Here is a 503,927-nt window from a genome sequence, read left to right as displayed (position 1 = left end):
GTATGGGAGCGCTCTGTGTGATGAAATGTTGCATGAGGTGAGTGGTGTTTGTGGCATAACATAGTATGTGTGCTGTTTGTGGTGGGGAAATGAATGTGGAAGAGTGTAGGAGTGTAGTTTGTGCATGGGATGGACATGTATGTGTGGAGGCAGAGTGTCAAGTATGTGCTTGAAGAGAGAATATTGATTGTGGGATTGATGTGTGTGCTTCTGTGGTGACGTACTGTGTGATTGTGTGTATTTGTGGTGTAGTGTTGTGTGCAAGCAAATAATTATTACATCTTTGTTTGAGGTGGAGTGCTTGAATGTGGGTGATGTGTTTTTTTGCAGTGTGTGTAGAAGGGTAATGTATGTACATGGGGTGTGTTTGTGGGTGGGTTTTTGTATGTGTGCGGGTGCGTTGTGCATAAGAGTTGTGGGTGGTAGTATTGTGTGAGTTGGGTATTATGTGCAAAAGTATTGTGTTGCGTGTGTGTGGGGGTGGTGTTTTTTGGAAAAACTGCACAATGCTGGGCAGTCCAATATGCCATGTACAAATGATCACTGGCGGCCACTCCACACGGTGGCTCCTATCCCTCCACCATATTGGCCATCAATTGCCCATTGAGTCAGGCAGTAACTAATACATGATGTTGGACGGCAGAAAATATTTAAATTTATTTAGTGTGCTGAACAAATGTTAGTTATTAGTATAATATATTGCACAGATCGCTCATCAACAATGTATTCCATTTGTTGTGCATTGAATAGAGATGTTAATTTCCTCAGCTAGCTTTAACATATGAAGCATATGTTTGTTAGAACTGGCTATTTCTGGTTGGCTAAGGCTGACGCCAAAGCTAGGCAGAAACCACCATTCTAGTCAGGGCAAGGGAGTCACACGCCAAGATAACCCCTGCTCACCCCGTGGTAGCTTGGCACGAGCAGTAAGGCTAAATTCGGAGGCAATGTGTAAAGCATTTGCGCCAGCACACAAAAGCAACAACATACTAGGCACACCACAAAAGGAACTCCACACAAGGTTATTATAAAATAACTTTTGTATTGTAAAAACACATCAGATGGTATCACACAATATACATGGTGCCAACTGGCACGGGCAATATTCACAAGGGATTATGTACACAAGACAGGGCTGCTTGGGCCACTGTCAGAATCACATTCAGAGGAGTAATAAAGGAAAACACATGATGCATAAACGTACACATTCAGCGGTGTTAAGAACAAAGCACATGATGCAATAAAATACATTCAGAGGTGCAGCGCAAGAAGACACATGATGCCTAAAACATTCAGAGGTGCAGCGCAGGGAAAAGGAAGACACTTGATGCCTAAAAACATTCAGAGGTACCAGAACAAGGGAAACACAATAGCGCAAATACACCTTAGTAATTACTATTAAAAACATAGAAATCACATTGCGCAGAAATCACATACCAGCCCCCATCTAATAAAGGGACTAAAGAGCCCTGTGTCCAGAATGTCAGGGCGCGCTGCCATGCAGCGCCAGTCAGGCGTGCGCCACTGGCGCAAAACCTAAACGTAGCAGGTGCCCACTACTTGCTGGGCACCTGGGAACCACACCAGACCTAAACGGTGCAGCTGCCCACTAATTGCTGGGCAGCTGGGAACTTCAAACTGCGACAGGGTCCTCACTGACCCTTAGGTGCAAACTGTGCCAACTGTAGGAGCCACACAGGCTCTGAAGCACTCGTGCCCCCGTTGGAGCCTACACAGGCTCTGACCTAACACAACCATTGGAGCCACAAAGGCTCTAAAAACACCGGTGTCCCCCAAGCCTCACTGGGCTCTAAACATCATGGGGCAGGGAGCCTCTCAGGGCTCTAAAAACAAAATCCCCCACGAGCCTCTCTGGGCTCGCAACACAATATGGGCACTTGGAGCCTCTCAGGACTCAAACACCAAGCAATGCCCCCAAGAGCCTTCCCAGGGCTCTTAAAACAACTATGCCCTGGTCGGAGCCTCTCAGGCTCTGGAGAAATGCCCCCGACTGTAGCAAGCAACACGGGGGGCGGGCACCGGCAATGTGCCCCGACGCCTCCCCCTCTTCCCCAAACAGAGATGACGGCCTCACTCATCCGCTTGCAGGCTTCCGCTGAGGGGCTCTCTTTCGCCGGCGCTCTCTCTCTCTCTCCCCAGGGCTCCCTCCTCTGCACGGGAGCCCCGCAAACACTGGTGCGGTGTTGCTGGCGGCCCCGGGGCTCTCCCTCACTCCTCGGAGCCCCGGGCCGCGGGAGGCCACGACTTGGCCGGCTTCTATCCTGCGGGCAGCATCTCCGGTCTCCCTCGCGACACGGGAGACCGGCAAGGCAGGCAAAAGCTTCCCCCAGGCAGGGGGAAGCGGAAACCACGTCCTTCCGGCCCCGCCCACAACCAGGAGGCGGGCCGGACATCTTCTTCCGGGGTTTCCTCCGGGCAGCGGCGGTGATTCTCGAGGGGTGGGCTCCCTCAGGAATTAAATAAAGAGCGAAGTGCCAGGAGCGGCACCAATGCGAGGTGGGCACTCGTTTGGGATATCCAAAAATCGGCAAAATAAGCGGAGTAGGCTCCCGCGCCGAAAATAAGCGGAAGGGGGATCCCCACGCCGGGGAATCCCTCCAGAAGGCGGACTGCAGCTCCGGGCTGCAGATAAACGGCCCATTGCTCCTGAACAATTCACAGCGCTCACAGCGCTAGGGGTGAAGGCAAAGCGCTCCCAAACGCTAGGGGCTAAAAGTACAGCGCTCTCAGCACTAGAAAGCAAATACAGCGCTCCCAGGCGCTACAAGCCCAACAGGGTCCCAGCAAAGTCCTTCAGGGGTCCAGGACCTCAGCAGTCCAGGACATACGGTGGAGCCCAGCAGCTCCCAGAACAGGAAAGTCCATCAGGTGTCCAGGGGCTGGGCAGGGCCCAGGGATTCCCCTGGGCCCAAGCAGCAGCACGCCCCTGGTAAGATTCAAGTCCAAAAACAAGAACAAATTGGAAGGGGGCACAGCCCCTTTTTATACAAAGAAAAGTCTTTGAAGTCTTTGTGCAGGCAGTGTGAGAACCAGCTAGAACTGGTTTTAGGAAACTCTCTTCAGTGTCAGGGACAGAGGTGACAGTCGCCCAGCGGGAGGTGGAGCCAGCATTGTGGTCAGGGAGGCACAGCCTCATTCACTCCCAGGTGCCATCTCCTCCCACTTCCCTGGCAGCAGATGCAGCCTTTCATCCACGGGCTGACTCAGACAACCTCCTGGGGCTCCCCAGCCCCTGTCACCCTCAAACCAGACAGTCAATCCACAAGAAGGCCCAGGCACTCCTGGACCAGGCTCACCTGCCAATCACACGCCAGACACAAATTACACAAATATTCCAAAAGTGACACTTCTACACTAGACACATTCATGCCACATATATCATTACACAGCATTCAATCTCACGAGTTCGGACATATCAAACTCGACCCTGCACTCCCCACACATCAGGAACTACCATGGGCATACATATTCCTCATTCATTCCTATGGGAGGGCAGGTCACTCACCACACATACACAGAGAGCTCAAGCACTTTACACTGTACCACAGTGAAAAAGTGTGCAGAGGCCTAAAATCACCACCACCAGGTCACAGAAACAGGCTAGGAAAAAGCAAAAAGTCTCGGGGTGAACCTGCCTAAAGGGCCGGGTCCAACAATGTTCATTTCTTTATTAATCTCAAAGATATGATGCGAAATTTCTTGCAAGGATTCTGCTGTCCCATATTATTCTGTTAGTATCGAACTGTGGCTAGCTAACAGAGCTTGAGTAAGGGATACACTTTCATATCTTGCTTTGTCTCTTTGCTCTTTTTTTAGAAACCGAAGTGCCCTCGCCTGTGCCCTGGGCTAAAGTGCCCGGCCCCTCAAATTCACCTGCTGGGAGTCCACATCTCCTCATGTCAGGTGCCCATATATACATACTGGCTAGTCTTGGATAGGTAGAAAAGACTGTATTCTCTTCTCGTGTTTGAGCAGCTCTCAAGAGGCCATCCAGGTGTTTATATAAATCAGAACGCTGCTCAACCACTATTTCTCCTTAAAACCCAAACGACCATCAAAGTATTAGAAGCTGTGATCATGCACAGGACTCTTGGGGAAACAGGAGAACAAAACAAGGGCAGAGGGGACTATTGGCTGGGTCCATGGGAAGTATAAGAGATGACTCGAAACACTGGGAGACTGAAACGAGTAGTACAGAACTAATAGTGATTATATTAATTAAGAGTGAAGAAAACTTGAACAATGAACTGACCCTGTAAAGGCAAGTTGGGCGCTGTGGACTGAGGTAGAACTCAGAAGAACTTCAAGGATGAACCCGGACTCTGCAGCATACATAAATAGGGAAGGGGACAAGACAGCAATAAATCAAAGCAATAGCAATTCAATAAACAGATAAACAAAGGAAAAACTAAAACAAAGTTGCACAATGCGTGGAGGCCAGGTGCAAACTTTTCGACAAATGAGAAAACCCACCAACTTGCAATAGTGCAGGTAAAAAATGCTTTTCTTGACTCTATGCCTAATAGAACTTAGAAGGGAAACCTTCACAGGAAGTTCAGCTCATACAAGATTTGGTAAAGCACAGTGTTCCCCATGCAAGATGTCCCAAAGAAAGATGGCCCCTGGCCAACTTGTTACACCGCTGTTCAAATTCAGTGGAATCCCTTTTTTAGGTCTCAGCCTGCAAAAGACTGCGCACATGCGCAGTCAAGCTGACGAGACTTAATTACATAGAGTAACTTTCACTAGTGAGGTTAAGCCCCGCCCCTCTTTTCCATTGGCTGGCGTCACCGCACATGCTAAACAGTGGCCAGCCATTGGAAAAGAGGTCCTAGTGACATTCTTTTTTCTCTGTAAGCCCCGTCCTTTTCAGACTGGCTTACTTGACTTGAAGCTGGCGTTGAGCGTATTTTAAGGGCTCCCAAATGGGCGACATCTGGAAACTGTAAAACTGAGGAAGGTACTCTAACACCATCTTTAACAAGTGGGAATGGCAGGGTTAGAACCTAAGCTTGCATCCCATGGTCTATGACATGGCTGCAGCTGTTGCTGGGGGTGTCTCCCTGCAATTGTGTATCAAAATCCCTGTGTACATTCCCCTTCAATATCCCCACAAGTAGAGATTTTTTATCTGCGTAGTTCTGTGTCTGTGCTTGAAAAGAGTGACGTCCGCTACGGTGGAATGCGCGCCCCATTCTAGTTTTTGTGTGATTCTGAAGTGTGATTGTTGCAAAGATTTTAATAGGATTCAAAGAAAAAGACACTTTTCATGTGTGATGCACACATGAGAGATATGCACAGAAAATCGATTTCCACGTCTTATCATTTATGTGTCACGCAGGGTTAGCAGTAAAGCTGCATAATTGATACAAATGTAGTGCCCAATTGTGCTCTCTGTAAAAGGCAGTGCCCTAGCACACCATGCTTCAGTCATCCACTTTGGCCAATGGCCTCCCCACTCGCCCACCATTCTCCTGTCCAATCCTTTCTCTCTTCCCCTCGCCTCTCCCTCGCTCTTTCTACTACTCAATCACTATATAGTACTCGCTCTACTACTCTACTATGCACTCTCTACTACTCACTGTTACTCACTCTACTACTAGGTCTTGCATTTGCGAGAGATTAAGCTATTGGCATTGTAAATGACAATGCCATTTATTTATCTGTTTTCAAAACCAACACATAAATAAAAATGTTGTCATTTACAATGCCAATAGCTCTAACTTTTGCAAAGGCGAGACCGTTGCATTGTAAATGCTTGTCTTTCTAATGTGGCAACTGCACATGCCGAAAATTGTTTTTCTCAGCATACTTACTAAGCACAGAAAATGCTGCCAAGCAATGTGTAGTTGTCATTGTCTCAGCTGCCCCAACCATCTGTCAGTTCTCTGAAAAGCTGCTGTCTATAAGCAGGGCCACTGGAATTATGCGTTTCTGCGGCTGTGGCGATTTTCACATAATTGTAGATTTGCTGTATTTGCCACATAATCCATCATCTGCCGCATAATCTGCAAATTTTAACAAAAAGCAAATTGTTTCTAGTTCATAAGGTCCAAAAGTTGGTAGAAATGCAGCAACGGGTGTTGACACGCACTAGATGGCCCTTTGCACCAGGTGGTTGACTGGTCACCTTTCTGTAGATTATTGCTATATGTGGGTGTTAAAGTGGTGTTAAAGTGGTACTAATGAGGTACAACTAAGGCTCAGGCAGTGTAAGAAGCTTAAAATTACAAAGCAATGAAGTAATACTATCACAGAATAAGCCATATCATTTGCCTTTTCTTGCCACATAATTTACTCAACCCTGCCGCATAATTTGAGCCTCCTCTGCCACATAATTCTAGTGGCCCTGTCTATAAATACCCATGCGCAGTCTAGTGGTATGCCTTGATTGAGTATGCCTTGATTGACGCTGAATCCCAACAGCAGCACTGTCTCTTTTGATCACCCTAATCCCTTCTCCTCCTCACCCTCATGTCTTCTCATTCCTCTTCCTCACACCATTGTTCCTTCTTTTCTACATCTTCCTCCTGCTCAGCCTTCATTATTGTCATGTTTCCACCTTCCTCATCATTCCAGTTCCTTCTATAGACTCTTTTCTCGAGTGCTTTTCCTCCTTAGCCTCTTTGTCTTAATAATTCTAACCACATTCTACCCTCCTCCTGACCCTCGTTCCTTTTCCTGACCTCATTCCTCTATCTCATCTCCCTCCCTCATTCTTTCATCTCTTCCACTGCGCCCTTATTCTTCCAATGCCCGTCCATCATTATCCCTCTGGCCATCCTCTTCCTCCCAGCTGTCCCATCCACCCAACAGTCTCTCCTCAGTTTTGGTCCCGGAAACATGAAGCACACAGGTTCCCCTAAGCCAATATCAGTGCTGCAATGCAGCGTTGTGATTGGTCTGAGCGCTGTGGTTCTGCGCTCAGACGGGACTGGGAGCCTGTGCTTGTTCCGCACCAGGTTGTGTATTACAACTTGGTGGGGAACCTGCAAAGTGCACATGACAAACAGTCACGCGCCCTTAGAGTGTGCCCACAACTCCTCCCCCTGTGACCTCAGCCCCACCCGACCCTAGCCCCATAGTGAAGAAAAATGAAATGATAATAATGCTGTTATTATCATTTTATTGTTCCTTTTTTACTGCTCTGAGAATTTTTCCTTTTTTTTACTGCTCTGAGAGCAGTGGGGCAACGCTCCTCCGCAGAGCAGAGGATCCACTCATATTCAGGCATGCAAAACTGATGCGGCTGCTGGCCTGAGACAGCTGTCAGCTGCATGTCTGCGCCAGCCTCACATGGATGAAGAGATGGGGGGGCTCACTTTTATGCTCCCCGAGACTTGGGCAAGGTCTGGAAGCCTGACAAAAAGTGGGGATTGTGGGTGTACAATGGCATCAAACATGGTGAAAGTACATCTTTTGTACGCCTGACAGAAGACCGATGTTTGGGCAAGTCAGCTATATGCGCTTGAATGTCGGCCCTGATGGGGTGAGGCAGGTAAATGGAGTGGGTTTTTCCATAGGAGAAACAAATTGGAAATTGGAAAATGATAGTCAAAGCAGCCCTCACACGCTCTTCACCACACACACATCACCCATTGGATTCCATTGGGGTGAGGACTACAGCTGCCAAGATGTCTACTCAGAAACGCAAAACAATCATTTGCAATTCAATTGGTCTCACATTTTTAAAAGTTGGAGCTATTGGCATTGTAAATGATATTGTTTTTTACTTATATTTTTTATTTGTAGTGGAGTGGATGTATGTTGTTTGTAGTGGAATTAGGTGGTTTGAATTGGAATTTTTAGTTGTGGAATTGTATGGGGTGGAATTGTGTAGTGCATTTGTGTAGTGGAATTATGTGGTATGGTGAATTGATACGGGTGGGAGCTATATAAAATAGAAAGTAAGATTGAGAGGGATCGGTAGTTTGTATGTGAAGTGGTGAATGAACTGTAGATAGAGTGGCTTGACAAGCACGCCGTCACTGCTGGCCAACCGCTCTGGGTCTTCCCCTGGAAATGAATAGCCTCCCCCCATTCGTCTAAAATAACCATAGTCTGCACTTCAGTGCATAATTTATTGATGCAAAATAAACCTTAAAAACAGTGGTTTCCAAGCTTTATCATCCAGTGTCTCCCTTGATCAGTTGGCCATTGGCCATGGCTCCCTATTACAATACTTTTTTTTGCGGGGTGTTGCGGGCCGGGGGGTTGAAAGATGTAAGTCTGTAGTACTTCCATTTTAATCCCTGAAGAAAATTGGGATGAAGGCATGGAGAATAGTGCAAGAAATGCAAGGATATGTCTACTCTCTCTTTTCACAATATTTGTGTGCTCTGTGGCCATGTAGTGACCGCCTCTGTTTGCTTTTTGTGCGCAATCAGTTTGGAGCAGGACACATCCAGCCAAAATTATCCTGGGCCACTGGGGTGCCACGGTGCACAGTTTGGTAACCACTGCCCTATGCAACGGTTCCTACCCTCATTTCCTGCAGGTGATGTTCTCCAGTTTGTCTTAAACACAGGTGAGAACCTGGTGCACATAGTAAAGGATGTGATCAGGTGTGTGGAAAACGTAGGTATTCAGAGCAAATGGAGCAAGTCGGAGATGTTTCTACTCACCAATAACTACAAGGATGGTGCTGCACTTTCCTTTGACTTGGAGGAAAGTGAAATATCTTCATCAATAGAAACAGCTCTTAGAGACAGTTATGGACTGATGACTGAAAAACTTGCCATAAAAGTAGAGAGATGGATCTGACTACCTCTAGCTCTGAGAGGCAGAATCAAGCTAGCTAATGTGGTAGCACTGCTCAAAAGTTTGTATTTGTTCATACATATACCCATACCCCAGGTTATTATACATATGCTAGACTTCAGCATTGCTGACTAAATTAGCTTGGAGAGGGAAATGTCTGTGTCTTAGATGGGAGTGGCTTACTCAGCCCCACGAGGCGGGCTTATTTACTATGACTGATCTCAAACAACAAAAGAGAGAGAGAGAGAGAAAACTAGAGAGAGAGACTCATTGAAACAATTAACTGTACACACTGGGCTATATTACAGTTGCTAATATGGTGCAAAAAACAAAGGTGTATTCTCTGAAACGCTCAGTGCAGTAGTCTGGCCTCAATCATTGGAAACATCAATAAAATATTTTGCTTGAGTGCGAAGAGCAAGTCTTGAGGCGTTGGATTATACTGACATCTACTGGCTTGTATAAGAACTGCAGTTTGTTGAAATGATCTAGCTTCACTGCTGAAGAATAACATTGATAGCGCAGATTGTGAATTTCATTACAAGACCGGAGGATATCATTATGCACGAAATCCAGGAATTTCGCAGATTTAGCGAAATATGTATGATATTTTTGTCTGCAGCACAAAGTGGAAGTTAAAGCAGAATATTTACCAGGAGAGTTGAATGTGAATGCAGACTGGAATTCGAGGTATTTGAAAGACTTCAGCGATTGGAAGTTGGATGTGAGTTATTTTACAAAGATGAATTTATTATGGGGACCACTGGAGGTGGATCTCTTTGCGAGTCGATTGACTAGCCAGTTGAAGGAGTAGTACAGTTAGAGAGCAGATCGAAAAGCCTCTGCGACAGATGCTTTTCAACAGAAGTGGAAAGGGAGGAAGGTTTATGCCTTCCCTCCTTTTGCGATGATACAGAGGGTGTTGTTGAAGGTGAGACAGGAGATTAGTCAATTGGTTTTAGTAACTCCGTTTTGGGTGTCTCAGGGTTGGTGTCCTTCAGTAATGGAGTTGGCTTGTGCAGACCCATTGTTGATGACTGCCTGGGAAGGTTTCCTCAGGGGCGCAGAAGAAGAGGAACATCCTTTGGTTTTGAGCGGGGTTTTGAACCTTCTTGTTTGGAAAGTATCAGGAGCTCCTGCGGAGACCAAGGCCTTTTGTCTGCGGCTGCAGAATTATTGGCGGATTCATGGGCTCCAGGGACTAGAAGAAGGTACAGAGGAATTTGGTCTGGTTGGTGCTTGGCAAGGGGTCTGGATCATCTGTAGTAGAGGTGGTTAATTTCTTAACAGAGAAATTTCAGGAAGGTGTGGAATATAGAACAATTAATTGTTATAGGTCTGCAATTTCGGCTGGTCATTGTCTAATAAATGGGAAATCTATAGGAAGAGATGTTATGGTGTGCAGAATACTAAAAAGCATGAGGATTAGGAGACCACCTAAGGCCCAATATAGGGTCTTATGGGACATGAATATTATGTTATCTTTGTTTCAGCAGTGGACAGTTAAAAGGTATTTGGACATTAAGAGACTTAGTGAGAAACTGGCCTGTTTACTTTGCCTTATGTCGTATAAAAGGGTTTCAGATGTAAAGCCATTGGAGATAGATATGAAAGTTTTAGGACCAGATGGTAGATTTTCCGAAATTTATAAGAGAACTAAGACAATGTCCATTTTGGTTTTTTACCCATCTTTTCCAGATAATAAGAAGTTGTGTGTAGTAGATTGTCTTCAAGAATATGAGCGTAGAGTTTTAGATTAAAGAAGGGATAATGATAAACAGCTATTGATCTCACATAAAAGCTTTTCGTATGGTAAGCACTGCTACTATTTCTAGATGGGTAAAAAATGTGATGTCTGAGTGTGGAATAGATGTAGGAGTATTTAAATCACATTCCTTGCGGGGTGCAATGGCGAGTTATGTTATGTTATTTAGGCATTTAAAGCACACTATTACCCAAGGGTGTCCTGGTGTTGAGCACTGTCCCACTAGCGTCCCTCTGCAACTGAGCTTATTCTGTGAACAACCACATATTTTCAACCCCTTCCTAAACAACAGTAGATCCGTGGAGTTCCTAAGATGAAATGGAAGCTTGTTCCAGGCATTCATGGCACCAACAATAAAACTCCTGCCCCCCCCCCCTCCCAATTGGTTTTCTTAGCCATTGGAACAATAACTTTCTTAGCTTCCATGGAACGCAACATTCTCCCAGGAACAAACCATTGGAGGTACTTTGTTATGTATTCCGGGCCACTGCCCATCAGGGACTTAAAAAACGCACATAGGGCTTTGAATTGGGCCCGATGTTTTATCAGGAGCCCATGCAGATGTTGCAGGCCATTTCTGACTGAAGTGAACCTAGGTGTGTCAGTTAGTAGCCTTGCCGCTGCATTCTGCACCCTCTGGAGTCTGTTGAGATGTTTCTTTTGCATATTCAGGTAAAGGCTGTTACAATAATCTAGACGGGACAGAATGAGGGCTGAGACAGCTGTCCTGAAACTATCAGTAAGATGTATTGGTCAGGTGCATCTTTGGCGAGAATTTTAAAAGCAGCAGATTGGGTAAATGCAAGCTGTTAGAAATGGGATTCTGGTAGCCTAGGGCAAGGGCCGAAGCCAGGCAAAAATCTCCACTCTAGTCAGGATAAGGGAGTTACACTCCTAGAACCCCTGCTCACCCCCTTGGTAGCTTGGCACGAGCAGTCAGGCGGGTCTTAAAGGCAGTGTGTAAAGCATTTGCACATAACCCACAGTAATACATTGTACGCACTACAAAAGGACACCACACCAGGTTAGAAAAATATTTAATATTTTCATATAATTAAAACAAGACCAAAAGCGACAACAAATCTACAATACTATATGTAAAAAAGTCTGTAGTTGGTGGCCAAGATGGCGTCGGAGTAAGACGTGCTTTTGAGTCGCTCCGGCGCCCGACCTGCTAAGCATTGTACAGCATCGCCTACGGGGCCTCAATTCGCTCTAAGACGACCACAGCGGCCGGTGTTGCTGTGCGGAGTGGTCCGGTGCCCTCGGCGAACCCCGGAGTGGTCGTACGGCGCCATCAGGAGCTCTTCAGCATCGGGCCTGCTCAACCCCGGCCTTGCGTGAGACTGAGACCGCCTTGGAGCGCAGTGGCTCAGCATCGACTGGGCGTGGCTTCACGGAGCGGCGGGCGTCTTCCGCCTTCCCGGCCCTCAGGCTCCCTCCACTACAGTGAACCGTTGGTTTGGTGGTGCACCACTTGCTTTGGACAACCGGAGTGTTCGGCGGCCGGCTGCCTCGTGGAACCTGGACTGCCTCGCGGTCCCCCCGTCAGGCCTGTGCGAGCCGGAGAAGGAGGGCCCAGTTGTGCACTGTGCCGAGTGGCTGACTGCGGCCTGGCTCCGTGGGACAGGAGCGCCGGCCCTGCCGCCGTTCCTCGGCCTCGCTGCTGGGAGGCCCCACGTCGCCAGTTACTCGAGTGGCCATTGCTTGTGACGCAGGTGCCCTTCCGCGGCCTACGGCTTGGGCGACCCTACTCAGCGGCAAGCCGCCATGTCGAACTTGCCCAGCAAAGGGAGGACAGTGAAAGAGACAGCCTCCAAAGCATCGCAACCGCCAAACTCCCCAGGAGTGAGTGGCTCGGCGAGACAGTCGGATGAGGAGGCGCCTGCCACCAAGGCCTTCATGTCGGAACTCTTCGCCTCGATCAAAGAGGACATCTCTGACCTGCGGGCCCAACTGGCGTCGGACCTGCGCGAGGTACGAAGGGATGTAGACGGCATTGGAGAACGGGTGGCTGTGTTGGAGGACCATGATCTGAGTATGGCGAATGATGTCCACCAGCTCCAACAAGATGTCCTTCGTCTTACTGACCAGAACTTGAATTTGCAAGCGTATGCCGAGGACCTGGAGAATCGCTCCAGGAGAAATAACATCCGTATCAGAGCGGTCCCCTGGGACGGTGAGGCTGGTGACTTGCGGGGATATGTGCAGGCCCTCTTCCTCCAGGTGCTTGACGAGGAGGACATTCTGGAGATTAAATTGGACAGGGTGCATAGAGTTGGCCTGCCCAGGCGGGGTGGCCCTCCTCCGGACATACTGGCGTGTGTCCATGACTTTCAGATTAAGGAACGCATCCTCCGGAAGGCCAGGGCCCTTCCCTCCTTGAGCTTCCGAGACCATCGACCACAGCTTTTCCAAGATTTGGCAGCGTCCACGCTTCAGAAACGGAGGGAATTCCGGCCGGTGACTACCTATCTGAGGGAACAGGGCATCTCCTACTTCTGGGGTCACCCCTTCCGGATTATATTCCGGTGGCAGAACAGGTTGGTGCAAATCCGCTCCTTGAAGTCCGCGAGGGAGCTGTTGGGACTGGAGGAGGACCCACCTTCGCAGGCAGCGCAGTCCTCGCCTTCGAGGCGCCGGCGTCGCTCCTCATCATGGCACCGGGTTGGAGCTTCCCCGGAGCGGCTGTGACCGGACCACTCTATTAGCCTGCAGGAGAGAGGATCGGCGGTGGCGTCGGTGGCCTCGGCCACCCTTGCGGATTCTCAGCATTCCTCTGGAGCGGCATGACCCCGGCCTTCTTTGATGGTTGGGCGCCGGGGCGCGTCTGATCCGACGGCCCTGGGGTACTATGGTACTTTTGGAGAAGACACCCCGGGCATTGGCCCTGGGGGCCCCTGATCTGGTGCCCCCACCCCGATACCAGTCTGATGTGGACCGTGTGACCTGTGGCTCATTGGAACTGCCGACTGTACATTCCAGGTTGCGGGCCTTGTGCTCTGTTTCTTTGACTTTTGGGTTGTTTTGGGGGGATGGGCTAGTCTGGGCTTTGCAGGCACTTGTAATGGCAGAACAGTTTTGGTTGGGGTTGGGGTTTGGGGAAGTGGTGGTGGCGACTTTGTGTGCTAGCTGTCTGGTTTCTGTGATTTCGTCGATGTTTACTCCAGTGCTTCATGTTTTGCTCTGTATGGGGGTCCTTGGGCCCTGGTGTTTTTTGGAACAGTAGATCTTCTGGGAGTCTCGGAGAATGGAGGGGTGGCCCCCTGGGTGTGTCTGTGGCTCGGCCCTTCCCTCTGGGTCTCTTTGATTGAACGTTGTCGATTGATTGGAGCCCGGGGTGTGTCGGGGTTCGGATTGAACTGTGTGGTTGGCCGGACGTATGCATGGCGTGGAGTTCTAGTTCCCCGTTATGACTATTAGCATAGGAACTTGGAATGTGCAGGGCCTCAACTCCCCACAGAAGAGGCAGAAGCTCTGGAAATACATTGTGGACCATCACTTGGATGTGGTCGCCCTTCAGGAGACCCACTTGGCTAGGAAGGATGAGCTGAGGCTCCGCCATAGACAGTTCCCTCTTATCTACAGGGTGTCTGCGGCCACGAAGCATAAGGGGGTGGCCCTTCTTTTCCGGGCTTCCCTACACTTTCAGCCTATAGGAGTTAATGCTGATAGAGAGGGCCGCTGGCTAATGGTGAAGGGGATGTTGCACGGCCGCCTCTGTACCCTTGTTGTGGTGTATGCCCCGAATGCGGGTCAGAATGGCTTTTTGCAGGGCTTGCTGGATAAGATGGGGGACTTTGTGGAGGGACACTTGATCTTGCTGGGTGACTTTAACATGGTATGGGACAGGGACTTGGATGCCTCTGGGACACGCAGGGTGGACACTGGCGTCTTCTCCGAGGAAACTAAGCGGCAGTTGGGTGAGATGGGGCTAGTGGACAGTTGGCGCTTTGTCCATACACAATCTAGGGACTATACTTTTTTCTCTAACGTTCATCGCTCGTACTCCCGCATTGACTATATCTTGGTTGGCCAGGCCCTCCGGGGGGATATACAACTGTCCAATATTTTTCCACTCTCCCTATCCGATCACAGCCTGGTAGTTCTGGGCCTGCACTGGGCTCCCGGGGGGGGCGGTTGGCGCAAGTGGTATTTCCCGGCAGCCCTGGTGAGGGACGACCAGTCCTGTAAGGCCTTACGCGAGGCTATCGGTGACTTCTTTCGCCTCAATCCTCCTTCGGACACCTCGGTATACAACACGTGGGACGCGTGCAAGGCCTCATTAAGGGGCACCTGCCTCGCTCTCAACGCGCACTTGAACAAAATGCGGCGCGAGGAGTGGGAGGCTCTTGAATCGGAACTTGCCACTTTAGAACAGGCCCACAAGGCGAACCCCTCCAGGGTGACTTTACGGCCCCTAACAGCGGTGCGCGGGAAACTGGGGGCCCATTATAACAACAGGGCGGAATTTACTCTTCTACGTCTTCGGCGTACCTCCTACTCCCAGGGCAACAAGATTGGGCGCCATCTTGCCCGGCAACTCCGTGACAAACGCGAACGGGATTACATAGGAGGAGTGCGCGACCACGCGGGCTCTGTTCAGAACAGAGACGCGGACAAGGCGGCCATATTTGGTCGCTTCTATGCAGCGCTCTACTCGAGTGACGCACTTGACCCGGAGGCTCAGTCCACATTTCTGGAGGGGCTCCCTCTCCCAAAAGTCTCTAATGAGTGGAATGACTTGCTGTCCTCCCCCATCACTCGAGAGGAGGTCCTGGACGCCATCAAGGTCCTGAAGTTGCATAAGGCCTCTGGGCCTGACGGGTACCCAGCCCTCTTCTACAAGACGTTCGCCTCTGACATTTGTGATTACTTAGTCTCCCTCTTCAATGCAATGGCGACTGATGGTAGGACCACGGACTCCATGGCCGAAGCGCTGATTACTATAATCCCCAAGCCAGGGAAAGACCCTACTTCCTGTACGTCTTACCGCCCGATAGCGCTCCTCAACCTGGATGCTAAATTGTACTCCTCCATCTTGGCGGGCAGACTTCAGGATCTCATGCCTGCCTTGATTCATCCTGACCAATCTGGTTTCATCAAGGGTCGGCAGACTCATGATAATCTGCGCCGCGTGGTCCACCTCATTGAAAAGGCGGAATGGTTCCGCATACCAGCGGTGCTGGTAGGGCTTGATGCGGAGAAGGCCTTCGACCGCGTGGACTGGGGGTTCTTGCACCAGACTCTGTTGGCCTTCGGGTTCTCGCCCCACTTCATTCGCATGATTGAGGCTAATTACAGAAGCCCTACCTCTCGAGTATTGGTCAATGGCCACAGATCCGGGAGTTTTTGCCATTCCCGAGGGACGCGCCAGGGATGTCCCCTCTCGCCCCTCCTTTTCGCCCTCAGCATAGAGCCGTTGGCGTTGGCGGTGCGGGAGAATGAGCGAATTATGGGGCTTCCCTTTACGGGCGAACAGCACAAGATCTCGCTCTTTGCCGACGACGTCCTCTTGTCCATTCGTGACCCAGAACAGTCTCTACCCCATGTCCACTCAGTACTCTCCACTTACGAGGCGGTGGCAGGCTTCAAGGTTAACTTTGATAAGTCCTACATCTTGAACCTGACCCTGTCCCCAGGGGAGGTACATCAGACTCAGATGCTCACTTCGCTTGCTTGGGCGTCTTCGTCCTTGCTTTATCTGGGGGTGCGACTGACTTCCACCATAGGTGCCCTGTTCCAGGCTAACTTTCCCCCGATGTTGACATCGATTCGGGCCGAACTGGAACGGTGGAGACCCAAATTCATCTCCTGGCTCGGCAGGATCCATGCACTCAAGATGGTTCTTCTTCCCAGGCTTTTGTACCTCTTTCAGGCTCTACCCATCCCGGTGGGGCTGGACTACTTTCGCCGGCTGAAGACCGTGATGCTGAAATATGTCTGGCAAGGTGGCCGAGCGCGGCTTCCGTTTGCGGTTCTTCGGCGCCCGCGTTTGGAGGGGGGGGGTGGGCTTCCCGGACATGCATTTGTACTACAAAGCTGCCCAATTGAGAGTCCTAGTGGAGTGGTCCCAACAATTTTCGGAGAAACATTGGCTCCACATGGATCGGAGCGTTGCGGGCCGCTCTGTCTGGGATCTGGCCTGGAAGCCTAAGGTAGACCGGCCCAGGAACGCATACATTAGCACCCCCACGAGCACGGTCTTGAAGGTCTGGGACTCGGTGAGTGGCGACGACCGATGGACCACCTTCCCGTCCCCGTTCACCCCGATTCATTTTAACCCGGCCTTCCCCCCGGCTTTGACGGAGGGTCCCTTTGAGGCTTGGAGGGAGGGTGGCTGCAGGGCCCTCACCCATCTGTTCCATGGCACCGAACCCCTCACTTTCCACAACTGTATGAGGGACTACGGAGTTCTGCCAACGGAGCGATTTAGACATCTCCAGCTCTTGCACTGGGCGACGTCGCCCTCAGTGGTGGATGCCGCCACCAGGCCCTTGACGACATTTGAATCCTTCCTCCTACGCACCTCCACCATGAAAGGAGCGATCTCTTTCCTATACAAGTTATTACTAGATACTACTGTGTCTCCGAGACCGCGATACCAGGACCATTGGGAATCTGCGTTAGGGAGGGACATCTCTGACTCTGAGTGGCGGGGCCTGTGGCGGGACGTGACAGCACATAACCACTCTACTGACCTCAGAGAGGCCCATATGAAACTTATCTTTGATTGGTATCTGTATCCGTCTAAACTATGCCGCATATTTCCTACGGCTTCAGATAGGTGCTGGCGAGGCTGTGGGATGCTGGGGGACTTTAGCCATATATGGTGGGAATGCCCCTCCATTAAGCCATTCTGGGCCAAGATTCTCTCCCACATGAAGGATATTTTGGGTTACCCAATCCCTGACTCCATGGCTTTTGTTCTACTAGGCCTTAGGGACCCGCTGCTGGAACATCAGACTAGAGCGGATAAGCGTATCATGTGGCTGTGTTTGGGTGCGGCTAAGATGACCTTGGCAGCCGCCTGGAAGACCCCGTCTGCTCCTGCTGTCTCCTTGTGGCATGCCCGATTGTGGCGCTTGTTGAGCATGGAACGTCTCTCCGACATTTTCCTGGGTAATTTCAAGAACTTCATGCATAATTGGGGCCCGCTTGTGAGATTTCTGTCCAGAGGCCTTCCTTCAGCAGTGTGTCCATCATCGCTGCGGACCCTTCATCTTTTCCAGATTTGATTGTGAGAGTGACTGAGATGGACTGTGTGCTTGGTGTCGCCACCACTGGGGGGTGGTGAATGTTGGGGAGGGACGAGGGAGGGGGGGGTAGTTGGGGTAGTTTTTTCTTGTTTTCACCTTTGCGACTTCCTTGCTCTTGGGATAGACGGAAGAGTCATGATTGGGCTGGGACTGCTCCCCCTGACCAGGGACACTGCCTCTACTGTTGGATCGCCTGGCATAATTTGGACGCTATGATGGGCAGGCCTCCTGCCCGCGCCTCTGTTGATCTGCCGGCCCCTGGCATCAGGGTGTGGACTTTGGCTGCCCCTTCCTTTGCGGACATTTTCTCTTCCCACTCATTGCTCCCCCTGTGTGGGGATTTGTGGTGACCTGTCGCCTCTTCTTCTTTTCTTTCTTCCTTTGGTCCTCTTGTTCTATACCCGTCCCCCTTTTCCGTTTCACCTTGCATACTACAAAATAAAAATTTAAAAAAAAAAAAAGTCTGTAGTTATCAATTTAAGTTTCAAACAAAGTTCCTCGATGTCGATAGCTCCGTCCGGGGCTACTATGGCGTCGTGAACAATAAATCCAACCGTTCTGGCTGGTTGCGGGGTCGTCGGGAAGACCCGCAAACAGTACCTGTGAGAAATGCAGGGCGATGAGGCCCTCGAAGTCACTCGTGTTGCAGGTCGAGCTCCTCTCTGATTGAGTCAGGAGCGCTGGCGTTGGGCTCTGTCGATGAGACCAGGGTCGCGGTGCGAGATGAAGGCGATGGTCGTGACGGTGTTAGCAGGTCACAGTGCAAGCAGCAGCGTCGTCGTTGCTGAAGCGCTGTCCTCGGCTGACGAGCTGGAGTCGATGGGCCAAGGCTTCAGTGCGGGATGAGGGTGGTGCTTCGTGTGACTTATGAGTGGTACCCTCGAACCACTGTGCAAGCAGCAGCGTTGATTTCGGCATGGAGCAGCGGTGACGGGAGGCCAAGCCGTCTTCGTGAAGCAAGGCTTTGCGGAGTGAAGAAGTAAATCAAATATCTAATCGTGGAAACAACAGTCAATAACACAATTGACACAGAGAGCGCCTGCACTTTACCACTGATCAGTGGTGCGAAAAGTGCGCAGAAGCGTTACGCCAGCAAAAACAGAGTCAAAACCAGGAGGTCAGAAAGCAAAAACTCAGGGGAAACACGCCAAAAGATGCCAAGTCTAACACAAGCACTTTTGGGAAGCATTATTTTAGACAAATTAAGCATGTTTCAAATTTTGTTTTAAGGGGCTTTGAACATGCATAATGATAGCCTCCGGTCTTGTAATGAAATGGTGATTCTCCAAACATAGTGAAATGAGAATCAAGATTTCATTAAAGACACGGAGGCTGGCATTATCCCTCCCTCCACATCCCTTGGGTTAGGAGTGGGGGGATAAGGTTGCATTTTATTTAAACGTATCTTATAGTGTACTGTTGTAAGTGTATGGATGTTTTTTTTTGTTGTATTTTCTTATGTAGAATAATGGACGGAGTTTATCAAGAGGACTTGGTTTATGAAAAGAAGTTTCAGGGAAAGAGTTTCAGTTTCAGCATTAAAATAGGAAGAATGTTAGTGTTTCCAAACAAAAATACCATAAATCTTTAGCTAAATCTGCGAAATTCCTGGATTTAGTGCATAATGCTAGCCTCCGCGTCTTTAATGAAATCTTGATTCTCATTTCAATAAGTTTGGAATCGCCATTCTCACTAGCAACTGCGACCGTGACGTCCCTGACTGGTTTTGGCAGCGCTCCAGGGTACTGCAGTGCAAGGTTTGGGAACTACTTGTTTTGTTCCTTTTGTTTAAAATTTTTTAAACTCATTTTTTTAAATGGATCCAAATTGTGGGGGCAAAAAGAAGGAGTCAATGATGTCTAAGAGGAAAAGAGAAGACATAGAATTGGAAGATGTCAAAGATCTAGCTTATGGTCGCCTTAACATGTTGGAAGTATCGATATACAAGAGACAGACAGTGATGTATACTGTGTTGTAAATACTTTGGGATTTAGTGATGATGCATGTAAGAAATTGCATTGTTGGTTGACAGGGGTGTACGTGCAACACAAAAAGATGATGGACATAATGTTGAATATTGACAAACATTCACCCCCAGTCACAGATCTGGGTTTAATCCATCGGTATTTTGCTCACCACGTCATTCCAGTTTGGACCTCGCCATATGCAAATCAGCCTTGACCCTGTTCCCCATGGGAACAGTCCAGCTCGAACTGCCAAGTCAGGTCCTCCCAGGGCCGGAAAGCAGGCCTCGTGGCACCGGCTTTGGCGCATCACACCTCATCAGCCAGACTAGCTTAAAACCAGTGGTGTAGAGGGCACAGGATCCACATATGGGAATACCCTTGCCACTTAGGGTGAAAATGCAACACGATGATGGACAGAATGTTGAATATTGTCAAACATTCACCCCCAGTTGTACATCTGGGTTTAATCCATCGTTATTTTGCCTTGACCCTGTCCCCCTTGGGAACAGTCCAGCCCCAAATGCCAGGCCAGGTCCTCCCTGGATCGGAAAACACACATCCTGGGACCGGTTTCTGGGCAACACCTCTCATCAGCCAGGCTAGCTTGAAACAGGGCGTGTAGCGAGTACTGGACCTACGTCTGGGCATACCCTTCCCACTTCCCCAGACTTGCTCGCTGTGCCACTGGATTCAAGCTAGCCTGGCTGAAGAGGGGTAATTCCAGTCCCAGGTAGGACCTGACCAGGCAGTTCATGCTGGACTGTTCCCATGAGGAAGAGGGTCAAGACTGATTTTCAAAAGGCTGGGTCCAAACTGCTAGCTTGAATCCAGTTGCACAGTGAGCACAAGACCCACATCTGGGCATACCCTTCAATAGATGATGAACGTAATGCTGAACAGTGCTAACATTCACCCCAAATCACAGATATGGGTTGAATTTTGTTGCACGACACCCCAATTTGAACCTAACCATATGGAAATCAGTCTTAACCCTGCTCCTCGTGGAAACAGTCCAGCCCAAAGGATCAAGAGTGATTTGCATATGTCCAAACTGGAATCGCATGGTGAGCAAAAATAATTTATTTAACCCACATCTGTGACTGGGCATGAATGTTTGATTTGTTCAACATTCCGTCCATCATCTGTTATTTTTGCAACTTTCTGAAAGTGGCATTTTCAGAACTGTAATGGAAAAATCTGACTTCACCAAAAGTTAGGAATCCTGAGACACCAATCTTGAATCAGTGCTATCTTTGCATTCAGAAATGACACTTATAAAATGTGATAAGGCCTATAGGAGATGTAAACTTTACAGTAGTGAAAAACTAAAGTTTTTCACTACCAGGTCTTATAAAACTTAAAAGCACATGTCCTTCTTTTTAAATACATTGCACCCGGCCCTCTGAGCTGCCCAGGGCATACCCTACAGGTGGGTTATCTGTATTTAGAAGGTTGGGACCTGGCAAAAGGTTTATTTTGGCAGGTCGAAATGGCAGTTTAAAATGAACACACATACTCTTCAATGGCAGGCCTTAGACATGTTGAAAGGGATGGGTTCAGGAAGCTTTTGTGTGTTTACCTGAAATTTGCATTATTAATATCTGCTTTGCTCCTCAATTTATATGTGTATACTGACATGGAGTTATGGCAATTGAAACTAAATCCTTATGATGTCTTTATGTGTGTTTACTGCCTTAGCTTCAATTGAATCAATGCCATTTTGCTTAAAATGGATGCCAAATCATGATATTCATTCTGTTTTTATATCTCTCGTTTGACGCTACAAGCAGCAAGACGTGAATTGTTTATTTTTTATAACATATTGTTCTTGAAGAACTCGCTGGAGGAATCCTTTTGCTACAGTTTCAATGCTCTTCCTGCTAACACATTCACAATGGTTCTCTGTTAATTGTCTAACTAGTTTGTTCTTACACCTCCAAATAACATTAGGTCAGAGGGGGCAATCCATATTCATGTACTGAGTTAGTGCTAAATTGGTAGGGTTATGTGAAGTTTTTGAAATATGAATTGTGATTCGTTGTAATAATGCTCGTACAATGCTGACTCTATCGATTCAATAATCCTCTATGCAAGGAAACTGTCATAAACCCTTGAATTTGAAGTTGAGCCAGAATCTTGAGGTCTCAATTTAGGATGCTATCCGATTTATTACTGATTTTGCTGCACATTTGAGACTTGGGGCCTGATTTGGAGTTTGGCAGACGGGTTGCTCTGCCACAAATGTGACGGATATCCCACATTTCCACTAACCTCTTAACCCCTTCGGTGTTCATGATGAGCTCAGCTCGTCATGACCACACCCATTAACATTATGGGCCAGCACAGCAGGGGAATATCTTCTGCAACCAAGGTGTTAATCAGGCCCTTCGTCTGTTTCCGATTTTGATTATTTGTACCTTCCCTAATTTTGGGAGCCTTCATCACAACTTATATCTATGTAATTTAATGAGATTAAGTGAGAAAGTCACGGGAATTTAAAAAAAAACTAAATCACTTACCTATTCAAAAGAATCTTTTGGTCAGACCTCAGGTGAACTATGTCCCTGAAAACAATTAAAGGACACTGTGAACAAAGTTGGGAACTGGAAATAGAAAGAGGACAGGAAAAGAAGGCTGTGGAAGAGGAAGGGACATGGTCAGAGATAGGAAGAATAAACAACAGCTCACTTTTAAAACAGGAAAGAGAGAAGGAGAGAGAGAGATCTTCAAGGAGACAGAGAGAGAATGTGACCAAGGATCAGCTGCAATAAACTCCACTGTACTAGGTGCAGGAGAGGCTGCTCAGAGTGCCAGAAGAAGAGGAGGAAGGCCATGGTATGAGGGGTGGTGGACCCTATAATCAGATGCTCAAGAGTGCACCACAGTCCTACAGGGCTGTAGCACCCCAGATGAATGATGGTACGCACGCCCAGAGGGAGGACAGCAGGGTGGGAGTGAGAAAAGTGTTGTCTTGGTAAACTGTGTGTAATTTTTTTAAAAGCATCATTATTGTTTTATTGTTCCCTGGTGCTGCTTCGCTGGTTGGGATTGGTGAGAATCAAATGCTATGGTTATCTCACGAAATAACTAAATTAACCTTGAAGATTACCTGAGTTCTGTGAAACATGACCCTTTACCTTTCAGTGATGTTCTGTTGTGACTCTTTTATCGAGAACATGATGTATAGATCTAGTAAGAGAGAACTCTGAGTGAACAGAAGCTCCACAAGAAAACCTTCAGATCCAGAAATAGCCTAAATGAAATTCTTATATGGTGATAAAGAAAGAATTAAGAGGCTTATCCAGAGACTCTACAGGGCAAAATGAGCTAGGCTCAAGAGACAGATGTTTTCCTTCCTTCCTTTTATTGTTTTTCACCTTTCATCCTTTTTATAATATTGACTTACCTGGTTCTTATCTCTTCTTTTGAGGAACTGACAATGACTGTCCCATCTGGAAGACCTAGAAGAGAAAAAAATGAATTAGTGACAAGCCACAAAGATTTCAAGGTCCTGCTTACCTACCTTCACCCCTTCCCACCAAATAAGTTATAATAAGACTTATTTTTTTTGTTTGACTATCCATAATAAACCATCAATGTGAACAAATACATGGAAAGTCTCTTAGACCATATTTCCAACCCCGTCTACCACAGATTACTACAGAATTTTTCAGATTTCTGTATTGCACTTTGACCTTTATTAACCCTCCAAGTTTTTTCTAACTTTTCATCTTGAACTCCCTTTTTGAGTCAGTCTTTTCTTATTGACTGTATTTTTGAAATGCTGCTTTAAATCTTGTCTTTGGTGACACATTACCTGATAGACTTTGATGTTAACCCCCCTCCCAGATCCACCCAACATTGGACGTGCCACTTTCATGCAGATTTTCTAGGTGTACAACACTTCCACAAGGGCCAAGTGTGGCGAACCATCAATGACTGTCTTTCTTGCCCATGCTTTTTTCACAAGATGATTGAATAAGCTGACTGGGGCAGGCACCTACTGCTCAGCGCTTCATGTTAAGGTCTACCTCTGATCTCAGTACTAGTTGGAGGAAAGTGGCCCAGCTGACCTCCATTCAAGATCTTTGGCACACTCCACGACTGGGCCAATCAGCTCAAAAAGGATGGGGGGTTGTGTGTGGTGTGTGTGCGTGCGTGTACGCGTGTGTGTGTGTGTTATTATCCTTGGGTTTGATAACACACTCACGCTGTGGGGAATTGATTGCACTGTGGGGACCTGAACCCAAGTCCCCACAAGGTAATGTCCTCTACATGATAGAAAATGTCTCCAGAAACATCTGTGTCAATTTTTACAACTTTTTAAAAACTGACTTTGTGGAGAAGTGTGTTACAGCAAGTGTGTATATTTTTATGCTCAGCTCTGCCCCTGTAGGCAGGAGGAAGTACTGCAAGCTTAAACACACCAAGGAATCTAAACACATTTCAGTGATGTGTTTACAGGCTAGCAGCAGATGTGTCCAATGAAATGTAATTTAGCCATAGCCAACAAACTGTTCAATCCCATGTAAACCTTTCGCTTCATAAGCAAAATATAATCAAAAGAAGTGATTGAATCTGTGCATTATTTATTGCAAATGTAATTCAGTGCAACATGATGGATTCGTATCTTGAATAATTATGTGCAAGTTGGCTTACTTTTCTTACACATTTACTTCATTACGGATAAGCAAACTATGCAAATTTTACACACCCATACATTATACAAAAATGCTAAGAAGCACATATTTCACAAGTTTTAGAATGCATAAATAGTTTGTTTCATCACAGTGAACATTGTAGAGACGTAAACTCAAAATAAAACGTTACTTTTAAAATTAGGTCAGACTTTTGAAAAGGCTACCTTTAGAAACACTCATTTAATTAAAAAAAAGTAGCCACCCTGAATATCTCTCAATGTCAAAACAAGAGTAGCAACAGTTATATAAAAAACAGTAGATAACAAAGCTGCCTCAATAATGCACTTCACAGAGATTCACAAAAAACTGAAACAACGTTTTGGGTATTCCAGAGCAGAAATAGAGAACGCAACTAAGAAGAAACAATTGTTTCTGTCACAGACTGAATATAGAATGAGAAACGGCAACTGCAAGGCAATGTGTTGTATCATTTGTTTGAACTCCTGCACTCATGGTATAGCACCGAGTTGCAGCTTACACCGAATCGGTGTTCCTACTGTAGCTTTAACTACTTTTGAAGTGCATTAGGGTTTATGAGCGTGTTGATTGGCTCTACAGGTAAAACCTGAGAGCAAAGATTTCTACTTAGTATAAGTGATTTTAAACCTGACTGTAACGGAGGGGTTCAGGTGGCTCATTGTCCCTCAAGTTAAATGCTGGTAAGTGCAAAGACTTGCATACAGGTGTGGCTATGGCTGAGTGGGGGAGGGGGCACTTGGGGCCAGCAGCACTCCTACCAAGGTTTCCTAGCAGAACCGGCAGAACAAAGGCAGTGATGAATTGCGTTAGCACCTGCTGATCGAGTTAAACGAGCGAGCAGCTTAGAAACCTTTGTCATGTTAAAACCCTGCTCTCTTCTCCTACAAGCCGAATGTCCTGTTTAAAGTGTATAGACAACAGTCAGCAAGTCTTGTTTTTTTGGGCAGGGGAAATGGAGATACATTTTGAACTGATTATCTTTGTTTTTGGGAGTTTTGAACGGAAAACAGACAAAGATAACTTTGGGTATATATTTATATTTTATAGTAGCAAGTAGTTTACGTCATTGCAGTTCATTTTTCCTAGCTGTCCCTCTTAAGCATGACAGAAGCTAACGATCCTGACTCACAAGTGATTATTCAAATTTCTCTTCTTAAAAATTAGTTTTGCAGACTAATGGAAAGCACATTTCCTATTGGTGGGAACTGGTAGCGTTTTAAATACTCGCAGATAATAACTATGTTCTATCTCCGGATTTATGAAGATCAGTTGCAATTTGGAACTCTTTCAAATATACTTAGGGGCAGATTTACAAGCCCCTTGCGCTACTTTTGCGTAATTTTTCCCATGTTAAAAATGACGCAAAAGTGGCGCAGGGGGCTTGTAAATCTGCCCCTTATATTTTGCAATGGCGGCTCGCAGTGGGAGTGCTGCGGGCGGTGGGGCGGGGTAGGGGAGGGGCAGGGTGTGGGGTAGTCCATGAGTAAAGCTACTGCATCGCCGAGTTGGCGATGCAGCGAGCGCAAAGTAAATAGTTTTATTTATATATCTATTTACTTTACTCGTGGACGTCATATGTCCGACTCGCCTACCCCCCCACCCTGCCCCACCCCGACTCACTGCCCCGGAGCACTCCCACTGCAAGCCTTGGCTGTTTTTTTAATGTAAGAGGGATAAAAAGTGGAGTTGAAATTGCAGGTATTTGAATTTTATATCATAAACTCAGATTAAACAAACAGGATTTGAGCTTGTGGTGTAAAGAAAAAAGTAGATTTAACAGGAGGCACCTTAACCTTTTCCCCCTTATCTATAATATAGGGATTTTAACCACTATAGATTGGGATTATGCCAAAAGATTATGCTTGTCTTTGCTGGGGATAAATGAAAACATGAGCTATTTAACATACATACATTTAAGAAAACCCAATTTCTCTCTCTCTCTCTTTCTCTCTCTCTCTCTCTCTCTCTCTCTCTCTCTCTATATATATATATATATATATATATATATATATATATATATATATATATTTTACCTACTGGCGGTCTCCAGTAGGTAGTTATAGTTAGGACCTTGTTTCTATTCAAAAAGCGTTTTTTCTTTTCCCAATAACGTTGGCGCCGGTTGACGAATCTTCACGAAACTTTCAAAACCAGTGGGGAGCTCGGGTCAGCTCTTATTTTGAAAGTTTCAGGGTGATTCAACAAGCGGGAGTAAAGAAAAAAGGGGGGCCCCAAAACGTGTTTTCTCCATGTTAATTCTCATAGGAAACTTTAGACATGGCTACAGCCCGAACTGCCAAATGGAATTACACCAAATTTGGCACAAATGTAGCCCTTGTTTCAGAAAGAACTCTTTTGTTAAATGGTGTAAATCCATTCAGTTGTTCCTGAGAAATTCAAGAAAAAGAGGTGAAAAAATCAATTTCCCATAGGAAACTTTAGACACGGCTACAGCTCGAACTGCTGAATGGAATTAAACCAAATTTGGCAGAAAGGTAGAGCTTTGTTCAGAAAGCACTCTTTTTCTTAAATGGTGTAAATCCGTTCAGTAGTTGCTGAGAAAATAAAAAAATAAAAGTTTTGATATAAAGAGGCACAGAGGATCCGCGCACCCTGCCGATAACAAGCTGCATTCTAATTGGCTGTCAACACTTCAAACCAGGAAGTGTTGGCAGCCACCTTGTGCCTCAGTAGAACCGAGGCAAAAGAACGCAGTAAAACATGCAAAACAAGAAAAGGGGGTAGGGTAGAAACACCCTGACTCCCTAGCTCTGCTCAGGGTGTCCCAAAAGGACCCCCAGGGCCCAAAAAAGCTCCCGCGCTTCGTTTAATTGAAGCCCACGGGTGGGCATGGTCCCGGGGGCAAAACAAAGTGTGGGGGGGCCCAATACCCCCACACTGCTCTGGGGACCGCCACCCAGGGGCTTTTCATAAATATTTAGGGAGGTACACAGCCCCGCAGCCCCAGGGACCACCACCCCCCAGGGTTTGTTTTTTAATCTGTGGGGGGCCTTGTAGGTCCCCCAAGCCCCGGGGACACACGGCGCCCCCGCTACCCCAGGGACCGCCACCCCCGGGGCTTTTTTTTTTATTAAAACACCTTTGTGATGTTTTAATTTTTAAAAAATCACATCAGTGATGTCATTTGAGATGTCATCAGTGATGTCACTGACCATGTCATGAATGATGTAATATGTGACATCATCAGCAGTGCATTGTGGGCACGCGAGTTATAGTTAGCAGAACTAACTATAACAGAGGAATTTCTATTGTTTTGAATGAGGGAAATGTCCAACTAACTATAACGCCCTTGAAACCTATGTTTTTTTTCAGGTAATTTCTAAGGTTTTTTAAAGGCTAATTTCTAACTATAACGTATCTGAAACCTATGTTTTTTTTCAGTGAATTTCAATGGTTTTTTTTTAATGCTAATTTCTAACTATAACATGCCTGAAACCTATTGTTTTTTCAGTGAATATATATATATATATATATATATATATATATATATATATATATATATATATATATATATTACCTACTGGCGGTCACCAGTAGGTAGTTATAGTTAGGACCTAGTTACCAAAGGAAAATCGCAACATTCTATTCCCAAGAACTTTGGCGCCAGTTGACGAATCTTTGTGAAATTTTCAAAACTTGAAGGGCACTCCGGTCCGCTCGTATCTTGAAAGTTTCAGGGTGATTCGGCAAGCGGGGGGCGAGAAAATAGGGGGGTCCCACAACATGTGTTTTCTCTATGTTATTTCTCATATGACACAGCTACAGCCTGAACTGCGGAACGGAATTACACCAAATTTGGCAAAAAGGTAGCCCTTGGTTCAGAAAGAACTCTTTTTGTTAAATGGTGTAACTCCGTGCAGTAGTTCCTGAGAAATGTGAAAAAGAGAAAATATCGGTATCTGGGCGGAGCCTAACCACACATGTCATCGTGAGATCTGATTGGATGTCAGTACTTCATCCTGGAATTGCTGGCAGCCATCCTGGGACCAATATACATGATAGTACCCTGCATTGTAGTGAATTGAAGATTTTGAGGGTTACCAAAATGAGATTTATAAAGGGTAATAACAGACTTTAGTTACATTAGAATTCTTTTGTTGATGGTACCATACTCATTTCAGTAATTGTGGTGTGTTCTAAGGTGATTTTACCCGGTGAAAAACCTTCTGCTGGGATATCATGAATCATGTTTGAGAGAAAACTATTTTCACATGCTTGTCCCATAGAGTTTTGGAATGTGCTCCAGAAGCTGAAATTAGAGCATATTTTCTGTAAATTCACATTATCTTTCTCAGTCATGTGAGAATGAAGTCTGACATTCTCAGTAAAACATGTACATCCAACAAGGGCAGAGACTGTCAGTTGATTCCTCTGTGTTCAACTGCAGCTTCCCTGAGTGTTCTGTAGAACAACTAGAGCGCTAACAGCCTTCCTTATGACAAACGTATGGCACACCTGAAGCTATCTTGATTGGAATAAACTGGTAACACTTAAAACATTTACTTTAAAAAGGAACAAAATTATGGGTTTCATTTTGTCATAGAAATTATGGTTAGTGCTGTAGAAAGAAAAATTAGGACATGTTTCATGTCTGATCTCAAATATCTTCCAGTTATATTTCGACATGAGCAGCCTGTCAGTTGATGCCGTTGCTTTCAATATCCATACAAAAACAATGGATCCTGTGGACAATTACTAAAAAAATATGGTAATATTGATGCACAATGGCAATGTGGGTGATTAGGAAAAAGACGAAAGGCAAGCAAGTGGCATATGCACTAGAAGAATATATTTAAATACCAGCAAAGATAAATACTGATCTTACACATATAGACAATTTACACATTTTATATACACTTATACAAATTGAAAACAGTGAATTTGTGTCCCAAGTGAATAATTATTAACAAAAAACAAAAAAACATATTTACAAAAATTCATAATAAAAAAAGAGTGACATAGGGTTTCTAATGTGAATTTGTTTTTTGCGAAAGAAAGAGGCGACCTATTAGTTAATTTCAAAATTAATATTCAAGTTGCCCAATAATGACAACTTAAAAAAATGGTCTGGTCCGTTCTGTTGTTGGACGGGGCCGGTGCGACACCTCATCCGAAAACATAGCTAATGGAAAGCCTTCTGACTGAAGTGTGGAGCAGTGCCATGAGAGGTCAATGAGTGTGCGTCCCACTGCAGTATGACCGTACCGCGTGAACCATGTGCCGCCTCCAGGGTACCGGAGGCAGAAGCGGCATCGCAGGTCCTCATGAAGACCATTGTCGCTCTAATTCTACATTTTGGTACTAGGGTATTTTAACTTTGTTGTTCCTGCCAGATACAAAAAGAAGATCCTGTGTTATTCAGTGCCCTCGTTACCTTTTTTGTGTGGTTGTGGTGCTTGTCACTTCGCTGCCCCACCGGTGCACACGACTGGGCACCCCACCTAGTGTGCCATCTGCAGGGCCTCTGCCCTTGGATCACTGGTTTCGGTTTTTGGAGTGGCAACATAAACAGTTGCTCCCAAAGGACTAGCCTGAACACTTAGGTGAATATCTCCTGCACCAGCATTCCACGGAAATTCTTTCCTAGCTCTCCCACGTCGACGAGGACGTCCTAATAGCATGGCTCCGCTCGCAACACCTTATGACATCATCGGAGCCATAAGAGGACCTCGTCTGCGAGCTAACGGTAGTTCCGTGCCACCGAGGCAAATAGGCTCACCAAGACATTTTCACATGTATACAAAGTATAATAAATATATATATATATATTCACTGAAAAAAACATAGGTTTAAGGCATGTTATAGTTAGAAATTAACATTTAAAAAACCTTCGAAATTCACTAGGGCAGCTGCAGCACAAGCTCAAGTGATTTTACACACCAGATTTTTCAGATAGTAAAATCAGGTTCTGTGTTCTTCCACCCAACAAATCTGGGTGCATGAACACTGGACCGGTAAGAATTGTGCGGAGTGGAATTTCACATGGGATTCCACTTTACAGAACTGATCTATAATGAGGGCCCAGTTTGAATTAGTCCCAGTTCGTTACCTTGCTGACATTGGACTCATCCAATGTAGCCAAAACTGGCTAATTCAGCATCAAGGAAATAAATTAAGCATGACAGTGTGTGTAATTAGAGGCCGATGACCCCATAAAAGATCAAGTCTGGCTTGAACCACATGACCAACTGTCGTGATCTCAAGTAGGTTACCACTAACCTGTTCAGCCGGGTACAGCGGGAGTGATGAATGTAGCTAGTTCTCCCTATCCTCTAGCGATGTCACAACCTGTGAGCATATAGATAAACTCTACAAAGTGTAACAACACCAGGGAAGGGGAAAAAAGGGACAAAGGAAACAATAAAGTCGCAGCAGCCAAATAATTTGATAGGTGCCTTTGGATACGTGTATGAAGAAGGAAACTCACTGATATCAGACTGGAGTTCCTGTAGTAAGAGAGAGAGAGAGGAAGTCACACACACATACATGAAACAATTAGCAAGATCAATATCCTATGTGTGTAAAGTAACTTACAACATTAAGCTGCCACGTGCTCTCCATAGAAAACAGAAAAAAGAGAAAAAATAAATCATAAAAAAAAAAGGCTCTATTCCTTCAAGTAGCAGCTCTTTGCGTTTTCCTGAAGTATGTGCCACTCATTAATTCATAGAGCATACATAGTCACTAAAATCCTCTGGTACTGGCATCCAGGTTGGCTAAACATAGATCATATTATTTTCATTGCACGTTAGCACCTTACTGCAGTCCTGTGCTATCGTTTGTCGAGTTTATAAAAGAATGCCAGACTGATATATTACTCCTCCTGTCACTCTGTTGTATTTTAGTCATACAGCTGATTAGAAGTAACTGCCAAAACAACAATGTCCAAAAAGGATTAAGCGTGATACAGGGTAAACCGAAAACGTTGAATTCACCCTTCAACAACAACTCGAAGTTCTTTGCTTCACTCGAGTTTTCTGAGATAATAGAGCAGCGGCTCTTTCACGATGTTCTATAACTGGAGTGCGCCACTGGCGCCTTACCTCCCAATGGAGATTGCAATAACAAGTTTCTCAGCTGGTTAGGATTAGCCTTGCCACGCTCCTTCCCGATCCCAGCGCGTTCAATGCGCGATCGGGGAAAGCGCCGCACGGACCCATACAGACAGCAATGAGCGAATCCTGCCTTGCGGCTTCAAAGGACGTGCGATGATTCCGGCTGAAACTGACTCCGTGGTTCAGGTGACAAGCCCCGGACAAAGGAAGAGGAGGAGTACAAGAAGGAAAGTAGTAAACAGAGAGAAAAGATATCGCCCTTAAGCATTGTGGGCGATGTAGTTCAACTTTCATTCCCAGCCATTCCTCCCTTACATAACATCCGCGAGTGACATGTGACAGAAGCCCCTCTCCATGACCGACGTCCCGGCAGTCCACATGGCTTTTCAGGGAACCTAGAGTGGAAACGTCGCAGAAGGGCAGGACAACGCAAATTCGCACGAGTCTCCCAGGATCGCTCCTCAGGGCCGTACCCTTTCCAATAAATGAGGTACAGTATTCTCCCTCTCACACGCTTGGAATCTAGGATGGTCCTTACTACATACTCGTCTTCACCCTCTACCACCACTGGAGAAGGCCTAGTTGGCAATCTAGTGTGAAGGGGGCAAGGTTTCAAGAGGGAAACATGGAATACAGGGTGAATGTGCCAGGATGCGGGCAGTGTGAGTTTCATAGCCACAGGATTAATGATGCTATGAATTGGTTAAGGTCCTACGAATTTAGGCTTCAGCCTAGTGTTACCTTTGAACCTCAAATGTTTAGTGTCCAGCCACACCTTATCTCCCACTTTATATGGAGGTTCGGGTGTTCTCTTCTTATCTGCCTGGCGCTTGTCCCTATCTCTGGATGTTTCTAGATGTTGTATAGCCTCTTGCAGCACTGCCTGCAAATGTGCATGATGTTCTTGTATGGTTGGATGCATAGAGGTAACAGGTTTCTCGAATTGCATCATATTAGGATGATATCCATTGAGACAATAGAAAGGAGAGCATGCTAAGGAGGAATGGTTTGCATTATTGCACGCGAATTCAGCCGTCCAAAGAAGCGTACTCCATTCCTCGCTATGCTGTAAGGTTAAACATCTGAAGTACTGTTCTAATGTTTGATTCAGCCTCTCGGTTTTACCATCTGTCTGAGGGTGATAACTAGTTGACTACCTGGCATCAATCTTCATGGCTGTGCATAGTGCCTTCCAGACTCTAGAGGTGAACTGAGTACCCCGGTCAGTGATTAAAACAGAAGGAAGACCGTGTACTCTAACTACCTGCTGCAGAAAAGTTGTGGCCAACTCCCCAGATGTAGGTAGTTTGGGGAATGCTATAAAATGCCCCATTTTAGTCAGGTGGTCTATGACTACTAAAATGGTATCATACCCTAAACTAGGGGGCATTCCCACAATAAAGTCCATGGAAACAGTGTGCCATGGCGCTGGAGGAATCGGTATGGGCCTTAGTAAGCCACGAGAAGGCTGATGCCTGGTCTTGGACTGGGCACAGATAGAACAACCTTGGATATAGATCTCTGTATCTTTCCTCATTGTGTCTCACCAGAAGTACCTAGAAAGGGTTGGTAGTATCTTTTGTTGTCCCAAGTGACCCCCCCAGGGGAGAATCATGAGTCCATTGTAGCACCTTATGTTGTAGAGACACATGAGGGATGTACAGCTTCTTGTCATGAAACAACAGAGCATTCGACTTGGACCTCAGCTGTGGATCTCCATCCAGCCACTCCTGTTCGTTCAACAGCTTGTAGTGATCCTTCACCTCATCCAGAAAATCGTCGACTGTCGTCACAGCGGGAATCACTGATGGAAAGGATGCTTTTTGTAAAATGCATGGGGCTTCTTCCGTTGTGACCGTGCTGGTCTCCACCCCACCGGGAGGCCTGGACAAGGCATCTGCTTTACCATTCTGGGGTCCTGGTCTGAATTTAATTACGAAATCGAAATCCGCAAAGAACAGAGACCAACGGAGTTGTCTAGGCGTCAGGGCCCTGGCGCTCTTTAGGAACAGTAGATTACGATGGTCTGTGTAGATCTCTACTGTGTGTCTTGCCCCCATCAGATGATGCCTCCATTCTTCGCAGACCCTTTTTATCGCTAATAATTCCTTATCAGTGGTACTGTAATTTATCTCACATGGAGACAATTTCTTGGAGAAATAGGCAACGGGGTGTACTTGGCCTGTGTCGGGATTCCTCTGAGACAGGATACCTCCTAAGGCATAGTGGGAAGCGTCTGTCTCCACGATAAAAGGTTGACTAGGATCAGGATGCCTCAGGATTGGTGCACTGGTGAAACACTCCTTTAAATGTTGGAAAGCTTGTTCCGCCTCTGTGGACCACCTGAACTGAACTCCTTTTCTTATGAGAAGTGTCATAGGTTGGATAGTTTTTGAAAAATCTTTGATGAATCTGCGATAAAAATTTGAAAAGCCTAAAAAGCTCTGGAGGCTCTTCACGCTTGAAGGCGATTCCCACTGTATGATGGCATTAGTTTTCTTCTTGTCCATACAGAGACCTCCTGGTCCTATACCATACCCCAAGAACTCGACTTCCTTGGTGTGAAATAGACACTTCTCCAATTTGGCATACAAGCAGTACTTCTGTAGTCTTTCCAGTACTGCTGCTACGTGTTGCACATGCTTATCCATAGAAATGAAGTAGATTAAAATATCGTCTATGTAGACAATGCAACATACATCCAGCAAACCTCTCAACACATCGTCCATAAACTATTGGAATGCGGCGGGGGCATTGCATAGACCGAAGGGCATCACCGGGTACTCAAACAATCCATACTTGGTGCCGAATGCCGTCTTCCATTCATCCCCCCGCCGCATCCGTACCAGGTGGTAAGCTCCCCAGAGGTCCAGTTTAGTAAATATGGTGGATCCCCTCAGCTGATCGAGTAATACTAGAATTAATGGCAACGGATACCTGTTCTTTTTGGTAATTCTGTTGATGGATCTGTAATCGATGCACGGGCGTAGGCCTCCTTCCCGTTTAGGGGTAAAGAAGAGTGGCGACGACGCAGGAGAGGAGGAAGGGCGGATAAACCCTGAACTCAACAATGTCTTCAGATAACTTTGTAGATAAGTGTTTTCAGCCTCCGAAAGGGCATAAATCCGACTGCAGGGTATAGATGCTCCGGGTTCCAATTCTATGGCACAATCATACACCCTGTGGGGAGGCAATTTACCAGCTTCTTGCTCATCGAACACCCCTTTATACACCAGGTACTCCTTAGGTATGGTGCTGACTAGACACACTGATGGTGTGCTGCAACTAGAGGCTAGGAGAGCTGCAGGTTTGTCCTGTATTCGGACAGAAGAAGTTCTTTCTCGGGTGCATTGTTCCGCACAAAAGGAGGAATTCAATTAAATGGTACGAGCCGCCCATTTCACCAGTGGATCGTGTAAAGTGAGCCAGGGCATTCCTAATATGAGCTTAAAGTTGGGGGCGTCAATGAGGTCGAATTGTATGACTTTATAATGTGTCAACCCAACTTGCATGGGCAACATTTGAGTGTGATAACACACAGGTCCGGTAGTCAAGGCAGTTCCATCTACCGCCTTGACTGGCTCTGGTTTGAGCTTTCTGACGCACTGGATACCTAATTCGTAGGCGCACTTTTGATCCATGAAATTTCCAGTAGCACCGGAATCCATTAACACATGGACTTGAACGGGTCCTGAACCCGGGATTTCTAAGAAAACGCACACATTCATATATGCTACAGCTGATTGCACAGTATTGGCCAAGGTAGGGGAGACCTCAGTAACATCCAGCAGCAAACAAGGGGTCTCCTTCTTGTTTGCGCATGTTAGTTTTCCGACATTTCTGTCAGGTGTTCAACCACAGACGCCTTCTGTAATCCGGGAGGGTCTTTATATGGAGATCTGACACGGGATTTGCAGTCTTTATTGAAGTGACCCAATTTGCCACAGTACATACATAGCCGTAGTGTACGTCTGCGATTTCTTTCCTCAGTGTTCAATGGCCCTTTTATTCCACCCACCTGCATGGGTTCTGCTCCATCTGAAACCGAGGAACGCTCTTCTGAGGCTGGCTTGGCTCTAGCAAGTAGGAACCTAGTGTCTGACCGTTGTTTATCACCTTTCCTATCCAGGAGTCGATGATCTAATTGGACTGTCAGATCTATCAATTCTTCACAGGTAGAGGGCATGTTCACCACCTGGGCCAATACGTCTTTCAGTTCACCTCTCAGGCCTTGGTAAAACATTGACGTTCTCTTCGCCACTGGCAATTCTGTCTCTATGACTAGCCTGTTGAATGTGGTGATATAAGTCAATAGATCCTGTGATCCTTGCTTGAGAATAATAAGTTCCCTATCTAGGGACAACTGATGTGCCTTTCGATCAAAGAGTTTTCGCATCTCCTCACAGAAATTGTGAAAGTTGTGTATTACAGGGTCGTTCTTCTCTATCAAAGGGAAGGACCAGCTAGCAGCATTCCCTCCCAGGTAAGACATGACAAAAGCTGTCTTTGCTTGATCATCAGGGAACACAGCGGGTTTGCACATGAAGTGCAGTTTGCATTGCCCCAGAAATATACCAAACTTCTTTGGATCACCGAAGTACCACTCAGGAGGGGCTAAAGGGAGCTGTAAGGGTTGTATCACCTGAATGGAGAAAGGCCCAGACCCTCCTAAGGGTGCCGGTGTTGTGGTGTGAGTGGAGGGAGGCGGAAGAGTCCAGTTCCTAATATAAGAAGACCCACGTGTACCTGGAGGACCACCCCGAGAAAGACCTGCTACCTCTCTTCTCACAGTACCTAACTCGTTCCTTAATTCCAGGTTCTCCCCCCTAAAGGCATCTACCTCCATACGCAAGGCTGTCTGGGTTTCTAGTACCGAGGTAAGGACCGTGTTTGTATCCATCGCTCAGGCTGTACTGTACCGTGGGCTTGTCACTCTGTCGTGATCTCAAGTAGGTTACCACTAACCTGTTCAGCCGGGTACAGGGGGAGTGATGAATGTAGCTAGTTCTCCCTATCCTCTAACGATGTCACAACCTGTGAGCATATAGATAAATTATACAAAGTGTAACAACACCAGGGAAGGGGAAAAAAGGGAGAAAGGAAACAATAAAGTTGCAGCAGCCAAATAATCTGATAGGTGCCTTTGGATACGTGTATGAAGAAGGAACCTCACTGATATCAGACTGGAGTTCCTGTAGTAAGAGAGAGAGAGGAAGTCACACACACATACATGAAACCATTAGCAAGATCAATATCCTATGTGTGTAAAGTAACTTACAACATTAAGCTGCCGCGTGCTCTCCATAGAAAACAGAAAAAAGAGAAAAAATAAATCATAAAAGAAAAAGGCTCTATTCCTTCAAGTAGCAGCACTTTGCGTTTTCCTGAAGTATGTGCCACTCATTAATTCATAGAGCATACATAGTCACTATAATCCTCTGGTACTGGCATCCAGGTTGGCTAAACATAGATCATATTATTTTCATTGCACGTTAGCACCTTATTGCAGTCCTGTGCTATCGTTTGTCGAGTTTATAAAGGAATGCCAGACTGATATATTACTCCTCCTGTCACTCGGTTGTATTTTAGTCATACAGCTGATTAGAAGTAACTGCCAAAACAACAATGTCCAAAAAGGATTAAGCGTGATACAGGGTAAACCGAAAACGTTGAATGCACCCTTCAACACCAACTCGAAGTTCTTTGGTTCACTCGAGTTTTCTGAGGTAATAGAGCATCGGCTCTTTCACGATGTTCTATAACTGGAGTGCGCCACTGGCGCCTTACCTCCCAATGGAGATTGCAATAACAAGTTTTCAGCTGGTTAGGATTAGCCTTGCCGTGCTCCTTCCCGATCCCAGCGCGTTCAATGCGCGATCGGGGAAAGTGCCGCACGGACCCACACAGACAGCAATGAGCGACTCCTGCCTTGCACGCAACAAGGAAACAGTAAATACGGGTTGGAAATCACTGCGGCGGCTTCAAAGGACTTGCGATGATTCCGGCTGAAACTGACTCCGTGGTTCAGGTGACAAGCACCGGACGAAGGAAGAGGAGGAGTACAAGAAGGAAAGTAGTAAACAGAGAGAAAAGACATCGCCCTTAAGCATTGTGGGCGATGTAGTTCAACTTTCATTCCCAGCCATTCCTCCCTTACATAACATCCGCGAGTTACATGTGACACCAACTCTGGCTCAGCTCAGGGTTCTTATGGACCTGTGAGCCCAACACAATCCAAGCCTGACCTCTCCCTCCTAATATTGAACTGTGGCTGTGAAAAACAAAATGGCAATAAAACTTGAAGAAATTTGACGCATTGCCTTTTGTCATCTCAGATCAATAGACAATGCACCCCTGTTGGCGTAGACGTTCTTAGGGCTTGATTCAGAGTTTAGCACTCCGTGGACTGCCAAACCCAGGGTGGTGCAGTGGTGGCAGTGCAGGTACAGCCTTACCTGTGGTCCGACCTCCATATTCCAACTCTGACAGTTGGACCGGCATGGAACCGCCGCAACAAGTGGGGATCCGCGATCCCTCGGAGGTGGCGCGGTCTGAAGATCACAATATGCTGGAAGTGCCACTGCAGCACAACCAAGCATATTCCGATTTTTACTCACTGCTATCTATTTCATGGTGGTGAGCCATCCATGAAAAGGGTGGCGGTGAGGAAACTATGGGGGCCCAACAGGACTCCTTGTTGCCTCATGGCCTGGGGATACGTCGCCATTCTGAAGCAGAAGTCTTTTTGCTGCAACTGTTTCATTTCTCCACGACCATGGATCATCCAAGAATTAATTTTTCGATAATAATTGATCTACAAATAAACCAAGTCACAATTTCAACATTATAACCTTCTGTTCTGTGGGAGTGATCATGAGGTGGGGAACTTATATTCTATGACAGATTTGTGTGGGAAGAAATTTGTTTTGAGGTTTTCTTACAAGTTTGATATCAGTCTCCTTTTGGTCTCTCCAACTACTTTATTTTCCACCTTCACCAACCAACTAAGCGGTCTATTAACATCTTTTGCCCTTATACATTTACTTTTTGCTACCGTTTGAGAATTCTCATCTGAACTAGGTTTCAGTACTGCCAATATTGAAATCTTTTTGCTTGTGGCTTTCCTGAAGAAGGCGTTTGGGTCGCCAAATCGCACTTAGACTCAATTCCATGAAGATTCATTGATAATTCAAGCCACAATATTTCCTCTCAAATTGAAAATATTTATTGCTAGACTCTGTTATCACATTTTTGTACTTCACTATTTGAAAATAATGACAAATACCATTTAATAGACGGAAAACCTGAAAATAGAGGTTTCATTATTTGTTCAATTTGAATTACATCCATACAGTGATTCTCTGCAGTATTCCTGCCTTAGGGTTATCAAACCTTTATTTAGACTACTCTACGTATGTTTGTATGAGACAAATGTTTGTTGTGATTTATTGGGTTTTTATTTCGTCATGTATTATTACAGACATTGAATAGCACTTTTTTAGTGTTATTTTGTAAAAATAAAGAAATAAAGTATATATTTTTTATCCTTTGTGTACGCTTGGCCTTCATAGTAATATAAAAACATTGTGAAATAAATAGTTAGTTGCCTGGGGATTTGTTTAGACAATTGATACATGCACGGGGGCACATGGTGTGCTCCACTGTGTGCATGCTCCCAAGTTCCTGCATGTCATGGACCACACAGTCCATGCCTTGCAGAAACTTGCTTTGGAGCTCCCTCTGTGCTTTAGTTCTAAGGCTCATATGAGCCTTTGAACTCCATTGCCGAGGGACCTCCAAAGCACCGCCCACCAGTCAGACCACGAGAAAACCCGTAATCTGGTGGGCGGTCAGCAGTCGACTTTGGCAGTGTGAGTGTGGGGCGCTGGTGTGGTGGCCTGCTCCCACACCGCCAAAGCAGAAATCAAGCATTTAGTGGCATATTATCAAGGGGGTTTATCTCCGCTTTTTTGGCTTTAAAAGCCAAGAAAGCGGAGATAAAATTTTCTCCCTATTACCAAGTTGTCGCTAACACCAGTTAGTGACAGCTAAAAGGAGATAGCGACCATCTTGGGCCCCGCTTTGCATGTCAGTGATATTTATCACTAATGACATGCAAAGTGGGCGTGCCAAGATGTTAGCGACTGGAAACAGTCCCTAACATCGCTATCTCCTATTACCAACTTTTGGAGATATTCGCGCTAAGCGCGAATATCTCCAAAAGCTAACACCTGCCCTGAGCAGTTCTTAGCCATGTTATCCAATGGGAGGTGGATAAGATGGCTAAGAGCATTTGCTCGATAATGCATGAATATCGCTGACTTTCCAGCGATATTCATGCATTGCGGACGTTTTTTATCGCATTTGCGATAAACCTTGCTAATATCTGCGATAAAAATCGCCGATGTGCGGCGATAATTTTTGTCTCTAAACAAGTTAGAGACAAAAATTATCGCTAGTTGTTGGTAATATGCCCCCTAGTGTTTTAACACATTGTTGGTTGTTACAGGCCGCGAAAACCAACATTCGCTTAAAATTCCAGAAAACGTGAAGATGAACACATTGCGTTATACCATGACTGACTAATAAATAATGTGTCCGTTTATGGCTTCAGCCCATAAAGGATGACCCCTTACAATCCATTTAAAATTGTACATTAGCACATCTTTACCATGATGATAACTATTGGTCTCACTGACCCACAGTCCAATGTGACTAGCCCCAGAAAAACCCAGGAAGGACCAGAGTCATACCCCATGTCCAGGACTGCATGGCCAAGCATTGCCCCTACATCCCACCCGACCCACATGTTTGCCAGATCCAAAGAGAGGGCTGTGTTAATCATTTTACAGTCATGGAATTTTTGAATAATAATAGTAGAAAAACGGAGTGAGCAAAGCTCAGGTCTTATTCGTGTAAGGTGTTACCAGGCACAGCTTTTTAAAGTGCATACAAGGATTAAGTAACATGAAATAAACGTATAAAGTCATTTATGCCCAGCTTCCAATGAATAGCGAGGTTATAAATCTAGAAACTATTTTCCGCAAGAAGGGGTTCGAAAACATATTGGGGGCATTTGCTTGCTGATTAAATGTAAAAACAACATTTACTTAAGGAATAGGTCAAGAATTAATGGTAGGATAAGGTATCACTGCTGATATTCATGTGACATGTGGGTCACACATTCAAATCTCGGCAGAAGTAGTTATGTAAGCAAAAACAGAAAGTTAATGTTATAAATAAATGTAGGTGACATTATTTGAAGTTCTCCTTGAGTGTAACACCTACTGGCCCATTGGTTTAAGAAGCTGATTTGGCCGGCTACGGAGACATTAAAGTATGCAAATTGAGAAGGGCAGGGCCATTATCACCCCTGTTTGTGGCCGGCAGTGCCATTTGACTGACCCTCTTCCCCACTGATGGTAGCGGTGGGGCAGAAGGAGATGGCTTCTGTGGCTTTAAGTTCTCCATTTCCGTGCATGACAAGGTCATCTAATACATTTTTATCTCTGCATTCAAGGATTTGTGTCCCTGCTGGTCCCATTATGCAAAGCAAACACAAGGAGATGATGGACGGAGCTCTGAAACTTTTCAGACCCTCACCCCGTCACAGATCTGGGTTGAATCCATCATCGTTCTTTAGCTTACTTCACCACCCTAGTTCAGACTGAGCTATATGCAAATCAGTCTTGACCCTGTGCTAGCACGGTATGCCCATATTTGGGTCCCTTGCTCACTTTGCCACTGGATTCAAACTAGCCTGGCTAATGAGGGGTGTTATCCCGAAACCGGTCCGAGGATGATTTTTTCCGGTCCAGGCAATACCTGGCTTGCCAGTTCGGGCTGTACTGTTCCTATAAGGAACAGAGTCAAAACTGATTTGCACATGGTTGTGTCTGAACTGGGATGGCGAAGTGAGCTAAAGAATGATGATGGATTCAACCCAGATCTGTGACTGGGGGTGAGTGTCTGAAAAGTTTCAGCGCTCCGTCCATCATCTGCTTGTGTTTGCTTTGTTCACCCTAAGTTGGCAGGATGTGCCCAGACGTGGGTCCCTTGCTCACTTTGCCACTGGATTCCAGCTAGCCTGGATGATGAGGGGTGTTACCCCGAAACCAGTCCCAGGAGGATTTATTCCGATCCAGGGAAGATCTGGCTTGGCAGTCCGGGCTGGACTGTTACTATGAGGAACAGAGTCAAGACTGATTGGCATATGGCTGGGTCTGAACTGGGGTGGCAAACTGTGCCAAAGAACGATGATGGATTCAACCCAGATCTATGACTGGGGGTGAGTGTCTCAAAAGTTTCAGCGCTCCGTCCATCATCTCCATGTGTTTGATTTGTTCGCCCTAAGTTGGCAAGGTGTGCCCTTGCTCACTTTACCACTGGATTCAAGCTAGCCTGGCTGATGACGGGTGTTACCAAGAAACCAGTCCTAGTATGCTTATTTCCGGTCCAGGGAAAACCTGGCTTGGCAGTTCAGGCTGGACTATTCCTATGAGGAACAGGGTCAAGACTGATTTGCATATGGCCGGGTCTGAAATGGGATGGCGAAGTGAGCTAAAGAACGATGATGGATGCAACCCAGATCTGTGACTGGGGGTGAGTGTCTGAAAAGTTTCATCGCTCCATCCATAATCTCTTTGTGTTTGCTTTGTTTGCCATAAGTTGTCAGGTTGTCCCAGACGTGGGTCCCTTGTTCACTTTGCCACTGGATTCAAGTTAGTCGGCCTGATGAGAGGTGTTACCCCGACACTGGTCCCAGGATGATTTTTTCCTGTCCAGGGAAGACCTGACTTGGCAGTTCCGGCTGGACTGTTCCTATGAGGAACAGGATCAAGACTGATTTGCATATAGCTGGGTCTGAACTGGGGTGGTGAAGTGAACTAAAGAACGATGATGGATTCAACCCAGATCTGTGACTGGGGGTGAGTGTCTGAAAAGGTTCAGGGCTCCATCCATCATCTCCTGGTGATCGCATTATACAATCAGGACTACAATTCCTAGCATGCAAAGAATAAACCTAAACTTAATGAGGTATACATGGGCCGGCCAAGGAAACTAGTGAACTCTGGAAGGGGCATCCAGAATTAGGACACTCTCTCCTTTGCTCAAAATAACTATAAATGTATCTTGCTGCAGTAACTCCTCAACAATATTCAGGTGAGGTTCGCTCATGTAAACTAGGGACAAGGATGAGTACTAAATTTTTCTTATCTCAGTGAAGTTAAGAAACCAAAATGTATGCATCAACATGGGTTTGCGTCACAGGTTCACATCAGTCCCCCATAGTGCCATGGTTGTAATTATAATAATGTTAACTGCAGTCACAAGCACCAAGCCCCATGCTGTGAGTAGGAGAGCAAATAAGCAAAATAAAGTCTGATTCCCCTTGTAGACATACCACTTTTCAAAGGTTATCAAAAACTGCACCGTTTTACCTCTAAATGGCATGTTGCCACTTAAGACACCATTATTTGTTCTGTCATAACTGAGACCTCCACAAAGAAATTTCACACTTTTTCATTATTAGCCTACAATATTGACCAACATTTCAGTAATGAGCCATCTATTTAAGGGCATATTTATCAAATATTCAAGCAACGCAGCGCAGCGCAGCAAGCCACCTTGCTGTGCTGCTTGAAAGGGAGAGGGTAGAAATGCGTTGTATTTAATATTATACAGTGCATTCCTGCTCTCTGCCTGCACTGGCGCACCAACTGCTGCCTAGAGCGAACGCAGACCCCCTTGCACCATGGTGAAAGGTTACCTGCATTGTAGGAAGCATTGTTTGGGTGCAGAAAGGCACACCTTCCTGCACAAAAACAATACTCTGAAACGTTTTCCTCTTTCTATGTTTTCTGCAGAATGCAGCACACATAGAAAGAGGGAAGAAAATAGGAGAAATCTGCAAATTTCTCCTTGTAACGCCACACCTGGGAAGGCAAAGCATTTTGACAATTACCTGGTCTACAACTAATAGTAAATCTGGGAATGCAACAAAATCCATGGGTAGATGCATGGGAACACCTATGCTTTACCAATAGAATGCCTCCCTGGGGTATAGTAGCTCAAGACAGTGACTTGCCAGTGGCGGCTCCTCTGCTAAGGCGGAGGAGTGTCGCCCCACTGCCTCAGGAAAATAAAGGAAAAAATACAATGATAATAACTAATGTTATCATTTTATTTAGTCCTCCTGCTGCATCAGCTTTTGTGAGGGGGGTCCGGCTGAAGATCAGGTGAGGCGTGGTGCAACCCTCCTAAGTGTGGAATGACTGTTTGGTCAGCCCTCTGGGGCCACACAAACCAGTCATGCGCACTTTCCCCCTTCTCCATGCACGCTGCATTGCGGCCTGTGTGGAGAACATGCCCACCCCTACAGCCCCTGGCTGAGCGCCGTGTCATGGCGCTCAGACCAATCACAATGTTCCTCCAGACTGTGGAATCATCTGCCTTTGGAACTGAGATTTCTGACTTCAGAGCCTCTGTTTCAAAAGAAACTTAAAACCTGGCTCTTCTCCTTGATCTAGCCCATTCTTTATCCCCCTGAACTTCACTGAACCTCACTAGATGTTGTCTTCAGCGCCGGGACAGCCCCGTCGGAGGTAGCTGTGCGCTTAACAAACTTCTAAATAAAATAAATAAATAAATAAATAAAATGCTGCATTGCAGCTTTGTGATTGGCTGCAGGAGCATGGGCGCCCTGGTGCTTCCTGCTTCTCACAGGAAGCCAGGAAGCGGACACAGGAGAAGTGGTGGCAGTCAGCCGGCCAGCCAGGAGGTAAGTGATTTTTTTTTCATAGTGATCCCCACACAATCTCCCCACCCCTTTGCCCCCACCCGCCCCACTGCTGCTTCCAGGCAGCAGCATTGACTACGATTTGCACTGCCTTGCGTTTCTCCACATTTACCAAGTCACACAGGGTGACACAAGGTGGCCTTGATTGGCATGGTTAATCTTATCTAGGTTTTGGATTGCCCTTGTGCCCCATTGCATGGCGCAAGGGCTACGCAAAACCATGATAAATATGCCCCTTAGGTTTTCACAATACATTCCAATTGTGAGGTACTGTGTGTTAAAATAATCCCAAAACAGACGTTGAAAAGTTTTTAAATTGCACTTTTGAAGCGAAGAGTACCAGTTGCCCAGTGGTGACGTACCTAAAGAGCACCGGCTTAATATACTACCCATTGTTTATGCATCACCCTTCTCCTGAATTAAGCAACCCTCGTTTGCCTTGCTTCAGACATTGGAGGGTGAGGTTGTTTCCTATTGTCCCATCCAACCTCCACAAAAAACAAATATGCATCAAGGTGTTTTATATTTCAAACAGAAACAAAATGTGTATTTCCAATATATTGCCCTAAATTATGCAAAGTCGCTTTTTAATTAGGACAAGCCTGGCAATTACTTATAATTTGCTGATTGTTTAAATGGTCTGAGCTTTGCACTTTTAAAGGGAAATTACCAGGCTCCAGTCGGGGGTGCATGCAGGTACACGGCGTCCCCCCACTCTTTTTAAAGGGTTGATGCCGCCCCTCCTGCCAAGAAGTTGGGCCCACAGAAATATGGTGAACTTGTTCCGGTGTAAGACACGGGACAAGTTCAGCAGCACCTGCACGTTGCCTGCTTTCCATTCCCAGCAGCAACGTGCAGGCAGCGAGGGAGCGTTTTTTCACCTCCAGCTGGGCCGAAGTTAAGGGACCTCCTTTTGTTTGTATATGCTGACTGGGGGCAGCTTGGAACCTTACATTTACATGTAAATGCCACAGAGGGAAACAAAGGCACACAGCTTGCCTTCCCTTCAAAGGTACTAAAGAGAGACATGATTTTGCCTTTGTTCTGTCCCTGTATGTAATAGCAGACACTGTAAGACTGTCAGATGGGTTAGTCTGTCCCAGTATTTACACGCATAATTAAAATAACACAATTTTATTTCTTTTATAGAGCTAAGTCATGATGTCATGAGGTCATTTGCCTATTGTCTTACTTGGTCAGTCCCCCCACTTCTTTTTATAGGACTTGTGCCCTGCAAATTACTGTATTTTCCCCGCTTTTCCCCCTTATCTTAAGACATGTAAAGACCGATTCACAGAACTAACTTAAGACAAAATCCTAAACTTACTACCATTTTTGTATTCACAGAAGGCACTTACTCATTTTGGTATTCACAGAAGGCACTTACTCATTTCGGTATTCACAGAAGTTAGGAGTCCTATCTTTAAGACTCCTAAATGCCTTCTGTGAATGCCGAAAGTCTTAAAGTTAGGATTTTTCTCAGTTTAGGATTTGTAAAGTTAGGACTCCCAACTTTAGGACTCATAAATGCCTTCTGTGAATACCGAAAGTCTTAAAGTTAGGATTTTTCTCAGTTTAGGAGTAGTAAAGTTAGGACTCCTAACTTTAGGACTCCTAAACTGACACACTCTACATCCGTGATTGGCATGTGTAAAAGGAAGTCATCAGGACTGGAAAGATTGTGCCCCAACAACATTAAGCAAGATGGCTGTCCTTTCTTCACTGTACTGCACAGAGGTGCAAAACTCATCCTGGGCCATGTAACTAGCTCATGCCAGGCAGAAACACTTAATCCTTGTCATCCTGGAATTAGAATTAATGCTGCAGTGCTAGTTGGCAAACATTCAGTTAGGCACCAGGAACATTCAGGATCCCAGCACTTCAAAGATCACTTCTCTTGTGACTTTGCACCCAGTCCTTCGTGCTGAGGCCTCTAACATCCCGTTTGGTACAGTCACATTCCACAGTGCCCTTCCATTTCTGGTGCTTTGAAGCAATTTTAGGAGCTTCTTAGGATTTCTCGTTGCTCAAATGGGTGTAATGTCTGACATTTATATGTTTCCCTCGTCTTTATTGCTACATTTTGCTCTCGAGAAAGTGTCACTCATAGTCATTGAATGTCACTCATAATTACACAGAAATTATGAAAATGTCACACATAAGTAATCTGAAACCTTGGCAGCTATGAACAAGGAATAAAAAATACTAATTAAAATACTAGCCAGCCAGCTTCTTCCTTTTCTACCGAAAATAATACACTGTGATCAATGCAGTTTTTTTTCCTCTGCGGAGCAAATCATTAAATATACACAGACTCTGTCATGTCATGTCTACATGCCCGGAGACTCTTCCTGGTGCGGGTACTTATCTCTAGTCCTTCACCAGGCCTTTGATAAACAGGGTTAGGACTACATGTTGACCACCTTACAGAAGTTTGGATCCCCCTCTAAGTTTATTCAGTGGATCAAACTATTATACAATTCCACAACAGCCCGGGTGCCTACTAGGGACCATATATCGCAGGCCTATCATGTGCAAAGAGGCACGAGGCAGAGATGTACCCTCTCACCTTTGTGATTTGTACATGTGCTCGAGGCCCACGCTTGTCGTCTGCGCGCTGATTCAATAGACTTGGGTACCTTTATTAATCACACGATTCATGCATTATCACTATAAGTGGACGACATTACAATCTACTCTAAAAGACCTGCTGGAAAACCTGCACACAGCAGCTCGTACCTTTGCTCAGTTTGAATCCCTCATGGGACATGCCATAAACTTTGGGAAGTCGCATACATTCCCCTTTAGGGGTGATTTCCATCTGCAAACCATCCCCTTTGGTGAACATGAAATAGCCGTTATTACAGACAACAAAGGTCCTTAGCACTTGAGCGGTCAAGGAAATAATAAAATATAGACCGAGGTAGGTAACTATATTACTCCTATGTCCAGCCGGACCAGGATTTTATTTTGTAGTAAATCACAAAAATTGAGAGCAAAAGATATTCGAACATTGGTTAGTAGTAGGGCACAATCCTGTACCGCGCTTGGGATGGAAGTCCAGGGGGAGAAACACATACAACATGCAAAGGTTAAAGGCAAAGGTAGAGCAAAATTGGCTACTTTCAAATTAAGATTTTTTCAATTTAGAAGTATTGCCAAAGTGCTGGTCACAACAGAATTATACACAATGTTAAGTTGTGTGAGCACTAGAAGAAGTATGAAATAGCCGTGGCACCTACCAATTTCTGGCATCTGGGAATACAAATATAAAAAAAACATGTGACTTACTCAATGGAAATACACAAAAGACAATTGGCTCACTGCGTTCTCAGATTGTTTTTTGGACATCCCTTCCTCCTTCGGCCACGGGCCGCCTGGCAATCTCTAAAATGGTGATGCTTCCACGAATCCTTTACTTTTTCACAAACTTGAAAGTAGTGATCCTTAGCTCAATATTTCCTGCATTAAACACACTTTGGTTGGTTTAATATGAGGTGCAGGTGGTTGCCACTCCGCTTAGCGAAGCTGCAGCTTCCATCTGATGCTGGAGGGATGGGGGCACCTGCCTTCCACACATACTGCCTGGAAGGGAAATTACAATGGCATATTGGTTGAGGGGAAGAAACCAGCAAGAAATAGCCTACACGCCCTGGACGATTGGCCATGGAAAACTTCATAGATTATTATGTCCCACCATCAGCCCCGATGATACTGAAGACTGCACTCACATACTGGAAAGAAGCCTTGAAATATACCGCGCACACCCCTGTTCATGCCTCCAATATATCACTACTCAGCCTTCCCACCCCCACAGGCACACTAACGCGACGTGGGCTCCCCCTGTTGACGCATGGAACACTACTTACACATGCAGATTTTATGCATAAACAGGGGCACTTTTTATAGTACATGCCAGTCTGTTATGATACATCAAGCAACACTGGGCACCAAGCGGGATCGAACCCGACTCCAACGAACTAACACACTCAGAATAACTGTTGGTTATACCAAGGCATCCGCTCTCAGTTACCTTCCCCTATTTTATCAGTGTGCTGCAATTGGGAAAGAATAGAAACAATGGTTAGGGGTTCTGCCCACATAACCCTCCCGTACCTGAGCAGGGAACATCCAAGGATGAAAAAGTAGAACAAGGAGGTACTAAAGGGATTAATCACACTTTTTAATTGCATACAAGAAATGATTCATTATCTTGTTGCCTGAAAATTACTAATAGCATTTGTCTGTACTAATTAATTTTAACATATATGGGAACAGCAAGAGTGGCTCAGATACTGATAATACAAAACACACAGTCTATATAAAACATTCCAACATATACACAATATACATATCACAAACATAAACTGTACAAATATTTCAATCTAACAAAAAAATATATCTATGTATAAATCTATGTACCCTAAAAAAGGAAGAAATACACAACTTGTACTTGTATCCACTCCTAACTTCGAGTGAACTACATAAACAGTAGGTAGTCCCACACAGTGCACCTGAGAACTAACTTCTCTACACAACCTATTATTAGGGTGCAAAAGAAGACACTCAAATTTAGTTGAAATATAATGGGGACTCCTTTCAAGGACAAGGTGTCGGTGTCAACTATGGTTGAGTCTTCCTCTATCTCCTCTTCCAGTTTTTTAATTTCCTTCAGTTCTTCTTCACTAATACGTAACGCTGTATTAATGGATAGAACAATCCAGTCCTGGGAGCATTTAGTTCCGACCCCACTAAAATCAATTAGATAGGGTTTGTCTTGGAGGAAAATAACTGGAATATTCCTCACCTGTAATCCAACAGGTATTGGGAAAGAGATATCAATAGAACACTCTCAGACAAAGAGTGGAAGACTATATTAGAATACCCCAAGCGAGTGTCCTGCAACACACAACTTAAATGTATACAATATATGACAACGGAGCGTGCATACCTCACACCGCATAGGTTATCAATCAATCAATCAATCAATCAATGCATTTATATAGCGCACAACTCACCCGGAGGGTCTCAAGGCGCTAGGGGAGTAGGGGGTCCGCTACTGCTCGAACAGCCAGGTCTTGAGCTGTTTCCTGAAGGCAAGGTGGTCCTGGGTCAGGCGAAGGTGGGTCGGGAGGGAGTTCCAAGTCTTAGCGGCCAGGTAGGAGAAGGACCTTCCTCCTGTGGTGGCTCTTCGGATCCGTGGGACGGCAGCGAGGGCGTAGCTGGTCGATCGAAGCTGGCGTGTGGGAGCGTAGAAGTTGAGGCGGCTGTTGAGGTATGCTGGTCCTTGGTTGTGCAGGGCTTTGTGTGCGTGGGTGAGGAGACGGAAGGTGATTCTCTTGTTGACCGGGAGCCAGTGCAGATCTCTCAGGTGTCCGGAGATGTGGCTGCGACGGGGGATGTCCAGGATGAGTCGTGCTGAGGCGTTCTGGATCCGCTGGAGTCTCTTCTGGAGTTTGGTGGTGGTTCCGGCATAGAGGGAGTTGCCGTAGTCCAGACGGCTGGTGACGAGGGCCTGGGTGACCGTCTTCCTGGTCTCGGTGGGGATCCACCGGAAGATCTTACGTAGCATGCGCAGGATGTTGAAGCACGATGAGGAGACGGCGTTGACTTGTCTGGACATGGAGAGGGAGGAGTCCAGGACGAAGCCCAGGTTGCGTGCGTGGTCTGTTGGTTTGGGTGCGCTGCCCAGGGCGGGGGGCCACCAGGAGTCGTCCCAGGCGGAGGGTGAGGATACCAGGATGAGGACTTCCGTCTTGTCCGAGTTCAGTTTCAGGCGGCTGTTCATCATCCACTTGGCTACTTCTGTCATCCCTTCGTGCAGGTTGGCTCTGGCGGTTGCGGGGTCGTTGGTGAGGGAGAGGATCAGCTGGGTGTCATCGGCGAAGGAGATGATGTTGAGGTTGTGTTGGCGTGCGATGGCCCCAAGGGGGCTCATGTAGACGTTGAAGAGGGTTGGGCTGAGCGAGGAGCCTTGAGGAACGCTGCAGATGACTTCAGTGGCTTCTGATCTGAACGGGGGGAGGCGGACTCTCTGTGTCCTTCCGGCGAGGAACGAGATGATCCATTCCAGTGCCTTCTCCTGGATTCCGACGTTGCTGAGGCGCTGCACTAGGGTGCGGTGGCAGACAGTGTCGAAGGCCGCGGAGAGGTCTAGGAGGATGAGGGCCGCTGTTTCTCCGTTGACGAGCAGGGCTCGGATGTCGTCGGTGGCTGCGATCAGGGCGGTCTCGGTGCTGTGGTTGGCCCAGAAGCCAGACTGCAAGAGGTCGAGGGATCCGTTCGTCTCGAGGAAGGCGGCTAGCTGCTTGTTGATGGTCTTCTCGATGACTTTTGCAGGGAACGGGAGCAGCGAGATGGGGCGGTAGTTCTTGAGGTCGGTGGGGTCGGCTGATGGCTTCTTTAGTAGAGCGCTGAGTTCGGCGTGCTTCCAGCTCTCCGGGAAGGTAGCTGTGTCGAAGGAGGTGTTGATGATGTCCCGCAGGTGGGGTGCGATGACAGCGTCGGCCTTGTTGAAGACGTGTTGAGGGCAGGGGTCGGTCGGAGATCCGGAGTGGATGGAGTTCATCGTGCGGACGGTGTCTTCGGTGCTGATCGGGGTCCAGGCACGGAGGGTGGTGGTGGGGGGCGCTGGTTCAGTCGTGGCGTGCGTTGGTTGGGTGCTGAAGCTGTTGTGTATGTCCGCGATCTTGTTGTGGAAGTAGGAGGCCAGGGAATTGCAGAGGTCTTGTGAAGGGGTGATGTCGTTGTTTCCGGCGTTAGGGTTGGAGAGCTCTTTGACGATGTTGAAGAGTTCCTTGCTGTTGTGTGCGTTGTTGTCCAGCCGTTCCTTGAATGCAGACTTCTTGGTGGCGTGGATCAGTTGTGGTGTTTTCGGGTGGCGAGCTTGAGGGCAGCCATGTTGTTCGGTGTTGGGTCTCTGCGCCAGGCTTTCTCGAGGTCTCTGCAGTACTTCTTGGAGCTCTTGAGTTCGTCGGTGAACCATGGGGCTTTCTTGCTGCAGGGTCTGCTAGGCGGGGTCTTCAGAGGGGCGAGGTCGTCTGCGCAGTCGCTGATCCACTTTGCAAGGTTAGTGGCCGCCTGGCTTGGGTTCGTTGTGCTAGTGGGAGGGTTCATGCTCAGGGAAGTCGCGAGCAGGTCGGCTGTGATCTTGTTCCAGCTTCTGCGTGCAACCCGTTGCTGGTGGTGGTGGATCGTGGTCCTTCTGAAGCCGAAGTGGATGCAGCTGTGGTCCATCCAGTGGAGTCCAGTGGCGTGGCTGAAGGTGATGTCCTTGCTGGATGAGAACACGGGGTCAAGTGTGTGTCCGGCTTAGTGGGTGGGGGTGGTCACCAGCTGCTTGAGTCCGAGGTTGGCGAGGTTGTCCAGCAGGGTGGTGGTGTTGCGGTTACACTCCATCTTCCCAAAGAACACAGCGGCATGTCCCAAATGTCCTGGACTGAATGCAGATTTGCTTCACATGATCTGGGCCTGCCCTACCCTACTCAAATATTGGAACCAAATCACAGCGGCCCTGAGGTAAGTAGTGAGGAACACATCATGGCATACAACTGAAACTTGCCTTCTGGGCCTTTACCTGCGGAGGAAGGGTCATGAAAGTCAGGCCAAATTTGCAGACCTGGCTCTTATCTTAGCTAAGCGTAGAATCACTAGGAGGTGTACGTCTTCAGCCCTTCCTAGAATACTGGTATGGAAAGAGGAGGTGGAAAATTGGGGGCTAGCAGAAGGTGGTGCTCTTGGCAGGGAAGAACGCAGGGGTCTATGGAAGAAACCTATAGCAATGAGCTGGGACTTATTACTAGAGTCTTTCAAAGCCTCATACACATTCAACATCTAATGACAGATCACTCCGCTACTCTCATGGCCCTGGCCATGTTAAATATGACCTGACCATTTCTTGTTGACCGATCCACCTTGCCCCCCTCACCCTTCTTACTATCAGATATAAAACCACTAACCCGAAGGGTCCGAACTACATTTTCCCAAAGCCCACTATCACGTGAACATGAATAGATAGGAACCCATGCCACTCCCTACTATTGGGAACAATTAACCTAAGCAGGTCTTTCCTTGACTAAGTGCTAATCGAATGCACCCGTCATCGGGGGAGGGGAGAATTTACTTAGTAAATACTTTTAGTTAATAGTTCTCTTACTAAACTAGGTTGAAACAATATCAGCTACCACAACCACACAGACATGATACTTGTTAATATGCTCTCAATGGTGTACTAGAAGCGAATGTTACCAATTTCACAATAAAGGTGGCTGATGGTGCTCACTACTATTATATATATATGTTGCTATATGGAATGCTGTAATTTGAAAAACCTAATAAAATGTGTTTAAAAAAAACAAATATATAACTCTGGGTACCCCTGATACGATATACCAGGAACTTACTTATCAGTAAGTTAAGTTAAGCCTACTGGGGGTAGCCAACTCTACATATCTTTTGTAAGGAGTTAGAACACTGGCACTATGGTCTGGTTAGCAGGCCTCAGTACATCAGTCTAAAACTTTGGGGGTGATCATCATGCAAAACAAGCCATTTCTTAACAGCATGTAAACAGTAATCAAGTGAAAACAATTCAGAAGAAAAATCCCACATCAATTAAAAATTTTTTTTATAAATTAAGTGGCACCAATCAATAGAACTAGAGTTATGAATTTTGAAAGTTTAAAGTAAAAAATAGCGCCTAAAAGATCAAAGCACCAACCACTGACATCTAGTCGCACGAGATCGGGGAAAAGTCAGAAGTTATGGCTGACAGTGATGGAGTGCAGTTTGGATACACAGAATGGATAGGGCCTAATCTGCGCTTACCTGCAGACTTAGAAGAAATTTTGATAAAAAATGCCTGAGAAGGTAAAGTTCAGTGGTGCAAGCCAGCCGGGGAGGAGGCATCGTTGTCAAGGAGCCGCTGGACGAAGTCGCCGTGAAGATTTTACATTCATTTTTTTGGATGTTGAAGATCTCCAGCAGGACAAGTTGCAGGCTGTAGCTGACGAAAGGCTCCACAAGGCTGAATACCCCTTCTGCCAGAAGCCTTTGAACAGAATTTGCTGCTTCTGGGAAGAATGTAACAGGACCTGCCGCAAAGTCAGGCAGTCTGGCAATACACCTTGGGAAGATTGGCAAGCAGCTACTTCCATATCTCCTCCTGGTTCTCAGAAAACTTTTTGGATTTGGGCTTCCTGGCACCTTTAGCACCACTTCCAAGGGTACAGAACTGGAGGGGCACCACTTGGTGGATGAAGACTCACTTAGGTAGGGTCCAGGTGTGGGTTCATTTTCTGTCCCTTAGGCTCTGATCGCGAGGGCAGCCAACTAGGCCATGGAGTCACTCTCAATGTCCTGGGTTGAAACAGAAAAGCAGGTCTCAAGCAACAAGGCAGTCCTCCGAGGGCACACGGCAGGATATGGGCAGCAAGGCAGTCACCTTGGTGCATCTGGCAGTCTTCTGAAGTACAGAGCAGACCACAAGCAGCAGGGCACTCCTCTGAGAGTCCTCCACAGGTACAGAAGTGAACTGAAGAGTGGGTCTTTGGGTCCTAATTGTATACCTGGTGCCATCTTTGCAGTGGAAGAAACTTCTGGAGTTTCAACCCCTCCCTCCGCAGACATGCCTGGAATTTCTTGCCTCCTTGCCCATGTCCCAGGGAAAAAGGCTAGTTTGAAGTTGTTTGTGTGAGGGCTGAGGGAGCTGCTTGGAAGTACAGGTGGGGCTGTGCACAGCACCCCCCTCCCCGATCCTGCCAGGATAGCCATTCTGCCAACACCCAGTCATTCTATTGTGTGGCTGTCTGGAACGAATACAAAAAGGCCAACTGCAAATAACACGTATATATGTATTAAAAAGGAAGCTTTAGGATTGGTGAAAGGTTTATTTCACGAAGTCGAATCGGCAGCAAAACTGCACACAGGCTGCAATGGAAGGCCTGAGACATGTTTTAAGGGGCTATGTAAGTGGGAGGCACAATAATTGATGCAGGCCCAATAGTATAATGTAATTTATCGACCCTGGGTATATGGTATACCACTTTACCAGGGACTTATAAGTAATTTAAAAATGGCAATCAGGTGTAAGCCAATTTTACCATGTTTTAGGGAGTGAGAACAAGCACTTTCGCACTGGTTAAGTACATAGAGTACTAAGGGCAATAAATACACATTCAGCAAAACAGGAGGAGAGAAGGCATATGGTTTGGAGGAAGACCACCCTAAGGCTGACAGGTCTAACACATATCTTAACTGGCAAAGGCCCAGGCGATTACAGTGGGAACTAATCATATTTACTATCCACTAGACACCAGGACCATTGCTCCCTTCGTCCCGCCTCCCCCAATATTTTCAGTCTTTCTGCTGCCCACTGGGGTGAATGGTGGTGTTTATCCCCAATCTGCCCCCTTAGAGTGGGTGGGAACGTCCACTAAACACATGGGAATATTTGGAAAATAAACTAAAGAAGTGGGTCGGACCACCATGCATAGGGCCATGCACCCATCCCAAAAGGGGGTACTACTGTTTTTCTGATGCACCCAGGGGGCAGACTGAAGGGAAGGACAAAAAGCCCACTAGACATCAGGGAAAGAATTATAAAAAAAAAAGAAATAGGTGGGGGCAGCCCACCATGCAAAGAGTCATGTCCCCACACCAAAAGGGGGTATTACAGACGTTCTGTCCCACTTAGAAGCAGACTGGAGGATTTTCCCCCAATATGCTCCCTGGGGTGGCCAGCAAGTCCATCTGATACCAGGGATTGTTCAGCTCAATCTGGTATAGGGCCAAATCCCCACCACTATAGGGTGCAATATCTATTTGTTGACCCCTAGGGAGGCAGATTAAGGATGTGTCCCAATTTTCTCTCTTGGGGTAGCATAAAGCCCACTAGACACCAGCTTTGCCAATCATGGCATAAGCCCATGCCCCACCCCAAAAAGAGACGTTATAGGATTTCTACCCTCTCATGAGCAAGAGTGAGGGGGCTGGGCCCAAATTGCCCTGCAGAAAGGGGTGTAGAAAGCACCCTAGATGGCAGGGATTTATTTACCAAAACAACCAAAGAGGTGAGGGAGTCCAACCCCTTGAATTAGGCATAGCCCCACTCCAAATGGGGAAAAGAAGTCTTTCTCCAATGTGTCCCTGGGAGGCAGAAAGCCCACTAGACCCCAGAGATTTCAAAATGGGGGCAAAACAAACAAAAAGATGTAGGCTAACCCCTCTATGTCCCAAGATCATTCACAGCTCTTTAAGCAACGGGCTGATACCTAACTGCCTCAAACAAGGCCAAGTCACCCCCCCTGCTAAAAAAACATGATGGAGATCAGAATGAGTCCAAGAACTTCAGACCCATCACCAACCTTCCTGTCCTAGCAAAAATCCTCGAGAAATGTGTTCTCTCACAACTCAACCAACACCTAGACACCAACAACCTACTCGACTCACACCTGTCTGGTTTCAGGAAGGGATACAGCACTAAAACAGCTGTACTGAGCGTAACAGACGACATACACTGCTCCCTTGACTCAAACAGATGCTATCTGCTTGTCCTCCTTGACCTCTCGGCTGCTTTCAAAACAGTTGATCACATGCTACTTCTAGATGTCCTTTGAAAACGTATTGGAGCTTATGGCACTGTTCTGAATTGGTTTTATTAATTTCTACCTAAACGTTCCCAAATTGTCAAAATCAACAGGTCCATGTCTGACACCTCGCCCTTAACCCAAGGGGTGCCATAATGCTCAGTCCTCTCTCTAACACTCTTCAACATTTACATGGAACTCCTCACCACCACTCTAAAACAAGCAAATATCTTGTACCACTTATATGCCAACGGCACCCAGATTTACCTAGAAATATTCTCTCTTTCCGACACTAAACGACTTAATCCCACACTCTCAAAAGTCCAAAGCTGGCTATCGCACAACCATCTCAAACTCAACCAAGAAAAAAACTGAAATGATGGCCTTCTCCAATCTGAACCACCACACATAGATCCAATTATGGATAAACAACCTGGATTCCCTAAACTGCAAGCTTACTCTATCCAACTCAGCTAAATCTGTGGGGATCTCTCTGGACTCTAAGCTGAGCATGAGATCCCACATAAGCTCCACTGCATAGAGAGCCTTTTACAGCCTAAAACTTCTCAACAAAATCAAGCCTTTCCTTCTACCCAATGACCTAAAGACAGCAACACAAGCTCTGGTTTTATCCAGACTAGACTATGGTAATGCCATACTCACTAGAGCACCCAAAGCACACGTAGCCACCATGAGAGTCACCCTCAAAGCTGCAGCACGAATGGTCACAGGAGCTAAAAACACATGACCACATCACCCCCACGCAACAAAACGTAAAGTGGCTCCCAATCGCAGCACGATGTTGTTTCAAAACGGCCTGTCTCACAAAGCTCTACATACTGGCAAACCAGACTACCTCGCAGCCAAACTCACTAAAGCAGGTCAATTAAGAAACCTAAGAAGCTCCAATACGCTCCTTCGCATCCCGCCAAAAGACACAAACAAAATACCCTCTCATGCTCTTTCTCAGGAAATGCCCCAAGAATCTGTAACTCTTTCCCCATACATATCAGAACCAACCCCTCATTCACTGTTTTCAGACTACTTAAAGTATTTCTCCTCAACCATCATCTTTACCACCTGGAACAATAGCCGCTCTATGTTACCTCATCTCCTCAACCAAACTCCTACACTCTGACCGACTGGAAGGCTTCATCACATGATACTGAATTGGATTCTTTCTAGTATCTCTTATTATTAATGTAGTTCTAATCTGCTCAACACTCTATTGTATATGGTTTTGCTGTAAAGCACTCTGATACCCCTTGGGTTGTGCCAGCGCTATATAAAACCCCTCAAATAAATAAATAAAAGTAGGCAACCCAACCTGGCTTCTGTCCATAATGTCAGCCCAACATGGATAATAGTTTTTTCCGCCCACCCCCACCCCCTCAGGGGCAGATAGGTGTTTTTTTATGATTGGGAGATAGACCCTAATCTAGCCCCCAGAAGGAAGGGAGGGGAGAAAGCCCACTAGAAACAGGGGATTTCACATTTGGGCAACAAAGAGATCATCCCACCCTGGCATTGGGCAATACCCCACCGCAAGAGGGGCAACTCAGTCTTTCTGCCTCTCTGGAGGGCAGAGAAGAGGTTTTCTCCCAATTTGCCACCGGGGTGGCAGAAAGCCCACTAGACAGCAGGCAAAGTTTGAGATTTGCAGGGCATTGTGGGTAAGAAAACATTCTGGGATCCATGCAAGGCACACCACTCTGAACTCCTGCGGGTGTTACATTTTCAGAAATCTCAGAGTTTAGTAGGCTTCCTTGGGAGGGTGACCGAGCCCACGCCCAAAATTCATAGCTACAGGCATGAATATTATAACATAATCATCCATATTAGTATCTTCAAGTTTATACAGAACAGAAAGCGTAAGGAAATAATAAAGAAGAAAATAAACTAATCAGAAGGCTGTAAAACACATCTTCTATACTTGACGATTTTACCTATATGCTCAACTTGGTTAGGTAAGTTTCTTTCTAAACAATATAACTGACTGTTAGGTAATTCACCCCTTAGTCCCGTGCATCCATCTTTCAACCGGTCCCCAAATTTTCTGACCCCGCGTTCGAGACTGCGTTCCTTTAGCTGCGTATATTGCTGTTTCTTGATTATAGATAGCCAAAAATCTTGCCAGCCACATTTGGTAGGTTGGGGGATTTGCATCCTTCCAACTAGCTGCTAATAAAATTTTATATACAGTTACACCAATACATAAACATGATTCTTGAATTTTATTCAATCCCAATGTATTATCAGAACCCAATATGAATAGCATAGCTGACACCGGGAGCTGTTGTCCAAATAGTTCTTCCCAGAATTGAATCAAATCATTTTTAAGTGGAGTGGCATCCATAAAACATATGAATTAAATCAGCGGGGCCCTGCGCGCATCTTGGACAAAGATCATCAGATCTTTTACCCCTTTTAAACAATTTTGCTGGAGTGAAATACAAATTGAAAATCGTTTTATAAGTCTGAGCTTTTAAGTTTGAAGACATAATTATCTTAGATGTTAATAACAAACTATAGTCAATATCAACATTTGGATCATTTAGTCTAGATGCCCATGATGATTCTGTATGTTCTATATCATCTTTTATTTTTTCTAGGAGTAAATCATATATTTTCCTTATTTTTACTGTTTTAATAGTCAATATATTCAAAATAGGTATTGTATCAAATGATATCTCAGGAATTTTTGCTTTCAGGATCGCTTTGATCTGATAAAATTTAAATTGGTGACTATTCGGAATATTATATATCTCCTGAATATAAGAAAATTGAAGGTCTGCAGTATTCTCGCATAGATCCAATATTGTGCTTATACCAGCTCTTTTCCATTTCTTGGCCATATCATCATTTACCAACCGGGGAAGAAGAAAGGAGTCCCAAAGAGGAATATATCTATTATGTCTCGGGATTGATAAGAATTTTCGAGATCTTTACCCAAACTTTCCAAGAACTCATAATTATTTTAAATTTGATATTTTTGAAATAGCTTGGTTCTATTTGTTTCAATAGAAGACCTTGATGTTTATTCGTTATTAGTAGAGAGGTGTGGCTCACTGGTTAGAGGCGGCAGACCCGGAGGCTGAGAACGGCCCGGGACCAGGGTTCAATTCCCGACGCGGCAGGGTCGAGGACCAGGGTCAGCGGACTGATAATTCTCGCCTCGGTGCCCACTTTGGGCAGTGATCACACTCGGTAACTCTGGGCATTAAGCTTGCCTCATCTCTACAACGGCCCCCCACAGACGCCGGGGATGCCTGGCTTCACCTTGGAGATACCCAGCACGGGACCATCTCACAGGGAAAGCCAGGACGGGTTCCCCAGCGGTCATTCGCGCCAGGATACTCCGGTAGTAATTGAGCGCGCTACAAAACACCTTACATTTACATTTACATTTACATTTACATTATTCCCAAGTAGTAATTCATATATGGAGGGAACTACTGGTGTTATCGTTCTGGAATCTAGCGTTTTTGTATGAAGCATGGGAGCCATTTGTTGGAGAAAAACCGCCCATTGATACAGCAGAATATTAGGAAGGGCTAAGCCTCCTCTATGCTGAGGTAATGATAGATATTTAAGAGACCTCCTAATTTTCCCATATTGCCACATAAAAGATGAAATTAGTAGGTCTATTGCTTTGAGAGTTACGTCCTCCACTGCTAATGGTATAGCTCGAAATAAATACAAATGTTTTGGGAAAATATTCATTTTTACAAAATTACCCCTGCCAATAACTGATAAATGTAAACTGTCTACTCTCTTGAGATCTTTTCCTATAGTTTTAATTAATGGATTAAATTCAAATTATTAATCATTTCAACTTTCGGTGTTAAGCATATCCCTAAATATATGGCCTTTTCTGCTCTTCTAGGATCATTATAGCTTGTATTCTCAGTACAGATAATAATTGTTTTGGCTTTATTGAGTGAATAACCTGAAAATAAGCCGAATTGTTGAGTTGTTGCTTCAATTTGTTCAATTGCCTCCGCGGGATCAAGTGTTACAATTGCCACATCATCGGCATAGGCTAGAACCTTCGTATCAAAATTACCTATAGAAATGGGTTTGATATCGCTATTATGAAGTAATTTCATGATTAGAGGATTAATATATAAGGCGAAAAGGATCGAAGAACAGGGACACCCCTGCCTTGTCCCCCTAGACAACTCTATTATCTTTGATTCTTTGAGCCCTACCTTATTTAATATATATATGACTCCACTTGAAAAAGTGGTTGCCCCTTCAGGGGTGAAGATCATCAGCTATGCTGATGATACTCAGCTGGCGGTGGGCCTCACTCAGCTGGCGGAACAACCTGAGGTTTTACACGACTGCCTCGCCAATGTTTATCGTTGGATGTCTATCTCCGCCCTAAAGCTCAATGGAGGTAAAACCGAGCTGATGCTCCTGGGCAATTCCAGTCCCTCCATTATTGCGAGCTGTTGGCCCCGGTCTCTTGGTGACCCACCATCCCCCAAGAAGGAGATCAAGTCCTTGGGAGTATGGTTGGAAAAAGATCTGTCCTTCAGGACTCATGCCAGGAAGACCGCAGGGGTTTGCTTTGGCTTACTGAGATCAGCCCGAAAGGTGCTACCTCTGCTTCCTGATCCAGCAAGGAAGCTGTTGATACATGGCCTAATTCTATCGAGGCTCGATTATGGGAATGCGCTGTTTCTCGGTGCTCCCGAAGCGACCTTTAAAACCCTCCAACAGGTGCAAAATGCAGCTGCGAGAATCCTTATGGATGTTCCCAGAAGGCAGTCTGCTGCTCCGGCCCTCAAAGCGCTTCACTGGCTCCCCGTGAAGGAGCGGGTGAAATTTAAAGCGCTATGTACAGCCCACAAAATTTTACATGGCAAAGGCCCCCCCCATCCTTGCTAATATGGCCCGTCCTTATAAACCAACAAAAAATGGCAGGGTATCATTCTGACCCCACCACAGTGGCAACAGCCTCTTTTTTAGTAATGCCAATGCTACCATTATTTTTATAATCATCCATTTTCTTCTGTCTTGCTTATTCCTTATTCTTTTCGCTGCGCAATCTTTTTCCTCATTCATCCTTTTTGTTAAACTCTTTATCATGCAAGGTGATTGCCAATTTTCAAGTTTTCTCATGTCATGGGGGGCCATCCGAACCTCTCAACCACAAACACGTACTGATGCAAGGTTCCATTTAAGCAGTTTATTTATCCAATGCATTTCGGACCCTTTCTGGGTCCTTCGTCAGGGAACATACTGCAAGTAATAATAACACACATATTAACAACCCACAATTTAAAAAACCACGAACTTATTTTTATAAAAAAACGTTCCTCTTATGTGCAAAATATTAGCCATTAGTGTTGTGAAACATCCTTCATACTACGTTCTCTCAAGTGCCCTTACTTCATAGGACCCATCTACCTAACACTGCTCCCTTGAATTATTCAAAAGAAATCAGTCACACACATGAACTGCTTCACTATCCCTGCGGGTCTCTGCGATTACATTACCATTCTCTTTCCGTCCTGGTTCTACCCCATTACTTCCACATTATGATTTCCTTGGCGCTAGTGACAAAACTTGATGTTTCCCCTCCACATCTCTTATATACCTGTTCACCACTGCTCCGCCACAACCCCTTCCCTATTCTCGCCAATTTCTTAGTTAAACATACCTGCTTAATAGACGACATCTCTCTCTCCTCGGTAAAACTGGACGCTATCCTTACTAGCTGACTCCCCTTCAATCATCAGGTTTTTTAACTAACCTTCGTGATTAGGACCCGCCCCCTCCCTTAAACCCACAGTATCCACCTAAAACATAGAAGAACAGTCATTCTGGGAATAACTACCTTTCCCATACTCCTCCTGGTATATATAGCAAACCCAGTAAACTAACATCGTTACATTGAAAATAATTATGAAGTGTTCACAATCAACTGGATGAGTAAATGATACATCACTAGAAAATGTCCACAAAAAATTAATAAAAATGTCCATGGTAATATGTGCGTTTTTTCATTTCTTTCGCTGACATGTTTAAAACAAACTCGCTGAATGAAACGCGATGATTTCCCTTGCATGCCGAGATCGATATTTAGTCCTGGTTCTTTGTAAATGAAGTTTATTCGTTCACTGGGTGCTAACCCGGTGGGGCTAGATTCGAGTAAATCACATAAGGAGACAGGTTGCACTCCGTTTTTTCAAAAACCAATTTAGTCACAAACTTTTTTTCAACTTTTCTTTTAGTGGTTGGCGTGCTCACTGATTCGTGCCAAGCCCACACAGCACGTGTGATACATAACAACAAAAAATGGCAGGGTATCATTCTGACCCCACCACAGTGGCAACAGCCTCTTTTTTAGTAATGCCAATGCTACCATTATTTTTATAATCATCCATTTTCTTCTGTCTTGCTTATTCCTTATTCTTTTCGCTGCGCAATCTTTTTCCTCATTCATCCTTTTTGTTAAACTCTTTATCATGCAAGGTGATTGCCAATTTTCAAGTTTTCTCATGTCATGGGGGGCCATCAGAACCTCTCAACCACAAACACGTACTGATGCAAGGTTCCATTTAAGCAGTTTATTTATCCAATGCATTTCGGACCCTTTCTGGGTCCTTCGTCAGGGAACATACTGCAAGTAATAATAACACACATATTAACAACCCACAATTTAAAAAACCACGAACTTATTTTTATAAAAAAACGTTCCTCTTATGTGCAAAATATTAGCCATTAGTGTTGTGAAACATCCTTCATACTACGTTCTCTCAAGTGCCCTTACTTCATAGGACCCATCTACCTAACACTGCTCCCTTGAATTATTCAAAAGAAATCAGTCACACACATGAACTGCTTCACTATCCCTGCGGGTCTCTGCGATTACATTACCATTCTCTTTCCGTCCTGGTTCTACCCCATTACTTCCACATTATGATTTCCTTGGCGCTAGTGACAAAACTTGATGTTTCCCCTCCACATCTCTTATATACCTGTTCACCACTGCTCCGCCACAACCCCTTCCCTATTCTCGCCAATTTCTTAGTTAAACATACCTGCTTAATAGGCGACATCTCTCTCTCCTCGGTAAAACTGGACGCTATCCTTACTAGCTGACTCCCCTTCAATCATCAGGTTTTTTAACTAACCTTCGTGATTAGGACCCGCCCCCTCCTTTAAACCCACAGTATCCACCTAAAACAAAGAAGAACAGTCATTCTGGGAATAACTACCTTTCCCATACTCCTCCTGGTATATATAGCAAACCCAGTAAACTAACATCGTTACATTGAAAATAATTATGAAGTGTTCACAATCAACTGGATGAGTAAATGATACATCACTAGAAAATGTCCACAAAAAATTAATAAAAATGTCCATGGTAATATGTGCGTTTTTTCATTTCTTTCGCTGACATGTCCTGGTTCTTTGTAAATGAAGTTTATTCGTTCGTGTGTGACTGATTTCTTTTGAATAATTCAAGGGAGCAGTGTTAGGTAGATGGGTCCTATGAAGTAAGGGCACTTGAGAGAACGTAGTATGAAGGATGTTTCACAACACTAATGGCTAATATTTTGCACATAAGAGGAACGTTTTTTTATAAAAATAAGTTCGTGGTTTTTTAAATTGTGGGTTGTTAATATGTGTGTTATTATTACTTGCAGTATGTTCCCTGACGAAGGACCCAGAAAGGGTCCGAAATGCATTGGATAAATAAACTGCTTAAATGGAACCTTGCATCAGTACGTGTTTGTGGTTGAGAGGTTCGGATGGCCCCCCATGACATGAGAAAACTTGAAAATTGGCAATCACCTTGCATGATAAAGAGTTTAACAAAAAGGATGAATGAGAAAAAAGATTGCGCAGCGAAAAGAATAAGGAATAAGCAAGACAGAAGAAAATGGATGATTATAAAAATAATGGTAGCATTGGCATTACTAAAAAAGAGGCTGTTGCCACTGTGGTGGGGTCAGAATGATACCCTGCCATTTTTTGTTGTTATGTATCATACGTGCTGTGTGGGCTTGGCACGAATCAGTGAGCACGCCAACCACTAAAAGAAAAGTTGAAAAAAAGTTTGTGACTAAATTGGTTTTTGAAAAAACGGAGTGCAACCTGTCTCCTTATGTGATTTACTCGAATCTAGCCCCACCGGGTTAGCACCCAGTGAACGAATAAACTTCATTTACAAAGAACCAGGACTAAATATCGATCTCGGCATGCAAGGGAAATCATCGCGTTTCATTCAGCGAGTTTGTTTTAAACATGTCAGCGAAAGAAATGAAAAAACGCACATATTACCATGGACATTTTTATTAATTTTTTGTGGACATTTTCTAGTGATGTATCATTTACTCATCCAGTTGATTGTGAACACTTCATAATTATTTTCAATGTAACGATGTTAGTTTACTGGGTTTGCTATATATACCAGGAGGAGTATGGGAAAGGTAGTTATTCCCAGAATGACTGTTCTTCTATGTTTTAGGTGGATACTGTGGGTTTAAGGGAGGGGGCGGGTCCTAATCACGAAGGTTAGTTAAAAAACCTGATGATTGAAGGGGAGTCAGCTAGTAAGGATAGCGTCCAGTTTTACCGAGGAGAGAGAGATGTCGTCTATTAAGCAGGTATGTTTAACTAAGAAATTGTCGAGAATAGGGAAGGTGTTGTGGCGGAGCAGTGGTGAACAGGTATATAAGAGATGTGGAGGGGAAACATCAAGTTTTGTCACTAGCGCCAAGGAAATCATAATGTGGAAGTAATGGGGTAGAACCAGGACGGAAAGAGAATGGTAATGTAATCGCAGAGACCCGCAGGGATAGTGAAGCAGTTCATGTGTGTGACTGATTTCTTTTGAATAATTCAAGGGAGCAGTGTTAGGTAGATGGGTCCTATGAAGTAAGGGCACTTGAGAGAACGTAGTATGAAGGATGTTTCACAACACTAATGGCTAATATTTTGCACATAAGAGGAACGTTTTTTTATAAAAATAAGTTCGTGGTTTTTTAAATTGTGGGTTGTTAATATGTGTGTTATTATTACTTGCAGTATGTTCCCTGACGAAGGACCCAGAAAGGGTCCGAAATGCATTGGATAAATAAACTGCTTAAATGGAACCTTGCATCAGTACGTGTTTGTGGTTGAGAGGTTCGGATGGCCCCCCATGACATGAGAAAACTTGAAAATTGGCAATCACCTTGCATGATAAAGAGTTTAACAAAAAGGATGAATGAGGAAAAAGATTGCGCAGCGAAAAGAATAAGGAATAAGCAAGACAGAAGAAAATGGATGATTATAAAAATAATGGTAGCATTGGCATTGCTAAAAAAGAGGCTGTTGCCACTGTGGTGGGGTCAGAATGATACCCTGCCATTTTTTGTTGTTATGTATCACACGTGCTGTGTGGGCTTGGCACGAATCAGTGAGCACGCCAACCACTAAAAGAAAAGTTGAAAAAAAGTTTGTGACTAAATTGGTTTTTGAAAAAACGGAGTGCAACCTGTCTCCTTATGTGATTTACCCGTCCTTATAAACCCCCACGTCTGCTGCGCTCGGACCAAAAACACCTTTTGCAGTCAGCGAGAGTAAGAAGAGCTCGTTCTGGGGGCAGGCGTTTCTCTGTGCAGGTGGCGTCTCTTTGGAACTCTCTGCCCCTCAGGATTCGCTCAGAGCCCAAGATCCTACCATTTAGGAAACTTCTTAAGACCCACTTGTTTCCATAGTAGTGATTAGCTGAGTCTCTCCTTCTGGTCTGTTGCGCCGGGATGCCCCCGGGTAAGCTGAGCGCATTATAAATTTCATATTAGTATTATTATTTTTCCCATAATCAGAAGCCTGGCTCTAGGTTGAAAGTACATAGCATGTATAGATCTAATAAAGTTGTCTCCAAAATTCTTTAAACGAAGAATAGTCCACAGAAACTCCCATGATACCCGATAAAAGGCCTTTTCGGCATCGAGGAGGATCATTGACATCTGGCCCCCCTCTGCAGACACGAAATCTATAGCGCAATGGCTTTGCAGATATGATCGATCGTACCCTTACCAGGAATGCAACCGTGTTTGCCAGGGGAAGACCAGATGCTCAATCACCCCCCACAGCCGATTAGCCAAGATTTTTGCGTAGAGTTTGGAGTCGGAGTTGATCAGGGAGATAGGTCGGTACGAAGATGGATTCTCGACAGGTTTGTTTTTTTTGTGAAAAATTATTAGGTCTGTCTCCTTCCAAGAGTCTGGAGTTGTACCCGTTAATTGTATGGCTGTAAAGAGATCTAATAAAAAAGGCATTATAACCTAAGATTTTATATAATTCCAAAGGAATTTTATCGGGACCGGCTGCCTTTCCTGAGGCAAGACCTGCCAACGCTAGCTGTAGCTCAGTTGTAGTAATTTGATTCTCAAAGCCAAGTTTAGATAGATTATCTAGAGTAGTTATTGAGTCTATGTCACCAATAAATAGATTTATTGCATTGCATTACTAACTTCGAGTTCAGTTTGTGGATTATCAACGGAGTAGAGATCTTGATAATACTGCAGGAACCCTTCAATTATTTCCGGGGGGTCAGTATATTGGATATTATTTATATTTATACACGGTATCGCATTGTAAGAGGCTTTCTGACGGGTACGGAGTGCCAACTGTTTGCCCACTCTCTCACCGTTTTCGTACAGATTGTTTCGTTGTGTTTGGAATGTCTCAGCAGAGCGCTTAGTTAACCAATTATTCATTTCAGTTTTGAGAATAATTATCCGGTGAAGGATATGTTTCCCTTCTATACCCTGGGATATTGCTAAAATATGTTCTTCTTCGGCATGAATCAGATCACGGGTTAGCTGTAAGTTCTTAGCTACTCGTAATTTCTTAGTGCGTGAAACGTAGCTTATAGTTTCACCTCTGAGTGCTGCCTTAAAACAATCCCATACGGTCAATCTAGAAGCACTATACTGATTCATATAAAAAAAAACCTTCTGCCCATTTCTTAATAAAACTCACATATCCTTCATCGACCAAGAGTTTTCTATCAAAAGTCCATTTAGTAGCTGGTCTAACAAAATTGTATATATCCAACGTTAAAACTAGTGGGTTATGATCTGAAAGGATCTTTGGGAGTTTTTTGATCTCAGCTCTATTTGTCAAACCCCATACTACTAAGAAGTAGTCTAATCTCACATATCTGTTATGCGGATATGAAAAGTATGTGTAGCCAGGATCGTTATGATTCTTTAAATCCCACATATCCGTCAAATCATGGCTCTGCATTAACTGATTAATGGCTCTAAATACCTTGGGTTTTCGGCCAACATAAGTATCTTGTCCAAAGTTTCTACAACCTGCCCCTAATGAAATATTCAGATCTCCACATACTATAAGCGTTTTAGACCAAGAGGCAAGCTCCATTTCTAATATTTCAATAATTTCAGGTTCATCATAGTTCGAACCATATATTGAACAGATGGTTAAGCCAGAAGATATGGTTGCAATAACCCATCTCCCTTGAGGATCACCTTTCTTGGGAATAGGCTCCCCCAGGTAAAATTTGGTAATAATCGTGACTCCACGAGTATTAGATGTTTGGGATGTGGAGACACATAGATTATAACCAAACAACCTTAGAAGATCTCTTTTGTCCCAAGGAAGATGGGTCTCTTGTAGGCAGATTATGTCAAAGGAGCCTTGCCTAATAATCTCGCTCAAGCGAATCCGCTTAGTTTTATCGTTCAAACCTGCCACGTTCCATGAGCATATTGTTAACTTCCCCATTGCTGTTTAGGAGAATATTCTATACAATCCTCTGACATTTTAAATAGTCTTTCTAGCCTAATCTGATCATGGCTTTCTGTTGGGTTCCATAAATGTAGTAGTACTTTTACTGCTAGCTTAAAACATGTAACTGTGAATTTAACAGTGATGCTGATATTTTTTTGATTTTTCCTTCCATCCCCTCCCTCACAACAGACACCCCTCCATCCCACCCCCTCTCTACCCTACCTACACAAATGAGACAACAGACTCTGTAAGAGTCCGTAATGATGAACATGCAGCGTGCGACTCAGGCTCCTTTATCATATCATAATAATTTTAACAGAAACCGAGCTACATCTTTACCAAAAAAAATACTTGTAAGAATCAAATCGCAAACCAATCCCCCTCCTATATTCCATTTAGAACATCAAACACCCCTTAGTGAGCCACCACCCTTTCAATAATCCATATATATCAACCATACCCCCTGAAGGCATCTTGCTTATGTTACCTACAGCCTAATCTAAATGACCTTGGTTAAAGCCTGGAGGTTCATCACTATTAACGTTTGGATGAAATTTCATCCAGAAATTCTTTTGCTTTTATCTCTGATGTAAAAAACTTAGACTGTCCTTCCCAAATAACTTTTAGTCGGGCGGGTTTGTTGAGGTATGCTTGGGCCTTTATATCCTGAAATGGCTTGATAAGCTGGCGTAGCCTCCAGCGTCTTTCCACAGTAGTGTGGCAGAAGTCCGGGCGGACAAAATATGACACCTCATTCCTGACTCTCTTTGCCTCCGGTCGGGCCTTCTCAAAGACTAATTGACGTAACAAAAAGTTTCCAAAATAAACCAAAATGGCCCAAGGGTACCCCCCGGGTTTCTGTGGTTGTTTCAAGGTGAGAGGTACCCGATGGGCTCTCTGGACCTCAGCCGCCCAGTTCCATCCAGTTATTTCGGGAAGGGAGTCACGTAAAAGATCAATAACATACAGTCGGACATCCCCCCTTCTTCCCCTTCCGGGACGCCTAAAACTCGTAAGTTATTTCTTCGTTGCCGGTTTTCAAACTCTTCCAACTTCCACTTAATATCCGTCAATTGCTCTTCATGGGAATCAACGCGGCCCTGATGGGTGGCCAACTCTGTTTCATTAGTCACAATACGAGACTCCACTTCTGTAAGCCTGTCCCCAAAAGAGCTACATGTTTTGGCCAACTTACGCACTACCCCCTGCATCTTGCGCATTAGTTTTGAGTGGAAAAAATTAATTTGGTCATATTAAGCTTTGAGGCCTTTCCTATCACGGGTGCTGGGTCCACTAAGCAAGTGGGGTACCATTTTTATTGGGAGACATTCATGAACATTGGGTGGTAGAATATTTATGGATTCCTACATAATCCAGAACTTTCCCTCACAAAAATGATAGGAAAATGTGTGTTTTTAGCCTCAACTTGAGGTTTGCAAGGGCTTTTGGGTATGAAAACATTATGAGATTCATGCAAGTCACATCACCCTGAACTCACTTGAGTGTCTAGTGTTCAGAAACCTTTGGGTTTGTTAGGTTTCCCTGGGTGGCGGTCGATCTCAAGCCCAAAATACAAAGCTAACCACATTGCAAACAAAAGCATTGGCTTTGAGTGGAAAAATGTTGATTTGGCCGTGTTGCATTTTGGGCCTCTTCCTGTCACAGTGCTAGACTCAACCAACAAGGGGACTAGTGATTTTGTCAAGAGGCATGTGGGAACAGTGAGTTGTAGGAATTTTTGTTGTTGTTTTTTTTTGTCCTCATATTTGCCACCAGATAAAATGACTCCAGATGGAAACTCTCAATTCTGCCAACACAAAAACAACCTTACTGTGCGCCCTGGAATAATTGGTTATGTGTATGGCCTTCGAGAAATCTCCCAGAGGTGGGTTTTCTACTAGTCCAACTCCCCTACTCGATGTTTCTGTACCTTGTCCTGGGGAGGACCAGACCGCAAACCCCTGGCTTAATCATTGGACGTTTAGTGTCTAACTGTCCGACCATTTAAGCAATGGTGCCCAGATCTTTTCCGCCTCCTCTCCACCACATTTAAGGTCTGTTTTACTAATGGCCATGATGTTCTTTAAGCATTCTACAAACCTAGGAGGGGTTGGGGATTTCCATTCTTTGCATACCTCTCTTCTGGCGATGACAATCACAAAAAATATGAACTGGGTAATATTATCTGTCAAATCATATTCTTCCAACAAGCCCATCAAAATCAGCCTGGGGCTACCTGTGATTGTTCTAACAAGTACCTCCTCCAAGAAGGTGCAGACTGCTAACCAATAATTTTTAATCTCACTACATTCTACAAAAATATGTATATCATCTGCCTCTGCCTGTTTACATCTAGGGCATACATGTAGTGTTCCAGAAATTTTTGAAAGCTTGAAGGGGGTCCAGTATACCCTGTATGCCGTAAAAAGATGATTTCGCCTAAGATTAGCGGGTTTTATTATTTTCTGAGAGATTGCAAAGGAATCCAGCCATACCTCTAGTTGTTTCTCAGAATCTTCTCCTATTATGTCTCCCCAGAGTTTCGAGATCTCTGCCTCTTGGCTATCATTTGCCCTAATTAATGCGTTATACCACGCTGAGACCTCACCCTTCCAGCCTACTTGTCTGTTTGCCAGGTCTAAGAAGTCACAGTCTTCAATTTCTGACATCCAGTTTTGGCTCCCCCACCATGATGATAGCTGATAATATTTAAACCTCGCTAGAGATCCTCCTGTTATATTAGATAAGGATACCCAATCCATTAGTTTCTGATTCACCAGGCGATCTCCCCATCGATTTAAACCCGCCTCCCTCAGGGGGAATGAGAGTCTGTCTAGTAAACATTCTGGTGTTCCAAATTGGTGCCAAAAAATTATAGTAACGATTCAGAAAAGGGGGTGGTGATGAACAGAGTGTCTGAATTAAGCAGACCACTCTTACCCAGTCCAAAGATCAGGGCTTGATCCATCACCGTTTTTTAGCTCACTGCACCATCCCAGCTCAGAACCTGGCTACATGCAAATTAGTCTGACCCTGGCCCAGGGCCCAGTCTCCTTTCTGGTGAAGAATTGGCTTGGTAGTTTAGTGTTGTACATGGACTTTGTCTCTTTTCCCCAGGTTTGCATTTCCTTGATACTCTCTTGATGTCACTGTTTGTTTACCAAGTGACATCATAGAATGTTGTAGTGATTGCCTAAGCCTACTGACAGTTGGAGGCAGGCTGAGTGACAAGGAAGTCACTCCTGGTGGGGTCTCTTATTTATCATCATAAGAACTGGACCTGTAACTATCCATGAATAAAGCTACATGAAATATATACCATGACTCAAGAACTTCTTTTATATACAACATTTTTATCTCATTGACTTTTAAACTTTATTTATATTACAAGTAACGCCTTGCCTGGCCCCACCAGTGTCCGCTACTATCCGGACAGCCTGTTCCCTAAGGCGTCATTGTTAAAGTTTTGAGAGGAAAGGCATATTTTTAGATTGCTGTCTGAGCTATCGTATTTATATAACAGAGCATTGCTGAAGACGAGTAACATTTCTCAACTCGACATTCAGTTTAAAATAATTATTGCAGTTGAATACTGAGTTAATGTGGTGAGCAGCCAAGCGTGTAAAGACACTGGTTTGTTACTGACGTACAAGTAACACTCGAATATGAAAGACAGGTGTTGCTGAGTTTAAAAGAGATTTACCGCGCATGTTTTTCCACACAAATTGAAAACATGTGTTTAAAGCGGTGCACGTTATTTTACACTGCATAGTCAACATGAAAACATGAGCTACTATTTGGAAATAATACCCGAGTTATTCTACAGTGACTAGTTTTTGAACTATGGAATTTAAACTTGCCTTTGCTTACCGTTTTTCTTCAACCGTTTTCTGCCTCTGCGCCGACCTGCTCTCCATCATGCCACTGTTGTAAATGATGACGCGATAGAATCTCCGTGTGACTCGGCGGAGAAGCAGCCTGCTCCAAGATGTGATCGCATGAGAATTCAGCCTCATTCCAGAGTTTTGGAGAAGCCTGAGTGCCTTCAGAATGTCATCACGCAATAACACGATGTCACGCAAAGAGAAACGTCACAACGCGACGTGAGCTTCCCCTATTAGTCAATCTGGGCTTTCCTCTCTATGGTAACAGGGCTACGGAAGCACAACGAAATTGAGAACACTTGCGTCATATATTTTAAGTGTTTCCTCGTGTGTGAAGTGCGGAATGAAAGCAATTTTAACCGGGTGTCTACATGAAAGACTAGTATCACTGTGCCATCTACTGGAAGTTAGTGGAACTTTTATTTTCCTTCATTTTCGTTTTGAAGTGGTTTTATGCACTTCGTCGAACCTAATTGAGACTATGGCTTCAAGGAGTGACCTGTTTTAACTGTGCTATTTTTTCACAATAGTCATAGAGGAGACAATATTTAATTGAATTGATTAACACGATTTCACTCTTCAAGACTTTTTCACCATGATTCAATTTTATATACCATCGTATCAGTACTCCATTGGCCCAGACTACGGTGACTACGTTTTTTATTTTAATTTATTCTTTTGTTCTTTACATGCTATTTCTATGATTAACTATTTAATAATAACATCATTTATGCTATCTCTATGTTTAGATATTTAGTAATGTAGAGTCAAATATTTTAACAAAAGTTTACATATTATTATGAGTTTCAGGTTATCTTTTGACATGATTCAGCATTGCTTTACGACTTGCATGTTATTTATAGTATTCATATTCATGCATTTTAAGTAAGTGCACATGAATTCTTAACATGTTACACAGATTTCTATGCAAGCCTTTATAGTGATAACACTTATGGTTATGATATATTCAATTTTCACGGGTTTGGGTTTCCTTGTAATCCCCGTTACATTCAAGTGCATGAAATTCACGGGTTAAGTATTTCTTGTAAATCCCGTTACGTTATAGTTGCATTCCTGGGTGAGCGTATCCCTGCAACTTGTTCTAGGGTGAGTGTATCCCTTGACATGATATTTATGAAGGGTAGATGTATCCCTATTTATACTTTAAGGGTTAGAACATTCCCAATATGATATGTATGTAAGATGAATACATCCTTTTCATATAATTTCTACACGTGTAATTCCTGCAGGTCGTTTACGTGTTACGTTATTAGCATTTAGTGTTGAGTAATTGATGAGTGAGTTTATACTTTTTACTGTTAGTAAATGTGACTAAATGTATCCTACTGTTTGTTTCCGGGTTAAGTGAATGTTGGATAAGTAAATTCCTTCATTCATGTATTCAATTTCTTCTTGAACTTTCTATGTTTCTGTAATTTGGTGTGTAGTCTCCTGCCTTTACTCTTCGTGCTGGTTCACATGTGTTTTGGCGGATTCTTGTTCACTATACTTAAGGTGCCGGAGACGTCTGGTATTCTTTCTCTTTTGTGTTTTTTTTTCATAACTTCCTGTATGTTTCTTGCTTTCGACCATTATTAGGAAGAGGGTGGTGGTGTGCGTTTCTGTCTTCTTTGTTCTTCCGCTTCTCTTCCTTTCTTATAGCTTCTTACATGTTAGTATCTTCTTGTTTGGCGCCATAGTTCCTTTGCAAATTTAACAATGTTATTAGTTTACATCATTTTGTTCTCTTCCCTAAAGAAAGGAGATATGTTGTACATGGACTTTGTCTCTTTTCCCCAGGTTTGCATTTCCTTGATACTCTCTTGATGTCACTGTTTGTTTACCAAGTGACATCATAGAATGTTGTAGTGATTGCCTAAGCCTACTGACAGTTGGAGGCAGGCTGAGTGACAAGGAAGTCACTCCTGGTGGGGTCTCTTATTTATCATCATAAGAACTGGACCTGTAACTATCCATGAATAAAGCTACATGAAATATATACCATGACTCAAGAACTTCTTTTATATACAACATATAGGGGGTTATTAGGATTGCGGATTTTCTGCATCCTCTGGGCCGGCGGAAGTCACCGCCGGCCCGGAGGATGCAGAAAATCCGCAGCAGACCCACCAAAGACCCACCGCCACATTAGGATGGCTGGTGGGTCCTGGTTTCCGTCCGCAGCTTTTCCGCCGCGGTTGGCTTACAACCGCGGCGGAAAAGCTCTAATCTGGTGACGGTGTCTCTCAGACACCGTCAGGCAGATTAGGATGGGATGTGAAACATGCTTTTCCGCGGCTGCTTTTCCGCCGTGGAAAAGCATCTGTAACTTCACTGCAGGGGCCCGTTGCGGGCCCCCTAGGTGAAGGGGGGGTGGGGGGTGCACATGAGGGGTACCTATGGTACCCCCCTGCATTTGTATGCGGAAAGCGGCAGGCACCGCGCGGTGCCTGCCTCTTTCTGCATACAAATGCAACACCTGCATTTTTAACATTGCCGTGGGTGCAGCTTGAAGCCGCACCCGCCGCAATGTTAAAAATAGAGGATGTGACCGCCAGGGTGGAGGTCACATCCTAATTGCACAGGAGGGAACTCCGCAGGCCATGCGGAGGTTCCCTCCTGCTCTGGGGTCGCGGACGGACGCAAGTCCGACCGCGATCCTAATGAGGCCCTTAGTCTGCCCTGTTCCCATGATGCACTGGGCCAGGGACAGACTGATTTGCATATAGCCAGGTTCTGAACTGGGATGGTGCAGTGAGATAAATAACGGTGATGGATCAAGCCCTGATCTTTGGACTGGGTAAGAGTGGTCTGCTTAATTCAGACACTCTGTTCATCACCACCCCCATTTCTGAATCGTTTTTGGCCACTATAGGTGTGGCAGGGTATACTCAGACATGAGTCCCTTTCTCACTGCACCATCAGGATTCAAGCAAGCTGGGCCGAAGACGGCTGAAATGCCAGAAACCGGTCCCCGGTAGCTTGTCTCCTTTCTGGTGAAGAATTGGCTTGGTAGTTTAGTCTGCCCTGTTCCCATGATGCACTGGGCCTGGGACAGACTGATTTGCATATAGCCAGGTTCTGAACTGGGATGGTGCAGTGAGATAAATAACGGTGATGGATCAAGCCCTGATCTTTGGACTGGGTAAGAGTGGTCTGCTTAATTCAGACACTCTGTTCATCACCACCCCCATTTCTGAATCGTTTTTGGCCACTATAGGTGTGGCAGGGTATACTCAGACATGAGTCCCTTTCTCACTGCACCATCAGGATTCAAGCAAGCCGGGCCGAAGACGGCTGAAATGCCAGAAACCGGTCCCCCGTAGCTTGTCTCCTTTCTGGTGAAGAATTGGCTTGGTAGTTTAGTCTGCCCTGTTCCCATGATGCACTGGGCCAGGGACAGACTGATTTGCATATAGCCAGGTTCTGAACTGGGATGGTGCAGTGAGATAAATAACGGTGATGGATCAAGCCCTGATCTTTGGACTGGGTAAGAGTGGTCTGCTTAATTCAGACACTCTGTTCATCACCACCCCCATTTCTGAATCGTTTTTGGCCACTATAGGTGTGGCAGGGTATACTCAGACATGAGTCCCTTTCTCACTGCACCATCAGGATTCAAGCAAGCCGGGCCGAAGACGGCTGAAATGCCAGAAACCGGTCCCCGGTAGCTTGTCTCCTTTCTGGTGAAGAATTGGCTTGGTAGTTTAGTCTGCCCTGTTCCCATGATGCACTGGGCCAGGGACAGACTGATTTGCATATAGCCAGGTTCTGAACTGGGATGGTGCAGTGAGATAAATAACGGTGATGGATCAAGCCCTGATATTTGGACTGGGTAAGAGTGGTCTGCTTAATTCAGACACTCTGTTCATCACCACCCCCATTTCTGAATCATTTTTGGCCACTATAGGTGTGGCAGGGTATACTCAGACATGAGTCCCTTTCTCACTGCACCATCAGGATTCAAGCAAGCCGGGCCGAAGACGGCTGAAATGCCAGAAACCGGTCCCCGGTAGCTTGTCTCCTTTCTGGTGAAGAATTGGCTTGGTAGTTTAGTCTGCCCTGTTCCCATGATGCACTGGGCCAGGGACAGACTGATTTGCATATAGCCAGGTTCTGAACTGGGATGGTGCAGTGAGATAAATAACGGTGATGGATCAAGCCCTGATCTTTGGACTGGGTAAGAGTGGTCTGCTTAATTCAGACACTCTGTTCATCACTACCCCCATTTCTGAATCGTTTTTGGCCACTATAGGTGTGGCAGGGTATACTCAGACATGAGTCCCTTTCTCACTGCACCATCAGGATTCAAGCAAGCCGGGCCGAAGACGGCTGAAATGCCAGAAACCGGTCCCCGGTAGCTTGTCTCCTTTCTGGTGAAGAATTGGCTTGGTAGTTTAGTCTGCCCTGTTCCCATGATGCACTGGGCCAGGGACAGACTGATTTGCATATAGCCAGGTTCTGAACTGGGAAGGTGCAGTGAGATAAATAACGGCGATGGATCAAGCCCTGATCTTTGGACTGGGTAAGAGTGGTCTGCTTAATTCAGACACTCTGTTCATCACCACCCCCATTTCCCAAAAAATTACAGTAAGGAATCTTCCATATTTTACATGCTATTTGCCAGACTTTTAGGGCAGTTAGTAATATTTTGAGGCAGACTTTTTTGTAGAATTTTTGGGCGCCGAACTTAAACAAGAAAAATTCAAGGCCCTGAGGTAGGTCAGATAGAAGAGCTCGAAACAAACGACCATGTGACGATGCGTCTAATTTATTGGCCAGGAGTCTAAAAAAATTTAAGTGAAATGCATAACAATAATTTAACAAATCAGGGAGAGCCAGTCCTCCTATTTTTAACCCTCTCCTTAATTTCCTCCAGGCAATTCTTGGGGACTTAGATGCCCAAATAAATGAACTTATTTTCCCCTGAAGATTTAAGATGTCTTTAATATGGAATGTTAGCGGAATACTGTTGAATAAAAAAGTCACTTTTGGTAGCACTACCATTTTAATTAAGTTAACTCTTCCATAAATACTGAGAGGAAGGTTGGACCATCTATGAAGGAGTTTAGTAATATCTTTCACCACGACCTGCCAGGACACTTTAGGTAAGTCTAATAGATCTTTAGTGATATATATACCCAAGTATCTAATCTTAATCTTTACATCAGGAATGGGAATAGGGCTATTCCAACTCATTATATCTGTTTTATTTTTGTTGATGCCGTATCCTGAGACTGCTCCGTATTCTTCAGCAAGAGTGAATAACTTTGGGATCGCTTCTAATGGGTTTGTGGTATATAGTAGCAGATCGTCAGCGTATAAAGCAGTTTTAAGTTCCAGCCCACCCATTTTAAAAGAAGAAATTGTTGGGTCAGATCTAATCACCATAACAAAAGGCTCAATATACAAATCAAAGAGGAGAGGAGACAGGGGGCAGCCTGTTGTAGGAAATTTGTGGATTTCTGCAGACTACAGAACTTTTGGCCTCACAGAAATGTGAGGAAAATGTGTGTTTCAGAAAAAGGCTTGAGGTTTGCAAGGGGTTCTGGGTAAATATATGTTACAGGATTCACGCTAGTGCAGGAGCAGGGATTGTTTAAATTTAGGTTTGGGTTTACAATCAACTGGGCTAATCCCCGCTACCTTATGTTTTTTTTCAGGCCAATGGATCTTTGCCGTTGTTTTAAAGAAGATCAAGAGCAGTACATCACATTAAATTATCACAATAACTAATATATCTCAGTCATTAAAGAGAGTTTGTTATGAGTTAAAAGGTTTTATCAAAGTTTTAGGAAATCTTTCTTAAAGGTATAGGTTAAATTGGACTAATCTCAGTCATCGATATTGACAGTAAATTGATAATCAAATATAAGTAATCAATAAATCATAATAAAGTGCATCAAGCATGTTCCATAAAGGAAAGTAGCTCTATTTTAAGAATGACAAGAGAGTAATTGTGTAAGCCCAGAAACCCATAAAGAGTTCTGAAAATCGAGAGAAATCATTAAGCAACAAACTTCAGTATCAGGGATTTGCTCAATAAATAAGAAATCAATCAAAGCAGAACTTCTCACGAAGAGAGATTCAAGAATCTTGGTAGAGTCTCAGAGCAGTGTGGAGTAGGGTGAGAAGACAAGGATGTGGGGAGTAAGAAAGCATCACCTACTATAGGAACATGCACTATTATAAACAGACAAACTTTTATTTTGAATCATGTGGCTTCTTTCTTCAGTCAGCCAATAAGCTTGTGATGCTCTCAGGGGAACACATACACTCCCCGTCTTCTCACGGGAACACACTATTTTTTTAGACAACAATTTCTAATATTGCAACTAAGTCTTATCATCCCTACGTTCCATCAATTTTACGTCCCATTCAGGTCTACATTCCCATGGGTGAATCTTCATCCCTAACCTCTGCAAATTTGTCCAAAGCTCCCACTTGCGATAGGAATCCCATGGACAAGCCTTTAGCCTCCTCCATCTTGAAATCCATTCCCCTGTCTAACGAGCCCTCTCGCCCTACAAGATATGAGACCTACTTTGTGCCCACAGATCTACAGAACCTGCACAACTCTTCTCTATTTGGTCCAACCCCAACATGAGCCCACCGAGACAAATACAATCCACCCTTTCTAACCCGAACAGAGAACCTCCTCGCAAACTTAGAGGTAGCAATAAGGTCAACCTCACTCATGTGAACATCACTCAGAACCCCCCCCCCATCCCCTACAACTTAAATGTGTACTTCTAAATTGCAGATCAGCCAGTAAACACGCCACTGATATATTCAACCTCATCCAACACAAGGACTTAGATATCACCCTCACTGAAACTTGGCTAAAGACCTCCTAGTACCTCCCACTCATGATATAATTAGGTTAGAAAGTGGGTGGGGGCCTAGCCTGTATTCATAGGAACACACCTTCGATTTCTCACGTTGAGTTCTCTGCGCCCTCCTCTAGTGAATATTTTTGTCTCAGCATCTCAAGTAAGAACTTGCTGATTTGCAAACTTCACACCTTCTACCACCCCCCGGGAGACAATCTCCCCTTCATTGAGCAATTAATGGAAATCATTTCTGGCAATGTTGACTCAGCTGTGTCCCAAATCTTCCTTGGTGACTTTAATCTTCACTGGGCAAACCTCAAAGACCTCGCGGTATCAAGCCGTAAAGCTTTTTTAAATGATCATGATCTGACTCAGCACTGTGACCAACCAACTCATAATAAAGGAGAAACTCTAGACCTCATTATCTCGAAAGGGCAGACCGTCACCCTGGATTCTATTACCCCATATGACTGGTCAGGCCACCACTGCATCCTATTTTACATCAACAGGGAGGTACTGTTGAGGAAGGCTCAATCAACGAAATCAAAGACATGGAAAAGGAACCTCAGATCAATAAACTCTGTAGAGCTAGCTGCCCATTGTAAATCTGCCCTCTCCTCCCAAGATGACTTTTTTTTAAGTTTCAAAAACCTTTATTGTTTTCTTGTATGTTATAGCATTACAGTATCATTCAGTAATCAGTTGGTACAAGGTACATAGTCTAGATTACATCATTTCCAAAATCTTAATATACATTTTATGCGGAATGTAAATAAAATCCCTCCACCCGCACTTAAAACAGACACAGTTCAGCAATTCAAATCATCAGGTATACCATGAAGTGTAGGTTATAGCAGCACCCAATTTGGGGCGTCTAGGTTAGTGAGTTCATCCGTTAGCCAGTCCAAATATACAGTCCTTGAGTAGTAAGGGTACATGCACCTACATATGCAAAAGAAATTCAAGCCCTTTACCCTTCTCACCCGGGTTCTTCACCCCTTTCTCACTGTCAGGCTTCAGGGCTCCAGAGCTATAGCCACTTAATAATAATAGTAATAATAATAAAGAATTTTATAAAGCGCCTGGTTACGCCATGTAAATGTAAATGTAAAATTGTAAAGCGCACTGCGACTCCATGGAGTATCCTGGCGCTTAAGACCGCTGGGGAACCCGTCCTGGTTTTCCCTGTGAGATGGTCCCTTTCTGGGTATCTCCAAGGTGAAACCAGGCATCCCCGGCGTCTGTGGGGGGCCGTTGTAGAGATGAGGCAAGCTTAATGCCCAGAGTTGCCAAGTGTGTTCTCTGGTTAAAGTAGGCACTGAGGCGAGAATTATCGAGTCCGTTTTGACCCTGGTCCACTACCCTGCCACGCCGGGAATTGAACCCTGGTCCCGGGCCGTTCTCTGCTTACGGGTCTGCCGCCTCTAACCAGTGAGCCACACCACTCCACATGTCGGCGTGTCCCCGCGCTAGAATAAGTGGGAGAGGCAAAACCACCAAACCTAGAGCGACGTCAGAGCATACCTACTAGTGTGAGAACAGGTAGTTTTAAGATCCTTCCTAAACTTAATCTTAGATGATTCCAAACGGAGCTTAAGAGGGAGTTTATTCCAGCTCTGGGCTGCTAGAAGCCGAATGGACCTGCCACCCATCCTGGCCTTCTTAACCTTAGGGACTAATAGCAGGCCAGTCCCAGTTGACCTGAGAGGCCGTGCAGGCGTATAAGAGGTAAGGAGACTATGCAGGTACACAGGGCCAGTGCCCTGATTGATGCTGTGGCAAGTGCAAAGAGCCTTGAACACCTGTTCCCAGTATTCCAACACTTGTGAACATTGCCATGCCAAATGTAAAAAATCCGCCCACACCCCTCCACACCAAGCACATTTGTCATCTTCTCGCAGGTGAAACTTATGTAGTTTAACGGGAGTATGGTATAGTCTAAATTCCCGTTGCTTGTCTGTCAGGGGAACCTCCAAATCTTTATCCCATTCCACCCATGCAAGCGGGGTCAGGGGAGGTGGCGCATTCTGTATGTGTCTGTACAGTAAGGACATGACATGTTTGGAGAGTTTGGGCTGTAATAATGCATGCAAAGGTGGCAGGGTAATCGGCTCTGTGGGAAATGCCGGTGTAGCAGATTTAACACTTTGCCGGAGTCGTATATAAATGAATAGGTCCATAGTGGTAGTAGTGTGTGTTTCAAAGAATTGCTCCCTGGAGCGGAACTGCCCTTAAACATAAAGGTCTCCCCAAGTGGTGTATTGAAGACTATACAGCAGTCTCCGACATATTCCTTCACTTGTGACCTGCATTAAAGGGTGGCGCATCAAGGGCAGTCTGGGAGAGTACTTCATTGGGGCCTCCAGTCTGCGAGCTATTAGTCGCCAAGCAGCAATGGTACAGTCCACCATTGATGGATCGCTTTCCTGATCCTTCACTGCCGTGAAAAGGTAGCCAGAAGGTAGAGTCAGGCCATGTGCCCGTCCTCAACAGCAAGATGTGGCATGAACGGGGGATGGTGGAACCAATAGACCGCAAAGTGTGCCTGGGTGCAATAGTAGTTGTATTCGAAATTAGGGACTTCAAATCATCCCCGATGATACAGTAACATCAATTTTGCAAGGTTTAGTCGTGCCTGTTTCCCTCCTCCATTTTTTGGGGTGGGGTGGGAGGAAGGAAGTGCCCCAAAGTCTCCAACTTCCTGTTCCTGTCCAGCAGGCTCCTCCCAGTGCTTTGTCCATGTCCTGGTCACTTTTCATTTGGCTGTGGAGCTGGAAGGATTACTTTTTGTGACTGCTGCTGGATATTTGTATTTGAGGACTTTTTGGACTTTGGAGTTTGGATCACTTTTGGGCTTGACATTTTACAAGTAAGTTGGTGTTGTTTGTTTGGGGCATTGCAGTTGAGGCAACTACAATTCTAAAACGTTTTCACAACTTTAACAAAATATATATTGTGGTGGGTAGCCACAGTGCTTAATCAAAAGTGAGGTAAGAGGAGTTGAAGTCCATTCAGTTCCCCTATTAGATACTTGATAATCAAAAATGGAATGGACACTGGTATCTACTATAACCATTGGTTATTTTTGATAACCCTCATAGACGCCCTGATTTTGTCGATGCTGTGTATATCTTTTCTCCGCCCCATCCGGCGTCATGGCATAGTCATCGGGTATCAAAATATCGTGCTATATGCCTGCCTCACCCGAGGCAACCTCTGGTAAAGGTAGAATTGTCCAGAAATTTTACGGACCTCAACAGAGGAAGGAGATAGAAAAATAAAAATTAAAAAAGTGTCTCACCAATGGGGGAGTTTATTTAAGAAGGTAGGCACTTTTGTTAAAAGATTTTGCGATATATAGGGTAACCGTGCAACTAGATTCCCAAATGTCTATACGAGTAGGTCAACATGTTTCAGCTCCCTTTGGCCCAGCAGGTTCCATGGAGCTTTCGTCAGGACAAGAAAACAGAAAACGGTAATGGTACTCACACAACTTGTGTAGTTTCCAAATTAGAGTATGGAATTCTCATACTTATTTTCCTGCACTGTGGAAACAGAAATCAATATAATGTACATCATTAGTCAGTGTAAATGTGGTCTAGGTATAAATACAGCACAATATCAAAGCTCGCAGTCTGGAGCGTGCATCTGATTGTATGCACTAAGACAGTATAGAGGGAGGAAGAGAAGAACTACTAGTGATCCGAGTCTTGGACACTGGATAGTGTCATCTGCTACTTAATCCTCATAGAGGTTGAGGAGTACATGATATGAGTCATGGTAAGATATTAGGTTAAAGTGGTGGCTTTTATTCGTTAAAGAACTACTAACACCTAGTGGTAGTCTTAAACTTATGTAAAGAACATGGAGAGATGAATGTTCATAATTAGAGTCTTGGGCTTGTTAGATGAGGTGAGTTCGTTAGAATAGAGTGCGATCCCCTGTTTTTTATTTCATACGTCAGAGTGTCAAAATGTTTTGTTTCACAAAATTACCCCTCGCATTATGCTTTAATAAACTCAGGACGATAGTATTTGTTTTTTACACCCAGCTCGTGTAATGTATGTATTTTCACGAAGTCGACACGCTCGGCATTCTCAGTATAGCAAGCTATCGCTCGAGAAAACACAAAGGTAGCCGCCCGTGTTCGAACAAATACCCCCAGTGGATTGAGCACCACGAAAAGTGCAAATACCTTAGGTCGACATGCTCAGCATTACAGTGTGGTAAGCTCTCACTCGAGAGGACACAGAGGCTGCCGCCCGTATTCGAACACAAGCCCCCAGTGAATTTAGCACCAAGCAAAACGCAAATACCTTATGGCGGAATTAAACTTGCTTCAACAGGGTGTTCAGGGCCGCTTTCAGTGGTCCATGCTATATAGAAAACACAAATATTAATAGAGCGGACACGTGTGCCTCAATTAATTATGAAACTATACCAGCAGGATCTCGAAACGCCATTCTTACCCGCATGGGAGGACGCTACACTCCCTGTGCTGACTCTGCCCCTGGATGGGGACGGGCCCGCTCCTCCTGGTCTTTAGAGGGCGGCTTGAAAATGAAAAAAGGACTAGTGTTAGGCACTGCTGTTGTATTTTTGGAGATTACTACCTCCGACAAAGTGCCAAAACTTTATTGGTACCATCTCTACAAAAACATGCGCGATAGTCATTATAGCCTTTGTTGAAGTGAGGCTTACATGTTCTTGTGACTGTCAGTAACTAATCCTGATAAGTTCACCATGGTGTCGGTGTGTTTTTCTTGAGTCGGGTGTGCTAATATTGTCGTAAGTTGGGGGTAAAGGATCGCAATCAGTTGATTATGAGTTGCGATAAATAAAGACATGTTTTCAAAAGTGGCTGTCTGCAATACTAGAGTTGTAAATAGAAGTGGGTATATATATATAATTTATACACATATGGGCAGTGGGTCCTGGGGCAGAACGCACTTATGGAGTTAATATGTTGTTCCATATATTGTTCGTAGGAATCACAATGAGCTCATTAGAATAGGGCAGTATGCTAGTATATACATTCATAAAGTGAAGCTCTCTGCAGTGTCTCCGGTATAGAAATAGGTATGCAGTTCAAATACCTGGGGACATTTAGGTGTGTGCGTGCGATGACATAACGCACATCTATTGGTAATGTGAGCATCTATAAATATTTTCTTTTCCGGGAGACCAGGTGATAGACTCACATGATTCACAGTTAACGTACTCCCAGTCGTCTGGAACTTGATTAGTAAAACTGATGCCATGGGATATTATCGTTCATCCCTATTATATGGGTCCTGAGCCGATTCACCCACCTCTGTTCCTTCTCGAACAGAATCTGTTCCGCATTGTTGTTTTTATCGCAGAGCATTTCTAGGATTGTCCATCCCAGCTCATCGCACATATGGCCTGCTTGAATGAAGTGGGTACACAGCTTCGTAGTGTTCTTCTTGAGTCTAATGTTACTCCTGTGTTCTCCTATTCGCAGTTTAACTTTTCTACAGGTCATTCCTACGTGTTTTTGTTGGCAAGGGCAGGTTACTAAATATACCACATGTGTGGAATTACAATTAGTATGTTGTTTTTGGGTCCATTTCAAGGAATCAGTGAGTTGTAAAGTCTTTGTCGGCTTAGTGAACTTGCACACACCACACGTCCCGTAGGGGTAATGTAACCAGCCATTACAGGGGCCATGTTGGCATCTCTCGTGGTGGGATTGATTGACTTTCTCCTTGGACGGGTATGTACTAGTACATCTTTTATGTTCTTTGTCCTCCTATTGGCGAATCTTGGTTTTGGCCAATTGTACTTGCCCGATGTGATTATTTGCCAGTTTTTCCTTATTAGTTTTTGGACATCATAAGTCGCAGGACAGTAAGTGGTGACACAGGTTACAAGGTCTTTGATAGGTTCCTTTTGATTGCTCTGTAGGAGACAGTCTCTAGGCTGGTGTTGCGCCCATTTTTTGCACTTCGAGATTACTGCAGAAGTATAGTCTCTTGCTCGTAGTTTTTTGCTTAGTTCTTTCGCTTGTAGTCTATAATTACTGTCTTTGCTACAGTTGCGTTTATGGCGTAAGAACTGACTGAACGACTCGGACCCCCACAGAGAGCAGAACCGTTATCTACTAACTAGGTAGACTCTCATTATGTTTGGCCATATCGCGATGACCAAGGGACAGTGAAACCTTAGATCGTCCCATTAGGTTATCTTTGTGAAGCCGAAAAGAGAATTACAACCGCAATCTTCTGCAACATAACCCGTCAGAAGTGGAGAATTCGTGATATTTATATTTATACATGGCAATTGTGGCCTGATTGCATATAATACTTATGGTCTACAGCACAACCATTTTTCCTTGGTCTCCTATGGTCAGGGGGACAACAAAAGATCGCATTTATTCATAACAGAAACAGAAATATACTACTACCAGCAGCATTGTATAAGGCGACTACAAAAGCCCACGCTCCAATTAGGAAACATCAAGTGATCCCTATAAAGGATCGTCAATATTATCCCAGGGGCGATTTTACATACCCTCTGGTTCTAGCAGACAACATTTATGTCTTGATAAAGGTGATCATAATAAGGAGTTATCACCGAAACGCGTCGACGCAACCTAAAGCGTATAATTCAAGTCTCCAACACCATAATAGATACGCTGAGTTAGTAGTGATACTACTCTGATGATATTAGAGCGGAGAAAGAATATACAAACCTGTATCCAACAAATGTATGTTGTAACTGTTCTGTCTGCTTGTAATTGTGCAGGTCGCAATTATATGTATTGTCTCAATTTTATCTTTTTTAGTTCAGGGATTTAGTTTAGTTATCCCTATTGATTGTTTTTTTAATATATTCAAATAAATGAATTTTTAACTTTTCCATATTTGTTGTATGTATTTGTTAAGTCATAAGGTACGTTATTTTATACCTGTCTTTATCTGTGCCTTAAGGGAACCCTTTCTCTTACCTAGGTTGAATAACCCTATTTCCCTTGGCCTACACAAGGGGTACCTCTTTGCTTTTTACACCCAAAGAAAGTTGGCCGTAGCGCCTCAGCGAAAAAAGTTGCCAGTGCGACTGCCAGTAAGAAGGAGCAGAAGAAGCAAGTGGCACCAACTACCGAGGAGACTGGTGTGCCCACCAACACTTTTTTGGGAAAAAAAAACTACGCCTGCAGCAGCAGCGGTGTCCGCCGGGAACCAAGCTGCAAGCAGCACCTCTACTTCATTGGGCTCAGTGCCACCACGCCAACTTAGGTCCAAGATCATGAGTGCTGCTGAGGCAGCCACTTTACTTTCTCAATCACCATCGACCAGTGATGTTGGCTCATCACAAGAAAGTACCATCCAATCTACGCTGGGTGTAACTCAGCTGACGAGTGTTCAACAACCACAGCCTAAACGACAACAACAGGTGCAACTAGTACAAGCGCAAATACATGGACAAGGAGAGGCGCAAGGAGAGGCGAAAGGAGAGGCGCAAGTAGAGCTGCAAGGAGAGGCGCAAGTAGAGCCGCAAGGAGACGACGAACAAGAAGTGGTGACTTCTGCTGCTGATGAACAGTCTGACGACGACCCAGTCATCACAGACGTCACTCCAGCCCCAGCGGGCATGCAACAGTCACACATTTTGACCCTATCTCGAATGGCTGCTGAGCGGGATATGGGCGGCGTGGCACTGGTACCACCACCGTTAACTACAACACCAACATGACCTACAGCTTCCATCTTTTTTAGTCAGAAGGGCCGGCATGGACCTCCATCCAGCTCGACCTCACGTAGTGGTGCTGTAAGTGAACAACAGAAACAAATTCATCCACACCCATCCTCCACTTCATCTGGCATTGAAAGTCAAAGTAGCACCTCCACCTTCAGCAGACATCACCAGTCCCCAGTTTGGGACTTCTGTACTGTTAGCGCAAAGGCGGAAAACATGGTCGTTTGTTCGATTTGTAAAGCATGCGTTAGTCGGGGTAAGCTTGGTACCAACTATGGTACCGGAGGCCAGAGAGGTCATCTCAAGCAACACCACACTATCATTTGGGAAGCACACATGAGGAAGATCGAGGAAGGCAAAAGAAAAACAAATCCAAATGTATCCATTGATATTGCATCTGATGATGATGATGATGAGAGGCTGATCGTGCAGGGGGCAAGTGAAGAAGCGTCAGACATTTTTTCTAGTACACCCAGTACCCCTGGCAGCAGCACTGCAGTGGTATCGCCCATACCCTCTACCCCTGCAACATCTATGAGACACACTAAGAGTGTTGGAGAGACACCAATGCGAAAAACTACATCACTGGGCCTAACTGGTTTGAAGACATCAATATCATCATCATCACGTAAAATGATCCAGCACACCATTCGCGGAATGTTGTGGTCAGAGGCGCCATTTGAACGCAACCACCCAAAGGTACGTCTGTATAACGCAAAGCTGGCTAAAATGCTAGCGCTGGACCTTCTCCCTTTTTCTTTTGTGGAAGGGGTGGGGTTTCTAGAATTAGTGGCAACAGTCTGCCCTAAATGGAAGGTTCTGAGCCGGTCCTATTTTGCCAGAGTTGCGGTTCCAGCACTACATCAAGATGTGCTGGAGGTGATTGGGGCAGCTTTGCAGAAGAGTGCTGTTCACACTATCCTCTTGACAGCAGACATGTGGACCAGTTGCCAAGCTCTTGATTACATGTGCATCACTGCACACTGGGTCTCTTTTGGAAAGTCTTTTGCAGGGGTTAGAGACAAGTCAAGTGCAGTTGTTGACCTGGACACAGTTTTTCAAGCTACTCGGAAACATGCAACATTAGCCATGTTTGCCATGGAAAAAACTCATACTGCAAAAAACATTTTGGAGGAGTTTAACAGTAAGGTCTCTGAATGGCTGCAACCAAAAGGGGAAAAAAAAGAAAAAAAAAGTGGAAGAAAATGTTATTGATGTTAAATATTTGTCTTAATGACTGCTAAAACAGGGTTGAAAGTTATTTCTTTTAATGTGAACAGCTTAAATAACAAAAAGAAAATGCGGGCCATAGAAACATGGATACTGACAGAGAATCCTGCAGTTATACTTTTACTAGAAACCCATATTCCTATCTCAAAAGTTGATAATTTCTCTATGTTTAAAGGGCTTCCTACCATGGCTTCTCCCTCTTTATTGAGTCTCAGAGAGGAACCGCACTTTTCCTTAATAGGAGAATGGAAGTTGAGATCATTCAAACTGATGAGGGGAGCCAGGGCCGTTGGTGCTGGGCCATGTGTAAATTAAAGAACAGACTATCGCCTAGTACGTTTGTAAGTTTTTATGCCCCCATCAATGACAACCCCGCGATATATGAGGAGCTGTTTCAGTCCCTACTGATGGTCGGTGGAGATATTGTTATCGGAGGGGATTTCAATATCCTCATGAACCCTAAATTAGACTCTACCACTGGTGGGAAAAAACAGGCGAACCCCAAATCATTTATGACAATCATGAACAATGTAAAGACTTTTGATCTTGTTGACCCTTGGCGTTTAATTAATCCTCACAAAAGGGAATTTACTTGCTGGTCGGGAAGGTATAAATCTTTTTCTCGTATTGATTTCTTCCTTGTCTCTTCAAAACTTAAAAGTCAATATCATCGGATGTTGCATAATGGCTTTTCCGACCATGCGATGTTAGTGTCTGAGTTTGTGTTGGATGATAGTATGAAAACTCCGAAGCGATGGGTTTTCAATAAATCGTATTTGTCTGACGAAATATAGGTTACTGCGCTTAAAAATTAGATAGGGGAATTTATCGAATGGAATATGGGGACAGCACCTATTCATGTTGTATGGCACTCACTGAAGGCATTTTTTCGGGGGGCTGTCATTGGCAGAGACGCAAGGGAATCAGCAGTCCTCAGGGATACAAAGAACTTATTGCAGCAAAAAATACAGGTCTTAATAGATCAAAAGTTTCGCAATCCCTCTGTGAATACACAGAATCAACTGAATGCTGCAAAACGGGAGCTGAGTGCACATTACTTCGTAAGAAGTGAGGAAATTTTTTGTAGACAGGCTCAAAAAATATATGAACACAGTAATTTCACGGGCAAATTTTTGGTGTGGCAGATTAAAGAACAGGCCGCAGCTAATATAATTCACTCACTAAAATCCCCAATTAGCGACTTGGATACCTCAGATTCAGGAGAGATAGGGGCAATAATGTTTTCTCACTATGAGAATATCTATACTTCACATCACATTACGGATCAACGTAGACTTAATAATTTTCTAGATAAATATTGTCTCCCAACTCTTCATCATCTGGACCAAGAAGCAATGGTTACATTATTTGCTAGGGATGAATAAGAGCTGGTAGTTAAGAGTCTCCTACGAGGTAAGGCCTGTGGTCCAGATGGACTTCCTGCTGAATTTTTCGTGACGTTTTTCAGCCCCCTTTCTGAACTTCTCCTTTTATTATTTAACTCCATGTTGGAGGGTGGCCCTACGCCAGCGTCCTTCTATGATGGAACGGTGGTCAGCTTTTTGAAATTAGGAAAGGAGTCTAAAGATCCCAACTCTTATCGGCACATAACATTACTTAATTTGGATTATAAAATTATTACAAAATTGCTTTCAATCCGTTTTAATCATGTTTCTCCGCAATTGATCCAAGCAGATCAGAATGGATTTATCGCAGGACGTCAACTTATTACCAATACACACTATCTGATTGAGGCGTTAGATTAATTTGAAACACGAAAAGTGCCGGCTTTAGTTTTTCTTTTAGATGCAGAAAAGGCTTTTGATTTGGTGGTCTGAGATACACTTTTTATTATTTTACAACATTTTGGTATTCCCCTACAAATTATCACCTTAATCAAAAATTTGTATCAGGGTGCAAAAGCCCATATTCTTGCTAATACATGTATGGTGGGCTCGATTACAGTACAAAGAGGGACTAGGCAAGGTTGCCCATTGTCCCCAGTCCTATTTGCCTTTTTTATTGAGCCCCTAGCGGTTGCAATTAGGAAATGTATGGATATTTCTCCACCAATAGCCTCTATGAATAAGATTAAATTATATGTGGACGACATAATGTTGCTATTAAAACCCGAGATGCATTCACAAATACAGGCTTTTTCTGTTTTTACAGAATTTGAAGCTTTGGGGGTTATCGAATCAACAAAAAGAAAACTGAGATTTTAATTTGTGGCGGAATAAATCCTGAACTGCACCCAGATATTCAGAGCTGTATTAATAATAGACCCAAAAGGTATCTGGGCGTTTATTTTTCCTCTTCAGTTCGGGATTTATATGCACTGAATTTTGATCCTTTAATTCAAAAAGTTCGGGCTATGTTTGCCCGATGGAATGTTCTGCCTTTATCTATTCTGGGCCGGGTTGCATTAATCAAAATGTCAGTACTCCCCCTATTTAACTTTTTGTTCTCTACCATTTCCTGTTCCCTCCCGGGCTTCTTTTTCTCAAAAGTCGAGTTTTTATTTTCAGCCTTTGTCTGGGCGAAAAAGACACCTCGAATAGCTATCAGTACGTTATACGCAGATAAGGAACAAGGAGGTCTTGGCCTACCGAATCTTAAAGATTACTATTATGCATATTTTGCACAGCTCCTTTCAAGATTTAAACATCCTACATCCGGCAACGCATTTAATCTGCAAAGAGATTAAAATTCCTTCCCCACTCTCGATATTTAAATCACCCAAATTAGTTAGATATAAGGTTTTGAGTTGGTTCTTTAAGAAACGTTTGGTTATGCTGAAAAGGTATTTACTCTCCATCCTGAGCTCTATAACCCCATTGACCGACACCATCTCTGGGTTTGGGATTAGAATGGGGCCAGAAACTATATCCAAGTGGGCCAGACTTGGGTTTATAACATTATCAAATTTTGTGAAAAATGGAGCTGGCTAACTCCTAATGAGATGGCCACGCTTATATGTGGAGATTTTCTTTTGATTGGCTCATATATGTTACTCTATAAGTTTCTGGCTCAAATCGATCTACTGCAGACAGGTCATTTTTCATAATAAACCAACAATCTCTTTTGGTCTCCAGTTTTCAAGAACCCCGGAAAATGGAGAAGAAATTTAGCGCAAAGCAGGGAGGAGGATTTAAGTGCCAAAGCAATAAAATAATGGCAGAAGCTTGAGTCTCTGAAACTAAGTGATAATTCCTGGAAAGTACTAAATAAATTTAATTTCACTGTCTTGAGAGGTGCTAATTGGCGGCAAATGCTTTACTTTAGTAAGTGGCTCTTATATCGCACTCCAGCAGCCATTGCGAGAATGTACAGTAACACGTCGTCTACATGTTTTAAATGCACTCAACCTGATTTGGCCAACTGGTCCCATATAATGGCTTTCTGTCCTAAAATTAAGGCATTTTGGGGTGGAATCTTTTCTTTGTTTGCAGTTCATTTACATTTTACGATCCCTCGCTATGAAAATTTAATTATATATGGATTTGATGCAGAGCTTAAATTGGCTGAATCTTTGGCGAAACTTTTGTATATTATAACAGCAGTGGCTAGATCATTGATTCTGCAGCATTGGAAGTTAGAGACAGTCCCTTCGCCAGATGAATGGTTTCAAAAAATCAAGAGAGTTAAGAAGAGTGAATTTATATTCGCTCAAAGGATTGGGGCGCTGCGGAAATTCAAAAACATTTGGGAATCGTATTTTGACTGACTACTTTTGGATTATGGTTGAGTAAAGTCGATGTCGGATGATGTAATTTTAATATGTGGCTCCCTGTTTATGTCTATGCCATGTTTTAAATTCAGCTCATTATTTACTCTGGATTTATTGTTCTTATGGAATGTCAAGATCTCAATAAAAATAAAAATTAAATAAAAAAAAAAAAAAGAAAACTCATACTGCAAAAAACATTTTGGAGGAGTTTAACAGTAAAGGTCTCTGAATGGCTGCAACCAAGAAATCCCATAGTTGGTTATGTTTCCACGGATAATGGCAGTAATATAGTTAAGGCCATGCAGGACGGTGAATATTTCAGAGTGCCGTGTTTGGCGCACTGTATAAACCTGGTTGTTCAAGATTTCTTGAAAAATGAAAACCAAGTCAAGAAGTTACTGACCACCTGCCGAAGAATCTGCACACATTTCAGACATTCTTTTAAGGCCCGGAAGGAGCTGAGGAGCATTCAACATGTACGTAAAGTGCCAGTCAAAGGACTTATCCAGGAGGTGGCAACACGTTGGAACTCAAACTTTTACATGCTTGAGCGTCTGTTTAAGCAGTGCATGATAATCAATGACTATATCTTTACACTAGGTTCTGCTATGAAAGACATGAGGTTAGAGTTGGAGGAATGGCAGCTAGTTAAAAGCCTGACAGACATGCTTTGTCCTTTTGAGGTCTTCATGCGTGAAGTCAGCAGGGAGGACTGTTCTTTGAGCAAAGCTATCCCATTGTTGGTCATGCTAGAGCACCAACTGAAGGCAGTGTCTTCAACGTTCAGAGATGATGTTGGAAAGCAAGATGCATATCTGTTGGCGGAGAACTTATTAAGCCGCCTAGTTGCCAATGAAAGGCTTCAAAACATAAATACAGAACAACATTACATTTGTGCCACTGTTCTGGATCCACGGTACAAAAAGGCAGTGGCAATCAAAGCATTCATTCCTTTTGATGAAGCAGATGTTTCAAATTACAAACATTGGCTAGCTGTGTCAGCAAGTCGGTTCGAAAAAGATTGGCAGAAAATTCAAGGAGCCGTCAGAAGTCCAACTGAATCAGCAGGAGATCCAGCTTCAAGTTCCACTTCTGAATCTGTGGGCGAAGGGAGTAACTTTCCCTCACAGCCGTTAACGACACCAGCAGCAACCGTATCATCATCCTCACCTGCACCAGGCCCAGCCATAATATTGTCGGAAGCAGATTGGCTAAATCATCAAGGGTTTGCTCGTTCCAGTGCTGAGAAGGCCACAGATGGTACGCAAAGTGGAGCAACCGTGGAGAACCTTGAGTTGATGGTGCAGGCCTATCTGGATAACCCAACACAGGTCTTTGTTAATACGAACCCATTGCTGTATTGGTACAGGAAAATGGCTCAATGGCCACTGATCACCAACCTGGCTATAAATTATTTGTCTTGCCCACTCGCAAGTGTGTCTTCTGAACGTGTTTTCAGTGCTGCTAGTGCCATTGTAACTTCAAAAAGGACCTGCCTCTCGGCCAAAAATGTGGAGAGGTTAACACTGATCAAGATGAATCAGCACTTGATACCACCAGATTACAAAGTATGTGAATGCACGCAGGAAAAAGAGGATACCGACTTAGGTGACAGAAGTTCTTCTCGGTTACCTGACCTACTCCCGTCTCAATTCATGGAGTTTGAGGATGAGCTCTACTTCCCTGGCACCGAGCCCTGAAAATTACTTCCTTCTTTCGTCCTTATTCACTTTTATTCCTGTGTGTCTTTCTTTGTTTTGCAACTTTTACCACAACAAAACTCTAATCACCTAATCACAACAAGTCCATCAGCAGCACTGTCTTCATCTTATATTACTTATTGATTTGAAGGTGCCGCAGTCTGCATTCCTGAGATTCACAAGTTCACAACTCAATCATGCTCCTTAAACTCCTCCTCCAGGCTCCCCCTATCCATTTCCCTCAAGGCAGATGGATGGATTACGACGAGTCCCCTCAAGTGGGACTGAAATTATTGACTGACTACATGCTTGCTGATTGCTGACAGAGTTACTTCTGATATTGACAGGAGAGGCTGCCCTGTGGGCCCTCACTTTCAGAAGAAGATGCGGACAAAAAGTAGAACAGGTAATGATTAATTGAGAAGATGGCATGCATTGGACAGCAATGGCTGTCGTGCTCTGATGAAACCAATTGCTGTTAGTTTTTTGTGCATGAAATGATGATTCATATGTCTTGTCTTAGTTATTATTTAATCTTTCACACAGTAATTGTAACTCATGTCAACAACTCTGGTTTTTTTACCTTGTTTAATTAAAATTGTACTTCAAATTCAGGGGCCACTATATTGCATTTCACAAAATATGCAAAATGTCCTTGGAGCGGACTCACTTGCCAATATACCATGATGATTGATTAAATAATATATATTTGTTCTATTTTCTCACTGGGATGGAAGGATCATCAGCGTCGGTTTACGGAAGAACTATGGCCAATTCGTGAGTGGCAAACATGTAAACCAGTCTACAACAACTACTACAGCAGGACTACATGTCTGTCTATTCGTGGTATGTATTGGTCGAGGGCGAGGCAGTGTACTGTTGTTGTTATGCCAGGCAAAGTCCACTCCAGACATCAGTTCATGTAAAATTGGGGCTATGTGGCTTGCTGCATACAATTAGAAATGCTTTGTCTGTCTGACAAAGAGCCTAGGTGTGCTACATCAGGTTGCTTCACTCAGTGGTGCCTGCCTTGACCCTCTGCATGGCACTGCCTCAAGCTTGGGCCAAACATCCGTTATGTTTGCAAAATTTGCTGTTTTTCGGTATTTCGCAAATCTCGCTAAAGTACCGAAAAATCGCAAATTCTTGAGCGGACCGGATTTTTGGCCCATGCTTGTGGCAGGGCCATGCAGACAGTCAAGGCAGGCACCACTGAGTGAAGCATCCTCCTGATGTAGCATACCTAGGCTCTTTGACACAGACAGACAAAGCATATCTACGGTTTAGGGTTCCGTGCGATTTACTAGGGTTTTGGGATTTAAGTTGGTATGGTTCACGCTGATTCTAGGGCTTGGGCCCGATGCAGGCTCGTTCATAATGATGTTGGCAATGTTTTAAAGGGGATTTGGTGTTCTTTGGTCGAGAATTGGCAGAATTCTGGCCTTTTTGGGTGTTTTGCGGGCACGTGTGTTTGGGTGAAAACTAAGTGAAAACTAGTCGTAGACCTTCTTCTTCTTCTTCTTCTTCTTCTTCTTCAAAGAGCGCAGTGGTTCGATTTTGTTCTGCCTTGCTGAGATTCTTGTAAATCGCTGGAACAAGCGACTGTCCAGGTGAGTTTCAAGAGGATCGAAGTAGTGGAAGTGCTGAAAACAGCAATGTTTTGTGAACAGCGCAATTTGCCATGTTTTGAATACACCAGTATTGCATGTTTTTGGGGGGCAGTTTGGGGGGGTTCTAGATTTGTGGGGGAGGGTGTGGGGATCTGGAGCACTGCTGGGATAGCATAATTTTTATTGGAAGTGATTTGAAGAAAATCCATGGTGGGAAAGAGGAGTTAGGGCCTAGCTGCAGAGCGCATTTGGACCGATGTTGACTGGTTGGGTGAAAATTTTCTAAGTATGAGTTTTTCTATTTTTGATTTTTGCCTGTTTAGGGGTGTTCTGCTTTTTTGTGGGTGGCTGCAGGGGTCTGGGGGCAAAGCTCGGAAGGTCTAATATAGGAATCAAGTGTTTTAGACCAAATCCATGTGAAAAAGTTTTTGCGTTTTTGCTCACTTGCCTGTCTTTGGGGTACTGTTTGGGGGGCTTCAAGGTTTTTGTGGGTGGGTTTTGGGGTCCAGGAGCATGGCTGGCACAGTTTAATGTTGATTGCATTTGTTTTTCAGGAAATCCATGGTGGAAAAGGGGAGTTAGGGCCTAGCTGCAGAGCGTATTTGGACTGAATTGAAGGTAGGCCCAGTTTTGCTTTTTGCCTGTTTGGGGGTGTTCTGCTTTTTGGCGGGTGGCTGCAGGGTCTGGGGGCATAGCTCGGAAGGTCTAATATCGGAATCAAGTGGTTTGGAGAAAATCGGAGGTGAAAAAGTTTGTGCGTTTTTGCTCACTTGCCTGTCTTTGGGGTGCTGTTTGGGGGGCTTCTAGGTTTTTGTGGGTGGGTTTGGGGGTCTGGGAGCACTGCTGGCACAGTCTAATGTTGATTGCATTTGTTTTTCAGGAAATCCATGGTGGAAAAGGGGAGTTAGGGCCTAGCTGCACAGCGCATTTGGACTGAATTCCAGGTAGGCCCGAAATTTGTTCTCACTTTTTGCGGTTTTGCTTTTTGGCTGTTTGGGGGTGTTAAACTTGTTTCCGCCTGGGTTGATAGGTCTGGGGGCATTGCTGTGAAGGTCTTATACCGGATAAAAGTGGTTTGGAGAAAATCGGAGGTGAAAAAGTTTTACAATTTTCAGGCATTTCGCTCACTTTAGCGTTTTCGGGGGCTGTTTGGGGGGGTTCCTGGTCTTTCGGGGGGGGGGGTTTGGGGTCTTGGAGCAACGCTGGTATGGATACTTTTGATTGCAAGAGGTTTAAAGAAAATCCATGGTGGCAAAGGGGAGTTAGGGCCTAGCTGCAGAGTGCGCACAGAGTGATCTGGGAACTATGCAGAAATTTGTCAAAGTCCCCATTTTCCCATTTTTGCTTTTTGGCTGTTTGGGGGGGGTAAACTTGTTTTCGCCGGGGTTGACGGGTCTGGGGGCATTGCTAGGAAGGTCTAATACCGGATAAAAGTGTTTTGGATAAAATCCATGGTGAAAAAGTTTTTAACTTTTCAGAGTTTTCGCTCACTTTCGTGTTTTTGGGGTCTTGCTTGGGGGGATTCCTGGAGTTTGTGGGGGGGCTTTGGGGTTTTGGAGCAACGCTGGGTATGGATACTTTTGATTGCAAGTGGTTTGGAGAAAATCCATGGTGGCAAAGGGGAGTTAGGGCCTAGTTGAAGAAAGCGTTTGACACTATTTTTAACTTAGGGCTCGTTAGGGTTAGCAGTATTGCATGTGTTTGGGGGTGTTCGAGATTTTGGCAACTCTGTTCTGGGGTCTACTCTTGGAGCACTTGTCGAGAAATGTCTAATTTTGGTTGCAAGTGGTTTGAAGAAAATCCATGGTGGGAAAGGGAGTATTTGGGCCTACTATACTTTCAAAGTACGTTTTGTCACCATTTTCCACTAGGCCTCAGACAGGTAGCAGTATGGCACGTTTTTTGGGGTCTGATTGGGGGTATTCTACATTTTAGCATCTATGTTTAAGGGTCTGGGAGCACTGCTGGGAAGGTTTGCACTACACCTAGCTTGAGGGGAAAGATCCTCAAAATTCGCCCATACTTATTTATGCTTCAAAAGCAGACTCAGAGTACGCCCTTTCGAAACTATTTTACTTTCGATTCTGAACCTGAAAGTGTGACTTTTTGCACTACACAGCGTACGTACCTTATTTCTTTCTCTGTGGTGTTTTAATATCACTTCCTGTTTTTCCATCAACATTTACAGGGCGGCTTTCACCCTGTGCAATGGAAAAAAGGATGAAGTCAGGCTTCACATTAGCAACCCGCAATTCAGCATCCGCCAGGCAGGCAGTGGACAGGGTGTCTTCTGGTCACTAACATTGATCGTCGGAGCGTCAGATGGAACGGAGGAGAACCGCAAATAAGAGGAATGGCTTGATGCATGCAACTTCCCAAATTCAACAGGACAAGTACAACAACATACAGTAACAGTATCAATTAATTTCTACTTATCTTTTAAGTAATGTTATTGCTCTGAACTTCTATGAGTGTGACTCTGCATTTCTTTGCTCTCTGCTTCTAAATTTGCCATGTTTTTGCTATGTTTAACAGTAATTTAATGTTCTAAGTGTTTATTCTCTGTGAGGGCAGAGAGGCAAGTGAAATTGCGTAATGACTGCAGCCCTGTACTCTCAACTTGTTTCTTCGTAGTTACTAGTAAGTTGCAGTAAGTAGTAGTGCTACTTTGCAGTAACCTAACCATCCATTTAGTAAACAACTTCTGGCATGCAGTAGTGCACTTCCTTTATGTCCCTTTAAAGATTTATCAATATCTTCAAATCAAAAGATTTGTTTCTCTTCATTTGTTGTTTGACTGTCCATGCTGTGTTTTTTTCCTCTCTACCAAACTTTCCCGAAAAACCCCATTCCTGTCCAATTTTCAAACCCTAACCCTCTTCCCCCGGGCTGTGTGGTATTTCATTGTGGTGTGACTGACAACAACAACAAATTCCATACACTTGCTGGGGAGGATAAGGTCAAAGCAACCAAAATCATTACAATCAGAAGTTCATGTGCGCCATCGTGGATTGATAAGAACATCCTCCTCCTACACGACGTGAACAATCAAATGCTTAATGCTTACGTTACGTTGATGACGTGTCCTTTGCCTTAATTTCTAATAGCAGTCCAACTCCACGCAACTTCTACTTATATTTACATTAATTTAGCACTGCTTAGGCTACAATTTAGGGCACTGTTCTCTACCATACTATCTAATGTACTGTTTCTAATGCTACGCTCAGCCCACTCAATGTTTCATTTCCTTTTTTTCATATGGTGATACTGATGGAGCAAGTATTCGCACGTTACGCGACTTGCTTGAATTCATGAACCTCGAGTAACTTTAACTCTGTAATCAATTTGTTTGTCTCACTAAAATTGCACATTTTACACTACATGGAGTGTCCCAGAGAAGCTTGCCTATGTGTTTACTAAACAGTAATAACGCTTGCTTAAAAATGGTCGCTGCTTTGCGGGAATCTAGTCTGTGCATGTGTCGGTCATACCCATGTGATGTGACGCACTCGCAGTTCTGGAGGGAACTTGTTGCTCATGCGCAGTTTTGCTAAAATGGCCCCTTTGTTTTCTCACATGCTCCGTGCTTGCATTGCTGCTTTTGCAAAGCTGTCTGTTCTGCCTAACTCCTAATGCTATAGTTATTATAAAGTAAGGGATGTAGTATAGCCATTTATGGTATACAGTGTATTCATTTTTTCCTGTGCTTCTAAATTGTTTTCGCTTACTTTTCATGTATCATTCTCCGGGGGCCCGGGAGGCGCTTGCTACTCCATCTTGGAAGCCCGTATAGTACCAGTCATGTGATGGGAGAAAAGAAAGTCATGCAGCAGTGGAACCCAGTCAGCTGGCAGCCGAAGCCAAGATGCTCCTGGGAACTGACCTGCAACCCAGCAGGACGAAGCTGAACTGTACCTGCATTTGATACAATTGTATAAATCTTACAGTGTACCCTATTGTCTTCTTAAACTCTCTTGCCATGGGAACTGGAATGTAAGGGGTGGGTTCAAAAATGAATATTAAGTCTGAGAAAGTCTCAATTTTAGGAGGTACCATGACCTAACCTCCTCCCTTGCCCAATCAGAAATTAGGGAACCTTTCACTTGCAACATTTGTGGGTGGTACATTGACCCGAAAACAGTATAATTAGCCTAGGTTTAGCTAGAGAAATTGTCCGACTTGTCTGAATAGCTGACCTGTCACTGACCCAACAAACTCTATAGGTGATTGATACAGAGCGCTGCGGAGCACTCTGTCCGTAATTTCCACAGACTCAGTCGGAGTTTGAGAAACCTTAAGTGCTGGCGAAGCACTTTGCTGGGAGATTCGAGAACCCAATCGGGGTTATTGGCAGATTCCTTGCAGAGAGGGGGTAGTGCAGGCGTTGCATCCGAAGCTGCAGGTGTTGGTCGTACCCTTTGGTGAGCCCGGTCCTGATCCAAATCCTGGGGTTATCCTGTCCTGACTGTCCATGAGTTGTATCTGCTCGCCTACTGGCAACCTAAGTCCCTGAGGGTTCCTTCCCACCTTTCCCAACTGACCCGTGGCCAGGGTTAGTCTTCAATCTATCCTAGGTAAATATAATTGATTGTGGGTGTTGTCATTCTAAAACTTCTCTCTCTTGTCCCGAATAAAGCATAATTGCCTATGTCTTTACCCAGTTTCTATAAATAAGGTTTGGGTGCATACTGGTCTATTAGTTTGTTCCACTCTCTTCCTACCCTTAATCAAATGCGGAATCGCTTGCATATATAGTTTGTTCCATTCTTACCCTCCCTTTAGAGAACAAGAGCATCTGGACGAATCAAATTGCATAAGTTTCGTTTCTTATAGATCGTTAGGGATAAATGAAAGTCTGCTTTTGATTAGTATGTTCCATTTCTTTACCTGCCTTTAGTGAAGTTGTGAAAGTCTGCTGATCTAAAATAGCGTGTTCCTTATTTTTCCCCTTCCCTTTATTTTCTGATTTCTAAATGTTTCTTACTTTAATTCATAGCTATACTATCTTTTTAATCCTAGTTATAGACAGTTTGATCTGTGTAAATTTGTGGCTCATGGCAATTGAGAATGAAGAGAACTAGATAAAGGTTTTGAAAACTTCTTGCGTTTGTGGTTATTATAAAGTACAACCGTTATTTCAAATGTTGCATGGTATTTTTATGCTATTTACTTACTCCCAAATCTAGCTCCTGATCCATTGTGATCTTAGGTACCTGCTACAAGGATTGGTAAGTCTGGTACATGGAAATAGAAAGGAGGAAATTGAATTGCTGATAGCAGCTTGTAGGTTACCTGATTAAAAGTATACCTAAAATTTTTTTTTTCATGGGCCCAAGTGTGCATTATGTTTGGTCGGGTGACCTGCACGCTCTATCAATAATTATCTGGTAGCAGAGGATGGTTAGGACTAGTTGAGATAGGTAGATAAGTTACTGGTTGATAAACCGTGAAAAATTAAATGTGCTGCTAAAAATATTTTTCTTTGCAAAAATCGATCGATCAAATGTAAAAATATTGTTTTGAAATGCTATGAAATGTTTTTTTTTTATAGGTTGTGATGAAATGCTGCTATATGATTTTTAAAATGTATTAACCACTTGTTAGTGATTGTTATATGTTGTCTGGAATCCCCGGGGGCAGAATAGCGGGTGGTGAGGAGTATCCACTTGGCAGAGAGGTCACTTACAGCGAGGAAAAGTAGTGCGTGGTTAGGTAGAACTGGAAGCGCTAATTAAGGTTTTCCGTATGAGTAGTTGAATAAATGATAGCAACGAGTTCGCTAATGAAACTTCAGTTGTGATATAACCTAGTAAGGGTCACACGAGAAAGAAGTAGTAGGTTCGTCGGAGCTTGAGTGATAGCAAAGGAGTTCGCTAGTGAAACTTTAGACTTAGTATATATCCCGAAAAGAGTGGATGAGTCAAATAAGTTGCGGGTTCTCTAATGCTTGTGTGAAGGGTAGACAGAAAGATCTATCCATAGTATATGACAAGTAGACAGAAGAGGTTTACTTGCAGTGAAACAAATCTTTCCTTTCTAGACACTCGAGTACAGTGGCGAATGTTTTACGTTGTAAACTAAATAAAGCACTTGCACTTTAAGAAAGAAATCAAGTGTCCGTTACCTTGTGAAGGAGGGAGTCAGTCGCGGAGCTGCGCTGACGTCACTCTGTGCCACGCTGGTATTGGTTGAAACAGTGGGTGTGTTACGGAGCTGATATTGTAATGGAGGGGTGAGTGTCGGAGCGTGAGACCGCGTCCCACGGAAAGGCCGCACACCCATTGGTTGAATTTTTTTGTAATCACAGAGTTGATTGGTTGTTGAAAGTTACAAGATACACTAGCATTGGAAGAAAAATTTGTAAACAAAAGTACGTACTTTAAGCCTGAATAGGTTTTACGAAATATATGTGGTACTCACTTAATCCCGAGACTCGACCTGATCCTAGGTACTTAGGGTTTGCGAAAGATCAGTGGAAAGGTCGTAGACTAGACGGAATGTACGGAAGCAAGAGAAAGATGACTTTCGTCGACAAGGTTAAAAATTACTTCAAAAAAGATAAGCCCATAAAAACTAGAGAAGGTGTAATCATTCCACCACCTCATACTCCCACATCTTTCATGTTATTTGACAAAGGGTATCATACCTGCGTATGGTTGGAAAATTGAGTGGAATATACTAAAGATGACAGAGTTTTGGCATTTCCTTTAGATGGTACCTTTAATGGTAGAATTTTGTTTTATTTGAGGACCCGAATGAATGACTTACACCCCAGACCAAGACTGACGCAATATGAGGCTTTAGAAGAATGGGAGATTGAGGCCTTTGAGCGAGACAGACCCAGAATGGATAAGGGGTTAGCAAAATTTTCTCCAAAGAATCAGAGGGAGACCCGAGAGAAAAAATTGAAACAGTGGAGACAGAATGTGTTGGTGGAAGGACTATTTCCAGTACGTGCTGTGGACGAACCCATAGGAGGGAAAAGGACAGAGAAAACCAGACACTTAATGACTGCGGGTGATTCAGAAGATGAATACCTGGAGGATTTGTTAATGAAAAATCCACCACCATATGATGAGGAGTCTAGGTCCTTGAGTTCAAAAAATTCATTCTATAGGTCTTCCAGTAATAGAAGGGCCAGTGCATCTGATACGGCAGGACCAGGTTATAGGCCTAGTGGTAATGAGGGATTGAGCCTTCCTGATACAGCTGTTCCATGTTATAGACCGTCCTGTGGTGAGGAACCAAGTACGACAATTCCCACTGCCCCGAATCTTTATCCACCTTTAATTCCACAAGTAATACATGAAACCTCCATGGAAAGGTTTTACAGGACCGAGAAAGGGAAGCCTTAGCTAAACAGAGAAATGAACTCATTCAGAAAATATCCCAGTTAAATTCAAGTCCTGAAGCCCTGACAATTCTAGTAACTATTGGCCCAGTTGTTCCTCTTTATGGGGATAGACAGGCTAGTCCAAAGACTCCAGTTATTACTCCAGCTGGAGTGCAGCCAAGAAAAGAGCCTTTAATAGTTGATGACCAGGCAAGTGAATGCGTGTCTGTAATTTCCCTGATGGATTTGCCCATAAGGGAATCGGAAGGCAGTGCACAGAGAAAAAACATTCAGACTAGTGCAAGAGAAGTCCTGATAGAGTCATCTGCAGGTACTCGAAGTGCCACGGTAGTGACTCCGGAAGAAATAGATCGATGGACCCGAGAATTAGAAAAAATAAATCCTCAGCCAAAACCATTAGATATTTACAAATTAAGAATTCAATTGGAAGAACGGATGGCTGGAAATGTGGGACTAGACAGGCTGAACACCCTTAGTGAGGAAGAGCTACTGTTCATCTGTAAATGTATTACCAGAAATACCAGAGTGTTCCATGAGAAACTAATGGACACCGCAGCTAATATGGGAATAGACGTCAGCAAATCCAAGGTATTGCAAAAACCCTATAGAGCAGAATTTTCTGACAAAGACTTAGAAAACATGAACGTGTCAGGGAAAAAGGTTCAGATAAGAGAATTGCTGAACCTGTTACAGAAATGGGGAGACCTAGAAAAATGGAAAACAAGGTGGGCGAAGAAAAAGGAAGACAGTAAGTCCAGACAAGTGTCCTCTGAATATGTCCTAAAAGAAGCTGACAAGGCAGAAACATTGTATCCCATGAGAGAAGTGCCAGGTGGAAAATATGTACATGTTTCATGGTCCTGACATGATATTGTGTCATTCACAAATGATTTCCCAAAATTACGAGAAAAACCTGTAGAATGGTACAGGCAGGTTGAGAGATTTATTAAAGTTCAAAAATGTCTCCTGAAAGATTTAGATGGGTTCTTTGACATAGTAGTTCCAGTAGATTTGTGGACAGAATGTAAAATTGCTTTTGATTGGCCAAGTGAAGAATATGCCAGAGACCCAAGGACAGGAGCTCCCTCAGCGGAGGTGATGAGAAAGTATGACCAAGTAATACTGTATTTAAAAGGAAAGGTGCCTGCTAAAGAAACTGATTGGACCCGCATAGATAGAACTACCCAAAATCGTGATGAAACTGTACACTCTTACTATGAACGACTGTTACAGGTGTTCAAAAAGTACAGTGAACTAGATAACATTGAGATGAAGGACATGACCCATTTCATTTATCGATTCGTGTTAGGGTTAAGACCTGAAATTTTACAGTGGATTAAAGACAATAAAATCTGTTGGCAAACCAAGCCTATAGATGAGGTCCTGAAGTACGCCAAGTATTGTGAAGATGAGCTGGAAAATAAACGAAAAGAATTCAAAGAAAAGGTTATGTGGGCACAAGTAAAATTAGCAGAGCAACAAGAAAAGCTGTTAAGTAAAATGAATAATAATACCCAGAATCAAGGCCCTGGAGGTGGAGGGAAGCCCAGAGTCAAGATGAGCCAAGAGGAGGCCAAAAAGAAGTTCCCCTGTCACGGGTGCGGACAGATAGGGCACTGGAGAGACGAGTGTCCGGCGGTAGAGAATGGTAACGTGCCAAATAATGATTTGAATCCACAGGTGCAGAAGGAGGGGCCACGAAAGACACAGCAACAGGTAAAACAGCAACAGTTGCCTCGTGCACCTAGGCCAAACTATAGGAGCAGAGCACAACAGAGTGAGGAAGCAGAGGTTTGGGAAGGAAGGGAGGATAGAAATGCAGCAACTTCGCAATTCCTGTTGAATGATACATTCCTCTGTGATGAACCTTACTGATGGTGTCTGAGGGGGGAGGACGAGGAGTGCGTGCTTGGTGCCTCCTTGCCGGTAGACCAGTCAGGGCCATACATTGAAGGAAAGGTTGAAGGAAATGACGTCACCTTTCTGTTGGACACTGGTGCTACCCATTCTACTGTGAGAACAGCAGATGTTCCAAACCTACCCCTCTCGGGAGAAGCAATCCAAGTAGTGGGTGTTTCTAATCAGTTAATTAGTACCCCAGTTACCGAGCCCATGGAGATTACAATAGGGAACTTCAAAGAGATGCACAGATTAAAAGTCTTTGATTCCAGTCCTGTGAACCTATTAGGACGTGATTTGCTGTGCAAAATGAAATGTACCATCTTTTGCACACCAAAAGGCGTTGAGATTCAGACCCCAGATGTAGATGGAATTTACAAATTAATGTTAATAAGGCCTGACTCGGAAATTAAAAGACTGACAATACAAGACTTACCTGAAGAACTCCAACAGACAGTGAAACCAGAAGTATGGGATTTTACTGGAAAAGATGTAGGATTAATGGCAAATGTTGACCCAATTAAAATAGCCATAAGAGAAGATGCAGTTTACCCAAATACCAAACAGTACAAAAGGAGTGCAGAAGTAAAGGCAGGGGTTGCCATCTACATAAAAAGATTATTGGAAGCAAACATCATACAGGAGGTAATGAGCAGTCCTTGTAATTCGCCCATAATTGGAATCAAGAAACCGACTGGTAAGTACAGGGTAGTGCAGGACCTGCACAAGGTAAACAAAATCGTCATTCCTTGCTGTCCTATTGTGCCAAACCCTGCAGTGATCTTGTACCAAATTCCATGGAATGCTGAATGGTTTACCGTCATTGACCTATGTCACGCATTCTTTTCAATCCCATTGCATCCAGACAGCAAATTCCTTTTCTCATTTCAATTCGACAGTCATGTCTACGTCTGGAATCGTGTCCCTCAAGGGTACACAGAGAGTCCTTCAATCTTTAATCAGAATCTGAAAAGGTGCCTTGAATCTTTGGTCTTACCTGGAGAATCAGTCTTGGTGCAATACATAGACGACCACTTGGTGGCGTCTAAAAGTCGGAAAGACTGTGTTGACACCTTTGCCTTACTGAACCATTTAGGGGAAGGAGGGCATAAAGTATCACCAGAAAAAACTACAGTTCTGTACCTCTTCAGTGAAATATCTGGGGCACCAGACAGAGAAAGGTATCAGGAAAGTAACCACAGAAAGAATCAGGATAGTTCGAAACATGCATCTACCCAATACTCAGAAAGAGATCAGAATGTTCCTTGGGGTTGTAGGATACTGTAGACAGTGGATTGTGGGATTTGCAGTTCTAGCAAAACCATTAATAAAAATGACAAAGAAAGGAGCAAAGGACTCAGTGGAGTGGGACAAAGAAAGCATGTCAGCTTTTACCAAATTACGAGACTGTCTGTGTACAGCTCCTGCATTAGGAATGCCTGATTATTCAAAAGAATTTGCATTGTTTTGTGACACACGAGACAATTGTGCCCTGTCAGTCCTGACCCAAGCGCATGGTTTGACTAGACGTCCTGTGGCATATTTTTCTGCTACTTTGGATCCAGAGGCTGCTGGATTGCCTGGATGTCTGAAAGCAGTGGCTGCAACCTGCATGAGTCTTGAGCAGAGCGAATCCATGATTATGGGACAACCTGTAACTGTGTATGTTCCACATGCAGTTGTAATCTTACTGACCCGAACTAAAACCCAGTATCTCACACCTAGTCAGCTGTCTAAGTATGAAAGAATCCTGGTGGGCGCAGCAAATGTAACCATTACTCGATGTAACATATTGAATCCAGCTACCCTATTACCAGATTCCCTTATTGCAGAAGTGAAGGGAGAGGTCGAGCATGATTGCATTGACCTGACCGAGTTCAGTACGAAACCACGCCCAGACATTAAAGAAATGCCTTTGCCCATTGAAGATTTCGAACTGTTTGTAGATGGCTCGTGTCTGAGACATGAGGATGGAGGCCTAAGTGCTGCATATGCAGTGTGCACATTAGAACGTGCAGTAGAAGCATCCTATTTGTTTGGAGTCAAGTCTGCACAAGTAGCCGAATTGGTTGCATTGGCAAGAGCCTGTAAAGTTGGGAAAAATAAGAGAACAACCATATATACGGATAGCCAGTATGGTTATGGGGTTGTGCATGACTTCGGCCAATTGTGGCTGCAAAGAGAGTTCCTGACTTCTTCAGGTACTCCTATCAGAAATGGGAAAGTTGTACAGGAGCTACTGGAGGCAATTCAGTTACCAAAAGAATTGGCATTGGTCAAGTGTGCTGCTCACAAATCTGGCAATGACGATGTGACCGCAGGTAATCGATATGCTGACCAACTAGCCCAATATTGTGCAAGGTATAAAATGTCAGTCAACATCAAGTTGGGGGGAACTGGAAACAGCTGCCAACTTATGGTGTCTGAGGATGTACAATCATGGGAAGAACTGAAAGAATTGCAAAATACAGCAGGACCTAAGGAAAAGAGAAGATAGAGAAGGTTTGGTTGTCAGAAAAGGAATGAGGATGGTGTCATGGTTTACACTGATGGTATGCCTGTATTGCCTGACAGCTTGCTTGCTCCTATGGCCCGGCTAATACATGGAGATGCACATATAGGCAGGGATGCTATGGTTCGTGTCTTTAAACAGACATGGTTCAATTCGAAATTCAGGAACATTGCAGAGGCACTCTGCCAGAGGTGCTTAACTTGTCAGCAGGAAAGAAAACAGTAGTTTTGCCAGGTACAATCTGAAAAGCAGCATGTCCTTTTGTCAGACTACAAATTGACTTTATTCAGTTACCCCTCTGTAAAGGAATGAGGTACGTCCTTGTCATTGTCTGTCTATTTTCAAAATGGGTAGAAGCTTATCCTGCAAAGAAAAATGACGGCATTACTGTAGCCAAGTTGTTACTGAGGGAATTGATACCTAGGTTCGGTTTTCCAGTTACAATTGAATCAGACAGAGGTGGGCATTTTCAAAATGAAGTAATAGGCCAGCTCTGTGAAGCATTCAAAATTGCCCAAAAATTGCACTGTGCATATCGCCCAGAACAACTGAATGGCACTATCAAATCAAGATTAGGAAAAATGTGTGAGTCTACTGGAATGAATTGGATATACGCCTGACCCCTTGTCCTGATTGGAATCAGAAGTATTCCAGATCGGAAGACAGGCCTGAGCCCCCATGAGATACTGATGGGAAAAGTAATGCGACAAGAATGGGTACCAGGACACAAACTGCTAAGCATTTCTGATGATTTGGTGCTAGAGTACTGCAAGCAACTGGGTGACCAAGTGCGTTCTATCTCTCACCAGATTGGGGAAGACGCCGTCGCCAGGCCAGCAACTCCAGCCCATAATCTGAACCAGAGTGATTGGGTTGTACTAAAGAAACACACCCGGTCGAGTTGCCTTTGTCAAGAATGTGGTTATGTATTGCGTAGAATTTGGCAATCCATCTAACCCGAACTACATTTCCCTGAAGGCCTAGCAGTTACGCTATGCAAAAGACGCTAGCCACGCAATCCCCGGAACTAAAGCATGGAGGCGGATGCTGTCAGTGCCGATAATTCATGCCGAGTGGTGCAGTGGTTAGTAGTGAACGGATAAGCGGCACAATCGTGAGTACTATCATTCCGAGAGGACTTTGTTTGGAGTTACATGGATTGGTGACAGGCATTGAGCTGTGTCATTCTGGAGATACACGCGGCGGTGTGTATCAGTCTTTCACGAGTGCCTTAGCTTTTCCCAAAGGAACTTCTGACTATTTTCCCTGTTGGCGGAGAAGTGCGGCTGCGTTCTCTTGCAGGGGAAATAACCTGGTATTAACGTTATATGGTGTGACTAAGTCAGGAGCGGAAACGAGTGTTTGTAAAGTACTTTGGGTTTGTCGACTCGTTCTCCTTACAGAAGTAGTTTGGGCTCAAACTGCTATATGTGTATACAGCTCTGTGGATCAAGAAGGGATTATACAGACTCTTCCTTGCTATATAAACGTTTAAAGTATAAACGCCTGAGAAGACATGAAATGAGGGTGAAGTAACCTTCAGTATTTTGCATATCGTTTGTTTGTCGACAACATCTTTTCTTATCTTTTTTTTGGTGCAGGAGAGAACCTACAAAAGGGGGGGTGCCTAATCAAAAGGAAGCGTGCAGCTCAAGACAGAACACTGGACTGAAGTGGTAGGTGATGTACTGGAATAAGTGAAAGCACCCGGTGAGGAAGATAACATTACCTTATACTGTTCCTTGTTCTTTCCAGTAGGCTGCCGTTTCAGATAGGACCCTAGCCTCTCTCTCCTGTATATAAAGACCTCTTATTTTCCTTTTCTGGTAGGAGTATGAACACATAGGTGTTTTCTGTTATAGCAAGTGTGGTAAACAGGAATCTAGTTATAGTTAGGGAGGGGGGTGTCATTCTAAACACATTGCCTTTGTCGTTCCAGATCTCCCTCCCCACTGTCCCCTTCCTTTCCCGCGCTCACGGAACCATTCTGTTAGTCTGTAATTACCAAGTCAGGCAGCAGGGTTGTTGCGTGGGTGTGGGTATAGGTCTTTCAGCACAGCCCCGAGGAGTATTGTGGCGGAGCCTGACAGAATTATCAGCCCAAGAAAACAGTCCTCTTCTTGGCTGTGTTGACGGAAAATGGCCACGCTTGATGACGTTCTGGCAGCCCTAGCTTTAGTGCAGACAGAGTTGGCAGCCTCCAATAGAGAAGTGACGGCTTCCAGAACTGAAAACGCTCAGTTACGGGCCCGCATGGACCGGTTGCAGGGGAATCCTTTTGATGCTGGGGCTAGTACTGCACCTCCCCTTTCCTTAGTCGTAGAAATGCCCACACAAATACCGCTGGCTCCCCCTGAAAGGTTTTATGGGGAAAATAAAAAAGTCCAGGTGTTCATGACACAAGTACTCTTACACTTCATGTGTAAACCAAAGATGTTTCTGACCAATCAGGCCCGGGTGGCTTTTCTGATTTCCTACCTGGGGGGGGAAGCAGCACAGTGGGCGGTCCCAGTGGTTAGAAGAGATGACCCCTTACTCTACGACTGGGACGAATTCAGGGTAGAGTTCGAAAAAATATTTGACCATAGAGCGGAAACGTTTTCAGCGGACAGGGAGTTATTGGTCCTTAAACAGGGTAACACGGACCTAGTGACTTATTTGAATAGTTTCCGTCACCTGGTCGCGGAAACGGATTGGCCCGAGGTCAAATAATCAGCCTTATTCTATCAAGGCCTTAACGACGAAATGAAGGATGTGCTGGCACACATAGACTCGGCACAATGGAGATAGGAGCTGTCCGGGCTTCTTTATCCTTCAGCGAAAAAGGAACATCGCAGAAAAAACGGCCTCTGTCTGTATTGTGGGAAAAAAGGGCATTACCTCCGAGAGTGTCCAACAAAGCCAAAACCCGGAAGATATAGAACCGGTCAAGCAGCAGCCGGAACTTTAGAGAAGAAGACGGAAAACTCAAATGCTTGAGAGTGGAAGGAGGGGAACCCTCAAGCAGGATCATCATCCCTTCAATTACGCTTGGTTGTGATCAGGAAAGGAACCATGTGTTTTTGTCCATGTCTTTGTTCATGGAGTCAGGAGAAAAAGGAGTCAAGGCTATGGTGGATTCCGGGGCAACAGGTTGTTTGATGGAATATACAGAAGCCGAAAGACTGGGAATACCGCTCAATTCAAAGAAGCAACCTGAACTGGTATATGCTGTAGACGGTAGTGAACTGATAGCAGGACCCATAAAATTCCATACCCCTGAATATATGTGCATCTGCAATGGCAGCCACCAGGAGATGATCTCGTTTAACATAATACAAGCTCCACAATATGGCATCATTTTGGGGCTTCCCTGGCTTCAAAAACACGAACCGTACATCCATTGGACTTATAAGACGATTAGTTTTGTTTCGGATTATTGCAAAGAACATTGTTTAGCGAATACAGAGAGACTGTCTCGGAACTTGGCATTGTTACATAACATAGCCACAGCCGCAGAAAAAGAAGTGACGTTACCATCCTGTAATGCTGCTTTTTCAAATGTGTTCAGTGAGGAACAAGCCGAGGCCCTTCCGCCTCATAGAGCATTCGATTGTCGCATTGATCTCGTCCCAGGAGCAGTAATACCAAACGGTAGGCTCTACGCTCTTACGGTACCAGAGACCGAGTACTTAAGAGCTTATTTGGATAAATACCTGGCTCTCGGGTATATTCGTCCTTCAAGGTCACTGGCGTCGTCGCCTTTATTTTTCATCCCTAAGGCGAACGGAGAAAAGAGGTGCTGCATTGACTATCGTGCTCTAAATTCTATCACAATAAAAAATCAGTACCCTTTGCCCTTAATCCCGGTCTTACTGGAACAAGTCAGAGCAGCTACAATATACACTAAGCTGGACCTGCGAGGCGCATACCATCTGGTCCGCATAAGAAGGGGCGATGAATGGAAGACAGCCTTCAAGACGCGGTATGGGCTCTTTGAATACCTAGTGATGCCCTTCGGGCTGTGTAACGCCCCGGCCGCGTTCCAATTCTTTCTGAACGAGGTACTAAGGGAGTACCTGGATCACTTTGTAGTCGTATACATCGACGACATCCTGGTGTACTCTAACTCAACGGATGAACATCAAAGACACGTGAGCAGAGTGTTAGAAGCCTTGATGAATCACCATCTTTACTGTAAAATCACTAAATGTGAATTTCATGTAACCACCGTTGAGTTCTTGGGGGTGATGCTTACTCCATCAGGGCAGGTAATGGCAGAAAGGAAAATCAAAGCCATAAAGGAATGGCCTCGTCCATGTACCGTCAAAGAAATCCAGTGTCTATTGGGTTTTGCTAATTTTTATAGATGGTTTATTTGTGGATTCTCTGCCCTAGTGACCCCCTTAACTCGCCTCACAAGAAAGAACGTTCAGTTTCTTTGTGATTCCGAAACTCAACGGGTGTTTGATGGATTGAAAGATGCCTTTACCAGTGCGCCTGTTTTGACTCATGCCAATCCCAAATTACCTTTGTGGTGGAAGCAGATGCGTCTGAAGTTGCGTTAGGGGCTGTTCTTTCTCAAAGACACGAAACCTCTGGAATTCTACACTCTATCGCTTACATGTCGAGGAAACTCAGTCCTGCTGAAGTAAATTACACTATCGCAGAGAAAGAGTTACTGGCAATAAGAGACGCCTTTGTGGAGTGGAGACATTGGTTGTTGGGAGCGGTTCATCAGGTTACGGTTTATACTGACCATCGCAACCTGCAGTTCACAAGAGCAGCCCGTCATCTCACCCCCAGACAATTACGCTGGATGCTGTTTTTTGAGGAGTATCGGTTTGTCGTCACATACAGACCAGGAGTAAACAACAAAAAGGCTGATGCCCTGACCCGGCAGGAAAACCCGGTGATGCATGCCATAACCCCGAACAGATCCATCATAGATCCAGCGAAAGTGGTGGGTGTTGCCCAATCCGGAGACTTTGTACAAGCAGTATGTTCAGGGGTACAGTCCTGCGTTTGGAGAACCTGGCTTCGCCACCACCCTGAGTGGAAGATGAAACAAGGAGTGTCCATGAAGGGAACACAATTGCTTGTACCTACCGATGCATTACAATGAACTGTGTTTCAATGGTGCCACGAAACGCCTAGTGCAGGTCATATGGGACATGTGAAGACTCTGGAGAAGGCATTACGACAATTCTGGTGGCCTTCCATTCGCATGGATTTTAGTCATTGGGGAAAACAGTGTGTACCGTGTGCCAGAATGAAATCGGACCGTCAACAACCCCAGGGGTATTTGCAACCGTTACCCACGCCTGAAACACCCTGGGAAAGCTTCTCGGTTGACTTTATCGTTGGCCTACCTAGGGATCAAGGCAAAACGGCCATCCTGGTCATCGTGGATTATCTCACAAAAATGGGACATTTTATTGCTTGTAATCGGGTTCCTACTGCGGGGCGATTAGCACACCTTCTATTGATACACGTAGTGAGGTTGCATGGTCTCCCGAAGGTGATAGTATCGGACAGAGGGGCCCAATTCACTGCCAATTTCTGGAAAGTATGGTGTTCGGAGTTACACATATCCTCGTCCCTGTCCACCAGTTTTCACCCGCAGTCCGATGGCCAAACGGAGAGACTTAATCAATCCCTGAAACAATATCTCCGTTGCTATGTTCAGGCAGATACTGATTCCTGGGTGGATTGGCTATGGGTGGCAGAATTGGCTTACAACAGCACTCAACACTCCTTCACAGGTCATTCCCCTTTTTTCAGTTCCTATGGTCATCACCCTAGAGTCAACCCTTTGGTTCTCCCAAGAAACAATGTTCGGCTGCCAGACATCAAAGCAAGATTGCTGCGCATTCGGAGGATACTCCTGGCGACTCGTAGGAATCTTGTCCGGGCCAAGGTGTGATACAGGACACAGGCGGATAAACATCGTAGGCCGTGTCCTGTGTACAAAAAGGGGGATCTGGTGTGGTTGTCCACAAAAAATATCAGATTCAGGAGACATAGTGTGTTTGATCCCAGGTTCATTGGTCCTTATCAGGTGGTGAGGCGGGTGAACCCGGTAGCTTTGACATTGAGGTTGCCTGCTCATTTCAAGATTCACCCTGTGTTTCACGTGTCTCTTCTGAAACCCTCTCGTGTCCCGGTTCATCGTGCTCCCGTGCCTGTTTGGGTGCAGCAGGATCAGGAATACGAGGTGTTGCACGTGCTGGACTCCAGGTGGGTGAGAGGGAGACTCCAATACTTGCTTTCATGGAAAGGCTACGGCCCTGAGGAGAACTCTTGGGAACCGGCGGGTTCGGTGCATGCTCCCCGACTTGTGTCCCGTTTCCATAGACTGCATCCTGATAGGCCGGCTCCTGGACAGCGTCCCTTGTGAGGGGGGATGTACTGTCAAGAATGTGGTTATGTATTGGCCGCTGTCCGCGCAATGCATAGCATTTGGCAATCCATCTAACCCGAACTACATTTCCCTGAAGGCCTAGCGGTTACGCTACGCAAAAGACGCTAGCCACGCAATCCCCGGAACTAAAGCATGGAGGCGGATGCTGTCGGTGCCGATAATTCATGCCGAGTGGTGCAGTGGTTAGTAGTGAACGGATAAGCGGCACAACCGTGAGTACTATCATTCCGAGAGGAATTTGTTTGGAGTTACATGGATTGGTGACAGGCATTGAGCTGTGTCATTCTGGAGATACACGCGGCGGTGTGTATCAGTCTTTCACAAGTGCCTTAGCTTTTCCCAAAGGAACTTCTGACTATTTTCCCTGTTGGTGGAGAAGTGCGGCTGCATTCTCTTGCAGGGGAAATAACCTGGTATTAACGTTATATGGTGTGATTAAGTCAGGAGCGGAAACGAGTGTTTGTAAAGTACTTTGGGTTCGTCGACTCGTTCTCCTGACAGAAGTGGTTTGGGCTCAAACTGCTATATGTGTATACAGCTCTGTGGATCAAGAAGGGATTATACAGACTCTTCCTTGCTATATAAACGTTTAAAGTATAAACGCCTGAGAAGACATGAAATGAGGGTGAAGTAACCTTCAGTATTTTGCATATCGTTTGTTTGTTGACAACATCTTTTGTTATCTTTTCTTCGGTGCAGGAGAGAACCTACAAAAGGGGGGGGTGCCTAATCAAAAGGAAGCGTGCAGCTCAAGACAGAACACTGGACTGAAGTGGTAGGTGATGTACTGGAATAAGTGTAAGCACCCGGGGAGGAAGATAACATTACCTTATACTGTTCCTTGTTCTTTCCAGTAGGCTGCCGTTTCAGATAGGACCCTAGCCTCTCTCTCCTGTATATAAAGACCTCTTATTTTCCTTTTCAGGTAGGAGTATGAACACATAGGTGTTTTCTGTTATAGCAAGTGTGGTAAACAGGAATCTAGTTATAGTTAAGGAGGGGGGTGTTATTCTAAACAATTGTCTATGTCATTTCAGATCTCCCTCCCCGCTGCCCCCTTCCTTTGCCGCGCTCACGGAACCATTCTGTTAGTCTGTAATTACCAAGTCAGGCAGCAGGGTTGTTGCGTGGGTGTGGGTATAGGTCTTTCAGCACAGCCCGAGGAGTATTGTGGCGGAGCCTGACAGCCTTGCACCGAAGTGGGGAAAACCGAGACAAGTGATTCTTGTTACTACAACAGCGGTGAAGTGTGCAGGTGTGCTGAAATGGATCCATGCCAGCCATACGAAAAGAGTGACTGAAGACGAAGAAACTGAAGCTGAAGGTTGTGCAGCTGAGGGGTTTCCTGACGTTGGTCCTGAAGTAGCTGATGACGCACAACCGAGCACCAGTCAAGATGAGTGGGTCCCAGTAATTGACCTGACATTCGATTCCATAAGAACCAGAAGACAAACCTACTGAGATAGAGACTGGGATAGTGAGGACGAGACAGGAATAGAAAAAGATAATCAGAGCATCGAAATCCATGTCAAATCGGATAACGAGGAAGATCAGATAGGGACAGAACAGGTTATCGACACACCTCCAAGAACTTCTGAGATTGAAAAAGGACAAATAGAAAATAGGGCGGAAGTTCAAGCAGAAGAAAATCAAGGGTTTGAAGTGCTTGAACAGGATCAGATAGAAATAGATAAATGTGTTCAGGAAGAAGAAATTGAAATCAAACAAAGTCAAATCCAGCATACTCCTGAACAGGGTCAGCTTAGTGACCAGGCAGAAGAAACCGACCCAAGACCTGGAACTAGTCAGACAGATAGGGAAAAAGAAACCATCGAAATAGATGTGCCACAACTGAAAGAAAATAAAAGAGCATTAGAAGAAAGCCAAGTAACAGTGCCAGTCAAAAGATTCAAGAAAAGGAATAAAGAACCATGATTCATAAAAAGACTGAGACTAAGACTAAAGACTGTAGAAGAGAAGCTTGAACAAAGGAAACAAGCCTCCAGTAAAGCAGAGCAGTCTGGAGTAAAACCTAAGAGGAGAAGTGCCCGAGTAAAAAGACAAAACAGTAAATATCAGAATCCTGAATGGACTTTTCTGGTGTTGGAAGAATTTGAGGATCTTGATATAAGTGACGAAAGTGATGAAGAGGTGATTGCTAATCAGAGTACAGAAGAAGAAGAGCCAACCTGAAGTTGCTCTGTGTAAGAAAACCTGTATAAAGTTACAAAGAGGGGTTGAAAAACTTCTTTTAAGCCAAAATGTCTGATTCCAATGTGAATGGAAGGCCTAGACGTAATTGTTGTAAAACATGCTGTCAAATATGTGTATGCAGTATAGCATTAATTCTAATACTATGGATAGGACTGACTATAACCATTCCCTCTATGATGAGCAAAAACCAAAGTCTGTACCCCAATAATAACCTACTGGATGACACTGTAGAATCACATACTAGAAATACACCACAAAGTATAGATGTACTCGACAGACCACTTAGCCTGAAACAGACAAAACTAGATTTAGAAGCATCAGATGAGGAAGACATACACTTTAACAGAATCAGGAACAAAACTCATTTAAATGTTTTTGCAAACCAATTTGTACATTATGTAGAGACGATGGAGATAGACGACTGTTATGTCTGCATGAAGCTACCCACTTCAGTAGCTGAAGGCGTGACTTACCATCACTTACCCTTAACCTATGGAATTTCCTGTAGTATACTGACTAGCTTATTTTACAGAAGAGGACCGTTACAGTATTACTACTCAAACCTTGACGTGACATTTTCTGAAATTCCTGTTCGAAGAAACCTGAACCCTGTACATAAGACTAGAGATGTAGCTAAATATATGGGTGATTATTTTCTAACTGTAGGAAAAATAAACAGAGATGATGCACACAAAAATAACTTGACTTGTTCTTTACATGAAAAGGAGAAAGAATTTCTAGATATGGTAGAAAAGAGAAGAGAAAGTTTCCAAAAGAAGGCCAAGGACAAAACTCAGAAAGTTCCTAAATGGGCAGAAAATATAGAGAGTACCTCAAATGGTAGAGCAAATGCTGCCTTGTTGATGGATTTCGAAAAGAAGGGGAAGCTTTGTCTTCACAGAGAAATGACTAGTTACTATAATAACATATTCATTGGTTCCAGTGAGTGCGAATATAATTACAAGGTAATTGGGGGTTGGGGATTCAAAGATGGGTCAGAGCCAGTGTTTCCTGGAATTTATTTTATATGCGGAAACAAGGCTTATTTCAAATTACCGGACCATTGGTCCGGAAGCTGTTACTTTGGTATTGTCTTTCCAAAGATATACCATGTGGGGAAAAGCACTGGAAACACTGAAAAGACTATCAAATTAGCCCGCACAAAAAGAGAAAGTGCCGGAGAAATAGTAGGAGATATTTTTAGTGCATTGATACCTGCAGTGGGAGCGACTCTGAATACACACAGAATTTGCAAATTGTCAACAGTAGCGGGTCGGTTATCTACTGACACTGCTGGAGGTTTCCTTATGGTCAATACCGAGATGGTAGCGATCAGATCTATGGTTTTACAAAACAGGCTTGCTCTTGACACCTTTTTAGCAAAAGAGGGCGGAGTCTGTAGAATGTTGAAAGTGCAACATTGTTGCACTTACATACCTGACAAAAGTGTGGAGATTAAAAGGTATGTGAGGAACATTACAAATTTGGAAAAAGAGCTCAAACCACTGGAAGTTGACAGTGCATGGAAGAGACTAACTGATGGTCTCTCCTCTGTAGGAGAGACCATCTCCTCATTGGTTTTCTAACCTAGGGAAAAGTCTTTTGAGTAAAATACTATTGCCAATGATGGGAATAAGTATAGCAGTGTTTATCATATTCATTTGTTGTAAATGTCGCAAGCATCAGAAAAAGTATACTGTGAACAAGAGAGGAGTGAAGAGAAATGTGGATGAATTGGAACTAGAGGAACTGAATAATCAAATTTATAAAAGGGTGAAAAATTCTCACCCTAATAAGGAAACGAAAGAAAAGATGAATCGAATGCTTGAAGAGATTGAACTGGGGAATATGTGACAAGTTGGCATCTGGTTCCATTTATAGTGATGATAGTAAATATCATCAAAGAGGGGATTGATGGAGCAAGTATTCGCACGTTACGCGACTTGCTTGAATTCATGAACCTCGAGTAACTTTAACTCTGTAATCAATTTGTTTGTCTCACCAAAATTGCACATTTTACACTACATGGGGTGTTCAAGAGAAGCTTTCCTATGTGTTTACTAAACAGTAATAACGCTTGCTTAAAAATGGTCGCTGCTTTGCGGGAATCTAGTCTGCGCATGCGTCGGTCATACCCATGTGATGTGACGCACTCGCAGTTCTGGAGGGAACTTGTTGCTCATGCGCAGTATTGCTAAAATGGCCGCTTTGTTTTCTCACATGCTCCGTGCTTGCATTGCTGCTTTTGCAAAGCTGTCTGTTCTGCCTAACTCCTAATGCTATAGTTATTATAAAGTAAGGGATGTAGTATAGCCATTTACGGTATACAGTGTGTTCATTTTTTCCTGTGTTTCTAAATTGTTTTCGCTTACTATTCATGTATCATTCTCCGGGGGCCCGGGACTCGGAGGCGCTTGCTACGCCATCTTGGAAGCCTGTATAGTACCAGTCATGTGATGGGGGAAAAGAAAGTCATGCAGCAGTGGAACCCAGCCAGCTGGCAGCCGAAGCCAAGATGCTCCTGGGAACTGACCTGCAACCCAGCAGGACGAAGCTGAACTGTACCTGCATTTGCTACAATTGTTTAAATCTTACAGTGTACCCTATTGCCTTCTTAAACTCTGTTGCCATGGGAACTGGAATGTAAGGGGTGGGTTCGAAAATGAATATTAAGTCTGAGAAAGACTCAATTTTAGGAGGTACCATGACCTAACCTCCTCCCTTGCCCAATCAGACATTAGGGAACCTTTCACTGTGGGTGGTACATTGACCCGAAAACAGTATAATTAGCCTAGGTTTAGCTAGAGAAATTGTCCGACTTGTCCGAATAGCTGACCTGTCACTGACCCAACGAACTCTATTGGTGATTGATACAGAGAGCTGCGGAGCACTCTGCCCGTAATTTCCACAGACTCAGTCGGAGTTTGAGAGACCTTAAGTGCTGGCGAAGCACTTTGCTGGGAGATTCGAGAACCCAATCGGGGTTATTGGCAGATTCCTTGCAGAGAGGGGGTAGCGCAGGCGTGGTATCCGAAGCTACAGGTGTTGGTCGTACACTTTGGTGAGCCCGGTCCTGATCCAAATCCTGGGGTTATCCTGTCCTGACTGTCCATGAGCTGTACCTGCTCGCCTACTGGCAACCTAAGTCCTTGAGGGTTCCTTCCCGCCTTTCCCAACTGACCCGTGGCCAGGGTTAGTCTTCAATCTATCCTAGGTAAATATAATTGAGTGTGGGTGTTGTCATTCTAAAACTTCTCTCTCTTGTCCCGAATAAAGCATAATTGCCTATGTTTTTACCCTGTTTCTATAAATAAGGTTTAGGTGCACACTGGTCTATTAGTTTGTTCCACTCTCTTCCTACCCTTAGTCAAATGGGGAATCGTTTGCATATATAGTTTGTTCCATTCTTACCCTCTCTTTAGAGAATAAGAGCATCTGGACGAATGAAATTGCATAAGTTTCATTTCTTATAGACCGTTAGTGATAACTGAAAGTCTGCTTTGATTAGTATGTTCCCTTTCTTTACCCGCCTTTAGTGAAGTTGTGAAAGTCTGCTGATCTAAAATAGCGTGTTCCTTATTTTTCCCCTTCCCTTTATTTTCCGATTTCTAAATGTTTCTTACTTTAATTCATAGCTATACTATCTTTTTAATCCTAGTTATAGACAGTTTGATCTGTGTAAATTTGCGGCTCATGGCAATTGAGAATGAAGAGAACTAGATAAAGGTTTTGAAAACTTCTTGCGTTTGTGGTTATTATAAAGTACAACCGTTATTTCAAATGTTGCATGGTATTTTCATGCTATTTACCTACTCCCAAAACTAGCTCCTGATCCATTGTGATCTTAGGTACCTGTTACAAGGATTGGTAAGTCTGGTACATGGAAATAGAAAGGAGGAAATTGAATTGCTGATAGCAGCGTGTAGGTTACCTGATTAAAAGTATACCTTAAAAAAAAAATGTATGGGCCCAAGTGTGCATTATGGGGCCTATTAGGATTGTGGTTTTTCCGGAAACACCGCAGCTGACCCACCAAAGACCCACCGCCACATTAGGATGGCTGGTGGGTCCTGGTTTGAGTCCGCAGCTTTTCCGCCGTGCTTGGCTTACAACCGCGGCGGATGCCCCAAAAGAAATGCTTTTCCACGGCGGGTTTTCCGCAGTGGAAAAGCGTACGGATCTTCACTGCGGGGGCCCGTTGCAGGCTCCTTAGGTGAAGGAGGGGTGGGGGGTGCACATGGGGGTACCTGTGGTACCCCCCTGCATTTGTAAGCGGAAAGCGGCAGCACCGCGTGGTACCTGCCTCTTTCTGCATGCAAATGCAATGACTGTATTTTTTAATTTTTTTTTTAATTTTTAAAACCTTTATTTCAAAGCAGTGCACACAGCTATTTAGCCTTACATCCCTGAGGCGAGGCAGCAGAACGGAGCAAAGTAAATCAAAGCGCAAGAATCATTACATCAGAACGAGTAAAGGTTAATTTTTAAACTTTTTAAACAGATGTGAGAAAGAGAAAAAGAGAAGAAGAAGCGCCGAAACTGGCGCAGAGAAGAAGGCAATGAAATTCAAAGTACAGTGAGGCGTAGTGGAAGGGCCGGGAAGCACAATGAACACAGTAATAATCAGTGTAGTAGAAACACTAGGAATGTGGGGGGAGGGAAACACAGGATAGCAGAATAGTAGATCTTCAGTTGGAGTCATAGGCTACGGTGATAAGTGTTCTTCCTGTGGAGCGGACTCCGGAGGTATGCAAATGTCCCCTCTGTACTCGTTCCAAGCCCCCCATATTTTCTGCCACTTTTTAGGTTTACCCCTGGCAACATACACAGTCTTTTCCCGGAACATACACCAATCCATGTTGGCCTTCCATTGTACAACCTTCGGAGCCGTTGTAGCCCCCCACATCTGTGCAATGTCCCGTTTCGCGACCATATTACCCAGGGTCACCCATTGGGTCTGAGCCACAGTATGGTCCGTCAGACCCATATGTTCAGGAGGCATCTCCTGGCTTCAGCATGCACCTCCACTCCAGTTACCTCGCTCATAATCGAGTGTACACGCCGCCAGTAAGAAGCTATTGCAGAACACTCCCATATAATGTGCATGAATGTGGCGAGGGCACCACAGCCACGCCTACAGAGGCCATCATCAGAGTGTCCCATATGTACGAGTCTGGGGCCAGTGACATAGACTCTGTGCAAGATTTTAAGCTGCACCAGCCGAAGACGGGAAGAGATAGCGACCTTCTTAGGAGAAGATACCGCACTCTGCCAATCTTCGTTGTCAATCTCTATCCCGTCTCGCAACCACTGGTCCCTCACTCCTAGAAGGAGGTCTGTACGGACGTTGATAAGCTTCTTATATGCCAATGAAATGGCACTGTCTGGCATGTGGCCATCTAGCACCCTATCCTCCAAGGGAGAACTATCAGGAGCCGCCTCATCCTCCGGCATGGCAGACAGTAGTGCATGCCTCAGCTGAGCATACCGGAAAAATTCCGTTCCACCCAGCTGATACTCTGCCTGTAACTGGGCAAAAGATTTTACCTCGCCACGCAAAAACATGTCCTCCACCCTGGAGATGCCAATCAGATCCCACTTATCAAAGCCCTTGGTATGCCACAGTCTACCCAGTATGTCCGAGTCGTAGAGTGGGGTCATCTTTGTTAGCCTGTCTTTCCATCCCTGTGCCTTTGTAACCGCCCTCCAAATATGGACGGCGGTTTTCGTTGGACCAGACATCCGCCTGTCAAGAGACCTCGAGTAGAGTGCCCTATGATACTTCCCTCCACCCAGCAACCACCGATTTTATTTATTTATTATTTGTGTATTTTGTAAAGCGCAACAGCTGCCCCAACGGGGCGTCCCGGCGCTGATAAATCATGGAACTTAGAGGCTAGGCACCAATGGGACATTATATGGGGAAGAGATGTGTTTTCAGGGACTTTCGGAATGCTAATTCGGTTTGGCAGGCCCGTAATGCAACCAGGAGGTTATTCCAACACCGAGTGGCACAGACCTCGAATGTTTTCCCTCCGGCACGAGTACGTTTAAATCTAGGGGTTTCCAGCAGAAGTAGGGAATTTGAGCGTAATGTCCTGGTGTTGACATACGGTCTCAGAGTGCTTTTCAGATGGGCCGAGCCTTTGCCCTTGGAGGCCCGGAAAGCCAGGGTCATGGCCTTAAAAATACATCTCTTGGAAATGGGGAGCCAGTGGAGTTTACGGAGGTGTGGGGAGATGTGATGTCTGGCAGGAATTCTCTCCACCAGCCGAGCAGCAGCATTCTGGACAGTCTGTAACTTGTGGCATAGGCCTGCTGTGATGCCAAGGTATAGTGCGTTGGCGTAGTCCAGGTGAGATATTATCAGGGCTTGTACCACAGTCTTACGGCAGTCCATCGGCAGGTAGTTGATGAGCCGTCTAATTGTCTTGATCTTAGCAAAACAGGATGCTGCTACTGTTTGAACCTGGGCGTTAAAACTGAGATGATTATCCCAGCGCACTCCCAGGTTTCTCACCGAGTCTTTAGGCGTGGGGGCATGGCTGAGATCATCCGGCCACCATAAATTAGAATCAAGAGGGGATGATGAGTTAAAAAACAGAATCTCTGTCTTTCCAGCGTTGAGTTGGAGGGAATTGGAGTCCATCCAGCTAGAGATGTCTCTTAGACAGTTTTTCAATGGGTCGAAGGCAGAGGCAGTGGGGGTATCAAAGGTGAAGAGTAACTGAATGTCGTCAGCGTAGGAGGTGGATTTAATCCCAGTTTGCGCAATCAGTTTAGCCAAGGGGGAGAAGTAAACATTGAACAAGAGCGGGCTCAGGGAGGAGCCCTGTGGAACTCCCCATTTAAGTGGTCTAGCGGTGGAGGTGTAGGGAGGGGTGTATACCTGCTGAGTACGGTCACCCAGGTAGGAAGAGAGCCATCTCAACACTGTACCGCCGATACCCAGGTCTCCCAGCCTTCTCAGCAGGATCTTATGAGAGACGGTGTCAAATGCTGCTGAGAGATCCAGCAGCACTGACACCGCCCTCGACCCTCGATCCAGCGTCCATCTCACCGAGTCAGCCATTTCAACAAGGGCCGACTCCGTGTTGTGGCCCGATCGAAAGCCGTGCTTAGAGTCATGCAGGAGCCCATGGGATTCAATGTAGTTGGCAAGCTGGGCGTGCACCAGTTTTTCCAGGATCTTAGCTGGGGCAGGCAGGAGAGAGATGGGCCTGTAGTTACTAGGGTTATCTGGGTCAAGATCAGGTTTCTTAAGGATGGGGACTAGGGACGCATGCTTCCATTTTGCGGGAAAAATGCCCGTTCTCAGGGATTCGTTCCAGATATGGTTAAGGAATGGGTTGAGCAGGGGTGCCAGTTTTTTATATTGTTTGGCTGGCAAAGGGTCCTTGGGGGAGCCAGATTTACAGTTGAGTAATTCTACCAGTGTGTCAGCCTCAGAGATATCTGCAAACTCTAGCAATGAGGGTGACTGTAGCGGGTACGTAGTAGATTCCTCAACCGACCCTGCACTACTGGTGATGGGAAAGGAGGAGTAAATAGCCTGGATTTTTTCCTCAAAGAATTGTGAAAGTTTATCACACAGAGACTGGGAGGCTGGTTGAGTTCGAGTCAGAGCGCTGGGGTCCGTAAAGGATCTGACTATGTTGAAAATCTCCCTGGCGCCGTTACTGGCATGTTTAATTCTGGAAGCCAGGAAGTCCCTTTTATGATCCTCAATCATTCTGCGGTATTCTTTGAGAGCTGTTTTATAGGTGATTTTACTGTCGAGGGAATAGTTCTGCCTCCAGGAGCGTTCGAGGGCTTTGCATGATGCCTTTTTCTGGCGAAGCATGTCAGAGTACCAGGGTGCGGATGGTGTGGCCCTGTAGGTTTTAATGGGTTTGAGAGGGGCCATAGCCTCTAGGGCTTGGCCGATCCAGGCGTCGAAATGGTCAATACCACCATCCGGATCAGATGATGGGGAGGGTAGAAAATTATTCTGGTGTTCCTGGAGCGTTTCAAGGGTGATACGACTCCAGTTTCTGCCTGATACTTTGGGGGCGATGGTAGGTCTGATGGAGCGGGAGATGACGATCACAAAAGGGATGAGAAAGTGGTCTGACCAGGTGACCGGGATGGGAGAGGCTACCAGAATGCTAGGTAGGTTGGAACAAATCAGGTCAAGGGTATGTCCCGCTTTGTGAGTGGGGGAATCTATTTTTTGCTCTAGATTGCAGGTCGCCAGTGTAGAAATAGAATTATTGCTATGTGAGCATGATTCATCGTTTACGTGAAGGTTAAAATCTCCTAAAGCAGTGAAGTTGGTGTAGCGAGTGCTAAGCTGGATGATGTAATCCGTCAAGGCCGGTAGGTAGGAGAGGTTGGAATGGGGAGGGCGGTAGATAAGTATTCCAGAGCAGGAGGTGGACGAGGAAAAATGGATAGTAAAAGGTAGACCCTCTATGCAGTCAATAGGGTCATATGTAGGGAAGGAAGCCGTCCATTTGGATTTGTGGATTAAGGCAACACCACCCCCCTGTTTACCGTTTGGTCTATTGGCGCAGGCGATGCTGTAGCTGTCCGGCAAGGCAAGAGTAATGGTGGGGTTAGTGGTCTCATTCAACCAGGTTTCAGTTAAGAAAAGCAGATCCCAGTTGTTGTCCTGGAGGGACTGCCAGATGTCAATAGCATGTTTATTCAGAGACCTGCAGTTAATCAGTGCCGCTCTGAGGGAGAGAGAAGGGTCGGCTCCATGGGAGGAAGCAGAGCACCGAGCGAGGGCCGGGCCAAGAGTTGAGTCCAGAGAGGGTAGTGAGAACTGGCAGGTTTCACATACGTAAACGTGGCTCTGGGCGTCCGGGATAGACCAGAGGCAGGTAGGGCAAGGAGGGGGTCTCAAAGAAAGCAACATGGTCCGAGAATGGATTGTGGGGGTAGTGCTGGTGAATCGGGCAGGGGAACCGGCCCCGGTCGCGTCATGATCGCGGACGAGCGCAGACGAGCTTGCCTTAAGCGCGCCTTCGGCGCGCAATCGGCGCGCCCGCTGCGCTCGTCCGCTGCGCTTCCGGTAGATGCACATGTATAAAGTGAGGGGGCGTGGCCTCGAAGTGGGCGTGTCCCTGTCGCAACGAGGACAATGGCGGGAGAAGTGGATCGGCGAATTTCGCCCGTTTCTAGCGCTCGTTTTTGATGCAGAAGGGTACCTGCACACTGTACTCGTGTGTCAGGAAGTGAAGGTGGGTGCAGGTTAAAAACACAGAAATGCAGTTTTAAAATGAAGAGCTGCGCAAAATTCTAACTGCTCCCGGCTGTGCCTCAGGAGGTTCCGTAATTAATCTGCCGCGCTAGTGATCAGCGCGCTATTTGTAGGGCTTGCAGGGGGCGTGGCCTCGAAGTGGGCGTGTCCCTGTCGCAACGAGGACAATGGCGGGAGAAGTGGATCGGCGAATTTCGCCCGTTTCTAGCGCTCGTTTTTGATGCAGAAGGGTACCTGCACACTGTACTCGTGTGTCAGGAAGTGAAGGTGGGTGCAGGTTAAAAACACAGAAATGCAGTTTTAAAATGAAGAGCTGCGCAAAATTCTAACGGCTGTGCCTCAGGAGGTTCCGTAATTAATCTGCCGCGCTAGTGATCAGCGCGCTATTTGTAGGGCTTGCAGGGGGCGTGGCCTCGAAGTGGGCGTGTCCCTGTCGCAACGAGGACAATGGCGGGAGAAGTGGATCGGCGAATTTCGCCCGTTTCTAGCGCTCGTTTTTGATGCAGAAGGGTACCTGCACACTGTACTCGTGTGTCAGGAAGTGAAGGTGGGTGCAGGTTAAAAACACAGAAATGCAGTTTTAAAATGAAGAGCTGCGCAAAATTCTAACTGCTCCCGGCTGTGCCTCAGGAGGTTCCGTAATTAATCTGCCGCGCTAGTGATCAGCGCGCTATTTGTAGGGCTTGCAGGGGGCGTGGCCTCGAAGTGGGCGTGTCCCTGTCGCAACGAGGACAATGGCGGGAGAAGTGGATCGGCGAATTTCGCCCGTTTCTAGCGCTCGTTTTTGATGCAGAAGGGTACCTGCACACTGTACTTGTGTGTCAGGAAGTGAAGGTGGGTGCAGGTTAAAAACACAGAAATGAAGTTTTAAAATGAAGAGCTGCGCAAAATTCTAACTGCTCCCGGCTGTGCCTCAGGAGGTTCCGTAATTAATCTGCCGCGCTAGTGATCAGCGCGCTATTTGTAGGGCTTGCAGGGGGCGTGGCCTCGAAGTGGGCGTGTCCCTGTCGCAACGAGGACAATGGCGGGAGAAGTGAATCGGCCGATCCATGGCATACCCCGGATTGTCCACTGGACCATATAAACCATGATTAATGGCCGCTAGCTGGGAGGCCCAATAGTACCTCCGCACATCAGGCAAAGCTATCCCCCCATCGTACCACGGTAGCGTGAGCTTCGTGATAGCGATGCGAGGGCGACCATCCCAAAGCAGGGCGCGTTGTAGGCTCTCGATCTCACTGAAGTAACGGGATGGGACCGGATCTTGAGTGTTTTGGAGGGCGTAAAGGAACCTGGGCAATTTTAAAAAACGCCGCGCGCCCAAGCAGAGAGAGCGGTAGTTTACGCCACCCCTCCACGTCTCGCCGAAGGCGGAGAAGAGGTGGAAGCAAGTTATGCTCATAGCGCGCTTTGGAGTTAGTGGAGATGTAGATCCCTAGATATTTAAAGCCCTGGCTCGCCACCTGTATGCCGCAGCCTCTCGGGAGGCGAGGCGTTCCCCCTTTCAGGACGTACAAATGTGACTTAGACCAGTTAATAACTAAGCCGGAGTACTGACCAAAAAGTCGCAATACGTCACAGGCCACAATGAGGGACTTGCAGGGGGAAGTGAGGTACAGAAGAATATCATCTGCATACAGTGATACTCGGTCCTCGAAGTCCGGGGACCACCGAATACCATGCAGGTCGGGGTGGCTGCGTAAACAGGCCACCAACGGCTCGAGTGCAAGAGCGAACAGGAGGGGTGACAAAGGACAGCCCTGCCTGGTGCCCCTCTGAAGAACAAAGGATGCTGAAACTCGAACGTTGACCGCCACATTAGCCAGCGGATCAGCGTATAAGAGTTTGACCCATCCTATAAATTCCGGGCCAAAACCGAGCTTCGCCAACACTGCCCACAGGTAATTCCACTCAAGGGAGTCAAAAGCCATCGTGGCATCCAACAATGCCAGGACAGCCGGCTCCTCGAGCATATGGGCTCTGGCCAGGGCGCCATGAAGTCTACGTAGGTTAAGAGCAGTGTTGCGGTGTGGAATAAAGCCCCACTGGTCCGGGTGCACTAAGTCGCCGATGACGCCAATCAAACGGTTGGTGAGCATTTTGGCTAGAATCTTAGGCTCCGCGTTCAACAGAGAGATGGGGCGATATGATCGGCACAAATCTCTTGGCTTCCCTTCCTTATGGATAACCACAATGGTGGCCAACCTCTGGTCGTGGGGAAGTAAACCAGTCTCCCGCGCCTCAAGGAACATGTTCCGCAAGTGCAGGGAAACCATATCCGGCTTGATTTTATAAAGCTCTACCGGAATACCGTTAGGGCCAGGCGCCTTGCCAGATCTCAGGGAGCGAATTGCGAGTGCAACCTCGTCTGCGGTTATGTCCCTGTCTAGATTGTCTCGATCCGCTTCCGACAGGCAGGGGAGGTTGATGTCCGACAGGAGAGCGCCCGAGTCGGCCTCAGATCGGTCCGAGACCAAGGAGTAAACGCCCCTAAAGTAATCCGAGAAGGACTGAGCGATTACGCTCGGGTCAGTAACCAACGAACCGTCATCAACCAATATCTCCGGGACGACGCGGCTGGCCTTCTCTTTCTTATCGAGCCAAGCTAGTAGCTTGCCCGCCTTGTCACCCACGTCGTAAATCCGGCCCTGTTGTTCCCTGCCCATGACAAGAGCAGCGTCGGTGGCCAGGTCTCGATACTCCAATTGCTTAAGGGAGAGATTATGTAGCAGCTCGGGCTCAGGGCCCTCCTCCAATCGAGAGTCTAACTCCATAATCTCTGCCTCAATGTGCACCATGTCGGCGTCCCTGTTCCTACGAGCTTCCGCTATGAGGGCAAATGCCTCACTCCGCAAGACCGTTTTAAACGCCTCCCATAAGGTGGCAGCCGATGCAACCGATCCCACATTCTCGGAAAAGTAGAGCTCGATCGCCTTGACCAAACGACCACGCGTCTTTGGGTTCCGGAAGTACCACGGATTGACCACCACCTGTCGCTCCATTACAACAATATTAAAATCGAATGAGACCCACAACGGGGAATGATCCGATATACCTCTCGCCAAAAATCGGGCCTCAGAGATCGCCGGTGCGTGGGCAGCCAAGGCGAGAACATAATCAATCCTTGAGAGGCTACCGTGTGCGCCAGAATGAAAGGAGTATTGGCTTTGGGTGGGATGGAGGAGTCTCCAGAAGTCGACCAACCCCATAGTATCTAGGAAAGTGGGCAGCCACAGTTGCGAGCTACGGAGGTCTCTAGGCGGATGCCTGTCCAAGGATCCAGAACATACAGAATTAAAGTCACCCCCCAGAATAAGCAACCCAGCTGGCAGATTCAAAATGGCGCTTCCAAGGTCCTGAAAGGTGTTATTTTGCAAACCCGGAGGAACATAAACCGAAACCAGTGTCAAGACACGCCCTTCCCACCTCCCTGCGACGGCTGCGTACCTCCCCCTCTCGTCCACAATAGTGGACTCAATCTCGAAAGGAAGGGATGTGCGCACCATAACTCCCGCCCCCCGGGACCCCGAAGAGAACCCCGAATGAGCCACCATCTTGTAACCCTTTCTGTTGAGTGCTCGGCACGTGTTCCCCACCAAGTGTGTCTCCTGCAAAAGAACAACATCAGGCATATGTCTTTTAAACAGCTGCAATACCACCCCCCTCTTAATACGATCACCCAAGCCATTGACATTCCAACAAAGAACTTTCAATGTCCTACCCCCATCATCGTGTCCCAAGCCTTCACCAGCCCTCAGAGTCCCCACCGACACATGAAACAAAGCATAGCATGCAAACCATTGCCTAAGAGAAAGAAGAAAGAAACAAAGTAAGCACACAAGACCAACCCCAACACCACCCCCCACCCTGCACCCCTGCAGCAGACTAAAAAGCTCCCCCAACCAGCAGTGTGCCTGTCGCCCCATAAACTAAGCTACAAAAAGACCCTAGAGGAGTAAGGAACCCCCGCAGTCCCCCCCTGCCACCCTCCATGTGAGAAAAGGATAGTCCCATTAAAGTGCAACAGCAGTGGCTTTATCGGTCATAGTCAACGGGCACACCAACCGACAAAGGTAGTGCGAGAAGTACTATTCCTGAGGATCAGGGCCACCAGATGTGCCTTCAGAATGTTCCTCCTGCTCCTCCCGCCGATGTGGCAAAGTGTCCAGCCAGTCGCTCACAGACTCAGGCATATCAAAAAACAGGGCGCGGCCATCTCGTTCAATGCGCAGTTTAGCGGGGAACAACATAGAGTATTTCAGCCCCAAGTCCTTGAGGCGCCGCTTTACCCCCGCAAAACTTTGACGCTGTCTCTGAACAGCCCTGGTGAAGTCCGGGTAAAAGTTCACGTCTGCATTTTGAAACTTGAGAGGCCCATGTCGCCTCGAGGCCTGGATGATCGCATCTCGATCTCTGAAGTTGAATAATCGGGCGATGATGGGTCTCGGTGCGACGCCAGTCTTCGGAGGGCCGCCCGGTATTCTGTGGGCCCGCTCAACCGAAAGAAGTGACTAAGGCCTGCTGGAGCGAGATGGGTCTTAACCAAGTCCTCGACAAAGAGGTCAACGGCCGCTTCCTCCGCTCCCTCCGGCACCCCAATAATGTGAACATTCTGCCTCCTGGCACGTCCTTCGAAATCCTCCAGCCGCCTCGAAAACAGGTCATTAACCGACCGCAAGGTACGGACCTCCGCTTGCAGGTCCGAGACATCGGTAGTGAGGCTGGAGGTTTTGATAGAGAGATTTCACTCGATCATTCGTTTTGCCCAGGTCGGCCCTGATCAAATTGAGATCGATAGCCAGGGTGTCCACCTTGTGTGTCAGGACCTCATGTTGTTTATGCATCTCAGTCCTGATGCCTGCGATCGCCCCAATGATGTCGCGAAGAGTGGGTTCCGACCCCTCGGGTGAGCCCGGCCGTAGGGAGTCCTTAGATTGAGCGACCACAGTGGTCGAGGTCCTTTGCTGGGCGTACCGGTCGATTTTGTTGGTCTGGGGCTGGATCGTCTTCCTACTGACCCGGTTCGCCGTCCTGTCGGGATCACCTCTGCCAGCCATGTTGGGTCCGGGCAGAACAAAGGGCAGCGGGACGATGTCGCTGTGAGCCCTCAGATGGGCGCGGAGCGCAGCCTCACAGAATGCAAGTCAACAGTAGGCAACTCCGCCGCTACGTTCACTCCGCCAACAGAAGCAGGAGGCGCTCACTCAGCATATCGATCATGCTATGCGTCGTCTTGACCGTCGTCCGTCTCCGGGACAATGGCGCATCCCTGGCACAGAGTTCAACAAGACATAAGAAATGTCGGATTTGGAAACGGAAAGCGGGTCCCATGTCTACGACCACTCGCCAAATGGAATCCACAACCGTGGATCAAGATTCCTTACAGAATATATGCGGAGGGTCGGAGGGTCTGCGGAGCTCCGAGCTTACGCGGCCATCTTGCTTGCCCGCGAAGCTCCTCCTTCAATGACTGTATTTTTAACATTGCCGCTGGTGCAGCTTGAAGCTGCACCCACCGCAATGTTAAAAATAGCGGATGTGACCGCCAGGGTGGCGGTCACATCCTAATCGCACAGGAGGGGACGCAGCAGCCCATGCGGACGTCCCCTCCTCCTCAGTGATCGTCGACGGATGCAAGTCCGTCCGCGATCATAATCGGCCCCTATGTTTGGTCGGGTGACCTGCGCGCTCTATCAATACTGCCAGTGTGTACCACTACTGATACCAGCACAACAATGATATTGCATCCGTCGAGGATTCTAGTGAACAACCAACCTTATTCACCAACCGTGATTCACAAATCACAGGTAAGATAAGCATATTGGAGAGGTAGTAGAATAATGGGCTAGGACTAAGTTTGGAGGAGAGCAGAGACTGACAGTACTACTAGTAAAGTACAGTAGTAGGGCTACTGAATTGACTTACTCAGTTACTTGCATTTTGGTACATTTCAGGACTAGATGTTTCATTCATGCTGGTAAGTTTGAAAAACCAAACGTCCAGTAACCACCGCCAACCCCCACACAAAATAATATGAGCGCGTATACTGTGTTTTGGTAGGAAAAATATAATTATTAAGAAATATAAATTATTGATGTTGTTGTCACAAAAATAAAATAAATTACCCCAACTCACCCCCCCTCACTAACCAACCACCAATGTCCAAAAATCAAAAAGTCCCTCTTCCCAAAAACCCAATTCCCACCCCCCCCACCAGTCTTTAAAAAAGGGGCAACGGACAGTCACTTCCTCCGGTGGCGTAGTGTGGACAGCTGGTGCTGCACGTCCCGTAGCTCTTTGCGGAGGTCCCGGAGCTGGCGCTGATGTTTTTCGCCCAACCGCTCCAGGTTGTCCACTCGCTTTCGGATGCGGCGCACACGTGCCATCCAGGCTCTGGGGGGGGCAGCTGTTGTTTTTGCTGCTGTGCAGCGGCGGGAGGCTGTCTGGCCACGGCTCCGTTTGGCTGAAGGCTTGTGGCTGATGGACCCGGAGGAAGTGGAGGAGGATGTACTGGATGATGTGTCCTCATGCTCCCGAGCCCACAACCACCGATACTCGGCACAAATAGCCTCCAGCTTACGGGCCCTGGCCCGAACAGCCATCTCCTTGCGGGTGAGCTTTTTTGGAGAAGCATCTATGAAGAAAGAAAGAAAAATACTGTAGCCAATAGTCTTTAAAATAAAGTCAAAATAATTCACCGGAAAGTTGACACTCAGTAACACCAGCAAGTAGCAAACATGGTATAACATTTTGGCATGTATCTTTCCACTGTCTTTGTAAGCCTGTGACATTACTGGGAGTTTCATGAATTCCACTAGCAGCACTATGGGTGGACTCACTACTACATACATAGTCAGAGAGTACTAAAAAAGGCCTTTTTTACTTTTTTTCTCTTGTGTTGCAAAATAAATTACTGGTACGTGAACTTGTGGTAGCCGCCATAATGGCAGCTCACTCAGCTTTCACCCAAGAAATACAGACACAGGCCACGATGATGCAGACTCGCAGTACTATAAGCAGTACATGCAGGTGGGTATAGGAATGTCCTACTTTTCTATAGGGGTGTCACTGCCACTGGCCAAACTTCATCCACTCAGCGTCTGCTCTACTACATCATACACCTCTGCTATCGATGAGGATAAAGAAGATAACATCCAGGCTTCCAAAGTATGTCTATGATTCTTCTTAATGTCTCAAATGTACCAAAATTTCTTTTTGTCAACAACCAACTAACACCCATTTCATTATATTTTGGAAACCGCCGTCTTCTTATCTTGAATTGCATTCAACAAAACCATTCTTTACAGTCATAAATATTAAGACTCGCTCGTCCTTCGTTTCACCCTTCTTTAACTTTTCGTTCTTCACATCTCTAAACTACATCTGATATGACTTGGCTTCACAATAAAAATGTGCCAGCTGAGTTGAAGTGAAATAGAGGGGGCCATTGGTTACCCGAGAAGTACCGCAGCTAATGCTATTACAAGTCAAGGTTGACTGTCTTCTCCGTGATAGTAGCCCAAAAAGTAGTTCTAAATTAGTAACTGTTCTTAACAGTACAGTCTACTTATACTAGTGTACTGTGTACTACTGTACAGTACATCATACACTCCTTTGCGAGCCTACTCAAAAACATTTCAATTAGTAAGGAGTATAATAACTTACCACCGTCCGCCGCCGCTGAGTCTTCCACCCCAGCTCCTCCTGTTGGCGCTGCCGCATCCAGAGTGGACCCCTCCGCAATGCTGGCCCCGGCACTGGTGGTCATCTGTGCCGCATCAGATATTGTGACGTCTAGGAAAAGCATGTCATATTTTCAGATGCCATACACAACCCCCTATTTTATCTCGTAATGGAAGAAAATGTTACATAACACATTTTTTATTACTGGGATTGAAAAAAAAGTAACGGTTTGGGGGAGGAAGTGTTAACCTTTTATATGCTTATTCCATCAAATGCTACACTTCTTCTTATGAGAACTGATGAATGATTGCTTAACGTGCACCATTTTTCTCATTACAGAAAGAAGATTCCATTGCCCTTCTGCCAGACGATTCACCAACTACTAGTAAGTCATCACCAGCAGTACTTTATGTACTTTAAAGAAGGTGGGGGCTCCTGCACAGTTATTCTAATAATTTCATGTGTCTGTTAACTATTATTAAGTTTGAGTCATAGTAATTTAATTCATGGGAATGTTGTTTAAACTTTAACGTCATCTTCATCCATCACCATTGCTCGCGCCGAATACTACGCTATTAAAAATAAAGAAATAATGTTTTCATTTCTTAATTGAAAATAAAACTTTAAAACTAACAAACACTGTGTGGTTTTTGTTCACGAGTGAGTGAGCGGAAGGGTTTGAACTAATGCCTTTGGCAGTCATGTTTCAGTGACTCAGATAGTCCGGGACTTGGCGGTAGTCTTCTTCTGTTCTTCTAGGTCGTAAAATCATTGGTCAGACACGGTAGATAGTCGGTCAGGGGATTGGGGGTTCAACTTCTGTTCGGACTGAGCTACGTTGAAAGTCGAACTGCACCTATCATCAACAATGTCCTATTTCTCTTGTCCATACTTCTTTGTGTGCAGAATAGTCCCTGAAACACTAGCGGTGTGGGATGTGCTCCTCTCAAATCAAAAAGGCAACTGCTACCTTTTACTTGGTGTAAACAATGACATTTTGTTGTTGGAAATTGTCAAAGCACTTACATTAAGAAGACTGGAATAGACAGCAAGGGCAACCCAGAGGACTGCACTCAGTGCCTAGAGCTATTGCTGGATCAGTTTTGTTTCACACCGTTTGCCGACTGGGCAAGCTTAGCTACCTATACAGACCGACTCATAATCGTAAACAGTAGAAGCACAGAGAGTGATGGTAGAGGCAGGATAAGAATGTAGAAAGTAGTCTACTTTAGAAGAAGATCAAAGACTATTTTGTAAAACATAGAATTATTAGGAAACAGTTTGTAATAAATAGGAGCTGTAAAAGTTAGGGAAGTATAAGCATTAATATAACAATAGAACAACTTACTGGGGACAGCAGAAGAGCCTGCAAGGGACTGATCCTGTCCACCTTCTTCCACTGGAGTCTCAGTCGCCGCCACCTTGCCCCTGGGAGCTTCTGGTGAACATGAAATAAAGAAACACAACATGGATGATTGTTTTTTGGGAAATATTTGATTTCTTTGAACACAATCTAAAATTATGTCGGGGAAACAAATTAACAACAATTGCATCTGATCTGGTCAACTAGGAGGATAGTAGTACAGTATAACAGGATTCGCTGACAGTCTAATAGGAAAGTTATGTAATTCACTAACTACACCAACAACAAAAAGGTTCTACTACGACTGCCATCACTCAGCAACACAAGACGTCGCGTGACAGACACAGTCCGTCATCATGATTGCAGACCACTAACAAATGACCTATAACAAGTAATAAATAATATACTCGACGTATCAATCCACCACTATCTCTTCAAAGTGGAAGCAACAGGAATACAAAGAAGGACTAGACTTGAGTCTACTGTCTCTACCATTACGCAGTAATGCTCTCAAATGAGTAAAAAGTTGCAAACAAGTAACCATAGTAGCAACGCCAATTACCAGGCGAGCACCTGCAATGACAGAAGCTGTTTAAAGATTAATTTACCTGCAATGTAATCGAATCAGCAGCATTCGTACTCTTCAGGAAAAAAATAGATTAGCAATATAACAGAGCAAAAGAAAAAAAAGTAGTCAATAAATAGCTACTTACCAAGGCCAGGGATCTCCAATCCTAGCAGGTCGAGCATATCATGCTCCCGGTCCAGGATGCCAGTCCACTGGTGCGTCGCATGCTGGTAGGTGCGCCGGACCCCAGACTCCTTCCACAATCGCACCGGCACACCTTCTCCCACAGCTGGCGACGCTCCCGGAGGCCGTAACCGGAGGCTATAACCGGAAGCAATCCGCCCTCCTGCTGCCACGGTCTTAGGTGGACTTGGACAAAAACCATTCAGGCGGCCACCTCCATCGCAGAGAAGATCTTCCTGGCCTGGACTAGCTCTCCCCTCAAACGCCCGCAAGTGAGCCGGGTACGGGGTGCTGGCCCCTTCCCCTTGCCCTTGTCGGCTCCCTTTGCCATGGTCCTGGGCACAAGAAAAAGGAAAGAAGAATAGGTGTGAAAAAAATTTGAGAGAGAGCGAAAGAAATGAAGTAGGTAATAAAGTAACAAAAAGTTAAAAAAACACAAAATATAGATGTAGGAAATTGTAGAGATAGATAATAAGCAAAAAAAAGTTCAGAAAAACAAAGGATTACAAAGATGTAAGATGGATAGAAAGGTAGCATGCCCAAAAACCATAGCAATGAATGAAAAACAAGATGGCTGCGCCCATAGAGGACCGCGTGGGTAAGTTCGCGCGATATTTTCCCCGTGAGCACGCAAAAACACAGGCGAACTCGTAATAGCGCGCTGCACACCACGCGAGATTGCCAATAGCGCCCGGAACCGGAAATACGCAACGCGCACAAGATGGCCGCACCCATGTACGACCACATTGGGTAACTTTGCGGTCGGTGTGCTGCAAGCGGCTTGCGAAGACGCAAAAAACCCAGTGAACAAGCAAAAAAAAACAATCCGCTAATATGCACGAATTCGCGGATTGCGAGTTCGATTTAGCACGAATTTGCGCCCCGCGAATCTCGCGAAATTGCAGAAAAACGAATTTTGCAAAACTGAAAGCACTTAGCAGGTGCAAAAGTTCAAGCTAATTTGTAACCATTCCCTGTAGTGCTTCCTGAGGGGCCCCTCCAAAGTTCAGTAGCCTACTTGCAACTATTCTCTGACCCTGCTCTGACCCTCAAAGCAGGGTCAGAGAATAGTTACAAGTATGGCACAATTCTCCTGTAAAAAAAATTAAACTGCAACAGGAAGCACTTACAGCTAAGGAAGCAGGTGCCAGACTTGAAGCTCAAATTCAGTCACACATTAACCAGCCCCAAATTAATTCATCTCAGTTGAGGCTGGGCAGGTGTGATTTCCCCCCCTAATCTACAGTGGTGAACCAGAGGGTGCTGTGATGAACCAGAGGGTGGCAGTGCTGAACCAGAGGGTGGCAGTGGTGAACCAGAAGGTGCTGTGATGAACCAGAGGGTGGCAGTGGTGAACCAGAGGGTGGCAGTGATGAACCAGAGGGTGGCAGTGATGATCCAGAGGGTGGCAGTGGCAAACCAGAGGGTGGCAGTGGCAAACCAGAGGGTGGCAGTGATGAACCAGAGGGTGGCAGTGATGATCCAGAGGGTGGCAGTGACGAACCAGAGGGTGGCAGTAATGAACCAGAGGGTGGCAGTGATGAACCAGAGGGTGGCAGCGGTGAACCAGAGGGTGATGAACCAGAGGATAGCAGTGATGAACCAGAGGGTGCAGTCTTGAACCAGAGGGTGAGAGTGGTGAACCAGAGGGTGCTGTGATGAACCAGAGGGTGGCAGTGGTGAACCAGAGGGTGATGAAATAGAGGATAGCAGTGATGAACCAGAGGGTGGCAGTCTTGAACCAGAGGGTGGCAGTGGTGAACCAGAGGGTGCTGTGATGAACCAGAGGGTGGCAGTGGTGAACCAGAGGGTGGCAGTCATAAACCAGAGGGTGGCATTGGTGAACCAAAGGGTGATGTGATGAACCAGAGGGTGGCAGTGGTGAACCAGAGGGTGGCAGTGATGAACCAGAGGTTGGCAGTCTTGAACCAGAGGGTGGCAGTGGTGAACCAGAGGGTGCTGTGATGAACCAGCGGGTGGTAGTGGTGAACCAGAGGATGGCAGTCATGAACCAGAGGGTGGCATTGATGAACCAGAGGGTGGCAGCGGTGAACCACAAGGTGATGAACCAGAGGATAGCAGTGATGAACCAGATGGTGGCAGTCTTGAACCAGAGGGTGGCAGTGGTGAACCAGAGGGTGCTGTGATGAACCAGAGGGTGGCAGTGGTGAACCAGAGGGTGGCAGTGGCAAACCAGAGGGTGGCAGTGATGAACCAGAGGGTGGCAGTGATGATCCAGAGGGTGGCGAACCAGAGGGTGCTGTGATGAACCAGAGGATGGCAGTGATCAACCAGAGGGTGGCAGTCTTGAACCAGAGTGTGGCAGTGGTGAACCAGAGGGCCCTGTGATGAACCAGAGGGTGGCAGTGGTGAACCAGAGAGTGGCAGTGGTGAACCAGAGGGTGCTGTGATGAACCAGAGGGTGGCAGTGGTGAACCAGAGGGTGATAGTGATAAACCAGAGGGTAGCAGTGGTGAACCAGAGGGTGGCAGTGATGAACCGGAGGGTGGCCGCGATAAACCACAGGGACGCAAACAGGCTGGACACGTAGAAACAACATGGTCGCGACTGTTGCAACCACACAAGTAAGTTTGCGTTACCGAACTTGTATAAAACCCTAGCAAACTGGCAAAAACCCTTGCGAACACGCAAGAAAACCAAATTCGCAAATTTGCATGAATTTGCAGATTTCGCGAATTGCGATTTTGCGTGAATTCACGGAACGCGAATTCGCAAATTTCGCCCATACTTAGTGTGCATGAGTGTGTCTCTGTCCCGGTGTTATGGAAATGCCCAAGTATTTAATTTCGTCATTCTTCCATACTAGGGGATAGTCCAGTTGGTGTGGGATAGTCTTGTCAATTAGTGAGAAGATTGCAGACTTAGTCTAATTTATTTGTATCCCACAGAAGGCCCCAAATTTACTTATATCCCTCAGGATCGGATTTAGATTTTCTTGTTTTTTTAAATATATAAGGTCATATCATCTACATAGAGGGAGATAAGCACCCGATGAGACGGGTACATCAATGCCCTTTCTTTAAGGTGCTGCCTTATCTTTGCGGCTAGGGGCTCAATTGCTAAGGCAAATAATATTGGAGACAGGGGGCAACCCTGCCTCATGCCCCTAGATACAGCAAAACCTTTGGATCTGGCTCCATTCAGCAGTATCGTTACTATCAGCTGCATATATAGCAGCTGCACCCAGTTCAGAAATACGGGGGGCATCTCCATGTATCCCAGAGTACCTAATAAATAGTCCTACTCTACTGAATGAAATGCCTTAGTGGCATTTAGAAACACTGCCACCGCTGAGCTATTAGGGTCTATGTCTTGCATGACTGCTAACAGAGTTCTAAGATTGTGAGACGTGGCCCGGTTTGGAATGAACCCTGCTTGATCCGGCAGCACCAATCATTCCATCAGGAGGCTAAGACGATTGGCCAGTACCTTAGCAAGTATCTTAGTGTCACAGTTCAGCAGCGAAAGAGGTCTGTACGACTCGCAGTATAACAGGGACTTATCAGGTTTCAATAGGGAGACTATCTGGGCTTCTCACATGGTTCTCGGTAGGCAGCCCTCCTCCCCCGCTTCATAGAATACCGCTTTCGGGATACGTGCCAATTGTTTCACATACGCCTTATAAAATTCTATGGGCACGCCATCCGACCCTAGCGCGCGCCCAGACTTCATGTGCATGATCGCCTCTGTAAATTCATCTACTTCTAGGCCCAAACTTAGAAATTTGAGCTGCGTATCTCTAAAGCCAGGCCAAAGCTGTGTGTTCTTAAAGTACTGAGGAAGATCAAGCGGGGGGCCCTCTTTGAGAAGTGTATAATGACCTATAGTATTCCTCAAACGTTTGCAATTTTTCCAAGAGGTTTCTATGGATCTTGCCCTGTGAGTCCTAGATCTCTGCTACATAATTGGCGCACCGTATTCGCTAAAACTTTCCCCCGGTGGTCCACTTTTCCGTATACTTTCGCCATGTGGTATTTCCCTCGAAATTTGCACTCTCTATCCACGGTGTCTTCATATTCTGTCATTTTAGCCTGTAGTTTGGCCCTACTTACTCTCTCAATTACCCCAGCAGTGAGCTCTTTCTCAAGGACACTGATGTCTCCCTCTAGTCTATGTAGATCAATTTGTATGTCTCTAAGTATGCCCCTCCCTTAGAGATGCACCATCCCCTAGCCGTGACTTTACACGCCTCCCACACAGTTGTGAGGCTAGACACAGATGCCACCTTGCGTTCAAAGTAATCCTGGATTCCCTGTTCTATCTCAATTCTAAATACTGCGTCATGTAGGTGCATGGGTTTTAGGCGCCAGCTAGCGTAGGGGGTTTGGTCTACAGGGGTTTGCAGGACTACCATCATGGGGGAGTGATCGGAGTACGTACCGGCTAGATGGGTCGCTGTGTCCCGCCAATGCAACATTCCCACTGATATGATCAAATAGTCCAGTTTGGACCATGTTGAGTGGACCGCAGAGTGATATGTGCCCTCTCTAAGGGTAGGGTGTTTGTTTCCCCATGTGTCAAATAGGTCATTGGTGTCTATCAGATCCTTTAACGACCTTTGGGTATTCGTGTAATGTAATGGGGAGACCCGGGATCTATCCATCTGTGGGCACACTACCGTATTGAAGTCCCCACCCCAGATTACATAAGTGGTACCTATCGTCTGGATCTTACTCCACAGCATATGTAGGGTTTGTGGATCATCAGCGTTGGGGCCATAATAATTGGCAATCGTCACGTTGTTTGAGTCTATTCGCCCCCAGATGAGGCAATACCTCCTATTTGAGTTGGTTTCCGACCTTCCCAAACAAATCTCACTCCACGTTTGATGAGAATGGCTACTGCCCTAGAGTATCCCGAATATGATGAGAAGCAACGCCCATCTCATGGCAAACTGGGGCTTGGTCCCTGGGTTCTGGTGCATTTCTTGCACAAGGGCTATGGTCATGTGGTGCCTTTCTAAGTACCCTATTATCTGTCTTTTCTTCCTCAGGTTATTCAGACCACGGACATTCCATGATAATATACGTAGTTTGCTTGTAATATGTGTAGTGTTTGCCATTCGCCCACATCATGTATATCATATTGAAGCTTACATCGTTACTATTTGTATGCTGTTAAAAATACAACTTTTCCGGGCTAGGACTTCCTCATTCAGCCCACTCCGACATCCCCAACTCATCGGCCATTTTTACCCTCCCCAACCTTTAGAACCTTAAATCTCAGTAAGAAGACATAAAGGGGGGATCACCCTCTTGTGAAAGTCACTAGGGGTCCACGACTTGCCCACTCCCATCCACTATTACACACACTTGCCACTTGATCTTCGGCAGGCGATCAGTTGCCGTGGAATGGAGGCGAGTGTCTGGGCGGAGCAGTACACAAGGTGATACCTGATTTAATACTTTACCAGCAGCACATATGAATTCACTGTGGGTAGCCTGTTAAGAGCAGACTTAGTCACTTTTATTGGATTCTCTAGTATCAGTACGGGTTCTACATTGGTGGCTGGGACCTGGAACGCTGGCGAGCTCCCCCTCCATAGAGGATGCTCGATATCAGTGTTTGAGATACTCCTCTGCCTGTTGTGTGTGATTCGTAATTTACCCAGATACATAATTGCGAATGGGATATCTTGAGAGTGTAGTTTTTTCTTCACTGCTGTAAACTTGCACCGTGCCTCCTGCACAGTTCGTGTAAAGTCCAGAAAGAACGGCAGAGTGGTGTTTCCATAGGGGACCTGTTTCTTCTCATGGGCGAGGCGTAGAACGGGATCCTGGTCCTGGTAGTTTAGAAAGCGAACAATCATCGGGCACGGTGGAGCTCCTAGAGGTGGGCGCGCAGTTAGGGATCTGTGTGCCCTTTCAACTCTCAGGTGCGTAGAGAAGGAGTGTCTTCCAAACAGATCAACAATAAGTTTTTCAATGAAATCTTCCATGCGGCCCATATTGGTCGTGTTGGACCTGGCCCTTTTGGCAGGTTCACCCCAAAACTTTTTGCTTTTTTCCAGCCTATTTCTGTAACCTGGTGTTGGTGATTTTAGGTCTCTGCGCACTTTTTCACTGTGGTCCAGTGTAAAGTGCGTGCGCTCTCTGTGTGTGTGGTGAGAGTGACCTGCCCTCCCATAGGAATGCATGGGGAATATGTGTGACCATGATAGTTTGTGATGTGTGGGGATTGCAGGGTCGAGTTTGGTATGTGTGAACTCGTGAGATTGAATGCTGCGCAATGATGTATGCTACATGATTGTGTCTAGTATGGAAGTGCCACTTCTAGAAGTTGGCATGTTTGTGTAATTTGTGTCTGGCGTGTGATTGGCTGAAGCTGGCTGGTGAGCCTGGCTCCAGGAGTCAGGATGGGTCTTCCCCAGTGGTGAGTGTTGAGATTAGCATGCTGATGTGAGGGAGGGGCTGCACCTGGGACCTGAATAGGGCTGGGCTTTCCCCACACAATGCTGGCTCCACCCCCTGTGGTGTATCTGATGTCCCTAGCCTGGCCAGTGAAAGGAATTCCCTATAACCAGTTGTAGCTAGTTCTCACATTGCCTGCACCCTGCTAGACAAAGGATTGTGCTGTATAAAAGAGGGGCTGTGACCCCATGTTAGTGTTCTTGTTTTTCTAACTAGAATCTACCAGGGGTGTGCGGCTGCTGGGGCCCAGGGGAAGGCTTGCCTCCCTGGGCCCTGCCCAGCCCCTGGATCCCTGGATGCTGGAGGAATTGCCTTGTTGGGAGCTGCTGTGCTCCATCTGGATGTTCCAGGACTTCTTTGGACCCTTCTTGCTGTAGGGGGCATTTCCTGCTCTGGGGCCTGTGGTTTTAGCTGTGCTCCCTGCGCCTTGTGGCGCTTTATTTCCCATGTGTGGGCAGAGCGCTGTTGTTTTCCCTCGGGGGAAGCGCTCCTGCCCGTGTGGTCGCCAGCGCAGGTGCCCACCCTGCATTATGCCCGTGGGGGTATTATTTAAACTCGGGCGCCTAGCCGGATTATGACCGCAGTGATCTTTTTCTTTATTATCCACGGGTGCCCACCCCGTTTATAGGAGCCTTAAGCAAGTGCCCACCTCGCATCTATATTTTAATTATGCGCCGAGGGAGCCTACCTCTCGTTATGCTCAAAAAGAGTTCACCGCCGCAGCCCGGGGGAAACGCCGGAAGGAGATGGCCGGCCCGCCGCCTGGTTGTGGGCGGGGCCGGGAGCACGTTGTTTCATGCTCTGCCCTGCCGGTCTCCTGTATGGAGAGTGAGACCGGAGATGCCTGCCTGCCCGCCCGCCTGTCAGAATGCAGAGAGAAGCTGGAGGAGCTGGGTGCCGAAGTGAGGCGGGGCTCCCATGGCCGAGGGAGGGCCCCGCTGGTGCCCGCGACTGCCAAGGAAGAGCGGAGGGGACTCGAGGCACATTGCCGGTGCCTGCCCCCCGCGTATGGATAGAAGAGAGCCCACCCACGGAATTCAGGTGAGCGGGGCGCGGGTGCCGGGCAGAGGACTTGGTCAGAGCAGTCCCGGTTGGGCAGTAGACTGCTCCCACGTATGGCTCCTTAGTTGTTTTAGAGCCACGAGGGCTCCAGCATAGCCGCCTTACTTCCCGTTTCCCCTCCGGGGCATGTTTATCGCCCGAGGCTCACAGCGGCATTATTGCATTTTTTAGCCCACGAGGCTCCCTGGGGGCATGTTTGTTTTAGAGCTGCGAAGGCTCCCACGAGGGTCCATATCTGTTTTAAAAGTCCCTGTAAGGGGCTTGGGGGGCCATGGTTATTTGAAAGGCCCCCGAAGGGCCTGTGCAGAGCCCAGTGGGGCTTCAGCAGATGGCGCACAGTTCTTTTTTTAGCGCCAAAATGCTCCCAGGCACCCAGTGTGTGCAGAGCCAAGGGCTCCCTCCATTTTAGCGCAAAATGGATGTCGAGAGCCAAGAGGGCTCCAACAGTTGGCGCAGTTTTGTTCTAGGGCCAGTGAGGGCCCTGTCGCAGTTTTGTCCTCAGCTGCCCAGAGTCCCAGAGAAGGAACGGAAGTGGCACAGAGGTGCTAGGCCTTTTTACAGCTGCACAACACTTAGTGCCAGCTGCAACGTTTAGGCCCTGTTGTTGTTCCCAGCTGCCCAGCAATTAGTGGTACAAAAGGGGGTGGGGATGGACGGAGCATCTGAATCAATCAAACACTCACACCAAGTCAAAAGATCTGGGTTTAATCCATCACCGTTCTTTAGCCCACTCTGCCACCCCAGTTCAGACATGGCTATATGCAAATCAGTCTGACCCTGTGCCTCATGGGAACAGTCCAGCCCGAACTGCCAAGCCATGTCTTCCCTGGACCGGAAACAAGCTTCCGAGGACCGGTTTCTGGCATTCCAGTCGTCTTCAGCCCGGCTTGCTTGAATCCAGTTCCTTTTGTGGTGTGGCTAGGATGTTGTTGCTGTTGTGTGCGTGCGCAAATGCTTTACACATTGCCTCCAGGATAAGCCTGTCTGCTCGTGCCAAGCTACCAAGGGGGTGAGCAGGGGTTATCTTGGCGTGTGACTCCGCTGCCCTGACTAGAATGGTGGTTTCTGCCTGGCTTTGGCGTAAGCCTTAGCCAACCAGAAATCCCAGTTCTAACAGGTCGTTTCAGCCAGGCCAAGAATTCGGACGTTGTTCCTTCTTGAGCGGGCTTCCAAGTCCTCGTTTTTCTCCGCTATTATCTTAAGGAGTCTTTCCATTTGTAAGACACGTTCTTTATTTACCGTGGCGCTATCCTCCAACTCAGATATTCTGGTTTCTGTCTCTTTGATCCGTTGATCATGGTGGTCAAATTTGTGTACTACAGAGTCCAATCTCGCATTGATAGTATCCATTTTCGCGTGAATGAATGTCAGGCTGTGTTTCATGCTGAGTAGCAATGTCTTCCAATCCTCCTCCTGGTTTTCCATAGGATCAGAGTCTGCTTGCTCCGCTATGCCAGTTTTGGGTGCCTTGCGCGTTTCAAACGGTATCTTTGTTTGTTATGCGTCAGTACACCCCATGATTTCTGTCCGCTGTGTGTTAGAGTCTTCTGAGAAAGACTTATGGCCCCTTTCAGCCCTCCGCTCTGCGTTATAAAATGGCCGCCTCTAGCGTCAGTCTCCTGGCCCCTTCAAAATACTTAATAATGTATATGCAGCCAGCACCAGAGTCCATACTAATAGCAGTGTCCGTAGCTCCCGATACCAGGCCACAGGCATAATGGGCGGAGGATATTGACCGATTATCAGCTTTCTGTTCCAATACCTGGTCCTGTGAGTTTCCCTGACTTTGAAAGGCTTCTAAGATGGCGACCGTTCCTCTTAACTATGCAAGGTGTAGCGTTGCGCAGTTGTTGTTCAGTGGTGGGCCTCCGTGTGCTATGTGGTCCCCCTGCGTATTTATATTACTAGACCTCAGTCTTCAATATCGCCAGCTCTCTCTCGATGCACACGTTTGCGCCTATTGGCAGCCGGGCCCCACTTTGCGCCTTTTCACAGCCGCCAGTGTCAGCTGAATCAGCGACTGCCTCTCAATCTTTCTTCAGCCCCAGTTGCAGTATATTTCGCACCCCGGTCCCCTTTCACGTATCGGTGCACCTCGGGGGATTAGGCGATGCGCTCTCCCGCTTATCTCCTCCGCTGCGGCTCCGCCCAAGTATCCTCCGCACAACCGCTCACACGAGGGTCGGGCCTGCAGTCTCTTGCTCGACCACGGCCTTGCCTATTTTCCGCCGCCGCCACCCAGCTCCAGACGCCGATCTTAGGTCCCGGCTCAGGGGTCTGCCTGCCTTTGCTGCTCAGTTTTTGTTCCAACGTCTATGCAACCCCAACAAGGTTACAGCTACCATTTCGGCAGCTGGATATTTGTTTTTATGGCCTTTTCTGCATCACAGGATGAGGATTGAGTATATTTTTCCACCCGACTAGGCAGGAGCCTTACTGGTGTGCGGCCATCTTGGTCACGCGCCACCTATCGCCCCCTCCCAAGCTGATTTGACTGAGGTGCAGTTACTCACTGACTCCTACAATTCGACCATCTCCAATATCATCGATGACATTGCTCCAATCCAACATAAAAAAGCATCAACAAAAATATGCAAACCGTGGAATAATGAAAACTTAAAGACGGAACGTCGCAACCCTAGGGCAGTTGAAAGTTCCTGGAAATCAAATCCCTCCTCGGACCAACTTAAACTCCTAAGAGATGTTAGGAGCCTCTACTACAAACAAATCAAGTGCGCTAAGGCTAACTACTTCAGGCACCATTTGGATCAAGCGGCAAACCGTCCCAAGAAACTTTTCGAATTGGTCCAACAGTAATCAGTTGTAGGTCCAAACCTCTCTGAACCTGGAGGCAGCCCACCCTCTTGCGACAAACTTGCTGCTTTCTTCATTGAGAAATCAAGACTCATCTCCACTGACCTCGCCTCTAAGAAGGCTTTACTGCTCTCCTCCAAGGCAGCATCACCCCTTGACCTCTTAGAAGTGCTCAACTCTACCCCCAGAACGCCAAGAACAATGCGTCTTGGGGCACCTTTACCCCATTCAGTGAACAAGATATCAAAAAGATCCTCCTGAATATTAACCCATTCAACCACTTCAGTGACTCGTTATCCCCGGCCATCTTCAAGAAAATCAAAAATGCACTCATCCCCACGTGGACAAGGATTGTAAATGCTTCCCTATTTCAAGGCACGATCCCCGACTGCCTAAAAGCAGCTCAGGTATCACCTATGCTAAAAAAACGAGCGCTGCTAAAGCTGATCTCAATAATTTCCGACCTATCTCCAACATCCCCACCCTAGCGAAACTCCTTGAAAAATGCGTTCAGTCCCAACTCTGTGCTCACATAGAGAACAACCAACTCCTAGACCAGCATCAATCCGGTTTTCGTAAGGGGCACAGTACCGAATCAGCTCTCACTCATGTTTTTTATTTATTTATTTTCTTTTTTTTAGCTCTCACTCAGGTTATGGATGACATTTTAAAAATGCTCGATCCAAACGAATCCTGCCTCCGGATCCTCCTTGACCTTTCTTCCGCTTTCGACATGGTTAATCATGACAACCTCCTATCCATTCTGCAAAACAGGATGAGTTTTTCTGATCAGGTGCTACAATGGTTCTCATCCTTCCTCCACCACAGATCGCAAAGAGTCAGGGCTAATCACTCTCTCTCCCAGCTCTCTCCAGTTCTCATGGGGGTCCCCCAAGGATCTGCCTTATCTCCTATCCTATTCAACCTTTTCCTGGAACCATTTGCTAACTCACTAAACTCCATGGGTATTCTTTTCCATATGTATGCCAACAACATGCAACTCTATTTGTAAATCGCATCCCTGGAAAACATCATCTCACTCAACACTACCCTAACATCTACTCAAAACTGGTTAACTGAGAACCATCTTCCGCTTAACACTTCAAAAACGGAATTCCTGCTCATCTCCCCTCCGAACCATATCCCCAAGTTAGACCTCTGGCTGAGCCACCACACTGCTTTCAACTGCACTTCTCTCATGGTGGTAGACTTAGCCAAATCTCTAGGAGTCACCATGGACAAGCACCTTAATATGAAAAATCATATCAGCAATATATATATAAGGGAGCAAACCACTTGATGAGGACACACAGAAATATCAAACCTTTCCTTCCACTTAATGATTTGAAGCAGGTGGTCCAAGCGCTTATCCTGCCGAGGCTAGATTTCGGCAGCACTACCCTGAGTGGCCTTCCCAAATACACCCTGGCTCCACTACGGGCATCACTGAATGCTGCTGCTAGACTGGTAACAGGCACCAAACGAATGAGCACATATCCCTAGTCCTAAAATCTCTTAATTGGCTCTCCTACGAAGCACAAATTCAATTAAAAATTGCCGTCATGTTGCACAAAGCCATCCACTTAAATAATCCCAGGTACCTGGCGCAAAAACTTGAACTATCTTGTGGCGTAAGAGCCTCAAGAAGCCCTACAACTTTCCTCTAGAAACGACTTATCCTTAGCAAAAAGAAAACTTGTCACAGAGCCTTCTCTGGCACTGCCCTAAAGATTTGGAACTCTTTACCACCGGAAGTACATAGAATCTCCTTAACAACGGTGTTCAAACTGCAAGCCAAAAGATTCCTTACGAATAAATTCCTTCTGTAAGTGGGAAAGACTCTTTTGCTCGATTACATTGTTCCTACTACCATGGTACATCATTTACTACTTCTCTTCTTTACGACAGGCCCCCCTCTTCGCTACCCATGTACAATTGTTTATTATAACCTCCATGTTGCATTTGTCGTGTAATCTGCGATCACTCTTGTTTTTATACCTACCTGATTTTGTTTCTGCATCATTGTCCTTCCTTTCCTTCCCAATGTTAAGCGCTCAGATCTCCTTATGGGATCTTGTACGCGCTATATTAAACTTTATAAATAAATAAAATAAATAAACAAGTTTCTTTTTTAGCTAACAGTGCTCTTTTCAGAAGTTGAAACATCTGTATAAACAAGAAGAAAAACATTTCACACAACAACCATTCATTTGAGAAAAACACAAGTCAATTGAAAGGGTCAAGAACAAGCTAAATTCTGAATTTAGTTTCTAAGTCCTGTTAACTATAATATGGCAGCACATTTACGTATATTAGTTTAGTGCAATTTTGCATGAAATTCACGTTTAAGTCTCATTAGCTTTGCATATTATTTAGCATTAATTCTTGATATTTCAAAATGCTTCTCCACTAGTCAAACCATCTTGAACTCCCCTTGGTGTCTAATCATTAAATTGTCATGGTTTGGTAGGTTCCCTGGGTGCTGGCTGAGCTAGGCCCAAATTACGTAGCCATCCAAATTGGAAAACATTTGATTTGTCGATCTTGAGTTTTTGGGTCTTTACTGTTGTCGGCTGTGAGCCACCCACACAAGTGCGATATCATTTTTATCGGAAGACCTATTGGAATGCTGGGTGGTAGGAAATTTGTGGATCCCCACAGATTCTAGAAGTTTTCCTCCAAATAGGAAAATGTATATTTTTAGACAAAGTTTGAAACTTGCAAGGGAACATGGGTAAGAAAAGATCCTGTAATCCACACATGTTACACCACCCTGGACTCCACCAAGTGTATAGTTTTCTGACTTGCCTGGATTTAGTATGTTTCCCTAGGTGGTGGCTAAGCTATAGCCTGAATTCCATAGCTACCCACATTGTGAAAAAAAGGATTGATGTTTCTGGGTGAAATGTGACGTCTCTAGGTCGCTTTTTGGGGCATTTTGTGTCGCAGGTACTAGACCCAGCCACACAAATGGGTGACTGTTTGTATCAGGAATCAAACCATAGTGGGTTCTGAGACTAATTGTTCAGTCTGATTGAATCATTATTTAGTTTTATTCACTTTAAATGCATATGTCAATTATTTTATACACTTTTTACAAATTTTACATCCCTGCAATCACAAACATTATATACAATCAGTAATTAAAAGAACAATTCAAGTACAATACAAGGCGTACATTAATTCTCAACCAATCCAAGCATTCAACATTCACCCAGTCACTTTCATACTCATAGAACAATTAATACTCATAGAAAAAGTCAACCATTTACATGAAACAATCATTACACCATAAACAATAGTTTTTTGTGTTTGTAATATTTAAACAAAAAATTGCCACTCTTTGAGATCATATGGTGTGTAAACTAGCGGTCTATGCGTTTCGAACTCCGAATGGGTTAGGAGTTCTCATCAGGACCTCATGACTGTGGAAAAAACAGAAAAATCTATCTCTTAATGATGGAAGAAAAGCTACCCCCTATATATGATGCTACTGCCTAATACCTCCTAAATGGAGAGGAGTCTCAAAACTTAATCCGACGAGGGACACTGTGGCAGAAACAAACAAGCCACCATTATTAAACCAAACTGTGTACCCAAACAGTTCCTTACATGCACACCACATACTGCACACTGCGCGTGAATAGTCCCTGGTCTAGGGGGGCGGAGCTTGCCGGCGTCCATGAAAGACGTGTGAGCGTTGAGCTCCTCGCCTGAGCCCCGTTAAAATCCGTCAAACTTATCCTTTTGGCACCCAACTAGCTCTAAAAGTTGGTGTGAACTTTCAGACTATGCTTCAGTCCGGTTGGAGTTCTTTGTCCCGCTGAAAACCGGTGTGGTGGAGCTTTGCTGCTCGAGAGACCTTGCCGGGGCGGACCAGGCCGGCATCCACGGACTTTCCTGCGGGGCTGCCCAAGCTACGTCGCGCTATGTGCGGTTCACCGCACTGAAGAGGGACCGGTGCGACTGATCTGCGGCCAGGCACGGGTGGCTGTGCAGTGCTGATACGAGCTGCTCTCCGGTGGTGGTGAGGCAAGTCGGCGTTCGTTTAAGTGGAGACAGAGGTGGCCCGCGTGGAGGTGTTTGCAGCGGTGCTCGCCGCCCGGGACAGTGATCGGCCAATTGCCCTCCCCTTGGGGAGATAACCTGTCGCCCCGCTGCCCACAGACGGGAGCAGGGTTGAAGGTGTGGTGTGGTCCAGAACGGCGGTGGCCCTTCTGTCCGGCTCTTGGACGGTGTGGTGGACCGGGAGTGCTTTCACGGTGGAGGAATCTGGCGGTTGGGCCTACTCGCACTGCCGTGCGGCCGGCCGCCATTTTGGGCGCAATTTCTTGCTGCGCAACACACTGCTGTTTGGCGCCAACTGACTGAGCGGCTCCTGTTGGCCCCACTGGCTTCTCCTTGCGGTACACTACAGTTGGCTGTGTGACTCCCACGGATGTCTACTAGGAACGCCATGGGGAAAGGCGACAGGACACAAACCAAACTGTCGTTTGACCAATGTAAGGCGAAGGGGACTGAAGGGTCGGCCCCAGAAACCTCGCCGCGTACTGCCGCCTCCGACGGTTCATTGAGTGCAGATATACGCGAAATGCTGGTATCGATGGAAAAAGGCTTACAGGACAGCATGGCGGCGATTGGTACTAAACTTGATGCCCTGACATATCGCATTGATCGCATGTCTGAAAGAGTCGATAAGCATGCAGAACGGCTTGACATGGCGGAAAGGCGTCTGACGGAGGCGGAGGAGGCACAGTCAGAATGGGATAAGGATCGCAAACAGTTTGGCAGACTCCTACAGGTCATTCAAAACAAGGCGGAGGACTTGGAGGCGCGCTCCCGGCGCTCCAACGTTCGCATCACTGGGGTGGCGGAGACCACCAACACTGGCAAAATGGAATTGTTCGTTGAAAAGTTGCTGCGGGCACTGCTGGGGGACGATGTCTTCTCCCCTATGTTCATCGTTGAAAGAGCTCATCGCACTTTAGGGCCGAAGCCACAACCGGGAGCCCCTCCGCGGCCGATTATAGCGAAGCTGTTGAACTACCGTGACAGGGATCTAGCGCTTCGTCTGGCCTGAAAAAAAGGAGATCTACAGTATGAGGGTATGAACATTTCCCTATACCCGGATTTCACGGCAAAAGTGCAGGAGGAGAGGAAGCGCTTTGCTCCATACAAAAAGCAATTGAGAGACCTTGGGCTTGACTACGCCATGATGTACCCTGCGAAACTCCGTATTAATAGGCAGGGGCATTCGCATTTCTTCACTGATCCTACGGAGCTGAAAAAGTCACTGAAGGAATGGGCTAAGGAATGGCGGAATAGTCCGAGGAGTCAACGAGAGGACGCCGATGCCACCTCTCACATGGAGGAACAGGAGTGAACAGGAATGCGGAGCTAGGACGCCCCATGATGTCTCGCAGGGACGAAGTAGGAATGGAACTACTAATATGACATCTTTGCGGGACAAATGTGGCCCGACGGACATTGGAACTCGAAGGGAGTGTGCAGGCCCACTATGAGACGTTCCCAGGGTGAGACCTTTCCGGTTAATATCTGCACTGATTTGCTTGTTCAAGGGTGATTGTTAGAAGCAAGGTCTACTGAACACTCGTTTATGCGGAATGTGCCCTCCCACGAGCGGGAGTTCACTTGTTTGACTGCTGGACGGAACCTATCGAGGGTGCCGATAGCTAGCAGGGGGCAGGGTGGAGGAGTAGCTGAGCATTGCAGTCACGGACTAGAGTTGAACTGTTGTCTGGCTGGGAACCTCTGCCCCTGCGCTTTAGGCATTTGGCTCGGCCAAGAGCCACATAAGGGTTTGTCGGGTTGGCTTGGTGCGTGGGGGGAGGATGGGTGGTAGCGGGGTCTGTCTGACCTGGTTGGGGGTGGTCTGCTGTGGGTGGGGGGGTGGGTGTTCTTCTCTGAACAGGTTGGGTATGTTCAACTGGAGCAGTTGGGATGTTTTTTTTAGGCCTACTACGGGAATGTGTCTGCGATCCAATGTGCATGAGTTCACTAAACAGGTCTTATTGGAATGGCGGGCACTGAGGTCTTAGAGTTGGAGGGCGGCCCCAACTCTCTTAGAGTGATAATGTGAGGGGATTGAATGGCTACCGTAAACTCCGGAAAGTGCTGAGCTATTTACAAAGACACCGAGTTGACCTTGCACTCCTCCAGGAGACGCACCTTCCTCTCTCCAGCCCTATGCTGACGACCAGAGGCCTTGGAGGCAATTGCGCAGCAGCGGGCTTCACCACGCATGCAAGGGGGGTGATTACGTGGGCTAACCCCAAAGCACAACTGAAGTTACTGCAGCTGATCGTGGACCCGGAGGGTCGTTATCTAATTGCACGCTGTGTGGGGAAAGGTTACGATTTAATTGTTGTGAATGTCTATGGCCTTAATTATGACGCCCCTGCCTTTTACTCCTCTCTAGCGGATTTGTGCAGACAGTATGTGGGTTCCAGGGTGTTGTGGGGGGGTGATTTCAATTTTGTGTTAAGCCCGGGTCTGGATAGGTCGGCTGGCGCGACCCGCTGTCCGGCGGCCTCGGCGCTGCTTATGCAGACTGAAATGATAAAGCTCGATCTGGTGGATGTATGGCGCCATAGACACCCAGGGAGGGGAGGTTACACACATTATTCGGCCTATCATAACATACACACGAGAATTGACTATTGGTTTGCGTCTCACTCACTACTCAACTCAGTGAAGGGGTGTGTGATTCTGCCCTGTACGCTATCGGACCACTCACCATTACTACTGCTGCTGGAAGCCCCGGCTAGGAGAATTCCCCCGTTCACATGGAGGTTCCCCCCATATTCGCTCCTGGATGAGGTTTTTAGAGGGGAGTTGGCTGAGGACATAGATACATACTTTTGAGACCAATATGGGGTCAGTGGATAGTGTTCAGACACTCTGGGACGCATTCAAAGTGTACATCCGAGGTATGACGATGGCTAAACACTCGGGGGTGCTCAGAGCTATTAGGCAGAGGCTGAAACACTTAGAGACACAGCTATCTGAACTGGAACAGCAATCTAGACATGCAGGAAACACTGACACTGAGGAACGGATTAAATCCCAAATAATAGAATTTAACGAGGAAGCAGATAGAGAAATACAGCACATGGGGAAGTATGCCACGGCACGCACCTATGGGGAGAGGGATCGTCCTGGTTCCCTCCTGGCTAAACTCATGTGCAACTGCAGGCCGCAGTTGGTGGTTGTGGAGTTAATTACATCCAGTGGTGAGGTGGTCACAGAGGAGGGCGACATACTAGCGGAATTCCAAGCTTACTATACTGAGCTCTACCGATCGCGGTCTGGTCAGCTTGAGGAGGAAATAGATGACTATCTTAGTTATATTAATATGCCCTTCCTCGCCAATTTTCAGAGGGAATTTCTTATGATGCCAATTCAGAAGGAAGAGATCTTAGAGGCACTTGAGGGAATGAGATCAGGCAGTGCTCCGGGTGCCGATGGGCTTACAGTGGCCTTCTACAAGGCTTTTCAAGATAAGCTTATTCCGCACTTGATGTCTCTCTTCGACGATATTTGCCAACAGGGTAGTATGCCGAAGTCTATGAGGGAAGCGCTCCTTATCACAATACCGAAACCGGGGAAACCCCCCAATGAATGTGGTTCATATAGACCGCTCTCCCTGATAAATGTTGATGCTAAATTATATGCGAATGTTCTGGCTGCGCGGCTGGCCATACTGGTCCCTGAACTAGTTGCCCCCGAGCAGGCCGGGTTTGTCCCCGCTAGGAATTTGACGTATAATATACGCACGGTGTTAGGCACCATACAGCATGTTCGGCAGGAAAATAAGGCAGTCGCTATATTCTTGGACATGGAAAAAGCTTTTGATTCGGTGGAATGGCCGTTCATGCTCAGGGTCTTGAGGAAGTATGGACTGGGTGAACCTTTCTTGCAGATGCTGGGGGCCCTATACGACAAGCCGTCGGCTAGACTGAAACTAGGGAATATGGTCACCGCCCCGATAGCGATCAGTAGGGGCACCAGGCAGGGCTGCCCCCTTTCCCCTCTTTTGTATGCCTTGGTAGCGGAGCCACTGGGGTGTGCTATCAGGGAATATCATGGGTTCAAGGGGATTAACTTCCCCACCTACAAGATTGGCATATCTACGTATGCCGATGATACACTGTTGTACGTTCGGGAGCCGGAGGAGAACTTGGTGTCTGTATTGAGGGAGGTGGTGAGATTCGGTGCATTGTCTGGCCTGCGAGTCAACTGGGATAAATCAGTGGCGCTTCCCCTGACTCCGGTGACTTGCCCGTTTGATTCGGAGTACCCACTACAGTGGACCACGGACTCCATACGCTATCTTGGAATACGTTTACATACTGACCCCGAGATCCTTGTGCGTGAGAACTATGGGGTGCCGTACTCTAAACTTGTGGATGACGTGGAAGTGTGGTGTAGGCTTCCGTTATCACTGATGGGAAGGATAGCGATCATGAAGATGGTGGTCCTCCCCAGGTTCCTCTTCCTCTTTACTAATATCCCGGTGGTGCTGTCTAGGGCCTTTTTCCGGCAGCTCACGCAGACACTCATCAGACTTGCGTGGGGAGGTAAACAACCCAGGGTCCAATGGCAAACTTTAATGCTCCCCTATGACCGAGGGGGACTAGGGGCTCCTGATTTAGAGCGTTACTACAGAATAGCGCAGGCGGCTCATCTTCACACCTGGGTCCATGGGAACCCCGATATCCCGCACATGAAACTGGAACGCCTGTTTGCGGACCCCACTCCTCTCCCGGCTACGGTATGCCGCCAAGTTGATCGCAGGACTAGGATCTTGGACTCTATAGCGGCTACGAATCACGCCTGGCATGAGCTGGTCCGCACGCGGGAAAGTGAGATGCTGTATTCACCCCTCATGCGTGTGGAATGGGCGGTGTGGTTGGCCCCGTTGACAGAGAAGGGGGTACTTAAGGCACTAAGCGAACTAGGCATAGAAAAGATGGGGGATCTCTTCTTGAATGGCACTGTGAAGACTCTCCAACAAGTACTGCAATCCCAGACCGGGAAGACGCTGTTGCACAGTTTTCAATACCACAGGGTCCGTAGCGCACTACAAGAGTTGCTTGGCCCGGAATTGGCGGAACCCCCAGAGGTGCCGGAACTCACCTATGTTATCAAGACTCCATCATCCAGTAAATTGGTCACGAACCTCAAGAAACTGGGGGACCGACACAAGCAATGCCCGATCTCCAAGGCCAGGCTGGCTTGGCAGAGTGATTTACAGCTGACGATTACGGACGAGATGTGGCAATACTGCTGCACAAACACCAGAAAGGTGTTGCTCAACAGCAGGCATAGACTGCTGTTTCAAATTTCTACAGCGTGTCTATTACACCCCGGAAAGGTTGCACAGGTACGGCTTGAGGGGCTCGGCGGAGTGCGAGCGATGCCACCTTCCATCGGCGGACTTTCTTCATATGGCTTGGTCTTGCCCTGGTGTTTATAAATTTTGGCAGGGGGTTTTCTCTGAACTAGGTCTGATGTTGGGAGTAGACATCCCACCTTGTCCGGTCCTGGCCCTACTGGGCTATTCCAAGACGCTGCCGGTAGCCGTGAGGCGCTTGGCGGTTATTGCACTGATGACTGCCAAACGCCTGGTTGCTATATGTTGGGTGAGAGGGCCGATACCAACCAAGAAAAGGTGGGCGGCGGACTTGCTATACTGCTGCACGCAGTCGGAGACATACAACGAGCTGCTGCCTCCGAAGAATCGGCCCAAGAACTTCTGGGGGTTATATAGGACTTATTTGTGTGCCAAGGATAGTGGGGAGTCGGAACCGGACTCGGAGAGGGAGGAGTTGGGTGAGGTACAGGAGGAGGGGGCAGAGGCTTTGGAAAGGGACACACTACACATTTAGCTAGGGCATAGAGGGGAGGTGGTGTTCCGGCCCTCCGGGGCTGTCGCCGGCACTGAGTGGGGTGGACGGAGTCAGGGGGAGCGACACATGAGGTTGGCAGTTGGTGGTCATCACAGTAGGGACACTCTCGCACAAGTGGGTATGTAGGAGCTGTAACTGTAGGGCACAGTGTTAGTCATTAGACTTCCAGGGATAACACAAATGGGCAGGTAGGCACATGTTCGTGTAGGCTGGCTGTTGGGGGGGGTGGGGAGATTGGTTTAGTGGTAGGAATCACTGTACTGTTCCATGGAGAACGCTGATTTTTAGCGTGAGGATTTGTTATGCACAGACGCACTAGCTGCACTGAAGCGGCATAATATAATGCGGTCCTGGGTTGTACTACGAGGCAATTTTATTCTATACTTGCTAGATGGCCGCGCTATGCAGGCATAATACTGTCTTTGTTTACGCCGCCAGGCCCCCGGGATGCTGGCACTGAGGCTGTGTATACTGTTTTTGAGACCTAGAACAGATGCTTCCTACTGTTGCCACCCGATTCCGGGTTGTGGGCGATGTGTGCTGTGTGTTCATTGAATATGCAATAAAGTACAAATTTAATTTTAAAAAAATAGTCTCTGGTCTAGTGTAAAAAAAGCGGTTCTTTGATGGAACTGGTGATGGAGCAGGGATCCTGTGTGGATACAATAAATGCTCCTATGAAATCCACTGTTGGACCTATCTGTCTATCTATCAGCGAACATTGAATGTGGGCCAAGATGGAGAAATTACCTCAATCGCAGTCTTTTTAGTAAGAGCCACACATCATATCACCAATGGGTTTTGAATCACGTTTGTATTGTTTCCTGAAAGACACAAAAACGAAGTGTGTCAGAAAGTCGCCCGTTACTTGATGGCAGTGCCTTGTGCGTATATAACGGTCTAAATCTGGTTCCTACCTGTTCGCGGGCAGTCCGGCGTTCATGAATGCAACACGGAAGCAACTGACGAAAGCAGCTGTAGAACCCGCGTATGCGCACTGACTTACTTCAGCAATGGCTGCGCCTACAAAACCTCGATGTAGATGGGAGTTGTAGTTTGGTATTAGGCCTGCTCACAGGATGTTCGTATGGGAGTTGAAATGAAAAAATATATAAAAACCGCATGACTGAACAAGGTGGTTATTCCTAATAAGTTGGAACAATGGCTTTTAATGGTGTTTTAGCTATAAATACATGTTTATAGAATACGGCGGATATCGCCTACAAAAACCCCAGGCGGGCTGGGGATTGTAGTTTTCCTCATGTTGTGAGCGAACACATGAAAGATCGTTATGAAGCATGGACTGCTCGGTGTGGGCTAAAACTACTCGAGCAACACTGGTATTGATAAAGTTGAGCGTGTCAATAATCGTGCTGGATCCAAATCATGTGGTGTATTGGGCCCCTTGTTGTCTGGAGGAAATGGGTCTCCCTGAGACAGTGCCCATACCCCTAATAAATAAGCCAGGGCATTATGGATGAAATGTCACATGAGTCTAAAGTGGGTTCCCTGTGAGCATCAATGATGGTCTATATGTGTCCAAAATGAATTCCTTCTCAGCGGAAGGAGAATTAGCTCAGTTTGTAAAGCTCTGTCATTTCGTTCAATCCTTCCATGGCTGTGTTGAACTTGACAATTAGCATTGCCTCCCTCCTTGTCAATTTTTTGTCTAGGTTGCCTCCTCTGAAATCAATTTCGACCTTTGAGATCACCGTCCATTTGAGGTCCATTTCAGTGTGTTTCATCATTAGCCAGTGGTTGACCAAGGGAGCTGTGGTGATATATTTCTTTATTCTTGACCTATGCTGAATTATTCTTGTCCTGACTTACTGGTTAGTTTTGCCAATATACAGCAGGTCACACTGGCATTTTATTCCGTACACGACATATCTGGATTTGCAATTTATAAACACCTCGTGTTTCCAGGATGTATTTTTATATTTGAAGGTGTCCCCCTCTTCTGTACTTGCACAGCACACACATGTGCCACATTTTTTATGTCCTTTGATTGGAGGAAGGTCTAGATAAGACCTCATTGTTGTGTGTTCTTTCTGGGGAAGTGATGCCCGTACCAGTTGGTTTGCGATGCTTTGGTTCTTTCTAAAGGTGAACAAAGGTACCCTGCTGAGTGACTCATCCATATTTTCAACCAAATGCCAATTGCTACGTATCACTTTTTTTCAGAAGATTTGATTTCGGGCAATATGTAGATACACAGACAATCCTGTCCATTTCTTTTCTAAATTTTATGAATTAGAGTCGGTTCATTGACGACGTCTTTTTCGTCTGGACGGGGACTGAGGAAGATCTTAAAGAGTTCCACGGTTGGTTAAATAACCGCACACAAGAAATACAATTAATGGGAAACCTGGCAGAAAGAGGGTATCCCAAAAACTACTAAAAAGATCTCTCAAACGGGTATGGTGGACCCCTTGTGAGTGTCTGCTAGAAAAAAAGACCAGAAAAGAGCCTGAATTCAAATCTTCTGAAAAAAGTGATATGTAGCAATTGGCATTTGGTTAAAAATCTGGATGAGTCACTCAGCAGGGTACCTTTGTTCGCCTTTAGAAAGAACCAAAGCATCGCAAACCAACTGGTACGGGCATCACTTCCCCAGAAAGAACACACAACAATGAGGTCTTATCTAGGCCTTCCTCCAATCAAAGGACATAAAAAAGGTGGCACATGTGTGTGCTGTACAAGTACAGAAGAGGGGGACACCTTCAAATATAAAAATACATCCTGGAAACATGAGGTGTTTACAAATTGCAAATCCAGATATGTTGTGTACAGAATAAAATGCCTGTGTGATCTGCTGTATATTGTCAAAACAAACCAGGAAGTCAGGACAAGAATAATTCAGCATAGGTCGAGAATAAAGAAAAATATCACCACAGCTCCCTTGGTCAACCACTGGCTAATGATGAAACACACTGAAATGGACCTCAAATGGACGGTGATCTCAAAGGTCGAAATTGATTTCGGAGGAGGCGACCTAGACAAAAAATTGACAAGGAGGGAGGCAATGCTAATTGTCAAGTTCAACACAGCCATGGAAGTATTGAACGAAATGACAGAGCTTTACAAACCGTGCTAATTCTCCTTCCGCTGAGAAGGAATTCATTTTGGACACATATAGACCATCATTAATGCTCACAGGGAACCCACTTTAGACTCATGAGACATTCAATCCATAATGCCCTGGCTTATTTATTAGAGGTATAGGCGCTGTCTCAGGGAGACCCATTTCCTCCAGACAACAAGGGGCCCAATACACCACATGATTTGGATCCAGCACGATTATTGACACGCTCAACTTTATCAATACCAGTGTTGCTCGAGTAGTTTCAGGCCACACCGTGCAGTCCATGCTTCATAACGATCTTTCATGTGTTCGCTAACAACATGAGGAAGACTACAATCCCCAGCCCACCCGGGGATTTTGTAGGCAATATCCACTGTATTCTATAAACATGTATTGTAGCTAAAACTCCAATAAAAGCCATTGTTCCAACTTATTAGGAATAACCACCTTGTTCATCTATGCAGCTTTTAAATATTTTTTCATTTCAACTCCCATACGAACATCCCGTGAGCAAGCCTAATACCAAACTACAACTCCCATCTACATCGGGGTTTTGTAGGCGCCGCCATTGCTGAAGTAAGTCAGTGCACATACACGGGTACTACAGCTGCTTTCGTCAGTTGCTTCCGCGTCGCATTCATGAACGCCGGACTGCCCGCAAACAGGCAGGAACCAGACTTAGACCGTTATATACGCACAAGGCACTGCCATCAAGTAACGGGCGACTTCCTGACACACTTCGTTTTTGTGTCTTTCAGGAAACAATACAAACGTGATTCAAAACCCATTGGTGATATGATGCGTGGCTCTTACTAAAAAGACTTTGATTGAGGTAATTTCTCCATCTTGGCCCACATTCAATGTTCGCTGATAGATAGACAGATAGGTCCAACAGTGGATTTCATAGGAGCATTTATTGTATCCACACAGGATCCCTGCTCCATCACCAGTTCCATAAAAAAAAACGCTTTTGTTCCACTAGACCAGGGATTACTGTGAGTATTCACATGCAGTGTGCAGTATGTGGTGTGCATGTAAGGAACTGTTTGGGTACACAGTTTAGTTTAATAATGGTGGCTTGTTTGTTTCTGCCACAGTGTCCCTCATCGGATTAAGTTTTGAGACTCCTCCCCATTTAGGAGGTAAGAGGCAGTAGCATCATATATAGGGGGTAGCTTTTCTTCCATCATTAAGAGATAGATTTTTGTGTTTTTTCCACAGTCATGAGGTCCTGATGAGAACTTCTAACCCATTCGGAGTTCGAAACGCGTAGACCGCTAGTTTACACACCATATGATCTCAAAGAGTGGCAATTTTTTGTTTAAATATTACAAACACAAAAAACTATTGTTTATGTAATGATTGTTTCATGTAAATGGTTGACTTTTTCTATGAGTATTAATTGTTCTATGAGTATGAAAGTGACTGGGTGAATTTTGAATGCTCGGATTGGTTGAGAATTAATGTACGCCTTGTATTGTACTTGAATTGTTCTTTTAATTACTGATTGTATATAATGTTTGTGATTGCAGGGATGTAAAATTAGTAAAAAGTGTATAAAATAATTGACATATGCATTTAAAGTGAATAAAACTAAATAATGATTCAATCAGACTGAACAATTAGTCTCAGAACCCACTCTGGTTTGATTCCATTGTGCCGTGAAAAATAATAGGACAAAAGGAAAAACAGTATTGGCAGTTGTTTTGTTTATTAATAGGTCAGTGGCTTGGCATTACTGTTGGCAGCCCACACCCAGTGGTGTTGTTTTGTTTGTATCAGGAGGCATGTGGGAACACAGAATAGTACATTTGTAATTACCAATTGTTTTACCCTGCATTTGCAGTTTGCAAATGTAAGCCAGAGTGCAAAAAAGAAGATACTTTGCAAAATCCCTTCTCAATCAAATGATAGTATGGTTAACTACAAATTCAGAGGTGTACAACAAACCACTGTTCCTAAACTCGGTATCTTGTGTACATTTAAGAAATACATAGGTTTCCTTCATACCTATTTTCCACTCCTTACAGCTTACAATATGAATTGCTGTATTCAAAACTTGAAAGTTTAGATTTTTAAAAAGTTTGGGGGAATGTGTATTCCCCATTTAACTTACGTTTAAGCAAAGGCAATTTCAGGAGGGAGACAGCTAATAAGAGGCAATTAAAAAAATTATTAGTCTCCCACCTAAATCCGGTCTATTGCATGAATATAGTCAGTAGATAATGAAAAAACCTGGTAAGGTGCAGCTAAGTTGTTGGCTTTGGGTATTTATTGTGTGTTTTTGAAGAACCTACAAACCCTATATGTACCAGTAACCACAAGGATCTTTGGAATTTAATGATATATTGCTTTTGTAAATCAACCGTGACAAAAAATTACAGAAGAAAACCTTGCCACAGATAGTTGTTTTTCCTACACATGTTCATTAATTTGTTTTCTTTCGGAAAACCTTGAGACATTACTAAAATGACCCCTTGCTGAATTCAGAATTTGTACTACTTTTCAAAAATGTATAGCTTTCCGGGATCGCCCATGGGTTCCCATGTGTCCACCACAAACTGCAAGAATATTGAAACCACGAAAATTAGGGGAAAATGGACTATGTTTTAGAAACCTGCAAAAATGATAATAACATATTTTTTTTTAACACAGCTCCAGTTGTTCCTGAAAGCTGGGAAGATTGTGATACTTACAGCAAACCTTTTGTTGAGTGAATTTTGGGGGAAAAAACACGCTTTTTTGCGCAACACTTTTCCCCACTTTTCTCCCCGTAATAACCCCCTGGTGCTAGCTCCCATCCTACGAATGTTGGTATAAACTCGTGTCCCTAGAACAAAGGGAGTGGGTGGGTACTCTTAAAACTATTATCCTGTTGGCAACCGATTACAACATGGCCGACATACTGGTAGAGTCTCTGGGATTTCCTTCCGTATTTCAGTTTCTTGTTTCTGAGCTGCGCGTGATTTGCTTGCACGCTCCCTGGAGCTCAGCCGGTGCCGCGCCTCCCTCCCTCGGTCACGTGTTTTCTGTGTTTTGTTAGGTTTTGCGTTGGGCAGAGTTCTTCAAACTTTGCTCTCTCTTAGCCTCAGGTCCGCCACTCCTACAGGTACAGAGGTATCTTCGGTACTAACCTGTTGCGGAATATTTCCGCCGAGACGACAGAAGTCAGCCTGCCACTTTACCCGAGTCCCAACTGACGAGAAGACAGTGACCGTTTAACCCCTGAAAGTTGCCAGTTACCCTTCGACGTCGTTGTCGAACGGCAGGATGGCTGTGGCTACATGGGGGCTCAGCTTGTTACTTCTGGCACTAGGGGGCGCCCTGGCGCAGTCCGGCACAGGTAAGATGGTCGGCATACTTTCAGACGTTAAAGGGAATTCTGAAGTTTGTGGGCGGATATAAATGTAGGGTTAAGCGGGTGTTTTGGGAGAATGCGTTGAAGAGTGTATATTTCAGGGGTCTCGTTCCAGTAGTAAAAGCTAGTTGAAAATTAACTTTTGGGGGAATCTGAAGGAGCTAAATTTTAAGGTGTATTTTGAGAGTGCAAAGTCTGTTACGATGAGACCCAGGGGCTTATGGCTGTGGTGCATTGAACCTATATCCTAGTTGGCTATTATTACTCAACCTTAGGTTTGCATTAGAGTCTAATGGGCCCCTGTTACTTGGACGCGACGTGTTGCATGTATCTGGTTTAGGATATTCCATAAAATGTGACAGTCGTGGCAGATCTGGTATTAACATTGTTAAATATTTCAGGAGTTACTGGCGGTTAAATTGTAGAAACATGATGTCTGGTATTTAGTGTTGTATATCTCCCCCAGCAGCAGATGGCAACTGGAAACCGTTCCGTAAATTAGGAGAATATGCTCGTTTGATGTTCTACCTCCTGGCTATTTCAAGCAATAATTGTGTAATAAATAGTTGAAATATTGATTTGTGACAGGAGGAACACGCTGAAAATTTGACTCTAGTATGTAAGGCATTATGCATTGCGATAGGAATGGGGAACTCGCAGAAGTCCGCACATACTAATTGTCCTTTGAATACACACCCACACACCTACTAAGCAATCTGTATCCTGTGCTCTACTCATTCCCCACATGCCAACTTTCTACTCACTTTTCGCCCATCTGGAATTAAGTCTCCTTCCATGACGTACACCACAATGAAAACAAACCAACTCCCAATACGCGCGTACGTAGTCTAATACTACAATGGAAAATATAGGGGACGAACAAACTAATTCAAAATCCAAACTATTTGAAGTAATTGGAGGTACCCAAAGAGAGCAATCCAAATACAAGCTACCACAGCCACAAATCCTTCCAGCCTAAAAGGAAAACCCTGAACTTAAACACCAACACAAGTGCTGTTCCTCAGCTGGCAACTATTTAACTCATACTACTTCTTGTGCTTACAATATAACAATCAAAACCTCTACTTTCTTGGTTTGGGGAGGGGACTTAATTCCCTAGCTGGGATGATCATTATAGTTAGTTTATTTGTTATGTAGAGTATGGGTCCTACGAACATAAAAAATATATACTGCATTTGCACTGTTATAGACCAATATTACTCTCACCTGATGGTGATACTGTCTGTGAATAGGATGTGATATGTGGACACCACACACTGTATACTGCTTACAAGATTTCTAATTGTATGTGCATGTACTTTGTGTCTAATACAATGGAAGCGGTTTTAATAAAAACAAGTAAAAAAAACAAAACTTCTTTCTACCATCAAATCCATCTTAATTAAACATCCACAACATTCCGCCTTGGCACCTCATTTAAGTCTATCTATGTCCATGTTGTCTCCATGATAAATACAAAAACTTTCAAGGGGGGGTCCAAGGGATATAAAGTTTAAAGACCCACACCTGGTTTTATCCCCAGCTCCTACTTAATATATACCAAAAGAAACACAGGGGGTCTATTAGCTAACTATTAAAGCTACACTATCCATACAGAGTCGCCTAGATCTCAACGTGTGTGAATCACAGAGATAGTGAAAGGATGAAGACATAAGTAAAGAAGAGTGGACTCAAAACGCAAAAGAGATCGATACATTATAGAATATTCATCAGTGGCTGACCAGTCCCAAACCGTTGATATAGGGTTTCCATCAAAAGTGTAGCTTTAATAGTTAGCTAATAGACCCCCTGTGTTTCTTTTGGTATATATCATGTTGTCTCCATCACATAGCGTAGCACATACCACCTTCTAATCAAAAGTAAATGGATATTTTTTCCAATCCAAGTTCTCTGCCTTCAAAGAGTTATACTGGACTTCCTCCACTTTCCTAGGTCAGACTATTTTACCATGCCGCTGCCATCTTCTGAGGACTTCTTAACACCTACCCGTTGTCCCTACTTAACCAAAATCCCCTTTTCACTCCTAACCCCCTTATTGGTTTCATGAAGATCTTTATTTCACTTGTTACCTAATATTTCAGCATTCCGTCCATCATTTGCTTGCGTAGCACTTTTCACCCTAAGTGGGGTGGATATGCCCAGACGTGGGTCCCTTGCTCACTGTGCCACTGGATTCAAGCTAGCCTGGCTGATGAAGGGTTGTGACCTGACCTCTGGTCACCCCACACGGCTTCCCCTGTGCGTCCATGACTCCCTCCTGCTGCCTGGAGCCCGCCGCTGGTGTGCCCCTGGGACTGGTATTCTTGGATATTGTTTTTGTGGCATTATTTTGTTTTTGTTCATTGTGCTGAGCTCTGTTGTTCTTCCCCTGTTTCACTGGCATCTCCTTGCACCCCTTGACCCCCCCTGCGCCGCTGCTCCCCTGCGGCCCGCCCGCTTTTGCCTCCTGTGACCCTTCCCTCGCCAATTGGCCGCCCTACTCCCAGCTGCTCCTCCCTCCCACTTCGCCTCTTATGGAGGAAGCATTGCGGAAGCGCCGCTGGCGCGCCAAAGGCAAGCCCGTCTGCGCCTGGACTGCGCCCAGTGCCAGACCCCCTGGACCCCGCAACCACCACAAGACCAGACTGCACTACGACTCCACCATCCTCCACGCACTCAACACCGGTCATGACCACTCCTGCTACCAGGCTACCCCGAAGCACATCCAAGGGCCTTTCACCTGCCGGAGCTGCAGCTTCACCAGCATCTGTGCCGCGAAACCATCAACCAGAGAACCCAACCACCTCCGCTGCATCCTCCTCAACACCCGCTCCGCCCACAAACACGCCATCGAACTCTGGGACCTCCTAGACTCAACCACCCCGGACATCGCCTTCCTGACAGAGACCTGGCTGAGTGCCACGTCGGCACCAGATATCGCCGTAGCCATCCCTGAGGGCTACAAGATCTCCCGCAGAGACCGCATCAACGGAGTAGGAGGGGGAATCGACATCATCCACAAGGACATCCTCAGAGTCTCGACTAACACCGAAGACATCCTCACCACCGCCGAACACATGCACTTCCAGATCCACACCGACCCCAACACCACCCTCAGAGGAACACTCATCTACAGACCACCCGGACCCCGACCAGACTTCAGCGACACCATCGCCGACCTCATCAGCACCCACGCCATCACCTCCACAGACTACATCTTCCTCAGGGACCTGAACTTCCCCCTTGAGAACAACAACAACGCCAACTCCACCGCCCTGATCGCCAACCTAGGACTCAAACAGATCGTAACAACACCCACCCACGCCACTGGACACACACTGGACACCATCTTCTCCTCAAGTCCCCACGTCTCCTTCAACCACACCACCGAACCCCACTAGACCGACCACAGGTGCGTCCACTTCACCTTCTGGAAACCCACCTCACACCACCGCACCCAACAGCTGCCACGCTGCTGCTGGGGCAAAGTCACAGTGGACCAACTGACCGCCACCCTCGCCCTGAGTCCACCCGGCGACCCCACCGACCCAGACACCGCCGCCACCAACCTGAAACAGTAGATCAACAACTGCGCCAACACCCTCGCCCCACTCAAGACCTCCACAACCAATCACATCAACAAGAAAGCCGCATGGTTCACCGAAGTCCTCCAAGCACACCTGTCGGAAGCTGGAGAAGAAATGGCTCCGCGACCGCACTCCAGACAGCTACACAGCCCACAAGAACGCCACCAGCAAACATCGACCACCAAGAGGACCGCCTAGACAATAACACAAACAACTCCAAAGAGCTCTTCAGCATCGTGACAGAACTCTCCAACCCCAGATCCAACACCGACATCCCACCCTCATAGGACCTGTGCGACTCACTGGCCGCCTTCTTTCAATGCAAGATCAGACATCCACGACAGCTTCAACTCCGACACCCCCACACCCACCGCCGAGACAACCAGCCCTGTGACCCCCCACCCGCACCAGCCGCCTGACCACCTGGACCAACGTCAGCGTCACCATCAAGACCATGAACTCCATACACTCCGGATCCCCTTATGACCCATGCCCTCACCACGTCTTCAACAAAGCCAGTGCAACCATCGCACCCCATCTCCGGAAAACAATCAACTCCTCCTTCGAGACAGCAACCTACCTGGAGAGCTGGAAGCATGCCCAGATCAACGCCCTACTGAAGAAACCCAAGGCAGACCCCAAGGACCTCAAGAACTTCGGCCCATCTCCCTGCTCCCCTTCCCGACGAAAGTCACGATGAAGATTGTCAACAGACAGCTGACACGCTACCTCGAAGACAACATCATCCTGGACCCTTCTCAGTCAGGCTTCCACAGCACCGAGACCGCCCTCATCGCCGCCACCTACGACATCAGGCGCCTGATTGACAAAGGAGAAACAGCCGTCCTCATCCTTCTAGACCTATCAGCAGCCTTCGACACGGTCTGCCACCGCACTCTGGCAGTGCGCCTCCATGACGCCAGAATCCAAGAGAAGGCCCTGGCCTGGACCGCATCCTTCCTATCCGGCAGAACCCAGAGCGTCTGCCTCCCACCCTTCCGCTCCAAGACCACCGAGATCGTATGCGTCATCCCACAGGGATCCTCCCTCAGCCCGACGCTGTTCAACATCTACATGGCACCGCTCGCCCACATCGCACGACAACATAGCCTCAACATCATCTCCTACGCCGACGACACCCAGCTGATCGTTTCCATCACCGGAGACCTCCACACCGCCAAAGCCAACCTCCACAGAGGAATGAAGGCCGTCGCCGAATGGATGAAGCACAGCAGATTGAAGCTGAACTCAGACAAGACGGAGGTCCTCATCCTCGGCTCCATCCCCTCAGCCTGGGACGACTCCTGGTGGCCTACAATGCTAGGAACAGCCCCAGAACCCACCGACCACGCACGCAACCTGGGGATCATCCTAGATTCCGCCCTCTCTATGACCAAGCAAGTAAACGCAGTTTCCGCATCCTGCTTCAACACCCTCCGAATACTCTGCAGAGTCTTCAAATGGATCCCCCCGGACACCAGAAAGACCGTCACCCATGCCCTCATCACCAGCAGACTGGACTACGGGAACAACCTCTACGCGGGGACAACAACCAAGCTCCTGAAGTGGCTGCAACGCATCCAGAACGACGTGGCACGACTGACCCTTGACATCCCACGACGCAACCACATCACATCCCACCTGAGAGACCTGCACTGGCTCCCCTTCAACAAGAGGATCACCTTCAAACTCCTCATCCACGCACACAAGGCCCTCCACAAAGCCGGACCAGCATACCTCAACCACTGACTCAACTTCCACACCCCCACCCGCAGCCTCCTCTCTGCCAACCTCGCCCTTGCCACAGTACCTCGCACCCGAAAAACCACCCGGGCGGCAGATCCTTCTACCTTGCCGCCAAGACCTGGAACACTCTCCCTACCATCCTACGACAGACCCAGGACCTGCCAGCCTTCAGAAGACTCCTTAAGACCTGGCTCTTCGATCAGTAACAGCCCCCCCCAACCCCTCCTAGCGCCTTGAGACCCTCACGGGTATGCAGCGCGCTTTACAAATGCATATGTATGTATGTATGTATGTATGTAATACCCAGAACAAGGTCCCAGGATGCTTGTTTCCCATCCAGGGAGGACCTGGCTTGGCAGTTCGGTCTGGAATGTTCCCATGAGGCACAGGGTCAAGACTAATTTGCATATGTCTGGGTCTGAACAGGGGTGGCATGGTGAGCAAAATAGCAATGGATTTAACCCAGATGTCTTGACTGGGGGTGAATGTATGATTTATTCAGCATTCCGTCCATCATTTGTTCGCGTAGCACTTTTCACCCTAAGTGGGATGGGTATACCCAGACGTGGGTCCCTTGCTCACTGTGCCACTGTATTCAAGCTAGCCCATCATTTGTTTGCGTGACAATTCATTGACCACATACTTTTTCGTCTTTCCACTTTTCACCGAAAACCACCAAGGAAGCAACTAAATTGCAGGTTTGTGAGCACATAATGTTTTCAAAAGACGATTGACAATCACTGAATGTAGCATTGTTATAAGGCTAGTGAAGTTGCATGTAACTGTTTCCTCCCAACACAAATTAGGTTTCAAACTAGCCACATAGATTTTTTCATAATTTGGCTTAGTTTCTCAAATGTCCTTTAGCCTTTGCCAGTTTAAAAATCACATTTTCTCAGCCGTAAGTTGTACTCCACTTCAGAACACCTAGATAGACATAAGGTGTTATAGCATATAATGCGTTGTCCCGCAGCAATGCTAGAATAGTGCAGGAACCTATTCTTGAGTTGGAACTGGGTTCTAGGCTGGCCGCAGCAAATTGCCCTTGAGCTGTTTGTTAGCACTGGGACACTTAAAGCGGTTGATACACACAGGGTTTATGTGGAACGCTATTTCCTCTTAAGGTTTCTGTCTGGCTGTAGATTACTCACTTAATGGACAACCAAGAATTGCTTCTGTTTGAGATGTGTGTTTATTGGGTGCAGTCGTTCGATGTCAAGTGGAGCACCCTGGAACCTCTACCTTGCTACTAGACCAATTACCTCTTCAGGGTAATGAAAGGGAAACTTTAGAATATGACAAGAAATAAATATTGGTTTGAAAATGTTTTTGCAGTTTTCATGTTTTTCTTCCATACAGGATAATTCAGAGTTTAAAACCCATCTGAGAAACCGGTTTTTAATAGATATTAGCATGCTTAAATGACTTCATTGTGTAATTTTCTTACAGCTATGATCTGAATTTTTACTTTTTCTTTTTAATTCGAGTCTTCCAAATAGCCTATTGCCAAGAACTTACACAGGGGTTACATCCCTCCCATTGTTTACCAGTTGTTAGCTGTATTATTACTCTCATTTGCTTGCTTCTAATACAGTGGCTTTGCATGTGCTGTGCTGTTAGTGCTGTCATTTTTACTTACTTCTCCCTCCCGCGGCCCCCCATTGCCCCCCGTTCTTTTCTGCCCTGTGTTCTCTCTGCATGTATGTTTCTCTTCCTGGAACTTTTCGCGATAAATGTGCAAATAGGTGCCAAAGGTGACACAACACCCTTGATGAATGTGTGACTACACAGGCATGTGTTGCTCGTGTAGAATTATATCTAGAAGTTCAGGCACCCAATACAAGATTGGGATAGGGCGATTTAGCCCTTTGCATGCATTCATGTTGAAGGTGACGTATTCTCCTAACCCAATAGACGTTAGATTGACTCACATTACTAGACTGTATAATTCCAGGGCATTTAGATCTTCTAGTCCTGATTAAAGCTCTTGGCCCTATGGCTTTTAGTACTGAAGGCTGAAACATTTCGACTTCTCAGTAGAGTGTTAGGACCATTATCTCCACTTGTATGGTTTGTAATCATACCAGGAAGACCAAAAATAGAGATAACTAGGTGTTCCGATGTATTCTTATTGTAAAGTCCACAGCAGGAAACTACTAAGTGCTCTCTGGAATATGGTTGAGCCCATCCTAGTTTTTAGGGACCAGGATGAGACCTGATGATGAAGCATGACACCAATAGGGTGTGTGAGGGTCTACATATTAAGCAATCTAGATTGTGGATTTGTGAGTGGTTTAGTTTAAAACTCTATAAAAATTCTGTTTGGTATCGACTTATTGATAGAGAGAGGAAGTATCTTATGACTTTTTCCTCACTTCCTCTAGATAGCTTTTAACTGACTATCTGTTCTTTCATGGCTGTTATGTGATGGTTAATTAATGGATACATATACTGGTTGCACATAGATAGGAATTCTGACATTTTGAAATCTGGCTTCAGCGTCAGTCTCGCTATAGAAGAAATCAATAGAATGCAGCATTACAGCCGCTTTTAGAAGTAATTTTTTGGAGAGCATTGTACGCCATCTCATTAAGGAATGCCTGAAGAGATTACATCTCCTTCCATGAAATTGCAAGTAAAGACAATGGGATTGGCACTGCAGCTCATTTTAATTAAACGTACACTTGTGTTACTATGAAGCTAAAAGAAGTGCTGTCTAGACACTATAAAAGGCACATCATAACATCACAGGTTTGTTGGTGGAGCGTAATTGACACCTATGCGGTGGCTTATCTCTATTGAGTGTTTTTTGCTCTCCAACACAGTAGTACTCTCTTTTTAAAATTTTAATTTTTTTTATTTCTACTTCATCGGCCTCAGGAGGATGAAAAGGCTGGGTGGTCCCACCGGCATTCGAGATTTATTTGCTTTGTTAATATTATTATATATTTTTTAAATGTATAGCCATGTCCCACAGCTGCATGGTTGCTGTTCTGCTTGCCTGAAAGTTACAAAAAACAGGGGGGGAAAACCTGTTACTCAGCCTGTGTCGTAGTTTTTTTTGTTTACTTTCAGCCACGCTGTATAACTTATGTACATCATGGCTAAAAACAATTGAGAATGTCAAGAAGTCTTGCATAGACGAGTCATTTTGGCTTTACTTGATTGTAGTTCTGTTTAGAAAATTATGGCTTAAGAGGCCACAGGATACATGATTCCAAAGTCTTCACACTTTTACTTGGATGCTGTGTGTTATACTAGGATTGCCATAGCATAATTATTAGTTCTAGATAATTGTGCATTTATTAACGTAGGAGGAATGTTTAGCGACTCACTGAGCAGACGACCTTCACTGTCGACACAAAGCTTCCGCAACGTGGGACCTTTGCTTCACATTTTTGGGGCGAAAACTTTCGACACTTTAACTCAGTGCTTGGCCGGTCAAGTTTGAATTTTCCTATCAATTGCTTGCTACGGCAGTGGGCTTGGGAATGGAAACGTTCACCTCTGCCCGACTTTAAACAACAAAAAATCCTAAATTTGTGCACGTTTTTATTTTGAAATTGCACAAAAATGTGCTTAAAGCCGAAAATAATTTCTGGCCACTGTATCGGGTGATTGGGCTGTCGAGCACGTACAGCTTCTGTTGCCTGTTTGATCAATCGTTGGTACAAGTGGTGGGCAAGGAAGATGATGGAAAACCTGGTGCAAATATTGCCTGATTTCCCAGAACCATTAGGGTCGTTCCTGTGCTTTCACAGTTCAGTAATCCACATTTACCGTGCTATATTTTTAAGTTGCCTGTTTGAAAACGTTAGAAATGCAACGAGTTTTTTCTGCACTGGCATGCCAAAAATGTTGATCCAGACGAACCAGTTTCTTTCTTTGAGGTGGTGGTAAAATGAAAGGCAGCATTAAAGGAATTATTATACTGACTGCATATATAGCTTCACCTTGAACATTCCAGAGTTTCTAGTATGTATCCAAGAGAGCGGCTGAATTTAGAAACAGCAAAGAGTTGTATTTTGAAGTTCTTTTTGTCCAGAATTGACTGATCTTACAACTTAAAATAATGAAGCAGGCCGCATGGTAGAGCGCTTGGGAGGTGACGGGGCATTGTTCTACAGAGCAGTGGCACTGCGAAATAATTGAAGTATATGCTTAACAGATCTAAATTAACAACTGTACTGATTTCTATGTGGCCCATGTATTGATTTTTATGTTATCTCTAGGTACATGGCTTAGAAAACAAATGCACTGCAGAAAATAACTTTTGGGAAATACAGTAGCAAATTAAAATCACTACAGCGAATAAAAAGTACAAAACTCTACACATTACAACGAAAAATTAGGTACTTGTAGAACTAATAGTCCCAAACTGGGCTGCTTTGCGGAGGCGACAATCAGATCGTTGTCTCTCTCTCATCTAAGGAGACTCGTGGTGCAGAGGCCTTGATCAGCTGCCTCACTCAAGTATTTTCCTGGATGAATGACAATTCCCTGAAGATGAACAGGGATAAGCCTGAGGTTCTACTGATGGGTAACCTCCCCCACCTTAGGGGTCCTCCCCTGTGGTCTGAGGCTATGGCTACTGTTCCTACTCCACCAACTATAGTCAATAATTTGGGAGTCTGGCTGGATTACAGGTTGTCGGAGTCGCCAAGGTGGCTTCCACCTGCTTTGCCATTTTAAGACTGCTCAAGAAAATTTGGGGTGGTATTCCTGTCTCCACCCAAAAAAAATGTTATCCAGGCCATGGTCCATTCCAGACTGGATTAAAGAAACATTGTATTCCTAATCTTCACGAAGGGCCTGCTCAAGCAGCTTCAGACAGTGCAAAACACTGCTGCATGACTTCTACTTCACCCCTTCAAGTTGATTTCCACTGACGTCCTGACCTTGGCTGCCAATTGAACGCCATGTTCAATTTAAGGCATTATGCTATGTGCATAAATGTCTCTTTAATTTTGACCCATCTATCTTAGCTCTCTGGTAGTACCATATTTACCTAGCTGTTCTTTTTGCTCAAGTAATCTTGATCTGGCTGTAATTCCCAGAATTAGGAAAACCTGTCAAGTAGGCCGAGCCATTTTCTTCTTACGTCTAAAGCAGTGGAATTCTGTTTCCCCTGATTTGAGAGATTGTCGATCCTGTTCGTTCTTCCGCAAGAAGCTAAAAACCTGGTTGGTTTAAAGATCCTCTAATCTGAGGACACCCAAGTAAACGTAACAAAAGTATACATTTGTGGGGGAAGAAAACATGAAATATTGCACTATAAAACAACATATTGGAAAATAAATTGCTTCAGGGAAAGAATCTGGTAATAAAAAAACCCCTGCAGTTCCTCAAGATTTCATGCTTTAAAAAAGTTTACACTAAAGGAACAAAAAAAGGATTAATAAAAATGCAAGATTGATCTATTTCTACTGCTAATTAGCCTGTGACTTTCAGGAGTAATCACACTTTACACATAATGATTGAGTTGCTACATATCTTTGTAGTTGCTTACTTGTTCTATAAATATGGGTCTTTTCTTTTAAGTCTCCATCCAAAAGATAGTTATGAAAAATGAACATCTAGTACTTTATTCTTATTCACACTGGTTTTAGCTCACGATTTCATCTTTCAAGGCTGCTGGATTGCTAAAATAAATCAGTTTATAGTGATAACCAAATAAAAAAGTAATCCTACACCGCATGCAGTATCTAATCAAATCTGAAACTAACGACTGTGTAAGCACTGGCAATATTAAATTAAGCATTTACATTTTCAAGCGATTTTGAGAAAAAACACCTTGCCATCAGTCAACTTGTAGGTTGACAACATCCAGTGTACCTGTAGTGTGGTTTAGAACTGCTTGACTAATAAAAGAAACACACCTTTAATTCCTTGAGAGACATGTATGTATCTAAAACAAGTAGTGCACCAACCTTGATATAAAAACTAATAAAAAGGGGTGGCTTTGTTTACTTTTTCACTTCATTCTCTACCGTTGTCTTCTTGATAAAATGGATAAACATTGATACAAACAGAAGAAAGACATTGAAAAAAGAAATGGGGGAGCTTAATTGTTTAGTTTGATGAGATGAGGCTGCAATTTGCAAAGGTCCCAAAGGTTCAGAAAAATGATCAGCACCTGCCCTTTTTATCTTCTTGAAAAGGAAAGTCGTTTTTTTTATGGTCTGGCTTTACAGAGCGAGCATTACCAAAGAGAAGCTTTGGCTCCACCCACATGTTGAGAACAAGAAGTACATGTTTTGATTGGGCGGAAGGTGTGTGATTCCACAAAAAAGTGCTTGCCCTCCACTGAGCTGTAACAGTGTTTATTTATCCAGCCGCCTAACCTTGAACTTGGAGTTGCACACCCATCACATTGGAATGTTATTAAAATGTCTTAGAAGACTAGATAATTTATGTTGTTTTCCTTTGGCAGCAGCAGTGGGAAGAGGGCATTTTCCTAGGAGAATATTTAGGTCTAGCATGACAGTACAACAGTTACCTGACCTTTTTAACCTACTCCAATATCCTTCTACAGGTCTTTGCTTCCAGACAAATACATGTTTATTCCCATTATATTTACTTGTAATGTTTCATAATACCATACAATGTTTATTTAAAGCCAGACCCAATGACATTGCCAATGCTTGTTAGGTCTGGGAATTAATGGCATAACTATCAAAAGACCAATTTTTTTTTATTTGTTTGTTTTGGTTTTTCATTTCTAGTATACTTGCAGCTGGCTATTTGTCCTCTCCTTTCAACCACTGTTTGTTTATTTTTCGATAGCCTCTTTTAGCCATTGGCTTGAGACTTGTCAATCTGGTTTTGAGAAGAGAAGTATTTCTTTCTCACCTGATGCTATTGGCTGTTAAGTTGTATCTTATTTCATTCAATGGAATGCTTGCATTGAAGTGCATGTGAGAGTATTCTACAACTATAAGCCTGTCTGTCTCCTCCTTTACGCTTGTTACCTCCCATCCTACTTTCCCCTCTTATGTCTAGTCTTAACATTTTGTGTGTGTGTCTGAAGTGGATGGAAAGGAAACTCTTGTTATTGAAGGCTCCCTTGCTATTGTATCTTTCTTTTCCCTAGAAAGTATTAATGTTTAGCATAGTAGGATGGTGGGGCTGTCTCCCCGCTAATCTGAGAGGCCTCTCTTTGCTGTTGTTATTTTTTTGTGTTTATGGTGTCACGGTGGTTGGAGCAAGCGTGCCTCTTCTCCTTGCAAAGTATCATTGCTGCCAGTGTATTTCTCCTATAGGTCTGGAGACGAGACCTTCTCCGAGATCACTGTACGAACTTGCTACTCCAAGACGTTTTGTGTTTGTTCATGGTGTGTGTCTGCTAGTTTATTTCGTGCCCCAGTATGATTTGGGGTGCGTGTTAGTGACGGTTTAGAGTTACAAGTGTTGATGTGTGTGTGTGTTTGTGTGTGTGTGGGTTTGTGTGTGTGTGTGTTTGTGATGTGTGTGTGTGTGTGATGATTGATTAAAAACGAGGACATTCTCTGACATCCAAATCTGAATGTTCCTGTGGACCGCTGGCGATATAAGAATTTCAAGTGCTGAGGGAGTTAAAGCAATTCTCATGGCAAAATTCACCTGATTACAGACTAGTAACGCTGAAGATGCATTAGTACCCTTTCTAGTATTCCACTCTTATGTCTAAGAACCAACTAAACATCTTGTCTCATGTTTCTGCCCCGATTTGTATCAACCTGATGTTCAAGTTATGTACTCCACGTTTATTATCTATTATGCTATGCGTGACTTCCCCCTCATTTATTGTTATGTATAATTTGCGTTGTGTATTGTAAAGCGCTCTGATATCCGCAAGGATCTTGTCCGCGCTATATAAAACTCTCAAAATAAATAAATGAATGGCAGTCTTTATTGAATCCTCTCCCACGCCTTCATTACAGTAATGTTTTTGTTTAGTCATGAGATGAAGAGCTGTTGCAAAGGACCAATCATCACAATCCTTCATTTCTATGTCACAGAAACAAAAGAGTTCTTTGAATCTGTAAATAAAACGTACAGAGTAAGAGCACATGTAATGGGCAGTCCTTATTGGAGGTTACATCAGTAGAAAAGGACTACTAAAGAAATGAACCAAAGAAAATGAAGTATTTCCAAAAGACAGTCAAAGGAGGCAATTAAAAACATGGGCACAAGACGGTTGGAGCTTAAAGGCCATATTCTGAGTACAGCATGTCTTAGAGACGGCTCAACTGCTGCTTAGACGAGGTTGATCACATAGGGTCAGTTGACAGACTGTGGTGTGAAGCCAGACCTATAAAAGGAAGTTTAGTTTGATATATAATATTTCTCTCTTAGTTACTACTTGTAATAATGATTGCATTAACCCACAGTGCCGCGCAATTTACTATTCTTCCCTCGAAGAGAGGCAATGCAAAAACTGCAGGCTCTTAGAAAGAGTACTTTGCTGGGCAATTTGGGCACAGACTTGCCACCTCAGGACTTCAGACTCCTTGAAAGTTTGAACTGGTTCTCAATCTTGAAGCCAGGTACTTGCCTGTAACTATTCTGTCTCTTAAAACCTATCTTGAAACGTCCAGTTGTGTGTTGTTCTGGGCAAAGAAGGAAATGGCTAAGTCATGTGATTTGTTCCCTGTCTTTATGCGGACATAGTAATGAGTGTTATGTAGAAACAGTGGTGAGTGTGCAATATTTAGCGATATTAAAATATTAATGAGTGCAGTTCTTGCCCGAACAGTGAGCGGTAACAATGAATCATTTTTCGAGTTTAAATTATTTTTATTGAATATCTAGAATGTATACAAGTGTATCATTAAAGCTCAAGCTGTATAAATATATTCTAATTGGAATCTATAATAAACGTTATATTAAACTTGTGCAGTTTCATATAACCTAACATGGTAAATGACTGGCAGTAGCATTAATCAAAATGACAAAAGAAAAATACTATTTGTCAGTATATCTAAAAAGTCAAACTTGACATAATGTACTTTAATGCATGGTTGGAGAGAATTGCCCTAGATATGAAAGGGTAGTAGAGATGGAAAAAAAGTATGAAAGGCTGGCTTTGAGTTCGTTCCCATTCCAAGGTCGCTACGGATTTGGTTTAGTAATATTGTCTGATAGCATGGGGTGAAGGGCACTGTTAACAGCCTGTACACACATTGTCACTTCGTGCTACAACTAATTTTCGAGTGAAAGTAACTAATTACTTGGATTTCAGTGCTGCCAACAGTCTATAATGTTTGTTCGTTCCAACTCCCCATCGCATCTGGCAACCGGTGAAAAGAGGTTGGGCTTGTGCTTGTGTTGACAAATGATTCCATTGGGTGTTTTGATCTGCTACAGCAATAAACTGCAAGCATAGCAAATGACCTGTAGCATGAACACTTGGGGAATAATCGGAGTGAGAGAAACACCGTGTCGCCGCAGAACCAGTGTAGATCTCACGGGGGCTGAACGTGTCGTTTGGGACAAGGGCGTACATTCCCCGGCACTGTTTGAGCCTGATCTGAACTGTTTTCCTTTTCTTTATTTATAAAGTTAGCTTCCGTTGCCACTGACTAAAGCCCCAGGCTGAAGCCTTTAAATGTTTTAGCTATTTTTTTTCCCATTCGAAAGTAAACATCGAATATAGCACAAAGTATTGGAATAACGTTATTTTCTGTCCTCAAAGCGAGATGTGGCGATAAAAAAACTTGTCTGATCGGTTGCTGTTTGTTCATTCTATATCGTTTTTTTGCTATTTGTGTTTTTGGAAATTTAGAGTATAACATTGTTGCAGGTGAGGGGGGGGAAAGTGTGCTAGAAAACTATGAGCAGGTGTTTTCTCATATTGGTAGGGTGGCCAAGAGGGCTCTAGGAAGAGCTCCGTGAACGTTTCAATTGATGCTTTCTTCTGTTTGTAATCCTTTCAATTAGTGTAAAAGTACATATGTGATCATGTTTGAGTTCTAGTAATAACAAAAGTACAAATGCTATCTTTGCCTCATGTCCAGGAAATGGCGTTTTATTTGGTGCGTCATTCATTCAAAATGTTTCATGACAAATGACTGAACTCTGGGAACATATAATTATTCCTTAACCTAGTTACAGTGAACAGTAGAGTGGGAGTGAGTGTAACAAATTTTGGCCACCAACCATGGTTTTCGTCCCCATCTGGTGAGTCTTCAGAGACCGCGCCAATACAAATGAGATTTTTGTGAAAGAGCATTTCTTTAGCTACAAAGTTTTGCTATAAAAGGTTATACCCTCTCCTTCACAGCAGCCACTAAAAAATTCATTCCATTCCGCCTTCTTTATTTTGGAAAGATGCGTACACTGTGAGTAATACAGACCATAGGCATACGTACCTTTGCTGAGTATGTGCCAAGAAGCATATTCCACTCTTTAGCGGCGTGACAGAAATTTGAATAGCTTGCTTGACTAAATATCTTGTTAGCGCTCCTACTGAGCAAACAAGTCGAGATTGTACACACCACTTAAAAATATCAAAGCATATACCTTATACTTAATAAGAACTACATAAATATACTGAATATCCATTTCAATTTAAATATGCAACTACAGTATTATTTAAAGCCAATTGATGTTCCTTAGAAAGACATCTGCAAGTGCTATATAGAACCTTATTCAGAAACGTAAGCCTCCATTTTAGAAACTTACTTCGGGCAATTAATAATTGTTTTAACGCTGTTTGACATAAAACATCATGTGTATAAACAAAAAGCAGACATTAGAAATGACAGTGCTAGGCCTTTTTTTGGCTTTTGGGATAGTTAGCACTGAGACCTCTATAACGTTATGTCCACATAAGCTATCCATGCCCAATGTGCATCCTTTTTTGGCAACATCCTGTGGATTCTAAAGGTACCCATGATTTGTTGATTACCCTGGAGGGGACTGGGAAATTAGCAAAAATTGTGCTACATTTTGTGTTTTGGAGGGAAAATGGGGAAATGTGCTGCAGAAGAAAGCTTCTGGGTTTTTCCCTGCTAATGGCACCAACTAAGGGTTGTGGTGCTAAAATCACTGTGAGAAGTTGGCCTGATATATAGTGCTCACTATTCTAGTGATCACTGTGTATCATACCAAACGACCCTTATTGATGATTGGTTGTAAGTCAACCTTATAGACCAGCTATTCTAGTAGCGTGGACAAAAGCAGTCTTTAGGCTAAACTCTAGAGGGCGTGTTAAGCCAGCTGTTTCACCTTCACATATACCCCTTGAACACCAAGTGAAAGGGCACCACACAAGTTGTTATAAAAATAAAGGATATTTATTAATAACAAGTCTACCCTGAACTCTTTATGAGTCAGGGAGCTAAGCACAATACAAAACTCTTACGAAAATACTTCAAGTTGCACAATTTACACAAATGCCCGAGGGGCACGAAAAACCATATACACTAAAAGTGGAATGCGAAATACTAGCAGGTAAGTAACAAGATCCAGAGGCTTCAGGATCGCTAGGACTACACTACTGAACTCTAAGGTTAGGAGCAGGAGGCCTAGGGAGATCGGGTGCAGAGTGTGCACTCTCACGCGGGATGCGGGACAAAGTCTATGGAGGCTAGTATTTCTAAAGTTACTGTTTCCGAACGAATCCAACTAGGTAGACTTAAAACGAAAAAGGATCTGGACACTTGGATAGTGAACCCGCGTTGGAGCACCGAAATGCTCGGGTTACCTAGCCCAGGGGCTGCGGCTGCATAGGGTTCAAAAGACGTCGGGAATCCTCGTTGTAGTCTATGGAGCCTGAAAGAAGTTGTTGCTGGCAGCGACCAGTGAAGATGTCCGGTGTGATCCAAGCCTGGATCGGTGATGGAGACGACCTGAAAGCAGAGGGGACTCAGTTCTTAATCACTAGCCAGTGATTGTGTGGGCACCAGGTTGGCACCGGATGAGGTCACCGCGATCAGGTGAGTGGGCGACGCTGGACTCTGCAGTCACATGGGCAAGGAGGCGTTGTCGGTGACCAGGCTGGAGGTGCGAGCTGTCCCACGAGGGTGTCTGCTGTCGGCGATGCTGGAACCAGGATTGGAGCAACAAGCCTTGGCAAAGGCAAGCCCACGCAGTGGAGTCAAGATGGCATCTGGAGTGGACCAGGAGGGTCCGGGGTGCCCCTCTTTTGGAAGGGAGCAAGGGCCAGTCTGGAGCAACCAGACCAGCGGTAAAATCGTCGTGGTACGTCGTCAGGAGGGCCACTAGCCAACGGGCAAGTGACCAGACAATGTGGCAGGCAGCAAAGAGCAGAAGGGCCCCACGCAGATCTCGTGGATGCTGGGGGGCTGGACTTCGGTGCTGGAGCGGCTCTGGGTTGGGGCTTCTCAAACCCCAGTGCACTCACTCGAGGATCCCTCGGCGGTCGTGCTGGTTAAGCGTCGTGCAGGTTTTAGAAGATGGCCGGTCCCTCAGGTCTCGTCACACCCACGAATCTCAGCTGGGCTGATGATGCAGGTAGAGGTCAGAGATGCCAGGGAATCCGGGTCTCGTCGAGCTGGTCAGTCTTGATCCGGAGGATGGACGTGCAGCAAACCGCAAATGCTTAGGTGGTGCCTGCGGGTGCAGGGTGGCTACTCCTTAGCCACAAGGGAGAGTCTTCAGAGAAAGTCAAGAGTTCCTTTCGTGGAAAGTAGTTCAAGATTCAAGATTATCTAATTTGGGAAGGGGGCCCGCTCCTACCTTTATTCTAAGAAAAGGGGCTGGCACGCGACTAGGTCCTGCCCATGGGTGGGACCAGGAGGGGGGTGGTTACACCCCTCTCCCTTGTCCGGACTTTCCCCAGCTCAGGGGCTGGGGTGCCCCTGGAACTGGTTTGAGCCGGCATATGCACAGTGAGCACCGGGGTGCCACTTGCAGTCACCTTCCGTTCAGCCCTGCCTACCTGGGATACACAAAACCCTGTCTGGGATGGTGCTAGCACCGCCCCTGACAGGAAACCCTTTGTCCGAGCTCTCCCCGCTGGAAGAACTCCCAGCAGCAGGAGGAGGTCAGACTTGTGTCTGTGGTGGCAGCATCCATTTTGTGATGCTGAGGCTCGAGTTAACTTTAACCGGGGTTCACAGTTACATACATGTCGTGTCCCTCTAGAAGGGTGGAATGCTAACCCCGTCGCCAGAATTGGCGAGGGGTTAGTATTCCAATTCGTATGACACCTTACTCGACATGTTTTGATAAAGCGATACCAAAGTTGGCAAATAACCGCGAGGATTATGCACTTAAGAGTATATGGTACGCGTTATCATGGAACAGCTATTAGGACTTGGTTCCGCAAGCTGCAAACGGGCTCAGCTCATGCCAAAGCACCATCTCACATAATTCCAAGCGCTCTGCCTTCAGGATTGATAAAGCCTGCCATAGGAGTGACTGATAGGAATACATGTGTCCATTTTAGGGTTAGATATAGGGATACTATATCTAAAGCAAAGGGTGATTACACCACCTTGGCCCAGCTGTCGTGCAGCCAGTTGTGTCAGATTTGGATGGCCAGCCAGGGGTGGCATAATACATGCTGCAGCCCCTGGTAGGCCCTGGGTACACCTATGCCCTGGATACCTAAGGTATGCTGTACAGGGACTGATAAGGTGGCCCAGTACCAATCGGTAAATGCACCTAAGGTACATGTGTGTCAATTTAGAGAGAGAACAGCTAGGCTGTGGGTCTGATTAGCAGGCCCACAGCCAGGGAAAGTCGTAAACCAGTGAAGCAAAAAGCAAAAATCGGGGGTGACCATAGGATTGCAGACCCCACTCTCCTACAATCACCATCTTCCCAGCTTTCAGGAACAAGCAGACTTGAATCAGAAAACCAATTTTTTTTAACTGTATTGGCATTTTACTTGGAGATAGCCCCTTATTCCTTTTTTTGTGCTTTAAACCTACTTCTAGTTAGTGCTGTGAAACCCATGGTGGATCTCAGAGTTATACATTTCTGAATAGCAGACCATTCTGAAAGGGGTCATTTGTGTAGATTCTTCAAGGTTTATTTATAAAGAGTAATTGTTGAAATAAAATAATATTGAAATTGAGTTGGAAAAAGTCATTTGTGTCTCTGTTTTCATCTGTAATTTCTTACTATGGCAGATTTTCAAAAGCAATATACTGTTCCGTCCACTAGACCCTTGTGGTTGCTAGGATATATTGGGCTTGAAGATTCTCCAAGAACCCAAGGTACCCAGAGCCAACAACCAAGCTGTACCTTGCAGTGGTTTTTCATTTTGTACTGCCTATACAGCAGTTCATATGGTAAATTATAAAGAATGTAAAAAGAGTATGCCTACCCACACTCTTGTGTGGGTAGGCAAAGTACCCATGAAAGGGCACCAAACGCAACGTAGGTGAGGTATAATTTTTATCTGGAGACCTGGGGAATGCTGATAGGTAGAAAGTTTGTGCCGGCCCTGTGATGCCACAATTTTCCTACACACAAATGCGAAAAATGTGATTTTTTTAAAAAAAAATGTATCTTTATTTTAGATTATTTGAGCTTTGCTGGGGATTCTGGACAAGAAAACGTTGGGGGATCCATGCAAGCCACACCTCACTGGATGTCTAGTTTTCAGCGGTGTCTGGGTTTGGTAGGTTTCCCTGGATGGCCGCCAAGCCCAGGACCAATAATACAGGTTCCCATGTTGTTTTGGGATAGTTGTGATGTCTCCACAATACATACGTTTTGGCCCTTCCCTGTCGTGGGCACTTGGCCCATCGACACAAGTGAGGTAGCATTTTTATCGGGAGACATGGTGGTTGGAAATTAGGGGTTTACTTCTGATTCTGGAAGAATACTGCACAGAACTTCAAGGAAGATGTGTGATTATAGCCACATTTTGAGGTATGCAGGCCAGTGTGGGTAAGAAAACTTGATGGGATCCACAAGAGGCTCACCACTTTCTCCTCCCCGGGGTGTCTACTATACGAACATATCTAGAGTTCGAAGATTTCCCTTATAAACAATGTACACATTGGCAGAGAAAGACAGAAAAGACTAATGTTACTGGCCAACCATCTACTGGTTGGATTTGGCACGTGGTTGGGGAAAAGGTTCAAAATGTAAATGTTAACAAGAGATTTTACAAAAATGATATACACTATTATTAATTAAAAGTTAAAACAAAAACTGCACCAGTGACTCACAGCTCAAGCTGCGACAAGGCACCAGCTGCTTTACATGCCATTAACACACCTTTCATGTGTGACAGACAAAACCATTCATACCACCAGCTGCGGGCCCAGCACATTCCAATACTCACATCAACATATGCCATTCAAGGGCCCATCAAATTCATACGGCCAAATGACTGACCCCGCATTCACACGTGCTGGGGGAGTGTGTGGACTGCCGTTTGGCTGACAATATTTGTGTTGTGACCAGCAGCAAGTCACTACTCACACACTCCACCAGCTAAATGCCAGCTCTCACACACCGCCAGCAAAGCGACAGTCCATGCTCACCGCCAGCCAAGCGCCAGTCCATGCACACTGCCAGCCAAGCGCCAGTCCATGCACACTGCCAGCCAAGTGCCAGTCCATGCACACTGCCAGCCAAGTGCCAGTCCATGCACACTGCCAGCCAAGTGCCAGTCCATGCACACTGCCAGCCAAGTGCCAGTCCATGCACACTGCCAGCCAAGTGCCAGTCCATGCACACCGCCAGCCAAGTGCCAGTCCACGCACACTGCCAGTCATGAGCCAGTCCACGCACACTGACAGGCCAGCCAAGCACCAGTCCATGCACACTGCCAGCCAAGCGCTAGTCCATACACACTGCCAGACTAGCACCAATCCACACACATCGACCCGTCTGCCAAGCTCCAGTCCACGCACACTGCCAGCCAAGCGCCAGTCCACACACACCTCCAGCCAAGCACCAATCCACGCACACCAACCCACCAGCCAAGTGCCAGTCCATGCACACCACCAGCCAATCGCCAGTCCACATTCACCGCCAGCACATTTTTAAACAAAAAAAATACAAACCAATTTGAAGAAAATAAAAAAAACAACTATGGCCTCAAACACAACAGGTCTAACTAAATTCATCAAACTACTGACAACTGTGAAACTGAACAAAAAATATAAAATGATACAGACCAGTCAGTTCACTTTTGCGCTCAGACTCGGATTCTACAACTCCTACAGAGAAAGTTTTTTTTGGGGCTTGGGAGGAATGTAATCAGGGAAGTGACGATTTGTCAATTTAGCCTCAACCTCCACCACCCCAACTCTAGGAAAACCTGCCTGCTCCACTACAACAAGGCTGCCTATCGAAGCCTGCTGAAACTGAACAAAAGTCATCTTTGTATCTGGAAAAAACTCCTTGAATACAACAAAAACATTGAAGGTTGCCAAATGAAACAGATGGACAGCCAACTTCTTATACTAAATGAATGAATTACGAAAACCACTGTAAGGCTCCAACCTCTGATCTACTCTATCTACACCAACCATGTGCTTATGTAATCTAAAATGCACACATGTTTGCACACTTCAGCAGCCTGACCCCAAACAATCACAGGTGAAGTACTTTCATCACGTATGGTAGTCAGCATGTAGATAGCTCTCCTGTCTGAAAATTGCACAGCTAGAAGTTAACTACGCAAGGCACTGCTCTGTCCCCTCTAACTTTTTTTTTTTTTTTACTAACAAGCGCTTTAGCGTAAGCTTTATGATTGGAGGGGATTGTGCCACATGCAACAGTGTCCACTTTGAACAATTTCATGAACAATTGCATACCAGTGTAGAAGTTATCTAAGTATTAATGGTGCCCTTTGCTAAAAAGTCCTCTACCACATTTCCACACAATTTTCTCACTGACCCCAAAACTGGACGGACAACCAGGGGGGTCAATAGTGAAATCTCTACCAGTGTACACCATGAAACTATAGACCTATTCAGTACTACCCTCAGACAGCATATACATCTTAATTCCATAATATGCCCTGTTGCTAGGAATCTACTGCCTAAAAACCAAACATCCCTTGAACAGGACCAAAGACTCATCCACAGTTATTTCTATCCCTGCACATAGATCTCTGAAAAGCGATTTACAAAATGATCCCGGACAGTCCAAATCTTGAAAAGACGGTCCTAAACAGGGTGATCCCACAGCATTGCTTAGGCATTATCAACAATATGCAGTACCCGAAGCAGAAGCAAATACCGATAATGACTCATGGCTGCAGGAAATATGATGGTTGACATCAAGGGACTAGTCGACAAATATGAAGCAAGTGCAGCTTCCTTAACAAGCCCATCAAAAAAGTTCAACCCCAGAACTCATTCAGCTCAACCAGATTTGTGGGAATCCACCGAGTAGCTCTGGAGTGGGGCTTAAGTCCGGCACTTTTCTCTCTCATATACTGTTCAGCATACAAATTAGTCTGTTCAGTAATCACATCCAAAAATACATTGGCCATAAACCACTGAAAGAAGTTTATTGGGAAAAGGTTTTCATTAGTCTGCTTTTCCATCAAACTTAAATCCATTCCTCTTTCGACTGTTTCATCTTCTCCTATCTCCTTCAGAGACTGGAAAAATATCAACACTTCTCACCTTGCTTCTATGTTGTCTGACAGCCTCAGCACCACCAAACAGGATCCATTTTTAGCCTCTACTAACTATCTCAACAGTTTAAACACGGCATGTCACGCGTTAGCACCAGTAAAAACCTCCCATCGTCGCAGACAGCTCCCTTCGGCCCCTTGGTTCACAGAATCCCTTCGCCTTCAGAGACAATATTGCAGAAATTTGGAAAGACTCTGGCGCCGTTACTACAATCCCACGGACAAAGTCCTTTATAAAAGCGCCCTTTCCAAATACAAGTATCTTATTGTCTCCGCAAAGAGCGATTACTACACCTCCCAAATCAATCAGGCAAAAAACTCTGCAAGACAATTGTTCCAGGTAGTCACTCAACTGTCTAATCCCCCCACTCCGCGCCCTGCTGTTTCTCAAGCCCTCTGTAACTCTGTTGCCGAGTTCTTTGAAGACAAGGTTACTTCTATTTTCTCAGCATTTACCCACTCTGCTCCCACTACCACCACCAATCAACGTCACCCTATTAATACTCCTATTTTTTCGAATTTTGAAGCAACCACTGAGGAACAAATCAGACGTTTAATTTCCAGCACAAAATCACGATCACCCCTAGATCCGTGTCCCCCTGCCACTCTCAATCTCATCCCAGAAGCCATCTCCCCCACACTGACTAACATCTGCAATGCTATGTTCAGCACGGGCTCCTACCCCCCAGTGTGGAAGCAGGCTATCATTAAGCCACTACTAAAAAAACCACGCTTGATCCCCTCCTCCCAGCCAGCTATCGACCCATTGCATGTCTCCCTTTCCCTGCAAAGATATTCGAGAAAACCATGAACATACAACTCTCCAAATTTATAGAAAATAACAACTTACTGGATGAAACCCAATTTGGGTTTAGACAGGGTCATGGAACCGAAACTGCCTTACTAAAAGCAGCATATGAAATAAGGAAGACATTGGATAAAGGTGGAGCGGCAGTACTAATACTGCTGGATCTCTCCGCAGCCTTTGACACGGTCGATCATGTCACCTTGATCGACCGGGTCTCAGCATTAGGCATTCACGATAAGGCCAAAGAGCTTCTCGCCTCCTTCTTAACGGACCGTCCACAGACTGTATGAATGGGCCATTTTTCCTCCCTTACCTTCACCCTTCCTTGGGGAGTGCCGCAGGGATCCTCGCTAAGTCCGACACTGTTTAATATTTATGTTGCGGACTTGGCGAGGGTGATAACCTACGGTATTGCCCTCACGACCTACGCCGACGACACACAACTGGTGCTATCGGTGCACAACGATGGCGCAGCAGTTGCTGCCAACTTTTGGATTTGGATTTGGATTTGGATGAGGATTTATAGAGCGCATAGCTACCCTTGGCATCCCAGCGCTAAGAGGACCAAGATTCTTCCGAGTGGGGTCGATGCAGGAAAGTGTTTAGGGAAAGAACTTTCAAGAAGGAATGCTGGCAATCAGTTCCTGGATGTCATCAAACTGTCTCAAACTTAACTCTGACAAAACAGAGGTGATGACATTCGGGAAACTGGAACCTACTTGGTCCCCCATATGGTGGCCAACGAAGATGGGAGCTCCACCAGTACCTGTCACTAAGGTCCGCAATCTTGGAGTCACGTTTGACAACAAAATGACCTTCCATCATCATGTCAACTCTGTGGTCTCCTCATCCTTTTTCATCCTGAAAAGGATCAAAAAGCTGTTACCCTCCCTTCCCACTTCAGCTGGCAAAACCTTAATTAGCATGTTGGTTTTCTCAAAAACAGACTACTGCAATGCCCTTTTTCTGAACGCCCAGGAAAAAGTCCTTAACAGGCTGCAGTTAGTTCAGAACACCTCAGCCAGAATCTTATTGGGCATCCCTAAGTTTTCTTCAATCTCCCCTTACATTCAACAACTGCACTAGCTCCCTGTCAAGAGCCGCGCAAAGTTTAAGGCACTGTGCATCGCCTATAAATCTATCAATAACCTAGGCCCCCAGTTTCTCAAAGACGCCCTCTGCCCACTTGAAAACCCAAGAACGCTTTGTTCCTCCTCTGCCCATCTGCTCAAAGTTCTGCGAACTTAAAGAGCCAACTGGGGTGACAGATGTTTTACGATTTCCACTGCTAAACTCTGGAACACTCTCCCCCTTTACATCAAAACGGCTCCCACACTCCTCAGCTTTAGGAAGAAATTAAAAACCTGGCTTTTCTCACGGTAAATTTCTGCCACAGCATCATTCTGTAGATTGAGCGCCGAGACACCTCTGGGTATTTGCGCGCTATAAAAAACGCAAGAAACATAAACATAAACATTATTGACTCTACTCCCAGCGATGCCATTAAAGGCTGGCAACACCGACTGTACCATGTTTGGGGCAACTCAGAGTTCAGCACTTCCAGTGGGAAGCCTTAGGGCCTCAGGCTGCAATCCAGATGTCTCTTGCTGCACTATCGTCCTATCCGTGTCCTCCTCTAAAAAAGGCATTTCCTCAGCACCACAGAGTGGCTTCATCATCAGACGATTCTTCTCGAACAGAAAATTTACTGTCAGAATCTTGGACTTTCTATTCTGTCTCTGAAGCAGAGTCAGTCTTAGAGCCAAGGTAACAGGAAGATTCAAAAAGCAAGCGCACAATCTGCTTAGTGGTAATCCGGTTGCTAGCTAAAATCCATACTAATAAAAGTTACACAACAAATAAGTCAAAAATAACCAACACTGTCTAAAATAAGTAATATACAAATGTGACGTTATTAAACAGAAAGTAAACCTACTGGCATACAGTAATCTGGACGGAAAAGTCAATCAATACATAGCACACAATTATCTATATACTCAAAAACAATACCACTCACTTGCTAGAGACCGCTAGACTGAGGATCACCTGCACCTACTCTGCACAGACACAGCAAGCATCAACGACATCCCACTAGAAATGCAAAGAAAAAGAAAATTACACTCAAGACAACAAAATACACATCTTGCAGAAATCCAAGGAGAACGAGACACACAATAAATCTGAAGCTAAACATGCTGCTATCATTGCACCATTTACAAAACACACACTTATGCAGGGCAATAATACTCGTTTGGAGTAAACAGTACAAAAAGTCATTTTTACAAAACACATGCAAATACACAAATTGCAGATCTACCAGTGCCGAAACCACAAGAAGAGTCACAGCAAAGGAAATCAAAAGCTTTGCACTATAATAAAAAGGAGAAATAAAACATAACAATCACAAATGGAAACGATGACCAGATGAAACAGTTAACATTATAAAACACTATGAAGTCTACCAATCACCATCAAAATGCCAACCACACACATCATCCAGAAGCCAATCAACACAGACTGTCAGGCAGAAGTCAGTCGACACACCGCCAGTAAAATCCCCAGGTTAAACCCACTATCAGCCAAATGTCAGACCACACACACTGCCAGCCAAGCGCTAGTATTTCAAATTATTTTCCCACTAAAGGAGAGAGACCCTTACCCAAGGGGCTACCCTGACATATAAAATGAAAATTGCTGGTGTCTAGTGCCCCGCACCCCGATAGCAGATCGGCCTAAGAATGTCTCTGCCCGCGGATGCTGGGGGGATCAAATTCCCCCCCAAAATACACCCCCAAGGGGAGCGACCCTTACCCAAGGGGTTTCTCACTGCAATTGTGGAACAAAATCCCTGGTGTCTAGTGGGTCAAGGGGGCAGATTGGCCAGAGAAAAATGGCTGAACTTGCCCCGGGAAGTGGGGGGGAGGAAACACTGATTATACATGCCCCCAGGGGAGCGACCCTTGCCTAGGAGATCGCCCTGATGATCTAGTGGTGTGAATTCCTGCTGCACGATCGCAGCCCATCCATGATCGTGGAACAAGGATTCACTACATACAGACATGGGGGAGAAGGAAAAGCTCTCCCCCTCCCCCTCACCCCTTTGTCTGTGTGGCCCCAACTCACCCTCTCCCCGGAGAAGAACTCACCAAAGACATTCACCGGAGAAGAACTCACAAAAGGCATTCTCTCTAATGCACCTCGCTGGAAGCAAGTGGCAGCAATGGGGAGCTCCAGCACTTCCTTGGTGGGTGGGTGCGATGACGGCATGGAGCTGTCCTCAGCCCATGCCCACCGTGTGCAAGGATGACTCCCAAGTTATCCTTGACACACAAGAGGTTAAATACTGCAGATTGTTTATACTACCCTGCACATTGAAAATGTAGGTATAAAATCCTTTAACGTCTTGTTCAGAGTCATTTTCCTTTAATAATGGGAAGTTAATTTTTTCTAGTCACTGATGGTTCCAAACTGTCTGCAGTTAATTTTAATTCGAAACTTTTATGGTTTAAATCTCTTTATTCTGGTTGTATCTATAACACATACTCTCACCTACATTTAGCGGCTGGTGGGGTAAAACAGGAAGGTGGGGTTGGGAGAGAGTACAAGGGGCAGGGAAGGAGGGGGAAATGGGAGGGGATGGGGTATCCAACTTGGTAGGATATGGGGATAGGTACACATTGTCCAGAGTGTGAGTGAGTAAGTATCCTGGAAGCATAGGGTCTAGTTGGTGTTTCCCCTGGGTGGTGTGGAGCGGATTATTAATAATCCACTGGTGCAAAGTCACCACTTCGTCCACAGGTTCGTAACAAGTAAGGAGGAATCGACTCTGGAGCAAAGTACAAACCATAGGGGATTTTATTAGGTGATTTTATTAGGCTCCATCCAACAAGCACCATAGTGATACTCCAAGAGCGGACACTGAACAATGGTTACATGGGTTTTTATAGCAAAGATCACACGCAAGGGATGCCCAGAGGTAAATAGAGCTTACGCATCTTTTCTTCTCCTCTTCCAAGGGCCTTGGGTACTGTGCTTAGCCAATTCCCTTTCAAAGGGAAGAATCGCTGCACTTCTGTGATATTTAAACTTCAAACACTGAGGAACATTTAGTCACATAATTACTTTTCAAATTCCCAACACATTCTGGGATGTTAAAATAAAAAGCCCAACTCTGCTCTTGGCTCGGATAAGACGAAGCATTATGGTAAGCTTAATGTGAATTAAAGAGGAAGCTACTTTGGAGAGCTGTTGAGTCCTACATGCTCATTAACCTTAAGCAAGCAGCAGCACCCACATGTAGCACTGCCCTGCCCTATAAGGAGCAGAACCTTGTAGTAATGTGCTTCTGTAGCGAAGCGTTGTGCAGCCGAGTAAATAAGACAAGCATTTGTAATGCAGTAGTTCTAGCATTTACGCAAGTTTGAGCTATTGACATTGTGAAAAACAATGCCTTTTGTTTTTGTTTTCGTTTTAAAAACATAAATAAAAGGCATTGTATTTTACAATGTCAATAGCTTAAACTCTGGTAACTGTGACACCTATTGCATTGCAAATGCTTGTTGTCAAATTGCGTAAGAGTGTGTTCAAGGGAGGTCTTCAGAATCTCCATAGCCACTGTGTCCCACAGTTTGTGGACTCAGTCTATGTGGGTGGGCGTGGTTTCCGTGCCCCATTTAGCACGAAGGGCCGGGGTCATGGCGTTCCCCCTGGCGCAGCAGAAAGGGTAAGTCAGGGGTTCCAGCAGTCCCAGTAGAATATAGTGCGGGATGTCCTTCGAGAAGATTTTGTCAATGTCTTTTAAGTACTTCCAATATCTTTTTAGTTTAGGACATCACCAGAGTAGATGGGTGAGAGTGCTTTTGTGTCCAAAATTCTGCCAGCAGGTGTCCGAAGTATGGGACTTCCACTACACCAGCCGGGCCGACGTTTAGTACCAGTAGTGGGGGGTTTTCAATAGGGACTCTCTTCCTGTGGCGTTGTAGGCTGACGTGCAGGTTCTATGTAGGATATTGGACCATTCCATTGGTGTGAACGGTACGATCCAGCTGGGCTTCCCACCGTCGATGGACAGGGAATTTACTGGGGTCAGACTGTGTATTTAGGAAATTGTAATAGTCGGAAGCTATGTGTTTGTCATCTTCGGTAAAGATCCATTTTTCAAAATGGTGTCCGTGATTTGGAAGCATGTGGGTGGGTTGCGGGCTGAGTGACCCAGTGCTTGATGGCTGTGTGGTGCCAGTGTTTGGAATTGGGATGATCATAATTGGCCTGGAGTTGTGGGAAGTCCATTGCTCCTGTACTATCACATATAAGATGCTCTGAGGTTGCGCGAGCTGGAAGGAATGTGAGGTTTCACATGATGGGCGCGAGGGGGAGACTGGGATGGACAGGCCTTTCTTAACCATAACTCTATCCTGTGCTCCTAGTCAAATGAGTGATGGATGAAATGTAAGCTCCCACAGGGCTGTGCTTTTTAGTAAGTCACAGGATTTTCATCGAGACCCCATGCCACACAGTGAGTTGTAGATATTGGATAAGGTCTAAAGTTGGCTCTAGACCCCCAATTACTGGCCAGTTTCTGATGGTAGAGTGAAAACACAGTGCAACTAACCAAAGGTGGTGAGTTAAAATAGGGTGATATGTCTAAACAAACTATTTTAATGGAAAACAAGGCACATCCCCTAATTAAAAAACAGGAACAGCGCAAACAGCAGTATGAAACAAATGACTGTCGCAATATGGGCAAGACGTCCCTTGGCTTTCATCAGGGCCACTGAGTGAACTAAATAATACACCAAATAAATCAGTGAAAAAGAAGGTATAGCTGTTAAGAACGATACAACCTGTGGGTGAGAAAAATGTACTTATTGATTTCAAGATTTACAAGATAGTATGGGAACACATGTGATTGCGAATCATGTAATGCATTGTACTAATAGGAGAATTATTTTTCCGCAGATTATTTTTGACATCCATTGGCATGAAGGATTAGAAAATAACTGTAGGTACAGGTTGCATCGTTCTTAACAGTTCACTAATTTTTCAACAGTAGCAACAAGTTAAGAGCAGTGGCCCTGATGAAAGCCAAGGGACGTCTTGCCCGGTAGGCAGAAACATGTTGGCCCATATTGCGACAGTCATTTGTTTCATACGGTTTCCCTTTAGGGGAGTCTCATGTGAGTCAATAATGCAGCTCAAAAGAAGACATACTGAAGGCAGTACAAGACTGAGGACCAATCTCTTTTGAGGGCAATAGGCTTTGTATATATCAAGAATGGTCACCTATCACATTCCTGAGGTACTGCGCTTTTAAGCGGCCCTTTCTCCTACCCTGTGAGACACCCATGATCTACTTTATTCATGCTCCAGGACTGCAAATCATTCATGCATGCAAATCTATGAAGGATACCAAAACTAGAGAACTATAGTTGCAGGTAAGTAACTTGTGTCTTGTTTTCAAACAGGCTTTGTTTGTTACCTTCTCTTTTGGGGCTTATAGTAAACAGAATTTAAATTACCCTGATCAATAGTTATCCTGGCCTCGGGTTCACCATCCCTGGTCAACTTGCTTAACTGTCCATTAGACAGTTGCTGATACCCCATTTCCATCATAGTTTGTAGAAAGCAGAAGCAGAGCAGGAGGCAAGGGAGTGTCTCTAGAAATTAGCACCCAGATTTAGGATACCAGGCCCTCTGATCTCCAGTGCGGACTTTCCCACCACAGGCCTGCAGTTTTTATTACCCCCTTCAAAACAGCATCTTGAAAAAGGAGTGCATATACTTGGTTGTAGCAAGTCTTGACAAGTCAGTACATCCTCAAAGTAGTTTCCTCCCTGTCTGATATTTCTCAGAAACACATGCCCTGATAGTAACACCTCACAGGTGCTGCATATGCAGTAGATGGAGATTTTTTTTACACCTGGGGTGCGATGCATTCATTAGCCTTTTGATATTTACAAATGTGAGGAATTTGACTGTCCAGGAAAGTTAAAGAATGCTAAGATCGGGCATCTCGTATTATGGATGAAGAAATAGAAAGTTTAAGTCCTAGATGTGAACTCTCATTGGGATCGGCAATCGTGAACGGTGGCTACATTGGTATTGGTGCTGCTTAATGAGAACTATTTGGAGAATTAGCATGAGGAGCAAAGAGGTTGTAATGTTTTTTTTTTTAAAAACAATCTCTATTGGTATTTTCATGTAGATAGCTTTCATATCATGAACAACAACAAACCAACGAGGTGTATGGTTATCCATTATACGACAGTGCAAAAACACACATTTCCAACATTTGTCAGCATGTGCCTACCCAAGCGATGTGTCTCCTGTACAAAGAATCAGTATGGACGTGAAAGTATACATTTGAACATAATAATATTGAAACTTGACAGCAGGACATCTTAAGTTACTCGCATTGCCCCACCCATATACATATCGTTCTCACACATTGATGAATTTACACATCTGCAGTTCCGGCAGCCACATCCCCGACATCCTCAAGTACATTTGTCCTTTCCTGAACCCAGGTGAGGAACGGTTCCCAAATCTCTCTTGGCCTGGAAGTGGGAGGCATTAACTCCCAGAACATAGCGAGCTGGATGTGGCAGTAGGTAACCTCCCTTATCCATTCCTTTATCGTATGTTTCCTTTTCCTCCCCCAATGGACAGCTATTTGGCGTTTGGCGAACAATAACAATAAGGCATGCAGTTTGCGTTTTTTTTACATGTGTATCTTTAACATACCCTAACACTCCCACAAGAGGAGAAGGTGGCAGTGCTAATCCCAGGATCTGATTGATAGACATGAAGATGCGGGTCCAATAATCAGTAAGTGCCTGACACTCCCATGTCATATGTAAGAAGGAGGGTGAGAACCCCCGCACAGTGCCAGCAGCAGCTATCATCCCTAAGCCCCATTCGATGTAAACTAATGGGTGTTCTGTAATACCGATGCAGAAACTTGAAATTAATCAAGCAGAGTCTATAATTAGGGGACAATTCAGTCAATTGGGTATAGCAGTAGGTCCATTGCTCCTCAGTCAGGGGGGCGGTATTAGTTCTGCATTCCATTTATGCCGAGCGCTTGGCTCTGTCACTGGGGCATGTGTAAAGCCCAGTGATAAGTCTATGTGGTGATGGTGTACGCAGCAAATTCTCCAGGGCCGCCAAAGCGGCGGTTGGGTAGGGAATTCAGGGTGCAGTGTGCGACAGGGAGGTTGTAATGGTTGACACCAGTTCAAGCATTAAAAACTATTGGCCTGAAATTCTATTGCGTGTTTGTCATCACCTATCCAAATAATTGAAACTTGCAGGGTGAAGTGGAAACTCGCACATAACTGGTTGGTAGCTCCAGAGGGGGGGTGAGACTGTAAGTTCTGAGAAGAGTGAGGGTGTGGCCTCCCACTCCACCCCTCCAACCATTTCCATTGTCTAGTAAGGAGTGTCCTTCATATTGTGTTGTAGTAATGTATGTTTTGTAATTGCTATTGATGTGTAACTATCACATTGTTTGATAGAGGTTGCATGCTATGTGTAATTAACAAATAGACCCAGTCCCATGATTTGAAACTAATGACAGAGAGGGCAAAAGACGGAATTTTCAAACCGCAAAATACTACGTAAGCGTACGAACCTTACTGCCAAACAATAAGGTTGCTTGCTAAACTACACGTCCTGTTCCCAGCAGAAGCGGTCGCTCCTCACGCTGCTCCCCTCCCTGCCTACAGCCTGGTATCGTAGCGCTATACCGCCAGACTGCTCGCCTCACTCCCACATCTGCTATTGGCTGATTGATTTCCATTATTAGATCGTAGCGCTAGATTGCCTGTTTATTCATTGATTTCCATTATTAGATCGTAGCGCTAGATTGCCAAAGTGCGCTTTTACTATCTTTTCAATTGTGCTGTGCTGCCTGTTGATTTGATCTGTGCCTGATTGTGCCGGTGCCACTGCCATTTGCATCACGTTTACGCTGATTTGATTGTGCCCCAATCCTGTTTCGCTTTTGGCTTGCTGCCATTTTGTTGTTGTTGTTGTGCCTCCCTGCCCGGATCTCCACCCCGCTCCCGCCTCCCAGCTGCTCCTCCTTCCAACTGATACTGTTAGCCCCGCTCTCCCGCTATAGCGCTGTGACCGTCCTGTTCCCAGCAGAAGCGGTCGCTCCTCACGCTGCTCCCCGCCCTGCCTACAGCCTGGTATCGTAGCGCTATACCGCCAGACTGCTAGCCTCGCTCCCACATCTGCTATTGGCTGATTGATTTCCATTATTAGATCGTAGCGCTAGATTGCCTGTTTATTCATTGATTTCCATTATTAGATCGTAGCGCTAGATTGCCAAAGTGCGCTTTTACTATCTTTTCAATTGTGCTGCGCTGCCTGTAGATTTGATTTGTGCCTGATTGTGCCGGTGCCACTGCCATTTGCATCGCGTTTACGCTGATTGTGCCCCAATCCTGTTTCGCTTTTGGCTTGCTGCCATTTTGTTGTTGTTGTTGTGCCTCCCTGCCCGGATCTCCACCCCGCTCCCGCCTCCCAGCTGCTCCTTACTCGCCCCTCCCCTTCCACTATCCACATATGACAAATGCCTCCGCGCGCAGCGTCTACGCGCAGCGGTCGCGCCTCATGCGCGCCTTATGCGCGCCGAAGGTGCGCCAAAGGTAAGCCCGTCTACGCCCGTCCGCGCCTGGACCGCGCCCAGCGCTAGACCCCCTGCTCCCCGCAAATCCCACTCCACCCGCATTACCTACGACGCCGCAACCCTCTCAGCCCTTAACCCCGGCCGCCTACCAAACTGCCACCAAGCCGCCCCAGGACACACCCATGGACCCTTCACTGGCCACTCCTGCAAGTTCGACTGCATCAGGACCCACACCAAACCCACAATCTCCAAACAGAGCTCCGACACTAACCACCTTAAATGCTTCCTGCTCAATACCCGCTCAGTCCACAGACACTCCATCGAACTCTGGGACTTACTCGACACTACATCGCCGGACGTCGCCTTCCTTACAGAAACCTGGATGAACGCCTCATCAGCCCCGACATCGCCATAGCCATCCCGGACATCTACAAGATCATCCGAAAAGATCGCAGCAACCAAACAGGAGGAGGCATCGCCATTGTCCATAAGAAAACCATCCGCATCACGACCAGTTCCGATGATAACCTCGCTACCGCTGAACACCTTCACTTCCAAATCCACACCGACCCCAAAACCACACTCAGAGGCACCCTCATCTACAGACCCCCAGGACCCCGCACACAATTCAGCGAAGACATCGCCGACTTCATCAGCCCACATGCCCTCCCATCCGAGAACTACATTCTACTGGGGGACCTCAACTTTCACCTGGAAAAGAAAAACAACAACACCACCACCCTCCTGGACAACCTGGCCAATCTCTGACTCAAACAACTCGTTGACACCCCCACCCACTTTGCCGGACACACGCTTGACCCTATCTTCACCTCCAGCAAGCACATCTCCTTCGATCACACCACAGCTCTCCACTGGACGGACCACAGCTGCGTTCACTTCAATTACAAAAAGTCCACGACCCACAACCCCCCACAACCTATTCCCCGAAGAAACTGGAACAAAATCACCACCGACCAGCTCCTCACATCGCTTCACCAAAACCCCCCTGCCAATTCATCGGACCCTAACCAAGCAGCCACCAACATCACACAATGGAACACCCACAGCGCCGACGAACTAGCACCCTTGACAAACCATCTAATCAAGCAAGGTAGCAAAAAAGCCCCCTGGTTCAACAATGACCTTAAAAAATCCAAGAAGTTCTGTCGTACTCTCGAGAGAACCTGGAGAAAAAACCCAACCACTGACAACCTATCCACGTTCAGGAACGCCACCCGCAAACACCACCATACTGATCCGATCCACCAAGAAATCAGCATTCAAGGATCGACTTGACAACAATGCCCAAAACAGCAAGGAACTATTCAACATCGTCAAAGAATTCACCAACCCCTCCGCCGGCACTAACGACATCACTCCCTCCCAAGACCTCTGCGACTCTCTAGCCTCATTCTTCCACAACAAAATCGCCGAAATACATAACAGCTTTGAAAACCAGTCCGAAGACCAGTCCACTCCACCCACCTCCGAACCAAAACCGAACTCTAACAACCTTTGCGCTTGGAACCCTATCACCACCGAAGACACCATCCGCTTGATGAACTCCATCCACTCAGGATCACCAACCGACCCATGTCCCCACCACATCCACCCCATCTCCGCGATGTCATTAACTGTTCCCTCAACTCCGCTACCTTCCCGGAAAGCTGGAAACATGCAGAACTCCGCGCCCTTCTGAAGAAACCCACGGCAGACCCAACCGAACTTAAGAACTACCGCCCCATCTCGCTCCTCCCATTCCCTGCTAAAGTCATCGAAAAAGCCGTCAACAGTCAGCTCGCCGCCTTCCTCGAATCCAACAAATCCCTCGACCCTTCACAGTCCGGCTTCCGAGCCAAACACAGCCCCGAAACCGCCCTCATCGCTGCAACAGACGACATCCGAACACTACTGGACAACGGAGAAACAGTTGCTCTCATCTTACTCGACCTCTCCGCAGCCTTCGACACAGTCTGTCATAGCACCCTCATACAACGCCTCAGCAACGTCGGAATACAAGGAAAGGCATTGGACTGGATCATCTCGTTCCTCACCGGAAGAACACAGAGAGTTCGCCTCCCCCCCCTTTCAAATCAGAGGCCACCGAAGTCATCTGCGGCGTACCACAAGGATCATCACTCAGTCCCACCCTCTTCAACGTATACATGAGTCCCCTCGCTTCCATCGCACGCCAACACAACCTCAACATCATCTCCTACGCAGACGACACCCACCTGATCCTCTACTTCACCAAAGACCCAAACACCGCCAAAACCAACTTACACGAAGGAAAGAAAGAAGTAGCCGAGTGGATGAAGAACCGCCGTTTAAAACTAAACTCGGACAAAACAGAAGTCCTCATTCTAGGGCCATCCCCCTCTGCCTGGGACGACTCATAGTGGCCTCCGGCCCTCGGAACCGCACCCATACCTACAGACTATGCACGTAACCTGGGCTTCATCCTGGACTCCTCCCTCTCGATGACCAGACAAGTCAACGCCGTCTCATCATCTTGCTTCAACATCCTACGAATGCTCAAAAAAAATCTTCCGTTGGGTCCCCACCGATACAAGAAAGACGGTCACCCACACACTGGTCACAAGCCGACTGGATTACGGAAACACCCTTTACGGCAGAACCACAGCCAAACTACAGAAAAAACTCCAACACATCCAAAACGCCTCAACCAGACTCATATTGGACATCCCTCGGCAAGCTCACATTTCCGGCCACCTGAAAGACCTCCATTGGCTCCCTGTCAAGAAGAGAATAACGTTACGTCTCCTGACCCACGCACACAAAGCCCTCTACGACCTAGGACCCGAATGCCTCAACACGCGTCTTTCCTTCTACACCCCCTCCCGACAACTACGATCGTCCAATCAAGCCCTCGCCGCAATTCCGCGCATCCACAGATCCACCATGGGGGGAAGATCCTTCTCCTACTAGCGGCCAAAACCTGGAACTCTCTCCCCACCCACCTCCGCCTTACACAGAACCACCTCTCCTTCAGAAAGCAACTATAAACGTGGATATTCGATAAGTAAAACATCTCCCTCCCCCAAGCGCCTTGAGACCCTCTGGGTGAGTAGTGCGCTATACAAATTTTGGAACTTGAACATGGAGAAACTGTTTCACAATCTTGCAGTAACGTTTGTTACTTTCACTTTGGGAGGGTTTTGCATGTTATATTAAATTATTTAAATCTTACTCCAATACGAAAACATTCACAGTGTAGCAGTGTAACCGAGTGGGAGAAACAGGTCGGAATCTGGTAGTTCTGGGTAAATAAGGCTTTATTTTAACAAAGGTTTTCTTCTTTTTCTTTAACAGTCTTTCTCAGGAAGGAGCAGCTGGGTCCGTGGTTGCTTGGGACAGGGTGAGGGTTCTCCATGAGCTGACCTCCCGCAGGTACAAACTTCAGGGCTTGTAGGCTCTTCTTCTGGGATAGCCACACTCCTCCGTGAGTGTGGCTGGGTGAAGCACCGTAACGTTGGCCTCCTGGCTTCTCGTCTGCTTCTCAGTCGTCGTCTCTTCCGTTCTTCTCTTCTCCGTCCTTCGCTCTCCGGTCTTGCACATCAGCCTTCACTTGTTCTTCCTGGTCGGTAACGTCACCCGCCGACTGTAGGTCTTCCTCTCTTTTCATCTGTGAGCCGGCTACGTCACTCCCGGGCGGTCCTTGCCATACAGGATACGCCCCTTTAAAGTGGAACATGTCTTCTTCCTCGTTTTGTTTGCCCCAGATATGATCACTTTCGTCCCAGTCGTTCTGCGAGGAGCAGAGAGAGGGTAAAGTCGAGGTGTCAGCCAACCACCAGTCACTTGAGGGGGTATTATGTATCATGGGACAGGGTTCCCGGTTACATACCTCCCCCCCTGGATTCTCCCGATCGGGCAGAAGTGCGGACCGGGACAGGAAGTCAGCATTATTGTCTTGTCCTTTTCTATGCTTAATAATCATGGCAAACGGCTGTAAAAACTAAAACCACCTAAGAATCCTGGGATTCGTTTTTATACATCCACTGTAGTGGAGCGTGGTCGGTGTAGAGGACAAACGGTTTGCCTTCCAGGTAGTACATCAATTTGTCGACCGCCCAACGTATAGCCAAGCATTCTTTCTCTATGGTTGGGTACCTGGCCTCACGAGGGTGCAACTTCCTGCTGATATACAGTAATGGGTGTTCCAACCCATCTGTACCTATTTGAGATAGTACGGCTCCTAGGCCCGTGTTGGAAGCGTCAGTGGCTAAGAAAAAGGTTTCCTCAAAATTCGGGGAAATTAACACTGGACTGGTAGTAATAGCTGTTTTTAACTGGATAAATGCTTGTTTTGCTGCCTATGGGGGTTGTTGTATCTCTTTCTTACTGATGCTTTTCCTCAAAAGATTAGTCAATTGAGAAGCCATTTGTGCAAAGTTAGGCAGAAAGCTCTGGTAATAGCCAATCCGCCCTAAAAAACGCTCCGAGTTCTTTCTTTGAGGATGGGAACGGAGTGTTTACTATGGCCTTTACTTTTTCCTCTTGCGGGGCTATGACTCCGTCGCCTAACATGTACTCCAAGTATTTTACCCTTTTTACGGCTCTTGATTTTTTTGAATTGACATGCAAACCAGCTGCTCGCAAAGCTGATAGTATATTTTGTATGTGCGAGAGATGTTCTGTTCATGAGGAACTAAAAATCACTATATCATCGAGATATACGGAACAATAATCAGTATGCTGTTTTAAAACTTCATTCATCGGCCTCTGGAACGTAGCCGGGGCTCCATGGAGCCCAAACGGCAGTACATTGAACTCATAAAGCCCGTCCTCAGTGGCGAATGCTGTTTTGTGTTTGTCCTCTACACGAAGGGGTACTTGCCAGTACCCCTTTGTGAGGTCCAGCGTAGTGATATATTTGGCCTCTCCGATCTTTTCTATCAATTTGTCCACCCTTGGTATAGGGTAGGCATCACAGGCTGATATAGCATTCAAAGCTCGAAAGTCCATACAAAATCGCGTGGACCCATCTGGTTTGGGAATCATTACGAGTGGGGGCGACCAACTACTGTGGGAGGGTCGTATCACTCCTAGCTTTAGCATGTCTTGTACCTCGCGCCTGACATCTTGTCATCTGGCAGCAGGTATTCTATAGGGTCCCATTTTTATATGGGCCCCCTTCTCTGTCTCAATTCTATGTTCTATGAGGTTGGTCCTCCCTGGTTTGTCAGAGAACATTGGGGCAAAAGGTTGCAAGCTCGCCTTCAGTTCTTTTTTCATGGTGGGGCTTAATTCTTCATTTATAGGTAACTGTTCTAAAGTTGTTGTGTCTTTGGTGGTTGGTAAAACCAACTGGGTTGATTTCGGTACTGGACCCAACCATTTTTCAGAATGTTTATGTGAAAACATTGTGTTCGTGAGGGTGATATCCTTACTCTATAGGTGGTTTGGCCCAAAGTTTCGATTATCTGGTAGGGCCCTGCCCATTCTTTGTGAAACTTCTTGCCGGAGGCAGGCAAGAGAACTAATGTCCAGTCTCCCTTATCCATATGTCGCCACTTCTTTCCTTGGTTATAATATTTAGCTTGTTTGTGTTGGCTTTTTTCTAAGTTGGAGTATGCTAGATCTCTTAACTTTCCCAACTTGCTCCTTAACATCTGGGTGTATTCCAGTATGGATCTACTTTCTTCCTTTTCCTCATTTTCCCAAATGTCCCTGGTTATGTCGAGCAAGGTTCTTGGTTTTCTCCCATATAATAATTCGAAGTGAGAGTAACCCGTACTGCTCTGGGGTTGGGCTCTGAGGAGGTAAAGGGCCAGAGGCAATAGCATGTCCCAATCCTTGTTCTCTAAAGACAACATTTTGTGCAAGGTGGACTTTAAGGTGCGATTATACCTTTCCACCAAACCATCAGTCTGTGGGTGGTATCCTGAAGTCTTAATTTGGTGGATGTATAGCGATTTACATACTTCCTGCATGAGTCTAGAGACAAATAGGGTCCCCTGGTCCGTTAATCTCTCTTTTGGAAACCCCACTCTGGAAAACAATTCTATGAACTTTTCTGCTATGTTCTTTGTAGTGGGAGCTTTAAGCGCAAAGGCCTCCGGAAACCGCGTAGCGTAGTCCACGATGACCAGGGCATACAAATGGCCTTTTGCTGTTTGGGTAAGGGGCTGATCAAGTCCATCCCTACCCTTTCGAACGTGGCTCCTATAATAGGGAGAGGTTGCAGAGGAACAGAAGGGGGTTTGTTTAGACTTAGTTTTTGGCATATCTCACAAGTTTTGCAAAAGTCTGAGGCTTCTTTGTAAATTCCTGGCCAATAAAAGTCCTCTAAAATGTTCTGAAGGGTTTTTTCTGCTCCTGCATGCCCTGTATGGGCATAGTAGAGAACTTGTTCTCTGAAGGGTTTGGGAACCCCAACTGTTTTGGGTCTTGTGCCTTACCCTCCCTATAATAAGTCATGTTCAATCACAAATCTGGGGAAGGAGACCTTCGGGCTAGACTGGTTTAGGTGAGCCGCTTCCCAAGCATTAAAAAGGGAAGAATCATTGGCCTGTGCGAACTTGACATTCCGGTCTAAGACCCAAGGTTCTGAGGCCAGTAGGGTAGGGGCAAGATCTGTCCTCGATTGTTGACCTTCTCTCACTTCTTTTTGGAACATATTAAAAAAATCAGGATTATCTACCCCTATGATTAAATCCTCTGGTAGAGTTTCTATTACTCCTACCTTCACTGTACAGGGGGTCTGCCTAAAGGAGTCGGGGTGATCAAAGCAACCGGATATGGTTTCACGTCACTGTGCACACATCAAATGTGCACTGTTGTCCCTGGAAGGACCAGGGAATTTTGTATCACCGATTGCCTGCACCCGAATCCAGCAAGGCTTTTATGGTCTTTTTATTTACGTTAACACGTACGTAAAAGGATGAGCCCATTTCCGCTGAGTACATCACCGCTCTGGGGACGTAGCCGACTTCCATTGGCTCTTCAGGGGGCTTCCTTCGGGGGCACATACGGGCAATATGGCCCCATTCCCCACACTCGTAACACTGAGGTGATTTCATTGGTGAAACTTCAAATTTGAAAGGTCGGGTTCTTCCTGTATCAGTTACCCGGTTTGGGTTTCTTGTCCACCTTCTGAGTCGTTGAGGCTTTTGTTGTTTTGTCCCCGTCCCAAGTCAAAGAACGAGGTTGGGTCCTGGAGTAATTTGTAGCCATTTCTATGGCTTGAGCGGGGGTGAGGCCAGAGTGCTGCTTTAGACAACGCTGCGTCCCATATGGCAGGGCCTCCATAAATTTTTCAAGGTAGATGCTATTCATTATGTCTTCCTTACTCCTGCTTTCGGGCTGTAGCCATTTTTCTGCCGCAGCCTTCAGTCTAAAGAATAAGGTCTTGGGGTTTTCGCCTTGGGTCCCTTTTTTTTTTCTAAATCACACCCTGTATGCTTCTTCGTCTAATCCTAAATGATCTAGTATCAAGGTCTTGATTTCCTGGTAGGGGGTGTTTCCTGTGGGATTGGCCACCTGATAGGCCTCTTGGGCAGGTCCAGTTAACAAAGGAGCTAAGAAAAATGGCAATTTTTCTTCCGGCCATCCGCAGGCTCTTGCTGCCCTTTCGAAATTTGTAAGGAAAGCGTTGGGTCGTCTCCTGCTAGGTATTTTTGTAAGGCGACTCCCGATGGGTGTGGCAAAGGTTGTCTTCTTTCAGGGGGAACCAGAGTCCCTGGTTCTTTGATAGCCCTTTGTAGTCCTTCCAGCTGGGCGGTCATGGCGCTTTTAAACACCTCTCGATCCTCCTGTGCCGAAGTCATTTGGCGCTCGACCGCCCACTCTAGTTTTTCTTGGCCCTTGATCAAATGCTGTATTAACTGATCCATTGCTGGGGTTGCAAGGGAAAGGTCGGATCCCACTTCTGACACCACTTGTACCGAGTGGGAGAAACAGGTCGGAATCCGGTAGTTCTGGGTAAATAAGGCTTTATTTTAACAAAGGTTTTCTTCCTTTTCTTTAACAGTCTTTCTCGGGAAGGAGCAGCTGGGTCCGTGGTTGCTTGGGACAGGGTGAGGGTTCTCCGGTTGTAGGCTCTTCTTCTGGGATAGCCACACTCCTCCGTTAGTGTGGCTGGGCGAAGCACCGTAACGTTGGCCTCCTGGCTTCTCGTCGTCATCTCTTCCGTTCTTCTCTTCTCCGTCCTTCGCTCTCCAGTCTCGCGCATCTGCCTTCACTTGTTCTTCCTAGTGGGTGACATCACCCGCCGACTGTAGGTCTTCCTCTCTTTTCACCTGTGAGCTGCCGGCTACGTCACTCCCGGGCGGTCCTTGCCATACAGGATACGCCCCTTTAAAGTGGAACACGTCTTCTTCCTCGTCTTGTTGGCTCCAGGTATGATCACTTTCTTCCCATTCGTTCTGCGAGGAGCAGAGAGAGGGTAAAGTCGAGGTGTCAGCCAACCACCAGTCACTTGAGGGGGTATTATGTATCGTGGGACAGGGTTCCCAGTTACAAGCAGTTTTTCATTTTTCAAAGACCAGTAGTCTTCCTGGTGAAAATAATTACAGTTGCAAAATAATTTCCTGGGCGGTACACAAGGCTAGCAAATTGGAAGACTAGATGGGTTTTCAATAATGTAAACATCAGTTCAGTGTTGGAAATGCTTCTCCTAATTTCATCAAAGATGGGCTAAATGCTGACATTGTACAGTTTCATATGACTACTAAATCTCTAGTTGGTTGTTCTTCACCATGTGAAGGTTACAAAAGTATCTCATGTTATGCTTTGCTTTCAACGCTCTTTTCAAACGACATGATAACAGAGAACTTTTTTTTCACAGAATGCTCTAAATTTACCAATACCACCTGTGAACAGTGCCTGAAGAATGTCACAGTAAGTACAATATCGCATGTTTTGTTTTGTTTCCTATATTAGCATTTATATAGTGCTTAATACCACGGGGTGGGGCACTACAGTGCATTATCGGACAGGTACCATGGTACCCTGTGGAAGAGTATGTGACTGACAGAGTGTATTTGTTGTGACCAGATGGATGTTCTTACCTTGTCTTGGGGTGCAGCAGATATCAGTGCCTTAGAGGAGGTGGTGTTAGAGGTATTTGCACTGACTGTAATTATATGACAGCAGTAATTAACTCTTAAAGTTCCATATTACACTTTATGGTTTCAGGTCATACCCATGTTGGCTGCAGCACTTGGGTCAGTCACTCTAATGTTTTGTGAGTTTGAGAGGAGAGGGATGAGAAAAGGGTAAAGGGGCAGAGATCTACCTAATTAGTTACGGGTAGTCCAGCTGGAAGAAGAGATTAGGTGGACTTAAACAAATATACAGCTCCATAGCACTAATCTAGCCAGAGACGACGTATGCATATACTCCAAACGAAAAACTGCATGTTATTAAAGGAAAGTCCTTTAGTCCATATGACAAGATGTTCAAGGGAAAGATGCTGCCAGATGAGTAACTATATACCAAATGTAAGTTGCTAACATAAACAGTAGCTATGCAACCTTTTAAAGTCAAGGATATCCAGGTCCACCTCATGAGTGAGAAAAGAAGTGGAACTGCAATCAAGCAAAAGCCACATAAGCCTTCAAGGTAACCATTTCACAAATTCTGCTTGGACTAAGGAGGTCAAAATTGGGAACAAAGGTGTTGTCCCCATACCCCCGCTACAGAAGGCTCCTAAAGACGTGCAACTTTTAGTTTGGCCACGGTTCAAACCCTTGTCAGGCCAGCCTCATTCACATTTGAGTGTAAGTGACGGAATGCTTGGTAGTTTGCGGCCCTGATAGAACACAAACAAATTGGCCTGCCTTGTTATGCTTCTGATCTTTTTCATCTTCAGCCCAGTACTTTTTCAGAAACTCTTACTTTTTTTTGGGTTACATAAGGATGGATGATTCTTCTCCTGCCCTTATAGATTTTTCTCCCAAACAACTTCCACTTTCTTTATTAGTTCAGAATGGCATTTTAGGGTTAAAAACATAATGTTAAGGAAGGAGACTTACCGTGCTTCTTTTGTTTTGACCAGTCTCATTTTGGTCAATCCTGGTGCAGTTCTTCTCTCACCTGTAAGCTTTTATCTATGTCTTCTCCACAAGTTAACTTTCATTCTGAGCTCCTATGCGTGGTCTCTTCTCACTCTTCTCCTCAACTTCCATTCTAGCTAGAGGTCTTTCTTGCAAACCATAGTAGCCAAACAGGTGCCATTTCCTGTTCTAGACAACAATCATAGTATGTTGATTGATTCTTTTGGATGCTGCAACTCTTATCTGCCCTGGGAGAAAGAAGCTTGCGAGGGTATGATGTATCCAAGAACTTCTGTCTTCAGTAATTTTAGGGGAAAATCAAACTACCCCTACTACTTGAAGGCTGGCAGCAATAATACCTTGGGCATTTTCTTGGGAATTTGGTTCCATTCTCCTAATACTTACCATTACAGGGATATCGCCTGCAACCTGCTTTTATCATCTTTTTAACGTTGAAGGCCTGGTCAGCTAGTAGTTTTTAGTCACCCTTCACCTTGACTACAAATGTCTTGGTGGCAGGGTTGATTGTCAGTGCCCTGGGAGAGAGGTACTTTGTTCATACATATGGTATTACATTCTGTTTTAGCGCTTATACCCATCCTTTTACAAAAAAACAAAAACAACTTTGCAGACATAAATACTGCCCAGGTTGGACACAGTTATCTGTCGTAATTAATAACATGAGGAGAAACCTCACTGTCTGGAGAACACCATGTGACGCAGATAACATGACGTAGTGGAAGAAGAAAGGTGGAGTGTATTAAAGAGGGGGAGGAACAGGAAACGTCAATATCACAATTGCCCTCCAGGGGGGTCTGGTTTGAAGTGGATACTTAAAGAGGACCAATCGTGTGTACATTACAATTGTAGCAAGTAGAAAACCAATTCACAGAAAAAATAGGCCCCACCCGGGGCCGCCCATCAGTCGTAATTAATAAAACAAGCAGAAATCTGACCATCTGGAGAAGATCAGTCTCTAGGCTTGTCTAATATGGCGTAGCAGAAGGAGAGTGGGCGATAGTTATGTGGGCGAATCGAAGAAGGCCAAGATCACATTAGCCATTTCAAGGGGCAGCCATTAAATGTGAGGATCTAAACACCACCAGTCCTAGTTTATATCCTTCAAAACATTTCTTTCTTTTTAGTTGAAAACAGTGCTCTGTGTTAATTGCTCAAAGATTACGCTGTCATTGTAAACCAAGGAAAATCTGCTTCTCCCCGCCTTGCCCTCCGTTTTGGGGTTATGTCTGGAAATGTGGGTTTTTCAAAACATTGCAGAAACATTTGTTGAGGTATGTTACAATACAAAATATTAATGGTGTCCAAAGAAATGCCAAGAATACAATACTTAGTAAAACTCGCATTAAGAGGTACTAGAGAGCAGTAAAAAGGAACCTAAAAGCTTCATGAATCCACAGGGACCAACAAGTTAACAAAGCCAATACAGCAGGCTACTCAAGCTATAGTAAATGTACCAGTGTAACTAAGAATATTTTCTTCCATTTAGAACAGCAGTGGGAGAACTTTTACAAATCTGTGGTGACTGCTTATAGAAAGGGATTCAGGAATACTTTTCAGTGGTAATTGGTCATTTTCGTCTGTTTTACAATTCTGTCTTTATTGATGGGAAAATACTTCCTTGTAGTCAGTCCTGCTGCACCGGTTTATCTTTGCTGGTATATGCCCCATATGGAAGTATTTGCATCAATTAGACTGAACCCCATTTTAGAGCAAAGTGGCATTGGAAAATATTTGGAATCTTGCACTCAAAATACGATTAGCTCTGAGGTTGCCCTAAAGAAAAACTCCCTCCCCTCGTTCTCCCTTTCTCCCTATCCCCCTTGCTTTCAATAAACCTGAACACAGCGTGGAGTTTAATAATCTGGATTAAAAATTGCAACCACAGGGTTGAAACTTGCGGAGTAGAATTTGAAACAAATTATCACTACATGTGTTACAATCCTCAGATATTACATAGCTGTTAACGATCTCTCTGTGACGAGGGACAACAATCCCATCCCCCTGAACCCATATTTAGCCCTCCTTTAGAAACTCATTGGAAACCCCAAAGAACATACTAACTGCTATCTCCGCTGTTATTTAATAAGGTAATATTTTATTGTGTTTTATGCATCCTCCGCGAAATTGCAGTACTGAGTCTTCTCTGTGATAATCATGTTGTGGGAGCATCTTATTCAGTTGGAGTCCATAGGGCATCTTATCTGCACTGTTTTCCTTACCAGTATTCTCATTTAACAAATTGTTCATAGAAAAGGGAGAACAGCAAACTGTTTAATATGCCATTAAGGAACAACATCATATTCTTTGTGAAGAGATGTTCTGTAGTCATAAAGTAATCATACTGTTGTATAATGAAATTAATATTGCAGAAAAAAGGTTGGGGTTCGATTCTTCAAGGTCCTTAATGGTGAATCAGTTGATCCATGATAGTTATCTCGTGGAGGTTGTTGGAGGAGAGAGTATGTGACGGTTGGCACAAATAATATAAATTCAGATGAGAAATGCTCCCTTATATATTTGCTCTTTTTGAATGCTGCTACTTCGGGCGTGCTCTGTGCATCATGCGAGGATCTTGGTTGTGATTCTCTACACAAAGTCAGCAGCAGTACTTTAAATAGAACAGTTCCAGTAAATTCGTGCTTTACACACAATGATGCCTGCAAAAGTCCATCCAGTATTTCTGAGAAGTTTGTTCTGTACCTATGCAAGATCCTGAAACAGAAGATCACAAAACGATTATTAGAGCCCTTTGACAGTACTCGAGTAGATCACAGGACTTAATTTGGCTTCAGACCAGTGAGCGGGGGTTGGGGCACTCTAGCAGAACTAAAATACTTTTATTGTCCATTAAGATGAGGGTTTTCAGTCAGTAGACAGTGGGATCCAACTGCCTCGATAATGAATGGGTGTTTCAGGAGGCACTACTTTGTTGCAAACTGAAGTCAGCAAACCGGATTAAACATCAGTCCAACATGAAAAGGTGGATGCTTATCACACCCTAGCAATTTTCTGGCTACAGTTTCAGAATGCATTTTAATTTTCCATGTTGAAGGCATACACATTTAATAATAATTATTATTGAACTCGCCCAAAATATAAACACATCAGCTGTGTTTTTGGTCACACGGGGTGAATGGTGCTATCTGGCCTACATTTTGTCCCTTCTTTCTGGCTGAATGTTTTTGTCTAGAATCATGAGCCCACTACTGTTGCTTCTAGCTGATTTCCTCTAGGAGGTAGAGGGCTCCCAGGTGCACTTTCTCTCGTTCAATAACGGAGGACGTGGCTGTCCTCTCCCCAAGCTGTGTACAAACTGATGGCTACTGCATCTTGTGGATACTTGTAGGAGTTGAAGCATTTCCCCTGCATTCAGGAACAGATTCCACCATATTTGGATAATTGTGATTCTTCTTTTTCCTCAGTGTTGTACATTAACCACTCTTGTTGTATTTTATTGGAATCTGGCAATCGGGTTCCTTTTCGAGGCACATGGGTAATGTGACTTGCAATGTGTCACACTGACACAGGTGAAAGCCACACCACGTGAGGGACACATATTTTTTTCTCCCTTGGTTGTTTTTTAGGTTTCGCCTGTCGATGCGCATGCGCATCGAGCTTGCGAGTCTATGGTGGCTTATCCACTCTTTATCCAACTTGCAAGGAATCGTGGCGATTCCTTGCAGTGCACGAGAAATTTAAGCTCAATGCGCATGCGCATTGAGCTTAAATGCGCGTGCACATGCCCCCAGCCGCCTGCCTTGCCTACTCTCTCTCCCCCAGCTCCGCCCCCTCACTTCTTGATTGCACGGCCGCTAGGCCGTGCCTCCCCTACTCTCCTCCCCCCTCCTCCTCCTACTCTCCTCCCCTGCCTGCCTGCCGTGTCGCACCTCTCCCCTCCCTCCCCTGCCCGCCGTGTTACGGTGAAAGGCTTGGAGCTAAGAGAGAACGCACTAAACCAGCTTCTTTACGCCCCCACTGCTGTGTGTGGGTTTGGTTTACATAAAGGCTTTACACTCGATGGGAGGCTTGTTAAGAAGTGTCGAGCAGACTCAATTAGCTGACATATCGGTGACGCGTCTACAGATTTATGTGCTAGCTGCTGGCCTTTTAACAAAATCGTTGCTGTGCTTTCAGCATTGGCGGCTGTCTCAGCTTCTAAAACCTATTACTTTCGGTTTCATCATTGCTCCGGGGGACCTGCTGGACTGCAGCCGCCTGGGTGTTACCGAGCTGCCTGCCCCGCTGCCTTCCTGGGCTGTTAGCATGTAAGTACCGAGGGAGCTCTCTCTGCGTGTCCGTGGCACTGCCGCGAGACAACCCATACCAAACAACCAGCCTCCTCAATAACTCCAAATGACTTCTGAACACTGCCTCGCTGCATCTCCTGCCGTGCAGCACGTAATCGTTATCTCCCGCCGTGCAGCACTCCGTGGCATGAGTGACCCCGCGTACCTGTCATACTGCAGCACGCCCTGGACTTCACTGTTCTGAACGATACTGGGCACTGCTCCTCGCGGCGCCCCCTGATAAGCTACACATGTGTATGCTGTGCTGGAGCATGGGTCCAGACTTCTGAGCCATTCAGACTTTGCTGGGGCCCTTTCGTCTGCAATGTCTCGAGTAACTCCTAAGAGGTCTACACACAACGAGGAATGAGCTGCTCTTGTTTGCCTCAGCCATTCATGCTCACCCCTCTCAGCACTATACAGCTGTACCCCTATCTCTAAGCCTTACCTGTGCTCCGTTTCGTTGATCTTCCGGGTCATCTCATCCTACTATTTTCATTGGCAGTTCATGTTTCATTTATTTCTAGTTCTGTTGGATTCCGCCTGCGGGGACACCTGGTATGTACCCTGTTACTGCGCTCTACTTCCCCTGTAGTTTGTAAGCTCCACCCTTTCTGCAGTTCATGACTTTCTCTACAGTTCCTAATACTTCCATACGGCTCATTCTTTCCCTTATAGACTGTTTCCCACTCGTGCAGTTGTTACTCATTGCCCCTGCAATTATTGCATTCAGCTCTAAATGTTCTCGTTGAACATTCCTGCTATTTTAGTAATTTTTTTGTCTTGGCCCGCTCCTGGCCCTCTCTGCGCAACAGTCTTCCGTCACACTGCTGCCTTTCTTGTGTGTTCACAGTTCGTGGTGTCCTAGGAACGCACTCACCTTTGCCAAGTGCGCACCCTATTGCACCTGTGTCTTTGTAATGTCTCGCCCGAGGCCTGGAAACAGCCAAGCCAAGCCTCTGTTCTACGAAAGCGGATTGTGCCACGTCATGATCACCCTCACCCTCACTCACCCTCAACCCCTCACCCTCACTCACCCTCAACCCCTCACCCTCAACCCCTCACTCACCCTCACTCTCACTCATCCTCACTCACCCTCAACCCCTCACCCTCACTCACCCTCAACCCCTCACCCTAACTCACCCTCACCCTCACTCAACCCCAACACCTCACTCACCCTCACTCACCCTCAACCCCTCACCCTCAACCCTCACTCACCCTCACTCAACCCCTCACTCACCCTCACTCACCCTCAACCCCTCACTCACCCTCACTCTCACTCTCACTCATCCTCACTCACCCTCAACACCACACCCTCACTCACCCTCAACGCCTCACCCTAACTCACCCTCACTCACCCTCACCCTCACTCACCCTCAACCCCTCACTCACCCTCAACACCTCACAATGACTCACACTCACCCTCACACACCCTCACCCTCACACACCGTCACACACCCTCTGCGTAACAACACCTCTCACACCCTCACTCACCCTCACACAACGTCACACACCCGAAGCCTCACACCCCCTCACTCACACTCACCCTCACACCCCCTAACCCGCACACCGCCTAACACTCACACCCCCTAACGCTCACACCCCCTAACAATCACCCCCTAACCCTCACCCCCTCACTCTCACCCCACACCCTCACCCCCTCACTCTCACCCCCCACCCTCACCCCCTCACCCTCCACCCTCACTCACCCTCAACCCCTCACCCTCACACCCTCAACCCTTCACCCTCAACCTCTCTCACCCTCAACACCTCAGCCTCACCCTCACTCACCCTCACCCTCACTCACCCTCACTCACCCTCACCCTCACTCACCCTCAACTCCTCACCCACACTCACCCTCACCCACACTCACCCTCACCCACACTCACCCTCACTCACCCTCAACCCCTCACCCTCACTCACCCTCAACCCCTCACACTCAAACCTTCACCCTCAAACCTTCACCCTCAACCCCTCACTCACCCTCACTCTCACTCACCCTCAACTACTCCCCCTCACCCTCACTCACCCTCAACCCCTCACCCTAACTCACCCTCACCCTCACTCACCCTCAACCCCTCACCCTAACTCAACACCTCACTCGCCCTCACCCTCACTCACCCTCAACACCTCACCCTCAGCCTCAACTCCTCACCCTCACTCACCCTCACTCACCCACCCTCACCCACCCTCACCCACCCTCACCCACCCTCACCCACCCACCCTCACTCACCCTCACTCACCCTCACTCACCCTCACTCACCCTCACTCACCCTCACTCACCCTCACTCACCCTCACTCACCCTCACTCACCCTCACTCACCCTCACTCACCCTCACTCACCCTCACTCACCCTCAACCCCTCACCCTCACTCACCCTCAACCCCTCACCCTCACTCACCCTCAACCCCTCACCCTCACTCACCCTCAACCCCCCACCCACCCTCACTCACCCTCACCCACCCTCAACCCCTCACCCACCCTCACCCACCCTCACCCTCACCCTCACTCACCCTCACACAGTGCAATAGGTCTCAGACCATTTCAGTTAGAGCTTTTAGGAATGTTTATGGCTTTTTTTATTTGTAATTCTTTAGCATTGGCTACAGGAAACAAAAATGCTAAACATTTACAAAAAAACCCCATAAACAATTCTAAAAGCACTAACTCTAATGGTGCGAGACCTATTGCATTTCCAATGCTTGTTTTCCATACTGTGTTGGACATCTGATCTAAATATCTCGAGGCCTGCTAGACAGGGTGTGCTGTAACCAGAGCGCGAAAGATCTGCCCAGCTTTTTTCATATGCTTGTTCCTTGTGCAATCCTACTGATTAAACACATACCTACTTGAGTGTTGAATTCTAAGCTAAATGTCCTGTGAAACAGATTGCTTTTCATTGTCCCTGTCTGAACTTCTATAATTTCAAAACTGTTTCCTTAAACTTGAGCTTTGCTCTCAGTCTTTGTACGGAGAATACTGGAACCATCATCATTTACTTGAAATTATCTTTAGCATGTATCTCAATGTACATATGTTGTTTCTACATCCACAAGTACTACAATTACCTTTTATGTCGTATCTTGGCCCCTGAAGGTGTTGGTGCCTTAGGGGTTCTTTTGTAGCTACATTTTTACAGAATGGTTGAAGTAAGTGTAAAAACACACAGCTGAATAAAGAAAAAGGCATCCTTATACCTCTGGTCCGTGTCTGCCTCCTGTGCGTGGTCGAGGGAGGATGAACGTGCGAGGGGAACGGAGGTTGATATATATATATATATATATAATATTATTTTCTGTTATAAGTAATCTAAGAACGTAATTTTCATTGTTCAACCTTGCAACCTTAAGAGAGTCGAGACCCACCAGGGAGCCTTTGTCTCTTTTGAACAAGGGTTTGTTTCCAAGGGCCCTGGAATACTAGTAATCAATGACTAGTTATTAACTAGAAAACTCCCCAGTATTCACTAAACTATCTGCAGGTGTGCCTAAAGCGTAGTGATCTCTGCCAAGCAAGTACTCTGCTGGCCCAGGAAGTGTAGGGAGAGAACCTCGTAATTCCACCCCATATTGTGTCTGTATGTTCATGTCTAGGCTTCTCTGAATAGTTTTTGATGGCATAAGGATTTTGAAATGTTGCTTTGGAAAGTAGCTTAACCAGACTTTTTTTTATTTTTCTAAAAAAATTCTTTTTGAGAAAAAGAAAAAAAAGAAATACAAAACAGCATCAGGTGAGTATCATATAACATCATTGCAGGGTTTGATTTGTCATTCGTACAGCATCATAAATTATAAGATACCTACATTTCTGGGTCACGGGGATTCCTGTGTGTCAACTTCCATTTGCCTCATCGGGGGCGTACACAAATCGCTGTGGTGACTATTCCAGGCCCCCAGATCTTCTCCCACTTCTTCGGACAACCCTTGGCCACGTACACAGCCCTCTCTCTGAACATACACCAGTCTAGATCCTGGGCCCACTTGGTAGGCTACAGTGATTGGCTGGCTCCCCACAAGTGAGCAATGTTAAGGTTCGCCACCATACATACCAAAGGGTTCCCATACATTCAATATACATCTTCGGGCTTCCGGTCGCATCTCCACTCCCAGCACTTCTTTAATCACATCGTGTATTTTCATCCAATAATTTTGTATCTGATCACAGTGCCATAGGATGTGCATGAATGTGCCCAGTTCTCCACAACCTCTCCTACAGTATCTGCTCATTGCTCTCCCCATGTGCACAAGTCTAGGCCCGTGATATATGATCTATGTAGGATCTTAAGCTGTACCAACCTAAGCCTCATCTGGACCGCAACCACTTTGGGGGAGGAGACAGCCTCTACCTAGTCTTCATCCTCCAATTCCAATCCGTCCGCTTCCCACGCTTTCCTAATTCTCCGAAGTGGGGCTTTCATGTTATTTACAAGCTTCCTATAGATTAGGGAAATATTTTTTTCTGGGTGGTGACCGTCAAGCACCCGGTTCTCAAGGGGGGAAGCCTCCGGAAGCTCTGTGCCTTTAGGTATGTTGGCGCGAAGGGCGTGCCCAATCTGTCGATACCGAAAGTATTCATTGTCATGTAGGCTGTATTGTTTTTGGAGAGAGTCTGCACACAACCCTTCCCCCACACATCTTTAATCTGACTAATTCCGATAAGGTCCCACCTGTCGAACCCTTTAGATTTCCACAAGCTCCCAAGCCTCTCCGAGCTAAACAAGGGGGTGGCCATTGTCAGTTTCCCTTCCCACCCCAAACTTCTGGTAGCCGCGTGCCAAACATGTACTGCATGCGCCGTCGGGCCCGCCAACCCGAATCTTCCAGACCTGGCATACAAAGCTTTAACAATATCCCCACCTGGTGCCTGCCCACGCTCCATAGCATAGCCTGGATCCCCCGGGGGGCCGTAAATTATATGATTCACCACCGCAAGGTGAGAGGCCCAGTAGTATTTCCTCAAGTCCGGGAGACCAATGCCCCCATCATACCACGGGAGCGTCAGCTTGACAAATGCTATGCGGGCCCTGCTGTCCCAAAGAAGCTGCAGTTGGAGTGTCTCAACCTCTCTAAAATAGTAACAGGCACTGGATCCATAGTGTTTTGGAGTACGTATAGGAACTGTGACAAAGCCATCTTCTAAAATAATACCGCCCTTCCCAGCAATGACAGGGGGAGAGCCCTCCAACGTTCCACATCCCTTATGAGCCTACTCAAGGGGGGGTTTCAAATTATTAGCATATCTCGCCTTCGGGTCTAGTGTTATATACATGCCAAGATATTTAAATCCCAGTAATCCGATTTTTATTGGGCATGACTGTGGGACCACAGGCGGCTCACCCGTTATAACAAACAACACCGACTTTGTTCAGTTTATTGCAAACCCGATATATCTACCAAATATAGTCAGGACATCCAGGAAATTACTCAGGGGCGCCTTGGGGTTAGTAAGATACAATAGGATATCGTCCGCATAAAGCGAGATTTGATCCTCCCACTCCGGTGTCCACTGAAAGCCACGTATCAACCAGTCAGCGGCTCCAACGCCAGTGCGAAAAGAAGTGGGGACAATGGACATCCCTGTCTCGTGCCCCTCCCAAGGGTAAAATCAGCTGATTTACAATTATTTTATGATCACTCTGGCCAAAGGAGCGGCATACAACAACCGGACCCATCCGATAAATCCCGAGCCAAAGCCCAACTTAGTCAAAACCGCAAATAGATAAGCCCATTCAACCCTATCAAATGCCATAGTGGCGTCCAAGGACACCAGGACCGCTGGTTCCAGTATTTTCTGGGAGCCACCCAAAATCCCGTGGAGTCTCCGCAAGTTCAAAGCTGTATTGCGACGCGGCATGAAGCCAGATTGGTCGGGGTGTATCAGGGTTGCGATGACCTTGACCAACCTAGTGGCGAGTAGCTTCGCCAGTATCTTGGGGTCTGCATTGAGAAGTGAGATGGGTCGATATGAGGAAGGGGACGTCCTAGCCTTACCTGTCTTATGAATGACTACAATATTTGCCACCCGCTGGTCGTATGGAAGTTGTCCCAACCCTCTACTTTCCAGAAACATGGCATGATTATGGGGAACAATTTTATGGGCATTCAATTTATATAGCTCTATAACAGGCTCAATGCGGCCTCCTCCTTCACTGGAGGCTTGATATATCGTCCCCCTGGTAATGCTACCATGTTTTTGGAGTCCCTGGGAGAATCCCTTGGTCAACTGCTATTGCGTTATCCTACCTTCACGCTTATGGGCGATTTCAACCTTCAATTAGAGTCAAAAATTGATGACCTGGGCATCAGTTTTAATCAGACACTTGACATCTTCGGACTCCACCAACGAGTGGCCCAGGCTACTCACTGTGCAGGTCACACTCTTGATGGGGTCTGTTCCAACTTCCCTTTACTGGCTACATATTTGCCCATTCTGCAAATTTGTACTGACCACTGTTTTATACCTCTTAAAATCAGCGTGCCCCATTCTGGGAAAGGGGCAAAGGTAACTCAGCAACCTTCATCCAATCCTAATTGGAAGGCTGTCGCCGCCAGCATTAAGCTTAATCCTCTCCTGCGGTCCCAGTCTCCTAGCCTGTCTGGTCAAGTGGTCCAAGGTTCGAAAACCTTTCATACTTCGCTGCAACACACTATCAAGGACTTTGTTCCCCTAAAGCCTCCCTTCTCAATGGAGAAAAGGAAAAAGGTCAGTGCCCCTTGGTACACCCAGTCCCTTGCGGACAAACATCTTTTGTGTAAAAAGAGTGAACGCAATTGGAGGAAAACTTATGCCCCGACAGCTAGAACTCTTTATGTAGAACACAGGAATGCATATTTTACGGGGTTCAAAGTAGCCAAAAAAGACCACTATACTACAGCCACCAAGGAGGCTCAACAAAAACAAAAAACTGTTTTCTCCATAGTGAAATCTTTTACCCACCCTAAAGCTCTTCAATCTGTCATTCCGCCGTCTCAATGTCTTTGTAATCAGATCGCTGATTATTTTGAGGAGAAAATCAAACTTCTCCAGGTGGACTTTCCGCCCATCTCCTTTCCTCCCCTGCAGGGCCGCAATGCCATGATGGGGACAAAGGCTTATACGCTTAGTAGGTTTGCTCTAGTGTCTCTCCTGCAAACACGTCAAGCCATCATGGTTTGTAAATCAGGAGCGCCCTCTGACTCCTGTCCCCCGCTGATTCTCCATCAAATAATCGATGTTGTCAACCCCATCATAAATGCCATAGTCCACTCCACACTCAGTTCAGGCACTGTCCCGCAGATTGGAAAAAAGCAATAGTTAAACTGCTTATGAAGAAACAAAAAAAAAATAACACTGATCTCTGCAATTTGCACCCCATATCCCTTCTGCCAGTGCTTGGGAAGATAACAGAATACATGGTCCATCAAGAGCTGAAGAATTTTGTTGAAACGCACAATATCCTGCATCCTCAGCAGTCTGGCTTTCGTCCTAAGCATTCCACTGAAACGGCCCTCATTGAACTCTCCGATTCCATCAAATTCTTACAGGATGAAGGGAAAACGCCATCTTGATATTATTAGACCTATCGGCGGCGTTCGATACCATTTCACATAAAATTCTGGTTGACAGGCTGAGAATTAATGGCATTACAGAGGTTGAACCTTGACTGGTTAAACTGTTTTTTATCCCAGAGAACACAAACCATCTCATTAGGTCCCTTCCTCTCAAAGGAAAAAAAGGTAACATCTGGAGTGCCACAAGGCTCCATCTTGAGACCACTGTTATTTAATATCTATATGGTGCCTCTCATCACCCTAATCGAATCGTATGGGATATTTGTGACTTTGTATGCCGATGATACACAAATAATTGTATCGTTAAATAAAAACACCACTAGTGCTGAACAGAATTTGCAAAATTGTCTGACGGACGTTTTTCTGTGGATGGACGATAACCACCTGAAATGTAATGCTAACAAGACTGAGATATTGCCCATGGGGAAACATGCCAACTTTAACCCAAATAAATGGTGGCCAGAAGGCTCCACTGCGCCGCCCAGTTCGGTAGAAGTAGCCAGAAACCTAGGGGTCCTTTTTGACTCCTCTCTGTCCTTCGACCATCATGTTAGGAATGTGGCTGGCAGTTGCTTTAGTATTATTAAATCTCTAAAGAAATTTTTTGACTTCCTTCCTACCGATTCTAGAAAGGCGGTTGCAGTGGCCCTCATACTTTCCCGTCTGGACTACTGTAACGGTCTTATGGCAGGGGTCAAAAAGGCCACTTTGAAAAAACTACAGAGTGTACAACATGCAGCCGCAAGACTTGTGCTTAAATTACCCAGAATGTCCTCCGCATCCACGGCCCTTAAGACCCTGCACTGGTTACCCCTTCACAAAAGGATTTTGTTTAAAAACCTTCTAATTACATTTCGAGCTCTCAACAACATCGGCCCTAGGTATCTCTCAAGAAGATTTACTCGTTACAAGCCATCCAGAGTCTTGAGATCAGCAGGCTGCAACCTGATTACCATGCCCAGGTTTCGCTACAAAACCAAGGGGGGGGAAAAATCCCTCACGGTCTTGGCCTCCAAAGCCTGGAATGCCATGCCCATAGAACTCAGACTTCTCAATCCAGAGAGTTATTTTAGGAAACAATTAAAAACTTGGATTTTCAATCTTTCTGATGCATATGTAATGGACGCTATTTAACTCTCATGGTTGCTGCCTCAGATGCCCTGCAGCGCCAGGATGCTCATTTCGAAGCGGCAGTTAGCGCTTTATATTAATACCCTATACAAATACAAATACAAATATAGGCACCCCATTTGGACCTGTTGCCTTCCCAGACTTTATGCTTCTAATTGCTTGCGCAATTTCATCATCTTTAAAGGGGGAGTCTAAATATTTCCTATTGTCCTCTGAGAGGCTCGGCATAGCTATATTCCTGATCTTTTCGCTGTTCTCGGTCTCAGTAAAACCACTCGGTGAGGTATATACTTCTTTATAATACTCAGAAAAAGCATCTGCCACTGCCTGCGGATCCGTGATGGTATCCGGTCCCGCCCCTCTTGTTCAGGTACCAAACGAGAGGCCCGCTCTCCACGTTCCAACCAGGCAATTAACTTACCGGCCTTATCCCCATGCTCATACACCCGACTTTGTATGTCATTGTTATAAGAGACTGCCCTCTCCCTGGAGAGGCCCTTGTATTCATCCTGTTTCAACAGATGCAGGTCTCCTTGAGCAGCAGTTTCAGCCACCCGTTTCTCCAGTTCCACAACTTCCGCCTCTACTCTGTTTACCTTTACCTGGCGTGACTTCTTTTTGCCTGCTATTAAGGAGAGAACCTCGGGGGGGCGTGGCTAACCGAGCAGCGAGATGGCCGCTCTTTGAGCGAGCTCCGCCGGCTGCACGCGAATAAATCCTTAAAACATCCTTCAAAGCGCCACCGAGGGGACCAGCTTCTGAAAGAACGTGCTGCAGCAGACCGGGGGCACGACCGACTGCATCCTTGCCGCTCGAGGTGGGCTGCGCGACGAGATCCGGCGGCCGCGGGCGGTGCCGGCCCGAACGCTGAGGTCCGCCTGCTGCTGTGGAGCCCGAGGCGGCGGTGTCATCTCGCCGGACCCCGGGGATTGCTGTGCCAACGCAGGTCGGCTGTGAGGAGACTACTCTGGCGCCCTCGGCGCGGGGCCGGGAGCTGCCGGCGGCCGCTGCGCAGAGACACTTGTGGACGACGGAAGGAAGCGGAGCGTTCATTGAACGAAGGTAACGGCTCGGGGGACGGCCGGGGCTGAGGCAGAAACGCGCCGCCGCCATTTTGTGGTGCGGCCGGGTCGCTGGGTGAGAGGCTGCGGACCCGTGGCGCACCAGAGACTACACTGTGAGTGCCCTTTGATTGGCATACCCCTGTGCCCCTGCAGGTCGCCGTTTGGTGTGAAAGTGGCAATTTAGCCCTGATAGTGGGCGCTCCGCTCCCGGGCACAGAAACATACTGGAACGCTTAGCCCGATCCTGCCAGTGCCAATCCCACGCTCGGCCCTCTACTTGGAGATCGAAGGGGGGGCGTGGAGGGGTCGCCGAGGGGCACTGGGCAGCCCCCTGTGTTTAGGAGCTGCTAACCCCCCGGTACTCTCTTGCGACAACACGAGCAGTGCCTGCCAGCCCTGCAGGGTGGCCTGCACGGCGCACTGGTGAGTGCACCACACCACATCCTGCACACCACGTCCCACGCGTGTCCGAGATGGGGGGCACGAAGGATGCGAAGCAGCCCAAACTAACATTTGACCAAAAGCAGAAGGCTAAGCAGCAAACAGCGGACACGGGTGCCGCGTCATCTCCTCCCAAAAGCCCTGCAGCTGAGATTGATTTTGGCGCTTTAATGCTGGAGGTCAGATCTAGCCTGAAGAGTATCGACGCTAAGCTGGATGCAATGGCCACACAGCTAGAGGCGGTCAAGTCCAAAGTGGACGTACACGAGACGAGGCTAGACTGCCTAGAGAACAGGCATACCGAATGTTCCGAGTTTCAGCAGCAGGCTAAAAAACACATCACCAACATTGAGCGCGAACTGGAATCCATGCGCGCCAAGGCGGACGACTTAGAAGCGCGCTCCAGGAGGTCCAACGTCAGAATTACGGGCATTCCAGAGACGGACAACACCGGGAAGATGGAGGTCTATGTAACTGATCTCCTACATGAGCTGTTTGACCCGGACCTGTCCCAGGTATTCACGGTGGAGAGGGCGCACAGGACGCTGGGCAAGAAACCACCACCAGGCGCCACTCCTCGCCCTATATTGGCCAAGCTGCTCAATTTTCAAGACAGAGACCGCATCCTACAGATGGCTCGTGAAAAAGGCAAGATCATCCATAAAGGGAATCATATCTCGTTTTACCCTGATTTCACCCCCCTCGTCCAGGCTGCCAGAAAAGAGTTCATACCTGCGAAGAAACTCCTGATGCAGGCCGGAGTCCAATACTCCTTGTTGTACCCGGCCAAATTGAAAATCTTTCATGAACAAACTGCTCACTTCTTCACTGACGCTAAATCGGCCCTGAAATTTGCCAAACATATCAGTGGCCCCGGCGCCAGACGCAAGTCACCGAGGTTGGAGGAGGACGCGGCCCACATGAGCGACAATGATTGAGGGAACGAGGATAATGGGGTCTGTGTTGCCCCTTTCCACTACAGCTGACATTTGCCGGATTGTTCGGCTCTCTCGAGACGCAGAACGGAAGACACTACTGGAAATGTTGAAGCTGGCCTACTCATGCTGGAAAGGTCTTGCTTGTTGACTGTGTCACAGATCCGAGGCGTCTTGACCGGAACACTAATCCATTACTGCTTGGTCCGTGATGCTGGGCACCCCTCGGGTGTCGCGAAAATCCTTCAGTGTGCAGCCACCCTGTGCATTCAGGGGTGTCAGCTAGGAGCACCTCGCCCCCATGGGGTATCTCCTGTTGTTTTTGTTCTCAGTTAACTTAAGTGCGACTCGGAGCACGAATGGGATTTTAGCGCAACCTGATTGGGGGGTTGGCGTGGGTGGGGGTTGGGGGGGGCTGTTGGGAGTTTGGTTACCGGTGCTGGAGAAGTATGTTGCAATCTATTTTCTCACGACTGTGCTGCGCGGGGATGTGCGACAATCTGGTCCTGATTGTGTGATGGAGGGGGGCGGGGCGGAGGCTTGGACACCCTGGATTCACCACAGGTATGGGGGGAGTTAAACTGTGGACTTGGAACATTCGGGGCCTTGGGGACTATAAAAAAGCCAAATTGATGCATAATATGTTGACCAGACACAATGTGGATATTTGTTTGTTGCAGGAATCTCACATCAACTCGACCCCTTCGCCCAGGCTGAAACATCACAGGTGGTCGCATGTGTATTCTGCTATATACTCTAACTATGCCCGGGGGGTGGCTGTCCTTATACGGAAAGGGTTGGATTGGAGAGAACATAATTGTGTACTGGATAAAGAGGGTCGTTATGTACTTGTGCATGGTTCATTGCAGGGCAGGTCGCTGGTTCTGGCTGCTATATATGGCCCAAATGTGGACGATCCTGATTTTTTTCGCAATGTTTGGGCGCAGATTGTGTTGCTAGATTGTAACCTGATTGTGGTGGGGGGGGATTTCAATGTGGTGTTGGACGATGATTGGGACAGGAGGGGTGCGAGTAGACCTACGCATGCTAAAGCAAGGCAGGCGTTGCTTGAAGTGATGGAGGAGGGGAGACTGACTGATGTGTGGAGGCTTCGTCACCCTGGGAGAGAACGGGGACCTGTATCACATGTCACCATGATGCTTGGTCCCGCCTGGACTTTTGGCTACTGTCTCCTGAGGTAGCTACTTGGGTGGGGGAGGTGGATATACAGGCTAGGTCACTTTCGGACCACGCCCCCTGCATGCTAGAGCTGCGGATACCCAATGTGGCCCCTAGGGCATTTTCATGGCGTCTGCCACCTCACGCCCTTTCAGATCAGGTGTTCACTGAAGAAATAAGGGAAGACATTGTTAAGTACTTTGCCGAAAACGAGGGTTCGGCCTCCTCTGAAGCCGTAGTGTGGGACGCTTTTAAAGCGGTAATACGGGGCCAATGCATAGCTCGGCAGGCAGGGGTACTACATACCATACGTCGGACGCTAGCCCAGCTAGAACAAGAACTTAAGGATCTAGACCTGGCCTTCTGCCGAGACCCGACGTTGGCTCTTGCAGGCAGTCTTAAGGCCAAACTGCTGGACTTCAACGAGGAGGCGCAGAGGGAGGTGAAATTCCTAGGGAAACATGCCGAAGCCCGCAGATATGGGGAGGGTGATAGACCGAGCAGGACACTAGCTAGACTGATTGCTCCCCAGGCGCAGACACACTATATACACACTATCAATAATAGCGAGGGGTCACTGGTCACGAGCCAAGAGGCGGTGCTAAAGGCCTTCGCCGACTTTTATGCTTCCCTTTACACGTCCAAACACTCTGCTGCTCCGACTTCCCTGGACGGTTTTCTTGACTCTATCGCCCTTGTCTGGTTCAATGACAACCATAGGCAGTACATGGACCTGCCAGTCTCGGTCCAAGACATAGCTCAGGTTATCAAGAGCATGCCAGCTAATAAAGCTCCTGGCCCAGATGGCCTGACCACAATGTTTTACAAGACGTATGCCGAAGAACTGGCCCCGAAACTGCACTCAGTATTCGTAGAGGCGCTGGAGCTGAATTCCCTCCCAGACTCCATGCATGAGGCACTAATTGTCACCCTATTAAAACCCGACAAAGACGAATTATACCTTGACTCCTATCGTCCCCTTTCTCTCATTAATGTGGACGCGAAAATTTTTGCCAAGGTCATTGCAGACAAATTACAGCCGATGCTGCCAATCATCGCTCTCCCGGACCAATCGGGGTTCATCCCTGGCCGTGCCACCTCGCACAACCTCAGAACACTTTTCTCCATCCTACATTATCTCCACCCCTCCGTCCAGGCCGCAGTCGTATTCCTAGACGCGACTAAGGCGTTCGATTCGTTAGAGTGGCCGTACCTGTTTCGTGTCTTGGGCAGGATGGGCTTCAGTCGTAACTTTATTACTCTCATCAAATTGCTATATGACAAACCCAGAGCTCGGGTGCGAGTGAATGGCCTGGTATCCGAGCCCTTTCCCATCTCCAGGGGGACTAGACAGGGATGCCCACTGTCGCCCCTCCTCTTTGCTATTGCAATAGAGCCACTGGCGGCCAGGATACGCCAACACCACACGGCGAGGGGGATTGGCTTCAGCTCTCGTAGTCTGCTGATCTCTCTCTATGCAGACGACGTCACTCTGTATGTCAACAACCCTGCAGAAAATTTGAATCCACTGCTCCGGGAATTTGTACGTTTCGAGGGTCTGGCGGGCGTGTCTATAAATTGGTCCAAGTCGGTTGCATTCCCTCTAACTGACGAGACAGCTCAACCTCCTTCGGACTACCCCCTGCGCTGGGAGACAGACGCGGTCAAATACTTAGGTGTCTGGATTAGTCGTGACACGCAGGAACTGTGGTCCCTTAACTTCGGCAGAGCGGTCGACTGGCTGGAGCGGAGGGTGGAGGTCTGGAACAAGCTCCCCCTGTCCCTGGTTGCGAGAATTGCACTGGCGAAAATGGTGGTTCTCCCGAAATTCTTGTACCTGTTCGTCAATCTTCCGCTGCCCATGACAGCATGCTTCCATGCACGAGTCCGCTCCTTACTTTTATCTCTGGTGTGGGCTGGGAGGCAGGCGAGGACCTCTTGGGCCCTGCTTACACTCCCGCTGCGACAGGGGGGCCTCGGGGCGCCTGACCTAAAGCTATACTCGCTGTGCGCTCAGGCCCAATTTTTGCATTTCTGGGTATTCCCCACCCCCTACCAGCCGCATGTGGTGGTGGAATTGGCCGCGGTTGCCCCGTTGCCACTTCGGGTGGCGTTGTATGGTAAGGTTTCTCGCCCATCGAAGGAGGTGGACACCGTTGAGATGATCCGCTGGTCCTGGAAGGAGCTACGTCAAAGGGCGGGCCTTCCCCTGCTCTATGCGCCGGCTATTCCACTGCGAGGCAATCCGATGCTGCCCTGCCTTTGCGCTAGGGGTGATACCATCACGCTCCAGGGGAGACGGGTGACCACTTTCGCAGACATCTACCCCGATGGGTCGTTTGGAGAGTTGGGTGTCCGTGAGGACGGCCAGCCTACCTTGTTCTCGGACGCGCTTCTGTATCACTCTCTCCGGGAGTCCTGCAAGAAGATGTGGCCTCAATTCCCAGAGGAACCTCCACAACTGGATGCCCTTCAGAACTTGCTGTCACGACCCTCCCCCGCGAAACTGGTCTCTAGACTATACAACTGCATGCAAGAGCAGGCCCCGCTCACCGTGCCTACGGCCAAACAAGCTTGGGCCGCTGACCTGGATGGGACCCTGACAGATGACGTGTGGGTATACTGCTGCAAGCAACTCACGGCGCTGTCACCGAATTATAGGCTACGACTGGTCCATTTTAAATTCCTGCACCGGTACTATCGCACACCAGTACTGCTACATCGCATGGGAATCCGCACTGATGCTTCCTGCTGGAAGTGTGGTGGAGCTGACGCGTCCTTCCTCCATGTGGCATGGAGCTGCCCAAAGCTAGATGAGTACTGGTCGAGCGTCTTTGAGGCTATCAATCACATATTACACAGGTCGGATGAACCCACTCCGCTGTTAGGGCTCCTGGGATACGTTAAGGACACCGAACCCGGTGACAGGAAACTGCACGCGATGCTGCTACTTTACGCTAAACGCCAGGTGGCGATACACTGGGGCCGTGGTGCCTTGCCTACGTTCGCCGCATGGGTTCGAGACGTTACATATGGTCAGACACAACTCACGAATTACTGGGAAACGATGCCCACCGCATCTAGGCCCAATGACATCTGGGAGCCCTTCCTTCAGTGGACTAGAGAGCGGGCGGGTTCAGACGCCTCTGTGGACTCCCCTGGGGCGGGTGTATCGGATGACATGGGGTGAAACCTTTGAGCCATGTGTGCATTTGCTGGGATGGATGAATACATGCTTGATAGATGGGCCTGCGGGCTGTGGAATGCTTTACTACTGTCGGATTCCATACCTGATGCGTGCCAGCCGGGATTAACATGGTGCCCCCCTTCCTGTACAGGCGCCCCGCTGCTTTGTCCAGCCGCGTCCCCTCCCCCCCCCCTCTGCCCCCGCCCCATAGCTGCTGCCTTGCAGTCCTCCTGCAGCCACCAGTGCTGCTTGTTATCGCCCCTCTATGACTGACGGGTCCTTGTACGCGTGTCCCTGCGTATGTGAGATGTGATGTCTGTTTTTTTAAATAGCTCTGCACCGAAGTTTGTTGTTTCCCTCCGATTGTTGCGGGGGTGTTGGGCGAAAAGGTGGCTGTGGACGATCTAACTATGCATTACATTATTCATGAGCTGCGGTCCTGGTACTCGCCGGAATGGCGGGACGAGACCCAGAGCCTGGGATTCGTTTACCAGTCCTTGACACCCAAAAATGTAAGACCATCCACTTTGCATTGGTTATACTGTTGTACTCCTCGCCAGGGTCAAGGATGTGTATCTCCCTGAATGGCAGGGTACTGACCTTGTTTTATGGCTCCTAATGTGATACACCTTCTTGGAAAACATTTGTTGACATCGCGGCCTGCCTCCGGGTTGTTGGCGTGACGCAGTGTAGCCTTTCCTTTGCACAATAAATGTCTTACACCAAAAAAAAAAAAAAAAAAAAAAAAAGGAGAGAACCTCACCCCGCAGCACTATTTTCTATGCCTCCCACAGGGAGTGTGCGGAGTCGACTGTGCCGACATTTTCCTGAAAATAGTGTTTCGAAATTTGGCATATCTCCTTCCTTGTGGCCAGGTCCTTCAAGTGCCATGCATTAATTGGAGCTATTCTGCCAACCGCTGATTGGCCGATATCAACCTGAAGCCACATCAGGCATGTATCTTGCTTCCCTAATTGTGCCTGCCATAGCCGCCGGTACCAGTACGTAGTCCAATCTGGACATACTATTATGTGCAGCGGATATATGAGTGAAGGGCCTCTGAGTTGGGTTGCGCACCCTCCAGCTATCCACCAACCCCAGCGATTCAAGAAAGTCCGGGAGCCACTTCTGTGATGGTGTGTGGGTACGTGCCGGGAATCTATCCACTCCCCCATCAAGTACTGCGTTTTTATCTCCCCCCAGCACCAGGAGACCCAGGGGCAGGGTCAGGAAGACGGCACTCAAATCTTTAAAAGTATCGGACTGTAGGCCAGGCGGTAAACATATGGATAAGAAAGTAACTGTCCCACCTCCCAGCTGTCCCGAGATACCCACATATCTGCCACTCTGGTCTGACCACAAAAAGAAACAAAAAAACAGACTCTTAACTCACAACAACACCTTCTCATCACAGCCATCCTCCACAAACAGTAAAGTTTCCTTCCTCTATTTTCTCCCTGAAACAAGACCCCCATTGACCCAGTGCATGATGAGCGAGCTGCACCACTCCAGATTGCTTGGGTATCTTCTAATCAACGTTATTGTTGTGTGCAAAACATGTAACAATGAACCATGCGATTGAGTTATTGTAATATGTGTATTGTGCACTGCAACAGGCAGGAGGTCCTGATGTTGACCAAAAAGAGTGACACTACCGGGGTTGTTCAGATAAGTATAGCGGGTTCTTAAGTTTCTTTCTAAACACAAGTAGGACTGGTGAAAGTCATAAGGCAAGAAGAAATTTTTTCCGCACTGCTGGAGCGTGGAAAGAAAAGAGCCGCCCATTGAGTTTGCTTTGACATCTTGGAACCACCACTCTTTTGAAGAGAAGATGTGGATGTTCTTGCCAAGGCGGCTTCAGCATCTATAGTAATTAGGGGACCTCGAGGTGAAGTTTCAGTGCATTGCGGTACTTTCAGGCTTTCGTATCGTATTAAAGTTAACAACAGAGGGTTGGTCGTCACTCGGACCCGAGCGTATTCTGGTATTTGAAATCTTTCACAGGCCCATATCTCATATTTGTTTCTCAATGTAAAGTCAGTACTGGCACTGCTTTTAAGCAGGCTCTTTACATACACTGACCTTCCCCGACCTTCAAAGGAGCTCAGTCTTTATCCTAGGAATGTGGACCGACAAGTCCTAATGTGCGAGTCACTCTTTGAGGGCGCCTGGCAACGTGAGAATGCTTAACTGTGACTAAATTGTGTGTTTTGAAAGTGATTATAGTTAATCAGCTTTGGAATCTGAAAAGGTGGAATTCAGAATCTGGAAACAAACAATGAAACCTTGCAATGTACTTAATGAAAGCGAACACTTTATTTCATGAAGTGTTGAATCCTCTGTTTACACGACGACTGAAGTTGGGTTTTGTCCAAAGGCTGAACTGCTGTTCTGATTTTCTGCATTTCCATTGGTTGCCCCTTTTATATTTCAAATATCGTATGCAACCGTTGCCTTTCATTCATCTCTTTAATGACAGGAAATTGTGTTCAGTTGTTGTGATATGCTGTTCTTGCGTTTTGATTCTGAAAAATGGCTCCCTATACCGAAGTCGAGATTCCCATCCTCTGAATGCAGGTGATCTGATGACAGTGCAAATTCTTAGCGACAATGTAATTTTCCTGTCGAACCATTAACTACATTTGCTATCCTGTTCAAAAGACACACTTTTTTTCTGATTCTGATGATAGTAAAAGGCAGAGTCCTTCGCAACCTTTGGGCTGCAACCGTTTAATTTAATTTAATTTAATTTGCGTGTTTATATAGCGCTAGAATCACTCTCAGGGGAGTATCTCCGCGCTTCGACCGCTGCGAAACCCTTCCTGGCTTCCCTGAGAGATGGTCCCTTAATGGGTATCTCCAGGGTGAGACCAGGCATCCCCGGCGGTCTGGTGGGGCCGTTAGTGAAGATGAGGCAAGCTAATGCCCAGAGTTGCCGAGTGTGATCGCTGATCAGAGTGGGCACCGAGGCGAGAGAATTATCGAGTCCGCTGACCCTGGTCCAGAAACCTGCCGCGCCGGGAATCGAACCCTGGTCCCGGGCCGTCCTCTGCTCTCGGGTCTGCCGCCTCTAACCAGTGAGCCACACTACCTCAATCGTTCCGCTTGTTACCGCTGTTGCGGTTTTAGGAAATGAGCTCCACTTCTGCTAGGATAATAGGTTTTTTTTGTTTTGTTTTGCAGCTCGTTTATGGATGTAGATTTGGCCGATAAGTTCATAAAACATTTAAAGGGTCCGCAATAATTCAACATGTGCACATTTTAGCAGTAAATTCCTTGGAGAAAGTCAGCGCTTAATTTGAGCCAGTGGTTGCAAGTGAGGTCCACCAGCACTTATTATTTCCCATCATACTTTGCCCTAGAACAAGAGGAAGAAAAACACAGAAGTGGTAGGATGAGTAAGACGTAAAAGCTGACGAAAAAGAATGTCCAGACGTGACATAGAGGGCCGGCCAGGGAGTTCCTGATTAATTAAAGAGGGAGGAAACAGACTTGCAATAATTTAAACTTCAAGACCAAGTCAGTGGCCTTGTAAAAATTGAGAGACGTCCTTGAAAGAGCAGAGATCACTAGGTATTACGATAAAATTTATATTCGACAATTAATTTGTAACCTTCCATTTCAGTGAGTCTGGATCTTTTGACACGTAAAGACAGGTGACAGGTCCTTGAAATTACAGAGGATGGACGCTGGTGTGTCCTCGAAGATGTAAGCCACAATTCCGCATAGAGCAAGTACCAGTTCATCAAAGGAAATATATCGGTATTTATAGGTTACATTGATGTTGAGAACAAGCACCATTGAAACAGAAATGCGAAGTCTGTGTCTGCTGCTCCACACGCAAATGAGAATAAATTGGTTGATACTACCTCTGAGTCAAGAAATGTTTGCGGAAGAAACATTTAGATGCTCCAAGTGAAATCAAGTGTTGTGCAGAGCAGTGATTCTTCCTGTAGATTTCCATCTTTCAGTTGCAGAGATTCGAAGAGGACCAGTTTAGTACATTCTTCAAAGCCAGGGCTGTCCTGGAGTTCAATGACCTGTCTGGCATTCTGGATTTGTTCAGGAAAGCTGCCATACCATCTGAGCTACCTCCATTGAAGAGGGCACCATTCTGTTGACTTGGTGACTCCAGTGGCTCTGACCCAGACTAATCTCGAGGCCACCCTCCACGGACCCCAGTGCCGAAGGAGAAGTTGAAACCTGTCAAGGCACCATCACCTGTTCAATCAGAGCCTCCTTTCACACCGCCACCCTTTAAACCAGTGAGTGATCTCTCAGGAAATTGTTTGTGTGGCGTAAGTGAAAGTTAATTTTTAAGTTTAATTATGTGTCCTTGACCCAGCACCTTTCTAGATGGAGACGTTTTTTGGTGTGAGGCCTGGAAATGCTTGAAAAGGATTAACGCTGTACTGAGGATGACGATTCCTCGGCTGATAAACTCCTTCCCCATTCTAATTTCTAATTTAAAACATTTATAAAGTGCAGCGTGCACCGAACGGTTTCTTGGCGCTAAGTTATGCTGTGTTCAAACAGCAATAAAGTGCAAACATAGCTCAAGAAAATCTCAAACCAATTTCGAAAAATAGAGAATACTTTAATAAATGAAATTACACCAAAAGACAAAAATCCAATAAATAGAACGGTACATGTGAGGCTTTAAAAAAAAAGTTTTAGGTTAAAAAAAAAAGCGGCAACTGTAGCTATCTAGTCACACATGACTGGGACAAAGTCTCATGCGTAGACTGGATACAGGACTAGGTTTGTCCTGCTGGATGTCTAACCTAACTTCGGTGTAGGGACTGCGCAGCGCCGCTTTGTGGGCCTATGCGTCGCTCCCAGTGAAGCTTTCAGGCAGCTGCTTCTTGGCAGGCTCTGCATCCGATTTGGTGAAGCATTCAGTCAGGAGCTGTGTGGCCCTTCTGGACTCTTCATCAGATACAATGAGCTTTCAGTTATGAGGTGCAGCACTCTGAGGCAAGGGAGTGCAGGGGGCAACTCACTCCACAAAGGCCAGAAGAGGGGCCCAGGTCTGGTCCAGTTGGGTTTGGTCAGGTGGGAAGCAGGAAAGGTGTCGGAAACTTGTTGTATCCCTGTAGGTCTCTCAGCTGACTGATCATTGGAATTTTTGGGGTCTCGAGATCAAGGCAAACAGGTCCAGTCTTGTTTCAGACATGCAAGGCAATGCTTTTACTGAAACTTCACAGGTCCAGGAGTGTCATGATTTCAGGTTCTAGGGGTGCTACTTTTGTACCCAGTGCCAGCCTGTGCATGAGGGTAAATCCTATGTCTACCTCCTAAACCTTTCCACCTTTCCTCTTTTTCCCCCATTCCCGCTCTCCTCTGGGTTCGGATCCAGCTTGATGGCTATTGGAACAAAGGCAAGGGCAGGTCCAGTATTTAGGTTTTGAGTGTGCCCACCATACTGTCTGGTAATTCCCCACACCCAGGCCATTTGTCCAATGTCTGAGCGAAATATACATCTTGCTATTGGAAGCTGGCATGGGTCGGGTAACATCTGGGCACTGTTAATAGATCACATTTGGGTCAGGCGGGACAATCGCTTTCTAAAAGTGTCCTATTCCAAATAGTAGTTTAAAAATAGACTTTATCATTAAATTGATATTAAGGTAAGTCAAAGAACTATTTTCTTAGCTGCTTTACTATGCACCCTGCCCAATGGGCATTTAGGGCCCACCTAAGTTGTGACTTACAGGTATTAAAAAAAAAGGCCTAGGACAGGTAAAAGGTATACCAGGTCGAAATGGCAGTTTAAAACTGCCCACTCAAGCTGCAATGGCAGACTTGTAGGTATGTTTTACAGTGCTACCTTAGTGAGTGGCGCAAGGAGTGCTGCAGTCCACTAGTGGCATATATTTACATGTCAAGGGTACATGTTGTGCCATATACTTTGGACTTACAAGTAAATTAAATGTGCCAATTGTACCATGTTTAAAAGTTAGAGCATAAGCACTTTACTACTGGTTAGCAAGAGTGAAGTGCCTAGGGTCCTATGGCCAAGAAAAAAAGGTTCAGCAACAAAAGGTAAAAATCTGGGATGACCCTGCAGAAAGGGCGTATTTCAACAATGCCTAACATATGAAACATACATAGGTTAGTCAAAACTGTCAAACAAGTCTCATGAAAAAAAGTCCACAGTAGCGGTCGTGTTTAGAGAAACTGCAGCTGTTTTTAATTTATTTTTTTACAAATACAAACCTCCTCCTTACAGAGTTAATGCCACCAAACTTGTAAAGACTTAACCAAGTACTTTACACAACCATAGAGTGAGTGAAATCTTTAAGAAAATCCTATGTGGACCCGACCCATGAGGGAAACAGCAGTGTCAAAAGAGGGTATTTGCTCATGAGTCCCAAATAACCCAGTAGGGAAGTGGAGACATAGGAGGCGTGAGATTAATTTTTAGAATCTTGCACAAAGTTGTGTGGAAAGTAAGAAGACTATGCATATCTGAACCAACAAAGCATCTGTGTTAATATTTTGTGCTAAAAAGTAATAATGTTCGAGGCATTTGAGTTGTAGATCACATGCTTTGCATACTCCTGCCATCTAGTGTTGGGTCTGGATGTTTGCACGTTGTTTTTGTTCAAAGATGTCTTTGCAGTCACAAGGTAAGGTGACTCCTCCTTTCGGTGAAAGTGTAGTGCGCATGGGCATCGACTTCATTGTTAGATTGTTTTTTTTCCGCCATCCGGTTCTGTCGTGTATTGCTACGCTCCGCTTTGCAATCGTTCTTTGGGTTCCCCTCAGTGCACAATCCACTCTACCCGTGACGGTATTGTTTTCAAACGTGTTTCGCTTTCACCGCGGTTCGACTCTATCATCAAGACATCTCCATTTCGATCGGAAGATTTGTGGGCGGCCTTTCGGCCTATCCGTGTCGGTCTGGCTCCTTGTCGAGGGAACGGACTTCATTAAAATTCTGCCCCCTGTACCACGCGCAGTATCCGTTTATGGACTTGCATCAGCTGTGTAACTTGTGCTTGTCTCCGGAGCACAAAGAACAAGACTGCGACACGTGCAGATTCTTCAGATCGAAGAAAACTCTCTGTGATCGTCTGGCTCGACATCGACCGATGCAGCGGCAGCAGTTAGAAGACCTACCAGATATCTTCGGCGAAGTCTCTGTGCAAGAGGAGGTCTCCGCGGCTGAAGAGGAACAGGCCTCAGATACGTCTGACTCTGAATCAGAGTTGCAGATTGTCTTTCAGGTCAAGGTCGGCACTGAGAAGAGGTTTTTAACGCTCCGCCTTCCAGCTCAGCACCGAAACACTCTGATAAGCCTTCCCGCTCTGAACCGAGTCGACCAAAACCCACTTCCGAAGCCAAAACCTTCGGGTTTTAAGCACAAAACCGGTTCCAGGCTGAAACCCTCGACACCGAAATCGAAGAAACATTCCTCAGAGCTGAAATCTTCAGCGCCGAAAGGACCATTCCAGCTCCGCTCCTGAAGCTTCGGTGCCGAAAACTAAAGAGCTGCCCATAATGCAGCTGGATCCAAACATAGATGTTTTACCACCCAAGTCTGATCCGAAACAGAAGAAACTCTATATTCAGGATCTATTCATTCTAAACCGCCATCCAAGCAAATGCTTCTTGATGATGACAGCCCTTGTAAAATTCCATTGAAAAAGCATAAATGTGGGTACTAGTCCTTTCCATACACTACCATCTCCTCTTCCTCCCTCTCCACAACGGCTTGATCCTTTACACATCACACCTCATCAGTCTCCTCTACCTCACCTTCCTGCAGATGATAACGCACAGTTACCAGTAGATCCTTGGACAAATTATCCAGTTGATCCTCCACAGGATACAGACCCAGATATTTACCCTTCCAGGCCATTTCCACCTGATGACAATTTATCATATCAAGAGCTCGTTGCAAGAGCATCCTTAGAAGAGGACTTTCTCTTTGAGATTCTAGGAACACATAAGTCCAGCCAGACACTGCCGATGCTCAAGGGTATTTTGGGGCACACGGAAGACAGAAAAATTCTGTACTTGCAAGAATCCTCACTCCTAGAGTAGATAAAAAATACAGACCTTCCCCAACAGATCTATTTTCATTAAAGTCAGTTAGCACTTGACTCTTTAGTAGTATCTAATGCGCGAAAGCGAGCTAATTTGCAAACATTTCGTGCTCCTCCCCCAGATAGTCAAAGCTTATTGATGCTTCTGGCAAAAGTATAGCTGGTCTAGCAGCCAGTCATTGGTGTATTGCTAATACCCAAGGCCTCCTAGCAAGATACGATATGCTCATCTGGGAGAAACTGTAGAATTTGCTCCATTTCGTCTCAGTGGGCACTAAGGCGAAAGCTCAGGATTTAGTTCAAAAGGGTAAACTAATTGCTGATGCTTCTATTAGATGCGCTAAAGATGCAGCCGACACTGCAACTAGAAGGGTGAATACCAGCATCCTACTCCAATGACATTCCTGGTTACGGATTTCAGGGTTCAAACCTGAAGTCCAATAATCTATTTTGTCCACACTATGTGTGGGAGGGTATACTCAGACGTGAGTCCCTTGCTCATTGCACCATCAGGATTCAAGCAAGCCGGGCCGACGACGGCTGAAATGCCAGAAACCGGTCCCCGGAAGCTTGTTTCCTTCCCAGTATAAGAATTGGCTTGGTAGTTTGGTTTGCCCTGTTCCCATCATGCACTGAGACAGGTACGGACTAATTTGCATATAGCCAGGTTCTGAGCTGGGATGGTGCAGTGAGCTAAAAAACGGTGATGGATCAAGCCCTGATCTCTTGACAGGGTAAGAGTATTCTGCATCATTCAGAAACTCTGTCCATCACCACCCCCTTTTCCAAAATCGGTTTGTCCACACTATGTGTGGGAGGGTATACTCAGACGTGAGTCCCTTGCTCATTGCACCATCAGGATTTAAGCAAGCCGGGCCGACGATGGCTGAAATGCCAGAAACCGGTCCCCGGAAGCTTGTTTCCTTCCCAGTATAAGAATTGGATTGGTAGTTTGGTTTGCCCTGTTCCCATCATGCACTGTGACAGGTACGGACTAATGGCGGTGTGCCATTGTAGCCAACACCCCCCTCCCGAGACCCATGAAGTGTGGATCTTTTAACACACAAACCACAGGTTCATCAAAATTGTTCGAACCCCTTTTTTCTGGTTTGTTTTTTGGCAGCTTTTTTACACATAATCCTGTTTTTTAACTGTCACGTCCTCTGGCTAGGGTGGGCCTTAGCGCGCCCACACCACCGAGGTACACAATTGCATGGTCCTGACGAATGCCCAGTAATATCCATACACCTAAAGGGCAGAAACATGTTGACCCCACTGTAAAGGGGAAAACGCCCAACACATTAGTTGGTATATTTCCCTGCACATACTTTTTAACCAATACCCAGCTAACCTCGGAATAAAGTTTTTTGTTTGGTAAAGCTGTTTGGTATTTTTTAATTCACTTTTTTCGTACACTCTGTCACAAAAAAAATCCCGCTCCGCAGTAACCTGGCGTTGCAGCACACCAGGGAGGCATTCGGCTTCTCCTGGTGGGCCCGATGATGAAGCATGTCACCACCCAGGGTGGTGAGTGAGGGCTTCCTAAAAATCCCTGAGAAATTCTTGCTCAGGTTGATTTGACTCTTTTCTTTTCTGTGCTGGACACTACTATCCCTGTGTGGACACTCTTCTGTTGATTGTAACTAATTTGCATATAGCCAGGTTCTGAGCTGGGATCGTGCAGTGAGCTAAAAAACGGTGATGGATCAAGCCCTGATCTCTTGACTGGGTAAGAGTGTTCTACATCATTCAGAAACTCTGTCCATCACCACCCCCTTTTCAAAAATCAATAATCTATTCTCAACATACCTTTAGACAAGAAATATCTTTTTGGCCCTGAAGTTGATCGAGCGCTCGGAAAAAAGACACATGTAGCAAAATCGATGGGAGTGCTTCAATCTCCCTCAAATAGATGTTTCTTTCTGCGCTCTTTTTACAGGGGAGGTTCCATGTCCACAGCGACAGACCAAAACCCTTCCTCCTATAAGGGAAAATCCTAATCCTCTTTTACAAGAGGATTTATAGGGGTAATAGTCCCAGAGGCAGAGTTAAAAACACCACACCCCGCAATTCCCCTTCCCCAAATAAACAGTGACTTCCCCTCACTTCCCTCCAACTATTCCACACATGGCGGAGGAAGATTTCTAGACTTTCTCCCCATTTGGGAAACGATAACGGATAATTGTATTTGAATAGCGCTGTGCGAGGGGCTTTGTATTTGACTCGCTTGTCTTCCAAGTGCCACTGTAATTGTATTTGAATAGCGCTGTGCGAGGGGCTTTGTATTTGACTCGCTTGTCTTCCAAGTGCCACTGTAATTGACTAGCGCTGTGCTCGTGCAGCTCGTATACCGACCAAGAATTGACTTTGGCGCCGCTCTCTCAGCTCTATTTTTTGTAGCACAACATTTGCTCTCTGTGCCTGCTGGCGCTTTAACAGGACAGTAGGAGCGCTGGTCCATTTGCTGCCCCTGCCTCACCTTCCCTTTGACCCTCCATTTTGTCTGTTGCAGTTCCCTGGCCAGCCCCTCCTCCCCGCTACCGCCTCCCAGCTGCTGCCCCTCCCACCCACGGATAGAGGGCTCACCACCTCCTCTGACCCTCTGTGACCGCCCGGACTTGTTCCTGAACGGTCGCTCCCTCCCTCCCCCGGTGGTCTCACGCACTGTGGACGCTGCTGATTTCACTTGGTATCGTTACCTTGGATTCGGAAATTGACTCGCTTGCCTTCTCCACTCTCCATTAAATGCCTGATGTCCCAACGCGCAGCGTCCACGCGCTACGGCCGCCCCGAAGGTGCGCCAAAGGTAAGCCCGTCTACGCCCGTCCGCGCCTGGACCGCGCCCAGCGCCAGACCCCCTGGTCCCCGTAATACCCAGCCCACTCGCATCACTTACGATGCCGCCTCCCTCTTAGCCCTTAACTCCGGACGCTCCCTCAACTGCGTCCAAGCCGCTCCTGGACACACCCATGGTCCCTTCTCATGCAACTCCTGCAAGTTCGACTGCACCATTACCAACTCCTCATCCACCATCGCGACACAGAGACCCGACACCAACCACCTAAAATGCATCCTGCTCAACACCCGCTCAATCCACAGACATGCCATCGACCTTTGGAATCTACTAGACACCATCTCACCAGACGTCGCCTTCCTAACAGAAACATGGATGAACGCCTCATCAGCCCCAGACATCACTATTGCCATCCCAGAAGGATACAAGATCATCCGCAAGGACCGCGTCAAGCATACAGGAGGAGGCATCGCCATCGTCCACAAGAATTCCATTCACATCTCAACCAGCTCAGATGACAACCTTGCCAGCGCCGAGCACCTTCACTTCCAGATCCACACCGACCCCAAAACAACACTCAGAGGCACCCTTCTCTACCGGCCCCCGGGCACAATTCAATGACGATTTCGCTGACTTCATCACCCCACACGCCCTCCCCTCCGAGGACTACATCCTATTGGGAGACCTCAATTTTCACCTGGAAAAGAGCAATGACAACAGCGCCACCACCCTTCTGGACAACCTCGCAAACCTCGGACTTAAACAACTTGTCACTTCCCCCACCCACATTGCAGGTCACACACTCGACCCTATCTTCACCTCCAGCAAATACGTCTCTTTCAGCCACACCACAGCTCTTCATTGGACGGACCACAGCTGCGTTCACTTTTTCTACAATAAGCCCACAATCCACTACCACCCTCAACCCACCCTGCGTAGAAATTGGAACAAACTCACCATCGACCAGATCTCTTCATCGCTCCTCCAAATCCCTCCTGTCCACTCCTCAAACCCTGACCAAGCAGCCATTAACTTCACCCAATGGCTATCCAAAAGCGCCGACATCCTAGCACTGTTGAAAAAACATCAAAACAAACTAAGCAGCAAGAAGGCCTCCTGGTTCAACGATGATCTTAAGAAATCCAAGAAACTCTGCCGCTCCCTCGAGAAAGCATGGAAAAAAGACCCAAACTCCAACACCAGAGACGCCTTCAAAAACGCCACCCGCATACACCACCAACTAATCCGGTCCGCCAAGAAAGCCGCCTTCAAAGACCGACTAGATAACAACGCCCACAATAGCAAGGAGTTATTCAACATCGTCAAAGAATTTACCAACCCATTAGCAAACTCCAACGACATCACCCCCTCTCAAGCCCTCTGCGACTCCCTAGCCTCCTTCTTCCACAACAAAATTGCAGACATCCACAACAGCTTCGACAACCGACCCGAAGACCTACCCACCCAACCATCTGCAGAACCTTCTCCCCCCTTGAACATCCTTAACAACTGGAACCCAATCTCCACTGAGGACACCATCCGCCTGATGAACTCCATCCACTCAGGATCCCCAACTGACCCATGCCCTCACCACATCTTCAACAAAGCAGACTCCATCATTGCACCACGCCTCCGAGACGTCATCAACTGCTCCCTCAACTCCGCTACCTTACCGGAAAGCTGGAAACACGCTGAACTCAGCGCCCTTCTGAAAAAACCCACAGCTGACCCCACCGAACTCAAAAACTACCACCCCATCTCGCTCCTTCCTTTCCCGGCCAAAGTCATCGAGAAAGCTGTCAACAACCAGCTTGCCGCCTTTCTCGAAAGCAACAAATCCCTCGACCCCTCACAGTCCGGATTCCGAGCCAAACACAATACTGAGACCGCACTCATCGCAGCAACAGACGACATTCGAACCCTACTGGACAATGGAGAAACAGTCGCCCTCATCCTCCTTGACCTCTCCGCAGCCTTCGACACAGTCTGCCATAACACCCTATTACAGCGCCTCAGCAACATCGGAATCCAAGGAAAAGCACTGGAATGGATCACCTCGTTCCTCACCGGAAGAACTCGGAGTCCGGCTCCCTCCATTCAAATCAGAGGCCTCTGAAGTCATCTGCGGTGTGCAACAAGGATCGTCACTCAGCCCCACCCTCTTCAACGTATACATGAGCCCCCTCGCACCCATTGTTCGCCAACACAATCTCAACATCATCTCCTACGCTGACGACACCCAACTGATCCTCTCACTCACCAAGAACCCCAACACCGCCAAAAACAACTTACACGAAGGAATGAAAGAAGTAGCCGAGTGGATGACACACAGCCGTCTGAAACTGAATTCAGACAAAACAGAAGTCCTTATCTTAGGTACCTCTCCCTCCGCCTGGGACGACTCTTGGTGGCCAGAGGCCCTTGGAAAAGCACCCATCCCGACGGACCACGCACGGAACCTTGGCGTCATCCTGGACTCCTCACTCTCGATGACCAGACAAGTCAACGCTGTCTAATCATCCTGCTTCAACATTCTTCGCATGCTCAAAAAAACTTTTCACTGGATCCCCACCGAAACTAGAAAAACGGTCACTCACGCACTTGTCACGAGTCGCCTGGACTACGGAAACACCCTTTACGCTGGTTCCACCGCAAAACTCCATAAAAAACTCCAACGCATCCAGAACGCCTCAGCCAGGCTCATACTTTATATCCCGCGTAAAGAATACATCTCTGGTCACCTGAAAAACCTCCACTGGCTCCCCGTAAATAAGAGAATTACCTTCCGCCTATTAACCCACGCACACAAAGCACTTTACGAAATTGGACCCGAATGCCTCAACACAAGACTGTACTTCTACACCACCTCCCGTCAACTATGATCCTCCAACCAAGCCTTGGCCACTGTTCCCCGCATCAACAAAGCCACCATGGGAGGTAGATCCTTCTCCTACCTGGCAGCCAAAACCTGGAACTCTCTTCCCACTCACCTTCGGCTTACTCAGAACCACCTAGCATTCAGAAAGCAACTTAAAACTTGGATATTCGACAAGTAATTTTCCCCCTTCCTCAAGCGCCTTGAGACCCTATGGGTATGTAGCGCGCTATATAAATTTCTGACTTGACTTGACTTGACAAATGGGTGCTGAGAATTATCCAACATATTTATTGCCATGAGCTTAGCAACAATCCTCCAAACATTCCACCTCTGTGTCACAAATTGTTACCAGACCACCAGCACTTGCTTCAATAAGAAGTGCAATCTCTATTACTCAAAAGGGCTATAGAACCAGTCCCACTTTAGTACGAAGGGTCAGGAGTTTATTCCCTTTATTTTCTAATTCCCAAAAAGGACGGCACTTTAAGACCTATTCTAGATCTCAGTGAGTTAAACAAAAACATACTGTCAGAGCACTTTCACATGGTGACTCCTTAACAAGTACTTCCCCTTTTACAGCAGGGCGATTTTATGTCTACTTTAGGTGTAAAAGACGCCTACTTTCACATTCCAATTCATCCGGCTCAATCTCAAATACCTCAGATTTGTAATATCAGGCAAAAACATTACCAGTTCAAGGTACTTCCATTTGGCGTCTCCACGGCCCCCAGAGTGTTCACCAAATGTCTCGCAGTAGTAGCTACTCATCTTAGAAGACAGTGTATCCATGTCTTCCCTTACCTAGATGCCTGGCTTATCGAAGCGGGCACTTAACAGAACTGTATACTAAACTCACGCAACAGTACACCTACTTCATCAGTTGAGTTTCACAATCAATGCACAAAAATCTCATCTATGCCCTGCACTTATACAGTCTTATCTGGGAGCTACCCTCAACACTCTCAAAGCTCGAGCCTTTCCCAATGTAACCAGAATTCACAATATTCAATCTACATTACTACAATTTCAATTCAATCAAACATTACCAGCCAGCGTTTTCATGCAATTGCTGGGAATGATGGCATCCTGCATTGCAATCGTATCTCATGCAAGGCTTCACATGCGTCCTCTGCAAGAATGTCTAGCGCGTCAGTGGAATCAGTCACAGGGTCAAGTAACTGATCTAGTGTTGGTAGACTGCCGCACCCATCGCTCTCAGCAGTGGTGGAACCCTCAAAACCTATCAAAAGCGCAGCCCTTCATAGACCCCATTCCACAGACTGTACTGACAACAGACTCATCTTTAACCGTTTGGGGTGCCCATCTCCAACATTACACAGTACAAGGGCTGTGGTTAGGCTATCACAAGTGTCACCACATCAGCTACCTGGAGCCTCTACCAGTGTTCCTAGCGCTCAAAGCTTTTCACACTCACCTTGTAGGGAAAACTGTCCTAGTCCACACAGATATGACAGCAATGTGCTACCTACAGAAACAGGGAGGGACACACACTCTCCAGCTGTCATGCCTTGCACAAGGCATACAGAATTGGGTAATTCATCACAAAATGTATCTCCTAGCAGAACACCTTCCACGAGTAGACAATCAAATTGCCGATCTGCTCAGCAGACGCAAGCAGCAAGTTCACGAGTGGGAACTCCATCCCCAAGTTCTTCTTCCCTACTTTCAAGAATGAGGATTTACACAGATAGATCTGTTTTCCACAGCACACAACGCAAAATGCCCAAACTTCGCATCCAGGTTTCCACACCATTTATCCAAAGGCAATGCTCTAAGGATGAATTGGTTAGGGAAATTTGTCTAAGATTTTGCGTCTCTCTCACTAATTCTATTACTGGTTCGGAAGCTCAGCCAAACATCCCTCACACTGATCTTACTAGCCTCCACATGCGCTTGTCAACCCTGCTACACCACCCTGTTAGAACTGTTGTTGGTTCCGCATCAAAAGCTACATCTCATACCCAGTCTCCTAACTCGAAGCCATGGAGAAATCAGACATCCAATTCCCAAAAACTCAAACTAGCGATTTGGCTCCTCAAGTCATAAGAGTTTGGTTATTTACAACTACCACCAGACTGCACGAATATTGTCAAGGAGGCTAGAAAACCTACTTCTAGAGCATGTTATGCAGCACAATGGAAATGGTTTGTTATCTATTGTAACAACAACAATATCCATCCTCTTGATGCTTCTGTGCAGAACATCATTTGTTATCTGTTGCATTTACAGCAATCTGGATTATCTTACACATCCATTCATTTACACCTAGCAGCAGTAGCCACATACTTGCAAAATAGACAACACGAATCTCTATTCAGAGTACCAGTGTTTAAAACCTTCATGGAAGGATTAAAAAGGGTGATACCACCAAGAGTTCCCTCTGCACCAGAGTGGAACTTGAACATAGTCCTTACCAGGCTAATGGGTCCACCTTTTGATCCAATGTAAATGTAAATGTAAAATGTAAATGTATTTGAGCTTATATAGCGCACAGCTACCCACAAAGGGTTTCCCGGCGCTTGCTTAGGGAACCCGTCCTGGTATTCCCCTTTGAGATAACCCCGGCAGGGTATCCACAAGGTGAAAGCCAGGCATCCCGCCGCGAGGGGCCGTTGTGGAGATTAAGCAAGCTATTGCCCAGAGTCGCAGAGTGTGAACCCATGAGTTGAGAAGGCACCGGAGCGAGAATTATCGAGTCCGTGGAATTTTTTGAGCCCAAGACCCGCCGAGGCGGGGAATTGAACCCTGGTCCAGGGCCGATCTCAGCTTCCGGGTCTGCTGCCTCTAACCCCTGAGCCACACTTCTCCACAAATGCCAGTTACAATTCCTCTCTTGGAAGGTTGTTTTCCTCATAGCAATAACCTCACTAAGGAGAGTTGGGGAACTTCAGTCATTAACTATACAAGAGCCTTTCTTTCAACTTCACAAAGATAGGGTGGTTCTTTGAACCAATCCTAAAGTTCTCCCTAAAGTAGTTTCTGCCTTTCATAGCAACCAATCAGTTGAGTTATCTGTGTTCTTTACTCAAACGGATTCTGTAGCAGAATGAGCTCTATACACACACTTGATGTTAGAAGAGCTATACTATATTACAAAGAAAGAACCAAACAATTTCGAAAACAAAGCAGCTATTTGTTTCTTTCTCTCCACCACACATATGCAATCCCCTACCTTAATCAGGTATTGCAAGATGGATTGTAAAATATATCCAAACATGTTATGCCAAAGCAAAAAGAATGTTGATAATATCCCCTAGAGCGCATTCCACTCGCAAAATAGGGGCTACTTTGGCCTTCTCAGGAAATATTGCCCTAGCCAACATCTCTAAGGCAGCAACATGGTCTACACCACACACATTCACCAAACACTATTGCTTAGATGTGTTATTGAGACAACAGGCAAATTTAGGCCAAGCAGTACTTAAAACAATGTTTCAAACAACTATAACCAGTACAGGTTAGCCACTGCTTTGGGAGTATACTGCTATAGAGTCTATGGAAAACATGTGATCTACGGCTCACTTGCCTCGAACGGATAACGTTACTTACCCAGTAAGCACCTGTTCTTAGCATGTAGAGCTGTAGATGGACAAGCACCCACCCACCTCCCCGGTCTCCTGTAGTTGTTGTAGTTCTCAATTTACATTCATACACATGGACTTCTCTATTCTACACTCACTAACTCCAATCTCCCCCTCTGCGGGAAAACAATCTAACAATGGAGTCCATGCGCACTCTCGCCGAAAGGAGGAGTCCCCTTACCTCATGACTACAAAGAAGACTTATAACAAAAACAACTTGCAAACATCCGGACCCAACACTAGATGGCAGGAGTATGCAAAGCCTCTGAATCTACAGCTCTACATGCCAAGAACAGATGATTACTGGGTAAGTAACATTATCCTAATAGTTTTAAAATTGAGGGTCATGCTTTGCACCATTTTTTTTTTGCCACATCCACAATTTTTTAACCATTGTTTTTATTCATGGTTTTATTTTTATCTCACAATTTACTTTGGTGCTACAGCTTGTAATTCTTGATATCTGTATTACAAAATCTTTGTGCACTTTCTCATTGCCAAATTTTTATTGTAAGGATCATAAAAAAGCACTCCTAATTTTTAGGTTAGCTTAAGGCAGCTCATGTGCAGTCTCTTGCAAGACCTATAGTTTTTGATCAGTGGGCTTTGAGGCTGTCCATCACTTAACACTGGTTGGCTTCATTGTCATTCTTAGTGGCTTGCTCTTTATTGGCCAGCTCCCTTAGTCTTCCTTCCTCTTTGTTTGTACCTTCCCTGGAGCATGGGTGTATTACTTGTGTCCTTCCACTTCTCATCTTTTAAGACACTACTTTTTCTTTGTGTTTATGCACTATACCATAGTGCGTGTTTTTTTCGTGTATTCCCCCTCACTCCATTGTTCCACCTGCCAACCCTCCACTGTCCATTGTTTACCTCCACAAAACAATGTGACTCTGGTACGCATTGCGAGTGTGGTCACTTACAAATACACAATAAGGCCGACTTCTTTTCTTACTATTGGTTAAATTGAAACCTGTAAGATTTTGGTTTTCTACAAGTTATCAGTATCCTGAGGAAAGCCAGTGACCCATAACGGCATTTGAGAATGGCTCAAACATGTTGGTACAAGCAGATGTGATAATGGAGTTGTAGCTCCTCCTATATACAAAGGGTGGGTGGAGTTGGCGGAGTGGCACTATGCAGGATTCCACGGAATTTCCTAAAAACTCTGTGGAATTCTCCTCCACTCTGCCCTAGGCCAGACCTCAACTTACCTCTGCCGGCAATCCTTCCTTGACCTGCCTCCTCAGTGGAGGATTCTTCTTCCAGTCCTGGCCGGAAGTAAAATGGAAAACTCTTCCTGCAGGACTCGCGAGGACTGCGCATTGACGCACCTGGAGCATGGAGACGCATTAGCAGTCCTTGCGAGTTCTGCACGAAGGGGTTTCACTTTCACAACCGACTGGAGAAGAAGAAGAATCCTCCTGTGCTGAGGAGGCATCCCGGGCACGGTCAATGCCTCACGCCGAGATCCTGGTAAGGGGAGGACTCGTGCAGAGGCAGACTAAAGGTAGGGTTGGGTGGCAGGGGAAAACTCTGCCACATGGCAGAATCAGGGTTTCTTTGCCAACTTTGCACTCCCTGCTGAGTTGGCAAAACTCCGTAAAACTCTGCTGTTGGTGCGGAGTTCCCCACGCTGGGTATTATATACCCAACACTTACTTTTAACCCTCCCAAGTGGGACCATTAATAAGTATACAGGTACCCGGGCAGTTTTAATACAAACCTTTCTCCATTAAGGATCCCTCCTTTTGGCGCACTCTCCTTTTTTCTTTTGTCTTCGTTTTAAAAAAAAAAGCGTTCCACCCTGAGTGTTGGTCTGCACCAGGGTGTTGTCAGCGGCACTATGATGGAGCATGCCACTACATAGTGGGTGAGGACAGTCTTTTAAAAAAAAAACAACCCTACGGCTTTTCCTAAAGGTTTTGGTGTTTATTGGTAGTTGTTTTCTTTCTGTTACCTCACTTTCATACATATTTTACACTTACCTGGATAGTATCCTTTTTCCAGCTGTGTTTAACAAGCAGCTGTTCTCTGTCCTTTTTGTGAGGTCTATATTGTTTCCCTTCCACCTACGGTCCCTCTGTTGTCCATGTGGACCCCACCACCCATCCTCTCTCCGTTGTCCGTATTAGGCCTGCACACTTGCCTCTCTTGGTTGTCTGTTTTGCCCCTCGCACCCTATTTGTCCCTCATGTCAGTGTCGCTCCTCTCACCCCTGACTCTGTTGTTTGTGACGCCCCTCCCACCCTTGCTCTTTTGTATGTGTTGCCTCTGAAACTTATCAGCCCTTCATTGGCCATGTTGCCGCTCACTCCCACACTCCCTACATCGTTCTTGTTGACCCTACTATCCACCCTCCTCTTCTGTTGTCCTTGATACTCCTCATACCTGCTTTGTCCCAACACCTCTTGCGGTTGCCCAGTTTGCCCCTACCACTGGTCCTCCCTACTTTGTCCATGTTGCCCCCCACCCTCTCCAACCTCTGTAGGAAAGTCTGATTTTTGTAGCACAGATACCCCCACTTTTTGCCTGGTGTTAGTGTGTGTGGACTGAAGTTCACTGGGATCCTGCTAACCAGGACCCCAGTGGCAGTGCACTCTCCTCTAAATTTGCTGGTATGTACTTTGTACACCCCACAATTGGCATACTGGAGTACCACTGTAATCCCTAGTATTCAGTACTAAGGTACCAAGGGCATTGGTTACACCAGGGGTCTCCCATGGTCAGCATGTATTATGCCACCCATAGGAGTCCATGCAAGCTGTGTCTGCAGAGCTTCTATCACAGTATGCGTGAAATGGTGCATGCACCTTTCATTTTAGATACAAGGTTTTCCTTATATTCCCGCCTCTGCACTTTAAACCTATAAGTCAGAGGTCCTCAAACTTTTGGATGCCATGACCCCCTCTGTCAACATTTTGAGGCGTAAGGACCCCATCCTGACAATAATTTCTAAACCTGTAGGCAGGGCTACTAGAATTATGAGGCAAGTGAGGACCAAATTACATGACAGGCTTGACTAAATAGTGTGGGAAGAAAATGTAAGTGATGTTATGTGATGCAGCGTATTTTGTGACAGCATTGCTTCATTATTTTGACATTTTTTACACACAGTAACACTGAGGAAAGATTTCACCCCATCAGTACCTTTAAAACCTGGCGGTTTTGTGCAGAGTTAAGCAGTTTCCCATGCAGCTTTCCTCTCACCCCCTCCCTTCCATCCCTCTCTCCTCTCCTAACCCCGGATACTGCTCTCACTTTGCAGGCCATTTTCTTTCACCCCTTTTTACAACATCTGAAATCTCCCCATCAACCTCTCACTTTAACAATGCACCTCATCTCTCTATAGCACCTTTCTGACAAACATTTCATTTTTTTATAGAACTACTCACACTCAGTTCTGTGATCTGCATGGTACACATTTTGTGTAGCAGGCACATTAACCCTCTGAACACTGTGTGGGTGACAAGAGTGCCCATGTGAGTGCACGGTGAGTGATGCAACCGTGCGAGAGTAGGGTAAGAGGAGTGACAGCAGGGTGAGTGAGGTGGCGTATGAATTTGGGTGCGGATGCAAGTTCAGAATGGGACGAACACATGTATGATTACTGATGGGCTTGTTTGAGTGAGTTGCTTATTGAGAAGTGATGGGGTCAGGTGAGTGAAGTGTCACATGAGTGCAGGATGAGTAGTGTACTCGTGTGACTGCAGGCAGGGTGAGGTATAGGGTGAACAGCGCAAGTGTATTGTGAGTGCAGAGTGATCACTGTGAGTGCAGGGTGAGCAGGTGAATGGTGTGAGTGCATGGTGATCAGTGTGAGTGAATTGTGATTACTGTGAGTGCAGGGTGAATGGTGTGAGTGCATGGTGATCAGTGTGAGTGCACGGTGAGCGTAAAAGTGAAGGGCGAGAATGAGGAGCGAGTTGTCTGAATGCAAGGTGCATTTCCATACACTTGAAGTAACTCAGCATGCTCTTGACAGCGGCGTAGGGTTTAAGATCTAAGTTAAACTACTGCGGCATTAATCGGCGATCGAGGGTGGAGGAAATAAATAATGTGCTGATCCTGCAACAAACTTACAATCCTATGGTTAGGGTTGCCAGCAGATTATTTTGATGTCCCAGTCGGTACAAAAATAAGCAGCCACCTAAAGCTGTAATTTAAGCACTTATATGTGCATACTTCAAACAACAAATATAAATGGAAAGCACTTTTAATTGTGTTCTAGGGTTGCCTCAATGATCCCTGACTGACAAAGAGAAAAAAGACAGAAAAGTCACATAACTAATGCATAGATACTTTTGTATTTAAAAGTCTATTTAGTGTCAAGGGGAGATCTTTGCAGGCACTTTAAACAAAACAGGCAGGCATTTTTCTTTTGGTAAACCCTACTTTATATTCCTTTTCATTAAATACATTCTCACACTACAGCAGTAATTGTAAAATACAAATGTAAGGAACAGGCACAGTGAGGGCCCAGTGGGTACTGACACCAGGAAAGAAACTAAGCCTCTGTAATCCATTTACAAAGGCATGTAAATATGCAAATAGTCTTTAAAGACCTGTGAAAAACTCGGGCCTGTTGGAGATGACTCCAGACACTGCCCAGTGGGGCCCACAGCAGATAGAGTTGCACTGCAGCAGCAGCCGGGCTGATAGACACAACAAGGGAGGAGGGGGACTGAAGCCCTTGGGCCTGGGAAGAAGTATGACTGTGAAGGCGCGACCCCCTTTCCATCGCTCCACGGCCCCCCTGGGGGTCGCGCCCCACAGTTTGAAGACCCCAGCTATAAGTCAACCCTAGGGTAGGCCCTTCAGTCCAAGGGCAGTGCTCATGATTCTAAGTGTGTGGGTACCCCCCGAGCATAGGTATGCCTACAAACCCTGATTCCATTTTCTGGGCTTTGTTAGTGTGGCACATCCATTTTAAGGTATGTAGTGGACACTGGCAAGTCAAGATGTCCAACTACATAATGGCTGCTCCGAACCTGGTCATGTTAGGAATCCAACATGTTGGAATTATGTAGCTACACTGATTCCAGTGTTAGTTGTATGGTACCATTTACAGGGGGCATCTTAGCAGACCTCCCCTATACCTACCTGTGTAGCCTTACAGGGTTTGCCGGCCAGCCTGTGCTGCTGCCTACACTAGACGGCGTTCTGCTCCCCTGCTGATGACCTTAACTCAGGCAGGGGAGGCTGAACATAAGCAAAGAACTTCCTTCGAAGGAGAGGTGCGACAACCTCTCCTTTAGAATTAGGTAGGGTGGGTGCGCGTCCGAGCGACGCCAGACTGCATTGAAGTGCACATTTGGTGCTCTCCTTGCATAAACCAGCTTAGCCCAGTTCAGGAGTCCTTGGCTCCGGCTCTGGCATGAAACTACACAAATGACGGAAGAGTGTCCACCCCCTATCCAGCTCCTCCCTAGAGAGGTTCCCAGAGCTCCTCCAGGTGGCCTCTTGATTTGGCCATGCTGAATCTTGGCCCCGGAAGCATCTGACTGGCTATCCCAGCTGGGTAGCGTACCGGACCTCCCCTGAAAGGTGGGTCGCTGCAGATGTCCTTCCCCTTTAGAGTTGCTTAAGGGCTCTCCTAACGTTGGGTCTTTAGGTTCATCTGGACTTCATCTTCAAGAACTGACTGCCTGTCTTCTGAAGATCGACTAAAGACTCTTCTGCTGTTGGACACTGGAACTGTGTTGCTGGATTGAGCTAGGCCCAAAGACAAGACTGCTCTCAGTGGGAAGATTCCTGCTGCAACTTCGTCTCAGTGCTCTTGCAAGTTTCTGCAACTTTGTGGCCATGCATCCTCGAGTTAGCAAGGACTCTGCATATATCCAAGCAAGAATGAATCACCCTTGGAGTGAAGGAGTCTCTTCCCTGCATCCACCGGCACCACAGCTTGCTGCTGATCCTGCTGTCCCACAGACACCTCCCAGCTCTGCAACACAGGTATGCTGGCTCCCTGGAGGCATGTCAACAAAAAGAGAGAAGACCCCACCTGTTCCAGGGAACAGGGTACTGCAGACAATGAAAATTCAAAGAAATATCCCTGGAGAAGGTAATTTGGCGGGAAAATATTTCACTCACTCACACTTAGTATTTTAGGTGGAATTTAAGTCACTGGTCACAAACTAATTATACCGTTCACAGTCTTTTTATTATAAAAACACATAGATAAAAAAGAATTAATTACATAATCAGTTTCATAATACATATAAAATCAAAAACATATTACATTATACAATAGATAAAAACAATATTAAAACATAATCATTATTCAACAGAGATAAAGCAGAGAAAAAGAATACACGTTATTAAGGTGTCAACATAAGCCTATCAGAATTAATAAACAAATTGTTCAAGGCAAGACATGTACTTTCTATGGTAAAGCAAAGAAAAAACAAAAAACCCCTATTGTAAAAGAACACCAATTTTTGTTACAGATTTTGAGAATCAAACGCCCTTAGTGTTTCATACACAATCCCTGTACTGCAAAATACCCAATATCAAGGATTTGCTAGGCTTTAATTCTACAGTGCAAACAAGCGTTGACGCGTTTCGTGTATCTGCCCTTAGATATTGGCACACCTTCCTCATGACAATTCGGATTCGTATGGGGTTAAAGGCAAATATCCTTCCTGTGTGTTAGAAAAGGATCAGTCAGTACACGGAAACTTTTATCCATCAATCTAGAAGTTATTTCCTTGTCAGGATTCCATGTTATTCCTAAGAATAGGATTGTACATAAGCACTATGAACACATCTACGTACCACACAACAATATATGTCATGCTGTTACCCTAATGGTTACAACGATTACCCTCCTGGCATCATCTATGACTAGTACACCACATCCTCCGTTATAATGTAGTTAATGACCAGTTTTTCGTATATATATTCAGTCACACCATTCACTCAAAATTTACTGACCTTGTGTTTAAGGATCTAGGTCTTTTCTAATAGGTTATAGCGGTTTCCTCATTACGTTGAACCATGGACTTGATCTATCGTTAGAGATTGCGGGGAGTCTAATGGTCAAATACACAAGGATGTGTGTTACCCAATTGGTAATTCTCCGTGTTACAAATTACATACATAAATGTCTATTCACATTCGTAACTTAGCCAATGTTAAATGTGAATGTGTGTTACCGTAAGGGGGTGTTCACTTGTCCTTACGTCACGTTGGGTTGTTCAATTGCCCTGGCGGTTTGTACGTTGTCCTCTGGATATGGGGACTTTAAAATTGCCTTCGTCAATTCTGTAAATAGGGCCCCTATAGGGAATGATATCAATATATATCTTTGTATTGATTTAGGATGGTCTAATTTCCTATATTTTAGCTATTTGTACATTCAAGTACGTACCTCAGGATATGTGGCCCAGAGGATCCAGTTCAAGGTCCTCTGTGTCGCCTACAAGATCCTGAAGGGGTCCCCAGCAAAGATCCTTATGGCTCTCCTAGCCCATTACACCCCAGCCCGAGCCTTAAGATCTGCGGACTTAGAACTGGCTGTTGTGCCACGCTTTAAGCGGAGTAGGGCAGGAGGGCGCTCATTTCAAGTTCGTGCGGCGGTCTTGTGGAACTCCCTGCCCCCGGCGATTCGTGCTGAGAGGGATCTGCTCTCCTTTCGCCGTGCGGTGAAAACTTTTCTATTTCCTTAGTTTTATCACTGTTAGTTTTTTGTTCGTTGTGTTGTGCTGCTGCCTTGTCGGGCGCCAGGACGCTCCTTAGCTGGACCATCTGTGCGCCAAATAAAAACGCATAACATAACATAACATATGTGGGGTGTTCCCTTCCCCATGGTACTCTTTCCTTTATTAGGATCCCACTCGCCTCAGGATAATGGGTAATGGTTTGTAGAAGCTTCGACCGATCTACAGGGGGAATAAATTACACTCTGTTGCCCTTTCCATTTATTTCTTTTATCGTATTTATCTAATTACTTCTTTTGAATACTCCCTTCACACTACAATATGACTCCTGATAATATATGTTTTAGCCCTATTATAAAGATTTGTTTTTGGACAATCTCATTATTATCGTTAGTTTTTCTATTATTTTGTCCTATTAATGTGGGTGTTCATCAAACAAATAATTAAGTTATCCCATTGGTTCTGTAGTCCGGGCATCGAGATATTGATGCTTCTACGCATGCGTGATGACGTCAAAAAAACCACAGCTGAGATCAATATATGGAAACGGTTAGGTCCTATATATATATGGAGAAAAAATGTCTTCCTAACCAGCAGAGAAGAACAGAGTATTGGACGTACCCGTGGCTGCCCGTTATCATAACAGAGCTGAGGTAAGCGGGAGGGACCTGGAATTTAAAATAGCCTGTCGTGACGAGGGTTTACCTAGAGTTGAGTCCGATCCAAACGCAAAGTTAATATCTTGGCCGGACTACAAAACTTATGGGATAACTTAATGGAATAATTTGAGGAGCGACCTTAAATGCTTCAACACCTGAGTGTTGGGGGTTTGACATTTAGTAAAAGGGACTTATTTGTGTGAGTACTTGGAAGATGGGCAGTAGGAAGAACTTGGGTATACTGATTAAAACGTACGGCAGGTCAGATATCTAGCATAATTGATCTCTATACGCCAGTATTTCCACGAACTGAAAGGGTAAGAAATCTAAGATGAATACCCTCACTAATAGGACAAAATAATAGAAAAACTAACGATAATAATGAGATTGTCCAAAAACAAATCTTTATAATAGGGCTAAAACATATATTATCAGGAGTCACATTGTAGTGTGAAGGGAGTATTCAAAAGAAGTAATTAGATAAAAACGATAAAAGAAATAAATGGAAAGGGCAACAGAGTGTAATTTATTCCCCCTGTAGATCGGTCGAAGCTTCTACAAACCATTACCCATTATCCTGAGGCGAGTGGGATCCTAATAAAGGAAAGAGTACCACGGGGAAGGGAACACCCCACATATCCTGAGGTACGTACTTGAATGTACAGATAGCTAAAATATAGGAAATTAGACCATCCTAAATCAATACAAAGATATATATTGATATCATTCCCTATAGGGGCCCTATTTACAGAATCGACAAAGGCAATTTTAAAGTCCCCATATCCAGAGGACAACGTACAAACCGCCAGGGCAATTGAACAACCCAACGTGACGTAAGGACAAGTGAACACCCCCTTACGGTAACACACATTCACATTTAACATTGGCTAAGTTACGAATGTGAATAGACATTTATGTATGCAATTTGTAACACGGAAAATTGCCAATTGGGTAACACATCCTTGTGTATTTGACCATTAGACTCCCCGCAATCTCTAACGATAGATCAAGTCCATGGTTCAACGTAATGAGGAAACGGCTATAACCTATTAGAAAAGACCTAGATCCTTAAACACAAGGTCAGTAAATTTTGAGTGAATGGTGTGACTGAATATATACGAAAAACTGGTCATTAACTACATTATAACGGAGGATGTGGTGTACTAGTCATAGATGATGCCAGGAGGGTAATCGTTTTAACCATTAGGGTAACAGCATGACATATAATGTTGTGTGGTACGTAGATGTGTCCATAGTGCTTATGTACAATCCTATTCTTAGGAATAACATGGAATCCTGACAAGGAAATAACTTCTAGATTGATGGATAAAAGTTTCCGTGTACTGACTGATCCTTTTCTAACACACAGGAAGGATATTTGCCTTTAACCCCATACGAATCCGAATTGTCCTGAGGAAGGTGTGCCAATATCTAAGGGCAGATACACCGAAACGCGTTGACGCTTGTTTGCACTGTAGAATTCAAGCCCAGCAAATCCTTGATATTGTGTATTTTGCAGTACAGGGATTGTGTATGAAACACTGTAAGGGCGTTTGAATCTCAAAATCTGTAACAAAAATTGGTGTTGTTTTACAATAGGGGTTTTTTGTTTTTTCTTTGCTTTACCATAGAAAGTACATGTCTTGCCTTGAACAATGTGTTTATTAATTCTTATAGGCTTATGTTGACACCTTAATAACGTGTATTCTTTTTCTCTGCTTTATCTCTGTTGAATAATGATTGTTTTAATATTGTTTTTATCTATTGTATAATGTAATGTTTTTGATTTTATATGTATTATGAAACTGATTATGTAATGAATTCTTTTTTATCTATGTGTTAGTATAATAAAAAGACTGTGAACGGTATAATTAGTTTGTGACCAGTGACTTAAATTCCACCAAAAATACTAAGTGTGAGTGAGTGAAATATTTTCCCGCCAAATTACCTTCTCCAAGGATATTTCTTTGACTTTTCATTCCCTGGAGGCATGACCCGTCTTTTCTGTAACTTGGGAGACTATAATGTTATGTTATGATAGATTTATAACTCACACAGATACTCTGGAGTGTCCCGGCGCAAGAACCAGTGTGAGGGAAGCTGAAGGAGGTGTAACATGGCCGGACGTTAAATAAAGAGGAAGGTTTTTAACTGCTTCTTAAACAGCCTAAGATCTTGGGTGTTGCGTAGTTCAAAGGGGAGAGTATTCCAAGTCTTAGCTGCCTTAAAGGAGAGAGCGCTCCCCCCCAGTCCTAGCAAGGCGTGGTATCACGGTAAGACATTGCCCAGTGGAATGCAGATGTCTATGCGCTACGTAGAAATAAATACGCCTTCTAAGATAAGGGGGCCCAGATTTAAAGGGGGCTCCATGGGTCAGTCGTAAGCGCCTTGAACAGGACACATTGTCTCACTGGTAGCCAATGAAGGTCCCAAAGATGTTGTTTTGTACTGGACCTACCAGGGATGCCCAGGAGCGCTCTAGCTGCCGTGTTCTGGAGGGTTTATAGCTTTTTTAGCCGATAGTGGGGAAGACCAATATATTAAGCATTGGCATAGTCCAAGCGAGATAGGATGAGGGTGCGGGTTACCATTTCATTTGCAGACCTGGGCAGTAATGGTAGGAATTTTCGGAGAGAATTCAAAGTACCAAAACAAACACCGGCCAAATTCTTTATCTGAGGAGCGAAGCGGAGGTCCTCCTCATAGCACACCCCCAGATTCTTCACTGGGCTCCCCATAGACTTAGGCATGGGGTAGCCCCTGGGCCAGAGGTCATCCCTAAAATGCGGAGTAGAAGACCCATAGAGAAGGATCTCGATTTATCCTCATTGCATTTGAGTTGGGCTTCTGCCAGCCAGTTAAAAACTGCTGCAAGACAGTTTTTGGCTGAAACCGGGGACAGGTTGTTATCCTTTCATGTGAAGAGGAGCTGTGTATCATCTGCATACGCTATGATCTTTACCCTCAGCTCCTCCGCCAGATGAATAAGAGATGTAACATGTACAATGAAAAGAAGAGGGCTCAAAGTTGAGAGCCCTGGGCGGACTCCGGTCGTCACTTTTCTTGGTGCTGAAGAGAACGGAGGTAACCATACCTGCTGTGTCCCGTTCCCTAAGAGGGATTTGATCCCATTGCCCCCATGCCACCCCCCCCCCCCCCCCCCCCCCCTAGAAATTCCATTGTTAGAAAGACGGGCCAAAGTTGGTTATGTGGCACCGTGTCGAAGGCAGCAGAGAGGGCCAATAACATAAGGGCCGCTCTGCCACCTGAACCTAAGCATTCCCCTAATGGCCTCTGACATCTCAACCAGGGCTGTTTCTGTACTACAAGTGGCCCTAGATCCCGACTGGGCAGGGTGGAGTGCACCAGAAGTCTCCACAAACTTGGAGAGTTGTTTATGTACTGCCTTCTGACACACCTTTGCCACAGCCGGGAGTAGTGAGATAGGACGGTAACTAGCTAGTGTTGCAGGGTTTAAGGACAGCTTTTTTAGCAAGGGTAGTAGCTTGGCCTGTTTTTTATTCAGAAGGAACCATGGCTCTATGAAGATTAGTGAGGTTATTTACTTCAGGTTTAACCGTTTCCCACAACGGCAGGGGTCAGCTGGTGAGCCAGATTTAAGAGATTTCAGAATAGCCAATGTATCCAACTGAGAGATATGAGTGAAGGCCTACAGGGAGAAGGCGGTTGTATCTGAGTCTGGGAAAGTCTACCCGCACTTGACTAGCAGGCCTGAAGCTGTCCTGGATTATTTGGATCTTGTCAATAAAGAACCCGGACAGCTCCTTGCAATAAGAATTAGAAGCAGGAGTAGAAATTTTTTCAGCACAGGGCTTTAAGAAGCTTTTGACAATGGAGAAAAATTCTTTAGAATTATTTTTTGACTGAGCGATACACTCTGCGTAGAAATTGCCTTTGGCTTTTTTGATAGCCGCGTAGTAGTCTTTTGGGAGCTCCTCAATACTGTTTTGGCCAGTGGGCAGTAGGTAAGTCTCCAACTACGTTCTAGTTTTTTACATGCTTGTTTTAGCTTTTTAAGTTCTTCCGAGAACCATGGTTTAGACGGAGTGTCTCTTACTCTCAGAGTCTGTGAGATCCAATTATTAAAGTCCCCCAATGCGACAGCCAAATCATTAGAAGTGGAGGGGGAGGGGGGGGGCGGGTGCCTAACATAATTTTATCCAGAGGGCGGCTGTCTCTATTCGATGCTAATAGCTATTGTTAGGTGACCCTGAGGTCTGATAGGAAGTCTGTATGGACCAGGAGAATTGAATTAAAGAATGGTCAGACCAGGAGATAGGGGAGTGGATCCTGGATAGCTAAAGGGAAGTTGGAGCATATCACATAAAGGATATGCCCTCCTCTATGAGATGGAGAGCTAACCCATTGGGTCAAGTGGGCCGCATTCAGCGAATCACTAAATTCTCTTGTGCCGTAGTTCTCTATACAATCTAAATAGATGTTAAAATCCCCCAAGAGTAAAAAGTTTGTATATTGCCGAGCTCTAGGCACGATGGCTTCAACTAAAACTTTCAAAAAGGCACCGGGGGAGATAGATTAGAGTGACCCCCAGCGTGCAGTGAGGAGATAGGGCGAGGGAGAAGAACAGGGCTTCGCCCTTGCCAATATCGTGGGACTCTGCCTGCATAAATGCCCAGGTTTCTCTGCACACTACCGCAACCCCACCGCCCCTGCCTGTTTTACGGTCTACTCTCGCTATTTTATACCCCCCAGGGATAGCCAGGGCAATGGCAGGGGCTGCAGATTCATTAAGCCATGTCTCAGATATAAATAGTTTATCTAACTGGACGTCAGATAAAAGCTCAAAGATGTCAGGAGCATGCTTCACCAAGGACGGGGCATTGATAAGGGCGGCTCGTATGCGCTGGCCATTCAGTGTGCCCATAGGAGCATTGGTATTTCAGATGGTGGAGCCGCAGTCCCTCCTAAAGCGAAAATTACATTGCTGGCAGGGGCTACAAATATGGTCTAGAACCGCCCATTGCTGCCTGCACTTACCCATACAGTCCCTCAAAGTCATCATTACTGCATGGCTACAAGTCCTGCTTGTGTCTGACAACTCTAATTGGACGCGTGCAGAATAACTGGCGCTGGCCGCTTCCGGGACGCTGACAAACGCAGACGGGCATGCCTTAGGCGCGCGTCCGCGCAGCATGCATCCTTTAAGTAAAATAGCACCTGACAACTAGAACGCGCACTCAGCAAGATGGCGGCGTAGTTTGTCCCGCGGGGTTCCTGTGATGCGTGGTGTATGGAGGAGAGCGAACAATCAATTCCCATAAAGACAGAAAGGTCAGTAGTAGCAGCAGAGTGTAAAAGCAGAAACACGAGTTTCAAATCAGTCTCCAGCCAACCTGAACCGCAACCATGTGCACAGCATCTGTGAGCCGTTGCCAAGGCTTGTTGACTCTCCTCATTGAAGATTTTCGAGCTCTAAGAAGCCCCAGTCTCCAGCATCAAACAGCTCCAAGAACAACCTCTTGCTTGCATCCCCTGCACTCTGAGCCTCTAACTACTGTGTGCATCTGGGTCTTTCCTTTGGGGCCTCCCTCTGACTCTCTGTGCCCGCTGCCAGAGGGTCCTCGAGGAGGCTCCAACAATTCCTGCTGGTGCTCCCGCGTCCTGAGGGCCGGCCCTGACTTTACCTTGCTGGTTTAGTCCCACAGACCTTTCTGGTCTGCATCCAAGCATCTTTTCCTTTACTTCAACTGTTGTGGTTGCCAAGCCGTATTGAGGGTCATGCCGGCCACTGAACTTCCTGCATTCTTCATCTGTGGTGGGACAGCTCGCGTACGGCTCCTTCCTCATTGCCTGGGATCCACGGCTGCTTCATCAAGAAAGTCGTGCTACAGGAAGTACCTCTGCCTAGGGCTGGGATTGTGCTCCAGTGTCTTCTAGACACCTCCGGTGGTTTGGACATTGTCCCCGCTTCTTTCAAGTACTTGTCTTCCGAAATTCAAGTTTGGGTTCCAACGTCCTGTTCCACGAGTCGCTGCAGCCGCCGTACTTCCAAGATTCTCCACTGGCTTCTACGGTTGGTTCCGACACCACTTTGCACCTTTGCTCCCTGGTGTAGGTATCCAGGTTCCCTGGGTATCCATGGGTTGGGTGGCTCTCAATCCTCCCTTGATAAAATTTGTCTTCGGGTACCTTTGTGTAGGGACCTGAAACAAGAAAATATCAACTACTCACCCTTGGTGCTTCCCTGGGCTTCTCCATCCTTGGGTATCAGTCTTGTTTTGGTTCATACCTCTTATGCCACTTTCTTAGTATACGGTTTGCCCCCCAATAGGACCCCATGTGTTTTTCAATGCTACTTACCTGTTCTTGAAGCAGTTCTCATGTGTATTTGATATCTCCTGGTAGGGGATATACCAAGTTAGATGTCAATGTTGTGCAAATAAATACTAATATATTTTTTCTAAAGACTTGTGTGGTTCTGTCTTGTGTGAAGGATTGCTGACTGACTGTGGTATAAGCTTTAGCTGCTCTCCACATCTACCCCGAGAGAGCTTTGGTTATCGGGGATCGAGACACTATCACTAAGGGTTGCCTGGACTTAGTGCAGAGTGCCTCACCATTGGTGGACACTATATACTGACCCAGCCTCCTATACCCACCATAGCAAAACAAGCATTTGCAATGCAATTGGTCTCGCCATTAAGACCTTGTAAGTGTTTAGCCAGAGCTATTGGCTCTGCCAGTATGCTTAAGTCCTGTTATTAAAAATTATTTAATTTAACGACAGCCCACAAACTACTCTGTACAGACTTCCCATTGCAAGGGATACTAGAATTATATGGCAAATGTATCAAAATAATCTGACACGGTTATCGACATTATGCAGTACGTTGTCTGGCAGAATTAATTTTATCCATTTGAGCTAAACAAAACATTTTTTGAAAAAACTGCAAATAGAATGACAAACTATGTGGAAAATTCAGTAAATTCATAATTATAAGGCATGCGCTGCAGCCACAAAACACAATAAGGATACAGGTTTTGACCATTAATATTCTGGATAAAAATATTTTATGATTGAATTGGTGTGTTTTAAACCTTATCTCTCGTACCACTTAACTAACATCTCTCTGGTTCGTATTTTGTGTATTATATTTGCTCTATTCTTATTCTCGTACCCAATATGCAATTATTGTTCAAATGAACAGTGCTTTAATGTATGTAGACGAAGAAGCGCTTTACAAAAACACTGTAATTAAATAGTCTATTAATTTCGAAGCGGTTAATTTTTACACCAAGGCAGCACAACAGAGCATCTGTAAATCTACGTGCCCATTAAATGCCTATGCACCAGGCATGCACAGTCCCGGTCTTATAGCTCAGCATGGTGTCTACGACACTCTACGCACTGATTCAAAGCCTCAGCACCAGTGTTGCAGGTGCCATTCAGTCATCTCACCAACTTTCTATCCTGGAGTGTCACTTCTACAGAGTATATCAGAGGCTCGTTTATTTTTGGGTGAGGAGTATCAGCAGTGAAACCCACAGGCTTTATCAGGAGGACCAGTGTTTAGCAGCAGCACTTCCTTATCGCAACTAAGATGGTGGCACCTAATACCACTAAAGGATTATTGAGGGCTACACTAGCGGTGTTACCCGCCTAGTGGTATTTTAAATCAAGTACAATGGTAAACTTGCAGCTGACACCAATAATGTGCTTCAAATGCACCATTTGGATACAGAGTACAATAACCACTTATAGAAACTGTTCAAATGACAATAGAATTACATCCACAATATTGACCTAACCACTGCATCGCAAAGGTAAGTATATGTGGAGTTAGGAACAGTAATTATATGGGGCGTGATTCACAAAAGTAATCTAAGACAAAAATCCTAACTTAACGACTTTCGGTAATCACAAAAGGCATTTGGGAGTAGTAAAGGCAGGATTTTGTATAAAATTTGTCTTAAGACAGACTAAAAAAGACTGACTGAAGAAGATTTAAGACAGAATCTTAACTTTACTACTCCTAAATGCCTTTTGTGAATACCGAAATTCGTAAATTTAGGATTTTGTCTTAGATTACTTTTGTGAATCGGGCCCATGGTTACTATGATGAAGTAGTTTTAGATTATGTTCTGAATGTAATATTATTATAGGTAAAAATTATTTACAAGCGTCTTCCCTGTTGAGTAAGACTCCACACGGATAAGCTGTTAAGATAGTGTATTGTACATCCACACACAGAGAGACCACCTTCAGCTGACCTAATCAGTCGTTAACTAACTGGCCTGAAATCGATCCCATATGATTTCAACTGTGGCACTCTAGCACGTCAGAAAGTAAATAACTTGAAATACCTCACAACACCCAGATCACATCCCATTACACTGATGCCTTTGTGTCAGGTTAGTGCTCGGAAAGCTGTATTGCCAGCAATACTAACAAGCATTTACAATGCAATGGTTTTGCCTTTGTTAAAGTTAGAGCTATTGGCATTGCTCTTGACATTATTTTTATTTATGTTTTTTTTAACATAAATAAATGGCATTGTCATTTACAATGCCACTAGCTTTATCTATCGCAAATGACACACACAAACACACACAGAGCCCCCCACACACAGCCACACAGAGCCCCCCACACACACAGCCCCCCACACACAGCCACACAGAGCCCCCCACACACACAGCCACACAGAGCCCTCCACACACACCAACACAGCACAAGCAGGCAACAGGGGCACACGGAGGCACAAGCAGGCAACAGGGGCACACGGAGGCAGAAGCAGGCAACAGGGGCACACGGAGGCAGAAGCAGGCAACAGGGGCACACAGAGGCACAAGCAGGCAACAGGGGCACACAGAGGCACAAGCAGGCAACAGGGGCACACAGAGGCACAAGCAGGCAACAGGGGCACACAGAGGCACAAGCAGGCAACAGGGGCACACAGAGGCACAAGCAGGCAACAGGGGCACACAGAGGCACAAGCAGACAACAGGGGCACACAGAGGCACAAGCAGACAACAGGGGCACACGCAACAGGGGCACGAAAACGGAGGCACAAGCGGGCAACAGGGGCACGAAAACGGAGGCACAAGCAGGCAACAGGGGCACGAAAACGGAGGCACAAGCAGGCAACAGGGGCACGAAAACGGAAGCACAAGCAGGCAACAGGGGCACACGGAGGCACAAGCAGGCAAGCTCTGTACCCCCACGCCGGGACGCACGCGTGTGAACAGATTAGCTACATTCTATTAAGCACAAGCACTAAGGACACCTCAGCAAACACTCATGTGCACAACCCTAAACCACCAGGGAGCTTTCGTTTAAAATCCTATCGACCTAATGCCGCTTGGCACCCTGCTGCAGGCCTGTGTACATTAAGTGACCTTAACACCATCACTGGTAGTAATATCTATGCAAAACATTACCTCAAAGTCACATAACGGCACCAAAATGGTTACAGCTGGTAATTTATAAAGTATAAAATCTAAACTTAAGACATAGTAGAATAAAAGCTTCAACATAGCTGGAAAAAAAATAACCTGCCTACCCTGTTCTATGAACACAGGACTCCATGTCTCAAATCTGCCCATTATTTGATTAAATATATATCAGTGCATACCAGCCCCAAATAGTTGGCCCCACCAACCAACTGATACCATGTACGCGGACACAACCAACTGACAGCGCAATTGAAGGACCGTCCCGTCCCCTTGATGACAACTGACCCTGTACATACCAAGTAACACATTTTCAAGAGGTTTCATGATTCTCAACTACTGCCTGTCCTTCATTAGACTCACGACCTGGTGACAAGAATAGGACCCCTTTCAAACACCAACCTCTACCTGTAGTTAGAATTCATCTTCCTTTCAGGAGTTGTAAGGCACTAAGTTGAGCTCTCCTTTGTACACAGCAATTCGACATCCGTGCCTCAGCACTGATGACATTGATGTAATTTCTGATGACATTAGTGTGAACAGTAGCTAACCATAACTAGTGCATATCAGGGATACTAAAGTATTAGACCGTAACAATAGCATGTTTTGGGAACGATTGTAAATATTTTTTACATTCAAGACATTTTGTCTTTTGGGTATATATATATATATATATATCATCAAAGGGGACGAGTATGTGGTGTATGTCGAACTAAAAAAATAAAGTTTCTTGATGTGACCCTGTGGAAAGGTACAAGTTAATCAGTCCTAAGGATGGCAAAAAGCTATGCTCCGAGGAAGGACAAAAACAAGAAGAGGAGGGAAAGCCATTGAATAAGGTGCAGCAAATGCGGTTGAGAAGAAAGTCAAACAATGGAAATCAACAGGCTGACCTAAAGCCCCATTGTAAGTACTGGTATTATCCACATTAGGTCTTCGAGGTCTTTAGGATGTATTATCATGAAAATCAACAACAAAATCCAGACACTAATCTGTCAGACCTGCCCTTCGGGCAGTAACTGATAGCCGTATTGGTAGGGCCACTGGAATTATGCAGCAGGAGAGGACCAAATTATGAGGCAGTGTTGACTAAGTTATGCAGAAATATGCGGCATAAAGCGGTACATTTTGTCATAGAATAAGTTCATTATTTTGTCATTTTTTATTCATAGTAATACTGTCGGGACAAATATTTCGTCTCAGTACCTGCTTAAAAACGAAATGCAGCAATAACTTTTGCGACGGTCATTTCGCTGTACGGGAACATATGTTGACACGTTTTTAGTATTTTAGGGAGCTAGAAAACTCTTGTTTGTTAAAATCTGCAAATGATGCAGCCGGTGTTGGATTATGTGGCAAATCCATAATTGTGCAGAAAACGCAGTGGCCGCAGTACCGCTTTAGCGACTAGCACTTGGCACTTTGTGACGTATGTTTGGCATTTATTGATCAGCGCCTTTTCACATACCATGCGTGTACAGGCCCTTAATAAGGTGGGCACAGGCCTGGAGTTGTGGCTGCTAACAGACCTCCTTCAACTTTAGCATGTTCTAAGATCTGAAGCGTGAGGTTTTGTCTTCAGTGCTGAATGGGACATGTTTTTCGTGCGCATCCCCCACCAACATTGCTCTTTACTTCGTGGCCCCTTCCATCCCCTCCCGCCCTTTGTCTGGATAAGAAAGGGCCAAAATGTGCCTGCCAGCGTGGGGCTAGGGTTATCCATGTCCCTACAATAAGGCTGCCCTGGAGATCGCCTGCTTAACGCCGAGAAGAGAAGCGTCTTGATTGGCAGTCGCCCCCGAAGGCCGCGATGAATGTGCACCCCGGAGCCCGGGGATGTGGAGGATGAGTTTCCCAGGGCCTGCGAGCGTGCCTCGTTCCTTCCCCCTCTCCCCGTGAGCTACTTAGCGCTGTAATGCGCCACTCCTCTGGCATTACGGGGAGAAAGAGCCTCCTGGTTTCTTTGCATGATAACTAGCCCGCGACTGTAGGAGGCTTTCAATGGGGCGAGCTGCGAGTTAATCGTATCAGAAGGCCTGATGGGTTCCCATGTTCACTGGCAGGTTAAGTGAGGATGAGCTCTGCCAAGGCCGCTTTTGTACTGAAGAGCCCAAAGTGTTAAAGCAAACAAAGTCCAGGCGGTCGCTCAGTGGGGTTTTACCCCTTCTCAACCTGAAACCAGCGTGGGCAGGCGGGAGGACCGGGGAGAGCACTGCATCTCCTTTTCGGATTATCGTCCAAGTTACCGATTTTAATCTTCTGATTTGTGACCAAAAGAAAGAGGCCAGGCTGTGATTTTTGGCAGTGGATCACAGTACAAAAGAGTGAAAACAAGAAACTTTTAATGACATTGGTTGCACAATCTGGTTCAGTGCATGCGGCTGGAGGAAGGCCAGGCCTGGGGTATCACTTGTAAACTTCCGGGCTGCAACACGTCACGCAGGCGCAGAAAGAAGCAGTGTGCCTGTTTTGAACGAACTCATGCAGCCTGCTTGCAAATGCACAAATTGGTAACTGACCAAGATTCCCTGATCAGTAGTAGACCACGAAATGTAGGCCTCTGTGGCACCTCGTATTCAAAACATGGAGTCTGGACGTCCCGAGGAGCCGACGGCACCAAAAGGGTAGAGAGATCCTTTTTACCATGGACAAAGGGATACGTCCTCCCAGTCCATATGTGACTAATTCTGACCTATAAGTATGCCATCTAGAGATTCATTATAACTGCAAGGGGAAAGTGGGATCCCGTGCCAAACCTAAGTACCACTCAAATAGGAGCAGGGAAGAAAAAACTCCCTTTAAAAAAAAATATAACTCTCACTCACTAGTAATGGCGGAGCGGGACCGGCCCGGAGCACAAAGAACAGTCAGCCCGGCAGAGCGCCAGAGCCGGAGCGGAGTACAACGGGAGTCGGGCCGCACAAAGAGCCGGAAACCGGCCAAGAAGCCGAGCGGAGCGGGGCCGGAAAGAGGGTGCACAGTCGGTGAAAGAGGTGAAACCCGGAACGGAGACCAGGGGGAGGGGAGTCTGCGGGGAGCGGGCCTGGCTGAGACAACAGGAAAGCACCCGGAACGGAGACCAGGGGGAGGGGAGTCTGCGGGGAGCGGGCCTGGCTGAGACAACAGGAAAGCACCCGGAACGGAGACCAGGGGGAGGGGAGTCTGCGGGGAGCGGGCCTGGCTGAGACAACAGGAAAGCACGGTCACCAGCGGGAGGGGGGCGGGAACGGGGACGGGAGACGCTGCGAGCAGGAGAGGGGGTGGGAACAGCGGGAAATTAAAGCAAGCACTCACCTGGACTTCTTCCGGGTGCCTTCAATGCCGGACCGGATTCGGGGGCGTTCCCGGCTTTCGGCTGACGTCGCGTGACGTCGGCAAAAGCCAAAGAATCTCGGGAACGCCCCCGTGTCTCCTCCGGCATTGACGGACAGGCCCCTCGTCCAATGGCTAGGCTCCATTTATGGAGCCAGCCAATGAATGACGAGGGCCGACCCAAACCCACACTACAGTTCTCATTAGGTTTTTGCCTGCGCAAAAAAGATGCGCAGAGCGCATCTTTTTGGCGAGGCAAAACCTAATAAAGGGATAATGTTTTTGTTATTTGTATGCAGTACCTGGGCATTCTGCGAAAGGGTTTGCTGGTCGCCTGCTCCATTTAGCCTGCTGAAGGACGTCACTACGATGTTCTGCTCCCCTCCTGCACAACATCATCACTCCCCATTTCATGAGGTGAAAAGAATCGTCATTGCGTCACCTTTAAAGAAACGTGTGTCTTCAAAATAAAGCCACACAGCACACGCGGCTGACATGGAGGGGGAGTGTGGGGGGGTAAATATATATATTTTTTAAACTTACCTTCCCGGGTCCCGCGATGTCGAGGCTCATGGCTGGGTCCCGTTTTCCTGCTCAACAGGAAGCAGGCAGCCTCCCTCCCCTATGGCAAGCCAATCACAACACTGCAATAGCAATACCATTTTAGGTTTGTGCTTCTCGCACTGCGAGAAAGCAGTGGGGCGAAGCCCCTCCGCCCTAATGGGGGAGCCGCCCCGGAGTCTGAACTACCCAAACTCTGGCAGAGCTTTACCAAGCACCACAACTCGGGCGACTTACTCAAACACTGCTAGAATATCCCCAAGCTCTCCACCATAGGCGATCAACCCAAACACTGCTAGAATATCTCCCAGCTTTGCAACATAGGCAAAGTACCCAAACACTGCTAGAATATCCCAAAGCTCTACTCCACAGGCGATGTACCCAAACACCGCTAGAATATCTCCCGGCTTTGCGACATAGCCAAAGTACCCAAACACTGCTACAATATACCCCAGCTCTACCAGACACAGAACCCAAACAAGAATGGAACCAGCTGAGGTAAACAGTCAGTACAAAAACAGTGCCCACACATTTTTAAGGCAGGCGCAGGACCAGTGGTCACACAACCCAGAACATGCTAAAAGCACACACAAGAACAGCACCAACATAAGGAAAGAGCAAAAACAGTAAATGTAGTCTCACAAGCATCTTACGCTCAAATACATGAGCACTGCAAGGATAGGCTCAATAATACTTCAGAAGAGTCATACTATAGCAGACCAAACATGCAAACGCTGTTACCAAGGAGAGAACAAAAAGTTTGAAATACACGTCTCTTCCGATTCCCTGAAAACACAAACACAACACTTGTGAACCCATCTAAAGAACTGGAAAACTATAGAGAGCCCGATAAAATCACCTAACTGTCTAATCAGACCCTTCCCAAGTAGATGCCATGCTCAATGCATGTTGTTTCTTTCAGTTATTGTTGCAGCCTAACTGTGAGCCAGCTTCTGTCCTGCCGGAGACGCTTTTTATCTGTCAGATAGGTGGAAAAGAGCTGATTTCTCACTGCTAGTTGGCCTGTGGCCTGCCTCCTGTCACCTCAGTGGCTCGCCCACTCCACTCCGGTATTGATGCCTTGTATTCTGATTGCTTTAATAACTGAAATGGAGGCATAAGTGGCTTTGCAGGGGAGGCTGATGCCTAGCAAGGGACTACCCCCTCTGAGACCTGTGCTACCATCGCCCACCTGATCTGCAGGGAAATCACATCTCCGCCATAGACGTGAGCCACTCTAATTGACGGCTCTCAAATGCCATCCACCGGGAATAGGGGAGGGGTGCTTGTGAGAGCAATGGTGGGTCGAAGGGTGATTTACCAAAGATGTCTTCATCGCTTGCCACCCACCTAAAGTTGATGGTCTTACACTCCCACTCGAAGTGAACATATATATACAACAGTGCGTGGACTGCGAAGCGCAGCACACCAATTGGCCAAGTACTTCCTGCATGCCGACTGGAAGGCCCGGAACATCTTCTGCCTCTGTCGACCGCCTCAGAAAGTTTAGCGGATTTTCAGAAGAAATACAAAAGTTTCTCATCGGATCATCTATTCCTTGAGGTGGAAGTTAAATGCAAGCTTTGGAGGCTTGGAGAGGAAAGTCAAGGGAGGGAGTTCTGGTGAATTAAACAACTGAGGGGTGAAGGAATGAAAGAAAAGAGAAATGAAAGAAAGAGCATGGAAAAGGAAGAAGAAGAGAACGAAAAGGGAGGAAGATAGCAATAATGGAACAAAGAAAGAACTAAGGAAGAAATGAAAGTCTAGGCTCAGCACCAATACTCTCAAAAATCTGTTGGAATGCTTACATCGTGAATCCTGACTCCGATGTAATTGCACAATACTACTGTAAGTGAAACATTTGCGTGCTGTTTAGGTCTCGGCTAGTGTAGGCTGGACTTGCGCAGTCTCGCTGCCAAGATTTTATGTTTTCTGGTAGGGAGGTAAACTAGCTAGCTCTTCTCTATTGGTTGGCTTCCTAAAGGGCAGCCAGCCATTGGAGAAAAGATTTGCCTGTCACTCTAAGCTCCGTCTGTTTCGGATTGAGGGGCGTGTTTTTTCCTATCCTGTCTCTCCGTGACGTCTTCAGGAAAAAACACGCCGCCCCATCACGCTGCCTGCACGCCAAAGTCGGCTCTACATTGGTGTTCCTTATTAACCAATCAGTGGCCCTATTAGCGCATGCAGGCACCGTGAGCAGACACACTGTTCCACTCTGCCCGCGTTCTCCTCTCTACACTGCTGGGCGTGCGGTGAGGAGCCACGCCATTTCCGCCGTCTCCCCTTCATCCCCATTCCCCCCCCTTCTCCCCGCAGAGGGAAGCTGCTGAAGCGGGACTGGTTAATTGATTCCTCTCGGGTGGCTGGGGTGCTAATTATCTGCTCCTCTCTTCGCCTCCTCTCCCCCACCCCTCTTCTCACCTCTCTCCTTCTCGGCTCTTCCCCTCCTGTTCCGGACCGTGCTCTCCCTGCCTGCAGCTGGGCTCTGTGTGCTCCTCTCGTCGCCTCCTCTCCCCCACCCCTCTTCTCACCTCAGGCTGCTCAAACAGACAGTATTAACAACAGTGGGCAAGCCGCTCCCCCCTGCCCTCGAGTAACACCGCCCATTCTAACTTCTGCTTTCTCGCCGTGCGAGAAGGCAGAAACAAATGGTAGTTATTACGGAAATAACTACCATTTGTTTCTGCCTTCTCGCACGGCGAGAAAGCAGTGGGGCGGCGCCCAAACGCCCCCATGGACGATCCGCCACTGAAACCTTCGGTGAAGGAGGGTTGAGCGCCCTCCTGGACACCAGGCGCGTGCTATAGAAAACATATGAATACCTGATGCTTGGGCGGGGGCGGGAGGTCTGTAAGTGATAGTGGAGCAGGGGAGTGTTGGTGTCACTGAAAACATGCACCCGGGAGGAGGGCACACAGGTCCCATTGTTGTGGCGTCGAGCCCATTCTGTTAGGCGGATTAAATCTGAAAGTTTGGCCGGCTCCTCCAGGGCCATCCCTCTGCCCCCTGCCACTCACCTTGGCCATTCATCCCGGGCTCCCCTGTTATCTGCCCCCCTCCTCTCGGATGGCAACAGCTGGCCTCCTTCGTGGCCTTGGAATCTCCCTGCAAACAAGGCTGATGCCAATGCGCGCAGGACCCGAGGGGCTGTCCCAGTGTCCCCTGACTCTGCACACTAAACAACTGACCCTGAGCTTTATTCCTCTTTATTCGCGTGGATTGGTGGGCATCGAGCGCGGGCCGCAGGTGCAGGCCTCGCCCACAGTGAGTTATAAAGAAGATGGGTAAAGAGAGGGAAGTTTAATAAGGCGTCCCTGGTGTCCTGGGCTGGTTGAGGGCTCTCAGGGGGACCGAGACGATAGGGCCGATTCTGTGCCTGGCACCTCATTAAACGCCCTCTCCCAGGAACCACTCGACAGGTGGCGAAGAGAGGGCTGCGAAGATTCAGCCACATGAGACCCAACTACAGATGGTGGCTTTACGGGGACAGATGGCGTCACTGGGGACCCCAGGACAGGTGGGGGCACAAGAGCCTCAGACAAAGATGGGGACCTCGTAGACAAAGGTTGGGACCCCAGACAACGAGACTATGGTGCTTGCACAAGTGACCCCGACGCAGGTGGTGATGCCAGCCACTGAGGAGCCGATTGTGATGCCAGGGGGGCATCCGCACATGGGTGCCTCAGAGACAAAGCAACAGATGGTTGCCCTCCAAATCCAACCATAGATCAGGAAATCGGGGGCACAGCAAAGTCTTGCACTACCATAGCCCTACCGCAGACAAGCAGTCCTGGGCCATGCAAGTGCAATTTAAGATTGTATATGCTTCTGTTTAAAAATGGAGTCCTACACCAGTAAGTGAATGTTGGAGGACTGGGTGTGAGCTTCATCGCCATTAAGCTGCTCAGGCCTAGTGGTGTAGGTTTTCTACTCAATTTGAGAACACACTGTGCTGTTTATGGCTCTTCTATATTTGGCCTCTGCATATGTTGTGGGACATTTGCTGGTGCACTGGTTGAGAAATATAATTTGTCCACTGCTTACCCTCATATGCTGTTCATGCTCTATGGTGTGCACAAGAGATGGCCATTGAATGGTAATTTCAACATGGCTGATGTACCTATTTCATGAATCCTGACCCTGTCAATCCACCATAAGCAAATTTGAAAGAATCCTTCACTGCAGAGAAAACAATATAATTGACTTGAAGCGTGCTTAAAAGTGATCATTGATCATAGGCCCAAATAAAGTTCCACATACATGCTTCAGACAACCTGTCCAGTAGAGTACCACAACTTTGAAAAATGTTTGGTACAGTGGGAAACCTTGAAATGTAAGACAGTTCAGTTTTAACCAAAGAAGCCTTGAATATGCTCCTCCAGTCATTCCAAGCCGGCTGAGTGAAGAATATCCAAACCAAACTACAAGACATGAAAGAAGTTTTTAGGTCTGTTTTATAGAAATCAAGAAAAACCTGTTACAGCTAGGGAAAACATGATGAATAGTGAATGATAAACATCCTCTATGTGCAATGAAGTATAATGATTGACACAGAGAAATAGAATTGTCCTGCAGTGCAATCCAAATGAAAAACATTTTAAAAGTGCAACAATTTCAAAAACTGAATACAAAATGATATACATGTCAGCTATATGAAAGGATAGTGAGAGAAGACGTTATATTCTTCTTGCAAACTATATTTTGACAAATCTTGCATATAAAAGGAGAAGAAGTTAGTGGTGTAGAACAATCTCACAGAGCAGGGCACACAGCAACAGTTAAAGAACCAAATAAGTTTGAATGTAGCCTTCTAGCCCACAGTGTTCACTGAGTGAAGTAAGAATAGTCCCACTACGTTTTCGAGAGAGCAGTGTTGCTAATCCTGCAAATTATTTCTCAATCCATACTGATTAAATGTAAATAAAATCTGTGATATAGGCCCTCAACAAACGCTATATTCATTTTAGATGTCTATATCTTAATCTGCCTCAAAGTAACTGGAATTAAATGCATGGAAAAGTTTCCCTGAGAGCACAAGATACCAAATATACATAATAATCACTGGATTAACCACTAACCTTAGTTTCTGGAGCACGTGGTGCCCAGCGTAAAACACTTCAAAGACTGTTCAGGGTTAGTAAGCCCTATATAAATCTTTTTACGGTTGCACTCAGGAAGGCATTCATTTCTAGATGAGAGAACCTATCCGGGGGGAAGCAGGACAAACTAGAACAATGAGCAGATTAGACACATGAACAGCAGTTGACTCCAATGGCAGGGATTATATTTACTCCCCATGTGCATAAATTGTGTCCTAGAACCAACCACTGACTAGCCTTTTCCTTAATCATTCCTTGATGCAAAAAAGAGAGAATTTAATCTACCGTGAAAACAGGCTACACTCCTTTATTGGAAGAGTAAATGATTTGAAGAGTAAGACTAAACCTAGAAGGAGTCTGTGTATTTTTGAATTTAGAGGATAAGGTTGATCATATGTAAATGCAAGGGTATTGAAGAATATTTTCAACACAATCAAAGTAAGCATATCTTACAGGAGACCGTCTGTTATGCCCTAAAAGCTGTAGGCAACAGTTGTTGACTTTTCGGAAGATGACCGTGGCCAAAGAACAGGCAGGTACTCTACACTCCAAAGTGTTCAAAGATCACTGTTCAACCTAAAACAAACCTTTTAAGAAAAACAAATCTAGGCTGATAGCTTTAAGTCTCTGAGATAGAATTCTAAGAACAGTAAACAATATATAAATTCAGCTAAGGGGGGTGATGGCAGAAACGTTTATAAATTAAAACGAGATCTAGAAGCATTTTGGGACTTCTATCAAATAACATATGCAGTAGGGATAGCGGTAGTTAGATCAGGAAGTTTCGAGCAACCAAAGGTAATAGTGAACAATCTTCTTTGATCCAAGGCCAATGGGAGCCTAGAGTTTCAAGACATCTTGCATTATTTCCATTTGGTAGAGTGATACACAGAATAAAAGTATGTATGTATTTTGATTTTTAGTTGGTCTCTGTGAGCCAGTTATTAATCACTGTTAATATTCTACAACTTGAGGTTTAAAAACTGCAATATTAGCTGCATCATGCAGCACTTCGCTGACGGGACCTGGACAGTGTGACGTCAGAGGCACTATCCCTATCTAAAGTGTTAGTATGTGTATTGTTTGCTAACTTTACATACAACAAATCTCTCCTTTTCCCAACCTAAAACAATTTTATTTCACTGGTAAGGATGTAAGTTTAGTTGTCTTCAAATTTAACAGTCTATGTTTTGTTCCTCTTACTTCAGTGTCTTTGGTGCAGTACCTCGAATGAATGCAAGGAGTATCCAGTAAAAAAGATATTGCCACCTAGCTCCCTCTGCAAACTGAGCGCAGCACGTTGGGGAGTTTGCTGGGGTAAGTTTCTAGTCTGAGCCTAAGGAGTTTAACTGAGAGATCTTATTTATTTCTCCTCCTTCTCTTACTTGTCTTTATCTAAATCACATGGTTGTTCATCTGAAATGTCCTGGATGGGGACATTTTAACAAAACACATCAGAAATAGAATACTTTAGCTTTCTTTACATGTAGTCTAAATTCTAGATGGTCTAACTTGACTTGTAGGTTAAACAGCTGCTGACTAACATTCTATTTTGGCGGAATTAAATGGTTTAGTCAAAGGTAAAATACTTTATACAAGGTAAGTTAGTCCTGAAAGTATATTTACTCTTACCATTCTTTATTCAATCCCATCTTTTTGTTTTTGGCTGCTTTTCCACTGCAATTTTTTTAATTCATATAATTCAGACTCCAACCAAGAGGAAGAAATATTTTTGCTATCATTTATCCTTATTAGCTAATCTGTCAATCATTTACATTGGATAAAGTTTTAATATGTTAATAATGAATTCCGACTTTCATTGAGCTGTCCCACTTTCAGTTAGTATTTAAATAAATTACTTAGTTTTCAAACTCTTTTTGGAAACTGAACCTCGATTGGAGGTCTCCACTAGGAGTTGTGTTCATCAGTGATTTTAAGAACCACAAAAAGAGGGAAGTGATCAGCTGCAATATTTGAGAATTTATTGCACAAGTAAAAAAAGGAAAGTCCACTGACATGGCGATTAAATGAACTGGGTAAGGGTTTACATTCTTGTAAAGGTCTGCCTGTACAAACTCTCCCATTTAGTGCCACCAGATGGTTACCAGAGATTATTCTAGTCAATGAAAATGCCATCATATAGTTTTCTTAATGTCATAATTTTCCATTGGGATACTTTTCTCTCAAAACTGGGTTCTGCTGCCCCTGAAAGTCTTAAAAGGTACTAGCTATCCACTGTCAAAGGTACTAGTAACCAGACCAACGACAGACACGCAACTCCTAGTTAACCGCAGCATAACGACTCCTTCAGCAACAATGGATTGCATTACTTGACTTGACCATAGAGGGTCCAACCTTAAGATGTACATATGAAGCCTGCTGACCAACCAAGAAAAGGTGCATCACAAACAGTAATAAGATCTGATTCCACCTAATCCCCTCCATTAGGGTAATCTTTTATTACAAAAGGTAACCATCTCAGCCCTACTAAGAGATACAGGAATATGAAATGTCCAACCTACTGCGAAGAGATACTCCTTCGGGAGTCGATTCTAGCGCATTACAAACCCACAATTAATGTGAAGGTAAAGTTATTAGTCGATCAAATTCACTGGTGTGAGGATTTAACTTTTACTTGCCTTGCTTTATTTTTGACCAGACACCTTTTTTTTTTTTTTTTTTTTTTTTTTTAAGGACTGCAACTCGCTTTTGCACAAAACAATGACTAGATGGTCATAAATAAGCCCATATGGCTGTCCAGTAACTATTCATAACACAGTGATCCATTAATGTTTACTCTTAACTCCTGTTTTTTGTGTAACATGCAGAATTAAAGAGCGTAAGTGTGGGATGATCCTTATTTTAAAATAAAACACACAGCATTAGAAAGAACAAAGTCTAAAATGTTTTTAATGCAAAAATAGCAGGCAAAACCGCAAATAATCTAGAGAAAATTGTCATTTGAAATGACCAGAGCTCACTCCCAAAATGGCCAGCTGAAGCATGTAATGATAAAATGCATGCACATTTTAATGTTTGATACATTTTACCTTCAGTAGAAGTTTAGAAAGCATAAACATGTGACAGAAACTTGTTACATAAGCCAAACGTATCTAATAAACAGGTGCCATGATCGTCTTCTGGTGAAAGTTCCAGGCGTACTTGAAACTTAGATCCAAGTACATGAATGCACTGCTGAATTGATTAAGTTCCTACAATTAAGCATCTAGTTGCCGACATCAAAAGCGAGGCTACATTTAACTACAAGATACAAGAATTGTGCACATGTACTACTTTGAATACAATGGCTTCTATGTCTTCTAAAGTCATGAAACTTAACAAACATATAAAGGCTAAAGGGCTCTTCAGATTCATAAGAAATCACCGTCCAAATTTGATATTATAATATATTAGTCCACATTGTGAAAGCAATAGGAATTCAAGATTATGCTTTCAGACTTACTTCCTTGTCCATAACAGAACATTAACTTTCCTTTATGTTAGCTAAGAAAATGTACATTCTATGTCCAGAGCAGTGGTGAGGATTGTGCGGTTTCAAAGCTTCCTCCGCAGCAGTGCTGCTAAATATTGAATTCAGTTTACAATAATAGTTGAGCCCAGTGTCCTTCAATTTACATCCCAACAAAAATTCTTGTACAGCATAGAGCCTGTGACAGAGTGGGCTATGCCAGGCTCTGCATTACTCACCTCACAATAATGAATGCTTGTACTGTCTGCAGTATCTCTGTACCCCCATCAGTTGCCTCCAGAAGGACATGAGGGAACTGAATAAGGCTCACCTTTACTTCCCTTACAGTGTCCTCCTTGGTCAAAGAAATTTCCCTCTTACAAACTGCCCTGGTTACCCCTCGCTCTGCCACGGAAAATAGCAACAAAAGCATTGTTGGTATTTATTGAAACTGCCTGTGTAGAAATCTTCATTCTTCAAGGGACACAAGCTTGAGAGAGGCCAGCTGTGTGCCTCCTGTACCAGACGTTCTGTTCAAAACTACTCAGACTGAAGATCTTAACTGAAATCTGTGCTCTACCAGTGCATTCAGACTGATCTTAAACTTTGGCAGTTGTATGACAAAAGGATTGCCGAAAATCCAACACTGTGCTATTGGTCCAGGTTCTAAAGAGGCAAGCTTTGCAAACTTTGTGTGTTTCTGAGAAGCAAAGGTCTTTGCTGCACCAAAACAGTGTAGTATGTGTATCCAGCACGCAATTTGGACCCAGCTCGAAAGGGTGTCCGGGTTCGACATAGAACCTGCATCTTCAGCATTCTCATCCGTTGGCTGAATTGCATTGTGTAGTATTGAGCATGCTGTGAGATTAAAAGGTACTTTATTTTCTTAAAATACCAGCATTGTGCTGGACATTGAAGTTATTGTGTCTGTTGGTTTATTGTTCAGTTCTGAGCTTTTGTCCCCATGGTACCTCTGCAAAAAAGCCCACTACTCCTTGCCTCTGCTAGTCTGAGATTTAAGTGTGGAACGGTTGTAGTACTTGGCCCACTTTACATAGCCATAACCTAATGTGGAAAGGTGCTAACTTGGCACGATTTGCATAGCCATAGTAGAGACACCATTGGTAAACTACCTTAACCTCCACATTTGGGCCCAGTAGCCCTGTGGCGCCGAGCAGGGCCTGACAATGGGTGGCAACATTGGGAAAAGACTTTGCAGTTTCCCCAATGGTTGTGACCTCTTGATTGTTGTAAGTGCATAAAGGATTATGTATCGTTTCCTTGATATATGTTTGAGAATGGACTAATCTATCCTTCAGATTGCTCGATCTTCAAAATGACACGCTGTGATTGGTTCTTGTTCACCAGCTTATTCTGTGTGGATTTCAGATAGGTTCTCTTGGGCAAAGAAAAGCACATCAATGCAGAATAGGACTTTGTTCAGGTGGCTAGGTCTCTGCATTAAGATCTGCTAGAAGCTGCCAAAGACGCAGCCTCCAGAGGGATTGAGGGCCCATTTCACCATGGCAAAGGCTGTTGCCACTGCATTGACATACAGAGTGTCTTTGATATTTGTCAGACCGTAACGTGGGAATCAATGCACACATTCATGAAGCTTGCCAGCTAGGTTCAACATGGACAGCATTTTAGCCGTTCAGTCCTGCAGGACATTTTGTTCTGAAGCATTCCACAGAGACCCCACCCAAGGAGGTACTGATTTGGTATCTATTCCAAAGGTTAGGAATCTGCGGTTAGAAGTATCCATCAGAACAGTGTTTCCATGCGACAATTTTTAGTGGGTTGTGAAAGTCCAAGCAATAAATAAATATGCCTTTAAATTCTGTATTTAGCTTGACATATTTGCTTCACTTAAGACAACAGTCCTACATCAGGTGATGTCTTCTGACAAAGTCTTGCTTATTTGTTTTAATGTGGGGACTGGTGTTTACAAATTTCCTTTAACTTTGTAGTCAGAGAAAGAAACTGTATACACTCTTCAGTTAGGAACGCAAAAAAGAAACACATTTGTTTGTAATTCTGACGTGTGATGGAAGCAAAGGTTTTAATAGGTCCAAAACAAATGAAGACACTTTACTTGGCAACACATAATGATAAATATTCACTGAACCCCGATTTCCACCTATTATCATTTTGGTGCAATATAGTTTTATCTCTAAATCTGTACGTCTGTGCTGATTTAGTGCCCATTTCAATACAAAAAGTGCTGCCTGTAATGACATTCACTACCACGCGATGCTTTAGTTACATTAAAAAACTCATCCTCCTCATGTCCATTAAAGCTAAGTTGGTCACAGAAGTCTGCAGCTTTAAAAAGTGGGTTGTGGTTCTAAAAAGGTTGGAAAGCACTGTATCAGAAAAACAAGTATACCTTCAGTAACACTCCTTCTGGTGGATACTGTATCTAACCACAGATTCTTCCTCACCCTCCCACCTCCCCTGTTCTGTGGAATGGCCCCCTTTCCATCTAAAAAATGTCACACTTGCACTGATAATTGATTTGAGGGTTCGGCATCCGAGGGCATGAACCGTATCGAGAAAGAAACTGACATGCTTGCACTTGTGTGGCACTTAAATACAGCTTTAGCCATCACTTCCAGGGTGGAGCCACACTGTGCAATCTTACCAGCATTCAGGCTGTGCTGAAAAATCTTATGGATCCAGTATGGCAGCTGGGAATATGCTAAAGGTGAGAAATCTGCAGTTCGATGGAGTATCCACCCGAAAGAGCATTAGGTAAATAATTCATAAAAAACAAAAATGTTCTTTATATTTTTCATAGGCAATACTGTAGACAAATAACATGCCATGGTTGCATTTCCACAGTACTATTCACTTAGTCTAGAAATTACCTTTAAGAATGACTTCAGGTCCAGTGTTCGTGTTGTTGAAAAAGTCAAAGCTTAATTAGTGTTTAACAGTTTAATCGGGCATCATTACCAAAACCTAGAAATGTAGTCTACCTGAAACGATCCACCTCAACTCAGTTCCCACTCCTCTTCTTCATCCAGCTACCCATTTCTTCTAAAAGAATATTGAGATAATTAACACACACAATCCCTTTTGTAATCTTAGAGGTCCATTCAATCAGTCCCCCAAATGACACACTGATGTTTCCTGAAAATGTTATCCACATTCGTTAGTGTAGATTAGGTAAATCATTTTAGGTAGCTTATCTGTCTTGGGGTCAATGGCCCTGAGTATTGGTTCCCAGTTGGACACCAATCTAGTTCTAGGCACACCACTGATCGAGACAGTTAGAGTACATCGCAACTCTGGCAAATCTATACAAGTCCATTTTCCACATGCTAAGATCTGGGGCTACTGGAGATCACATGCTCTCTGCTATTTTTCGTTTAGAAAACATTAATGCTAGTTCTATGAAATTGTTGTTTGATCTGCTGGCTTTAGGCGGTGAGAAAAGGCACAGCAAGCATACTTTAGGTGACCCCAGATCACATTTGCCTGCCCATTCCACAGCATAATAATCTCAGATCTCCAGTGTATGAGAACCACTCGTGACTAGACCATGTGACCAAAGGCAGCATCCAGGCTGCAACAAGGGCATACAAGCATCGCATCTGGATATATTCCCTGCAGACACACTTGCAGACGCTGGAGTGTCAGGCATGTACTGTAAACATAATTAAATTGTACAAGACAAACATTTGTTGAAATCTGACCTACATGTTGTAGGGCATGGGCCATTCAGAGTCGATGGTTTCCGCCACGAAGTCCTCATCCCATTTTGCTCACAAGGAGGCTTGACATTTGGATCTTTTAGCCATAATGCCTTATATGCTGCTGTAATGAAATGTCGACCATTCCCCTATACACTGAGGTTGCATCAGCTACTGGTTCCCTTCCTCCATGTGAGCGTATGGCCATGGTTAGTGCTGCAAAAACAAATAAAAAAGTGCATTAGGTCATATGCAAGTGTTAGCTCCTCAAAGACCATAAGGATGCCAGAGTCCTATAGTTTATCAAGCAAGATTATTGCTGCCCTGGACCATAGTTAGCTAGCCATGATTTGCGCAGCCAGTGGAAATCTCTGAAGCACGCCAACCGAAGAGAAGTAACTTGTACATCTGCCCTTGGTGAAAGCTTCTCCAGATGCCACTTAGATATTTTCCATTAGCTAGCTGTTCTCCTCTTCTGAGAGGACACACGTTTTAAAACATCATAAAAATGTTACTTGACCTGGCCGAGTAACTTGAATCTACTCGACCTAACTGTAATGTACTTGACCCATACGTAAACTGGTCTCAAATTGTTTGACCATTGACAAATATTCTATTTTACAGTCGCCTTTTTCTTCATTCTCACATGAGTGCACCTTCAAATATGCTGTACAAAACAATACTCTTTGTTTGATGAAATAAGTGAAAGGTTTGCTCAATGTGTAATAAGAATCTAGCCCACATAAGGAGTACACACAGTGCTTAATTTGAGTCGGTGGTTTCCGGTGCTCAGCACCTGCACTTAATCATCAACAGCGTTGCGTGGCGCTGTTTGACTAATTTCAAAATGATCAAAACAATAGGTAATTTTTACTCTATACACATTAAAAATGACAATTATCTGCCACCCAAGCCACTCTTATAGCTTTGGAGTGTTGAAATACTCTGAATTGCCACACTTGTAAGAGTGTGATGGTTCGTTGTTGTGTTGTTACTATCATTAGCAGTATGGCAGGGGTAAGCCTGGTGCAAGTTGCAATGGCCTACTTGTGAGAGCTCTGGCACTTATTTTTTTTTTTTACTTATTAAGCACTGGGTACACATGACCCTGACTTGCTTCTCAGTTTACTAATAGCACTGCTATTGGGGAAGCAGTATTTCTCACTTCATGTTTAAACACCCACTTTTAATAAATATATCACTAAAGCATAATGTGGTAGAGCACGGTCATTTAAATACAGTACATTTACAAGAAATGGGCAGAAACTTTCACACTACAGTGCAGCTTTAATGGTAAAACCATATAGAGTATTAATAATACTTGTGAAAATTGGGGTTCAGAAATTATATTTATCATTTACACATCACCAAGTAAAGTGTTCTGTTTTTATTTTTCATCCTATTAAAATATTTTTTTCATAACACTGAACTTACAAAAAATGGGCTTTTATCAACTACTGAAATATATTTTGAAATGTTGGTACAGTTGACCTATTAGCTTTTTAAATGTTAGGAAAAACCCGATAACCTTCAGCCTTTCATTTCACACTTCGTACAGCAGATCAGTCAATTCATTTTACAAAATCCTCGAACTTTGCAGTCAGAGCAGATGTGACATGATAAAAACAAGATTTAAAGGCATCTTTATTGCTCCTTCATGTTCTGACTGAACAGAACACATATTTCTTTGTCAACTCACCAGAACAGGTGAGTAGGTCCTAAATATATCTCAACCTGATAAAATCTGACTCGCCATAGCGAGTGGGTGAGTAGATTTTTCAGGTCCTGGAACAGCCATACCTCCCTTTTTCAGTACCCTCCTATTATTAGGCAGACAGAGGTGGCCCCAATCAATTTTTGTATTTATCGGTGGAATGCTTTCTGGCATAATTCGTGGCCTTTGAAATCTCTATCCCTCAGTATTCCATTTAGAAGTAGCCATCTTTCTTTGCTCATGTCATTCAGTATAAATCCCACATGCTCCCCTATTAAGATTTGTATCCCTTTGCAAAAGCATAATATTGCCATGGGTGTGCTCGTGTCCCCTTCTGTCATGTAACTTTGTCTAATAAATGTGCTTCTTGTGTCGCCTCATAGATGTTTCAAACGCAGGATGATGTCTGTTCGCTTGGCTCATGCACAGAGACACTTTACATAGAAGGTGTTAGATGTCTACACATTTGTGACTGTTAGGATCTGTTCTGGTAGGCCAGCGTCCTTCAGTTTGTCCTGCTGCTGAAAGAATGACTGTGGAATTTGTATCTGCATCGTCTAATCTGTTTCTGCTCTTCACTGATGTAGCTGTTTTGATTCCCTTCCCCACCCCCAGAACTTATAACTGTTTGGCCAACGGCATCTTATATCTTGGTGCCTTTGCCTCAAAAATGTGTGTAGTAATTAAAAACTATTCTACCTCTTGTGGGGCATAGTGAAGTAAGCCAAAGTCTACTCACTTTCGTGACTTTTCTCTGGGTTGTTCCTGAACATGCAGCAATTTACACAAGTCTCATTGTAAGTCTCGTCTGTAGTGTCTTTCTGTGATTCAAGCCTCTTCATGACACTCGAGTAGAGATCCTTTCCTTTGCCATTCTCTGTTGTGCACAGTTGTTCTGTCTCCGCTTTCTTTTCTTCTCTCACAGTTTGTGCATTTGGTTTGCCGTCGTGTCTCCAGTTCACACTCTTCCATATCTCCAGTCTCTGCTGTGGTAATTCTCTCCTCGTTTGGCCTAGGAGACCCCCTTCTTGTTGTGTGTCTTCAGTTGGTGTACTCAGGATTTGGTTTGTTCTAGTTCTAGATTTTCTTTGTAATATCTAGTTTTGCCACTCAAAATATATTTTGAAGAGATGACATCCACTTATATGGGGCCTAGTTTTCTCCCAAAGTTTATTAAAATATAAATTATTTCCTTGTCAAGAGCATATTTGTAGCCAAGTCCTGGAATGTAGAAAATTGATGTGCTTCAAAGTAATATTTCTTTATGTTCTTGCTGGCGTCAGTTGTTTTTGACCTGGAGGTTGGCCGTTCTATGACTAGGATCCTGTTTAATAGGCTCAGCTTCATTCTGATATCAGAAGTTGTAGCACTTCTTCTGTGAGTAATTTTTTTTCTACTTCCCTGTTATCACCAGTTGTTTTAGTTTATAGACCTGCTTACTCCGGTCATTTGTGTCTTTTCTCACTTTTATTTTTAGGTCATCATTCCGAAGCTTGAAGTCACCCCTTAGTCCTTGAAGAAATCTCCTAGGAATTGCTTCATAATGTATTGATCACCTTTTGTGTGTTGGGTTGCCGATCGTGTCAGTTTGTGGGTATCGTTGTTTTTCTTTTGTGTGGGACTCCTTGCTTTTTATTCTGTAGCCCCATTTTGGATGGTGTAGGTCTGCTAATTAACGATGGATTCAACCAAGATCTGTGTCTGTGGGTGTGTCTGAAAATGTTTCAATACTCCGTCCATCATCTCCTTGTGTTTGCTTTGTTTGCCAAAGTTGGCAGGGTATGGCCAGATGTGGGTCCCTTGCTCACTTTGCTACTGGATTCAAGCTAGCCTGGTTGATGAGGGGTGTTACCCTCTAACCGATCCCAGGATGCTTGTTTCCGGTCCAGGGAAGACCTCGCTTGGCAGTTCGGGCTTGACTGTTTCCTTGAGGAACAGGATCAAGACTGATTGCATATAACTGGGTTCGAACTAAAGAACGATGATGGATTCAATCCAGATCTGAGTCTGTGGGTGAGTGTCTGAAAAGTTTCAGCGCTCCGTCCATATTCTCCTTGTGTTTGCTTTGGTCTGCTAACTAAGTCTTTTACAGACTGATCCGGCTTATTTCTTGCACTGGCCATTCCCAGGTCTTTCAGTCCGCCTGTGTGATGGTTTATAGATTTTGTGAGGTGCCTTGCTTTTCCGGTGAAACGCCTTTGTAGTTGTTGAGTACTTTGCTTAACTTGGCAGTCCCTTGCAGCTTTTCTGATCCATTTGATGATAGCAGAGTGTTTATGAATTTATTTTGTCGTTCTGTTCTTTCGGTCACTTATAGTTCGAGGCATATGGGCTGCAGATGGTACATTATGAATAGATCGCCATCTGGTGTTGGGCTCGGATGATTGCACTTTGTTTTTCTCTTGGAGAGTCTTTTGTATCTTGGTGACTCCTCCTTTGGTTGGTAGTGCGCATGGGCATCGGCTCCATCCTTAGATTGTTTTTTTCCGCCATTGGGTTCGGATGAGGATTGAGACGCTCCAGATCGACTTCGAAAAGAAGTGACTTATCGGCGCGTATTCCCTTTCCAATTCGACGGTATTGTTATCGAACGCGTTTCATTTCCATTCCGGCGCGTTTCGACTTCAACATCGAAGAAAAAACTTTGATCTACGTCGACGAACAGGAGGCCTTTCTCGACGCAGTCAAGCCCGGAGTCCATGGAAGACTCCATTCAAGAAATGTCCAACGTGTGGTGCTAAGTTCCCACACAAGGACCTACACGAGGTGTGCAACCTCTGCCTATCGCCTGAGCACGAATCCAGGGACTGCGAAGCCTGCGCAGCATTCTCCTCCAAGTCGACGATTAGAAATCGTCGAGCTCGAAGACACGAGGTTTCCAGAATGCAGTCGGAGGCGATCCCGGAGCTGTTCGGAGACGAGCAACTTGAGGAAGAAGAGGATCATGAGGATCAGTCGGGGTCGGAAGGGGACGAGTCGGAAGTCGAAGAACTCGACGTGCAACAAACCGTGAGCGACGACGTCCCCTTACCAAAAAACCGACCCCGTGTGGTAACGACCCCGCCTTCGAGCCCGGTCAAACCGCAGAAAAAAGTTTCCGACGCCCCCGCTTCGGGCCCGGCAACGAAACCGAAACTGAAACCGAAACACTCGGTCTCCCACCATGTCGGATCCGAGAAACGGTCGACATCGACTTCGACACAGAAGCTTCATGCAAGGGAAAGCTCGGCATCGAAACATTCCATGTCGAAACAGAAACATGATTCGACGTCGAAGACTTACTCGACACCGAAGAAGTCGGAATCGAGTAAACACTCGGTGCCGAAAACACCGAACATTGACGATCGAAAACAGAAGCACCTTTCGGAACCAAGGCCTTCGGTACCGATACAGGAGCAGCAGACAGATCACAAACAAAAGATTTTGTTTATCGATCCGCAAACTGGCAAAGTAGTGAGGAAGAAGAGGAAGAATGAACAGATAGAAGACAAATCTCTTCCTTCAAAAAAGAGAACACTGGGGACAAATACAACTCCTCCTACTTCTCCTCGACCTAAAGTCACACCCTCTTCTCCTATTCCTCACACTATGCCAAATATTCCTGCACCTTCTACACCAAGACCATCTACACCTCAGTCTGATGTAGACAGTGATCCAGGGGATGGAGAACCTCAAGGGGATGATGAAACTATCCCAGATGAGGATGACCCATGGGAAAGTTATAACGTAGGGTCAGATGAGGACAACGACCCAGAGTTCTATCCCTCAAAGCCTTCACCACCTGATGATAACACAGGGTTTGTACAGCTCATTAATAGGGCAGCAAAATATCATAAGGTAGATATACATACAGAACCTCTAATAGAGGACTTCCTATTAGAGACGCTACCTAATGCACAAAGAACATCAGGTACTCTACCTATGCTGAAGGGTCTTCTCAGTCACACAGAAGAAATATTCAAAGACCCAGTGAGGGCTAGGGTGTTAAACCCAAGAATTGATAAAAAATATAAGGCGGCTCCAAAGGATCCAATATTTATCAAAGGGCAGGTACCTCTGGATTCGCTTGTAGTTTCAAACGTTCGTAAAAGAGCGAACTCATTATCTACAGGAGAGGCTCCTCCACCTGATAAAGAGTCAAAATTAATAGATGCATCAAGCAAGAGAGTAGCATCACAAGCGGCAAATAGCTGGCGTATAGCCAATACACAGGCACTACTTGCACGTTATGACAGGGCACATTATGATGAATTAGAAAAACTCATCACACATCTCCCCAAAGAACATCAAAAAAGGGCAGATCAGTTAATACAGGAAGGAAAGATAATAACTAATACTTCCATTAAGTGCGCCCTAGACGCAGCAGACACTGCAGCAAGATCCATCAACACCAGTGTCATGTTAAGGAGACATGCATGGCTTAGAATCTCAGGATTCAAACAGGAAGTACAAACGTCCTTATTGAACCAACCCTTTGATCAAAAAACACTTTTTGGCTCAAGCACAGATGAGACCTTAGAAAAAATGAAAAAAGATACAGAAACGGCTAAGTCAATGGGAGCATTGCAACAGCCAACACAAAGAGGTTCCTTTCGTAGATCCACCTATAGAGGAGGCTCAAAAAATACAGGAACAAATCAGCAATCCACCTCTTTCAGACCTACATCACCCAAAGGTAATTCAAGAGGTAGTTACAGGGGTAACAACAACAAAGGTAGAGGCCGCGGAAATAATAACAACCGCAACGCCTCAACCCCAAAACAGTGACTTAATAGAACTTCCCCCAGACCACATAACACCGGTCGGGGGACGTCTATCACAGTTCCTACCTGTCTGGGAAAACATCACATCAGACAAGTGGGTGAGACAGATTATCCAACATGGTTATTGCCTAGAACTCACAGCTACCCCACCAAACATCCCCCCCAAACAGCGTCCAATGAGTCAAGATCATCTGACATTATTAAAGGAAAAAGTACTAGCACTGCTACAAAAGCATGCAATAGAGAAGGTACCAAAATATCAACAAGGGACAGGAGTATACTCTCTATACTTCCTAATCCCCAAAAAAGATGGGTCCCTAAGACCAATCTTAGACCTAAGACATCTCAATGCATACATAAATTCGGAACATTTCCACATCGTCACGCTCCAACAGGTACTTTACTGAAGAAAGGGGACTTTCTTTCTACACTGGATCTAAAAGACACTTACTTTCATATCCGAATTCACAAAGCCCACAGGAAATACCTAAGGTTTGTAGTGGAAGGACAACATTATCAATTCAAAGTCCTTCCGTTCGGGGTCACAACGGCACCAAGAATGTTCACAAAATGCCTAGCTGTGGTGGCAGGACACCTAAGAAGACAACAAATACATGTCTTCCCATACTTGGACGATTGGTTAATAAAGGCCAAGTCACAAGAAGAATGTCTTCACAACACACAGAAGACAATTCAATTGCTACACCACCTAGGGTTTACGGTGAACTACAAAAAATCACACCTGCAACCAAACAAGATTCAGCAATACCTGGGGGCTACTATAGACACAGAAAGAGCAATAGCATACCCCAATCCGATCAGGATACAAACAATGGTCGGGTTAATACAAAGATTTCAACCACAACACTCACTACCAGCACGAGTGTTTATGCAACTGTTAGGCATGATGTCCTCCTGCATACTGCTAATACCACATGCCAGACTACAAATGCGTCCACTACAGGAGTGTCTAGCGACACAGTGGAATCAGGCTCGAGGTCAGATTACAGATCTGGTGTTGGTAGACGACCGTACGCATCGCTCTCTGAAGTGGTGGAACACAACAAACATTTCCAAAGGACGGTCGTTCCTAGAACCGATTCCACAAGTGATAATAACAGCGGACGCATCGATCTCCGGATGGGGAGCGCATATGGACAAATACACAGTGCAGGGGAAGTGGAGGGTGCAGCAAAAGAAACTGCACATCAACTACTTGGAACTATTAGCGATATTTCTAGCACTAAAAGCTTTCCAAATGCAAATAACAAACAAGGCAGTCCTGATCAGAACACACAACATGACTGCAATGTATTACATTCAAAAACAGGGGGGGACACACTCTCTCCAACTATCCAAACTAGCACAGGACATTTGGAGATGGGCCATTCCTCAAAAGATCTATCTGTTAGCAGAACACCTACCAGGAGTTCAAAATCAGATAGCAGACATCCTAAGCAGACAGTCAGAACAAGTACACGAATGGGAGCTGCACGACCAAATACTGCAACCATTCTTCCAAAGATGGGGGCAACCAGAGATAGATCTGTTTGCCAATCATCAGAACGCAAAATGCCAAAACTTTGCATCCAGGTACTCACACCAACGGTCCCAGGGCAATGCACTATAGATAAATTGGTCCAACAGATTTGCTTACGCTTTCCCCCCTCTCCCTCTAATTCCGTTAGTGGTTCGGAAACTGCAGCAGCACTCAATGACGATGATACTAGTGGCACCCACGTGGGCAAGACAGCCGTGGTTCACCACGCTACTACAACTCTCACAGGTGCCACATCAAAAGCTAAGATTATTACCCATGTACCTTACACCTTACCCATGACCTAGTTTAGGACACCCCCCGCGCCGCACGCCACCAGCTGCTGCGTGTGCTTCCCGCCTGCCTGCCTCGCTGCCCCGGCCGCCTCCGTGTGACCACGCCCCCTTCCACCGAGCGGCGTGGTCTCGCTGTGCTCGCCTGACCGGCTGCCGTTCTTTTGCTGTGTCCCCCTCTGCCTGAAAAGCTTGTTTGCTCATTTGTATTGTATTTTTACATTGTGATTTGGTTTCTTTGTTCTGTCGCCTGACTCTCGCTCCCCCCGGTCTCCCCGCTTCCCGCCACCGCTGCTGACCACGCCCCCTTTCTCTTCTGTACCCTCCCCGCTCCCGCCTCCCAGCTGCTCCGCCCTCCCTCGCACTTCGCCATATATGGCGACCGTGCGAACGCGCAGCGGTCACGCGCAGCGGGCGCGCCGATTGTGCGCCGAAGGCGCGCCAAAGGTTAGCCCGTCTGCGCCTGGACCGCGCCCAGCGCCAGGACCCCTGGCCCCCGCCGAAGCAAGACGACCCGCCGGACCTACGACGCCGCAACACTCATCGCACTCAACACCGGCGAGATCCCCGGATGCTACCGAGCCACCCCGAAGCACACCCACGGACCCTTCAGCTGCCACGCCTGCAAGTTCACCTGCATCCGGACCTGCCTCGCACCAGCACCCGCCAAGCCGAACACCAGCAGCAACCACCTCAAGTGCATCCGTAACACCCGCTCCGTCCACAGACACGCCATCGAACTCTGGAACCTCCTCGACACCACAGCTCCTGACGTTGCCTTCCTCACGGAAACCTGGATGAACGACTCCTCAGCGCCCGACATCGCCATCGCCATCCCAGAGGGCTACAAGATCACCCGGAGGGACCGCACCGCCAACCAGATGGGAGGAGGCATCGCCATCATCCACAGGGACACCATCCGCATCACGACCAACACCGACAACACCCTGACAACCGCCGAACACCTGCACTTCCAGATCCGCACCGACCCGAACACCACCCTCAGAGGCACCCTGATCTACCGACCCCCGGGACCACGCACACAATTCAGCGAGGACATCGCCGACTTCGTCAGCCCGCATGCCCTCCCCTCCGCTGACTACATCCTCCTGGGGGACCTCAACTTCCACCTGGAGAACAACAACGACCGCAACACCACCACCCTGCTCGACAACCTCGCCAACCTCGACTCAAGCAGCTGGTGTCCACCCCCACCCACCTCGCCGGACAAACACTCGATGCCGTCTTCTCATCCAGCAAACACATCGCCTTCGGCCACGCCACTGGACTCCACTGGACAGACCACAGCTGCGTCCACTTCACCTTCAGAAAAACGACGATCCACCACCACCAGCAACAGGTCGTTCGAAGAAGCTGGAACAAGATCACAGCCGACCAGCTCGCCGCTTCCCTGAGCCAGCACCCTCCCGCCAGCTCAGCGAACCCCAGCCAGGCCGCCGACAACCTCACGAAGTGGATCAGCAGCTGCGCGGACGAACTCGCCCCACTAAGGACCCCGCCCAGCAGACCTGGCAGCAAGAAGGCCCCATGGTTCACAGACGAACTCAAGAGCTCCAAGAAGAATTGCCGAGCCCTCGAGAAAGCCTGGAGAAGGGATCCAACACCGGACAACTTGACCACCCTCAAGCTTGCCACCCGGAAACACCACCAACTGATCCGCGCTACCAAGAAAACTGCTTTCAAGGACCGGCTGGACAACAACGCACACAACTGCAAGGAACTCTTCAACATCGTGAAAGAGCTCTCCAACCCCAACGCCGGAAACAACGACATCACCCCATCGCAAGACCTCTGCAACTCCCTCGCCTCCTACTTCCACAACAAGATCGCTGACATACACAACAGCTTCAGCGCTCAGCCGACGCTCGCCACGACCGAACCACCGCCCCCCACCACCACCATCCGCGCCTGGACTCCGATCAGCACCGAAGACACCGTCCGCATGATGAACTCCATCCACTCCGGATCTCCAACAGACCCCTGCCCTCACCACGTCTTCAACAAGGCCGACGCTGTCATCGCACCCCACCTGCGGGACATCATCAACACCTCCTTCGACACCGCTACCTTCCCGGAGAGCTGGAAGCACGCAGAACTCAGCGCCCTGCTAAAGAAACCTACAGCGGACCCCACCGAACTCAAGAATTACCGCTCCATCTCGCTCCTCCCGTTCCCAGCCAAAGTCCTCGAGAAGACCGTCAACAAACAGCTGGCCGCCTTCCTCGAGACGAATGGATCCCTCGACCCCTCACAGTCGGGCTTCCGAGCCAACCACAGCACCGAGACCGCCCTCATCGCTGCCACCGATGACATCCGAGCCCTGATGGACAACGGAGAAACAGCGGCCCTCATCCTCCTAGACCTCTCCGCGGCATTAGACACTGTCTGCCACCGCACCCTAGTGCAGCGCCTCAGCAACGTCGGAATCCAGGAGAAGGCTCTGGAATGGATCATCTCCTTCCTCGCTGGAAGAACACAGAAAGTCCGCCTACCACCGTACAAGTCAGAGGCCACCAAAGTCATCTGCGGCGTCCCTCAAGGATCGTCGCTGAGCCCCACCCTCTTCAACGTCTACATGAGCCCCCTCGCGGCCATCGCACGCCAACACAACCTCAACATCATCTCCTACGCTGACGACACCCAGCTGATCCTCTCCCTCACCAACGACCCCGCCACCGCCAGAGCCAACCTTCACGAAGGGATGAAGGACGTAGCCGAGTGGATGACGACCAGCCGCCTGAAACTGAACTCGGACAAGACGGAAGTCCTCATCCTGGGTTCCTCGCCCTCCGCCTGGGACGACTCCTGGTGGCCCCCCGCCCTGGGCACCGCACCCAAACCGACAGACCACGCACGCAACCTGGGCTTCATCTTGGACTCCTCCCTCACCATGACCAGACAAGTCAACGCCGTCTCCTCGTCATGCTTCAACATCCTGCGCATGCTACGGAAGATCTTCCGGTGGATCCCCACCGAGACCAGGAAGACGGTCACCCAAGCCCTCGTCACCAGCCGACTGGACTACGGCAACGCCCTCTACGCCGGAACCACCGCGAAGCTCCCGAAGAGACTCCAGCGGATCCAGAACGCCTCACCCAGTCTCATCCTCGACATCCCACGACACAGCCACATCTCCGGACATCTGAGAGACCTGCATTGGCTCCCCGTCAACAAAAGAATCACCTTCCGTCTCCTCACCCACGCACACAAAGCCCTACACGATCAAGGCCCGAGCTACCTCAAAAACCGCGTCAACTTCTACGCTCCCAAACGCCAACTCCGATCAGCCAGTCACGCCCTCGCCGCCGTCCCCCGCATCCGAAGAAAGACAACAGGAGGAAAGTCCTTCTCCTACCTGGCCGCCAAGACCTGGAACTCCCTCCCGACCGACCTGCGCCTGACCCAAGACCACCTCTCGTTCAGGAAGAAGCTCAAGACCTGGCTCTTCGAGCAGTAGCAGCACACCCCCTCTCCCCCCCCCGCCCCCCCCAAGCGCCTTGAGACCCTCCGGGTAAGTAGTGCGCTCTATAAATATCTGTGATTGATTGATTGACACAGAACCATGGAGAAATAATGCACCCAGATCCCAAACAATTGAACCTAGCGATCTGGCTCCTGAGGTCATAGAGTTTGGATATTTGGATTTACCACCAGAATGTATGGAAATCATTAAACAAGCAAGACGTCCTACCACCAGAGCATGCTATGCAGCAAAGTGGAAAAGGTTTGCTATACACTGTAACAGTAAGCACATCAACCCTCTGGACGCATCCACTAAACAGATCATTTGCTATTTACTACACTTGCAGCAATGTAACTTAGCATACACCTCTATCAGAGTTCATCTCGCAGCTATAGCGGCGTACCTACAAAGCAGGCAACATCTTTCCCTGTTTAAAGTACCAGCAATTAAAGCTTTCATGGAGGGACTCCAAAGAGTCATTCCACCAAGACGACCACCTTCCCCAGTCTGGAATCTCAACATAGTACTTACCAGACTAATGGGGCCACCATTTGAACCTATGCATAGGTGTGAAATACAATTCCTCACATGGAAGGTGGCCTTCCTTATAGCTATCACGTCACTTAGAAGAGTAAGTGAGTTGCAGGCTTTTACGATTCAAGAACCATTCATGCAGTTACACCAAAATAAAGTGGTTCTTAGAACAAACCCAAAATTCCTACCAAAGGTAATTTCTGCTTTCCACATCAATCAGTCAGTGGAATTACCGGGGAGAGGGGGGTGCTGCTACTGACTGAAGAGCCAGGTCTTGAGGAGTCTTCTGAAGGCAAGTAGGTCTTGGGTCTGCCGTATGTGGGTAGGGAGGGTGTTCCAGGTCTTGGCGGCGAGGTAGGAGAAGGATCTTCCGCCGGAGGTAGTTCGTTGGATGCGGGGGACAGCGGCGAGGGCGAGGATGGCGGAGCGGAGCTGGCGGGTGGGGGTGTGGAAGCTGAGTCTGCTGTTCAGGTAGGCTGGTCCAGCGTTGTGGAGTGCTTTGTGTGCGTGGGTGAGGAGCTTGAAGGTGATCCTCTTGTCCACGAGGAGCCAGTGTAGGTCTCTCAGGTGGGGGGTGATGTGGCTGCGGTGGGGGACGTTGACGATCAGTCTGACGGAGGCGTTTTGGATGCGTTGTAGTCATCGTAGGTGTTTGGCTGGGATTCCTGTGAAGAGTGCATTGCTGTAGTCCAGTCTGCTGCTGACGAGGGCCTGTGTCACCGTTATTCTTGTTTCGGTCGGGATCCACTTGTAGATCCTGAGGAGCATGCAGAGGGTGTTGTAGCAGGAGGAGGAGACGGCGTTGACCTGTTTAGACATGGATAGGGAGGAGTCGAGGATGAATCCTAGATTGCGTGCATGGTCGGTGGGTGTTGGTGCTGTTCCCAGTGAGGTCGGCCACCAGGAGTCCTCCCAGGCTGAGGGGGTGGGTGCGAGGATGAGGACCTCCGTTTTCAGCTTCAGACGGCTGCTCCTCATCCAGTCGGCGATGGACTTCATTCCCTCGTGGAGGTTGGTTTTAACGGTGTGTGGGTCCTTGGTGAGGGAGAGGATGAGCTGGGTGTCGGCAGCGTAGGCGATAATGTTGAGGTAGTGATGGGGGGCCACTTGTGCGAGGGGGGGCCATGTAGACATTGAACAGCGGTGGGCTGAGGGATGAGCCCTAGGGGACGCCGCAGATTATGTCGGTGAATTCGGATCGGAAGGGTGGGAGGCGGACGCTCTGGGTTCTGCCGGAGGGGAAGGACGTGGTCCAGTCAAGAGCCTTCTCTTAGATTCCAGCTTCTAGGAGGCGTGTTTTTAGAGTGCGATGGCAGACCGTGCCGAAGGCGGCTGACAGGTCCAGGAGGATGAGGGGTGATGTTTCGCCGTTGTCAAGTTGGCACCTGATGTCGTCTGTGGCGACGATGAGGGCTGTCTCAGTGCTGTGGTTTCGTCTGAATCTGGACTGTGATGGATCCAAGATGTTGTTGTCTTCCAGGTGGCAGGCCAGTTGCATGTTGACGATTTTCTTGATGACCTTTGCCGGGAAAGGGAGCAGGGAGATAGGCCGGAAGTTCTTGGGTTCCTTGGGGTCCGCTTTGGGCTTCTTGAGGAGGGCGTTGATTTTGGCATGCTTCCAGCTTTCCGGGAATGTCGCTGTTTCGAAGGAGATGTTGATGACCTTCCGTAGTTGGGGTGCGATGGCTGCGTCTGCTTTGTTGAATACGTGGTGTGGGCACGGGTCAGACGTTGATCCTGAGTGGATGGAGTTCATGACTTTGCGTGTCTCGTCGTCATTGATGTTGGACCAGGAGGTCAGGCGGTTGGCGCTGGTGATGTTCACAGGGGAGGTGGGGTCTGGCGTAGTCGGGGCAGTCGTGGTGTTGAAGCTGTTGTGGATGTCCGCGATCTTGCGGTGGAAGAAGATGGCTAGTGAGTCGCACAGTTCTTGTGAGGGCGGGATGTCATTGGCGTTGGCGCTGGGGTTGGAGAGTTCCTTTACAATGCTGAAGAGCTCTTTGCTGTCGTGTGCGTTATTATCCAAGCGGTCTTTGAAGGAGGATCTCTTGGCTAATCTGATGAGGTTGTGGTGTCTGCGGGTGGGGTCCTTGTGGGCTGCGTGGTTGTCTGGTGTGCGTTTGTAGAGCCAGGTCTTCTCCAGTTTCCGGCATGCGCGTTGAGGTCTGGAGCTCGTCGGTGAGCCAGGAGGCTCTCTTATTGGCGTGGCTTTTGGAGGGTTTCCTGAGCGGGCGAGGGTGTTGGTGCAGTCGTCGATCCACAGTCGGAGGTTTCGCGATGCGGCGTCTGGGTTGGTGGGGTCGGTGGGTGGGTTCTTGGAGAGGGAGGTGATCAGCTGGTCTTAGGTGACTTGGCTCCAGCAGCGGCCAGGCAGCTGTTGGATGCGGTGGTGCGTGGTTGGTTTCTTGAAGGTGAAATGGATGCAGCGGTGGTCGGTCCAGTGGAGTTCGATGGTGTGGTCGAAGGCGACGTGGGAGCCTGTGGAGAAGATGGGATCCAGCGTGTGGCCGGCGACGTGGGTGGGTGCGGTGACGAGTTGTCTGAGGCCGAGGTTGGCAAGCTTGTCGATCAGGGTGGCGGAGTTGGCGTTGTTGTTGTTGTTCTGGAGGTGAAAGTTCAGGTCCCCGAGGACGATGTAGTCCGTGGAGGCGAGTGCGTGGGTGCTGGCGAGGTCGGCGATGGAGTCGCTGAACTGAGGCCGGGGTCCGGGGGGTCTGTAGATGAGTGTTCCTCTGAGGGTGGTTTTGGGGTTGGTGTGGATCTGGAAGTGCAGGTGTTCGGCGGTGTTGAGGGTGTCGTCTGCGTGGGTGGTGACCTTGAGGGTGGACTTGTGGACTATGGCTATTCCTCTTGCGGGTGATCTTGTAGCCGTCTGGGTTGGCTATAGTGATGTCGGGCACCGAGGAGTTGTTCCACCAGGTCTCGGTCAGGAAGGCCACGTCTGAGGTGGAGGTGTCGAGCAGATCCCATAGATCGACGGCGTGTTTGCGTACGGAGCGGGTGTTGAGGAGTATGCAGCGGATGTGGTTGGGTCCAGTCCTTGGAGGTTTGGTGGTTCTGTCGCAGGTGAAGCTGCAGGTGTGGGTCCGTTTCGGGGCGGCCTGGAAGCAGGTGTGGTTTCGGCTGGCATTGAGTGCATGGAGGGTGCTGGCGTCGTAGTGGATTCTGGTGTTGTGGCGTTCGCTGGGTCCAGGGGTTCTGGCGCTGGGTGAGGTCCAGGCGCGGACGGGCGCAGACGGGCTTGCCCGCTTCTCGGCCTGCATATGAGGTGGCTTGGGAGGGAGGAGCAGCTGGGAGGCGGGAGCGGGGAGGCGAATGGGTGTGCAGGGCGGGCGGGGTGGCATAGAAGCAGCGGCTGGAAAGGGCCGGATCGGGAGCGGCGGGGGGGGGCAGGGGGAACTGGTGCACAGGGCAGAGGGGAGGGAAACACCCAGGAAACAAGGCGGCAGCTGGGAGGCAGGAACTAGGTAGTCAGGTGACGAGCAGCGGCGTTGGGGCGACCTGCCTCCGAGCAGGGTCAAAGGTCACAAAAAAGCGCAGAAAGGTCACAAAAAACAGGGGGAAATGAGTGGCACAGAGGCAGAAAAGTCACAAGAAAGGGTAGAAAGGTCACAAAAAACGGGGGAAAACGAGTGGCACAGAGGCAGAAAGGTCACAAGAAAGGGCAGAAAGGTCAAAAAAGACTGGGGGAAACGAGTGGCACAGGAGGCAGAAAGGTCCCAAGAAAGGGCAGAAAGGTAACAAAAAACGGGGGAAAACGAGTGGCACAGAGGCAGAAAGCTCACAAGAAAGGGCAGAAAGGTCACAAAAAAATGGGGGGAAACGAGTGGCACAAGAGGCAGAAAGGTCCCAAGAAAGGGCAGAAAGGTCTCAGAAATGTAGGGGCAGCTAAGCAACAGAAGGCAAAACGGGCAGAGAGACGGGGCCGCGAGGGGAGTAGAAGGAAAAACCAGGCAGAGAGACACGGTGGCAGCAAGGGAGAGAACCGGTACAGGCGGTGCTGTGCAGAGGGGGAGCGACCTACCTGGAAGGGTCAGGGGTCGCCCTCTCGGCCCTTCTTTTCCTGGCTTGAGGTTGATGTTGCACCCGCCTAAATCACTGCCTCACCTATTGCGTTACTTACATCGCTTCTGGGTGTGTCGGCCCAACTTTCTCTCAGCTTCAGGGTCCCTAGTCTGCACTGGTTTTGGTCCTTGTCTTAGCTCTCTGTGTGTGCCTCAACTAGTTTCCTCCAGAGGGCTATATCTTCTACTTATGCACTGTTCGCAATGTGCTGCTCTGATCCATTAGGCCTCTTGTGCTGTATCTTCCTTCACTTATTTCTGTTCCATCCCTGTGCCAGTTATTTGCAAGGCCACTGGCAGCTGTTGGGTACCTGTCCAAGCTGCTCGAAATGGCTGGAACATGTCTTCTACCCCTTCTGTTATTCCGCCAACTTGCCTGGATGGATCCCTGCCTGGTCAGCGGCTGTTAAATCCTTGGATGTTGGGATTTTCTGTGTTTCTCCCTGCATGCAGGCGTTGGTGCCGCTCATATTTGCACTCTTGTTTATTTAGCAGTGTTTTTTTATTTTAAAGATATTTTATTAGTTTTATGTATACAACACAGGGTATTTGAACGTCATGCGACAACACATCTTTAGTAGGAATCATCAGATATAAAAATTATTTCTCGTTCCCCCAGGTGCGTTCTGAGCCAAGGAACCCCCCCATCCAGTAACTCTATAATAGAAACCTAACTCTAACTATGCCTTGTACCTGTATATATTCATGATCTTGGTCATGCGTCCATATCTATGAGTGAGTCTATAGACTCTCTGTTCTCATACCTTTGTTATCACCTCGATTTAGCAGTGTTTGACTACACATTTGCTTGTCTGGTCTGGCAGACCGCATAGATTACTGTCCTCCTTCCTCTGTGCCATCGTGGCCCCACCCATTGAGATAACATTTATCTAATGATGTTGTAAAGTGCCATTTTGGTGGCCTTCTTATGTTAGACTTATTTAACCCTTAGACTGAATTCCTTGGTCACTGTAAATATAACACTTTAAACCATATTGATTAAACCACAGGTTCACTAAATGGCAACGTGCAACTTTAAATAGTTTACATGGAAAATCCTTTTTAGTTGCTCTTACCTCCTAATAAATATTTATCAGAATCATATACTGCAAAAGCAAATATCAACCAAGCCTCTTCTCTTCCTACTGGCCCACAAGCTTCTGGGATGGAAGATGAACTTCACAGTTTTAACTATTTGTGAACACTGGATATTTAATTGTATTAAGACTATAAACAACAGAAATGCACCTCGAGTGGCACCTCATGTATCTGGTCTTCCAAGCTAGCCATCAATGAATTTTGACTCCTATCTGTGATTCAATTCTGGAACTTGCCATCCATCATAGCCATGCACCTTAATTAGCTTTCCAGAGAGCGAAAGATACTCTTCCATACAGTCTAAAGGTTAACCACTGTAGCAACCCCACTTGTTTAATATATCCGCTAATGCCATAAGGCATCTCCAACTCAGTTGCACATTTTTTTATTTGGAGACTTGCTGTTCCTCAGCCATGATGGCTTGCATTGCTGTCACCCACCCTAGTGTCTTTCTATATGATGATCAAACGGGTTGGGACTATGGGCAGCAATATGTCTATACCAATGCATCAGTCACTTGTTGTATAACATACACTTTATGTCCCCTCTGTTAATGTCTCGCTCTTTCAGCTATACTGGTGCAGCCCGGTACACTAATATTTTACTAGTTAATTTCTAGCATTCATATGAATTTTTAAGCCATATCAGTTGGAAAATGTCCTGTATCACCTGCACTTAAATCCTCCATACCTGAATTCTGCCTTTGAGAAACCTTTTCACACGTCTTCTCATTTGTATCTTTCAATGAAATCGAGATAGATTTGATGGTTTACTTTACTGCACTTGTACTAACATCCTAATTGTGATTTTGTTCTGTTTTTAGTGAACTTTGAGGCCTTGATCATTGCTATGTCAGTGGTGGGAGGTATAATCATCATTGGCTTGATCACCTGTTGCTATTGCTGCTGCAGGAAAAAGAAGAGCAAAAAGTAAGTGTTAGACCTGACATCAATGGCGTGTGTCTCCCTTCCATTTTTGACGGATTGCCTCCTATGTTTTGATATATTTTGTCTGGATTTATGCTTTGGGCACTGTGCCACTGCTAATCAGTGCCACAGTGCAAGTGCTCCCTATGTTAAATTGATATACTGATTGGAATCCATGATTGGCTTATTTGATTTACTGTCCGCCCCTAGTACAGTGCACCATGTGTGCCCAGGGCTTGTAGATCAGATGCTGCTTGTGGGCTTGCAGCACTGGTTGTGCCACCTAAAGAAGCAGCCTGTAAACTGTTTCTCCGGCCTGCCACTGCAAGGCCTATGGGTAGTCTGTGACTACCATGTCGACTTGGCCAAGGGCACCCCCCTTGCCAGTCCATAAACCTTCCCTATGCTTCATATTAGACACCCTTATGGTAGGCCCAAGGGCAGGGTGCATTGTAAGTATAAGGTAGGGCATGCTCTGATGTGTGTAGCATGTCTTAATAGTGAATTACAGCCATTTTTGTTTTTCACTATTGAAGGCTGCCTGTTCTCATAGGCCAGAATGGGCAATTAAGATTGTTACATTCCTACAATCCTAACTGACTCGGGGAACATGGTAGATATTCAAATTTAATATGCCTGAACTCAGAATAATAAAATACATCTTTTAGTAAAGTTTATTTTAATATCCTGTGTTTGCAAATACCACTTTTAGAAAGTAGGTATTTGCTTGCCTAACCATTTGAGCCCGCCTCTGCTGACTTTTGTATTCCTTTTCTGGGTTTGTGTGTGACCGGGCTGGGCAAATTCCAGGAGACAGGCTGGGGCAGCCCAGTGGTGAATAGAGAGATCAGCACCTAGATGGGCGGGAGGTGTACACCTGGGACCTGAATAGGGCTAGACCTTCCCTCCACAATGCTGGCTCCACCTCCTGTTGCTTGTCTGATGTCTCTGCCCTGCACTCTGAAAGGAGAAGGGGAATCATGTCAACAGAGTGCTCCAGAGCTGTATCTTTCCTCCCCTGTGCTGGCTCCACCTCCTGTGGGACGTCTGATGTTTCTGCCCTGCACAGTGAAAGGAAGAGAAGAGTCCCTTAAACAAAGTGTTCAGGAACTGGTTTGAACTAGGCAGAGGCCTCTCTGCCTTCAGAGAACAAAGGATTCTGTAGTAGGGGATCTCTGTGTATAGTCATAACCTAGTGAATAGTCCCGCCCATGTGCGTGGACCCCGGCAATCAAAAAGAATCACTTAAGTTGTCAAATCATGCAGAAACTGCAAAGACACTTAAGAGAGAATTTAAAGACAAATAATGCAGCCTATATCCACAGGCTACACTGTCCAGTACTTCAACTAGAAATTCCACCAAACAAAACCACACACAACACAGCCTGCCCAGTTTCTTCCATAGAGAAACTTGCCTCTACCAGTAAAAAACTCTGGAATGATAGAGAAAGGCATGGACAGACAAGCCCCATAGACTGCCATTATGTGGCTTAAATAGGATACTGTGCCTTTAAAAGAACTTTCCAGAACTTTCTCCCAGTATCCCAGAATGCATAGCAGGTCCCTTTTACTTTCAGTTCTTTTTTCCGGCTCCTGCTAACAGGACCTGGCATTGAGCTCTCACTTTTTCAAGGGTTTATATTGGATTTAAGTTCACTTTTTGATAAAAAATGTTTGCAATTTATATTCTTGGTGTTTCCCTTCTCTCCTGTGTGTTTGTTCAGGCTTTTTTGGGCTCTAAAATGCCTGCTGTTTTCGACAAATGCCCAGCATGTGGAAGGAAGAAGGCCAAGACTGATCCACATGACGTCTGCATTATTTGTCTCCCTGAAGCACATGTCCCTGAAGACTGTGACATCTGCCAGAACCTCTCAGCAAGGACCCTGAGGGAAAGGCTGAAGATTAGGCTTCAAGGCCTGGAAGAGAGACGACTGCAGGCTGCAGGTGGGTCTGGGCAGGCTGGGAAGGTTCCCTCTGCCGAGGCCTCTGGGGGGCTCCCCAGAGGCAGGAAGACCAGCAAACGGTCCCGGTCTCCGTCGGCGTCGATTGCACAGACGACGACGTCGAGAGGGATGACGGCGGTGTGTTCCCCATCTCCCCGGGGCTTCGGGTCGAGACGGCGTGAAGATTCGACGTCGAAGAGCCTGGTTAGGCCTCCGTCGAAACCACTGTCTATGGCGTCGACGTCAGCGTCGAGCTATCGGCGTCGAAGGAGAAGCCACAGGCATCGGCGCTCGTTGTCGAGGCGATACCGCCGGTCGCCGTCGAGAAGACGGTCGGCGTCGAGGGGATCCTCGGCGTCGAGGACCTCGAGGAAGCGGACGGAATCGAGGAAGAGTCGACGCTCGTCGTAGAGGATGGAACGGTCGACGTCGCGGAGGCGGCGTTCGGCGTCGAGGAAGGAGAGGTCGACGTCGCGGAGGCGACGTTTGAGGCCGATTCGCGGAGGCGACATTCAACACCGGAAAAACGACGTTCGGAGTCGAGGAGAAAGAGATCGGCGTCTGAGTCGTTCCCACTCCCCAAAGCGGCGCAGAAGGAGTTTCTGGCCCCAGAAGTCACGCTGAGTCTGGTGGAGGAAGCCGGAGACGGCGATCACATACTGGAGGGGCTGGTTCGCAGTCCCCTCCTCTGAAGAAGTCACCGGGCTCGGTGTACTCGGTGGTATATACACCACCTAGGCCGAAGACGCCTCCTCCCCCTATACCTAAGGAGGATCCTTCCGTCAACCATCCTCTCCCACCACTTCCTCCCTCAGGACATCCACCACCACCGCTCCCGCCTCATGGGCCGGCCCCTCGGCCGGAGATACCTCCTGTTCCTCCGCCAAGATCAGTGTCACTACCTCCTCTCCCTACACCACCTAAGGGGACTCCTAGACAATTGGGCATCTCCTTGACGGTGCCCAAGCCCAAGACATCGGTAATTTTCGAGACACTGCACCAGAAATACCTGTCTCGTCCACTACTGCCTCTGGTGCCGGGCCTGGAGGAACCGGCCATGGACCTTTTTCTCACCCCGGCGGTGACTAAGGCGGCCACCTCGCTTACAGAAAAAATACCGGGCTCCCGATTCGGATCCGGCTTTTCTGAGGGTGGAACCTCCTCCGGATTCTGTGATAGTGACGGCGGCCCGCAAACCGCATGCTACCACCCCGTCATCCACAGTCCCCCCAGACAATGAGTCATTGGATGGATTCAGCTGGAAGGAAAGTGTGTGGAACATCGGCGACCTCTATGAAGGCTGCGAGTGCCACAGCTCTGTTGGGACGCTACGATCGTGCCCTCTGGGACTCCCTCCAGCAGTTTGCGGAACACATACCTCGTGAGAAGAGGGAAGATTTCCAGGAAGTGTTAAATGAAGGGATGCTGGTAGCGAATCAGATTATCAGAGCTGCAGCAGATTCGTCCCTCTTGGCGGCGCATGGCTTTTGGCATGAAATTAACCAGCGACGACATGCCTGGCTCCGCCTTACGTCACTGAAACCTGACACACAGCAAAGGGTTGCCAATCTTCCATTCTCTGGCGAAACCCTATTTGGGAAACATGCGGATGACGAAATGGTCCGCATGAAGGCGGAGGCCGAAACACTCACAGCTGTGGGTCTAGAAAAGCCCAAAGAGACGAAGAAATTGTACCGCCCGTTCCAACGGTGGTTCGGTGGACAGGGCAGAGGACGTGGCCAAGCTTCGGGACAGTTACAGCAACAACAGCAGTTCCGTAAGCCGTTCCAGAAACGACCGAAGGGCAGAGGCGGCCAACAGTCCGCACCAGCGACCAAAGGCCAGGCCTGGTCTAGGCCCTGAGCGCTTACTTCCCCCGGATCCGTTACCCTCTACAGTAGGGGGAAGCATTCAATTTTTTATGGCAGAGTGGAGAAAAATTACTCAGGACAAGTGGGTGCTGAATATTGTTTGCAATGGATACAGTCTTCGGTTCACCAGCCCGCCTCCAGCGATTCCACCGGTCAGCTCGCAGTTTCAGCTGCGCGAGCTTCAAGCGGAGGCCGATATCCTGTTAAGGAAAAGGGCGATAGAAGACGTACCTCTGTCTCAGAGAGGAAGAGGTCTGTACTCAAGGTTCTTTCTGGTTCGCAAGAAGGACAAGAACGAGTTCAGGCCCATTCTGGACTTGCGACAAGCAAACAAGTGGATTCGCAGAGAGATATTTTGCATGCTGTTGCATCAGATTTATCCTCAGTTGCAACAGGGAGACTGGCTATGTGCTATAGACCTACAGGATGCGTACTTCCATGTGTCCATTGCACACAAACACAGGAAGTTCCTGCGATTCCAAGTCGGCGCCAATCATTATCAATACACAGTACTCCCATTCGGACTAAAGTCTGCGCCGAGAACGTTCTCGAAGTGCATGGCGGTGGTAGCAGCACACCTGAGAAAGAACAAGGTGTTCGTCTACCCGTACCTGGACGATTGGTTGATTAAGGCCTCCTCCTCCTCCCTCTCGGAAGCTCGAGCACACTTCCAGAAGACGTGCGTTCTTTTGAACAAGCTGGGGTTGCACATCAACATGTCCAAGTCTGTCCCGACTCCGGTCCAATGCATACAGTACTTGGGAGCCTCCATCAATACGCTGTCAGCAAGCGGGTCTCCTTCGGAGGAGCGACGATTATCACTTCTTTGGAAGGCTCAGGCTCTTGTAACCACTCCATCTACAACAGTGAGAACGGTGTCTTCTCTACCGGGATCGATGGCCTCTTGTATCTTCCTGACGCCGCACGCAAGGCTGCACATGAGACCGCTGCAGGAGTGCTTGGAGGACCAGTGGGATCAGAGGACAGGATCTTGGGACGACAAGATAAGACTGTCTCTACATGCCCTTCAGTCGCTGAAGTGGTGGTGTTCAGCGGAGAATCTCCTCAGAGGGGTTCCCTTCCACAAGGACATTCCCACGCAGACTGTCGTGACGGATGCTTCTCTCCAAGGTTGGGGAGCGCACTCCGGAGACTTGCAGATTCAAGGAACGTGATCCCTGATGGAGGCCACGTATCACATCAATTTCCTGGAACTCAGAGCTGTTCACTTGGCACTGAAGGCCTTTCTTCCGTCCTTTCAGACCAACTCTCTGCTTGTACAGACGGACAATACGACCACGATGTATTACCTCAACAAGCAGGGGGGTTCGAGATCACGCACTCTGTCACAGGAGGCGCAGGCGATCTGGCACTGGCTTCTGGCCAGAGGACTGACGATAACGGCTACCCATCTGCCAGGTGTGCAGAATGTTCAGGCGGACGCACTGAGCAGACTGCTTCAGGAAAACCACGAATGGGTCATAAACGACGAAGTACTAGGAGAAGTCTTCGCAAGGTGGGGGACTCCAGACGTAGATCTGTTCGCCACCGCCGAAAACAGCAAATGCCGAGACTTCGCCTCCAGGTACTACCAGCAGGGGACGCTGGGGAATGCGTTATGGATCAACTGGTCGAACAGCTTTCTGTACCCATTCCCCTGATTCAGGCGGTACTCATCAAGCTGGCCCGGTCCAGGGCTCGGATGATACTCATTGCCCCGAAATGGCCCAGACAGTGGTGGTTCACGGACCTGCTTCACCGGTCTCTCCTTCCTCACATACGGCTGCCGTGCAGGCCGGACCTTCTCATGAAGTTCGGGGGGTGGATGTTGCACCCCAACCTCTCGTCTTTGAGTTTGGCGGCATGGCTCCTGAGATATGGCCATTTGAATCTGCCCGAAGATTGTATGGACATACTGAAGGAGTCTAAGAGACCTTCCACTCGGACCTCCTATGCTTACAAGTGGAAGAGGTTCTGTATCTGGTGCAAGTCCAAGAACTATGACCCGGCGACGTGCAAGGAAGACGTCCTCCTTCCTTACCTTCTACATTTGGCGCAGTCTGGACTTAATGTTCATTCCATTAAGGTTCATCTTGCTGCATTGACTGCCTACAGGAAATGCCCTTCACAGACTTCCTTCTTCCAGATCCCTGTGATCAAAGATTTTTTGGAAGGCTTGGAGAAAGTGTTCCCTCCTGTCAGGCTTCCTTCGCCTTCATGGGAATTGAATGTGGTGCTGTCCAGATTGATGAAGGAGCCTTTTGAACCTATTCATAAGGCTTCGTTGCAGCACCTGTCCTGGAAGGCGACGTTCCTCGTGGCCATTACATCGGCCCGCAGGGTGAGTGAAATTCAGGCGTTGTGTTGCCAAGAACCCTATACTGTATTTCATGCTGCTACGGTTGTTATGCTACTCACCCTAAATTTCTTCCCAAGGTTATTTCTGATTTTCATGTCAACCAGACCATAACGTTGCCTACGTTTTTTCAGAATCCTTCATCTCCAGTGGAAAGGTCTCTACATTCCCTGGATGTTAGGAGGGTGTTGAAATTGTATCTGGATAAAACCAAAGATATTCGTAGGTCGGACCAATTATTTGTCAATTATGGATCGATCAGGACGGGTCTTGCTACCTCTAAGCAGTCCATCTCTAGGTGGATTGTGTTCTGCATACAGTGGTGTTACCAAAAAGCTAATAAGACCTTAGGGGGTAAACCTAAGGCTCATTCCACCAGGGGGAAAGCTGCCACGACAGCTTTACTCCGTAATGTTCTGATTGCAGAGATCTGCAAGGCGGCCACTTGGAAGTCGGTTCATACCTTTGCTAAGCATTATTGTCTGGACACTGATGCCAGGGAAGGTGCTCAGGTTGGGCAGGCTTCGCTGCGGAATTTGTTCGCACAATAGTGGTGCTACTTTTCTTCTCTCCACCGCCGCTTTGGTGTGGGGATGGGCTTGCCATTCTATTCACTAGATTATGACTATACACAGAGATCCCCTACTACAGAAGGAGTAGTTTCTGTCCTGTAACTCCAGTTCTGTAGTAGGGGTATCTCTGTTCTAGTCATAAGCGCCCGCCCTCCTCCCCGGTGGAGAAAGATATTCATGTAAGGAATGCTACATGTCTGGCGTGCTACGCCTTCAAAAAGAACTGAAAGTAAAAGGGACCTGCTATGCATTCTGGGATACTGGGAGAAAGTTCTTGAAAGTTCTCTTAAAGGCACAGTATCCTATTTAAGCCACATATTGGCAGCCTATGGGGCTTGTCTGTCCATGCCTTTCTCTCTATCATTCCAGAGTTTTTTACTGGTAGAGGCAAGTTTCTCTATGGAAGAAACTGGGCAGGCTGTGTTGTGTGTGGTTTTGTTTGGTGGAATTTCTAGTTGAAGTACTGGACAGTGTAGCCTGTGGATATAGGCTGCATTATTTGTCTTTAAATTCTCTCTTAAGTATCTTTGCAGTTTCTGCATGATTTGACAACTTAAGAGATTATTTTGATTGCCGGGGTCCACGGACATGGGCGGGACTATTCACTAGATTATGACTATAACCGAGATACCCCTACTACAGAACTGGAGTTACAGGACAGAAACGACTCCTTTTGGGGTATAAATATTGGGACCCAGTCCTACAGACTTTAGATTACTTCTGAAACAAGAAACCTTTCTGCCTAGGAGAAGAACCAAGGAAGCTGCAGGAGTTGGACTGCCCTTCTGCCAGTGTGCTGTTTGCTGGGTTGGCCTGCAGTGGTTGCTTCATTACCAAGGGATACGAGAAGGAACTTTTTAAGGACTTTCATTCATCTACAGAATAATCTCCAAGGACTTGAACTGTGCTTGCCTCCTGCTGAAGTCTCAGGGCCAAAAGACTTCACCTCCAGCTCTCTCCTGAATTTCCTTGCTGAGAATTCTGACTCCAGTCACTTGCGTGCCGCTGGGAGCTGGAAGCGCGACCCATCGAGAAGAAGCGTTTCGCTGCCGCAGCTAAAATCGACCCAACACCGGAGAAACAAGCTTTTGTCGCATCTCCCTGGAAGCGTGTGTCCATCAAAGCTGTCTGCTGTCGCATCACCGGAGAAGCGCGTCGCAGGGCCTGTCATGGCTCCAAAGTACAGAGTCGTCGCAAGTCTGCCAGGGCGTCATCGCATCGCCGCATCAAGGGCGCCATCTTCTCACATCGCAACTGGATCGTCGCATCGCATCAAGGTGCCATCTTGCGCACCGCAACGGGCCCGCAGAACGAGAATCTACGCATCACCTCCGCACTGGTAAGAAGCACAACGCATCCCCTACTCTGCGCAAGCATTGAGAAAGGACGCAACCGTTCCCCCGGATCACGGAACCGACGCATCTCCCCTTTTGCGAGCCTTTTGTTTACTTTGTGTTACGCATCCAGGTACTATGTTGAGAACTTTGTCGCATTGATCATCAACTTGAACTAAGAGTCTTTAATCATCTTTTAAATCTTAAGTGTAGTATTGTGGATTTTTGTCGTTTGTGGTCTTGTGTTTAAGTCTATATAAAGAATACTTATTTTTTATAAAACCTGTGTTGTGTTCATCTGTAGTGTTATCACTTTATTACTGTGTATATTCACAAATGCTTAACACACTGCCTCTGAGATAAGCCTGTCTGCTCATGCCAAGATACCAAGGGGGTGAGCAGGGGTTATTAAGGAGTGTAATCCCCTTATTCTGACTAAGAAGTAAGGGTCCCTATTTGGACAAAGGTGATAACCCTTGCCAACTAGTGACCCCCAGATCTAACATTGGTGGTCAGCGGTGAGGATTTGGACTTTGCATTTGTGTTTCATATACAGTGATTGGTGTACACTACTAGTGAGTGCAGACCAAACGCGACCACATACTTTTTTTAGATAGAATCCATTTTCCTTGGAACTGTTGTTTTTTTTCTGAAGACTCCCAACTCCTACTATCATGAGTAAAGCAGCCTCTGTTGCATCTTTGGATCTGGATTTTGAGAAAGAGAGGTTGGAAACCTACACTGTGAAACAGCTCCAGTATCTCTGCAGGAAACTGAAAGATGCTACACCAGGTATTTCTAAAAAGGAAGACTACCAAAAGGCGCTGAGGCCCTGGGTAGAAGCCAGAAATGTCCCTGATCTTGTTGTGGAGCCTGTGGGGGATGCAGATGGGCAAATTGATTGGCCAGAGTTTCCAGCCATGGGAGGGGTGCCGTCCCCACCTGGTAGCAGCATCTCTTCCAAAAATCTGTCCCCCAGACAGCTGGAAGACAGGGAGAGAAATAGAGCACTGAAGCTGGAGTTGGCTAAGCTTAAGATGAAGGGTCAGAGGGAAACAGAGAATAACAGGTTGTCTTTGGAAAGAGAGAGCATGAGAGAATGTTGAGGGAGTTAGAGATCAAGGCCAAGGGCTTAGAGATCAGTTCCTCTGGTGGCAGCGCACCATCTATGCCTTCAGAAGGTAGGGTACATATTCCCAAGGATGTCATCAAAGATTTTCACAAAGGTGATGATATTGGTCAGTGGTTTGCAGCCTATGAGATAGCAATGTTGGCCCACTGGGTCCCTGAGAAGGATTGGGGAGCAGGGTTGTGGGACCGCTTTGTCACTGAAGGTAGGGATACTTTGTTAGACTTGCCCAGTGAGCATAGGATGTCTTATAACCACATGAAAGAAGGACTGATGACCAGGTATGGGTTAACTCCAGAGCTCTATAGACAGAGGTTCAGGAATTGTAAGAAACTGGAGGGAACCACTTGGGTAGAATGTGTCTTTCTTTTGCAGAGCTATGGATGGTTGGGTGAGGGGTAGCAATGTTGATAATTTTCAAGCTCTGTATGATTTGGTTGCCAGGGAGCACTTACCTGCTAATTCTTTTCCAGAGCTACACCAGCACCTTATTGATAGCAAGTTGACTAACCCTAGAAAGCTTGCTGAGGAGGCGAACCGCTGGGTCAGTACCAGGGTCCACAAGGGTCTTGTGGGAGACTCTGCCAAAGGTGGGCAGGGTCCCCAGCAGAACAGTGGGGGGGGACAAGGGTAAACAGAGGGAGTTCCAAAAAGGTCCCCAAAGTAATTCCCAAGGGAACCAAGGTAAGGGTTCCCAGCCTCCCCCTGAAAAGAAGTCAGGACCCCCGACAGGTAAACCTGTTCATAGGGGGCCTGTTACCTGCTTTCGGTGTAAGCAGGTGGGACACCATTGGTATGATCCCCAGTGTCTTCAGAAAGGACAGTATGTGCCACCCCGTGCACCTCCCTGTCAGATGGCCAGTGTAGCCCTGGGTGCGGAGGAGATGGGTGCCCAAGGTGGATGGGGTCCCGCAGAAATGTCCCTTGTCTCATTAGGAGACTTTGAGATGGTTCCTAAAACTCAGCTGCCTGATAACACTAAGAAATGCAGGCAGTGGGTGACCATCAATGGCCAAAGAGTGGAAGCTCTCAGAGACACAGGAGCAAGTGTGGCAGCTGTCAAGTGTCACTTGGTCTCTGAAGAGCAGGTAGTCCCTCATGCATTCTTCCCAGTTGTTGCCGCTGACAACACAGAGAGCCATTGCAAAGTGGCTCAAGTTCCTTTTGAGTGGGGGGAGGTCTCTGGTACTCTTCAAGTAGCTGTGAGGCCACCCATGCCTGTTGATTTTCTGGTAGGCAATGATTTAGTAAGCTCCCCTTGGGCTAAGGTGGAGAGGAAGTCGCATGTAGAGATGTTGAGTCTGCCTGAGTGGGCATGTGTGACCACTCGGTCTATGGCAGCTAAGGGTGTTCAAGAGACCTTGGAGCCTGAAAATATGGCCCAGGGACCTGCCTTAAAGAGAAGAGAAGAGGTAAGGGGCGCGGGAAACCAGTCCCCATTGTTCCCACGGTCTAGGAGCAGGCAGACATTGAGGGGGATGCCCTGGAACCCACTGGTGAGCACGTTTCTGAACTGGGGAACCTACCTGAGCTGACCCATTGGCAGCAAGAAGGGGGTCCCTCCAGGGAGGAATTTTGTGAAGAGCATCAGAAGTGCCCTTCTCTTGTGGGTTTGAGGCAACAGGCCACAAACCAGGTAGCAGGTGATCAGTCTGGATCACATTGGATCTACTGGGAGAATGGTCTCCTGTATAGCGAGCCTAAGGTTGCTGAGCCTGGGTCAGCACGTGTGCTGGTGGTACCCCAGCGCTTTAGAACCTTCCTACTGGGTTTGGCCCATGATGTTCCTTTAGCTGGTCATCTGGGGCAGAACAAGACCTTTGAAAGGCTTGTCTCTCACTTTTATTGGCCCCAGATGCGAAAGAGTTCCGATACTCATTGTAGAACTTGTTAAACTTGCCAGGCAAGTGGGAAAAGTGGAAGGAGGCACAAGACCCCTCTCCAACCTTTTCCTGTAGTCAGTACAAGACCCCTCTCCAACCTTTTCCTGTAGTCAGTACCCCCTTTGAACGGGTGGGCTTTGACATTGTGGGGCCACTGGACCCCAAGACAGCCAGGGGCAACAGGTTTAACCTGATCTTGGTGGACCATGCTACCCGGTACCCGGAAGCCATTCCACTCAGGACAGTGACGGCCTCCATTGTGGGACATGCACTGTTTGGGATCTTCTCCCGTGTGGGGTTCCCCAGAGCGGTTGTTTCTGACCGAGGTACAAACTTCATTTCTAATTGTATGAAGTCTCTGTGGAAGGAGTGTGGTGTTACCTACAAGTTCACCACTCCTTACCACCCACAAGGTAATGGGCTGGTTAAAAGATTTAACCGGACCCTTAAGGGCATGATCATGGGTCCTGAAGAACCAATGAGGCGTAAGTGGCACATCCTATTGCCTTGCCTTCTGTTTGCCTACCGAGAAGTGCCACAAAAGTCTCCAGGGTTCAGCCCCTTGGAGCTTTTGTATGGTCACCCGGTAAGAGGACCTTTGAGTTTGGTAAAGGAAGGCTGGGAGCAATCTCCCAGGAAACCAGACCAGGCGTTTCAGGGATCTCGCTCAGGCGAATCTGGAAGCCAGCCAGGAAAAGATGAAGCGGTGGTGCGATCAGAATGCCACTCTGATTGAGCTTCAACCTGGACAGAAAGTTTGGGTCATGGCCACTGTGGAGCCTTGTGCCCTCCAGGACAGGTGGACGGGTCCATATGAGGTGGTGGAGCGCAAGAGTGATGTCACCTATCTGGTGAACTTGCGGTCTCCAAGAAACCCTTACAGGGTCCTTCAAGTTAACCGCCAAAAGCCCCACTTAGAAAGGTCCAAAGTGGGCATGCTCCTAGCAACAGATGATGGAAGGGAGGAGGAGACTGAGCCTCTTCCTGACCTCCTGTCTGCAACAGAGCAAGATGGGTCAGTGGATGGTGTCAGCCTCTCTGCCACACTGACCCCTGATCAGCAGCAAGATTGTCTCCAAATGTTGGGGCAATTCTCTGATCTATTTTCCTTGGTTCCTGGTGTCATAGAGTGGTGCGTCCATGATGTGGACACCGGTGACAGTCCTCCTGTGAAGCACAAGGCTTACAGAGTGAATGACAAGGTTAGGGCTTACATTAAGAAGGAAATCTCCAAGATATTTGCTTTAGGGGGTCATTGAGTCCTCCAACAGTCCTTTGGCCAGCCCAGTGGTCTTGGTCCCAAAGGCTGCCTTGCCGGGTGCCACACCTGAGCTCCCCTCCTGTGTGGACTACAGAGGGCTCAATTCAGTCAACAGGACTGATGCACACCCCATCCCCAGAGCTGATGAGTTAATTGATCGGTTATGGGAAGCACGGTACCTCAGCACGTTTAATTTGACGTCTGGGTACTGGCAGATCGCCCTGACGGATGGGGCTAAGGAGAGGTCTGCATTCTCCACACCACATGGGTACTACCAATTCTGGGTTATGCCCTTTGGGATGAAGAATGCCCCTGCCACTTTTCAGAGGTTGGTCAACCAGGTGTTGGCTGGACTGGAGGATTTCAGTGCTGCATACCTGGATGACATTGCAATGTTCAGCGCCAGTTGGGAGGAACACTTGGCAGCACCTCTGGGAAGTGTTGATGGCACTGCGCAAGGCAGGCCTCACGATCAAGGCAAGTAAGTGTCAGATCGGGCAGGGCTCCGTTGTGTGCGAAGGTCACTAGGTAGGAAGCGGCCAGGTGGCGCCCCTACAACCCAAGATTGATACCACCCTGGCATGGGAACCCCCAAAGACTCAGACACAGGTGAGAGCCTTTTTAGGACTCACGGGGTACTACAGGAGGTTTGTCAAGGGGTATGGCAACATTGGTGCACCCTTGACTGAGCTGACTTCCAGGAAGCAGCCCAAGAAAGTGAACTGGACTGACACCTGTCAGAAAGCGTTTGATGCCCTGAAGACTGCCATGTGCACAGCACCCGTGCTTCAGGCGCCCAACTTCTCAAAAGAATTAATTGTACAGACAGATGCTTCAGAGCATGGTGTGGGGGCTGGTCTCTCATAGATTACTGAAGAAGGCTTTGACCAACCTGTAGCCTTCATTAGTAGAAGGTTACTTCCACGGGAACAGAGGTGGAGTGCAATTGAGCGTGAGGCATTTGCTGTGGTCTGGGCACTGAAGAAGTTGAGACCATACTTGTTTGGGACTCACTTCCGGGTTCAGACTGACCACAGGCGCCTCAGATGGCTGATGTAGATGAGGGGTGAGAACTCAAAGTTGTTAAGGTGGTCCATCTCCCTACAGGGTATGGACTTTACGGTGGAACACCGCCCTGGTACAGAACAGGCCAACGCTGATGGTCTGTCTATATTTTTCCGCCTTAGTGAAGAGAACTCCCAAGGGGAAGGGTAGCTCTCCACACATTTCAGCTGGAGGGGACACGTGTTAGACCTGATATCATTGGCGTGTGTCTCCCTTCCATTCTTGATGGATTGCCTCCTCTGTTTTGATATATTTTTTGCTGGATTTATGCTTTGGGCACTGTGCCACTGCTAATCAGTGCCACAGTGCAAGTGCTCCCTATGTTAAATTGATATACTGATTGGATTCCATGATTGGTTTATTTGATTTACTATCAGCCCCTAGTACAGTGCACCATGTGTGCCCAGGGCTTGTAGATCAGATGCTGCTGGGGGGCTTGCAGCACTGGTTGTGCCACCCACAGAAGCAGCCTGTAAACTGTGTCTCAGGCCTGCCACTGCAAGGCCTATGGGTAGTCTGTGACTACCATGTCGACTTGGCCAAGGGCACCCCCTTGCCAGTCCCTAAACCTTCCCTTTGCTTCATATTAGACACCCTTATGGTAGGCCCAAGGGCAGGGTGCATTGTAAGTATAAGGTAGGACATGCTCTGATGTGTGTAGCATGTCCTAATAGTGAATTACGCGATACAAAAGGGGATGATGGACGGAGCATTTGAGCAAATCAAACACTCACCCCCCAGTCAACTGATCTGGGTTTAATCCATTACCATTCTTTCGCTCACTCAGCCACCCCAGTTCAGACATGGCCATATGCAAGTCAGTCTGACCCTGTGCCTCATGGGAACAGTATCGCTCTAATAGTGAATTACAGCCATTTTTGTTTTTCACTATTGAAGGCTACCTGTTCTCATAGGCCAGAATGGGCAGTTAAGATTGTTACATTCCTACAATCCTAACTGACTCAGGGAACATGGTAGAAATTCGAATTTAGTTTGCCTGAATAATAAAATACATCTTTTAGTAAAGTTTATTTTAATATCCTGTGTTTGCAAATACCACTTTTAGAAAGTAGGTATTTGCGTGCCTAACCATTTGAGCCCGCCTCTGCTGACTTGTGTATTCCTTGTCTGAGTTTGTGTGTGACAGGGCTGGGGAAATTCCAGGAGAAAGGCTGGGGTAGCCCAGTGGTGAATAGAGAGATCAGCACCTAGATGGGAGGGAGGTGTGCACCTGGGACCTGAATAGGGCTAGGCCTTTCCTCCACAATGCTGACTCCACCTCCTGTGGCTTGTCTGATGTCTCTGCCCTGCACTGTGAAAGGAGAAGGGGAATCATGTCAACAGAGTGCTCCAGAGCTGTATCTTCCCCCCCCTGTGCTGGCTCCAACTCCTGTGGGGTATCTGATGTTTCTGCCCTGCACAGTGAAAGGAAGAGAAGAGTCCTGTAAACAAAGTGCTCAGGAACTGGTTTGAACTAGGCAGAGGCCTCTCTGCCTTCAGAGAACAAAGGAGTTTGGGGTATAAATATTGGGACCCAGTCCCACAGACTTTAGATCACTTCTGGAACAAGAAACCTTTCTGCCAAGGAGAAGCACCAATGAAGCTGCAGCAGTTGGACTGCCCCTCTGCTAGTGTGCTGTTTGCTGCGTTGGCCTGCAGTGGTTGCTTCATTGCCAAGGGAAAGGAGAAGGAACTTTTTAAGGACTTTCATTCATCTACAGAATATTCTCCAAGGGCTTGAACTGTGCTTGCCTCCTGCTGAAGTCTCAGGGCCAAAAGACTTAACCTCTAGCTCCCTCCTGAATTTCCTTGCTGGGACTCCATTGTGTGCCACTGGGAGCTGGAAGCGCGACACATCGAGAAGGAGTGTGTCGCTGCCGCTACTGAAATCGACACAACGCCGTAGAAGCAAGCTTTCGTCGCATCTCCCTGGAAGCGTGTGTCCATCGAAGCTGTCTGCTGTCGCATCGCCACCGAAGCGCGACTCATCGAGAGAGCCGTCACGCATCACCGGAGAAGCGCCTCGCAAGGCCTGTCGAGGCTCCAAAGTACAGAGTTGTCGCAAGGCTGCCAGGGCGTCATCGCATCGCCGCATCAAGGGCACCATCTTCTCACATCGCAACTGGAACGTCGCACCGCATCAAGGCGCCATCTTGTGCACCCCAACGGGCCCGCAGAACGAGAATCTACGCATCACCTCCGCACCAGTAAGAAGTATGACGCATCCCCTACTCTGCGCAAACATTGAGGAAGGACGCAACCGTTCCCCCCCGATTCATGGAACTGACACATCTCCCCTATTGCGAGCTTTTTGTTTACTTTGCGTTATGCATCCAGGTACTTTGTTGAGAACTTTGTCGCATGGATCATCAACTTGAACTAAGAGACTTTAATTATCTTTTAAGTAATCTTAAGTGTAGTATTGTGGATTTTTGTCGTTTGTGGACTTGTGTTTAAGTCTATATAAAGAATACCTATTTTGATAAAACCTGTGTTGTGTCCATCTGAAGTGTTATCACTGTATTACTGTGTATATTCACAAATGCTTAACACACTGCCTCTGAGATAAGCCTGTCTGCTCGTGCCAAGCTAAGGGGGTGAGCAGGGGTTATTAAGGAGTGTAATCCCCTTATCCTGACTTCGAAGTAAGGGTCCCTATTTGGACAAAGGTGATAACCATTGCCAACTAGAGACCCCCAGATCTAACAGTAAGCATCTACTAAGCTGCCAAATATTTCAATAATTTATACAATGGTGAACACAGAATGTTTAATTACCAGAGAAAAATGCATATCGTGGAATATTCTGTTTTGAGCTTTGGTCATTATTTTTTCTTTCAGGCCAGATAAAGAGGATGAGAAGACTCTCAGGGAGAAAGAAGAGCGAAGAATTAGACAGGAAGAGAGGTGAATAAAGTACACTTTTAGTATTTGAGTTAGTTGGGTGACAATATTTCCAAGAATAAAAGGTATGGTCTCGTACATATGGTGCAGGTACACAAATGTACTGTATTACAATTGCTGCTCCTTGTTAGTTCAAACCTCTGTGATCAGGTGTTCGATTTTTCCTGACTATCTAATGCAGGTGACGTTGCCTGTATGAGTGACCAGGTTTGTATGGCTTTGAATGATCTTGGCACAACCAGTACTGATGAATGGAAACCAAACAAGACAACTGGAGATTCTAGTTTTCTTTTAATGGCCTGTGTCAGGTAATGTAGTCATTTTTTTCATGGGATCAGGAATCTTAATATAGAACATTCCATTTGAAGTGCATATGGTTAAACGAAAAGTTGTTGGACAAAATCAGCAACTGGGTGTGAATTCTGCAAAATTGTGACTTTCTCTAGATCGTGATGGTTGACACCATGACACAGTAAAAGTCAATTGTCAACCCCATCCAAACTCGATGGATTGAGGTTTTTGTCTAAACCCTTGTGGAAATAAAGGCTTTGACTTTAGTACCCGGCAGCAACTATGTTTAATAGGGACCTTATAAACAGACTATCCCGCCAAAAGATGTTGAAACAAGATCAGGCCAGGAAAATCTAGAAAGTGCCATCGACCCCTTCATTCAGAGCCACTCTTTCAACACCATCTACTGTGACATAAGCAAAACCTTTCACCTTCATCTCCTTCACATCAGACTTAAATGTAAAGAGCTATTGACATCACCAACCAAACCGTTATCATATACGCATCATATCTATCATCCAACGCAAAATTTGGCGCCGAACTTCGATTATACTTTCAGTACGACTTCAGTGTCATAATAACCTCCAAGTTAGCAAAACTACACCAAACTGGTGGACACATCCTCCAATCTGACAGACACCATTGACATTTTACACACACTTCACCACTGTTCACAAAGAATATCTGTTACTTCAGTATTGGAACTTTCATAGATTCCCATGCTTGGATCATTCCCTGTCGTTGTAATGGGAGTGCCCAGTATACATAAAAAAGCAAAAAAAAACATTACTAGAACTTAGGCCCAATCCTGTTTTGCAACCTATCCACCTCTTTTTTGCACAAGAGACCAAAAAAACAAACAACCAATCCGATTGGCCTCACCCCTTAGAACCCTCCTGAGAGCAACTCAGAGCCTCAGATTTTCTACCGCACGTTGTGCAAGGGAGTCTCCACTGAGCTCTGCTCAGTTTTTTTCCTAGAACTTGGTTTCTACAACTTTTTCTTTTACAATTCCTTCAGGATGTCAGATAAAGAGAAGAAGGCCCTCTTTAAAGCATGTGCTACCTGTGCTAAGAAGAGGTTATATATTGAAGACAAGCACAAGGACTGTATTTACTGTGTGTACCCAGACCATAAGGCTACAGACTGTAAGATTTTCCGCACCTTTTCTACCAAGACTTTACGTGATCGTGAAGGGTATCTTTTGATCTGGCTCCAGAAGCCGAAGTCAAGGAAGGAGCCAGTGTCCAGTGACAGCGATGAAACGTCTTCTGCAACCTCTTCCAGAAGGTCTGTAAAAAGGGGTAGAGCTACTCCTTCACCTTCTGAGAAACGCCCTGGTAAGGCCCTGAAAAAGACCTTTGATAGATCTACATGGCTTAGTCCTGTCGAATCTCCTCACCAAGGTGTAAGGGAGAGGGGCGGACTATCAAAAGAAACTAGTCTTGAGAGAAATCTAGTTCTGTTCCTCCAACGTCACCTCCTGCGGCTTCAAAAACCTTCAGAAAGCCATCATCGCTGACTTCTGAGGTAAAATCATCAAAAAGACTTGCTCGTCGACGACGCCGTCATCGGTTTTTGTCGACGAAAACTCCAAAGGTACAGTTTTCATCATCTCTCACCCAGTCAACAGGCTTGTCAACGGTGGTTTCCTCGTTGCCGGTTCTGGTACAGGGCTCTGTGTCCATGAGTTAAACGCCGGTGGTTTTGGTATCATCGATGAGTGTGATGCCAACAACGTCGACGACGACTGTGAATTCTTCGTCGACGATTCTTTCGTCGCTACGGTTGAAAAAATTTCAATATTGCGTAAAAATCGTCAAATTACACACGATATGACCTCACCAAGGAGGGTGACTCCTTTACCACCTGCACTTCTCCTAGAAGGAGAAGAATCGGACGAGGAGGAAGGACCTTTTGGCTATGCTGATAGCCCTTCTCAACTAAACGTAAAATGTCAGGAGACAGATTCCGAAGGGGATTAAGAGGATTTTGAATAGTATGGTCCTCCCTCTCAATATCAGCAGGAATATCATCAGGAGTCTAAATACCCTCCTCCTTACTGAGAGACTTAAAAACTATGCTATTGGATTACAGGAAAAGATTTGCAACACAGCCTCCTGTTTCAGTAGGAGTACCGGTTACTACTATTCCTCCTGCTCGTCCCGTGACCGCTCAAGTACCACAACCTTGGCCAATGATAGAAGCGCAGGATGTTCCACCTGTTACGTCTGCCGTCTAAGACAATACCTCTGACGAGGACCAAGGAGATGTCGCGATTCCAGATGCAGAGTGGGATGACCATGTTATTCCAGATCCAGCTTCTCGTGTTCCTGCACCTGTTGATTCCCCCGTAGATATAGGAGGTTTCCATAACTTAATGGAGATGGCAGCCAAACGGTTCGCACTACCCATGACCAAGGTGGAAGTGGAGTGCTTCCTTTATGACTTTAAGGAGCCTTATAAGAAATCGGTCAGGTCAATTCCGATTGTGGACCTTGTTTGGGAGAAAGGCTTAAAGGTTATGCAAAATCCAGCCACTGCAATTCCTGTTATACCTCGTCTGGAGAAATATAAACGTCCGGAGGGTAGTCCAGCCTGTTTGACCAGCCAACCTAAGCAGGACTCTGTAATCTCGCAGGCTACCCAAAGAAAATCAAGAAATCCTTTGGCTCATCTTACTACTCCTCCAGATAAAGAGGGCAGGCGTCTGGACAATGTAGGCAAAAGATTTTCATCCATGTCCAGCCTGCTAGTCAGAGCGGCTAATTCTTTGGCTATACTTGGACGATACGATCGCCAGATGAGGTGCGACCTATCCCCCTATCTTGATCATTTGCTGGAAGAAGGAAGCTAATAGGACTTTTCAGGAAGGCATAATAACATCGGCGGAAATCATTTATTGTGCAATCGCTATTGCAACAACGGCTTCTCGCTCCTTAGCTGGATCTACAGTTCTTCGTCAACAGGGCTGGTTACGGGCGACTTGGTTCCACCCAGAAGTCCAGAAGAAAATCTTGGATATGGCTTTTGATGGGAAAGCGTTATTTGGAAAACATATTGATGATGCGTTCCAAGATATTAAAAAGGATACAGAAACAGCAAATTCCGTGTGGACACTGCATTACCGCAAGTTCCCTTTCCATGGAGCAAGGGGAAGATGTAACTCTACATACAGGGAAAGTTATCAACAGCAGTGTTACTCTTCATATGGTTCCCAACAACAATCCTACAAGCCTAACTACAATAAACGGTAGAACCAACCTTCTTCGTTTTTCTCTCTTTCGAACAACAGAGGTAGACAACGGTCGCCAGGGAAGAGCTAACTCTAAGCGCCAATAGCGGCTTGCTGGCTCTGAATACTTCCCCCCTCACCTGCTGTGTCATCAGAGGCAGCGTTTCAGATTTCCTCCAGAACTGGCGACAAATAACATTGGACCGTTGAGTATTGAACATCATTCTTTACGGCCATACCCTAGAGTTTGCCCATCCACCACCATCCAAGCCCTTTTGCGCCAAGGTATCGAAACATCTCCGTCTGCTACGATTAGGAGGTCCATCAAAAAGGGATTTTACTCCCGGTTCTTCCTGATCTGCAAGACGTTAGTAAAGTGGTGCCCTATACTATATCTGAGGGAGCTCAACACATATCTCCTCAAACAATCTTTTCGGATGGTTTCTCTACAAGACATCCTTAGTCTTCCCAACTCAGGGGATTTCATGGCCACTCTAAACCTAGAGGACGCTTATTGTTACATACCCATTCACCCAGCTCACAGGAGGTATCTTCACCTCACAGTAGCCAAGAGCCATTTTCAATTCAGAGTTCTTCCCTTTGGTAATGCCATCTGCTCCACGGGTCTTCAAGAAGGTGTTAGCTCAGGTAGCAGATTTTCTACGAAGACAAAAGTTTCAGGTCTTCCCTTACCTGGATGATTGGTTGATAAAAGCTCCTGCCAAACAGGCAGCAGAAGAATCAGTCAGAACATGTACACGTCTGTTTGCCAATCTTGGCCTAACACTCAACGAACAGAAGTCTTCTCTTCATCCATCAAGAACAGCCCGATTTCTGGGGGCCATTCTAAACACATCATTAACAAGGCTTTTCCGACCTTAGAGAGACCAGAGAAGCTAATGTCCATGGCTACCATATTGTTAAGAAGGTCACTTTCAGTGGGAAACACCCATCGCAATGCATGCGTCGCATCGCATGCGTATGTCGCGTGCTGTTACGACGCGTGCGTTCACTACGCACGACGTTAGATCGCGGCCGCCATTACATCGCGGGCGCTTTTAGAATGCAGGTGCTGGGACACGACGGTGGGGAGACAACGCTGGCACCACTGCGAGAGACAGGTAAGGACGAGTTTAGTGGAGGGGAGGGTTTTAGGCTTTAGGGATATGGTTGTGTTTTAGGCTTTAGGGCTAGGGCTTAGGGTTAGGAGTCGAATATGGGGATGTTTTAGGCTTTAGAGCTAGGGCTTAGGGTTAGGAGTCGAATATGGGGGTGTTTTAGGCTTTAGGGCTAGGGCTTAGGGTTAGGAGTCGAATATGGGGGTGTTTTAGGCTTTAGAGCTAGGGCTTAGGGTTAGGAGTCGCATATGGGGGTGTTTTAGGCTTTAAGATTAGGGCTTAGGGTTAATGTTACTATATGGTACTGTTTTGCCTTTACTGTTTAAAGCTTTAAGGTTGAAAGTGTATGGTACTGTTTTGCGTTTACTGTTTACACCTTAGGGTAGAGGCGTAGTGTCAGGGCGTTGTACTGTGTTTGGCGGGCCGTAAGGGAGATTTTTGCGATGTGATTGAATGCCTGGTCGTAGTGTGCGATCAAAAAGTCTTTTGTATGCGTGTGAATGTGAAGTCCGATGTAATGGTTTGCGTGGTGAATGTTTGCGCTGTAATGGTGTGTGCGATGTGAGGAATGCTATGTAGTGGTGTGAGTTGTGCTTGTTTGCGTTGAATCGTCATACATCCCTTTCAGTTCGCCTCTACAAGTCCCTGCTGGGTTCCATCTCCTCATACATACCCTGATTCCTCACTGCAGACTTAAAATGTGTCCACTCCAGGAAGACACATGGCGTCAATTCAACAGATCCTTCGATGACAGGATCTCCGTGACCGAGGCCATGAGAGACGCCGCATCTTAGTGGATGACAAAAGAAAACATTTCTCATGGTCTCTCAAGCTAGCCCGGCTCCTCACATTATAATTACGGACGCCTCTCTCGAAGGATGGGGAGCGGTGTTACAAGCCCTTCATGTAAGCGGCCGGTGGCAGCCCAATCCTTGTTTATTGCACATTAATCTGCTGGAACTCAGAGCAATTCGCCTAGCCTTGCTTCCACGAATACTACAGTCAACAGTTCTTATACGTACAGACAACACAACGACCATGCATTATATAAGCAAAGAAGGAGGCACCAGATCTCTACTGTTGTCGCAAGAAGCCCAATCAATCTGGGAGTGGGCAATTCAGCAAGAAATATCACTTCGAGCAGAACATCTTCCAGGTGTCCTCAACAAAGCAGCTGACACTCTCAGCAGAATTAAGTCTGTCAGCCACAAGTGGGAACTGGACAACTTCACTCTTCAGAAGGTTTTTCACAGATGGGGCACACCTTATAAAGATCTCTTTGCCATTCCGGAGAACAAGAAATGCCAGTTCTATGCAAACAGGATTCACCATCCGGGATCGTTGGGGAATGCGTTTTCGATGGCCTGGTCAGGCGCATTTGTTTTCCCTCCCCTCTCCCCCCCCCCCACCCCCTTCCCCCATTTCTCTGATCCCCAGAATTCTCAGGAAGCTCAAAGCAGAACGTGCAGGGTGATTCTGATCGCTCTGGCATGGCCAGGCCGTTTTGGTTCACAGAACTTCACATTCCCTCCCTGGACCTTCCTTTTCGGTTCTCAGAACTTCACATTCCCTCCCTGGACCTTCCTTTTCATTTGCAGCTGATTCCTTTGCTGCTGACTATGTCCCAGGGCCAATTCTGGCATCCGGATCCTCAGTCTCTTCAGCTCTCGGCATGGCTCCTGAGCAGCAAGAATTTAGTTCTCAGCAGAATGTGAAGAGTTACCTTTTCAGGCAAGCTGCCCAAGTACAAATAAGACTTACAAATTAAAATGGAAGCATTTCTCTATTTGATGCCAGCAGAACGGACTCCATCCTTTTAATTTTAAGCATCATGAAGTTCTTCCATACATTCTATCATTGGCAAAAGCGGGACTGGCTCACTCTTCTATCAAGGTGCACCTGGCTGCGATTTCTCGCTTCAGACGCACATCTGCATGCCCTTCACTCTGGCCAGCAAAGATCATTAAACAGTTTCTCAAGGGACTTTTCAGAGTTTCCCTCCGGTCAAGCATCCTCCTCCTCTGTGGCATCTGAACTTGGTTCTCACCCAGCTTATGTAGCCTCCTTTTGAACCGATTCACAAGGCAAAGCTGAAATTCCTCTCCTGGAAGATAGCGCATCTTCTGGCTTTGACTTCATCTAGGCGTGTAGGTGAATTGCACGCTCTCACCATTCAGGAACCCTTTCTTCAGTTAAAAAAAGGAACGGTAATTCTACGTACTAACTTAAAATTCATTCCTAAAGTACCTTCGGACTTTCATTTTAATGAGCTGGTAATTCTCAAGACTTTTTTCCCTCAACCGGCTACTCCAGCAGAGAAAGCACTTTATTCTCTGGACGTTTAAAGGTGCTTCAAGTTCTCTCTTCAAAGGACTAAAGACTTCAGAAAGTCTTCTCAAATGCTCATAAGAGTTTTCCACTTTACAAACAGGGGATTGCACTTTAGATTACCAATGCTATCCAATATTGTCACAAGGCAGCGGGGAAACCCCTGGAAGGTCGAGTCCGTGCTCATTCCACGAGGGCGATATCTTCTTCTATAGCCCTCTTTGCTGGTGTTCCTATCCAGGAGACATGCCGTGCAGCGACCTGGAGCAGTACACATACATTTACAAGACATTACTGCCTGGTTGCGGCAACGCAGAGTGACACATCGGTCGGCTAAGCAGTCTTGAGAAAGCACTTTCAGTAGTGGTGAACTTTCCATGCGACCCACCGCCTCCCCGGGGAAAGCTCAGCCTCTTCCATCTTCAGTGGTTTTGTTACACAACGGTTACGAAAATCTGAGGCACTCAGGAGGGTTCTAAGGGGTGAGACTAATTTGATCAGTTTTTTTTTTTTGGTCTCTTTTACAAAAAGAGGTGGATAGGTTACAAAACAGGATGGGGCCTAGACCTAAGTTCTGTTTTAGTAATGGTTTCTATTGCAAGTTTTATGTATACCGGGGACTCCCATTCCGACGACTGGGAATGATACAATCATGGGCATCTATGAAAGTTTCCAATAGTGGAGAACCAAAGTTACAGGTAAGTAACTTGTTTTCTTATATGAGCTCTGTAGCCCAGGAATGTAAAGCGATGCTGGGGACAGTTGAGAGTCCTAAGACTTCCCAGGTTACACTGCAACCAAGGAGAGCGAAGTATACAGTTGAGCACAGAAAACTAACCAATTAGGGAGCTCAGAAATACTATGCGCTCATTTGGAATGTTTAGTCTATGTGGCATTTTGCAAATCCTAGCACACCTTCTTCAGACCCACATGGACTGATGTATCACTCTACCACAGTACATTTGGCACCTTTAGCCTATTTCAAAACACACAGTGCAACACTGAGAATGGTATTGCTCATTAAGTACTCTATTCCACATTTAATGTTTCATAGATGCATGTTTTGAATTATTCCATGTTCACAGGCTCCTTATTTATGTTAAACTAATAAAGGATTAAACTAAATGTATTTTTTAAATTCAAATCTTTTTTTATTGAAGAAAAGAACATAAGATAAACTGAAAGGTAATGACAAAAAGCATAGTACAAAAACTACATACAATACGTACGGGTAGGGCTGACACTGAAGTTGCTTGACAAATGATGTATAAGATAACATTGTAAAGATGTACATTTATGACATTATACCTGTATTGTACAGCCAAGGAATTGTTCTACAAACTGAGCCAAATATACACGAAATAAATAAAGTATAAAATACACAAGTACTTAAAAGGTAATTTCCAAATAGCGCATACACTGGTACTTTACGTTAAGAAATCGAAAATAGCCCATACTGAGTTCTTGTCGGTGTCGCAATACTACAGTGTAGGAGGAAGCAAGCCATCAACGATGTCTCAGAGCATATTCGGGTCACATACATGCAAGTAAGAGAACCTAGTATTCCCTCTACAGAGGATCGAACGAGATTTCCAGAGTTTTTTAGTGGATGCACGCCAAGGGGAGGATTGTAGGGCATTATTGTCTACTCCTCTGATACAAGAGACCCACTCTCGCCACATCTTAAAGGAGACTTCCTCAGCATTCTTCCATTTGCATAGTATAACCTTACATGCTAAGGTGAGAAGCAGGTCTAGCAATTGTCGATCATACTCATTAGTCACAGTTGGGTCTAAAGCACCTAGAATGACATAGATAAATTCTCTCCGCGGCTTGATTTTAAAAATATGTTTTATGCAGTTGAAAATGTTATTCCAATAGTTGTTTAGGGAAGGGCAATGAAAAAACATGTGTGACGGGTCACCTTCAGCCTGATTACAGTTCCGGCATTTTGGGGTATCCCTTAATTTAAGTTTAAACAGTTTTTGGGGTGTCCAGAACACCCTGTTAAGCAACATAAACTTTGTTTGTGATAGGATTGGAGAATCTTTGTTCACAAGAGCTGGTTAGGTTAGGTTAGGTTAATGACATTTGTTAAGCGCATGGTTGCACAGAGAACAGTGCGTCCCCGCGCTGAGAGCCCTATCTACATCTGTTGCGTTAATTCTGTCCCAGTCAAGTTCAATTCCCATATTGTTGGGTTCTGCCTCCCATTTTAGTTCATTACGGTTTTGTGCTTTCCCGGCTTTCGGGATAAGTTGTTTGTAGACTTTTGATACGAAATGACCTGCTGCTTGGAGACGTGTTAGTTGTGGTTTAAACCATGGTTCAAGGGGTTTAAGTGAACGTGAAGCCAGGACTGTTTTCAGTTTTAGGAAAGCGTAGAAGTCCATTGGCGTAAGGCAGTGTGCTGCCTGGATCGCAGAGTATGGGAGTGGTGAGCGTCCTTCATATAGATCAGACACCATAGTTATGCCTTTCGCCGACCAGTGTTCCCAGTGAAGGGATTCCCCATTAATTCGAATAGCTGGGTTATGCCATAAGGCAATGGAGGTAGTGTTTTTTATCTTTGGACCAGACGAGTGTGTTTGATCTAGTCTTAGAAGAGCTCGCCTAGTGTTTAGCATGATGTATTTAGAATGAGGGAGGTGCGCTAGATCCATGGTGAGCAGTGCATGAACGGGGGCATCGCCAACAATAGATTTCTCTATCTTTATCCATAGTGGGGTATACCATGGATCCTCGACAAACCAGGATGCTCCCTGCTTGCACAAGAATGCAGTCTGATAGTTTCTAAAATTGGGAAGCCCCAGGCCGCCTTTTTCCTTAGTTAGCTGTAGCTTTTTCATAGATACCCCGGGCTTCTTACCCTGCCATAAAAATGTACCAAAGAGCTTATCTAATTTGTGCAGGAAGTCATCCGTGAACGTCATAGGGAGCATGCTCGCCAGATAGTTTACCAAAGGTGTTACCATCATCTTCAGGGTCTCAGCTCTCCCCCACCACGGTAGGAACTTAGGAGACCAACCATCTAGTAAATTTGTTATTTTCTTTAGGAGGCGCTCTTCATTGACTCGTAATGTCGTAATTAGGTCTTTATCAAAATCTAATCCTAGATATTTAAAACAGTCCGGTTGCCAAGTTAAACCAGAATTCCCCAAAATCTCCTTATTGCCTATATTATTCAATAGTTTTACCTCAGTTTTGTCTTTATTTAAGGAATATCCAGAGACTTCCGAAAATTCCTCTATGGTATTCATAAGGGCTGGTATTGCTTCATCTGCTTTCTCAGACATGACTAGGACGTCATCTGCGTATGCTGTGAGCTTGATAATGCAGTCATTGAAGGCAATTCCAGGGATGCTATTGTTATGACGGATTTGGTACAGGGAGGGCTCTATGGCCAACAGGAAAAGCGAAGGGGACAGGGGGCATCCCTGTCTTGTTCCCTATTGTAATTTGAAAGAAGAGGAGAAGGCACCTCCTGCTTCAACCCTGGCCGAGGGACAGAAGTAAAGGGACATGACCAGTTTTATGAATGATTGACCTAAGTTAAATTTATTTAAAATAGCCTCCAGAAACGTCCAATCTACTTTGTCGAAGGCTTTTTCTGCGTCCAATGTTATCGCTGCAGTGGGAGTGGAGAGAAGTTTAGCTTTTTCAAGGACGTGTGACAATATTCTAGTATTGTCACTGGACAATCTATTTTTCAGAAAGCCAGCTTGTGAGGGGTGGATAAGTTTCGGAAAAGTTTTCTGAATTCGGTAGCCAGGATCGAGGCTAAAAGCTTGCAATCTAAATTGATGAGCGAGATGGGCCTGTAGTTTTTCGGGAGCTTCGGATCCTTGCCCTCTTTTGGTAAGACTGCTATGACAGCCTCCGCCAATGTGCCTCTAACCTCTCCCATTTTGTTGATTTAATGGAACATATGAAGCAAAGGCGAAACCAATGTCGAGGAAAAGCATTTGTAAAATTTGGCAGTAAACCCATCAGGTCCTGGGGCTTTCCCGCAGCGAAGTGATTTTATTTAAACTAAATGTATTAATGTCTAATCTGTCCATGTCATTATTTGGGCTTTCGGCTCGCACAATGCAGTCAACTGGTTACAAACCTCAACCTTCAGCATTAAATCTAAAGGTTCTTACTTCAGGTCTTGAGTTCTTGGATACAGCTTTCAATCTTTATTCAAAGTTATGACCTAAAAAAACTCCACTGAACCTTTTCAAGAAATGAAAACAACTTCACACAATGAGAAATAAGTTTTGATATGATGATGGTTTATAAAGTAAATATAACTTGCACATGACTCAGCTTATATGGAGATTGCTAAAATCCTTTCATACTATCACAACTACATCTCTCCAGACCTTTTCTGCTTATCATAATCATGTGAGTTAAGATTGTCCCACAAGGGGAGGAGCTTCGCGGGCGACCAAGATGGCCGCGTAAGCTCGGAGCTCCGTGGACCGTCCGACCCACCGTAACTATCCTGCCTGAAATCCTGGTCCACATTGGTGGAATTGTGATGCTGGTGGCCTGCTGAGGTGGGGACTGCAATCAGCTTCCGAATTGATGGCTCCTGAGTAAAGTTACGTCGAGCTGACCTCCGCTCCGTGACGGTGCCATTGTCCCTCCGGACTTCGTCACTTCGCACGATCGGACTGCGTAGTGCCCGCCTGCCGCCCTCGTTGGTGAAGTAATTGCGCTCCTGCTTGAGCCTTCTACACCCGGGTCTTGCCTCCCTGACCCGTCTGCCTTTCGGCTGTGGACCCGGACCTGTTGCCACCTTTCCTTTGTTCTCTTGTACCCATCATGGCGGGCAGAGGTGATCCGGACAGGGCATCTAATAAAGGTGGTCGCGGCAAATCGCAAACGCAACACAATCGCATGGAGCGATATGTGAATCTCAAGTTGCCACCTACATCGGGGGCCGTCTCTAAAGGGACCCCATCGACGAGCCCACCGGATGGATCGGACCCCACCCTCGTGGACATCATGGGTGCCATCACGAGCCTCCGGGCCGACATGCAGCAGCAGCACGAGACCCTGACCCACAAAGTGGACTCCATGGCTGTTGATATCACCCTTATAAGGGCCGATTTGGGCAAGACCAACGAGCGTGTGAAGGCTCTCGACATCAAGACCTCCAGCCTAACCTCGGACGTTTCCGAGTTACAGACTGAGGTCCGCAACTTGCGGATGACCGCTGATCTATTCTCAAGGCGGCTGGAGGACTTTGAGGGGCGAGCCAGGCGGCAGAACGTCCGCATAGTAGGGGTACCGGAGGGGTCCGAGAATGATGCAGCTGATCTATTTGTGGAGGACTTGATTAAGACTCATCTGGCGCCCTCTGGACTGAGCAATTTTTTCTCAGTGGAACGTGCCCATCGTGTACCGGGGGGCCCGCCGAAATCGGGAGCGACGCCGCGACCGATTGTGGCGCGCCTCCTCAACTTCAGGGACCGGGATGCGATCCTTCAAGCTTCCAGATCGCATGGACCACTTCATTACCAAAATGCGGAGGTGCACTTTTATCCGGACTTCACCAGGCTGGTGCAGCGCCAGCGCTTGAGCTACGCGGGGGTGAAGAGACGCCTCAGGGACTTGGGTCTCAAGTACTCAATGATGTTCCCTGCGAAACTCCGTATTGAGCACAAGGGACGTGCCCTCTTCTTTGACTATCCTGAAAATGTCAGTGAGTGGTTGGACACTGTTTCGCCAACTTGTGACGAACAAGAGGATGAAACTGGAGGCGCCTCGGGCGGAGCGGAGCGGCAAGACTGAGCGAGGAGCTGATGCTACCCCCGCCTCGAATGACCGCCGGACTTGTGTTTCGTTACTTAAAGGTCTCTCCTTCGTTTACATGGTGGGTGGCGGGACGTTTTCACGGGGATTCCTTACTCCTCTGGGTCTTTCGTAGAGTAGTTAATGGGGCGACAGGCACACTGCTGGTTGGGGGGGCTTTTTAGTCTGCTGCAGGGGTGCAGGGTGGGGGGTATGTTGGGGACAGTTACTTTGTATGTTGATTTTTCCTTTCTTTCTCTTGTGTGGCAACGGGACATTGGTGCTCTTGAACTGTATTTGATGCGGGTGTCTTTGGGCATTGGGTGGGGCGGGCAGTGGGGGGATGGGGGGTAGATTGTTACGAATTCTCAGTTGGAATGTTAACGGGTTGGGTGACCGAATTAAGAGAGGGGTGGTGATACAACTGATCAAACGTCACATGCCAGATGTTGTCCTTCTTCAGGAGACGCACTTGGTGGGCAACGCCTGTAAAGCTTTGAATCGCAAAGGATACAAAATGGTGGCACACTCGGGGTTCTCTTCCGGTTCCCGGGGGGCGGGCATCCTCGTGCGCGCGTCCCTTCCCCTAGAGATAGATGTCACCTTGATTGACGACAGGGGGCGGTACGCTGCCGTGGCTGGTAGATGGGAAGGGCGTTCCCTCACGTTGTTTTCTGTGTACGTCCCCCCGGGGCTTCAATCCTGTACCTTTCAGGACCTTGGTGGTGCCATCTTGTCTATGCCGACTGGCCGGTTGATAGTGGGGGTGACCTTAACTCAGTTTGCTCTGGTCTGCTTGATCGCCAACCGCCCCGCGACCTACGTAGCCCGCAGATGTGGCTGCCCTCTTTTCTCGAATCCATGGGTCTGGTAGACGGCTGGCGACTTCTACATCCCACGCTCCGTCAATTTTCCTTTCTATCGGGTGCACACGGGAGTCTCTCTCGCATTGATTATGTCCTCACACTGGCTTCGGACGCACTGGCCGTTTCCGAAGCCCGCTTTCTGGCACGGGGCATTTCTGATCACTCCCCGTTATGGGTCTCTTTCGACTTTGGGGTGGTCCTGTCGGAACGACCTGCCGCGGTCAATCCGTGGTATTTTCGTGACATCAAAACTCGCTCCCTCCTGGCCAAAGCCATTGATCTTTATTTTTCCGAGAACGTGGGTTCGGTTAGGTCGGCCATTACGCTCTGGGAGGCCTTCAAGACGGTGCTCCGTGGGGAGGCCCAGGCGCTTATCGCTGAGGCCCGCCGGACTAGGGATTCTGACATGATGGTTGTTGAGCAGGAGGTCCTGCGTCTCGAGGCCCAGCTGGGGCCCGAGCCAGACCCCTCTGTCTTGCATACCCTCTCGCTGAAACAAGCAGAGTACCATGACTTGGCCGCGAATGCCGCACTCGTTCTAGCCAAGGAACAGCAAGGCCGCATCTATGATGTGGGCGATAAGGCCGGGAAGTTACTGGCTTGGTTAGACAGAAGGGAGATGGCCAGCCGTGTGGTGCCCGAACTCCTTGGAGACGACGGTGTGGTCCTCACGGACCCTAGTGCCATCGTCGACTCATTTGCTGGCTACTTCCGGGGGGTCTATGAGTCTGCCTCGGATTTTTCGGAGGCGGATTCATCGGCCTTCCTTTCGGATATTGACCTACCCTGCCTTTCCGAGGATGAGAGAGCGGACTTGGATAGAGAAATCACCGCCGACGAGATTGACCTTGCGATCCGCTCCCTACGGACCCGAAAGGCCTCCGGGCCTAACGGCATACCGGTGGAACTGTATAAAATCCGCTCGGACGCGGTCTCTCCGCACTTGCGGAAAATGTTCCTGGAGTCCTTTGAGAGGGGCTGTCTCCCTCTGGATCAACGACTGGCTACCATCGTGGTCATCCACAAGGAAGGTAAACCACGGGACGTCTGTCGTTCGTACCGTCCTATCTCCCTCCTTAACGTGGAACCCAAGGTCCTCGCCAAGCTGCTTGCCAACCGGTTGATTGGAGTTATTGGCGACCTTGTACACCCCGACCAGTCGGGATTCATCCCCCACCGAAACACCGCGCTCAATCTGCGACGCCTCCACGGTGTCATGGCTAGGGCCCACACTCTAGAAGAGCCGGCTGTCCTCGCGTCCCTCGATGCCACTATGGCCTTCGACTCTCTCGAATGGCCGTACCTTTGGGCAGTGCTGACCAAACTCGGATTCGGACCGGTCTTTGTCAACTGGGTGAAGCTACTGTATGCGGAACCGATGGCTAATGTTACGGTCAATGGCCGCCTGTCTGCGCCATTCCCCCTACATCGGGGTACTAGACAGGGTTGCCCCCTGTCGCCCCTTTTGTTTGCCTTGGCCCTTGAACCGCTTGCAGCTTTACTGCGTGTACATCCTGACCTGCGAGGCATTACATGGGCCCCTGGCTTTGAAGACAGGGTCTCCCTGTACGCCGATGATATCTTACTCTATCTGACTTTCCCCTGCAGGTCCCTCATTGTGGCCTGTGATGTGATCAGATTTTTCGGGCGGTACTCTGGTCTGGTTATCAACTGGGCCAAGTCCTCCCTATATGTTCTCAAGGGAGATACTCCACGTCTCCCCAGAGGTTGTAACATTCAGATTGCCACACGAGGCTTCAAGTACCTGGGCATCTACATCTCTGGTAACCCCAAGTTGAGACACGACAACAACTTACTCCCCCCTCTCCAGCGGTTACGGCGTGATGTGGACAGCTGGCGAAAACTGCCGCTCTCCCTCCTTGGCCGTGCCGCTCTGTTCAAGATGATGTCCCTGCCCAGGTTCCTATACGCACTCCAAAACGCCCAGGACCCGGTCCCGGCGCGCTACTTTCGTGACCTTGAAAGTCTCCTCCGGACCCTCCTCTGGGATGGTCGGCCCCGCGTTGCCATCCACAAACTCACACTCCCCTGGTACGACGGTGGCATCGCCCTCCCAGATGTGCGCCGTTACTATTGGTCTTCGCAACTTGCTGCCCTCAACCACGGATTCTATGGCCCTGTGGGGAGCCCCGGATATGCCATGGATAGATGGTTGATGGGCAATGGTAACTATTATCGGGCCCTTTACTCGAAGTCTTTCGACCGGCGGTTGACGGGCCCCACCCGTACGGCGGTCCACACTTGGCGGGCGGTTACTAAGGCACAAGGGTGGCAAGGCAGACTCACAAGGTTCACTCCCCTCTTTGATTCGGACATCCTGGGTAGACTATGGCACACCAAGGGATTTAACAAGTGGGACCTTATCGGCATCAGCAGGGTTGATGACATGCTCTCCAGGGGCTCCATTAAGACCTTCCCCCAGTTACAAACCGAATACCAGCTGGGTGCGACGGAGTTTTTTCGTTATGCTCAACTGAGACACGCGCTGCTTTCGGCCTCTCCGCCGGACGGCGTCATTCCTGAGAGCTCCCCTCTGGAGGACAGGATACTAGATGGGCACATGCCGGACAGCGCTATCTCCCTCTCCTATAAAAAATTGATCAATGTGCGCACAGACCTCCTCCTTAGTTTGAGAAACCAGTGCGTGGCGGATGGTCTTGAGCTGGACGATGAGGATTGGCAGAGTGCAGTTTCCTCCCCTAAGGAGGTTGCCATTTCTTCCCGTCTTCGCCTCGTGCAGTTTAAGATCCTGCACCGGGTGTATATGACTGGACCCCGACTAATGCACATGGGATTCTCGCCTGACGGTCTCTGCCGTAGGGGCTGCGGAGCTCTTGCCACTTTTTTGCACATCCTTTGGGAATGCCCAGTAATCGCCTCCTACTGGAGAAGAGTTCACCGAGTTATGGAGGAGGTGACTGGCGTGGCTGCCCACGCGGAAGCCCGTAGATGCCTTCTGAACGTATGGGAGCCTTCCGATCACAATGTAGCGCAGACTAGATGGGTTACCCTGGGGAACATGGTGGCTAAGAGGGATATTGCCCAGAAATGGGGCGCGTCCGCGGCCCCCCTGCTGGTACAGTGGAAAGCCAACATGGACTGGTGCATGTTCCGGGAGAAAACAGTCTATGTGGCCAGAGGGAGACCTCAAACTTGGACTAAAATTTGGGGAGCATGGAATGAGTACAGGGGAGATGTGTGCTTACCACCTGAATCAGTCAGCCTGCATGATAATGTGTCTCCCTAGCCTGTGACGCCAACTGAGCTCTATTGTTCTATATTCTCCTGTTTACCCTCCCCCCCCCTCCTCCTTTCCATTCTGGTAACTTATCCTTGATGAACATTTCCCTGCCTTCCTCCCCTACCCATCCCTGACACCCAGCGTCACACTGCCCCCATTGCCACTTTCGCGCCCTCGGGCGCCCTTTTGTTGTACTTCATCTTAATATAAACTTAACCTTCGATGATTATGTCTAAATTGTTTGACACTAATTCTCTCCTGCTACCCCTGCTGCCTTGCCTCCGGGATGTCAGGCTGAATAGCTGTGTGTTCTGATTTCAATAAAGGTTTTAAAAAATTTAAAAAAAAAAAAAAAGATTGTCCCACAAGGCACTATTCGGCAACTACAAGTCATGAAGGCACAAGAAAATGTTTGTTGAATGTTCTTCATTACAGATGCATTTTTCCTTTACACCCTCATCACCTGTGTGATGTGAAATGTAAACACTTTGACTGCTAAGACCTAAACGGTTATTTGAAGAACACTGGCATTCTTTTCTAAGCTTGCACTGGACACTTTTCCAAAGATAAATCTGCAACAGCTTCTGTAATTTGTTTTTTGGTTGGAGGGAACAGCATGACTGAGCGACCCAGGATGCCAAGTAGGGTGCAAAAACTCACTCCACATTGATTAGTGAAATGTGTCTCCAGCTTTGCAGCAGACTTTACCAAGTGATATTGATGATTACCCCCGTAACCAAAAAGGTAATATGGAGCACTCACTTCTAACACTATAGTCGAAGAATTGCTGTTGGCCTTTGTCCTCCAAGCCTCCTCTTTGAGGCACCTATAGGACCACGGTGGATACTCAAATTTGTCTGTAGTAGGAGGAGTGGAGAAAGTGTTTACCACGCGGGTAGGTTACAATGCGGAGGTTAAATCGTCCGCGTTACCACGCATGGCATTACATTGCAAGTCGTTTCTACGACTTGCGCTAGATGGCGCGCAACACCAAGGAATTTGTTGGATTTTAAATCCAACACATTCCCTGCTGTTGCGCTAACTGGAGTAGGAATAGGAATAGTAATTTATACTATTCCTAAGTCTAGCGTGCCATCTAGTGGAAGTTGTAGAAACGACTTGCGATGTAAAGCCATGCGTGGACACAACGCGCACGATGTAACGATGTAACATCCGCGTTGTAACCTACTGCGGGATAATGGTTGGCTTAGTAACGTCATACATTCGTAGGAGTGCATCGTAGTCGGGAAGGTGTGGCTTGACGCCGAGGGAGGTTTACATTGAGGAGTAGAACAACTTCAGAACGGGGTAGTGAAATGTCGACGTAGAAGATTTTCTCCACATTGAGGAGACAACAGGAGACAAGAAAGAAGAGAACTGTTATGTACGAATCTAGGACCCTAGTGTAATTTTCCCGAATTATGCCCATATGTAAGTATAAATCGCCCGATCCAGGCATAGAAATCATACCCTTATTTAGACTGAGCCTATGCAGCCCAAATACGGCATGGCTACTTCCACTAAGTTCCGAGAATCCACAACGATTTCAAGGAAAAACCTGCCTTCAGCAGCTAGATACTTCCCCTTGCCTGAATACTAATTTATCTAGGAAATCATGGGGTTTTCAAAGAACTGAGTCTTTGATGACGTTATTGTGTCCAACCATACGTGAAACTCTGCACCTTCAATTTATAAATATGCCTACATTTGCCCAGACAAACACACGGTGGTTTGGAGCAGTTCGACTTGCCCGCCTCGCCCTGCAGCAGCAAGTGCCGAAGGAAGCCGACCCTCCAGCTGACGCACTGAGAGACGTTGTCTTTTCTCCTGCCAAGAAATCTAGCTCCAGTGTTTCCAGGTTACCCTTGCGGGTTGCTGGGAAATCGAGTCCTGAGAGAGAGATGCAAGATCTCCTTCATTCTAAAACCAAGGTACGGAGCTGATTAGACCCTTAGAGAATTCTTGGAAAAGATTCTTGGCAAAAGAATACTAAACTTAAGCTACACCTCACTTACTGCTTCCCTCGTACCAGACCTAGGTTAGGTACACCGGGGTAGGCGCATTTTAGAAGCACCAGTTGAGTACTTTAAGTCATTATTTATTAATGTATGTATCTTATGTTATTTTATATGGCTTAGAAACCATACCATGCTTTTACAGAATTATTTTATAATACTATTCATACTGTACGCATTATACTTTATAACCAGTATTACGATTGTGGCAGTAAATTTCTTATGTCTGAGAAAGAAGACTGTTCAATAAATACTTTTTATTGAAAATGCCAGTCTCTCTATTTTCTCAGCACCTCTGGTGAAGCGAAGCATGCACGATTGAGTAAAATAGGCATCTATTATTTCCGCGACTCTAGAGATTGATTTATTATTCTTGGGAAACAAAGTTGTCAAGTTTATGCGGTTGTCAGAAACTAATCCCTTCTTGTGAATTCGAGAAAGTTTCTAGTGACCTCTGAGCTAGCTGGCACTCACAATTAAGTCTAATATATGCGATAGAGACCTAGTCTACCTCAGTCCTACGTCAAAACTTTAGTATATGTTATTCCAATGCGCAGAGCCTATTGGGAATATAGGAACTACACTACATGGCGCCCAACGTTTGGTAAGGCGATAATTTATTGCTAGATACTAGAGTAACTCAGTCGTGCTTTTCACACAGACCTTTTTCCCGTGAAATACTCCAATAGACGTCTAGAGTGGGTAAAAGGATAAATATTCGCCAAAACTGAGTAGGACAAAAATACTATGTATTAGTTTCTGGTTTGTTCAACGTTGAAGGATACAGTGTTCCAAAAAATTGTGCACCTAATCTTTGTTTCCTTGAAACTTGTTCTGCAACAAAATGTCGACTAGTGATGACAGAAGTATTCTATTCATGGATTCATTTTCCTCCAGCAGATGCAGGAACGCATGAGTTCCACTACTACTAAGTAGAGGAACCTCCAGCGGAATACATTCCTTACGAGGATGTTGAAATTTCATTAACTTACCAAGAGCATCAGCTCTGGTTTAAAGGCGCCCTACATCATGAAAATCACATAACCAGGCTCGGTCCACTAGGTAGACCAGGAGCAACATGGCCGGTACTAGCTAGCTATACACCACATCCTGACATTGAAAACATGACAAGTCTAGAACTGTTAGTACACCTAAAACAGTTAATTAAAATACATAGACAATTGGTTCAATATGTCATGCGGACCTTAACAGTCCAACCTACTGTAAGGATTCCACAGAACGCCCCTCACTAGGGGAACACTAACAAAATCACACCACAGACTATTTAATCAGTCATTGGTAAATTGCCCGTAAAAAGGGAACAAATTCCGTTGTGGTTAGCCCAAAAAACTCAGAGGCAGTATTTCCTGATAGTATACCTCATGAGAAACACAGAATTCTGACAATCTGTTTACCAATGGGGATCGCACCATATGTGGAGGACTGTGACACTTGGGGTACAGTCTTTGTTTCAATCTTCACAAAAACACATGGTGTTCCGTCTATGGCGGTAATACCAGATGTCCGAAGACAGATTCAAAATGAATACGGACCAGAACCTGCCCTAAATCTTGGTATGAAATTACTGAAAGATTTCAAACAGGTCTCGGCTATATTATTAGCCAACATAAAAGGTGAAGCAGCATCTGTGGCAATCCGCCAAAAACTAAAAGAAAGATATTACTGAGCAACCGTATGAGCTTGCCAGAATTATTGAAAAATCCTATGAAGAACTAGGTAGAGATAGTTTGGATGGGAAACCATTAAAACCCCAACTAACAGGAAATCCTGAAAAAGTTTTTATTAAAAAATAATCTCACTACTCCTAAAAAGAAGTGGGAAAATATTAAACGTACACTTCCGAAAGAGAAACGTTCTCAATCCAGAGGAAGATCTCCCCAACGGGGAGGAAGGTCTCCCCAGCGGGAGCCCTCTGAAAAGAGGTATAACCTCAGGATTAGGGATAGTTCGAGAGAACCTGATAGATATCAAAATACTGATACACGTTCCTCTCGTACCTTTCAGACTTCCTCTAATGTTTTGCAACTGTTGTTGCAAAACATTTGCAGCCCAAAATGCACACAGTGCAGCATTGATGAATAACATTGTGCGGAAAAAATATAAAACCACATTAGATATTTCAAATCGGATTTTCTGTCAAAACATTGCACCTGAAAGCAGATATTTGACCGCTTTCTAAATAATGGGGACACAGCGACAATTTAGCCGTCTCCCCCAGGGATTCAAGAATAGTCCAGGGTTATTTTCAGCCAGAGTAACAGAGTTACTACAAATGTATGATGATGAGGCATTATCTTATGGCGATGACATCTATCTTACAGACGATGATTTGGACGTGCACTTGAAAAGAGTGAACACCATAATACTTGGGTTCCCGTCTGAATGGTATAAATTCAATTTTAAGAAATCCCGAATTGCCCACCTCAATGTCCTATTCTTAGGCTACGAGTTATCAAGTGAAGGCAAAAGCCTGGCAGAAAACTTCCTAGAGAAATGTGTGCTGCTCCAACCTCCAAAAACGCTGAAAAACGTAGTCCATTCTAGGTTTCCTGAATTTTGGAAGCACTGATGTTCTAAATTACGCAGAAAGGGTTAAAACTCTCTACGAACTATTCAAACCTGATTTCAAACCAACAAATTGGACTCCAAATCACACAGAAATTTTGCATTCAGTACAGACAGACATGTTAGCAAAAACACAATTACAGACACGCGACAACGTGCGCAACCTTGTGAACCGAATCATCCCAGGGAGATGCGGATTCACGTACCTGACCTTTAATGACGGTGAAAAGGTACCAATAGCATACAAATCACACTTGTACACACAAGCTGAAATAAAATTCACTTCAACAGAAAATATTCCGACTGCGGTTCAAACTAAAGTAGCAAAGGAGAGAGCTTTCGCGCAGGGAAAACGCATAATGATTGTTACACCTGTACCTGCCTCAGAGGCAGTGACGAAAGCAAGCATTCCCAATGCTAAGGCTTTACATCCGAGATGGATACAATGGGTTAACTCTCTTGCTTCTATAGATGTTGAATAAGTGTTTGATCCCTATTTGAAGACACAAGAATTCCTACAATATGAACACGAATGTCCTCTGCCGACCGAAATTCTGCCTCTAGAACATTACGGATGTATAATCTATACAGACTGATCAGCACAACCCGCAACTGGGGGTAAACAAGCCTATAGTGTTGCGTGCGCGATTGTTAAAGGTTGCTGGCACGAAGGTAAATTCAGACCAATGGTCACTAAAACTCAATCACTCGGACACTGTACAGCTCAGCGAGCTGAACTACAGGCTTTCAAGATGGCGCTTGAAAATACCGATCGCGAATTCCCCACACTCATAGTGTGCGATTCGTACAACTGCGCCAGGAACTATAATGAATATCTGCAGACCTGGGTTCAAAATGGTTTCAGAAATACAAAAGGTGGCACAATCAAGCATAAAAAGCTTTGGGTACAAATAGTTCTTTTACAGAAAGAACTACAAAAGACTCACGTGATTCATACACTGAGTCATCAGCGTGATGGTGTTCACGTTGCAGGGAATTCATTGGCTGATGAAGCCGCAAAGGCAGCTGTGCAAATGGCTTCCATAGCTACAATCAATCGGTCAAAAACAACGATAGACGGTGAAACATTGCTAGCAGTTAAAGCCCCAATGGAATGCAGCTATGCAGCGTTACCTCTGACCTATCCACTCGCGTATACATACATAATTGATGCAAACTCTGTTCCTTTTGCTCAAATCCCTGGAGTGGGGGACAGAGTAATTCCAAACAGGAACCGGAGAGGTGCTTTGGTTCAAGAAGCACATATGGAAGAGGGTCTAACACATCAAGGGATCTTCAAATCATAATAGAATTAGAAGAGATGTACTGGTGGCCAGGAATGAGCGTCCAAGTATACGAATTCGGAATCAACTGTGATACCTGCTACGAATATCATAGCTTTGAAAACCACCAGATACCAGACTACAATGTAGGCAGCCCAGTTCAGACACCACTGTTAGACAGCATTAGACTATCTACACGCAGACGTCACCAGAACAGATGCGGTCCCACAACTACTAGGACAAGATTGATTTGGATGTGGCCCCAGCGCTCGGCTGACGCCAGAACTGGTATAAAAGATTTGTGATTCTTTATCGGCACATATGCAATTGGCACGATACATTCTGACCAGGGTCCTGCGTTTAGCTCTCGAGCTTACAAGGAGGCCATGGCTAGCTTGGGCGTTGCATTGCGGTATTCTAGTCCCTTCCATCCTGAGGGTAATGCAGTAGTGGAAAGAAAAAAACGTGACATAAATCAATCTATAACCGCTGGGAATTAGGTTCAGGTGATGGGTGGGTCAAACATCTAATAAGTGTCCAATATAGTCTTAATCTGCCAAGAAATTCTCTGGGTGGAACCACTCCATACGAATTAATGTTTGGTACTAGAATGTTAATCGAAGACCTCGATTGTCAAACTTCAGTGGTGGAACAAAAACCTTTTGATGTCAAAGATATTTTGGCTGGTTTACAAGACTTAAATGAAACAAGAAGAAGTCTGAGTAACAGGACACAAAAGCCAACGATCACTGAAGAGAAACCACCAGTCTCAGCAAGACCTGTCTGGATTCCAAAGATTGGGAATCTAGGGAAAAGATCACGGTGAAGAAGGAATTTGGGCCTTCGTACAGAAAAGCAGTACCTGTTTTAGCAATCCACGGTACAAGATCAGTGTTACTACTGCCCCTTGCTATTAAAGGGAGAACAGGTTTGTGTCCATCGACCTGGTCAAACCACATCATGTGGCCAATAATAAGTAGTAGGCCCAGTGGACTCCCAAGATGTAGCAGACAACCAAATCTTGCTACAATCCAAGAGGTTCAAACTGAAAGACTTATCACCTTTGATAAACCTGCAGTAAGAAAGGAAGGACTATGCAACAAAGCCTTGGAACTTGTGCCTCTAGATACCCAAATATCAGTTCGTCAAGATACACAGGTCTACAATGATGTAGCATCTTACTATACAAACATGACAAAGGAAGAAGCAACTCCAGGGATTCAGAACAATCCTGATGCAATTCCAACCAGTGACAGAACTGCCTCTGGCTACTTCATCAACTTTGATACATTTTCTGAGGATCCCAGTGAACCTGAAACAAAGCCAGCAAATGAAACATTCAAAGAAAAAATAACAGAACTCTTTCATCAACTTGGGAAAACATATCTGGTTTCACCATGGGGTGAATTTTGGATTGTGTTAGGTGTACTTTTCCTCCTGCTATGGCTCATACTTGTGTTAAGTTTGGGAAAATGATAGATGTAAAATATAGTCAATGGACACAGCAAGTCAGAACATCAACTTACTCTACAACCTTATAAATCATCTCATCGTGAACGAAGAGACCTGTCATCAGTAAACATCACAGCAGTTCCTATACCTGGTGGTATAGCATGGGACAGAACTGATTATGACATTTATGGTCCGGTGGAGCTGTTGAAGTTTCCACACCAGTTTAAGGTTTCTTTAAGTGACTTTGTCTCACCCAGCACATTTTATGATGATTGGGACTTTGAAACTGTTAATAACATGATGACAGATTTAGAAATGTCAGCTAAATTTACAAATCATGAACACCTGGATGGTTCATCAAATTATGAACAAATGTATTGTTTTAATCATTATGGTCACCATTATTTGCATAAATCTGCAAGCCCTAGAAATGTTTTTACTTCTAATCAATGGGAACATTGTCCAAGCCCACCAAAGGGTAGCTCAAAATCATTTCTTGACAAGTTTCTGCATTTCTCAGGGTATAATAGGTTAAAAATCTTGGTATAACATTAGATAATACACTCTCCAATTCAGCTCATGTCAATACTACTGTGTCATCTTCTTTCTTTAAATTGAAAACTATAAAAAAGATTCTTCCTTTTCTTCCCCCCAACTCTGGTAAAACCCTGGTCACCACATTTGTTATGTCCTCGGTGGACTATTGTAACAGACTTTTAATGAATGCCCAAAAGAAGGTTCAAATTTGTACAAAACGCCGCGGCCAGACTACTTTCCGGCACCCCCAAATTCAAATTCATTGCCAACACTATAAAAGACTATCACTGGCTCACAATCAACAAAAGGATAACATTCAAAGCACTCTGTATAGCCTATAAAGCCGCGCATAAACAAGGCCCTCGCTTTCTCATTGATCCATTCACGTTCCATGTCCCCAATCGTTCACTTCGCTCCATGAATAACTTCACCATGACAGTCCCTCGCACCAGAACAGTTGCATGGGGAGATCGCAGCTTCCACATTGTAACCGCTAAACTTTGGAATTCTCTTGATCCAGAGACCAGGTCAGCTCCTACTCTTATCATTTTCAGAAGAAAAATTAAAACATGGCTCTTCGATCAATAAATCAATCCCTGTTCTTTCTTTCTGCCTCATTCATAGCGCCAAAACGCCCTTGGGCAATTGTTCGCGCTCAACAAATTCCATAAATAAATAAATAAATAAATAAATAAAATAATATAACCAGTCCAGAAACGTTTTATTTAAAAAATATGAACAAGACAGGAATGAAAACAATGTTGACCAATACTAAACAAATGTATTCTGCAAACTTGTATGCTCAGCTGTCTATATTACGTTTTGACTTTTGGAAAGACCGCATTGAGACAAAGTCTGTCTGGGGCACAAACGACTGGCAGATGCAAGGTTTAGAAGCCTTATTCAGAGCCTGCATTATACCAGAACAAGTAATGTTTTTAAATGACACTGTTCAACAAACTTCTTGTCTTGGCCTGCCTAAGATAAAAGATTTAAATAAACAGTCTATACGTAAGCCCAGATCTGACAGTAATGATACTACAGAAGAGGAAGTAGACGTAACCTATATTTTAAAACAAAACAGAACTAATCCTGATTAGAAAAAATGGTTAATCTGGCCCACAGACACAAATAACTGCCAAGATAGATTCCTGAACAAAACACAGGGGTTCACAGTGAATAGGCCAGATCCAAGATACTCCCAGAGACAACATCCCGGGATAGTAACTACTTAACGTGTAGGAAAACTATGCCTTGAATGGCTACAGAAATCCACACTTCCAGAAATCAAACAACACTTATCTTTACTTAAAGAAGGCAATGATTTGCGAGATTTCTTAATGGGGCCTCGCAAACCACGTCAAAAAAGTTTCATATACGCCGGTATATACGCTGCTTACAATAAAGCTTGGAAAATCATGCAAATAGAAACTGCAGAAAAGATACGAGAAATTTGATCGTATTAATTTAGAGAAAGCTCTCTCTGTAGTGGACAATGGGTTAACGACTTTGTCCTCCAGAATTTATTCTTTGGACAGAATTGTATCATCTGCCATTGACATAATAGAGCAGGACTTGCTAATGTTACAACATGGCCAGTCCCAATTACGTTCTATAATGCAGCTGGGCTGGACGTTACAAAATCTCCCTTCAGGCTACGTGCCATGGCGTCTAATCAACACCACATCATCGTTTGCTGTATTTAACCTTACAGATAAACACATTTCTTTGGCACAAAGAGGAGCAGACTATACGTGCTGAGCATTGAAAAACTGGAAAGATTACCATTGACAGTTTCTGAGAAGCCTGTCATTGAATGGATAATACATGGCACCATCACGATACCGGTGACGATTTTCCAATTTTAGTATTGCTTAAGCCACATACCAGCGGGCCTGTGTGAAAGGTTGGTTAAAGAATACATTGTCGTCCTGGACTGTACCGTATACACACAAATGTTGAGTGGGGGAAAGGAAGTATTTCTTAGTGTTAAAAATGTTAAGAACTCACTGAGTGGTACACTCTTATGTCAAGGTATTAATTTACACGGAGCCTGCGAAGGTTCTTCAAACAACCTTTCCTGCCACTTGCACGGGACACCAACAGCCTTGATATAACCAGTTTTCAGGTAGCTTTTCAATGGCAGCTACGTTATGCTCAATGATCACAGCTGTTGTGGCATGTTGCCAGGAAGAGCGTATCTAGTTAGTGTGTCAGCCAGGGTCACTTGTTGTATGCAAGTATTGTATCTAATAAGCAAGACAGACAGGGAGACGGTGTTATGGCCTTCACTGAATATCTCTTCTATTCGAATTGATACTGTAAGCAGAATGAAAGCCATTCTTTTGCAAAAAACTGTGCCACTGACCTCGTCCAGAGAAACGTATGATCTGCAGGTTGCAAGGACTTCTGCAGAGATACATGCATTATTATCAACAAATTGCCCAGCACATTTCGCAGAAATGTTAGGTCAAATCTTAAACAGGTCAGAAACCAGCGGCATCGCACATGTATTTAAGACGATATTTTCGGGACTGTTAACACCATTCGAAGCAGTCCTCTGCATTTTTCCGAATTTCGTGCACTCTGTGTTCGGCGGCCTGCATCTCATTTTGGGAATTCTATTTTTATTTCTTCTGCTCCAATATGGCAAGTCCAGTCACCAGTGATACCCAGGCTACCATGGAAAGCTCTCCTTATCATGAGGTATCGTGAACGCATTACATAGATTCTTGGCTTGGCTCGTTTAAGAGATCTGAACACCACTCGGTTCCTTTCGTTCAGACCAATCTTGCAAGATTGCATCTTACCTGTTCTACGATGCCTGCTTTGCGGAGAGGAATGCGTATTGGACATGTGTCTTACACTTCCATCAGTCCTGCCATCGGATGTTGACGCCTTGCTAGGTCCAGTAATGACTCATGCATCGTGTTGCCCCCAACGGCTGCCAATTCTGATGACTGAATTCATTGAGGTCTCATCGGCAAGTCTATTGAGGGTGAGATATTTGACACTACAGGCACACAGGTGCGCCATCTACTGCGGAACTTGCTATTATATCAAACTCTGACGGCGATGATCCTCATCTATGCACATTTGTCCTGCTAACTGAAGTGGCTCCACTTTTGCCTACTATGGTAGACTGTTTCTTTGCCAGCCTAGACGATCTGATGTTTTCTCCTGACACAACAATAACTTTTGATTCATGCACACAGCGTTCCCGGAACTCTGAAATTCGGCCTTAGTTTTTTCAAAACAAACCCTCTAACAATTTGAACTTTTTCCAAAATAGAACTTTTGGCAATGAGTAATCTGCTTAAAGTAGAACTATTCTTAGAGAACAAGATTTCTTTTGAAAAACTTCCCAAATGACAATATTTGGCCTTGTCCTAAAAACAAAACAGTTTATATATTATGCTATGGGATGGTCTCGACTTTGTTTCTGTACTTTAGACATTTCATGAATGTAATTTCGTATTTCATAAAAGTTTGAATATATGCTCTCATCATATGCTTCATATCTGTTGAGACTTGTTTTTTCATACAGTTTATTCTTATTTCATGTGAACAAACCTTTTCAAATGCAATTTGTATTTTGGGTGGTATTGTAAACACTAGCCTTAGATATGTTCAGTGCTTATACATTTAGTTTTATTGATCGTGGAGTGGGTGTTATGTACGAATCTAGGACCCTAGTGTAATCCACAACGATTTCTTGGAAAAACCCACCTTCAGCAGCTAGGGACTTCCCCTTGCCTGAATACTAATTTATCTAGGAAATCATGGAGTTTTCAAAGAACTGAGTCTTTGATGACGTTATTATGTCCAATCATACGTCAAACTCTGCACCTTCAAGGTATAAATATGCCTACATTTGCCCAGACAAACACATGATGGTTTGTAGCAGTTAGACTATCTTCTTGCCTGATGCGCTCCTCCAGCCGCAAGTGCCGAAGGAAGCCGACCCTCCAGCTGACGCACTGAGAGACGCTGTCTTTTCTCCTGCAGAGAAATCCAGCTCCAGTGTTTCCAGGTTACCCTTGTGGGTTGCTGGGAAATCATGTCCTGAGAGAGAGAGATACAAGACCTCCTTCATTCTAAAACCAAGGTACGGAGCTGATTAGACCCTTAAGGAATTCTTGGAATAGATTCTTGGCGAAGAATACTAAACTTAAGCTACACCTCACTTACTTCTTCCCTCGTACTAGACCTAGGTTAGGTACACCGGGGTAGGCGTATTTTAGAAGCACCAGTTGAGTACTTTTAGTCATTATTTATTAATGTATGTATCTTATGTTATGTTATATGGCTTAGAAACCATACCATCCTTTTACAGTATTATTTTATAATACTATTCATACTGTACGCATTATACTTTATAACCAGTATTACGATTTTGGCAGTACTTTTCTTATGTCTGAGAAAGAAGACTGTTCAATAAATACTTTTTATTGAAAATGCCAGTCTCTCTATTTTCTCAGCACCTCTGGTGAAACGAAGCATGCACGATTGACTGAGTAAAATAGCCATCTATTGTTTCTGCGACTCTAGAGGTTGATTTCTTATTCTTGGGAAACAAAGTTGTCATGTTTATGCGGTTGTCAGAAAATAATCCCTTCTTGTGAATTTGAGAACGTTTCTAGTGACCTCTGAGCTAGCTGGCACTCACAATTAAGTCTAATATATGCGATAGAGACCTAGTCGACCTCAGTCCTACGTCTAACCTATAATATATGTTATTCCAACACGCAGAGCATATTGGGAATATAGGAACTACACTACAAAACATATTCTTCTCCAGACTTTCAATTTTCAAGACCACATTCACCCTCTCCCATTCTGGTGCATCACCTCCGTCTCCTCATGCGTCACCTGCTCCACCTCAGTCTAATACCACCATTGGCACTATCTCTACCTCTGCAACCATCCTCTTATCTTCAAACACCACCTCCACCAATAGCTCCTTCTCCAGTGTCTCCAGTTCACCTAGACTCCCTCCAGCTCTGAGAAATAAGTTGTGCTCTCGAACCTGCCACAGTTTTTGCTACCATGACCATCATAGTCCTTGGCATTCATCAACATCTTCGCGCCGTTTTCATTGACGCCATAGGGCTCCCCATACAAGAGCTAGATCAAGATCTTACCGAAGACATACAGATACATCCTCCTCGTCTATAGGGGGATATTACCCTCATTTTTGTAGGTTCCACCTCCTTGTATTTCCTTTGTGGATGACATTCCAACCTTCCAAAAGGTCCTGGTAAGAGAGGTGGCTAATCTGAATATATAGATGTTTGTTCCAACACCTTCCACATGTGTGTGAATCGAGACACTACACCAATGTACAGCTTCCAGACCTATACTTCTGTTGGTCCCTGGCCTCCTAGAACCTACCATGGAGCTGTTTTTGATATCGGCCATATATTAAGCCTGCACCCTTGAGGCTTCAAAAGAAATACTGGCCTCTGGATCAAGACCCTCTATTTCTCCGCTCTGATCCTCCACCAGACTCTGTGGTAATATTATAATAATAATAATAATAATAATGTATCTTATAGAGCGCGCGGATACCCCGACGGGTCTTCGTGTCTTAAGAAGTACCATTACACATCTCCATCATCTTTTGCTCTTCCGGATAAAGAGAGCAGGAAACTGGTCTCAGCAGGCCACAAAATCTGCAGCACGGAAGCAGCATCATTAAAGCAGCCTGTGATACAACTCTCTTGGCAGATATGACCGAGCTTTCTGGGACACCGTCCAGCCTTTCGCTGAATATCTCCCAATAGACGAGAGAAGACTTCATGGAGATAGTCACCAATGGAGCAGTGGTGTCTAATCAGGTGATTAGTTCTGCAGCGGGTTCTTACCTACTAGCCGCACATGCATACTGTCAGGGAGTTACCTTTAGGAGGCATGCTTGGCTTAGGTTGTGATCCCTCAAGCCGTAGTAACAACAACATATTGAGAACATACTATTCTCAGATTCTGTAGGAAGCTGGCTCTGTGTATACTATACCAAAGTGAGGTATAGTGTGCACAGAGTCCAGTGGAACCCCAAAGGTAGGCAGAAGTAAAGTTAGATAGCAACTTACTCTGCATTTGTGGTAGTGTGGTCAAGCAGTAAGGCTTTATCAGAGGACAGTGTTAAGCATTTGTTGTACACAACCAAATCAGTAAATGCTTTCAAACACTCAAAGACTGAATTTCAGACCAATTGTTTTTGTATAAAAATATTCTATTAGTTATATTATTTCCTAGAACCAAGCAAGCCTGGCACAGGTAAGTGATAAGTACTTTGCAATAAACATACATACAGATTGTAACACAGTTTGGATTGCAATTGTAAATGTAATAGGATTTTCTGTAAAATTACAGGTAAGTTACTTTTGAGATTACTTTTCTTACATAGTGTAGTATACCTGGATACTACTCTGGGACATATCGATTTTAGGGTAACTATTCGGTAGTGGGAGTTGAGGTTCTGGGGGTAGACTCCGGGGTCCCCCAGGTTCAGGGATGCACTCTTGTTACAATCTCAGTGGATCTAGGGCGGCCGGGTGCAGAAGCCCAATGTTATCCAATTCGGATAGGGGGCCTTTGGTTGGTTGGTGGCTGCTGATGTGCAGGCCACTTGGTTGTGGGAGCAAAGCTCCTGGACTTTAGCTAAGGGCAAATGGGGAAACAACGTAGCACCAAAAGTGCACCCTCAGCGGCACTAGGACGGCCGGGTGCAGGGTGCTGTTTTGACGTCGGGCCCTGTTGTTTGCAATGGGGAACCTCCGGTATGCAAAGGCACTTTCAGGCTCTGGGACGAAGGTCTTCTGGGTGTGACCACCACTTCGAGAGGTAAGTTGGGATGCTGGGGGTTGGTTAGGCACAGTCGGTTGAGCCACCCAAAGCCGTGGGGAGTCAGGTGCAGGGGTGCCTTTTAGGGTTGGATCTTCTTACCAGCGCCTGGTCGCGGTTGGTGGGGGACCTTCCGGATTTAGGCTGCAAGCGTCTGTGGGAAGCTTGAGGCAGGTCAGGGTTTGCCAGATATCTGGTCAGGATTGCCGGGGAGGCCTCCTTGTGGTGTTTGCCCACTCGGGCCCTGGACGGCGGGTGCAGATTCACGGTTTCGGGCCGGGGCCATAGGTTGTTGTTGAACAGATTTGGTGTTCATGGGAGACACATTCTTTATAGTTAAAGGCAGGCAGGACCTCCTGGGTTTTTCGAGGTTGCTGGCTGCATGGCACACCAGGATTTCGCAGGAGCAGGTTCGAGGTGGAGACAGGCCGGTAGGGCTGGAGCCAAGTCAGTGGGCATCTTCCACTTGTTAGCTTTGGTAAGGCTGTTTGGTCCTCCTTCTTGTCTTGTAGCTGGTTCTTGTCTGCGAAAGCAAGGTTCAGTGGTGCCCCTAAATACTAGATTTAGTGGCGTTAGAGATAGGTAGGTAAAAGGTTGGGACTAATGGGTCCCTTCCCTGGGCTGGGTACACCCCCTATTATGCCACCCTCCAGTGAGAGTGGGGCATAAGCCTTTCCATGGTTGGCTGAGTTCCACCCCCCATGTGCAAGATGGCGGAGACAGAGAGTTGTGCTTCACCTAGCCCCCCCACCCACCTGAGGGGTGGAGTTGGCAGAGGTCGGCATACCTCTCTTTCTCACTTGTTGTTCCTGCCGGTTTTCCTACCCAAAGTGGTGGTCAGAACCAGTTGGGACCAGTTGCTGAAAGCAGCAAGTGGCCTGGTGAAGCTCACAAATGCGGCAAGCCTTTGAAGCTTTCCCTTCATGGACCCCGCCCATCCTGGGGGAGGGGACTTGGCACCTCGTCCCAGGATGTGCATTGTTGCAGGCCCCACGGTCCAGAAACATGTCTGGTGGTGGCAGCTGAAAGTAGCCACTCGGTCTGGACACTAGTGGTAGGTTATTTTTCAGGGGGCATCTCGAAGAGGCCCTCTGTGTGCATTTTTCATTATATCTCACACTGGCATCAGTGTGGGTTTAATGTGCTGAGAAGTTTGATGCCAAACTTCTCAGTTTTCACTGTAGCCATTATGGTGCTGTGGAGTTTGTAATGACAAACTCCCAGCACCATATACTCTTAATGGCAGCACTACACTTACAATGTTTAAGAATGGACTTATACTTTTTAGTGGTACAGGGCTCATGCACCTATACCCTGACCACTGGTATAATGCACCCAGCTAGAGGGGTGACTGATCTATGCTAGGGCAATGGGTTGTAGGCATGGCACACAGGGATGTGTGCTATGTCAACTCTTCACTTTGTTATGCACCAAAATACGCAGCCTGCAAAGGCAGTGCGTGAGTGTTAAGGTACAGTACCTCCCAGGGTGGCTCTAAGGGTGGCACAATAAGTGCTGCAGCCCTTAGAGGCCTTCTCTGGTCACAGTGCCCTGGGTACCTTTGGTGCTATTTACCAGGGGCTGACCTGTGGCCAGAGATGCCAATTGGGTTTAGGCTTCAATGCAGTTTTAGGGAAGGAACATAGGCCCAGGGTACCTGGTTAGCAAGAGCCCAGGGCACACTCAGTCAAAGCACACCAGAAATTCAGCAAAAAGAGAGGGCAACCATGCAGAAAGAGGGCACTTTCTCACAGGTTCCACACTCTTTAAGAGTCACACTGATGATGAAATGGTGAGAATGGAAAGGGAAATGGAGACCCTCAAAGCAGTGAGTCTAGAGAAACCAAAAGAACAGAGAAGATCATTCTGACCATACTAATGTTTGTTTTATTCTCAGAGTGCTCAAGCCCCTTAGTGGTACACAGGTAGAAATCAACAACACCACTAAAAGTCATACCAGCAACAGCAAAAACAGACATGAGGACGTTCTGCACAACTTCCTGCCCAAGGGGTAAACTGGTTACAGGATCCAAACCATGAGTCCTCTGTCGCCCCCACCCCTCTTCCGTTACCCACTCAGTAGGTGGAAGCATTTCTAATTATCGGATAGAGGGGCAACACATCACAAAAGATGCCGGGCTTCCGAATATTGTGCAAAATGCATATTGTCTCTGGTTCACCACCCCGCCACTGTCCATTGCTCCAAAACTCCCCAATTATCATCTTAAATTGCTCTGGTCGGAAGTCAACATCCTCTTACAGAAGAATGCGGTGGAAACCTTTCCCCACAGTCAACGGGGAACAAGCATTTACTCCAGGTACTTCCTGGTGAAAAAAATTCAAAAACGAGTTCAGACCTATAATCGGATCTTAAAATAGCCAACAAGTGGATTTGAAGTTCCGGATGCTGGTATTACATTAAATCTATACCCAATTACACCTGTGAGATTGACTTTGCTCCATCGATCTTCACGATGCATGCTTTCAAATTCCAATCACCAGAGAGCATCAAGAGTTTTTAAGGTGCGTTGTGGAACAGGACCATTCATTATCAGTACACAGTACTTCCATTTGGCCTAAAGTCAGCAGCAATGGCATATTCAAAGTGCATGCCAGTTGTTGCATCCCATCTGAGAAAGGACCGGGTCTTAGTCTCCCAGACCTAGACGACTGGCTCCTATAGGCGTTAAGGTCTCAGGATGCCCAACTTCACTTAATTGGACCTGTGTTCTCCTTCAAAGGTTGGGAATTCATGTCAACCTCAACAAGCCCACTTCAGCTTTGTTTCAGAATTTACATTACTACGGAGCCTCCATCGACACCATAAAGGCAAAAGTGTGTCCTTCGGAAGAACGACGCTTATTGATCCTTCAAAAATGTCTTACTGTCATGAAGGTATCTCATCCAACACTGAGGGTAGTATCATCTCTTCTCTGCTCAATTGCCTCGTTCATTTTCCTCACCCCAAATGCTCTCCTCCATGTGCAGCCTCTCCAAGAAGGTCTAGAGGACCAGTGGGACCAACTTGATGGGCCACTGGGAAGATGAGATCAATCTGTCCATACATGAAAAACAGTCCCTGAAATGGTTGTTCTCTCCAACCAATCTCCTGCAAGGTATGCCGTTTCACCAACAGGTCCCCTTTCAGACCATAGTGACAGATGCATCACTACTAGGATGAGGAGCCCATATGGATCCCCTCTAGATTCAGGGCACATGGCTGGAGAGAGAGATGACTTATATCAGTCTCCTAGAGCTCTACGCAGTTCATCTATTGCTCACAGCCTTTGACCCATCATACAGGGCCACGATCCTGCTTGTTCACATGGACAATACAACCACTATGTACCAAATGAACAAGCAAGGGGGGACGAGGTCCAGAGCCTTATCACTAGAGGCCTAGGTGATTTGAAGATGGCTCTTGGCTAGGAACCTGAAAATCACGGCAGATCACTTCCCAGGTGTCCAAAAGGTTCAGCCAGATGCTCTCAGTAGAGTTCTCGATGAAAACTACGAATGGTTCTTGCACAACGAGGTCGTACAAAATATCTTCCTAATGTGGGCCACCCCAGCCATTGACTTGTTTGCCACCGCAGAAAACAGACAATGCAGAGGTTTAGTCTCCAGGTACTACCATCCAGGGATACTGGGGAATGCCCTATGGATTGTCTGGTCCAGCAGGTTTCTTTACGCCTTTCCAGTGATATTCCTGATCCCCGCAGTCCTAATCCAGCTGTCCCACTCAAGAGCCAAGATGATCCTCGAAGCTCCAGAGAGGCCAAGTCAATAGTAGTTAACAGACCTGCTTCACCGGTCACAGCGGCCACATCTCAAGCTACCATGCAGACCAGACTTATTAAAGAAATTTGGAGGCCAGATGTTTCACCTCTATATCTCCTCCTTTAATATGGCTGCATGGCTCCTGTGCTAGTGCAGTACAGACATTGTAACCTGCCACAAGACTGCATGGAGATCTTCTAAGATGGCTAAGTGGCCTTCCACCCATTCTGCAAATGCCTTCAAGTGGAAGAGATTTCGCATTTAGTGTTCCTTTACCAACATGGATCCTCCGACATACCAAGAAGATGTAATTCTCCCATACGTTCTACACTTTGTTAGATCTGGCTTGCCGTTGTCTTCTATAAAGGTTCACCTTGCATCATTTACTGCCTATGGAAAATGTCCTTCACAAACCTCCTTTTTCAAACTCTCTGTGATAAAGGATTTTTTACAAGGGTTGAAGAAGCTTTTCCGTCCCATTAGACGTCCCTCACCTTCCTTAAAACTTAACACAGTGCTTTCGCATCTTCTGCCGGATCCCTTTGAACCTGTCCACAAAGCCTCCCTGCAACACCTTTCTTTAAGACCGCTCTCCTTGTATCAATAATATCAGTTTGCAGGGTTAGCGCGATCCAAGCACTGTATTTTCATTAACCATACACAGTCTTCCCCTCCATCAAAGTGGTCATGAGGACTATCCGAAATTCCTCCCCTGGGTGATTTCGGACTTTCATGTCAACCAGACCATCTAATTTCCAATAATATTTCAGAATCCATATACTCCAGCGTAAAGAACTCATCATTCCCTGGATGCGGGGAGAGTTTTAAGATTCGGTCTCTATAAAACACAGGACATTCGCGGATCGAACCAATTGTTTATCAACTATGGTCCAGTCCGTACGGGTTTAGCCACTTCCAAACAATCCATTCCAGATGGATAGTTCCCTGTATCCAGTTGTGCTGTCAAAAAGCTAACAACACACTGTCCGCTAAACCTAAAGCACATTCCACTAGAGATTAAACGACAACTGGTGCTTTAATAAGAAATATCCCTTTTGCGGATATTGGCAAAGCAGCCATGTGGTGATCAGTTCACACATTCACCAAACACTTTTACCTAGACTCGTATGCTAGAGCAGGCGCTAAAGTAGGCTTCCCTCAGAAATCTATTTGCTTAAAAGCTACCTTAGTTGTTCCTCTGACTTCTCCACCGCTCTTAGTGAGGATGGGTTTGCTACTTTATTCAGTGCTTATGACTATGAATGGAAATCTACAAGAGAAGGATTAGTTTCTTACCTGTAACTCTTGTTCTCTCGTGGGGAAATTTGCATTATAGTCCTAAGCAGCCCTCCCTCCTCCCTGGTGGAATGGACAGAGGTATCCATGGAATCTACATATTATCATACATCGCCTTAAAAAAGAAATTAAGCAATTGCCACCTGCTGAGCATGGTGGGATACTGAGGATCTCTGGGTTCTCAGGGAGATTTATGCCGTTTGATAAAACAACATAAAATTATACTGTTTTGACTTCATGATGAAGAATTCGGCCATTGTAGCCATTGTATGTAGGCTGCATAATCTGTCTGATTCTTAGGTGTCTTTACAGACCTTCCCAAAGAAAGGGGAAAGTCTACATTTAAGAAAATATATATTGAAGTAGTGCTCTGGGTTCCCTTACGTGGACGGGACTATTTAGTGCTTCTGACTTATATGGAAATTCCCCCACGAGAGAACAGGAGTTACAGGTAAGAAACCATTTTGTTCTTACCATACCCTTTCCACCAAGAGCATACAAAAGCTACAGTTAATGTACAAGGAAGAAATCAAGCATCCATATAGATCAAGGTCTCCCTCAAGACAGACTGAAAGCAGAAAGCATCTATTTGGGTAGAGACTAAAATCTGCTTCAAAATTTAACATGAAAAATTCTGTCAGTCAAGGCACTGCAGCAAATAACTCTTTTTCATGGAGGGGGCGATATAGCATATGATGTTAAGTCATTGGTAGTATGACTCAGAACCTAACAGCTGCAACTGCACTAGCGTTCAAAGTACTTCAACCTCCTGGCAGGAAGGAAATCCTGCCCAAACATTTTACTTCTAAGTACACCCAGACATCTCCTGTCCCGGAAAGACTAAACCTTATTTCCTCTCACACAAGATGGCGTATGTTGGAACCGGCCTCGTGGCGTGGTCCCGCTCCCCCCGCCTGGCGGACCCCGGCCAACATTGCCCCTGTCCTCCGGGCTGAAGAGACCCTCTCCAACCCTACATGAGGGCCGCCACCATGGGCGACCCCCGCTCTCCCCCCATCCAGACATGGCGACTCCGACTCGCCCGCACTACGGGCCCGATACCTACCTGGGCCACCCTCACAGGCCTTGACTCCATCTTGGGCCTCCCTCATCCAGGCCTCGTGGCCTCGGCCCGACCTCGGCGCGGCCCCCAACGCAGCCCCGACATTGAGGCACCAAGATCCGCCCAGGTGGTAAATCGGCCACTTGGCACCTCACTGAGGACGAGAGTTTCGATGGGCCTTCAGGCACCCCCGGACGCCGGGTTTCGATCGCCCTCCTGCCTCCCTGGGCGCTGGCTCCACCCCCCTGCTGAGTGTCTGGTCGCTCTCATCCCGGCCCCTCTGACCCCCAGGTGCGAGGGTCCGGACATCAAAGGACTTCAGACCTATATCTGGGGCAGCCCTGGAATGGGTCGGCAGTTGTATCCTGGAGTCGAGAGACAGCGAGAAGAACTCATTTGAGACCTGCTGGCGCTACCGCGGTCCAACCTCGCTGAAACCATCTTTGGAGCCCTGCTGCCGCTGCCCATCCTCGCTGAAACCATCTTTGGAGACCTGCTGGCGCTGCCGCGGTCCAACCTCGCTGAAACCATCTTTGGAGCCCTGCTGGCGCTGCCGCGGCCCATCCTCGCTGAAACCATCTTTGGAGACCTGCTGGCGCTGACGCGGTTCAACCTCGCTGAAACCATCTTTGGAGCCCTGCTGGCGCTGCCGCGGCCCGACCCTAAGTAACTCCCCGGCTCGAGGATTGAGAGCTGAGCGCAGGGTGTTCCCGTACCCAACTGGTACCAAGACTGTCCCGCTACTCGATCCCCCCCCATCTACCAAAGACTTTGAGGATCCCTCGATCCCCTTGTATTGCTAAGAAAACCTGACTAGTTTACCGATAAATACTTGAGAACCTATCCTTGTGTGGTGTCCGTCTGTGGTGGTGTAGTGTTCGACCTGTACGATCCTAAGAGGGGAACCTCCCTCAGAGGCCTCTCGACCGCGCTCGGCCAGTTCTCAGAGGAGGGGTGAGACTTGGGGTGGTCCGGCAGGGAGCCCAGAAGCACCATGCTGGTATTGAATGCCCTATCTATGCAGTCAGTAGTATTCAGTCTAACAAATCATATGTTTTGCTGCATCCTGGCCTTCTTGGGTGATATGCACAAAATTTGCGTGAATCTCCTTTGGAACTACAAAATATGACTAACCACATCCCATTAAGAACTTTACAAATTCTCAATTGGCACACAATTTATTATGAGTATTCGATTTGAAGTAATAATGCAATCCACAATTCATATGTTCCTTCAATTGTTTGACTCCCTAGGTAGTTTGTTTCAAGTTTAGGTCTTCATGTAGTCAAAGTAGCCAACACTTGTTTCATCGTAAATCTCGACGTCATTAGGGCTGGTAATCTTGAATGAATATAATCAGTAGCATAGCTATGCTGTTAGCTAAAAGAAAATCACAGGTCCACCCTAATCTATGGGAGGAGTATTCAGCCAACCATGTAAAAGTCACTATATGAAGGGTCCTTTGAAAACCCATTAAAATAAAATTGCGCTGTGCACTCGCAGCCATCTCAGATACCAACAGGAACAGGAATTTCTGAACTCATTTCACATTATTAATAATATTCAACAACGGTTGATCAGCCTCTCGTTTCGTTTTAATAATTTTCCGAAGGAACGTATGAACTGTGGATTGCATTATTACTTCAAATCGAATACTCATTATAAATTGTATGTGCCATTTGGGATTTTGTAAAATTTGTATTGGAACCTCTGTGGGCTCCAAACGGTGAATGTGGGGTGAACATTCCTCCCTTGTGTGCACTACCATTAGCTCTCTCAATCTTGATATGAGTTAAATTGCCATTTGAGCGCTGAGGTAGCTCCCTTCTTTCACCCTATGCCTAGGACGCAGCAAGTATTGACCTAGCAAAGGGGTAGGCTGCCGGAAGAAAACACTGTTTTTTGCAATGCCTACATAGGTTTAGATTCTCTGTCCGGAGGAGTCTTAGGAAGGGCTTTGGGATGGACCATTGGTGGCATATGATGCAACTTTGATCAAAGTCCAGTTGGATTTATTTTGGAATTGGACAATACAATCTCATCCTCCTTTAGCATTATGGTTGCTGTTGATGTTGCAGGGAATGATCATTGGCTGTGTGCCGTAATTTAAATCTGGGTGGGCGTTGGTTTGGGATTCGGGGCAGGCCGCACAGGGTTCTAAAGGCACAGTACCATCCTCTGTCATCTCCTCCAGTTAAGTGGGTATTTCGAAGTGGGAAAAAGAAAGCCAACTACACCAGGTGATGTGCCAGATAACAACTTCTCGTTCCTCATGTGAAGCAATCTCCATGTGTGCATGAAATCTGGACATTTGCAGTTTGTGTTTTTCCCTCTTCAGACAAATGTCTTAATGTCCCTATCTATATGATTAAGTATTTTCCTGTACATTAGTAAAGGTTTATTTTCCTGTACATTAGTAAAGGTATCACTCTAAAAATATCATTAAAAAAGGTGCCATCAACATTTTAATAATTTGCACCCTCTCCCGCAAAAAGTTGAACTGCATCAGGAACACGAGTACTGACTCCTTTCATTGTGTCTACACTTGCTCTTCATTCTAATATTACACGCACATCTAACAGCACTAGCCGATCGTTTGAATAGTCGATCTTTTACCAGCATACAATCTTTATTCCTCGTGACTATTTATAAAACCACACAGGCTAAGGGCTTCTCACATAATTTGTTGTTCTCAAATAACCAGATTAACAAGTTACTTACCTTTGGTGACGCCTAATCTAGTAGAGGCTCTATCTAGCCATAGATTCCTTACCTAAGACTATTCCACAGTCATCAGACGGGATCTGTAAGTTTGCAAGCAGTAACCCTCATGCCGGTAGGCGGTGTCCATTGTCTCTGCATTGGCCACACCTGAAATGATCTGCGCAATGCCCATATAGACACCACCCCCACACTCTGACGTTAGTTCCTTTTGCAACTTTCCTTGCCAGCTGCTCTAAGCCACAATGAAGACTGCCAACTGGTGTAAAATTCTAAGGCCGGTCGATGGGTGAACCTCATACTGTAATCAGTTCACAGAGCGAGGAGGATGGAAGGGTCATTGAGGAATCTGCAGCTAGATAGTGCCTAACAGATAAGGTGTTACTGAAGGTAAGTAACTTGTTCATCTGATGGACTTGTAACAGCAGATTCCTTAATTTAGAACAGATACCCAAGCAATTCCTTTCCGGGAGTGTATCTGCGAAGAAGATGTAAACAAGAAAGATTTGCAGGACAGAACGGCGACCTGATTGCCCAGACAGTAGTGCTTATCAGAATGTTTGCAGCGAAGCCCACTTTGCTGGCGGACAGATATAAAGAACTGGTACTCTTCAGGTTAATGTAGTGGTCGCAGCTTTGGCTCTAGTGGAATGGTCACATAAGCCCTCCAGGGCTTGCTTCCTGGCCAATGCGTAGCAGATCTTGAGATTTGTACTTTTCTGCACAGCCTTCCCTTTCTTGGGACACTAGGTACCCCACGAACAATTGATTGTCCATCCATAACTCATTTGTTCAATCGGGTTGGAGCAAAAATGCTCTTTTTAGGAAGAGCTATTTATAGCTCTGAACTATTATCGTTGAAACAAACTCTTTGACCAAGAGGATTCCAAGCCGGATTTCTCCCAATGCATGTTGTCTACTGAAGCATGACGCTTCGCCAGGCACGCGCTTGGCCTCACTCACGTAGCCTCGCACCCATTTGCTCCCAAGGAATCCCTTCCGCCCCCCCAACTCACAATCCAAAATCGCACACACGCATCAGACCCGCCGCAGCGAGAGCTTCAGACTTCAAAGGAATGCTCTCCCCCGCCCCCCTCTGCGCAATGCCAGTTTCGTGTTTCTTGTTTTAAAAACGTCTTTCCGTCCGTTTCACGGCACATATACTCCCTTTTGCCTCCCTCCTTGATACCCCAGCTGCTTTGCCACCCCCTCCCCTTCCTGCTGGCATTCACCCCTTTCTTCTCGCACAGTCCTTGTTTAAATTGCACCGCTCCTTACAGAGCGCCCCTCTCCCACCTACCGAGTGCGTTTCTTTATTGCTCTCTTAATATGGCCCGGATCCGGTCTGTCAACCTATCCCCCTTTGATGTAGGGTTCTAACATCTTCCAAACACTATGAACTGGTTTTAAATAGGTGCTCGTTAAAATCAACGAAAGCCTGAATATCAGTTATTTCACGATTTTCTTTTCTTTTAACCAGTCATGTATTCTGCAGGCGACATCTCCAGAGCGTCGGCGCTCTTGAACACGAACACACCGAGATACAAAGTGACTGACAGGCTTCCTCTTATCCGTCATCTGTAAAGGCAAAAACATACATTTTATTGGCAGCTGTTCTCAATGCTATCGGCCCTAGGGCGATATCCGGGCTTCTCGCAGAATCTGACACAAGCCTCCCTTGACACCATCTTAGGTTTTCTTTATTGTGGCTCGCTTTATTTCACAGTGATGGATTAAACCCAGATTTGTTGACTGGGTGTGAGTGTTTGATTGGTTCAGATGCTCCGTCCATCACCACCCCCTTTTGTACCGCTTTTGTTTTCAGCACTACCGCACGGTTAACAGCCATTTCCCAGCCCTCTAAATTTACAAGCACTAAATGTGAAGCATTAATTAACATCATCTGCTGTGATCCAGGTAGATTTAAAGATTTAAATCTTTCTGTGACTAGTTCATTCAGTAGTATTTTTTCCCGAGGCATTGTGCAGGGTTAGTCGGACAGTTCTAGTAAAAAGTTCAATCTTACACACTTTGTGAGGCGTTTAGTTTGAATCTGAGTGCAGCCAGCAGCTACTAGGCACTTCCTTCTAGTCCGTCTTCCTCTTCCTAGTCCACACTGAGCGAGACGCCGCTCTCCATATGCAGACATAGATTACCTGTTTAAACAATACCAAAAAATACCAATATGGCTTCCTTACAACTTCCGGTCTGGGAGCTATAAAGATAAAGGAATAATACACTCCCTGTTTTAATTTTCTGCACAGCAAGATTGCATATAGCAAGCAGGTAAGAGTGTGTATTGATATTAACTTAAATGTTGTTTTCCCTACAATCGGCAATTCCCGTTTTGCTGTAGTGAGCCTCATGGGGGGGGTGGGGACTTTGATAAGTGATGCTTAATTTTGGCTTTGCTAAGCAGGCAAGATCAGAGCGATCGCATGTTCTAGAAGCGATCTGTTTTAGGGGCTGAGGTCTTGGAAAGAATTGGGATACACTTACTAAAGGTAAGGTGGTGCCACATACCTGCACTGACTCTTTATGCGCATCCTCAGGCTACAGTTGTAGAATGCCGGCGTTGCAAGCGTCTCAGGGCTATACTTGGTTGCCTGCAATGAATATGTTTACCTTTCTTACATCACCATTTCCCTCTCTGTGTTTCCGATGTCAGTCTTAAGTTCTCTCTGTCTCTTTTTTCAGCTTCTCTTTCTCGTTTCTTTCTAGCCCTTCTAGCTTCTCTTCGGTCCCTTTTTTTTCCCGAGTCTTCTTTTTACTTCGTCTTTTGGGTCCCGTTCCGTTTTTTAGGCACTTGTGTTTACCTCACGCTCTTCTTTTCATCTTTTCCTTCTTATCACTTTCTTTTCTATATTTCTCCTCTCCTTTCCCTTGATTCTTTCAGTCTCCTCTCCTTTCCCTTGATTCTTTCAGTCTCTCTATTTCAGAATTGTTAACTTCTCCGCCTCTCTAGCCCTTCTCTCCCGTAGTGTTTCACCTATTTTAATTCCACTCTTGCCTGTTCTCTGTGTGGAACATATGCTGTCTACTTTCCCTCAGCTTTTTCTCGGGTGCCTCTGCTTTCAGCGACCACCCTCCCTTCATCCTGTTCTACCTGTTCCCAGACCCCTCCTCCTTCCTTAGCAGCTCGTTCCTGGAGAGAATGACTCACACCTGTTTTTCCCAAGTCTAAAAGTAAGGAACCTCAAGTTACTTAGCGCAATATCGCAACATGTAGTTATCTTGTTTTCCGTGGAAGTGACCCGTTTTCACAACGCTGCACTCTGTGCGTCCAGAGGGACCAGAGAGTATGCAGCCAAACTCTCACCAGATCTGACACCAGAACACCTCCTGGTACTGGAAACACACAAATCACGAGGTACCGAGCCAGGTGGAATACAAAGAAATAGGAATAAACAAAGTTTTAGGGCTTTCCATCATTAACACACAATCTAAGTCGCTCTCTGTGTGCGCGGATGCTAACGCGTCTTTAGCCCTTAAGTGAACTGCCTGCGGCCCACGCATGGAGCCCCCATAGTAGGGCCGCCACCACCTTAGTGCCACAGGAGGGCACACCCGACAGGCTAGTGTTTGTACCCACTGAGGGTCCTGTGCTGTTTGTTGAATTTCCCATGAAAAAGTCCTAGCTCTACTGCCCATCCAACTAACCAGGATCAGAAAACCTTCCTATAAGGGCCACTGAAATTATGTGATTTTTTTCAGCCTTTTCCACATAATTATGAATTTGCCGCATGGGCAATACAATCCATAAGCTGCTCCATAATTTACAGATTTGGGGGTAAAAATTGTTTTTAACTCAAAAGTCCTTATTTTTTTTTTTTAAAACAGCAATCCATGTTGCCATGCATTGGAAAGCCCTTCACAAAGGTTGACTGGTCATCTTTCAGTAGCTTATTGGTAGTAAGATGAGATCTTTGCTAAAACAGTGTTAAAATGAGTGAAAATGACATTTTGAAGTCCTTCTATCACAAAATGTGCTGTATTATGCCACCTAATTTGCTTCTTTTTGCCGAATAATTTAGTCAGCACGGCTGCTTAATTTGGTCCTCTCCTGCTGCTTAATTCCAGTGGCGCTGCCTATAACTAGACCCCACTCCTAAACATGGTTCCCTATGTTCATTCTTTTATAGTCCTGTTTGTGTTATAAGTGTGTTTTCATGTGTTCTCGCACGCGGGCTCACTGAAGTTGCTTTAAAGTGGAAAAAGCACTGTAAATATGATCTAAGAAATGTGTTTTTTTCTTTTATGACGCAAGCATGATGAAAAGACTGCGTCTTTGCACCATATGAGCGGCTTTGGCATATTCCGGAGAATTCTGCAGCTCACTGTCGCCCTGAGTACCTGTGAATTTTTCTCAGATAATAAGTGCTTAAAATGTATTTAATTCAAAAGGCTTGCAAGCCATCTACTGGGCCTGTGAATAGCAGAGGCAATGTGTTCCTTTTAAAGCTAAGCAGTGTTTGTTTCCCTCCTCTCTCCCCCAGTTAATCTTTGATTGAGAGTCCTTATAAATCACAAACAATACACACAAACGCGTCTCGTGCAATCAATGGGATTAGCAGCGCTGACAGACAGCAGCCCTTACACGTATTGGTACAACATGGGCTGCGGCAGCGCACACTGCCCTAACACGGGGTCTCCACATTCCTGTCCTGAAGTGAGCTAGCTATCTAATGCTTCATTCCCATTCAAGTCCTGGCCTCTCTTCTGAAACCACAGTGGCACAAGCCAAAGTGTGTAAAATCCGGTGAGGACATAATACAAGCATTTGCAATGCAATAGGTCTTGTTTTTAGGTCGAGCTATTTACAGCTCTGAACTATTATCGTTGAAACAAACTCTTTGACCAAGAGGATTCCAAGCCGGATTCCTCCCAATGCATGTTGTCTACTGAGGCGTGACGCTTCGCCAGGCGCGCGCTTGGCCTCACTCACACCCCATATGCTGTCTCTCACAGCACCAGACATCAAAGGCCCCTGCCCACCCCTCCCCCCCCACCCCACAGCAATGCAGGGAGCTTTTCACGCGCCCACTTCCGCGTTTTATCTTGTATTTGCTATATGTTGTCAAACTTCCCACGAAGTTGGAGCAGTCCTGCTGCTCATGTTTTAATGAGGACTGCACACAGCATTTACGTAAAATTGCATTTGCAAGAAGAAATGTGAATCGTGTAATATTTTATTTCTCAACAAAAGCAAAGTTCATATTTGAAGTTCGTGATAGCAAAATGATGTCACGGAAAGCTAATAAAAGAGATACGAAGTGTCACTTCATTTAGTAAACAAATCACTCATCTTTTTATAGAATAAGACGCATGCATCTATATGATACATCACATAGGAACTGCACCAAAGAAAAAACACACAGGGCTCTGTTTTTTAAAATGTTTTTTTGAACAAGACTGAAAAAAAACAATGCAGTGATTAATGTATTTAACATGAAGCTGCTGCATCAATGCTGTTCAGTGCACCAGCAACCAGGAAAGAGCAGCACACAACAAGCCTGTCCTTCGACCACCACACAGACAGCAACCACCCTTCAGTCAGGTTTGCAGCAACCATCTTTAAATGCTTGAGCTGCTCTGTTTGACCTTGACAAGATTTCAATTCCCCACGTTTATTTACACACCATCACCCCAACTAGACATCCGCCTCAAACACCACCATGCTCCTTCCCTCCCACTCGCTCACTCCCCTGCTCCGCCGCCCCACCCCCATCCGCCTCGCACACCACCATGCTCCTTTCCTCCCCCTCGCTCACTCCCCTGCTCCCCAGACCCCCCACCCGACTTGAAAGGAAGCCTCGCACACCACCATTTGTGTCACATACAGTCAATCACGCGCTCTGCAGGTCACCTTTTGCCGCTAGCGCTTTCATCCCTATCACTCCCCCCCCCCCCTCTCTCTTTCTCTCACCTTCTCTTCTTCCCTCCTCTCATTTACTCTCCCTCACACACTCGCTTATGTTTACCTCCTCCCCCCCCCATATCCTCTTCCTTCAAGCCCATGGCCTCTCATTAATGCCCACTTCTCTTCCCTTGGCCTGCTGCTTCTTAATCGAGTGCGCTTAATTTACCTCTGATTTTTCTCTCACTCGCCCTTTCTCTCTCTCTCCCTCTTCACAGCCCTCTCATTAATCTTCCGCTGTCTCTCAGTCTTGTTAATAAGACATGCTGCTGTTTTCAACTCCACCATCCAACTACACCATCAAACTACACCATCAAACTACACCATCCAAATCAAAATCTTACATCCAAATCCACCCTCCAAATCCCCCCTCCACCATCCAACTCCACACTCCAATTCCACCCTCCAATTCCACCCTCCAACACAACCCCTCAATGCCACAGCACCACTCAATGCCACAGCACCACTCAATGCCACAGCATCACTCAATGCCACAGCATCACTCAATGCCACAGCATCACTCAGCGCCACCGAATGCCATAGCACCACTCATCACCACAGCATCACTCAATGCCACAGCATCACTCAATGCCACAGCATCACTCAATGCCACAGCATCACTCAGCGCCACTGAATGCCACAGCACCACTGAATGCCACAGCACCACTGAATGCCACAGCACCACTGAGTGCCACAGCACCACTGAGTGCCACAGCACCACTGAGTGCCACAGCACCACTGAGTGCCACAGCACCACTGAGTGCCACAGCACCACTGAGTGCCACAGCACCACTCATCACCACAGCATCACTCAATGCCACAGCATCACTCAGCGCCACAGCATCACTCAGCGCCACAGCATCACTCAGCGCCACAGCATCACTCAGCGCCACAGCATCACTCAGCACTCAGAATCACTCAGCACTCAGAATCACTCAGCACCACAGCATCACTCAGCACCACAGCATCACTCAGCACCACAGCATCACTCAGCACCACAGCATCACTCAGCACCACAGCATCACTCAGCACCACAGCATCACTCAGCACCACAGCATCACTCAGCACCACAGCATCACTCAGCACCACAGCATCACTCAGCACCACAGCATCACTCAGCACCACAGCATCACTCAGCACCACAGCATCACTCAGCACCACAGCATCACTCAGCACCACAGCATCACTCAGCACCACTGAAGGCCACAGCATCACTCAGCACCGCTGAAGGCCACAGCATCACTCAGCACCACTGAAGGCCACAGCACCACTCAGCATCACTCAGCACCACTGAAGGCCACAGCACCACTCAGCATCACTCAGCACCACTGAAGGCCACAGCATCACTCAGCATCACTCAGCACCACTGAAGGCCACAGCATCACTCTGCATCACTCAGCACCACTGAAAGCCTCAGCACCACAGCACCACTGAAGGCCACAGCACCACTCAGCATCACTCAGCACCACTGAAGGCCTCAGCACCACTGAAGGCCACAGCATCACTCAGCACCGCTGAAGGCCACAGCATCACTCAGCACCGCTGAAGGCCACAGCATCACTCAGCACCACTGAAGGCCACAGCACCACTCAGCATCACTCAGCACCACTGAAGGCCACAGCACCACTCAGCATCACTCAGCACCACTGAAGGCCTCAGCACCACAGCACCACTGAAGGCCACAGCACCACTCAGCATCACTCAGCACCACTGAAGGCCTCAGCACCACAGCACCACTGAAGGCCACAGCACCACTCAGCATCACTCAGCACCACTGAAGGCCACAGCACCACTCAGCATCACTCAGCACCACTGAAGGCCACAGCACCACTCAGCATCACTCAGCACCACTGAAGGCCACAGCACCACTCAGCATCACTCAGCACCACTGAAGGCCACAGCACCACTCAGCATCACTCAGCACCACTGAAGGCCACAGCACCACTCAGCATCACTCAGCACCACTGAAGGCCACAGCACCACTCAGCATCACTCTGCACCACTGAAGGCCACAGCATCACTCAGCACCACTGAAGGCCACAGCACCACTCAGCATCACTCTGCACCACTGAAGGCCACAGCATCACTCAGCACCACTGAAGGCCACAGCACCACTCAGCATCACTCAGCACCACTGAAGGCCACAGCACCACTCAGCATCACTCAGCACCACTGAAGGCCACAGCATCACTCAGCATCACTCAGCACCACTGAAGGCCACAGCATCACTCTGCATCACTCAGCACCACTGAAGGCCTCAGCACCACAGCACCACTGAAGGCCACAGCACCACTCAGCATCACTCAGCACCACTGAAGGCCTCAGCACCACAGCACCACTGAAGGCCACAGCATCACTCAGCACCGCTGAAGGCCACAGCATCACTCAGCACCACTGAAGGCCACAGCACCACTCAGCATCACTCAGCACCACTGAAGGCCACAGCACCACTCAGCATCACTCAGCACCACTGAAGGCCTCAGCACCACAGCACCACTGAAGGCCACAGCACCACTCAGCATCACTCAGCACCACTGAAGGCCACAGCACCACTCAGCATCACTCAGCACCACTGAAGGCCACAGCACCACTCAGCACCACTGAAGGCCACAGCACCACTCAGCATCACTCTGCACCACTGAAGGCCACAGCACCACTCAGCATCACTCTGCACCACTGAAGGCCACAGCACCACTCTGCACCACTGAAGGCCACAGCACCACTCTGCACCACTGAAGGCCACAGCACCACTCTGCACCACTGAAGGCCACAGCACCACTCTGCACCACTGAAGGCCACAGCACCACTCTGCACCACTGAAGGCCACAGCACCACTCTGCACCACTGAAGGCCACAGCACCACTCTGCACCACTGAAGGCCACAGCACCACTCTGCACCACTGAAGGCCACAGCATCACTCTGCACCACTGAAGGCCACAGCATCACTCTGCACCACTGAAGGCCACAGCATCACTCAGCACCACTGAAGGCCACAGCATCACTCTGTGCAACCATTCAACAACAACTGGTTCTAATATGTTCTCTCAATGTTTCAAGCTTTAATACAAATGTCATAAAAAGATGTTAATATTTCACTTCTGTCCTTGGATTTTCATCACAATAAAATACACTGACCATAATCTTCCCAAAAGTTATTTACAAAAGTTTAAGCTATTGCCATTATAAATTATAATACATTTTATTTAAGTATTAATTATTAAAAAAAATAAACACATATTGCATTACAAATGCTATAGGTGTCACATTTGCGAAAGTTAAAACTATTGGCATTGTAAATGACAAAGCTATTAATTTAGTTATTTTCAAAACCTACACATAAATAAAAAATGTGTCATTTACAATACCAATACCACTAAGTTTCCTAATGCGAGACCTATTGCATTGCAAATGCTTGTTGTGTTTTGGTGGTGGAGTCTCCACTCTTCTTGTGAAGGGTGAGGTGGAGCAAAAAAGGTAGGCAGTGTGATGCTCTAGCCTACATGGTAAGGTGTCCCAGGTTTGGCAGGAAGGAGGTTCATGTCCGGAGTACCAGCTTGTCAGGATAGAAGGTGGTGTAGGGAGTGTCTACAGAGAAAGCCTGCAATTAGTTGACTCTGGTGGCCGATATAATGGCCATTAGGAGAGTAGTTTTGTTGGGTAATAACCAGAAAGGGAATTTGTGCAGTGGCTAAAAGACCATGGATATTGAAAAGGTCAGGCTGAGGTTCAGCTCCCACAGGGGCATGATGAATGGCCTTGGGGTAGGAAACATATGTTGTAAACGTTTGAGGAACTAGCCACAAGAGGTGACTTGAACAAAGAAGGTTGATCCGGTAACCGAAAAATTCTGAAATGGCCAATAAATAGCCTTTAACAGTTCCAAGAGCAGATCCCTGCTGGGCCAAAGACAAACCAAACGGAAGAACCTGAGAAAGGGATGCAGAAAGGGGATTGATGTTCCTAGAAGCACGCCATGCCACAAATTTATCCTAGCCGCAGGCATATACCAACTTGGTGGAGGGACTTTTGGCTGCCAGAATAACATCACAGACTTCGGAAGGAACTGTCACCGCTCAATCTCCACGCATAAAGATGAAGGGTGCTTAGGTTCGGTTCCCCTGTTGCTGCGACAGAAGATCCTCTTTAAGATACAGCCTGATCGAGGTATTTTTTATTTTTTATTTATTTATTTTTTTATTTTTATTTTTTTTCCTCATTTGCCTTACCCCCTACTTAGGAAATGCCAACCACCTTGCGTGTCCCCGACCAAGAGAGGGAACCAAGAATGTGATACCCATCTCTGGAACTGGACTCCGAGATATTTTACTGGTGGCAGAGAAGTCCCAAGAAGAAGGGGATTTTAAGTTCTTACGCTGACTCCATCTAGGTATGTCTCAACCTGAAGGACCAAAAAAAACGTATCGAGGCCAGACCCGGTCCAAGGAGTGTTGGTGGCATAATCATAGGACCCGGGGAAAAAAAAAAAAACCCCGGAACACTATCTCCACTGTATCAACAGATCCCAAAAGGCCAGATTACGGTTATTACAAGCTCTAGCCATGTCCACCTTAGATGTTTCATATAAAGACGTGAGCCAGTCCGAATATATTGGAGCAGTTTTTTCCACCCACCGTATGCAAATCTGCCTTCTAGCCAACAAAATGGCATAAAACAGAAAAGATCTTGCTTTACCAGAAATACTGTCCTCTAATCCAAAGATAAGTGGCAATGAAATTACTAATGATGTATTCAAAATGGAATTTAAGGTAGACTCCACTTCCTCCCAAAACTGACCGATGTTGGGGCATTCCATGAACATGTGAATATCTGAAGCTTCTGGTAGATTACATTTATTACACTTCTTGTCTGGGAGAAATTTGGAAAGTCTCAGCGGTGTTATATAAGCCCGATGTGCTGTGAACAGATGGTTGCGCCTCAGCCATGATGGCTTCACCACTTTATAGAGGAGCGCAAAAGATCTTAACCATATCTCCTCACATTGAAAGCCCATTGTCTCTCCCCACAATTCATCTGGAAGGGTGAAATCCCCATCAGTTTCCTCCAGAAGCTGCCAATACCAGAAGGCCACCTCCTTACCACCCCTAGGTCTTTCTAGTAGCAGCTGCTCCAGGGAGCTTGATTTCCTAAATAATACATCTTTGCACCGCTGGGCTCTCCCCCAGCTTTCCAGCTGGATGAATTTAAATCTAGAAAATGCTGGACCTATACGCTCATGTAATTCATCCCAAGGAAGTATCGATCCGTCCACCAATAGCTCTCCCCATCTAGCAATTCTAGCTTCCTCTAGTGGAGAAGATAAACTGTCTCTAAGACACTCCGGTAAACCCGGGGAGTCCCATATGGGAGCGAAATTGGAGTAGTAAGACAGCCCCAGTCTTCTTCTAATGGCTAGCCAGCCCTTAGCCCATGACTGTATGATTTTCAGTCTTATTTTCTTAAAATATTTCTGGCTCCCAAATTTATATAGAAATCCGTCAGCTGGTAGATTTGCTCCGGTTAACATGGCTTTATACATTGTCACCTCCAGAAGACTCGATGGTGTTTTTAATAACATCCTGGAGTAGGACAACTGAAAGCCCCATGCGTAATACACCAAATCCGGTAGGGCGAGACCCCCCTTCTCCCTTCTCCTCCTCAACTTCTTCCACGCGATTCTAGTCGACTTATAATTCCAAATAAAGGAGTTAAGCTCTCGCTGACATCTGTCCAACATCTTCACATCAAACCCCAAAGGAATGGCACCAAAAATAAATATAAACTTGGGAAGGATAGACATTTTTATTAAGTTGACCCTACCCATTATAGAAAGTGGCAAATGAGTCCAAGATTTCAATAGGCCCTTACATTCCCTGGAGACTTGATCTAAGTTAGTTTGGGCAATGGTTCCGATGTCTTGGGTGATTCGGATCCCGAGATAGCGCATAGAGGTGGTTATGTTTATGCCTAACCGTGGGTCCGGAATATTCCACACCATGACCTCGGTCTTACTTGAATTGATATTGTAGCCCGAGATCTTGCCGAACTCTACGGCCTTCTGAATCACGGCAGGGAAGGACAACACCGGATCCGAGGTAAAGATTAAGATATCATCGGCATATAATGCCGTCCGCCTCTCCCACTCCTTAAACTTGAATGATGGTATATTTTCGTCTGCTCGCAAAGCCTGGGCAAACGGCTCATCGAGGTATTGATGCTCATGCTCAACAGCTCTGTATATCGGCCTCTCTGTGCTCAATCCAGAGACACAAGAATGACGTGGGCTGATTGGTTCCTGATTTCCTTGAACACTGTGGGCAGGAGTGGTATTGGCAGAAAGGCGTACAGGAAGCTGAAGCTCCACTCAGGACAAAAAGCTTCTCCAGGGGATACCTGCCTTGGAAACTCCAAAACTAAAAATTGTAGACATTGTGCATTCTTGTCATTGATGAACCGATCTAGCCTCTGGGCTCTCACCACTTTTGAAAGAGACCTTGTACTACCTCCAGATGGAGACGCCATTTGTGATCCACTCTGTGCACCATCTGCTAAGTTCGTCTGCCCTGGCATTTAGAGAGCGTGTTGAACCACCAGGGAAATGCCTTGAGGTACCAGCCATGTCCAGAGATGTAGAGCCTCTTGACAAAGGTTCCACGGCCATATCCCACCTTGGTTTTTTGCAGTATCACATGGCACTGGTATTGTTCTTGAACACTTGTACCAGTCTTCCCTTGATCAAAGGAAGAAAGGTTGATATAAATGCTGGACTCAGATGGGGACAAGAGTCCTCTGATCTCTACCTCTCCCAGATGGCTGCCCCATCTCAGGAGAGACAAGTGTTACTACAGCCAACTCTGGTTGGGAAAGAGAAAGGGTCCCAATTGCAGTGAGCCACAACTGCAGGTCTTTTTTTTTTTTTTGCCGGTCCCTCTGAGATCTGGACCATGTCATGGAGATTCCCCTGATGCTGTGCTTACTAGAACGTCCGGTTCCACTACAGACCCCCAAATGCCAATGGGCATGTGTTACAAGCAGAATGCAGGGAGCCATGAGGCCCAACAGCCACAGGTTGATTCTCACCAAAATCCAGGATTGAGACTGAAACTTCGGTATAATAGAGATTCCTGGACTCGCCACATGAGAGGATAGACCTTAAACTGCACTCTGCCCAGAACAGCTCGGATGGAGGTGAGAGTCTGAGGAGCCAGGTGTGACTTCGGCACTTTGATAGTGAATCCCAGTGAGCCATTGTTCAAGAGCCAATTGTTGAGGCAGGGGAAGACTGGAACCCCCCTGACTTCCACAGAAGAGCTGCAACCACTGCCATTGCCTTGGTGAACACATGAGGGGTGCTGGTAAGACTGAAGGGTTACGGCAAACTTAAAGTTCCCTTAGCCCACTTAAACTTCAGGTCTGCAGGCAGGCAGGACAGGGATGTGGAAATATGCGTCCCTCAAGTCCAACGCTTCCATCCAGTCTCCTGTGTCCAAGGCAGACAGTACTTGAGCGAGCATGAGCATTTTGAATTTCTCCTTTTTCTGGACGAGATTGAGAAGGCACAGGTCTAATATGGGAAGAATGTCTTTTGTCCTTTTTGGGTGCCAGAAAGTAGCGGGTATAGAAACCACAACCTACTTCTGATGCATGCACCCTCCCAAAGGCTCCCTTGACCAAGAGAGTAAACACTACTTGACAGAGCAAGAAGAGGTAGTCCTCAGTCAATTGGTCATAAGTGGGTGGCAAAGGTGGAGGGGTGGTCAGAAGTGGGAGGGAGCAGTTTCTTTGGACTTTCATTGTGAAGGTAATGGCGTATTCTACCCCACCACCGGATGCCCAGGATGGCAAAGTAAAAGGTTTGAAGGCAGCGCCTGTCCGGGGGGTGGTGCAATGTCCAATCTCTGGCTACATGTCACACTTGATCTATGGCAGACCCATGTCCTGTACCACGAATAGGATGGGAAGCTGTAAGAAAGTGCCTAATTTGTGCATGGTTGACCCCACTTTTTGCCAAATTGCTGATTTACTTTGACTGAGTGTTCCCTTGGTTCCTGCCAAACAGGTACCCAGGGCCTATGTTCTTTCCCTTAAACTGCATTAAGACAAAATCCAATTGGCATTCTTTTGCCACCGGTCAGTCCCTTGTAAATGGTACCATAGGTATCAAGGGCACTGTGGCCAGGGAAGGGCTGTAATGGCTGCTGCACCTATTGTGCCACCCTTAGAGGCCCTGTACCTTTACACACACACACACACACTGCCATTGCAGGCTGCGTGTTTTGGTGCAGAACGAAGTTAAGAGTCAACATGGCACACACACCTGTGTGCCGTGCCTACAACCTACTGCCCTGGCGTAGGTCGGCCACCCCTCTAGCTGGGTGCACTATACCAGTGTTGAGGGTACAGGTGCATGAGCCCTGTACCCCAACAGTGTCCTAGGAAATTCTTAGATATTGTAAGTGAAGTAATGCCATTAAGAGTATATGGTGCAGAGAGTTTGTCATTACAAACCCCACAGCACTATAATTACTTTACTGAAAACTGGGAAGTTTGGTATCAAACTTCTCAGCACATTAAACCCGCACTGATGTCAGTGTGGGATTTAATGATAAATGCACTCAGAAGGCAGCTTAAAGATGCCCCCTGAAAAAATGAACTCACACTAGTGTCCTGGCTGAGAGGCTGCTTGCCAGCTGCCACCACCAGACATGTTTCTGGACCCCTGGGTTGAGAGACTGCTGCTCTCTGGGGTCTGAAACAATGCACATCCTGGGACGAGGTGCCAAACCTCCTCCCCCAGGATAGGCAGGGTCCACGAAGGGGAAGCACCAAAGGCTTGCCGCCTTTGTGAGCTACCCCAGCCATTTGCTGCTTCCAGCAACTGGCCCCCACCGGTTCTGACCCCCACTTTGGGCAGGCGGAAAAACCAAGTAAGGAAGGGAGGTGTGGCCATGGTTACCGACCCCACCCCTCAGGTGTGGGAGGCGAAGTGAAGCACAACTCTCAGTCCCCGCCATCTTGCAGATGGGGGGACCCAGCCAACCAGAGAGAGGCCTATGCCCCCCTCCCACTAGAGGGTGGCGTAATAGGGGTTGTACCAACCCCAAGGTAGGGGCCCATTGGTCCCAACCTTTACTTTCCCTGTAATGCCCCTAAACCTAATATTTAGGGGCAACTCTTAACCTTGCCTCATCAGACCAGAACCGACCAGAAGAAGAAAAGAAGGACTGGAGTAGTCGTTCTGAACTAAGAAGAGGAGGACGCCCACTGACTTGGCCCCAGCCTTACCGGCCTATCCACACCTCAAACCTGCGCCAGCGAAATCCTGGTGTGTTCTGCAGCCAGCAGCCCACCCAAAGGACCTGCCTTCCAAAACAAAGACTTTGTCTCCCGTGAGCACCGGATTTGCTCACCAACAGACTCTGGTCCCAACCAAAACATTGAGTCTGCACCACTCTGCACAAGATACCCACGGCTAGAATTTGAGTGGCCCAACACCACGAGGAGGTCTCCCTAGCGATCCTGACCTGAGATCTGGTGATCTCTGACCTGCCTTGCATCTCTAATCTGTGCCTGCAGTCTCTTTCTGGAGGATCCCCCCGACTGGAGCTGGTAAGAAAACCTGATGCATAGAGACCGCTGCACCCGACATCCCACAGCCTTCGGTGGCCCAACCGACAGTGTCCCAGCATCCCATCTTACCTCTCCAACCGGTGTTCACATCTAGAAGATCTTCGTCCCCAAGCCTGCAGTCTTTGTTGCAAACGGAGAATCCCCATTGAAAACAGGACACACAACGCCTTCGCGGCGGGTGTACTTTGGGTGCTAACTCGGATACCCCTTTGCCCTGATCCTAACCCCAGGAGCTTTACTCCCACAACCTTGTGGCCTGCTTGTGAGCAGCCACCAACCGGAGGCCTCATATCCCCCATTGCATAACATTGAGACTCAGCACTCTGCACCAGGCCGCCCTAGTGCAGCTGAGTGTGCTTTGAGTAAATCGTTGACCCTAACCCCAAAAACCAACTCCCAAACCCAAGTACTTACCTTGAAACAGATAACCTCATTTCCTCCCATAGGAAACGATAACCTAATTTTCTCCCATAGGATTGCATTGACTGCTTTCTTGTGAAAATTGTGTGGAGTTGGTTTTGTATGAAAACTTGAAAATTTAAAATATCTAAAACTGCTTTACTTACCTATTTTCTTGGAAATGTCCCAGTAGCATATCACACTGAGTAGAAAAAGTAATCTATAAAGTAATCATATGTAATCTAACAGTAATTCCCACTGTATTGAAAGTATTTACAAACCTGTAACAACTTCATTTTCATTCAGCTTGCTTGTATTGTTCAACCTGCCTTGAAATGTACCCTTTACACTTATCTGTACCAGGCTTGCTTGGTTCTAGAAAATAAATATTACTAAATAATATTTATATACAAACAAATTGGTCTGAGTTTCAATCATTGAGTGTGTGACATCATTTGTTGCCTGAGTGTGTACAACAGATGCTTTACTCTACCCTCTGATAAAGCCTTTATGCTCACCCACACTACCACAAATAGAGAGTAAGGTGCTATCTACTTTTACCTCTGCCTAGTTTGGGGTTCTACTGGATTCTGTGCACACTATACTTTATTTTGATATAGTACATACAGCGCCAGCTTCCTACATAAGCCTGTGAGCCCTGGTGGCTGGGAGGGTATGGATGCAATTAAAAAACCCTTCTGTGGCCACGAAAGGGGCAGAAGCTGAGTGTGGTTGCCGAGGCACCATAGTGAAGGGCAAGGACCAGACCTTAGCTCTGCTATCCTTAAAGCGCTCCAGCACGGAGTCTCCCTTTTCTCCACAAAAACTAGAGCAATCAAAGAGCAGGCCCATAAGCAAGGCTTGAACATCCCCTGAAAACCAAGCCAGGTTTGGCACCAAAGGGCCACCAATGATGAAATCGCTCTACCCAGCAAGCCTGCTGTGTCCAGTCCACATCATATGGTGAACTTTACTTCGTCTCTCACAACAGCAATAGCTTGAGAGAAAAGGGTAGGAATCTCTTCCAAGACCATTCTCCGGATTCCTGCCTCGGCTCACCTCTCTTGACGATCACAATATACCAGCATGACTCATATAATTCCTCCCAACAAGTATGAATGAATATTTTTCTTGTACCCTGTCTTTTAACCATAGTGCATGCTGTTAGTAATAGCTAGATGCAGTTGGTGTTCCCCGGTTTGTTTGAAAAGGCTTAATAGCTTTTACAAATGTTTTACCGGACATATGCAAGCACATGTTTCAGGCGCCACGGACACATCCAGAAAATCCACCAGAATAAGCATCAAGTAACCGTCATAGATGACCTCAACGTCAACCTTCCGGAAGACAGCCCTCATCAAAATAATCCCCTGCACCTGTACCCTGCTTTATACAATTAGATTGTAACCTTTGTTTTTTAACATTCTAAATCATCTTCTAGAAGACAGTCTCATCAAAAAAATCATCTGCACATGTTCCTTGCTATAAGCAGTTAGAACTGGACTCTTGTGGACATTCTAAAGCACCTTCTAGAATGCAGCCTCCTCAAGTTAATCATCTGCACCTGTCCCTTGTTACAACAATTAGAATGTGACCTTTATGAGCTTTCTAAAGCAGTCTTATTTAAAGGCAGTCCAAACTCCTCATCTTCGCCTGCCACTTAACTGTTTCCTGGCGTCTAGTACTGTTTTGCCAGCTCCTTTGATTCTCTTGCTCTGACCTCACGGCAAAAAACATCCTATGTTAGTTTCGCACCTGGATGGAATAAAGAACAAGAAGAAAAGGAGACACATTGACACACTTGATTTTACTACACGCTGAGTTCAGTCGCAAAATGATTCTGCAAACAAAGGTATCCAGTGTTTTAGTTTAACTTGTACATACTGTTGGCAAAAGGTTTTCCTAGTTGGATCGGTTATCAGCTTACCATGAGGTATACCTGGATAAAGATTCACTTAACCTTACAGCTTTTGTTACACCGGATGTTACTTTCCAGTTCTGCCACATGCTTTTTGGTTTAGTCTCAAAAGCTTGTATTGCAGAAAGTTGTAACCTAGTTTCTGAGGGGTTGTGCTAATGATGTTTTTCAAAACCATATTCTCGTTTTCTCCGAAACTGAAGTGGAACACAAGTATATTTTGAACAAGGTGTTGACCATGTTGCAAGATCATGCGATTACTCTGAGGGGAAAAATTCTATTTTTGTGTTAATGAATTTGAATACTTAGGAAATGTGTTGTAAGGTGGAGCAAAACCTGGTTTGGTTGATGCAATTGTGAAAGTTCTGTGCCCCAAAGATAAGAGGCCAATTATATTCATTCCTGGGGTTATGTTCATTTTATTCAAAGTTCATTAAAGGAATCTCTGATCTTACAGAGTGCGATGGACATTTTTTTAAAGAACAGAGTTTTTGTCCTTATGTAAGGGAAAGAACATTTTTATTTGATCAAACAGAGTATATCCTAAGCCCCTGCTCTGCAATCATACGTTGAAGGTTGTGAATAGTTTGTAACCGTGGATGTCAGTGCCTATAGTATTGGGCGGTACTTTCTCAGCTTGTTGGACTAAAGGGGGTTATTGTTGGATTTGCTTCCAGAAGGTTGAATGGTTAGCAAGATTATCATCTAAATTACTAGAACTTAATTTTAAAGTTACAGTACATTGTAGGAGGTAAGAACATTAGAGCAGATTACTTCTCTCTTCTACCAGTACTTGACCCACAGCAATAATTTTCTGGAAATAAAATTTAAGAATGCATATTTGCCACGTCTGTAAATAGGGTAATTTGTTATGACCTGAATTAATGGATCGATAAGATAAAATGAGATAAAATATTAAAGTATGTGATTAATGTTTTGTCAGGTTGGCCTAAAGAAAGGTTATTAGGTTGTGACCTTGAACGAATTTACAACGTTTCTGATGAGCTTTCTTTCAAAGGTAACTTATTGGTAACTGGGGATACATTTATTCCTCCTACTGTTCTAAGCTCAAGAATGTTAGAAGCAGCTCATAAAAGTAACTTGGCGACGAGTGCCACTAAATGGAAAATTATTCCTAACTTTTGTGTGGCCTGGGCTAGAGAAGTTGGGGAAGTAGCACACAACTGTGTATAGTGCAAATTAAGTAATAAACATTTAATTACTGCTGTTCCTATGCCTCATTCTGTTGACTGTCCTGACACAATATGGCAGAGAGTTGAAGTAGATTTTTAGTTCCTTTTCATGATATATCTGATAGAGGCTACTAGCTGAAGATTCTTTACCTTATTATATTCCCTTCCGTCAAACTGGAGTCGGAAATTTTTAAGCAAGACCCCTTGCATGCTGGCAGTTGGCGTCGTTCATGCTGGAAGGGTTATGTACATTTTATTCAATGTTTATTAAAAAAAAGAAAATCTCTGATCTTAGCGTGCTAAAGAAATGTACTAATGAAGAAAAGTTTATTCGGCCTTCTGTATTGCACGAAAATTTGGATGTGGTCAAACAGACTATATCTAAGTCCTCACTGAAGCCCTGCTTGGGGCCTGGTCCAAGCTCAGCTTTGGGCCTGGTCCATACCCCACTTAGGACTATTTCTCACCACCATTGCCCTGCTCCTGGTACCCAGCCTTTCTCACCCACTGCCCCTACCCTGAGAGCGTGGTGGTCAAGGCTGCAATGTCCTGAATCAATCCTGATGCATTCCCCTACCACACCACTGAATAAGACATCCAAGAGGCTGGATACCTTCAGAAAGTGGATTTCTTTCTTCCCCCAGCTGTGCACTGTGGTTCAAGCTAACCACATCCTTTTTGGGCCGTTATTCTCATACTGTCCGGAATACGGTTGTGCGGGTGCTGCCTTTGGTCAAGGATGAGGCCCAGACCATACTTCCCCAAGCTAATGCTGACTGGCGAGATGCAGCCAAGTTCACAATCCGATACTGTTTGGACTCACCTTGCATGTGCCATTCCTTCTTTGGTGGCGTTGGACATCGCGCTTGGTTGAGTAATGCTTGTATTTGGGGGGGGGGGATGTCCACGTATTGCTTATGGGCATGCCCTTTGATGGAACCCATCTTTTCAGAGACGAGGCAGATTCGGGCTTGAAGCGGTTCAAGGATAGTAGGGCCACTGATAGGTCGTTGGGGGCTTTCTGTAGCCCCATGGCAGCTGTATTATGCCTTAACCACTTTAGTAGTTACAGAAAGGGTAACCCAAGATACGTCACTGGGACCAGGGTAAAGAACAGTACATTATGAGAGGGTCCCAATAAACAGTTATTAACAAGAAAGATTACATTAGTTCAAAGCAAAAGAAAACTGAAAAAGGACACTTATTATGTTTAACATTCAGTGTTATTTAATCACACTGAATAAACTCCAATTAGTAAAATTATTTCAAACAATTTACAAAAGGTAGTGCCCCCCAACAGGGGAGAAGGGAATAGTCGGGTAATACAGGGAGTATTGTGATTGGAGTGAAAATAGGGTGATAAGTGTCAAAAGTATACTGCAAATCACAAGTTTCATTACATATCTTATATATGGCTGAACATGAAGCCTCACAATTTCGAAAGTATTTTACAAAATATAAATTGCCATTATTGATAAAAGTCACACAGTGATTGATCACTGTTGTTCGAGCTGGCAAATAATACAAATGTCAACGTTTCGACCCCTAAAGTATTGTAGGTGATTGGTCCCTTACGGTGGGGTTTAATCCATCGTTATTTTGCTCACCACGCCACCCCAGTTTGGACCCAACCATATGCAAATCAGTGTTAAACCTGCTCCTCATGGGACCAGTCTAGCCGAACTGCCAAGCTACGTCCTCCCTGGCTGAACCAGAAACAAGCATCCTGAGACCTGTTTCGGGGCATCAACCCTCATCAGCCAGGGTAGCTTGAATCCAGTGGCGCAGTGAGCACGAGACCAACGTCTGGGCATACCCTTCCCACTTAGGGCAACAAAAGCAAAAGGAACAAATGATGTCCAGAATGCTGAACAAGGCAAACATTCACCCCCAGTCACAAAGATTTGGGTTTAGTCCATTTTTTTGCACGCCGCGCCAGTTTGACCCAGCCATATGCAAATCACTCTTGACCCTGCTCCTCATCAATCAATCAATCATTCAATCAGGGAATTGTACGTGCGCTACTCACCCGTGAGGGTCTCAAGGCGCCTCACGGGAACACTCCAGCCCAAACTGTGAAAAGCCAGGTCCTCCCTGGACCACAAACGAGCGTCCAAGGATAGGTTTCCGGGTATCACCCCTCATCAGCCTGGCTAGCTTGAATCCAGTGGTGCAGTGAGCACAGGACCCATGTCTGGGCAGTCAGTAGAAAGTTTGGTAAGGTATGAAAGAGACCTCACCCTGTTTACAATTTCCTTCACAGACTCTAGCAAAGTCTGTTAACAGAATAGCTTAAAGGTCATATCATATTTACTTAGCTTTCCTCCACAAAACTGGTTTACCATTCATTTGTTTTTGGTTTGTTCTGCTGTATGTGGTTTAAAATATGTTTTGACTGAAAGATTAGGCAAGCTATTGTTGTTTGCACTGTGCTCCTCAATGTTATAATGGATATGGTATGTTGCATTGCTTCATTTTTCTTGTAATCTACGATTCTATGCGACTTCATCGTTTTAATTAAAGTGCTAATTTCATTGTTACGCACTAACGTCTTTGGAGCCCAACTTCAAAAAGATTGCTTTTAAGGGTGAGATAGACTTCTTTTATAAACATTGTTACAATGCATGTCTATGATTTGTAGGTTTTTGATTAATGAAATGTATTGTGAGATCATGAAATCAATACTAACATTCACTTTTTTGCTTTTTTATAGACGAAGCGAAATGAAGAGCAGACATGATGAAATTAGGAAGAAATACGGTATGTTTAATTAATATTTGATTTTCTTTTATATTTTGCATACCTTTTCTGACCGGAGTATTTTGCATGACCTGCGCTGGAATGGTAACCTCTTGTTTGCCAAACAGTAGGGAGCTGCACTCATTAGACACAAATGCAATGTCTTTCCTAAATGCCCCTCTATGCTTTTTTCTGGTTCAGAATATTTACAGACATTACATTTGCAAGAGAAATGCAGTTATTGTTTTGTTAACTGAATCTAATTGTACACCAGTTTGAAGCCGATTAAGTTACCCACAGTGGCTTAAAGTGTTTTAAAGATGAAAGTATTTTGTGTAGTGCAAATGCTGAAGATGGGCTGCAAGGTTGTTAAATCGCCTGTCATCTTGTTTTTTTTTGTTGTTTTTTTTTTATTTTTGTTTTTTTGCTTCAATCTTTAAGTTCAAGGCTGTTACCTTCCAGTCTGCATCTATAAACTATATACATGTATGTGTTGGAGTGAGCGTTTAAAAAAAATATGGTTGTTGCTTAACAGTGCAACATATTTGCTATTTGTTTAACAATCCTCATCATAACATTTTTGTTATGGCAATTTCAAGTTTTCTTAAAAAAAAAAGTATTTTATTTGGTTTTTCTAGCAAGCTACAAATGGTGCCCAACAGCGCTTCCATAACAGTAACACTTTTGGAGTGAACAGGTCTTTTCTCAATGTTACATCGACATATGATTAAAACAGGCAACGCATCTTGTTCAATACAAACATCAAAGAGTATATCATTAAAGTCAGTCCTGCACAATAGTTAATTGGGACTCTATTGGTAGGTAAGCAACCTCATTGTCACCATCGTCTATGCCATAGTACTTGTTCCACAGACCCCTAACCTTATAAAATTCCCTCAGGCATCCCCTTGCTTTATATGTAACATTTTCTGCCACCATATAAAGCTCCAATCCTGTTTTCCATTCCTGTATGAAAATACCCTCCTCGCCACAACAGATGACATCCGCTCCCTACTGGACAGATGAGAAACAGTAGACTTCATCCTCCTCGACCTCTCAGCGGCCTTCGACACAGTCTCCCACCGCACCCTAACACGCAGACTCCACGATGCAGGGATCCGGGACAAGGACCTCGACTGGATCCACTCCTTCCTCCACGGCAGAACACAGCTGGTCAGACTCCCTCCTTTCTTTCTCGGCCCCTATACCAATCACCTGCGTAGTCCCACAGAGGCCCTCTCTCAACCCTGCGCTCTTCAACATCTACATGGCTCCTCTCGCCCCCATCGTCAGAACCCACAGACTCAACATTGTGTCATAGGCAGACGACACCCAACTCATCCTCTCCCTATCCATCGAACCCAACACGGCCAAACACAACTTTCAAGAGGGCATGGAAGCTGTCGCCAAATGGATGAAAAGCAGGTGCCTACAACTTGACACCGACAAAACAGAAGTACTCCTGATGGGCCCAAACCCCGATGCCTGGAACGACACCTGGTGGCCCCCGCCCTCGGAAGCCCACCCACCCCACGGACCACGCACGCAACCTTGGAATCATCCTGGACTTTAAGCTCAAAATGGACCGCCAGATCAACTCATTCGCATCCTCCTGCTTCCACATCCTCCGCCTCCTACGTAAGACCTTCAAATAGATCCCTCTCGAGCACAGAAAGAATATCACTCAAGCCCTCGTCGCCAGCAGACTCAACCACGGCAGCGCACTCTACACCGGAATAAACAAACACCTCACTCGCAAGCTACAAAACATCCAGAACACGGCCGCAATACTGGTTCTTACCGTGCCAAGACACTGACCTATCTCCCAGCACCTGCGCACCCTCCACTGGCTCCCCATTGAGGCTAGAATCACCTTCAAGATTCTCACCCACGCACACAAAAACACCCCAAGCACACAAAAACCCCCACAACACCGGACCAGCATACCTGAACAGCCGGCTCAAATTCCATGCACACCAAAGGACCCTACAATCAGCCCAGCTCTCCTACACCATGGTCCCCCGCACGAGAGAGACCAGATCAGGAGTCCGCTTCTTCTCCTTTCTCACGGCTAGAGCCTGGAACGCCCTACCTCTCTACCTCAGACAGACAACATCACTCCCCATCTTCACTAGAAACCTCAAAACTTGGTTCTTCGACAGGCCCCTCCTTGATGGACTGGAACCTGCACCCCTCCCCCCAGCGCCTAGAGACCCTTACAGGTGAGTAGTCGCGCTTAACAAACACGTGATTGATTGATTGTATGGTTGGAAACTCCGGTGCTCCTCGATGTTTGGCTAGGTTAATTTTTGCCACCACCATTCGCAGGTTTCTTGCAGAGAGGCTTGGCTTCTGAGATGTCTACGTCTGAGGGTATGCCCTGGAGGACATTTCTCGAGTGAACCGAAAGTGACTTCTGCAGGATTTTACCTAACTCCCTAAATACTTCACTCCAGTATGATTGTATGTTAGGACAATCCCAAAGTGTGTGCAGGAATGTACCTCTGTCTACCCTACACCTCAGGCAGTGGGGTGTATTCTACTATTCCAAATTTATGTAAGCGAGCATGGTCATTGTAGACTCTATGTTGGATTTTAAATTGGATGAGTCTTAGCCTCGATTTAATAGCCCTCTTCCTCAGGTGCATCAGGGCTGCCTCTGAGTCAGTGTCATACAGTTTACCCACATCGCTGCACCATCTTTTTCTCCGTTTCTTTAAGGAATCTGGTATGTTATTATTAATTGTTTTATATGTACAGGAGATCGCCTTCGCCTCTAGTTCCCCTTGTTGTAGTCTACCCACTGTAGGTGCATATTCAGGGATGTCGGTCATGTGTAGCACTTCCGCCGTCCAGGCATGTCTGAGTTGTGCATATTTAAAATATTGTGTGTCATTAAGCTAGTAGTCTCATTGAAGGGAGCTAAAATGAACCAGGTCCCCATCTTCCAAGTGAGCACCCAGTTTGGAGATCCGAATAAGGTCCACCTCTCTAAAGCCTCTTAATTTTCCAATTTTTGTCAGTCTTGACCCGAGCCATAACCGGGATTTTACAGGTTATCCTAGTTTCCCAATCCATTTATTTCCCTGCCTTTGTCCAGGTCTCTATTTTCATCGGAGTTGCCAGTAGCAGTTTCCATATTCCCTTAACCCCATATAGGTAGTGCATGTAGGGCCTAGAATGGAATTGACTTCTTTCCAGTACGTAAATGGGATGGTGTCCGGGTGCATGGCCCCAGTGATTGATTACTAATAAGTGTGCCGCCCAGGAGTATGTCCTGATGTCCGGGAGAGTGATGCCACCGTTCTACTAGTCGCTCTGTAGAGTCCACAATACCACTCTAGGGTGTCCCCATTCCATAGTAGTTTCCAAAATCTCGCCCTTAGTTTTGGTAAAAATCTAATCTGGGATCCTATGATATGTATGCTTGAGCACATAAAGTAGTTTTGACAGGGTTTTCATTTTAAACATAGCCACCCTCCCTAGCAGTGTTAGAGTTAATACCCTCCACCGGACTACATCCACATGGAAGTCTGTCCGTATTCTCCATAGATTCCGACATAAGGTGCGCTTCCTGTCTGACGTTACGTATATTCCTAGGTATTTTAACCCCTCCCTATCTATACGTAGCTTCCCTGGGATCTCTGTGTCTGGGTCTGATGGTAGCCCTGGCCCATCCCCCTCTCAATAGGGAACTCCACTGAAAATATCTCATTTAGTTTGACCGAGACTACTGGATTCCTATACAGCAGTGCTATCCAGGCCTGAAACTTGTGCCCAAAATCAAATCTCTTCAGGACCTGTGTCAAGAAGGACCAGTGTACCGTGTCATAAGCCTTTTCGGCATTTAGGGAGAAGAATATGTGGGTGTCTCCTCTCGGCTGGATCATCTACAGCCAAATTATGGAACATTCGGAGATTGAATTTGGTTGATCTCTTTGGCAAACAAACATATTGGTCCTTTTTTATTATGGGGGATATGACTGCAATCAGCCTTGTGGCTTAGACAGTTGCCAGTATCTTGGTCTCCGTGTTAAGGAGCAAGATCGGGCGGTTTGAACTGCAATTCGGGTCTGGCTTTCCTGGCTTATGCATTACCAATATTGTGGGCCAGCAAAGTTCTGGTGGCAGAGTTCCCTTCTTTCTTGTCTTTTTGAGATCCAGTTTGAGTAGGTTGGGTCCAAGGATACCAGCATTTCTTTTATAGACCTCTACTAGTATTCCAATGGGGCCTGGCACTTTGCCTGCCTTTAGTTTGGCGATCGCTGCCAGTATCTCCGAAAGTTGGTTGGGTCCAAGGATACCAGCATTTCTTTTATAGAACTCTACTAGTATTCCATTGGGGCCTGGCACTTTGCCTGCCTTTTAGTTTGGCGATCGCTGCCAGTATCTCCGAAAGTGTAATTTCTCCCTCTAAGGTCGAGGGATCCTCCGCTGTAAGAGTTTGTACATGAACTGCGGCTAAATATTCTTCTATATGAGGAGCTTCTGCAAGCGGTCGTGCCCTATAGAAGTCCTTTTAGTACCATGTAAACTTATCAGCTACCTCCTGGTCTGCGTCATATATGATTATATTGCTACCCTGTATGCTGTCAAAACCTGCGCATTTCCTTTGTGGTTTTGGCGGCCTTACTGCCCATGTCCTGAAACTGGTTTTGTGCTTCATTCTGTGCCAACATTTGGTATTCTGTTCAGAAAATCGTAATCCCGCAGAGGGTAAAGAGGTCTGATCCTGCTCCAAGGGTCTCTTCCAACTTCGCTAGGTGTCTGTCCATGGACTCTATTTTGCGGAGTTCCTTCTTTTTTTGTGCTTAGAGTCTTGTTATTGTTATCCAAACTTGTAAAGCGCACTGTAAACCTAACGGCATCCTGGCGCTAAGATACATGTGCACTGCCACCATCGTGCTGTCGAGGCCATGCTACGTGCAAGCAGTCTATGTTCTGGGAAATAGACAGGTTTTTATTTTCTTTCTGAACATCAACAGGTCCTGCGTCTGCCTCAGATCAGTAAGAAGACCATTCCAAAGCTGCTCTGCTGCAAAGCTGAAAGCTCTCCCCCACCCCCCTGGTTTTGCTCTTTTATTCCTGGGTACTTTTACCAGGTTGGCCGAGGAGGAACGAAGACTATGGGTGGGAACATACCAACCAAATCTGTTCTGTAAAGGTTTAGGCCCAATCCAATGCAATGACTTAAAAACAATACAGAGTGATTTAAATTGTATCCTCTGTGATACCGGGAGCCAAGTGCAGCTCCGCCAGCGCCTGAGACGTTTTTGACCATTGTGGTCTCATTAAAGCAAGCTTTGCCGCCATAGTCTGGATTCTCTGGAGTCCCCCGATTAAATACCTTGGAGACTCCAACAGTAAAGCATTGCAATAGTCCAGGCAACTCAGAATTAAACTCCTTGTGCTCATGCCTGGATTGGCAACATCGGTAGAATCTTCTGAAGTACTCTAATAAGAGAGAAGCTGCTCCCCACTAGCTTGTTGACTTGAGTTTCTAGGTTCAGCTTGTCGTTGAAGCTAATTCCTAGTTTACGTACCGTTTCAACAGGTATAAGGTGTATCCGTGGGGATGGACCAAAAGCCCGTTAGGAAGTTAGAGAGGCACTTTGCCTGCAGCACAGCATAAAATCAACGTGTTGTTGCCGTTGAATTGCAAAGAATTATTTCTCATCCAATGTACCATGTCTTGCATACAGGCGTGAAAATTTACTAGTGAGACCACATGATCCCCCTCCAGTGATGAAATAAGCTGTGTGTCATCAGCATAATTCACAAGGCTGACATTGTGACTTGATGACAGCGAACAAAGGATTCGTATAGGCATTGAATATTATTGGGCTGATCACAGACCCCTGGGGTACCCCATGCCTAATACGATTGATAAGGGGGGGGATAGCCACTGCCTGTTGTCTATTTGCCAAATAAGATTGGAAGAAGCAGGGGTAGTGGACGTAGCTCTGAAATGATTTCAGTCTTGCTAGAAGGACTGCCTGGTTAACCGTGTCGAATACAATAGACCGGTCCAATAGAATCAGTATAGCTGATTGACCCCTGTCTGCACGCATTCGAAGATCATCCAGAACGGTCACCAAAGCAGTCTCCGTCTCATGTCTTGGGCGGAAACCAAATTGCACATCCTCCAGAAATTGGGAGAGTGCCCTACTTACCAGGAGCTCTATGATCTTCACTGGATAAGGAAGGGGAGAGATGGGCCTATAGCTCTTAGGGCAAGTTGGATCAAGTGTGGATTTTTTCAAAAGTGGTGCTATTGTTGCTTGTTTCCAACATGGTGGCACCAGCCCGCTGCTCAAGGATTGACTACACAGCTGTCGGAGCCCCTCCGACCCTCTTGCTTATTTAGTGATGGCCTGCCTTCCATCCCACCGGATATGAACAGGTCATCCCCCTTAAGCTCTTCAATGATTTTACTTATCTGAGCCTCAAAAAAAGTAGCTAAACTGTCACATAAATCCTGTGTGGGAGGAATCCTGCTTTTTGTGCAATCCGGGCTGGCAATGTCATTCACAATTTTAAAAATACTCTTGGTACTATTAGGTGCCTTCAGAATAACTTCTGCATAGTATTCAGCTTTTGCAGTAACAATTTCTTTTTTGTAGCGACTATTTTCCCCTTCCAAGTAGCTTTATCTATTTCCACGTACTCCTTCCTCCACTGCCGCTTTGCATGTTTGCATCCCTTTTTTAAATTCCTCAGTTTTTCATTATGCTAGGGTGTAGAAGGTTTCCCCAATTTTCTGGTATTTTTTAAAGGGGCAATCTGGTCAAGCTTTCCATTTGTGTCCACACAAAGCTGCATAGTTGTCTTCCACCTGTTTCATGGAGTCAAAAGACCCATTTATTAACATGGAAAACAGGGGGTATTGTTGCCCTTCTTCACTAGTCCATTCCAATCCCTACCTAGAAAACTCCTTTCCACCTTGGTGGTAGACATACACAACCTAGGATTAACCACCAGAAAACGTAACCAGGTGGTGATCAGACCAACCCACCGGTAGGATACTTTCCACTTTGATATCTGCCAAAATCAAGTCTAGTACATGTCCCCCCTTATGAGTAGGTTCTGTGAACCACTGTAGTAGATTGAGGTTTTCACAAGATTTATGAGGTTATTATACCCAGAATCTAGGCTTCCATTGGTCCATATGTTTAATACTCCTAGAATGAGCAGTCTAGCATGGGTGAGTGCCATGTTACTGAATACATCAGCTAAATACTGCTGATGTTGAAGAATGACTGCCCCTGGGGGCCTGTAGCAAACCAGTCATCATGTGTCCATTATAATCTTTTAAAGAGAAACCCAGCAATTCAGTACCTATCACCTCATCAATATCCATTGGTAAGATATCCCATATCTCTTTAAAAATAATCCCAACCCCCCCACCTCTGCCACTTGATCCTGACTGAGTGACACTGTAACCCAGTGGACAGATCAGGCCCAGATCGAAATCCGACCCAGGATGCGTCCAGTTCTCTGTCATAAACAGGACATCCAAATAATTTGATTTCAGCAGTACTTGAATCTCTGTATAGTGCTTTGGCAATGACTTAATGTTGAGCAGGCCACACCTCAGAGGTGTCCCTTTTAATGAAGTCTGACTCTTGGCCAGCAGCCCCTTCAACTTAAGCTCCCCCTGTCCACCTCTCTACTTACCTATGGCCTGCAATTGCTCGCCTGTGTAGCTGTAACCTGGCTTCCTGGTGGAATTGATCCCCAAGCCAGCAGCGTTCTTCATGGTCGGTGTCTGTCTGGCCAATATTTGATTTTCTTTGTCCGGCCGTGGCTAAACGCACCTTCCTCTCTTCATTGTGTGTCCCTTACTTTCCATCATTTTGGGATTTATGGCTTCCTTGCCATCGTATGTCCTCATCCAAGTCTGAAGCTCTTCCACCGATTTGTTCTATTTCTATTTAACCACCCCAGTGAGCTGCCCCTGCCTCTTCTTGAGCAATTTCGCTTCTTGCTTGTCGACGACCAGAGTTTGGGTCTGGCCCATAGTGTGTTCATCTCGAACTGGGGCTTTTCCATGTTTTGCTATGTCTTAAGCTGTCATCTCTTTCAAGCCAGCTCCACACCTCTTTGGGTGTGGCAAAGATGTGTGACTTTTCATTGTATATTACTTTCAATTTAGCGAGGAAAAGCAGCATGTCGAGGCGAGCGTAGCTTTGCTTTCACTGTCAAATGTCTGCCTCTGTTTCTGGATTTCATGGGAGCAATCATGGAATATCATGATGGTGGATGATTCAAATTTGATTTCCCCATGCCCCTCGACTTTCTAATGATTGTCTCTATCTTGAAAGTTCAATAGGCGGGCAGTGATGGCTCGTGGGGGGGTTTCCCTGTGGTGGTCTAGCTGTTAGTTCCCTGTGTGCTCTCTTGATCACAAAGCAGTTGGAGAGGTTCTCATCTGTAAAGGTGACCCGAAGCCACTGTCCCAGAAAGGCCACCATGTTGGTTTTCTCTACTCCTTTGGGAAGTCCACCAGTCTGATGTTTCACCTTGCCCAGTTCTCTGCATCCTCAATTCTATGGAGTAGATCTTTGGTCACCTCCTGTAGTCCTTTAACATCCCACCCTATGGCATGAGCATCTTCTAGTTTGGACACTCATCCCTTTGCTGCCATCACTCAGTCAGCCACTTTGTGGACATCTTGTCTTAACAGCAACACTTCTGCAATCTTGGTCTCTAGTGCCATCCTTGACAGCTGCAATGCAGTGAGGAGGGCCAAGTTGTCAGGCATTGTACATGATGCATCTGAATCTGGTGTATTCTCCACCACCTAGGTGTATTTGTGTATCTTGCCTTAGCAGGGCAGTTTTGTGTTTTTGTATTTTGCCATTGCAACGTGACTATTGCCTTCTTGCCTCCTCCCTGTTTGGTTGACTATGCTATCTTTGGGCCTAGTGTCTCGTTCATATTGACATCTGTCTTCTTTCAGTCCTGGAGCATATCCTAAGGAGCCACTGTTGGGTTTATGATCTCGACCGTGTCTGCCTGTGGATGCTCAGCCTCTGATCTCAGATTTGCATTTATAGATTGTAGGGAGTGGGGTGCTCAGTGGGGTGATGGGGACCACAGGACGCTATGTTGCCATACACGTTCTCTTTATTGTATTAGGACCTCAGGTCTCTCTCTCTGGGGTTGGTAAACTCACAAGAGCCTCAGTGCTCACTTCTCTGAGTCATGTCCAATAAACAAAAAAAAACACAGCTGGAGATGGCCTCTCCCTTCACCTCCTCAGGGGTCTTCTCCAGCTCTTCAGTATTTTGTTGTGTTCCCGGGCTTTGGGCTCCTCGCGCTCTCTCTTGGGCGGTGGTGCGGGTAAGGAAAAGAAAACAGATCGGGGTTCAAACCGGGCTCTCGGGTTATCCTTGTGCTACCACCACCAGTCACCACGTAGTGGGGGAGGGAACCGTGGGGCATTATCGCATGCTCCGGCAGACCTACTCCGTGTGCTTTAACTCCCAGTGTCTCCCCACCACCTCCACCAAAATGATCCCCTGAGCGGTGCTCGCCTTAGGTCATGACCCATCTCCAGTGCCGTGGCATAGGGACCTGGGGCGTCTTCTCCCTTCGGCAGCCCGCCGGGTTTGAGAGCTGTGTAATGGATGCTCCTCTGATTCTACGCCTCTCTGTCTGGCTTTCCTTCGTCCTCGTCCTTCTTGCCACTCGCTTCCTCGTCGCTTACGGCCGTACGCCGTTTGGGCCTACTGATATCTGAGGCCCCACCCCCTTCGCTTTGGTCAAGACTAGACCACTGTTTTTTCGGGCTGAGGAGATCTTGGTTCGCCCATCGGCCACTTCCGGGCCTCATCAACGCGATCCTTATCACATAGATCTTCATATATCTTAGTGTTTTGCTCTTCTTCCGACCTAGGTGTTTAGGCCACAGGGTATCCAATCCCTCTATGACTTTGTGCTCCCCTGATGCGGCCTCTGTGTGGCTCAGGGATTCCTGGGATTAATACATAGCTGCCAAGGTTTCAGATTGGTTATGTGAGACATTTTCATAATCTCAGTGTATTTATGAGTGACAGTCATCGACTGAGTGACACTTTCTCACATGCCAAATCAAGCAATAAATACGAGAGGAACATATAAATATCAGAAAATACACCCATTTGAGCAACCAGAAACGCATAAGATATTTAAACTGCACAAGGCACCAGACCCAGGTGTAGTGGGTAAAGATGTTCCAGGCTGCATTGGCCACAGAAGCAGTCAGAGCGAACCCCTATTCTGTGTACTCAGATGATTACAACAGGCACCCCAACCACCATTCTATCTTTCTTGGTTCAAACTCTTGTCCTGCGGGATGAATACACAGTTCTCTTCCAGGGGATCCTCATCAATAGTCATAAGCATTAGAATATTCCCGCCCATGCGCGGGACCCCGGAAACAATATATTATATGTGCCCCACATATATATAGACATATATATATAAATATATATATATATATATAAAAATAAGCAATTGCAGCCAAATAAAACAGTAGAGCTGGAATATGCTGTGAAGAATTTCCACCATACATGTGTATTTGCATTAGAAACATGAGAAACAACACCAATGCTTGTTTAGAAAATGTTTTAATGCTTAGAAAGCAGTAGAAATTCTTATAACACACTGTAAGCATATACAGCTCCCAGGCTGCATTGCAAATACCCAGTCTAAAAAGACTGAAAAGCTAACTTGTAGCTGAATGTACTAAAACTGACGCTGTGCCCTTAAGGCAACTCTGCCCCTAGCTTCCCATCATGCCTCAGGGGTTACAGTTAGGTCAGTTGTTCTTTCCGGCTCCTTCAGGAAGGACCCTGGATTCACAGCTCCACACTTTTCTGCCTTTTTCAGTCAGAAAATCTTCTAAAGAACAATTTTTTGATTTACTTTGACTTTTAACATCAGGGTCAAGTAAATAACTGCCTAGCAGTCGATTTTTTGTGAGGTTTTCCTGTCAGGATGCCCTCATTATTTGATGATTGCCCTTCTTGTGGCCACAAGAAGGCAAAAACAGACTCTCATGAGGTCTGTATTTTATGCTTGCCAGAGGATCATGATCCTAAGGACTGTTCACATTGTAAAAATCTGTCTGACAGGACTCTTAAAGACAGAGAGAGGAACAGGCTCTATGGTCTGGCCCAGAGATCCATGAGAGGAAGATCTACAGAGAGGAAGAGTTCGAAGAGACCCAGAACTCCCTCCAAAGGCAAGTCAGAGCGTCCATCAACCTCAGCACCGGGCTCGGCGCTGAAAAAACAACATCTGATGGACAGTTCGAGAGAAAAAACTCCGTCGACGTCGGGACCGGCGTCGATGAGGAAGTCGTCGTCGAAAAGAAGTTCACCGACGACGAAGAAAGCTCCGCCGTCGTCAACTAAGCGACGATCGGCGTCGAGAAAAGCCACGAGATCACCGTCGACGAGAACATCGACGTCAAGACTTAAGTCACCTCCGCCGTCGTCAACCAGGCGACGATCGGCGTCGAGGCACAAATCACACCCGCCGTCGTCTCAACGTCGACAGGCTTCTAAGAGTGTGACACCTCCGCCGACGTCTCCACGGAGGCGCTCGGCGTCGAGGAGCAAGAGCCCCCTCGGACGCTCGCCGTCGAGGAAGGGATCATAATCGTCGGCGCTTCGGCGCTCGACGCCGAGGATGTCCGATCCTCCGCCGTCGCATATCAGGTCGACGTCGAGGGCACCGTCGACGACAGGACAACGTCGATTGTCATCTCCGTCGCCGACAGACCAAGATCGGTCGACGTCGAGACCTCGGTCGATGGCAGGGCAACGCCGTTCGACGTCGAAACCTCGGTCGACGGCAGGGCAACGCCGTTCGACGTCGAGACCTCCGTCGAAGGCAGGACGACGCCGTTCGACGTCCAGGGAGAAGACTCCGTCGTCGGCTCATCATCGCCGATCGACGTCGAGGGACCACAGGTCAACGTCGAAGCATTCGACGTCGAAGGTTATCACTCCGTCGACGCCGAAGAGGCGTTCAACGTCGAGGGAAAGACTTTTGAGACGTCCTCACACCGGTGAGACGGAGATCTCCTTCAGTGCCTTCGACAGTCCTAGTGACACAATCTGCTTCTCACCATTCCTCCTTAAGTACCTCTGGTTCATCGAGGTCCTCTTCTAGGAGTAGGGGTCCGGTGCAAAAGACACCCCAACGGCGGTATATCACTCAGGCAAGACTCTCGCCAAGATGGTATGGTCCGTTGAGTAAATGGAAGGATTGTGGAGCGACGGAGAGACTGCAAAGGTACTTGAGTCCAGAACACAGGTCCCCTCTTCAGCAGCTGGCAGAAGAGGCAGACAGACAGAGTCCTACCAGTCACCGATCACGCTCACGAGAGAGGAGAGCGGACAGGTCGCATACCCCCAGGGTGTCCCGATCACCAAGGAGGGAGCAACCCAGATCTCGAACACCGAGAAGGGAGGTACGTACTGAGAGATCGAGATCTCCACGAAGGGAGCATCAGAGGGAATCACGTTCTCCTCGAAGGGAAGAACGACCTAGAAGATCACCTGTGAGGAAGGAGAAATCTCACCACAGGAGGAGGAGAACTCCATCATCCTCCTCTTCATCTTCATCTAGATCTTCTAAAGGGGATTACTCTCCAACCCTGGCAGACAGCCCTCGCTCCAGAGCTTCCCCGCTTGACGACGTCAACACGTATCTGGACGTCTTACAAAGGGGTGCTCACAAACTTAATATAGAGATGGCTGTTCCAGAGGTGTCCACTACTGTGATTTTTGAGACCCTCCGTCACAAATCATATACACGGCCTTTGCTCCCATTGGTTCCAGGGATAATGGACCCAATCAAAGAGGTTTTCCTCACGCCAGCAACGATCAGAGCGGTACCGGCACGTATCCAAAAGAAATACAGGCCGGCCGACTCGGATCCTATCTTTGTGAAGGGAGAGCCTGCAGCGGACTCAGTTATAGTAGCCTCAGCTAAGAAGAATCACACAGTCGCTCCTTCTTCAGTTCCTCCTGACAAAGACAGCAAGACTCAAGATTCTTGGGGACGCAGGGTGTGCAGCACAGCAGCTTCATCCCTGAAAGTCTCTAGTGCATCAGCACTTCTCGGAAGGTACGATAGAGCTCTATGGGACTCCATGGAACGATTCAAAGAGAAATTGCCCAAGGAGGACCAGAAGCACTTTGAGGAAACAGTGAAGGAGGGCTGTTTGGTGGCGAACCAAATGATTAGTTCATCTGCAGATAACGCCCTTCTAGCAGGACATGCCTACTCACATGGGGTATGTGCGATGAGATCTTCTTGGCTGCGTTTAACTGGTCTCAAACCAGATGCCCAGCAACGCATCCTGAATCTGCCCTTCTCAGGATCTTCACTCTTCAGGGAGCATGCCGATCAGGAAATGACCCGCATGAAAACAGAATTGGACACAGTGAAGGCGGTTGGTCTGGAGAAAAAGAAAGAGCCGTTCAAGCGACGCTTCAAGACCAACAAGAGCCGGGGAGGCCAACAGAGGGTTCAAACCCCTCAATGGTCTCAAAACAAGCCACAAGGGAAGGCGCAATACAGAGGAGGAAAATCGGGCAGAGGCAGAGGCGGACATCATCAGTCCTCTACCACGCCTAGAGGAGGCAAGGCCTGAGCAGTGGCTTCCTCTGGCGCCGTTACCCACTCCAGTGGGAGGAAGTGCTTCGCAACACCTGGCAGAGTGGGTCAGCATCACAAAAGATCAGTGGGTGCTGAATATACTGCGCAATGGATATGCGCTACGTTTCCGGAAGAGACCACAACCGATTCCTCCAAAAAAGACTTGCTCGTACCATCTAAAACTCCTCAAAAGGGAGGTGAGCGTCGTCTTAAAGAAAAACGCAATCGAAGAGGTACCCCCATCCCAAAGGGGGAGAGGAGTGTACTCAAGGTATTTTCTAGTCCCCAAAAGAGACCAAGAGGACAAGTTCAGACCGATTTTGGATCTTCGAACCCTCAACAAGGTGGTGGTCAAAGAGAAGTTTTGCATGCTGGCACTTCATCAGATATGTCCTCATCTACAAATTGGAGATTGGATGTGTTCGGTGGATTTACAGGACGCGTACTTCCACATTCCTATAACACCAGGTCATCGGAAGTACTTGAGATTTCTGGTAGGGAACAAGCATTACCAGTACAAAGTGCTTCCCTTCGGACTAAAATCCGCACCAAGGGTATTCACCAAGTGCATGGCAGTGGAAGCGGCATGTCTGCACAAAAAAGGTCTCTTTGTGTACCCATATCTAGACGACTGGCTCCTGAAGAGTCCGTCCCCTCGTCAAGCCACCAAAGACTGTCACCTGTGTCTTCAACAACTACACAGGCTCGGCCTCCACGTGAACACAGAAGTCGGTCCTGCATCCCACGCAAACTATCCACTATCTGGGAGCAGTTCTAGACACAAATTTAGGAAGAGCGTTTCCTTCGCAGGAGAGACTATCTTCCATGTGGCAGAAATGCAGAAAGTTACTTCAGTTTCCTCGTCCAAAGGTGCGAGAAGTAGCGTCTCTACTGGGCTCCATGGCGTCCAGCATCTTCCTAATACCAAACGCCAGGTTGAGGATGCGACCTCTACAAGAGTCTGTGGAAGATCAGTGGGACCAAGCGACTGGAGATTGGGAGGATCGAATCATCCTATCTCAAGCAGCACTGACCTCAATACAGTGGTGGACTCGCCCTCGGAATGTCTTGCAGGGAGTCCCTTTTCAGCAACCTCTTCCTTTGCTGTCTGTGGTAACGGACGCATCTCTAGAAGGCTGGGGTGCTCACATGGGTCATCTTCAGATTCAGGGTCGCTGGTCGACCAACCTTCAGACATACCACATTAACATGCTGGAACTTCGAGCAGTTCATCTGGCGCTCAAAGCGTTCCTTCCAGCAATAACAACGGACAAAATCCTGGTTCAGACGGACAACACTACAACTATGTTCTATCTGAACAAGCAGGGAGGAACTCGATCTCGCCCTCTGTCTCTGGAGGCCCAGACAATCTGGCACTGGCTTCTGGCTCGGGGACTGTCGGTGGTGGCAGTACACCTTCCAGGCGAGCTAAACACAAAAGCGGACGCACTCAGCAGGCACTTCGAAGATCAGCCAGTCTGGGTGCTAAACGACGAAGTAGTCGAAGAACTCTTCCGTTGCTGGGGTCGTCCAGACATAGACTTATTTGCGGACGACGAAAACGCCAAATGCCACGCCTTCGCGTCCAGGTTCCACCGGCCAGGGACGCAAGGGAACGCTCTCCTGCTGGAGTGGACAGGAATGTTCGCCTATGCGTTTCCTCCTCTGGCACTGATTCCGAAGGTGGTGGCCAAGCTCATCAGATCGAGCATTGACATGATCCTAATTGCTCCGGATTGGCCGCGACAATGGTGGTATCCAGACCTGTTACATCTGTCGCTGTGTCCACACAGACGCCTGCCGTGCAGGCCAGACCTGTTGAGCAAAATGAACGGGAGGATCCTGCATCCCAACCTCCCGTCGCTGAACCTGACTGCATGGCTCCTGAGGTCTTGCAATATGGGCACTTAAATCTGCCTCCAGAATGTATGAATATTTTAAGAGAGGCAAAGAGACCTTCCACAAGGGCGTCTTATGCGTTCAAGTGGAAAAGATTTTTCATTTGGTGCAAGGACCATGGCTTTGATCCCACCAAAGGACAAGAAGAGGAAGTCCTTCCATACCTCCTTTACTTAGCTACATCAGGGTTGAAATACGCTTCTATTAGGGTTCACCTATCTGCCATAGTAGCGTACAGAAAATCACCTACACAAACATCGTTTTTTCAGGTCCCAGTGGTTAAGGATTTCCTTCAGGGATTAAAGAAGGTCTATCCCCCTATGAGAAATCCTTCTCCTCCCTGGGAGTTGAACCTGGTTCTCTCCAGGCTGATGTCTACACCGTTTGAGCCTATACACAAGGCCTCCTTGCAGCATCTCACTTGGAAGGCGGCCTTCTTGGTGGCAATAACCTCTGCGCGCAGGGTTAGCGAGATACAAGCACTCTGCACCAAGGAACCTTACACTGTGTTTCACCACAACAGAGTGGTAATGAGGGCTCACCCATCTTTCCTTCCAAAAGTGGTATCGGATTTTCATATAAATCAAACGATTACCCTTCCGTCGTTCTTTCCTAACCCATCGACCCCAGCTGAGAGGTCGTTGCACTCGTTGGATCTTAAACGGGTGCTAAAGTTTTACCTAGAAAGAACGAAGGACACCAGAAAGACAGACCAACTCTTTGTCAATTACAGTTCAATGAGGACGGGGTTTGCAGCAGCCAAAAGGTCCATCTCCAGATGGATTGTCTCCTGTATCAAACTAGCATACCAGCTGGCTGGCAAACCTTTGTTACAATCACCCAAAGCTCATTCCACTAGAGGGAAAGCAGCCACAATAGCGTTTTTGCATGACATTCCTATGTCAGAAATATGCAAGGCTGCTACATGGAAATCAGTCCATACCTTTACAAGGCATTATTGCCTAGAGTCTGATTCCAGAGCGGATTCTCAAGTAGGGCAAGCCTCCTTGAGGAACCTATTTGGGTAGAATATGGCCTACTTTTGGGCCCACGACTATGAATGTTATCTGTTGATTCCTTTGCCCGCAGGGATGAGGTGAGGCTCGCTACTCTATTCTAATGCTTATGACTATTGATGAGGATCCCCTGGAAGAGAAGGATTAGTTACCTACCTGTAATCCTAGTTCTCTTCCAGGGGTATCCTCATCAAAGTCATAAGCAACCCTCCCGCCTCCCCGGGCAAAGGACTTTGTTTATTAAATAGGAGATGTGTTTAACCTGTTATTACCATGGGTTGGTTTTCAGTCTCCGAAAAGAACAACTGACCTAACTGTAACCCCTGAGGCATGATGGGAAGCTAGGGGCAGAGGTGCCTTAAAGGCACAGCGTCAGTTTTAGTACATTCAGCTACAAGTTAGCTTTTCAGTCTTTTTAGACTGGGTATTTGCAATGCAGCCTGGGAGCTGTATATGCTTACAGTGTGTTATAAGAATTTCTACTGCTTTCTAAGCATTAAAACAGTTTCTAAACAAGCATTGGTGTTGTTTCTCATGTTTCTAATGCAAATACACATGTATGGTGGAAATTCTTCACAGCATATTCCAGCTCTGTTTTATTTGGCTGCAATTGCTTATTTTTTTATATTTATATATATATGTCTATATATATGTGGGGCACATATAATATATTGTTTCCGGGGTCCCGCGCATGGGCGGGAATATTCTAATGCTTATGACTTTAATGAGGATACCCCTGGAAGAGAACTAGGATTACAGGTAAGTAACTAATCCATCTTCACAGATGGCACATGAAGCCACTCCATTAACAGCAAGTAATCAAACATGTTACCTATAGTTTACACATAGTTTTTTTCCAGCAAGCTCACTGAGTGTCTGTGCTCTGTCACCATGGTCGCAACACTTCGGTCCCTGCAAGATGTATACACATTAAAGCAGGGGTACACAAATTCCCTGAGCTGCAGTGCCTAAAACTATTATTTGCAGTTTACATATAGATCACACCTCCTAAAACATACACAGACCTTTACAGCAGGCACTCTGGTCACTCCAAACACATAACCTGCTTCGCTCTCGAGCAGAGTGGTCGCTCCCCTGCCTCCCTGGCATCCTGTGGTATCGTTGCTCCGCATATTTGTTTAATATCTGCCTCATATTTGTTGCCTGCAGCCTGCCCTGCTCGCCGCTTTGCTGTTGTATCATTTTTGAAAGCGCTATCACTTTTATTTGTATTATTGCGCGTTTCTCCCCAAGCGCTACGCTCTGTTAACCCCTCCGCTGCCATTTTGTTTGTTGTGGTCGCCCTCTAGAGACCGCCCCGCCTCCCAGCTGAGCCGCCCTCGCCCCTCCCCCTCCACTCTCCATATATGACAGTAGTTCCCGCGCGCAGCGTTCACGCGCAGCGACCGCGCCCAACCCGCGCCGAAGGTGCGCCAAAGGTAAGCCCGTCTACGCCCGTCCCCGCCTGGACCGCGCCCAACGCCAGACCCCCTGCCCCTCGCGCTGCCCAGCCCTCCCGCATTACCTACGATGCCGCCACCCTCCTAGCCCTCAACCCCGGCCGCTCCTCCAACTGCGTCCAAGCCGCTCCTGGACACACCCATGGACCTTTCTCCTGCTACTCCTGCAAATTCATTGGCACCGACAACATCTCCGCTACGACCACAACACAGATTCCCGACCCCAACCTCCTACAATGCATCCTTCTCAACACCCGCTCGGTCCACAGACACGCCATTGACCAATGGAATCTACTAGACACCATCTCTCCAGACGTCGCCTTCCTAACAGAAACATGGATGAACGCCTCCTCAGCCCCAGACATCACCATTGCCATCCCTGAAGACTATAAAATCACACGCAAGGACCGCACCGACCATACAGGAGGAGGAATCGCTATCATCCATAAGAAATCCATCCACATCTCTACCAGCTCTGACGCCAACCTCGCTAACTCCGAACACCTTCACTTCCAGATCCACATCGACCCCAAGACAACTCTCAGAGGCACCCTCCTCTACAGACCACCAGGACCCCGCGCAAAATTCAGTGAAGACATCACGGACTTCATCACCCCACACGTGCTCCCCTCCAAAGACTACATCCTTCTGGGAGACCTCAACTTTCACCTTGAAAATATCAACGACCGCAACACCGCCACCCTCTTAGACAACCTCGCCAACCTCGGACTTAAACAACTAGTCACTTCCCCCACCCACATCGCAGGTCACACACTCGACCCCATCCTCACCTCCAGCAATCATGTCTCCTTCAGCCACACTATGGATCTCCTCTGGACTGACCACAGCTGCGTTCACTTCACCTACAACAAGCCGAAACCCATCAACCACCTCCAACCAACTCTGCAAAGAAACTGGAACAAAATCACCACGGACCAGATCTCCGCATCGCTCCTTCTAAACACCCCAGCCCACTCTTCTAACGCAAACGAAGCCGCCGCCAACCTCACCCTATGGCTATCCAACACCGCCGACACCTTAGCACCACTGAAAAAACGTCAAAGCAAACCTGGCAGCAAAAAGGCCTCATGGTTCAACGATGATCTTAAGAAGTCCAAGAAACTCTGCCGCTCCCTTGAAAAGGCCTGGAAAAAAGACCCAACCACTAGCACCAAGGACGCCTTCAAAAACGCCACCCGCACTCACCACCAACTAATCCGAAAGGCCAAGAAAACAGCATTCAAGGATCGACTTGACAACAACGCCCACAACAGCAAGGAACTTTTCAACATCGTCAAGGAATTTACCAATCCCTCAGCCAATTCCAACGACATCACCCCCTCTCAAGCCCTCTGCGACTCCCTAGCCTCATTCTTCCACAACAAGATTGCAGACATCCACAACAGCTTCGACAACCAACCCGGAGACCAACCCACCCGACCATTGGCTGAACATTCTACCCCCGTGAACACCCTTAACAACTGGAACCCAATCTCCACTGAGGACACAATCCGCCTGATGAATTCCATCCACTCAGGATCCCCCACAGACCCATGTCCTCACCACATCTTCAACAAAGCAGACTCCATCATAGCACCGCACCTCCGAGACGTCATCAACTGCTCCTTCAACTCCGCCACCTTCCCGGAAGACTGGAAACACGCTGAACTCACCGCCCTTCTGAAAAAACCCACAGCGGACCCCACCGAACTCAAAAATTACCGCCCCATCTCGCTCCTTCCATTCCCGGCCAAAGTCATCGAGAAAGCTGTCAACAACCAGCTCGCCGCCTTCCTCAAAGCCAACAAATCCCTCGACTCCTCACAATCTGGCTTCCGAGCAAAACACAGCACTGAGACCGCCCTCATCGCAGCAACAGACGACATTCGAACTCTACTGGACAATGGAGACACAGTCGCCCTCATCCTCCTCGACCTCTCTGCAGCATTCGACAGTCTGCCACAGCACCCTTTTACAACGCCTCAATAACATCGGAATCCAAGGAAAAGCACTTGAATGGATCACCTCATTCCTTGCCGGAAGAACCCAGAGAGTCCGCCTCCCACCATTCAAGTCCGAGGCCACTGAAGTCATCTGTGGCGTACCACAAGGATCCTCACTCAGCCCCACCCTCTTCAACGTATACATGAGCCCCCTCGCGGCCATCGCCCGCCAACACAACCTCAACATCATCTCTTACGCGGATGACACTCAACTAATCCTTTCTCTCACCAATGACCCCAGCACCGCCAAAACTAACCTACACGAAGGAATGAAAGAAGTTGCCGAATGGATGAAACCAAGCCGTCTGAAACTGAACTCAGACAAAACAGAAGTCCTCATCTTAGGGACATCCCCCTCTGCATGGGACGACTCCTGGTGGCCGGAAGCCCTCGGAAAAGCACCCATCCCGACAGACCACGCACGGAACCTAGGCGTCATCCTGGATTCTTCACTCTCAATGAACAGACAAGTCAGCGCCGTATCCTCTTCCTGCTTCAACATTCTTCGCATGCTCAGAAAAACATTTCGCTGGATCCCCACCGAAACAAGGAAAACAGTCACCCACGCTCTGGTCACGAGCCGACTGGACTACGGAAACACCCTCTACGCAGGCACTACCGCTAAACTCCAGAAGAAACTCCAACGAATCCAAAACGCCTCAGCCAGGATCATATTAGACATCCCACGCAACAAACACATCTCTGGTCACCTTAAAGACCTCCACTGGCTACCCGTCAATAAGAGGATCACTTTCCGACTGCTAACCCACGCACACAAATCACTCTACGACATCGGACCAGAATGCCTCAACTCACGACTGTCCTTCTACACCCCCTCCCGCCAACTACGTTCTTCCAACCAAGCCCTCGCCACTGTACCTCGCATCAACAAGACCACCATGGGAGGCAGATCCTTCTCATACCTGGCTGCTAAAACATGGAACTCACTCCCCGCTTACCTTCGCCTTACCCAGAACCACCTAGCATTCAGAAAGCAACTTAAAACGTGGATATTTGACAAGTAATCCTCCTCCCCTGTCTAAGCGCCTTGAGACCCTCTGGGTATGTAGTGCGCTATACAAATTCTCTGACTTGACTTGACTATCTACAGCTAGCGAATGGACCACTGGGGCTGTTTTATCGTGCAGATACCTTTCCCAGTATTTGCCCCTCCTTTTGAGTTTGCTCATGTCCACTGGGGGCACTGGTTGGCTGCTCAATGCATGCCTACTGGGAGCCCCACAGAGACTCCCCGTGTACAGATACCTTTATGGCAGGCCTCAGTAACTCAAAACTCAAGATTGGGCAGATTTTGTTTCGATTGAACATTTTTATTGCAACTATTTACAGGTTCAAAATCAGGGCAGGAAGAGGGAAATAAAGGAAATTCAAAGGCGCACCTGGGATGGACTTTGTTTCGGACCACCCACCTCCCAAAACCATTCCCTTCCATCTTCCACCCACCTCAAGTCCCTCCTCACCCAGTAACAGGGTACAGACCTCTGTACAAATATTAGTATTGTATATATTTATACAGTTACAATCCACAGCATCAAGTTATTGCATGGCAGAGTTATTAAAGTGGGCCTTCAGCACTAATAACAGATCCTATGTGTGCATCTAATGTTGCGGTTTGTTTGACCTCATGAAGATGAAAGGCTGCGCTCCGAGAGGAATCTATGAGGAAAGGATAAACTTGTGCCCACCTTTGTTCACTGAGCTACCGGGCCGACTTGAACACAAAGGTAGGTGAAAAGTGCTGTGAGCTTAAAGGAACCACACAAACCCTCCCCAAAATACACAATTTAGCAAGGCAATAATGTTTATAGATGAGATCAAACTCACCTTTTTTACGCGTGTTAAAAACATGTTTTCAAACTTCAAGTGCAGCCATACGTCTTCTTAAAATAGATTTGTCTGTGCACGGAGAAAGATAGCACAATACACCAGAGCCTCTGAAATGCTTGCAGAGATGAGTCAGAGTCTGTTTAACAGTTAGGTCTCCGCTTCTAATGCCAGAAAGGTAGTGCAGTGGGTTAAAGTGGGTTCTATACGTATCCGAGTATGGTAAGAGGCATATGGTCACACCATGTTGCTTGCTGGTTTCATTCTTCCCTGTTCAGAATACAGTTGGCCCTATACTAACTAGGGCCCGTATCATAAAAATATTACAAAAAGATCTATCATGAGAACACTTCAATATCGCATTGCTAAGTGTCACTGCACCTACAAAGAGCCCTGAAATAATTTCATGTAGGTGTTTCACTATATTGAATGCATTACACACATTACACGGCGTGAAATAAACACGTCAACTTGTGTGGCTATACAACAGCTCAGTGGATTAATGCTCTCTTTAACCCGCATTGTTCTGAACTCTGTACAACCGGCAGGTCACAAGTTTAAATACGTATGGGTAGTTCCAGGGTAAGTGTAGTTCTCCACTATTGGGGTGTCTTTCATAGATTCACATGCCTGAATCATTCCCCGTCGTCGGAGTGGGAGTCCCATGGTACATAAAAAAACAATAATTTGTATATGAGAAAACCAAAACCCTTGGTAATACCAACCAGGAAGTAAAGTAGCCCTAAGCTACAATGGAAAAAACTCCCACACTCATGACTATCCTAGTCATTTTGTATAGACCAAACTACAGCCAATCAGGCGCCAGCACCCACTAGAATGCTCTCCCCAGACTCTCAGATTTTCTACTGCACGTCGTGTGAAAGGGAGTCTCCCTGAGCTCTGCTCAGTACTTCTCAACCTTACTGTTTTTTTTCTCATATTTTTGGAATGTCTACTTCAAAATCTCTCTTCAGACCATGTGAGTCTTGTGGGAAGCTTAGGCTTTTTAAAGAAGATGCCCACAAAAAGCGCATTTATTGCCTATATCCTGATCATGAGGTGAAGGATTGTAAGATCTGCAGGACCTTTCCTCAGAAGACCCTCAGAGGACAGAGAAGGTCTTCTTCTACTATGGCTGCAGAAGATTAAGGACCAGGATGATCCTCTATCTGAGGTAGGAAGTTTAGCTTCGGGGTCTTCTATGTCTTCCAGAAAGAGAAAGTTTGAGGAAGAGGTATCTTGCCCCAGTATTGGAACTTTCATAGATTCCCATGCTTTGTATCATTCCCCGTCGTCGGAATGGGAGCCTCGGTAAATAGTAAAAAATTATAGTAGTAAGCACAAAGTGAAAAAATAGGCCTAGGCCTCATCTCATTTTGTAGCTTATCCACCTCTTTTTGTAAAAGAGACCAAACTTCTGCAGCAGCCAATCAGAGCAGCCTCACCCCATAGAACCTTCCTGAGAGAAGCTCAGAGCCTCAGATTTTCTACCGCACGTTGTGCAAGGGAGTCTCCATTGAGCTCTGCTCAGTTTTCTTCAGTTTTTTCTTCAACTACTTGGATTTTTTCTCAGCATGTCGGAGAGGAAAGCCCTTTTTAGAGCCTGTGCCACCTGCTCTAAGAAGAGGTTGTTTGTCGAGGACAAACATGAGGATTGTATCTACTGTTTATATCCGGACCATAAACCAACAGGCTGTCCGATTTGCAGATCCTTCTCAGCCAAGACCCAGAGGGACAGGGAAGGACGTCTCCTCACATGGCTTCAGAAGATGAAAGACCGGAAAGACATTATCTCTTCAGACAGTGAGGGCTCCTCGTCTATGGTGTCATCCAGAAGGTCTCTGAAAAGGGGTAGGTCCCCCCTTTGTGCTTTAGACGAGTCCCGTCACAAGGCCTTACCAGGGACCTCTGACAGGTCCGACAGGCCGGCTGCCCAAAAATCTCCTCACCAAGGTGAAAAGGAGAGGCAGGGTAAGCCTGAGGAACTTCTGGCCTCAAAAAAGGTGAGAAAGGCTTCTACAGTCTCTTCGCCTTCCTCAGAGAAAGATCGTGGGGTCAAAAAGCCTTCCACCCCGACTCAAGAGGTCGCTTCAGACAAGAAGCAGAAACCGTCGACGACTAAACTCCCAGGTACGTCGTCTACGAGTGTTAAAAAGGACAGCTCTACCAAGGTTGCCTCGTCGACGGGCTCGTCGACGACGGCTGCGTCGACGCCTGCACTGTCGACTGTTTTCAAGGCTCCGGAATCCTGCTCGTCATCGACGAGGGTGACCACCTCCACGTCGACGACAATGTCTGCAATGCTGCCGTCGACGGCGGTATCGTCGACGAGAACGGCTTCGACGACGACGATGTCGACGACGCCGGTTGCCATGTTGATGACGACGAGCTCGTCGACGGTCCCGTCGACGATTCCACCATCGTCGACGATGAGCTTCACCTCGTCGACGACGCTATCCTCGTCGACGAAGACAGTTTCTATGTCTACACTTCCACTGTCGACACAGACACAGAAGACCTTCCCGTCGACGACGGCCTCGTCGACGATGGCCTCGTCGACGACGGCCTCGTCGACGATGGCCTCGTCGACGACGGCCTCGTCGACGATGGAAATGGCGGGGAAACATGTTTTTTCGCGGAAAAGGAAACAGATCACGCCAGAGATGACGTCTCCTCGCCAGGTTCAGAAGCTACCACCAACACTACTATTGGAGGATGACTCTGAGGAAGAGACTTTCAGTGAATTTGGGCAAGCCTATAGCCCTTCTGACCTCCAGGTTAAGGTGCAGGAGTTTAGCTCTGAGGAGGAGCAGATGGAACGACAGCACTATGCTCCAGGCAATTATTATGAGGAGGAACGTACTGCTGCCACGCACGTGCCTCCACAACAACGGATGCGTCAGTTACCTGAGGGTATGGTGGCAATACCATCCACTTTAGTGGCGGATTTACAACTTATGTTGCGGGATTACAAGCAACGTTTCCCGGCGCCTCCGGAAGCCCAACAAGTGCGCCCCACGACACCTCCGCCTCAGACATTACGTCCTGTGGCAGACCATTCTTTACCCCCAAGAGAGCGTGCCACTGTGCTGGAAGGGCGCCCTCAAGAGGTAGTACAGGTGCAAGATACTGATGATGATGACGCTGCGTCTTCAGATGCAGACCAGCAAGCAGATCCTGATCAAGATCAACAGGCGCCATGGAATACTGCTGACCCTATAGATCCGGACAACACCGACCCGGATAATGTTACTTCGCCTCCAGCGGACGTTGGAGGGTTTCACAACTTAATGGACAGGGCATCCAAAAGATTTGGTCTCCCAGTGACCACAGTGCAATCGGATTGCTTTTTGTATGACTTTAAAGAACCATTCAGAAAGTCAGTGAGGTCCATTCCAATCATTGAGCATGTCTGGTCTGAGGGCTTGAAGGCTATGCATAATCCGGCCACAGTCCTCCCGGTACTTCCGAGACTAGAAAAGAAGTATAAGGCACCGGATGGCAGTCCAGCATGTTTACTTGGCCAACCGAAACCGGATTCGGTCATTTCGCAGGCTGCTCAGAGCAAGTCCAAGAATCCTTCAACGCCGATGACTACGCCGCCGGATAAGGAGGGCAGGCGCCTAGACAATGTGGGCAAGAGGTTTTCAGCTATGGCCAGTCTCCTGGTTAGGGCAGTCAATGCGTTAGCGATTCTGGGACGCTATGATCGACAAATGTGGTGCGATCTTGCCCCATTTGTGGACGAACTGCAGGATTCGTCTAAGGAAGATGTGAAGAAGATTTTGCTCGAAGGAGAGCGGGCCTCTTCGGAGGTCATTGATGTGGCAATGGATATTGCAACCACCGCATTCCGAGCACTAGCCGGCTCGGCGGTTCTGCGACGCCAAGGGTGGTTAAAGGCCACATGGTTCAGGCAGGAGGTGCAGAATAAGATCTTGGATCTACCATATGACGGTGAGATGCTATTTGGCAAGCACGTCGATGAGGCCCTGCAAGGAATCAAAAAGGACACGGATACAGCTAAGTCCTTGGGTACATTGCAGTATCGTAAGGTGCCCTTCAGAGGAGCTAGAGGAAGAGGTTTTTCTTCTTATCGTGGAGGTAATCAAAATCGCTACTCTTCTGGATCTCAGTCCAGCCAGTCGTATAAGCCACAATACTCTCAAAGGGGCTCTTTCTCTCGCCAGCAGCCTAAAGGACGTCAGGGGCAGCAAAGGAGAGACAACACCAGGAAACAATAGCGGCCAGGTGGCTCTTTCCACTGTTCCTGTTCCCTCATTCACATCTGTGGGGGGCAGGATTTCCCATTGCCTACACAACTGGATGATTATTACATCGGATCAGTGGGTCCTCCAGATTGTCAGAGAAGGACACACATTGGAGTTTCAAGACCTTCCTCCATCAAGAGCGCCGGATGCCTTCCCTCCGAAACATCTCAGGCTCCTTCATCTCGAAGCCCACCAACTTTTCACCAAGGGGGCGGTAGAGCCTGTACCCCTTTCGCAGAAGGGGAAAGGGTTCTATTCCAGGTTCTTCCTGGTTCGGAAGACAAAGAACAAGTGGCGTCCAATTTTAGATCTACGGCAGCTCAACACTTATCTCGTGAAGTTGTCCTTCAGGATGGTCACTCTTCAGGACATCCTTCGTCTGCTCAATCCGGGGGATTGTATGGCGACCCTCGATTTGGAGGACGCCTACTTCCACGTTCCTATCCATCCAGCTCACAGGCAATATCTGCGCTTTACAGTGGGCAAGAGTCACTTTCAATTCAAGGTACTGCCATTTGGTCTCCGGTCCGCCCCACGGATCTTCACAAAGGTTCTAGCTCCGGTGGCAGCTTTTCTCAGAAAACAAGCTATTCAGGTGTTTCCATACCTGGACGATTGGCTGCTGAAAGCTCCATCTGTTCAAGAAGCGTCCAGTGCAGTCCGGACGTGCAAGGATCTGTTCGAGCGACTAGGTCTTCAACTCAACAGGGAAAAATCGGTTTTATACCCATCCAGGTCAGCAAGGTTCCTAGGAGCCATCCTAAACACGGACAGTTGCTTAGCCCTTCCATCGGAGGAGCGCCAGACCAAACTAATGTGTTAAGCTCGTCTTCTCCAATCTCGAAAGACACTGACAGTTCGCAAGTACAAATCACTTCTCAGATCAATTTCATCTTGCATTCCTTTAGTTCCGCACTGCAGGCTCAGGATGCGTCCACTACAAGAGCAACTGGACAGACAGTGGCGGCAGGTCACAGGATCCTTCGACGACAAGGTTGTCGTTACCAAAGAAATGAGAAAAGCTGGTGGCTGGAAAAAGACAATCTTTCCAAGGGCTTATCGTTCCTCATTCCTCCATCTCCCCTGATTATAACAACGGATGCTTCCATGGAAGGATGGGGAGCGGTCCTCCAGGAGCTGAAGGTCAGCGGTCACTGGAGTCCAGTGCAACGCAAGTTCCATATCAACCTCCTGGAACTTCTCGCGATCCGCTTGGCTCTTCAAGCTTTTCTTCCGAGGATTCAAAACAGGGCAGTGCTGGTTCGTACGGACAACACTACAGCCATGCACTACATAAACAAACAGGGTGGCACAAGATCCTCCACCCTCTCCAAGGAAGCCCAAACGATATGGAATTGGTTAATACAGAACAACGTCTCCCTCTCAGCGGAACATCTAGCGGGGACACTCAATGTCAAGGCGGACGCTTTGAGTCGTCAGAGGACAGTCTCTCACGAGTGGGAACTGGATCAGACCGTTCTGGAGGAACTCTTTGCTCGATGGGGGACACCATCAATCGACCTGTTTGCGACTCCCCAGAACGCCAAATGCCTGTCCTTCGCAAGCAGGGTTCACCATCGGGAATCCTTGGGGAATGCGCTTTTGATTGCCTGGTCAGGCGCCTTTGTTTACGCCTTTCCTCCCATTCCACTGATTCCGAAGTTGGTCAGCAAACTCAAGGTGGAACCGTGCAGGATGATTTTGATCGCTCCAGCATGGCCCAGACAAGTTTGGTACTCGGAGCTTCTTCTCCTCTCCCAGGACCAGCCAGTTCTCCTACAGCCTGTTCCAACTTTGCTAACAATGTCTCACGGTCCGGTTCTACATCCGGACTTGAAGTCCCTGCGATTGACAGCGTGGCTCCTGAGTTCAGAGAGTTCCAGGGTTTAGATCTCTCAAGTGAATGTAGAGACATTCTAGCTCAGGCTCGAGCCCCTAGTACCAACAAGACCTATCGAGCCAAATGGAAGAGATTCTGTGTTTGGTGCCAGAAGGAAGGTTTACACCCGTATACTTCTTCTCCACACAAGCTCTTGCCTTACATTCTTTCACTGGCGAAATCGGGATTGGCTCCATCGTCGATAAAGGTCCATCTGGCAGCCATCTCTAGATTCAGACGTTCATCTTCAGGGCCTTCCCTATGGTCGGCCAGGATTGTCAAGCAATTCCTGAAAGGTTTATTCAGGGTTTTTCCTCCAGTCCGGCCACCTCCTCCGACCTGGCACTTGAATCTGGTTTTGTCATCCCTCATGAAAGCCCCTTTTGAACCTGTGCATAAGTCTGACCTTAAGTTTCTTTCCTGGAAAGTGGCTCTTCTCTTGGCCCTGACATCGGCTCGCAGAGTAAGCGAGATCCAGGCTTTCACGATTGAGGAACCATTTCTCCAGTTTAAAAATAATGTGCTGATTCTACGGACGAATCCTAAATTTATCCCGAAAGTTCCTTCGGAATTTCACCTAAATGAACCCGTGGTCTTGAAACCATTTTTTCCAAAACCTTCTTCACCTGCGGAAAGAACTCTGCACTCTCTGGACATTCACAGATGCCTGAAATTCTACCTGGAGCGAACGAAGCAGTTCAGGAAATCTTCACAGCTCTTTGTTTCCTTCAGTGCTCCACGCAAGGGTTGTGCAGTTTCTAAGGCTTGTATTTCCCGTTGGATTTCCAGTGCTATACAATTTTGTCACCAGGCGGCTGGGAAACCTCTGCAGCGAGCAGTTCGTGCTCACTCTACCAGATCCATGGCTTCATCTGCGGCGTTATTCGCAGGAGTCCCTATCAAGGACATTTGCAGGGCGGCAACGTGGAGCAGTGTCCACACCTTCACCCGCCACTATTGCCTGGATTCTTCTGTGAAGGAGGATGCAGCAGTGGGCCAAGCAGTCCTGAGGAATCTTTTCCAATAAGTCGGTGAGCTTTCCTTTCTATCCCGCCTTCCTTTGCATATTTTGTATACTGCATTATTGTCATATTTCATGATCCTATGTGTTCTGCTGTTTTTTACAGATATGTGTCACATTTTCAGGTTCAGGTATGACAAAATATGTTTTCTTTACTGCTAGTTACTCTGATACAAAGCATGGGAATCTATGAAAGTTCCAATACTGGGGCAAGAAAACAAGTTACTTACCTGTAACTTTGGTTCCCCAGTATTGGTAACTTTCATAGATTCCCATGCGCCCACCCACCTCCCCTGGGAAAGCTCACTCTTCTGATCTTGGTGGATAGCTGTAGACAACGGCTACGAAAATCTGAGGCTCTGAGCTTCTCTCAGGAAGGTTCTATGGGGTGAGGCTGCTCTGATTGGCTGCTGCAGAAGTTTGGTCTCTTTTACAAAAAGAGGTGGATAAGCTACAAAATGAGATGAGGCCTAGGCCTATTTTTTCACTTTGTGCTTACTACTATAATTTTTTACTATTTACCGAGGCTCCCATTCCGACGACGGGGAATGATACAAAGCATGGGAATCTATGAAATTTCCAATACTGGGGCAAGATACCTCTTCCTCAAACTTTCTCTTTCTGGAAGACATAGAAGACCCCGAAGCTAAACTTCCTACCTCAGATAGAGGATCATCCTGGTCCTTAATCTTCTGCAGCCATAGTAGAAGAAGACCTTCTCTGTCCTCTGAGGGTCTTCTGAGGAAAGGTCCTGCAGATCTTACAATCCTTCACCTCATGATCAGGATATAGGCAATAAATGCGCTTTTTGTGGGCATCTTCTTTAAAAAGCCTAAGCTTCCCACAAGACTCACATGGTCTGAAGAGAGATTTTGAAGTAGACATTCCAAAAATATGAGAAAAAAAACAGTAAGGTTGAGAAGTACTGAGCAGAGCTCAGGGAGACTCCCTTTCACACGACGTGCAGTAGAAAATCTGAGAGTCTGGGGAGAGCATTCTAGTGGGTGCTGGCGCCTGATTGGCTGTAGTTTGGTCTATACAAAATGACTAGGATAGTCATGAGTGTGGGAGTTTTTTCCATTGTAGCTTAGGGCTACTTTACTTCCTGGTTGGTATTACCAAGGGTTTTGGTTTTCTCATATACAAATTATTGTTTTTTTATGTACCATGGGACTCCCACTCCGACGACGGGGAATGATTCAGGCATGTGAATCTATGAAAGACACCCCAATAGTGGAGAACTACACTTACCCTGGAACTACCCATACGTATTTAAACTTGTGACCTGCCGGTTGTACAGAGTTCAGAACAATGCGGGTTAAAGAGAGCATTAATCCACTGAGCTGTTGTATAGCCACACAAGTTGACGTGTTTATTTCACGCCGTGTAATGTGTGTAATGCATTCAATATAGTGAAACACCTACATGAAATTATTTCAGGGCTCTTTGTAGGTGCAGTGACACTTAGCAATGCGATATTGAAGTGTTCTCATGATAGATCTTTTTGTAATATTTTTATGATACGGGCCCTAGTTAGTATAGGGCCAACTGTATTCTGAACAGGGAAGAATGAAACCAGCAAGCAACATGGTGTGACCATATGCCTCTTACCATACTCGGATACGTATAGAACCCACTTTAACCCACTGCACTACCTTTCTGGCATTAGAAGCGGAGACCTAACTGTTAAACAGACTCTGACTCATCTCTGCAAGCATTTCAGAGGCTCTGGTGTATTGTGCTATCTTTCTCCGTGCACAGACAAATCTATTTTAAGAAGACGTATGGCTGCACTTGAAGTTTGAAAACATGTTTTTAACACGCGTAAAAAAGCTAGGCCTATTTTTTCACTTTGTGCTTACTACTATAATTTTTTACTATTTACCGAGGCTCCCATTCCGACGACGGGGAATGATACAAAGCATGGGAATCTATGAAAGTTACCAATACTGGGGAACCAAAGTTACAGGTAAGTAACTTGTTTTCTTCTCCTGGTTCTAACATGTTGAGAAAAGCTAAGGATTCTGGCTTGCCTTCCTCTTCTACCGCAAAATAGGCTTCTCCGCCTTCTAAATCTGGACAGAAAACGCACCGAGAAAGTCTGCTAAGTCTTTGCCATCTAAAAGACTGTCAGATAAAAAATTACCTCAGAAAAAGACCTCGTCGATGACCTGTTCGCCAACGGGTCCTGTCTACAGTATTTCCTCCACCTCGACGGTTACTTTCTCTTCGCCAAAGCCTCAGATAGTAATCTTGTCGGCTTCTTCACCGTCAACGATGGTCTTGGTTTCAGTGAGACCCATCTCGTCGTCGACTTTTCAACCATCAAGCGTCAACGTTCCTTCGTCATCTAAGTTAAAGAAGATATTGTCGATGAGTGCATCGTCGACTAAGGTTAGCCCATCGACGAAACTCATCCCGTCGACGGGTCCCTCGTCGACGAAAGCAGCTTTGCCGTCGACAAACATTCCGTCGTCAAGTTCCTCGTCGACGAAAATTCTACCGTCGTCGACAGCTTCGTCGTCGACTAAGTCAACATCGTCGCGGAAGGCTTCGTTGATGAAACTTAACTCGTCGTTGACAGCATCGTCATCATTGAAAGCCCAGTCGATGGAAGCATGCAATATTTCTACGACGATACCGTCGACGCCTCTTCTGTCCTCATATACGGATCTGCAGGTTTGGTCCACTGCTCCGCCTGCTGCTTCTTTTACTTCACCGTCGACAGGGGCTTTATTATTATAAAGAAGAGGCTCTACTCTACCGCCTCTTTCACCCTTAAAGTTGCCTGAACAACTTCTGGATTCATAGGATGATGATAATCGGGAGCAATCCGAGTGGCCAGAAGTCCGTCAGAACTGTTAATAAAGACGCAGGAGGATGATCGCGATGAGGAAGAGTTTTTTCCTGCAGCAGTACCAACAGCACAGATGCCATTAGACCTTACAAATTTACAATTCATGTTAAATGACTATTACCGCCAGTTCCCTCTGTCTGAGTCGGCAGACTCTCTTCCGGCGACACCCATGACTCAAGCACCTGCCTCAGCCTTGAGAGTCCCAAGACAGTCTCCTTTGACGCCAGTACCTGAGGTACAATCTTCTAATCCACCTTCTCCAGCACAATCCCACCATACCTGTAACACCACTGATGATGACAGAGGAAGGAGAGGTGGACGACCAATCAGTAATTTCGGAGTGGGATGATTATCAGACGCAGACCCCATCACCTACTGCTCCTCATAAGACGGACTCTCCCCCTGTTGATATTGGAGGATTCCATCTAGTAATGGAAGGAGCAACAAAGAGGTTTCAGATTACTATGGAAGCTAAACAGCAGGATTGTTTTTTATATGATTTTAACCCCTTGCGTGCGGGGCGTATTCCCCGCCTGTGCTGACTCCGCCTTGCGCGGGCGGAGTCATGACGGAACGGTTCCGTCATCAGCACAGCTCAACCGACGGTGATGACGGAACCGTTCCGTCATCAGCATGGAAGGAGTTAAAGATCAGCCACATAAACAAGTGAGGACAATCCCGATAATAGATTTCATTTGGAAGGAGGGCCTGAAGGTAATGTCCACTCCAAATTCTTTACCAGCAGTCTTATCTTGAATTGACAAAAAGTACAAGGTGCCCATTACATCACCTGCATGCCTTGTCGGACAAGCTAAGACAGAGTCCGTTGTCACTCAAGCTGCACAGAATAAGGCTAGAAATCCGTCCTCACAACTGACCGCCCCACCTGACAGAGAGGGAAGATGTCTCGACTCCATCGGGGAAAAAGGTGTCAACGATAGCTGCGACTACTATCCGAGCAGCAAATTCCCTAGCAATCCTAGGGAGATATGATAGACAGATGTAGTCAGACATATCTCCATATCTCGAAAAGCTTCCAGAACCGGAGAGGTCAGAAGCAAAGAAGGTGTTACATGAAGGGGAGTGCGTCTCTGCAGAGATGATTGACACAGCTGTGGATGTGGCAACCATAGGCTTCCGACAGTTGGCAGGCGCGGCAGTCTTAAGGAGACATGGTTGGCTGAAGTCAACCTCCTTCCGGCAAGACGTCCAGGCAAAGATAATAGACATGCCTTACAATGGGGAATATCTATTTAGCCAGCACATTGATGAGGCTTTGCAGGCCATAAAGAAAGATGCAGACACCGCAAGGTCACTGGGAAACCTGCAATTTCGCAAATAGTCCTTTCGTGGCGCCAAAGGACGTGGGTCCTATTCAAATAGAGGAGGATATTCTCACTAGCGCTCGTACTATTCATCGCAAGGTAACCAGCGATATCAACTGTATAAACAGACATACGGACAGTGAAGCAACAACTTTTCGCAAGGAAAAAGAAAATCCTCCTATCGGGGACGAGATTCTTCTAAAAAACTATGAGAACTGCCACCTGCCACCACCGCTGCCAATACCAAAGTCAAAGGTTGGAGGAAGAATATCCCATTACTTATCAAATTGGTTCAAGATTACTACGGACAAGTGGGTCCTGGATGTAGTGGCCAGAGGACACGCTTTAGAATTTGTCAAAATCCCTCCACATTCACCTCCAAAAGGTCCGCCACCAGCTCATCTCAAAGAGCTTCTGACCCAAATAAGTATAATGATTCGGAAAGGTGCAATCGAGAAGGTTCCTCAATTACAAAGAGGAAGAGGTTTCTATGCGGGGTTCTTACTCATACGAAAGGAAACAGGAGAGTGGCGCCCCATTCTCGACCTACGCGCCCTCAACAAATACCTCAAGAAGATGTCCTTCCGGATGTTAACACTCAAGAAATCCTTCAGCTCCTTTCCCAAGGCGATCACATGGCTACCCTAGATCTTCAGGATGGCTACTTTCATGTGTCCATTCTCCCCAGGCACAGGAAATTCCTGAGGTTCAGAGTGGCTGGCAGGGACTTTCAATTCAAAGTTCTCCAGTTTGGGCTTTGTTCAGCGCCCCGAGTATTCACGAAGGTATTCGCTCCAGTGGCGGCACATCTTCGCTTGGAAGGCATTCAAATGTTCCCGTATTTAGACGATTGCCTTATCAAGGCCAGCTCTCTAAGAGCAGCAAGAGTACATGCCCAGAGATGCCTCTCGCTCTTCCAGTCTCTGGGACTTTCAATCAATTTCAAGAAATCCCATCTTGTTCCGTCACAAAGGATATTGTTTTTGGGGGCAACTTTGGGCACTCCACTCACCCAAGCCTTTGTCTCAAAAGAAAGACAACTCCAGTTTTGCAAGATGGTCCTCAACTTACGGCAAAAAGAGTACGTTTCAGTACCAATGTACAAGTTATTCCTAGGGATGCTTTCATACTGCATCCCTCTCATACCCAACTGCCGTCTCCAGATGAGACCTTTACAGGAGGAACTCAGTCTACAATGGGTTCAAAAATCATGGTCATTCAACGACAAGATCGCCATAACCTATAGTATGAAAAGGGCTTTTCTATGGTGGATCCGAAAAGAGAATCTGCAAATAGTGCGTTCATTCCTAACGGACATACCGAGTTACACCATCACCACGTACGCTTCCCTGGAAGGATGGGGGCACACCTACAGGGTATGACCGTCAATGGGAAATGGGATACACATCAAAAGCAGTGGCACATCAACCTTCTAGAGTTGAGAGCAATTTTTCTGGCCCTGAAATCTTTTCGGGCGGTGAGACACGGATCCACAGTTTTAATCAGAACAGACAATACAACAAGTATGCATTACTTGAACAAACAAGGGGGCACAAGATCAGCCCTTCTTTCTCAGGATGCCGAGGAGATTTGGAGTTGGCCTCTAGATCACGGGATAAATCTGTCAGCAATGCACGTTCCAGGGATTTCCAATGTCCTTGCCGATTCTCTCAGCAGAGCAACAGCGACAGATGACGAATGGGAACTTCTTCAACCGACTCTGGACAGAGTTTTTCAGAAGTGGGGTCGACCTAGACTTATTTGCGACAAAGCAGAACCACAAATACCCATACTTCGCAAGTTGGATTCCCCACAAGGATTCATGCAGAGAAGCACTTTTGATGAATTGGTCTAAAATATTTGCTTACGCTTTTCCACCGATTCCTTTGGTTCCCATAGTCATCCGGAAAATAAAACCGGAGCCATGCCACCTCATCCTCATCGCGCCCAGGTGGCCTCACCAGTATTGGTTCAACGTGTTCCTACTTCTCTTGGAGTGCAATCCCATACAACTTCAAACACTACCAAATCTTCTAACAATGCAAGAGGGTCAGATTTGTCATCCGGACCCAGCTTCCTTGAAATTAGCAGCTTGGCTCCTCAACCCGTTGAATTTGCCCATCTAAATATCCTAGAGGATTGTAAAGAAGTTCTAGCCACTGCTCGAGTGCCTGCTACTATTAAGACTTACAAACTTAAATGGAAAAGGTTTTGTGCCTGGTGTCTCGTGGCTAACTTACATCCACTCCATCCGAAACCAGAACAGATCTTACCGTTCTTTCTTCAATTGGCTAAGGCTGGCTTGTCTCATTCCACTCTGAAAGTGTTTTAAGCGGCCATTTCCAGATTCTGTCAAGATTGCTCTAACTCTTTGTATTCCACTAGAATAATTCAGCAATTCTTCAAAGGCCTTTTTCGGATGTTCCCGCCTGTTCGGTGTCCACCTCCTTCCTGGTTCTTGAATGTGGTACTCTCTCAGCTCATGCGTCACCCCTTTCAGCCAATTCATAAAGTGGATATCAAATTTCTTTCCTGGAAGGTTTCTTTGCTTCTAGCTCGAACATCGGCACGTAGAGTCAGTGACATTCAAACATTGACCACCATCAAAGCTCCGTTTTTACAGTTCACTTCAAATTCGATGGTGCTACGTACCAATCTAAGCTACATGCCTAAAATTCCATCCGACTTTCACCTTAACGAGCCGGTGCTTTTAAAGACATTCTTTCCTAATCCACAAACGAGAGCGGAGAAGGCCTTGCATTCCCTGGACATCAGAAGATGTCTTGAATTTTACCTCCAACAAACTGCTACATTGCGAAAAACAGATCAGCTCTTTGTAGCATACGGACGGATACGTCAAGGATACGCTGTATCTAAGCAGACCATAGCCCGTTGGGTGTCCTCAGCAATTAGTCTCTGTCACCAACAACCAGGGAGACCATTGCAGTCATTGCCAAGAGCGCATTCTACGAGAGCGGTCTCCTCCTCAACAGCCCTCTTCGCTGGAGTGCCTCTTCATCATATCTGCAGAGCGGCAACCGGGACCAACACGCATACCTTCACCAAACACTATTGCTTGGATGCTGCCAGTGATGCAGATACTTCAGTGAGACGAGCAGTGCTTCGCAATCTTTTTAAATACTGTGAGCCTCTGTTCTCCCTCCTCCTCTAAGTTCTTCTAGACGCTTATGTTTCATGTAATATTGTTTACAAAATGTACATGTACATATGCATAGGAATGCAAAAAGGCGTCTATGAGGAGGATGGTGTGTACTGCTATTTTCTCTGATTCAGGCATGTGAATCTATGAAAGACACCCCAATACTGCAGAAGAACAATAGTTACTTACCTGTAATCTGTGGTTCTCCAGTATTTGTGTCTTTCATAGATTCACATGCACCCGCCCACCTCCCCTCAGAGGCTCCTCAGGCGATATTATTACTTTCACTCCTGTGCGAGAAAATCTGAGAGCTTGAGTCTCTGGGGAGAGCATTCTAGTGGGTACTGACGCCTGATTGGCTGTAGTTTGGTCTATACAAAATGACTAGGATAGTCATGAGTGTGGAAGTTTTTTCCATTGTAGCTTAGGGCTACTTTACTTCCTGGTTGGTATTACCAAGGGTTTTGGTTTTCTTATATACAAATTATTGCTTTTTTATGTACCGTGGGACTCCCACTCCGAGGACTGGGAATGATTCAGGCATGTGAATCTATGAAAGACACCAATACTGGAGAACCACAGATTACAGGTAAGTAACTATTGTTCTTACAGGAGTTAAGTGTGCATAACCTGCGGATGCTACGTGACTACTCTGCTGCAGACATATGCGTAGCCTGCGTAGCCTGCAATCTCTGAAAGCTAGCTTGATGGGTTAATGTACTTTCCAAGATGACTACCTGTAGGCAGTGACAGATTTTGTGGTGGGTCGTGCTATTTCATCACGTACCTCGGAGAGGCCAGTCAACACCGGGATGGCACACTGGGGGTCTGGGCATAGGGGAAAAGCTGCCGGAGAAGTCAGGGAACATGTCGGAGTCAAAGACAACGCCGCCGATGCGCTGGCCGATGTGAAGGCTGGGGAACAGGGCCCCAGGAAGCAAGGGGTGGCTGATCAGGCCAATGCAATGGTATGCCCAGTCGCTCACTGCTGTTGCCGATAACTCACCAGAGTGCCGCCACCCACTGTTGTGGTCTCCGTGTTGTCCGATTTTAAAAGCCAAAGCAGCGTTTAGCTTGTTGCTTCAACTTGCCTGCACATTTCGGTTAGCAGCATGGGCAGAGCACCACGATTGCCAGGGCCATCCGCAAACCACTGAACGAAGCTGACCTACCTGGCACCAGCCAGTCATCTGTCCTTTCTCAATTATGCAAGTCCCCGCATTCTGGCGGCACGCAGGACATGGCATCACATGTATTGGGCCACGGACGTGAGGTCAGGAAGGCTGTGACTCAGCCACATGGCACCGCGGCCGTAGGTCATATATTGTAGCACTGCGACATCCTGGGACTGGCAGGCCATAGAGCTCAGATCACTGCCTCAATACCACAGAAGCACCGCACAAGCAGAGACCACAGGCAGTGCCTGCAGCCAGCTGCCACACTCACGTTTGCAGCCATCAGTAAATGTACACCTGAGACTGCCACTCTGAAATGCGTTAGTCACGCCTGATGCGTGATACTTGGCATGACTGGGTACTTTGAGTTTGGCTCGCTTGATGGGGGCAACTGTGTCCGCGCATTCAGTGATCCAGAGGAAGACTTAATTAGCAGCCTGTTCTGGGTCAGGTGATGTGTCTGGGAGGTGGCAGTTGAGTGCGTAGTTCCACTGGCCTTCTGATATTTTATTCCAGGTTCTGTGTATGGAGCTGGGGGTGTGATGCCAGTGTTGGTAGATCCAGTGATGGTGAAGTGAAAGCTGTACTGGTTGGTCCTGGTGAGCTGTGATAGGTGATTGGTTATTCAATCTGTTGGACATAAAAATAGGGTCGAGCATGTGTCTTGCGATGTGGGTGGGGTCGGTGACAAAATGTTGCAGGCAGATGTTGCTCATGGTTTCCCAGAGATCGGTTGTGTTGGTGTATTCGGGATCGAAGTAGAAGTGAAGGTCTCCTAGGAAGATGTAGTGCTCGGAGTCTATGGCGATTGGGGCTATGAAGTCAAGGATGGCGCTGGAGAATCTGGGGCGTGAGCAGTATGTGAGGGTGCCTCTGATGGTCCTGTTTCGGTCTGTGTGAAGTTGGAAATTAAGATGCTCCATTATCAATGGTGGCTTGTCTGAGGAGGTTATTCGGCAGATGGTGTCCTTGTAAATGATGGCAATTCCACCTCAGTGTTTGTTGATTCGGTCCTAGTGTGTTATCTTGTAGCCTTTGGGTGGGGCGACGGCGACGTCTGGTGTAGCGGTGGGGTTCAGCCAGTTCTTTGTGAGGAAGATGACGTCCAGGGTGATGAGAGATGAGAAAGTGTCTCAGATCTCCGTGGTGTGTTTGCAGCTCAATCATGCACTGAGTAGAATGCAATGGAGGTGTGCTGTGGCATTCTGATGGATACATCTGCCAGTGGATTCCTCACCTTGTGAATATCCCCTGCGCCAGCAACATTCGGAAACTTTTGTAGCTCTCCACGCCGACGAGGACGTAGACTACGTCAGAGGCACGACTCCACTCACGAGCTCGCTGACGTCACTGGATCCATAATAGAGCTTCATCGGCGTGATGGCGTCAGTTCCCTTTTTTCCGTGCCGATGTCGAGAAAATCAGGATTCAAGCCTTGCAGGGAGTGTGGTGGGCACATGTCCATAACAGATCCTCACGACGATTGCGTATGGTGTTTGTCATCGGACCATGACGTCGAGGAGTGTCCTTCCTGCAGGAAGATGAACCTGAAGGCTCTGAAAGAAAGGGAAGCCAAGCTGTTTACGGCTAAGATGCATAAAGAAAAGAGGGGTCGGAGGAGATCGAAGACCAGATCGAGGTCGAGATCGGGCTCTAAGTTGACATCGGGCCATGCTTCAAGATCCAAGAAACATGAGAAAAAGAAGAGGCATGGTTCTCGACACCGTTCAGATAAAGAGGGGGCTCAGTAGTCTACTTCGAAGGCTCATCGAAATCGAAAGGACTATGGGCCATATGTATGAAGGTACCCATTTGCGAATCTCAAATAGCGATTTTTAAGAAATCGCTATTTGAGATTCGCAAATTGGTATGTATGTAGAAAATCGCATTTTTTTTGCGATTTCTTAAAATTCCTTAATTGCGATTAGCAAATTGCGAATCGCAATTAAGGAATACTTTCCCATTAATTTCTATAGGCCAGGAGGCCCATAGGAATGAAGGGGAAGTTATTCTCAATTTGCGATTCGCAATTTGAGAATCACAATTTGAGAATAATTTCAAGGGTGCAGGGGTGTCCAAAGGACACCCTGTTGCACCCCTGAAATTTGCATGGGTGCACATGTGGTGCACATACATGCCCAGAGGGCATGTATGTGCTTCACAGTGCACTTTGAAAAATGCAAAAAAGTGAATTTTTTAAGGAATTCGCAAATTACCACCAACTTGAAGTTGGTGGTAATTTGCGATTCCTTAAGGCCAATTTGCATTTTTTTAGTGCTTCTTACATTGCATTTAAGGAATCGCAAAATTTGCGATTCCTTAAAGGAAATCGCAAAATAAGGAATAGCAAATTTTTCAATTCCTTATTTTGCATGCAGATTTGCTCAATACATACCATTAGGCCAAATTGCATTCGCAAACGCCGAAATTCGTGCAAATGCAATTTGGCTTGATACATATGGCCCTAGGTATCTCCTTTACCTTCCCCGGTAAGAGTACCTTCTCCTGTGGCTTCACCGGCGTAGAGTCTTTTACCTTCCCCGGAGCATTTTTCGGCAAGACCCAACACATTACCTTAGTGCGATGTACAGTGTCTTTGCGAGGGCAATGTACCACTCTGGTGCACCTTTGGGTCCTATGGCATTCAATTTGGGAGTACCTCAAGCGTATGCTCCAGCTCCCTTCATGCCTGCGTCTCCATCTTGACATTTCCTGGCGCCGAGAACGTCGACTCCGACACCGACGTTGATCCCTCCATCTCCGGCGCCGTCAGCTCGACCTCGGTCGACTTCGAATGTGTCCTTGGATCCGTGTTCGACGCCGGTCACGACTCCATTGGATCCGTGTGATAAGGTCCAAAAGGGAGGCACAGAGATTGCTGGAGGAGCAGCATTATAGGGAGGATGAGATGAAAGAAGGAGAACTTCAAGAGTCAGAGGACTTTTTTGAAGACCTAAGACAGGCAAGTGGTTTGGAGTTATCACCAGAATGGCAACTCTCTCCTCCTTCAGAGGTTCCCTCCAAAGATGTGGTTCCTTACCACACTGTGATTCGTAAGGCGGCTGATCTTTTGGATTTGCAACTCCCGACAACGGAATTTAAATCTAATATTCTGACAGAAGTACTTCACTCTCGTTCTGCAGTAATTGAACCTTTACTTCCATTTAATGAAGCTATTACTGAGCCAATTATGGAAGTTTGGCAAAAACCCTTTTCGGCTCCTGCAGTCTCAAGGTCAGTTGCCAGAAGATATAGGACGGCTCCATGATATCCGGAGTTTTTATCCTCTCATCCTGCTCCTGAGAGCTTAGTTATTCAAGCTCCCTGCTCAAAGAGATCGGCTGGGTCTTTTCCACAGACTCCAGGTGACAGAAAGTCTAAGAGGCTGGATCAGACTGCTAAAAAGGTGTTTTCATCATCTTCTATGGCTCTTAAGTACACCAATGCCACTTGCCTTTTGGGCAGATACATGCCTTGATGGATTCTGCTAAACAACTGGCCCCAAAGATATCGGAGGAGGACAGAAAGAACTTTGATGAGGTCTTGTCTGACACTCAGACGGCTGCAAAACAAGTTATTCAGAGTGCCTTGATACAGCGGACTCTGTAGGCAGGATAATGGGGTCTGCGGTTGCATCTAGGAGGAGTGCCTGGCTTAAGTCTTCAGAATTTTCTCAGGATGTCCAGGCAACTCTTTTGGACCTCCCATTTGATGGTTCAGGACTTTTTGGGAAAAAGGCAGATGCAGCTTTGGAAAGATTTAAAGAAAGCAAGGCTGCAGCCAAGTCCCTGGGTCTGCAGACACAGCCTAGGGGTTCTTCTTATAGGAAGTTCAGGGGCTTTGGAAGGTCGTCCTTTCGGACATGCAGACAACCTCAGCAGCAGCAGCAGAACACCCTATATAAGTCTTATAGGGGCAGGAACAGATGTCGCCTACGAGGTCGTCAGCCCTCCTTCTCCTCCTCTTCTACCTCCCCTCCTCTTACCACAGCAAAGCAGACCTAGATCCTCCATTCTGGATCATGTTGGTCCTGTGGGGGGGTTGGCTTACTCATTTTCTACAAGATTGGGAATTGGTCACTACAGACCGTTGAGTTCTCAATCTTGTAGAAAATGGGTATGCTCTTCCCTTTCGGGAATTCCCTCCAAATTACCTTCCTTGCCAAGTAGATTGCTCGGAGGATCATCTTCTCCTCCTGCAGGAGGAAGATCTAACATTGTTAAAGAAAAGGTGCAATAGAGGTGGTTCCAGAGCAGGAAAGGGGTCAGAGATGCTACTCCCGGTATTTCCTTATGCCCAAGAAGGATGGCAGGTTACGTCCAATCCTGGATCCCAGGGTCTTGAATCTTTTTCTGAAGCAAGAAAAGTTCAAGATACTCACCCTTGCGCAGGTTCTTGAAGCGCTGCAGCAAGAGGACTGGATGGTGTCGATCGACTTGCAGGACTCGTATCCCGATCCTGAAGTCGCACAGGAAGTATATCCTTTTCACGGTGGGGTCCCAGCATTATCAGTTTGCGGTCCTCCCATTTTGACTTACTACTGCACCTCGAGTCTTCACCAAGGTGATGGCAGTGGTGGCAGCCCATCTCAGAATCTGGGATTCCAGTTTTCCCCGATCTGAACGACTGGCTGATCAAAGCAGAGTCGCCAGAGAAGATGTCATCATCTGCAGGTGACAACCCAGCTGTTGTACAAATTGTGTTTTTCGATAAACGTACCCAAGTCTCACCTGGTGCCCTCACAGCGCAACCTGTTTATAATGGCGGTACTGGACACTACTGTCTGTCGAACATTCCCTCCTCCTCAAAGGGTTCTCGATATTCAGGAAATTATTCCCTTTTTTACAATGGAGCGGTCGTTCCAGTCCTGAAGATCCTTCGTCTGCTCGGTCTGTTTGCTTCCTGCATTCTGTTGGTCAACCATGCACGCTGGCATATGAGGGTGCTCCAGTGGTACCTCCGGTAGTGGTATCAGCACAAAGGAGATCTCAGGGAGACTGTGAGGATCTCTAGTGAAGCTGCAGCGGACCTGTCTTGGTGGAGTGTGGAGGGCAATCTGACTCAGGGAAATCACTTCCATCTCCCTCCATCGGTGGCCACAGTGGCAACGGATGCATCCACTCTAGAGTGGGGTGCTCATCTGGGGGATCTGGAGATCAAAGGTCTTTGGTCTCCAGAGGAAAGGTTGCTTCACATCAACCTTCTGGAATTACGGGCGATATGTTTGGCGCTAAAGGCCTTTCTCCCTTCCCTTCGCGGTCAGTCGGATCTGAAAGAGACACATTAGTGATAGATTCCTTACCTTAGAATATCCCCAGGCGTCCGACTGGATCCGGAAACTTTTGCGTAGCAGTACCCTTGCGCGTCGGTAGGCGTCGTCTGCGGCTCCGTGTCCGTCGTCGGCGTCGTGGGCGCCATGATGACGTCGTCAGAGTACTTAGACGACGCCTCTGCGTGCTGCCGTCAGTTCTTTTTTTTTTCCGCGCCAGCCAGTGCAGATCTGGAAAAAGCAGTAACCCAGTCAATTTTTGACTAACTTTTTTGAGATCATTTTTGATCCTTCTCAAAGTCTTGCGACTCCGATCGGTGCCGTAGGGATGCCCGGATTTAAGCACTGTGAGGAGTGCGACCGCACGATGTCGGTCATGGACCCTCACCGCCTGAGCCTAACTTGTCTAGGCATCGACGACGAGGCCTGCCCCGACTTTCGGACCCTCTCGAGGAAAGCCAGGCGGGAGCGGTCCCGCAGGCGGCTCGAACTCCGGCAGTCGGCCCCGCGCCGAGTGAGGTCCCGGTCCCACGGGAGGTCGAGGGACAGGTCGCGGGGACGGAGCCGTCACAGCTCCGGGAGTCGGCACCACTCCTCCGGGTCCAAGTCGTCAGGTAAGAAGCACAAGAAGTCGAAGAGACGTCATCGCTCGTCTGACTCCGCCCGACGCTCGCGCGATGCGGCCGGGGGTTCAGGTGACACCGCCCACGCGGCTCCTTCGGAGTCGCGGGCGTCTCGTCCTGCCCCACACCCTCCGATCCCTGGGCAGAACGCGACGCCGGAGGAGATTGAGCGCTTCCCCATGGCCATGAGGTCCCTTTCTCCTCCGACGGGCTCCGCGGCGCCTTCGGGCCCAGCGGACCCGTCTGGGGGCCCTAGCGGGTCGGGGGCTTCGACGCCGTCGGGTGCTTCGGCCCCGAAGCCGCCGGCGCCTTCGGGCCTGGCGCTGCAGGGCCCCACGATCCCAACACCGCCGGTGCCTTCGGGCCCGGCGCCGCAAGGAACTGCGGGTCCGGCGCCACCGGTGCCTTCGGGCCCGGCGACGCAGGACGCCGCTGGCCCTTCCTTGGGCTCTGGATCGTCACCGGTGGACCTTACGACCCCCCCCCGGCGTCGGTCCGTCAGGTATCACCTCCGGCGCCGTCCTCGGGCGGTGCCGCCCCCGATACCTCCTTTGCTTCGGTTCCGACGTCGTAGCGGCACCGCACACGACGCCGTTTGGAGATTTCCACTTCTACAAACCGAACCCATTCAATTACAACCCTGAATCTCAGGAGATGGGTGATGAGGAGGATTGGGAGGGGTCTGAGGACCCTCTGACCAAGGAGTGTCAGTCTCATGAGAACTGGGCAGGAGACCTTGGGGAGGCCAGTGTCTCTCCTCCTACCGTGGCTTCGGAGGAGGGGGCTACCTATGGTGTGGTGTTGAAGAGGGCAGCCAAGGCCTTGGGCCTTGAGCTCCCCGTCGCGGCCGTGAGGACTAACCTCCTCTCAGAGGTCCTTAAACCGCAGTCCTGCTCGGCTGAGCCTCTGCTGCCCTTTAATGAGGCCTTGACCGACGTTCTTTTGGGCACTTGGTCCAGGCCCTCTACGGGTTCGCCGTAGATAGGAACGTGGCCAGACGCCACCGCCCGGCTCCAGGCGACCCATGTTTCCTGTCCTCCCACCCCACCCCGAGAGTCTGGTCATCCAGGCCTCTAATTCCCAGACCGCATTCCCGACGGCTCCGCCGGACAGGGAATCCAAGACGTATGAGAATTATGGTGGTAAGATATTCTCCTCCCTTAGTTTGGGACTGCGGTCTTCAAACACCGCATGCCTCTTGGGCCGCTACACCCACTCTCTGTGGGAGACAGTGGCGGAGGTGCTGCCAGAGTGCCCGTTGGAGGTACGGGCCAAACTCGGCCAAGCCCTTGTGGAGGGCCAGGATGCAGCCAAGTATTCGATCAGGTGTGGGCTGGATACCACCGACTCGCTAGGCAGAGCGATGGCTACGACGGTGGCGGTGAGACGCCACGCCTGGCTGAGATTGTCCAGAACACTCTGATGGACATGCCGTTCGATGGCCGTCGCTTCTTTGGCGACAAAGCGGACCACGCGCTTGAGCGCTTTAAGGACTCCAGGGCTACGGCCAAGTCCTTGGGCGTCTCGGCCCCGCGCTAGCAAACGGGTTCCTTTTGCTCCTTTCGTGGCCAAGAAAGGGGTGTCCCCACACATGCCGCAAGCCACTCGCCGCAGACTACTATCCAGCGTGGCGGCGGCCGTGGAAACCGCCGCGGAGGCGGTCGGGGAAACAGGCGAGGTCAGTCCACACCTTCCCCCGCAGAATCCACCTCTAAACCCTCCTAGTCCGTGCTTTTCGGCCCATGTGACGCCAGTGGGAGGCAGGGTTCACCATCACCACTCTCACTGGCGCACTGTCACTTTGGACAGGTGAATGCTGCAGATCGTCCGGAGGGGGTACTCCCTCCCCTTCGAGACGACTCCTCAAGCCATGCCACCGCGTATCGGGGGATCACTTGCGGCTCCTGCTCGAGGAAGTTTCGACCCTCTTGGCCAAGGGGGCCATCGAGCGCGTTCCTGGGCCAGAAGTAGGACGTGGTTGCTACTCCCACTACTTTCTGGTACCCAAGAAGGGCAAAGGGGGCCTACGCCCTATCTTGGATCTGAGGAACGTCAACGGCTTCCTCCGGAAGGAGAAGTTCAAAATGCTGACTCTGGCTCAGGTCTTAGCTGCCCTAGACCCAGGAGACTGGATGGTAGCGTTGGACTTGCTGGACACTTATTTCCACATCCCCGTCCTGCCGGCCCACCGGCGTTGCCTGCGGTTCACGGTAGGCCACGAGCACTTTCAGTTTACCGTGCTCCCCTTCGGCCTTACAAGCGCCCCACGGGTGTTCACGAAGGTGATGGCGGTGGTCGCTGCTCATCTGCGCAGGTTGGGGGTCTCAGTCTTCCCATACCTCGACGACTGGTTGTTGGAGGCGGGCTCGCCCCAGACAGTCGTCAGCCACCTCCAGACTACGGCGGATCTCCTGCACCAGCTGGGATTTTCCATCAATGTGCCGAAGTCGCACCTGTGTCCCTCTCAGAAGCTCCTTTTCATCGGAGCGGTTCTTGACTCGGCGCAGTTTCGGGTTTACCCACCCTAACAGCGAGTTTGGGATATACAGGCTCTGATTCCAATCTTCCGGCCTTTATCCCGGGTTTCGGTCAGGTTGACGCAGCGGCTTCTGGGGCTGATGTCCTCCTGCATCCTTCTGGTGCATCACGCACGGTGGCGGATGCGGGCTCTGCAGTGGGACCTGAAGTTTCAGTTGGCTCAGCATTAGGGCAACCTGTCCGACCATGTCCTGATCTCGGAGGGCGCTGCGAGACAGCTGCAGTGGTGGCTCACGGACCGCGATTGGGTCAATGGCAGATCCCTCTCCCTTCCCCAACCGGAGCACGTACTTGTGACGGACGCGTCCCTCCAGGGGCTGGGGAGGCCACATGGGAGAGGCGGAGATCAGAGGCCTCTGGTCTCCGGTGGAGTCCCGGCTCCATATCAACCTTTTGGAGCTGCGGGCGATTTGTCTAGCACTGAAGGCATTCCTCCCGTCTGTCCGACGGAGTGTAGTGCAGGTGTTCACGGACAACACCACCTCCATGTGGTACTGCAACAAACAGGGCGGGTGGGGTCGTGGACCCTCTGCCAGGAGGCTCTGCGACTCTGGCAATGGCTGGAACATCAGGGCGTGACTCTGACGGTTCAACACCTGGCAGGTTCTCTGAACGCCAGGGCGGACAAACTCAGCCGCCGGTGCATGATGGATCATGAATAGCGTCTGAACTCGGACGTGGCGCAAGGTCTCTTTCAGCAGTGGGGAGAGCCTTGGTTAGATCTATTCGCCACCGAAGAGAACGCGCAATGTAATCAGTTCTGCGCGTTGGAATTTCCAAGGCGGCACTCGCTTGGAGACGCTTTTCGTCGCGAGTGGAGTTGCGGTCTGTTGTACGCCTTTCCGCCTATACCACTTCTGCCCAGAGAGCTGAAGAAGATCAAGCACGACCGGGCACAAGTTATCCTTGTGGCTCCGGACTGGGCACGAAGGTACTGGTATCTCGAGCTACTCAGCATGTCAGTCGATCCCCCGGTTTGTCTGCCTCTTCAGGAGGACCTTCTGTCGCAGCAGCAGGGGACGGTCCTCCACCCGAGCCTGTCCAGTCTCCACCTCCATGCTTGGAGATTGAGCGGCGACAGTTGAGGCCATTTGACATGCCTCCTAAAGTCTGTAACATCATTCTGGCAGCCAGGCTTCCCTCCACAAAGTCTGTATACGCCTGCAGGTGGAATAGATTTGTGGCATGGTGCACAGCAAAGGCTGTGGATCCCCTTAATGCCCCCCTTTCTGAGGTTCTCCTCTTTCTTCTCTCTTGCCCAGCAGGGCTCTGCTCTGGGCACTGTCAAGGGCCATCTCTCAGCTCTTTCAGCCTTTCTGAGGCTGCCTGATCATCCTTCTTTGTTCAAGTCCCCTATCGTTAATCGATTCCTGAAAGGCATCACTCATACGTTCCCTCCTGTTCCCTTCGTGATGCCTCAGTGGGACTTGAACCTGGTTCGTACGTTTCTGATGTGCTCTCCCTTTGAGCCACTTCACAACTGTCCTCTTCGCCTTCTAAATTTAAAGACTGCCTTCCTGGTAGCCATCACCTCTGCCAGGAGAGTGAGTGAGCTCCAGGCTCTGTCTTGTAAGCCTCCTTTCCTTTCAGTCCATCCGGACAAGGTTGTGTTACGAACAAGGCCCTCCTTCCTACCCAAGTTAGTCACGGCCTTCCACATTGGGCAATCCATTACCTTGCCCACCTTCCTTCCGCCTCCGCACCCCTCGAGAGAGGAGGAGAGGCTCCACCGTCTGGACCCAAAACGTGCACTCTCATTTTATTTGAATCGCACACAACAGTTCCGGGTGGATGATCAACTCTTTGTTGGATACGCGGGCGCTAAGAAAGGGAAAGCGGTGCACAAGCGGACCATCTCCCGGTGGATCATCTTGTGCATCCAGGCGTGTTACTCCTTGGCTAAGAAGGAACCCCCTGTTCGGCTGAGGGCTCATTCCACTCGAGCCACAGCCACTACAACTGCCTTGGGCCGAGGTGTGCCCTTGCAGGACATTTGCCAGGCGGCTACGTGGGCCTCGCTGCACACGTTTGCAAGACACTATTGCCTGGACAGTCAAGTCCGGAGGGATGGCTACTTTGGCCGTTCCGTCCTCCAGGACTTTCTAGTGTGATTATTGGTTCGCAGACCCACCACCACGGGGTTGGCATTGCTGGGGTATCTATTCTAACGTAAGGAATCTTATCACTAACGTGTCTCTTTCAGATGCACAAGTTACTACTTGTGTAACGATATATCTGTAAGAGACATTAGTTAGTGATAGATTCCTTACCGACCCACCCATCCTCCCCGTTCTGCGAACCGATATCTAGGGTTAAGGTCACCCCCTTTCAGGGCCCTAGTTTCATGGCACCAGTGTTGGTTTTTGGCATGGCTCTGTGCTTCTGGCGCGGAAAAGCTGTGTCTAAGAACTGACTTCAGCGCGCGGAGGCGGCGTCTAAGTACTCCGACGACGTCATCGCGGCGCCCACGACGCCGACGACGGACGGGGAGCCGCAGACGACGCCTACCCACGCGCAAGGGTACTGCTACGCAAAAGTTTCCGGATCCAGTCTGACGCCTGGGGATATTATAAGGTAAGGAATCTATCACTAACTAATGTCTCTTACAGATATATCGTTACACAAGTAGTAACTTGTGCTTCAAGTCCTAACGGACAACACTACCGTGATATGGTATGTCAACAAACAGGGGGGAGTAGGGTCACATTGTCTCTACAGAGAGGCTCTGTGTCTCTGGTCCTGGGTGGGGATCATCAGATTTGTCTGATGGCAAATTATCTTGCCGGAGTTCTAAACGTACGTGCAGACAGTCTCAGTCGGCAGTTCTCAGCCGACCACGAGTGGAGGCTTTATCCGGAGGTGGTTCGTCACGTCTTCCGGACGTGGGGAACTCCTCGGGTGGACCTGTTTGCCACTCACGAGAACGCTCACTGTCCGTCATTCTGCAGTCTCCAGTATCCAAAGCAGGGGGCGCTGGGGGATGCGTTTCAGTTGAGTTTGGGCTCTCAACTCCTTTACACGTTTCCTCCCATACCCTTGATTCCTCGGGGTCTGAGGAAGATTCGCCAAGAACGGGCCCAAGTCATATTGATAGCCCCGGATTGGCCAAGATGGGTGTGGTACAAGGATCTTCTCCACCTCTCCTCGTGCCCTCTGCTCCGTCTCCCTTTCAGGGCAGATCTCCTCTCGCAGTCGCAGGGGCAGGTTCTACACCCCCATCTCCAGAGCTTACACCATCATGCCTGGAGATTGAACGGGGCAATCTGAATTATTTCTCTCTCCCGCCGGACGTGGCGGATGTTATTCTTTCGGCCAGCGGCATTCCAACAAGTCGATTTATTCCTATAGATGGTCCAAATTTGTTTCATGGTGTGGAGAGAAGTCTATTGACCCCTAAGGGTCAGTTTATCCAACATCCTTCAATTTGCTCTTTCTTCAGTCCAGCAGGGCTTTGCGGTGGCTACTGTGAAGGGCTATTTGTCGGCATTCCTTTGTTTGCTGGATCCGCCATCATTATTTAAATCTCCTATTGTGTTAAGTTTTATTAAGAGCCTTACCAACAAATTTCCGCCCACTCCATTTATTGTGCCTCAATGGGACTTAAATCTTGCCTTAACATACTTGATGGGTTCTCCCTTTGAGCCCTTGCACAAGTGTCCCTTGAGACTGTTGTCTTTTAAAACGGTCTTTCTAGTTGCTATTACCTCGGCAAGGAGGGTAAGTGAGCTTTAAGCTCTGAGTTTGAAACCCCCATTTTTGACCATTCATGCTGAAAGAATGGTACTCTGGACCAGGGCTGCCTTTCTGCCGAAGATGGTAACTCCCTTCTATCTGGGGCAGTCCATTACCCTTCCTACCTTCTATCCTCCCCCTCACCCTTCCAAGGAGGAGGAGGAGCGGCTTCACCGCTTGGACCCAAAGAGGGTGGTGAGCTTCTACCTTAACAGAACTAAGGACCATCGTGTGGATGACCAGCTCTTCGTCTGCTTTGCTGGCTGCAGAAAAGGCAGAGCGGTGCACAAGCGCACACTTTCCAAATGGATTGTCTTGTGCATCAAAATTTGTTACACTTTGGCCGGTAAGGAACCTCCAGAAGGTTTAAGAGCTCATTCTACCAGGGAAAAGTCTTCTACATCTGCTTTATCTAGAGGTGTTCCTGTTGAGGACATTTTTAGAGCGGCAACTTGGGCCTCCCTCCACACGTTCGCTAAGCATTACTGCTTAGATTCCGAAGTGAGGAGGGATGGCCATTTTGCACGTTCTGTCCTTCAGGATTTCTTGGTATAGAGGAGTGGGGACTGCTGAGGGATTCTATTCACAAGGTGAGGAATCCACTGGCAGATGTATCCATCAGCAGAACAAGTTACTTACCTTCAGTAGCGCTTTTTCTGGTGGATACAGTACCTGCCTGTGGCTTCCTCACTGACCCACCCGCCTCCCCGTTGTCCACTCTTCTATACCTGCAAACTGTTTATTTCATGATTATATCTTTCAATGGAAATGTTTAATTGTTCTTGCTTTTTGCATTGAATTCACACTGTGTGTGTTAGTTTTAATACTGTGTACTGTGTATATTATGCCTGTTTATGTCGGTCCGTCCGTGTGCCTCGGGGGCACGGAAAAAAGGGCGGAACTGACATCACGGCGACAAGGCTCTATTATGAATCCAGTGATGTCAGCGAGGTCGCGAGCGGAGTCGTGCCTCTGCGACGCCGTCTACGTCCTCGTCGGCGTGGAGAGCTACAAAAGTTTCCGAATGTTGCTGGCGCAGGGGATATTCACAAGGTGAGGAATCCACAGACCGATACTGTATCCACCAGAAAAAGCGTTACCGAAGGTAAGTAACTTGTTCCTCTCTGGGAGCAGTCAAGTTTGCAGTGCCTCTAGTGTTGTTGGTTGCTTCAGGGTTGCAGGTGAAGTGGCAATGCTAGCAGGAGAAAGGTCCCCTGGTGGTGCGTGGGGATGTGCTGCAGCAGTTGTCGATGCACCAGGGGTCGGGCATCTGCGGTGGTGTGGAAGAACCTCAGGGGGAGTCCGAGCCGGATCCATGCTGCCTTGGCTCTCATTTCCATTGGCTCTTCTGTCCTTGCGGTCAATTATTGGCCAGGCCTCATTGCCATATGGGCTGTATCTCTATTTCACGCCCTGGGGAGAGTAAACTTGCAGTCAAAAGAGGGCGCCAACCGCTCCTAAACACAGCGGGCACGCTCTCCTTCTAGACCATATGGCAAATGCAAGCATTTCACGCATGGGCATTCCATAGTTTCTTTCATATTAACATTTATTGGGGGACTGCATTTCTTGGTGCACGCGCCAGGACTGAAACTCACGGTACAAGAGTTGGTTAAGGAGTATGGTTTTAATTTTTTGCCCAAACTGAAAATAGATTAGGTGATGTATACGATCGATGTTTCAGAGCAGTGCAGGTGTGTGTGTGTGTGGGGGGGGGGGGTACTCGGAGCCTTCTCTGCACTTTTGCCCTAATCACGGTTTGCATGTATTCTATAGACTAGTTTTGTTACGCCCCCTCACAGAGAGCCTCACACGCCGCAGCCCCCATCTCTGACACTTCACAAAAGAGAGGCTTAAATAGGTGTGGGAGTTAACGGGTCTTCACCATTATGACATACAGTGGCACCAGCCCCCAAAAAATGTTGATCTCAAAAAACACACACTGCTACAGTAGTTACTGGCACTGACCAAAACTAGTTTGTGCCGATATGCTGCTTGTGAAAGAGGAGGATGCTGTCACTCACACTGAAGCCAGGCGATACAGAGAGAGAGACAGAATTTTAATAAACTCAAAAGGTCACGGTCAACGCTAGACCAAATTAGGGGTCCAATTATTAAAGAAAGTCTCAAAAGTGCACTTGATGGTATATGTCCTTGCATTAAGTGCAGTTATACAGCTGTCATGAATTCCCAAAGATTTACAAAAGTAGGACAAGAAATAGTACTCCTAGAAAATATTTGTGTACTGCATTTTAACATGAGCAATTTATGCATGTGTAGATTTGCTAATGCAAAAATCTAAGTGTTTGCAAGGTCACTTTCCCTCGAACCACTTTTTCCCCAAGAAGAAGGTTTACGCCTGCCATTGTCATGAGTACATTTCCAACATTTCTCAGTATGAAAAAAGATTAGAGAAGAGTTGTTGAAAACCCTTAAAACATGCAATTTAGTAGGTTTGCACATACTCAAAAGGGCATTGCTTACCACTACCTTCAACCCCAGTATGTAGATCTGTGGAAACGTAGCAACATAAGGGGATTGCAGGTATTCAAACACTACTATTGTATGAGCCTAGGCAAAATCAGAGAGGCTATACGAGAGCTCTTATATAATGAGATTGCCGCCATAATTTGTCGACGACCTACATGGCACAGGGAACAGCACCACGCCATTAAACAACTTAGTGGCCGGCTGATCTCAACACTTGCCCTGCCCCGAAAGACCATGCCTGCATCCTCTGTATCATGTTGGATGGCAAGTTATCTATGCAGAAATAGATAAACACATGTGAAGCTGGCTGTTTCCACACCCCACACAGGCTCCGTATGATCTTCAGATAGTTCCAAATCGACATAAGGATAGTCACTTGAGCCCTCGTCACCAGCATGCTGGACTACAGTAACACTCTTACTATAGTAATCACTGCACACCTCCTAAAGAGACTACATATAATACAAAATGCAGCCGCAAGACTTATCCTACACCTCCCCTGACACTCACATCAGCCCGCACCGCAAGATGTTACACTAACTCCCTATCCAGAACAGATGCCATGTCAAGATGCTAACCCTCACATACAAAAGTCCTGCACGACCAAGGACCAGCGTACATCAACAAACAAATGGCCTTCCACCGACCAGATGCCTGTGATTCATCTTGCTTTTCCTCGCAGACACCCCCCGGCTCCACCGATTCACTAGCAGAGGACGCTTTTTTTCTCACCTGGCAGCCAAAGCCTGGAAAGACATTCCACCTGCACCTGAGGAACGCCGCATTGCCCGGGAAATTCAGAAAAAGACTCAAGACATTGTTGTTAGAATGAACAGAGCACCACAAGGCAGCTAGCAACAACTCCAGCGTCTTGCGACACTTTATGGTGATTAGCCACGCTTTAAAAATCCTGATTGATTGAAAGTCCTAATAGCATTTATGATCAGTAGTAGTCTTTCATACAGTAGTCTTTCATACAAGGCTCTGCATTGGGAATTCCACAATCATCTTCCAAAAATCCTAGTCCTCTCGAGCAGACTGAGGTTCCTCAGAAGTAAATATACTGCAGCTGAAAAACCTGAAAATCCAAAACCTCCTTCGCATTGAAACGATACTTCACTGGCACTATAGCTGGTATCTCAAACACCCTTTTGCCTTTACTAAGAACCAAACTGAGCCTTGTTTCTTTGCAGGAAACTAGTGGTGGTAACTGTACCCTACTCTTTCCCAACAATCCCACCAGCTGTTGGGATGAGTAGCAAGAGGGCAGATTACCTTGCCACATGCCACCACCGGGCTTATTGAGCAAATGGCTGAGCCAAACGTAGGGCTGTAAACATAGCACAGATCAGACATTGTACCTAAGCTGTACTGCATAGATAATGTTTGTGCTACTGTCCAAATTCACATACGTAGAATACTCAGAATGCCTCTGGCCCTTTTTTAGGTAGAGCAGACCTACATTCAATGCGTAAGCATTGATTGTGTCTGCTTCAGACCTATTGTCACCCGTATTTAGGAATGAAGACCCGACTCAGACGCGTGCTTTTGCAGTCAGTTTTGACCGCAGGAGCGCGCTTCTGACCCGCGCTTGCGCAGGCGAACACACAGCCCCTGCTCTCGCATGCATTAACAGCGCACAGACAAAGCCAGCCCCCACCCCTCTGCATAGACACACACACAAAGGCGCGCGCACACATACACGCGCTGCCGCCCCCCACCCCCCTGCACACACACAGACACGCACGCCGCCGCCCCCTACCCCCTGTACGCGCACACACAGATACACCCCCCCGCCCCATGCATTGGGATATCTGCACACACGACGCCGCCCCCTACCCCCCTGCACGCACACACAGACACACCCCCCCCGCCCCATGCATCGGGATATCTGCACACACGCCGCCGCCCCCTACCCCCCCTGCACGCACACACAGACACCCGCCCCATGCATCGGGAGATCTGCCATACAATCGGTACTTACGCCAGCCTCCGCCAACATCGCAGGGAGCGGCGGTTGCAGGCCCCCAGCGTAGGAAACAGGTCCCCGCGGTGCAGACACTGGGAAGAGGAAAAGGGGACGAGATCCACAGCGCGATCCACAGGGAGGCGGTGCGTGCCACGCCTCCGTCGCTGCCTGGAACGTGTGCGCGTGCTTTCCAGCCTGTTTAGTCTGTTTAGTTTAGTAGAAAGAAAAGGGGGAAAAAACTAGAATTGTTTCTAGGTTGCAGTCTGTTTGAAGCCTTCAGGAGACATCGATCAGCCTTTGACGTGGAATAACTTGAAAAGGGAGGTTTAGGAAGTCGGGTTGCAATAGTGATTGGAAGTGAGCAGCAAGCTTGGTAAGGTGGCATGTCCTTTGTCTTGCCTGGGCGGTATAGGGGTATGGCGTTATGTTGCGACACTTGGGATTTGTATAGGGATACTCTCTCCGGTTACGGGCCCTCTTGGTTTTTGTGCAGACATTGGACTACGGAGGTGGGTATGTTCCCACACTACCTTGGTAGATATGGGTGGTTTTGGGGGTGGGGGGTGCTGGCCGTTCATAAGCAGCTGTTCAATAGTGGGGGCAGGTGGTATTGCGACCATCTATCCTGAGAATGGATTCGAAAGGGAGTCCTTCTGCTAGATGCCTGTTAATGGCTGGAGGGGGTGGAGACGGACGCGGGACTCCTCCATGGGGCCCTCGAATCAGTGACGTTACTTGCTTCTCAGTCAGCACACACTTGCCGCAGATGGGTCCCTGGGTGTGTGCTCTTCACTCAGGCGTGTACAGACACTTCAACATTTCAGACCTTTAATTGCCGGGCATTCAGTGAAAGCTTCCGCGTCCTCTTTGATCTCCACACGCCCGGCTTGTGTGCAGGCCCCAGCCAGCGTAGGGGGACTGGGAGGGAGCCCCCGCTGCTTGTGGGAAAATAGTAATACTGAGAACTCCACACAGGGCCGGGTTTGCACGCCCACCTGCGCGCTCTGTACACTCCCTGCCCAGGAGCTCCGTTCTGTGCCGGGAAGGGGGGCGGGAATTAAGCGCCAAGGACTCCGCCCCTTCCAAGCTCCCTCTGGAAGCTCGGGGAACTCCTTATTGGTGTCATGGGCGCCAGTCACTAAAACATTGTTGGTGCCCGGGTCATGCTGATGATTGCGGGTGTCTTGGGAGTATGCTGTGGCCTTGTTATGAAGGCTGAAAGGTTGACATGCACATTGTGTGTGTGTTTTTATTTTTTTTATTTTACACTTTTGGAAAAACTGTAGATAGTGGGATGCTGCGGCAGAAGTCTTCCATAGTCACAACAGATGTATGCATAATCTGCCATGAGCGAGGGTGGTTTTTTTTAATGTATGGTGAACCATGCTTTTCATCCAGACAAGTTATCTTTTTGATCACATATACAACCCTCGATTTGAGGTTGCACATTTTTTTTAAATCCTATTCATTTGAGCAGCACCGTGCCTGTGTGTTAGATACTCTCATGTGGTTGTTATTTCATTAAGATAACAGGCATAACAATACGCTTCTAAAAGTATAAGTGACTGATTTAAGTAAGTTCAGCAGGAGCAGTAGCAGAATTATGTTCTAAAGATGAATTTATAGAAGTGCTGCCTAGTGTTTTCACCGCAAATAGGAAGAAATGTTAGAGCAGGCCATTGTGCACTGTGGCTGCCTGGGGTGTATCGGTCTCATCCTGGGCTGTCACACACGACGGGGGGGGGCTGAAGCGCGGTGAGTCCAATGGGTGTTGCGTGCCTGCTCACGGGACACCACCACATCACTCACGGGACACCACCACATCACTCGCGGGACACCACCACATCACTCGCGGGACACCACCACATCACTCGCGGGACACCACCACATCACTCGCGGGACACCACCACATCACTCGCGGGACACCACCACATCACTCGCGGGACACCACCACATCACTCGCGGGACACCACCACATCCCTCGCGGGACACCACCACATCCCTCGCGGGACACCACCACATCACTCGCGGGACACCACCACATCACTCGCGGGACACCACCACATCACTCGCGGGACACCACCACATCACTCGCGGGACACCACCACATCACTCGCGGGACACCACCACCTCACTCGCGGGACACCACCACCTCACTCGCGGGACACCACCACCTCACTCGCGGGAACCCGCCACATCACTCGCGGGACCCCGCCACATCACTCGCGGGACCCCGCCACATCACTCGCGGGACCCCGCCACATCACTCGCGGGACCCCGCCACATCACTCGCGGGACCCCGCCACATCACTCGCGGGACCCCGCCACATCACTCGCGGGACCCCGCCACATCACTCGCGGGACACCGCCACATCACTCGCGGGACCCCGCCACATCACTCGCGGGACCCCGCCACATCACTCGCGGGACCCCGCCACATCACTCGCGGGACCCCGCCACATCACTCGCGGGACCCCGCCACATCACTCGCGGGACACCGCCACATCACTCGCGGGAAACCGCCACATCACTCGCGGGACACCACCACATCACTCGCGGGGCACCACCACATCACTCACACCACAACAACAGCATCACTCAGCACCACAACAGCACTGTCCTTGCTTGCTACCAACAAGCATTGCCATAGCCAATAGGACTCGCATTAGGAAAGTGTAAGCTATTAGCTTTGTGAATAACAATGCTATTAATTTATATATTTGCAAAGCCAACACATATTTAAAAAAATTGTCATTTACAATACCAATAGCTCACCCTTTCCTAATGCGAGACCTATTGCATTGCAAATGCTTGTCTTTATTTGAGTTTTATATAGTGCTGGCTAGACCCGGAGGCATCCGAGCCCTTTACATAAGTTACAAAATTACTTAAGTTACAAGTTACATCAGTTACTAGAAAAACATTTCACGAACGTAGAAAATGTGATAAGTGGAGCTTAGAAGGGAAAGGGTGTGGGGTATAAGAGAAATAGGATGGAGAGATGGAGGAGAATCTGGCCAGAGTCCGGCTGGGTAGGTGACGGCCGAGGGGTAAGTCCACAGCCCATCTCCTCTATAACTCTTGGGTACCTCCACCGGTCCTTGGTCAAATAGCTAGGTCTCAACGGGAAAACATTTAGAGAGCATAATGGACAAGATGAATGGAACATAGGGGGTGAAGGGGGTAGGGTAAAGGGGTAGGAGGGAGAATGCGACGGAGAGACGAAGAAAAGTCTGCCTAAAGTCCGGCTGGGTAGGTGACGGCCGAGGGGTAAGTCCACAGCCCATCTCCTCTTTAGCTATCGGGTAGCTCCACCGGGCATCGGTCAGAAGGCTAGGTCTCCACAGTCAGAGGTGAATTCGTAGAGTATGTATCCTGATGGGTAGGCCGGATGGTGGATGGATAGGGAGTAGCCATTCCGCAGCGCCTGGTCACTCCTCTGTTCTTTTTTTTCCGTTTTTTTAAATGTTTTTTTTTTAAAACACGACTCTTCCCTCTCGTCATGTGAGATGGCTGCCATCTTAAGGTCAGGCACTGGGTGTGATCTTCTATAGCATATCTCTGCAGGTCGCTCGCTTGCTATGAATTGTGAGGGTCTCCCCTCTTGGCCCGTGACAACACCCTGTGCCTGTGTGTCATCAAGCAATGTCCCCATTCCTTACAAGCTTTGTACGTGTGGGTGCCATCACGGAGTCAGGCCACTAAGTTCATCCCCCCAGAAGCTCCCGACCCCCCTGTCTGCATGAACGCTTACGGGGGAGGTTGCCCTCCCGGGCCGTTCCCGCTTACGCGCTTATCGATTCTCCTCAACTCCTCTTTCCTCAAGGCGTCGGATTTATGTGACTCGGGGTAGTCATAGAAGCGACAGGCTCCACTACCCGTTTGCGATCGCCGATTCACAGAGTCATGAATTCTATCGTGTTGTGGTGACCGGGAGTGCACCGATGAGTCCGCTTACCGTCCCGGGGCTACTGCTCGTGGGTGTGCATCAGAGCCCGTTCCTCTCTCCCGGGAGCTCCGACGCTACCGCCATCTTGTAGCCGTGGGCGCCCCTCGACCTCCGCGTTCGTGCCCAAATAGCGGGGATCTTGGCGGAATCACTGCTGATGCAGCCTCTCTACTTGCTCCTGCGACGTTCCTGGACCTGGCTGTTACATTTGGAACAGCGAGTGGCGGCTGTAAGTAACTCCAAGCGTAGCGAGGCTCCGGAGCTGAAGTGGATTACGACCACTCGGCCATCTTGCCTTCTGCTTGAGTCCAGGCCAGTCCATTCCTGTAGATTGCTTAACATGTCATTACTACTGTAAGCTTTTAGACTGAGCTTAACTACATTAAAGGTCCTGCATTGTTAAGCAACACTGACTAGAAAATACAGTTTATTTATGTCTTGCCAAGCACCATATAAAAGTGTTTGATTATTTCCTTAGTGTTCCTTTGGAACCTGTGAATTTTTAACATAGTCATGTGGGAATTGTGAATAAAAAGGCCTTCTTTTTACTCAAAAATGTCTCCTAGGAGGTTAGGGCAGAACCAATCCTTCCGCACCCCTCACGGACCTCAGTGGCTAGCCCAATGCGATTTCATAAGTGTAGTAACACCAACAAATGAAGACCAGTACTCCTGACTATTTTAAGACTGATTGTTACATGGGTGAATAATAGAATGCAATTAATTTCTTAAAAGGTTGTGTGTCTAATTATGTACAATGTGCATTTGTTTCCCTAGGTTTGTTTAAAGAGGAGAATCCTTATGCCAAATTTGACAACTGATCTACACGTCTACCATGCATTCAACATTTTGGAAAATGTGTAACTTCAAGATGCATCGGAGCTTACTAATGCTGCAGATTCTGCAATCCGAACCCAGTGAAATGTTTGTCAAAGATATCAGGTTACAGAATTACACATGATTGGTTGTACATTGTAGTCTTCAATATTTTTTCCTTTCTAGGGTTACGGCTTGAACTAAAAAGCAGTTCAAAGCTACATGAGCATTCCATGCTTGACCAAGCGTGGTCTGGTATTTCAGTTCTAAACATTTGATATGTACCTTTCTCTTAGGCTTATTCCCAACACTTAACAGAGTTTAGTAAATTCAAAGGGCACTATTTGATACAATGAAAGATTGTTTTCAGATACTCATTCACAAAAGAGATTGATTTAGCTAAAAAGATGATTTTTGAAGGTGCCTGTTTATTTCCATTGGTTTCATTGCTTAATCCATATGGCACTTATTTAATTCAGTGGCTCAATGTCAAGCTTTTTTGCAATGTCTCAGCTGTAGGTTGAGAATTTCTTTTGCAACTGTTCAGTATAAAGAGCCTTTGTGTGTTTTCATGCCAAAGATCTTTTTTTTATGTGTTTATAAAATGACTGATTTATAGCAAAGTAGCTCCATATTGAGATATTTTGATTATCAATCTTCGCAACAAATGTCCATCAAATTACAACGGAATACTGCAAGTACTTGCTGGAGTAGAAAATGATTGGCTTTTGTAGTTCAAAATGTAAGAAACCTAAAGCATGGACTTTGCATAAAAGCAATGATTAATCATCGTGTTGATCATGTTCTTTGTAACATTCAGGTATACACGTATACACGTTTTCACTTGTTTCATCTATTTGATACAGCAGCATGGAAGTCAGTATCTCTTTGACTTGTATTCTGGTAGGGTGCAACAATAGATAATGTTAGGAGGTAGCATGTGGTTTTATACAAAAAGACAATGCAAAAAAGACTTGTTTATAAACTATTGTTATTGTCTCACCTTTTTCATTTATCTATAAACATGAATCTCTATGCTGCAGGAGTATGTGCTATGATCCATTCTAAACATTAATCATTGAAGGATAGGTCTCAAAGGAAACAAAGTACATTTTACATTCTTACACTTCAAAACATAAACTTTATGCCTTGGTTTATTTTTCAGATTTGTTCACGTACATAGACCAAAGAAGTAGATAGTCATATTTTGAGATGGGTATTATTATTTTTTTAACTGCATAAAGTGTGCCCTTATAGCCATTATTGAAAATCAGAGAGTGTAGTATGACCGCTTCAGTGTTTCTCAGTAGGCTCGATTTGTTTTTATGTCTCTGCAAACATTCTTTACTTACTTTGTAACCTCCCATTTAGTTATGAGTTTAAAGAAACGTTTATGACTTTGTGGCCTTAATCCATGCAACTAGCAAGATCTAAATCTCACGGATGGCCAACTTTATTGGATGGAGAATGTGGGTCTTCAGTACTATTGTAATGTTCATTGTATATCCAATATGTGTGACTAGGAGAGAATAACGTTTTATGACTACAGACAAAAGGAAATTGTAAACAATTGGGCTCTGTGTGCATGAAGGAGAGGCCACTCTAGATCCTAAGAGGTACAGCCTGGCCTTAATGAAATTAAAATCCTGCAAGGCGCTCACAATAGACAAAGCATGCATAGTGTTCAATTAATAAACAGTAACCTAAGAAAAAGTGACATTTCTCAAGGATGCAATGGAGCGCGTTAATTCACTACTGACCACATAGATTGTTACAAAATTTGGCAAATTATTTTTTTTTATTTTAAACATCGTTTCAAAATACAGCTTTTATATTTTTGTTTGGTGCTTCGAACGTAGTAAGGAACACACATGCTAGGAATCTGGCCCAATGGACCAACTAAGCACAGAGAAGATAGCAACTTCTTCTCTTTACTTCCCTCTTTAAGCCATTACTAATAGTTGCCCTAACATAAACTTTCAGGTTTTTTTCCGAAACCTAACCACTTTCCTCCTGGATAGTGTTTCGGCAATCCTCACCTTCTTATCTGAAGGTTTAAGCTCAAATCTTTGTTTACTTTTCATAATGCAAACTTTCACTGAAATCATTGCGTTCTCTCACAGTGGCGAATAAAATCACTTCTTCAAATTGGATTGAGTGTTCTGTGTTGTTCTAAAGAACTTTAATGGATCAGTGAACAATTCCACCCTCTCTGAGTTTTGCATAGTTCTTTTGCTGATTTTTGTTGTACTATGTGCTTGCCTGTCTCATCATAAAATGTGTTCTGTTTTTTTTCCACCTAGTTATGCAGCCGCAATAGTGAATGTCATATATACTGCAGGGAAACCATCTTGTTGAATGGAGGCAGATTTAACAGTATCAAAATGTGAGTTTTGACTAACTCAAAATGGAGGAGTATTTTTGCTTTCAAAACACAGAGGTGCTGCTTTTCAAAGTACCTTTTATTAGCTGCCTACATTACATCTGGCACTCAATACCAATAAGACTATTTTTCTTCCAAGAGAATTCCCAAGTCTCTTTGCAGCTTTGTCAATATACTGTTGTAAATGATAAAATCAACCAGTAAACTGTTGTAACACTATTCACAAGCTTTGTATGCTGTCACTTGTATGTAGATTACAGTAACATTACTTGATTACTTTTTAAAATGTGAATGAATGTGCTCACGTTTATTTGTTGGGTATGTTAGCAGTAAAGCTATGCCAAATGACACCTGTCTCCTGAGTTTTCATTTTCAGAAACAATAGCGTTTTAAAGTATATGCATTTGTATATGTGTTTTGTTTTGAGCCTTATGGCAATGCGAAATACAGTGATCAGGGGCGTGGGGAACAGGGAGTATGAACTATAACAAGTTCTAATCTTTACCAACTTCCTAGTAAAATGTGAGGGGCTGGGGCAGGAGCCTGCCAATATAAGAAAACTCATTAAGCATGTATGAGGGCATGCAACTAAGCATCACTGTAATCCCCTTTGATTTGATGATGATTCCCCGCCCTCCCAACAAAGGCTTTGATATTTATAGTAAAAATATTCCAGAACTAGCTCATACACCCAATGAACCCCGGTTATGCATGCAGCAATATAATATTGATTCCTCAGGATTCATTCAGAGAAATGGTCAGCGCTGATTAACGCCTTTTCAAATGATGTCAGACCCATCAAAAACTTGCCAATCAATTCACAAAGAATTATTCATAAGGAAAACCCGTTCATACTCAAGAAATATACTTTGTATGAACGTCTGCATGCATGAGGTCCATAAGATAAAACATGACTGTTTAGATGAACATGCAGACGGTGTATTGCTAGATGAAAAGTGAGATGAATATTAATTGCAAATAATATTTGCTTAACATTTTAGCTATTTCTGATCTGTGATTGTTTGTATTTATAAAAGAGCAAAGGGGGATAATAGTGAGTGGCAGTTAGGCAAGAAATCCTCACAACCGTCAATTCACCGGTGTTATGCTCACTATCGCCGGATGCTCACAAATGTCATAATACGGCAGGCCTGTGTCCATGTCCATCAGTACGCCCCCAAACAAGTTGAAAGGGTGGACATTGTATTTACAGTCCTTGAGGCTGTAGCAACCCCTACAAACCAGGCAACTATGAGATTACCTTTAACTTTTTACGCTAACAATAGGTTGCAATTGTCATTAAGTGGGTGATTGGTTTATTTAAATATTTATAGTGTCCTTAATCAGGTGAACTCCCTCTATGGGACGGCAGTCATGATTGTCCACCCATGCAATTTAGCAAACCAGTTTTCTCCCGTAGAGGATATGCATTTATAGTCTTAAACACTGAATAGTCCCGCCCACTTGCGAGAATCCAGGAATACTTCAATATATATCTTAAGTTTTGACTTTCGCCTTTCTTTGGGAAAGCCTGCAAAGACAATTAAGAAAGAGACAGATTATGCAGCCTATCTACATAGGCTGCAATGGTTGAATTCTTCATCATGAAGTCAAAAAAGGGCCAGAATAAAGTATTTTGTATAATTTTAAGATGTTTTAGCAAACAGCATAAATCTCCCTCACAAACCCTTTTTTTATGATCGAGATGAAGGAGAACAGGATTGTGTAGAATCATAGGCTGTCATTATATGGTTAAAAATAATGACTGTGCCTTTAACAACCCAGAGACAACCAGTATCCCATCATGCTCAACGGGTGGCAGTTTCTTCTGTTCTTTTCTCCGGCTCCTGCCGACAGAACCCTGGAGCATTGAGCTTGGCCTTTTTAGCGTTTGTTTCATCACAATTCTTCCCTAGAAATTGGTGACAGCACCTTTATTCAACATTTCTCCTTGCTTTATTCAGTTGTTTTTGGTTTTCGACAGAAATGTGAGGTGTTTTGTTAAATAAAATTCCTTCCTTATATCACAAGTGCCCAAAATGTTGGAGGTAGAAGGCCAAAACAGACCCTCACGAGGTCGGCTCCTGATCTATTCGGACATGTTTTTCTGAGGGTCGCTGCACCAGAACCATATTGTTTCCCGTGTCCCGATGTCATGGATTTTTACTACAACTACCTTTTGAGCGTGCTCTCACCCCCAGGCCTTTGAATTAACTCTTATGCACAATCGTATTTTTGGCATATTTAAGACTGAGAGCTGCTCTCACATAAATACGTGGAGGACCTATCCTTCCCCTCGAGTTCTATGCACATTCTAATTACCCGGAATGGAGTCCTCTCTTCTTTTTGCTTAGACCCATGTTTTTTTCAATCGAGGTCTCGTCTATTGATGATTTTTCTATTTTGATGCTAGTTCTTTCTACTGAATGGACCTCATCTAATTCATGAACTATACTCCTTGTTATCATTCTAATTCTAATGTATCATGATGACCTTGAATCTATTTGGTGCTATATGGATTTTTCTATTGCTCATTTGTCTTAAGATTTTGATGATTGTTATCTTTATTTGTTCAAATGTGTCCATTTGTTCTTATCTTTTGTTGTGTTGGTATGGGTATGAGTATGAGTATGAGTGACTTCCTGAGCCGCAGGAGTTCTGTGCATGTGAGAGTATGAATCAGTTGGTATGAATGTGTGAGTGAGAGTTATGGCGTGGGACGCTATATATATTCTATTTTATAAATAATATGTTAATGAATTATTATTAAATTTTGATATATTTCTAATTTGTGTTTTGTGACATGCCTTTGTCCTCTAGGCCAGCTCCTTGGATATTTATATATTAGCGGCTTATAGCGCATGTTAATTACTATGGCAGAGAAACAACTTTTTGAGTAGCTTGTCTCCTTTCCCTGATTTTTCTCTGCCCTATCTGCTTCAGGGGCCCCCTCCGAGTGAGTGGCCCTCATGAGGTCTGTATCATCTGTCTACCACCATAACGCATGCAATCTTTTCAGGGCTTTTTCGCGACACATAATACATGAAGAGGATTCGCCTTCATGGGACTTAGGAGACGGTCAAAAACACAAACAGAGACTGTTTGAAAGCGACGCACTGTGCACAAGCCCCCATGGGATGCTCTGTAAACCACAATTAAATATGATACCACATGTCAATGCCTCAAAAATAAAAGTTCATTTTGCCAAAATATTGTCCATGCTCCTCTGCATTATTGTCAAAAAATATAGAGAATCAAATGGAAGACATCATTGTTTTAATGCCAATTTTCTTTCTTGTGCTTGTTCTTTCTTCCTTTGGTACATTACATCATGTACATGTTCATCTTAACATCATGTGCAGTTAGTCCCAATGCATTTCGGTATAGGAATACCTTCATCAGGGGAATACTGTAATTAAAGTCAACACAATAACAATAATCAAAACGTAGAATTAGGGAGCCAAAGACTCCACCTCGTGTGCATGCGAATCCTAGTGCAAGTTTGTCATAACGAGTTCCATCTCTGTCTACACCCTAGTGCATGTGGACATTAATCTCAGAACCACCGAGTAACACTCTGTGACCATATCCAAGTGAATAATCTGAAATGCGCATACCTGACTAATGAGTCAAATAGCTGACAACTTGGTGGATAAGTCTATCGCTTTCCTGAAAAGATGAATGAATAAAAACTCATGACTATCTACAAACACCATTTCTTGTTTGCTTAAAAACACTGCGATGTCAAAGTACCGCCTACCTCTACTGGTTGGCGTTGTCCCGTGTAGTTAAGCTCTGTGTTGAACTTGCCGCTCGTGTTCTTAACTGCGGACAACACAATTGCGTTACATCCCCGCTAACGTGTCTCGCTCCCTGAAAGTATTTACCTTATCTCACACCAATGCTACCTCTTACCTAACTTCCCTAGGTCTAACACTTCTCTCATCGTTTCGCGTTGTGCTCAGGAGGTTTCCTGCGATCTTATGAACTACCACCTATTTCCGCATAGACACAAAAAACGGACTCGGTGAGCTCCACATCTTAACGGGCGCCATCTTAAGCTAGTCTGAGATAGTCTACTCGATATGGAATCATAACTCCAGGCAATTGAAAAAAAATTAGATTAATGTAAATAAGTGAAAATTAAAACGGTGATTCATTCCCTCTGTACTACTGGAGGTGTGATAGTTGGATAACTCAACTTGTTAGGTCCTTATTGTGACAAAGTTGCTTTGCATGCCATTAAAAATACACGTTATAACAATCATAGTAAATGCATGTTATAGAAAACACGTAAATTCAATTTTATCGTTGAGCCCACATGGTTCAAGCGTATTCAAACTGCGAATCCAGTATGTTTCTCTTTGTGACAATTGGCGATTGGTGTCAGCATGTACCTTCTCATCTATGCTCTCTAACACTGTAAACCGCAATTGTGGAATTGTGTGCTGTCGCTCTTTCCAATGCATGGCTAAGTTGGACTTCGGATTGCTGGTTCTTATCATGCTCTTATGCTCCGTGATGCGGACCGTTACTTTTCCAGTGGTTTTCCCCACGTATACCAGCCCGCAAGGGCATTTGATGGCATACACTTCCATGCTGGTGTTACAATCTGACGTGTGTCTCAACTGTATGTGCTTGCCTGTCTGTGGGTGTGGGAAAACATCCCCTACCATTACATTACTGCAGTGGCCACAATTGTGGCATTTCACCATGCCTCTGTGTCGAACATTCCCTGTTCTGGTCTGAGTCTGTTTCAGTATTTCTTTTAGGTTCTTGGATCTAGTGTGGGCAAACAACGGTTTGCCAACAAACACAGTTTTGAAATCGGTCTCCTGTTCAATAACCTCCCATCTTTTTAAGATGCTTTTCTTGATTGATCTGCAGGTTGTTGAATATTTAATTACAAACACCTCCCTCTGAAGTGGTTGTTTGGTGATTTTGACTAGTAATCCTTGTCTATCTTTAAGACTGGCTTTAGACTTTGCCTGTTGAAGTACCTCTTCTGGATACCCTCTGTCTTTTTATGCCTGGGCCATAATCTCCATCTCATGAAAACCCTGTGCCTCTTGTGAACAAATTCTACGGGCACGTAAGAACTGTGAAAAAGGTAAATGGTTTTTTAAAGACAAGGTATGAAAACTGCTATAGTGTAATGCACTGTTGCGGTCTGTGGACTTTTTGTATAGTCTTGTGTGTAGTTCATCTCCCTTCTTTTCTATGAGTATATCCAGATAGTTAATGACTTTTGCATCTATTGAATATGTTATCTTAATTTGATCATGACAACAGTTCAACTCGGTCAGCAGGATTTCTAGAACTTCATGCGTGCCATCCCACACCATTAGAATGTCGTCGATATACCTGACGTAAAGCTTTAGGTGTTGTGTCCATTGGGGGTTCTGCAAAATGTTTTCATCCTCATACTTTGCCATAAATATATTAGCGAAAGTCATGAGATGGAGATTATGGCCCAGGCATACAAAGACAGAGGGTATCCAGAAGAGGTACTTCAACAGGCAAAGTCTAAAGCCAGTCTTAAAGATAGACAATGATTTCTAGTCAAAACCAGGGAATGTTCGACACAGAGGCATGGTGAAATGCCACAATTGTGGCCACTGCAGTAATGTAATGGTAGGGGATGTTTTCCCACACCCACAGACAGGCAAGCACATACAGTTGAGACACACGTCAGATTGTAACACCAGCATGGCAGTGTATGCCATCAAATGCCCTTGCGGGCTGGTATACGTGGGGAAAACCACTAGAAAAGTAAAGGTCTGCATCACGGTGCATAAGAGCATGATAAGAACCAGCAATCCGAAGTCCAACTTAGCCATGCATTGGAAAGAGCGACAGCACACAATTCCACAATTGCGGTTTACAGTGTTAGAGAGCATAGATGAGAAGGTACATGCTGACACCAATCACCAATTGTCTCAAAGAGAAACATACTGGATTTGCAGTTTGAATACGCTTGAACCATGTGGGCTCAACGATAAAATTGAATTTACGTGTTTTCTATAACATGCATTTACTATGATTGTTATAACGTGTATTTTTAATGGCATGCAAAGCAACTTTGTCACAACAAGGACCTAACAAGTTGAGTTATCCAACTATCACACCTCCAGTAGTACAGAGGGAATGAATCACCGTTTTAATTTTCACTTATTTACATTAATCTCATTTTTTTTCAATTGCCTGGAGTTAAGATTCCATATTGAGTAGACTATCTCAGACTAGCTTAAGATGGCGCCCGTTAAGATGTGGAGATCACCGAGTCCGTTTTTTGTGTCTATGCGGAAATAGGTGGTAGTTCATAGGATCGCAGGAAACCTCCTGAGCACAACGCGAGACGACGAGAGAAGTGTCAGACCTAGGGAAGTTAGGTAAGAGGTGGCATTGGTGCGAGATTAGGTAAATACTGTCAGGGAGTGAGACACGTTAGCGGGGATGTAACGCAATTGTATTGTCCGCAGTTCAGAACACGAGCGGCAAGTTCAACACGGAGCTTAACTACACGGGACAACGCCAACCAGTAGAGGTAGGCGGTACTTTGACATCGCAGTGTTTTTAAGCAAACAAGGAATGGTGTTTGTAGATAGTCATGAGTTTTTATTCATTCGTCTTTTCAGGAAAGCGATAGACTTATCCACCAAGTTGTCAGCTATTTGACTCGTAAGTCAGGTATGCTTATTTTAGATTATTCACTTGGATATGGTCACAGAGTGTTACTCGGTGGTTCTGAGAATAATGTCCACATGCACTAAGGTGTAGGCAGAGATGGGACTCGTTATGACAAACTTGCACTAGGATTCGCATGCACACGAGGTGGAGTCTTTGGCTCCCTAATTCTACGTTTTGATTATTGTTATTGTGTTGACTTTAATTACAGTATTCCCCTGATGAAGGTATTCCTATACCGAAATGCATTGGGACTAACTGCACATGATGTTAAGATGAACATGTACATGATGTAATGTACCAAAGGAAGAAAGAACAAGCACAAGAAAGAAAATTGGCATTAAAACAATGATGTCTTCTATTTGATTCTCTTTATTTTTTGACAATAATGCAGAGGAGCATGGACAATATTTTGGCAAAATGAACTTTTTTTTTTTTTTTTTTTTTTTTAAACCTTTATTTATGAAATGCACATTACACAGCGTCTGCCTACAACCCCTCAGGGCCGGCCGCTATGACATATAGTGAAAGAATAAAAAAGGGCAATACACTGTTAGAGCAATCTCTGAGCGTACGTTATAGTGTGGAGCATGGAACTGTAGCATAAGGATATTAAAGGTTTAATTTTGTGATTTTGTCGAAGAAAAACAACAACACACAAACACATGGTATCATACTGGCAAGGGTCATAGGAGGTGAGGGAAGGGGGAAAAGGAATAAATATATAAAGGAACGCATTTGGCAAGGGGGAGCGAGAATGAAGGAAGAAGGGACACATATGATATAGAAGAGAGAAAACGGAACGTCAATCATGGGGAGGAGGGGAGAGGAACCTCGCAGTCAAGTGGAGGGGAACAGATATCACCACGATACGAATTCCACTGAGCCCAAACCCTAGACCATTTCTTGGGACGCCCCCGTGCCTCATACACAGTCTTTTCTCGGAACATGCACCAGTCCATGTTATCCTTCCAGGCACTGAGCAACGGTGGTCTGGCGGAGCCCCAGAGCTGAGCTATATCCCTCTTTGCAACCATGTTGCCCAGAGTGACCCAGAATGTCTGAGCAGCAGTACAATCTGTAGGCTCCCACACATTAAGTAAGCAACGTCGTGCCTCAGGAAGGAGGGGGATTCCAGTGACACGCCCATCACATCGTGCACCCTAGACCAGAAGGCCGAGACAATCGGACATTCCCACAGGACATGAAGAAAAGTGGCATCCATACCGCACCCGCACCGTCCATCCGTCACAAACCCCATTCGCACAGTCGCATACCAGTCACATACACACGGTGGAGGATCTTTAGCTGTACAAAACGAAGCCGAGCCGGAATAGCCACCTCCTTAGGGGAGGAAACTGCCGAGTGCCAGTCCTCATCGTCTAGTTCAAGCCCGTCAGCTGTCCAGGAAGCACGAAGTTTCTCCAGCTGGTCAGCCCTGTTGTTAATGAGCTTCTTATATATTAAGGAAATCGTACTATCGGGGACATGGCCGTCCAGGACACGATCTTCCAGGGGGGAGGATTGTGGAATATCAGTACCGGGGGGAAAGACAGAGGACAAGGCATGTCGAACCTGCATATACCGAAAGTGCTCCCTGTCACCAAGCTGGTATTCCAGTTTCAGGGCTTCAAAGGACTTCACAGCGCCCCTGGCCCAAAGATCATCCACCTTGCTGATACCAATCATGTCCCACCTATCAAACCCCTTCGTCTTCCAGAGGTTGCCCAATCGATCGGAATCATACAATGGCGTCATACGCGTCAGCTTGCCACCCCAACCCGTAGCCACAGTTGCATCCCTCCAGGCCCGCACTGCACACTTCGTAGGACCTGTAAGGAGACGGATTGGCGACTTCGAATACAAAGCCCTATTAAAGTTGCCACCGGGTAGTAAAAGTTTATCCAAGGCAAAGGCGGGAGCGGGTTCCGATGAGTACGTTGCATGATTAATGGCGCTCAAGTGCGAGGCCCAGTAATAGCGTCTAATATCTGGCAGAGCAATACCACCGTCGTACCAGGAAAGGGTGAGCTTAGACAGCGCAATACGGGCACGACCATCCCAGATCAATTGCCGCTGTAGACTCTCGATCTCGCGAAAGTAGCGAGCGGGGACAGGGTCGAAGAAATTCTGCAAGGCATAGAGAAATCGGGGGAGCGACATCATTTTAAAAAGCGCCGCTCGGCCCAATGGAGACAAGGGCAACTCACGCCAACGTCTTACATCTTGTTTGAGTTGGCGGAGCATAAAGATTTCGCTCGTAACGAACCGCAGAAACCGTAGAGACATAAATCCCCAAAGTACTTGAAACCGTCAGCCGCCACCAAAATTGGGAACCTGCGAGGCAGTGGCGGTAAAACCCCGGCTATGACATAAACACAGGATTTGGTCCAGTTGATGACCAATCCAGAGTTCTTACCGAAGGATGTAAGAACGTCGAAGAGTACGTTCAAGGACTTTTGCGGGGAAGTGAAATAAAGAAGGATGTCGTCGGCATACAGTGAGACGCGATCCTCTAGATCTGGCGTCCACCGGATCCCTTTAATCGAGGGTTCCCATCGGAGCCACGCCGCAAGGGGTTCAAGTGCCAACGCGAATAGGAGCGGGGAAAGCGGACATCCCTGACGGGTGCCGCGGCCCAACGGGAAGGAGTCAGAGCTTCTGCCATTTACTACAACCTGAGCCAGTGGTTGTTCATAGAGGAGCCTGACTCAGGCAATAAAGTTAGGGCCAAAGCCAAACTTGGAGAGGGCCGCCCAGAGATAAGGCCATTCAATGGTGTCAAAAGCCATTGTGGCGTCTAGTGAGGCCACCACCGCAGGCTCCGCGAGTGTTGCAGCTCTCGCGAGAACACCATGAAGCCTACGCAGATTAAGGGCCGTGTTTCTGTGCGGTATGAAACCGGATTGATCCGGATGGATCAAGTCACAGATCACCGTCAACAACCGATTGGCCAGAACTTTGGCTAGGATTTTAGGTTCCGCATTTAGCAGGGAAATGGGGCGATAGGAAGTGCAGCGATCACGAGGCTTGCCATCCTTATAAATGACCACTATAGTAGCTAGGCGCTGTTCAAGCGGAAGGACTCCTGCCTCGAACGCGTCAAGAAACATGTTGCGCAGATGGGCAGCCATTTTGTCCGGACAAAGTTTGTAAAGTGCAATGGGCAAACCATTGGGCCCCATCGCCTTACCCGAGCGCAAAGAGCGGATAGCAAGGGAAATCTCATCCACCGTAAAGGGAGCCTCCAGAGCCAGGCCCTCTTCTTCCGAGACAGAAGGAAGAGCTATATCACGCAACAGCAGACGGGAATCAGCCTCATCACGATCACTCACCGGGGTATAAACCTTCCGGAAGTGATCAACAAAGCAGTCAACAATCTCACCGGGGTCAGACACACTTTCACCAGACTCACGAACAATAACGGGCACAACACGATTCGCTCTTTCAGCCTTATCCAGCCACGCCAGGAGTTTGCTGGCCTTGTCACCCACATCATACAGCCGGCCCAATTGATTCGCTCGCATCAACTTAGCAGCATCGGTAACACAAGCCTTGTAATCCGCCTGTTTCAGTTCCAAAGTGTGTAACAGCGCAGGCGTGTCATCTCCACCGAGCTCACTTTCAAGCGCTGTAATTTAAGTCTCGAGGGCCAGAACGGCCTCCCTCTTAGCCCTCCGCTCAGCTGCAATGAAAGACAGTGCGGATCCCCGAATGACAGTTTTAAAGGCCTCCCAGAGAACCGTAGGGGAGGTCACTGAACCCACATTTTCAGCAAAGTAACAGTCAATAGCCTTCACCATATCTGAGCGGAGCCGGGGGTTCCGGATATGCCAGGGGGGAACAGGGGGAACTCTGTTACCAAAAGAACCACCCACAGAAATCCTAATCATCAAGGGGGAATGGTCTGAGATACCCCGGGGGAGATGACGAACCTCCCGGACCAAGGATAGAGTAGAAGCCAGCATAAAGAAGTAGTCTATCCGAGAGAGGCTGCCATGCGCACCAGAGTGGAAGGTATACTGCGTCAGGGCGGGGTGCAGCGAACGCCAAACATCCACCAGACCAAAAGTCTCAGTCATATCATTGAGCCACATCTGGGACTGCGGCAACACTCTAGGGGGTAGCCGATCACATTCGCCAGACATAACAGAGTTAAAGTCTCCACCCATGATAAGCAGACCATCAGGGAGACCAAGAAGAGTCTTGCCAAGATCAGCGTACGTGGTAGCCTGCAGCCCCGGGGGAATATACACAACCACTAATACAATTTGCTTACCCTCCCATCTCCCGGAGACAGCAGCATACCGTCCCCGATCATCTAGGATAACATCATCAATCTCAAGGGCCAGGGAGGATTTCACCATTATACCCACTCCCCCGGGACCCAGAGGTGAATCCAGCGTGAGCGGCCAATCGATAGCCCCGACGGTCCAGAGCCTTACAGGCATTACCGATCAAGTGGGTTTCTTGAAGGAACACTACATCAGGGGCATGGCGCCTTATAAATTGTAACACAATGCCACGTTTGATTCTGTCACCCAAACCGTTGACGTTCCAAGAAAGAACCTGCATCTCACCCCCCCCCCCATCCCAGGAAAAGCGATCCGATCCAACCCCATCCCACGACCACAGATCCAGAATACTTGCAATCAATAACATACCATGAAAAAAGAGAAATAACAGAAAACATAAAACACAACCAAGTCCCCAGAAACCACCCCCCAACCAAGATCCCGTTACAACGCCCCCCACCCTGCACCCCTGCTGACTAGAAAGCCACCCCAAACTGCAGTGTGCCTGTCGCCCCATCTGATCTACACAAAGAACCCCCCGAGGAGGAAGGGAGAAATCACCCGTACCCGCGCCACCACGGGCATAATCATAAAGCATACAGTAAGGAATACTCTGTACAGTTCATAGTCTCAAGTCGGACCACTGGGGGCCAACATTAAACCTGGGCCGTCGCACCACCTTCCGCACCACCAGGGCCTCCACTCTCGGTGTCATCTTTCGGCAACGAGTCCAACCAGTCACTAGCACGATCCGGCTGATCGAAGAAATAAGCTCGTTCTCTGAACTCAATCCGCAAGCGAGCTGGAAACAGCATGGCGTACTTCAGTCCCAGATCTCTCAGACGACGCTTCACTCCAAGGAACCCAGAACGTTGTTGTTGCACTAGGGGAGTAAAATCAGGATAGATAGAGACAGAGTTATTATCGTACTTCAACGGGCCGTGTTTACGAGCGGCCTGCAGGATAGCGTCTCTGTCCCGGTAATGAAACAGCCTAGCGATGATAGGCCTCGGAGGGCCTCCTGGCTTCACCTGACCACCTGGGAAGCGATAGGCACGCTCAACCGCAAAGAACTTGCTGAGAGCTGCGGGAGCGAGTTTAGCGACAATGAGTTCCTCGACCAGTAAATCGATCGAGGCGGCACCATTGTCTTCCGGCACTCCGACCAAGCGTATGTTGTTCCGCCTGGCGCTATTATCGTAGTCTTCCATGCGTTTGAGCAAAAGGTCGTGTGAGGAACGCAGATTCCCTATCTCGGATTGCACCTCCGCCATGTCCGTCACCAAACTCGACGCCTTTAAGTCCAATGCCTTGCCCCTCTCGTTCGTCTTGGCCAAGTCGGCTCGAATGAGAGTAACATCCACCGCCACCATGTCTATCTTGGACACGATGGCCTCGTATTGTAGACTCATATCGGCCTTGAGTCCAGAAATGGCAGCCAACAGGTCCTGAAGGGACACTTCTGAGGAAGACGACATGTCGGTCTTCGGGTCCTCCAAGCCAACAGTGGTAGCACCGGGGGAACCTCTCGGTTGGGTATAGCGCTCGATCATATTGGACTGGATCGACCCCCCGCGAGTAATGGTCTTCCTGCGTTTCTCCGCCTCAGGTTTCGTAGCCATGTTGCGTTCAGCGCCGGCCGGGGACACCCAGGTGTAGCGGGACGGTGACAAGTCCCAAACCTCAAAAGTCTAGTTTCACGAGAGGATGTCACGGGCCTCCTTGCCAGCACAAAGAAAGAAAGCGTTCGCTGTGAGAGCGGCAGGCCAAGACAGAGTAGGAGGTCCCAAGGAGTCAGAGACGAGAGGGCTGGAAACCGAAAGTGAAAGTGGCACACCACCGGTGGGCCAGATGCCAGGCAGCCGTTGTTGTTGCATTACAGCTCGGCCATACTAGGCAGTTGAGACCCCGGTCGCGTCAGGGGTTAGGCCAGAAAGTTAGAGACGATGTAAAAATGGTCCCCGAGGTCCGATTTCGACCAAAAAGGGATCGACAGCATCAGTGAGAGTAGCACTCCAAAAGCCCGTCGAAGTGACCAGGATATCTGCAGGATAGATAAAGAAGGGCGGCGTGGGTCTCAGGAGCTCTCTGCTCACGCGACCATCTTGGATGCCCGCGTAGCTCCTCCCCTTGAACTTTTATTTTTGAGGCATTGACATGTGGTATCATATTTAATTGTGGTTTACAGAGCATCCCACGGGGGCTTGTGCACAGTGCGTCGCTTTCAGTCTCTGTTTGTGTTTTTGGTTGTTACTCTGACGTGAGCCAGTCAGTCTAAGCGGCAGCACCAAGTGACTATTAAGAGTAATTGTATATTGTACAGTGAATTTGATTCGTAAGGTGTGCAGAGTGTCAACTTTTTCATAGTACTTAGGAGACGGTGCCAACAAATAGCCTAAAGGTGGGACCTCAGAGCGAGGGGAAGGTCAGTCTTCCAACAAGTCTGTCTTCAACCTCTAGAGGGCGTGGGAGTTCTGAAAAGAGGTTTTTTTTGTCTAAAAGAACATCGGTCCCGGTTGACTTAAGAGGATCAACGTTGTTGCAAGGTATGGCTTTGTTAGCCATCGAGACCTGGATCAACGTTGAGGAAACATTGTCGTCATCTAGGCGACCCTAGTCAACGTAGAAAGGTCATACACCATCGACTCTCAGGCTGTAGTCCACGTCGAGGAGTGAAAGGACTTCATAACGTCATAGCGAAACTTTTCTACGTCAAGGAGACAACAGGAGACAAAGAATAGAAGAATATATTCATGACTAGACTCCTCTCAATATTCAACACTGTATTCACCCTCTCCCATTGTGGTTCCATCATCTCCTCCTACATCTCCTGCTCCATCTCAGTCTTCACCACCGGCACTACCTCCAACCAACCTCACCTCTTCGACCACCACCTCTACCAATATTGACTCCTCTTGTGACTCTAGTTCCCCCTCGAGATACTCCAGCTCCTAGGAATAGGTCACGCTCTTGAACGCGCCACCGTTCTCGCCATCAGGCCCTTCATAGTCCTAGGCACTTATCAACATCTTCACGTCATTCTCATCAATGACATAGGTCTCACCAAACAAGATTAAGATCTCATCATAAACTTACAGATACTCCTTCCAAATCTACAGGAGGATATTCTCCAACATTATTGGACTCTCTACCGACTCGTATTTCCCTTGGATGACATTACAGCCTTCGAAGAGGTCCTGGTATGAGAAGCGGGAAAACTAAATATACAAATGTTGGTTCCAACACCTTCCACACCTGTGATATTCAAGACACTACACCAATGTACAGATTCTAGACCTCTTCTTCTGTCGTTCCCTGGCCTCCTAGAACCTGCCATGGAGCTGTTTTTGACACCAGCCATAATTAAGCCTGCTCCGTCAAGGCTTCAAAAGAGATGTCGGACTCTGATCAGGACCCTCCTTTCCTCTGCTCTGATCGCCCCCATACTCTGTGGTAATATTAGCAGCTAAGAAGTACCATGCCACATCACCTTCTTCTGCTGCTCTGGATAAAGTGAGCACAAAACTGTACTCGGCAGGCCTTTAAGTCTGCAGCACGGCAGCAACATCAATGAAAGCAGCCAAGGCTACAGCTCTCTGGGGCAGAGGTGACTGAGCCCTCTGGGACTCCAGCCAGCGTTTCGCATAACATTTTCCGAAAGAGAAAAGTCTTCCTGGATATAGTAAATGAGGGAGCAATGATATCTAATTAGGAGATTAGTGTGGCGGTGGATTCTTACCTTCTAGTTGAACATAGATATTGTTACAGAGTGACCTTAAGGAGGCATGCATGGCTCCGGTTGACAACCATACAGAACTTGCCATTCTCTGGCTCCATACTCTTTGAAAGTTACACTGATTATGAAATGGCGAGAATGAAAAGCTAAATGGTAACCCTCAAAGCAGTGGATCTAGAGAAAACATAAGAACAAAAAATCATTCTAGCCCTACCAACGTCTGTTTTACTCTGAAGCTTCATACTCCTCAGTGGATTAGATGTTAGATCTCAATAAAAACACCAAAGATTGTACCAGAAAAAGCAAAAACAGACAAGAGGATGCTCTAACAGCCTTCCCAAAGGAGTAAACGGCAGCAAGATCCAAACCATGAGTCCTATCTTTACCCTTCTTTCATTACCCATTCCGGTAGGAGAAGCATTTCTCATTATCGGACGGAGTGGCAACAAATCACAAAAGACGCCTGGGTTCTGAATATTTTGCAAAATGGGATTTGTCTCAGGTTTACCACCCTGTTGGCCTAATTCATCTCTCTTTCCCCAAATGCTTGCGTCCACATGCAGCCGCGTCAAGAATGTCTGGACCAGCGGAACCAACTGACCGGCAATTGGGAGGACAAGATTAAGCTGTCTATACATGCAAAACAGTTCACCAATTGGTGGTGCTCTCCAGCCAGTCTCCTGCAAGGCAGGCCGTTCACCAACGGGTCCCCTCTTAGACCATAGTGACAGATGCATCACTAATAGGATGGGGAGCCCACATGGATCACCTCCAATTTCAGGGCACATCTCAGAGATAGGTGACTTGTATCAATCTCTGCATAGTTAATCTAGCTCGCAAGGCCTTTCACCTATCATTCACAACCACAACCCTTCTTGTTCAGATGGACAATTCAACACAACCCACCCCCCATTCACCCTCCTGATTCTGGTAGTCCTAATCAAGCTGTCCCACTCGGGGGCCAAAATGATCCTCATAGCTCCAGAATGTCCACGTCAATGGTGGTTCACAAACCTGCTTCACCGGTCACAGCATCCACATCTAAAGCTACCATGCAGACCAGACCTACTAACTAAATTTGGAGGCCAGATGGTTCACCCCAATCTCCCCATCTTGAATTTGGCTGCATGGCTCCTGAGCCAGTGCAGAACAGACATTCGAACCTGCTAATAGACTGCATGGTGATCTTTAAGGATCTTTAAGCGGCCTTCCACCCATACTGCATATGCCTTCAAGTGGAAGAGATTTGGCATTTGGTGTTCTTCTAAGAAAGTGGACCCTACAACGTGTCAAGAAGATGTCAATCTCCCATGCCTTCTACACTTGGCAAATCTGGCTTGGAATTCTCTACTGTAACGGTTTACTTGGCGGTTCTTACTGTCTACAGTAAATGGTCTTCACAAACCTTTTTTTAGAATCCCAGTGATAAAGGATTTTTTATTTTATTTAGAAGGGTTGAAGAAAGTTTTTCCTTCCATTAGACGTCCCTCATTTCCGTGGGAACTTAACATAGTACTTTCACGTCTTATGCAGGATCCTTTTGAGACTATTCACAAAGCCTCCCTGCAATACCTTTCTTTAAGACAACTTTCCTTGGAGCAATAATAGCTTGCAGGATTAGCAAGATCCAAGCACTATGTTCTCACGAGCCATACAACACTCTAACAAGGTGTTCATGAGGACTCACAGGAAATTCCTCCCCAAGAGATTTCGGACTTCCATGTCAACCAGACGATCTCATTACCAACATTCTTTCAAAATCCCTAAACTCCAGCGGTAAGAACTCTTCATTCCCTGGATGTGAGGAGAGTTTTGAAAGTCTATCTATATAAAACACGGGACATCCACAGATCAAACCAATTGTTTATCAACTATGGTCCGGTCCGTACGGGTTTAGTCTCTTCCAAACAATCCATTTCCACATAGTTTCCTGGAAGCAGGTTGTGCTATCAAAAAGCTGACAAAACACTCTCAGCTAAACCTAAAGCACTCTCCACTAGAGGTAAAGCGGCTACTGCTGCTTTAATGAGAAATATCCCATCAGCGGATATATGCAAAGTAGCCACGTGGAGATTGGTTCACACATTCACCAAGTACTATTGCTTAGACTCTGATGCTAGAGCAGATGCCTAAGTAGAGGAGGATTACCTCAGAAATCGATTTGCTTAAAGGTTACTTTAGTTGATCCTCTTTCATGTCCATCACTCTTATTGGGGATGGGCTTGCTACTCTAGTCACTGCTTACGACTTTAAATGGAAGTCCCCTACGAGAGAAGGAATAGTTTCTTACCTGTAACTCCTGTTCTCTCATAGGGAAATTTCCATTATAGTCATAAGCAACCCTCCCTCCTGCCCAGTGGAATGGACAGAGGAGTCCAAGGAATCTACATATTATCATGCATAGCCTTAAAAGAGAACTGAAGCAACTGCCACCTGCTGAACATGATGGGAAACTGGTGGTCTCTGGGTTCTTTAAGGAATAGTATCTGTTTTATCCACATAGTAACAGCCTTTAATATAGTCTATATTTGCAAAGTGCAAACACATCACCCCTTAAGGTTTCAAGGCGAGTGGGGGCCGATGAGGAGATAAAGTGAGCTATTGCTCAGTTACATGGTGCTAAGCTGCCACCGGAGAACAAAATGTGAGCACTGTGCTCAGGAGTCAGCCACACCTTTCTTCACTGTCTTCCTCTCCTCTATCTCTATCCTAAAAAAAGGTGTGTGAGGGAGATTTATGCTGTTTGCTTAAACATCTTAAAATTATACACAAATACTTTAGTGTGGCTCTTTTTGACTTGATGATAAAGAATTTGGCCATTGTAGCATATGTATATAGGCTGCATAATCTGTCTCTTTCTTAAGTGTCTTTGCAGGCCTTCCTGAAGAAAGGTGAAAGAAGATTATATTGAAGAAGGGCTCCAGTTAACCTGCATGTTGGCGTGACTGTTCAGTGCGTATGGCTATACTGGAAAGTCCTCTATGAAAGAACAGGAGTTACATGTAAAAAACGACTGCTTTTCTTTCACCTGTCACTGAAATGAGCCACACCTTAACACACTGAACACTGCATTACCTATACAGTTTGTCATTATATGTCCATTGTTGACGAAAATGTATGAAGAGAATAAGTAAGTTTTCTCCATCACAGGATCCTTGCTCATATTTATGAATAATGAATAACTCTGCTTTTTAGTGGTATCCTGGATAAGATCTATGGAGATTGGGGGCATTAAATGGCAATAAGGGGTCACAAGCGCTATTTCATGTAAAAGCTGAGGTGTTAAGATGTTTCACATTAGAAGTAGTTACAAATATCTACATCAAACGTATAACATGGCGAAGAGGAGTGTCAGAAAAAAGGCTCCAAAATGTAAAATGGCAGAAATACTTGTAGGAAAAAAGGCAGAGGAAAAGTTAGTATCTATTGGTCACAAACAAACAAAAAAGCAGTACGACTAGATCACTTGAGAAGCTAGAAAAAGTTATAATAAGATACAGGCAACTATCAATTGAACCAAGTCACTGGCCCCAAACTCATATGCTGAGCTCAAAGGCAGATTCAAGGTGAGAAATAAATGCTGGCAAAAGGGGAAATTGAAGCATGAGCCTTCCTGGGATCGTATCAAATATAAAGATAAGGGAGGAGCCAAGATGGCGGACGGGATAGACGCTTGAGCTCCCGGCTCCATAAGCCGTCTGGTTTCTTTTAGTAATCCTGGTCACTTATCCTGACCTGCGCCGTCCTACCACCGTGTAATATTGGCGCTGAAGTGACTGGCGTTCTCCTGGTACCTTTACCGGCAGATTTGGCGGCAGACTCGGTGTTCTCTCCGACCTCCGGCGCTTCCCCTGGACCCTGCGCTGATGACCGCCGCGGACGCCGAGGGACGTGGACGGGGAGACGAGCTGGGGTAACGATGATGACCACGGGAGAGTAGAACGCTGCCCGGGCGACCGGAGTCGGACCCTTCCACCTGGGTCGGACTCTCCCTCGCGCTGATGGTGGCGTGGACGACGCTGGAGCCCCCCACGAGTGGCACTCCTCTACCACCTCGGAGAGAAACGGGCGGACTCCATTTTGGTGCCTCTTTCCTGCAAGTGGACGGCCGGTGTTCACAGGAAACGTGGAGGGCTCTCACCCTGTGCGCCTCCGAGTTGTAAACGGAGTTTCCCCGGCGGCTGCACCATTGCTTCTTTGGCACCGTGGTCACCCCCGTTTCGCCACTAATTGCTTGCTGCAGAGATGGACATGGCGCCTGTTCTTCCTGCCGAGACGCTGGCTGCTCCCGGGTCTGTGGTGACTGTGGGCCCCTATGCTCCTGTGCTGATGACCGTATCGAGGACACAGTGGGATAGTGCGGACCGGCTTTTGATACGGAGTGACCCGACCTGCGGCGATATCCTGGCCGCCCTCGTGGATTTGAAAGCGGCTATGCGGAGCTCTGCCCGGGCGCTGATCCGGAAAATTGATGAGGTATTGTCTGATGCGGGGAGATCCCGGCTGGATGATCCCCCGCCGCCCCTGTTTCATCCTGGAGGGGATACAATGTTGCTGAATGAAGAGACGGGGGTGAGGCGTTCTCCTGGCTACAATGTGGTGTGTTTGCCCCTCGACGATGCTACAGTTGCAGAGGCACCCTCTACTTCGGACGCTACGACTTTGCCTACATGCTATCTATCGGGGCCCGGCTGCTCACTTTTCTTGTCAAATGTCCCCCTCGCTGCATTTATCACTGGAGCCCCTGTGATATGTTACTATTGTATTGGAGACCCTGCGGCACAAGGAGTCTTCATTGTTCCCTTTCCTCATCAGCGGCCATCTTGCTTCTTTGTCCTGGTTAAAGGTGGCTCGCAGCAACGGACAGGCCTGGAGAACTTCTGCCGGTCTGGACAGGGTTGATGGATTGCCTGTTGTCACTTTGGTTGGATCGGCTGGAGGGGACCTGGACTGAAACACATTTTATAACGCTGGTTGAGTTGTCTTTAATACCCTGTTTTTCTGCCGCACGTGCGTCCATTTTATTTCTCTTTGTCTCTGCACTGCCTGTGGCTGCCATTTTAGTCTTTGTTCTGACTGGGGTGGGTTTCGGGCGGGTACCATGGTGTAGTGATCGCTTGTGACTTATATAGAGCTAGGGGGCTCCGGGTGTCAACCTGTATTGGTCTATTTGCCGTGGTTCATAATTGCGGCGCCTTTTTGGCGCGTACCAACGCTTCAGCACCTCACATCTATTTTGCTTCTTGTCTATCCTGACACTTTCGACTGTGATTTGGGGCTGCTCATATCCTGTTGTCTACTTTACACGTGGGGTGGTGATTTGTGGGTCCGATCCACGATCTGGGTGTACCTGCATTTGTACCCACCTTGCTTTTTTGGCCTCTGTCTTCTTAGACTTCAATGGCGTAGGGATCACTATTGGCTGGATGTCCGGGAGTTCTGTTATTGTATTGGCTCCTCCCCACCTCCTTTACTGGGAGATCTGGGACTGTCCTTCCCTGCTCCCTTTATCACTAGTGAATGTTTTTCTTTGCCTTTTCTCCTCTTCAAGAGTGAGAATCTTTATTTCCTTCTTTTCTCTTCTCTGAATTTCGGGTTCTTTAAAGGGCGACAGGCACTTTACCGGGGGGGGGTAGGCCGTAGCCTCCGGATTGTTGTAGGGTGGGGGGGTAGATTTAATTTTTCTTCTTTGTTTCTATGGGCCTTATTTTTCTAAAATTTCTGCGCTTTCTTGTTCTGTTTTCTGCTCTGGGTCTGACATGGGATTAGTAGGGAGTGGGTGGCGCTGTGGGTGGTGCGCAAATGTGTACTGATACTCCTGCTGTTTTGCATTATGCTGCCATACTGATGGGGTTTTATCGCGCTGTTGTTCTTAATTATGCTGCCTACTCATGTTGTGAAGCTAATGTACGGACTCAGTTCTCCTCGACTCTATTCTTCACTGACTTATATTTAGATCAAAATTTAAAAAAACTTAAACCTTCATTGCTCCTTTCCTTGGCGACATGTTCCCATACAGTGTAACTGCTACTAATTGATGCTATTTTGCCTGATGCCGCTGGGGAACCGCATTGCTTACACTTGTGCCTACAGTATCGTGGCCGGCCTGATGGTTGTAGGCCCGTATTTGTTCTCCTTCTCATGCACAATAAAGGTTTTCAAAAAATTTAAAAAAAAAAAAAATATAAAGATAAGGCAGATGCATTGTCTGTCAAACTCACTGGAGGATGGGTTCCAAAATCACCCTTGGAAAGCAATGAAGATGAACCATCCAAGAAGAAACATATACTTGGGAGGGAGAGAGGGATGCAAGCACGACCGACTACCATTTTGTGTGTGAAAAAGGCTGCTTTATTGAAACAGGTGCACATCACATTATTTCCCAACTGGCAAACCGCCTTACAAAACTATAACCTCTCTAAACATCAAATTACCTGACCCCCCTTTTTGTTTTTCTCCCTCCACCCCTACGATCCCACATGATAATATCCCTCCACCCGCAACATTACAATATATATCACAGCATTACATCCTCTGAGTATCCAACTTTGTCCCCTACCTATTAACTCCAAGCCCTCACAAATGCTACATTCCTGTCTGTCCTCTTGCAACTGTAACCAAACTACCCTCTAATGTAACCCCCAACTATTTACCCCTTTCCCCCGATTCCGTTCCCCAAGTCCCCAACTTAATGCCAAAATACCGAGCTCCAGCCAAACTTGGCCAACATCCCCACCAAACTCCGCCACCCAGGGAAAGGTGGATTGCAGGTGAAAACACCGCCTCCCCCTTTCCCTGCCCCCCCCCCCCCCAAACCCCCACTGTGACCTGTCCCATACAGCCGCAAGAACCTCCACCAGCTCCTACTCCCGGCGCACACCCAACAAGCGAGACAACACTTCCCGTAGCTCTAACAAGTATAAGTCCATCCCCATCCTTGAGAGATGCACCCCATCGCCCCTAAACATTTCCGGTGCGTCATAATGTATATCTCGGTGCCAGATCCTCGCGAAACCCAGATGCCGACAAAAACGGACCATCTCCACATTGATCTTTTTCCGTGCCTTATCCACCGCCTGCGGCCGACTCGCCCCGCGCCAGACCCTCCTCGGAACCAGCTCCGTCCATACCACTGAACACCCGGCCCAACTCCGCAATTCCGCCAGATCCCTCCGCATCGCCCTCATCAAAACCAGGCCGGTCTCCCGAACCATGTCGTTCTCCCCCAAATGGAGAACCAAAATATCTGGGCACCGACCCCTTTGCACCATGCTGTTCAATGTGGACATCAGTTCCTTCCACCGCATTCCCCCCCTCCCCAGCCACACCACCTGAAACGGGGCAGGGTTGAAGCCTAGGTTCTCCCCGAAGTAGCTATCCTGGGCCTGCAACTTCGCCCTCTTCACAAAAGAATGGCCCACAATCCAAATCAACATGCCCTGTGCCGCCGGGCCTGCCACCGAACCCGAAACGAAAAACAGATGTAAGTAACATTGTCCCCCCCAAAAAACAGCGCGCCTTTACGCCAACTCCGCGCTACGCACATACCGCCTGGAGCAAGCCGAGGACCACTTCCCTAAGCGCATAATGGCTCCTCTCCCGCACACCCGCCTATGCGCCTCCGATGCCGCCCCAATTCGGAATGAGTGGGTGCCATACTGACCACCCAGTCTGCCCAGGGCCTTCCTCAACACCCCCAGCAACTGCGCCCCGAGCGCCATTCGCATGCTGAAAGACCAACCCGTCCCCCTGCCGAAAGCCATTCCATGTCCCCCCCCCCCCAGCGCACCGGGCACGCCACTCCACCCCCCCTGCATCTTCACCCGGGTGCCCACCCCCCGCTGGTCCGTTTTCGACCGCCGCAGCCAGATGCGCACATCCCGGGGCCCCACACTCACCTGGTGAGCAATTCCTGACCCCCTCTACCCCCTACCAGCTCCGACACCCGAAAAGCCCCTGCAAACATCCATACCATCAGGGTCGCAAACAAGCACTCCTCCCTTTCATCCCAGCACACCCCATGCAACACTTCCAGCACTCTCCCCAACAGGTCCTCCGACAACAGCCGCCACAACGCCCCCCCCCCGCCCGCATTCCCGGGCCCAACCTTCCAACATCCGTGCACCGAGCTCTCCCGCGGACGGTGCGTAACCCCAGTACAGCTTCCCCATGAACGCTACCCCCGCCAACTTGCCCGCTATGGTCACCTTCCTGAGGCCCTTATCTATTAACGAGAGCATAAAGCGCACCACATCCTCCTACCTCGCAGCTCCCGGCGGCCGCCAGCACGCCCCGGACTTCAAGAACTCCCCCATGCCGAAACATACATTGCCCTGGTCGAATCCACCAAGGATCCTAGAACCAGCTGTAACATCCGGAGTTGCCCACTTGCCACAGCTGCGCTGGCATGGGCGTCGGGTCCTGTTCTGCGTCCTCGGCCAACCCACGGAATCTCCCCCACTGCGAACGAGACAAGGCATCTGCAATGTCATTGTCGACTCCCGGGACGTGCACCGCTCGAAAGGCAATGTCATGACGCAAGCAGCCGAGCACAAACACACGCAGCAGCTTCAACACTTGCTCATCCCTGGCCGACTGGCGGTTCACCACCTGCACCACGGCCATATTGTCCACATGGAACGTCACCCTCCGGTGTGCAAGCACCTCTCCCCACAGCCAAATCGCCACCACCAGGGGGAAAAGTTCAAGGAACGCGATGCTCCGGCCCCCACCTTGCCACTCCTCGGGCCAACTCTCCGCACACCATTTCCTGGCCAAGTACAACCCGAAACCGTCGCTGCCCGCCACATCCGAGAAGATCTGTACTTCCCAAACCACGTCCACGTCCCGCTGTAAGGGCACACCGTTGAACTTGTTCAAGAAAAACCGCCACATCCGCAAATCCTCCCGCACGTCCGCCGACAGACGCACGCGGTGGTGAGGTGGCCTATTGCCCTCCAGCGCCCTACCCAACCGCCTACAGAATGTCCTCCCCACGCGCACCACTCTGCATGCAAAATTCAAGTGACCCAACAGCACCTGAATGTCCAGTACTGCCACCTTGTTCCTGGCCACCATCGTTTCCAGCAAACCTAGCATCTGCCTCTTTTTGTCCTCGGGCAACCGTGCCTCCATCCGCACTGAGTCAAGCTCAATGCCCAAAAATGACAGCGCCGTGCCTGGCCCCACTGTCTTTTCCGGCGCCAAAGGGACCCCTAGGTCCTCCATGAGCTCCTGAAACCGGTTCAGCGCGACCTGGCAGTCCGTGGAGTCTGGGGCCCCGACCAAGAAAAAGTCATCCAAGTAGTGAGTCACTCCCTGGTGACCCGTGCGTTCCGTAAAAAACCATTGGAGGAACGTGCTAAAACACTCAAAAAGGGCACAAGACCTGGAGCAGCCCATCGGCAGCGCCTTGTCCACATACCAGCGGCCGCGAAACTAGATCCCCAGTAGGCACCAGTCGTCTGGGTGGACCGGCAACAGCCGGAAAGCCGACTTGATATCGCACTTCGCCATTTTCGCACCAGGGCCTGCCTGTACCACTAATTCCATGGCCGCCTCCACCGAGGAGTACGACACCGTGGCCTCTTCGTCCGCAATGAAATCGTTCACCGACCTACCCTCCGGCCAGGACAAATGCTGTATTAAGCGAAACTGCCCCACCTCTTTCTTGGGCACCACTCCTATGGGTGACACAATCAAGTGTTCCAGAGGCCACTCTGAAAACGGCCCGGCCATGCGGCCCTCCTGCACTTCCTTGTCCAATTTGCCTTGCACCACCTCCGGGTGCTCTTTTGCGGAACGCAGATTGTCCGCCCAACGCCTCTGACGCGGACCCGCGTAACCTAAGTGAAACCCCACCCGGAAACTGTCTTGCAAGCACTCAGCGGCCCCAACGTGCTCAGGGCCGCCGACAATTGTTCCACCCTAACCGGAGTACGAGCCCTGGGTCCCAGAGCCCCTACCCCCTCGCCTGCCGCCCGCCTGCAGGGCGGGTCCCGGGCGCGCGCCTCCTCCGGGCGCCTGGGCTCCCCCCCGAGTGGGGCCCCAGAAACGCACCACTGGGTGTCCGTACCTGCCGCAACCCGAGCAATCGTGCTTAAACGGCAGTGCTCCCTGGCACACGAACCCCGGTTAAAGTGCCAGCATGCGCCCAGGGCCGGCCTTAGGCATGTGCAAGCTGTGCACCTGCACAGGGCCACCAAACCCGAGGGGCCACCACACCAATATATATCCTTAATATATTTATCCTCTGAGGGTGGATACATATTTGTGTGGCGGCCCCTGGCAGGGATTTGGCGGCCTCCGGCTCAGTTCCACTTCTAAACACCCTGACCCCCTCCCTTTACTCGCCTCCGCCCCGCCCGGACCCCCTACCTACGCTCCCTGCCCAGGGCCACCATGACCCTAGAGCCGCCCCTGATGCGCCTGCCGCTCCGAGTTACCTCTTTGCCCCTGCCCCTGCCCCCACCCCCCCACGGGTGGGGCGCCCCTGAAAGGGCTGGTACACTATTGGCGGTGAAGATAGCCTTCCCCGACCCCGCCAGCCCCATCGTGTGCTGCCAGAGGTCGCAGTCCACCTCCCCCCACTTTGCCTCTGGATCCCACGCCATCCTCGCCCGAAACTCCTCGCCCCCCCCCCCCCCCCCCCCATGATATGTGCCTTCCTTACCACGTCCATGTATTTGAACATAGACACCGACCTCTCCGTGAACTTCTCGCAATAGACGCTCGCAAAAATCAGAAACGCCGCCGTCCAGTTCTCAATTGTCAGGGAGACGCTCGGACGCTTCTGCAGCTCATACTCCTCCTCTTTCGACCCCTCTTTTGACCTGACCTCCCGGTGCAGCAGTTTCAACAGCTCCACATACTCCCCTTTCCAAATCCTCTCCTCAGTGGACGCCATCAAGTGCGCCCCCAGTGGCTTCGTGACCCCCATATAAGGGAGCCGCTTTATCTTCAGCTCCTTACTCTCAACCTTTTCTCCGCCGTCACCCGCCGCTCCTGCGTCCCCTGCCGCCTTTCCCGCCGTCCCGGGCGTTTCCCCGGCCGCCGCCGCCGTAGCCGTACTCCCCGCCGGTTCCGTCAACTGCTCTTCGGGACCCACCCCTTTGTCTGTCACATACTTGCCTTTGCACAACCGGTCACCTCCCGCCGCCCCCCCCTCGCCTACCCCCACTGACACAGTGCGCGGCGTACTGCTTTTACCTGGCACCAACGTGTCCCCGTAGCGCTCCACACCTCTCCGCTCCATCGCTGACCCGTCCCTTGACTGTGTCTGGGCCGCTGTCGCACCCAGGCCCCGTGACACCTGCAAAAAAGAGCTCAGACCATTAACGGACCCCCGTCCGCCCTCGCCCTCCCTCAACTCTCCTTCCTCCAGACTCTCATCTTCCCCCTCACACAACTCTACCCCACCCCAACAATACACTTGGCGAGACAGCGGAGGCGCCGCCTGCACCCTATTAACAACCCTCTCTCCTCCGCTACCACACAAAACAGTCCTCATCCCTGCCAGTCTCCGTCCGCCGCTGAACCCCAAGCCGTGGGGGCCCTGTGGGGTGATGGGCCAGCGAGCCCGCCAGGGGCCTCCGTGTGCCGGCCATGTCGAGATCCCTTGCAGTCTCCGGGCCTGTTGCAAGAAACACGCCCCTCCCTTCACCTTGGCGCCGATCCGCCGCACCAAGCCTGGCCAAGTCTGCAACCCCGCGCTGACCATCCGTCTGCAATAAAAACGGCACTGCTGTTGTGCTGGGTCCCTGCCACTGAGCGGCCCCCCACCATCCTGCCGCCTGACTCGCGACCGCCGAGCATCCCCCTCCACCTCCTTATCGCTCCACGCCAGACCCCCCACCCCAGCCCCCCGCCTCCAGGGATACCTCCCCCCCCCCTCCGCCCTGCTCCTCTGCCTGCCCCACCCGGGACGCCCCTGTCCGGGCCCCTCTCCCCTGCCGCAGCCCTTCCTCCCAGGACTCAAAAACATCCAAGCCTGCCCAGTCCTGCTCCCCCTCCCCAGCTTCTATCAGGAGGGGAGACACCCAACCGCTCCCACTCAGCTCATCCCTCCGCCCCCCGTCCCCCCCCTCTCCCCTACTTGCTGCCTGCCTACACCCCGCCTCACGGCCCCAGGTACCCCCCATCTGGCCTCCGGCCTCGCCTCCTGCCTGCCCCTCCCACCCCCTGCACCTCCCTTGTGCCTGGCTGGTGACGGGCTCCTCCTCCTTTCTCCCCGATTGGGCTCCCCACCTGGCCTTTTTCCCCCCCCCGCCCCGTGGCTGCCAGCCCTGTCGAACCCACTCGCCCCCGTTTCCCCGCCCCCCCGCCTTATTCTTCGCACTACTCCCTCCCGCCCCCACCCCAGGCCCGATTCCACCTTGATCTACCCGCCGCCAGCCAACGTGCTGGGGAGATCTTCGGGCTGCTCAGACTGCCGGAGCAAGACACGCCCACTCCGAGGCCACGCCCCCCTAGGAAATCTCAGACCATAAGAATGTGCATGTTCAGGAAGCGCAGCGGACGAGCGCAGCGGGCGCGACGAATGCGCGCCGAAGGCGCGCATAAGGCAAGCTCGTCTGCGCTCGTCCGCGCTGAGACCGGGCCTCGGGCCACCCCCCTTACCCCCCAACAGCCAGCACTTATACGCTACTCCTCAGACTGCCTTTATCAACTAAGGCCCCCGGTCACCGCATGCCCGCGGCATTCCCTCAAAGCCACAGACCTTCCCTCTATCTGCCCTACCTGTTCTGCGCCTCTTAAACCTCACCTGCGCACAACAGCCACTCAGGAATTCAAAATGCTCCTGCTAAATTGCCGTTCGCTGCCCAAACACAGCACAGAAATGGCCATATTGATAGAAGAGCACACCCCGGACTTGCTATTCCTTACGGAAACCTGGCTTACCAGCGAATCCAATCCAGCGATAATTGAGTCCCTCCCCACCGGCTATCACATAATTCGGCAAGACCGGCCAAAAGGGAGAGGAGGAGGCCTTGCCATCATCCATAAGGAGCAATACCTCTGTCGCCTCTCCCCGGAGACCATCTCGGACTGCGAGAATATGGGCTTCCACATCAACCTCTCACCTAACATCTGCTTCTCAGGTACTCTCATTTATCGCCCGCCCGGCCTTCCGAAGCAATTTCTCCTATCCCTTCCATCGATTGCAGCTAGTAGAGTCAGCACCTCCTCTAGTTACACCGTGCTAGGTGACTTGAACCTACACTTCGACTCCCCCTCTGATCATCCAGCTGCTATCCTACTAGACGACCTAGCAGCTTTACAACTGACTCAACGCGTCCCTACCCCCACTCACGAAAAAGGCCATTTATTAGACCCAATCTTCTCAAACTGCTCTGAGATCACAGTGGACCCAGGTATCACCCTACCATGGACGGACCATTTTTTAATCCCCTTTAAATGGACCACACTTAAACCCTCTCCTCCGGTTCCCACCACCAAACTCAGGCGGGCTTGGGCGCGTCTCGAGGTAGACAAGTGGTGCACAAAACTGGCCAGCTCACTACCAGAAATCCAGGATGATCCCGCCTTAGCAAACCAGGCATATACCAACTGGATCTCCCAAACTCTTGATTGTACGCTCCCAATGAGCAAGACGGTACTGAAGCGGCCTCAGAAAAGTGCCCCGTGGTACACTCAATCCCTCAGAGAAAAAAAGCGTCTCTGTAGAAGAGCGGAAAGACGCTGGCGCTTAGACAAATCAGTGGATAACAAAACTCGGTACCGTGAAACCTTAAACGAGTACAAATCCCAAATAAACACAGCACAATCAACGTTCTTCGCCGAAAAGATCCTGAATGCTAGATCTAAGCCGAAAGAGATCTTTCAAATCATTAAAAAGCTAACTAACCCAGCCCCTGCAGTACATGTCGAGAAATCGGTCACCCAGTGTGATGACATCGCCGATTTCTTCTACCAGAAAATAAACAAAATCTATTCAGCTTTTTCTCCTTCAAACACCGACCCGCCCACTCAATCTAACTACCTCTCCAGCCCGCCGCCTCCCCTTACCCCTCACAAGTTAACTCACTTCCCCCCGCTAGACCTTTCCACTTTAGAATCATTGGCCCTCAGTGTTAAATCAGGCTCCCCGTCCGACCCTGCCCCTCCTGACATCTTAATGGCAGCATCCCACACTACCCTGCCCGTCATCAGAGAGGTATTAAACTCCTCCATCTCCTCTGGCACTGTCCCACCCGAATGGAAACAGGCCATGGTCAGGTCTCTGATCAAAAAACCCAATCTGGACCCGTCTGATCTGGCGAACTATCGCCCTATTTCTCTTCTCCCTTGGGTGAGCAAGGTTTTGGAGAAATATGTGAACCAACAGCTGGTGTCCTATCTTGAGGACCACCATATACTGGATCTCACTCAGACGGGTTTCAGACCCAAGCACGGGACAGAGACCGCCCTCCTCATGGTCGTAGAGGAGGCGAGAAAAATCTTGGATCAGGGAGGATCAGTGGCAGTGATCCTCCTTGATCTAAGCGCGGCTTTCGACACAGTGTGTCATGACACCTTACTAAGCCGCCTGTCTAGTGTGGGGATCATGGATGGAGCTTGGGCCTGGTTTGAATCCTTTCTGAGGAACAGGTCTTTCAGGGTTTTTGACGGCGACTCAGCTTCCTCCAGTAGACCCCTCAATTGTGGAGTTCCTCAGGGCTCCTCTCTGAGCCCGGCCTTGTTCAACCTATATATGAGGCCACTGGCCAGTGTCGTCCGCCCTTTTGGAGTTAAAATCATCTCATATGCGGACGACACACAGCTAGTGGTCTCACTGGCGCAAGAGTCATCTCGAACAGCGCCAGGTGGGCTCAGAGAATGCCTAGAGGAAGTGAGGAGCTGGATGACGGCATCAGCCCTGAAACTGAACGGAGACAAAACCGAGCTGATGCTCCTAGGACCCTCAGAATCGGCACTCTCCCCCTCCCTTTGGCCCCCCAGCCTAGGGCCGCCGCCAACCCCAAAAAACGCAATCAAAAGCCTTGGGGTATGGCTGGACAGCTCACTCTCCTTCAATACCCAAGCCACTAAACTTTCAGCTACATGTTTTGCCATTTTGAGGGTACTAAACAAAATCTTCCCCATCCTCCCCCTGGAAGCCAAACAGGCAGCCATCCAAGGACTCATCCACTCCCGGCTCGATTTTAACAATGCACTTTACCTGGGTGCACCTGAATATACCCTTCGTAGGCTGCAAACTGTCCAGAACAGCGCTGCTCGTCTCCTACTTAAAATCCCTCACAGACACTCAGTTAGGACCAGTTTAATAAGCCTCCACTGGTTACCGGTCCGACAGAGGGTTCTGTTCAAGGCGCTATGTATAGCCCACCAAGCCTTCTGGAACAGGGGTCCTATCATCACCCGTAACCTGATCTGTCAGTATATTCCGAAGCGGAATCTCCGCTCTAGCCAGACCCTCTTGGCAGTCGTCCCAAGAATAAAGAGATCCAGAACAGGCGGGAGAACCTTCATGTACAACGCAGCGAAGGCCTGGAATGCCCTACCACTTCATCTTAGAGCCACCCAGAACCTTAACTTATTCCGCAAACAACTGAAGACCCATCTCTTCACATCTGTTTGCTAAACCCCGCTATCTTCTCTCCCCTCCATGTGCACTGTAGGTTTGCGATTTCCCTAGCGCTTGGACGCCCACGGGCAACAACTGCGCTCTACAAATCCCCAAGTTTACAAGTTTACAAGTTTACTGCCGCCTCAGGAGTTTCTTCCCTCCCGGCCTGTCTCCTTGGCCCACCTCTCCCCTCGCATCCCGGCCCTCTCGCAGCGGCGCGCCCTGGCCCGCCCGCTTGCAGGCCGCAGGCTGCCCCGCCCCCCCCTGGCACTACACGGGCCGCGCTCCTAGCATCCGCGCGGCCCCCAGCACCCACCTGCAGCTTCGGGGACTTGCGCAGCGGCGAACACGCCATGTGCGCCGACGGCGCCGTGCCGATAAGGAGGTCCATCCGCCCCGCCTCACCCAGCAGGCGGATGGCCTCCAGCACACTGAAATCTCCGCTAACCGTCATTACTGCTGACCACAATCGCCGCCTTCAACAAAATCGCCCTAAACGCCGCACTCTACTGCCACGAGACAAACACTAACAAAAACCTCGCTCCTCTCCCAGCCACCAGGTTCAGAAACCTAAAATGGTGTCTGGGTCACGTGAGAGGAGCATTATATACCCCTGGCTTAACGTGGGCTTTGGGCTGCCTTTGGGCTACAAACCAAAAGCAGCCCAACGGCAAAATGGCCGCGCCCATGCTCCGCTCCCTCCCCCTCCCAAAACTGCCCGGGGGGGCAGACCTCGCGGCTCGGCTGCCCCCCAAACCTCTCATGAAGGCGATTCCTGTGCTAAGAAGGAAGTACAAATTCAAATAACTCTGAATCTATTCTCCATAATGGAAGCAATAACAAACCAGAAAAAGAGACAAGTAGTGGTGCTAAAAATATCTATATGGCCCTAGCTGGTAGTGATGCATATGTATACTTGGATGTTGGACTGACAAGTCATTACAACATGGAATTTCATGAGGTTTAAAGACCACAGATGAGATATAGGATGGGCTGCAAGAATGAGTACAAATCACAATAAAGAAGCAAAAACAATAAAGATTAACAAGTTATGCATATCTCAATTGATGACCAAGACCGAAAACTCAGAAAATATTTCATAACAGATGAGCCTGAACGCTTTTGGAATAGAGGGAAGAAGGAGAAGACTGTAACTCTCTTTGAAAAACCGCTTCCAGTTCCTGTAGGCTGAGACTCGACATAGGAAACTCAGAGGGTGTATAGGATTCCATTTAGAAGGAACCAATGTGAGCTCATCCTTGGGCACCTTTTGTAGAGTTCAGAAAACCTGCACTAATAACATTTCTGCAAAATAGAATATGACAAGCCAAACTAAATTACCCAATACCATGGCCATTAAAAGGCATGTTCTTAAATTTTGAATGTTTTTTAAACAATTAAAATAATCCCCATAATTATGCCTAACCCATGAAATCAACGATATGCTGATTTTTTTTTTTATATCTAGAAACAATTAGACAACCTTCATGCCAAATACATGAGAGAAATACCTACAGTCTGGCTTAGGAAAGTAACAACCCCAGGCATTTGATTTCATTTAATCTTGACGAAAATATTAAAGTTGTGCACAACTTTGCCCATAACCCTGGCAATGTCTTTAAATCCCAGGAGGAACTAGGGTTGCTCTTGAATTCAGCAATAATTCCTAGAATGAATAACCGGTATTTTACAGGTAAGAAAGTTTTTCTTCTCAATCAGTGGAACTTCGCTGATATTGAGGAAGACTGAATACAATAGCAAGTTCCCTTGAGTATCAAAAAATATCTGAAGAGCTGAATGAAAAGCTTTTAACCCTGAGTAAGTTGTCTGAAAATAATTTGCCCGACGAAAAACCTTGGCTAGTATTTCTCTGAAATAATCTGGACTAGGATGCTTAGTCTTTGTGGAAAATAAAATATCATGAAGTGTACCGCATACACGTTTGATGACCTTTAATGATGACATTAACTATGATGATTCTCAACTTTGGAGTGTACCCTTGTGGAATGCTTGGGGATCGATCTATATTACATGGAGATTGTCCTCCTTGGGAAACATTAGTGGCACTCTATTGCTTTTCATTTGTTTATACTGATTGTGAAATATGGTTTTTCTTTTGGGACCGTTAGAAATTGTATTTCTGGTTGGCTGAGGTATGCACCGAGGCCAGGCAGGAACCACCACTCCAGGCAGGGTAAGCTAGACACACACTAAAAGATAACCCATGCTCACACTCTGGTAGTTTGCACAGAGCAGTCTGCTTTATCTAAAGAGGCAATGTGTACAGTAAATGCGCAACACACACACAGTAACGCAATGAATGCACCTCAAAAGACTCTGCACAGGTTTTGAAAAATAGAGAATATCTGAGACCAAAACAACAAAAATCCAATCCGTAGAAGTCGCAATATAAATTTTAAAAGATTAAATGCAAAAACAGTGCTTAGATGGCACTAGCGGTCAAAACGTTACTTAAGGCCGCGAGGGACCAGTTTAAATCCAAAGTTCTTGACGAGCTGCGATGGAGGACAGGCCAGCTACAGTACCTAAGAAGGGCCCACTGAAAAAGTACCTTGGTTGTATAAAAACGTCAACACTGAGGGCTCAATGAGTCTATCTTTTCCATGCAGTCGGGTCACTGCATCATCATCAAGTTTCGCTGACATAAAGGCAATGTGTCGTCGAGCGACGCAGAGTGTCATTGTCTGGCTGTGCAGTCTGTACAACTGATGTTGTCAAACAGCCTCTGCATTGGCATCAAAGGGCGTTGCGCCAGTTCGGATATGGGCAGTGGGGACAATGTGTCTGTTTTGTAGAAAACAGCTGCAGAACCCATTTCTGAGGCCCAGATCTTGGAGAGGGCAGCTCAGGCAAGAGTAGGAGTCAGAAGACAGAGTCCATTAGCACCAGCAGGATTGCAGGAAGTCTTTTGTTTCTCAGGGACATCAGAAAACAGGAGGCAAGCCCTTGAAGATCACCTGGAGGGAAGGCGCAGAGTCCAGCTCTCCGTTCAGCAGAGTCGGGAGGCTGTGGTAAAGAAAATTACCTAGACATTTTTCTATACATTAATATCAATAGGAATAGCTCATATAATGAGAGGCAGAGTCCGTGGTATCTGAGTCATAAGGGCTTTATTTCAATGGCTCGAGCCAGGGGAGAATCGGGTTCCATCACCACTAAGGTTCAGGAAGGGATATCTAACGCTTTATTAACAGCATACATTATATATAGCAAAATCACATAATTGCAATGAATACAGTAGGCGTAACACTCCAGGCGGAGCAAGTGAAAAGAGAGAGATAAGAACATATGGGCGTAAAAGAAGGCGTGTAAAGAGGCGTACACGTGGGTGTTCACTCGACGAGTCATAGGAGTGTCATAGGTGGGTGTATGCATAGAAGAGGACTGCAGGATCAGCAGAAACCTTTAACCTACATGTGCGCGCAACTGGTCATGACGTGAGATTGACGTGTAACTGGGGAGAGCTGGGGGGTTGCCTTTAGCACTAGAAGAGGAGTCTGAAGTCTGGGATGTCAGAACGACCTGCACCTTTGGCATATCTGATATCTTGTGTTTGGAGGATGTATTGTCTGAAATAAAGGTCTCTCGAGCAGAAGTCGTTCATCACTAAATGCTAGTATGTGCATACATTTCTTCGTGCATTACGTGGGGGCATGGGCCTACTATGGCAACGGGTTCAGTAAATCACTTGCAGGGAGACAGGAAGGCTAGGCCCTATGCTCTGCAGGCGGAAAGTGTTTACCTATTTCACTAGACTGGAATGTGTTTTTGCGGAGGCTGAGCAGATAACTGTAGGCAAAATACCGTCTTGGCAGGCAGGCCAGGCCGGGCACCTCTCGGCTGGGCAGGGAGTAAGGGAGAGGTCAGGGATGCAAAACTGCAGCTTTCGGAGACAGAAGAGGCTCAGAGCCTGAATTCAGGGCCTGGCTCGGCTGGGCCACAAAAACGTGTGCTTCGCGTTATTTAAACGTGTACCATGTAAATGCATTGGCAAGGCAGGCCTTAGTGCAGAAATAACGTTTCATTCATGGAAGGCCTAATAACTAACATGTTAATGTTAGACGGAAATGCAGGGGCATTATTATGACAAGCACGGAAAAGGAATTACATGATAACATGGACATACATGGAGCATGGGTACGTGGATAGGGTGCGAGTGGGGGACACATTGACCACACAAAATTTTCTATTTCCTCATTCCCTCCTTGGCCCCTACTGCGCCCTTTATGATATATCTATTTTCATGAGACCATCTATTTGTTCATATAGCATCATTTGCTCGTCTTTGTTTCTTCGAGCACGGGAACGTGAACATGGACGGGGACGGGGAATACAAGCTGCGGCACACAAGCCGCAAATCGCTGGGCCACATTGCAGACAGAGACAGCAACTGAATACTATGAGCAGTACTATCCCTAGAAACGATAACACTTTCCATCCCCAGGCTGATATCACACTCCAGAGCCAGCCGGACCAAGTCCAGGTGCCTGGATTCTGGTGTATCTGGTGAGCTATCTTATGGAGCCTTGTTATTGCTGCATATACTGACGGTGCGTTATTTGGAATAAACACACAACAACTGGAGCCGATCACTCTACAAGCTCCACCCCTATCGGCCAAGATGACGTCAAGAACAAGGCGGTTCTGAAGAACAACAAGTCTCATAGCGGACTGCTCTTCGGTCAAGTTTCCTAAGGCGAAAGTAGTCTCGTTCACTACTGCCTCAAGAGTTCTGGTTAACCTGCGAATTAATTTACTGTTTTGGACGGGACCTGAGGTAATATAAATTTTATGGTCAAGATGTGTTCCCTAGCGCGTACCCCACCGACTCCATGTACGAGGTTAAAGTGCGTGTAACTTCCCTCCTGTACCAGCTATGAAGACGCAAATACATTTGCGTCCAACGTTAACATGTCCTCTTTCAGACCCACCATGAATGGGTTGAATAGTCCGTTCCTAAGTATGCTATGCCAACGTCTTTTTGTAGTATACTCCTACGTTTTCCAGCCCTGGCTGAAGTAGGCCCTGAAATCTCTGCCACCGAGCCTCTTCCCTGGCTTCTGACTACGAGGGCCTCTGCCCAAGCTGCCCCCCGTACCCGTGAACTCTGACTTACTTTCAGCGCGGCCCTCCGTGCTCAGCTCAGCCTGCTTTTTGCCAAGATTGACTATAACCTTCAAGTTATCTGTTTCCCTCCCCGAAAATACATTCCTGCCTGCTAGCTTCAGTAAACATCCTTCCTCAGCTACAGGGCCAAAGGGCCGACCTGTCTCTATGCAACTAATTCAAGTAATTCATAGCCTCCGTTGCCATGCTTCCATGGAAGGCCCCGTGCCCCCACGCTTCTCATGCAGACACCCAGGCGCTTATACACGCACTCACAGTCAGTATAGAATAGCCTCTGCTCTAGAGACCTTTCTGCCCAGATAGCTTAGTTCCTAAACACCAGATATCAGATATGATAGAAGCACAAGTTGATCTGACATGCCAGACTTCTGTCTCTTTCCGTCAGTGTAAATGTCAAGTCCCCTGCACCCCTCCAGTCACACGTCATGCAGCTGCGCGCGCATCCAAGTTTCCGATTTCTGCTGACATTGCAACATTCTCTGTTAGTGCCACCCCTTTGTGACACCTATCAGTGACGTTTCTAGCACACACCTCTAGTTCACGCCTCTTGACTACGTACTAGCACCACGTGCATTCTGTTATCTTGTCTTCTCTCAGCTGTTACGCCTCCTGCACTGTCGCTTATGATGTGAATTAAGTATATAAGCTATGTACTGTTAATAAAATGTAGCGCTCTATCCCTTCTGACACCCTGTGTGGTGGTCAGAACATGATATCCTGGCCAAGACTATTCCTTTTTATGGAATAAAACCCCTAAGAACTCTAACACCACGGACTCTGTCTTTTTTCATCCGATCTGAGTTATTATTGATTAAGTACTTACCTGCATAGAAATTAAGAGAGTAAATTATTTATTTACATCAGACCTATGAAGAAAAAGAATCCTTTATTAAAATCTGTATATTGTTCCCATGTTGTCTCAGTCTGATCGACAATTGGGGACTCGATCTCCCTCTTATGTCTTACATGTGCAAGTTTGGAATTTCGATGATAATCGGATGGGGCTAGAAAAACAGGTGGCAATAGAAACGCGATATAACACGATCCACCCCAATCCAAGGGCAGACGTACATAAGCTGTCTGACCACAAATAAAATAGGAATGGCGGGAAGCTTTGAAAGTAGACTTTCCTTTATCACTGAATTCGACCACAGTATTACAATCACTGTGTCCTAGGTGCACTGAACCATTTTTCCTGACGCATAATTCACCTTTCACTGGTAAGACTGTAATAAACGGTGAACCTGTATTGGTCTCGGACTGGACGTTCAGAATCATGAGGTTGAGGGAAAAATTGCCTAATTCGTACACTTCATTTTCTAGATCGGTCCCTTTCCTTTGGGGAAGACCGTCTTCGTCTGGGAAACATGCTTTATTCATAACTGTATTCAGGTCTCCCCATATCCAATCGCCCTGAGAAACTGAGGATTTACTGTCTAGTGATGACATTAAAGCAAACCATGCTCCGCACGAACCATTGTGTGTAAACGGATAGGGAAAGAGGGGCAGAGCTCCCTTCCATTTCTGGTAGGGTGGGAGTCGGCCACATACCCAGCAATTTGTGACATTGCTGGTCTGGTGAGAATGATGTAACATACGAATGAAAGTGTTGTTGCGCAGTGCTAGTCGATAGGATAGTTCGTGAGGTGGCAGGTCACTGAATGTGTGCTCTACAGTGTCATTGAAAGAAGAATGTACATGTGAACCAAGAGGAGGAAAGAAAACATGTAGTGTCAAGCTTATACATATAATCGATATACTTAGAAAAAACATAATGATCAGTGTTACAATGCAACGACTGCGTAGGTTTTTGCAGTATTTGTCCTTCATTACTTTCTGTCTATCTCTCTCACTATTTGGGTCTACAGTCTTATACATGTCAGGAACCTGTCTAACCGCTTCACCCGAGGGGGACTTAAAAAATTAAACGCTGTCTGACTTACTAGACCGTAATTTAGACCTGTACTCCTGTTGCGGAGTCTTTTCTAGCAAAGGGAGTTTAGTGTCAGTGTCTGAACAGTTCTCAGAAATCTTCCCGGGTCAAGTCCATGGAATCTTTTCACGTGGCTGGCGTGGAGCCAGCCCTTCCGGCCCTCTATCTTGACGGCAGTCCTCGTGGTCATCAACACCAACTTCGGCTCACGCCACCTGGGCTCCAGAGGGCTCGAGCGGTCGAAATTGCGAATGCAGACTATATCACCCGGAACAATTTCATGCGGTTTCACCTGGGTGTTGTCCGGGAAGGCAGCTGCGACCTGTGAACGACAAGAAAGTAGTGCAGACATCAAGGAAGCCAGGTAATCTGTCAGCATATTACTGTCAACATCTGTTATTTTGCGCGGCATAGGCGTACCCCACATATTCGGCGGTCTGCCAAAGACCACCTCGTACGGGGAAAGTCCGGTTCTGGAATGAGCTACCATACGCATGTAAAAGAGGGCAACCGGCAAGGCTACCATCCAATCCGCGCCTTTTTCTGCACAGACCTTCGCTAGACATGTTTTTAGAGTCTGATTGTGTCTCTCTACGAGTCCAGCTGCCTCTGGGTGTCGTACGCAATGGAATTTCCACTGGTACCCTAATAGGAGTGATACTTGTTTCATAAGTTCAGAAGAGAACGGCTGTCCATTATCTGAGTACACGACACGGGGCAAGCCGTATCGTGGGAAAAATTCACGGACCAACTGTTTGGCTGTGGTCACAGCAGTATAATCTGGGACTGGATATGCTTCTGTCCATCTAGAAAGGGCACATACAACTACGAGGACATACTTGAATCCTCGACATCTATCCATCTGAATATAATCCATCTGGAGGACTTCGAAAGGGTGGTCAGGAGGATGAAATCCACCTTGTTCCACGGGAATGCCTTTGCCTGGATTGAACTGACAACAGATCATGCAGGTACGCACTTTCTGTTTCGCTGCGGCACGTAAATGTTTGTTGAACCAGATGTTCTGTATACTGTCTAACATGGCTTTTTCTCCTAAGTGTGCCGGACTATGTGCTGTATTTATGATAACTTGAACCATGGAGTCGGGGAGAAACCATGTGGCTTTGCCTTTCGTCATCCAACCCTGGTCTGTCTGGACCCCTCCTTGTTCAGTCCATTTCTTTATTTCGTCTGGAGTGGCATGTGTCTGTATGTCGAGTACATCTTGTGAGGGATCCCTGACTGTCATGCAATTTGTCAATGATGGTACATCAGTCTTTGTCGTGTCGGTCGGAATGTCTGTTTGAGTCTGAGCTGTAAGTTTAGCTGTTCGATCTGCCAGGTCGTTACCCTGGGAAATAGTGTCAGTGATTTTCGTATGTGCTTTGCACTTCATGATTGCTATTGCTGTAGGCAAGTGTATTGCATCTAACAGAGCTTGAATGAGGGGACCATGCTGTATCTTGGCTCCATGGGAGGTCAAAAAACCTCTCTCTTGCCAGAGAACACCGAAGTCGTGAACGACTCCGAATGCATACTGTGAATCTGTGTATATGTTTACTTTCAGGTTCTTGGCTCGTATACAGGCTTGGTTCAGAGCGATGAGCTCTGCTGCTTGGGCAGACAGTGTGTCAATTCGATGTGTTTCTATAACTTCAGTCTCGGTGGTCACGGCATATGCGGCCACTAATTCTCCTGTGCTTGTTCTCATGCATGAACCATCCACATAAAGTGTCAGGTCTGGGTCGGACAATGCAATGTCTGTCAAGTCTTGTCTTGGCTTCGTTACAGTGTTCATTACTTCCACACAGTCATGTGGTGCAGGGTCTGTTGTGCTCGAAGGTAAAAGTGTAGCAGGGTTTAGTGTATTACAACGTCTGATCTCTATGTGTGGCTGGAACAGTGTCAATTCATATCCTGTCAATCTTGCTATGGTCAAGTGCTGTGTCTGTGTCCGGTTCAGGAGAACTTCCACTGAGTGTGGAACTTGTACTGTCAGGGGATGTCCTAACACTATGGAATCGCTTTGCCTGATTGCTAGAGCTGTTGCTGCAACTGATTTCAGGCACGCAGGCAGAGCCTGGGCCACCGGATCCAGTGTACTAGAGAAGTAAGCACAAGGCTTGTGTTTTCCTGCCTGATCTTGTGTGAGGACGGATAGTGCTGTGCCATCACGTTCAGTGACAAAAAGCGTAAAAGGTTTGCTGTAACATGGTGTCGCTAAAACTGGTGCTTGACATAGAGCTTTCTTCAATTCATCAAATGCAAGTGTATGTTCCTGGGTCCAAGGGAGGACAGTCGAAATCGCTGCCTCCAGTGTTGTCAACTGTTTGAGTGGTTTGGCTAGATATGCGTACTGAGGAATCCATTGTCTGCAGTAAGAAGTGAAGCCAATGAAGGCCCGTACTTCCTTTTGTGTCTTGGGCTGTGGAAGATGTGCAACTAACTGAATGCGGTCAGGTGTCAACTGTCTACCCCTCTTGGACAGCAAGTGTCCAAGGTATACCACTTGCTGGACACAGAATTGCAGCTTCGAAGGGGACACTTTGTGCCCCTTTTCCGCCAGGAAGTATAAGACTGTCAGTGATGCACGTTCGCAGTCTCGTTCTGTTTGTGCTGTGATCAATAGATCATCAACGTATTGGAGCAGTGCAGTATCAGTAAGCATGTGAATACTGTCTAGCTGTCGTTTCAATGCTTGACTGTAAATACTAGGACTTTCTGTAAATCCTTGAGGATCTCTCGCAAATTTGAAGCTTCGGCCATTTAAACAGAATCCGAAAAGGTACTGGCTTTCTGGATGGATTGGGACACTAAAGAAGGCGTTCTTGAGATCAATTACAGTAAAGAACGCTGCTTCGGAATCAATAGCAGTCAATAGTGAAGAAATATCTGGGACCACTGGGTACTGGGGTATTATGCATTTGTTCAATTCTCGGAGGTCAATCACTAGTCTGTAGACCGGTGGTGCACTTGGGTCAGTTCACTTAAGAATCGGAATGATAGGAGAATTACATACATTGGAGTCAGTTTCTACAACCACTCCTTGTGCAATGAGCTCGTCAACAATTTTCAACAAGGCTACTACAGCATCAGGTGGCAATTTATATTGTCGGATTCGTGGCAGTACAACTCCTTTCTTGAGTGTGACTCGGTATGGTGTAATGTGCATGTAACCTACATCAGTCGGACCTTGTGCCCATAAATGCTGTGGTACATTCTGAAGTCTGGGATCAAAATCTCTTAATACATAATGTCCTTTAAAATCACGTAAAAACAATCTCACTCCTTCCGGAGAACAACAAATCACTGCTCCTAGTTCTTTCAACGTTTTTATACCAAGCAAGTTTTCTGGACATGATTTCGTAAGCAACAGTCTGTAGTGCGGGACAATGGACCAACTCCTAGGAGAACTGGTTTTGACACTTCGTTAACAATAGGCTTTCCTGAAAATCCCAGGGAAATATTCTGTGAGCCTGAGAGGGGTGCCCCTGGAACCTCGTCATGACTGATGGTAGTTCTGCTCGCCCCTGTGTCAATCAAAAATGTTCTGTCCTTTCCCAATACACGACTATGTACATAGGGACCCTCTTGATCTACAGGAACCTCAATAAGGGGCAAGCCAACCTCCCTCTCTAGGCTGTTTCATGAGTACTGTTGATAATCGGGGTAGTCTGACTGTGCATACTGATACATTTGTTGCGTGACATGTTGTGTGGCAGCAATGGGTTGGGGTTGGGGTACAGCTACTGTCTGTTGTGTATTCTGTGGAGGTTGCGTGTTCTGCGGGATATTTTGAGGAATGTGTTCTTGTCTAGAAGGACGCGGTCTTTCTTTCGTTTTGCCTGTAGCTATATTATATTTCAGGACAGCACATTCATTTATATAGTGACCTGGCTGTTTGCAATAGTTGCAGTTCCCTTTAACAGGAGCTGCTGAATGACTGGGAGGTGCCGTACCCTTTTTCTGACCATCGGCTGGAACTGATTGAGCCACTAGCACTTTCATTTTCGTGTCTTTCATACGTCTCTGTTCGTGTTCGTGTTCTTCTCTAATTCGGTTCTGGTGGTACTGTAACATTTGTAGCATTTGGGAAGGGCTATTTGCTTGCCAGGTACTCTCAACCTTCAATACTCTGTTTTTAATCTGAGGTAAGGAATTCTCGACTAATTTGGTCACAAACAGATGTGGATATGATTCACTACTGGTCTTCAGGCCACTATTAATAAGAAAACATTTCTCGAATCTAGAGTAAAAATCACTAGTGTCTTCATCATGTTTTTGTTTACAGGATGAGATAGCATCCCAGTCTTCCTTTTTGGTAGTCAATAATCTCGGCAAGACCTGTATCAATAACTCGGGTAATTCTTTAGCTTTATCCCCGAGACCAGTACCAGGGGTTCGTCCTTTATCCTCGTCTTCTAATTCTGTCCAATTAATCTTTTTCTCTCCCACCTCCCACTCTTTTTCTTTAAGTTTTTCGTAAATACCTGCTGGCAACAGTACTTTCAACATTTTAATTATATCGGCGTATGTATACTCCCCCATGCGGAGCATGTCTTTTAATTCACGGTGGAACCCTCCTGGGTCTTTATCATGACAGGGCAGTAATTTTTTCATTTCCAATAATTCCATTTTCGTTAAGGGTGTGTAAACATATACTCGTTCAAGCGCACCCGCATTAGTCCGAACGGGATGAACCTCTCGTAAGGGATTCTGTCTGTCTATGTAAAAAGTCTTTCTTTCTCGGTGAGGGACAGGAACAAAGTGCGGAGTTAGGAAAGTCATGTATTTATGTCGTTGTTCTAGAATTATATCAATTAATTCGGTGCCTAGGCCTCTCCATCTCGCTAGCAGTAAATCGTCCAATAAGTTATACAAGGGACCTGAATCAGAATGCTGACTCTCGTATAGTGTGATGAGGTGTTGAATCATGTAAGTACCAGCTAAACGCTGTTCTTCTGGGGGAAGACTCAAAAATGTCTGTGCTACTATGTCATCTTTATATATGTTAGAATTGCTAGCCCATTGAACTGCTGACCGGGCTAGTTCCTGTTCATGCAAAGTACTAAGTTCGCTACTTCCTACTCGCTTTCTCAATGCTTGGTCAGTGGCTTGGAATATGTGTTCAAGGGAATATTGTTCTGGTATAGGAGAGAGAGAACGTTTCTTGTATTCTAGGCGTATGGGTCTATCAAACGGTCTTGCCCTACCTATGTAATGTATTTTACTTGGGTCTTCTGGTTCTACAACATCATCGTCCTCTGAAGCTTCGTTGTCCTTTTTCTCGGCCTGCTCTCTCTTACGTATTTCAAGAATTTCTTTACGAATTTTCCTGTACATTGCCTCTACACAACTCTGTTTCTCATGTTTACCTATCGCTATGTTGTCACTCCAAGCCATCATACCTTTAGTTACTTCTCTATTTGGCTGGTCTTGTTCCCTGATCAAACAATTAACCAGAAACTGTAAAATCATGCGTTGAGTCTCCACCTTTCTATGTGCCATGGCTTCATGTATACTGTCTGGTCCCTCCCCCGTTCTAATGAAGTGGTATATTTTGTCTAGATGCTCCCTCATGCCTGGTAAAGTGATCAAATAGTCTGCAACGCGTCTTAATCGGAGTGAGTATATGATCATTGAACCCTCACCTGGAACTGGATCATATATACAATCAGTAAGGTTCTGTCTAAGGGATGCGTATGTCGCTGCTTTTGGCGTATGTTGTAGTGCTAAATCCCGTAGTGATGTTCGTTTTAATGGTGGTGGTGTGGAAGGGCCCCCTCCCGCTGCTCCTAGACTTGAGTCGCCTGGGCTTGAATCGGCTTTTACTGGCAGCGCTGTCGCTGTCGGCGTTGCCGCTGGTAATGTTGGTTGATCGTGTACTACGGTTGCTGCGTGAAAAGGATTGGTAGGGTCAGTTACAGGAGGATTAGGAGGAGTATTAGTAGGAGGTGCATTAGTAGGAGGTGCATTTACATTGACGTACTCTGGGGCAGCGTCATCTAAATAGGAGGAAAGGAAAATGTCCGCTGCCGTCTGTTTATGACTACGGAGTTTAGTCGGGATCAGTGGTGGCGGCAAGTTACTGGGTATTTCTGGGGTCACTTTAGGTAGGCCCTCGGCGAGGAGGGGATACATGCCTCTAATAAGGGCATTTCTTTGTCTGTTTAATTGTTCATCTTTAACCCGTTCACCTTCTTCTAGTAGTTCTTTTTCTTTGGCTTTCTCTGATGCTTCTCTACTTCTTTCTGCTTTCTTAATTTCTTTCTCTGTTCTTCTATGCGCTTCTTTATGCCATAATTCTATGGCATCTTTCTGGGATTGTCTGGCTTTCTTTTTCCACAATGCTTCCTCTACTCTCATGATGCAATCAGCATCCCATGTCCCTGAGACAGGCCATCTATATTTCTCTTCCAGTTCTTTAGTGTAATCCACCCATAAATCTAAGTACAGTATGGCATCTAGGCCATGTTTGTGGTACATAAAATGTCCGGGAGTGTCCCTAGGCGGGACGGGAACTGCCTCTTCGAGTATCCCTTTCCTGGTTCCTATCTGACGTAATTTCGAAAACAGCGGCATGTTTAAACTAGCTTGAACGAAAACACAATAGGCACAATAATAGACTGCAAACAATCATTCGTACCACGCCATTAAACATTTGAAACAGCTACTAACTAGTACATGGAATAACACAATTTTAACAATCCTAGAATACAATACTATACTGGATGCACTGCTGGAACAGTACAGTCATACCGGTCCCATAAAGAGACACGTCTTACCGCATCCACCTAAATGGACACGTCTTTACCGGGTCTGTGTACCCAGACCCGTCTTGACCGGGCTCAAATAAATGAACCCGTCTATATGCGTTCCCAACAACAGTACTCACCGGGAAGCAGAACTGAAGGCCTCGGAAACTTGATACTGGACTGGACTGCTACGGCTTCTCTCTGCTTGCTGCGCATGCGCCTCGGAACAGGTGGGCCTCCGGATACCTCGGACCTTGCTCTCTCGACTTGGGCTCTGGTCGGGACAGTCCGCAATCCTCACCGCCTCGTATGGATGCCTGGTCGCAGTCTCCGTCTCCTCCGTGGGCCTGAGGGAGTTAGCAGGAAAACCCGCGGATGTGCACAGAATGGGTCCGTCACGGCTATAGAAGGGGTCAGGGGGCTGCGCTTACATCACCGGCGCGTGGGGAAGGGGACTAGTCCCTATTCAGGCGCCAGAATGTGGTAAAGAAAATTACCTAGACATTTTTCTATACATTAATATCAATAGGAATAGCTCATATAATGAGAGGCAGAGTCCGTGGTATCTGAGTCATAAGGGCTTTATTTCAATGGCTCGAGCCAGGGGAGAATCGGGTTCCATCACCACTAAGGTTCAGGAAGGGATATCTAACGCTTTATTAACAGCATACATTATATATAGCAAAATCACATAATTGCAATGAATACAGTAGGCGTAACACTCCAGGCGGAGCAAGTGAAAAGAGAGAGATAAGAACATATGGGCGTAAAAGAAGGCGTGTAAAGAGGCATACACGTGGGTGTTCACTCGACGAGTCATAGGAGTGTCATAGGTGGGTGTATGCATAGAAGAGGACTGTAGGATCAGCAGAAACCTTTAACCTACATGTGCGCGCAACTGGTCATGACGTGAGATTGACGTGTAACTGGGGAGAGCTGGGGGGTTGCCTTTAGCACTAGAAGAGGAGTCTGAAGTCTGGGATGTCAGAACGACCTGCACCTTTGGCATATCTGATATCTTGTGTTTGGAGGATGTATTGTCTGAAATAAAGGTCTCTCGAGCAGAAGTCGTTCATCACTAAATGCTAGTATGTGCATACATTTCTTCGTGCATTACGTGGGGGCATGGGCCTACTATGGCAACGGGTTCAGTAAATCACTTGCATGGAGACAGGAAGGCTAGGCCCTATGCTCTGCAGGCGGAAAGTGTTTACCTATTTCACTAGACTGGAATGTGTTTTTGCGGAGGCTGAGCAGATAACTGTAGGCAAAATACCGTCTTGGCAGGCAGGCCAGGCCGGGCACCTCTCGGCTGGGCAGGGAGTAAGGGAGAGGTCAGGGATGCAAAACTGCAGCTTTCGGAGACAGAAGAGGCTCGGAGCCTGAATTCAGGGCCTGGCTCGGCTGGGCCACAAAAACGTGTGCTTCGCGTTATTTAAACGTGTACCATGTAAATGCATTGGCAAGGCAGGCCTTAGTGCAGAATTAACGTTTCATTCATGGAAGGCCTAATAACTAACATGTTAATGTTAGACGGAAATGCAGGGGCATTATTATGACAAGCACGGAAAAGGAATTACATGATAACATGGACATACATGGAGCATGGGTACGTGGATAGGGTGCGAGTGGGGGACACATTGACCACACAAAATTTTCTATTTCCTCAAGGCAGCAGAGCAACAATCAGAAAAGCAGTCCTTCTAGAAAAGCAGTTCAGTTGAGTTCTTTAAACAGTGCAACAGTCCTTCTTACACAGGTTTAGTTCAAGATCTAGAAGTGTCTGATTTTGATTTTTAAGGTGTCTGAGAACCAGTGCTTGTACCCAAAAGTGCATTTGATGTAGAGGGTGACTTCAAAGCAGCTCTCTGATGTGCACAAGCATCTGTTTCAAGCCAGTTTTGTCTGCCAGGCTAACCCTGGGAGGGTAGATCAGTGCTTTGTGTATGCTAAATCTGGCACTTTTGCGTTACTCAACGAAACGCACTCAGCGATCTGCATCTTTTAAAAGACGCCTACCTACCCAACGTCTTCACGAGCTGGCTCCTCTGGAACGCCATTGCCTAGCAGCGTCTTCACAACATCGGAACCCCGGGAAGATAATCAACGAGCTTCTTTCCTCTTCACGTCCACTCGTAAAGCTTCCTGGGTAAGACGCAAGCGTCCCGCAAGGTACTCTGGGTATCACGTTAACGTGGCCGCCATTTTGAATTGGTCACTTTCCCTTCGCAACACACTTTGCGTTTTAGCGCGGTTCGTGACTCAGACCACCGCTAATCTCCACCAATAATTTACGCTGAAGTTATTTATGGATTGAATTACACTGAAGTTATTTATGGATTGAACAATTTAAAGGTACTGTTCGCATTTAACCGTTATTCACCTTCTGTGACACACTCACTTCAAGCTACTTTTGTGTGTACTTCTCCTGTGACACACACACATTATACTTTTCCTGCACTGTTACTTAAGGCTGTTCTTTTGTGTGCACTTACTGTGACACACACACATATTGGATATTGGACTTTCATTTTTTTTGTTATTACCATTATTTGTTTCTTTTTATTTCCTTGGTTCTTCTATTTTAGTTATAATATGCAAAATGTGACTGCTCCCCCCTTCTTCTTGTCCTCACCTGGAGATCCACCTATCAGATGGAAAAAATGGCGTAAAGTATTTGAGAGGTATGCTAGGGTTTGTGGATCTAGCTTGAGCGCTGAAAGGAAGACAGCTTTACTTTTACACTGTTTGGGGGCAGAAGGGCAAGAGGTATTCGATCATTTGCCTGACCTTGATGATGGTAGTTTAAATGAATATGAAATATGTATTGCAAAACTGGATGAGCATTATCTTCCTAGAGTCAGTACTATTCTAGAGAGATATCATTTTGGTCGAAGAACACAAATGGAAGAAGAGACAATTGAAAATTATATTACAGCTTTAAGGAAGCTTGCTTCCTCGTGTAAATTTGGTGCAAGTCTTGATGAACATATAAGGGATCAGTTCATGCTTGGATGTTATATTGAAAAGGTGAGGGAAGAATTATGGCAAAAGGACGAACCTTCTTTAGAAGAAGTTCTTACTATTGCAAAGAGGATAGAACATTCTATCAAATGCGTGGAAGTCATTAAAAAAAATGGTGAGAACAAAACTTCTAAAGAAACAGTGAATGTTGTAAAATCTACTCCTAGAGTAGGTGAGAATCACCAGAAAGAGTCTAGAAATGAAAATGTTTTAAGCAAAATTCCCTATAAGAAAAAGGAGAACGGTTTGGACTTCTCCCAAGTAAGGTGTTACAGATGTGGTAAAATGGGGCATTTTGCTACGGATAGACAATGTCCAGGCTGGAAAGCCTATTGTGGTAAGTGCAAAAGGAAAGGACACTTTACCTCATGTTGTAGAGGGGGAAACTACAAAGGTAAAGTGAATGAAATATTTTATGATTTTGAAAATGAGAGTAATTTGGATGAACATCTAGATTGTGGTCAAATCTGTATACAGACTGTTAGTGCTGAAGAAGCAAAGAACTCTCCTTGTGATGAGATTATGGTAGAAGGTTTTCCCACTAAAGTTTTGTTTGATTCTGGAGCAAAATTCACTATTGTAGCAAAAGATTTTTTTTTGAGTAAGTTGGGACAAAAACTTGAGCTATCCCGCCCGGATATAAGACCATTTGGTTATGCTGGGCAACCCATTAAACTTCTTAGAGTTTTTGAAGGAGTGATTAATTATAAGAATAGGTTGACCAAAGCAAAGATTTATGTTTCTCAAAAAGGAGATAGCATAATAAGCTGGTTCGCTCTCAAGGATTTAGGCGTAATGCTTGATCCAAACTCGACACCTCCTATTGTTCTAAAAGAGCCTTTTCCCTGCACCTCTCAAAGTGTTTCACTAGTTTCTCATGATTTCACTAGTGAACTCAAAATGAAATTTCCTAAAGTTTTTTCAGAAAACTTGGGGTGCCTTAATGATTATTGTCATCGTATCATTTTGAAAAAGGATGCTGTACCTGTTTGCTGCAAGGTACGAAATGTACCTGTAGCAGTCAGAGAACAAGTTAAAGATGAACTTGAAAAGCTTGTCAAGGGAGGCATTATAGAAACAGTAGAGGGAACGGAGTGGGTTGCCCCGATTGTCGCAGCCAAGAAATCGGACAACTCTCTCCGTCTCTGTGTTGATCTAAGAGAGCTTAACAAGTGTGTTGTTACAGATCATTATCCTCTACCCAAGATTGCAGACATGCTTATGCTACTTAAAGGTGCTAAAATTTTCAGCACCATTGATCTAAGGTCCGCCTACCATCAGATTAGGTTAGAAGAAGATTCGAAAGATTTGACCTCTTTTGTGACTCCTTATGGCACTTTTAGATTCGTCAGACTACCATTTGGTTTAGTGTCAGCCGCATCTGTTTTTCAGAGGGCATTGGAAAAAGTCTTAAAAGGTTTACAAGGTGTCAGGGTCTATCAGGATGATATTCTTGTGTTTGGCATAGATAATTCGCAACATGATACTAGGCTTTTTGCTGTTTTAGAAAGACTGTGTGATGCAGGTTTAACTGTCAAGATTGAGAAATGCAAGTTCAGAAAAACTTCCATTGACTATCTAGGTCACACAATCACTGAAGGAGGAATTTTACCCAAAGAGAATTTGATCTCCACCATCTCTAAGTTGTCTCCCCCGCAGAATAAAGAAGAATTGATGAGTTTTTTGGGGCTTGCTGAATATTATAGTAAGTTTGTGAAGGATTTTGCCTCTTTGTGTGTCAACATGAGGTATTTGTTAAAGAAAGGAGTGGAGTTTATTTGGGAAGAAAAGTGTCAGCAAGAATTTGAGGTCATCAAGGAGAGACTAGCCTCTGCACCTAAATTAAGCAGTTTTGATCCTTCTGAGAAATCCATTTTGATTACTGATGCAAGCTTGAAAGGTTTGGGAGCGGTACTTGTACAGAAGTTTGAGGGCACTGAGAGGGTCATTCTTTTCTTGTCAAGGAGTTTGAAGGGAGCTGAAACTCGATACTCGGTGATTGAGCGTGAAGCCCTCGCTGTTTACTGGTCGGTCAAGAAGCTCAAAAACTTATTATGGGGAACCACCTTTGAGGTTAGGACAGATCACAAGCCGCTTTGTGAAATTTTAAAGAAAAAGGGTATTGATGCAGTGTCAGGTAGGATCACGAAATGGGTTGTTGGTTTACAAGATTATGATTTTGATGTAAAATACCTACCTGGAGTGGAAAATAAAGTGGCAGATGCTTTGTCTCGCCTTGTTCCTGTTTGTGAGGCTGATGGTAAGGATGATTTGGATGATGATGATGATGAAATGGTTTGTGTTGTTGAGGAAGCTATTATTGATAAAGAAAGGTGGTTGAGGATGGTTCAAGAAGATTTAATTCTTGTGGAAGTACTTAATCTATTAATGACTGGGGGGAAGGTTAAACCGAAGCCTAATGAAGGGATTGAGAAGTTTTGGCATGTCAAAGATCAGCTCTCAGAACAAGATGGCTTACTTTTTAGGGGCACTAGGTTAGTTCCACCTGTAGCTCTTCGGAATGAGCTTATGTCTTTAGCACATATAGGACATCTAGGAGTTTCAAAAACCAAGGAGATTTTGAGGAGATCTTATTGGTGGCCAAATATGGATTTGGAAGTGGAACGTAAGGTTAGAGATTGCATTGACTGTGCTCTTAGTGAAAGGGTAGCGAAACCCAAGGTTCAGCCCATGGTAATTAGAGACAGACCGAATGCACCATGGGAAGAGGTTGGTTTGGATATTTTGGGGCCCATAGTTTCAGGTGGTTGTGAGTGGTATGTTCTTGTCCTTGTTGATTTCTTTTCCAGATGGCCAGAAATTGCCATTACTCGTGGAATTGAGACTAAAAATGTGGTGGCATTTTTGGCCAAACTGTTCGCAAGAGAAGGCATTCCTAACACCATTCTCACTGATAATGGTCCTCAGTTAGTATCTAAGGACATGGAACAATTCCTCTTAGAACATGGTATCAAACACAAAAAATCATCCCTATACCACCCAGAAACCAACGGTACCGTTGAGAGATTCAACCGGGTTCTTAAAGAAACCATTAGGATGGCTAAGTCTGCTGGCACGGATTGGAGGGAAGATGTCTTTAAGAAAGTTAAGGTTTATAGGATATCTCCCCATGCTGTTACTGGGAAGACCCCCTTTGAACTTTTTAGGGGACGTACTCCTAATACACTTGTGGTACCCGCATGGGTCAATGACTTACAGCCATGTCCTCATGATGTCAGGGATGATTGGAGGGTGCGTGAATCTTCTAGGATTGAGAATAGAAAAAGAATTTTTGATGCAAGGAATTCTGTAAAAGTCACTCCTGTCAAGGTGGGTGATTGGGTACTTATTAAAAATCCCTGCAAAAACAATAAGGCCCTTTCTGCTACTTTTAAAAAACCTATCCGTGTCATCAAGGTTTTTAAGAACGCCATCAAAACTGCAGACCATCGAGTTTGGAATTTGAACAGGGTGGTGGTGGTTAGTAATGATATTGTGGAAGCTTCTTGTAGTCGTTATTCTCAAACTAGTGATCAATCTTCCTCACTTCCTCGAAAGTCTGCAAGGGTTTGTCATTCTCCTGAGTATTTAAAGGACTACATAACTGTATGATTTATGTTTTCATTTTAACTTATTCCTCTTTGTAATTTTGCTCCTCTTGTTAGAAGGGAGATGTGTGGCATCCTGGTTCTCTGTGTCTGTGCTTCATGACATAGCTGCGCTGATGTCATGAGGCACTAGAATCACCTGCACATCTCATGGAATGTTATGCTTTGTTCAGCAGGCAGTTACAACCAGGCTTGGATGCTGACTGGATGTTCACCTGTGGATGGGATCTTTATTCTTAATAAACCACTACTTATAATCATCATCTTGTGGATGTCTATTTTACACAGGACACTACCTATTGAGGTGTCTGCCCCTCCCATTCCTCCCTGCTAAGAAAGACCCATCAGAATGAAGATGAGTGCTCAGGATGCAGATGAGCCTCACCATACTGTGATACTGTGTTTGGGGATGTTTAGAGGGAATGCACAAAGTTTCGTTGTCACCCAACTTACATGTGTATAGGAGACCAGCTGTAAGGCACGAAAAAGCTTAGAGCGGAGAAATATCCCCTTTTGTTTGCGTAGCCCCTTTCTAAAAGTGGCATTTCTAAAATAGTAATGTTAAATCCAGCTTCATCAGTGAAAAGGATTTATCAAGACCATTCCAAACATGAAATATGAAAAAGTGACTCCTCTCTGATCAGGAATTAAATCTTTAAAGTGCATTAAGGAATTCCCATTACTGGCCTATGAGAAGGGTAGGCCTCCCAGTAGTGAAAAAACAAAATAGACTGTTTATCACTACCAGGACATGCAAAACATAAAGGTACATGTTCTACCTTTTACTTACATAGCACCCTGTCCTTAGGGTTACTTATGGCCTACCTAGGGGTAACTTGTATGTAATAAAAGTGGAGTTGAAGGCTTGGCAAGTAGTTTTAAATGCCAAGTCGAAGCAGCAGTAAACTGTACACACAGGCACTGCATTGGCAGGCCTGAGTCCAGTTTGAAGGGCTAAATGTGTGGGTAGCACAATTAGTGCTGCTAGCATTTCACTTACAGGCCCTGGGTATATGGTATACCACCTTACAGGGGACCTACAAGTACATTAAATGTCAATCAGGTATACACCAATTACACATTTATTGAAGAAGCACATGCACTTAAGCACTGGTAAAGTGCCCAGAGTCCTAAAGACAACAAAGAGTGCAGCAAAAAAAGGAGGAGGAAAGGAAAATTTTTGGGGTGTTCCAACAATACCCTGCCACCAGTTTTGACATATATAACAATCTATATTAACCCAAGCACAGGCCATATTGTTGCTTGTCCACTTCACACGTCAGCTGATGCTGAAATTTTATAGTCTCTGTTGGCATTTTGGTAACTGTTTATCTATTTTTATTGTTAATTGTATGTGTAGACAATGATGAGTTTCCTTTTTAAGCAATGTACAGCAGTAAAATTATAAAATATCTTTAAAGAATCATGAAGTATTTTTGTATGAAGAAAATAATAATGAAAATACATATGTTTTCAAATTAATACTCTTGTATGGCACTGATATTGGGGTAGTTTTCCTTTATACCATAATATTAAATACATGAGAAGTAACTTGTAAATGGTTTCTGAAAGAAAAGCTGCTAGGGAAGTTGGAACATGCAGAAATGATTATGGAGATGCTCTCAATCTGCTGGGATGACAGAAATTCTGTATTCAACAAACCGATATATAGGCAGACAATAGGTACTGCAATGGACAATTATTTTGCTCTTAGTTAAATTATTCAGGCAATGGGCTGGCTGGAGAAGGGGTATTGTCCAAAACAAATTAACTATTTCTTGAGAAGACAATATGTTACTAAGAGATATGTAGACAATCTTTTTTTAATATGGGATGAATGTGATCTTAATCTACCTATTGCGTATGAAATTAGTAGTTTGAAAGTAACCTTTGCACATCGAGAGGCCAAAACCACTGTATTTTGTAGGAAATGATGACAAATCCCAATCTTCATGCACAAGTTTTCCCAAATCCTTTATAAGGAGGATATTCTACAGGGAATTGTTGAGAATTAAGCTTTATTGTTAAATGATGAAGATTACCAAAAACTTGCAAATCAATGTGTAGAGTCATGAACAGAGGATACGTTACGAAATGAACCTAAACCAAGCTGAACGAAAAAGTGTCTAAAATGAAACGCTCAGCAATATTAACTTTGAAAAAGTAGAAAATGCTGGCAAGTATTGTGGTGTGCGCTCTAGTCTACGAGCGTGTACGCGATGACGCGTCACGCCGTAGACAAGAGCGGAAGGCGCACGCTTGCGCAGTAGAGACTTCAGTGAAGGCGCGAAACGGAGATTCGGCAGTTGGCGACCGGAGCTCAACCTGATAAGACGCTCGGCGCTCTATGCTTATGATAACTTTACTTATTATGAATAAATAAGTTCTTCACCTACTAAGGCTCAGAGTATTAAGTGTGGGGGCAAGGAAGGAACATTATATTGGCGACGAGGCTGGTACCACGAACACCATCGAGCACAGTGGAAAGAGCAATCACCCTCCAACAGCCCTACACCAGCCAGAGGGACAGAACAGCAACCAGCACGAGCATAGGGCGTGGCAGCAGCGCAACAGCACCAAGAGCCAGCATACAAGCCACAAGCAATCAGGTCAGTGCTGCCCAAGGGAAAAGAGCCTACAACCAGCACCCTGGCAACCAAAGGCACCATCCCACAGCCAGAGGAGGGGGCGCAAACAGACAACCCCACGCAGGCAATAAGGGACAATACTCCAGGTAGTCCCAGAGGTCAAGGTGACACAGCAGGGAGTGCAGGAGCATCCAGCGTGCCCGACCAACCCGGTGCCCAAGCAGTAGATCCCAGAGGCGAGGCCAAGATGTCAAACCAAGCTTCAGCCCTGATGGCCCCCATTCCATTCCTACCCAGACCAGGGGAACCCCAGTTAAAATGGGAGGATTGGAGGGAATACTTTAAGAACTACATAGAAGCACTGGAGGACGAAAATGGAGAGGAATACACCCCAGCTAGGAAAAAGAGATTGTTACTCCACAATCTAGGCCCGGAGGGGGTGAGAGTGTTCGCTAACATTGTGCCCAAGGAAAGGGGTGCAACAGAGACGGATGTCTTCAAAAACGCATTGGAAGACCTGGACAACCACTACCGCCCGGCAGTGTGTGTTTCCATAGAACGTTACGATTTCCAACAAAGGAAGCAAGAGGCTGGCGAGTCCATAGACGACTACGTGGCTGCACTCCGACGTCTCGCCATCACGTGCCAATATGGGGTCCTGCAGGATGAGTACATTAAAGACCAGATAGTCATGCATACCACCAACAGGGCCGTCCAGGACAAACTATGGGCACAGAATGAGACCTCACTCAAGGAAGTCATAGCAATGGTGAAAAAGGCAGAAATGTCGAAACGCTGCGCAGACGCGGCCAAAAGAGAAAGCACGCAGAAGCAGATGATTAACAAGATAGACGAGGCCGCTACATCCAACAAACAGAAAGGATCTTACGGAGAACAGAGGAAGGAGACCAAATGGACCGGGAAACAGACGGGCCGCCCCAGCACAGACAGCAAGTTCTCTTGTTATAGATGTGGCAGCGCAGCACACTCTGCCCAGGATAAACGTTGTCCGGCGTTTCGCGCCAGATGCGCGTTCTGCGGCCTGGTCGGCCATTTTGAAAAAGTATGCCGCAAGAAAGGAAAGAAAACCACTGTCAAGTGTGTGGAATCGGCGACTTCGGAAGTCAGTGAGGAAGACGACCAAGAAGACGGAGAAATGGTACTGTGTATAGAGGATCAAGTATTGGAGGTGACGGGAAAACGCAGAGATAAGCCCCGCACGGACATGCTCATAGGGGGTGTGAAGGTGCATGTGGCAGTCGACTCTGGTTCTCCCTGGACCATAGTACAAAGATCCATATGGGATGAAGATTTCGCACCTGTAGTAGGGCCGGACCTACTTCCTCCGGACATCAGGCCCATATCATACACAGAGAACGCCATTCCCTTGGTGGGCTGCCGAGACTTCACATTCGAATTTAGAGGGAGGTCAGCCACCTGCACGCTGTACGTTGCAGAGAAGGGCCCTTCGGTACTTGGATGGAGAGACGCAGGGGATCTCGGGATCATACTCAACCCCGGTGGGAAAGAACAGATACTCTTAACGGACGAGTGGCCCCTCACCAAAGAAGAAGATTGGAAATCGGCCTACCCCAAGGTTTTCGAGGGTACAGTGGGGAAACTGGACAAATTTGTCCACAAAATGGTCCTCAAGGAGGGGGCAATACCAGTGACGCACAAGGTCAGGAACATCCCTATATCCACCAGCGAAGCGGTGCAACAGGAACTGCAGAGACTAGAGAAACAAGGCATCATAGAACCAGTGGACAGTTCGGAGTGGTTGTCCCCCTTAGTGGTGGCCAAGAAACCCAATGGGAAGGTTCGTCTCTGCGTGGACCTCCGCGAGCTCAACAAATGCCTCATCGTTGAGAAGTTTCCCCTGCCCAGGATTGAGGAGATGCTGGCAAGGACAAAAGGTATTACCCATTTCTCCACCATAGATCTCACGTCAGCGTACCATCAAATCGAGCTGTATCCAACGAGTAGAAAGTACACCTCTTTCATCACGCCCTTCGGGTGTTATCAATTCCGCAGGATGCCCTTTGGGCTGGCGTCCGCAGCGGCGGTATTTCAAAAGTTGATGCATCGGTTGTTTAAGGACATCTCTGGCGTGCAGTATTTCCAGGATGATATTCTGGTAATGGGCTCCACCAAAAGGGATCATGACAGCAAACTAACCAGAGTTCTTGAAGTGTTACAAAACAAAGGCTTAACTGCAGAGTGGAGCAAATGTAAGATTGGGATGCCCTCAGTCACGTACTTGGGACACGAGATTGGTACACATGGAATTTCCCCGAAGGAGCAAAACGTGAAAGCCATCAAAGACGCCAAAGCCCCGAGTACCAAAGAGGAAGTGCGGTCATTCCTCGGAATGGCCGAGTACTATAGTAAGTTTGTGAGACACTTTGCCACCAAAACGTACAGGATGCGACAACTCATCAGAGACAAGTCGAAGTTTGAATGGGACACGGAAGCGCAAAACGAATTTGAGACGGTAAAGAACTGCATCAGCCAAGCTGTTCCCTTGCAAGGATACGTACCCTCAGGCAACACCATCTTGACGACGGATGCGAGCGACAAAGGCTTAGGGGCAGTGTTGGCACAGGAGAGGGAGGATGGATCCGTGGAAACCATCAGTTTCGCTTCACGTGCTCTCTCCCCGACGGAACAAAGGTACAGTGTCATTGAAAAAGAGATGCTGGCAGTCACTTGGGCCATGGGCACATTTCGACAGTTCATTTGGGGAACTAGGTTCAAGCTCCAAACGGATCACAAACCCCTTGTCAAGGTCCTGACGTCTTCGGGCCATGACACTGCGACCCCAAGAATTGCAAAAATGACACTAAAACTACTGGACTACACATATGACGTGGAATATCTGCCCGGGACTCAAAACAGGGTAGCAGATTACCTCAGCCGAGCTTCAGCAATGGAGGAAGCGCCGGAGACGGCCCCGGATAAAGAGGAGATGGTAGCCAGCATGGAAGACCATGAAGTGACGATTAGCCGTCAAGAATGGGAAGCTGCCTACGAACAAGATGCAGAGAAAGTAGAGATAAAACGACACCTCACGTCTGGATGGCCGGACAAGAAGAAGCTCACAGAAGGAGCGCGGAAGTTCTACGAGATGAGAGAGGAACTGTCCTTGAGTGATTCAGGGGTCTTCCTATACAGAGGAGAAAGGGTGGTACCACCAGAAATCCTGATACCCCGATTATTGAAACAACTGCATGAAGGACATCTGGGCATCGTAAAGACCAAGGCACGAGTCAAGCAAATGTATTGGTGGCCAGGCATGGATGCCCAAATAGAAAGGCTAGTGAGAGAATGCGGACAGTGCAATGGAGCGGACAAAATACTACGGCCTCTCAGACCAGCCTTGGGAAAGTTCGAGAACCCACAAAACCCCTGGGAAAACGTAGCCATCGACATACTTGGGCCCATCCTGGATAGCAGAAGAGTAAACAAATTCCTGTGTGTAGTCATAGACAAGTATTCGAAATGGCCTGAAGTCGATATACAAGAATCCATGGACACTGACACAGTGCTGAAGTTTTTAACGTCCTTGTTCTTAAGAGAAGGAATACCCAAATCCATACTTAGTGATAATGGACCGCAATTCGTCTCGGACAAGTGGACGAGATTCATGAAGAGGAATGGGATTGAATCGAAACACACAGCCATCTACCACCCAGCAAGTAACGGCCAAGTAGAGCGGTTCAACCGCGTGCTCATGGGCTCCATACAAGCAGCCATCTCGCAAGGAAAAGACTGGGAGACCGAGGTAATGAGCATGCTATGGGCTTACAGGATCACCCCCACGGTGGTGGGGTACAGCCCCTTCCAAGTGTTGAGAGGCCGACTCCCGTTCACCCGGTACAACGTAGTATGGAGGGAGAAGACCATCACCAGCAAGTGGTCCCCTGCAGTGGTTCAGCACAACCTTTAGAAAGCCCAGAAGATCTATGCTGCACATTACGACAAACGACGCAACACGAAGGAAACTGAGCTGGAAGAAGGAGAATGGGTCAGGGTCAAACTTCCTACCCTACAAAAGAAAGGAGAAAGCAAGTATAGTCAGCCCTTACAGGTCAAAGAAGTGCGAGGCAGGGCGGCTCTCCTCAGCGACGGCAAAGTGTGGTCCCAAGACCGCATGGCCAGAGTCAACAAAATTGTAACGTGGCCTAAGTCCGAGGAGGAGGAGACACAGGAGGGGTCCGAAGAAACAAGGCCTCCCTTTGTGCAAAACGCAAACGACCTGTGGGAAGGAGAAGGAGATGACAGGGAAGTGGAAACTCCCAACACAGAGTCTACCAACAGGGACAATACACCTGCTGGCGAAGTACAGAGAGAAGATCAGAGAGACGGTGAGAGATCACTGGGAGAGAGAGAGGCGGAAGAGAACATGCCGGTAAGGTACACCCGCAGTGGCAGGGCAGTTACTGTGCCCCCCAGATATAAAGACTTTGAAATGAGTGGACACTAGAGCAAGACTGGTATTGTTATTGCAGTTATGGTGCCCTCCAGATATAGAGACTTTGGGATGAGTGGACACTTGAAGTTATACGGGTATTGTTATCTTTGTTAATGTTAAAGGGGGGAGATATGTGGTGTGCGCTCTAGTCTACGAGTGTGTACGCGATGACGCGTCACGCCGTAGACAAGAGCGGAAGGCGCACGCTTGCGCAGTACAGACTTCAGTGAAGGCGCGAAACGGAGATTCGGCAGTTGGCGACCGGAGCTCAACCTGATAAGACGCTCGGCGCTCTATGCTTATGATAACTTTACTTATTATTAATAAATAAGTTCTTCACCTACTAAGGCTCAGAGTATTAAGTGTGGGGGCAAGGAAGGAACATTATAAGTATGACTTATTAATACAAAATAGAGTGCTGTAGACGTGATCAAGATGTTGCAGAAACATTGGCCAGTAATATGAAATGATGAGGACTTAGTGTTTACTGGTCCATTATCACTAATGACATCTGCAAGAGCTACAATAATAATTGGTGGCAAGGAGCAATTTCTGGGCAAGAGCTAAGTCAACATTGCATTGTGATTGGCTAACCGCAACCTGAAGGAAAACGTGCATCCGCATCTTAGTCCCTGAGTCCTCAGAAATAAAACCAAATACGATATGAGGGAGCAGGGTGGTTCTTGTGGTGTGGGCCCCAAACGGGCCCCCACCCCCTGTGGTCAAATAAAGAAAATTGGGGGGGTTTCTATGCATCCGCTTATCCATCGCAGCACTCATGCAAAATACCCATGGCATAATTGCAGCAGATCCACCATGATGCTCATCGTGACACTTTTGGAATCATAAGGAATCTGTGGATCAGAAGCACATACAAAAATAACATTTTAAAATGAGGTTTTGGGTATGCGGGGGGATTGGGGGTGGGTCCTGTGCCCACCCCACACTGTGCATGGTGATGGGCAAGCAAAAATTCACGGGGAAAAAAACATAGGTTAAAGTGACGTTATAGTTAGGAATTGTAACAATGGCCTACTTTACATAAAAAACTGAAAAAATTCCTAAAAGGACGTTATAGTCAAGTGAAAATGTATTAAACTACAAATCCACTGAAATTCACCAATTATCCTTCTCTCCAGTAACTATAACTCATACTCTAAAGTACCAATAACTCCGGATCTCATTCCCCAGGGCCCATAAAAATAATTGTTGGTGTAGGGCCCTACTCCCCGAGCTATATGTTTTTTATTTATTTATTTATTTTATTTTCAAAGTTTTACATAGCGCGAACAAGATCCTTACAGATATCAGAGCGCTTTACATAAATTTGGAATATAAAGACAACAGAGTACTTAACAAGGCATTTTGTGCAAATAGTGAACAGTGCAAGGTAACAAAATGTGCATGGGTGGTCTGGCCAGACAATGTAATCAAAAGGAGGAATAACGAGTATCAAGATTTCCTCAGCCTATATTCATGTGAATTTAGCCAAGAGGATCGATTTGACTTGTTTTTTGAAGGATGCCGTAATTGTTTAACTTATAATGCGCAGTAATCATTCCCATAGGGAACATCCTGGCGCAAGATCAAACACCCAGAATCTCTGCAAATTCAAATCCACTACAGAGTGTAAAGCCAGGTCTTCAAGCACTGATGAAATGCAAGAAGATCCCCTGTGAGGTGAATTTCCTAAGGTAGGAAGTTCTATCATTGTGCTGCTAGATGACCAAAGGAACAGCTCTGGAACGCCATAGCCCGTATCCTGCCAATGTCCCTTTGCCCCATTCCCTGGGACACTGTATTATTTGGGGCCCAGGAGAGCGCAGGCAAGAAACAGAAATAGAAGTCCCTGCCCACGCTGTCCCAGACAGGGAACATAGATTTGCTCATGTGTGGCAGGTGAAGAAACAAAAGTTGGTCCTGCCGGTGGGAGCAAACCGATGGAGGCGTGTACAGAGCTTTAATGAGTCTGCATCTGCAGAATAAAGCGTGGTTCCACCTACATTTCCTGAGTGAGTGCATCCTTCCTTTTCTACCTTTGGGAGGTTTTCTTTATTTAATTGCCCACCCTCCCGGTAACTGTGCTACACCTCTGACAGGGCTGGCTACCATTTGTCGTTTTTAGGTTTTGCCTAGCGAGCTGCGCAGGCACTGCGCAGCCGCAGGGAAAACTTAATGAGAACAGATAGAGTGGCTTTGGTCCCCGCCTCTGTTTCCATTGGCTAGCTCCATAAATGGAGGCTAGCCATTGGAACAGAGAGGCGTCCGGAATAGCGGGACCAGATTTGTGGTCATTCCCGCGATTTCTTCCCTTTTGCCACGTCATGCGGCGGTGGGCGGAGTTGTTTTTTTTTTTTTTCCGGCGCTACTCCGGAAGAAGTCCAGGTGAGTGCTCCCGCCCTCCCTCCCGTTGTCCGTGTACCCGTTCACGCCCCCCCTCCCGCTGTCCGTGTGCCGTTCCCGCCCCCCCTCCCGCTGTCCGTGTGCCGTTCCCGCCCCCTCCTGCTGTCCGTGTGCTCGTCCCCCCCCCCCCACCCTCCCGCTGTCCGTGTCTTCGGCCCCACTTGTGCACTTTCACTCTCCGTTGCTTGTTTTTCTTCCTTCAGCAGAGTTGTTTTAACCCCTTCCATGCTGCCGCGATTCTGTGCCTGTGCTGCAGAATCGCGAGTGGGCGGGTTTATGACGGCCCCCAGCCGTCATCAGCACACGAGCACCGTAGTGCATGACGGCTGGGTGCCGTCATCAGCATGCAAGGGGTTAAAGTCTGTTATCTGTAATGATACGATCCCTGTTTGTCTACTGTTGCACTTGGTTCTGTGATTGTTTGTGAGCTGGTTTGTCGATCTGGCATGTTCGTGAGAGGGGCTCCATGGCAATTTGCCAATGACGAGGTGTAAAATAAATATAAGTAACTTCTTGAAATATCCACACTGCATGACTGCATTCTTGTAAGACCCTCTGGTTTGTACCATATGACAAGCTTTCGTACATAGTGTTCTATTTTTTTTCTTGGAGGGGAGGGGTGAAATACAAATTGTCCGATTCAAGCAGTTGAGGCATTTCGGTTTTGTATTGGGCCACATTTGCGTAAAATGTTGTTTTCCTACAGTTCTGCTCTGTCTCTGGTGCCATATTTAACAACAAGGGGTGGTGATGGACAGAGTTTCTGAATTAAGCAGAATATTCTCACCCAGTCAAGAGATCAGGGCTAGATCCAACACCGTTTTTTAGCTCACTGCACCATCCCAGCTCAGAGCCTGGCTATATGCAAATTAGTCTGTACCTGTCCCAGTGCATGATGGGAACAGGGCAAACCAAACTACCAAGCCAATTCTTACACTGGGAAGGAAACAAGCTTCCGGGGACCGGTTTCTGGCATTTCAGCCGTCGTCGGCCCGGCTTGCTTGAATCCTGATGGTGCAATGAGCAAGGGACTCACACCCTTCCACGCTTATGGTGGACAAAATATTTAACAACAAGGGGTGGTGATGGACAGAGTTTCTGAATTAAGCAGAATACTCTCACCCAGTCAAGAGATCAGGGCTAGATCCAACACCGTTTTTTAGCTCACTGCACCATCCCAGCTCAGAACCTGGCTATATGCAAATTAGTCTGTACCTGTCCCAGTGCATGATGGGAACAGGGCAAACCAAACTACCAAGCCAATTCTTACACTGGGAAGGAAACAAGCTTCCGGGGACCGGTTTCTGGCATTTCAGCCGTCGTCGGCCCAGCTTGCTTGAATCCTGATGGTGCAATGAGCAAGGGACTCACATCTGAGTATACCCTTCCACACTTATGGTGGACAAAATATTTAACAACAAGGGGTGGTGATGGACAGAGTTTCTGAATTAAGCAGAATACTCTCACCCAGTCAAGAGATCAGGGCTAGATCCAACACCGTTTTTTAGCTCACTGCACCATCTCAGCTCAGAACCTGGCTATGTAAATGTGTAAATGTGTCGTATTTGTATAGCGCGAACAGTGACCCGGAGGCATCCCGGCGCTTGTACTCCTACCACAAGGGAACCCCTCCTGGCTTTTCCTTGTGGGGTGTCCACTCCTGGGCATCCCATGGTGAAACCAGGCATCCCTTGTGTATCAGGGGGCCTTTGTGGAGACTAAGCAAGCTATTGCCCAGAGTTGCAGCGTGGGACCCATGCTTAGAATCGGCACTGAGGCGAGAATATCCGGTCAGAGGAATTTAAGCCCGAAACCCGCCGAGGCGGGAATCGAACCCTGGTCCCTCGCCAGCGTTCTGCATCAAGGTCTGCCGCTCTAAGCATTGAGCCACACTTCTCCACCTATATGCTATATGCAAATTAGTCTGTACCTGTCCCAGTGCATGATGGGAACAGGGCAAACCAAACTACCAAGCCAATTCTTACACTGGGAAGGAAACAAGCTTCCGGGGACCGGTTTCTGGCATTTCAGCCGTCGTCGGCCCAGCTTGCTTGAATCCTGATGGTGCAATGAGCAAGGGACTCACATCTGCGTATACCCTTCCACACTTATGGTGGACAAAATATTTAACAACAAGGGGTGGTGATGGACAGAGTTTCTGAATTAAGCAGAATACTCTCACCCAGTCAAGAGATCAGGGCTAGATCCAACACCGTTTTTTAGCTCACTGCACCATCTCAGCTCAGAACCTGGCTATGTAAATGTGTAAATGTGTCGTATTTGTATAGCGCGAACAGTGACCCGGAGGCATCCCGGCGCTTGTACTCCTACCACAAGGGAACCCCTCCTGGCTTTTCCTTGTGGGGTGTCCACTCCTGGGCATCCCATGGTGAAACCAGGCATCCCTTGTGTATCAGGGGGCCTTTGTGGAGACTAAGCAAGCTATTGCCCAGAGTTGCAGCGTGGGACCCATGCTTAGAATCGGCACTGAGGCGAGAATATCCGGTCAGAGGAATTTAAGCCCGAAACCCGCCGAGGCGGGAATCGAACCCTGGTCCCTCGCCAGCGTTCTGCATCAAGGTCTGCCGCTCTAAGCATTGAGCCACACTTCTCCACCTATATGCTATATGCAAATTAGTCTGTACCTGTCCCAGTGCATGATGGGAACAGGGCAAACCAAACTACCAAGCCAATTCTTACACTGGGAAGGAAACAAGCTTCCAGGGACCGGTTTCTGGCATTTCAGCCGTCGTCGGCCCGGCTTGCTTGAATCCTGATGGTGCAATGAGCAAGGGACTCACATCTGAGTATACCCTTCCACGCTTATGGTGGACAAAATATTTAACAACAAGGGGTGGTGATGGACAGAGTTTCTGAATTAAGCAGAATACTCTCACTCAGTCAAGAGATCAGGGCTAGACCCAACACCGTTTTTAGCTCACTGCACCATCCCAGCTCAGAACCTGGCTATATGAAATTAGTCTGTACCTGTCCCAGTGCATGATGGGAACAGGGCAAACCAAACTACCAAGCCAATTCTTACACTGGGAAGGAAACGAGCTTCCGGGGACCGGTTTCTGGCATTTCAGCCGTCGTCGGCCCGGCTTGCTTGAATCCTGATGGTGCAATAAGCAAGGGACTCACATCTGAGTATACCCTTCCACGCTTATGGTGGACAAAATATTTAACAACAAGGGGTGGTGATGGACAGAGTTTCTGAATTAAGCAGAATACTCTCACCCAGTCAAGAAATCAGGGCTAGATCCGACACCGTTTTTTAGCTCACTGCACCATCCCAGCTCAGAACCTGGCTATTTGCAAATTAGTCTGTACCTGTCCCAGTGCATGATGGGAACAGGGCAAACCAAACTACCAAGCCAATTCTTACACTGGGAAGGAAACAAGCTTCCGGGGACCAGTTTCTGGCATTTCAGCCGTTGTCGGCCCGGCTTGCTTGAATCCTGATGGTGCAATGAGCAAGGGACTCACACCCTTCCACGTTTATGGTGGACAAAATATTTAACAACAAGGGGTGGTGATGGACAGAGTTTCTGAATTAAGCAGAATACTCTCACCCAGTCAAGAGATCAGGGCTAGATGCAACACCGTTTTTTAGCTCACTGCACCATCCCAGCTCAGAACCTGGCTATATGCAAATTAGTCTGTACCTGTCCCAGTGCATGATGGGAACAGGGCAAACCAAACTACCAAGCCAATTGTTACACTGGGAAGGAAACAAGCTTCCGGGGACCGGTTTCTGGCATTTCAGCCGTCGTCGGCCCGGCTTGCTTGAATCCTGATGGTGCAATGAGCAAGGAACTCACATCTGAGTATACCCTTCCACGCTTATGGTGGACAAAATATTTAACAACAAGGGGTGGTGATGGACAGAGTTTCTGAATTAAGCAGAATACTCTCACCCAGTCAAGAGATCAGGGCTAGATCCAACACCGTTTTTTAGCTCACTGCACCATCCCAGCTCAGAACCTGGCTATATGCAAATTAGTCTGTACCTGTCCCAGTGCATGATGGGAACAGGGCAAACCAAACTACCAAGCCAATTCTTACACTGGGAAGGAAACAAGCTTCCGGGGACCGGTTTCTGGCATTTCAGCCGTCGTCGGCCCGGCTTGCTTGAATCCTGATGGTGCAATGAGCAAGGGACTCACATCTGAGTATACCCTTCCACGCCTATGGTGGACAAAATATTTAACAACAAGGGGTGGTGATGGACAGAGTTTCTGAATTAAGCAGAATACTCTCACCCAGTCAAGAGATCAGGGCTAGATCCAACACCGTTTTTTAGCTCACTGCACCATCCCAGCTCAGAACCTGGCTATATGTAAATTAGTCTGTACCTGTCCCTGGTGCCAGCTGGTCTCTGTGTCGACTCAGCCGAGCCAAACTCTGTTCGCCGGGAGGAGGGGTAGCGGTTCACTTCAATGTATGCAGACACAACATTGCTCAGTTACAATTCATGGTCCTGGAGACCATTGACAATTGACCATTGACAATTCACGTAATCAAGACATTAACAAAAGATTACTGCAAAAAGAAAACAAATGAATTTTTAGACTTGATTATATGAATCCTTTGGGGCTCAATGACCGTTTGGAAATTTCCTGCTATCTATGATGTATCCGAGTATTACTTTTTGAACTCACTGTGCTCTTGTACATTTGTTTTTTTCATTCAGTTCTTATATCTTCATCTGTTTTGACAAATGTGGCATTTATCCGTCTTCTATGCAACACGTTTTTTGTTTTTTACCATTGGTCATAACTGTTACTTGCATTAACCATACTTTCAAAATATCCATTACAAGATGGCCGCCACTTGTTCTATTCCTTTTGGCACTTCTATCTGACTGCGTCTATGTTCACCTTTTTTAAAGCATACAACTTTAACTCTTGTTTGAACACATCACGCTGTTGTACACAGTGGTCAGCTTTCTACAGCTACTTAGACCTTTACGGTCTTATCGGTAAGCCTTTTCTATCGATTCGCGCATGTTTTGCATGATGAATGCTTGTTTCACCTAAGTAACTTCTCACCACGCCGCGTACACAATCGCGTCAGTTGCGCACCTTTTTCGTTTTGTACTACTTGATTTTAACACGGGATCTTCAATATATCGGCACAACTCAATATGTTTAATAATTTACTATGTACTTAGTCACTTCGCGTTTCGCGTGAGATTCTATCTCGGCAAGCATGATTTATTTCTGTGCACTTTTTGCCAATATCGCTTTTAACATTAGGATTATTACAAGAGTACGTTTCTTTTCGCATGTTTCTGAAGCATGATTGCACATTGGTTTTTCCTGTTTAAAGTGAACATCACCTGGCTTTTGATTATCATACAGTGGTTTATATTATTATGATTGATAATTTGCTACGAATAGTGTGGGTCCTCATTATAACTCTATGTTTTAGATCTCCCCTGATGAAGTGCCCTTGAGGCACGAAATGCATTGGGACCGCTTTGCATCTTTGATGAAGTGAACTTTAATGTGATCAACAACATTAAAACGAAATCAGCGATAAATTCATGAATTAAATGAATTCAAATCATCACTTAATTTTTCTATGTGTATTTTCATTGACGTAAAGACAGTTTGTTAGAACTGGCTATTTCTGGTTGGCTAAGGCTGATGCCAAAGCTAGGCAGAAACCACCATTCTAGTCAGGGCAAGGGAGTCACACGCCAAGATAACCCCTGCTCACCCCCTGGTAGCTTGGCACAAGCAGTAAGGCTAAACTCAGAGGCAATGTGTAAAGCATTTGCGCCAGCACACAACAGCAACAACATCCTAGGCACACCACAAAAGGAACTCCACACAAGGTTATTATAAAATAACTTTTGTATTGTAAAAACACATCAGATCGAAGTCACATAGGTACATTGTGCCAACTGGCACGGGCAATATTCACAAGGGATTATTTACACCAGGACAGGGCCACATGGGCCACTGTCAGAATCAGCACTTAGTAGAAATTAGAATAAGTATAGCACAAAATAACAGTTATAAATCACAACCAGTAACTACTGGTAAAGGTAGGTACACACTACGCAATACTAATAACCATAGGCCTAGATCACGCATGGACACATAACCTCTCTAGTATAACTATACTAGGCAAAAGAACCCCCTAAGAATAAAATACATTTAAGGGTATAGTAAGAACACATTACACATGATGCAAAACCAACATTCAGAGGTGTAGGGAAGGAAAGACACATGATGCATAAAACATACATTCAGCGGTGTAATAACATGGCACATGATGCATCAGTCACATTCAGAGGTACTGGAGAAAAACACATGATGCCTAAAACATTCAGAGGTGTAAGGAAGGAAAAACACATGATGCATAAAATGATTCAGAGGTGTAAGAACAAGGAAGACACATGATGCATAAAATCATTCAGAGGTGCCAGAACCTAACTCAATAGCGCAAGAACACATGATGCCTAAAAACATTCAGAGGTGTAACATCAAGGTGCGTAATCATATTAAATGCAGTACATTTCCTAGCACCATATCACCTTGCACAAAACTCACATTAGGCAATTACCATCAAATAGATAATCATATTGCGCCTAAATAAAATCACATACCAGCCCCCATCTAATAAAGGGACTAAAGAGCCCTATTGTCCAGAATGTCAGGGCGCGCTGCCATGCATCACCAGTCAGGGGTGCGCCACTGGCGCAAAACCTAAACGTTGCAGGTGCCCACTACTTGCTGGGCACCTGAGGACATCACACAAGACCTAAATGGTGCAGCTGCCCACTAATTGCTGGGCAGCTGGGAATCATCAAAACTGCGACAGGGCCCTCACTGGCCCTTAGGCGCAAACTGCGCCCACGCTGGAGCCACACAGGCTCTGGGCAACACTGCACAGAACGTTGGATCCACACAGGCTCTGACCAAACACATAGCCAAACGTTGGAGCCACACAGGCTCTGTCACAACATATGCCCCCAACCGTTGGAGTCCCCCCTCTGGGGACTCGTGATCAAAAGAAATGCCCCGTAAATACTGTGGAGCGTCGTGAGGGACATGGGCGGTTTAAATAAAGTGTGCCCCAGTCAGAGCCACACAGGCTCTCTACACAAGTGCCCCCATAGGCTGGAGCAGCCCGCTGCCATCGGGGCCGCTCTGAAGATGGGCGCCGCACAGGTATGGGCACAGGGGGAGGGGGCAGGCACCGACAACGTGCCCCTACACCACCCTCCCCTAAAGAACAAAGCGTGGGCCCCTCTAGGCCCGAGCAACCATCCTCCTCCTTGGAGCGGCCCACTGACACACGGGCCGCTCTTAACACATTTCCTTCACCGGCACCACAATAATCCATCTGCTCCCTCGCGGAGCAGCAACAGTACTGCCCCTGCATCACCCGGCCCAGCCCCGACTCACCAGACCTCGGCGGCGCTTCTTTGCACAGGCGGCGCGGGACTTCTCTGCCGGGCGGCGGCTCTCCTTCGCCGGTGCTTCCTTCTCTCCCCGGGGCTCCCTCAGCACACGGGAGCCCCAGCGGCAGGCCACGCTTCTTCTCTCTTCTCTCTCGGGGCTCCCTCAGCACACGGGAGCCCCGCCACAGGCCGCAACACCCCGGCACATCTCCGGTCTCCCTCCAATGCATGGGAGACCGGCAACGAAAAAACAAGGCTTCTCTCTCCGGCCGGCGGGTGGGACTTCCAGTCCTTCTCCTGGGCCGGGATTGGCCGGCCAGAAAGCTGCTTGCGGGTCGTGGCGGGCAGCGTGGCGGCCCGTCCAGGCACTGTAGGCAGGGGCTGAATTAACCGAGGGGTGGGCTCCCTCGAGTTAAATAATAACAAAAACGAAGCGAGGCGGGCACTCGCGTTTCCAGCAAACAAAGCGCTCCCAAGCGCTATAACCAGGAATAAAGCGCTCCTAGCGCTAAAGGCAGAAATAAAGCGTCACCAGGTGCTAGGGGTGAAAGCAAAGCACTCCCATCGCTAGGGACAAGTAAAGGTCCACAAAAAGTCCTTCAGGGGTCCAAGACAAGTCTATCAGAGGTCCAGGACAAGTCCATCAGGTATCATGGGGCTGTGCAGAGTCCAGGGATTCCCCTGGGCCCAAGCAGCAGCACGCCCCTGGAAAGATTCAAGTCCAAAAACAAGAACACTTTGGAAGGGGACACAGCCCCTTTTTATACTATAAAATCTTTTGTCTAAAGGGTGCAGGCAGTGTGAGAACCAGCTAGAACTGGTTATAGGGAACTCCTTTCAGTGTGAGGGGCAGAGGCGACAGTCGCCCAGCAGGAGGTGGAGCCAGCATTGTGGCAGGTAGGCACAGCCCTCTTCACTCCCAGGTGCTATCTCCTCCCACTTCCCTGGCAGCAGATGCAGCCTTTCATCCACGGGCTGACTCAGACAACCTCCTGGGGCTCCCCAGCCCCTGTCACCCTCAAACCAGACAGTCAATCCACAACCAGGCCCAGGCACTCCTGGACCAGGCTCACCAGCCAATCACACGCCAGACACAAATTACGCAAATATACCAGGGGCACTTCTACACTAGACACAGTCATGCCGCATATATCATTACGCAGCATCAATCTCACGAGTTCGTACATATCAAACTTGACCCTGCACTCCCCACACATCAGGAACTACCATAGGCATACATATTCCCATTCATTCCTATGGGAGGACAGGTCACTCACCACACATACACAGAGAGCTCAAGCACTTTACACTGTACCACAGTGAAAAAGCGTGCAGAGGCCTAAAATCACCACCACCAGGTTCCAGAAACAGTCTAGGAAAAAGCAAAAAGTCTTGGGGTGAACCTGCCAAAAGGGCCGGGTCCAACACAGTTCAACATTGGAATATCGCAGTTGCGATTTTTTTATCAGTTGCGCCCAGAGGGTCGACCCTTAAATCTTTAAGGGAGGCACTTTTTTGAAGAGTATAACTTTGAAATGAAACACACTCAGGGGGGTAAACATGTTAGTCTGAGAAGCTCTATTATTAGGGTCGCTCACGAAGGACATTTGGGTGTGACAAAAACGTGCATGAAAATAAAACAGCATTATTGGCAGTTCAGGTCAGAAGTCTAGTGGATGGTTGTGAGGAATGTTTGCTTTCGGACAAGCACTGGAAACTTTCAAAGTCACCTTTACATCCAACCGAGTTTCCAGGGAAACCTTGGGATGAAGTTGGCTTGGATTTTTCTGCTACTTATAATGTTTTACCAGAGGAGTTGAGGTACTTGATTTTTGCTGCAGACTAGTATTCGAAATGGATGTACTACAAATTTGTGGATTCTCCTAATACAGATAATTCCATTTGGTTCTTAAAAAGAGTGTTTTTGTTAGAGGGTACCCCTGGGTCATTGGTAACGGATAATGGAACTCACTTTGTGTCTGATAGGATGTGTATATTTTGTGAGACTCATGAAATCAAGAGTTTGAAGGTGGCCATGTGTTCTCTAGCTTCCAATGGCCTGGTGGAACGGGGCAAAAAAAGATCTTAAAGAAGGTATTGAAACATCACTAGCTGCGGTTCTTGATGTAGGAACGATTTTGGAAGAAAAGGTGTGGAATTTCAATACTTCACCTCACTGTACTACTGGAATCACTCCCTTTGAGTTAATAAGGGGTAGAAAAGCAAACACTACTCTTAGAGGTCACAGACACGCTTATGATGTCATTAGACAGAGACTCTCCTGTCACGTTGGTGCTGCCTGATCTGTCTGCAGCCTTTGACACCATCTCTCATAGTATCCTGCTGAGCAGGCTCAGAGAGATTGGTGTCAGAGGTCTGGCATTTGACTGGATTCAGAGTTACCTGTCAGATAGAACACAATGTGTTCAGCTGGACTCATATGTGTCACCTACAACTGAGGTGGACAAGGGGGTCCCACAGGGCTTTATATTGAGCCCTAGATTGTTCAATCCCTGTCGCTCCCCTAGCCTCCATCATCAGACAGCATGGGTTTGAAATCATCTCCTATGCTGATGATACGCAGTTGATAGTAAACATAGAGAAAAACCCTGCAGAAACCAAGGCCAAGTTTATCAATTGTATGATGACCATACGGAGATATTGCTGTTTGGCAAGTGCAGATTGGTGGCCGATAGAATTAGGAGAAGCTCCTGTTCCAAGGGGCTGGACTAAGAACCTAGGGGTCAAAATAGATAACAAACTTTCAATGGAAGATCAGGTAAAAACTCTCGCAGGCACCTCTTATGGGAACATGCGGTCACTCAGAAAGATCTTCCCCTGGATTCCTTTGACTGCTAGAAAGACCCTGATTCAGGCGCTCCTTATGAGTCGCCTTGAAACACTGCAGCTCGCCTGGCTCTTGATAAACCAGCACGAACCCCCTCCCCCCCTTGCGCTTTCTACATTAGCTCCACGTAAAGAAGCGTGCTATCTTTAAGTTGTTTTGCATGGTCTTTAAGTCCCTTCACAGGCTGGGTCCGGCATATCTGACTAATAAGATCGAACGTTACCAAC

The 503,927-nt window shown here is 46.7% G+C and overlaps 1 protein-coding gene across 1 annotated transcript; it reads left to right on the top strand.

The window, feature by feature from the left end:
• Positions 1 to 159,974: 159,974 nt before the first annotated feature.
• PTTG1IP (PTTG1 interacting protein) lies at positions 159,975 to 433,540 on the top strand. Its single transcript, XM_086955516.1, has 7 exons — positions 159,975 to 160,476; positions 202,645 to 202,697; positions 268,909 to 269,017; positions 293,178 to 293,283; positions 309,535 to 309,600; positions 371,829 to 371,875; positions 430,771 to 433,540. Exons 1-7 carry the CDS (start codon positions 160,404 to 160,406, stop codon positions 430,812 to 430,814), a joined length of 498 nt encoding a protein of 165 aa, XP_086811642.1. The 5' UTR covers positions 159,975 to 160,403; the 3' UTR covers positions 430,815 to 433,540.
• Positions 433,541 to 503,927: the final 70,387 nt, after the last annotated feature.

Source organism: Lissotriton vulgaris, chromosome 2_1 (assembly GCF_964263255.1).
Source record: "Lissotriton vulgaris chromosome 2_1, aLisVul1.2, whole genome shotgun sequence".
Taxonomy (NCBI): domain Eukaryota; kingdom Metazoa; phylum Chordata; class Amphibia; order Caudata; family Salamandridae; genus Lissotriton; species Lissotriton vulgaris.
The sequence above is the reverse complement of the archived record's forward strand: the minus strand, read 5'-3'. Positions and strand labels throughout refer to the sequence as shown.

Coding starts and splice junctions, on each gene's coding strand:
- PTTG1IP (XM_086955516.1), top strand. CDS start 160,404: ATGGCTGTGGCTACATGGGGGCTCAGCTTGTTACTTCTGGCACTAGGG. Junction 269,018..293,177: donor ACGTTGGGGAGTTTGCTGGG/GTAAGTTTCTAG, acceptor TTCTGTTTTTAG/TGAACTTTGAGGCCTTGATC. Junction 293,284..309,534: donor AGGAAAAAGAAGAGCAAAAA/GTAAGTGTTAGA, acceptor TTTTTCTTTCAG/GCCAGATAAAGAGGATGAGA.